At 45.2% G+C, this 576,716-nt stretch overlaps 2 protein-coding genes and 2 long non-coding RNA genes across 11 annotated transcripts; all 4 read left to right on the forward strand.

Annotated features, from left to right (window-relative positions):
* The first annotated feature begins 1,893 nt into the window (after window positions 1–1,893).
* On the forward strand, window positions 1,894–151,386 carry LOC115087675. 4 transcript variants are annotated; one of them, XM_029595131.1, is made up of 14 exons: window positions 2,001–2,018; window positions 3,726–3,851; window positions 51,405–51,512; window positions 69,582–69,708; window positions 70,828–70,911; window positions 73,115–73,175; window positions 73,753–73,841; window positions 94,176–94,385; window positions 98,763–98,814; window positions 114,594–114,682; window positions 115,429–115,510; window positions 147,061–147,143; window positions 150,655–150,779; window positions 150,986–151,386. In XM_029595131.1, exons 3-13 carry the CDS (start codon window positions 51,420–51,422, stop codon window positions 150,663–150,665), a joined length of 981 nt encoding a protein of 326 aa, XP_029450991.1. In that variant the 5' UTR covers window positions 2,001–2,018; window positions 3,726–3,851; window positions 51,405–51,419; the 3' UTR covers window positions 150,666–150,779; window positions 150,986–151,386. The 4 variants fall into 4 exon arrangements, with proteins under 4 accessions (XP_029450990.1, XP_029450993.1, XP_029450991.1 ...); XM_029595130.1 differs by lacking the exon at window positions 3,726–3,851 and having other exon boundaries at window positions 1,894–2,018; XM_029595133.1 differs by lacking the exon at window positions 3,726–3,851 and having other exon boundaries at window positions 1,894–2,018; window positions 94,188–94,385.
* Window positions 151,387–175,283: 23,897 nt separating this feature from the next.
* Window positions 175,284–335,531, forward strand: LOC115087676 (gametocyte-specific factor 1-like). Of its 5 annotated transcripts, none has more exons than XM_029595135.1 (11): window positions 175,284–175,423; window positions 175,595–175,669; window positions 175,833–175,929; window positions 192,943–193,057; window positions 221,244–221,344; window positions 266,212–266,338; window positions 278,535–278,618; window positions 301,212–301,269; window positions 302,464–302,558; window positions 326,495–326,533; window positions 331,985–335,531. In XM_029595135.1, the coding sequence occupies exons 3-10, from the start codon at window positions 175,840–175,842 to the stop codon at window positions 326,512–326,514; spliced, it is 690 nt and encodes a 229-aa protein (XP_029450995.1). In that variant the 5' UTR covers window positions 175,284–175,423; window positions 175,595–175,669; window positions 175,833–175,839; the 3' UTR covers window positions 326,515–326,533; window positions 331,985–335,531. The 5 variants fall into 5 exon arrangements, with proteins under 5 accessions (XP_029450995.1, XP_029450999.1, XP_029450998.1 ...); XM_029595138.1 differs by having other exon boundaries at window positions 175,359–175,414; XM_029595137.1 differs by having other exon boundaries at window positions 175,409–175,439.
* Window positions 335,532–401,913: 66,382 nt separating this feature from the next.
* On the forward strand, window positions 401,914–440,848 carry LOC115088764. Its single transcript, XR_003855855.1, has 3 exons — window positions 401,914–401,950; window positions 428,623–428,716; window positions 439,900–440,848. It is a non-coding gene; the product is annotated as an uncharacterized LOC115088764 (long non-coding RNA).
* A 54,426-nt stretch (window positions 440,849–495,274) lies between these two features.
* LOC115087677 lies at window positions 495,275–497,330 on the forward strand. Its single transcript, XR_003855575.1, has 2 exons — window positions 495,275–495,544; window positions 496,488–497,330. It is a non-coding gene; the product is annotated as an uncharacterized LOC115087677 (long non-coding RNA).
* Window positions 497,331–576,716: the final 79,386 nt, after the last annotated feature.

Raw genomic sequence — 576,716 nt, forward strand, 5'->3', positions numbered from 1 at the left:
AAGGAATGTGTAAGGATGGTGACCCAGGGGAGTTATTGGGCCTCTCCCCAACCAAAGAGATGCCCAGAATGTGCTATGACTGGAAGAGGAAATGGTAGTACTATGTGAATAGGATTGGGTGGCCAGCCAGGAAAGCGGGAGGCACTGTGTGAGTGGGAGAGTGTACAAGAGCAAGAGGAGAAAGATTATACAGTAGCACTCTCTCCATCACCCCAACCATATACACTTGTTCCTTTTAATCTTCTTCCTCCCTTGCCTCTCTTTTTTATTTCAGTACTGTTACTGTTGTAGGAACTTCTATATAAGGAAAATTAATAATTCTGCACACTTTTAAAATCCTGCAAATAGTACAAAATAATCATTGTTGTTGAGTAAATGTAGAATGCAATACTGGCACAGTGCAGCAGGCTGTAAACCAGAAAGCCCAGGATTCAAGTCCTGACGACACCGCTTGTGACATCTGATAAGTCACATCACGCTCCCTTGCCCCTTTTTACTAAGATACAAAAGAGGAGAAAACCTTTAGTAAATAACATTTTTAAATTGTAAACCCTCTAGAGAGAGAAAAATACCTGTATTACCTGAATATAATCCATTTTGAAGTGTCAGAAAAGACAGAATATTAGACATATAATATTAATATTTTTAGGCATAATTCCCCCATCTTAAAGGCCAGTGCCCTCTCCCTCCACCCTAGGTTTGACCTCTTCCTACAGTTTTCTCCAAGCTTGCTTTCTCCTTCCCCTAGGGTCAACACCTATCATATATCTTTCTTCCCAATCTCTCTCTTCCTCGGTCTTCTCCCTTTGCAACAACCTTACCCCCTACCCCAGCTTTCTCTGTCTCTGCCCCCATGCTCAACACCCCTCCAATTCTTTCTCTCTCAGCCCTTTGCTACATCCCAAACTCTCTAAATCCCTCAGTAAAATCCCCAGCTTTCTCTCTGTCTCCCACAACCAGCTCTGTTTCTCTCTATCCTTCCTGCCCCCCAACCGGGTCTCTCTCTCTATATTCTTTAATCCTCCAGGCTCCATCCCCATTATTTCTCCTCTATCTCAGGACAAACCACTGAAGCCTCCTCTGTCTTTCGGCCTGCAACTTGTTGATATTCCCCCTTTCTGCTTCTGACCAGTGTGGCTCCTAGTCCCCTTACCAAATTAAGGGAAAAATCTCTCATTCAACCCATTAAAGTCAGTCCTTCAGGTCCTATAATGTATCAGAATGGGACTGTCAGATATCCAGAACGAACCTTAACTCTCCCTCCCACGACTGAGTAACAACCTTCAGCAAAGCTGCCAAGTAACCTCGTTGCTGGACGATGATGCCTTGGTTTTTTTTTTTTAACTTAAAACTGCAGTGCATTGTGGTACCTGTAGTCTCTCGTCTGCTTTCATGGGCAAGCAGCACTGCAGGTTACAGAATGTGTCAGGAGAAGGGGTGGGGGAAAGGTGTCACAAAGCCAGAACTGGCTTTTTCTCCATTTAGGAGCCGTTCTTGTGGTAGCATTTACATCCATTGTCTCTTCAGACTACAACTTGATATTTTTGTTCTCTATTACAAACATCTTGGGTCAGGATTTAAGTACTGGGTGGCCAGCCAGGACGGGGCATGTAAGCGGGAGGCACTGTGTGAGTGAGAGAGTGGACAAGAGCAAAAGGAGAAAGATTATACAGTTACCACTCTCTCTCTCTCTCTCCATCACCCCAACCAGGTTTTGTAGCTGTGTGGAATATATGTTGAAGGCTTTTCATCCTTATTCCTAGTCTGTAAAAAAAAAAACAACCAACAACAATTTATGCTACTAAAGGGTTAACAGAGGGTTTGTTCTCAGCTCTAAGTACCAGGTGAGCCTATTTCTGGGCGTAGACCAGGGAGGGGAAGCTGAAGGCCACCAGTACCAGGTGGGAGAGTTAGGGGGTGAGTGTGGGCAGGAAGTTCCCTATAAAAGGAAGGCAGGTAGACAATAGCTTATGAGTCTTAGGAGATGACTGGGTAGAAACTGTTAGCTACAGAGGGAGGTAAGTAAGTCTGCAAGAAGTTATGTCTTTTTTTTTCTCCTGTCTTCCCCTTAGAAATGAATGTGGTTAGCATAAAAAAACATAAGCTTGCTTAACTTCTAATAATGCCATTTAGAATGATGCATTGTTATTATGGTCTTTTTATTATTTTATAAAATGTATATTCAACAAACCTCACATAGATGTGTTAAGTATGTAAATAGAGTAAAATGTACAAATCCAGAAAAAAAAAAAAAGCTGGCTCCAGAAGTATATATCTAATGATGTTCTGTCTTTTTAGTTACTTATAAAAGTCCCTGAAAGGTCACAATGCTTTTCTTGTGCTGCTCAATATAACTTTTGAGGAGGTATGGGAGTCTCTCTCTTTTTCCAAAGATATATTGTCTGTTAGTTACATGTCTATTGTAAAGCAATTATATAAAATCACAGAAATTATGAAGCTAGTTTGGCTTGAGCCCAGAGTTGAGCTATTGTATCAGATTTCTAATACACATAGGCTGCTGTACTTATTGTGTGTTTGGTATCTGCTGTGGAAGACATTCTCTAGGCCCATTATCTTGACCTTATTTCAGCCTCTTTGGTTTAGACAGACTGACCTACAAGCTATATATAACTTTTTTACAATGAACTAACATGTATTGTGTTCTGTAAGATCAGTAATGGATTCTCAAGCCAGGAAGATGCTAGCATACATAGGGAGAGAAATAAATAATAGTAAAAAGGAAAAGTGTCTGTATAGTCTATTGGTAAGATGTTACCTAAAATAGTATCCAGTTCTAGAGGCCATACATTAAAAAAAGATACTTGGGTGGAGACAGTCCAGTGAGAGGTGATCAAATTGATACGGGGGTAAATGTCCAGTTTTTAGGATACCCACAATTAATATGCATGAGACTCTGTATATAACAGAAGCAGGGCATGCATATTCACTGTGGCTATCCTGAAAACTTGGCTGGCTGGGGGTCCCCCAGGTCAGGGTATGAAACTCATTCTGCTTGTACATGACATTTTACTACAGTAAGAAGTTAAGCTGGGTAAACTAAACTGGCCTTGATCCTTATTTCCTGTTGTATGTTCTTTCAAAGTAGGCAGGTATAGCATTAGAAAACATTTTTCACACAGAGGGTGGTAGATGCATGTTATGGTCTCCCAGGGCTGATGGTGGAGAGATGTTTAGAGCATTTTGAGTTATAGAGGTGGAGGGGAAAACAGATCAAGTGGAGTGTATGGTATTGTAGCAGACATGAGAGGTTAAGCTAAATGGCCCTCATCTACCATCAGATTCTTTTTCTGCTTTCATAGGTGTTATTAGCTCACAGACTTGGTACTAATATTTTTCTTATCTTTTAACTAGTACTTATTGTATAGGTTAAATGTAACCTAATAGATGGCAGAAAAATACAGTGGGCCCCTCAAGTCTGTTCTCTGTGCTGCATGGATAAATATCCAGTGGCCACCTTGTAACATATCAATCTTTCCAAGACACTTCATTTTCTTTCAGGTCCTATACTGCTGTTGTCTCTATCACCTCATCATGGAATGCCCTCTCGGTACAGGTGGTTAAGACAAGAACAGTGATAGCATTCAAAAGGGCTTGGGACAAAGACTATCCCTAGGGGTGGCAGATGACAGCAACCTCCTCAGTTTACCAGAGTTCTTCAAGATGGAGTTTTGGCTGCATACTTCTGACCTTTTTTTTTTGAACAGGAGAGCACATCAATACATCTCCTCCTGTGTTTGCTACTTCAGAGCATGCAATGACTAGAGCTCTTAACTATAAACAATTCAGCACAGTAAAGGAATTGTAACATGCGTCTTTATTGATGCAATCAGGTAAGAAATACTAACTTTCACATTAGCATGAATTACAACTTCCTAAAATGCAACGTACAACACTACTAGAATTAGACAAACTTCCAATCCTATTATGTTGCTGAGCTCAGTTTCTTGGCTCTGTTCAGTTTGTCATGTGCATATTTGCAAATATAATCCTACTGTCTCCAAGTGGAATTGCTTCCTGCAGGGCTGAAACTTCAAAACAGGGGCATGGGCAGTTGCTGCTCTTGCAGCTTGCTTGCTTTTCAGCAACTCAGGACATACCTTCCCCCTCCCCCTCTTTTGCCAAGTATGTAAGATTAGGGTTCTTCCAGCCTTTTTTTTTTTTTTTTAAGAGGTTGGTTCTGGAAACTACTTTCACTGCAGTCCTTTTGCTTGTTTATGCAACTTAAATTCACTTACGTTGTAATTTTAGCATTGCAAAGAGCAAGGCATATATCTGTGAAGAACTGACACTAAGTTTCAACTATAGCTTTAGAACAGATTCATGTTCTTCCAGTGGAAAAACTGTACCATTGACATCTTGTCACAATGAATGCATTGTCACTTGAGCAAGTATTATATCAAATCCTTATCTAAAGTACAACATAAACTGTTCACCTTTTCAAGCAAATAATGGGGTCACTGTAATAACTCACACTAAAATGAGACTTTAGCACGGGTTTTAACTTAGCACCCATGTTAAAATATGGGATGCAAATCAAAAGGGAGTTAAATGTGTTAAAAGAAAACATGATAAAGCATGAGTGAAACTGAATTCTTCACTAATGCAGGAAAGTGCTTGAAGTTGGAAGGAGTGTGACCAAAATGGCCTTGCATGCGAGATTATGCCCAGTGCTAACCTCACATGGCATGCCTTGTCCAAAGGGTCTTGCAAATGAAAACCAAGGGTAAGCTCTCCAGAGAAGGCAACTACAGCAGAACAATATGCACTTTGGTGCTGTGCATCTCAAATGGCTGTAGTTGCCAGTTTCAGAGAGCATTCCTTTAGATTTCACTTGGCAAAATGGCCTTGCATACAAGATTGTGTGTCAAGTTAGGATGCCCAATGCATGAGGGAGGTAACAAGGTGAAAACCCTGCATTAATATGGGACACTTCTCCCTTCCAGCTTGTGTAGGGGGTTAGGAGTTGCTGTTTTATCCCATCTTTTTGTCTGACTAGACTTCTGGTGTGCCTCTGCTTGTTTGTAATTGCTGTGTCTGTTTGCTTCAGCTGCCTGAAAGGGAAGAGAGCAGTGTGAGGGTGCAGGTGGGTTAATGTGCCAGAACAAGAGTGAGGATGGGAGCTGAAAGGGTATAATGGTCAAGAAGGGTAGGGACCCACTCCAACCTGCCATAAGTGAGGATCAGGCAGGAACCAGCAGCAACAGGACTTCCAATGCAGCAAGTCTGCAAAAAGCACACTGCTTTTCAGTGAGAGGATACCCACCAAGAGGAAGATCTGGGAGAGTATTGCAAAGGATGTGAGCACAAGCACTGTTACTGGGACACCAGGTTGGCTGTGGAGGTGAAACTGGCACAAATAGAGCAGTCCAAGTGCCAGACAGGTGATGGACTTCCATGTGAGATGCATCTGACAAACTGAGGAACTTGTGTGGGCATCAATTTTGTTCAATATCTGTGTGAGAAACACTGTGGAAGAAGAGATAGAAGGTAGTTTATTTCAAAATATGAAGACTTGAACAGTGGACACGAAGACGTAGAATGAAAAGATTTAAAGCTTGAAGACTGGTTAACAATTTCACAGATGTGATTCAATGACAGGTGCAGTTCTGCATCTTGGGATACAGTAATCCAAAAGCTTTGGGCAGTGAAAGGCTAATGTGCACAGACTGGGAGGGGGGTCTGATCTGAAGGTGGCAAAGCAATGTGACAAAGTGACAGCTTAAAGCTAGAATGCTGGGCTGCATAAAGAGGAATAGCTGTTGCATGTGCCAGCTACCGCAGGCCCACGGTTGGGCCCACTTACCCCTGTTTGCCTGCTCCAGTGCCTGGTTCCACCTCTTGCAGCTGTGGGTAGCTGCCTTTGTGCTCTGCCCGCTCCCAGCTCCACAATGGGCCTCCCTACATAGTCTGTGGGGAGATCCCGCCATCTCGCACCACACCTACTCAACTGGGCTACCGATAAAGGGGCCACAGCGGGAAACCACCCTGTAGTCCTTGTATACAAGGCCAGGCACAGCCAGTGCTGTCCTGCCTTGGCAACAGGTTTCCACACTTGTGCTGCATCTTCCTTGTTTGTCTACACTTTTGATACCTGGCTTGACTCCAGTTTGACCTGTGGCCATTTTGCCACATCTCCTTGCCTGCCACCTGCTCTGATCCCAGTCTGCTCTACCACACCTCTGCTGAATCTACTCTCAACTTGGCCTTTCAGGCTCCAGCCTGTTTTTATTCAGGAACCCCCTGTCTGCTCAGCATTTCCTTTGGCACCCACGTCTCCTGGACTTGTCTTCCAATCTGTCACTGGCCCCTGGCTCATTCTCATCTCCTCTGGGAAGACCTAGGACTGAGGCCCACCTAAGACCAGCCAGCACTAGTACCAGAGGGCTGGTATTGGCAAAGCATCAGCCAGCTCCGCTTACTGATGGTGGGGACCTATAAGGCTTGCCCTGTGGGTAGTCAACCCCACCTCCATCCAAGGAACTACCTCTGGTGCAACAATAAACAGAAATATGTACCCTTGTCACTTCCTTAATGAAGTCTCACCTAGAGTACTGTTAGTACTGGAGCCTGTATTTCAAAAAGGATGGAGGTGGTCCAGAGAAGGGCAAGCAAAATAGTATGGGGTCTGCATCAGAAGATCTTAGGAGAGGCTGAAGGATCTGTATATATACTCTGGCAGAGAGGAGATACAAGGGAGATGATACAGACCTTCAGCTACCTGAAAGGTCTTGAAGATGTATGAACTTCAAGCCATTACTGTTTGAAAGGAAATACTAGAACTAGGGATCATGAAATGAAACTCCAGGAGGGATGACTGAGAACCAACATAAGGAAATATTTCTACATGGAAAGGGTGGTTGATACCTATAATGCCCTTCCAGAGGAGGTGGTCAACACAAACAGTGACTTCAAAGACATGGGATAAACACAGCATCCTTTAAAAGCTGGAGGATGCAAATGAAGAGTTTATGGGGAAACCTGCTCAATTGCAGTCACTACCCTTTTATTTAAGGGTAGTAGTCCCTATGCATAATATTAAGCCTTAATGCTTTTTGACATAATTGCAACATCACTCTGCTTTGACCATGGAGGGGAAGAGTAATTGGATTCAGACAACCACCATGGGTGCCAACTCTTACAGTATGGGGTACTGGCATGCAGATATACTGTAAGGGGAAAAAGCACAGGACTGCTTTATGGCCAAGGTCAAAAACAATTGATAAAATTTGGGAATAACTAGTATGCAATTGATATTAAACTAGTTAGTGATTTTTTTGCAGCAAAGAATCTAATCATAAGTGAGATTGCTGTATTGTAAGATTTGACTACAAAAACTTTATTCATTATCATAAATTTGGAAAAATTTTTATATGGTAGAGAAGACCTCAGAATTGGCAAGAGATCAGAATGTCTCAAACTTCTTGTAAACCAAATTGTTACAATCACTGGTCTTTTACCCTCTATTTTTTTATAAAAATACTTGAAGTCATTTTCTATTGATTACTGCTTATAATGCAGCTGTATTGCCAATTAAAGGTCTTATGTCTCTACTGGTTTTTTTTTCTTTCACACAGCCACCAATTTTGTTATCTGCAATTGGATGAAAATCTTTCATATGGCAATGTCTTCAATTATTGCAAGCTTTCACCACAGCAAATGTCAGGAATAAAGTACCCGTCGCAGGACATACAGAGCTGTGTTCTGTTAAATGAAAGGAAGTTCGGAACCGTGTGAAGTTTTCCCATCCAGAATGTAAGGGCTTAAGTAAAATCAATTACAGATTTGCTGCAATGAAAGCTTATGGTAAAAGCTTGCAATAATTGAAGACACTGCCATATGAAAGATTTGAATAGTTAAATCTTACAATAGAGCCATCTCACTTACAGTGATTTTTTTGCAGCAAAGATCATAACTAGTTCAAGGTCAAAAACAAAGCAGCATAGCCTGAATTTTCAAGAAGGCTCGCTACACAGTAAAAATATTGCTATATAAGGATTGGGAATAACCTGCACAAAGCAGTTCCCAGCAAAACTTGCTAGGCAGACTGGATGGACCATTTGATCTTTCTCCTATCAATACTATGTAGGTATGTAACAGTCTCAAGCTCAGATGCCTTGCCTGGCTTTCAGCAGTGGTCTCGCGAATTGTGGACTTTTGGCAGCATATCTAATCTTGCATACTATGACTTCAAAAATATTTGCAATCATGAGATGTTTTTTGTGGCAGTTGCTTTTGAACTTAAGTAAGCAATCAACAGTTTGTTTCTTGTTTTAAGTGATTTGTGCAGAGATTCTCAATACTGGTCCTGTAAATCTCTGGATCAGAAACACCCATGCCAAGGACAGTGTCCTTAATCCACAGACTTCCCTTTCATGCTGCCTCCTGCCCAGCAGCCCAATTTGACTACCACAGACATCCAACTGGTGGTGGAAAATGGAGAGGCTGTACTTCTCCAGATTTCAGTGTTGTGCTGGGGAGGAATAAACTGGAGAGAACTGTACACTATTTTTAATCACAGTGCCTGCCTCCTGCATGGGGAGAGAAACAGGCCATCTGTTGGGGAGGGGGGGCACATGGTTACTAGTGCGTTGGGGGGGGGGGGGGTAGAGATGGTCAGGCAGTGCATGGGGGGAATTAGTGGTGAGGTGGAGATCAGGGTACTCAAGCATTTAGTAAAATATGAACCAATTAGCCTGGCTCTGGCAGCTTCTAACATACATTTACTGTCTTACATTCATAATGGGTACATGTCTGGAGTAGTCACAATGGCAATAGTCATAAGTTAGCTCCTACCCATGCCTATGCCAATGACTAACTACTGTGCTCCCTAGGCATCAACTCTGACCAAACTATCATAAACCTAAACCGCCTTAAGAGAATTGCAAGCTGGTTATACCTCAAACTAAAGCTTAACCTCCCAATAGAAGTAGTATGATTAGAAAAATTGACTCTCATGTCCACTATAGATTAATCTTAGATACCCTACAGCTACCAAGTCTGTAGTCTTGACTTCACCTTAGACTGCAAACTTGCCACTGAAGTTCAAATACTGTTTCAAAGTTGGCTGCTTTTTTTTCTACCTCTGTCACCTCTTTGACTGTTCACAAGCTATGATTAGAGGATTCCTGGTCTATAAGGACCCTGGATTTATTTTCATCCACAGAGCAACTGATTTTGTTTTGCTTATTTAGCGATTAGTAGTTGTAATCAGAAACACACTTTCTCTTATGGTTTTTATTCAAAGAAAACTAGATCAAGCTGCTCTGCCTGTGCATTTCAGAGTAAAAAAAGATTCATCATGAGTGGTCTAGAACAGGTAGATGTGAATCAGTTATTTACTCTTTCAGACAATAGAAAAACTAGGGGGCACTCCATGAAGTTAGCATGAGGCACATTTAAAACTAATCGGAGAATTCTTTTTTACTCAACGCACAATTAAACTCTGGAATCTGTTGCCAGAAGATGTGGTTAGTGAAGTTGGTTTAAAAAAGGATTAGATAAGTTCTTGGAGGAGAAGTCCATTACCTGCTATTAATTAAGTTGACTTACCTTTGCTAGTAATAGCAGTGGCTATTTTCTAACATGGAATAGATTTAGTTTTTTGGGTACTTGGCAGGTTCTTATGGCCTGGATTGGCCACTGTTGGAAACAGGATGCTGGGCTTGATGGACCCTTGGTCTGACCCAGTATGGCATTTTCTTACCCATTCTAGACCTCTATCATATCCCCCCTCAGCCGTCTCTTCTCCAAGCTGAAAAGTCCTAACCTCTTTAGCCTTTCCTCATAGGGGAGCTGTTCCGTTCCTTTATCATTTTGGTTGCCCTCCTCTGTACCTTCTCAATCGCAATTATAAATAGATTTACATTTACTTATTCTACTACACTCGTGTTAGACCTCCATCATATCCCACCTCAGCCATCTCTTCAAGCTGAACAGACCTGACCTCTTTAGCCTTTCTTACAAATGCTGCTGACCCTGGGTAGCAGTCCCCAGTCGGGCACTCCTCTTTACTGTCCCCCACCTGCACATTTGATTCCAATTTACAGTGCTTCAAATGCTGCTAGCCTGCAAGCTATTCAGGCTGATGCAATATCCATGCACATTGACCGGGCACACAGGCACTCGTGATTGAGCGCCCGCTCTAACACACACCAATCCACCTCTCCCGGGTGTGTGATTTTAATATTTAAATGGGCTGTCGTGGTAAAAAGGTGCTATGGGAAATTGTGCATCCCTAGCGCCGCCTCTGCATCAGGTACCAAGGAGAAGTGGCTGCCAGTGTAGGTTAGGAAAATGGATGCTCAATTTTATGAGCATCCATGTTCCTAACCTGACTGGCAACATTTTATTTTGTGTTTACCATTCTCCAAAAATTAACAAAAGCAGTATTTTCTGCTTTTTCTGTTAACTTTATAGGCTCCAAGAATTGACGCCTGCTCCAGGGCAGATGTTAGTTTTTTTGACACTAAAAAATGTGCATGTTGGGCACACTTTTGGAGCAGGGGGTAATAGCTAATAGTTTCATCAACATGAATCTAAATGTGGTGAGCACTATTAGCAGCACACTCGTTTGGATGTGTTTTTGGACACACCAATCCCCCTTATTGCATGAGGGGTTTTCGACATGTGCCTAGTGCATGTAAAGCAGTGTGCTTAGCCAAGCACACTATATTGCATCAGCCTGATTGGGCCTTAAAGGGAGTGGATCTGATGGGACACTGTGCTTCAGGCTGGGCAGATAGGAGGCACCCTTTCCCCTTGGCAGTTGCATGCCCTGGGAAGTCTAGTTTCAGAGTATCTCACATGTGGAAGACTTGGCAGGTCTGACCAGTGGCATATCCAGAATTGTTTTTTTATGGGTGGGCTGTAGGCATGCAGTTCTGAGACCTACTAGTTTTCTTATTGATAAATGCCATATACTGCACCCTAGAATGGCTTTCTAAGTCATTTGCTGCAACAGCCATTATGCATCATGCGTGAAACTTTAAAACATTTTATCTCTATTTCAAGCACTTACCAGCATTAAAATTTCCTTATTAATCAGAATTTATATTTATTACAATTTATAAATGCACAAGTGTAGAAAATCAGATCAATCATGTAATAAAACAAATCAATGTACGCCTTCATGAACAATCTTTGCAGAAACCCAGAAATCTTCATAAATACAACTATCAGAACAGGTGCAGCACAAAGCTAGGGCATTTCACATTATAACTAACATGAAGAGAATTTCAAATTCTGGGGCCACCTCAGCAAAACATTACCCTCCACTGCTATTTTGTGAAATAACACAAACTCTTGCAAAGAGGCATCTAGAACCTTGCCATACAGTCATAGCACTGACTCTCAGGATTCAAATAACAGCAACCTTATGAAAAAGCAGCAATGCAAATACTACACCAGGCCCTAGAACATTAATGCATCACCTAAGGGAATAAGAACAAGCTGGACTACTACTATAGAGAAACTACACGCTAGCAGAAATACTGCATTTCAGTCACACACAGAGACCAATTTCTACCTAATATAGAAATAAGAGACCACAAATTTAGTTTCTCAGGCTATTTTGGTTTTATCTGCATGTTTGTTTCTAAGTATCTGAACAGTAGAATACTGAAGAGCAAAATATAAGAAATGCACATTCCCAAAGATGGCATATCTAACATCTCAATTTTTACTTTTGTCTGAGATTTGTATTTTTCTAATCAGTTGGTCCTGGTCTCTTCCTATTTTTTTTTTCCCCTTGTTGCTAATTTCCTAATTCCTTTTCAGTCTTCTACTACTGTCTTTTTCCCTTCTACACACATACACACTTTCTCTCTCATGCTCTCCCCTGCCACACACAAGGTCACATTCTCTGCAGACACCCATACAAGCTCTCACACTCACCCCTCCCCAGGCTCCCATTCTTATGTACACACATCCAGGCACCCATTCTCGCCCATGCACAGCTTTTACTTCCTCCCCCCTCCCAAGCAGGAAGATCAGTTGGCCTCTCCTGCCTACTGATCTTCCTGCTTGGCAGGAGGGGGAGAAAGCAGAAGCTGTGTGGGGCGTTTCTGCTCCTCCCCCCCCCCCAAAAAAAATAGGAAGATTGGAGGGCCATATAGCTGCAGGATCACTTCCCCCGTGTGGTCCATGAAAATGCACTGAATGGCATGCTGGCCCTGGATCCTCCTCTTCGCCACACGGAGATAGGATCCTGTGACAGCCTTGTAGGTCCAGTGCTCTGGATCCAAATTGGGTGGGCAGCTGCCCACCTGTGGCTACACCACTGCTGCTGATTCCACATCTTTTTGGGGCCCTAGGCTTCTTACTATGTCTGTGCAGTAATCTGCCCTCTCTGGATCCACAAATTTAGAAATGGATTTCCATTACAGCAGCCCTCCAGTTAGATCAGTGGTTCTCAACCCTGTCCTGGGGACCCCCCCCAGCCAGTCAAGTTTTCAGGATATCCACAATGAATATGCATGAGAGAATCTGCATGCGCATGCAGATTTTCTCTCATGCATATTCATTGTGGATATCCTGAAAACTTGACTGGCTGGGGGGGGTCCCCAGGACAGGGTTGAGAACCACTGAGTTAGATCGTAGTCTGCCTCTGTTAAAGATTCAGAATTAAGGGAAAGAACAGAAAATGACTCTCTACTGATTATTTACTAATTAGGGAGAACAGCTTTGTATTGCTATTTTTTTAAATCATGCAGCAGTCCTATATGTTTAAATATTAAGTTATTGATTTCCAACAGTCATTATTGTGTAACAAATAGAACAATGATTAAGAAGGATACATCACCAATCTTTAAACCTACATCCAGGCTTCATTTTAGATGGGAAGCCCTGGGACAGCTTTTGCCAGGAGTCTCATCAGGAAAGTCCCTGTGCGGTGCATCCACCCACGGGTGAGGCTTCTGTGGGTCCCATGGAATCCCAGAGCTTTATAGTGCTGCACAAACAAGTGAGTGTGCCAAGAGAAGATTGAGACTTGCCCAGACTAGATTATCAGTCACAGGATGTTGGCCAGACATCCAATGGCATGGGTCATCCTCCCTTGCCTGTGGCAACATTCCCACCTGTATAAACATGTGCTATTAGCATGTACAACTGAGTGACTTTGCATTACTTTGAGGGTGACATTATTTGACCTTGAAACATCATAGTATATTAACACTCTTTCTTACATTTGACCCCCTTGATGTTTCAATGTTCCAAAGTAATCTCTTGGTAATATTAGTTTAATTTTCAAAGCATTATCTATGCAAGAATCATACAATTGTTTCATGCAACAATATAAATAACATTCCAATAAAAATTAACTATGGGTTTTATCAGATTCTGTGTTAGTTGCTAACTTTAACAGTTGCCCTTTTGTCACAATTACCTGCATTTCATGTTCTAAAACAGATTTATTAAACCAACATGATGCATGCAGCACCAAGGTAGTATTCATTAAGTGATACAGAATATCCAGAGGGAGGCTATGAGTATCTATCCATGATAGATATTGCCAGGTGACTTGCCAGAAATGTTTTTCAATAGGAGCCAACAAATTATGTATCATTGTCTCTCAAATTTAGTGATTATAGACCCCCACTGAAGGGTAATGAAATATCATCTGGGTTTCCAATCTTATTGGTAATCATACATACTATCTGAGGCCCTATAACTTCAAACTAGCAAATATCCCAGGGAATTATAGTGCATGGGCAAATATTTAGTGCTATCACAAGCAAGGATCATATATAAAACCATAGGCACTACAGACATATTGGTTATTCATATACAGATTACAACCCTCCAGGGTATAAGTCAAACTACTAGAAATCATATTTCCACTCTTCTTGTCCTGATTCTATTATCAATACCATGTTATCTTGTCCTTATGCAATTACATCGGTGGGTCCATTTTCTCAGTGTACCCATACTTGAGAGAGAACACACCATGGCCTCACTCTCACTCACTCTCCTTAAGTCATGTTTCTACTTTGTATGTGTGACCTTGCACTGTGGCCTGTATAGATAGCAAGCTACTTCTAACAGAATCAGGTTTTCCTTTTAACATGTATTAGGAAAAATAAATGATCATAGGACTACAAAAGTGCATTTATCATTGCAAGTCTGGAAATAACCTCTAAGAAGGGAAATGTGCAAACAAGCATACATTTTTGGTTCAGTCAAAAAGGTAAAACTTAAATTTATATCATGTTGACAGAAATTAGTGTACCAAATATGAGATGTAATTTAAAAATATTAAAAGCCAATACCAAAATTTTAAAGCAATCAAATGAAGCATTTTGTATAGAAGGTTCATAAAGGTGTCCAAGAAAATAGAGATGAAACAATCTGCAGAATAGAAGGTCTTTTGTATTTCTACTTCATCAGGGCTTGTGATTCCATTCTGATTAGACAAGCAGATCTAACAATGTCTGTCTGCAATGTACAAAGTACCTTAAAGAGGAAAAGCACAGTATATTAGTCTATTGCTTTCTCTGTGTAATTGGTCGTATGACTTCATCAATTAACTAAACCCTATCTAAGTACACCTGGAGTTTAATTGACCTAGAAACTGGCCAATTTAAAATAGCAAAGCATATCTTTAATCTGCCAAGAGTGTCTACAGTATCTTGTCATCCATTCAGGTAGTTGTACACATGGTTAGCCTTTTCTGATGTTTAGGGACCACCCATTTGTTAGAGTACATAGGCCACCTTTCATTGAGTATTCAATGTCAGGCTCACTCTGCACCCACCACAATCATCAGCACTGATCTTTCTGCCTTCTCCACTACCTTCCTCCCTGCTCCTATCCTTCACCCCTACCCCCCTTGCCACCAAAAACATCTGCTTCTGCTTGTAAATAATATATGCAGCGCTTCTGTGTTAAGCTCTGCTCCTCCCCTTCCAAGTTTCATTCTCCCTGTTCAATGTACTTTCGTTCTGTTATATGTAAACAGATGTTCCCACGAATACCGGTATATAAAAATGTTAAGATAAGGAGGAAGCTTCTCATCTTTTATATCAGATCTCTGTATAAACTACAAACACAATTTATTCAGAGTAAGGCACTCAAAGTAACTGCATGTTAACTCATTTTGCAATCAGGTCCTTTCAATAACAGTGTATAATATTTCATTATGTATAAACTTATGAACACCGTCACGTGATAGGTGTTCTGGTCTGCTGATTCAGGACCAGAATTTTCTTTTAATCTTGTCTCTCCGTTCTTGTAGCAGGATCTTCACTATTGGACAAACTCACATCTGCCTGATGTAGATTCAAAAAAAAGTTGAATCATAGAGCAATGCTGACCACTTTCATACAAATATTTACCCAGCACTTATAGAAACCAAACCTTATTAGTTTTTGTACAAATTCAATGCTAGTCATTAAGACGTATACATTCCCTGTTCTGACAAGAGATTTTACTTCAGTGCAAACAAAATTAAATATTCTTGTTAAAATCAAGTTCATTTTCTGCAAATATCTTTAATTCCCCATCAGCCTGTTTGTAACTCTTAAACTGAAAGATCAATTCATTTAAAGAAGTTTTCTCCTCCATATATTTGCCTATCAAACATTTTCCTGTATCCCCCACTCTCCCTCCTTTCTCTCTACTGCTTTCCAGACACGCCCACCACCGCGAACAGCCAATCCAAATTGGAGACGGACTTTTAAACTTCACCTTCCGGCGCCGCGCACCAAAGGAGCGTGACAAAGGGGCTTGCCCCTTTGTGCGCCCCTTCGTGCAGCCCCGAGAGGCCCTAATAGATCCTTCAGCTCTACCCAACAGTTTTGAGCCTCCTCTGCCGTTCAAATCAACAAGCAGCCATCCTCACCAGTGCTGACATCGGAACAGTCTCCCTTCCCCAGTGAGCTCATAGAGCTCCACCAAAGAAACCATCTGACCTCCACCTAGCATCAGCTGCACCATATGACTGGGAACTATTTGACCTCCCTCTAGCACTCACCTGGATAAAACACTTTCGCACGACTATAATCCCACCTCATAGGTGAGCCTCTCTCTCATCCGCTCCATTTAAAAAAACAAAACAAAAAAAAACAAAAAACACACAAATCCAACTGACTTTCTTCAAAATAGAAATCACCTTCATAACCCTTCACCTCTCCCATCAACCATCCCAACCCGGCAAACACCTCCACCATAACTTTTCCCCCCTCACAATCACCCAACAACACTTCAATATGATCCTCTCACCTTCAATTTCACCAAAACAAAAGCATCGACACCTAATAAACATTCCACTATTTGAAACCACCAAAAACCTGTTCTACTTAACATTCCTTCTCATAAACGCACAAGCCCTCTCCAAGAAACTCATACTCTTATCAGACATCCTCCAGGACCAAAACCCAGCTTTCATTGCTGTAACAGAAACATGGTTCAAAACCACTGACCACGTACTATTGAACCAACTAAATAACAACAATTATGATCTATTCTCAGTTCAAAGCAGACCTCCTCCCGACTAGGAGGAGGTCTGCTATTGATCATAAAAAACACTTCAACATGAAACTAATTCCCATCTCCCTCCCCCACCAATTTGAACTAGCCCTCTTCGACTCAGATAACCTTCAGATATACCTAGTTTACTGCCCCCCTAAACTTCTCGACAAGGACATATCACCGCTCATTGAATTCCTCCTTTTAAAAATCAACAACAAAAAACCTACAATCATCCTGGGAGACTTTAACCTCCACATTGACTCTACACCTCCCTCCCAAGCTTGCCAAACCCTGCTAGATGTACTTTCCACTCTCCAATTCACACAACTCGTCAACAACTCAACACACAAAGCCGGTCATACCCTTGACCTGATCTTCACCAGTAATAACTTTTTCTCAAATCCATCCATTTCCTATTCTCAAGTCCCATGGTCAGACCACTTTCTCATTCAATGTACGACTCATACCAACAGTCAACAAGACAAAAGTTAACAACACTCACTCCTTTAAATACCGACCACCCTTCATTCCAGATTTACTCCAACAAGAACTCAAACTACTTTTAAAAATCGACCTCTCCAACATAAACAGTGCAACTCAATCTTGGCATCATATAACAACTGAAGCAGCTAACAGTATAAACCCTGAAAGAACCAAACTAATCAAATCACAAAAACAAACCAACAACCCATGGTTCAATCCTCAACTAAAGGAGACCAAATCCATTCTCAGACGAAAAGAAAAGGACTGGAGGAAAAACAAATGTCAACTTACACTTGAAAGATATAGAACCTACCTTACCTACTATAAAAATCTGATAAACAAAGCAAAAAAGGAATACTACAGCAAAAAAATACTTAATTCTTCAAATAATCCAAAAACCCTCTTCAATATTGTAAACAACCTCAACGCCAAACTTCCACAAAAAAACCTAAGCCAAGATCTCGCAAACTTCTTCAAAAACAGTCAACAAAATTTCCAAAAAAATTTCAGAAAAAATAACCATGACCACAAAATCCAATGTAAACCTAAATCGACCAGACATCTCACCCTGGACACACTTTGACCCAATAACAACCATTGAAACTGAGAAACTCATCAATTCACTTAACCCAGCCAGACACGAACTTGATACAATACCAACACTTGCTCTAAAAGAAATCTCACACAACATTGCTCCAATCATCTCTACTATTATTAATAAATCTCTTGAAGGAGAGCTCCCTGTCAACCTAAAAATCACCACTATAAAACCCATCTTAAAAAAAAAAAAAAAAGAATCTTGACCCCTACAATCTAAGCAACTATCGACCAATCTCAAACCTTTCATTCCTCGCAAAACTAATAGAGAAAGCCGCACTCAAACTAATTGATCATCTAGATACCAACAACATCTTATACCCAACTCAACATGGTTTCAGAAAAAATCACAGTACAGAAACTCTTCTTATCAACCTTTCAAATACTATCCTAAGAGGTTTTGATCATGGACAACGCTACATCATTCTTCTTGACCTATCAGCTGCTTTCGACACAGTTGATCACAGTACACTAATCTCCAGACTATCTGAAATTGGCCTATCAAATAAAACTCTAGACTGGTTCACATCCTTTCTCCACAATAGATCATACAAAGTAAATCTAAACCACACATCACAAGCCATCCCACTTGAAACTGGAGTGCCTCAAGGTTCATCGCTGTCGGCCATTCTCCAACATCTACCTTTTACCTCTCTGCCAACTTCTATCAAGCCTCTCCATTACCTACTTCCTCTACGCTGACGACATCCAGCTAATCATTCCAGTATCAAACTCCATAGAGAATACTCTTAAAACCGCTTCCACAATCATAAACAAAATCAAACTTCTATTAAACCAACTAAAACTCTGCATCAACACTGACAAAACTGAATGTATGCTGATTGAAAAAAGCATCTCTGGCGATCATCTAAACCACCCCATTATCATCAACAACACTCCCATCAATCTAAAAGAACACATCAAAGACCTAGGAATCTGGATAGACCCCCAACTTAACCTTAAACACATCTCCATAAAACTAAAGAAGGCTTTCACAAACTATCAATCCTCAAACACCTAAAACCCCTGCTAAACCAACCAGACTTCAGAACCATCCTCCAATCCCTGATCTTTTCAAGCATTGACTATTGCAACGCCCTCATGATTGGTCTTCCGAAATCTACTCTACACCCCCTTCAAATTCTTCAAAACGCCACTGCACGAATTCTCACTGGACTCAAAAGATCTGAACATATTTCACCCGTGCTAAAAACTTCACTGGCTTCCCATAGCAAAAAGAATCGAATACAAAACTCTTTCAATGATTCACAACTCTATCCACCACAATTGCCTCAACTCCCTTATACAAATTCAACGCAACATGAGATCTACCAATAAAGCACGTCTAGAAATCCCTCCACTCACCTCAGCCAAATTAACCACCACCAGAAAAAGATCCTTTTCAATTGCTGGACCTATCCTCTGGAACACTCTTCCTTCCAGTTTCAGACTACTAAACAATACCAAAATGTTCAAAAAACTACTCAAAACTTGGCTCTTCAAGCAAGTTTACAAAGACAGAATAGGTTAAACCAATGTCTATGAATCTCATACATCCCCCCCCCCCCCTCCTCCACTTGCCCTATTTCCCACTTTCCCCTCTTTTTCCTCTTTTCTCTTTCTCCTCCTCCAAACCCACCCCTTACTTATCCAATCATCTCTCTTCCCGAGCATCTTAACCTTCATTCCTCTTGATGATATATCTCTAACCCTCCGTCAGTATTGCTCCCATGAGCTATTACTTCTCCCTGTCTATCTACTGATGTAATTATAAATATGATAAAGTTATCTGTTTTTTAACAATTCTGAAATATTTAGACCTTGAACTTGCCTATATATATTCATTATAACACTCTGTTTAAACTGTTCACCTGATTTTTCAATGTATGCGTTGTTATAAATGTAAACCGGAGTGGAGGCCTCTACCAATACTTCGGTATATAAAAGACATATAAATAAATAAATAGTTTAATTCCTTAACACCGTGGCTTCAAGTTTTAAAACTTTAACACTAGTAATTTCTGCTGCAGCAAACAAATTTGTCAATATCCCCAATAGAGTTCTTGTGTTCCCTCATGACCCAATTCTGAATCCCTAGACAATTGTGCAAGCCTACTACAAGTATAAATTGGGACTGGGATGTAATTCCTGGATTTGAAGCCATTCCCTGCTCCAGGAATTGGGCAGACAGCAGTCCTTCACTACAAGGGCAATAGATCTGATTCCAAACAGTTCTTGGCAGCTGCCCTTTCCCTCAACTGTCTGTCGGCAAGTAACTTATTCTGACACTGCAACATAACATTTTGACTCCATAAATCACAAATTTGCCATTCCAATTTCTGATTCCTATTCTGATGTATTTTTTGATAAGCAGTTTCCTTTCTCCTCTTTCCGCTACCACTTTTTGCATACACCTCACCACTGGTTCTGAATCCTTTAAACAGGATTCCCAGTTTTCACATAATCCGAAACATTTTGGCCACTCTGTGCCCTTAACATAAGGTACTACATCACAGCCTGATTGTTTTGAACTATGCCTCTTAAACAGTGACATATTTAAAGATCTAGCCTGCTCACAGCGCCAAATGTATTGCTATATTTAAATCATGCAGCAGTGCTATATGTTTAAATATCCAATTTCCAAGGAGATTTGTTACACAATAACTAGATTAAGAATACATCAGCAATCCTTATACCTACATCCAGGCTTCTCTTTAGATGGGAAGCCCTGGGATAGCTTTTGCCAGGAGTCTCACGATCAGGAAAGTCCCTGCACTGTGCATCCACCCACAGGTGAGGCTTCTGTGGGTCCCAGGGAATCCCTGATCTTTATAGTGCTGCACAAACAAGTGTGTGTGTCTGCCAAGAGAAGGCAGATGTTAATCTAGGCATAGGCAAGTCTCAGTCATGGACACTGGCCAGATGTCCAATGGCATGGGTCATCCTCCCTTGCCTGCAGCAATATTCCTGCCTGTATTCACAACATATGCTATTTAGCACATACACATCTTGGTGACTCTGCATTACTTTTGAGACCTTGAAACAAACATATCACATTAACACTTTATTTTACAAGCTTTCAAAGCCATTTCCATGCATGAATTCCTGTGGAGAAATGGTGTCTTAGGTAGCCAATCTCTGTGAGGGGTTATGCACATGGTATTACTACATGTGCAACTCGTATGCAGAGGCAGGGCTGGGGAGGAGGTAGAGCTTATGGGCATTTTCTGTATTTGAAGTATGTGCATATGTTTTCTGGAAACTGCCCCCCCCCCCCCCATTGCACAAATAGTAGGTGCAAGTCTATGCATACTATTTAGAGCTCCATTTTTTCAAAGGAAATTGTCTTCCCTTTGAAACTTTGGAAATCTGTGGGTAAAAATGTACCCAAAGACTTTACAACTCTGTGCACACTTGAAAGCTGTCCCCTTAATGCAGAGATGGGCAAAATACAGCCTGCAGGCCAAACCTGGCCAGTCAGCTTGCTCCCAGCCCACTTGTCTACATAAAATGTACATTGTGGTCTGGGCAATGTTGGGCCCTGTATGGTGCATGAATATATGCTGGCAGGGCTCCCACTCCCTGCCAGCAAGAAGAGGACCAGCAGCAAGGTTGGCCCAAAACTGACCTGCTGGTAGGAAGATGACAGAACCCTGGCAGGATGGTGGGGTGAAGATGGGGAGTGTCAGAGGAGCGAAGGGATTGAAGAGGGAGATGGTTTGTGTAACAGGGATGGGAAGGGAGAAGGAGGTGTGACAGCCTGACAGAGGGAGCATGAGTGAGGGGGGAAGGATTGAGTGGGAGGGTAAGTGACCAGAGGGGGGGAGAGGGGTGCATGAAAGGTGAGTAGAGGGAGGAAATAGAAAAGGGGAATAAGAGGCAGGATTTGTGAATGTATGTGTGCATATGAGAGAGGAGAAAGTGTACTCTTCCCACTAATCCAATTTCATGGTAACTGGAAATCAAAAGTTCATAGGTATGGAGAGTAAAATTGTTCTAAATTTTAATATTGGGTGTTTTATAAAACTTCTGTGTCGAAATATGTATAACTTGGGCCCTTCTTGGGTTACCAGTAAGCCCTGGGTTTAGTGACTGTCAGCTAGTCAGAAGATGGATTTGGGAGGTCCATGTACATGCAGCCCCTCCTTCTGTGGGCTTAGCCATAGCCATCCCACTTATAATACTTTACAACAGTGCCCTTGCTACAGCTTGGGAGGCAGTCCTTTGGGTTTAGTACTGAGCATACAAGGTAGAGAGGAGTTAAACTTTTCATTTTACAGGCTCAGCCAGGGAAACCCTGTTTGGTCCCAGCCAGGGTTAGGAAGGGGTTTCCTTTCCAGTCCACTCTGGCTGGTTTGAGCATTTCCCCTCTGGGTCACTGTTTTGGAAGTCTTACTCAAAGTATTGGGGGCCCCTCTGGAGCCTGTTCAGCAGCTGGCTTAGAATGGGGAGCCCTGGGTTTGGGCCTAGGCAGGTTAGGGAAGACCTGCCCTCACATTTGAGCCTCCATGAGGAAGGGGGTGTAGTGACCTGCTGGGAGCCCCCCCAGAGTTGGTTTTGTAAACCTAATTTCAAGATCCAAGTTGGAGGTTCTGACTGCCCTTCCATCCTGCTGGGAACCTTTAATCCTGTTCCAAGGGATCCCTACAATCAGCGACCCAAAAGAACAAGGACTGCAGTAGTAACAAAGACTGATCCAACAAACTGAATAAAGGCAAAACCTGCTATTCAAGAAGTCACCCAACCAGTGCTTCCAAACCCTGGGGGGAGGAGGAGTTTTTTGTTTTTTCTGTACAGAAACTACAGCAAAATATCCCTACCAATTGGAAGGAGGTAGTTCTACCCATCAAAAGGACACCCTGTTCAGCTGGGGACCCTATTTGTCCAAGCACTAGAGAAGGAATTCCCCTAGCTGGAATTAGACCTTCCTGCACAGATTGAGAAGGAAAGTGACAAGAGAAATTATTTCCTAGCACATAGGTGGGTTATGCACCTCTACCAGCAGATGGAGACAGAGCAACTTGACATCACAATGTATATATACTCCTGCAGTGACATCAGCCTGCCTGTATTCCAGCAGATGGATGTGCATTTCTCTACTGGGGATTGATTTAGACTTTTGGAAGGATATTTTTTTTTCTAATTCACCCTGCTCTCCTGTGGTGATACCAAATAGTTCCTTTCTCTGAGAATTCCTGAGGTGATTTCCATGGTCCCTCACACGAATGCTTTGGTCCAGTAGCTGTTTTTTTTTTCAGCTGGCATGGACTTCACTACCTTTCGGCTCTCCAAGCAGCTAGTGCAGGAAGCCAAGCGTGGTAGTGATGGCGTATGCCCCCTCCCCTCTCCCCCTACCACAGCCAGAGACCATCTCCATGCTCAGGTAGGATCATATGTGTGTGTGTGTGTGTCTATATAATTAGAGACTCATAAGGAGGATGCCCTACACAAACATCCTCCTTACCCAATTTCTGTGCTCATCTTGCTATTCTAATGTTCGTCCTGATCAGAGAGGTTTAAGGTACATGGGCAGCCTTTATCGGCTAGGCTCCACTCTGAGGCTTTTCTCTCTGTAAGCCATGCACTTTGCCTGGGCATTCAGCTGCCCTCTTCAGGAGCATGGATTCAGGCAGTGTACTTGGGTTTTCTAGGTTGTGCATCCAGTTTTTGGACACCTAGGTGGCCATCGCTGTGGGCATCCAGGTTAAAGCAGTAAACAAGCTAGATGCATGCTTAGGCTGGCCACATTGCTTATGTTTTGGACATTTAACTTTTAGATGCCTAACTTTTTTTTTTTTTAATGCATGTAAGACCTGTAGCTAAGAAATCTAAGTGCCTTTCCCTATGTGCTGTAAGTCATATTTGGGCATCTCGGCCTAGTGTGCCCTCTAACTTGTGCTAGTGCTGTTTGGAGGCTCAGGGAGATTTAGCTTTCCTCTGATTCTACTAAACCTGGTCTTCCCAGCTTGATGAGGGCCTGGGTAAATATCAGGAGGAATGCCTGATCTTGGAACTCCCTTAACTGGCTTGTCAGTGAGGGAAGGTAGCACAGTGAGCATGGCATAGGTGCTTCTGGATTTTAATCCTTCTGCCTCTAATTGGGTAGAAACTTTTTTCAAGGGTTGCAATCCTTTCTTCAGGCAGTCTTCAGCCCAGCCCAATCTTTCAAGAGCAGAACTACAGCCTGTTACTGCTGTTAAGCACCAGAATACACCTAGGACTACCAGATATCATGGATGACTAGGCTGATCCTGACTCCCTGGAGGATGAGGAAATTCCTCTGGGACTGAAACTGTATAGGACTATCTTGCAGTTCTTTCATAGATGAACTACCAGCTCTGATTTCCCAGACTTTGCAAATGCTGGGAGTACCTCAGATGGATTCCATTTCTGAGCCAAAGAAAAATCCTATTATGGTCTCCTTGTGTAAAGCCTCTTGTCTTTTCCCTGTCATGGAAGCCTTTCAAGAATTGATTGATCTTGAGTAGGTTGCCCTGGGGGCTGGATTTTGGAAGGTCTATATCCCTTTGATCCAGTGGTGAGAGTCCACATTTTCCAAAGGTGGGTGCAGTCTCCAAATGGATGTCTATCCTAGTAGAGGGAGTAGCAGCCTTGAAGGATGTTCACAATAGGATGCTTGAGGCCATCCTTAAACAATTTAAAGCAGTGGCAATAACATTGCAGATAGCATCTTCTTTGTTCCCTGGTGGCTTGCTCTCATTTACATCTTTCAGGAGATCGATGAGACTGGAGTGAATTCCAGTTGTCTTTTTGGTCTGCACCTCAGCCAGAGGAGTGGCTTTCAGAGTAGCAGCCTGGCATCTGTTATGTCTGAGCAATTGGTTGGTTGATGCAAACTAAGGTTAACCTTAAGGAATTGCCATTTGGAAGTGAGTTGCAGAAAATGACCAGTAAGTGGGGTGAATACCTGGTTGCCAGAGGATAAGCAGAAGCTGTGCTTCTTCACCATGAGAGGTTGTGCTTGGGGATCCAGGTGTTTTCGACCCTACAGAGGAGCAATCTTCCAGAGGTCTGTCCTTTCGTCCCAGACAGGCTCAGGCTCAAGTAGTGGAGCCTCCAATGAAGATTTGTCTGCCTACTCCCAGGAACAGGAGATAAGAAGACACCTTTCTCTTGAACAGAGGTGGGTTCTGGAGGTGATATGAGAGATGCACTGGAGATTTGTAGTGTTCCTAGGGATGTGTTCATGGCATCTCCCTGTAAAAGAAGCAGGCAGGAAAGGGGGGGTGGGTGAAATACCCCAATTTATTATGCAACACTCAATATGTGAGGGACTGGCTTTCCTCTACCTCCACTTATACACCACTTAAGCACCTTTTAGAATGGTATGGGGTGCATTCGCAAAACCCACTTAATACCTAGCCATCTTAAGGTTCATGGGTTCCTGCACACATGCAGGAAGACCTGGTTGATGTTATGTAAAAGGGGGCACGTGCCAACTCGTTTGACGTCCTTGATTCAGATCACTGGGCATGCTTTGTTCACTCCAGGACAGGAGACAGAGGCTTTTTTTTTTAGGTGGCAAAAGATTGGACTCAATTATATTTATGATATGTATGACGAGGCGACGGGATCTCTATCTTTTGGCACACTACAACAAAGATATAACTTACCAAATACAGATTCCTTTGCATATCACCAGTTAGTGCATTTTATAACTGCTATGAAACCAAGGATGCAGGACACTCCACAAACTCGGCAGATCCGCGACATGGTTCACATTAGCGGCATGAGAAAGCCATCTCTATCTTTTCTATAAAGAAATCCAGAACTGGGATGCCACTTCTAAACTGATTCCTGTTTACACCAAATGGGTTGATTGGACACTTTTCTCCTTAACATTAGGGGAATTCATGAAGTGCTTTAAAGAATTATATGCCATCACGGAGAATGTTGTCTTACGTGAGGTCCAATACAAGTTTCTCTGGCAGTATTATATTACTCCTACCCGAGCGTCTCAAATGAAGATTACTGCCTCGGCAGTATGCCCTAAATGTGCGTCAATGGACAGTCGTCATTTTCATTGTTTCTGGGAATGTGGGGCAATTCAATTTTGGCAGCGGATAAAACGCCTCTGTTCTGCACTACTACATGAGGTATTACCTTTGGACCCTAGCCTGTGGCTGTTTGGGGTACAGTCCTCGCCACACTTGCATTTATCCATGTCACAGACCCTTTTCATAAGAGAGGCCGGAGTGCTGGGGAAACAAATCATATTAACCCACTGGTTGGCCTCTCAGGGCCCCCCATTTGAGCATTGGTTTAGCAAAATGATAAGATTGTGCGCCTTAGAGTACTCACTGATAGATCAAGATGTCTCTCAAAAGCGGGTACGTACTTCTCAGATATGGGCGGGATTTACAGCCTATTTCACTCCTGCTACTGGACTTGTCTGTGACCCTTGGAATGAGACTTCGCATCTTCTGACATCTGTGGACCCTTCCAATGCTGGTAGTTGATCATCATAAGGACAAATGCAAACCGGACTTTTCACACTTTATTAATGCCGACTTGGACATAATCAAGGACATTGGTCAAAAGGGGGAGGAGGGAGGGGGGAAATTTCTTGTCTTATAGAGAAAATACATTGTTCACCACGCTATATGATTGTTATGTATGTTAATGTTCATATAAATAAAGTTTCAAAAAAAAAAGCAGGCAGTAGAGTCTACTTTGTCAAGGCTCCTAGTCTGAGGGCTGTGGTTCCAGTACCCATGTCACAACAAAATATGGGGTGACATTTATTTTGTTGTGCCCAAGGAGGGCTCCTTCTGTCCCATCCTGGATCTCAAAGGGATCAACAGACATTTTATAGGTGACTCATTTTCACATGAAAACCTTATGCTCACTGATAATGGCCATGCAATTGGGAATTTCTGACCACCTTGGATCTCTGAAGAATATCTCCCATATTCCCATCAGATTGGAGCACCACATTTTTCTGCATTTCTCTGTTTTTGGGTGCCATTTTATCAGTCTTGGGCATTGTCTTTTGGTCTGGCCACCACACCCAGAACTTTCTAAGGTTATAGTGGTGGCAGAGTTGAGAGGATGGGATTCTAATTCATCCATATTTGGGCTAAGTCTATGGAAGAGTCAACTGGTAACCTACAAGGTGATCTCCCTATTGCAAAGGTCGGTTGAGTGGTGAACCTAGCTAAGAGCAGTCTTTGGCTTTTCTGGGTGTTAAACACGAGGCAGAACAAAGTCTTCTTGCCAGAAGCTCATATTCAGAAGTTGACATAGGTGCATCTCTTGGTGAACACTATATGCCCAACAGTGTGGGCCTATTTACAGATACTGTTTGGCAGCAACCCTGGAAATGGTGCCATGGGCAAGGGGGCACATGCATCTTCAGTACTCCTGGCTTTTTTGGAATCCACAGACTCAGGACTACAGGATTTGGCTCCACCTCCAATGGTGGCTGCAAGTGGATCATCAGAGGGAGTTTCCCTGACATTAGACTGGTTGGCACTTAAGACAGATGTGAGCCTCCAGGGTTGGGGAACTATTGGCACAAGGGCACTGGAATATCAATCAGCTGGAAACCCAGATGGTCCAGTTGTCATGCCTGCAGTTCAGCTGCAGAGTCAAGCAGTTAAAGATTATCCAGACAATACATCAATTGGCAGGAAGGAACCCAAGAGCCAGCAAGTGTCACAGGAAATGGACCAACTTATGGAATGGGTGGAAGTGCATCTTCAGGCAGATATTGTCTCTCATTGCACAAAGACAATGTAAGACTCTCAGCAGGGGAGAGTCTGGACCCAAGAGTGGGTATTGTTAGGTGAGGCATTTCAGCTGATAGTGGATCGCTGGTGACTTCTCGCAGGAGAGATCAGAAGTCCTTGGGTATTGATGCGCTCATGCAAGTCTTGCCAGAGGATAAGCTGCTGTATGCCTTTCCTCCATGGCTCATGTTGGGCAGAATAGTTTGGAGGGTCAAAGACCACAGGGGATGGTGCTTTTGGTGGCACCAGACTGACCCAGGAGACCATGGTATGGAGATCTGTGAAGACTCCTGGTAGACTCCCCTCTTTGTCTTTTGGCATGCAGGAATCAGTCCTTCATGAAGATTCAACTCAGTTTTGTCTTACACTATGGCCCTTGAGAGGTATCGCTTGTTAAAGCATGGATATTCTACTGCAGTGATTGCCACCTTGTAGGAGCACTTAAATTCTCCATTTCCTTGGCCTATGTACAGGTTTGGCAAGGAGTATTTCCTCATTCAGTTAGGATCCTGCTCATTTTGGAATTTATACAAGATGGGGTTGAATAAAGGGTTGGCCCTTAATTCCTTGAAGGTACAGATAGCTCTTGTCTGTTTCAGGGGTCAGGTGAATCCTTATTTCATCCTGATGGAGAGTGAAACATCTTCGTCCTCCCTTGCAGTTACCAGTACCCTTATGGAGTCTTAATCTGGCTTTGAACGTTTTGGCTGGTCCTATATTTCAATTGATGCATTCTTTCCTTGCACTTACTGACCTCAATGTGCAAGTGCTGGCAATATGTTCAGTGCATTGAATTTCTGAGCCTTAGGCCTTGTCTTGTCAGGAACTGTTCCTTCAGGTGACTCCAGGAGCAATTAAACTGCATACTGTTCCTACTTTCTTGCCTAAAGTGGTCTTAGATTTTCACTTGAATCCATCAAATTCCTTGGCGTCTCTAGATGAAGAACATAAACTGTGACCTTTGGATGTCAAGAGACATGTCTGGAGGTTTCTAAGCCTTTTGAAAAGACTGATTACCTCCAACCTGAAGGACAAAGAGCAAACTGGGTAAGCCAGCTTCACGGGCTCCAATAGCTCAACGGATTTAAGGAGGTAATCACAGCCGTATATGTGGCCTCTGAAAAGCCATTGCCTACACAGGTTAGGGCTCAGGAATATCATGGGTGGAGGCTAGTCTCCTGTAAGACACTTGCTGAGCTGCAACATGGTCCTCCTTACACATGTTTTTCCAGGTATTATCGTCTGGATGTGCAGGCCCAGGAGGAACACAGCCTTTGCACAGGTAGTTTTGACGAAACCACAGGCAGCCTCCCACCCTATTCAGGAGTAGCTTTGGTATATCCCGCTGGTCATGAACCCATCTGTCTGTATGCTAGGAAATGAGAAACTACTTACCTGAACTTCCTTTTCATTAATATAGACAGATGGGTTCAGCCTCCCACCCTTGCCTGCTGTGTGTGCTATAGTCCCTTGTGGCTATATATTCCAGGGGTTACTGGTAAGTGTTCCAGTCCCTAGACTATTGTTAGTGTATTTCTTGTCTCATGTTGTGGTTTGGGGTGATGAGTGACACAGGACAGGAGGATGGGAGCAATAGCACATCTGGTGAGGCTGGGTAGTCTCCAGAGCCAGGTGCAGGATAATTCCTGAAGCTGGGTCTCTGCTGAGAAGGGTCTCTGGACCTGAGTGTGATGGTAAAAAGTGAATTTCAGGAAACACTGGAACAGCATGTGGGTATGAGTGGATGTGAATGCAGGTAAGCATGAAGTTACACTGGAACTGAGTGCAGGTATGGGTGAAATCAGAATAGCATGCAAGGTAAGCTTGAGCTGGAGGAGGGAAGCCAGGGCAAGGAAGACTGTGTCTAGACAAACCAGGACAAGGACTACACTTAACATGAAACCATGAAGCAGGGCAAAGCAGAAGAGTAAGGCAGCAACAGAGGAATTTAGGGATAGGGACTAGAAAGCAGGCAAGGCTGAAGGCCCATAGTACAGAGCAAGGCAGGGAAGCAGGAAGCCCAAAGGCACAGAAGGCTAAAGCAGGGAGCCCAAAGGAACTTGATGCTGAAGCACCAATGTGTGGGGTTAAATAGAGGGTTCTGGACATGGAGCAGGTAGGAAAGGAAGGCTGGGCTAGCCAGGGGAGCATGCTCATGAAGGGCCTCTGGTGAGGCTGTAGAACAGCCATAGTCATAACATCTGAGCTCAGTGTTTCACGCTGGCTCTTTATATAAAAAAAAAAAAAAAAAAAAAAAAAAGTGCACACAGGTGTTAATCAGGGTTGGCATGCGCAAGGGGGTACACAATTGTGCAACTTGCATGTGCCGATGCCCACAGCCTCTGTTCCCTCCCAGGCCGCTCTGATTTCAGAGCAGCCTCTGAACTTCTAAACCCCCCCAACCTTTATTTTACCTGCTGGCGGCTGTGCCAGAGGCCTCTTTCCCCACCCCTTTTTTTGAAGCCCTGGGAAAATCACGTGTCTTGGGGCTTTACGCATGTTGTCGGGCCTTTCTAAAATATGCCCAGCACGCATAGGCTTTTGAAAATTTATTACAGAGGTTTAGCAATTAGCCTTCACCCCGGTTCACAGTAGAACAATTGTTACATCGAACTGACAATGGAACATAGTAGAACATATAATCAATTGAACGAGACACATATTGGTCAACTATAATTTATAAGCAGCCTAATACTAAAATAAAAATTTTTTAAACATAAACTAAAAAAACAGTGAGATGACTGGAGGGGGGGGGAAGGAAAATCGGACAGCGGGTGGATCAGATCATTATTAGAGGTGCACATTATAAGGGGAGAGGTGTGGAGGGGACAGAGAGCAGTTGGTAAGTTTAGGGGGTGCAGCTGACATGGATATTGTTGATAGAGGTAAGTTTAGCCCACACTATTTCTGAACGTTTGGCTGAATATCCATGTTTTCAGTTCTTTTTTTTGAAGGATTTGCTGTCGTTCATTGAGCTTAGGTATTGTGGTAAGGAGTTCCATAAGTTTGGTCCTGCTATGGAGAAGGCTCTGTTTCTAGTGATAGTAAGCTTTGCCAAGGGGAAGTGAGGGTATGTCTAGGAGTAGTTTGCAGGCAGTTCTGGTGTTTTGTTGAGGTTTGTGTTGGATCATGTTGAGTGTGGTGTCTGCTTTGTATATGGCATTGTGCACAATTGTTAGGGTTTTGAATTCGATTCTCTGCTCAATTGGGAGCCAGTGAAGACTTCTCAAAACAGGGGTGATGTGTTCTGATTTCTTCTTGCCGGTTAGGATTCTGGCTGCAGCGTTTTGTAGCAGTTGCAGTGGTTTTAGAGTAGACTTAGGAAGGCCTATCAGGAGCGAGTTGCAGTAATCAAGGCTGTTGAAAATCAGCAATTGTAGCACTGTTAGGAATTCATGATGGTGGAGAAGTGGTTTAAGATGTTTCAGGATGTGAAGCTTGTAGAATCCTTCTTTGGTTTTAGTTGTGATGTTCTTTTTTTAAGTTAGTTGTCAATCCAGATGCCGTATTGTACCCCATATTGTGTATATTTTGACAGATATAAAGTGTGCAGAATTAAAAAAAAAATTTTTGTGTAGAGTTCCCCCAGGAGTATGAGTCTATTGCAGATTGGGACATGAAGTATCACCCTTGATACTACAAGAGAAGGTAGGAGAAGACTTAACTTTAAAGTACAACTTTGCTATTTCAAACTACCATGGGAGGGAAGCACAAAAGCTTTGCCTGGAACCCTATGGGAAGGAAGAGATCAAATCCCAATTGATGTAATTCTTTTAGTTAAAATTTGAATTTAAAGACTAAAGTCACAAACTTACTAAAAGCGCTTGTAATAACTGGAAAATGAAGTACACATCTGTAAACTCTCAATCATTTACATCTTATCAGTAAAAAAAATATTGGAAACCACTAAATACCTTCTCATGTATGATTCATTGAATAGTGATTTCATTATTTGCTGTGTGCAAAAGACTTAACATGGAAAACATGAAGAGCAATGTGAGGGCCTTGAAAGGAAACTTCCCCTTGCACAGGAAACTCTGGAGTACAGCTTATGGCACAGTAAGTGTCCATATAATGTAAAATATGGCCTCCTATACCAATCTACTACTGCTTTGTTTGCATGAAGACATGTGTTTTACAAAGAGAAATTTTATTGAACAATCAGAATGCAATACCCAACCAGGCCGAATTTTGCACATCAGGGGCTATAAATCAAAGATTAAAATAGATAACAAACAGTAATTACATACAAATGTAATATGTATAAATGAGTACACATACTAATGCAAACGGCATGAAAACAAGTATATTAAGGCAAACAGCTATTTACATATAAAATATAGAATGAACAAATGAGGGGGTTCACATGATGTGGTGCAGCTGAACAGATGTGTGCTAGTTCAGCTCCAGGCACCATCCAACTAAATATCCAGAAATCGGCACTACACTGACAAGGGAAACTGCCCCCACCAAGTCACACAGATTTATTTATTTAACAATTTTTATATACCGGCATTCGTAGGACACCATGTCGGTTCACAATTAACTGAGAAAGGAAATTACAATGAACGAGGATAGAGAGAGTTAACGATATTACAATGAACTAGGAACAAGGATAGAGAGAGTCAACGAGCAGGGATACAACTTTGTAAAAGAATTGGATGAAGATTATCCATGTTAAGAGTAGATATGCATCAGGATGTTAAGGATGCATGTACACTTAAGAACTTAACATATGAACTTATTTACAATATTAATGTTAAATGCAGGGGCGGGGAGAGGGGGAGCGAGGAGGGGAAAGGAGAGGAGGGGGTAGGGGTATAGGAGATCGTTAAGGCAATGGCACTTTCAAGGAAAGGCTGTTCGTAGGAAGGGAGGGGGGGGTAGGGAAGGGAGCAGAAGGGTGCTGGGGAAGGGAGCAGAAGGGTGCTGGGGAAGGGAGCAGAAGGGTGCTGGGGAAGGGAGCAGAAGAGAGGCAGAAGGGTGCTGGGGAAGGGAGCAGGGAGGGAGCTGGGAGGGTGAGGGAGCTAAAATGGTAAGGGAGAAGGGGGAGCTGGGAAGGTAGGGGAGCAGGGGGAGTTGGGATGGCGAAGGGGAGGTTGAGGAGGGGGTGTGTAGGCTGAGCGGGAGCTGAGTAATTTCGAGACATGACAATGACTAGGATTGGGAGGAGTTGGGGTATGCCTATAGATAAATACATGTTAAATAGATAAATACATGTTAAAATCACAAATCAATATGCCCTTGAGGGGGTAAAAAGGAGAAAGATAAAAGCAAAGACGCTCCTGACAATGGCGCTGGTGCCTAGTCATAACACTCCTTGTCCCCTGGCACCTCACCAAAAACTCCCAAGCTATTTAACTGCTCAAGTCACAGAAGCCATAGTGTGAGCCTTGGATTCTCTGTTTAGATTTGGCATCCAAAATCCAGGAACCTAAATACTGTAGAGGACCTTACTCAGAGAATGGAACACACAGAGACGCGTATCGCTAGTCTGGAGGAAGAAAACTCCTTCCTGGCTCGGAAAATCTCGGCCCTCAAAAGCAATCCTGGATAGTGCAGATAAACTGGACGACCTTGAAAACAGGGCATGCCAAAATAACATCTGCCTCACTGGCCTGCCAGTCAATTGAGAAACAAAATTGAGGGCCATTCCTAGAAAAATGGCGACCGGAGGCATTGACACTCCCTGATCTGGAAGGGAAGCTATGCATAGAGCGCACAGATTAAGCAGACAGCAGGAGGGTGAAAAGAGACCCTGCATGTTAAACTGGGCCCAAAAGTAGAAAATATTGCAGGCTTTCAGATCAAAAAAAGATCTGGCCTACCAATCGCTACCTGTTCATGTTTCAAGATTTTTCCCGCACAGCTCTCCCAGAAAAGGAAAGCATTCAGCCCTCTCTGCACTGAACTATATTGTCAAAATATAAAGTTTCAACTACAATACCCAGCAAATTTAAGAATTTGGCATGCAGGGACTATTCATTTCTTTACTAATCTTTCAGTGGCGAAATCCTTTGCAGAGTGAGTTTCAGAAACATAACTATGTCTGGGTCTACACCAAGTTATATTACAAAACTCTGGAGGATGAACTTTTTTCAGGCTTGAAGTTCCTGTAAAAGAGTGAATGCAGTGTTGGCAGGCACCACAAGAGGATTAACTGTAAAAGTTTGGTTCGAGTTTGTATGTTCAATACTCCTCAAGCTTTGCTTACATTCACTCACCATATTATTGTGGAAAGACAAAGTTTTACAAAAGTAATGACATCCCGATGTTACGCCGGACTGCAGCACGTCGGCAAAACACGAACACTCATGGCACGGGTCTCTCTCTCCAGGAGTCCGTTTTGGACAATAAACAGAAGAAGATGAGACTGAGGACTTAATGGCAGCAGGACCTCTGATCTTCAATTAAAATGCAAAACAACTTTTGTATCCTTTTTGGTCCAATAGCAGAATGAGGAGAACCCTGATGTGTCCATGGCGCAAAGGTCACACCAGCTTTACAGAGCTTTCAGCTCAGGGGGGACACAGATTTCAAATTACTGACTGAAAGGGTTGGGTTGGATGCTGCCCTGGCACATCCCTTCGTGATTCTTGACCTCCCTTGAGATATTATGGCGAGGTAACTAGGTTATGAGTTCTTGGGGAGGGGGAAGGGAGAGGGGGGGGGGACTTTTAAGCTAGCTCTACTGAATGATTATGGAAACAGAGCTGCTGTTTTGGTTGTCATGTTTTGTTCTATTGTGGAAGATGGGGGGTGCAGTATGATATATGGCAGGAGAGTCTAGGCTGGGGGGCTCTCAGGCTGGTTATAGTGAGACATCAGTTAAAGCACAAATTTTTTTTGACAGGCCCATGACTCCCTCTAAATTGAGACTGGCTAGTTTGAATGTGAATGGGTTGGGCAATCCCATTAAGAGCGAAGGTGCTTCAACACTTAAGGAGAAATAAAGTAGATATTGCATGCTTACAGGCAACTCATCTGACTGGATTAAAGTAAGAAGCTATGCTGAGACTGGGTAGGGCATGTATATTCGGCTAAGGGTAAAAAAGCAGGGGTGGCGATTATTGTTCCATAAGTCTATAAACTTTCAATTGAATTCTGAGAGTTGATCCTGAAGAAAGATACTCCATCCTCACAGGCAGACCAAATGGAAAAGAAATAACATTATGCAATATTTATGGACCCAATTCTTTCTTCAAATTTTTTCCATATGTTAATTGGTCAGATAGCAAAATATATGCAGCGGTGACTTCTACTAGCAGGAGATTTTAACACCATTATGGATCCATATTTAGAACCGCTGGACACCTCTCCTACATGTTTAGCTAAATTTTGTCAACGCCTACAACTTCTCGATTTCTGGAGGAATTTACATCCTGAGGAAAATGTTTCCAAAGTCCACAAAACACTATCTCACATCAATTACATTTCTAGGGCCCAAACTCTTTCCATTTCCAAGGAGCCGTCTATTGGACAGGCTAGTGTCTCTGATCATGCTTTAATCTGGGTGGGATGGGAGGCACTTCTCTACATATATGAAAAATAATGCTGAGTTTCAACAGTTTTTATAAGATAAATGGCCTCTCTTCAGCAAAACCAATGCCCATCACAGTGATAACCCCAGACTATTTTGGGATATGAGTAAAGTGGTAACTAGGGGGTGGGGAGAATTTCATATCTATGATACTGAAATATGCAATTGAATTCCAAAATTTTACAACTGGAAACTGATTTAAACCAGGCTAAACAACAGATTCACAATCTCTCATCTGCAATATAAATTGTTACCATGCCATACTGGGAGAACTACAAACATATTTACAACAAACAGCTATGAAGAGTTTCCAATTTGCAGAACATGACTTTTTCCAATTATGGGAACAAGATGGGGAAATTATTAGCAAATTTTTTTAATTTATCATTTTCCAGTATAATAAAGAAGATTCTTTAGGTATAATTACTTACATTCTAGATATAACAGTAAGTACAATTAAAATAGAATCATTTTTCTTTACAAGAAACAATAAGTATCCAGTTTCTTCTCTTTGAAACTTAAGATATGTAAGGTAGAAATTACATCATATATTGCCTATTTAACAATTTAAGTACAATTTACAAGAAAATCAAATATTCTCACTTTGTTTTCTCTTTCCTAACTTTCAATAAGGAGGCATCAATTAATGCATGCTGACATTAACCTGGGGACTACCTGGAACTATACCTTTAATGTCCCTTACTAGTCAGCTGGGGAAGATGTAATAGGTCTACAGGCATCTAAAAATTGACGAAGCTGATCTACTTGGGAAAAAAAATAAAACATTCATCTCCTTTTCTCAAACTACACTTACAAGGGTAACAAAGTGTAAAAATATACCCTAGAGATACAACATCCTGCCTTAAAGAGAAATGCTCTCCTTCTAACTTGTGTAATCTGAGCCGAATCCGGATAAATTCTTATTGCTTGACCATGAAACATTCAGGGAAACTTTCTGAAGAAATTACGCATCACGCCATTTAGATCTTGCACAGTAAGAAACGCAACAAGTAAAGTATTTCTAATATCCGTTTCGGAGTTTTCTAGAAAGCTGGTCAAATTCATTGGGATAGTTGTAATAGGAACAGTCCCTGTAGCGGAAGGTCTGTTCAAAAATTTATAGATGGCATATTTTTGTCAGTATATCCCAGACCTTCCCTAAAGAGTCTTCAATGTCATAAAGGTAATTTCTCCAGCTACTTTGGGGAAAATTCAAAAATCTTAGGTTAAGATGCCTTATGTTCTCTAGTATTTCCAAACGTTTGGAACAGGCCATCTGTTATCATAACTGCAGCATTTACAGCCTGAAGAGATTGAATTTTACTTTCAGCCTCAATCCTTATTGGTAGTCTCTGTGGCCTGTTCTTGAATACAAAGTATTCTTTGCTGACAATTATAATTTAGAGTCCATTTTATTTTCCAGTCTTTTCATAGATTGTCCCTGGCCTGCCACCAAGTCCCACAGTGACTAGTGTCACTGCCTCCGGTCTAGAAGGTGGATTTGGGCTACACTATTGATGCCGGATGCTGTTATCGTTGGGACTCCATCTGCCAAAGCCTCCTCCAGACCCGAAATCCCCAAGGCAACTGCCTCACTCACTCCTGCCTGGGCGGGCTCCTCTGTTCTCGGCGTTCTTCCTGGGTCAGCTTCCACCCCCACTTCATGCCGGCCGCGTCATCAGCCTGCGACTGGGGAGTGACTCGGTCGGGATCTCGCTGCGCCAGAGGCGGTCTGACATCGAGGATTAGCAAATTTAATAAGGGTGCAATGTAGCAGAACTTACATAGAAAAACTGAAGACACCACAAGGCACCTGGGCTATATGGGAAGTGGAAATTGGGGAGACTCTGCAGTCATTTTATGAACACCTATACACAAGACAGAGTAGGGGGACACGCAGAGGAGGAATAGGTGGTTGTTTTTTTTCCAAAAGTTGTCTCCCTCAACTCACCTCCCAACAATTAGATACTAAACAGGCCAATCACTCTATCTGAGTTAATAAGTCACTAAGGCTAGTAAAATGGGCAATGACCAGGACTAGATGGGTTCTCCTACGATTACTTTAAAATCTTGCAAAATCAAATCTCTGAACCTTTATGCAAACTCTTTCAGGAAGAACTAAGGGCACACTCCTGGCTGATTTCAATAAAGCATACATTACTGTGCTACCCAAACAGAGTAAGGATGTGTCCCAGGCGGCATCATATTGACCAATATCGTTAAACTGTGATCTTAAACTTTTGGCCTCACGTATAAGTATAGTTATTCCCCATTTAATCTCTGGTAAGCAGGTTGCCTTTGTCAAGGGTACATTGGCCAGCTCACATACAATGAACTTAACAGCTATGGCTTACTGTTCCTCACATCATATTGCATCACTTGCAGTAAGCTTTGACTCTGAAAAGGCCTTTGATAGGGTAGCATGGCCTTACTTATTTTTGGTTTTGGGTCATTATGGGTTTACAGTGTACATAATTTTCTGTACTTAGGGCCAGGGCAACAAGAACACTTAGACTCAGTAAAAGGTATAACGTAAATTTTATTTGGCATTAAAAGTGTTCCTGGGAGATGCTGCATACTGGGTGCCCTTTGTCTTTCAAAATCACCAGCATCTCATCTAATACAGGAAGTGAACCTTCTTTTATAGTTAAACATACAGTATTGCCGAAACTTCTAGAATTACGTGACTGCCCAAAGACTCATTTACAGAGACACATCATGCTGTGGTCATGACAACCTATCCTCTGAACTGCCCTGACAGGTTTTTCCCCAGGTGTAGCTCATTTGCTCCCACTCTCCAAATAATCCTCTTGTCCTGTAAATGATCTTGTCCAGTGAGGTTTCAACAGGATAGTGCCTGAAGCTCCCGCGTCGGTTCCTTCGTTGTGACCCATTGAATAGCCCGTCCCTTCATGGTGCCAGCTTGTCTATCTGCTCAGACATTCTGCAAGTCATGCTCAGAAAGGCACTCAGAGTTCATTCAGCTCTGACAGGCCACAGGACAGCAGAGGCATCTGGGTATTTTTTCCTTCTGAATATTGGTTGTCTGATCAGGCATATTCTTCAACAGGGAATGTGCTCCAATGTCTCTTCTTTATACAAAACCCCACGTCTCACCTTCTGGTAAATAGCTCCATTACCAGCCCGTTTACATCACAAAGAGGTGTCAGACAGGGGTGTCCCTTATCTCCACTTTTATGTCCTATCTCTGGACCCGCTATTGAGTTATCGCAGAGGATGGAGCAATAAAAGGGCTAGAAGTAGATAATACATCCTTTTAAAATAGCATTTGCTGATTTACTTATATTCTTAACAAAGCCAGTCTCCTCATTAGCACTGGTACAGTATTAGATCACCAAACTAGATTTGTATCCTTCTCAGGGTTAAAGATTAATAGCCTCAGATTTTTCCCTATGTCAGTGTTTGGACATTTTACAGCAGTCCTAGGGACCTGGGTTTCCACTTTGTTGATCATATGCACATCTTAAATATTTAGGGGTCATGATCCCTCCAGACATCACTTTGATTTATCAGAGTAATATACAGCCCATGCTGAAAAATAAAGGAACACCTGAACAGATGGTCACACTTGCCCATTTCCCCTTAGAGGCAGGATACATTTATTGAAAATGAATGAACTCCCAAGGTGGTTATGTTTCAGATGTTACCAGTGTGGCTAAAGCGGGACCTCTTAGAGAACCTAAGTACTTGTCGGAAAGCAAGAATAGTATTTAGCTGTCTATATGAACAGTTACACCAATGGGGGCTTGGCGTGCCCAGACTTTAAAAAATATATATATAACCTCATTTGTATGATGCGTCATCTAAAGACTGGTTTGCAGGGACTTGTTGTCATTCTTCCAAGCTACACTTACAGGCTTGGTTTCAAGGGTTATCCCTTACAGCCTTAATACAAGTGCCAACAGGTCTGCTTCGGGTCAGTTAGTTTCTGATTTTGGAATCCGAAAGAAGAGTGTGGTCTTATTTACACACACATGGGGACATCTGACATAAAGTGACACAGCTAATCCCAATTTGTGGCAACCCTCAGTTTTCACCAGGAATAAATAACCCATTATTCAGAAGTTGGGCAGATAAAGGATTAAAATACATTGGGGAATATTAACTAGTTGCCCTAAGACAAATTTTACAGTTTTACAGATTTAAAGATCAAATATGGATTACATAACTCCAATTTGTATGCTTACTTGCAGGTCAGACATTACATAATTACTGTGGGACTACAAGACTATCTACTAGCTAAATATAGCTTTTTAGAAACTACACTTCTGGGTCCTTCATTGGGAAAACCAAAATGTTCATTTTTTGAGTGCTTTGAAGAGGCACAGTCCTACCACCCCTCCTTTGGCCATTATCAGGAAATGGGAGAAATATCCATCTTTGAACATCAGTCACAGATGTTGAGGAATATCTGGAAATTGTAATTTAAATTCATTTGGCAACATTACTTGAAGGCAGCATTTCAACTGAAAATTTGCTAATCACCCCTCTGTTTGAAATGTGAGATTCTAGAAGGAGACTACTTTTTGTTTCTGGTCGTGCTCTAAATTGCATGGCCTCTGGTTGAAAATGCAAGATTTATGCTCCCAACTTTTCAGACATAATATACCAGATGACCCAAAACTATGGTTATTTGGGAAGATTATTAATGAACAGGAGGCTCAAATGCACAAAACTTTAATTTAGCAGCTGTCCAAGCAAAGCAGACCATACTAACAGTCTGGCTCTCTGCAGACATGCCAGAGTATCAGCATTGGTTAAACAAGATGTTTAAACTGGATATTTCTGATTATATATCAGTTAAGGGCACAGAAAACAAAAAAACAGATTAGGGAAATGTGGGATCCTTTCCTTGCGATGCAAAATGCTGAGATCTGGCATATTCAATGTTTTTTGGGGGGCTTTTTTTTGTTAGCTTTTTTTTACTGAAAAAAGCTTGCCAAATGATAAATTCTAGCATTGAGATTGGTAACTACTGAAGACCATTTCAAATTGGTCGTGCAAAACTAGGACAACCTATCCAAAGTCTCAGGAAAATGTGTCCTGGCACAAGATGGGGTGGGGGGGGGGAGAGCATTCTTTTGATGGTATTAAACTATATTGATAGGCACTTCATGTGACATTAGATACTTGGTATTACATTGCATGCCAGCAGGTATTTCGGGGTGGCTGAACTACCCCATGTTCAAATCAGTTACCCAGCCAATTTAATCTGTTTTATTCTGTTCGAGTATTCAACTGTTCTGGCCGTCAAGATGTCTGTAATGTTTCTATTCTGTATATTATGTGCAAACAAACTTGCAATTTCAATAAATATTTTAAACTACCTATAACCCAAGCTGCATATAAAACAAATGACAAGTCAAATTCCAGATAAGGTCAATGGCTTAGGGATTCAAGGCACAAATCTCTTCTATTGGATATATATAATTTGTTAGTGTGTTTTGAAAAGTTATAAAGCATCTAACCTGTAAATGAGTACATAACTTTAACACAGCAATACTGTAAAATATGCCAAATGGTCATAAAAATTGCTGCTAGTCAAGATTAATTGCTCAATAAATTGCAATGGGACAATAGCACTGAAAATATGGCCAAAAAAGTCCATTAACAGCTATTAATCAAGTTTACTTAGGGTAGCCACTGCTATTAATTGCATCAGTAGCATGGGATCTTCTTAATGTCTGGATAATTGCCAGGTTCTTGTGGCCTGGTTTGGCCTCTGTTGGAAACAGGATGCTGGGCTTGATGGACCCTTGGTGTGACCCAGCATGGCAATTTCTTATGTTCTTACATTCTTAAAACAGTGCATGCATTTAATTACAATAAAAAGATTGTTGCTGAAGGCACATAACCTTTAAAAAAAAAAAAAAAAAAAAAAAAAAAAATTCCTCTATTCAAGGCATGTCAGCAGAGCACTGCACTCACGCTGCTGCAAATTTTGCAAAGGGGCTTAAAATCTGAACAAAATTAAACAGGTTTAACACTCATGCTAGATACCACTATAGTCACATCATACAATATTATTGTAAACCATTATGATGGCATTATTTTGATGTTTCTGAATGACTGTATATATAAAACACTAAAGTGCTTAGCAGAAACATTCTAAAATACACATCTAATATCAAACGCAGTGAGCTCATTACTTGCAAACGAGTCAGTGAGCAATATGTATACTGGCAAGCGGATAAGTGGAAAATAGCCACATTTATGCTGCTGTCAAATGTTTTCAATACAGACACTGTCGCTTGTTGAAAATTAGGAAATCACAAAAGTAATGTTTCAGTGTAAAAAGTTTTAAATACAGGTTGAAGAAAAAATATTGGAGCTCAACAGTGAAGTGCAAAGTTAAAGCACCAGTTGACATTGCTGTAGACTGGATGTTTACAGTATTAGCATTCCCACAAACTCTGCTCTATGTACTCTTCATTAAGCATGTTTTGTAAAACACCTTTAAAAAAAAAAAAATCCAAAAAACAAATCAGAGGATTTAAAAATAGTTGGAAAATATAAAAACCTTTAAAAAAAACAACAAAAAACTTACTATAAAAAAACAGAGGGCTAGGATGCTAAACTTCAAATTACATATCATATAAATCATACCAACATCTATAGTTAGACAAATTCTGTAAAATCATGGGCACAGGCTAATTATGTGAATCTATACAAACTTGCAGCAATGGCATTTAATTGTTAAATTCTAACATTTCTATAGATGCTTTGCCAAAAACTTGAATGTGTCAGGGAGCAGATCATGCTGGAAATGTATTGGAAATGCGTACATGATGTCTTCAAGGGATATATATCAGTATAGAAAAATACATATTGTCCAATATTCATAAAAATGAGACTTCTGATATAGTTTAAGTGGTACTACAGAAACAGAAATCTATTTCTTGGTTCAAACTATATGGAGTAATAGTGTTAAACTCTGATATTTCTGTTCCAGTCTTAGTAATTATATAAATTGCTACCTCTCCATGTAATTGTGGGTTTCTGAATCACACACAATTTGTTTTCTTCAAACCTATGCTGAGCTGCAATTGAATGTTCAACTAGTGGTTTACCTTTTTTTATGGCTTACAGCGCTTTTTCTTTGATCCTTTTTGTTAAATACTCTAATGGCCTTACGGATATACATTTTATTGCACAGGCAGATGGTTATATAAACACCTTTACTTTCACAGTTAGTAAAACGGCCTACTTAAAAGTCCTGTTTCTGGATATGAGATTAATGCTGCTAGTTTACATACAGTGCAGTGGCAACACGGTCTGTGTCCCATGGGCCTAATATCCTGACTAATTGCAATTGGTAGACCTGAAGGTGAGACTAAATCCTTGAGGTTCTTATCTCATCTGAGCAATCATAACATCTTTATCTCTAAAGACAGGTAAAGTTTGCATGATGTGACAGTGTTTCTTTAAAATTTTAGTAATGCCTTTAGATATGTGGGTGTAGATAATCAGACCATCTTCATATTCTGAGACTTAATTTTAGGTATCAGTAAATCTTATGTTTGGCACGCAGTAAACCACTATTAATATATATCTTGGGGTAATTTCTTTCCTGAAAGCGAATTTTTCATTTCAACTGCTCTTAGTGGAAAGCATGTTTGTCAATGCATAGTCTCCCTAATCACAAAAATTGTGAATAAGAGAGGTTCCTTACTAGAGACCTACTAGGACAGCTATCAAACTCCAAACGTTTTAGTCTGGTTTGCGATAAAAGTCAGTTATAAATTTGCCATCCATGAGTTCTAATGAGATATCTAAGCATGAAATGGTTCTTTCGACTGAAACCAGACTAAATCTAAGATTATAATCTAAGAAGCAGAATATAAAAAAAAATCTAAGCTGTTCAACCATGTGTGAAAAGATTGTAATTCTTCATATTTACCTTTCCAGGTAAAGACATCTATATATCTTTTCCATAATAGGATATTTTCCACAAAGGGATGATTACCAAGAAATATTTTTTCAAACTTATCCATAGATTGGCAGTAGAGGGGGCCATGGTAGCACCCATGGCCACAGCTTTGATTTGCATATATATGTTTGTTAAAAGTTTTTGGTAAGTGCAATCTCAGCAAGATTCATGATAAACTGTGTGGGTATTCATGCGTGTGTGTGTGTGTGTACTTTTTGTTTAGATTTTCTTCAATGATATTGAGGGTACCTGACTGCAGAATATTTGTATATAAGAATTCTACATCAATAGTGGCCAAAAATGTCATCTTCTAGTATAGTAATGATGTGAGAAGAATCTCTTAACATCTGACAGAATAAGAGGAGCAAGAGGTCTCATGAAAGCATCAATGAAGTTCAAAATAGGTTCTAATAAAGACCATATTTCAGAGATAATTGGCCTACCTGTTAGATCAGTTAAGGATTTATGTATTTTAGGTAGGGCGTAGATGGTGGGCATGACAGGGTGATAACCTGTTAACAATTAAATTTCTTTCCATCAGCCCTTGGACGCGTGTTTTCCCTTACCCCTTATTCATTAAGGGGCTGAAAACACGCATCCAACCCCATGGCACCTAATAGAGTCCTCAACATGCAAATGCATGTTGATGGCCCTATTAGGTATGTGTGCACGATACAGTAAGTAAAATGTGCAGCCAAGCTGCACACTTTACTTTTAGAAATTAGCACCTACCCAAAGGTAGGAGCTAGCTTCTGCCAGCACCGGAAAAGTGCACAGAAGCAGTAAAACTGCTTTTCTGTGCACCCTCCAACTTAATATCATAGCGATATTAAGTTAGAGGTCCCGAAGGGTGTAAAGTGAAGAGAAAAAATTTTTAATTGGGCTGGCGGCTGTCAGGCCGAAAACCGGACTCAATTTTGCCAGCGTCTGGTTTCCAAACCCATGGCTGTCAGCAGGCTCGAACCGACGCCGGCAAAATTGAGCATCAGCTGTCAAACCCACTGACAGCCGTTTTTACCGCATCACCTAATTTACATACTGAATCACGTGCCAGGAGAGCAGGCGTTCGTCCGCTCTCCCGCGTTTTTACTGAATCGGCCTGTTTGTGAGGAAACCAGCTGTCTTTGCAATAGATTCCTTTTTAACTATCTTATTTTATTTCTTTAGTTAGATCTTTAGAGATTCTGGAATAGTGTCATCAGTCAGTTGTCTATGAACCTGAGCAATATATTGCATATGGTCCATGAGGACTATTGCACCACTCTTATCAGCTGGCTTAATGACAATATCCATATCTTTTAAACAATTCATAGCCACCCTTTCAGACTTAGTGATGTTATATCTCTTTGGTCTTGAATTTTCTTGTTTAGCCAGATCCTGCAATACCAGTGTCTCAAAGGTATGGATAATAGGGTTAGTGGTGCCATTTGTTTAGTTCTAACTATAGAAATGTCCTTATTCAGAATATCTTTATTTGAAAATAGATCCATAATCTTCAACTTTCTGGTAAATTTAAAAAGTCTACTCGAGTGTTAAAAGCATTGTATTGAGCTGTAGGGACAAAGTCCTTTGTTTAAAATAGATAACTCATCTTTATTCAACATACATTTGACCCTGTTTTATTTGATATGTTTACTAGTTCTGATTGTAGAATTCCCTCCATCTACCCCTATATAATGGACTTTCCCATTTCATCTCTTGTTCCACTAATTTCATGGACTCCCTCCAAATTTTCCTCAAAAAAAACCTGTTTAATTTTTCAGGGATAGGTTCATCAAGTCTAACTGTAAAAAGTGGAGCAGAGGAGTCTATGACTTAATCTGTAGAACTGCATATGCGTTTGGCACTTCTATCTCTGGGACTTTCATATGTCCTTATATTTATCAATTGTGGGAGGTTTCTGATGTGTTGTGACTATTATAGATTTATTAGTTATGAGAGGTTTTATTCTGACTATGCCATGGATGTCTTTATAGTCTAGCTCATCTCTTGAATTTCACACTTTTTTTTAAAAAAATCTTTTGTGAAATTCTCAATTCTTTTTATACTTACTATGTATTATATCAAAACAAAAACATTTAAGTCCAGTTCATGATCGAATTCCTTTTTTCTTTTTCCCAAAGTTTTTTAATGATTAATATCAGATCTAGGGAACATTTATTTAAAATTGCTTCCCAAGATTGCATGAATTGATTATAGTCTTTGAAGATGCTGAGTGGTTTATTAATTCTCAGACCTCTTGGAATCCTTTTTAAAAACAATAGTCCAGTAACGTACAGGCATGAAGGCTGCTCCTTACTAGGCTTTTACTTTAATAGTCCCTTCCCACTTTTTTTCAAAATCTTCGGACTTCATCATTCTTGAAAAAGGGTTCTGATGGGGCTAATTCATTGAGGTGCCAATCATTGAAGCTCAAAATGTCCTTCCAGGTTGAGAAGACATCTTCCATAAAAGGGATGGTCCCAAAAAAAAGCACAGAAGCCGATCCAATATAGCAGATATGCAAACAAAGCAGGAGTAGATTGTTCAATAAGATGTCACCAATCAGTAAAATGCAGTGCCAGACTTGGGCTGAGTTCCACCCATGTTCAGGGGCTACATCAAAGAATAAAATAGATGAATATTAAAAATAACAAAGTAGTAATTAAAGAAAAATGTAAAATGAATTCACATACACTTAATGCAAACAGCATGAAAACATGTATAATAAGGCAAACACACTTACATATAAAATACATATAAATTAAATATTACCTATAATAGTCCAAGCTGCATATAAAACAAATGACAAGTCAAATCGCAGATAAGGTCAATGGCTCTTAGGGATTCAAGGCACAGCTCTCTTCTATTGGGTATATATAATTTGTTAGTGTGTGATGTTTTGAATAGCTAAAGTTAATTTGTTCTAGCGTCTAACCCCCGAAGAGTACTTATAACTTAACATAGCAATACCGTAAAATGCTAAATGGTTGTAAAAATCTAATCTAGTCACAATTCATTAATTGCTCAAATTTCAATGGGACAATAGTGCTGAAAATATGGCCCAAACTGTTTTAAAACAGTGCATGCACTTCATTACAATAATCAAGAGATGTCGCAGAAAAAATGCTGAAGGCACAACCTTTAAAAACAAACCCCCCTCCCTATAAGGCATGTCAGCGGAGCACTGCCATACTTGTGCTGCTGCTGATTTTGTAAAGGGGCTTAAAATCTGAACAAAATTACACACAAGTTTAAGTCATGCTAGATACCATAGCTATATCATTCAAACAAAGTAAAAGTGCTTAGTGGAAATGTGCTAAACACGAATCATCTATCAAACGCTGTGAGTGCATTGCAAACGAGACGGTAATATGTATACTGGCAATTGGATAAGCAGAACATCGCTGCGTTCGTGCTGCTGTCAAAGCACCAGTGCTTTAACTTTTGCGTTTTGCTGTTTGAGCTCCAGTGAGTGAATATTGCTATTTGTTTTTCTTAAACCTGTATTTAACTTCGTTTACACTCTAGGACATCACGAAAGTCATTTTGTTTTCAACAAGCAGCAGTATCTGTATTAAACATTTTTTTCAGCAGCACTGCTAATTTTTAATCTATTTTTAATCTTTGATTATAGCCCCTGAAGCAGCCCTTGTTGATGGGTGAAACTCTGAGTCGAGCACTGCATTCTACTGATTGTTCAATAACATTTCTTTTTTTGCACCGATCTACTGCTTTGTTTGCGTTTCTGCTATCTTGGATCAGCTTGCGTGTTTTTTGGGACCAACACGTATGTCTTCAGCCTCCCCAGGGATTACATAAACAGAACACTACGGGAAACAAACTGGGACATCCTTGTATGATGGAAGTAAATGTGATTAAATTGATCCCATCCCCATGGGGAGGTTCTGGACACTAAATGGTAAAGAAAGACATGAGGGGGCCAAATTACCCCGAGGACTTTTGTTGGAGGAGAAAAAAGGGTCATAGTTTCATAAATCTCATTTTATGATCGGCTATTTTTGCAATTTGAGCTGTAAGTTGGAACCCCATATAGTTTCCAGTGTGACTATTGCTGCTATTAAAGAGATCAGTGCTGGAACAGTGATTTTGGAGGTAAACACAAAATGGCTTTGAATTTGAGCTTCCCCCACAGCAGATCCTAGATTCTGTTCCTCAAGACTATGCATGATAAACATTCATTGTGTATAATTGCAAACATTTGGTCTAAGAATTAAGTGAGTCTATATAGAGATATAGAACTTCACTCATAACATGTTAACAATGTTCATGTATGATTGCTTCTGGATGTTAAAAATCAGAGGAAAAAGACCTCAATCTCATGCTTGATCTAGCAAGAACATACAGCAATTTAGAAGCAATTGTCAATCATAGGTCTAAAAACAAACCCTCCAACCTTCAATTGTCTGAATCTTTATTTATCACAATTGTATCAATTCTTTTATTGAATTTGTAAATATATATTGGTTTTATATTTTCTCAAATTGCTCATTTATATTCAAGCTGTGCTCTCATGATTTAAAGATCATAGCAGAATCTTCTAATCAATTTTTCTGCACATTCTGGACCCAATAAGAATTTCAACTTATCTGACTGGATGTTTCATGCCAGGATCTTCCACATGTGGTCACTCTCTTTTCAGTGGTCCATATCAAACATTTTTCAGAAATACTGGTTACAAGCCAGAAGTGCAGTGTATTTATTCATTGAGCCAAGCCGAGATCAGCTAACGTTTCACCATGTGTGTTGCGATTCCGGTCACTGGGGCAGTGACCAGGCCCTTACCTCCTTCTGAGGCGCCGCGATTCGCCAGTCCCCGAGCCTCTCGAGCCGCGTGGCAGCGGCTGAAAACCGCCGGTTCCTGGGCCTCCCAAGCCGCATGGCAGCGGCGTCTCCACGAGGGAGCCGCCACCGCAGACTCCGCCCCCTTGGAGTGCCACGCGCGCGCATGAGGACCGCCGTTTTATTGGTGCAGCCCCGGATGTCAGAATCCGCCTCCTGATGACGTCAGACGCCAGTAAGGGGGATTTAAACCGAGCCCGGGGATTCTATCTTTGCCTAGCAACGAAGTCACTTTCTGAAGTGCTAGTTGCCTCCTGTCGGTTCCTGATTCCTGCCTGCCTGCCTTGTATTCTGCTTGCTTAATCATTGGTTCCTGTTTGCCGCCTGCCTTGATTCCAGCTCGTGACTTTGACTTTGCCAGTTTGCCGCCTGCCCTGATTTCTGCCTGTGACTCCGACCCTGCTTGACTGCCGCCCGCCTCGACTCCGGTCCGTGACTCCGTCTCCGCTGCCAGCCTCCAGTCCTGACTCTGCTCCTTGACTTCACTTTGCCTGTTTGCAGCCAGTCCTGACTCCGGTTCACACTCTTCCTGGGTTCATCAGTACTTCGCCTAAGTCCCAGCGGTCCGGGTCCCTACGGGCTCCTCCTGGGGGGACCTCGGACTTCCAGGGTGAAGACGCCTAAGCCCTAGCGACCCGGGTTCCTACAGCTCCTCTGGAGGAATCACGGGTTTCCAGGTGAAGCTCGTCGGCCCAGTGTGTGTTCTGCCTCCCGGTCGTCCTTCCTGGCCGGCCCAAGGATCCACTTCCCGGATTGGATAGTCGTAACAATGTGGCTGTATAAATAAAATAATTGCATCAATTTCAATGTTGGAGAACATAAAATGCTATACTGGGTCAAACCAAGGGTCCATCAAGCCCAGCATCCTGTTTCCAACAGTGGCCAATCCAGGCCATAAGAACCTGGCAAGTACCCAAAAACTAAGTCTATTCCATGTTACCATTGCTAATGGCAGTGGCTATTCTCTAGGTGAACTTAATAGCAGGTAATGGACTTCTCCTCCAAGAACTTATCCAATCCTTTTTTAACCACATCCTCTGGCAACAAATTCCAGAGTTTAATTGTGCGTTGAGTAAAAAAAACTCAGATTAGTTTTAAATGTGCCCCATGCTAACTTCATGGAGTGCCCCCTAGTCTTTCTCCTATATGAAAGAGTAAATAACTGATTCACATCTACCTGTGCTAGACCTCTCGTGATTTTAAACACCTATCATATCCCCCCTCAGTCGTCTCAGCTTGATACTGTCTCAATGAGGCCTCAACATACCTTCTTTGTCACAAAGTCCAACATCCGAATGACTCACTACTGCAGACAAAACCACTATTGGCTACTTAGTAACAAAAATGCTAGCACATGAGCTATCTATACGTACACCCAACCAATGGGAACAAACTCCCTATACCCTATCATTCAAAGATATTTCAATCCCAATATATTGATTCCATATGTTGTGAACAACTACTCATTACATTTTTAACAAGAAAATCCATTCCTCAATTATGTCATCACTCAGTCAAAATATATGATTGGATAATGGAACTATAGTATTTATGTTGATATGGAGTCACATTGAAACCGCAATAGAACAAAATATTTAAAGTTAGTATTCAAAAAAAAGAGGGAAACCAGTCAGTTTTGAAACTTAAACCAAAAGGGGAAAAAGCTTTGCAATTTATAAATCCATCTTGATTCTTGCTGTAAAAGTCTCTTGCACTTTTATCACCTTCCCTAATATTTGATTTTACTCTCTCCAAAACACTGCATCTTAGATCCCCAGAAACTGTGATTCGATTCAGTACAATGGGGTACTAGAGGTGCTTCAATTTTAGCAGCTTTTATGTTCAGCAAGCCTAGTACGTAAAGGTCTGATGGTCTTGCCTGCATGGACAAATCAGAACATATATAACATAATCAGAGCTGCAAGTCAGAATCATTCAAAAAACATTTTTTTGAATCTTTATGGTTGAAGATATCCCCCCCTGTAACATTACTTGGCAAAAGGAACAATGGTGTCTCCTTGGCTTATTACCCCACAATACATTCACCATATCATCCCTCTTTTCAGCCAAATAAGAGGGACTGACCATTTCCTTGATAGTTTTGGACAATACATATGATGTGCATAATCCTACAATCTTTAAAATAAGGAAGTAATTGCAAGATATTTAAAACGTGATTTCAAAATTTTTGCCAGACCAGGAGTCATTGGTATATCTTGTGACAAAATTGTTACTGATCACATTGGATCTCAATCTACTCAACAATTGATCTCTATTAGAGAAATGTGCTCTCTTGTAATATCTCCTCAATTTATACAGATAGCCTTGTTCTAAAAGTTCAGTACACTTGTTGGGAATGCTTCTTAAATTCATTCAATGTAGTACAGGTTCTCCAAATTCTGAGTAATTGCAAATATGGCAAACTGTTGTAATTGTAAAGTATTACGATCAAGTTTCTTGTAGGTTTCTAGAGAACCCTCTTCGGATTTATACACTAACATCAAAGAAGGAAATGACTGAAAAATCATTTCATGGAAAATTGAATCTTTCTCAATTTAACCAAATCAGAAATTCATTCAATTATTCTAAAGAACCAGACCATAAAATGGAAACAGTCTATGAATCTCTTCCACAGGATATTTTGACCCCAAAGGGAGTTCTGTATCCACACTTTAGCAAACTTTCCATATATAAATTAGCCAATGATGGTACCATTGTTGCACCCATGGCAGTTCTGGAAATTTGCTGGTAAAATTTCCTTTCAAAAAATGAAAAACCTTTTTTTTGTTAATGCTAGCCTCTTAAGCTGCATAATGGAACTGGTAGGAACATATGAGGATGTGGTCTGTGGCTCAATCTCCAATTGTTTCCATCAATGGAACTTGTGGTATAGAAGTGTACAAAGATTTAATGTCTAATGACAACCTTGAACATTAGTTTCCAAATTCTGTAAAATATTAAGTGCGTCTTATCTTTAATAAAGGATTCTATTTTATTCACATTGTTTCAAAAAAAACTATCAACATAAATAGATCATTTTTCTAAAACCGAACCTTTAGCTGAAATTATGGACCTTCCTGGAGGATTTGTGGAATCCTTATGAATTTTGGATAATGTGTATATATTGTAGGTATACATGGAAATTTTACATTGCGGAAGTTATATGCCCTTTTAGACTTTCAAAAGCTTGGTCTATCAGAAGTTTAACTTGTATCAGTTTAGTAGGATCTAAATTTAGAATCACACGTGGATTGATCTTGTATCACAATCTATCCTCCCTTGGCAGCATGTTTAATCACAATGGAGTGATTTTCCTTTAAACCAAACATTTTTTTTTTCTTCAGATTTTAAATTATTGTTGGAATATATTCCTTACTTAAATGTTTCTCATATTCATCATCACAAAGCACAATCACTGGGTCCATAGAACCGGGTAGACACCAACTCAATCTGTCAAACTCTGGAGGGTTGTGTTTTTTTGTGGTTTTTTAAATACGGTTTTAGAAAAATAATTTCAAAGATAAGGATCTCATGCATATTCATTATGGATATTCTAAAAACACAACTGGCTGTGGGGTCCCCAGGACAGGTTTGGGAAGCCCTGATCTAGGGGTTAAGATTTTAATCTCCTTTCGTGATTTGATCTAGCCTAAATACACTCATAGTTTCCATATGGCACAAGTGAGTAATTTTGCAAAGACTGCAATATCCATCTCTCAACTTTTTTTTTTGTTTGTCTTTTTTCCTTCAGTGTCCAACAGTCACCATGGAGCCGGAGAAGCTAATTCAGTGCCCTTATGACAAAAACCATCAGATTCGGCCCAGCAGACTACCCTATCACCTGGTGAAATGCAGAGAGGTAAGTGCAGCCTGCAGAGGGGAGAGCTCACCTGGGCTCCTGAGATCCAATCTAGGAGAAGCTTTTGGAGAAAAATGGAACCAAAAGTGGTAGGGGCAAATGCCGGTTGGTGCTATATTGGAAAATGGTCCTCCACTGACCACAAATTGCACTTCTCAAGGTAGGAGGGGTTCAGGGTGGGGGAGGCTTCAATATATGCAAATTTCTCACACATAATCATTGTGGTTATACTGAAAAAATCCGACAACCTATGAGGTCCCCAGGACAGGCTTGGGAAGCCCTATGCCAATCGCAGCTTTGAATTTTTTCTCAAGTAAAATGCAGCCACAGCTTTCCAAGGAGCGTAGAAAATTTATGTAGTGATATAGAGGAAAGCAGAGTTGCTTACCTGTAAGGAGTTCTGAGGACAGCAGGATGTCTGTCTTTATATCTGATGGGAGCCCATTCCAAACTTTTGTCAGTTTCTAGAACTTTGTGTCTTGTTGGGCATGTGCAGCATTGTGATCATGCATCTAAGCAGAGGCCCCTTAATCTGCTTTCTTAGTCCAACTCCAAAGGTGGGTGGGTTTTGTGAGAATTGTCACCTGCTTTCCTCAGAGCACCTGTTATGGTAAGCAACTCTGCTTTCTCTGAGGACAAGCTGGGTGGCAGTCCTCACAAGTGGAGAATCCCTAACTGCAGACTACCCTGGAGAGGGGGAGGAAACCAGAACAATGCCAATGGGCACAACCACAACTATTTGTGGCAACAAGCCTTTTTTTCTTATGTTCTCAAAGGGGCAGCATGGCAAAAAACCCAAAAAAACACCCCAAACAGTGGGCCCTGTGAGATGGAGTTGGATTCTACACATCAGATTCCATAGGACAGGCTGGCCAAACTTACTGTTGTGTTTGGGAGTCCATATCCAAATAGTGTAAATTGAATGTGTGGTGAGAACTCCACATCACATCAGTCTTGCCTATCTTCTCCATGAAGACTGATCTTAGATGAGCTACTGATACTGTCATGGCAATGACACTGAGCCTTGACATGGTCCATCAGATTATCACCTGCCTGGGTATAACAGGAGATGCAATCTGCTAGCCAGTCTTTGGCAATAGCAATCCCCAGTTTGTTAGTGTCAGGAAAAACTAAGTTGGGTGAACTCTATGGACTTCAGTCTGCGCCAGGTAGAAAGCCACAGCTTTCTTTTGCAGTCAAAATTTGTGCAGTGCTTGTTTACCTTGGTGGATATGTGGCCTGGGAAAATATTGTAAGAACTGACTACGATGGCATTCAAACACCACCATAGGTGTAGAAAACTTAGGATGGTTGTGTGCACCTATCTTATCATGAAAAAAAACTTGGTATAAGGTGGATTAGTTTCTAGAGCCTGGAGTTCAGACTTTGCACTGAAGTCACTGCTTCCAAAAATAACTTTCCAAGTCAGGTACTTGATCACAGGAACACAGTACTCACCCAGCTTATCAAAGCTCCCTTTGAGCCACTATGAGGTCCCAGGACACAGCAAGAGGCCTCATGGGATACTTCAGATGACTAGGCCCTGAATGAATTGGCCAATAAAAGGCTGTACAGAGATGGATCTAACTTTCTATATGGTAGTGATAAGTATAAACTGCACAGAGTTGGTCTTGAGACCTGACTTAGACAAATGTAGAATGCAATCGAGCAGTTTTAATGTGGAGCAGAAGAAAGGGTCTCAAGCCTCTTGCTCACACCGTGAGGCAAGCCTCCTCCACTTAAGTCCATAAGACTTCCTCAGGGATTCCTATCTTAAACCCCAAAACATGAGGAGACATCTGAGATTTATTTATTTTTATTTACTTATATGTAAACCGATGTGATCTCGATCGAATGTCAGTATATAAAAGCAAATAACTGAATACATAAGGCAAGATTTGCTTATTTTACATTGTAACATAACTAGTGTAATGGAAGAAGATACACATTGTAACTGGTATAATAGAAGATCCAGGAGTTGCAAAGTTAGCCTCTCAGCAGTCAGGCTGTGAAAGCCAGGGACTTGATATTGGGATAATGCTACCTTTCTCGATCTTGAGTGATAGTTGAGGGAATTCCATAATCTAATCAGATCCCTGATGGGACATCTCCCTCAGGTGTGGGAACCAAATTTCTTGGGCTAAAGGGGACTGAGAATTATAGTCCCCTTGTCTTCTCTTAGCTTCAACTAAGTTTTTGCAACAAATAGAATATAAAGATAAGTGTGGCCTCCTCTTGGTCTGGACTATGAATTACCCCTTTGCTTGAAGTAAAGTACCACATGATAAATCATATATATACTAATAGGACTTATCTTTGGGTTCATAGCTTGATTGGGGCATGAGATGGGGTCCTAGTCACCCTGATAACACAAGTCTGTGCCCTTCCCAAACCACCTCACTTGTGGCACCACAGACTAGATTAAAATAATCACACCAGAATTAAACAGTAATTAACCCTTTCACTAGTATTTTGTAAGTAAACAGTAAATCTAACCAGATTAAATGGGGGAAAAATACAGTACTGAAGTATAATATAAACTTGCAGTTTTATATCAAGCAATGCAAAAATGAGTGTGGCCTGTGAAGGGCAACCAACATACTCATGTGGATAGTAGGGGGGGGGAGGCAGTAAAGTACACACATTTTGAAAATTCTTTACCCCATTGTACTCAGAGGGGGCAGATCTACCCCAATATCACCAGTTTAAGGGGTGTATCCTGTCCCAAACAACTGTGGGTAAAAAATCATGAAAACGAAGTCCCTCTTGATTGTGGATCTAGCTAGATGGCAAACCAAATACATAAGCACTGCAGTATGTGAAAGGTCTCCTCTCTCCTGGGGAGCTTCCCCAAACATTTTACAGAAAGCTGGTCTGGTTTCAGTCTCTCACAGAGCCCATGGTCCACCAGTTTTTCTTTCCTAGCAAGGGTTTATGCTTTGACTTTGGCTGAAAAGCTGCTAAAATACTCTCTGGGCAAAGTTTAGATTACTTAACTCAGTTTCTTAGAAGGGTGATCCATTCATACACTCCTGGGCCTGGATATCTCTGGAAAAGAAGTCTCTCAGATCTTAGCTCCTGTCTCTTGTTAAGATTTTACATGTAACTTGGCTATGAAGCAAGAGCAGCTGTCTATTTCCTCAGTGTGCAAACTTGTCTCTCCCTCTTGATAAGCTGTTCAGGAACTACTTGCAAGGCTACCAGATGCACTCCCCTCTTCCTGGCTCCAAATCTTGGCCGTTCCCACCTTGCGCACACAAAGCCAGCCAAATTGCATCCTTTCTACCTTAAATGGTCTCCCAGCATTTCTCTGGCTATGTAGTGCTGTTCACTGGGCAGGCAAAATAGTACAGCCCTTTTTGCAACTTAACACTGAGTGCTGGATGCTGGTTCTTGCAGAACTTTTCATTCACAGGAGAGCAATGGGTTTCTGATGAATTTTTATATTCCTTCACCTTAGCTGCAGTAGCTTGCAGTCTCTGCAGGGTTGAAAATCCTGTTTTCACAGGTCCAAAACATCACTCAGATCCAGACACAGCTCTGTTCATATTGTAAGGCTTCAACACACAAGCTTGTGGGGGCAGGGATCTGGTTTGTAGTAGCTTGCTACATAAGCATAGGCAGACCCTTGATCCAGCTGAGTATAAACATCTGATGTAAGTTTGCCTTCTGTCCCTTTCCCAGAACAGAAGAGCAAGACTTACCTGTTCATGGAATATCTGTGGATAAGGACTTCCCCCCCTCCCACCAGATACGTCGCTCTGAGGGTGAGGACCATCGCTTGAGAAATGGCCCAGTCCCACATCTGTATAATCTCCAGGAGATATGTTGCATTTCCAGCCACTGTGTGGCCTCCCCTCCACCAGAGCACCCCAGTGACCCTGGCTCTGAACTATTCTCCAGCATTCTCTGGACCCTATGCTTCAGCCTCCTTGCCAACAGGGAACCTCCATGAGCTCTTGCCTCTGGCTGGCTAAGCCCTTCTCTCCTGCCTGCACCACACCCAGACTCCAGCCCTTATTAACTCTTCCATGCCTCAATGTTTTGGCATAGTCCTTGGCTTCTTGCTCTAGCTACCTCCTTCCTTGCGGCTGTCTCAAGCCTTCTGACCCCTTTGTCTTGCCTTGTGGCCTCCCCTGGATGATCCCTAGGTCTCTTATTAATTCCCTGGTCTCTCTGCCTTGCCTTTGCAGCCTTCAGGCTATCTTGTTTTGTGCAGTTTTCGTCCTGGTTTGTCCGGTCTTGCTAGAGTCCCACCTGCACTCTATTCCAGTCTGTTCCTGTGGTTACTTACGCTCTGCTTCAGAGCTCCATTTCAGCCTCACCAGACTGCCCATGCATAGCCTCCAGCCTTGCCACCCTGTGCCACTCCAGGAGGTGGTGTCTACAATACCCCCTCTTCAGTTTCCTTTAACAATATAATCTTGTTCCTCACTGTTTGATTGTCCATCTAGACCAGAACTATTTTGAAGGCCAACTGATCTCTGAAAGGTTTCAGAGCATACCCAACCATCCTTAGCTCAAGGAGTTGAGTTCCACACACCAAGTTGGACAATTTGATGTGAGGGAATTCTTAAAAGGGTATGCCCTTAATCAGATTCAAATAAATCCACCACCTGGACAGAGTCTGAGTGGCTGCATGATGTGGATGCTGTCTCGACAGCCCTAAGCAGCTTGAAGCACTGAACTAAGGTTTCATTGGATTCTCTGCATATGGAGATGTCTTCTGACTTGTGTGGATCTTTTCCACTGCAGATAACATGAGTTCTCTGTGGAAGGAGAGCTCTTGCCTAAGCTGTCTAGCAGTGCTCCTAGGAACTCCAGTTGAGATAATGGGCTCAAGTGGGACTTGGGGAAGCTGATGAGAGAACCTAGTAATGCCAATACCTAGATAGCTCTTCACGTTGATTCTATGGCACCTGTCACAGAATGTGCTTTTGACCAGCCAGTCATCTGGGTAGATAACTGCATATATACCTTAGTCTGTGTAGATGTGCCACCACCTCAGCAAGGCATTTTGTGAAGACACGGGGCTGACGCTAGGCCAAACAGCATCATACAATACTATAGGTGGTGATTCCTACACAAATGCGAGATTTTCTGTGAGGTGGAAATCTGTTGGTGTAAGCATTATTGAGAATAAGAGCAGAGCTAGGCTTTTTTATCTCTTATGTTGAGGACCCATGAGCCCAAATTTACACGGAATCAATAGCATATGTTAAACCTCAACTTGCCTCTGACAGGAAGCTTCTCTGGCATTGATACTTGGATCCAGGCTGTATGCTCTGCAATCCAATCAAAACCCCATCCCTGGGGTGTTGGCTGTGGTTTTGTGGCTCTCTGCTGTATCAGATTGGACCAAGGGGTGAAGGAAAATTCCTCAATTGGCCTTCTACTTGGGTACATTGTGATAAGAGGTAGCAGTGGAGAGTTGCTGAATTGTGTAGGATGAAAAATCATTTTTTTGTTTCATTGGGACCCCAATTTGTTTCATTAGTTTCATTCATTTACCATTAGTCAATGGGGGAAGTAGTTGCAGCCTATTTTTGGCTGCAGAATTGGGGTTTTGTTATCAATTCGGATGAAACTTCTGGGGCGCAATCATCAGAACAAGAAGAGCTCCAAGGTACTTAAGACTGTGGCAAAGTGACACGAATATCCTAAGGCATTGCAAAGGGGTACCAGGAGTGGCAAGAGTGCTTTAACAGAGGTGTAAAGCAGCAGAGAATGTCAAACACACCACAGTTTCAAAAGAGAGCACCGATAAGTTTCATGAACCCTTGAAAGCAGCACAAGAGGCAAATTGGCATCAACATCCTATAGCACAATGAAGGGGAACATAGCAAGCAGAAAGGGTGTCAGAAAAAAACACAAGGCGCCAATAAAGGGACAAGCAGCAAAGAGACTAGCATCAACACACTGGGGAACCATGATAGTGGCAAGAACACCACAAGGAGTAGAGTAGTCTGGTGTATGGCAGCAAGGCAGAGTGTCAAAGTTGATGGGGGCAAGGCAGGCTGGCAGAGCAGAGGTGGTCAGGTCGCTGTGGTATTGATTAGAGATGTGAATCGTGTGATGGATCGTCTTAACGATCAATTTTGGCTGGGGGGAGGGAATCTGATCGCCGTGGTTTTGTTTTTTTTTTTTAATCGTTTAAATCGGGGGAGGGCAGGAAAACCGGCACCCTAAAACCCACCCCGACCCTTTAAAATAAATCCCCCACCCTCCCGAACCCCCCCAAAATGTTTTAAATTACCTGGGGTCCAGTGGGGGGGGTCCCGGTGTGATCTTCCACTCTCGGGCCACGGCTGTGTTAATAGAAATGGTAGCGCCGGCGCCATTTTGGTTCCTGTCCCCCCGACATCAGGAGCGCAGGAGATCGCTCCCGGACCCCCGCTGGACCCCCAGGGACTTTTGGCCAGCTGGGGGGGGGGGCCTCCTGACCCCCACAAGACTTGCCAAAAGTCCAGCGGGGGTCCGGGAGCGACCTCCTGCAATACGGCCAGAGTGCAGGAGGTCGCTCCCGGACCCCTGCTGGACTTTTGGCAAGTCTTGTGGGGGTCAGGAGGCCCCCCCGCAGCTGGCCAAAAGTCCCTGGGTGTCCAGGAGCGATCTCCTGCACTCCTGATGTCGGGACAGGAACCAAAATGGTGCCGGCACTACCTTTGCCCTGTCATATGGTAAGGGCAAAGGGCCACTGGTGCCATTTCTTTTAATGCAGCCGTGGCCCGAGAGCGGGAAATCGTGCTGGGACCCCAGGTAATTTAACACATTTTGGGGGGCTTCGGGAGGGTGGGGGATTTATTTTAAAGGGGTGGGTTTTAGGGTGCCGGTTTTCCTGCCCTCCCCCTCCCCGACTTACGATTTTGACGATAAATCGGGGGAATTGTATTGTGGCTCTATTTTTGACAATTTAAAATATATCTGACGATTGTTTTTAAATCGTCAAACGATTCACATCCCTACAGCTTTCAAGGCCTCTACGACCTCCCCGTACAGAATGTGGAAAGGAAGCCGGCACCGCCTCCTTTTCCTCCCCCACCACGACCTCAGATCAGATGTGGCGACCTGCTGAATTTCCGCATATTACTAAGTGGAGGAAAAGAAACTAACCAGGGTTCCCTCAGTAACAGCGAGGGAAGAGCCCAGTGCCAAATCCCGTCCAGGCACAGGAAATGTAGTGTACAGAAGACCGCCTCCCCGGCACCATTCAGGGCCCAAGTCCTTCTGATTTGAGGCTGGGGATGACCTTTCTGCTAAATGTGGTTCTGGAGGGGACTTTGTAATTTGGAGCTAAGACCTGCAGCAAATGCTTGAAACCCACATTCTCCACTACCTGCAGGGGCTAGTCATCAAGGGCAATCATTTCCCCGATGCACAGCGGATGGGGTCAGGCCCTTGTAGTGACATAAGGGCTGGATGGACAGACACAGCAGTTGAGGTCGGGTACATGTGCTGATATTATCTGGAGCATATGAGGCAGTTAAAGCTGCTGCAAGGCTTTAAATTGCTTTTATTCATCTTGCCATTCACAGGGAAAATCTGGAAACCCAAGCAAAGGCATATTTATTTTCAAAAGCACTAGCATTTCCATCAAATCAGGTGCCAGCCTTGAGCGATGAAGTCTCAGATCACTTATTGAAAATACATGTTCACTGGGCATGCTGGTTGATGGGACATGACAGATATCACTGTGCCACTTTGGCTAGGTGTGGCCAGACAGTGGACTTGTGTGCCCAATATGCCAGCAGATCTGTCTGCATGTCCTCTGTGGGCTCTGAGATAGTGTCACTGACATTTGACTGGTGTCTCCTTTGCTTGGGTGGGCTGAGTCCTTCTTGCCAGCTGCTTTCACTCTAGCCTTGCTAGAAATGTTTTTGTTTTTTTTTTTTAGGGGCAACATGGCTTTCACATACTGAAGTGGAGGAGGAAGTACTAGTTGCTCTCGCTAACAGTGCTGCTTCTGCTTGGGTTTGCACTACTCTCTGAAGTGCCTGCTGTTTCTGTCTCTGCCTATGGTGCTCCTTTCCTAACAGCATGGTCTTCACAAATGAGACAATTGGACTGTAGGGGCGAGTTTCCCTTTCACATGGGGATCAGACTGTGGCGAGCACATATCTGTGTCTTTTTTTTTTTTTTTTTTTTGTTAAAGGTCCTAAGCTCTCCTGCACCTGTTTCTGCAAAATGTCCAAACACAGCACCTTTGCTGTCATTCCCTCTTCATGTTTAAAGCCCTCTAAATTTTCCTGTAGAACATTAACTTTTAGGGATGTCAGCCAAGGTGGCACTTCTGGAACTCAGCTCCTCTGGCATCCTTAAAGGGCTGCAGGACTTTTACTAGCTGACTCATGACTAACCAATCTTGATGCCCTAGGGGACTATGCACACCTATCTCCATTTCCAGAGAGGTCATGAAGGGGTGTCAGCTGCTCTACTAACTTCCGCAGCAACATATAGGTGGCATTCCACCGGGTGCCAATGTCTTGAATGAGATGCTTGAGGCATCCCCAAATCAGACTGCTTTTGTCTGAGAACCTGCCCCGCCTTCACACTTCTGTGGAAGTGCACGGCTATGTTCCTCCACTTGTGTATTAACATATGCAGGTATTCATTGTCTTGGTGCTTAGACGCCAACCACAACCCCAGAGTGGACTTCACTACCAGGTGCAGAGTGTGTGCAAAACATCAGATGTCCTGAAAGTCCCCATCAGATATTGCCTTTACCATGTTTGCACCATTGTCTGTGACAAAGAAACCCTGCCTGAGGATTCCTGTCTCTCTGGTGTAGCTGCCAGCAACTGTCTGCATGCTAGAATATTGGCTGAGTTATGGGCCTCGTCCGTCAGGTGGGTGTGCAGTAAAGCCAACCTTCACTCTGATACTTGTTCACTAATAGAGCTGCTGCCTGCCCCTACCTCATCCAGGTCCCACCAGTGTGCTGTTAGGGAGAGGTAAGAGTGTGAACCATTCATGGTGGTCCAGATATCGCAGGTGAAATGCACACTCCCCTCTGCCTTAGCTAGCAGTGCTTAGATGTGTCTGCGACACAGGTCATCCCCAGCCTGTACAACCATTCTGCTAAATATGGCTCTGGAGGGGACTTTGTAATTTGGAGCTAACACCTGCAGCAAATGCTTGAAACCCACATTCTCCACTACCTGCAAGGGCTGGTCATCAAGGGCAATTATTTCCCTGATGCTCCTGCCTCCTTCCCCAGGATAGCATTACCAAATACCACCCCATTTCCTCCATGGTGGGTTGTCACTTCTGACGCACAGCTGGGGGCTGCTGGCCTGCCACATGACTGCTAGAAGGGGCTGAGGGTGTGGGATGACTCTGCCCTTTTCAACCACTTTTCGCTGCCTGGAAAAAGGGGTCCCCTGACTGGTACTGCCACCATCCCCAGATGTCAGTACTGTTGGGTGTTGCTTCTGCATATGATGCATCATGCCAAATTAGTTAATGTCCCACTTGCTTGTCTCTGCTAATAGCCCTGGCGCAGTAATTACACTGAGCAAAACTCAGGTCCTCCATCACTTTAAAGTGGCTCCAGATCACATATTTCTTTCGTGATCTTCTCTAGAGCCTTCTGGGTGGATGCTGGCACTGGAGCTGAAGTGGTGGGTGCACCCTAAGAAGCAATGCCAGGGGCATCAGTCACACTCTGTGCCTGTGCTGACTGCTCTTCCTCCTCAGTTTCATCTCTCCCCTGCTGCACTGAAGTGGAGGCTAAGACAGAACTAACTAATCCTCCTAAACCTTCTTCAGCTATTACTTCCATTTCTGATGAGAATCCCACACAAGATTCTTCATCAGAAGCAAACACTGACTGCACTACATCGTCAGTGCTAACTAGTCTGCTGTCACACTGCTGCTTTTGGGTCTCACTCTTGTCTTGGATGGCTCAGCCTTCCCTTCCCTCACCTTGAAAATGGGGTCAGAAACGGGTGGTGGCAGTACATCATGTTTAAATTTATATATTTTTTCTGTTTGGAACTGACTGCCCCTCCTGAGATTTTAGATTGGAACAGCTCCCTTTTTAACTTTAATGGGGGACTGCACTGCCTTTTGCAGTGCCTCCTCTGCCAGTGCCAATCACTCCTGACATCATGAATTTAATTAGGGATTTCAATTAAAATGATTATTTCTTTATTGGTGACTGAACACCTCTGTACCAATATGTGTGGAAAACTACACAGTGCAGTGTCATGCTGTACACTACAACTGAGACTTCTCTGGAGTTTGTTTTTGTGCACACAGAGCAAAGACTGGAAGCCTCAGCAAGCCCAATTCCTACAGTGATGCTGCTTATTTGAAAATACTAACTCCCAGACAGCCACTGCAACTCTCACACTATCTCCCACCCAAACCCTGCCTGCCACCTACACCGGGGGGGGGGGGGGGGGGGGAGATCAGCAGCAAAATACCACTCCTGGCAGCTTTTCTCAGTGGAAGAGAGACAGTCTTGAGTTCAATAAAAAAAAAAAAAATAAAATTTAAATGCAGTAAAAAAGCCTGGTTGCCTGGCAGGCACAGCAGCAAAAAAGAACACATCTTTTTCAGCAATAGAAAATTAATTGTAGCAATTGAATAAAGATTTGAGACACACTCGGAGCTCAAACAGCAACAACCTTCTCAGATAACAACCCAAGAAAAAAGTGCTCTGTGGTATGCTTGCTTAAGGTAGAAAATGCAGCAGGAACAGCATCACAGAGCACTGAGAGCAGCGATTGGCTGAATTAGAAAAATGCTTTGCTCTGATACATTGGCATTCTGGCCTCCTTGCCAACCTGTCTGACCCACTCTGACAGGGCTGTGAGGTCACTTATGAGTCACAGGAAAGGGCTGGTTGTTGCTATGGATACTCCCACATGACCTATTTTAAAAGGCTAAGAAAGCACTGAACCAAACAAATGAAAGTTTCATTTGTAGGGCTAGTCATTCATTTCACAGACCCCGCCCCCCCCAAATCAAACAAATAGGGACTTATTCGTTGAAAACAAATGCACATCCCTATTGTGCAGTGTTTATGGAGTTGGGCCACTACTGCCTTCACACTAAAATATTGCAAAGTAAACTAATCTCAAATTCTCTTCATTGCATGGCAAGTATCAAACATTTCCTGGACCTCATGTCAAAGGCTTGAGGCTAGCAGTCAAGCAAATGTGCAGGTATTAATCCCCACATCGAAGACTGACCTAACCATGTATTTTCCACATTCCACCAGTGACTGGAGACTGTTCTGCTTTGGAGGAAGCTGCTTAGCTTCTATCTGCATCTTTCATCATGTCATGCCTATATTGGCCCATAAAGAGCTGGTAAGAATCTGTGGGCATGGAGCATTGCTCTATAAAATCTTTCTCCTAAGAGTATCCAGGGTTCTAAAATTCTTCCCTAGAAACAGAGGAATGGGTTATAGTCCTGTTAGATTTCTTAAGCAGACTTGACCACCACAGATTGTGTATAGCGGGCACGGCATCTTTTTGAATCCAGATGTTTTTTTGGACAAGAGAAATTGCATTTTTCACCTTATTGACAGGAACTAGAGGGGGTCCTCCCAAATCCTCATCTGTATTTCCTGAAGAATCTCATGGATTAGGACTACCACAATCTCTTTAGGAAGTTCAACTAACTGGAGAATGTTTAGAATTTTATTTCTAGTCTCCTCCTGAAAACGAAATGGAACAGCCAGGTGTGACTCAAGACAAATGGTTGCCTGAGGAAAAGGATGAGAATGTGCTCCCTTGCCCCCTCCCCCCCCACCAAAAGTCACGGCACAGCTCAAATCAAGAGGGTCAAGGGTGGGGCGTCTCTTTGTAGTTTGGCCCTTTTCATGATTGCAAATGCTGGAGAAGGCAGAGAGCAGGGGTCAGTTCCCAGAGGAGTAGCAGTGTGTTGGTGATATTTCTATCTGGCAACCGCCATGCACCTGGGAGCCCTAGGACCTGCCTCCCATCTTTCCACCAGCATTTGCCCTTGGAGGAGATGGTGAAGGACTGTGTGTGGTGCATTCTTTCTGGATCAGTCCAAAGGTATTAGCTGCCCTGGGTGGTTGTTAGACTTGTAACTCTCCTCCCCCTGGCCCTCACCACACTAAAAAAAAAAATATATATATATATATATATATATTCAATTATAAAAGATTTTACATAAAAAAACTTTCATAGCATAGTCTTAAATAAAAATATCACGTATTTTCAACATGCTGTGCTATGATACCAACCACTGCAGTACATGCAGAAAAGACACTCAGAATCCATAAGGTATTTGTCAAGTTGTAAAGCATGTTGGCTGTGTGCTTGGCTCTCAGTACTGTTTTGGTATGAGAGGTTTGCTATATTATAATTTAGTTTACTTATGGCTTTCTAACTGCCAGCATGCACACAGTAACAACCCTACTTATGAAAAGACAATACTACAAATATTACACCAGGCCCTAAAACTCAATATACCTCCCATTAAGAAAACAGAGCAAGCTAAACATGCTACAGATTGCTACACAGCAACTACACTTATCTAAAACTGCTCAGAAACCTCACCTCCGTCACACATACAGAATAGACATTCACACAATATGCCATAAAGTATAGACAGATATGTGCAGTCAAACCGAACAGGAAACCACAAGAAGCCAGACTCAGCAGTGCAACAATGTAAAACCAGAAACAATAACCTCTCATAAAACATAAAATCAAATGTCAATCATGATAGTAAAAACATACTATTAAAAAAAAAAATACATATTTCAAAACAGCTGACAAATAGTCATTCAATAAACCCATAACATTTATTGGGTTTTTTTCCCAGAACTTTTAAAAATATTTCAAAGCATCAGACACATCAAACACCACCCAACAATTAAACAATACAAAAAATTCTGTGCTCTCCATACCTGGGAGCTTTGAGATTGGATTAGTGGGAGAAGGGGCTGCACAAACTTTGTCCCTTTTCAAATAAACACTCTAATGCACACATACGTTCCTACACATGCATGCGTACTTACTACTCGCACACAGCCCACTCTCTTCTCCCCCTCTGGAACTCACAAGCAGCAGCAGTTTGTTTCCACCTTCTCATACAGCCAGGGGCAGATTGACCTATTGGGGGATCAGGCATCCCCCGGTGGGCCAGTCTAGCTGGTCATGTGGTCTCGACCGCATGGCTCTTCCTCAGCCCAGCCTCAGTGCCTCCCAGCCAGCCCCTGCAGAAGACCAAGCCGGCAGGGGCCGAAGAAATGAAGATGGGAGCCTCCCAGCCAGCCCTTGCCATAGAGCAAGCCAGCAGGGGGCCGACTAAATTAAAATAGAGGCCGACGGCAGTGGCCAAAGAAAAGATGGGGGCTGGCTGGGCAGCGCCTATCTTCTTTTCTTCGGCCGCCAGCCTCTATTTTAATTTCTTTGCCCCCGCCTGAGACCAAGCCAGGGGGCCGAAGAAATTAAAATAGAGGCCCCCACTGAACAGCTGGTCTCCTTTGGCAGTTAGCAGCACCGGTGCTCACTTCTTCGGCCCCCGCCAGAGACCAAGAGGGCCGAAGAAGTGAACCCCGGTGCTGCTAACCACCGACGGAGACCAGCTGTTCAGTGGGGGCCTTGGATCGGAAGGGTGCTTCTGTGTGTGTGAGGAACCTGCCAGTTTTAAAAAAAAAAAAAAATGAAATGTGATAGTACATATGCAACTTGAAAAGTTGGATGAAAGATTAAATTACTGAATGTTAAGCATCCCTCTTCTGGAAAATAAAATTTAGCAAAGTGGGTAGAGACAAATTCTAAAGCAAAAAAAAAATTAAACTATTTAAAATGTTCATCTCGGCAAAATCACAAATTTAAGATATTGATGCCAGGTGGGGTTGGTTTGTTTTTTTAAGCATGAAGACTAGAATAGTTCCAATCTGAAACTGTTTTGCCATTTTTTAACCCTTTAGAAAATGTATATTTTTAAATGACTAGGACTGGAATCTTCCCATTTAAAAGAGAAGTTGACTAAGATGTCTTTCGGTGCCATATCTCCCACATGAATAATCATGACTGATAGTTTGAAGAAAGACACTTGCTTTATTGCCTGAAAGTGCAAAACAAGAAAAGCTGTATGGTGTGGGTGGCTGTCCCTTGGGAGGACAGAACCTGAAGGAAGGATGTAATTTCGCCTTCTGATAGGAATGTGGTTTTCTTATTTCTCCTCTGTTTAATATACTTCCTGTTATCCCTTTTTGCTCAATTGTTAAAAATCCCACATTTTGAGCTTTTGTAAACCGTTGTGATGGCTTTTCTGAATGACGGTATATAAAACTCATTAAATAATGGTTGGGATCATCACTTTAACTTTTTAGTAAAAGTAAAAAATGCTGCAAGTCTGAAAGCAAGGTGCTTCTGTGAGTGTAATGTGTATGTGAGACAGGGAGGGTGCTTCTGTGTCGTGTGTGTGCAAGAGAGATGGAGCAATTTTTTTGGCTGCCTTGTGGCTGTAAGATAGAACATGTGTGTGAGAGCTTATGTGTAAGTGAGAGAGCGAGAGCATTGTGAGATTGAGAGAGACTGGCCAGAGGTGACGTGTATGTGTGTGTGAGAGAGAGAGAGACTGGTTGGGGAGATTGGTGTGTGAGACAGAAATTGGTCTTGAGGGGGTGTGTGTGGGTGTGTGTGTGATAAAGAAGAGATTGGTTGTGGTCCCTAAGGAAGAGGACCGTGAGGAGAGCTACTGCTGCTTCTGGTGTGGCCTGCAAGGGAAAGGAGTAGGAGAACTGCTGGAGAGGGTAAGTAAAGGTGGCTTTTTAAGTTCATTTTTCTTGATTGACTACTATTTTAATTATTGGGTAGTATGTGATGTCTGTGGTTTGAAATATTTTATTGGTGTTTGGTAAATGTTTCAAAATTTGCTTGAGTCTTTAATTATTGGATATTCTATTCATCAGCTGTTTTGAAATTATTTTTAGTATGATTTTATAATTATTATTCATGATTTATTTATCTTGATTTTATTTGTTTCATGAGGATTAGTCACATTTTTGTTTTTTTTCCATTGTTGCACTTAGTCTGGCATGATACATTTTACAGTTTAGATTTCATCTGTACATTTCTATTTATACTTTATGTGGCTTTATTCTGTATTTGGTGAGAGTTTGTGTTCTGCATGCAAAGACTGAGATGAAGCATTCTTTTAGCATGTGGTTTCTCTGTAGGGATCTGTAGTAGCTTAGCCTGTTCTGTTTTCCTGATAGGAGGTGTATTGATATTTTAGATTCTGGTGTAATATTTGTGGTATTCTTTTTCATAGGTGGGGTTGTTCTTTGAGTTTTGGTAAATAGTACTGTGATACAGGAGGACCATGCCGACATATAGGGGTGTGTACATATATATGTAATTGGGTACCCATGGGCCAGTATGGAGAAAAATCCCCCGGGCCACTATTTTCCCTCAATCCGCCCCTGCATACAGCCAATGAGACTTCTTGCTTCCTGAGGTGTGGGCTGATGCAGCTCCTGCTCCTTTCTGGCCACACATGCCAGCATTACTCCTACTCCTTATGGCTGCAGCAACTGCTCCTTCTTCCCACCTGGGCAAGCCCATACAATATAACTTTAATGGGCCCACGCAGGCAGAACAAGGAGGCATAATTCAGTCCTGACAGTCAAACTGCCCCAAAAACTGAAGCATCCTAGGCAGTCTTTCCCTTTCCCTGCTCCCCCCTCTACAGGTCTTCCTTTTCTTTTTGCCAGTGGGGTGGAAACACCATGGACACATTGACTCCCTGAGAATCTTCTGCTGGCCCAAGGGGGGAGAAAACACTGCATGAACGAGGCTCCTCTGCAGGCCCATGGAGGGTGGGAACTTGTTGTGCATCAGCTTTGGGGCTCTCCCTTCCTCCTGTGTGTTACCTTGTAGTAAGATGAAGCAGTCACCACAAGCATTTTGGGAGCACTTTTTTGCCGCTCCTAAAGTGTTACTACCTGATGCAGTTACCTTGCCCTGCCTCATGACAGAACCACCCCGGGAACAGCCACTTCCATTCTCTGCACAAATCCTGCAAAGGAGTGATCCTCTGACATCTTCCTTTCCTTTGGCAGAGGAGAGGGGTTGGAAGGGGAGTCCTGTCAATTCCAATTTGGAGACTTCTCCAGATCTATAGCGGCATACCTAGGAATATGTTTGAGTCAGAACCCGAATGGTGCCCATCCCACAGCAAGACCTCAGAGGAGCACTTATTTAAAATAACTTGTTACCTGTGCCCTCAAATGTTTGGGGCAGGTTACAGTAAAATTCACAGTAAAAAAGAACATGTTCATAAGAGACAAGACGAGCACTGTAAGCTATACAAAGCATTGATCAAGCTGGACTGCGGGAAAAAACTAGAGAAAAATCTCACTGAACAAAAGTAACTGTGGTTGAACTCAGTTATGAATTGCTGATGTCTTGAAATGCCTGTCAAAATAGGTTCCTTTTCAAAGTTCTTTTTAAGTCCTTGGCACTGGGTATTAATCTGATAGATGATGGAATCTAATTCCAAATGGTGGGACCCATCGTTTGTAGCTGCTAATTCTGAGAGTCTGGAACCCACTTTGGGGAGGCTTCCTCCCACGATGGGCTGGCGATCACAATAGTGCAGCCACTATCTACACTTTTTTTTGTTTGTTCTCCTTCGCCCCCCAAGGCTGCAGGTGGCTGCACATCAGCCTGATTTAACAGATGACATAAATACAGTGACATTGATGCTCCGCTTCACTTTGTCAAAGGCCTGCTGGATCTTCTTGTCCAGCTCCTCAGATTGCCAATGTCAACAACTGGGAGACAAGACAGGTGGCTATATCTTCTGAAGTCAGAGGTTTCAGTGGCATACACCTGAAACCCTGGAGACTGTCACAGTGCCCAGGACTACATAGAGGATGAGCTTTCCTCCATGGGAGAGCTTAGGGGGGGATTCTTATCTGCAGCAGGAAGTTTTCACTCCTGGTATTGTGCACCAATTGAGGCTGACTCTTTTTTTTTTTTTTTTTTACATTTGCTTTTGCTTTTGCTCAGTGCTCAGCATTGGAACTCCTTGATGCTGGAATCAAAAGCAAAAACCTTTGCTGCCTTCAGGTGGGAGCAGGCAGACTGCCTGTCTCCAGTCTTTACTGCTCCTTGATGTCAAGGGGGTCTATATCCTCTTGATGCATTACTAGCATCCAGTTCAACTCATGAATCCATCAGTCAATGTCTGATTCAATGAGCTGGTCTTACAGTACCCAATGTGCTTTTTGATTAAGCTCCAACTGGAACCAGCACCCGCTATGGGTCGTCATGGTTGCATTGACACACCAGAAAGTCATGTGATGCCCTTCAGGCCCAGGACACCTCTTATCATGAGGATCCACAACAGGCATGTCTTTCACAGCAAGGATATTGTTTGAAGCCAAGTCTACTTACCCATGACTGGACAAAAAAAAAAACCTGACTCCATGACAATGATTGGTCAATTTCTCACTGAATTGAGCATGACAATGAGAATACCAAAAAGCTCCCTAAAGACACTAGACACTCCTATCTGATTTTGGATTGGATAAAATCCTAAAGATCCATGACTGGGCTTCTCAAAGAATGAGAAGGCCCCCATGTGGATGCATGGCATCATGGCATGCTGCACATGCTCAATAGGGCACAGTCAAAGTTCTAGGAACTTTAACACGAAAGTTCCAGGGTCATCCACTTGTCCTCAATAACTCTGTTCTCTTTTAAAATGGCTGAAGTAATTTGGGAGTGAAACTTCCTAGTTGTAGCACTGTATTCAGAGCTGAAAGATAGACAAGGATGAAATTGCTTACAGAGCAAGGAGGAAGTGGGTAGCTGAAGATTTGATTTCCTTCACTTAGCAAAAAGCTCTTGGTTCTTTCAGTACCTTGAGTCAAGTGTTTATCCCTTTCTTGAAAATGAAAGCTTTCAAGATTGAAAAATCTGCTGTCCCCTTTCTTCCTGCCCAGTAAACAATCTTTCTACCTATTGTACAGTGAGGAGAGTATACTATAAATACAAAATACTGATTCATCATTGAAGCCAGGAAAAAATGATTCATGCCCTTGTCACTATGTTCACCCTCCAGAACAACCCGCAGATTGCAAAGATGTTGGCGACCTGTCCCTACAATGCCCGTCACAGAGTTCTGAAGCAGGAGCTAAAGGTTCATCTCCAGACCTGTGATGATAGATGTGAACCTGAGCTCTTTGAAGGTAGGACAGCACTGTGGGAATGTATGGAGTCTACAGATGTGTGAATCTGCAAAAAAAAAAAACAAACCAAAACGGCAGTCTTGTGGTGAAGACAAACACAAGTTGAGGGGATTAACATACAAATCATAAACCTTCTACTCCTTCAGAAAGCCAAAGCTCAACTGAATCCCATCTTCATGGGAAAACATGCTTAATTGAAACTAAGTGGCTGTGTTTGTTTAAAACACATTTGTATACGTAAACTGAGGGCTGGTAGCAAAATTATTTGTGGTAGCAAAGTTCATAGGGCTCCACACCTATAAAGTCTGGTGAAATTTAATTAAACTTTGTTAATGTGTTTAATAGTAAAACGGAGTAGACTGTCTTTTCCAAGGGGCCTATCAGCCATAGAACTCTCTAACTAAAGCTTGTACTGATGAGTTGACACACTGTGGGGATGAACCAGTGGGCCTGGAATAGTTTGATCCTGGGGCTGCTTGAGAGGCTTTGGTATATTTTACTGGTGATCATGGCACAAGCTGAACCATTTAATAGCTAGAAGAGCTTAATGGCATGAAGGAGAAACAGTCCACTCTCAAAACAGCAATCCTGGGGTCCTAAGAAGTCAAACAGGACTAATACAGGTGCTCCCTGAAAACCACTCAAAACTTGGCTTTGATTTTTGGTCTTAAGTAGCTCTAGAATCTTAGCAGAGAAGCTGTACTGATGAAAGACACTGAAGCAGCAGGGAAAGACTATGCTTAGGGCCTAGTCTTGTGCTCTATCTGAATGGTAGCCACATGCCATTCCAGAGAGACCTCATCTGTCATGCTCAGTGGGAAGAAATTTCAGGTACTGGATTAAAACTGAATTAATCTTGGGAGGTGATGGGTTGAAAGAAGTTGCTTTCCACTGTTTGGAAAGTGGACCTGAAGTAGCCACATTCTATTGTTTGCCAACAGCTCTGATACACTGTCAACCAGCACTAAGCTAGAACTGAAACACTAACTGAAAACCTGAAGATAGAATGGAACTGGCCAGACTTGAATCATACTAGGAAAATGTCTGGCTTCCCCCACCCTAAACATAATCTTTCATATAGCAATTAATCACTTTTTTTTGTGTTTAAAATCCTCCCAGAAGTAAGCATTAAACCTAAGGAAGAGCCATCCAATCCACTCAGCTTTTGGGACAAACCTCCATGTGAAGAGAACTGGGATGTTGGTAAGCAGATCCTTGGTGCATCCCTTTTCTGCCTCTGTAGTACCTCCCTACATCCAAACTCCTTTACCTTAGCTCTCTTCCTCATTTTTCAATTATTGCTCAAATCCCTCCTCCCCTCCTTCACCTCCCACACTGATCCAGCAACGTGACTTTCAAAAGTATCTAGCTTCCATGTGGTGGTGCCTTTCTTGTCTCTGTATAAACCTTGTTGTAGTATTCTGGTCCATCATTGGGCTGCCAGTGCCTAGTGTCTTGGGCGGGCATGCCCGGGGAGGACAAGGAGAATCTCTGAATGTTGGCTGGCTATGGGAAGGAGGAGGTTCTGAGGGCAGCTGTAGCTGGTGCCCCACCTCCTGTCAATGAGTTGCCCTCTAGCCCTGGCACCCCAAGTAGTCATTCAACTTCCTCTGGCATTTTGAAGGTAACTTTAAGCCACTTTTGCAGATAAACTGCTAAATCATGGAAATAAAAAAAAAAAAAAATGCCTCCCATTCAAATAGATCTATGCATATACTTTTACCTACAGTGTGGGCAAGCTTGAACTATTTTCAAAAACACGCACATGAGCTATATATATTGCTCGTGTGTGTGTGTATCCGTGTAGGAGTGTATGTATACATGTAGAAATGTAACTTTTCTTGAAAAATCTAACCACACAAATTAGTAGATAAAAATTTGTGCAGATAATTTTCAAAGGGAAAATGTGTGTACTTTTACTTCCTTTTGAAAAATCAGTATAAAATCTGGAAGTAAAAAGTACTTATGCACATATTCAAGACAGTTATAATGTCTGCTTTATGACTAGTCTAGTACCTAATGTCCATCTTCACCAAGAACACAAGCTGACCTCTGCACTGTAGTTCAACAATGGAGTATCTGTTAATTTTTCAGGATATCAGACTGGCTGGCTATTTGAGCAGCTATGAACAGCCATGCACTCTTGAGATCCTTTCTGAATGTTTAAAGAGCACGAACCTGCCTGACTCTTGTCAGCTCAACTAAAATTCTCCCTGGGGCTATATACACTGGAGTAGTAGCATACCTTTGGCCAATATGGTCTCTGCCATAGGGACTGGTGAAGCATTACTTTCTGCCCTTGAGAGCTTTCGGTAGGTCCACAAATAGCTGCACTGCTTCATTTATGCATCAAAGCATCCTATTTTGATGCACTAAGCAGCAGTGGTGTCAAAGCTTAATGCATTGTATGCTCCAGGGCTTCAATCATCAAATGTCTTTGTTTATACTGTGACAATGGTGCTGATACAGCCAAAATACCATCTCCAGCATGGTGTATCGACAGGCTGAGACTCTGTGCTTTTTTGGCACTTGTGGCTTAACAGTGGCATTGCTTTGTCTCCTGTGACTCTGCCTGACCCTGAGAATTCAGCCTTCTTCGTCAAAGGGGGAGAGATATTGGAGGAGCTCCTGCTCAACTTGATGCCTGAGGAGGCAAATGAAGCTGCACTTAAGAGGCTAGACTGCAACTTCTCAGACTTACACAGTTCCTCCTCTTTCCAGACCCTCAATGTTTGTAAATGAGGACATCCAGCCACCATGGTAATAGTTGGCCTGGTAGTGATTTGGTCTGACAGAGCTGTAACAAACTTCATGTCTGTCCATAATAGTCATTTTCCTATTGTACAGACAGCAAAGCTGCTTTCTTGCAAGATATCCAGAATTTTACTTTTTAAATACATAGCACTGATAAGTGGTATTTGGGAGCTGCTGAGGCAGTGAGATAATTGTGAAAAACATACCAGGAAGTTTAATAACAGTAATGAAGAAGAAAAATATTGATTGTGTATACCTGTCTGTCCTGGTGCTCAGACAAAAAAGGTTTGAAAGGACTCATAAAGAAATTCCATGTAGGAATTACTATACATGCTCAGAAGAGCAAAAGCTCTTAGCTTAGAGAAGGGTGCTTTTGGTGCAGTCTTATCAGCCACATGTCAAAGCTCATTCAGTTTTGTTTCTTTGAACAATTGTACAGTCTTGCGGCTACTCAGTTTCTTACATAAGCTCATTTAGAGAAGCCTAATTTAATAGGGAAACAGCAAGTCCATTTGTTTTCTAAAAAGTGTCCTTATGGTATACCCACAAAGGGAAGCAGGGTCCCATCTTAATTTTGAGAGATGTCTATATTGATAAGCTCACTGTATGTTTAAAACTCTTTGCTAACCTTACTGCTCTTCATGTCCTTCAGATGATGAGCCTGTTTCTCCATTCATCCTGGATGTCAGTGGAAATTCGTTTTTGAAACAGAGGTAAGGGCTCAATTCAATATGGTGAGGCAAGGATCACAAATCAATAGTAACTTGCACAAAGCTGCTTAATCGTAATCAAACCAGACTCACCAGTCATTACATCTGCCGTCAGTTTATTAAATGATGCATTAGACTTCAGACAATCTACTTAGATCTACATTTACAAAAAGAAAATGTGCAATTACCAATACAGTCTGTATTTCAACCACAAATGTCTTATCAAGTGGTTAATTCTAGAACATTATAAATATTCTCCTTTACACATAACAGGCTCAGCTCCATATTCAAGAATGGACTATTCTCAAATTGATGTCATGTCTTGCTCTGCTGAGTTCTGAATATAGGGCTGAGCTGGGATGGCTTTGATTCCCAGGAATGGTTGGTTGCAGCATGGGTTTATGGTGCAATATGCACAGAGCATGGTAACTATGATCCCTGAGTCACTGGCCTTGTGGCTACTAGAGATTGTTTAGAACAGGGGAACTATTATCCCCTGGTGACCTAGGGTGATAGCACCTCAAAGAACCAGTTATGGTGAGGACATCTCAATCTGTTTCTATTCTTACCCCTTCTCTAGGACTGAGAGCAGCTCGAATCCAGTGGGAGATCCTAGAAGCAGCAGCACATCTGCAGCCTGGCTTCCAACATCTAACACCTGGAAACAAGGTAAACAGAAAAGGGGGAGTTGTGAAGCAGTACAGATACTGAGGCAGCTGATTTGCCAAATGTGTCCGCTACATTTAACTTCATATATGTGCAGATTAATCCCCTATTTTGAGTTTTTATTTACATTTGATATTCCACCTCTTTCCACAAGTGACCTCAAAGAGGATTACAAAACAAGTTTTACTAACAGTGCATTGGTCATCATTTACTATCACAAATGATTCAAATTTACAATGGATTAACACTGAAAAGCCAGGGTGTACAACTTATAGGCCTTGACAGTTCAGATAGGTCAGAAAGACTGAGTTTGAGTGAACTCTAAGGCAAGGTGTGGCCAAAAAGCTTAGCCTTTCCTCATTTTCAGGAAAAAAGCTAACATGGCTGGAGGCAGAGAGGTAGTGGTACCTTGTTCCAGATTTTTGGAGCATAACTACTAGACTTCACTCTAGCTTCTTCAGCTAGACTGTTCTGCATGAAGTCTTGCAGAACAGTCTAGCTGAAGGGGAGGAAAGAAGAACCATTTGGGAAGATCTGAGTTTTTTTCTAGGGGTAGTGTAGGGAGAAGTTGAGATACTTGGGGGGGGGGGGGGGGGGGGGGGCTTGCTTGTTCATGCACTTGTAAATGAAGCTTTTGACTAGGAGTCAATGTAGCTGGTGTAGTATTGGTGTTATGTGCTCGGTTGCGTTTGGCCCCTAGCAAGATTCTAGTGACTCTATTCTACAGAAGCTTAAAGGCATTTCAGACTGTTGTGAGATTGCTATTGTTTTGGCTGCTGATATATCATAGTAGCAAGATTGTGTTTATGTATTAATCAAGGTAGTTATGCAGTATACATATTTGGTGCATATGCATAATGGAAGTCCTATTACCTTTAGAGAGGTTTCTGTCATGAGGTTGTAATCAAGTTCGAATCCCCCAGAGCTAGAGGAGTTTGGATTTGGATGGATTAATTTAAGTTTGTGATTAAACCACTGGGCTACTGATATAAAACAGACTATCATCCCATGAAAATGGGTTCAGACCAAACCTCATCCATTGCCAATGTGAGTTGGATATCATAGAAACGGAGAAATGATGGCAGAAAAGGAACAATGGCCCATCAAATCTGCCCAGCAAGCTTCCCATAGTAGCGTCTGCTGTGCCATGCAAGTTATCACCATGTATCAGTCGGTGCTGCTTGATTTGCTGATGGACTTGACCATAGAAGCAGTCCTGTGTGGTTTTCTTAATGTCTGTGCATCAGTACCCTAGACTGGGTAGGGGATGGGGGGGGGGGGGGGGGCAGCAATCATAGCTTGTGGTGGTTGTCTCTGAATCCAAATTCTTCTTTCCTTCTACCTCCTCCTCCAAAGCAGAGTGGTGCTGCAGCTGCATCAAAAGTATCAAGGCTTATTGGTTAAGGTTAGTAACCACTGCACCAGCAAGTTGCCCCTATGCATGCTTTCTTTGTTTCCTTTAAGACTTGGCCCATAGAAGCAGTCCTGCACCTTTCCCTTGTCTGCATATCAGTATCCCAAACCATGGAAGTCCAGGCCCTTGACTGAATCAATTCCTCTTTTCCCTCTGACATCTAACCAGGGAGCAATGTTGCAGTTGCATTAAAAGCATCAAAGCATATTGGTTAAGGGTAGTAACCAACGTACCAGCAAGTTAACTGCTATACACTAATCAGATTTCAGTCCTCTAGCCTCCAGAGATAGTGTTTATTCTATGCTCCCTTGAATTCCTTGACTGTTCTTAACCACATCTCCAGAAGGGTATTCTAGGCCTTTACCACCCTCGCTGTGAAGAAATATTTTCTAACAGTGGTTCTGAGTCATCCCCCCTGAAGTTTAATCTTGTGACCCCCCCTAGTTCTATTTTCTTTCCAATGGAGAATGTTCAAAGTCCATACATCGAAACATTTAGGTACCTGAAGGTCTGTATCATCTTCCTGCACCTCCTCTCTTCCAGGGTATACATATTAGATCCTTCAGCCTCTTATGTCTCCTGATACAGACCCCACATTTTCATCAACCTTCTCTGTACTATCTCCATCCTGTTTCTCCTTTTTTCAGATACAGACTTCAGAACTGAACACAATACTCTAGGAGAGGCCTTACCAAGGACCTGTACAAGGGCATTATCACCTCCTTTTTCTTACTGGCTATTCTGCACTCTATTCAGCCCAGCATTATTCTGGCTTTAGCTATCACCTGCTCACATTGCTTCACCATCTTCAGATCCCCAGATACTATTGCCCCAAAAACCCTCCTGGTCAGTGCATGTCAGTCTTTTATCCCATCACACAGCTCTTTTGGATTACTGAATCTCAGATATATTACTCTGAAATTCCTGGCATTGAATCCCAGCTGCCAAATCCTGACCACTCTTTCTTAAATCATTCTTCATTCTCTCTACTCCTTCAGGCATGTCCACTCTGTTTATTGAAGATACTAAGATCTATAGCAAACTTTAGCTTCTATCCCTTCCGCAAGTTCACTCAAAGATATTGAACAAAACTGGTCCCAACACTCATACCTGTGGCACTCTGCTTAATACAGCTCTCTGCATTTACCATTGCCTGCTGTTTCCTGTCAGCCAACCAGTTTGTAATCCATGCCACCACCTTGGCAATCACTCCCAAGCTTCTCATTTTATTCACAAGCCTCCTATGCAGGAACTGGTCCCAACACTCATACCTGTGGCACTCTGCTTAATAGGGATGTGAATCGTTTTTTGACTATTTAAAATATGGTCCGACATTTTTTTAACCGTCAAATCATTAGAGTGCAATACAATAGAAATTCCCCCGATTTATCGTGAAAAAATCGTTAATCGGGATAGTGTCCACTAAAGGGAGTTATTTGGGGGGGGGGAGGGTGGGAAAACCGGCACACCAAAACTTCCCCTACCCCCCAAAACCTTTTACATGTACCTGGTGGTCCAGAGGAAGCCCCGGGACCGATCGCCCGGCTCTCTTCATTTACCTTTACATGCTGTTTCCTGCCAGCCAACCAGTTTGTAATCCATGCCACCACCTTGGCAATCACTCCCAAGCTTCTCATTTTATTCATAAGCCTCCTATGCAGGACCTTATCAAATGCTTTACTTAAATCCAAGAGGATCATATCATGTGGTCTTCCACAATCCAATTCTCTAGTCACCTAATCAAAAAATCAATTTGATAGGACCTTCCCCTGCTGAATCCATGCTGCCTCAGGTCCAGCAACTCACCAGAGTGTAGATAGATCATTCTTTCCTTCCACAAAGTCTCTACTTTCCCACCACCAATGTGAGGCTAAATGGTCTGTAGTTTCCAGCCTATTCTGTTACCACTATTGTGAAGCAGGACTATCTCTGCTCTTCTCCAGTCATGCAGCACCATGCCTGTTTGCAGGCATCTATTGAACAAGTCTTTCAGCAGATCTTCCAGCACATCTCTGAGCTATCCCAGTATTCTGTGATGTACCACATCCAGCCCCATAGCCTTGAACACTTGTTTTCCCAACTCTTCCCATACATTCTGTTCCATAGTTTCATCTAAACCCCCACCATCTATGAACTTCTCAACCAACAGTGGTCCTTCTCCAGGATTGTTTAGTGAATAGCAAACTGAAGAACTTAATATTTTTGCCATTTCTTTGTCTCTCCACACATTGCTTCTCATCAACTTTCAATTTCACTATACCATTTTGGCCCATCCTTCTTTCTCTGATATACCTGAAGTTTTATCACCTTGCTTCACCTCTTTGGCAATCCTTCTGCTTGATCTTTTGCCTTCCTGATTTCTTAGTCTCCACTGGTGAAACTATATTCTTCTGTTCCTCTTTTTGGGGTCCTTTATACTACTTGAACATTGTTCGTTTTGCCTTTTTCAATCACCTCCTTTGAGTACCAGCTTTTATTTTCCTCATTTTTTTTCTAACACATAGATTTGTTGTCTTTGTAATAGCTCCCTTTAATTTGGCCCACTGTTCCACCTCCTGCATTTTCTCAGTCTTCTAGTTTTCTCAGTCCTTATTTTTGAAATTCAACTCTGCTCTTTGACTTTTTGTATCCTGTTTTCTGTATCAAACCATACCATCTGATCACTGGTGCTCAAGTGAACACCTACTTGGACATTAAACATTTCTATTTATGAGCATTAGGTTGAGTATTACATCATCCCTCTTGGGTTCTTTTCCCATATGAGCAGAGCTGCTTGAAGGGCATCCATTATCTCTACTTGTAGGTTCCACATCCAGCAGATTAAAATCTCAGAGCAATACATTTCCCTTTACCACCTTTTTGGATGTCTTTGACCAGATTCCTGCCCAGTTCTGTCTGAATCTGACATCTGTAGACCAAACCAATGTAAATGGAAGTACCATTTTTTAGGACAGCCCATAATGTATGTTTCCTACCCCAAGCCACCTGCATTTCAGTTGCTTGGATATTTTCGAAGACACTACTTAATGCTATACAAATGTGTAAAGATGGATGAAGGTAGCTTCATATATAAATTTGTAACTGCCTGCACAGATTACCTAAAGTTATCTGAATAAAATTAACCTCCAATCACCTAAATTAGAAACAATTGTAGTGTCTCAAAAGTGATTATTTTTCATCAAACATGTTGAAAGCTGTGATCAAAAAATAAATATCACACTAAAGTTTGTGTTCAGACTACTTAGCAGTTATGTAATTCTTGACATAGCTGAGTTTTGGAACACATTCCTTCAGGTGACCCGACATGGCAAGATATCCACCATTCTTACGTCCAGTGGGGTACATTTTAAAACTGAGCAAGCGCGTACTTTTTGTTCACGCACCAGGCGCGAACAAAAGTACGCCAGATTTTATAAGATACGCGCATATATCTTATAAAATCTGGGGTCGACACGCGCAAGAGGGTGCATATTTGTGCAACTTGCGCGCACCGAGCCCTGCGCGCGCTGCCTGTTCCCTCCCCCACCTTCCCCTACCTAACCCACCCCCTACCTCTGTCACAAGTTACGCCTGCACCAGGCCGGCTGCTGTGTGCCATGTTCCGGTCCGGGGGCTGGTCCGGAGGCTGTGGCCACGCCCCCAGAACACCCTGGGCCAAAACCACGCCCATGGCACTGCCCCAGATGACGCGCTGACAGTGTCACACCCCCAACATGCCCACCCCAAGAAAGCCCCGGGATTTACGCACGTCCCAGGGCTTTGCGCGCGCCAGAAGCCTATGCAATATAGGCTCTGCACGCGCAGGGGCATTTTAAAAGGGTTATGCGCATACCTTATGCACGTAACCCTTTTAAAATCCAGCCCAGTGTCTTTCCAAACTGCTTTCTGATGTTAGCCTTCAAAAGCGAACTGATCCACTTAAATTTCATAGAACCCAGAAACCATCCAACAAAAACCAGCATAATATCAAAGACAACCAATCACAATCTTTGTTCAAACCCATATGAAATACTGTGTGCAAAGTAAATATCCAATATTGCTCACAGTAATTTAATACTGAAAGGTCTCCACTACATTATCTGATTTAAGTTCTAGCACTGTCTACTGCAAATCCTCAGATGTTTGGCCACACAATGAGTCACTATGGGTGCAGATAGACTAGATGTACTCAATCGTGATCGATGTTCCATTAATCTGACCTTCACCAGGTGACTTGGTTCGGCCCATGTATATTTTAGGGCAAGGACAAATGATATAAATAACACTTGACTGGCAATTAGTAATAGACTTGCTTTTAATGTGGTATCCAGTAACAGGATCCTGCCAGGATTGTCCTTCAATAGTTTAAGCACACACTGCAATGTTGACACTTGGTATGATGCCCTGGTGATCTTATGCCTTTGTCTAAAAAGTAAGTATACAATCTGATCCTTTGTTAGCCCCATGTGAAGTAACAATCAATGGAGGCTCTTGAGAAATCTGATACTGTAAACCACTTCTGGGTTTCTCAAATTTCTGTGGTAGTGGGCAAAAGTTAACTGAATGCTGTAAAGTGGGTGAGGCTTCCTTGGTGGCTCCTAATTCCTTTTTTGTTGTAGCTAATTAGCTTTTAAGGTGAGTCAACTTTTTCACTGAGTAGTGAACAAGAGGCAAGCTATCTGGAGGCTTAGGGCTTGCCCTAAGACAAAAGCACCAAAGTTATACTGAATAATCATTTTGTTAATTTGATTTGATAGAAAACTTCTTTAATGTGGAAGATTAGCAAATAATTGCTGTAATTGGTTACAAGTTTATTTACCACAGCAAGGCTAGAAAAGCAAACTCTGGGGTGGGTGGGCTTTTAACAGTTAATTATTAGTGAATAAAATATCCCTTGACATGCACTTATTGAAAGTTAGGGGGTTTATCCTTGTTTTACAAGCCATAAAAGCAGTCTAGCCTGCCCCCTCAAAACAAAGGGTACATAGTACTACAATAACAGATGACTCCTATACTTGACTCAAGATGGATGTATTTATTAAGCTCTTGTATACAGTCATTCAGACTGGTCATCACAAGTTTCCATGTATAAAAACATAAATATTAAATTAAATAAAGATTTTAAAACAGCAAAAAAGTTTACTTAGTTTTATGGAAGCCTTCTGAATGAATATCTGTAGACAGACACTGTCCTGCCTCAGTACTAGGCTCTTGTGGTAATTCAATCACTCAGCCCCTAATAGGTACAAAAGCAGAAACAAAGGGTTTATTTTTATGGTTAGCCAGGGGGCTAGGTCAGTTTCAGATTAGATGAATCTTGGGGAGGATAGGGGGTTTTTTGGCAAGCTTTTCTTCAGTTTCCTGTGCATAGAGAATGTGGAAGTTTGTTTTTAAAATGGAAAATGTGATGTTTGATTTCACACACAATCAGGGGCTGAAAAATGTGTAGGAAACAAGGCACAGATGTAAATTGCCTTTTTGCTCACCACTTTTTTTTATAATATTTGCCTTTTGCTTTTTTTATATTTTTCTCTCCTGTCCCTGTAGTCTCTCTTGGGGCAGTGTCTCCAAATGGGTTAATTTTGTGCATTCCTTGACAGGAATAAGCCTCATTCCTAAACCGGGGAGTGTTAAGTCATGATCTTAATCTCTCAAATTTACTGATAATGATCTTAATACTTGTGCTTAAGAGCCACCTTCTGGGGTTCATAGCACATAATATGCATAGGCAAGACATTAAAGTGTGCCTGGAAATTTTTTAATCAGGCCAGTAGCTTTACAGAAATGGGACTAGATGTGTTCCACAGAATAGTTGCTTGGTACTGAACACTTCTATAGGCATTAGGTAGGAACAGAGCCGGTGGAACCACTAGGCCTGATTCTGCAATTTCCACTCTTTGTTGCCGCAGTACTACCACTCGCACCCCCTAAAGGGGGTAGCAGCATGACGGGGGGGGCGGATGCAAGACAAGGTACCTAGGGTGCCTAATCCCCCCCCCCCCCCCCCCCTTGAACCAGCCCTGGGTAGGAAAGAACAGCTTCTTTTTAGAGAAATGTAATCATATTGCCTCTTGTTGTATGGATATTCATTGGATTCCAGTGGTGGTCTGTATTAAGCTTGGTAACATAAGAAATTGCCATGCTGGGTCATACCCAAGGGTCCATCAAGCCTAGCATCCTGTTTCCAACAGAAGCCGAACCTGGCAAGTACCCAAACACTAAAGATCCCATGCTACTGATGCAATTAATACTCCAACATAAACATGCAAGGGAATGTTTGCTTGGTGGTAATCTTGTACGGAGGTAGTCCAATGAGGGTAACCGATTTGCAGTTATCCTCTCGTGAACCTCCGTCTATTATTCTTTTATTAAATTGAACAACATCCCCTGCTGCTTTTCCGCCCCATTGGTATCTTATTTCATACTTATCGGGACGTCACCTCTGTAATGTCTCATGGGTACGGAGCTGCTTGTCCGACACGGGCCATGTTTCGGCACGGTGTGCCTGCTTCAGGGACTATGGGACCACAGGTTCATAATAGCTACAAAAGCATCAAAAATCTTAAGAAACCTCTATAGATGTACTCAATAATTTTGAAGAGACAAAATATCAATATAACAGCAAGTAGCTAACCCACAGATCGGCGTGGCTCACAGACCCGCCGAGGAATTGCCCCCTTCCTGATTTAAGATGTTAGTGAAAAAAGAAAAAATCTTGATAGCATCAGCGGACGTGGTGAGAACCAGTTTCTCACTAGATCCGCTCCACACGTAGGAATATAAGATCCATCACATGCAGTTCACCGGTAGGTCCGCGAGTGCCGGCAAGTAAAAATTAAAAATTGAAAGGATCCAGTAGCAACGTTACAAGCTCCATAGTGAACAATCGCAAGTTGCAAAATAGTAAAGGATTCAGTAGCGGAGTTACTCAAAGGTTGCAAAATAGCATCACGGATTGAATATTCACAGGACAATCTTCTCGAAGAGGCACAACATTAAGAGAAACAAAAAGTTCTTAATCCACAAACAGGCGCGGCTGTCAGCCCCGCCTGTGAGATGCCCTCCATCGAATCAAACCCGCCCTCTAATAGAAAAAAGCAAAAGTGGCAAGCCCCGCCTGGAAAACGCCCCCAGTTTAATTGATGCCGCCCTTTGTGAAAAAACATCCAAGCGGACGTGGTGAGCACTAGTTTTCCACCAGGTCCGCTCCATAAGGTAGAAACACATTCACGAATAAATGCAGTCCCCTGTCAGGTCCGCTATCGCCAGAAATCCAAAGCATTACCTTAATTACTTGCATCTGAGAGAGCCTCGGTCTGACAATGAGTAGGAGGTAGGCTCCCTAGGCAGGCTTATATAATGAGTTAGAATTGAGCCGACGCCCAGACAAGCACAACAGGCGTACCACGTAAGACAAAAAGAAGCAGCACAAAAGTAAGTTTTTAAAGGCAAGGTGGATCTTAGGCTAAGTATTGTCAGTAAATGAGTAATAAAGGTTAGAGAAGGCTTTGCTATTTAAGATTAACTTTTTCATACATTGAAGGTTCACCACACGCTGTGAACCCAGCATTGGACACAGCTTATTCTCCCATAGTCCCTGAAGCAGGCACACCGTGCCGAAACATGGCCCGTGTCGGACAAGCAGCTCCGTACCCATGAGACATTAGAGGTGACGTCCCGATAAGTATGAAATAAGATACCAATGGGGCGGAAAAGCAGCAGGGGAGAAGGGATTTTTAGAAAAAATTGAAAATTTCAAAAAATTAAAAAAAGATGTTCAATTTAATAAAAGAATAATAGACGGAGGTTCACGAGAGGATAACTGCAAATCGGTTACCCTCATTGGACTACCTCCGTACAAGATTACCACCAAGCAAACATTCCCTTGCATGTTTATGTTGGAGTATTTTTGAGAAGGGAAGGAGGTTGGTTAGTGACTGATTCAATTAATAGCAGTGGCTATTCCCTAAGTAAACTTGATTAATAGCAGTTAATGGACTTCTCTTCCAAAAACTTATCCAAATCTTTTTTGAACCCAGCTACACTAACTGCACTAACCACATCCTCTGGCAACAATTTCCATAGCTTTATTGTGTGAATGAAATAATTTTCTCTGATTTAGTCTTAAATGTGCTATTTGACTTATTGGAATGCCCCCTAGTTCTATTATCTGAAAGTGTAAATAACCAATTCTCATCTTAAAGACCTCATAGGGATGTGAATCGTTTTTCAACGATTAAAATTATCGTCCGATAATGTTTATATCGTCTTAAATCGTTATAGAACACGATACAATAGAAATTCTAACGATTTATCGTTAAAAATCGTTAAATCGTGTTAGTGCGCACTAAATCGAGTTAGTGCGCACTAACTGAAAATGATACAAATAAACACTTTCCAGGTCACTGAAGGTCAGTTAGGAATGAATATGTGTTCCTATTGGCTGGCTGCCCTCTTATCTATTGATGTTACCAAGGTTACCACTGAGGTGATGGTTGGGGGGATGGGAAATGGAACTGGAAACTAACGAACACCAACAGAAAATGAAACAAAGTGTTCACACTTCCCAGGTCAGTAAAGGTCACTTAGGAATGAATATGTATGTATGTATTCCTATTGGCTGGCTGTGCTCTTATCTATTGATGTTACCAATATGGTTGGGGGGATGTGAAATGGAAACAGTTGGAAGCTTGACAAAAAAAGTAATGTAATGATCAGCACTCACGTGACTAGAACTTGTTTGTTTATTATTTTTGTTAGCAGGCACCTGAAATGCTAGTGCATGTTGAATTTGCCAATCACTGTGCATTTTAGAAAGGTGGTCCTGGCTGGAACTGTACACAGTTCAAATATATGTAATTGATTGTTGGTAAGTGTATTTTTTAAGTAGCCACACTGGCACCAGTATGTTTACTTTTCCTCCTACTTAACTCACTAGCTCAGCTTTGTAAGAAGGGCTTCTCTGCTTGTGTGTTTTTGTTTGGTGTGAGGAGAGCAGAAACATCAGATCTTTATTCAATCTACTACAGTCATCTCTTACAGTGCCCTATCCCTATTAATACCAGGAGTGTTGTGATCTTCCTGCACACAGTGCCCTAACCCTGATACCAGTCTGAGACAGCTCCGTCCCTGCATTACTAGTGAGAGGCTGGCTTCACAGACAGGGGGGAGCTGCCTGACCCTCACTCCTGACTTCCCCCATGTCCCAGCTAGTGAATGGTGTGTGGGTGAGGGGGGGGGGGAGGATGGTGAAGTCTGAGACAGCTCCCTCCCTGCATTACTAGTGAGAGGCTGGCTTCACAGACAGGGGGGAGCTGCCTGACCCTCACTCCTCCGGGGTATTGTGATCTTCCTGCACACAGTGCCCTATCCCTGATACCAGGGGTGTTGTGATCTTCCTGCATGCAGTGCCCTATCCCTATTAATACCAGGAGTGTTGTGATCTTCCTGCATGCAGTGCCCTATCCCTATTAATACCAGGAGTGTTGTGATCTTCCTGCATGCAGTGCCCTATCCCTGATACCGGGATGTGCGCAAGAAGATCACAACACCCCCGGTATCAGGAATAGGGCACTGTGTGCAGGAAGATCACAACACCCCCAGTATCAGGAATAGGGCACTGTGTGCAGGAAGATCACAACACCCCTGGTATTAGGGATAGGGCACTGTGTGCAGGAAGATCACAACACTCCTGGTATTAATAGGGATAGGGCACTGTGTGCAGGAAGATCACAATACCCCTGGTATCAGGGTTAGGGCACAAGTTCTAGTCACATTGACTGATCACATTACTTGTTTTGTCAAGCTACCAACTGTTTCCATTTCCCATCCCCATATACTGTCAGTAGGAAACTTGGTAACATGAATAAATAAGAGGGCAGCCAATAGGAATACATATTCATTCCTAAACTGACCTTAACTGACCTGAAAAGTGTCAAATTGTATCATTTTCAGTTAGTGCGCACTAACTCCCAGTTAGTGCGCACTAATCGGAAAAAACGATTTTTAACGATTTTTTAACTAAAAAATCGTGCCTAAGACGATTTTCTTGCCCTGCCACACGATTTCTATCGTTAAGACGATATGGAAAACGATTCACATCCCTAACCTCTTATATCCCCCCTCAGCAGTCTCTTCTCCAAGCTGAACAGCCCTAACTTCTTCAGCCTTTCCTCATAGGGGAGCTGTTCCATCCCCTTTATCATTTTGGTCAGCCTTCTCTGTACCTTCTCCATTGCAACTATATCTTTTTTGAGATGCGATGGCCAGAATTGCACACAGTAGTCAAGGTGCGGTCTCATCATGGAGAAATACAAAGGTATTATGACATTCTCTGTTTTATTCACCATTCCCTTCCTAATTCCTAACATTCTGTTTGCTTTTTTGATGGCTGCAGCACACTGAGCCATCGATTTTTAAAGTATTATCCACTATGATGCCTAGATCTTTTTCCTGGGTGGTAGCTTCTAATACGGAACCTAACATCATGTAACTACAGCAAGGGCTAGATTTTAAAAGCCCTGCATGCGTAAATCTCCCGGATTTACACGCGCAGGGCACTTGCACGCCGGCGTGCCTATTTTGCATAGGCCGCCAGTGCACGCAAAGCCCTGGGCCGCTCATAAGTCCCAGGGCTTCATAAAAGGGGTGGGAGGGGGCATGTCCAGGGGCAGGCCCAGGTGCGTGGCGACTGTTCGGGGGCGGGCTGGGAGGGTGGTCCCGAGTCCCCTGGCACTGCGGCAGCCTGTGCCGGGGGATGTAAGGTGGCGCACGCAAGTTACGCCTGCTTGAAGCAGGCGTAAAACTTGCCCAACAAAGGTAGGGGGGAATTTAGGTAGGGCCGGGGGGGGGGGGGGTAAGGGAGGGGAAAGTGGGGGGACGTGGAAGGAAAGTTCCCTCCGAGGCCGCTCCGAAATCGGAGGCCGCTCCGATTTCGGAGCGGCCTCGGAGGGAACGGAGGCAGGCTGCGTGGCTCTGCACACGCAGGCTGCCGATTTTTGCACATCCTTGAGCGCGCCGACCCTGGATTTTATAAGATACATGTGGTTACGTGCTTATCTTATAAAATCCGGCGTACTTTTTTAAAGATCTACCTCAAAGTGTTTTTCCCTATATGCAACACATTGCACTTGTCCACATTAAATTTCATCTGCCATTTGGATTCCCAATCTTCCTGTCTTGCAAGGTCCTCCTGTAATGTATCACAATCCACTTGTGATTTAACTACTCTGAATAATTTTGTATCGTCTGCAAATTTGATAATCTCACTCGTCTTATTCCTTACCAGATATATATATCACAAAAAAGCAATGTCTAACTAGTGCTTATTCTATTACACAAAATTACCCCCTGAATGGGAAAAAAAAGCACTTCAATTTATGTCATAATAAACACCATACATCAAGAATTCTTTGAGTAAAGTTACAAATTTATTTCAATTATAAATTTTGTAAAAACATTTTCATATTCAATATCAATAACAAATGTTTAATATAATCCAATTATTCCTTTATGTAAAACAATAGTTTAACACATACTGAATCATATGTGCAAAACTGCATACATCACTGGTCACAGCCCTCACCACTATACTGTTACTAAACTCAAGCTAACCCTCAATGATTGTATATCATTTTAAACCATGCAATATTAATCACTGTTTATTTAGCTAATGATGTTTAATCGAGTTCTTAATCATATCCCCATGATATCAACATTCATTTGGAAATACAATGAAACCTTATATCCCCCATTCTATAATTCATAAATTATCATGTGGATATTTAAGATGTTAACAAGTGGTTTAATTTCCATCTGTGGTTCCTGATTGTTAAGTCCTTTCCCAATAAGGCCCTTGTTTCACCTTCACAGCTTCTTCAGGGGAACTTTTCAAAAGGAACGATCAACAGTGAATAAATCACCCCAAATGATTATGAACTCTCTCCCACCTTATCAAGGAGCGAGTCAGAAAAATCACCGGGTTCAATGTTGCCTCAAGGTTAAATCCTTCAACTTCAATTGTAAACACAATTCATGTTTCCCAAACCTGTGTTCACTGACAAGACCAATCTCTTAAACTGTCAGACTACTTGTAAAATACTCCTGATATCGTGAACGCTCTCCAATGTAGCTATGAATCACACATGAACAATGAGTTTGAAGATAACCTCAGAACTGGACAAAGAATGTTCTGAATAATTGAAGAGTGAGTAGGCTCAAAGTTTTCAACTAATGCTCTTGTGGAAAAACATTTTTGAAACCAGTGAACGCTGAAAGAAACATGCTTGGGAGCATATTAAGAGTAAGCATTCTAGCTGCTGACCAAGGATGGTCAATGGAAAGAGCGTTAGTTGAAAACTTTGAGACTTGTTAAAAGCACCAGTCAAAGTACAGATCCCTGAGGCACTCCACTGTTTACCTTTTTCCACTGAGAAGATTGACCATTTAATCCTACTGTTTCCTGTCTTAACCAGTTTGTAATCCACAAACGGACATCACCTCCTATCCCATGACTTTTTAGTTTTCTTAGAAGCCTCTCATGAGGGACTTTGTAAAACACCTTCTGACACTACATCTACTGGTTCACCTTTATCCACATGTTTATTAACCCCCTCAAAAAAAATGAAGCAGATTTGTTAGGCAAGACTTCCCTTGGGTAAATCCATGTTGACTATGTTCCATTAAATCATGTCTTTCTATATGCTCTAAGAGTTTGATCTTTAGAATAGCTTCCACTAGGACTTCTGGTGATCACATCACTCGGAGCGGAGGAGAAGATTTGAGCTCCGTGGTCCCTCATGGGTCTTTCCCCCCTCGATTGCGCTAAATCGCTAAAATATCGTGTACCTTTTGCTGCGGGGGTGTTACCTGTCGATGGACCCCCAAAGTGATTGATAATAGCTCCCGGGGTGGCGGATGCTGGCTGATCGGAGTCGGGCTTAGAGCAGCAGCGGCATGGTCAAGATGGCAGCTGCCACGTGGTGCAGCCCGCACGTACAAGCTTGATAACGGAGCAGCCCAGCGGCGTTTCGTGGAGCAAAGCATGGGGCTACCCTCCAGAAGGTTGGAAGACTCGATACTGCAATTGATGGGGCAAGTGATTCAACTTGACCCGCAGGAACAGCTGCCAAGCCGGGAGGGCCACATTCGGGTGCACAGTGAGTGACCGCGCCGGGAAGAGGGGGCTGGAGCCTTAAGAGGGTCTTTCATCCTTTAATACTCTGGATTTTATTCTAATCTGGGCTCATCCTCACTTTTCTGATGTGGGGCAAAGCAGGACTGTGTGGGTTACCATGGAAGCCTGAAGTCTGGCCTTGACAGGCCTTCGCACAAAGGATGATGCTATCTGCAAGTTCAGGCTGTGCTGTTGTATCAGACTGACCTCTTCAGTTTCACTATTACTGACAACTTGGACAGCCTCCTCTCAGATATTTTACATTGCATTCTAGACCTTGCCGTGGCATTTGGTTGACTTTTTGGAGTTTCCAAAGATGTCTCGTTCTCTGGTTGTGCTGTTACACCCTGAATTATTTGGAACGCTGCTTCACAGATATCACTTATTGCAATCTCTAGCTTGCTGTATTCTCTGGTTGCGTGTTGCACCCTAATTATTTGGAACTTTTCTTCTCGGATATTACATCCTGCAATATCAGGTTTTGCTGTTGCAATCCACTGAATATATGGACTTGTCTTTCTCAGATATCTTATACTGTGTTCCCTGACTGGGCTGTTTCACCCTGATGACTATTTGGAGCATTACTTCTCAGATATCACATATTGCAATCTCAAGCTTTTGTTGTTGCAATGTGCTGAATATATGGACTTTAGTTTCTCCGATGTCTTATGCTGTACTCGCTGGTTGCACTGTTACATTCCGCTGAGTAACTGGAACACTCCTGCCTAGATATCTCCTCTTGCATTATCAAGCTTCGCTGCTGCACGGTTGCCCAAGGGGTTTACCCTTACCGTTTGGAGGAAGGGGCAATGCGCCAGAGGAGCGCACGGAAGAGTATAGTCTGTCGGTCTCGCATCCTGCTGCCATGATGGCAGAGGCCCCTGCAGGTGCAAAGGTTCTTGATTCGCTGTCTGCGGATGCACTGCTCCAAATCTGTCACCGCAGCCTTAGACCTTCGTCTCACCAAAATACAGGCATCTATGAACGACATCAAATCAGTGCTGAAAGGTCAGACGAAATGGTTGGATGAGGCGGAACATGTTCTGTTGGATCATGGCGACCGGCTGGGCGAGTCAGAGCGCAGTGTGGCAGCACTACAAGCTACCCAATGAGACTGGCCAAAATTGAAGATTTAGAAGACAGAAGTCTGAGGAACAACATTTGTATTATCAGGGTGCCAGAATCAGTCAGTGAGTTGTCCAAATTTGTGGAATCTTGGTTGCAGAGACAACTGGGTCTGGAGTTTTCTGTGATGCCAATAATCTGCGAGCGAGTTCAGAGTTGGAATCTTACGGGATGGTGTGAAGAGACCCAGACCGGTGTTAGCGAAAATACTGAACTGGACACAAAATGCAGATCATGAGAGCGTCTAAGCAGGCGTCTCTGGAATTTCAAGGCCATAAGATACTTCTAGTCAATGACGGCACAACGAAAGGCCATGTCCCCGGCGTGCACAGAGCTGCATAAGAGAGGCATCAAATTTGGGTTGCTTTATCCAGCTAAGCTGCGAGTTTCCCATGATAACAAGGTTCTTATCTTCACGTCCAGAGATGCTGCGGACAGATTTATAGTTACCTTGCCAGCCGCAGGGGAAGAATAACTGCTGATTGTCGTAGGAAGTTTTCCTGGTTGCGGAGCAAGGGGAGGAGGTCTGTGGATCCTGGTTCTTAAGTTGCTCTTTTCTAGCCTTGGGGATTGACAAGGTCTGTCACCAGTTTTTGTAGCTGCGACACAATCTAATCTGACTTCGATATATATTGCCCGTGCCCTTGGAGTACAACTGGTATACCAGGGTCCCCTTGATTGGGGGCCTTGTGGATCCATCATGACTCTAAAATGCTGTTAATGTTGCTTGATTTCCTGTACAAGTTACGTTGTTGGCTCGGGGGCGTGGGGGGCCTAGAGGGGGAAATAATTCCAGTGTAGGACCTGCAATGGAAAAGGCACATTCACACGTGACGTCTAGAAAGCCGTGGGGATGGTACATTGAGTAGGCAACATTGGAACGAGTGCAAAGATCTTGTGGTCTGACAAACAAAGCATGGCATTAGCCCAAACAGAACTAATCATTCAAAAGTTTGAAGATAGTCTTTGTAACCTTGTACTTTATCCTCTCATGGATGGAAAGGCAGTGTAATTCTATCAAGAGTAGGGGTGATATGATCGGATGGCTTCAAGCCAAAAAGCAAACGAGCAGAGGCATTAGGTAGCAGCTGTAGGGGCTTGAAGGTAATCTTAGCTAAGCCAAGATAAAGCAAATTGCAGTAGTCCACTATGGGGAAAGACTTGTAACACTTCAAAAATCACATGCATGAAGGAGTTATTTTAAGACAAGATAAGGCACAAATTCAACAAAAACCTTCTGCAATAACATGTTTGTGGGGACAAAATGATGGCGTATTTTCTAGAATTACTCAGACTCTTGACCTGCTATTGAATTGTGAAATTGCAGCCAAACAGAATTAAAATTAATGGAAGTATAGAGACTGTGATTAACAAGGAACTTGGTTTTAGTCATGTTTAGACAATTTGAGATGCCTAAACCATTTAATGGCAGAGAAGCAGATATTAAGGTGCTCAAGAGTATTGACCCAGGGGGAACTTATACATAGTACAAATTGTATGTCATCCACATAACTTATAAGAATCAAAGTTGCAAGCAGTTTACAAATTGGAGCAAGATAGAAATTTAAAGAGCTGATCCCTGTGGAACCCCAGTTGTAACATTGGAAATTGAAGAAAATTCATTTTTTTGCTTTATGACTAGAGTATGATCAGATAAAGATCAAAACCAGTTTAGTATCCTGTTTGTTCAGTTAAACTCTTGTGAAGATGTTTTGTTTTGTGGTGGTCTTTTCCACCTCTGAGGCCTCCCAGCCGCCTCATGCACCTTAGGTTTGAAGAGATTCCTCATCATGCATTCCCTGCTAGAAGGCACTTATATTAATTAGACTATTTTGGGCGCTCAGTCCAGAAGACTGAAGACCCGTGAGCTTCATTCTACTCCCTGGGTGGGCAAGACTAGTGACAGCTCCTTTTGAGACATTTTGATAGCTGAAGATTTATCCAGTTTTACATTAAGAAATGTATTTTGGGTAATGTTACATGTAGCAGAGTTTAAATATTAGCTTACAATATTTATTCACGAGGTCACTAAATGTGATAATGATGGAATGTTATGTAATTGCTTATGGTTTTTTTTTTACACTTAAACTACAATTTCAAATGAAAAAGATGTATTTTGGACAATTGCTTTGTGGGAAGACTTCTGACTCATCCCTCCCCATGGGGGATGCAGAGCTGAGGTAGTCTGATCCCCTTTTTCCTGCAAGAAGTTCCCAACATAATTAAGAATGATCAAAATCAGAAGACCCCCAATTGGATCTCCACCCCAAGAACCAGGATAGGCTGTGTCCAAAAATGAGGCTGACTCAGGTAGGACCATTAGGATTACCATTTTAGATGCTGGAAGAGCTTTGTGCATGTAACACCACTATGGGAAGCGTCACTCAGATGCCTGAAATAAAGGACACCTACCTAACAAACGCACAGCTGTATCCACAGGCAGCTGTAACTTCAATATTTTAGACAAATTGGACTTTGTTGCAAAATTGGTAAACTTTATTTTAACACCCAGATCCTGGGTCTGTCTGATTTTTATCCCAGCATCTCACCCCTTGAGATGCAGGGAAGAGCACACACCACTATCTGGACCATAAACGAGAGCTTCCCCCTACAGAAAGGAATCTATCCTGGGATAGAAATTTAATCATGGGAGAAAAGCTTGCTGGATGCATGCTCTCTGGACCAAACCTCCCTAGAAAGGGTTACACGAAGAAAAGTAACTCGTTTTGACTGGAGTAATCTGCACAGAGCAGCAATTACCCTAAGAATTAAATAAAAATCCCAAAGCAGAACAAAAAAAGATTGGGTAGGTTAGTTGAATCACTTGGGTCTCTTTCTACTGACATTTCCTAGGATATTAAATCTGGATGCCTTTTTGTGAATTCTGATTTCAGGTTTTTAGGTCAGTCTCCATAAATCAGGAATGGGTTGTGGGCAAGGTACCTGGCCCAAAGACAGACCCCCTTGTGGGGGGAGGGGTTTAGAGGACAGGGGTACAGGAGAGGTTTGTGCATTGCATGTTGGGACCCTCAAGTGACCATGCTGGGGGGGTTTGCACAGAGATGTTGCGTAACTTTCAATTTGTCATTTGAAGCATATGAATTTAATGTCAGTGCCGAATGTCTCAGCCTGATGTTTTTGATATTTCCCATTATCCCTGGTGAATTTGATTCTTTTCAGCTGTTTGACCATCAGTGACTTCTCTGCATACAGGGATTTTTATAGCTCTATATGCATTTTCATTCAGGTAAAGCTACTGTTCTCTTAACTTTTGGGCTTGAATCCTAGTTGGCAAAATAATCTCTCAGTAACTATTTGTGTTGTGCAATATTGTATCTGTGATATGTTGCTAGATGGTCCTTTTTTCTCTTCAGGTTATGGCCTTGTGGATCTTATGCAGTTTACATGCTAGGCAGTGTTTACCTCTCCTGGATCCCAGCATGTATCACACTCTGCCTAGGCCAGGAGCTCAGACACCAGCTACTCAATCTTCTGGTCTATATATCCTTCCTTTCCTCTTCACTCTGCTTCCTGACTTATAGTATAGGGTGCAATGGAGGATGATTAAAAGTAGCAATTCACCTGTTGCCTTCCCCAATGTTCTGGTGCCTCCTTTTCTGACACTCCTCTCTAGATCTCATATTTCTCTTGCAGAAAGATTATAGTATCATCCCTTATTTGTTTTAAGATGTCATTACTTTAAATATATGGTTTTTGGCATAAAGGCAACAGTACATGATCTCCTTATCTTCAGGAATCCTCCTAACTTTAATTAAAAAATAAGAGGAAAACTAGTTTCTATAATCTTGACTTCTGCTGCAGTGGGCCCATGAAAAGATCCATCCTGGCCTATAGCTGCACCAGCGGTGTTATCCTCAGCCAAAGATTCAGCACAATCATTAGCCTTCATACTATGGCCTAGCACTTTTTTTTTTTCAAATCTTACATGAAGTAGCCAGTATGAATCTTTCCTGCCTTCCATGCTTTTTCATAGTAATCACTTTGAGAATTGGAATAGAAGTTTATAAGTCACCATATGAAGATGCAAAACGAGAGTTGGCAAGAGAAATTTACAATTATTCCCTCAGGTCCCTAGCCACTCTTTGTTAGGGGCAGGTACAGTCCAGTCAGCTGTGATGGGTCCTTCTGTCAGACTGGAGGCAGTTGTACTGAAGCTGTGGCTTCTCTAGGCCAGCAGTAGGTGACAGGTACATGGGAATGTCACACACAGATACACACACATATATTTGTGACATGGTATAGAATTCCTGGAGGTTCCCCTCAATCTTGGTTTCCGTATCTATTTGCACCCCTCATTCTCTCTTTGTATGTTAAACTAGCACCTCTGTCTTGAAGATGTTTTACAACAAGGTAAAAAAAATGGCTGAACTGGTCCTGATTTTTACCTTCATGTTACCTATGGAATTCCAGTTCCAATGTCTCAAAATATTTTAAAACAAACTAAACTGGCACTCATGGTTTTTTAAATCAAATGTGCTGAAGATCTGGTAAGTTGATGGCAGTAAATAGGATTGTATCTTGGATTGCCAGATGTTTTGGCTTTATACTTTGTGCTGCTGGAAGGTCAACATGTGAGACTCTGGATTTTCCTGTGTTTCTCAGTAGAACCTTTTTTTCTGCTCAGTGTGTCTTCCAGATGAGATGCCACCTGCCACCAGTGGACTTTCCCTTGCTGATGAACTCGGGTATAACCTTCGCTTTCCTGGGACTGCTGCATGTCCGCCAGCTGAATCTTTGGCCTATCGGATGGACGAGGCTGTGGGTGCCTCAAACAAGGGGGATTTAAGGAGCAGCCAAACACTTAGACCACCCAGATCCAGCCCCTGGAAAAAAGGTGTGTGTTTCAGGGGGGGGGATGGAGGCAAAGTGTTAGATATTCAGCACATGGGGAGGATCATAGGCCAAACAAAACCCCATGACCTCCTAGGGTTCCCCCACAGGCACAAAAGTCACTTTTCAAAGCTCTTAGGATTTTACTCAAGCTGCGAATGATTGTTGGCATTGTTCAAAAATAGTTACTGGTGAAATGAGCTGGAAATCAAAAATCCAAAATTAAAGCACACACAATTTTCTCTGGGTCAAAATTCTGAAAAGTCACTCCACAGGGATAGTCCAGTCTCTCTTCTCTTTTTTTTTTTTTTTTTTATAATCACCTTAGATGAGCTTCTGGTACAGAACTCTTCCTAGAAAACTCTGTTCTTGGAGAAGTAAGAAGGAAAAAAAATAATCACAAACAAACTCTTCTCAGGCTACAATTTCCTCACTCTTCAGGGACAACTGAGGTATTCTTCCTAACCTTTTTATCCCTCTTTCTCCTCTGTCCACTATGATCTGAGCACTCTCCCAGGCCTTCCCTATGGAGGACCACCAGTTCAATGGAACCACTCTGAAAAGATGGCCACCTCTTTCAGAGTCTGGAACTTAACCTTCTGGTTTCTCACCTTTGTTCTTCCCACACTGCACAGGTGCAGAATGTTTTTATAAAATTGGGAATGGTATGCCTCCTTAGCACACTGACACTACACCAATAACACACACAGAGGTAAGAGTCTGAGACCTCTTGGCACATACTGCTGGCAAGGCAAATAGTGGCATAGCCATGGATGGGCCATGGCCCACCCACTTTAGGCTCAGACTCACCCAACCAACCAGGGCTATCTAACAGCAGAGCAGCAACACCATCACTGGATCCGTCCCCACAACAGTGAAAATAGGAGTTTGGCTGTCCCTAATGAAAAGGCCCCATGTGTGGGGGGGGGGGGGGGTGAGGGGATATGTTTGTGGTAGAGCATATGTGCGTGTGGTGGGGGGGGGGGGGGGGGAGAAGACAGTAGAAGAAACAGAACTAGAAGAGACCCTAAAGGAATTAGGAAACAAAACAAGGGAAAAGTGGGGGGGAAAAGAGACTGGGACCAACTGATTAGAAAAATACAAAGATCAAACAGGTTAAAAATTGATTTTAGCAATTGGAATGTCATCTTTGGGAATATGCATTTCCTATATTGTATTTTGCTCTTCATAATTCCAGAGTCTAGTTTCTCAGACTTTCTATTTCAGTTTTGTCTGCCTGTTTTTCTAATTTGTAGTCTCTTATTTCTATATTAGGTAAGTGTCAGTCTCTGTTTTGCTTGTGCATGTGACTGAAGTATTTCTGCTAGCTTGCAGTTTCTCTGTAATCCAGCTTATTCTGTTCCAGTACACGATGTATTAGTCTTCTAGGGCCTGGTGTAGTATTTACATTGCTGCTTTTCATAAGGTTACTGTTTGAGTCGAGACTGCTGTGCTTGTATGGTATGGCAAGGTTCTAGTTTTTGGGTTTTTTTGGCAGAAGTTTTACGTTACAAAATGTTCAGCAAAAAAATCCCTCCACTGCTAAAGTGACACCAGAATTCCAATTTTTTTCATATTGGTTGTAATATGAATTCTCCTAGCTCTGCACCTGTTCTGACTGATTAATGCTATTTTATTGTTATGATTTGTGGCATTCTGCAAAGAGGATTCATGAAAGAATACATTGTTTTGTTTTGAGTGGTTGGTTCTGATTGTTTTTTCTTTGCTTTTTTACATGATATACTTGTGCATTTATAAACTACAATATAAAATTAATACAGATTAATAAGGAATTTCTAATGCTGGTAAGGGCTTGAAATTGAGGTAAATATTTTAAAGTTTCATACATGATACATAAAAGCTGTTGCAGACTACTTTGAAAGCCATTGTAGGGTTACAGGTCATGGGTGAGATCTCTCCTAGAACATTTTGTCCACTGTCATTCCAAAACAGCATTAACTCTTAGGATTCAAACAGCAGCAACTGTACCTATGAAAGGGCACTAATACACCACCTATAACAAGTCATACTGACAACAGATCCTTGGACAAAAACTAAAAACAATAGCAGAATCTTCCTCTCGGTCCCACATAAAGACACCCTTACCAAATGCAAAAGAAGGAATCACAAAGTTCTAATCAGATAAAAACTGAAATGGAAAGCACAAAGCTACACTGCATGCAGTGCAACCCTGGAGAAATAACAAACATGTATTTTCTCCTTTACTGACTGAAGTACAAAAATTAATAGATGCATATTATCAAGAAGACATTCCAAAGAAAGTGAAAAATGTTTACCTTTTTCTCTCCATCTTTTTTTCTAATCACATTAGCTTTTTGGTTTTTTCCTCTTGTTCAAACTTCTTTTCAATTCTCCTATCCATTTCCTTTCTTCTCTGTCTTCACTTTGTCTCTGCAACTGAGCTTTCATTTTTCATCTCATATTGCTCCATTTCTCTGTTCCTCTGTCTAATCAGCTTTCACCCCTTCTTCCTCTCACTTTCCATTTCTCTTCTCCATTGTCCTCATCTCTCCCCCACCCTCCTCCGTATCCCATTATGTAGAATCTATTCCCGGCGTTGGTCCTCCTTTATTTAGGCCCAGAAACATGGATCACTAAAGTAGTCCTAGGGCCTGTGCTTTCCAAGATCTGCAGCAGCCCTGTTACCTCCTTCCCCATCAGCTTCCTCCATAAACAACCCAGGAAGGGGAAAGAAGTAACACCTATATTCCACCCATCCAAATTTTGACATTTGCAGCTCTTATGTTATAAGGGAATAGCAGACCATTTTCATGCCAACGCTGCTGCCTTCCTCCACTTCTGGACTCATTTACTAGATGCCATTTTATCTCTCTGACTGCACTTGCAGGGTCAGACACTGCTTCCTCCTCCTGCTTCAGGTCTCATGGGATCACTGCTGTCATCTTCCTCTTGTACTTGGGTAGCCCAAAGCAGTTGCTTCCTCGTGGCTTTGTGGATCCCAGATTAAAATTTAAAATAGGAGTCCCAGCCGGTCTGCTGGTAAAAAGGCCAGTTGTAACCCTTAAGGCCTACACCAGTACAAAAACAAGGGGTTGTATAGGTTTTTTTTTAATACTTCCTATAAACACATTCAGTCATTACTAACTTTCAGGCCTAACCTTAGTTTTAGCAGCAGTTGCTGGATTTTCATTTCCTTACCTTATTCACACTCCCCAGTATTTCCCAACAGACTTTCATTGTGCGCAGAAACCCTACTATCCAAATACTCTAAACTTCTAAACCCTTAAAGAAAATCCCAAGTAGCTCTGCATCTGGCCATGTGTTTGGAAAGCCAGCCAGTGTCTGAATTTTAGCTTCTTAGTTGTCAGAAGTGGCCTTACCTGCACCTCACTCTAGCTGAAGAAAGCTAAGGGAGGTACTGCTGATAAGACTGCTACCAATGGCTGGCTAGGGAAAACAGCTGATTCAGTGCTGGTTGTACAGTATGGCATGTATAGATTTGTACTTAAGAAGTTTGTTTTTTTTTTTCTTTTTTTGGGGGGGGGATGGGATCCAATTAACTAAAAATCCATAGATGTAATGTGACGCTGGGGCAACAAACAGTAAAACTATTACAGCAACGAGACCTGGGAAAACTTTTTTTTTTCCTAGCTTCCTGTTTTTGATGCCACCATTTCTGTTTCATGCCACCTTCATGACCATGACACAGGGGATAGAGTGGGAGACTCTGCAAATCTAGGGGGCAGGGAAGTTATCTCGAATGGTCATTGGGACCATTTAAAAAAAAAAAAAAAAAAAAAACAATTGGAGGCAAGAGTGTTAGGGTTTGGTCAGACACATGGACTAAAAAGTAGGGATTCTAATTTAATAGGAAAGCCTTTCTTTTAAGGTGGTATCGAAAAGGATCTCTGAGCAGAACTGCTACTTCCTGCATTTGGCTAAATTTAGTGACCTACTGGCCTAACTCAGCCAGTACTTTCACTCCCAGGTTTCTCAGATATAAAAACGCTTTAAAATCTAAAAGAAATTCAGAAATTGTCTCCAGTACAAATCCTTATTTTTATTTTTTATTTTTTTTTGTAGTCATACCTTTTTAACATGAGATGTTTGCTCCTATTGACTACACAGTGATAAGGGGACATCTTGGGATAAGCATGGAGTAGGAATAGAGGATCAAAACAGTACCAAACTTTGGTCGTTGATTGACCACAGTCAAAAATTTGGAGGAAAACTGCTTGCATTTTTAGTGAAGACATTTTGGTAACTAGTCTGTCTGGATTTCATTAATTTAACGATAACACTTTGAACTTATAGGTACACGGTGATTCATTGGGTGGCATAAAATAGCATAATTTATTCTCTATATTCATCTTCATGTATGTTAATTCTTGTCTTACAGAAGATACACTGTCTCCTGGTGCCAGTGGACATACCGTCCTGAGCAATAAAAGGTAAGTTAGTCTGACTTTGCTAGGAACATGTCATCAAGCCTCTACTAAAGGAAAGGATGATGAAGTATATTAAATATTGCAGGTTGAAGGACTTAGTTTCCTTGGACACCTTATCTTGAATTTTTCTCTCTTCAGAAACTTCAAGTTTCTTGAGTTTAGGATGGGGTAGGTGTTTTTTTTTTTCTTTGGAAGAAATACTTGGAAGTAGAATTCCTGTCCTCTTTCCCTTGCTGGGAAGGGTTCTCCCTCTGAGGGAGGAGGAGCTCCTTGTCTAGCAATTCCTCAAGTGATCAGTCATTTTAATATCCAACAAACTTTTCTTCTGAACTGTTTCTTCGGATGTAGCCAGTCCGTATTGACTTTATTTTTTTTATGCTAATTTTCTTGACTTGTCTGTTTCTTCTCTGGACTACTCCCATATGTTGTCATTTGAGGCCTCAACTGTCTGTGTGCTAATCATATCAGCAAGTTAGATGTGGTTTAAGTTTCTGATGTCCTGTTTTCCCTCTGCACAGTTAAGTTGCTGGTAACAGGAAATAAGTCATGAGATCAAGTGTATTAATGGGCAGTTACTCATGAGGCTATGAAAAATGGAATTTATTATCAAACTTATAGGCCTTATGCCAACAAATTACACTAGCAATATTAGTGATTATCTTTACCAACTTCTATTGCATTACAAAGATCTTCATTAACTAAACTCAATTTTTCTACATGTATTAGGGCAAATTAAGAACATAACATAAATTGCCTTGCTGGGTCAGACCAAGGGTCCATCAAGCCCAGCATCCTATTTCCAACAGAGGCCAAACCAGGCCACAAGAACCTGGCAATTACCCAAACATTAAGAAGATCCCATGTTACTGATGCAATTAATAGCAGTGGCTATTCCCTAAGTAAACTTGATAAATTGAAAAACTAAAGAATAGCAAATCTGGACCAAAGAGTATACATCCAGGAGTGCTGAAAACAGATAATTAAAAATATGATTCTGCTATTGGAAATTTGTAAGCTAAGTCTATGGTACCTGAAGACTGGAGATTTGCCAATGTAATGCCAATTTATAAAAAGATCAAGGGATGATCCAGGAAACTACAAACCAGTGACTGTCTGGGGTAGGCAGAATAGTTTATACCATCAAAGAACAATTTGAGCATAATGATAGGCATAGTTTTTTGGGACACAGCCAACATGAATTTAGCCAAGGGAAGTCTTGCCTCATCTTTATTTTTTTTTTTAACAGCGTAAACATGTGGATAAAGGTGAACCAGTTGATATGATGTAACTGGATTTCCAGAAAGCATTTGACAAAGTCCCTAATGAGATTTCTTAGGAAATAAGTCATGGGATAGGGGGCAGTGTCCTATTGTGGATTGTCAACTGGATGCAAGATTAAAAAAAAGACTAGGGCTAAGTGGTAAATGTTCCCAATGGAGAAAGGTGAATAGTGGAGTGCCCCAGGGATCTGTTCTGGGACTACTGCTTTTTAATATATTTATAAATGACTTAGAAATAGGAACAAGTGAGGTGATCAAATTTGCCAACGACATAAAATTATTCAAAGTTGTTAAATCACAAGAGGATTGTCCGAAATTGGAGGAGGATCTTGCAAAACTGAGACTGGGTATGGAAATGGCTAATGAAATCTAATTTGGGCAAATGCAAAGTGATGCACTTAAGGAAGAGTAACCCAAATGAGAGCCATGCAATGTATGTTGAAATCTTCTGCACAGTATGCAGCAGCAGCCAAGAAAACAAATAGAATGCTAGGAATTATTAGGAATGGAGAATAAAACAAATATTAAAATGATTGACAAACTGAAGAGTAGTAAATCACCTGGACTGGATGGTATAAACCCCAGAGTTTTGAAGGAACTAAAATGAAATTTCAGACCTATTAGTAAAAATTTGTAACTTATCATTAAAATCATCCATTGTACCTGAAGACTGGAGGATAGCTAATGTAACCCCAATATTTAAAAAGGACTCCAGGGTGATCCAGGAAACTACAGACCAGTTAGCCTGACTTCAGTGCCAGGAAAAATAGTGGAAAGTGTTTAAACATCAAAATCACAGAACATATAGAAAGACATGGTTTAATGGAACAGTCAGCATGACTTTACCCAAGGCAAGTCTTGCCTCACATCTGCTTTTCTTTTTTGAAAGAGATAATAAACCAGTGGATAAAGGTGAACCGGTAGGTGTAGTTGCTTCCATCGCTGCTAGACACCCTCACTCCGCCCTCTACCTCTGTGGTGACCCCCTCCGGGTCTGATGGACGGCTGGCTGCCGCGGCATCTCCATGCAGTCTCCCTCCAGCGTCCCCGGACCAGCTCGAGGTTGCAGATCTCATGTTTGCCTGCTGACCTAGGACACGCATGGGTGCTCTGAAGTACTAGCGTGTGAACCTCAGGGGCATCCCCCTGAGATATCATCCACGTCCAATATTTAAAGGTCTCTATTTTCACTATCAGATTGAGTTAGCAAGGAATAGACGGAAGGACGAATACAGATGTTGCCCCCAAGCTACTCTGCCTCCTCGGACTTACCAGAGGTACCTGCTCCTCGGGGGCCTTGCTCTCTCTTTACACTTCAGATTACAGATAGGAACCGGTACTCTCTCCTTGAGGGCCTATACCATTCCAGCTCCTGAGCTTTGAGACCTTGTGAGTTTTGTCATCTAGTTCTGTTCATGAACCCTGTCTACTCTGCCTACTCACATTCTACAGTTTCTCAACAGCTCAGCCATCCTGGATCGCTGTTCCAGTACCTGAGGGACTGCAGCCCTGCCAGGCATATCGGCTCACTGCCGCCACCTCTGGTGGCTTCATCACCTGTTTAATAATAAAAGAACTAATGTGTATCTGTCTCCATACTCAAGCCTAGCCAGTGGTCCCTCTCGGGATATCCTCCCGAGAGTGTGGTCATCTGCCATCGGCCCAGGGATCCACCCACAATTATATCAGACTACAGATTGCTACTCTGCAGTCTACTAGTACAGAGTTCATTCTGCTTGCTCCTCCCATCAGCATCAAGATTCAGAATGATACTAACTCCTCCTTCTTTGGAGTCATAACAAGATCGATAACTACCTAGCAAATCCTAACAGATTCATTACAGACTACTAATTCCTCCTTTCAGGAGCCCGCAACTCAGATTAATTACAGTAGTGTACTTGGATTTTCAGAAGGCGTTGACAAAGTTCCTCATGAGAGGCTTCTAGGAAAAGTAAAAAGTCATGGGATAGGTGGTGATGTCCTTTCGTGGATTACAAACTGGCTAAAAGACAGGAAACGGAGGATTAAATGGACAATTTTTTCAGTGGAAGGGAGTGGGCAGTGGAGTACCTCAGATCTGTATTGGGACCCTTACTTTTCTATATATTTATAAATGATCTGGAAAGAAATATGACAAGTGAGATCAAAATTGTTCAGAGTAGTTAAATCACAAGCAGATTGTGATAAATTGCAGGAAGATCTTGTGAGACTGGAAAATTGGGCATCAAAATGGCAGATGAAATTTAATATGGATAAGTGCTGCAGCAGTCAAAAAAGCAAACAGAATGTTGGGAATTATTAGAAAGGGAATGGTGAATAAAACGGAAAATGTCATGCTTCTGTTGCTCCATGGTGAGACTGAACCTTAAATACTGTGTACAATTCTGGTCGCTGCAACGCAAAAAAGATATAATTGCGATGGAGAAGGTACAGAGAAGGGCTACCAAAATAAGGGGAATGGAACAGCTCCCCTATGAGGAAAGACTAAAGAGGTTAGGACTTTTCAGCTTGGAGAAGAGACTGCTGTGGGGGATATGATAGAGGTGTTTAAAATCATGAGGTCTAGAACGGGTAGATGTGAATCGTTTTTTACTCTTTCGGATAATAGACTAGGGGGCACTCCATGAAGTTAGCGTGTGGCACATTTAAAACTAATCGGAAAAAGTTCTTTTTCACTCAATGCACAATTAAACTCGAATTTGTTGCCAGAGGATGTGGTTAGTGCAGTTAGTATAGCTGTGTTTAAAAAAGGATTGGATAAGTTCTTGGAGGAGAAGTCATTACCTGCTATTAATTGAGTTGACTTAAAAAAAAAAAATAGCCACGGCTATTACTAGCAAAGGTAACATGGAATAGACTTAGTTTTTGGGCACTTGCCAGGTTCTTATGGCCTGGATTGGCCACTGTTGGAAACAGGATGCTGGGCTTGTTGGACCCTTGGTCTGACCCAGTATGGCATGTTCTTATGTTAATGAGATGGAATAATAATGATTCCCATATGAAGAGAGGCTATAGGGGTTAGGACTCTTCAGCTTGGATAAGAGACAGCTAAGGGGGGGATATGATAGAGATTTATAAAATGAGTGGAATGGAATGAGTAAACAATCAATTAATGCTTTCACAAAGTACAAAGACTAGGGGACACACAATGAAGTTACTAGGTGTTAGTTTTAAAAATAATGTTTTTTTACTCAAAGCATAATTAAGCTCTGGAATTCGTTGCCACAGGATGATGATAAAGCTGCTAGTGTAGCTGCATTTAAAATGGTTTGGAGAAGTTGCTCGAGGAATAGTCCATAAACCATTAAGGTGGAGTTGCAGAAATCCATTGCTTATTCTTGGGACAAGCAGTTTGGGATCCTGCCAGATATATTTGACCTAGATTGGTCACTCCTGGAAAATGGGCTTGATGGACCCTTGGTCTGACCCAGTATGGCAAGACTTAACAATTTTAAGCATCATAATTGTTCTCCATGCCCCAGATTTAAGTTTTACTACATTCACTTTCAAAACATTTTGGCTGTAGATCAGTTAACACCCAATGATTAGAAATAAAGCTGATAAAATTCATACTTTCCATACCTAGGAACTTTTGATTTCCAGATGCCCTGAGATTGTCATAGATTAGCTGGTGGAGTGGGGAGGGAGGTTTGTTGCATATTTTCTCCTCCCTCATATCTACACACACTTACATGCACATTCTCTCAAGACTCTTTCCCTCCCTCTTACTCACATAGGCTTCCTCTCAGATACACCTGTGTGCACACACAAATGGGCTCAGTTTCATTCTCAGATTCACATATGCATACACACAGAGGCACTCCCACTCCCTCATACAGACTCCTTTTCTTTCTCTGCTTGTTCAACACATACCTGGACTCCTTCTCACTTGCACATAGGCTCTCTCTCCCTCTTGTGCATGCATACAGAGGCTCCCTTTCTCCTTGTGTGGTGGGCAGGATGGGCTTAGGCCTCTCATCTTCTGCTGCAGGTGGGATGAACTCCACCCATAGCCCTCCTGGGCCACCTTGTCGTCACTGCAGGAAAGGCTGCACACTTCATCTTCAGCCACGGGTGGGATGGGCTTCATCCATGGTCCTGCTGTCTTAATCTTCAGCTATGGGTATGAGTGCTGCCTATGGCCTTCCTTGGCCTTCTAATTTTCATCTGTTCTCCACCCACAGCCCTTCTGCATCACTCTCCTTATCTTTGGTCATGGGCAGGTTGGATTCTGAACTGCGGCCCTCCTTGGACTTTTCATCTTTGGCCATGGCCCCAGTGGGTCACTTTGCTCATCTTCAGCTGTGGTCAGAATGGGCTCCATTCACAGCCCCACTGGGCTTCGCTTCTTTTGTTTTTAGCCACTTACCAGCAAGGGGCTCATGATAGGAATTTTCCTGCCCCCCCCCCCCCCACCACCAAGGGTTGGTACTCTAGGCAACTGCATAGCTCATCTAATGGAAGTGCAGGCTCAGAGTCAGACTGGTACAACAGTTGTTGCCCATTCTGAATACAAGGCTTCAGAAAGGGAGAACTTTTTTAGGATCTGGAGCACAAGGAGCTTCTACACCTCAGGGAGACTTCCTCTCCTGATGGGCTAGAGATCACTATTAGTGCAGTCATCAATATCAATTCCCCTATTGGAATTTGCATCCTTACAGATGCCAGTAAAAAGCTGCCAAATAACTGTAGAGACTCGAGCAGCAGCTAGACATCAATCCACATTTGATGCTTTGCATCACCTTGTCTGAGGCCTGCTGGATCTTTGTCTAGTTCCCTGAAGGTTGCCAATGCCAACACAAATTGGGAGGTAGAAGGGGTGGCCACATTTTCCTGCAAAGTCAGAGGTATATCGACAGCAGGCCCTTGGAGATTGTTGGGATTCATGGGATTGCCTCTCCATGAGACAGCTTTGGGGAATTTACAGTCACAGCCAGAATGTCCCCACTCCCAGCATCTTGCACCAGTAGAGAGAAATGCTATTGCTTCATTGCCTTTGCTTGAGGCTTGGCATTGGAGTGCCTTGATGCCAGGACTGAAGAGGTGGAATCCTTCGCTGCCTTTGGGTGGGAGAAGACAGGCGATGGCCTGTCACCACCATCCTTTCCAATGCGCTCTATGCATCACCAGCATCCAGTTCAACACCCGAGTCTATTCCAATGGACTGGTCTCTTATTTCACAAAAAAATCATTCCATAAGGTGAACAGAGAACACTTGTTAGTTATGAGAAGTGACATCTTTATAGAGTTCCCAAAACTTGTTATACAAAAGTAATCTAATTTTCATATATATAATCCCATGTGTCAATACAGCTACTCCAGCCACATTCACCATTCACTTCAGAAGTTAGTATTCCCACCTTTACCTTACCCCCATTCCCACTTAGCATAACCATACATACCCTCATTCACATGCACATCTTCAACCCTGTTCGGAGCAAAGTCCTGCTTATTTGTTCCTTTTGATCCACACAGATCTTGGGATATAAAAGCTGAACATGAAGCAAAAACAGTGCAATTTTGTGAAAATGGAAAAGAAATAGTAATGAGAGAGGAAAGGCGCAAGGGATTAAAAAGGGAGAAAATACTTAGTCCCTCCAACTATCAGCTGTTTGAGGCTTGTCTTATGAGAATGGTGTCCTAGATTTGTCCAAACTGTAGAATACCCCAGATCAAGAAGACTCCTCTATTCCATTTCAAAGAAAAGCCACCAGGCCTGTATATACCCTGCAGGCCAAATCATTTTATTTTGACCTCCAACCAATCCATTTGCATATATTCTATCATTTTTCCATATGGCCAGACCAGGTGTAGATGTCGCAATCCATTGATGCATATGACATGTAAATGTCACCAGCAGCGCAAGGTAGGTAGATTTGTCTATTCCATCCGTGCCATCTTTAATTTCAATTAAATTCCATAAAATCATTCTCTCATACATTAACTGCCTCCCTGTGCACTGTTGTATGATCAGAATGACCACACTAACAAGCATTGTAACAGCTTGTACAAAAACATCCTGTGATCTTGTTAGCATCTGCCAAACAATGGGGTATCAACCAATTTCATATGGTACCATTTAACATCACTTATGTATGATTGTGTAGCAGCTGATACACTCTCTTGTAGTTTTAACATCATGAGAGTTTGTACATATGTATGAATGTGCTCTAAAAATTACAGAGATGTAAGACCAGAGTCGGACAGCTTTTGCTTACACAGTATATGCCATTGTGCTATGGAGTTCTTCCCTTCTCCAGTTGCTCTTGCCAGTGTCCATTATTTTGTTAGCACCTCCTATTTCCAATGTGAAGAACAGAAATAATGGCTGGTCTGCAGAAATACAAAAAACTGTGTCCCTGGCAGATCATAGTCTGTTCATAGTTGACCAAAGGACTGCAGGATCCTCTTTTCTTCATGTAAGTATATTATACATCTTATACCATGTTTACCATCTCCGAAAGACCTGGTAATTTTCAAACCTAGGGACAAATCTATATTTCCTCACAATGGCAATAGCCTGCATCCATACATACCCTCATCAGAATATTTCCCTTAGTCATCTTTCTCGTCCCAGCCTCACTATTGTGTACAAGATAAAGTGGAGACCATAGACTGAGCATATTGTCAAGAAGACCCTATTTATTTCCCCATCATCCACATGCCGACAAATCTCAGTTGACAAGCTGCATTGTGAAACTTCATATGGACTACCCCATCACCTCTTTGAAAGTTTATTTGGCAGGGAAAAAACAAATTAATTTGGAGAAATTCTCATAGCAAACATTTTTATATATGAGACATCTTTATTTCAACCAAGAGTAACACATAGAGTCCTTAGAATAATTTAGGAAGGCTAATCATTTATAGCAACATGCATCGACCATAAAAGATACCGGAAGGCTTTTCCATGTATTCAGTTTTTAAGCATCTCTCTAATATGGGCATAAATCCATTCTACAACTTTTGGGATCCAGAATCCCCAAAATTTTTTTTCCTACCCATTTGAATAGAAACTATCCTGGTCATTCAAGCATCATATTGGCCTCTAAGGGCATGGCCTCTGACTTATTGAAGCTTATTTTCAACCCAACAAATTGAAAACTTGCAAATGTCTAGATTCCTAATAACCACCTTTAGGATTTCCCAACAAATAACAATGTCATCTGCAGGAGGGAGACTTTTAGATGTCTTACCAATTTGAACTCCTTCATACTGCTTTAGTGACCATAACTTAATTGCCAGAGGTTCAATAGCAAGCAAGAAAGATGCGACAAAGGGCATCCCTGACACACCCCTTGGCCTAATCTAAAACTATCCATGGTGTCCCCATTTACAAAAATATGCACAGTAGGGTTGTTATACAGTAGGCTGAGCCATTTTAATCATTTTTGCCTGGAAAGCCAAGCCTTTAGAGGATCCAGAACATGAATTCCCAGGAAGTAGTCAAATGCTTTCTCAGCATCTAGACTGAGGACCATTGATTCATTGTAGCAATCAAATGGCACACATTTTTTACTCTGGGTCTTTCACAAAACCTGTCTGTTTGGTAGAATGGAACTTATCCTATTAAAATTGCAGCTGCAATTTTAAGGTCTAAATTTTTATTTTAAAAATAGGCTAATATGAACTAGTTTCCTGTAAGTCCCTACATTTCTTTGGAAGAACTATTACAGACTGACTTATATCAAGGGACAGTGAATAGTAATTAAGAAATCCATTGTCAAATTTAGCCAAAGGTGTGAGTATGGAAAACTTTCAAAACTCTGTAGTCTGACCTAAGCCATCCAGACAAACCACATTCCCCAATTTAAGTTTTTGGGTAGCCTGAAATACTTCAGTTTGTTGTAACCTGGTTGAGCTGATTCTGCTCCTCTGCCATTATCTGTGGCCAATTGAAATTCAAAAAGAACGGTTCCTGTTTCTGTTCATCTGACATTTGAGCACTATATTTTTCATAACATATGAAGCAATCTGCTATCTTTCCTATGTCATTGTGTAATCAACCCAGCTTATCTTTAATATTCATAATAGTTGACTTCTGTTTTATTTTTAACCAGGTTGCCCAGTAATTTGCCTTGTTCCCATATTTAATTTATATTGAAAAATTGCAAAGATTTCACAGCTCTGGGAGGTTATTCAAGAACATCTTAATTTTGTTTCCTGCTGTCTGCTCTCCCCCAACAAATCTTTTGTGCTTATTTTATGTTTCCTGTAATAGTTTTGTTAAACTTCTCAGCATTTCTAACTTTATTTTGTTTGGCTGTATACACTACTACTTGTCCCTTTATTACAGCTTTCCCTGCTTCCCAGAGTAAAGCTGGAGAGGTTTGAGGAAGATCATTTTGTGCCAAGTATTTCTTCCATGCTTCTTGTAGGTAATTGTGAAACTTATCTACTATAAACAGACCAGGGCTCATTCTCAAATTGTGCTTTAGTTTGGATATTCCCACTTCTATCCTTACTTTAAACCAGAGCAGGATCTGATAATGTAATAGGACCTACCTATGCATCAGTCACTCAACAAAAACAGTTCTTGGTCAAAAGTATGTAGTCTTATCTTGAATAATTGTGTGGGTTAGAATAGAAAGTATCTTGTCTCTCTCCTAGATGTAAACCTCGCCAGACATCAAACATCTCTAATTATTCAGACAAACTTAACCCCCATGGACGTATCTACACGCTTCCTGTCCTTTTGAGGTTTACAATCTATCAGGGCGATGCAGTAAGGAAGAGTGTGCTAGTGCCGGACGCACCCTCGTTTGCCGCACGCACAATTTGGTTCACATATCACTCGACGGTATTTGCCACTAAAAAATTTTCTCCCATTATAATTGAGTAATCCTAACAATCTTGTTACTATGCTTTCAAAAAAAGAATGAGTCTTTGTGATTGCTATTTGTAATATATACACACCCATCTTTTGACCAAAGATCCTTGGAGAATAAGAAATCTACCACCTTTTCTCGAATTTGCTTTTCCAAGTTAAAGGGGAGTTTATGGATCAAAAATACAACCCTTCTTTGGCGATGAGAGAAACATCATCCTGCCCAATCTTGCTTCATCTTTCTGCGCTCAACCTCCCATAAGTTGTTTGTTTTTTTTTGTTTGGGTTTTTTTTTCTCCAGGAAACACATCTGTGAGATTTCATCTGTTAAAGTGAAAATAGCTTTGTTTAATCAGCAAGTGGATACCATCTACATTCAGAATCGCAATGTCAACCCTTACCATTTTTCATATTGTCTCCTCCTAATCTGCTGTTCCCCCCCCCCTCCCCCACACCAACCAGACAGCAACTGCTTTTATTATAATGTAGAAAAGTCCTGTGTGCCCCAGCCTGAATGCCCAGGACATCTAGTCCCTCCAGGTTTATTTGAATACCCACCCCCTTCCCCTCTGTTCCCGCTTCACTTCTCCTGTCCCACACCAATTTGACTGCAAGCTCAAACTCGTACACACATCCATACCATCTATACAGCTCACCAAAACCACTCTTCTGCTCCCCCCTTTGTATCACCCCTGTAGTCTCCAAGGGCCATCGCCCCAAACTTTCACTAGGGTAAGCTCTGGCATATCTATTCAGAAAAATTTGTATCTTACCATAATTACCTACCTTCCTCAAAGTATCCCATCCCCAACAGTGTTTAACATTTGCAAAGAATTACATCATAACATTCCAAACTTTACTGTGGTTTCAGTTAGAAAAATCATACAACTCCATTTATGCTGGCATAATCTTATACAAATCAACATAACTATAACTGCCAGAAAATTACATAACTGTCTTGTCATTTTGCTGGCATAGCTTTGTAACTATCTTATTTTACTCTTCCAGGTGAATCAGACAATTGAAATGTTTTGGTCATACTGGTTTCAGCGCCATCACATTCACTTCAATTCTATCCATTAGACTTCTGACCAATGATTTTTTTTCATTTCTTCCAATTTGACAGTTGGGCCTGATACTGCTGCCAGAACTCCTGCACTTCTTGTTTGAGGGACTTTTTCTCTTATTGAACCTTAATTTTTGCAGATCACAGCAGCACACATGGAAAACTCTGTAAAACACCTTTACTATTCACAAATCCATCTACAGACACAACTCCAACTGGCTTGATGAACCGTTCCATCTCACACTCAGACCACCCTCACCAGAGCAACCAATTTAGGAACTCCATATCCCATCCCTCAAGAAGGCACACCTCACCTCCACGAGGGACCGAGCCTTCTCCATTGCCGAACCCACTACCCACAAACCTCCGACTTGAGCCTTGCACCATCAAATTAAAAAATAAATTAAAGACCTGGCTTTTCAAACAGGCTTACCCAGATTAGATCCCCTGTGTCTTAACCCCTTGCTGCATCAATACGTTACTTGAACTTATCTGTTAACCTGTTAAACAATGAAACATAACTTATTTCTATAGTTCTGATCTCTCGTTTGCCTGTTTCTGGCTACCCTTCTCCCCTGTTCCTTGTAGTCCCATCCCCTGTCCCTGTTTGATGTATTTTCTATCTACAGTTCAGATGTAAACCGGTATGATGTAATTGCTAATATGGTATAAAAAAGAATTAAATATAGCTCCGAACAAAATGGTACCATTTCGTGCTTTTGTGCCGCCACCTACAGAGTAATCACTGAAAAGCAAAATCTTATGACAGCCATAATTCAATACCTCCATGTTTTTCAGTTTGCTTTGAGAATCTGTTTTATAGCTCCAGTGAAAGATAATTGCCCTCGACAGTGATGGCATGAATCTTAATCTGTTCTCTAGCCCATTCTATGCACCCATCCATACCACAGGCTGGTTCCCAGCTTATTTATGCTGTGTTCTGCTAGCCAGTCTTTAATTATTTGAAGCAGGTTGGCATCTTTAACTGATTCGGGGAGACCAATTATTTGGAGATTGTTTCTCTACTGTCATTTTCCTGGTCTTCAATCCGGTTAGTCAACCCTTTTTTTTTTTGGTCTGGGCCAGTCATGCAGCAAGCTACCTTTCAAGCTGCAAGGTAGTGACCTCTTGAGAGAATTCAGAGTTCCACATCCAGCTGCTGAGTGTCCCTTCAGACTCTATTCAATATCTTCTTTTCCTACCTGCAGTATGAATAAACTGCTCAGCTATTGAAGCAGTCATATTTTTTTAACTTATGCAATCATTTCTTGGGATATGGCTGGCCATTAAGTTTTTTACCTCACCTTTTTTTGCTGCCCTGGTCACCATACCAGCCACACTGTTCTCAATTTCTCATTTTAGTTCACAGCATTGTGGAGATTATATCCCAATGGTTTGTGGTACAATGCTGTTTTTTACTACTCTTTTATTGTCTTTAAAGTCTCTTCTGTTTACAGATCTTAACAAATTAAGAAACATCTCAGGGAAGCTGTTTGTCAGGGAGCACTGCAGAGCTCTCAAACCCTGAGTCTGCTCTACTCCCAGCCATATCCGGAAATCCCAGTGATGGGCTGGTCTTGTGGTGCCTGTCATGTTCTAACATAGAAACATGACACAGCAGAGACCATATGGCCTATCCAGCCTGCCCACCCACACAGTCTCAGCTTTACAATCCCTTCTATACCCTCAAACTTTATCTAGTGCTTTCTTGAAATCAGGTTCTATCCATGTCTCTACTGCCGTTCCATGTAGCCACTACCTGCTCTAAAGAAATTTCCTTAGAATACTCCTGACTGTCACCTTTCACCTTCATCCCATGAGCATAAGCTCCAACTGGGACCAACACCCTCTCAGTCATGGTTGTGCAAAGTCAGCCTGGGATGTAATGCTATGGTCCCAGGCATAGGACATGTCTATCATGAGGATCCATGATAGACTTAACCCTTTCACATTGGACATAACCAAACCAGCAGCTTTAGACTATCCAGGACAAAAATCAAAAGCAAAATCAAGACTGACCACAAACTGTTGATGCCCCTCAGTGCATTGATACAGTGCACTGCCCAGATGTAGCAACGAAAGAAAACTTTAGAGAAATGACTGAAAAATTTACATAAGGACTTGAGAGAGAAACTGGGGCCCTACAATGAGAAATTCCTGCCAGGTTTTGGACTAGAAAAAATCCTAACGCAGAGTGAATTTTCATTGTCAGTGGAATACATGGGAAAAGAAGAGATTGAAAGGGCCCTTATGTAGATATGTAGTATCATGGCATGCTGAAGATGCCTGGTAGAGTATAAAAGTTTTGGGCCAGGCTCTATTGGATGTCGCCCTCTTGTGAAGACTAACACAATTCAAGAGAACCTGGGATGAGCACAGAGGATCCCTAACTACAAAGAAGTAAAGGGGAAGCAGGAGTTCAACTGCAGCTTGGATTAAACAAGTGGTATCATCCTTATCTACCATCATGTTCTGTTTGTTTCATGTAAATTGCACCTCAGAATCTATAACTGGCTTGGCCTCAAGAAGCTCTTGGTGTCTTTGAAAGCAGATCAGACTGATGGTCAGAAGGCAGTATTGCTGACTTTTTAGAAATACTTTTAGCTGGGATATCTTATTGTGACCACTTGCTAATAAAAGTGGTTCTTCCATAGTGCGTTATGTACCTGATGTTGGAACCCTCTCTAGAACATAGGGGTTGACATAAGACTGATCATGGCAACTGGAAACTCGTTTTGTATATTTTTGTTGTATATTTATGTAATGTTTATTGCAGTATGCTCCAATTGTTTTGTTTTCCTATTTTATCTTTGTCTAATTGTAGGCTTGTTTTGTAATCTGTCTGGAGTTGGCAATAGTGTATACTATAAACTGTTAAAATAACAGCCTGAGGAGTGGTCAACAGTGTGGCATTCCATTTTTAGTGCAGGAAAAATAACATTGTGAATCTAGGAGAGCAGTAAACGCTCAGAAGTAAATAGCGGTAATATATTAATGAATAATCAGGAACAAGATGTGGAGGTGATCATGTTTATCAAACTTAATGTTGGAAAATGAGAAATGGAAGTGAGGAAAGAGTGGGATACTAGCATGCTTGAGATGGCCAGTGTAGAAAAAAAAAAGCATCTTTACACATGGTTGCTGAGGCTTCATCTGGAGTACTGGGTTCAGTACTCAGAGGCCAGTGTATATTGTGGTGATATTTATTTATTTAACATTTTTTATAGACCAACATTCATTGGGAACATCACATCTGTTTATACAGAACATGAATGTAACAAAAGGCTTTACAGGGAACTGAGAAAAGTTAGAACTAAAATTTAAAACAGTAATTGTGGTAAGGAATGACTAAATATTTACAGTATAACAGATATTACAATGGAGGCGAAGGCATTTCTGAGGTAGTTGGGCTTGGAGGAGAGGTGTGCATTTCTTCAGAAAACTTAATATGGGGGGAAATGATAGCATGTTACGAGGAGCGGGGAATGGTGGAAGGGGTGTAAAAATTAGGATGTATTGCGGAAAGGGGGTTATAAAGTAATTCAGGTATATACCTGCTTGAATAGCCAGGTCTTTAGTTTTCCAAGATCAGCCCACTTGCTGAGAATTGTCTATACCTTCTGCGTGCATGCAGACACTCTAAGCCCTCCTTTTCCCCTGTTCTACCAGAGCAGTACCTGAATGTAATCTGCTTTGAAGTGCTGAAAAAATGGAATATAAAATACATTTTAATTTTTTTTTTTTTTATTCTGGAGGGATTTAGGCAAAGTAGATGCAATCCAAGAACTACCAAGATATGCAGGAGGTTTCTCCCTCACACTGTCCTGGATATCCATATTTTGGCTAGTGGGATAGCTCTGCTGGCCACTTGGAAAGTGGCTTCACTTAACCCTACCCCACTCCACCCACACAACTTGGGGTCAATGGGATGAGAGCAATTGGCTTGGCAGTTCTGTAACTTTTTCTCCTCTGACCTTTTTATACTGGTCAATATTGCTGATTAAAATGACCAGCTCAAGGATTGCAAATCAGTCTCAATGCCCCAGAGCATTGACATCTGAGCTATAACATTTTGAAGGCTTGTGTTTTCCAGGAAGATGATGGCTACCCATTTGTAATATAAAATTCCCCTTTTTAAGAACTGGTGTGATGGTCTTGTTTCATCCCATCTGTCTAATCATTTTTTTTTTTTTTTTTTTTTTTTTTTTTTAGCAGTTCTTGGAATATAGTTTCCCTAGTAATGGTGGAAGAGAGCAGAGTTGGAGACTACCAATTCTAACCCCACCAGAATAGTAAGGGAGGTAACTACACCCTGTTCTTTCCTCCCCCAGTTCAATTCCCAAAGTTTAACATTACATGCATGGGGAATGGATGACCCTTGAACGTCATCTGCCTGGAGTATGAGATGAGGTAGAGTAATGACACTCCTCCTTGTAATCCAGTTTCTTTCAGTCTGATTAACATTTGAAGTTTGTCTAGCATTAGCCATCAGGCCGTGAACTTGCTGTACTGGAAACTTCAACCTGCATAAAACTATTTGAGGGTTTACCTACTCAAAGCACTGATCTGATGACAGGACAATGCTCCTTATCTTCCCTTTCCTCCTTAGAGTGGCAGACAACTCTGATCAAAAAGGAGGGTTCCAGGGCAGCCAAATATCTGCAGCATCTGTTCCCAGATACATCACCTGGAAAAAAGGTAAAGAGGGGAGAGAAGAGAATTGTAAAAACTGGCACAGAGAAAAATTGTGTTTGGGGGACACTGTTTCAATTTATTTCTTCTCTGTGGAAGGGGGTGCCACGATTAATCAGTTAACTTGCTGTGGCAGGTTTCACTTTATGCATGCTCAGGGGGAAAAGAGGATGAGAAGGGGGGGGGATATGAAACTTGTCTTATAAACCAAATTTGGAGAAACTTTGTGTCTGCAAACATTAGATCTTGACCTAATTTTTAGATGAAAATGGTTTGTGCCAGAATATGCATAGCATGTGTGCTAGAATTTGGAGAAGAGGGCAAGACATTCCAGTCTCATCTTGTAGGGAAGATTTAGCTAGGAGTTGGTAGGGCTACCTGCTCTGTAAACCATGGAAGCCTCTTGCAATTTTGTGAAACTGCTTATGGTCTCTTGTTAGGCCAGCTTTCTTCCAACAGATCAAAAGGTTATACAAAATCTGTGTTCTGTGATTCATCACTTTGAATTTGAAAGGGGGATGGGGTTCTAATTAATATGGATGACTTTAACATCTCTCACAGAAGACAGAGCCACCATAATCTCAAGACTCATAAGAAGCTTGAGCCAAAGAGCTGACTGGCTAATGGCTTTTTTTGTCTATAGACTTGTGGTGTTGGTTAAAATGCAGCAGGATATTAGCACTATTAACAAACATGAATAAATATGCTCATTAATATTCTCATAACTAGAATAATTTTATTCTTCATTGCAGAGGAAACGTCACAGGCCAAGATGGTAGCTTCTACAATCACCCAAGGGACAAATGTGACTGGTAGCTGCCACAATGAACCTGGGTATGAGGGTTTTTTCCTATTATACATCTGCACTGGTGCCCAGACTTTCATCTGGAAGACAGTTTTCAAAGCATTTAACCCACAATCAGCTGTCTGAAAATGAGCTGCCCTTCAGTCTGTCTGAAAGATAACACATGCTTCCAAAACACACACTGCTTTAGCCACATAGAGGAGCCATTCCTGGCTGCATATTTAGTTTGGGAGAGGAAACTTAAGTCCATAAAATGTATTTTCCAATGTACATGAATACTTTTCAATCTGTAGCTAGTTCAGACTATGTATAGAACATTGTACACTGTAAACAAGTGTTATTTTTATAGTAACAAGTCCTACAGTGGCTATAGAAAGTCTATACCTCCTTTCAAATGGCTGCTTTTGTTGCCTTATGGTTTGGAAGTAAAATATATCAAAACAATATTCCCTTGATTTACAGAGCAAACCCTACAACTGTCAAGAGAAATATATTCCAGAATTCTATAGCAAATGAAATAGAAATAAAAGCATGGAATAGCTTGGTAGATAAATGTCAACCCCCCCCCCCCCCCCACACACACACACACACACACACACACACACACACACACACACACACACACTCTGTATATCTGCAGCAATTCTAAATATTTAAATCTCTAGATTAACAAATTGCCTTCAAAAGCACACACACTATCAAAACAAATTAACAAAACTGTTTAATGTAGTAATGGTGGTATTTGTCTTAAAGCAAATGATCTGGAGATTCAATTTGTTTGCAGCTCTCTTTAATGAAAAAGGAATTGACTTAAAGTAGAATTAGCCACAATTTAAAAAGACTAAACAAGAATTAATACCAAAGAAACCTCCCCCACTTTAAAGCTTTAGAAAACCTTGCCTCTCCCAAAGAATCAGAAACCCAGGAATAAGTGGTTTAGTGGTCTTTGAGAAGACCGGTGACAGATACACCCATTCTCTACAATTATGCAGCTGAAATATCCACCCCCACTTCCACAGAGCATCCAGAAACACAAGAATAAATGATTATAGTGGGCTCTGGTAGGACAAGATTGAGAGCACAGACACCCACTCTATCAAATGATGCCAGTACAAAATACATTTTCTATATTGGAACATGAAGATGCTCTAGCAATGGAAACTGAAATGGTATCTGAAAGAAGAGAGGATATCCAAACACAGATAAATCCCATAACATAATGAAGACATAAGAGTTCCCTGTCCTGGGAGACTTATCAGATGCGCTAATTTTGGAATTCATTCTGAGGGGAATGCAATAGTTGGCTTCTGGGATCCTCAGCTGGTAGAAATGAAAACCAGATAGTCAATGCAATCAGTAAGAATTCTAAAATAGATATTTTCATCTATCTGGGGACCAATGACCTTACTAGAAACAGCATCCAAACAGTACAGAGATTTCCAAACTCTGGGGAAGCAGAGTGGGTATGTAGGGAGATATCTTATGTTTTATCACTGAATCACCAAAAATGAATCATAGCCAATAACTGTACAGGCCTCAGACACTGTCGCAGTGAGAACTTTTTGCCCAGGTGAATCTTAAACATTCTCAGTGCAAACAAGAGGCCTTGCCCTCATACACTGAAGGATACATTATCAAGATGTGCCAGTTTTCAAAGTTTTTTTTTTTATTATTTAGACAAACAATATGACTTAAGCTTATAAGCAGGTGTCAGGGACTGGCCAAGGTGAGTCTATATGTTAAGGGAGGGGGGGCCAGTCTGAGACAGAGAAACACTCTGGCACACAGCTTGGCATACAGACATGACAAGTTCTCCCCCTGAGGAAATGGGGAGAGGGGGGGAAAGACCTGCAATGCAGCAAAGTCCCTCCACACACCACATGCTTATGCATATTCATCAGTTGGGAAGTATAAGACAGGGGAGGCAAAGAAGGGAGAGGGACGAGCACAAATCCTAAAGATAAAGGACCCCCTGGGGAAACAAACCCTGAGGGGAGTGAATCTGGAGAGCATCCTTGGAAGTGAGAGGGGTCAGATGGGCAAGAGCAAGCCCAGATAACCTGGCAAGTATCAAAGCTAGAAGCAAGTCTCCTTCTGGGACTGCCTGACTGCTCTGCCAGTACCAGGCCCAGGAAGCCAGCCTCTCTCTCATGCCCACGTTCTATAGACCTCCAGCCAACATCTGCTTCAGAGGTGAACAGAGGGATATTGCCTGAAGCTGGGACAAAGCGTAAATTAACCATAAGTATTAGGCAGGCTAAGTTTTATGACATATGTTACCACCCATGATGTTAGACAGGAATGGTTGTTATTTTCTAAATGCTATGCCTTGCCAAATCTGTCTTTCTGAGGAGAATACATGTTGTCTGATCCTGACTTAGGATTACAAGTAAGGTGGGAGGGCAATTGGAAGTGTCCTATAGCAGACAGGTCCCCGCACCCCTAAACTTGCTTATAGGTACATGGCAAGACTGTCTTTTCAGAAGTGTTTCCTATTCATGGAAAGGGGAAGGACAAACTAAGCCATGTAGACAACTTAAATACATGACTCAAAACCTGGTGTAAGGAAGAAAGTTTTGGAGATATTGGGGGCTGGGGCAGTGCATGGAACAATAAAAGGTTATAAGGTAAAGAGAGTTTACATCTGTCTGGCAGGAAAAAGTTTCCTAAGTGAGATTTTCAAATCATATGTTATAAGGCACTTCAATTAGAGAACAGGGTAGCAGAAGGAAATTGGAATGTTACCCCCAATAAATATAGGAAGTACATGGAGAAATTATCAAAATTCAGGTCAATAGGTGTCCAGTAAGAGCAGCAAGCTCATCAAGAAAAATTAGAATGCTACAACCACAAATGCTTGTAGTCTGGGCAATAAAATTCCAGATCTATAGGCCCTAATGATGGAGGCAGACTTCCATATTATGAAAACATGGTTCAGTGAGTATTATGAATGTGATACAGCTATACTGGTCTGTCTATCTGTTCAGAAACAGTTGCATTTGTCAGTCCAAGGGGCATCCCCATGGACTGCTGCACTCACCCCAGCCCTGAGCCCAAAGTGACACCACCTGCTGGGGAAGGCCCCCAAATGCTCATGCGACAGGCTGCCACATTCAACATGCTTTTGCTGCTGCTTCCTCTGCTGGGAAAAAGCTCCTGAATGGGATGTGTGGCAGACCATCACTCTCAGCCAGACTTTCACTGCTGCCTCCCTGAGCCCCTCCTAAGGCACACATGCGCCCAATGTCACTCATCTTAAAGGGCGCACTGCAGGAAAATGCCAGTGGTGCCAGATATCGCCAGCTGGATCTATAAAAAGCAACCTTGGCAGTTCCTTACCTTGGCAATAGGTCAACTACTGGATAGAACAAGTTTTCTCAGCATTCTTGGTCCTTGCTCATGATCTTTGTCTTAGTCTATGGTTGGCCTTCAGTGTCGTCGTCTGCCCATCTGTGCTGTTCCTTGCTTTCCTGCCTGCCTATTCGTCCCACCTTCCCTCAGATGGATCTCTGATTCTGATTTTGGCTTGCTTGAAACTATGCCTATGCCTGTCTCTGACCAATGACACAACTTGTACTCTGCTTGCCACTGACCAGAGCCTGACTAATCACACCTGAACGCCACCTGCCACTGACCATGTCTGAATGCAGCCTACCCTAAACCCTGGCCTGTGTGACTCTACAGTCTCCATGGACATCCAGTTAGTCTGCAGAGGCCTTCAACTAAGGCCTGCAGGCCTCTGCACCTGAGGGCTCACCTTAAGGGGAATTAGGGCTGATATAGAATGAAGCTCCATACAGCCAGCTCTGCCAGCCAACTGAGACCTGCAGGGCTCCTCCCTGCAGGTTGCACCAACTCTGTCTCTGTCCAAGGGTCCACGCCTGTAATAGACTGCTGAGGCCATGGACTCTTTGGATGCCACCGCTGTCCAGGACATTCTGGGTCTTGCACACTCCAAGAAAAGTAACTGTTTCTGGAACTCCTGGCAGCTTCCATGGAGCGACTCACCATCCAGTTGGACAGTCTCTGCATCAGCCACACTGATATAGCCACCAGCTGCACCACCTGCATCTGCTGTACAGAGTTGCCCCAAGCTGCATCTCCCAGCTCCATCCCAGTATGCTGGGGATCCTAAATAGTGCCATGGGTTTTTAAACCACTGTTATATGCATTTCAGGCTTCAAGTGACACTCTTCTGTCATGAAGACCACCTTCATTCTCTTGCCTGGATGGTAAGGCCCTGGCCTGGGCCTCTCCCCTATGGGACCATATGGCTCCTCTCCTCATGGATCTACAGCATTTCATCTCTGCCATCAAGACTCTTCAATGAGCCTGGTCAGCTGGCCACTATGGTCTCTAATCATCTGCATCTGTGCCACATTACCTGGCCTAGCGAATTATGCCATAGAGTTCAGGACCCTGGCAACCAAATTTGATTGGAGGGAATTGGCCACTGTTGGAAACAGGATACTGGGCTTGATGGATCCTTGGTCTGACTCAGTATGGCTTATCTTACATAGAAACATAGAAATGACGGCAGAAGACGACCAAACGGCCCATCCAGTCTGCCCAGCAAGCTACGCACTTTATCCTTTATCCTTTTTTTTTTTCCCTTTTTCTCTCTCCCACCTGTTACTATTGGCTTCCAGTACCCTCCAGCCCTAATTCCCCTCCACCCCACCACCAATTTAGAGAGCAGCACCGTATCTGCATCCAAGTGACATCCAGCTCAATTAGGGGTAGCAACTGCTGTAACAAGCAGGCCACACCCTTGCCGCATACTCTTACCCATCCCTGTTATTAATTTTTTGTTATTTTTTTTTGGAGATAGCAGCCCTCCATCCTTCCGCTCCGTGAAGGTGGAACAATAACTACTGGCCACTGGCATCCTGCTCCGTGAATGCCTCTGGCTACTGCCGCTCCGTGCAGTGTTTGAATGCCTCTGGCTACTGCCGCTCCGTGCAGTGTTTTGCTGCCTCCACTTTATTCACGCCCTCTAGACTTGATGGATCCACAGTGTTTATCCCACGCCCCTTTGAAGTCCTTCACAGTTTTGGACTTCACCACTTCCTCCGGAAGGGCATTCCAAGCATCCACCACCCTTTCCGTGAAGAAATACTTCCTGACATTGGTTCTTAGTCTTCCTCCCTGGAGCCTCAGCTCGTGACCCCTGGTTCTGCTGATTTTTTTTCTGGCGGAAAAGGTTTGTCGTCTTTGGATCGTTACAGTTTTTCAAGTATCTGAAGGTCTGAATCGTATCACCCCTGCTCCTCCTTTCCTCCAGGGTGTACATATTCAGATTCTTCAATCTCTCCTTGCATGACATCCGATGAAGACCCTCCACCTTTCTGGTCGCCCTTCTCTGTACCGCTTCCATCTTGTCTCTGTCTTTGTAGATATGGTCTCCAGAACTGAACACAGTACGCCAGGTGAGGCCTCACCAAGGACCTGTACAAGGGGATAATCACTTCCCTTTTCTTACTCTATATTCCTCTCTCTATGTAGCCCAGCATTCTTCTGGCTTTTGCTATCACCTTGTCGCATTGTTTCGCAGACTTCATATCATTAGACACTATAACCCCTAGGTCTCTCTCCTGCTCCGTGCACATCAGCCTTTCCCCCCACCCCCCATCGAATACAGTTCATTCGGATTTCCATTCCCCATATGCATTACTTTGCACTTCTTGGCATTGAATCTCAGCTGCCATATCTTCGACCACTCTTCCAGCTTCCTTAAATCCTGTCTCATTCTCTCCACTCCTTCCGGCGTGTCCACTCTGTTGCAGATCTTAGTGTCATCCGCAAAAAGACAAATCTTACCTTCTATCCCTTCCGCAATGTTGCTCACAAAGATATTGAACAGGACCAGTCCCAACACCGATCCTTGCGGTACACCACTTAACACTGCTCTCTCTTCAGAGAAAGTTCCATTTACCATCACACATTGTCTTCTGTCCGTCAACCAGTTTGCAATCCAGGTCACCAACTTAGCACTCACTCCTAAGCTTCTTGTGTTATTCACCAGTCTCCTGTGCGGAACCGTATCAAAAGCTTTGCTGAAATCTAAGTAGATGACATCGAGCGCTCTTCCTTGATCCAATTCCTTGGTTACCCAGTCAAAAAAGTCAATCAGATTTGTCTGACAGGATCTTCCCCTGGTGAATCCATGCTGCCTCTGGTCCAGCAATTCTCCCGACTGTAGATAGTTCACTATTCTCTCTTTTAACAGTGACTCCATTACTATTCCCACCACCGAAGTGAGGCTAACCGGTCTGTAGTTACCAGCCTCTTCTCTGTTCCCACTTTTGTGAAGCGGGACCACCAATGCTCTTCTCCAATCACTCGGCACCACTCCCGTTTCTAGGGATCTATTGAACAAGTCACACAGCGGACCCGCCAGCACATCTCTGAGCTCCCTCAGTATCCTGGGATGAATTTCATCAGGCCCCATGGCTTTGTCCACTTTCAGTTTCTCCAGCTCTTCCCATACATTTTCTACTGTAAATGGAGTTACATCTACTCCACTCCCTTCAGTTTCTTGTTGACTAGCGATGGTCCTTCTCCAGGTTCCTCTTTAGTGAACACAGAACTGAAGTATTCATTTAATATTTCTGCCATTTCTTCGTCTCTCTCCACACATTGATCCTTTCCATCTTTCAATTTCGCTATACCACTTTGAACTTTTCTCTTTTCACTGATGTATCTGAAAAATGTTTTGTCACCTCTCTTTACCTCCTTGGCAATCCTCTCTTCCGCTTGACTTTTTTGCCGTCTTGATTAATTTTGTCTCCCTCAGTTCTACCAGATATTCTTCTTTGTGCTCCTCCCTTTGGGATCTTTTATATTTCTTGAACGCTGCTCTTTTAGCTTTTATTTTGTCAGCCACCTCCTTTGAGAACCAGATAGGTTTCATTTTTCTTTTGCTTTTCTTTACTTTTCTAACATATATAGATTAGTTGCCTTGGTAATTGCTCCTTTTAGATTAGTCCATTGTTGATCTACATCTCTCTCATTCTCCCAGCCTTTTAATTCTTCCTCCAGGTACTTCCCCCATTTCATCAAAGTCCGTGTTTTTGAACTGCAAAACTCGGGTCTTTGTGCTTCTTTTCCGTATCCTTTTTGTGATGTTAAACCATACCGTTTGATCACTGGTGCTGAGGTGGGCGCCCACCTGGACATCAGAGACATTATCTCCATTAGTGAGCACTAAGTCGAGTATAGCTCCTTCTCGTGGGTTCCATTACCATTTGTTTGAACAAAGCTACTTGCAGGGCATCCACTATTTCTCTACTATTAGATTCTGCAGATGGGATTCTCCAGTCTACATCTGGCATATTAAAGTCTCCAACGATCACCACTTCTCCCTTCTTTCCTATCTTTTGGATGTCTTCAACCAGATCTCTGTCCAGCTCTTCCTTTTGGTTTGGAGGCCTGTAAACCACTCCAATAAAAATGGATGTCCCATCTTTTTTTAGGTCAGCCCATAGTGCTTCTTCATTGCCCCATCTTCCTTGCAGCTCAGTTGCTTGGATATTGTTTCTGATATAAAGAGCCACTCCTCCCCCTTTCTTATCCTCTCTGTCCTTCCTTAAGTTATAGCCTGGTATTGCCGTATCCCAATCGTGAGATTCCGTGAACCATGTCTCCGTGACAGCAACAATGTCTAAGTCTGCCTCTATCATTAGGGCTTGCAGATCTGGGATTTTATTGCCCAAACTACGAGCATTTGTGCTCATAGCTTTCCAGCTTTCCTTGTTCAGGTTACTGCTGTTCCTGGACTCCTTTTGTGAATTTAGTTGTTTTGTTGTCCTCTTCACCCTTCCCCTTTGCATTTGTGCAAAGGAAGGGATTAGTGCCTTTGACAGATTCATCCAGCACAATGACCTTTTTCCTTTGGTTATGGATCTGGATTTTCTTTATGCATTGGGTGTCTTCTTTCTTTTCAGATATCACTTCAATCACTTTCTCAAGAGCTTCTTCAGTATTTACTACAGAGAGGGCTTTTTGTACTTGTTGCACCTGATACAGGGTGTGTCTCTGCATCACAGGTTCAATTCTACCAGAGCCCACTGTAATCTTGTTTTTTGAGGTCATTAATGCCCTGTGTGAGTGTGGGGGTAGTAGACTTGTGGGCTGCACAGCTATCAAGAATGGGTGCCTGTGGGTCACGGGTCTTATCCTACCTGAGCCCACTGTAAATCTCTTTATCCTTGACTTTTTTGTTTTTCTGTGGTAATGGGGAATTGCTGATAATTGTAAAGAGGGTGAGCCTTTCTTCATTGAAGCTAATTCAGCTTTAACTTCAGCCAGCTCCTTTTTCAAGGAAGAGAGTTCTGAACAAATGGGGCAAGCCCTAAGTTTCCAGATGATTTTCCTCAGAATAAAGGCTCCACAATAGTTACATTGTATAGTACTCATTTTGGTAATTTGGTTAACACCTGAGGTAATACCAATTTACTAATTTATCTTGTTGCCAATTATGTATTTAGGAAGACTATATCAGAAATACAAACCTGTGGGTGGGTAGAGGGGTAGGGTGGCAGGGAGTTAAACAGTTAACCCTTGGCCAGGGCTGTTCCCTGGACACTGTATCTGCTGCTTTTGAACAGACCTTCCCCCAGGTAAGGCTAGCTAATGTAAGCTTTTCCTCTGGTTATCCCTAAGAAGATGGACTTCTGTCTGTCTCCTATGTCCAAGCAGACTGAAGAGGAGTTAATTCCCTCCTGCTATGCACTATGTCTGTTACCAGTAGCTGTTAACCACTCCCCTTTGTAGTTTTCTCTTTTGATTAGACAAACAGCACTTTAAAACAGCAATAGCATATAACTAGAAATATACAGATAATATTAGCACTACCCAAAAACAGTAAATTTCTTAAGGAAAACCGGGTGGCATGGGAATTGCAGGAATCTTTGGAGGGGCTCATAGACCATCTGCAACATGGGCCAGGGAGGTCTACCCACCTTGTAGGCCCATCATGCTGGCCCCTCAATCCCAGCAATCTCTCACCATCAACTCATTCTCTGTCCTCTGCACACCCGAACAAGCCCATGCAGCTCGGCCATGGCTGCCTTGCACCCAAGGAGAGACTCTACCTGCACAATGTCAACACAAGCCCAGGTGATAGCGCAGTCACCTGTTTGCCCAATGTCTGGTTAAGCTAGGAAATGTCTGAACCTAGGATCTGGTGGGGAGTTGATCCTAGGCTTCATTACATCTGCTCCACAATTGACACTTCTGGTGATAATCGCCATGGATAAATAGGATTTCTCTATGCTAGCACTGGTAGACTCCAGTGCTAGGGGAAATTTCATGCTGAAGGAACTGGTAGACAATCTACAGATTCCCCCCTTCAAAGAGAATAATCTTGTCCATCTATGTGGATCTTTTGCCTAGCCAGGCTACCCATGCCACAGCACCACTGACCATATGCACCGGCTTGCTCCACAAGGGATGGATAGTCTTCCATGTCTTTGCCTGAGCAGTCCACCCAATTGTGCTGTGGCTTCCTTGGCTCCAGCAGCATTATCCACAATTCAACTGGGCTATGCTGCAGCTCACCTGCAGGGGTCAGCAATGTTGCAATTCCTGCCTAGAATGTGTGGAACTCCCACTCCACCTAGCACTGGCCACCATTCTTCCGGGCCTTCCTCCTCAATACAGAAACTTTGAGGATTCATTTTTTTTAAAGGGTTGAGCCATTATTGCCCTATAGGGAGTACAACTGTGTAATCAAGCTGCTACCTGACAGCAAAGCCCTGCAGGGTAGATTCTACCCCTTTTCTCCCCAAGACTAATGCAATGTCGGACTACATCAGGAAAAATTTAAGGGTCCACATCCCCGGTGGGATCTGCTTCTTCATTGTGACCAAAGAAAATGGGTCCCTCAGACCCTGTATAGACTCCAATGAATTAAATGCCATCACCAGCAAAGATAGGTACCCTCTACCATTAATCCCTGAACTTTTTGACTGGCTCCAAGAAGCTAGGATTCTTACAAAATTAGACTCTGAGGAGCCTACAATTAAATTAGGAGATGAATGGAAGACAGCATTCAACACTCAGAACAGACATTACTATTTAGGAGTGGAGGAGTAGCTTAATGGTTCGAGCAGTAGGGTACAAACCAGGAGACCAGGGTTAAAGTCCCACTGTCACACCTTGTGATCTTGGGCAAATCACTTTACTCTCCATTGCCTCAGGTACAGACTTAGATTGTAAGCCCTCTAGGGTAGAATATAAAAATCTAAATAAAAAATAAATTCCCTTTGGCCTATTTATCTATTCATCTTCCAAAAGATGAATGAGATTATCTGTGGTTTATCTTTGATATTCTTATACTCTCCAAGAACTTCAGCTCCCACCACAGAGATGTTTGCCTAGTTCTACAATGACTGAGAACCTATACGCTAAACTTGAGAAATACCTGTTTTGAAAGACTCTACCCTTCCTGGGGTATATCGTGTCCAGGGAAGGATTCTACGTAGAACTCAGTCTACAGCATCCAAGACTGGCCCCGGCCAGTAGGACTGCGAGCCCTACAAGGTTTCTAGCTTTAAGAACATAAGAACATGCCATACTGGGTCAGATCAAGGGTCCATCAAGCCCAGCATCCTGTTTCCATAAGAACCTGGCAAGTACCCAAAAACTAAGTCTATCCCATGCTACTGTTGCTAATAGCAGTGGCTATTCTCTAAGTGAACTTAATAGCAGGTAATGGACTTCTCCAAGAACTTATCCAATCCTTTTTTAAACACAGCTCCACTAACCACATCCTCTGGCAACAAATTCTGGAGTTTAATTGTGCATTGAGTGAAAAAGTATTTCCTCAGATTAGTTTTAAATGTGTACTGTGTACAATTCCGGTCACCACATCTCAAAAGATATAGTTGCGATGGAGAAGGTACAGAGAAGGGCTTAGTGATTAAGGATAGTAAGTGCCACATCAGCAATTTACCCCCATGTTCATTTGTTCCTCAGACTGTAAATGTCGGGGCCCTTGTTGGTTCTTGTCTGAATCAAATTCCCCTCTTCCCCACTGCCATTGAAGCAGAGACTAATGATTGAGCTGTATTAATAGTATTAAGGCTTATTTGTTAAGGGTAGCAACTGCTACACCAAGTTATGTTACCCACTTTTTTCTTTATTTTCAACCTCTGTTTATCCCTTTACTTTCAGTGTTTATCCCATGTGCTTTTGAATTCCTTCACTGTTTTCATCTTCACCACCTCTTCTGGAAGGATATTCCAGGCATTCACTACCCTCTCCGTAAAGAAATATTTCCTGCCATTGGTTCTGAGTTGTCTTCTCTGGAATTTAATTTCATGACCCTTAGTTCTATTGGTTTCTTGCCAATGGAAAAGGTTTGTCGATTTGTGCATCATTAAAACCTTTCAGGTATCTGAAGGTCTGCATCACATCTCCTCTCTTGCAGGGTATACATATTCAGATCATTCAGCTTCTCAAGTTTTCCAATGCTGACCCCTCACCATTTTGGTCACTGGACAGTCTCTATCCTGTCTTTATCATTCTTGAGATAGGGGCACAAATATTGAACATAGGACTCCAGGTGAGTTCTAACCAAGGATCTGCGCAAGGGAATTATATTTTTTTAATACTGGTCATTTCTTCTAAGCAGCCCAGCACTCTTCTAGCTTTAGCTATCACCTTGCCACATTGCTTCACTGCCTTCAGATCATCTCATCACACAAAGGTCCCTTTGCAGTCCATGCGCATTAGTCTTTCACAACCCTTCACATAAAGCTCTTTTGGATTACCGCACCCCAGATGCATGACTCTGCACTTCTTGGCACTGAATCCCAGCTCCAAATCTTCCATCACTTTTCATTCTCTCTAGTCCTTCAGGTGTGTCCACTCTGTTGTAGATCTTAGTATCTGTAAACAAATTTTACCTTCCATCCCTTCTGCCAGGTCGCTCACAAAGATATTGAACAGAACCAGTCCCAAAACCGATCCCTGTAGTAGGTTCCATTTACCATTACGTGCTGTATCCTGTCAGTCAATCAGTTTGCAATCCATGCTACTACCTTGGCACCTGCTCCCAAGCCTCTCATTTTTGTTCGAGTCTGTGGGACAGTATCAAAAGCTTTACTAAAATCCAAGTAAATCACATTGAGCACTTTCCTAATCCAATTCTCTAGTCACCCAATCAAAAGAATCAATCAGATTCATCTAAGACCTTCCTCTGAATCCATGCTGCCTCAGGTCCAGCAAGCCACTGGATTGTAGATAGTTCACAATCCTTTCCTTCAGCAGAGTATTCATTAATATTCCCACCACTGAGGTAAGGCTAACCAGCCTGTAGCTTCCAGCCTCCTATCTGCTCCCGCTCTTGTGAAACAGGACCACCACCCCTCTTCTCCAATCTTGTGCCACCACTCCCATTTAGAGGGATATATTGAACAGGTCCTTCAGTGGACCTGCCAGCACATCTGAGCTCCCTCAGTATCCTGGGATGTACCTAATCTGCTCCCCATGACCTTGTCCACTTTGTTTTCCTAACTCTTCCCGTATGTTCTCCTCTGTATGTTGCACTGGTGGTGGACCCTTGGCCCAAGGTGGGGTTGACGCTACCCGCAGGGCAAGCCCTATGGGTCCCCACCATCAGGAGGTGGAGCTGACTAGGAGAGTGAGGATGACTGGAGCTCTGCCAATACCGCAGGTTGAGCCCTTGGGTGCCGGGGCCAGCTGATCTTAAGCGGGCCTCCATATCACTCCCAGTAGATGAGATGCAAGGGTTGCCAGGATCCAGCAAGAGGTATCAAGGGACAGATGTAGATCCAGACGAGGCAGGGATCCAGAAACCCAGGCACTGAAAGGAACAGGACTGAGACAGGAGGTGCCCAGGTAATAGTAGGCTGAAGCCCGACAGGCCAAGTCCAGAGAGATACTGAAAGCATAGTCAAGCCGGCAGGTGTTAGGGCAGGCAGCTGAGTTAGGCAAGCTGAGTTAGGGTCAGATGGAGCAAGGGTCAACACCAGAGTCAATACTGAGCATGGTTTAACATAGCAAGGGTCAAAGCCAAAGCTCAGTCCAGCAAGACAAGGTAGGGACTAGGTACAGATCAGGAACCAGGAACGATGAGCAACAAGCACACGAACAAATGTGCAGACCTGTTGCCAAGGCAAGGAACTAGGGGCGGGCCCTGCCTTTTATAGCAGGGCCTAATGTAATCATCCAGGGCCGTGGGCTAGATTCCTGCCAAGGCCCACAGGGGGCTGAGTGACAGCGTCTCCCTGCGGCACACATGGGGAGACCCAGTAGGAACGGGGAAATCTGCAGAGGAGCCAATAACAGTCAAGGAGGCAACAGATGCTCGAGCGTAGGCAGCTGCCCACAGCTGCAAGTGAAGCTGGTCCAGGAGCAGAGCTGCAAAGGTGAGTAGGCCGAGTAGTGGGCCTACCACGGATGGGACACGCAACAGTGCCCCACTCTTGGAGGCTTAGGTTTGCCCGGATGGGCACGATGGACTCGGAGGAGTTGTCCCTTGACCAAGATGTTACTTGCAGGCTCCCAGGAGTTCTCTTCGGGGACATAACCTTCCCAGGAGAGAAGCTATTCCCAACGGCGGCCTCTTCTTCGGACATCAAGGACTTCCTGTACTTGATATGTAGAATCGATCTCCATTATAAGCTGGGAAGGAGCAGGAGCTTTACGAGAGGGCCATGAGAGTACCACTAGTTAGAGCAGAGACACATGAAAGGAGTTATGTATTCCTAAGGTCGGTGGTAACTGGAGTTTGTATGTAATAGGTCCAATATGCTGGGTGACAGCAAATGGGCCAACAAACCTTGGCGCAAACCTCTGAGAAGGAAGTTTAAGTCAAATGTAACTGGTGCTTAGCCAAATCTTTTGGCCTGGCTGGAACTCTGGAGCTGGTTGGTGAGTGTCAGCAGACTTCTTGGCACGTGCCGCAGCTTGTCAGAGGCATTGCTCTTCAAGCACTTTGGACCCAGACGAATCATCTGCTGTGGCCCAAGCTGCCAGCAAGGGCACCAACAGTGGAATTGGTAGCGGAAGCCGAGGTTGTCTGCTGTATACTATGGGAAAAGGGTAAACTCCCGTGGCTGCAGCAATGTGGGAGTTGTAGTCATAGCTTTCTAATTTTTCTCCCTTGACTTGTACCTCCTAGTCCCCTTTTCTGCTTTTTCTTTGAGCTGATTGATTTTTTTTTCTCCTCCCACTTCCTGTATTGCTTGGGGGTGACATGTCATTTTCATTGGCCATCTCCTGCCACCCCCGTTCTTTAGTTTAAATGTCCTAATATATGATATGAATTTCTCACTTAGCATCCTCCTTCCTGCTACAAACAAATGTAGGCCATCCTTACCATATAGCCTTTTACTGTTCCATACACTACCCCAGCCTCCAGTGTATCCAAAACTACTTTCTGTGTACCAGGTTTTGAGCCAAGCATTGAAATTATTTACATGGCATAGCTTCTCATTTCCCTTTCCATGAACCGGTAATAACAGATGCAGCCAGAACTTCATTCCACCTTCTTTCACCGCCCTTTCACAATATATTCAATAGACATAACGCTCTGGTATGGGAAACATCAGGCCGCAGCTTTATTAACCAACACAACTAGCCTGAGCTTTTATACAACCTAACTCAGTTATCCGCCACCAGCCTGATCCTAGATAGGCATCACCTGCCACTTAAACTCCTGCCACCAGCCAGCAAGGAGCCTAAGCCCAGAGGAGCCAGTTGCCTGAGGGTTATCGCTCCAGCCATAGATGCCCTAAACCGGCTACCCATCGAGCCACCACCTGGCATTTTTAGAACATTAACATTTCATACACATCACTTAATATTGTTATACTGCCAGCTCAGCTGTCTTAGTCATTCAGTGTGAAGTCACATCTATCCTTTGTTACATATTTATAAAAAAATCTATAAGCAAAAATATATACTTTCATGCAGTTAATATTTATATATTAATAGGCTAATGTCTGCAGCTGCACTACTAATTACTATGAAGGAATTAACTATTTAAATGGTCATCTTTTTCACACTGCTCTTAAATAGATAATTCATATTTATCTAATTTTGTACATTTGTTTTAAATGTGTGAAATTTTGTTTTGTTTGTCATCTTTCACTATGTGGTACTATTGTGTGCATTTTTTAATTTTTTGTTATAAATGTATATATTTGAGCTCATGTATTAATATATTTGTATAGCCCCTGAAGCAGCCCACGTTGTGTGGGCGAAACTCAGCCAGAGTCAGGCATTGAGTTTTACTTTTAAAGTATTTCCTGACAAGATCTAATTTTTGTTCTGGTTGCTTAGCTGTTACATTGGATTGGCTTCCATGTTTTCTGTAATATCACAATTCAATAGTGCACAGCATGAATGCTGATAGATAATATCCAAAATAAAGGCAAATAGTAAAAATGCTTTCTTACCACTGATGCAACTCTAGTGGTTGAATAAGGTGAAATATTTTTTATTACCACAGCACTTTCCTAATTGATAGGTAAGCAGTCATCTAAGATACCCTGTATGCAGGAGCTATAACTAATGCTGCAGAGATTGTACAGAAACCATCTAACAAAAAAACCTCTTAATTGTTACAGCTTTTTGAAAGTACCTTCAGCTGGAAATATCCCCCTTACAGCATGATGCTCCTTGCTGGGTAAATCTTCCATGCTTGACAAGACAGCCCCTTTCATATCAGACACTCTATGCATTCAAGATCTCCCAAGAAGGAATAGGATCAGGGGTTCCCTTCTCACTATTTATATTTCTCTTTTTTCTGTTTTTATTTTTTAAATCATAAGCAGGGGTGCACTTCCCAAACTTATCCCAGTCTAATTACCAGACTACCTCACCTTATTTACCCAGGCTGTATGCCTAGGGATATTACCTCCCTGTAATCCACCGGGCACAGTATTTTCCTGGGTTGCAAACTCCCTAAATTCCTTTTCTGGAGTCCTGCTCCCTGAATTCATCTGCCTGCTGTATCAGGCCTTAATCTTACCTGCAATTCAGAGGAACACGCTAGTCTCCATAGAATAGTGCAAAAATAAGTAAGCACATCTCCCTTGAAGGTCTCAATGTTAGTGCAATACAAATGGCACAGCACAAAATAAGGAGAAAAAGGATAAATACCTTCAGTGATCCTGTATTCTGTTTGAATGGAGAGAAGATCTCTCGGGCTGTGCTGTCCTGCTTCAGGTCAGCTGGAATACTCTCCTCCCTTCTATTCCCGGCCAATGCACCATCTGTAATGTAAAAAGTTATACCAAGGACACAACGGAGATTGTATGTTTCTCAGAATTAAAAGCCTTTATGCACATAAGGAAGTCTGCTTTCAAAGTTGCAGAGTCAGACTTAATTAGGTATTCAATTGACTCCACTTAAATATACTTTTTTCCAGTATGTTACTATAAACACTTCTTCTTCTTCTTCTTTGATTTAAGATTACAAGGTGAAAACATTTAACCTAACATTTTTAGCTGGCCTGGGAATTCTGACCCAATCTTGAAGACATGCATTTTCACAGCTCTTCCTGCACTTAAAGAGATACATTTGTTATCTAAAAGTGAGACAGTTTCCAGAACCCAGGAATGCTTCCTGGAGCTCTCTGGTACTTTTCAGTTGAAAAGATGCCTCTAATAAATTTTCTCATAGCATCTTACCTTTCCTAGATTTTGGAAATCTTTCTGTACTTCATGGATACCATTTCTATTGAGGTCATTGATATCAGTGTTATCCTTCTGGGGACCAAAGTTCCTACTTTCTTATCCAATGACATAGTCTATCTGGTTTGCATTTCTACTAGCTGAAGATCCTGAAAGGCATTTAACTATTGTTACCATCAAAATGTGCTCCCAAATGGTTCCTCTGTCTACCAGCTTTCTTTTGACATTTGATTCTGTTGAAGGGCTTTCTGGTGCCTTTGACTTCACTTTTAGAAATCACTTTGAAATCCATGCTGAGGTTCCTTCATTCTCCAATGCAGAAAATTTTAAGTAGGGGTAACAGTGGAAAGTGGATGTCACTTCATCACAGGTCTTATTCTGCCAGAGCCCACTGCTATCCAGCTCCTGGGTTTTTGAATCCTGGATGTCAAACATCTCTGTGGGAGTGGAGGCTGATGCACATGATGCTGTAAAGTTGGGGAAGGTGGATGTCTGTCACATGTTTTGTTTTACCAGAGCCCACTGGAAACCATTTTTTCCTGGGTTTCTGAAACCTTTGTGGGAGATGGGTGAGATACTGGATGGCTCAAGGAAGGGGAGGTTAATTGAAACCTGGACAATGCCTCCCTTAAATGAATCAGCTCCACTTTAATTGCAGACACTGAAGGCAAAAGGGAAAACCTTTGATTCTCCAAATGATAGGCCTTGGGACATAAGCACCACAGTTGTTGCATTGAATGAGACATTTTCTTAAATTATCACTAATTCCTTAAAATATAGATAAAGCATGGTAAAATGTAGGCTCTAGCAAAGATTTTTAATAGGTATTTAAAATAAAAACTAAAAGCATTAGTGTTAGCCAATAAAGATTAATAGGTTGAATATGAAAACCACTTTTTACAAGCAATATAAGTTTACTATTGTCTGAGCTGTAAGGAACTATGTAATGGGAGATGACGTAATTGAAGCTAATTATCTAGGAGTCTGGGGAAGACTATATAAGAAAAGTAAACTCGGGGTGGTTGGGTAGAGGGGTAGGCAAGGAGGGAACTAAACAGTTGAATACTTGCAGGGAAAAAAATTCAGATAGCTTGTAGCTGCCTCACAGAAGAACTGGAAACAATGGCTAATGTCTGCTCCCAAATGCTGGTCTCTAAGTGTATTTTGCGATTAAAGGAGTGACATTGCTGTAGCTATTGCCCCTGATGTAGACCCACTTGAAAAAGGGTTATGTCAGGTGCCTCTTAAGTATTCTTACTGCCTTGGATGTTGGCAAGGGGAGGTAAACTTTTTATCTGCATATGAAATGTACAAAAAAATGGAAATTGGAGACCTATGATTGTGACTAAATTATAGAGATGTGCATTCGTTTTTGCCGAATTGGAAAATTGCAACGAAATTGTCCAATTCGGCATGTTTCAGGGAGCCCGAAAAAAATCAGGATTTTCCTGTTTTTTCGCAAAAATTCGTTTTTCCGGTTAGTGCGCACTAACGGGAGTTAGTGCGCGCTAACTCCCTGTTAGTGCGCGCTAAGTCCTGTTAGTGCGCACTAACAAAAACTAACAAAGTAACAAAAACTAACAAAATCTAACGGTTTGAGTTAGCGCGCACTAACGGGGAGTTAGCGCGCACTAACTAAAAATCGATTTTTCGCGAAAAAAAAGATCCGAACCGAAAAATAACGACATTTTCCATGGCGGCCGAAAAACGAAGAACGACACGAACACAAACGATGCACATCTCTACTAAATTATATGGTTCCACACGGATGGGTGGTATGAGGTCTATCATTTATATTGCTTATGTGATGCCTCTGTACTAAGTTGGTGGTTGACCCTGAATGCTTTGATTTGCATAGAGAGATACCCATGCCAGAAACAATATTCAAAGGTGGTGATTCAGAAGAACTGAAACAAATCTCTTAACTTGGAAGATGTACTAGGACAAATTGACAACCTAAAGAGCAGCAAATCTGGTTGAATAGCTATCTACCCCTTGGGATCCTGCCAGGTACTTGTGATCTGGCTTGGCCACTGCTGGAAACAGGATACTGGGCTTAATGGACCTTTTGGTCTGACCCAGTATGGCAAATCTTATGTTCTTATGTTGACCACTTCTCAAAGATAGCTCACTTTGTTCCATTCCTGGATGTCCCTTCCGCCCCGGAGCTTGCACACCTTTTACTCTGTTTACATGGACTACCCTTGCACATTTTTGTCAGACTGGAGAGTACAGTTCACGGTAAAATACTGGCATTCATTATTACCTCTGACTTCACTGCAGCACACCACCCACAGGGAAATGGACAGTCTCCATATACAAACTGACACTCAAAACCTTCAGAGCCTATGCCTTCGAATGCCAGGATAATTGGGCTTCCCTTCTGCCCTGGATGGAATTTTCTCACAACTTCCATGTCTAGTGCTCCTGCTTCGTCACCATTCCAAGTGGTTTACAGAAACCAACCCTTGCCTCTTCTGCCTCTCCCTATGGCAATTCCTTCACCAACAGCCCAGCTATCTGCCCAGGAACTCCAGAACCTCTGGACCCGCACCAACACCCTAATCCAAAAGGCAGCCGAAAGTCAAGAAAACCACTGATGTACACTGAAGGCTCAGTCCTCAATTTGAGGCATATGTGTTTAATGCTTAGCCAGACACTTTTGCCTGCTTTAGAGTGCTTTCTATATGTCTCACTCCATGGTAGGTGGGGACCCTTTACCATCCTTTGTCAGAATGGACCTGTGACCTACTAGTTAAGGCTGCCACTCACATTGGGCATACACAATGTCTTTCACATGTGCTTATTAAAACCTCTAATACTCTTCTAGCTCACGAGTACCACCTAACCTTGAAGTAACCAGTGAGGAAATCTTTTGGTTTCTGGCAGAGGGGCAAAAGATGGGACTACCTAATCTCCTGAAAGGGGTATGGCCCCAAAGAAAATATGTAGGAACCTGTCTCCAACATGCTGGACTCCAGCTTACTAAGGGAATTCCACATGCCTACACTCCAAGGAACCAAAACCCTCAGGGGGTGGTATTGTGGCTTTTGGCGGTTCACTGGACAGGCCCATGGACCCACTGCACTCACCTCCAGCCCTGAGCCTGAAGAGACATCCTCTGCCAGGGAAGGTCCCCAAATGTTCGTGCGGCAGGCTGCCACATTCAACCTGCCATCACTGCTGCTTCTTGAGACACCAGGAAAAGACCTTTAAATAGATGCACAGCAGCACTCCAGCCAGACTGATGCTGCTGCCTCCCCAGGCCCTGCCCAAGGTGCATGCATGCCCTATATTGCTCATCTTAAAGGGTCTGCAGTGGGGAAAATGGCAGCAGCGCCTGATATCACCAGCTGGTCCTATAAAAGGCCACCTCGGCCGCCACTCCTTGCCTTGGCAATAGGTCAACTACTGGATAGCAAAATAAGTTTGCTTAGCATTCCTGGTCTTTGTCTGTCTGTGGTTGGCCTTCAGTTCTTCAGTGGCTTGTGTTGTCATCTAAAAGCCTGTGCTGTTACTCTCTTCCCTGCCTGCCTATCCATCCTGCCTTCCCTAGGACAGATCTCTGGTTCTGATTTCAGCTTGCCTGACACTCAACTCTGCCACTGACCACGTCTGAACGTAGCCTGCCCCAGACCCTGGCCTATGACTTGACCATCTCCACAGACATCCAGCTAGTCTGCAGAGGCCCCCATCTAAGACGTGCTGGGGCCAGCAACTGAGGTCTCAACCTAAGGAGAATGAGGGCTGGTATAAGATGAATCTCCAGTTAGGCCTCTGCCACAACCGGCTCTGCCAGTAGACTGGGACCTGCAGAGCTTTTCCCTGCAGGTTGTACCAAATTCCCTCTGTCCAAAGGTCCATGCCAGCAACAGAAAGGACAGGGATGACAAATGGGGAAGGAGTAGCTCTTTGTCAAAAACACCATCTGGGCAATTGAAATGCAGGGGGCAGGAGGAAAAGTACTGTGGATTGTCTTTTTTACACAGAGAACCCCAAACTTCCATTTACATTAGTGTGGTCTACAGGCCTCTGAATCAGCCAGAAGTACTGGATAGAGATCTTGCTGAAAACATTGAAATGGTGGGAAGCAAGGGAGAAATGTTTGTTAGAAATTATCTGCCAGATGTGGATTGGAGCATACCTGCTGCAGAATCTGCAAGGAGTAGATTTTGGATGACTTTAAGTGGCTGTACTCAGGCAAATGGTGATGGAACCCATGAGGGGTAGAGCGCTACTGGATCTGGTACTCACAAATGGACAGTATCTCAAATGTCCAGGTAGGTGCCCATCTGGGCACCAGTGATCATTGGACAGTATGGTTAGATGTAACAGCCAAGAGGGAGGGAAGCTGCAAGAAGATCAAGGTCGTTGATATCAAAAATACATTTTGGTAAAATAGCAACATACTTAGGATGCTTGAAGGAGATAAGTGAACTGGAACAGTGAGCCAAATTAACAGGGGCTATAACAAAGGCGACAAACCTTTTTTTATGCAACAAAAATAGAGAAAAAGGAAACCAATATGATTTTTCAAAGTGGTGCCTGTGAAGAGGAAAAAGATCAGTATTTAAAAATGCATAGGAGCCCAAAAAATAGGAACACACAGGGAAGAATGTCTGAAGCTGAAGGAAACAAGGAAAGAAATCAGGACTGCAAAACAAGTGGAAGAAAAGATTGCCGAAGAGGTAAAGCATGGTAACAAATATTTTTCAGATATATCAAGGAAAGGAGGAAGAACAGTGGCATTAGATTGAAAGGAGACAAGGAGCAAGGTGTGGGGAAAGATGAAGAAATAGCAGAAACCTTAAACAAATGTCAGTTCACGTTTCACTAAGGAAGACCAGTGGAGAAGAGGAGTTACTGGCTCGCAAGAGTACAAATGAGTGGGTAGAAACATCCCCATTTACAGAAGAGTGTTTGGGATAAACTAACAAAACTGAAAATGGACAAGCCATGGGGCTGGATGTGAGAGATCCCAGGATACTTGGAGTTCTGAAAGTGCTGGCAGGTCCACTGAAGGACCTGTTCAATCGATTTCTTGGTGACAGCAATAATGTCGCAGAACTGGAGAAGGGTGGTTGTGGTCCTGCTTCGCTGAAAACGACAGGCTGGCTAGCCTTATGTCAGTGTGGGAAAATTAATGGTGAGACCGCTCAAGGAAGCAATAATGAATTATTTGCAATCCAATGGGTAACCTCTTTTCTGGGAGTGGTAATTCCCTTCAGGGCACACATCTAACTTATACTCTTTGGGGCTGCTCTGGCTAGCCCTCAACCCAGGTCCTAAGCACTATATCCCAGAGGATGCTTTTCATGGAGGGAGACTCTTGACTATGGCCCAGACAGTGGTGTATGATCTTGTGTGATAGCTGTGTCAACCCCTGGAGGGAGCTACTGTAAACAAAACAGGAAGGGTGTTACCTATAATCAGTAAAACTATTATAATATTTAAGAGTCCATTTTAAATATGTGCAGATAGTTGATTTTATCACAAGTAGGGTGTTTCACTCTGGGTAGGTGTCCTTTCCTTCAACTAATTGGTCAAGCTTCCCATGGTGATGTGCATTTAAAGCTCTCCCAGCAGCTTAACCAGGATTCCTATGTCAGGGGTCCCCTCCAGCATAGCAAAAATCCATCTACCTGATATTCATGTCTTCCTGAACATCTAGCCCTGAATCCTGATCCCATGTTGGAGGTCTGGATGGGGTTTCCATTATCTTATTTGATTCCCTTAGTTGTAAAAAAAAAAAAAGGTGACTCCTTGGGTTGAAAAGTTTGAGGTCGGGAACCTGCTGATCCAGCCAGGCTCCCAGTGAGGAGGGGTGGCCAAGAAACCTCATTACAAGAGATATATCTTCTACCAAAAAAAAACCCTTCCTAGACTGTTATGCTGTCACAGGTGCTTTCCACATTCATGGAAGAATGGGCTCATTCACTGATCTTCAGACCCTGCACTCTTGAGTAAAGCCAGCAGGCATGACCTTCCCCCAAATGAGCAGGGTTGAAACACTGTCCCCTATTTGCTTGAGTTCTTCCAGCCTTCAAGTGCCTCTCGCAGCCATTGCCTATCACAGGTGCTTACCCCATTCAGGGAGTGAACGGGCTCGCTGATCTTCAGTCAAGGAGTGCAAGAGCCAAACAGATTCAGGCCAAAAATAACTCTACTGAAACTAAATACCTAGGATCTACTGTTAGGTTGTGTACAGTGAATCCACCACCCCCTCCTAAAAGGGAAACTGAGGCAGGAAGGCCTCATCAGGGAGGGACATATTTTCATCTTTCCTGTTGTCTGCTCTGATCTGACTCTAGCTACACCTTAAAATGTTAAATGGCTGTATATAAAGGGCATGAGCAATTAATCCCAGCTCTCCTAGGTAGGAGGAGGGCAAAAGGGATGGATAGCTCCAGAGTGGTTTAAGTAATGGAATGGAATTAGGGATATTTAGTGGTGGACTGAAAGGTCTAGCCACAAATGGGTTACAGAATCTGAGACGACAAGGTTTTACTAGAGGAAGGTTCTATCAAGCAAATCTGAATTTTTTGATTGGGTGACTAGAGAATTGGATCAAGGAATTGGTTTACTTGATTTTCTGCAAGGCTTTTGATACAATCCCATATAGGTGGCTCATAAATAAAATGCGTAGCTTGGAAGTGGGTCCCAACGTGGTGGAATGGATTAGAAATTGGCTGGCTGACTGAGAGTAGTGGTAAATGGAAACCATTCTGAAGAATGGAGAGTGTTAAGTGGAGTTCCTTAAATATGTTTTGGGTCTGGTTCTGTTTAATATCTTTTGAGTGATATAGTGGAGGAATTCACAGGTAAAACTTCTTTTTGTGGATGAGACAAAAATCTGCAACATATGGACAAACCTGAAGGAGTAGAGAAAATGAGAAGTGACCTAGGTTTGGCAGTTGGAATACAATGCCAAGAAGCATAGTGCCATGCATTTTGCAGCATGGCAATCCAAAGGAGTTAGGGTGAAGACTGTGCACAAACTGGGAGAGAGACCTGGGCGTGTTGTCTGATATGGAGGTGGTGAAGCAATGTGACAAGGTGGTGGCTAAGGCCAGGGGGATACTGGGCTGCATCAAAAGTGGCATAACCAGTAGGAAAAAAGGGGTTGCCACTGTGCTTATCCTTGGTGAAACCTCACCTGGTTCAGATCTGGAAACCTAATCTCAAAGGATAAAGACAAAATGGAAGATGTCCAGAGGCAACCAAAATTGTGGGGGGGGGGGGGGGTCTGTACAGAAAGCCATATGAGATGAGACTGAAGGACCTTACTATGTGAACCCTGGAAGAGAGATGCAGGGGAGATGATACAGATCTTCAAATATCTGAAAGAAATTGATGCACAAAATTAAATATTTTCTGATTTGAAAAGCTGTAAAACTAGGAGTCATGATGTGAAACTCCAAGGGGGAAGACTCAAACAATTTTGTGAAAAATTTCTTCACAGAAAAGGTGGTGGATGCATGGAATGCCCTCTGGAAGAGGTGGTGAAGACAAGAACAAGAATTGCCATACTGGGTCAGACCAAGGGTCCATCAATCCCAATATCCTGTTTCCAACAGTGGCCAATCCAAGTCACAAGGACCTGGCAAGTACCCAAACATTAAATCTCAAGCTACTATTGCTTATTAATAGCAGTTAATGGAATTCAAAAGGGCATGTCAGGGGAAAAAGTATTACTTATACTTACCATTGAGAACCTGCAGTGCTATAAGACAGGAGCTGTTTGTTTATATCTCTAAATAAACCGCTTGCAACCTTATTCTGTGTGCTGCAGGGGTTGTCAGGCCTGACAGCATGGGGCAAACAGAGGATCCATGCTGGCTAGAGAATGGGGTTACTTTTCTATTACACACTTATATTTCTGCTCAGTGCAAGCCTGCATGGAGTGGCAGTTGCTATTACCCTAAACTCATGGGGCAGACTAGATGGACCATTTTGATCTTTACCTGCCATCATTCACTAGGTTACACAAAGTGAATTGATGTTAAATTGTACGGATGCACATGGTAGGATATATTTAGCAGTTCTTGTTAGTTCTCTTTGCTGGGTAGTGCATTTCAAAGCAGACCCCACCAATAACACCAAGGCACTCTGTCAAACTCTGGTACAAAGTTGTAGAAAGGCAGGGAGCGGGGGAGGAGTATAAAAATTACAAAATCCTCGAATTCCCCTCAGTCGCAGCAATAAAGTGGAAAGTGTATGGCACCATCAAAATCCTTCCAAACTGGGCAAAAAGGAGGTTAATTAGGGGGCAACTCTGAAAGAACTATAAGACTTCTATTGCCAAGATTACTCAAAGTATGCATGTGACAACGTTTCAAGCACTCCACAGATCTGACCTGTATGATAGGGTGGTGAGAAGGAAGCCATTCTCAAAGCCCACCTTGAATCCAGTTTGAAAGATGCAAAAAAAAAAAAAATCTGATCTGGATACTGTAGCCATGTTACAAAATTATTTTATGGTCTGAAAATAAGAGAACCTTTTTTTGGTCTGAACGCTGTGGTAGCTGTCAGCATATGAGGACATCTTTGAGTAGTTGCTGCTCTCTCTGGTGCTCATCCTTAGCATCTTAGCATTCCACCACCCTCTTAAAGATTTCCTCACTCCTTCCAGACATTCACATCATGACCCCTTGTCCTTGAACATCTATTGAAAATGTTTCCTCCTTGTATCTTATGGATTCAAATCAGACATTTGAATATAGACAACGGTTCCCTTCCCCCAAACAGCTTTCAAACTAAGAGGCCTTGCACTAAACTGCAAACAGTTTCACAAATGCAATGTTGTGGGAAAAAAAAGCAAATAGCTCATCCAATTGACTGAATTTTGAAATGACATGCTATTTTGCTTTCTCTCCCCCCCTCCCCCCCCTGCTTTCCCAAGTCTACATGGCTAATAGTTTATGGACTTTTCCTCCAAGAATGTCTACACCCTTTTTCAACTCAGCAATGCTAAGTGCTTTCACCACATCCAATGGTGGCAAATGCCATAGTTCAATATGAGTGAAAAAAAATCTCTTCCAATTTTATTTTAAACATGCTAACTGTTAAATTTCATGGAATATCCTATTTTGCAAAGAGTAAATAACCATTCTTTATTTACCTGTTCCATCCACTCAAAATTTTATAGGCCTCTATCATACCTCATCTGCTTGTCTTCCCCAGACAAGAGCATAAACTTCTTTAGTCTTATCTCATAGAAGAACTGTTCCATCCCCTTTATCATTTTGGTTGCTATTCACTAGAGATGTGAATCGTGTCCTCTATCGTCTTAACGATCGATTTCGGCTGGGAGGGGGAGGGAATCGTATTGTTGCCGTTTGGGGGGGTAAAATATCGTGAAAAATCGTAAAAACGTAAAATCGCAAAACCGGCACATTAAAACCCCCTAAACCCCCCCCCCCCCCCCAAATGACTTAAATAACCTTCGGGTCCAGTGGCGGTCCGGAACGGGCTCCTGCTACTGAATCTTGTTGTCTTCAGCCGGTGCCATTTTCCAAAATGGCGGCGGCCATAGACGAACACGATTGGACGGCAGGAGGTCCTTCCGGACCCCCGCTGGACTTTTGGCAAGTCTTGTGGGGGTCAGGAGGCCCCCCCCAAGCTGGCGAAAAGTTCCTGGAGGTCCAGCGGGGGTCAGGGAGCGATTTCCCGCCGCGAATCGTTTTCGTACGGAAAATGGCGCCGGCAGGAGATCGACTGCAGGAGGTCGTTCAGCGAGGCGCCGGAACCCTCGCTGAACGACCTCCTGCAGTCGATCTCCTGCCGGCGCCATTTTCCATACGAAAACGATTCGCGGCGGGAAATCGCTCCCTGACCCCCACAAGACTTGCCAAAAGTCCAGCGGGGGTCCGGAAGGACCTCCTGCCGTCCAATCGTGTTCGTCTATGGCCGCCGCCATTTTTCGGTGCCATTTTGGAAAATGGCGCCGGCTGAAGACGACAAGATTCAGTAGCAGGAGCCCGTTCCGGACCGCCGCTGGACCCGCAGGTTATTTAAGTCATTTGGGGGGGGGGGGTTCGGGAGGGTGGGGGATTTAATTTAAAGGGTCGGGGGTGGGTTTTAGGGGGTTTTAGTGTGCCGGCTCACGATTCTAACGATTTATAACGATAAATCGTTAGAATCTCTATTGTATTGTGTTCCATAATGGTTTAAGACGATATTAAAATTATCGGACGATAATTTTAATCGTCCTAAAACGATTCACATCCCTACTATTCACTGTTCCTTTCCTAGGTTGGCTATGTCCTTTTTTTTTTTTTTTTCTTTTTTTTTTTGTCGAGCATTGTATTCAATTATTTTCCAGTGAAAAAACATGGAGGTTTCATGTAAGCAGGCAACCTTTATAGCTGGGACCTTCCAGAAATTCTGCTCAACTGATTTCAGAATGTCTAAACTTTTTCTCAGATATTTTGGGGCATCTTCCTATAGAGATTTAAAGATTAGAATGATTTTAGTCTTTGAACAATTGGTAACCAATGTAAACTTTTTGATAATGGAAATGTACATATTCTTATTTGGAGGCCCCTAAAACTAAGCTGGCGGCTGAATTTTGCAATAACTGCAAAGCCTGCAGTCTAGCGTTAAAGTCCCATGTATAAAGAATTGTAGTAATCAGCTGTTGTCAACATGAGAGCCTGCACTATGAAGTAGATTTTCAAATAGCACGATTTGGCGTACTTTTGTTGGCGCATCAGGCGCAAACAAAAGCACGCTGGATTTTAGTAGATACGCGCGTAGCCGCGCAAATCCGGGATCGCCGCGCGCAAGGCTATCTATTCCGTATAGCCGGCGCGCGCTGAGCCGCGCAGCCTACCTCCATTCCCTCCCCTCACCTACCCCCCTTACTTTTGTCGGGATTTACGCCTCCCGGAGGGAGACGTAAATCCCCGCGGGCCGCTAGCGCGCCGGGATGCAACCTGGGGGCGGGTCCGGAGGGTGCAGCCACGCCCCCCTCGGAGAACCCCGGGACTTACGCGAGTCCCGGGGTCTGCGCGCGCTGGTAGGCCTATTGAACACCGGCGCGCAGGGCCCTGCTCGCCTAAATCTGGGCGGATTTAGGCAAGCAGGGCTCTGAAAATCCACCCCTATATGAAGATCATTCTGATAAAGTTTTTTTAAATGACAAAGCCGGCATAAGTTGAAATAGCCAGCAGATAATACTGAGCTTAGCTCAGGAATATAGGTCAACTGAGGATATATTTTAAAACCTAAATTACAAATATCTGCAAAAAATTAATCCCATTAATGGATAAACTGTTAATATTAAGCCTCAGTTTTCTTGATCGAAAGGGCCTCTTTTTTTTTTTTTTTTTAAACTTAAACTAGCACATTTTTCATCCAGTCACTTACAATGCACAAAGAATGAAATTTGCTGATGTACCACTAAAGTCATTGAGCACTGGGAAATATAGCTGGATATAGTGTCCCTGAAGGAGTGATGTATAGGAACTAGATTTGTGGAGAGGTACTAGGTCAACCTAGGGTGGCCTCTTCCACCAGACCTAGGTCCTGGAGTTTACCAACTTGCCCTCTCATGTTCCTTTGAGACTGAGGGCATCCTGGAGCCTCCACATCATCCCGCAAGAGTTGTGATTGCTGCTGCCATAACAGTTTCACTTGGGAAGACCAGTCATTCCTCAAGGTCTGTCAGAAGGTCCTTCAGTGGGCGCACAAATCCAGTTTGGCAGGTCATCTACCTGAACCATGGAGTTCATTTTCCATCATTACTGGTGGCCTCAGATGAAGACAGATATGAAGTAAAATGTAGAGTCCTACCTCACATGTGCCATGATCAAAAGTTCTTGAGCTCAACTTGGGAGGATTTACAGCCACTACCAATTCAAGGAACCCTGGACCCATTTGGCCACTGATTTTATCACTGACCTTCCCCTCTCAAGAGTAAACACCACTAAATGGATAGTGGATTGTTTTTTTCAAAGACGGCCCATTTCATACTTGTCCCCTGGACTTCCCTCAGTACCTGAGTTGGCCAACCTCTTCCAGCATTTCTTCCGTCTGCATGGGTTCCCTCTCCATATTACCTCAGACTGGGGAGTGGAATTTATGGCCCACTTCTGGAAAAGCCTGTACATGAAGTTTAGAATTAGCTTGGATTTCTAGTCTATTATTCCCCATAATGGCAAACAGTGCAAACAAATTGGACTCTCAATACCTTCCTAAAAGCCTACATAAACCAATGCCAGGACAACTGAGCATTGCTATGCCCATGGTTGGAGTTTTGCCACAATCATGTGAGCAGCTCATCTGGGTCCTCACCTTTTCATGTAGTATTTTGCCATCATCCTTGTATACCCAAGCCTGTTCTGGTGTCCATCACTTGTCTTGCAGCTAGCTTAATGTGGTGCAAATTCCAGGAGCTTTGGCAGAAAAATCACCATCTCCTGCAACAAGCAGCAGAATGTTCTAAAAGGCAGGCACACTCTGCCTGCACCACTGCTCCAACCTGGGTTTGGTTTAATAAAAACCTGCACCTTAAAATGCCTTCACTGAAGCTTGTCCCAAGATTTGTAGGACCATTTCCCATTGTGCGGCAAGTAACCTATAAACTCAGCTATCCGTATCCCTATGAATTCATGATATCTTCCACATTTCCCTGCTGAAACCAGCAATCTTAACTTGGCCATCCAGACCACCTCTCAAACCCACCAAAGTCATGGTGGACAAACACACTCAATATGAAGCGGAGGAGATTTTAGACACCTAGTGAGTCAGGAACCAAATCCAGTACCTTATTGCATGGAAGAATTCTGCACCTAAAGTGAACTCCTGGGAGCCAGGTTCAAACCTTTAAACCCTGTTACGGGACTTCCACAGACATTTCCCCAAAAAACCTAGGCCCAGAAGATTTGGGAGGGGACTTTGGAGGGGGGGGGGGTACCATTACATTTGGTGGCCCATGGGTCAGCCCCATGAACTACCATACTCCCTGGGCGGTGCTTGCCTCTTCCTGTGATGTGGATGCAGCCAGTGAGGGCTTGTCATCGAATGCATTGTCAAACCTGAACACCACCATCTCTGTGCTCCCTCATGAGATCCCCTTACATGTGTGCATGGTGTGCTCAGAGCTTTAAAGAACCCGCAGCAGGAATGGACTCTGCGGCACCCTCTGTCATCCTCTTTGTATATCAGGTTCTCCAGAATGCTAATATGATGCCTCAGCATTGGGTCTCCTGCATTTGCAATGTTACTCCTGTGTTCCTGCTTCCTGATTGTTCTGCATTCCTGTTCCTGCCTTGTGCTGCCTTCTCCTGCTTGTCTTGTCCAGCCTTGTCTTGCCTCATCCAGTGCCTTTGTATGTCTTCATTCTTGCCTGACCTCCTGATATTGATATTTTGCTTTGGACCTGACCATGTTTGCCTGCTGCCTGCCTCGACCCTTGTCCAGTTTCTGTAGCTCTAGCTTGCTGCCTTTCTTGACCCCCAGCATGCCCTCGCATTCTTGCTCTTTATTACCCTAGGGACCTGCCTAAGTCCTGCAGGCCACCAGAACACAAGTGCTCAACCTGACGGAGGTACGGCTGGTATAGGTGAAGCTACAGATACTCCTGCTTCATGGCACATTTGCCAGCATAGGCCTCGCAGGTTTGCCTATGAAGCTCTGGCATGTACAATGCACAAAGGGCTCACTCCCCTGTGCCCATTATCACAGGCATTTAATGGTGATTTGGAGGAACTGAAATACATCACGGTGAGCATGGAAGATGTAATAGGGAAGATTGATAAACTAAAAAGTTCTGAAAGAAAAAAAAAATGAAATTGCAGATCTATTACTAGTAACTTGAAACCTGTCATTAAAATAGTCTATTGTAAGTGAAGACTGGAGGGTGGCCAATGTAATACCAATCTTCAAACAGGGCTCCAATGTAATCCAGGAATTTATAGACTGAGCCTGACTTCCGTGCTAGGAAAAATCATAGAAACTATTCTAAAGAACAAATTGACATGGTTTAATGGGACACAGCCAACACTGATTTTCCCCAGGAAAGTCCTGCCTCACCAATCTACTACTTTTTATTTTAAGAGGTTAAACTTATGTATAATAGTGAGCCCATAGATAGTGTACTCTGATTTTCAGAAGGTGTTTGACAAAATCCTTCATGAGGCTCCTGAGAAAATTAGTGATGGGACAGGAGGCAATGTCTTATTGTGGATTGCGAACGGATTAAAAGATAGGAAACTGACAGTAGGACTTATTGGTCAGTTTTCTTAGTGGAGGAAGGTAAGCAGTGGAGTGCCCCAGGGACCTGTCCTGAGATTGGTGCTTTTTAATATATTTACAAATGATCTGGAAAAGGGAACAATGAGTGAGGTTATCAAATTTTCAGATGACAAAATTATTCTGAGTTAAATCAGAATGTGAGAAATGGCGGGAGGACCTTCCGAGACTGGGTCATCCAAATGGCAGATGAAATTTAATGTGGACAAGTACAAAGTGGTACATATAGGGAAAAGTAAGACAAACATTGTAGATATACAGTTAGGTTGTATGTTAGGAATTATTACCCATGAAAAAGATCTCTCATTGTGGACAATATTTTGCGGCAGTAGTCAAAAGGAATGGAGAATAAAAATGAATGCCATCTCTGGTGCTCCATGGAGATGCTGGTTGCTGCATCTCAGATTAGCTCTTCCCGGATCTGCCCCAGGCTATCCTCCTTCCTTTCTGTCTTGTGAAGCTGCTTCTATGCAGCCTAAAACTCGGGCACTGACCAAGAGTTATCAAAGCAGAGCCCTGTGTGCTCTTGCATACAAACCTCTGGTATCACACCCTAAAACCGCTGTGTGCGCTAGGCAATTGACTAGTATGCCTAATGGAAGCATGGCACCAATATCTCTCATTCTCTTCTTTTTTTTTTTTTTTTTTTCTAGGGCTGCAAAGAATCAAAAAGCACAAGCTGAAAGGAGTCCAAGTTCTGCAGCATGGACTGCAAAATCAAACCCCTGGGGAAAAGGTAAGAGAGGCACTGAAGAGGAGAGACTGGGAGCAAATGGAATGTACCATACTCAACCAGAGTGGTGGGGATTTTTGTCTTGCTATTTTTAGTCTAGCAGCTTCTTCCTGCACTTTGGCTTTCAGATCTGTCTGAAACAGTCTCTATTGGGGTTACAGTGCAATGATTCTAAATTTGCAACTACTTGGCGTGTTCTCCTCCTTCATATTCCCATCCAAACTCAGCTCAGCCATCAGACTAGGGCGGGAGGAGGCCCTCCAAACCATTGTCTTACTGGAAGCAGATTAATATGGACCTTAAATCTGGCTACTGGGTAACAGAGTGATGACTGCATCTCCTATTCTCAACCGATGTGGGATACAGATCTGAGTCAGGAACCAAATCCAGGTTCTCTCCACCTGACCGTGCACAGCAGGGCATCCCTAGGTACAGGCATATAGGGCTCAGCACACACTGCTTCATTTCCTACTCCAGCCTCTTCCCTCCTAGAGAACAGAAGGGGGAAGGGTTGAATTAGGGAGCTCTTCTGTATCGGAGAAGAGAAGCGGTGACCTTGGAGCAGACTAGAGAAAACGTGAACCACTGCTAGCCCCTCCCAGGCAGAGAGGGCCTGAAGCTAGAGCAGAGAATGTCTGCTCTCTAATCCAGCCCCCACGCATGCTGGCATGGACTTTTTTTGAATAGGGATTGGCGTGGACATAGCTCAGGAATTCTGTTGAAGAGGGGATTAAGCTGGGGGAGCTTGCAAGCACTAGGGATGAAGCTGACAGGGGGATAGGATGGATGGATAAAGCACCACAGGAGAGCTGGAAAGGGGAAAGAGTACCTGTGTGAGTAACACTTTTTTGGATTTTTATGGTAGTCAAAGGACACAGGCCCCAAAAGAAATTTTGGGGCCTATCTCCTTTTGCCACTTCCCTAATTTTTACAAGTCCCAAGGAGTGGATCCTTTCTATGGGGGAAAGGCTTAACCTATTAGGCCCAGGCAGTGAACAGGAATCCTCCCTGAAGTGTTACTGTTCCCTTTGGTGATAGTGCTGTATAAACAGGGCCGGTGCAAGGGGATTTGGCACCCTAGGTGAGCCTTTTCCCTTACGCCTCCCCCCCCCCCCAGTTGCACCGCCACCCCCTGGTCTCTGCCCCAACTCCTACCTCATTCTCTCATTCTCGATCACGCCCGCTGACTGTGTGGTTTTCTGGGTCGCGAGCAGGTTGGGCACTGCTTGCGTCCCGCCAAATCTCCACTCCTCTTTGCCACCGCTTGCAGCCCCATATGACTCGCACCCAGTGGCGCACCAAGGGTCTCCGGCGCCCAGGGCCAATGCATTTGTGTGCCTCTCCAGCATCCCCCCTGTAATCCTTCTTGTACTAATGCTTAAGGTCACAGAAAATCTGTGGTGTCTCTAGACAGAAGAATTTGGGGGAGCCAAAATGACATTTCTTCATCACACCCACCTCTATAGCAGGACCCCCAGGGACTTTTGCCCAGCTTGGGGGGGCCTCCTGACCCCCAAAAGACTTGCCAAAAGTCCAGCGGGAGTCCGGGAGCGACCTCTTGCACTCGGGCCGTATTGCAAAATGGCACCGGCCGTATTGCAAAATGGCAATACGGCCCAAGTGCAGGAAGTCGCTCCCGGACCCCCGCTGGACTTTTGGCAAGTCTTGTGGAGGTCAGGAGGCCCCCCCAAGCTGGCCAAAAGTCCCTGGGGGTCCAGCGGGGGTCCGGGAGCGATCTCCTGCGCTCATGACATCAGGGGACAAGAACCAAAATGGCGCCGGCGCTGCCTTTGCCATGTCAGGGCAAAGGTAGCGCCGGCGCCATTTCTATTAACGCAGCCGTGGCCTGAGAGTGGAAGATCACACCGGGACCCCCCCCCCCCCCCACTGGACCCCAGGTAATTTAAAACATTTTGGGGGGGTTCGGGAGGGTGGGGGATTTATTTTAAAGGGTCGGGGTGGAATTTAGGGTTGTTTTAGTGTGCCGGTTTTCCCTCCCTCCCCCGATTTACGATTTAAACGATTTTAAAAAAAAACAAAACCGCGACGATCAGATTCCCTCCCCCCCCCAGCCAAAATCGATCATTAAGATCGATCACATGATTCACATCTCTAAAGCCCTAAAACCTAAGATCTACAGACTTGCTTCTCATCAGGAGCAGCAGTAAAGTTACGCTGATATCTAATGTACATATGTTGCGGGTTTCATTTTTAAAATTAGGAGTTAGGTGCATAAGTCTTGGCCCTGCCCATTCCTCACCACTTTTCCTCCCTTATTCCTCATGTGCACAGGGGTACGTGTGTAGTGTGGGCATTTTTGTGCGAGCAACACTTTTTTTTTTTTTTATCAACCTGTAAAGATTTAAGGGGTAGATATGCTGAGCTTCTATTATTGTAGCATCTAAGGCACTGAATTATATTTCAATACATCCTAAGGGTCCACGGTATAGTACAAAATTCACATGATTTCAGCGTCCCCATCCAAAAGAGCTCACAGATGATGACTCGTGCAGAGTGCAAGCCTAGTGGACATGTTTTTGGACCTTTTCAGACATCCAAGACAATGCTGCCCAAGCATGCCTTGGACAAATTATAATTGGATTCATTCCTTACAATTCAGCTACAAAAGCAATGTAGATAGGAAACCTTTTGGCAGCCAAGCAGGAATTCTTCTTAACATTGTAGAAACTAAAACTTAGCTTCTGGAGGTTAAATCATTTGCTCAGTCACTTGAGTGGTGGGTGGAGAAGTGGAATTGAGGGTCTCCTGACTTGCACGTCTGGGCTAAAACCAGAGACCTTCATTTTCACTTTGTATTTTTATTTTTCCCAGGAATTTCAGTGTTTGTAACAAACATGGGGGGGAAAAAATCAGTGTAGAGAAATGTCATTTCTTTCCCACTGATTTTCTTCCATTTTTGTTTCTCTAATAAATGCTGATAAATTCCTAGGAAAGATAAAATACAAAGTGAAAACTAAGGTCCCTGACTGTCTCCGGCAAAGTTTCTTTGAATAAGATTCGGAAGCTAGAATGGCAGATACTTGCAAGGCTCATTTCTATTAACTAGTGCAGCCCTGCAGACACTTCTTTCTTTGGCTTTACTTTTTGCTTCTCTGCTAATGATCCCTCTGTGCCTGTATCATGTGCTCTGTAATTCTAAAGCTATCTTTTTTTTTTTTTTTTGGTCTCTACCACTGCAGCAGGGAGGCTATTCCATGCATTTGGCACGTTGGGGATATGTGTGTTGAACATTGTGTTGGTGATCTATTTACATTTGAATTTTAAAGATGGCTTCCTTCAAATAGGATTCATGTGTTCATTATACTTGAACCCTGTGCAACATTTTCAGAGTAGGCAGAGGGTGGATGACTCTGGCTTAAAACAAAAACATCTACTGAAATGGGAGGTTACTAATGTGTAATTTTTAGGCAAGGCAGGGAGAGATTTGTAGCCTAATTTTCCTCCATCTGTTTTAACACACATAACTTGGGTTAATTGTTTTTTTTTCCTCTAGGTACCATGTAGGAGTGTTTTCTGTATCTATGCTCCTGGAACAGTCTGTCGGGGGGAAAAGATTTTTCTCTGGATAATACAACTATCTTTTGAGCTCATTCTCCTGTCTCCCAGCAAGTCTCTTCGGTGATTTTTTTTTTTTTCCTGTAAAATTGGTACCCATGGTTTTATTTTTTGCTCCTCTTTGCTGCTATGAAAAACAGAGGGGGAGGTGCTGAAACTTTTTGTGAAAACTGCAGTTAAAAAAAAGTGATACAAATGATTGTGGTTTTTGATAATTACAGGCTGTGATACCTTTTTTTTTTTTTTTCTCCCCACCCCCATTGGAACAGTGTAACAGCTATCACAGCCTGCAAAGGACAGCACGGTCTCCAAAACAAATGCAACACTTTTGAGCAAGTTACTGCATGAAATACCGGCTCATCACCAGGAGTTTCCAAGCTTGCTTTGTTGTGTTTCTTGGTGGGACTATCCATTTTTTAACTCATTTTACATTATCTAGTAAAGGTTTACATTTCTAAACTTAATGGATATTTTAGAACACCATTTTAACTCTTAGGGTGGAGGGGTTGGTTGACTCTTCAGATTTTGATTATTAAATTTGTAGATCTATTTATAGAACTTAACATTTAAGACAACTTTTGCACATCTCTGGCAAATTCTGTACCTGTTTTATTCTTGTTCTGCAAATCTGTGTGTGAACAGTATAATAAAATAAATTCTTATAGCATGACTCAATCTGTTGCTGTTTTTTTTATTCTTCCCTAGTGGTGATTTATGCACTAAGATGAGTAGTGAAACTGCTGTAAAATCTATAGTAATATGCTTCAAACATTCAAACCACCCTAAGTTAAATATGCAAAATTAAGACTTGAGAACTGAAGCGATTATCACCAGACATACAGCATGGCTACACTCAAAATACATTTCCAGCATAATCAAACTCCCTGTAAAAGTTTCAGATTTTTAAATCCATTTTTTCCGCATTTGCTCATTTTGCAACCAGAAAGAAAACAGAGGCAAACAGCTAATCAGGCAGGCTGAAAAATTTTAAAAAATGCTTTATTTAAAGCAGAACCTATGCAGGATAAATGAATAAGGTGAAATGAGTGTGTTTTTTTTTTTTTTTAAATGGGGCTTACCCTGCTCACACAAAATGCATTAGCTGCCTTATTTTTACCTATGTATTATCCATTGTTGAACAGGTAAAAGCTGTTCTGGTGATTTCTATTCCCCTACAGAAAAGCTGGAAAACTGCAGTGAGCATGCTCTGGTTATGCTTGTGTAATCTTAAGGGCAAGAGGACAAAAACACCTGCCCACATTGCAATCTTATTTACATAATCTCTTAAACACTTATTCACCCTAGCTCCATAGGAATTGGTGAGGAAAAAGCATCTAAGGCCAACAAAGTACAGCAATACTAAAGTCTGACACAGCATATTTCACCTCAGTTTTCACAAAACTGTTAACTAAATATGTAATGTAGCAAAATGCTGAGCAGATTGCCACTAGAGGCTGCAATTTAATTACCCCTTAAAGGAACTATAAGGATTCCTTGTCAATTGAGAACTAATATGAAGTAGCTAAGATATCAGTGTTTTGGACTTAGGTTTGAAGATCCCTCAGGTTTTACCCAATTCTGTATACCTATGCTGGAGGTTCCTGTATGCCCTTGCAACTCCTAATGACCAGCTTATAAGAACTGATCAGGCATTCATCTACCCTCCCCCATTTCCTGTCTGTGTTATTCCTATATAAACAGCAATAATACTCAGTAATTATAGGTAAAAAGTGGTTTATTTTCTCTTAGCTATAAGATATTTCTTCTAGCAATAATAAAATAGATTACCATAATGGAAATAGAGAGCAGAATAGAATAGAGCTAAGCTGAGCTATGTACAATTGGTAGCAAATTACTTCCCTGAGAAAATTAGCTCTAGGAGGTGATCATTGCAGGTAGTATCTCTAGGCAAGTGAGGTAACTGCACAAGAACAGGAATTGAGGATACCAGCACTAGGAAGTGCTTCATGTGACTAGCCATGACTTCAGTTTTCAATGGCCAGTCTATCCTTAATTTCTTGTTTGTCTCCAACCTTTATACAGGCTGGGCATGTCGCTCTAGTCCTAACATTCTGCACTTCTCATGTTACAATTCTTCACACCACTGTCCCTGATCTACCAATCATATTGGTTGACATGCAAGATGTTGTCTTTTATGGTCTGGTATTTGGTCCGTTTCCCCCCCCCCCCCCCCCCCCCCCCCCATATCTCCCTTTGAGTTTAATTTTTTCTGACATTGTCATTTTTAACCTCTCTGGTACAATTCAGTTTACACTTTTTTTTTTTCCCCCAACTATGTATATGAGCATAGAAGTATAAACATGTTTTCATTCTCCTGCCTCCTTTGTTTACAGCATTGGAAAGTATTTTAAAAGTGATGCAGTGCCTGCATTATGTAGCACACTGTTTCCTGCCAAGCAGTTCACAAAACATGTCAAAGCAGCAGGAGAATCATTTCTAATTACTGTAAACATGCTCACAGCAGCTTCACACACAGACTGTCTTGCATTAACCATTTTAAAGCCAGCACTGGTATTAGTTTTCTTTGCGATGCAGTCACAGCTTAATCAGGAAGATCTCACTTTTCCAGACTTTGCATTAATGCTTTTATTTATCTGTGATCAAGCACTTTTGAAACATAGCCCTGTTCCTGTATCAGGCAATCTAACCCTTTAGGCCAGTGGTTCCCAACCCTGTCTGGGGAGCCTCCACCCAGTCAGGTTTTCAGGATATCCACTATGAATATACATAAGAGAAAAATCTGCATGTTACGGAGGCAGTGCATGCAAATGTTCTCTCATGCATATTCATTATGGATATCCTGAAAACTTGACTGGGGGGGGGGGGGCCTAGGACAGGGATGGGAACCACTGCTTTAGGCACTGTTTCTGTATGAGCTCTGTCTACCTCACATTCAGTATGACTTGCTTCTCATGAGACAATTGACATTTCAGTATACAGTGGGCTGACTTACAACTGACCCTCTGGAACCAATTGAGTTCGTAACTCAAGTTGGTTGTAAGTCAAGACTCATTTTTCCATAGGAAATAATGAGAGAACCCATGTGTTCCAAACCTCCCAAAAGCACCCCTTACCTAACCATTTCTATAATTTAAAAAAATGGTTGTATAAGGTCATTAATTACCAGAAACACCATTCCCTGTATGTACCCGGATAAGTCCAGACACCTGGGTTGTGACTCCGCACCGAGGAAGACCTGTCGGGTTCAGCTACATATAGCAAGGTGCCACCCACAGCCCCTCTGTCTTATTCTGTCTCCAGCAGATGGGGCAGCTGCAACCACAGCCTCTGGGATCCCTGGGTGTATTGTAATGGTTTAGCTAGTCAGGGATTTTGTGATAGTGGAAGTTGTGTTGTAAAAAAAAAAAATACTAAAGAAGGGAAAAAAAAAAACCCCAGAAGACAGACAGGTGGGAAAAGTGTTCCTCATCCTGGGAGCCTCCCAGGGGGGTTGAAAGGTTCTGAGGGGACCATCCCCCCTGGTTGAGGCCGCTGCTGAGGGTCGAGGACCCGGCCTTTGCTGGTAGCAGCGCCGGAGGTGACACCGGGGAGCCCGGTTCACTCACCCCCGCTGGAGCAGGAGAGTCAGGACCAGGGACCGCAGCGGCAAGTAGGAAAAAAAAATAAATAGAACTGTGTTCTTTTAGTTATTTTGACGGGCCACCTCTCCGTTCTTCGGTGTTCACGTCCCGGTAGTTTTTGTTTTTACTTTAGTTTTTAGTGTTTGGCAGGTACTCCGGCTGCACGGCAGATGCCGAGGGGGGGTCTGCCTGCCGCGCATGCGTTTGTTCAAATTGTGTCTCGGGTGGCGAGGGGCCGGTCTCGGCCGGCACAATCACTGCCGCGCGTCAGGAAAACCATGGAGGGGTCTGTAGAGCCGTTACCGCTCAGCGCGGGAATGGCGGCCATTTTGGGTGCCGTTACGGAAGCCACGCGAGCAGCTGCTGGTAATGGCAGCATGCCTCCCGCGCTTTCACCGCAGCAGCAGCCCCGATGGCTGATAGTTTAGGGGAGTCATCTTCTGGGTCGGAGGCCTTTTTTTTTTTTTTTTTTTTTTTTCCCCCTCTGATTTTGCGCTCCTGCTGCAAAAGGTGCTGAAGCACAAAATCTTCAGCTGGAAGGGGTCAAGTTCCCAGAAGAGGAAATCCAGGGATAGGTCCCAGAAAAACCCAGACCCGCCTAAGGAGAAGCGCCCTTTCCGGGGTGTCCCTCAGGACACGGACACAGACTCCACGTCGCCAGACGAGGCAGACTCGCCCGTAGGGCCCCTGGGGGGGCCGGGGCGAATGAAGAGGGGCCAGCCCAGCCTGGTGCTGACAAAGGAATGCCGGCGGTGGAGGGCGATGACCCGAAGGTGGTACGCTTGTTTAGGAGGGACGAGCTGGGCCCGCTCATTCCGGCCTTTATTCAGGAACTCGGGGTGGAGTCCAGGCCGGGGGCCAAAATGGATCCAGTGCTGTTGGAACTCTCGGGTCCGGCAGTGGCTTTCCCATTCCACTTCTCGGCATCAGACATACTATTCCGGGAATGGGATACTCCGGAGTTGGGACTGAAGGTGAGTAAGGCCATGGATAAGCTTTAACCACTACCAGAGGACGTGCTGGAGCTCCTACGCCTTCCCAGAGTGGACGCAGCGGTTTCAGCAGTAAAGAAGAGGTCTATTCCGGTCACTGGGGCCACAGCACTCAAGGACATACAGGACAGGAAGCTGGAGCTGCAACTTAAGAAGGTTTTTGAGGTGTCAGCCCTGGGGGTTCGCACAGCCATCTGTAGTAATTTTGCCCTGAGGGCGGGCCTGCGCTGGGCCCAGGTGCTTCAGGCCAATGGAGGTCTCTCCGAGGAGGAATCCACTCAGGCGAATCGTTTGGAGGTGGCGATTGCTTACAGCGCGGATGCCCTGTATGACCTGCTGCGTACTTCGGCCAGATCCACGATCTCGGTGGTTTCCGCGCGCAGTCTCCTTTGGCTAGGTAACTGGGCTGCGGATGGGTCTTCTAAGGCCCACCTTGGTTCGCTGCCATTTAAAGGAAAATTGTTATTTAGGAAGCAGTTGGATGACCTGATGCAGTCGCTCGGTGAAAATAAGGCATTTAAGCTGCCTGAGCACAGGCCCAGGTCTCGGTCCTCTTTCTCCAGTAGGTCCCGGTTCCGTGGGAACAGGAGGTCACGTCCTCAGAGGTCGTCAGGTTCCTCGTATCGTTCAGGCTCCTCCAGATCGTCCTCGTTGCCTCAGACCTTTCATGGCAAACGGTTTGGGAAGCAAGGTGGACCCTCGTCAGGCGCGGGGTCTAAGGCTTCCCAATGAAACTCAGTCGGTCATTCCTCTCCACAGCTCCCGCCAGTCGTGCCAAACGTAGGAGCCAGATTGGCACTTTCCTACGAGGAATGGACCAAAATAACGTCGGACCAGTGGGTCCTCAGTGTGATAAGTCAAGGTTACGCTTTAGATTTTGCACGGATTCCTACAGACAAGTTTCTAGTGTCACCGTGCAAATGCCCAGAAAGGCGGGTAGCAGTGAGGGACACTTTTCGGTGCCTGGAAGACTTGGGAGCGATATCCCCCATGCCCCCCGGGCAACATCGAGAGGGCCAGTACTCCATTTACTTCATTGTGCCCAAAAAAGATGGCACGTTCAGGCCAATCTTAGACTTGAAAGGGGTCAACAGATGTCTTCGCATTCCACACTTCAAAATGGAGACGATTCGGTTGGTGGTTGCCTCAGTTCGTCCAGGCGAATTCCTGGCTTCGTTGGATCTCACGGAAATGTACCTTTATATCAGCATTCAGCAGTCTTATCAGAGGTTCCTCAGGTTTTGCATTCTGGGCAGGCACTACCAGTTCAGAGCTCTTCCCTTCGGTCTCGCCACCGCTCCCCGCACATTTACAAAGGTGATGGTGGTGGTGGCTGCTCAGCTCCGGAGGGAGGGATTCCTGGTGCACCCCTACTTGGACGACTGGTTGATTCGTGCGAAGTCCGAAATACTGTTGGCAGGCGGTCGACAGGGTCCTACAGCTCTTGCGCTCTCTGGGTCGGGTGGTCAATCTCGCCAAGAGTCGTCTGGTCCCCACCTAGTCCTTAAGAGTATCTGGGGGCTCTATTCAACACGAAGCAGGGCAAGGTGTTTCTCTCCAGGGAGCGTGTGTGCAAGCTTCAGAGTCAAGTGAGCCGGTTATTGTCCCTTCAGATTCTTCAGGCGTGCGATTACTTGAGGGTTTTAGGCTCTATGGCATCAACGCTAGCTTTGGTTCCCTGGGCTTTTGCTCACCTACGCCCGTTGCAATCGGCGTTGCTTTCCCGCTGGAAGCCGGCGTCTGAAGAATTCTATCTCACGCTCACGGAACAGGCGAGGGCCAGTCTTCACTGGTGGCTCGATCCGGAACATCTGATGGGTGGAGTATCCCTGCTCGTGCCCGACTGGACGGTAGTTACCACGGACACCAGTCTCTCCGGCTGGGGAGCGGTCTGTCTTGGACGGTCGGTGCAGGGTCAGTGGTCCACAGCTCAATCACGGTGGTCCATCAATCGCTTGGAGACCAGGGCGGTCACCCTGGCGCTACAATCCTCCTTTCTGCTAATTCAGGGGAAGGCGGTCAGTGTTGTCGGACAATGCAACTACTGTGGCGTACATCAATCGCCAGGGTGGGACAAGGAGTCGGCTAGTGGCGGAGGAGGCGCAACGTTTAATGTTCTGCACGGAGAGAAATCTCAGCAACATTGCGGCATCTCATCGCCGGCATAGACAATGTGCAAGCAGACTTCCTCAGCAGTCATCGTCTGGATCCAGGAGAATGGGAGCTGTCTGAGGAAGCTTTTCACCTCTTCTGCGAAAGGTGGGGAGCGCCACACATGGACCTGATGGCCACTTTTCAGAACGCAAAGGCTCCAAGATTTTACAGCCGGCGGAGAGAGAGGGGAGCCAAGGGCATCAACGCGCTAGCTCTCCCCTGGTCAACAGACGTGCTGCTGTATGTGTTCCCTCTGTGGCCACTGATAGGCAAGGTACTTCGGCGCATAGAGCTGCACTTGTCGGATGTGATTCTGGTGGCGCCGGAATGGCTGCGACGGCCATGGTTTGCGGATCTCCTCGACTTGGCAGTAGAACCTCCCCTTCGTTTTCGGGGGTCCATGGTTCTCCTACATCAAGGCCCTGTTTATTTGGAGGACACGGATCACTTTTGTCTCGCGGCATGGCTTTTGAGAGGCAACACTTGAAGAATAAAGGGTATTCGGATGCGGTGGTAGCCACCCTGTTGAGGTCTAGGAAACAGCCTACGTCCGGGTCTGGGCGGTGTTTGAGAACTGGTGTAGGGATCGCAGCGTGGATCCTATGGCAGCTTCTGTTTCTGATGTCCTAGCTTTCCTTCAGGCAGGTCTTTCGAAAGGTCTCTCCTGTAGTACCCTTCGGGTCCAGGTGGCGGCACTTGGTTGTCTCAGGGGGAAGGTGCGCGGGGTGTCTGGCACTTCACCCGGATGTCGCTCGTTTTCTTTGGGGGGTTAAGCATCTACGTCCTCCGTTGCATCATCCTTGTTCATCCTGGAATCTCAACTGGGTCCTTTCCACCTTTATTTTATTTTTTTCTATACCGGCATTCGTGAGAAGTATCACATGCCGGTTTACAATAAACAGAGGAGTGATAAAGGTACAGTGAACGAAATAACAGGTGCTAAACAAAGAAATAGTTAGTTAAAACAGGGATAAGTACAACTAAGGGCAAGAAGAAAGAATGATAGGAACTTTAACATAGTATATTAACCGAAGTATGACGGGGTACATTACAAAGAATTATGTGGTTTACAATGATTTGTTCATTTGAACTAATTGCAGTTTTTTACATAAGAGTGGTGATCAGAAGTAGTGTTTTTTTGCATACGGGTAGTTCTTGGAAGTTGGTTATAGGTGAGTTATGAGATTAATCAGTCTGAGAAGGCTTTTTTGAATAGCCGCGTTTTGAGTCTTTTCCTGAATGTTGGGAGGCAAGGCTCCTGCCTTAGCTCAGTTGGGATGGAGTTCCAAAGAGGAGGTCCTGCTGTGGAGAATGCCCTGTCTCTGAGAGTTATGTGAAGGGAGGTTTTGGAATGAGGTACCTGAAGATAATCTTTGTAGTGCTCTCTTATGGGTCTGGAGGATGTATGTTTTTTTGAAAGGGATTTGTAGGTTGAGCGGAACGATTTGTTGGATAGCTTTGTATATTGTGGTGATGGACTTATATAGTATTCTATAATGAATCGGCAGCCAGTGTAAGTCTTTGAGGATTGGGGAGATGTGATCTCTTCTCCGTGTATTTGTCAGAATTCTGGCTGCCGTGTTTTGAACCATCTGAAGAGGTTTAGTATGTGATGATGGGATACCTAATAATGAGTTGCAATAGTCTAACTTGGAGAAGATTATTGCTTGTAAGACTGTCCTGTAGTCATGGTTGTGGAATAGTGGTTTTATTCTTTTTAGGACATGTAGTTTATGAAAGTAGTCCTTGGTGGTTTGGTTTATAAAAGCTTTAAGGTTTAGCCGATTGTCGATGATAGCTCCCAGATCTCTCACTTGGGCTGTTTGTAAGTTTGCTGAATGATTTGTGGGGGGTAGCCGTTCTCAGTGGATATGAGGAGTTCCATTTTTTGAGGAATTTAGGATTAAATTCAGGCAGGAGAGGGAGTTGATTTCTCGAAGGCATGTTTCCCATAGGTCTAGGGTTTTTTTGATGGATTCTTTGGGTATCACAATCTGGACATCGGCGTACAGATAGTATTTTAGGTTCAAGTTGGTTAGTAACTGGCAGAGAGGGAGAAGGTAGATGTTAAAGAGTAGGTGAGAGGGATGATCCTTGAGGGACTCCTAGCAATGAAGGGTAGAGTTTAGATTCTTTGTGTATTTTGACCTTGAAGCCTCTTTTTTTCAAGAATGTGTTGAACCAGGCCAGTGCGGTGCCTGTTATGCCGATATTCAGTAGTTGGTTCAGGAGCATAGTATGGTTAACAGTGTCAAAGGTGGCTGAGAGGTCCAAGAGGATCAATAGATAGGCCTGGCCTTTGTCTAGGCCCAAAATGAGGTAATCTGTCAAGGAAATAAGTGATTCGGTGCTTAAAGATTTCCTGAAGTGCTCGTCGCCGTTTGAGCCGATCAAGCGGGCTACTCTAAAGGATCTTACTCTAAAGGCGGTTTTCCTCGTAGCGATCGCCTCAGCGAGGCAAGTCTCTGCGTTGCAGGCTCTATCATGCAGGGAGCCGTTTTTACGGATCTCGGATTCTGGAGTATCCTTAAGGACGGTTCCCTCCTTTCTGCCGAAGGTGGTCTCCACGTTCCTTTTGAACCAGTCGGTTGAGCTCTCCGCTTTTCCGGTTGGGGAGCGGTTGGAACTGGGAGAGAGATTTACGGAAGCTGGATGTGCGTAGGGTGCTCCTTCGCTATCTAGAGGTTACGAACCCTTTCCGTGTCTCAGACCACCTCTTTGTGTTGTGTTCCAGCCCAAAGAGGGGTAGTGCGGCATCTCGGACAAAGATTGCGCGTTGGCTCAAGGAGGCCATTGGCTCGGCATACATTATGCGAGGGAAGCCTATTCCTGTGGGTCTTAGGGTTCACTCTACGCGGTCGCATGCGGTGTCTTGGGCGGAATCTTCTCAGGTGTCGCCTCAGGAAATTTGCAGGGCGGCTACTTGGAAGTCGTTGCACACCTTTACTACACATTATCGGCTGGATGTACAGGCCGCTGTTTCGGGGGGTTTTAGAGAGCAAGTACTCGGAGCGGGACTCTCTGGGTCCTACCCTCGGTAAGTTGGCTCTGGTACATCCAGGTGTCTGGACTGATCCGGGTACGTACAGGGAAAGAAATTATTTCTTACCTGAATTTTCGTTCCTGTAGTACCACGGATCAGTCCAGGAGCCCGCCCGTGTTATCTGCTCTGAAGTAATGGAGAGTCCGCTCGTTCGATTAGATTTTAATTTGGTCATATTTGTTCGCTCCTCTGGTTCTGGGAGTTCTGTTCCAGTCGGGGGTTTTTGTGAATTGACCCTTGTTGAGGGCAGGTTAGTTATTCTGTTTCTTTTCTGCTTTGACATTATGTAAGACTGAGGGGCTGTGGGTGGCACCTTGCTATATGTAGCTGAACCCCCACAGGTCTTGCTCTGTCTCAGTCTGCTGGTGCGGAGTCACAACCCAGGTGTCTGGACTGATCCATGGTACTACAGGAACAAAAATTTATTTATTTATTTATTTAAGGCTTTTATATACAGACTTTCTTGATACAGATCAAATCAACTCGGTTTACATCGAACTAAGCAGAATTAGTTATAAACAACATTTCAACAAGAGATATTTTTGAGGGAGCATAAAAGTTACATTATAACAAGGTTGCCTTAACTGGGAGAAGGAAAAAAAGAGGGGGAGAACGAAAGATAAATTACTATATACAATAAATTACTATATACAATGGAGTATGGGAGGGAGGCAGGGGCCTCATAATAGTTAATAGGCATCAATTTGTTAATTTACATAAGCTATATGATTCTAAATTGGGCTTATTTACATAAGCGATATGTTTAATTACATAATCAATATGATAATTTTAAATCAGGCTGTTGGGCTAATGGCTGGGAAGGCTCGGCAAAACAGCCATGTCTTTAGTTTTTTGTTTTTTTTTTTTTGAAAGTTAGTAGACAGGGTTCCTGCCTGAGGTCCGGAGGTATTGCGTTCCAGATGGCAGGTCCTGTGATAGAGAATGTCCTGTCTCTGATGTTTGAGTGGTGTACACTTGATTGGAGGAACATGTAGGGATCCCTTGTAGGCATCTCTTAAGGGTCTGGACGTCAAGTGCACTTTGAGAGGGTGTGAAAGATCCAATGGAGTCTGGTGAATATTTTTATGGATAATTGTCAGTGATTTATGAAGGATCCTGAAGTTTACTGGGAGCCAATGAAGATCTTTCAGGATGGGGGAAATATGCGCTCTCCGGTTAGTATTTAAGATTCTCGCCGCTCAATAAAAAAGATTTTCACAAAAAAAGATTCTCGCCGCTGCATTTTGCAGCAGCTGGAGAGGTTTTAAAGTAGAGATCGGTAGACCATGCAAGATGGAGTTGCAGTAGTCTATCTTAGAGAAAAGAATGGTTTGAAGGACAGATCTAAAGTCGTGATGGAATAGGAGCGGTTTGAGATTTTTGAGTACTTGAAGCTTGTAGAAGCACTTTCTTGTAGTATGTTTTATGAACTGTTTTAAATTCAAATGACTATCTATTATAACTCCGAGATCTCGGGCGTGGGATATTGGTATGTTAGGATGCAGCTGGTTATGAAAGGGACTGCCTTCTGGGGTGATTAGCAGTAGTTCAGTCTTGGAAGTGTTGAGCACCAGGTTAATGCTTGAGAGGTGTTGGTTGATCTTTTGTAAATGGGAGTTCCATAGTTTGAGTGAGTCCATCTGTCTACACTAAGGAAAAGGGGATTATCAGGTAGTAATCCCAACAATCGTCGGCATATATATAGAACTTAAGTTTTAGATTAGAGAGGACGTGGCAGAGAGGGAGTATGTAGATGTTAAATAGTGTGGGCGATAAGGAGGAACCCTGAGGAACTCCGAATGGGGCGTTAGTATGAGAGGATTCCTTGTTGTTAATTTTAACCTTATAGCCTCTGTGGCTAAGGAAGGAGTCGAACCATTTGAGAGCTGATCCTGCAATGCCTATAGCCGGTTTAGTAGGGTATTGTGATTTACAGTATCGAAGGCTGCAGAGATTTCAAGAAGGGCTAGAAGGAATGATTGACCTTTGTCAAAACCGATGTAGATTTGATCAAGGAGTGAGATGAGGAGGGTTTCAGTGTTGTGATCTTTTCGAAAACCGTATTGTGATGGGTGTAGAATATTATGGTCCTCCAAGTAGTCTGAAAGCTGCTTATTTACAATTTTCTCCATGATCTTGGCTATAAACGGGAGATTTGAGATGGGACGGTAGTTGTTGGTCATCCGGATCCAGGTTAGGTTTTTTGAGAATGGGTTTAAGAGTAGCCAATTTGAGAGCGTCTGGGAATATTCCTTGTGACAGGGAACAGTTAATAATATCAGCTAGATGTTTGGAGAGGTATTCCGGTATGAGAATCAGTAATTTGGAGGGTATATGGTCCAGCGGGTGGGACGAAGGTTTCATTCTTTTTATCAGATTTTCCACCTCTATAGTGTGGGTAGGATCAAAGGAATCCAAGCTTATGTCTGTTTGGTCGGTGGAGGGTATCCGGAGGCAGTGAGATTGGGTTGGTGGGTAATTTGGCTAGGGTGTTTGAGATTTTATTCTGAAAGAATAAGGCCAGCTCATTGGCTTTTGATTGGGCTGTATCGTCTGGAATGATAGGGGGAGCAGATTTGGTGAGTTCCGATACGTAAGAGAAAAGAGCCTTAGCATCGAATAACATATCATGGATACGATGGGCATAGAAATCTTTTTGTACGAAGCATTGTCATTCTGTAATGGTGGAGGGCGGCTTTATATGTGGCTAGAGAGTGGGGGTTGGGGTTCTTCCTCCATTCCTTTTCTTTCCGTCTGAGGTTTTGCTTCAGGGTACGGAGCTCCTTAGAGAACCATGGCTGTTTATTTTTTCGAGAAGGATCTATAACTTTTTTTAGACAAAGGGCATAGATTATTAGCTATCCTTTCAGTTATAGTTTGCCAAGAGATAATAGCAGAGTTGGGGTTAGATAGGTCCAGATTAGGAAGTTCTTTGATTAGAGAGTAGCCGAGGTCTTCTGAAGGGCATGGTTTTCTGTAGTGTAAAGTGGTCGTCTGACTAGGAGCAGAATATCCTGTCAATGATTTGATGGTGGAGGTGATCATGAAATGGTCTGACCATGGAATCGGGAGGCATAGAGGGGGTGAAAGTGGAAGGAGGTTGGAGTTTGTGAAGATGAGGTCAAGGGTATGACCTGCTTTATGTGTGGGTTGGTTGATAAGTTGTATGAAGCCCATGTCTGACAGGGCTGGTAGGAAGGCTTCGCAATTAGAAGAGCGAGGATTGGCGTCAATATGAAAATTGAAATCTCCAAGAATTATGGCTGGCGAATCAAGTTTTACGTATTTTGCTATGATTTCCACCAAAGGGGAGGCGTCTTGTTCTAGAAGTCCGGGTGGGGCATAAGTGAGGAGGATTTGGAGAGACTTAGATTTGAAAAAGCCTATCTCCAGTTTAGGAATAGTATTGATAGGTTGAAGAGTAAGGTTGAGTGATTTTTTGGCTGCTATGAGGAGACCTCCCCCTTTTCTCTTTTTTCTGGGGAGAAAATATATATCTGTGTAGGAAGTTGGTTAATTAAGACTGTCTGATGTCTTCAGCCAGGTCTCCGTGATGGCAGAGATGTCTGGTTTGGCATCGAGCAGATAGTCATGAAGGATATGAGTTTTTTTGGTTATTGATTGGGCATTGAGAAGAGTTAAGGTGAAGAGGGCCAGACCCAGCAATTGCGTAGTGGGAGAGATCATCACCGGAATAAGATTTCTGCGTGTTATAGGTTGATAACGTAACAAGGGCTTCGTCTTGAGGCAGATATTGTGGTGTAATGTGTGTATCGAGTATGCAAACATCATGATGGGACTAAAGAATGCTGGATGAAAGCTGGGGGTGGCTGGGCGCTTGTTTGAGGATCCTGGATGAATGCTGGAGGTGGCTGGGTGCTTGTTTGAGGATCCTGGATGAATGCTGGAGGTGGCTGGGTGCTTGTTTGAGGATCCTGGATGAAGGCTGGAGGTGGCTGGGTGATTGTTTGAGGGTCCTGGATGAAGGCTGGAGGTGGCTGGGTGATTGTTTGAGGGTCCTGGATGAATGTTGAGGGTGTCTGGAGAGTGTTAGGACCTGTGTAAGGAGTGAGTATGAATTTCAAAAAGGATGGTTTAAAATGGCTGCCACTTCAAGGTTCTGGTGTGCATGAATGGGCGCACAAAGGGGCAGGCCCCTTTGGCGCGCGACGCCGTAGGGAGACGTACAAATTTAAAGCCCTTCGCGCCGGTCTCTGATTGGCCTGCTGCCTCTCGTGGGGTGCGGCTTACTCACTGCAAGGGATTCTGCTGCGCTGCGTCTTCTCTTTTGTTTCGTTTCACTTTTTTGGTTTTAGATTGATTTGGCTTCCAGTTTCGAGTGCCTCCTCTGCACGGCTTGCCTCACTTCAGCAAGCGGGCTCCTACCCCGATTGGGCCTCGGCAGCCCCAGCAGAGGAGGTGAAGAGGAACGGTCGATGCCGGGAGCGGGAGGGCGCGAAAAGGAACGCCGCAGGGAGACGTACAAATTTAAAGCCCTTCGCGCCGGTCTCTGATTGGCCTGCTGCCTCTCGTGGGGCGCAGCTTACTCACTGCGAGGGATTCTGCTGCGCTGCGTCTTCTCTTTTGTTTCGTTTCACTTTTTAGTTTATCAGGTAAAAACTTTATTAGTTTCTTATCAGGTAAGAAACTAATTTTCCTATACTTCCCTAGTGTACTTACTAAAAAGTTATAAAATGTGCTTAGCCTACCAGAAACAACAAAAGTTTATTTAAAAGTTGACATTAGGTTTGCAGGAAGGGAGGAGGGGGGGAGGATGAAATGGAAAGTGGTTATTGTTTGGAAGGAGAGCCCTATTCCATTAGAATATCTGGAATCTGGCTCTTTGACCTTTCTCTACGTGGGGGGGTGTCTATAGCCCACTAGGACCTGCTTCTGGCTCACTTGGTCTCAACCTTTTTGTAACTAAAAACTGGTCTAAGGTTGTCTGTTTCGGTCTTCAACACTGTTCTGTAGTATGACATTATCATTAAGCAAGTGAATGCAATGGTAGGCTTTTCTTCTGTCTGGGTGGGTATTCTCTACAAATGTTTGTAGCTCTGCCCATTTTTTCAGGAATTCCTTAATTCCAGAAGAGGAAATTTGCTGCACTGATTGTTGCTCCTCAGCTGCCATTCTTTGTTGCTCAGCCAGAAGTTGCTAAAGTTCCTCTGTAGACAATTCCTCGAGTGTTCCTCCACCAGTTCCTCAACATCAGCACTGTGTACCTCCAAGCCTATGGACTCTGCTATCGTGACAATGTCATTGACTACAGGGTCAGTTGCAGGCTCAGGCTCCTCTCCTTCGAAGTCTCGCTCTTCTATAATTTTAGGCCACACTTTCTTCCAGGCAGATCTCAATGTCTTTTGAGAGACATTAGCCCAGGATTTCTCTATTAACCCCACACATGAAAGAATGCTGTGATGTTCCTTCCATAATTCTTTAAGGGTTAAATCCATATCTGAAACCATATGGAAGCACTTCTGGAACAGTTCCTTGGTGTATAGCTTCTTAAAGTTAGCTATGACCTGGTCCATAGGCTGCAGTAGAGGAGTTGTATTGTGTGGGAGGAACTCTATTGTGAGTCATGGGAATTCTTCAGCCAACTAGTCTTCCAAGTCTCATGGGTGAGTAGGAGCATTGTCCATAAGAGCCTTGCGTGGTAAGCCTTTGTCCTCCAGATATTTCAGAACAGGACAGAAAACCTCCTTTATCCACTCAAGAAAAAGGACTCTTGTCATCCAAGCTTTTCTGTTAGATCTCCACATGACCCCTAACCTATTCTTCATGCAACCATTTTCTGAACATTCTAGGGGTCTCAGAATGATAAACCAAGAGAGGCTTTATCTTGAGGTCACCACTTGCATTGGCACATAGCAATAAGGTTAGCCTATCCTTCATTGGCTTGTGGCCTGGCATTTTCTTTTCTTCCTGGGTAATGTATGTTCTCTTGGGCATTTTCTTCCAGAAAAGTCCAGTTTCATCACAGTTGAAAACTTGCTGATAGGAAAAGTCATTTCTCTGTGCCATTGCTTCGAAGTGGGGTATGTAGTTTTCAGCAGCCTTTTTATCTGAACTGGCAGCTTCACCATGCCTAGCTACGCTATGAACCCCAGTTCTCACTTTAAAATTGTGAAACCACCCCTTACTGGCATGAAATATTTCACCATGTTCACTTGGTAATGGCTTTCTACCTCATCTATCACAGTTGATCGTGACTTACTAATTTGAGTGACACCTCTAGCCACACTAACTTCCTTGTACAAATCTTTTCTTTGTAAGGTTGTTGAAATGGTGGATTTTGACATGCTGTATATGAGTGAGAGAGGTCTCTCGAACGCTATTCTCAAATTTCTGCACAATTTCCTTTTTGATAGTGATTGCTTTCTTTATCTTTTAGGCCATTTTGAACACTTCTTTTGTGTTCTGCAGGGAGAAGAAATAAAAAAAAAAAAAATCTAAAAAGGTGTACAACTAAAAACACCAACCCCAGACACTCTTTCCCCTTCCCCACCACTTATGAGAACATCTATGGCCCTCCAGAAACTCTTCTGTACCTTGCCAGCTGAGTGCTGTTCCCCGATGCAAGTCCCTGATGCTGTTTGGCACATGGGCAGACCTGGCACGGAAATGCAATCACTGAAATCCCGCCTTCCAAGACCAAAAAAAATGTGATAGGCAGTAACAATGGACCAATTGCAACCAATCTGCGGAACAAAAAACTGCACGCATGTGGCAAGGGTCGCAACTCAAAACCAAAAACTTTGGTCATAACTCAAATTTGATCATAATCTGAAACCTTAAATGTTGGTTGTAACCAGAGGGCCCACTGTATCTTTGTGCCAACTAGATAGATGAAGTACCCTCACAGACCACTTTTTCTGATGCACTCTGGAAAGAACAGTTGTGGATGCTACAAGGACCCTACTGCCAGAGAAAATGAGCAAGTTACAGGACTTTGACTTCAAGAATAAACCTTTATTTGCATTAGTTAGTTCTGTGAACTGTCAGGCTCTGCATGGAGGCTCCAAAAACTAACAGTAATCAACCCTTCATGTGCAGAAAGGAGAAGTACCACAAGCATAGCTTTAGTTTATTTTTTATATACTGCTTTACACACAAGGATGTGATCTCATTTCACACAGTTCTCAGGGGAGTACATGTGGGGAAACAGTCAAACAGCACATATGCAGTCATATTCATTACTATTAAATTTATTAGGACTGGCATAACATTCAGGGAGGTAGAGAGATAACACAGCTGATCCATATGCTTAGAAAAATCTATCATGCCAAAGGTACTGGAGTAAGTTTCCTAGCCACTTGTAAGTCACTGACTAGAGGAGCTGATTGCTGAAAACATCCATGAGGAATGTATCATGGGACTAGAAAGAACCATGCAATTGCTGTCTAAGTATATTGTACAACTGTACCAGAGCTGTAATTTAGTTTCACCACTATGGGCACATTTTGATAGAGAAATCTCTTCAAATAAGGTGAAAGTATATTTTTCAATAGAATGTTTGATGTGTTCCTGTGGGCATGCACTTATGTGACCATTGCTGCTTGGAGCAAGCACACAACCTTATACCATTCTCTATTACCTCCCCCACCAGACTTCTAGCTAGCTTCATGTGAATAATGGTAGATCAGGAAGGGGTAGTGGATGTACTGATCTGGACTTAAGGCTTTGATACTGTTCCATATACAAGCCTAGCAAACAAACTAGCCAATATGAGTATAATGACACAAAGATGTTAATTGAGTGACACTGTATGAAGAAAGTGGTGGTTAATGGTCAATTCTGATGAAGATAAAGGGACTGGAGGGGTACCTCTGGGCTTGGTGCTAGGGCCATTTATTCCCTCAATATATTTTATTAATGATAACATAGTGTCTTCAGTGACAAAAATATGCTGACAAAAATCTAATGAGATAAACACCAGTAGCGGAGCAAAAAGTCAAAAGAATGTAACTGGCAGAATGCTTAAGGGTTTAAAAGCTGTGCTGAAATGCAAACAAATGGAAAATCTTGCATCTATGAAGTAAGAACATAAGAAAATGCCATACTGGGTCAGACCAAGGGTCCATCAAACCCAGCATCCTGTTTCCAACAGTGGCCAATCCAGGCCATAAGAACCTGGCAAGTACCCAAAAACTGTCTAGTCCATGTTACCATTGCTAATGGCAGTGGCTATTCTCTAAGTGAACTTAATAGCAGGTAATGGACTTTTCCTCCAAGAACGTATCCAATCCTTTTTTTTAAACACTGCTATACTAACTGCACTAACCACATCCTCTGGCAACAAATTCCAGAGTTTAATTGTGCGTTGAGTAAAAAAGAACTTTCTCCGATTAGTTTTAAATGTGCCCCATGCTAACTTCATGGAGTGACCCCTAGTCTTTCTACTATCCAAAAGAGTAAATAACCGATTCCCATCTACCTGTTCTAGACCTCTCAAAATTTTAAACATCTCTATCATATCCCCCCTCGGCCGTCTCTTCTCCAAGCTGAAAAGTCCTAACCTCTTTAGTCTTTCCTCATAGGGGAGCTGTTCCATTCCCCTTATCATTTTGGTAGCCCTTCTCTGTGCCTTATCCATCGCAATTATATCTTCTTTGAGATGCGGCGACCAGAACTGTTCACAGTATTCAAGGTGCGGTCTCACCATGGAGCGATACAGAGGCATTATGACATTTTCCGTTTTATTCACCATTCCCTTTCTAATAATTCCCAACATTGTTTGCTTTTTTGACTGCCGCAGCACACTGAACAGACGATTTCAATGTGTTATCCACTATGACACCTAGATCTCTTTCTTGGGTTGTAGCACCTAATATGGAACCCAACATTGTGTAATTATAGCATGTGTTATTTTTCCCTATATGCATCACCTTGCACTTATCCACATTAAATTTCATCTGCCCTTTGGATGCCCAATTTTCCAGTCTCACAAGGTCTTCCTGCAATTTATCACAATCTGCTTGTGATTTAACTACTCTGAACAATTTTGTGTCATCTGCAAATTTGATTATCTCACTTTTCGTATTTCTTTCCAGATCATTTATAAATATATTGAAAAGTAAGGGTCCCAATACAGATCCCTTAGGCACTCCACTGTCCACTCCCTTCCACTGAGAAAATTGTCCATTTAATCCTACTCTGTTTCCGGTCCTTTCTTGGATTGCAAACTGGCTAAAAGACATCACCACCTATCCCATGACTTTTTACTTTTCCTAGAAGCCTCTCATGAGGAACTTTGTCAAACGCCTTCTGAAAATCCAAGTATATTACATCTACCGGTTCACCTTTATCCATGTGTTTATTAACTCCTTCAAAAAAGTGAAGCAGATTTGTGAGGCAAGACTGCCCTGGGTAAAGCCATGCTGACTTTGTTCCACTAAACCATGTCTCTCTATATGTTCTGTGATTTTTGATGTTTAGAACACTTTCCACTATTTCCTGGCACTGAAGTCAGGCTAACCGGTCTGTAGTTTCCCGGATCACTCCTGGAGCCCTTTTTAAATATTGGGGTTACATTTGCTATCCTCCAGTCTTCAGGTACAATGGATGATTTTAATGATAGGTTACAAATTTTTACTAATAGGTCTGAAATTTCATTTTTTAGTTCCTTCAGAACACTGGGGTGTATACCATCCGGTCCAGGAGATTTACTACTCTTCATTTGTCAATCAGGCCCACCACATCTTCTAGGTTCACCGTGATTTGATTCAGTCCATCTGAATCATTACCCATGAAAATCTTCTCCATTACGGGTACCTCCCCAACATCCTCTTCAGTAAACACCGAAGCAAAGAAATCATTTAATCTTTCCGCGATGGCCTTATCTTCTCTAAGTGCCCCTTTTAACCCCTTGATCATCTAATGGTCGAACTGACTCCCTCACAGGCTTTCTGCTTTGGATATATTTAAAAAATTTTTTACTGTGAGTTTTTGCCTCTACAGCCAACTTCTTTTCAAATTCTTTCTTAGCCTGTCTTATCAATGTCTTACATTTAACTTGCCAACGTTTATGCTTTATCCTATTTTCTTCTGTTGGATCCTTCTTCCAATTTTTGAATGAAGATCTTTTGGCTAAAATAGCTTATTTCACCTCCCCTTTTAACCATGCTGGTAATCGTTTTGCCTTCTTTCCACCTTTCTTAATGTGTGGAATACATGTAGACTGTGCTTCTAGAGTGGTATTTTTTTAACAATGACCACGCCTCTTGGACATTTTTTACTTTTGTAGCTGCTCCTTTCAGTTTTTTTCTAACAATTTTTCTCATTTTCTCAAAGTTTCCCTTTTGAAAGTAAAAATCAATTAGTCATTCTTGAATGATTTAAAATGTATATGATCTATAATCAAGTTAGAATTATTGCTTCTGTGATAAGCAAAGAAAACTAACTGATCTAAAAAAAAGAGCAATAAACTTCACATACTGAATTCTTATTAAAAAAAAAAAAAAGCAAAATCAATCGATTTGCTAAAACTGAGAATTGTCTATACTATGTGCATGCATGTAGACACTGTAAGCCCATTCTCCTTTCCCCTGTTCTACCAGAACAGTAACTGAATGTAATTCACTTTGAAGTGCTGAAAGTGAAATATAAAATTAAATTTAAAAAATAGGAGAAATGATTGCCAGTGGAGACCATTTTTCCAAAGTGGAAAGTCAATTATTCTGTGAAGAGTGCCTGCATCATGACCCGTGATGGATAGGGGTTGATATCACCTGTGCCAAAAAAATAACGCACAAGACAAAATGAACTTTGGCAGTTGCCCTTAACAGGATAAACACACCAAGAGCAGAAGAAAAACAAAAGGATGTAACTGGCAGCATGGTCAAGGGTTTATAAACTGTGCTGAAATGCAAACAAATGGAAAATGCATACTTTGCCCTACTCTTCCAAGTTATCTACTAGCAGCAGTTCCAGCAGGGTGCTCCCTTTCAATTTTTCTGAAAACAGTTGTAATCTTTGGCATTGTGCATTACAGTGGGTGGGGCATACTAAAGAGAAGAGATGAGCAAACAGTTATGCCTGCCCCCCCCCCCCCCCCCAAAAGATGGGTTAACACACACAAACATATGTGAAAGGTATTCAGCAAGCAGCCACACTGCTGACCAGTGGCTCAGAGCCCCCATTTGTTTCTCTTCAAGTTGCTGGCTCATAGATATGGGCACAGAGAGGCAACTACTGTGTGCTGAGACAAACAGATACCTCATACCCAAATAGAACCAGAATCCACACCAATGGACAGAGGGCAAAACAGCTAGACAGACACAGACTCTATACACAAACAGTTACCCTCTACCCAGACAGAAACAGACATCCCAATGACAAACATAAACGCAAGACACAGACATACCACACATAGACAGAAAAACATAGACACCTCTCCCAGACAGAAGGCAGAGACAGATACAATACAGATGGACACAAAGAGAGTCATAGAGACGCAGGCAAACAGACCACATCACACACAATGGATGCACTGCCACCATAGGCTTGCTCTATCACAGTTGGTCACCCTACCTCTCACAGGCTCCCTCTGTCCTCTTAAACACACGCCCTTACACAGGCTCCCTCTCTCTCGCGCACACACACATGCACCCTCTCTTTCTGGCAAACATACACTCATACTGGTTCCTTCTCTCTTTTGCCCACTCATACACCCCTGCACATAGGCTCTCTCTCTCACTCATACACAACCCTTCACATGGGCTCTCTCTCACACACAAACACACACCCTTACAAAATCCCTCATTCACACCCCCCCACTCAGGCACAAAGGGTCTAAATCACACACACACCTGTCACGGTGCCTCGTGTTGAGGTCATTAGCTGCTTACTGCTCCTCAGCTGTGGCCCACCAGTGCCTTCCACGTCTTCAACCGTGAATGGGATGGGCTCTGTTCGCGGTCCACTGGGGCCTCAGTCGTCAGCCACGAATGGGCTGGCTCTCCTTTCTCTTTTGCAGCTGCCAAAAACAAGTAAGCAGGCAGCTGAGTGGTGTTACGCAGGGATACACCACCCTTTGCTCGACCGTGCTTTACAATATTTGTCATTACTGGCTACTGCATACTAACAGTTATTAGTGCTCGGTAACTCTGTATTACCGCGCACTAACAAATGTTAGTGCGCAGTATTCACTAGCAAAACATACTGCGCAGTATCTCTGCATCAATGTGCACTAACAGCTATTAGTGAGCGGTAACAGAAAATTATACTAAATTGGCACTTTTTAGAATTTTTGTTGGCAACAGGAATGAATATATATATATTCCTATTGGCTGTCGTTATTTTTTCATGTTGCCAAGGTTCCCATTGAGGTGGTGTTTTATAGAGTGTGTTTTGTGTTTATTGGGGGATGGGGTGGCATCACAAAAAGTTCTAGTCCTACTGTGATATCATGTCACCAGTCATGCGACTAGAACTTGTTTGTTTATTCTTGTATTACCAGGCACTGACAGATCAAATGCTAGTGCATGTTTTGAATTTGCCAATCCTTGTGCATTTTAGAAAAGGGGGTCCTGGCATTTTGAAATATTGTATATATGCATTATGCACAAACACAAACATGGTAATTGGTTAAGTGTATATTTGAATTGGCCAATTATAGGTTTATTTCCCTCCTACTTTTACTCACTAGCTATATAATAAGGGATTCTCTGCTTGTGTGTTTTGATATTAAGCCAATAAGCTGGTTGGGTAAAAACATATATATTCTTCAATAGATGCTTTATAGCAAAAAATTTTGTAAAAAAATTCATTTGGAATTAAGAATAAAAAAGTATCAAAAGTATTTAATAAACGTTTACAATAGAGACAAGAGACAATAAATGATTAAACTATCGATACTCTGAAGGCTGACTACTGCCTGGGGCCCTATAAGGGCGAGAGACAGCAGATTAAATCTTTCATTGAGTATATACCGATGATATTGTCTCGAGTCTGATTGAAGGTTTTGTATGAGGTAATAGTCTATTGCTATTTCCCTCTCTAAAGTTGGTCACTTTTGTTGTGAGTCTTTAAGTAATTACATTTTAAATTAATACAGAAAAGTTATTACTTAAACATGCAGAATGTTAAATATTTTGAGCAGAATTTCCCTAGAAATTCACTGTAAGAGTGTCCCTTCCACTTGCTCGCCCTACTCCCCTGGCCACTTTGCCTTCTCAGGCCCCAACTCCTCCACCTGCCAGTATTTCTCCCCTCCACCTCTAGGCTCAAGCCATTCCGCTCTATTGCCAGTCCCAGAGTTTGACCCTGTTCTCAGTACTGCCCCTCACACAGGCTCCCTCTGTCCCTCCCTCTCTCTCACACACATGCTTCTCCTTTCTAGTGCACATATACACCCGCATACAGACTCTCTCACTCTCTTGCACACTCACACATCCCCTCATACTGGGTCCCTCTCTCTTGCATACACACCCACACAAGCTCCCTTTCTCTCGCACACATCCATCCTCACACAGACTACCTATGTCTCTCTCTCATGCACCCCTTCACACAGGCTCTGTCTCACACATACTCAATCCCTTCACACAGGCTAGCACCCTCACATACACACAAGCTCCCAATTCTGTGCAAAAAAAATAGAAAATTCTGCAATCAAAAATTGAAAATTCTGTGCCCACATTTTCTGAATTCTGCAAAATTCTGCACATTTATTTTTCAAAATAACACATTTCTTCTGCATTTCAGTACAATCCAGTCCCTGGCAACTTGACACACCCTCTCACCCTCCCCTCTCATACTCCTTGCTCTCATCCACACACATTTACTCTCACCAGGGCCTTCATCTTCGCTGCGAGCAGAGCACACTCAGTTTGCGGCACACGGAGGCCTTTATCTTTGCCGTGAGCGGAGCACACTCCATTCACAGCAAACGGGGGCCTTCATTTTCGCTGCAAGTGGTGTGCCGGGGCTTTCATCTTCGCACATGTCGGGGTCTCTTCTGCGCAAAGGGAATTCTGCGCAAATTCTGTGCAAATTCTGCGCTCTGCAGTAGTACAGAATTCTCCCAGGACTAGGTGGAAAGTGAACGCCGGTTGCACGGACCCTTTCTCCTGTTGGCCTGAGGGAAGCAGTGATGAGGCCACATGAGGGAGTTACAGTATAAAAAAAAACCCAAGAAAAGCAGCAGCACCATGCTCAGCTTCTGGCATCCCCCTAAAGAGCCCTCAGTAAGGGGAACCACAGAAAAAAATAGTTTTTTAGATGAGTCATGGACTGGCAACACTTAATGTCAGCTCTGGAGCTGGCGTTAAATTTGCAATGTTTAAAAGTGTGTGTCGGGTGCACGGCAATGTATGGATTTGGGGTAGTAGCCTCATCTACATAGCATGTACATGTGACGAGTGCTACTTGTGAGGCTGGACGCGCGTTTTGGATGCACTAATCCCAAAATGCGCGTCCAATCGCTGGTTAAGCTGTGCGCTAGCCGGAGCGTACGATATTTGCATCGGCCTGTTTGTCGGCCATTTTCCCTTTAAACGTTTAATTTTCTTAATTCCTACTGTTCTGTTGTCTTGCGCTCCATTATCCCTATAAGTCGCGCGTGCAGTGCCTTGGCTTTGGCACACAAAATGCCAACTTTTACTCAATGCTTTGCAAAGTCCGACTTTAATATCTGGAACGGGCGGGAAACGAGCCAGGGTGGGGGGCGTTCCACGGCGAAGAGAGAATGACGTTACCGTGTATCGCATGCGCGGCAAGACTGGAGTCTCGACCCCTCCCTGCGTTTGCAGCGAGCGCCACGCCGCAGCCGTGCGCTCCCCATGGCTCCGCCCCCCCCCCTGCCTTGCTCATTTTCCGCCCGATCCGGAAAGCGCGGGGGAGGGGCCTGAGGCGTGCGCGGCGGCGATAGTTCTGTTAAGGGAGAGTGGCGAGGAGTTTCAAAACGTGAGAAAGGTGGGAAGAGAAAAAGGTGCCCGTAAACAGGGAGAAAAATGTGGGCGCAGACCTTGGGAACGTAAAGGAGAGAAGTGAATAAGTGATGGGTAGCCGGGGGGGGGGGGTGGAATGGGAAAAGGGCCGTGAGAGAAAGGCAGAGACACTAACGCTGTTTTATCTCCTCTTCAGCCCTAGACCACCGCTCGGTGAAACACGAGGTTTTTAGCCCCTCGTTTCCGTTAGAGGCTGAGAGATAGAGCTGAGGTGAATTTGCTGCCAGTTTATTTCTGCAAATTGCCAACGGAATCGTTATTTTAGTTTTTGTTCAAGCCACATTTGTTTCCTTTTTTTAAAAAAAAAAAATGTTTATTACGTATTTTGGTTGTACATTAAAATTATGTATTTATTTTATTTTTTTTTTTTTAAGAGTTGAGATGGATTCGCTTCAGTTGGTCGTATGTCCGTACAATCCGGCGCACAAGATAAATGCCCTTGAGTTCCGCGTGCACATGCAGACATGCAGGGTAGGGGAATTTTTATGTTTAATATGCCTTTATTTTAAAGGCAACTCGAATTTGTGTTTTGGCTCACTTTTTCAAGCTACTTTTTATTTTGTACAGTTTTGCAGTCTTAGTCTCGGAAATTGTAACCTACCAATTAGGAGTTCTCAGAAAAGGAATATACTGTGGCATGTTAATATTTCAGTGTATAAGAACTAATGTAAAACTGAAAAACTTCAATTGTATTTATTTATGAACTTCTAATATACCGACATTCGTAGGGCATATCATGCCGGTTTACAGTCAACTCTTGTACAAGGAAAGAGAAATTACAAAATAACAGGGAAGGGGAGCAGGAAAGGAAGAAGGAGGGGGGGGGGTGCAGGAGACAGGCAAGCGCATAAGTAGCGTGAAGAACAAAGGTTGTAGAGCGTTAGGGGAGAAATAAATAGGAACTATTAATAGCATTAACAAAAAAATAACATTTCCACAATTACATAGTCAACATTTCTTTGAGATGCATCGTTGTTGGTGGGTAACAGAGCGGTTGGGAGGAAGCAGTAAGGGGTTTAGGTTTGATTGGCATCAGGGTAGGCCTGTAAGAAAAGCCACATTTTGAAGCCTTTTTTGAAGTTGTGTAGAGAGGGTTCAAGGTGGAGAGACATGAGGAAGAGAGTTCCATAGGGTAATGTGATCAGTGTGATCAGCTTTGCACCAGTCTTATTAAAAAGACAGAGCAATAATGCATTTTTGTTTGTAGTATTAAAATTATCATAGTCAACACTCCCTAGCTGGGAAGACATTTGTTTGCTCATATTTTCCATCAATAAGCAAGCTGAATTGGCCATTATATGTGGTGATGGACTTGTCTCTCAAGAGGCTGATGCAATGTAGTGTGCTCAATGTAATGCACAGCTTGACATGCAGTTGGACATGCTAGAATAACTCAGGATGCAATAATGGGATTAGCACATCCAAAATGCATGTACAAAGCAGTGTGTAGCTAATAATTGTGCTCATGCCACGCAGATGAGGCTATGCCAAAAATTACTGTGCGCCTGAGGTGCACATTTTTACTCCCAAAAATTTACGCCAGCCCTGGAGCTGGCATTTAGTATAGAAGCGTCCCAAGCCTCCATAAAAAAGAAGAAAATCCTGTTTTTCTGTGGTTCCTCCTACTTAATATTGTTGCGATACTAAGTCGGAGGAACCACAGAAAGCATCAGAAAAAAAATAGTCTTGACGGCTGTCAGGGAAACAGATGCTCAATTTATGAATGTCTGTTTTCCTAACCTGCGTGTAGCCACCTCTCCTGTGGTGCCTGAGGATAAGGACTGCTAGAATGCACAATTGATCCCTTGTGTGTCCTTTTTAGTGTGGCACCTCATTAACATTGAATTATGCGCTCAGGAAAGGTGGATGGATGTGCGTTAGGAAAACAGGTGCTCAATATGAACATCTGTTTTGTATGTGCTTGTATTGCATCGGCCCCTATGATAGTAGAATTTGAGTTTTACTGAACATGTTCAGGAATTCCTGAGTGGGTGTTGCCTCTTGAGTCTTCTCAGTCTTTAAAAAACAAAACAACAAACAAAAAACCCACAAAAAACAAATTTACATTTTTTTTATCACTGCCTTCAGTGCTACTTAAAAATAAAAAGCAGTAAGAATGTTTATTCTGTCTAAAAGGTCTTCCACAAAATGTCACAGAGAAAAGAATTAATGGTGAGTGACTTCAGGTGATATATTTGTGGAAAGGTAACTCCATTACTGACTGCCTTAAACTATGCTATAATTCCCTTGGCCCAGAGCATGACCAACAGAATCGTTACACTGACAGCACTCCAGGGCACATCCAATTGAGATGCATAAATCTCTAAGGAATCTTAGCAGATCCTCATCCTGCAATGCAGAGTATTCTGCCTTGCTGGGAAAAGAGTTGAGCAGCAGCTCCTTGAATACTTCTCTGGTGCAGACTGAAGCTGCAGGGATGAGTTCAGCTAGCCACCCAGCATCAAAGGAAAAAGTGCCATCACTCGCTTGAATCATTGGAGACTGCATCGAAGAAGCACAAAAACTAGAAGTGTGATGTACTGTCACCTTCGCCTCAACCATTATTGATGAGTGATGTGTTGACATTCATGAAGCAGGATTCTTCAATGCACTTGATGCATGAGTTGATGTTTCTGATGCATTGATGCACTGAATGCATAGTCCATCAAAACGAATGGCGCATGATGCATTGAAGTACTCTATTCTAGAGTGCCTCCCAGACGCTCTGTGCATGCTGCCTTGATACATACTGAATCTGTGCACTTGATGTGCGATGCATCAAAGACCGAGCATTACCCTCCGTTGATGTATTCCGAAACTTTGGTACTGTAGGCAGGTTGAGGTGCAGGGACCGCAAGTTGGGTGACTCTCCACCTCTGTCTCCTGCAGTACAGGTTGGTGAGGATGGTGTTGAGGAGGGGAACGTCTCCGAGCCCAGCATCCCTGAATGAGTTTCAGAGGGCTTCTCTGGGTTTTCTCCAGAATTCGTCTTGCTTTTGCATGAGGCTTTTCTGGCACGTCAGGCAGCAAGTGGAAACCCAAGGAGCTGTCTCTGGGACAGTTCAAGAGAGCTTGCGCGTCCTTGGGGAGACTGGATGGGCTTCATGGGTTGCGGCCGCTCGTCCAGATCAAGACCCTAGAGATCTGGGGGATTCTGATCCATTAGAGGAGGGGGCAGCCTCTCCAGCTGTGAATCTGGAGGGAGACCCGGATGAGGAGCATGCTCCAGAGGATGGCTGCAAGGATGACCTGGACCTTGCGGAAGCGGCCGGAATGGAGGGTGATGACCACTGGGTGGTGCGCTTATTTAAGAAAGAGAAACTCCAGCCACTTATTTCTCAATTCTTGGAGGAATAAGTAGTCAAGCTGTCTCGGGAGGAGTCTGGTAACGAGGGCGTTAACCCCGTATTTGATGGTTTGTGGTGTCCTCCCAGTGCCTTTCCCATTCCAAAGAAAATTCAGCAGCTCATTGGTCGAGAGTGGAACTTCCCAGAAACTGGCTTGAAATTTGGAAGGGCCATGGCAAAGCTATATCCCTTGCTGGAGGAGCACTTGGAATACTTTAAAATGCCTAAGGTTGATGCTGCGGTATTGGCTGTGACCAAGAAGACTATGATTCCGGTGGCAGGGGCGGTGGCCCTCAAAGATGTCCAGGATTGTAAGCTGGAGGTCCAATTGAAGCGTATGTTCGAGGTCTCAGCACTGAGCCTTTGGGCAACAGTGTGTGCTAGCTTGATGCAGTGTGCTTGTTTATGTTGGGTTCAGAGGCCATAGGAGCAGGTGTCTCCGGATGTGCTGTCCCCCACATAGGCAGCCCATCTGGAGGCGAGGGTGGCCTATGTGGCAGATGCTTTGTATGAATTGGCGCGCACTAGGGCTAGGTGTATGATCTTGGTGGCGGCTCAGCGCCTCTTCTGGCTGCGCAATTGGTCGGTGGACATGTGGTCTAAGGCTCAATTATATAACCTTCCCTTCAAGGGCAAGCTGCTCTTTGGGGAGGACCTAGACCAGCTCATGAAGTCTCTGGGTGAAACCAAGGGCATTAAGCTCCTGGAGGATAAAGTCATTAAGAGGAGCTTCCATGCTTGCTCTCGTTTTTGGGAGTCAAGGTGTTGGCCCAGTAGAAGTTCTTTGGCAGCGGGACAAAAGTCATCGAATCGTCAGTGGGCCTTTCGGGGGGTTGGCCATTCCTCCAGAGGCGGCTCTGCTCAGGAGTCTGGAGCAAGTAAACCGGCCCAATTAAGCCAGGGGTGCCCACTCCTCGGTTGCAGTCAGGGGCAGGTTGTCCCGGTTTTACAAGGAGTGGATCAGGATTATCTCTGACCAGTGGGTTCTGGAGGTGATAAGGGACAGTAAGGCCTTAGAATTTTCTTGCCTGCTTAACGACACCTTCCTGGAGTCACACTGTTCTTTTCAAAGCAAGCATAACGCGGTAGAAGAAACTCTGCGCAGGTGGATAAGCTTGGAAGCCACCCTCCCGGTTTCCCTGGATGAGCAAGAACAGGGAAGGGATTCCATCTGCTTCATGGTGCCGAAGAACAGAAAGTACCCTCCTTCTATCTTGGACTTGCAGAAGGTGAACTTCAGCATATGAGTGCCATGATTCCGGATGGAGACCCTGCGAACAGTGATCGTAGCTGTCCGCAAAGGAGAGTTTCTGGCGTCATTGGACCACAGCGAGGCTTATCTCCATATTCCTATCTGAAAGGAACTCCAAACATTCCTCCGATTCAAGGTGCTGGGACAGCATTTTCAGTTTTGGGTCCTTCCCTTCGGTCTGGCCATGGCTCCTCGTACTTTCACAAAAGTGATATTGGTGGTTCACCCATAATTAGTATGACTGGCTCATTTGGGCGAAAACGGAGGAGGAGTGTACTCATTCAATGCAGCGAGTAAGGCAGCTCCTGAGCTCCCTGAGTTGGGTAATGAATGTGACAAAGAGCGACCTTGTACCCTCTCAATCTCTGGAATAATTGGGGGATGCGCTTAGATACCTGGCAGGGCAAGGTATTTCTGACAGAGGACAGAGTGATGAAATTGCAGGAGCAAGTTTCCCAGTTGCTGCATCTTCCACTCCTGAAGGTCTGAGATTATGTGCAGGTGCTGGGGTCCATGGCATCAACAATGGATCTGGTTCCGTGGACCTTTGCCCACATGCGCCCGTTACAGAGAGCATTGCTGAGAAGTATTATGTTCCCTTGCCTCTGTGGGAAGCCAAGACCAGCCTGGAGTGGTGGTTGTCTGACCACTCTGGGCAAAGGAATGCCTCTTAAAGACCCGGATTAGGTGTACTGATCATAGATGCCAGCCTCAAAGGCTGGGGAGTGGTATGTGAGGGATTCTCTGCCCAGGGGCTCTGGTCGATTGCAGAGAAGATGTGGTCCATCAATTGCTTGGATAGGGAAACAGTGCGCAGGGCATTGGAGCTGTTCCTGCCCCTGGTTCGGATGTTGTCAGACAATGCGATGACGGTGGCATATATCAATTGCCAAGGAGGTACAAGAAGCCGCGCTGTGGCTCGGGAGGCTCAGCTACTGTTTGCATGGGTGGAGTGCCACCTTGAAGGGATCGCGGCCTCTCATGTCGCAGGAGTAGACAACGTGCAGGTGGATTTTCTAAGCCGACAGCAACTGGACCCTAGAGAGTGGGAGCTGTCCCTAGAAGCCTGGAATCACATTTGTGCCAGATGGGGATTCCCTCAGCTGTATCTTATGGTGACAAGGGCCAACTCGACGTCCAATTCTTCAGTCACAGAAGAGAAGTCTGTTCGGTGGGCCTAGATGTTCTAGTGTGTCCTTGGCCAAATGGGGCTTCTTCTGTATGTATTTCCTCTGTGGCCACTTGTAGGGCGAGTGCTTTGTCAATTAGAAATGCATCCAGGGGCAGTGGTTCTGGTCGTGCCGGAGTGGCTGCATTGTCCGTGGTTCGCTGACTTGGGGCATCTGGCAGTGGAGAGCCCTCTTTGGCTAGTGCACTTTCAGGGCTTACTGCACCAGGGCCCCATGTTTTTGGATCGGGAGGATCACTTTTGTCTCGTAGCTTGGCTTTTGAGAGGCGGCGACTGTGCATGAAAGGTTATTTGGAGCCGGTTATTTCTACCCCCCTTCAGGCTAGAAGACCTTCCACTTCCATGGCTTGTTAAAGTGTGGAAGGTTTTTGAGTCCTGGTGCGGTCAACATAGCGTGGATCCTCTGACTGCTATCTAGCAGATTTTGTCCTTTTTGCAGCACGGGCTTTCCAAAGGTCTGGCTTATAATTTGCTCAGTCCTGGTTTTGGCGCTGGGTTGTCTGAGGCAAGGTGCAGGGCAGGCCTTTGGTTTCTCATCTGGATGTCATTCGTTTCCTCAAGGGAATGAACATTTGAAGCCTCTGCTTCACAAGGTTTGTCCAGACTAGAATCTTAACCTGGTCCTGCGAGTTCGCTGTGAAACTCCCTTTTGAGCTTTTGGGTCATGCCTCCTTGATGGATCTTGTATCTGGACGCAATCTGCTCAGCCAGACGTATTTCGGAGCTTCAGGCTCTTTCCTGTCACTACCCATTCTTAAGTATTTCCACCAACAAAGTGTCTGAGTATGGTGCCTTCTTTTTTGCCAAAGGTGGTCTCTGTCTTCCATGTGAATCAAACAGTGGAGTTGCCAGGTTTTCAACATGGGTCCAGAGACTCTGCCTTGAGTAGAGATCTTCACCTTTTGGATGTTGGACATGCGCTCTTGCGGTACTTGAAAGCTACCAATTCTTTCTGAAGGTTGGACCATCTTTTTGTGGTGTTCGGTGGCGTAAAGAAAGGAGATAAGGCCTTGAAAGCTACTTTGGCCCGATGGTTGAAAGAGGCTATTTCTCCGGCCTATATTGCTAAAGGTCGTGTGGTCCCCAGTGGCCTTAATACGCATTCTGCTAGAGAAAAGGCGGCCTCTTGGGCTGCGGTATGGTCCTCCCTGCGTGCTTTCACCAGGCATTGCCATTTGGATGTTCGGCCACCTGAGGAAGTGGTTTTTGGTGAAAGTATTTTGAGAGCGGGTCTTTCAGATTCCCGCCCGGTTTAGGGTTGCTTTGGTACATCCTGCTTGTCTGGACTGATCTAGGTATGTTAGGGAAGGAAAATTGGTTCTTACCTGCTAATTTTCATTCCTGTAATACCACAGATCAGTCCAGAGGCCCACCCCGGAATTGTTACCCAAAGACTGACCTTCCTGGTACTCGGATGTGCGGTATTGCTTTGACTGCAGCAGTTAAGTTGTTTTTAGTTCCCTAGTTGGCAGGGCATTTTGGGGCCTTGCGGTTTGTATAGGTACACCGGTTCAGGGGAGACCAACCCTGGGGTTTTTTTCCAGTTTGCTTGGGTGGGGGGGGGGGGGAAATTCTTATATAATCTTGGCTTGGGTATAGGTCAGTACTGAGGGGACTGCAGGTGGCACGCTCGGTTATGTAGAGGTGCCTCAGTGTTCTTTGCCTCCATCTGCTGATAGGGATGCATAAACCCACTTGTCTGGACTGATCTATGATATTACAGGAATGAAAATTAGCAGGTAAGAACCAATTTTCCTTTCTTTTTCATGCACATCTCTGTAGAGTTTAAAGACCTCTCTACTTTTCATCCTCCCTCCACTATCTACTGTATCTTCATGTAGACAGACCAATTTCATCTGCTACGCTTCAGGCATCCAGTGAAATGGACTATTCCTTGAAAGCATGTGCCTTAAAAAAAAATCAATTTCCTAGTGTGTAGACAGATGAACTCAGGAGCAGTGGGTTTGTTCCCATGCCACCAGATGGAGACAGAGCAAGCTGATATCAAAGTGTATATATAACCCTGCAGTGACCCCAGCCTGCCAGTATTCATCATTTCCAGCAGGTGGTAGGCGTGTATCTTCCTATAGGGATTGCTTTGAGCTTTTTGAAAGGAGAAATTTGAAATTCTAAATTCAGGAAAAGAACACTGCTCTCGTGTGGTGATACCCTTAAGGTCCCTACCCCAATTAAGAATTCCTAAGGCGATTTCCATGGTCCCTTAGATGTGTGCCTTGGTCTGGTAGCTAGGTTTCCCAGCATGGACTTAGCTGCTAGTTCAGCTGAAAGGCAGCGGGTACAGGAGGCCAAGGGCGGCAGTGATGGCAGATGCTATCTCCCCCCGATAGCCAGAGACAGTCTCTGTACTCAGCTGGTAAGTGCTGAGCTCAGGTAAGAGTTAAAAAAAAAAAAAAAAAAAAAGTTTTACCTGAACCAGAGACAGAGGGGTTTCAGGACTTCCTCCGGTCTCCATTCTCGGCGCACCATGATGACATTGTTTCCACTTCCGTTTGGGTTGGGGGACTGGCCAACCTGGCGGCTAGGCCCCACACTTAGGATTTTTTCTTGCACACCATATGGTAGGCTGTGGCAGCTGTTTACATACGCTCTTGTGTGTGTTCTGCTGCCCTCTATAGGCCATCGGTGTGTGCAGTGTGTTGGCTCTGCGCACACGTGCGCTTGGCTTTTGGGCAGGTTGTGTGTGCGCCTTGCCGAGCTTTCTTCTAGGTGCTTATTTTTTGGACACGTTTAATTTTTGAGTGTGAGCCATTTCAACACATGATGTGGTTAGTGCAGTTAGTGAAGCTGGGTTTAAAAAAGGTTTGGATAAGTTCTTGGAGAAGTCATTACCTGCTATTAATTAAGTTGGCTTGGGGATTGGCCTCTGCTATTACTGGCATCAGTAGCATGGGATCTTCTTAGTGTTTGGGTACTTGCCAAGTTCTTGTGGCTTGGTTTGGCCTCAGTTGGAAACAGGATGCTGGGCTTGATGGACCCTTGGTCTGACCCAGCATGGCAATTTATGTTCTTACTGCAGCGATGGCGCTGGTAAGCAAGAAGCCTAAGCATCTTCCTATTTGTGTTGCCTATCATATTAGGGCTGCTCAGCCTGACTTAGCTTTCTAATCTGTGACAGTGCTGCTCAGACGCCCAGAGAGATTTGTCTTCCTCGGATTTTACTAAGCCTGGCTTTTCTCATTCTGATGATGGGTTGGTCACGGCCTTGACTGAGGGATGCCAGATCTTGGTTCTCCCTTGCCTGGCACCTCTGCTGGTGAGGGCAGTTCTGTGGGACCAGCTCCAGTTCCTTCTGGGCTTGGTCTGGGCCTGGTTTATTTGTGCTGTATGCCATATAAGGGTGATACAGCCAGAGCTGTCTGCGATCCTGTGTCAGTGCTGTTTGGATGCTCGAAATGATTTGCCTCCTGATTTTGCTGATGCTGGTCCATCCCCTCAGTCTGAGAGGAGTGGGACTGGAGGTGACACAACTAGGACAACTAGGACATCCTAGTTGTGTCACCTCCAGTCCCTTCTTTGGTTTATCCACTGGCAGAGATGTCTTCAGGAGAAGCTCAATCATAGGACATCAAGTTTGGGCCCATGGGGCCTGGTATGGACACCTTTTTCTGGATGGAATTTTTCTAGACTGCAGAACTTTCTGTAAGCGGTTTCTTCAGAGATGGAAATGTCTCTTAAATCTGGATCACAGGCTCAGGGACTCCCCCCCCCCCCCCCCCCCCTTTCATCTGCTACTGTATACAAACACCATGGCTCGATACTCGCAATGTTCGAATAGATGTGAATCAAGATAACACTGATGATGATTTGGGCTGCTTCCCTCTTGAGGAAGGGAAGATTCCCCTGGATTTAGAGCCGCATAGAACTCTTCTCCGTTTCTTTCATAGAGATGAGTTGCCGGGTCTGATTTCTCACACTCCTAAAGCTGCTTGGGGTGGCTGGAAGTGACTTTCCTGGTGTGCAGAGAAGGATCTCTTATTAGTCATTCTGCGGAAGGCTTCATGTTTCTATCCCCTCCTGGAGGCGATTCAAGAATTGATTGATCTTAAATGGTGTGCCAGAGGCGAGCTTTAAAGGGGGACATGCCTTGGTGGATTTATATCCTTTGGATCCACAGACCAAAGAGCAGTTGCATTTCCCAAAGGTTGATGCGTTGATGTGTGCTGTCACTAAGCAAATCATTCCGGTGGAAGGAGAGGCAGCTCTAAAGAATACTCAGAATAGAAGGATTGAAGCTATCCTTAAGCACGCCTTTGAGGCCATGGCAATGAATTTACAAATTCTTCTTGTTCCCTGGTGGCTCGAGCTACTTTGCTCCTCTCAGGAGTCTGGTGCAAGAGATAGGTGGATGCCTGTCTGGCTTTTACAAGAGGTGGGTCAGGATCACATCGGACCAGTAGGTCCTGGAAGTGAATCAGGATGACTATGCTCTGGAATTTCTTCGCATTCCTCCAGATGCCTTTATGATATCTCCATGCAACTCCCCTCAGAAAAGGGTAGCAGTATAATCTACATTGAGAAGACTATTGACCTGAAAGCTATAGTTCCTGTTCCGAATTGCAACAAAGAATATGGGCCACTATTCCATCTGTTTTGTCGTACCCAAGAAGGGAGGGGTCTTTTCAATCCATTCTGGATCTCAAAGGTGTCAGTCGTCCTTTACGAGTCACTCGTTTCTGAATGGAAACTGTACACTCCGTAATAATGGCAGTACAATCAAGTGGAATACCTTACATCTCTGGATCTGACGGAGGCCTATCTGCATATTCCCATTCATTGGGAACATCAACGGTTCCTACAGTTGGCCATTCTGGGACATCATTATCAGTTTCAGGTCTTGCTCTTCAGGCTGGCCACTGTGCCCAAGATCTCCAGGTTTAATGGTGGTGGTGGAGGCCTTGTGCAATGACAGCATCCTAGTTCACCCATATTTGGACGGCTGGTTGATTCGAGCCAGTAGTGTGGAAGAAAGTCACCGGGCTTCTCACAAGTTATTATCCTTGCTGCAGGATCTAGGTAGGATGGTGAACTTGGCTAAGAGCAGCTTACAGCTCTCAGATGCTGGAGTATCTCTGCGTTCATTTTGATATGAAACAGGGCAGAGTGTTTCTGCCAGAGAGTTGTGTTCGGATGTTGATTGCTCAAATTCAAACCCTGAGAAGGACTGTTTGCCTGACAGTATGGTCTTATCTACAAGTCCTGGGTTTGATGGCGGCCACGTTGGAGGTTGTTCCCTAGGCGAGGGTGCATATGCAACCTCTCGAACGAACATTGCTTTCCAGCTGGAGTCAGCAGACACAGGACTATGTAATGAGGCTTCTCTTTCCTTTGGAGGTGAGAGTCCAGTTGCAGTGGTGGTTGCACAAAGGATAATCTCAGGAAGGGTGTTGTCTTGGAGGCGCTGGATTGGCTAGTGATCACAACAGATGCAAACCTTCTGGGTTGGGGGGGGGGCTCACTGTCAGGAGCTGATGGTGCAAGGTTGCTGGAATGCCTAGGAATGGCAGTGGAGCAATTGGCAGCATGAGCGATACTACTGACGTTCTTGCGGTTTGCTAAGCATCTTGAGGCTTGGATGGTCCAGATAATGTCAGACAATGGTGGTCTGCATCAATCGGGGCAGAACCAGGCGTCAACAGGTGTTGGAGAAGGTAGATGCACTCATGGTATGAGCAGAGCAACATCTGCTAGACCTATTTGCCTCCCATATTGCTGGAAAAGAGAGTATAAGGGCGACTTTCTCAGCCGGAAGAGCTTGGACCCCGAAGAGTGGGAGTTGGTGGACAAAGCTTTCCAGCTCATAGTGGAGCACTGGGCTGCCTGTCTCCAGACTTATTGGCGACTTCTGACAATGCAAAAGTTCCGTGGTTATTCAGTCGCAGACTGGATCCAAAAGCGCTGGGTATCGATGCTCTCGTTCAGGTGTGGCTGCATGTCAGGGTGTTGTATGCCTTCCCGCCATGGCCCCTGATAGGAAGGATTGTTCGTAAGATTGCAAGTCAGGCCAGCACCGTACATTTGATAGCTCCGAATTGACCCTGTAATTACCAGAAACATCAATACTTCCCTAGTGTACTCACCAAAAAGTTATAAAATGTGCATAGCCTACCAGAAACAACAATTCAAGCTTATTTTTTAATTATTTATTTAAACGTTGACATCTTTGGTTTGCAGGAAGGGAGGGGGGGGGACGAAATGGAAGGTGGTAATTGTTCGGAAGGAGAGTCCCATTCTATTAGAACATCTGGAATCTGGCTCTGTGGTGTCTGTTCTCTACTTGGGGGGGGGGGTCTGTAGCTCACTAGGACCTGCTTCTGGCTCACTTGGCCTCAACCTTTTCGCAACTAAAAATTGGTCTAAGGTTGTCGGTTTCTGTCTTTTCTTCAACACTATTCTGTAGTATGACATGACATTATCATTAAGCAAGTGAATACAATGATTGGCTTTCCCTTTGCTGGGTGGGTCTTCTCCCCTCAAATGTTTGTAGCTCTGTCCATTTTTTCAGAAATTCCTTAATTCCAGAAGAGGAAATTTGCTGCACTGATTGTTGCTGCTGCTCCTCCTCTTCAGAAAGCTCCTCAGCTGCCATTCTCTGTTGCTCAGCCAGAGGTTGCTGAAGTTCCTCTGTAGACAATTCCTCTGAGTGTTCCTCCACCAGTTCCTCAACATCAGCACTGTCTACCTGCAAGCCTATGGACTCTGCTATAGTGACAATGTCATTGACCACAGGGTCAGTTGCAGGCTCAGGCTCCTCTCCTTCGAAGTCTCGCTCTTCTATAATTTTAGGTCACACTTTCTTCCAGGCAGATCTCAATGTCTTTTGAGAGACATTGGCCCAGGATTTCTCTATTAACCCCACACATGAAAGGATGCTGTAATGTTCCTTCCAGAATTCTGTATCTGGAAGCACTTCTGGAACAGTTCCTTGGTGTATAGCTTCTTAAAGTTAGCTATGACCTGCTGGTCCATAGGCTGCAGTAGAGGAGTTGTATTGGGTGGGAAGAACTCTACTGTGAGCCATGGGAATTCTTCAGCCAACTAGTCTTCCAAGTCTCGTGGGTGAGCAAGAGCATTGTCCATGATGAGGAGAGCCTTGAGTGGTAAGCCTTTGTCCTCCAGCTATTTCTGTACAGTAGGACAGAAAACCTTCCTTATCCACTCAAGAAAAGGACTCTTGTCACCCAGGCTTTTCTGTTAGATCTCCACATGACCCCTAACCTATTCTTCATGATATTGTTTTCTGAACACTCTAGGGGTCTCAGAATGATAAAACAAGAGAGGCTTTATCTTGAGGTCACCACTCGCATTGGCACATAGCAATAAGGTTAGCCTATCCTTCATTGGCTTGTGGCCTGGCATTTTCTTTTCTTCCTGGGTAATGTATGTTCTCTTGGGCATTTCCTTCCAGAATAGCCCAGTTTCATCACAGTTCAAAACTCACTGACAGGAAAAGCCATTTCTCTGTGTCATTTCTTCGAAGTGGGGTATGTAGTTTTCAGCAGCCTTTTTATCAGAACTGGCAGCTTCACCATGCCTAGCTATGCTATGAACCCCAGTTCTCGCTTTAAAATTGTGAAACCACCCATTACTGGCACGAAATATTTCACCGTGTTCACTTGTTAATGGCTTATCCTTTACGATATCTGCATTTATAGCCCAACTTTTTCACAAATTAGACACTCAGGCAATCACCTGCCATCTGCCTTTCATTTATCCACACTAACAATAGGCTTTCTACCTCATCTATCACTGTTGATCGTGACTTACTAATTTGAGTTACACACCTAGCCACACTAACTTCCTTGTACAAATCTTTTCTTTGTAAGATTGTCGAAATGGTGGATTTTGACATGCTGTATATGAGAGCGAGATCGGTCACTCGAACGCCACTCTCAAATTTCTGCACAATTTCCTTCTTTTCGATAGTGATTGCTTTCTTTATCTTTGGGGCCATTTTTAACACTTCTTTGGTGTTCTGCAGGGAGAAGAAATAGATTAAAAAAAAAAAAAGAGAGAAATCTAAAGGTGTACAACCAAAAACACCACCAACCCCAGACACTTTTTTTCCCCTTCCCCCACCACTTCTGTGCACATCTATGGCCCTCCAGAAACTTCTCTGTACCTTGCCAGCTGAGTGCTGTTCCCCGATGCTGCTGTTTGCTGCAATTCTGTGCCGAGTCTGCCCACTTGCGGCTAGGATGAACAGGTCCCATAGGTAGCAGCAGCAACACTAGCCAGCCAATCTGTTGAAGTCCCGCCTTTCAAGACCAAAAAATGGGATAGGCAGTAACAACGGGCCAATTACAACCAATCCACGAAAAAAACCCAAAACTGCGTGCATGTGGCACGGGTCGTAACTTGAAATTTGGTCGTAACTCAAAATTTGATCATAACCCGAAAACTTAAATGTTGGTCGTAACTCGAGCCGTTCGTAACCAGAGGGCCCACTGTATACCATGATCTCTCAAATATGCATGTATTCAATTCTGAAAAAAATCTAATATTAACTGACCCTGCAAGCTATAGGCCAGTATGCTCACTGCCATACTTGTCAAAGATTATTGAAAGAATATTTTTGAAACAATGGATAGAATTTATGGATGACCACGAGGTTCTGTATTAGCAACAATTAGGTTTTAGAGCAGCTATAGTAGAGATACCCTACTTTTGGCTATCTTAGACTTATTTCATCAGGAGTTTGATGTTGGTCACCAGTGATATTTCAGCAGCTTTCAACAGCCTTAATCATACTTTATTACATGCACGATTCGCTGACCTAGGTATGTTGGCTTGGTTCCAGTCTTATCTTTCTAATTGAGCTCAGAAAGTAGTAATGGGGAACATAGTAACAGGGAAAGACCGAATGGTCCATACAGTCTGCCCAACAAGCTTCTTATGGTAGTATCTGCTATGCTGTGCAAGTTACCACCATGTTTCTCTTAAGGGTAGAAACTGCTACTCTGTGCAGTTATCCCAAAAGCCTTATGACAACCCATAAAAATTTACTGCTGGCAACATTTTTACTGGGTGATTAACCTTCTTGAAAATTCAGACAATGTTGCTTGATGTAGTTTGCTTATGGATGACCTTAGAAGTAGTCCTGTTATGTCTGCTTATCAGTTCCCCAGACTGTAAAAGTCAGGGTCCTTGGTTGTTGTCTGGATCCAACTCTCCTTTTCTCCTTGCCATTGAAACAGAGAGCAGTGTTTCAGTTGCATCAAGGCTTATTGGTTAAGGGTAGTAACCCCCCATGCATCCTTTTCTTCATTGCCATCATTTAGCCTTTAGGGGTTCCACAGTATTTATCCCATGCCCTTTTGAATTCTTTCACTGTTTTGGTTTTCACCACCTCTTCCAGAAGAGCATTCTAGGCATCCACCACCCTCTCCGTGAAGAAATATTTCCTGACATTGGTTCTGATTTGTCCCTCCCTGGAGTTTAACTTTGTGACCTCTAGTTCTACTGATTTCTTTTCAGTGGAAAAGGTTTGAAGTTCGTGCATCATTAAAACCTTTCAAGTATCTGAAGGTCTGTTACATATCTCCCCTGCATCTCCTTCTTGGTTTCCTCTGGTGACCGGTGTCCTTCTGGGATCAGCATTCTCTGCAATGTTTAACATCTATTTGAGGCCCATTTGTAGAGAGTTGGCTGACTTAGGCTAGATCCACCCATCTTTGCAGATGACATTTAGTTTGCTATTTCATTGAAAATGTCAGGATGCAATAACAGAAGTAGCTATTATGCAGCATTGGTTATCTACAAATAAGCTAAATTTGAGGAATACTGAGATTCATTTTTTGTCTAGATTTGTAAAACATCATGTTCCCTTATCTATCCATCTCCAAGATTGTATGATACCTATTTCTAATTAGGTCCATAATCTGGGTTTTTTATTTGATACTACGCTATAATTTGAATCTCAGGCAAATGCCATGGTATAAGGAGCATTCTTAAAGGTTCAGATGTTCTAGAGATTTAAGCCTTTTCTGTCTGTGGATCATTTTTGGACAGTTTTGTAAGTCCTTGTTTCCAGACTTGACTACTGCAATGCAATATGCCTTGATCTGCTGCATGTAGCAATACATGGTTTACAGATGGTTCAGAATGCTGCTGCCAGGGGTATTAGTAGGGACGGACAAGAATGAAACATCTCTCCAGTTTTATTCAGACTATATTTGTTACTGGTGGCTTGGAGGATGAAATTTAAAATTCTTATACTGATTCGCAAGGTGTTTAATTTAAAGTCAATGCACAGCATCAGTACATTGTTTAAAAAAAAATTTTCAAGTGTGCATCTTGCTCACTTGCAGAAATTTACTAAAGATACCATTCATGAAAGTTACACATTTGTGTGAGACAAGAGATTGGATATTTGCTATCGTGGGCCCAAATATGAGGAATGCTCTGCCTGATTCACTAAAGGCTGGGTCTTGACACACACAGTTTCTGAAAGCACCTCAAGGCATTCTTATTTAATGCAGCATTTGCTGTATTGCAGGCTCACGTAAATGAGTATGAGGGTGAATAAGTGGGTCGCATACTGATGAAATCCTGTAATGTGCTTAGTGCATTTTTTATGTATAGCATTTGTAACTTGCTCAGAATTGAAGATGGCGCGAGTATTTGTGTCTCCTCTTCTCTCTCCGTACACCTTTCCTCATTACCTCCATCAATGAGGAATAGATAAGTTGCATTTATTTGTGCCCTTCTTCATTATGACTGCTGTGCCTTATGCTTGAACTGGACTTCTGAGTGTCTCATGCAGCCCCCCCCCCCCGGTCGTAGTTTAATCCAGCCTAAAAACTAATCTTTTTGAGACTACTTTTAAATCTAATTCAGGTTCTCCCAAATGTTAGTCTTGTTGATTTTTAACCCCATGTCCATGGCCTCTAGTTTGTCCTGTATTTGGGTTTGACTAGATAGTCTCTGCTCCAGGAGTTTGCAATCTGTTATGAGTATCTTTGCAGCATTGTATATGTCTTTAAATAGTGGGAAAGCTGGAGGGAAGGAAGATGCTTGGGAATGTAGGCTGGAAGGGGGAAAAACTGCTGAGGGGTGCTGAACCTGGAGGGAGGGGAGAACAGCTAGGGGTGAAGCTGGAGGAAGAAGCTTGGTGCTATAAGGCTGAAAGGGAGAGCAGCTGGGGGTGGGGGGGGAGTGAAGCTGGAAGAAGAGAAGAAGCTTTAGGTGTAAGCTGAAAGCAAGTTAGAGAGCAATTGGGGAGGGAAGAAGCTTAGGGGAGGCTCAAAAGAGAGGAAAAAACAGCTTGAGGGAGGGGAAAAAAAGGAAAAGCTGGAAAAAGAACAAACTCATGTAGGAAAAATAGTTAAAAAAAAAAAAAAAACCCTCATTGTGTGGCAATGTAAAAACTCATTTTAAGAAAAGATATTGTGATTGACAAGGGTGTGTTGGGGGGGGGGAGGGGGGAGGGCACATAAATATAATTACTTGCCTGGTTATGGTACTGGGGGTGAATGTGCTTATGTAGAGAGGACTAAATTCAGAATCATGATAGCATTTCGTTCCTTAACATTATAATTTTGGACAAGGGTCCAGAGCTGCAAGGCAAATCATGATGCCTGTATTATGGTTGTATCACAAACTTGTAATCATTGTGCCCGTCCTTGGTAACAAACAGTGACAGCTTTTATTATCGGTTTCCTCTTTCCTTCCTATAGACAAAAGAGAGAGATCCTCAGCCAGTTCCAAAGTTTCAGAAAAAGCAATTAAACTGGTGGAAGCCTGATTACAGAAATAAACCAGTGGAAACCACAAGTGTGCAAGATGCCTATGGTAAGCAGCAAATTATTTGCACAGTAAGTGATGTTTCAAGTGACTGTTGGCATTTGCTATTGTCAACCTAAAATACTATTCTGAAAATATGCATTTATCTATTTATTTTTGGCCAAAATGATGATGGGTGAAATAATTTTTGTGAAATAATGGAGAGGGGACCGTGGGGCTGGGGGCGTGGCAGCGGTCCGGGGGTGGTCCCAAGTGCTCTGGCACAGTGCCTTGGGCATGGCGCGCTGGCAGCTGGCCAGCGCGCGCAAGTTACGCCTGCCTCAGGCAGGCGTAACTCCTGAAAAAAAGGTAGGGGGGGATTTAGTTAGGGCTGGGGGGGTGGGTTAGATAGGGGAAGGGAGAGAAAGGTGGGGGGGATCGAAAAAAAAAAGTTCCCTCCAAAGCCGCTCCTATTTCAGAGCGGCCTTGGATGGAACGGGGAAAGCCATCGGGGCTCCTCTTGGGCTCGGCGTGCACAAGTGTGCACCGACCCCCAGATTTTATAACATGCGCGGCAGGGCGCACATGTTATAAAATCGGGTGCACATTTGTGCGTGCTGGGTAATGCGCACAAATGTACCCCGCGTGCGTAACATTTTAAATCTGTCCCTTAGGCTTTTTTTTGCAAGCTGCATGGTAGGCCGCGACAGCCATTTTCACATGCTGTTGTGCGTGTTCTGCTGCCCTGTGTATGGCCGTCAATGTGCATGACGGCTCTGCGTGCGCGTTGTGCGCCCTTTTGGGCGCACTTTTTTACAAGCTTAACTTGGTGCATAGTTTTTGCGTGCACTTTACCGCATTTTCTTCTAGGTTCTTATTTTTTGGGCGCATTTCATTTTCCTGTACGTACCTGGATCAGTCCAGACAGTGGGTTGAGCCTCCTTTCCAGCAGGTGGAGACAGACTAAAACTTGAAGGATGCCCTATATCAGGACAGAGCCTATCCTCTACTCCTTCAGTATTCGTCTGTCTCCAGCAGGTGCAGCATCTCCCCTTCGGTTCTCTGCTGTAGGCTAGTCAGCCTCTTCTTCTTTCTTTTTCGGCTCAAGCAAGTAGTTCTTTGATTCCTGCTTGTTTTAGAAACAAAGGAAAAAAATCTATGAAGGAAATTTTGCCACCTTTTAGTGCTTTTACTGTTTTTTGTGTGGGAGACGTCCATCTCCCAGCTCTTGCCCGGCTCAAGGGGGCTTTGCCCCTTTTGCAGGAGGGGGTTCCCTGCATAGTCCTGAGTCCGTGGACGCTTCCAGGTGTGGGGACCGACGCTCTCTGGACCTCGTTTCCCCTCTGGCTGCCGAGAGGGTTTTTAACCCACTGCTGCGCTCAGTGGGGGGGGAGGGAGGAAAGGAGTTTAAAAGTTTCAAACTTTCAATAAGTTGCAGGTACTCACCTACCTCTAACTTATTTGCAGCAGTTGACCAGCTTTTTATTTTTTTCTGGTCAGAGTAGGGCTAGAACCGGCAGCCAGAGAAAAGCAGAAGGCAGCAGGTTTCCCGCCTGCTCTCTCCTGCTGTGCAGGATGTCTGTCAAGCTTTTTTCAGCTTTTTTTTCTTCAGCCGCGTCTTAGCTATGTTCCGGCTGGCAGCCTGCCTTTCTTGTGGGCTGCCCTCTTCGCGTTTTTCGTGGCAGGGCCTCTGCACTGCTTGCCTGCCGGGTGGGGAAGGTCCCTCCTTGGCAGGACAAGCAAATTTAGCCCGGGGCTCCAATCCTCCCGGCATGGCTAGGCCTTTCCTGGGTCGGCAGAGCCCGGGAACGGCCGCCATCTTGGATTTTTCATCGGGGCCGATTTCAGTGCTCCCTGGGGCTGGGGGGCCAGATTTTTTTGATTTAACCCCCGATTTGGCCCCCGCGGGTGCCCAGGAGGGGGTCCTGACCTTCCCTCGCCCTCCCCCGCCAAATCCAGGGTCCCTTTTTCAGTGGATTTCGTCCTCATGTACAAATCTTATCTAACTAGCCTGCATGAGCTGGACGAAAGCCCCCCCCCCCCCCCCGCCAAAAATCTCTCGCTCAGCACTGTAGACCACTGAACCGGCCGCGGAGCCCCAGGGACCAGTGCGGGTGGTCCCGGGGGTCCCCCCCCCCCCCCCCCCGGTGTCTCCCGTGTCCTCGGATCCCGCTGCTTCCTCGGATTCGGTGGATGCCCCCCCCCAGAGGGGGATGACCCTAGAGCCCTCCGTCTTTTTCGTAAGGAGGAATTAGAGCACCTCCTCCCTTTTTGTTTTGCAGGAGCTGGGTCTGGAGAGTCCCTCCATGGATAATCTCATGGCCTCGCTCCCTAAGGATATGAACCCGGTTCTGGGAGGGTTCCGGGCTCCGGCCTCGGCCTTTCCCTTCCACCCCATGCTTAAGCTCCTTATCCTGCGGGAATGGGAGGCTCCCGAGGGTGCGCTTCGGGTGGGGCGTGCGATGGATAAGCTCTATCCCCTCCCGGAGGAGGGCTTGGAGCTGTTGCGATATCCATTGGTGGATTCTTATGTTTCTGCAGTGGCCAAGCACACCACGATTCCGGTGGAAGGTTCCACAACCTTGAAGGATTCACAAGATTATTATTATTTAACAGTTTTATATACTGACCTTCATAGTAAATAACCATATCGGATCGGTTTACATTTAACAAGGGGTATAACTGGAGTAACAATTCAAGTGAACGAAGATAACAATAGGTAGGAATAAGTCAAAGTTACAATCAACAGGGGAAGAGAACTTGGAAGCTTGCAACAAGCTGGAAGGAAGATAAGGCAGGAAATAAATAACGTACAATTACAACGTATTACAACAATTGTACGTATTACAACGTACAATTACTACGTATTTCCACTTGTACAATTTTTTTTCCATTCTAGAAGTTGCAGATCTGCTATTTCTAAACTATGCAAGCAAATTGTCTTGTTTGTACATTTTGGGGCAGATTTTCAAAGGGGTACGCGCGTAAAATATGCGCGTATCCCCCAAGCTCCCCCTGCGCGCGCCGAGCCTATGTTGAATAGGCTTGGCGGTGCGCGCAAGTCCTGGGGCTTTCCTGGGGGGGCGTCTCAGGGGAGTGTCGGGGGGCATGTTGCAGCAGCGCGTCATCCGGGGGGCGGGGCCGCGGGCATGGTAAGCTTGTAAGATTGTAAGCTGGAGGCTCACCTGAAGCGCATCTTCAACGTTCTGGCCCTTGGGGTCTGGGCGTCTTGCTGTAGCAGTCTCATGATGCGAGCGGGCCTCCAGTGGATCCAACAGTTACTCTGCGCCCAGGAGTTTCCGCCAGGTGAAGCAGAACAAGCCGAACGTCTGGAGGCAGTCACCGCTTACGTATCAGACGCCCTCTACGATCTGGACCGTGTCCAGGCGAAGGCAATGGTTTCGGCAGTGGCGGCCCGGAGGCTCATTTGGCTACGCCACTGGTCGGCTGATCAGTCCTCGAAGACTCGGCTGGGCACGCTGCCCTTCAAAGGTAAGATGCTCTTTGGCGAGGATCTTGAGAAGCTTATGGACTCCTTGGCTGACAGCAAGGTCCATAAGCTCCCAGAGGACCGCCCTAAGTCTTCCCGATCCTTCGCGGCCTCTCGCTCTCGCTTCAGGGGCCAGAGTCGCTTCGCTTCTCGGGGGCGGTTCTGCGAGGGGGGGGTCTTCTCGTGCGCAGTCCTGGTCGCAGTCCTTTCGCGAGGGCCAGCCCGTGCGTGCCGCCGCTAAACCTGCCACGCAATGAAGTTCAGCTGACCCATTCCTCTGTTCCTTACCTCGGCGGACGCCTCTCCCTGTTCTTCGAGGAATGGGTCAAGATCACGTCGGATCAGTGGGTCCTCGACATTATCAGAGACGGGTACGCTTTCGACCTCGTCAGGGAACTTCCAGATCTTTCTTTTCTCGCCTTGCAGCCAGGCCAAGAAGGACGCAGTGGTCCAGACTCTCTCCAAGCTTCTGGATCTGGGAGCGGTGGTCCCAGTCCCGGAAAGGGAAATTGGCGCCGGCCAGTATTCTATTTACTTCACCGTGCCCAAAAAAGACGGGTCATTCCGCCCAATATTGGACTTCAAGAGGGTCAATCGGGCTCTCAAGATCCCCCACTTCTGCATGGAAACCCTGTGGGCGGTCATTGCGGCGGTCCGCCCCGGAGAGTTCCTTGCTTCCCTCGATCTCGCAGAAGCTTATTTTCATAGTCCCATTCACTGGGACTATCGGAAGTATCTCAGATTCCACATTCTCAACCAGGACTTCCAGTTTCGAGCTCTCCCCTTCGGCCTTGCGACCGCTCCTCGCACCTTCATGAAGGTCATGGTAGTAGTAGCGGCGGCCTTGCGCCGGGAGGGGATTCTCGTCCATCCCTATCTGGACGATTGGCTCATCAGGGCCAAGTCGGAGACCTCTTGCGGGCGGTGGATCGCGTCTTGGAGCTCCTTGCCTCTCTCGAGTGGATAGTGAACTTTCCAAGAGCAAGCTTCAGCCCTCCCAGTAATTGGAATTTCTGGGAGCCCACTTCGACACCCGAGTAGGCAAGGTTTTCTTACCTCTGGCACGAGCCCTCAAGCTGATCGATCAGGTCCAGACTTTGATTGCCTTGCCCTACCCTTCCCGACAGCCTGGGATTATCTCCAAGTCCTGGGATCCATGGCTTCTACCATCGACCTTGTCCCCTGGGCTTTTGCTCATATGCGTCCGTTACAGAAAGCTTTGCTGTCCCGTTGGCAGCCAGTGTCGGAGCAGTTCCACGTGGTCCTTCCGTTCTTGGATTCTACTGCCGACTAATTACAGTGGTGGCTGTCTCTTCCTCATCTTCTGCAAGGGATGCCTCTTCAAGCTCCACAGTGGACGATAGTGACCACAGACGCCAGCCTGTTGGGCTGGGGTGCTGTCTGCCTTTCTTAGTCCACCCAGGGAACATGGTCGCAGACAGTCGCGCTGGCACATCAATCGACTGGAAACTTTGGCGGTCCGCCTGGCGCTTCAGGAGTTCCTTCCCCTGATCCGCGGCAAGGCGGTACGAGTCCTGTCGGACAACTCCACCACAGTGGGCCTACATCAATCGCCAAGGGGGCACTCGCAGTCCCCTGGTAGCCTTAGAAGCCAGCCGTCTCCTTGCTTGGGCGGAGCGTCACCTACAATGCCTTGTGGCTTCTCACATCGCCGGAAAAGACAATGTTCAAGCCGACTTCCTCAGCCGGCAGACGCTCGATCCGGGAGAGTGGGAGCTCTCGGATGCGGCCATGGCTCTGATAGTGGACAGGTGGGGGTCCTCCTCACCTCAACCTCATGGCGACTCTGCGCAATGCCAAGGCCAATCTGTTCTTCAGCCGCTGGAGGGAGCACGGCACAGAGGGCGTGGATGCTCTGGCTCTACCTTGGCCAGCGGACGTCCTTCTGTACGTGTTTCCCCCATGGCCACTGGTGGGGAAAGTTCTCAGGAGAATCGAGCTCCACCGGGGACCGGTGATTCTCGTCGCTTCCGAGTGGCCGTGAAGGCTGTGGTTCGCGGATCTCATCAATCTAGCGGTGGACGGGCCCCTGTGCCTTGGTCATCTCCCTCGTCTCCTCCGGCAGGGGCCTGTATTTTTCGACCAGGCCGATCGCTTCTGTCTTGCAGCCTGGCTTTTGAATGGCGTCGCCTGATGCGCAAAGGTTATAGGGAGGAGGTCATCTCCACCCTGCTGCGAGCCCGGAAGCAGTCGACTTCTCTGGCCTATGTGCGCATCTGGAAAGTTTTTGAGTCCGCGTGTATGGAGGCGGGTGTCCCTGCGCGCTACGCCTCGATTCCTTTGATTCTTTCTTTTCTTCAGAAGGGTCTCTCTAAGGGCCTCTCCTTCAGTTCTCTACGTGTTCAAGTCTCTGCGCTCGGCTCTCTCCTGGGTCTGGTGGACGGTCATGCCTTAGCAGCTCACCCTGACGTGATTAGTTTCCTGAGGGGCGTTAGACACCTCCGCCCCCCCTCTCGGTCCACGTGTCCGTTGTGGAGTCTCAACCTAGTCCTTCGTGCTCTCTGTGCGGCTCCCTTCGAGCCTCTTCGCCACGCTACGCTCAAGGATCTTACTCTAAAGACTGTCTTTCTGGTCTCTATTTCCTCTGCTCGCCGTATTTCCGAGCTTCAGGCGCTGTCCTGTCGGGAGCCCTTCTTGCGTTTCTCGGATTCTGGGGTTTCTCTCAGGACGGTTCCTTCCTTCTTGCCTAAGGTTGTCTCTGCTTTTCATGTCAACCAGTCGGTCGAACTCACAGCGTTCTCTCCGGAGGAGATTGCGGGTACGGCGGATGGCGACCTTGGTCGGCTAGATGTAAAACGTCTTGCTTCGCTATCTCCAGGTCCCCAATGACTTCCGGGTATCGGACCATCTCTTCGTCCTTTGGAGTGGTCCCAACTGCGGTAAACAGGCTTCCAAGACCACGATTGCGCGGTGGTTGAAGGAAGCCATTTCCTCGGCGTATCTTTGTCAAGGTTGTCCGCTTCCTGAGGGTCTGAAGGCCCATTCTCTGCGTTCTCAGGCTACTTCGTGGGCGGAGAGTCAATCTGTCTCCCCGCAGGAGATTTGCAGGGCCGCCACTTGGACGTCTCTGCACACTTTTGCTCGGCACTACCGTCTGGATGTACACGCTCCGGTGTTCGGTTCCTTTGGGCGGCAAGTGCTTCGAGCGGGACTGTCTCGGTCCCACCCAGTTTAGGGAAGCTTTGGTACGTCCCACTGTCTGGACTGATCCGGGTACGTACAGGAAAGGAAAATTAGTTCTTACCTGTTAATTTTCGTTTCTGTAGTACCACGGATCAGTCCAGACGCCCTTCCCTGTCTGTCTTCTGTCCTCTCGAAGCTTGTTTTCTTGCAGGTCTGCAGATTTCCATATATTTCTTTGTGCAAGATTACTGAGCAATTACACCAGAAGCCTTGGTTGATGCAAGAGCCTATAGGTATACCATGTTTTCTACAATATTCTATATTTGCTCAGTTGAGCTTTACAGTTACTTGCTTGATCTATTCTTGGGTTTATTGTTTTATGCTTTGACATACGTTATACTGAAGGGGTAGAGGATAGGCTCTGTCCTGATATAGGGCATCCTTCAAGTTTTAGTCTGTCACCACCTGCTGGAAAGGAGGCTCAACCCACTGTCTGGACTGATCCGTGGTACTACAGGAATGAAAATTAACAGGTAAGAACTAATTTTCCTTTTGAGCGCAAGCTGTTCCATTGCATGTTTACTTCAGTGATGGCGCGTGTAAGCAAGAAGCCTAAGTGTCATCCTGTTTGTGTTGCCTATCATATTCGGGCTTCTCAGCCTGACCTAACTTCTAACCTGTGTCAGCACTGCTCATATGCTCAGGGAGAGTTGTCTTTCTTGGATTTTGCTAAGCCTGGCTCGTCCCATTCTGATGATGGGTTGGTCGCGGCCTTGACTTTGGGGGACGCCAGATCTTGGTTCTCCCTTGACAGGTTTCTCTGCTGGCAAGAGCAATTCTGTGGGACCAGCTCCAGTTCCTTCTGGGTTTAGTCTGGAAGAAATAGGCAGTAGAGTTCACGCTTCAAAGGCTTCTCAGACTGAGGGCTGTGGTTCCGGTGCCTACATCTCAAAGTATGGAGCAATATTCCATTTTTCCCTGTATGTACCTGGATCAGTCCAGACTGGGGTTTGCCCTCCCTTCCAGCAGATGGAGACAGAGAGAAACTTTGAGAGCGCTCTTTCTTAACCTTGTGAGCCACCTGCTGCTTCTCAGCGATTCTGATCCAAGCAAAAAAAAAAAGGGATTTCATCTTATCTTGGAGACTCCCAGGGGGTTTGTGAGGTCCTGGTGGGACCATTCCCCCTGGTTGTAGGTGTTTTGGATGCGCAGGGGTTGTGAACCCCAATTTTTGTCCCTGAGTCGGCTGGCGGGGTGATAGCTGGTGGTCCAGCTCCCTCCCCCCTTTTTTCTCGCCTCTACCGCTGCCTTTACCAAACTCTTCAAGGAAGTATTTGTATTTTTTATTGGATTGTTGTTGTAAAAAAAAAAAAAAGTTGACAGGAGCGCGGTGCGGGGAGTTTTTCTTCTGCTTTCCTTCTGAAGCAGGGAGCCTGGGGTTATTTTTAGTTTTACTGATTTCTCTCCCGGTCCGGCCTGCAGCTGCCTTGCTGTGTTTTTTTTCTTCCCCTCAGTCATGCCGCGAACAGGCTGTTGTTACTGCTGTGGCGATTGACTCTCTAGCCGAGTCTCCTCGGGGGGGGGGGGGGGGTTGTTGCCGGAGCTTCGGCGGGACTGTGACGGCAGATTCGCAGCAGCGCTGGGAGGCTGCTTGCTTGCCTTGGAGGCTCCGAGTGACACATTCCCGCTCAGCGTGGGAACGGCAGCCATTTTGGGCACGTCTCGCACTGCGGAGAACAGAGCGTTGGGGGGGAGGGGATCACCCTCTCCCCGGTTGATTCCAGCTCCGGGGCAGCCCGGGATGCTGCTGCGGCTCCCCTGATTCAGATCCTGACCCTTTAGAGGGTACTTCTGCAGGACCTCCGATTTTCCCCCCCGCCCCCCCCAGTTTATTTTATTAATGCATCAGGCTTTCCTGGCTAGTGGTGGAGACAAAAGGAGATCTTCTCTACAGGGGTCTATCTGCCCACCGTGCAAGATCCCTAGAAGGGAGGAGATGCCAGTGGTGATGCGGATTCGTTGTGTAGGGGTCGCAGGACGCTCCCCAGGAGCCCGCTTCTGATAATTCGGACTAGGGAGAGGGGCCGGTGGCCCCCATCCCTCCCTTGGATGATGCGGACATTAGCACCGTGTCAGACCAGATCCCTCTGGTGGAGGGTGACGACCCGAAGTAGTCCGCTTATTTCAGAAGGATGAGCTGACGCCCTTGATTCCCCACGTCTTGGCCGAACTGGGCGTCGTGGACTCTCCTGCTGATCCAAGCCCGGTCACAGTGGATCCTGTCTTTGCGGGTTTTCGCAGTCCTGCTCGAACTTTTCCTCTGCATGACATGTTAAGGCAGATGATACTCTGGGAGTGGAATTCCCCGGAAACAGGCCTCAAGGTTAGCCAGGCTATGGACAAGTTATATCCCTTGCCTGAGGATGTGTTGGAGCTGCTAAGGAGTCCTAAAGTGGACGCATCAGTCTCCACATTTATAAGAGGACGACTATTCTGGTAGCGGGAGCAGCGGCTTTGAAGGATTTGCAGGATCCCAAATTAGGTTACCTCAAGAGGATTTTTGAGGTGTCTGCCCTGGGCATTCGTGCTGCGGTCTGCAGCAGCTACATGCTCAGGGCGAGCCTGCGCTAGGTACAACAGTTGCAGAGTGCCAAAGATCTTGCGGAAGCAAAGCAAGCAGAACGTTTGGAGGCTGCGTTCGCGTATGGTCGGACGCCCTTTATGACCACCTCCGCACTTTCTCTTGAACTATGGTCTCTGCAGTGTCAGCCCGGAGACTCCTGTGGATGTATCTTCTAAGGCTCAATTGGGGGCTCTTCCCTTTTAGGGGCAGGCTCCTATTTGGAGAAGACCTGGAGCAGCTGATCAAGAATTTGGGCGAGAATAATGTCCATAAGCCACCGGAGGACAGGCCGAAAGGTCAGAAATCCTTCTCCTCCACCCGCTCCCAGTTTCGGGGAGACGGGCATTTTCCTCAGAGCAGGACTCAGAATGTGGGCAATAGGCAAGCCTCTGCGAGGTTTGTCGTGATCCCCGGCTTACCGTGGCCGTCACACTCCCCAGGACGGTGTTGGACAGGGCGCTGTGGGGGCCATGTCCTCTCAGTGAGTTGTGGTTGGCCCACTCCGAGGATCCCGTGATAGGGGGAAGGTGTGGGTCCATATCACGTCGGACTGGTGGGTTCTCAGTGTGATAAAACCATGGCTACGCGTTAGAATTTGCTTGCCTGATCCAAAGCCTTTTTCTAGTGTCCCCTTGCGGTTCCCCAGCAAAGGAGTTGGCCAATCGCCACACCCTGGGATGCCTCCAGGGTCTAGGGGGCTATTGTACCGGTTCCTCCGGTGGAGCAGGGAAGAGGACGTTATTCCATTTATTTCATCATCCCTAAGAAAGAGAGAACTTTTTGGCCCATCCTGGATTTGAAGAAGTTCAATATAGCCCTCAAGGTGCCTCGATTCCGCATGGAAACGCTTCGATCAGTCATTGCAGCGGTAAGGAAGGGTGAGTACCTGGCATCCCTGGATCTGACAGAAGCCTATCTACACATAGGCATTCGATGGGACCACCAGACGTTCCTCAGATTCATGATCGCTGGCAATATTTTCAGTTTTGTGCCCTGCCTTTTGGCCTCGCGACAGTTCCACGGACGTTTACCAAAATAATGGTGGTAGCAGCGTCCTTGAGGAAGGAGGGAGTGCTGGTGCATCCCTATCTGGATGACTGGCTCGTTTTGAGCGAAATCGGTGGCCCTATGCTCGCAAGCAGTCGACAGGGTCCTACGCTGTCTGCGCTCCTTCGGTTGGGTGGTCAACCTCACCAAGAGTCTTGTCCCCTCCCAGGTCCTGGAGTTTTTGGGAGCCCACTTCAACACTCGTGAGTAAGGTTTTCCTTTCCGGGGACAGAATCATCAAGTTGCCTATCTCCACATCGGGATTCACAAGGAGCATCAGAGGTACCTCAGGTTTTCGATTTTGCGCTCTATTGTTTGGCCTTGCCACAGCTCCATGAACCTTCACCAAAGTCGTGGTGGTGGCGGCTGCCCTGAGGAAGGAAGGGATTCTGCTGCATCCCTATCTGGACGATTGGCTCATCCGGGCGAAGTCAACCGACCAATGCTCAATGGCGGTAGATGTCATTCTCCACCGCCTGAAGTCTCTGGGCTGGGTGGTCAAACTCGCCAAGAGCCATCTAACCCCATCCCATGTCCTGAATTTTTTGGGAGCGTGCTTCGATACCAGAGTGGGCAAGGTGTTCCTCTCAGAGGACAGAATCCTAAAGTTGTGCAGCTAAGTCCGATGCCTCTTGCAAGCCTCTGTGCCCAGGATCTGGGATTACCTGCAGGTTCTTGGTTCTATGATTTCGACCTTGGAAATGGTCCCGTGGGCCTTCGCGTATATGAGGCCGCCTCAAGCTGCAATGCTGCCACGCTGGAACCCGTTGTCAGAACAATTCCACCTCCTGCTACCACTTATAGGCGTTGCCAGATCCAGTCTCTTGTGGAGGCTCACCCAGGACAACGTGGAGCACGGGGTGAATCTGGAAATACCCCAGCGGATGGTGGTGACAACAGATGCTAGGCTCTCCGGCTGGGAAGCACTATGCTAGACTGTCTGTTCAGGGCCAGTAGTCTCCGGTGGAAGCATCCTGGTCAATCAATTGTCTCGAGACAAGTCATCCGGCTGGCTTTGCAGATCTTCCTACCCCTCCTGCGCAATCGGGCAATCAGTCCTGTCCGACAATACGACTGCCGTAGCCTATATCAACCAGCAGGGAGGAACCAGGAGTCGTCCTATAGCATTCGAAGCGGAGAAGCTGATGTCCTGGGCGGAGCAGCATATAGCAATGTTGGCGGCGTCTCACATTGCAGGATCGACCAATGTGCAGGCGGACTTCCTCAGTCGTCAACAGCTAGACCCAGGAGAGTGGGAACTGTCAGATGCCGCCATGTGCCTGATGTATTGCAGGTGGGACGAACCTCATGTGGATTTGATGGTAACTCACACAAATACCAAGGTGACGCGTTTTTCAGTCGCAGAAGAGATTTTGGCGTGGAGGGCATCGATGCCCTAGTAGTTCCTTGGCCACACTGTCTTCCTTTATGTGTTTCCCCCATGGCCACTGGTGGGAAAGATTCTTTGGAGGATAGAACTTCATCCAGGATGGGTGATTCTCATGGCACTGGAGTGGCCAAGGAGGCCTTGGTTCGCAGACCTTGTGAATTTGGCCCTGGAGGGCCCTCTCCGACTCAGTCATATTCCAAATCTCCTTCGCCAGGGACCTATATTTTTTGAGCAGGCAGATCGCCTTTGTCTTGCAGCCTGGCTTTTAAGAGGCAGCAATTGAGGAAGAAAGGTTATGCGGGCCTGGAAAACCTCCTCGTCTCTGGCATATGTTCGTGTATGGAAGGTATTCGAGGCCTGGTGCCAGCCTGGTGGATCCTCATAGGGCTTCAGTGTCTCTGGTTCTCTCCTTTCTGCAAAATGGCTTAGACAAAGGATTGTCTTTTATAATTCGCTGAAGGCTCAGATCTCTGCCCTAGGATGCTTGCGGAGCCACACTTGGGGTGCTTCTCTAGCGACTCATCCAGATGTGGTGCATTTTCTCCGGAGCTTGAAGCATGTGCGCCCCCTGACTTGCAGGCTATGTCCCTCTTGGAGTCTGAACCTGGTTCTCCGGGGTTTGTGCGAGGCCCTCTTTGAGCCGCTCAGGAAGGCTACCTTAAAGGATCTCACATTGAAGGTGGTGTTTTTGGTGGCCATTTGTTCAGCCAGGAGGGTCTCAGAGCTGCAGGGAGCCTTTTCTCCGCATTTTGGATTCAGATGAATTGCTGCATACTGTCCCATCTTTTTTTGCCGAAAGTGGTTTCTGCCTGTCACGTGAATCAATCGGTGGAGCTTCCGGCTTTTCTTGCTGCGGAGTTCACAGATCCTCGTGCAAATCAACTTAGACAGCTAGATGTCAGTCTTAATTTGTTGCTCTATCTTGAGGCTATCAATGGGTTCCGTTTGGATCACTTTTTCGTTCTGTGGCATGGGGCAAAGAAGGGACAGTCTGCGTCTAAAGCAACTATTGCTCTTTGGTTAAAGGAGTCCATAGCGTCAACTTATATATGGTCTGTTTGTCCAGTCCCGGATGGCTTGAAGGCTCATTCTTTTTTTTTGCATAAACATTTTTATTGGTGGATAGTATAGAACAACACCGCATTACAACAATCAAAGAACATTGAGTACCATACCACCATTTGACATAAACCCTACTCCCCATTCCCACCCCCCCTCATCCCAACAGGGTATGCTGCTAAGAGAAAAAATGGTAAATCCTACAATATAGTCAAAAAAGAGTAATTGGAATAGCTAAAAACGCTTGTAAGGAAGGAATGGACCAAGAAGCGGTCAATGGGTCGAACTTGTGGACACACACTGTCTCAGTATTGTAAGGAAGCAACAGGAGCACAGTCTGAGAATTGGAGCGTCATGTAGCGGAGAACTTGAATGAGGCAAGTTAATAAGCGATGGAGTCTGGTTCCGGGAGCCGACCTCCAATCTGCTTCCGAGCCAGGAGCATCTGGAGCCATTAAAGCAAGCCAGTAGCTGGACTCGCTGACCAGGACAAGTAGGGCTTCCATATCAAGTGAAATTTGGAGATTGAATGATGTTTCTCCGCAGTCATTCGGCACATTGTACAAACGGAATCCAATTTAGCTAATACTGCTTTCATAGAAGGGCAAACAGATGCTTTCCAGTCCTTAGCGATCACCATACGGACGGCTATGCACATCTGGGCTATGAATGGATGCGTGGAGTCCAGGTTAGCAGAGTGAAGGTTGTTGAGTAGAGCAGCCTCAATGGTAAGGTAGACAGGCTGGTTTAGAATAGCAGAAAGCACAGACTCAGTCTGTTGCCAAAGAGGCCGTACACAAGGACCCGACCACCACATATGTTGATAGGTACCGATAGAGGAGCATCCTCTCCAGCACATTCCAGTCTGGGTGGGGAAAATCCTAGCGAGACGTTCCGGCGTCAGATACCACCGATATAGCTGTTTATAGCCATTTTCCAGAAGGGAGGCAGAGATTGAGGCTTTGCTGATATGAAGATATATATGTGACCAATCGTCCTCGGTAAGTTCAGTCTGTAAGTCAGTATTCCAGGCCTTGATATGAGCTGGGGAGACATCCAATTTCGCATTCAGTAATTGATAGACTTTGGCTATGAGTCCTCGAGGGGTGTTTATAGTGGAGCAGTAGCCTTCAAAAAGTGACTTTCCCTTGCCCAGACCAGATTTCAAATGATGTGATGAGCAAAAGTGGCGTATTTGTAAGTAGGACAGAAATTCAGTCTGCGGTAGATTATATTTTTGACTCAAGTGGGTAAATGGGAGTATGGCATCTCCACCCCAGATATGTTCGAAAAGCGTTACACCACCGTTGCGCCATTGGGCGAAAGAATTGTGTCCAGTACAGGGCGGGAAGTCGATGGTGTGGAAGAGGTGTGAAAGATGATAGCAAGGTTTCCTTCCGACCAATTTCTCCTTCCACTTGTCCCAGATAGCAATAGTGTGCCGGGTGGTAGGAAGTAAGGAGGCGGAGGTGCTCCTCCATGTTTTCCTGGGTTGCCAAGCCGTAGCTGACAGCGGCATGAGCGGAAGTAGTGATTGTTCAATGACTGCCCAATGTTTCGGATTGACTTTCTGATGCCAGGCTATGAGGGGGCGAAGTTGTGCTGACACATAGTACCAAATGATATTAGGAACCCCCAGTCCTCCATTCAACTTCGCCTGGTACAATACCTGCCTACTAACACGAGGAGGTCGTTTTTTCCAAATAAAACTAAACACTTTTCGTTGCCATGATTTAAGCAGAGCATTAGGAATTTGTACAGGGAGAGACTGGAACAGATATAACAGCCGAGGTAGAACATTCATTTTGACAGTTGCTATACGACCCAACCATGAGAAAGGGAGGCCACCCCAAATATCCAGATCACGAAAGATTTTCTTTATGAGCGGGGGGTAATTGAAGCGAAAGAGATCTTGTGGGTGAGATGGAATTTGTATCCCTAAATATTTAAGATGTTTGTTTGCCCAGCGGAAAGGATGAGACAACTTCAGATGGGCAACAGTTTCAGGGCTGCAAGTCAAATTCAGGATTTCAGACTTTTCCCAGTTTACCTTAAAACCGGATACCCCTGCATATTTGTGTATCTCAGCCTCAATGGCCAGTAAAGATGTATGGGGGTTAGTGAGAGAGAACATAATATCATCGGCAAATAGTGTGATCTTGAACTGTTGCTGTGCAAACGAAAAACCTGATACCTGTTGATTCCCTCGGATAGTAGCCGCTAGTGGCTCCAAAAAAAGAGCAAAAAGGAGAGGGGACAGTGGGCACCCCTGCCTGGTACCCCGGCCCACTTGAAAGCGATTCGAGTACCCCCCGTTAATTTTAAGGCACGCTTGGGGATTAGTATAGAGACTTGTAATCCAGGTACAAAAGAAAGGTCCAAAGCCCATTTTGCGTAAAACACTAAATAAGAAGGGCCAGTGGACCAGGTCGAACGCCTTTTCCGCGTCTATAGATAGAAAAAGCGACTCGACTTTTTGGGCATGTGTCCACCACATGATGTCGATTAGCTTCTGGATATTGTCCCCTGCTAATCTACCCGGCATAAAGCCCGCTTGGTCCTGGTGAATGAGATCGGTAATATAATTATTCATTCTATCCGCTAGGATCTTTGCGAGAAGTTTAAGATCCAGATTCAGTAGAGATATGGGTCTATATGACCCGCAGACTGTGGGGTCTCTACCTGGTTTTTGCAATATGGTAATCCCGGCCAAATTGGAGTTAGGAGCTAAAGAACCCCCCGTCCGTAAGTGATTAAATACTTTTTGCAGATAAGCAACAATATATGGGGTGAAGGTTTTATAAAATTTGGCTGTTAAGCCATCAGGTCCGGGGGATTTCCCAATTTTCAATGTTTTTATAGCATAGAGAATTTCAACAGTCGATATTTCTGAATCTAAGGCGATTTGCGCCTCGGGAGTTAAACTGGACAAATGGACTCCTGCCAGATAGTTGGAAATCGACTCAGGGGATATAGAGTCATTGGCTGAGTATAAAGTGTTATAAAACGCTAAGAATCTAGAGCGGATGTCTGTATTGGTGGTTAGGACAGCCCCCGCGTCTTTAATTTTGGCAATATGGTTCTGACTAGAAATTTGTTTTAGTCGACGGGCTAGGTGACGACCAGCTTTATTTCCTCCTTCGAAATAGGATTGTTTAGCTATGTGTAGGAGGTATACCATTTTAGACGCTTCTAACCTTTGGAGTTCTTCACGTTTGTTAGAGAGAAGGGCCCAAGTTTTTTGGGATCCAGTACGTTGGTGCGTTGCCGTGAGGTGAGAGATATCATTTCTCAAATTCGAGGCTAACAAATTATCCCGTTTTTTTATATAGGTTGCCCTAGAGATTAAAAGGCCTCTCAGGTAAGCCTTTAAAGACTCCCAAACTATAGGAGGAGAAACCTCCCCAGTATCATTATCAAGCAGGTAGGTGCGGATTTGGTCTGTTAAAAAAGTAGTATAGCTAGAGTCAGACAGCAAGGAGTCATTGAGCCTCCAAAAACGGCTCCCACGATCATATTGCGGGAAAGAGAGTTCAACAATGACTGCCGCGTGATCCGTCCAAGCTACAGGTTGGATATCAGGTTTCTTACATTGGGAGAGCATGACTTTGTCGACCAGTATATAGTCAATACGAGAGTGTGATTGATGGGGGGGCGAGAAGTATGTATAGGATCTGGACTTGGGGAAGTGCATCCTCTCTACATCCGTCAACTGCCAATCCTCCATGAGCATTCGCAGCTTCTGCCGGTGGATGGGGGCCACAGCAACCATGCCCTTTGAAGTATCTAAAGCCGGTACCCGTGCCAAGTTAAAATCCCCACCCACTATCAAGTGTCCAGAGCTGTGCTGTAAAAGAACTTGGTTAAGGGTATCATAGAACACTCCCTGCTCCTGGTTGGGTGCATATATGTTCACTAAAGTATACTCTATTCCTTCTATCAAAAGTGTCAAAAGAAGGTATCTCCCTCCAGGGTCTCTGATACAGGATCGACAATCAAAGACTAACTGTTTAGAGAACAAAATACAAACTCCTGTAAATTTTGCCGTTTTAGGACTTGGAGTAAAATACTGAGTTGGATAATTATGTGATTTCATGAGCGATTCGTGCTTGCCCTTCAAGTGAGACTCCTGGACAAAAATAATGTCTGCTTGTAATACTCCCATTTCCTTAAAGAAAGAGTGCCTTTTAAAGGGGGAGTTAAGTCCCTTAACATTGAGGGAAACTAAACGAAAGGAAGCCATAGGAATGCCTAAGTAAGCCCAAAGCTATCCAGAATGCCCTCTCCTGGGAGAGGCCCAAATCGCTCAGAAGTATTCCAAAGTTGAGACAAACTGAGAAATGAAACATTAAAGACATCATTCCCCAATGACAAGAGTGTGTGTTATTGTACCACAACTTCCCCACAAGAGATCGCGTGCAACCATACGTGCAGACCCTATTGTGCAGCAGAAACATCCCACCCTCCCCCCTTCCTCACCCCATGATCTGCAACTAGTACCTAGCAGATCGAAATAGCTAAATAGCTTGGAGGAAACTGAATAAAACATCATCCCATGAGTGCCCCTTAGCCCAGATAAGAGACTAACAACTGAGAACAGAAAAAACAACATTTTAGAAAAACATGAGACTGTAGTACCGCCTGATGATGGTAATATTACTGAAACCTCAGCAGGAGGCTGAGGTAACTAGCAGAAAATTGATGAGACTGGTAGCTTTTTTCTACTTATCAGTGTTCAAGTGGCCTCTGCGGGCTTCCGCGTGTCTGACTGCCTTTTCAGGCGGCTGTTTCTCGCCCCCACTCGTTGCCACTTTGGGCGAGAGTCGCTGAATGTGAGGCGAGCTTTATTAGGCAGAGCTGGAACCTGAGGGACAAATCCACGCCCTTTTAGCTGGTCAATGGCTTCCTCAGCAGACAGAATGCGGGCGGTGGCGCCGTCCCAGGTGTACTGGAGTCCAAAAGGGTGAAGCCATCTATATTTAATTCCTGCCTTCCTAAGAAAGGCCGTGGCTTCTTTAAGGTCTTGGCGATTTTGAAGCGTAGCCTGGGATAGGTCCGCGTAGATCGAGATGTCCTGATTCTCCCAACTCCATCGTTGTTGTTTTCGGGCTTGCGTAGCTATTTTTTCTTTTAGTGTGAAATCGTGGAAACATACGATTATGTCTCGAGCCTGATTAGAGCTGGGTGCCCGCAGAGCCCTATGAGCCCTATCCAATTTAATATCGGGGGCTGAGATTGCTGATGTGTCACCTTCATTCTGTAGCAAGAAGGTACAGAAACGTTGTATAAGCGTTTGGCAGTCGCCATTTTCTGCGGTTTCAGCAAACCCGCAAAACCGGAGGTTCCCCCTCCGTGAGCGGTTCTCTAAATCCGCTAGTTTAGTTTTTATGGCGATAGCGTCGTCCTGGAGGTCAGAGCAGGTTTCTTGGAGGTGTTTAGAAGTTTCGGCCTGCGCGTTCACCCGATTGTCAATATCATCTACCCTGCGGCCCAAAGTAGCCATCTCGTCTTGAAATTCACCGAGCATGGTTTGTACCTCTTTTTTATAGGTTTTTAAATCTTTGCGGAGGATCCCAAACCATTCTCGAAACTCAGCTCGGGTCGGCGTAGTGTCGTCTGATTTAGGGAGAGAGTCTTCTGAATCGGAGTCGCCATCTTTAGCAAGCATGTCCGCGGTCTGGTCGGCAGTATCGCGGCCTCGCTCCTCCGCTTTCTTGTAGGAAAAGCTCTGGAAATCCACCGATTTCCTTTTAGTTGCCATTTCTTGACTGTTAGCGGATATATCGAGCAATTTGTAGCGAAGTAACAGGCGGTCTGTCCCCAGAAATATCGCTTTTAATGGGGCTAGTGGAGGAGCTCACTTTTCAAGCGGCCATGCAGCTCGATGACGTCACTTCCTCCCCTTGAAGGCGCATTCTACCCGAGCACAGGCAGCTTTATGGGCTGAGTGTCAGCTGGTTTCCCCGCAGGAAATCTGTAGGGCGGTCTTTACAAACCTTGCCAGACACTACAAACTGGATGTCCAGGACTCTGACCCCACTATTTTCAGGGCTAGTGTCATTTGAGGGGGCTCTCTGTCCCACCCTAATTAGAATAGCATAGGTACATCTCAGCTGTCTGGACTGATCCGGGTACGTACAGGGAAAGGAAAATTGGCCCTTACCTGCTAATTTTCGTTCCTGTAGTACCACGGATAATTCCAGATGCCCTCCCATTGGGAGTTTCCTCCATTGGGTGGAGAGCCCGCTTGCTCTGTACTGTACCTTTGATTTGTGCCTTTTTTCTGAAGAAATATATAGGGGTTTCTTTTTTTAAGACCTTTGTTTTCATGTTGTCAAAGTTTTATTCTTCATCCTCTGCTTGTTCGGGCGGGGGGGGGGGGGGGGGAGGATGGAGTTCAGTTAAAAATGGTTATTCTTTAAAATCTGCTTTGGTATGAACAAATACTGAGGAGCAGCAGGTGGCACACCGGGTTAAGAGAGGATGCTCTTGAAGTTTTTCTCTGTCTCCATCTGCTGGAAGGGAGGCAAAACCCAGCTGTCTGGACTGATCCGTGGTACTACAGGAATGGAAATTAGGTAAGGACCAATTTTCCTTTCTTTTGGCATTATTTTCATAACCTAGCTCATAAAATATCCTTTTTCCTGGGATCCACTGTTCCGGCTTGTTGTGTGAGCCTTGTGTGCATTGTATAGCGTGACATGTACCAAAGCCTGTCGGAGAGAAATGCAGGACTTGGGGCTCCTTTGTGTTCGAGTGTTTACCATGTCTGCACACGGTGTGTCACAACAGGGAATTCACAGACGCCACTACAGAGGCAACACTCAGGAGACCGGATGATAGAATTGTTAAAGCATTCTTTTCATCCTTGACAGCCACTGATAAGCACATGATCTTTTGACCTATCATGTCCCAAGTCACAGGTTCCATCCCTCAAATGGAAGTCCCATCTATGCCTGCTTCAATGTAACAACTGCCTATTCTCGGGGTTATCTGAGTTCAGCTCCATTACTGACATTGGAAGATATGTAAAGGCCATTGGAGGAAGAGACCACATCTATTGGACCTCGTAAGGTCCCCATCTCGGTAGGATCCTGGGTGAGCATATTGCCTTGTCGAATTCTGAAGAGGGACTGACTGGTAAACTTTCTGACCCTCTTTCAGATCCACTGGAGGACCTTTCATATTCAGAGTTCCTGGATAAGCTGGGAAAAGTCATTAATGTGCATGTAATGAAGGATAAAGACCCTCGCTCAAAGGTGTTAGACATTTTCAATGTTTAAAAAAACCCCTTCTGAGCCAGCTGCCTTACTGGTCCACAAAATTCCTCATGACCTACAAATCAGAATATGGAGAGTCCAACTTCTTGTTCACCAGTTGAATAAACTGGATCTTAAATACAGGGGATAACAATATTCAGAATCCAGAGTGGTGCAACTCCTCCATCAGTCGATATTGGTGGCATCTGCTTTCAAAAAAGTGAAGAAAACAGACTTATTCCAGCTCTCCTCCGGGAAGGATCCAACGCCCTTCAATTCATTTGGCAAGAAGTTCTTCTAGAATGCAACACTTATCACCTGAATAGCCAAGCTTGAGCTTTATATGATGCAATTACCTACATGATTGGATTAACAGGATGAGACCATTTATGGATTCCCTGAAAGAAGAGCAGGAGCCTGTCAAGCATTCTATGATGCGGAAGAATGTTATCAATACCTAATTTGCTTGTCTTATGAGACTTTTGACTCAGTGGCTAGAGGTTCAGCTGCTGCTAAAAGCGCCCAAAAGAATGGCTGAGGGCCAGTGGCCAATGAAAAGAGATTCATGACAAACTGGCAGAAATATCATGTTTAGAAGATGAATTTTTTCAGGTATAAGGTTAGGGAGATCATGGCCCCCTCTGTAGGCTAGAGTGGCAGACCTAGAGGAGCTGAGGCAGACAGATATATAGATGAGACCTTCAGGGACATAATAGCCAAGTCCCAACTTCAGACTGGCAGCCCTGGTGCTCCCTTGGAGGAAGAAGGTGTCATGACCGGAGAGCATCAACCTGGTGCAGCAGGAAAGGATCCTGTAGTAATGATCTGCTCTCCAGGTGGTGCATTGTCCTGTCACACCAAGAATGTGTCTCCCAGGGCTACTGCCCAGGAGGGAAGGGTTAGGTCAGTTGTCATAGTTGGTGATTCTATTAGGAATGTAAACAACTGGATGGCTGGTGGGCGTGAGGATCGCCTGGTAACATGCCTATCTGGTGCGAAGGTGCCGGACCTCATGCTTCACCTAGATAGGATTTTAGACAGTGCTGGGGAGGAGCCAGATGTCGTGGTACATGTGGGGACCAACGACATAGAAAAATGTGGGAGGGAGGTTCTGGAAACCAAATTTAGGCTCTTAGGGAGAAAGCTGAAATCCAGAACTTCGAGGGTAGCATTCTCTGAAATGCTGAATGTTCCACGTGCAGGTGTCCCCAAAGGCAGGCAGAGCTCCGGAATCTCAATGACTGGATGAGACGATGGTGCAAGGAAGAGGGATTCAGTTTTATAAGAAACTGGGGAACCTTTTGAGGAAGAGGGAACTTTTTTCTGAAGGGATGGGTTCGACCTTAACCAGGGTGGAACCAGGCTTCTGGCGCTATCCTTTAAAAAGGAGATAGAGCAGCTTTTAAACTAGAACAAAAAGGAAAGCCAACAGTCACTCAGCAGTGCATGGTTTGGAGGGAGGTATGTTCAAAGGATACTAATGATGCATTAGAATTAGGGCATCCCAACAGTGAGGATCCAATAATAAGAAAAGTAGTCCAAGTGCCTGTAACTAAAAACTCACCTGAGCTAAAAAATTAAAATTTATCCCTATCAATTAAAAAGCAGAATGAAAATACAAACAAAAAACAAACTTTGAAATGTTTGTATGCTAATGCCAGAAGTCTAAGAAGTAGATGGGCGAATTAGAATGAAGAGCCGTGAATGATGACAGATTTAATTGGCATCTCAAAGACATGGTGAAAGGAGGATAACCAATGGGACAGTGCTGTACTGGGGTACAAATTATATTGCAATGACAGAGGAGCATCTGGGAGGTGGGGTGGTGCTTTGTTTGGAATGGCATAGAGTCAACAGGATAAAGATCCTGCATGAGACTAAATGCACAATCGAATCTTTATGGGTAGAAATCCCTAGTGTGTTGGGAAAGAGTATAGTGATAGGAGTCTATTACTGTCCACCTGGCCAAGATGGTGAGAAGGACAGTGAAATGCTAAGAGAAATTAGGGAAGCTAACCAAATTGGTATTGCAGTAATAATGGGAGATTTCAATTACCCCAATATTGACTGGGTAAATGTAACATCAGGCCATGCTAGAGAGAAAGTTCCTGGATGGAATAAATGATAGTCTTATGAAGCAATTGGTTAAGGAACCGACGAGAGAGGGAGCAATTTTAGATCTAATTCTCAGTGTCTCATGGGGTTTGGTGACAGGGCCACTTAGCAATATTGATCATAATATGATCAAATTTGAATTAATGACTGGAAGGGGAGGACAGCAATCTAGCGCTAAACCTTCGAAAGGGAATTTTTTTGATAAAATGAGAAAAATAGAAAAAAAACTGAAAGGAGCAATTACAAAGGTAAAAAGTGTGCAAGAGGTGTGGACATTGTTTAAAAAAAAACCCCAAACATCCTTGAAGCACAGTCCAGATGTATTCCCCATATTAAGAAAGGTAGAAGGAAGGCAAAACAATTACCAGCATGGTTAAAAGATGAGATGAAAGAGGCTATTTTAGCCAAAAGATCTTCATTCAAAAATTGGAAGAAGGATCCAACATAAAATAAGATATAGCATAAGCGTTGGCAAGTTTAAATGTAAGACACTGATAAGACGGACTAAGAGAGAATTTAAAAAGAAGTTTGGCTGTAGATGCAAAAACTCAGTTAAAAATGTTTTAAATCTATCCGAAGCAGCCTGCGAGGGAGTCAGTTGGACCAGTAGATGATCGAGGGGTTAAAGGGACACTTAGAGAAGATAAGGCCATCATGGAAAGATTAAACAATTTCTTTGCTTCAGTGTTTGCTGAAGAGGATGTTAGGGAGATAACCGTTCCGGAGAAGGTTTCCATGGTTAATGATTCAGATGAACTGAACCAAAACACAATGAACCTAGAAGATGTAGGCCTGATTAACAAACTGAAGAGTAGTAAATCACCTGGACCGTATGATATACACCCCGGGTTGTGAAGGAACTAAAAAATGAAATACTGATCTATTGGTTTAAACTTGTAACCTATCATTAAAATCATCCATTGTACCTGAAGACTGGAGGGTGACTAATGTAACCCCGATATTTAAAAAGGGCTCCAGGGGTGATCTGGGAAACTACAGATCAGTTAGCTTGACTTCAGTGCCAGGAAAAATAATGGAAAGTGTTCTAAATATCAAAATCATAGAACTTATAGAAAGACATGGTTTAATGGAACAAAGTCAGCATGGCTTTACCCAAGGCAAGTCTTGCCTCACAAATCTTCACTTTTTTGAAGGCGTTAATAAACATGTAGATAAAGGTGAATCGGTAGATGTAGTGTATTTGGATTTTCAGAAGGCTTTGACAAAGTTCCTAATGAGAGGCTTCTAAGAAAGCTAAAAAGTCATGGGATAGGTGGCGATGTCCTTTTGTGGATTGCAAATTGGTTAAAAGACTGGAAACAGAGAGTAGGAATAAATGGACAATTTTCTCAGTGGAAAAGGGTATACAGTGGAGTGCCTCAAGGATGTGTACTAGGACCCATGCTTTTTAATATCTTTAAATGATCTGAAAAGGAATACAATGAGTAAGGTAATCAAATTTGCAGATGATAAATTATTTAGAGTAGTTTAATCACAAGCAGATTGATAATTGCAGGAGGACCTTGTGACACTGGAAAATTGGGCATCCACATGGCAGATGAAATTTAATGTGGACAAGAGCAAGGTGATGCATATAGGGAAAAATAACCCACACTGTAGTTATATGATGTTAGGTTCCATATTAGGAGCTACCACCCAGGAAAGAGTCTAAGCGTCATAGTGGATACTACATTGAAATCGTCGGCTCAGTGTGCTGCGGCAGTCAAAAAAAAAAAAAAAAAAAGCAAACAATGTTAGAAATTATTAGGAAGGGAATGGTGAATAAAACGGAAAATGTCATCATGCCTCTATCGCTCCATGGTGAGACAGCACCTTGAATACTGTGTACAATTCTGGTCGCCACATCTCAAAGATATAGTTGTGATGGAGAAAGTACAGAGAAGGGCGACTAAAATGATAGAGGATAGAACTGCTCCCCTATGAGGAAAGACTAAAGAGGTTAGGGCTGTTCAGCTTGCAGAAGAGAAGGCTGAGGGGGATATGTTAGAGATCTTTAAAATCATGAGAGACCTGGCACAGGTAAATGTGAATTGCTTCTTTACTCTTTGATAATAGAAGGCCTAGGGGGGCACTCCATGAAGTTAGCATGTAGCAGAGCTTATCCCTGGGAATCTGATGGATAACTGTGACCTGGACTGACGAATGTCAGAGTTGGAATGCTGGTCTCGATGGATCTTTGTCTGACCCAGCATGGCATTTTTTATGTTCTTAAATACCTCAGATTCACGGTGGAGGGTTAATACTACCAATATAAGGTTCTAACCTTTTGCATATCAGCAGCTCCAAGAGTTTTCATGAAATGTTTGTGGCACATCTTCATCGTTGAGGAATTTCATTCTTTCCTTTCTTTGACAACTGGTTAATGACAGGTTCTTCCAAGACCAGAGTCCTGGATTCTGTGAGTCACAGTGCAACTACTGCAGTCTGTGGAATTAGTCGTCAAATTCCCAAATCAAAGCTAGTCCCAGCTCAGAGGATCCAGTTCATCAGAGCCTGAATGGATTCAGTCAAGGAAAGGGCATTCCTTCTGGAGGACAGGACAGTATGTCTTTGAAAACTAGTGGAAGACATGCTGGACTGGAACAATTAGACTGCCCTTTCAATGCTGATGAGCTTGGGTTGCATGGTAGCCACAATTCATGTGGTGCAATTTCTCCTGTCTTCTTATGAGGTCTGTCCAATGCTATCTTTAGTTGCAGTGGAATCAACTTGGTCAGCCTCTGTAACATCCTATCAAGGTGACATCGAGGATGAATATGTCACTCCAGTGGTTGGAACAAAGTGCTCTCAGCGTTTGATCTCCTCTGCGAATTCTATCACATCAAGTAAGTCTAGTGACAGATGCTTCCACTAAAGAGTGGGTAGTGCATATGGGCTGCTACCAGTCATAGGGAACATGGTCAATGCAGAAGTACCTGTATCAGATCAACCTGTTAGAGCGCCAAGTGATTTGTTATGGTGTACGGGCACTTGTACATCTGCAAGGGAAAAGGATTCTAATTCAAAGCGACAGTCTGGTAGCAATGTTCCTTGTGAACAAACAAGGTGGAACCAAAGCCCAGCTGATTTGAGCATGGGCTCTGAATCATGGAGCCTAATTTCAAGTGACATACCTTCCAGGAATATCCAGCATACTGGAGGATTGTCTTGGTCAGATCTTCTAACACCATGAGAGGGTGTTGGATCAGGGCGGACGACCACCCAGGGGGGTTAACCATCAATAAATTTGCTCACTTAGGAAGCAATTGGAAAATAGAGGCATTTTCCTCCATTCTGCCAAGTGATTTCCAATTAGCTCCAGACACTTTTCTGTTCTATCTGGATGCAAGTCTACTACTGTATGCATTTCCAGCACTGCCATTAGTAGCCAGAACAATTTAGAAGTTGATACTGGATCAAACTGAAATGATCCTCATTGTTCAAGCGTGACCCAGACAGGTATAGTACTCCTGCCTCATCCAGCTCTCAATACATTCCCCCAATTGGTTGAGTTGCTTATTCAGTAAGTGCTCTACAGTGCAATCCTCAGCTTGGGACTGCCCCCATGTCATGGCTAATTCAGCCTACTTGTCATAAGAACATAAGATTTACCATAATGGATCAGACCAAAAGTCCATCAAACCCAGTATCCTGTTTCCATCAGTGGCCAATCCAGGTCACAAGTACATGGCAAGATCCAGGTAGAAACCTGGATTTCTGCAGCTCCACATTAATAATAGTTATGGACTTTTCATCCAGGAACTTATCCAAACCTTTTTTTTAAATGCAGCGACTCTAATAGCATTTATCACATCCTCTGGCAACAAATTCCAGAGTTTAATTTGGCGTTGAATAAATAGTTTTAAGTGTATCACCTAGTAACTTCATTGTGTGTCCCTGAGTCTTTGTACTTTTTGAAAGAGTAAACCGATTAATGTGTACTTGTTCTACTCCATTCATTATTTTATAGACCTCTATCATATCTCCCCTCAGCTGTCCCTTCTCCAAGTTTGGAGTCTTATAACCTATTTAGCTTTTCCTCACAGGGGACTTGTTCCATCCCATTTATCATTTTGTTCTCCCCTCTCCATACCTTTTCTAATTCTGCTATCTTTTTTGAGATGTGACCAGAACTGGTTGAGGTGGTGGAGTCGATGGGGAAAGTGAGTGAGTTTGCTTATCGTAAAAGGGGGGTGTTCCATAGATAGGATGAATTTATTTAACATTTTTCTATACTGTCGTTTGGTGGGGACCGTTACAACGGTTTACATTCAGGCACATAAAATGAGGCTAACGTATCTTAAGTTACATAGGTGCCATTTAGGGTCGGTAACATAGTTTGTAAATGAAAAATTGGTAGGTGTAATGAGTCCTTTCCGATTCACATTTTTACAGTTTAGGTTACTAGATTACCTTTAACATTGTACTTTCATCCTTCAGCTGAGCGTTAAAAAAATGAAACTTGGTCTGATTAAAAATACACACAATGCTTTTGGTTATGTGTTTGTTGCTCAATTGTTTGTTTGTACCTACTTTCCCATGAGTACTATTCTCCTTTCTCTTTTTGGAACGCTAGTTTAAAAAGCCAGGTTTTTAGATTTTTTTCTGAAGGTTTTGTTGTTGCTTTGTAGTCTCAACTCAGTTGGCATGGAGTTCCAAAGTATAGGTCCTGCCAAGGATAGAGCTCTTTCTCTTACTTGTGTGAGTCTGGCTGTTTTGACTGATGGAATAGTGACTGATGAATTAGTGATATTTAATACCCACCTGCCTCCCTGGAGAGCTGACTACCTTGCTCAAGCTAAGTTCTGTAGTCAGCTGAAGGGCTTATGATGCAACATGTGCAGGAGGAACCCCTATGCTTGATTTGTAGGGCAAACACTATACTGCGCTTGGAGAGAGGTCTGTTCTTTGCCATTAAATGACATCACCCACATGTCATGGCTAATTCATCCTGCTATCTGTGGAGAACCTTGTTTATGGTAAGCAAACTGGCTTTCTAATGTGTTTGGATGGATATACAGATAGGTAGCTATTCATTATATTTATAAAATAACTTCCTAGTGATTTTTACACTTAAGGTTACCCAGTGTCCCCAAAACTTCATAGCTTTTATTTTGCTTTATAATTCACCTAGTAATGAATTATATGCTTTTGGTAGAAACCTGGATCTAATTTACTAAGGAGTGTTGTAGTTGTCATCCTCTGGCAGCCCTCAGATGGGGCCTTAAAAAGGAATCTAAGAGGACAAGAAACGAGCAGCAACACCTCAACCATTTTACTGAATCCATGATAATCTGCTGAATAATCCCTCTATAAGAGGATGCTATTCATGCTCCTCTAAAAAAGTGTATATTGTTTAGTGCACAAAATGAAGAAGCATGCTACATTAGTGAAATGGGCCAAATATTAAAGCAGTAGTTCCCAACCCTGTCCTGGGGATACCCCCAGCCAGTCAGGTTTTCAGGATATCCACAATGAATATGCATGAGAGAAAATGTGCACGTTATGGAGGTAGTACATGCAAATTTTCTCTCATGCATATTCATTGTGGATATCCTGAAAACCTGATTGGCTGGGGGATCCCCAGGACAGGGTTGGAAACCACTGTATTAAAGGCAAGAGTCAGTTCATGCAGGTGCAAGGTAAAACATCACAGGGAAGAGTAAGCAGGCACTTCCATGGGGGAGCATTTTTTGAAACCAAATCACTGCATTAATGAAATTATAATCGGGATATTCAAAGGGAAATTTTAAAATAATAAAAACAAGATTTTTAAGTCAAAATCATCAGAGATCTAGGTTTCTTATTGCCTTATGTGCCATAAAATTAAACTTCTGATCACCCATCAAACCCTCTACCCCTTCCCCTTTATCACTGGAATGCTTTTTATGATTCACTCATGGCAGCCATATTTGAATTCTGACCTGAAGAAGCTTGTTAGTTCTCAAAAGCTAGTCAGTAAATGTAAATGTCCAATAAAAGATATCACCTTTTATATATTTATGTTAACTTTTGTTTCTATGTGCTTGATTAAAATTCATAAATACATATTTAAGTATTGCTAAAAGCAAAATGTGTCTCTTGCATGCGCATTCTGGATAATTCGTTTCCTCCATTTTCTGTATCAGTTGACGCTCTGGATCCAGAGGCCCTAATTCAGTGCCCATATGACACGAATCACCAGATCCGAGCTTGCAGGTTTCCATACCATCTTGTGAAGTGCAGAAAGGTAAGCTCCTGTGTCAGAGCATGTTAATGAAATAACACTCCTTTCTGAGGCACTCATTGAGATTAGGTAAGGCCATCTCAGTGGTAAAGCAGCAAAGCATGCATAAAAGCTGTAACAGTGACCCATTTTCTGGTCTCAGATATCAGCATTGATACTGTGTTCAAGGGTTTAAAGCAGTCTGTCCCTGGGAAATCTTTCTCTGAAGTATTGAATTGTTTCTTTCCTCTAATCCCAATGGAGAAAGTGGACTTTTGTGACTGTGGTGTGGTTGATGCAGCCTAACAAGTGAACCTTCTAGGCCCACACCGGAAGCTGGTGGAGAAGCCCATAGGTGGGACCAACTGGAGCTTCGCCTATACCAGCTGCCTCCCTTGCAGATTGGGTCCTTGGATTCTGGCAGCCGTCAGGACTTAGGTGGGTCCTGCTGGCTGCCAGAACGAGTGTCTAATCCAAGCAAGGGTCATGGCAGGCAGCAGACAACAGAACAGATACCAAACCAGAGGGCAGGGCAGGCAGACAAAGGTCATAATCCAGAGAATCAGACTTAAGATAAACATGACAGACTAAACAACTAGAACTAATGAGACAAGGAAGGCAGGGCTCAGGCAGGGATAGGAATCCTGGACAGGGTGGCCGAGGAACAATATAATGAGAAGGCAACCAAGGAGACAAGGAACCAAGACCGGAACAGACAAGGCACAAGCAAAACACAAAACACAGCACCACGCACTGGGACACAAGGATGCCAGGGGACCTGTTGCTGCCACACTGGCTGGTTGCAGAAGACTTCCTTATATACTCATGGAGGATGTGATGTCATCAGCCATCACCACAGGAAGTCCCAACTAGGGGACCTATAAAAGGAAGTTGTTACAGGAAGTTCTATTCTGGATACTTGGAGCAACATGCTGCCAGAGTTGCTTCAGATCAGAGGTGGGGGCATAACATTTCCTCTGGCATTCTTGTCAGATTTATTTATATTGTCTTAGATAATTACAGAGGTCACCACATTGAGAAAATCTAATCTACCATGGAGATAGTGTGGACTTAAGTGGAAAGGGGTGGGGATTTTAGTTCCCGTGTGATAATCACCGGAGATTATTGCCAGTATGTGAGTGGGCGAGCTGACGTTTCATTGGTTTAAGCAGACTGTAGGTAGGTAAGGGGGACAGTATAGTATGGTGAAATGCAGCATGGCCTGGAAGTCATGAAGACTAACAGCAAGGCATTCTTATTTTCATACCACTCTAACTGCTGATTCTGTCAGTCAGCAGCTTAATCCACTTGGTGAGCTTGATTGCTTGGCTACTTCTGCAAATCCAGGGATTCTGGCTGCACATGTTCTAGAAACCAAATAACTTGACAAAACCTGGAAGTAGGAAATTTCATTATCCTACTATATCAGTCCAGATATGTGGGTTTACTCCTTCTAGCAGATGAAAACAGACAACACATCTTTTTCTGTGACATCATCCCAGGTACTTACTGTGATGGAGACTGGCAAAAGCCAGTATTCAGTCTCCAGCAGATGATAAAGGTCTGGATTAGTGCAGCAGAATTCTGGCTCTTAAGCTTATGTCCAACCTACCTGGTGTAGTACCTTGGCAGTTCTGCTCCTAGGACAGTTTTGCATTGTCTACAGAGTTTTTAGGACATCTCCTAAAAATTCACTAATTGAGTATTCTGCAGGCCAGGCGTCTGGGTTTTCCTTCTAGGTCTTGATTGAGCCTAGGGGGTTAGAGGGCCGACTCCAGGATCCTCTGAGCCTGCGTTTGTGTCCCCCATCCCTCCTCCTTTTTGTTGTATTGGGCCTGTTAAAGTTTAAAAAAATGAAGAAAAAAAAATCACGATGGGTGAAGCTTTTTTTTTTTTGTTTACTTTTGTTCCCTTCCAGAAACAGGGCTGATGAGAGGGTAAACTTGTTGCAGTCAGGAGGGAAGTATCAAGACTGCTTGGAAGGCAGGGGCTCCTAGTGTGCATTTGTTTCTTGCTTTGGGTCCAGTGAATTTTTTTTTTCTTTTGGCCTCAGCTTAAAGCATGTTGGAATGGGACACCATTGGTGGGGCTGCAGGAGCTAGCACAATTGAGTTCTACTGCCTGCCCCTCCTGCAATGGAGGCAGTCATTTTCTGTAGAGGGTTCAACCGGAGGAGCTACAGTCTTGGCAGTTTCTGGACCTTCCATTCTGCTGGCAGGAGTGTCAAATCCTGGTCGTTCTTCTGTATCTTGAAGCCTACGTAGCTCACCCTACTGTTGCTGAGAATTGTGCTTTGGCAGGAACAGCTGCTGCTTTGAACATAACATAAGAACATGCCATACTGGGTCAGACCAAGGGTCTGCCAAGCCCAGCATTCTGTCTCCAACAGAGGCCAATCTAGGCCATAAGAACCTGGCAAGTACCCAAAAACTAAGTCTATCCCATGCCACTGATGCTGGCTATTTTCTAAGTCAACTTGATTAATAGCAGGTAACTGCACTAACCACATACCCTGGCAACAAATTCCAGAGTTTAATTGTGCGTGGAGTGAAAAAGAACTTTCTCCGATTTATGAAGTTAGCATGTAGCACATTTAAAACTAGAGTGCTCCCTAATCCTTCTGTTATCCAAAAAAGTACCGTATTTTTCGCTCCATAAGACGCACTTTTTATCCCCCAAAAGTGGGGGGGAAATGTATGTGCGTCTTATGGAGCGAATATAAAAAAAAACAAAAAATCTAACCCAACCACCACCCTCCTGACTCCCCCAAGACCTGCCAAAAGTCCCTAGTGGTCCAGCGGGGGGTCCAGGAGCGGTCCGGGAGCGATCTCCTGGGCTTGGGCTGTCGGCTGCCAGAAATCAGTATGGCGCCGACAGCCCTTTGCCCTTACTATGTCACTGGGGCCGATCAATTGCAGCGGTAGTCCCTGTGACATACGTAAGGGCAAAGGGCCTTTGGCGCCATTTTGATTACTGACAGCCCAAGCCCAGGAGATCGCTCCCGGACAGCTCCTGGACCCCCGCTGGACCACCAGGGACTTTTGGCAGGTCTTGGGGGGGGGGGGGGTGTTAATTTAAAGGGTTGGGGTGGGGTTCCCAGAGAAAGATAAGTTTTCTGATCTGGGGAGTGGACCAAAATGGCCCTCCCCAGACCTGAAAACAAAATGGGGAGGAAAAAAGTTATGCACTTCCCTAATTTGCTCCATAAGACGCACAGATGCCAGGGGACAGAACCGGTTTAGCACAACATTATTATTATTATTTTTTTTTTTCCCCTCTGAATCCTAGGTGCGTCTTATAGAGCGAAAAATACGGTAAATAACCGATTCACATTTACCCGTTCTAGACTTCTTATGATTTTAAACACCTCTATCATATTCCCCCCTCAGCTGTCTCTTCTCCAAGTTTGAACAGTCCTAACCACTTTAGTCTTTCCTCATAGAGGAGCTGTTCTATTCCCTTTATCATTTTTGTCACCCTTCTCTGTACCTTCTCCATCGCAACTATATCTTTTTTTTTATTAGTTTTTCAAAACTATTACAAAGTAAGAATCAACTTCGCAAAATGAAATATTAAAGTTTTGAACATACATTCTAATTACACAATTTACAGATAAGAAGTAAACATATTTGTTCAAAAACTAAACATCATAGAGGCAATTCCAAGAGGATGAAATTTGTAAGTGAGGAAATTTTTTTTTGAAAAACATTATAGTAGAATAATTTGGATATTCATGAAAGTTTCAACAGTATACTAATTACTTACGCCTCTATCTTTAATAGATATCTTCATCCTAGCATTCAGAAAATCTTGCAATTGAGATACCTCAAAGAAAATAAAAACATTTCCCTGTTGTTTTATTACACATTTACATGGGTATTTTACAACCATAGTTGCCCCCAATGCCATGATGCTAGGCTTTAAAGAAAAAAAAGCTTTGCGTCTAATCTGAGTATTTCTGGCAAGGTCGGGGTATACCCTGACCTTACCACCTAAGAATTCAATACTCATGTTTTTAAAATATGCCTGCATAACCAGATTCATTTCCTGTTGGGTCTGAAATGTTACTAAAAAAGTAATCCGATCCAAAATTTCATCCTGTGTTTCTTCCAAATATTGGGTTAAATTCTGGAAATCTATAGGTTGCTTAGATTTAGTATTTTTTACTTCATTTTGCTTATAAGGTAATTTAATTATTTTCTTTATAACCGGAATTTTTTCAGAGGAAATTTTTAAATTTTTTTCCAAATATTTTTTTAAAAGTTGTCAAATTTTCCTCTTAATTTAGGGAAATTTAATAACCTAATATTCAAATGTTTTACTGTATTTTCCAAGTACTCTATTTTCCTCAAAGTGGCAGATCTTTCACGAGTAATAGTAGTGGTTAGATGTTTTAAACCTCTAACTTCCCCTTCCAAAGAAATAATCTGTATGCACTGATCCGAAAGGATCCGTTGATGATCTTGAGTAACAGAGTCCAATTTATTAGAGTCCAAAAAATCTCCTCTCCATCCCCGGGATCATCGCCAAACCCATCTCCAACATCATAAACAAGTCCATTGAACTTGGCAGTATCCCCAAAAATCTTAAACATGCCATTGTGAAACCCATACTGAAAAAGCCCTCCCTTGACCCCTCCGATCTCTCCAATTTCCGACCTATCTCCAACCTGCCACTAATCACAAAAGTCCTTGAGAAAGATATAAACAAGCAGCTATCAGACTACATGGATGAAAACAACATCCTATCCCCCTCTCAATTTGGCTTTCGAAAGCATCATAGTACTGAGACCTTGCTCATTTCAATCTCCGACCACATCTTGAAAGGTCTTGACAAAGGTCTCTCACACATCCTCATTCTCCTTGACATATCCGCTGCTTTTGACACCATTAAACATCACATCCTATTAGAACGCCTGAGCGGCATTGGGATCTCAGGCTCTGCTCTACAATGGTTCCACTCATACCTGGCTGAAAGACAATTTAGCGTACAAATTGGAAACTCCACCTTCAAACCTCACTCCCTCGCACAAGGAGTACCTCAAGGTTCATCTCTTTCCTCTACACTTTTCAATATATATCTCCTCCCCCTCTGCCATCTCCTTGCTAAACTTGGCCTTCCGCACTTCATATGTGCTAATGATGTGCAGATACTTATTCTGGTTAATGACTCAATACACAAAGCCATTGAAACTTGGAAATCCGCCCTCTCCGAAATCAGCAGCCTACTATCCAACAACTTTCTCGCCCTCAACGCTGCTAAAACGGAACTCATCCTCATATCACCCCCTAACATCTCCCACACTCTTCTTATGACCCCCTCACTCACACATAACAATGATCCCTCCACTAACATCACCTTCCCAACGCATGTACGTAGCCTCGGCGTATACCTTGACAGTCACCTCAACTGCAAAAAATTAATCAATAACACCCTCAAAGACTGCTTCTTCAAATTGCACACCCTAAAAAGACTCAAACCTCTACTACATCTCAGCGACTTCCGTACCATATTACAAGTCCTCGTATTATCTAAAATAGACTACTGCAACTCCTTGCTCCTAGGCCTGCCTAAAAGCACCATACAGCCGTTGCAACTCCTCCAAAATGCAGCTGCCCGGATACTTACCAACACCCACAAAAATGACCACATAACCCCTGTACTCAAACATCTGCATTGGTTACCAGTAGCATCCAGAATTACCTTCAAGGCCCTCACTCTAATACACAAATCACTTCACAACCAGAACATGCACTGGTACAAAGAACATCTCTCCTTCCACAACAATAATAGACCCACCAGAAAACAATACCTGGCCACACTACATACCCCTTCACCCAAGCTTACTAAGCTCCGCACCACAAACGAAAGGGCCCTCTCCCTAGCAGGCCCTCTCCTCTGGAATAAACTACCCACATCACTCCGCCAAGAAACCTGCCCAAAAATGTTCAGGAAAAACCTCAAGACCTGGTTCTTCAAGCACTCATACACCTAACATACGCCCACTCACCTAACATACACCATACACCTATCATACGCTCATTCTCCCTCACTCCCTTTCCAACTCCATCCCCCCTTCCTCCCCCTCCCCACCCCCTCATACTCTTCAAGGCCCCCTCCTTTCCATTTCCCCCATCCTCCCCCTTGCCTTTCCACTTCCTTTCCACTGTACTTAATCCCCCCTTTCCCTCATATTTTCCATTAAGTGTAAATAAGGACATTACAAAGGACGATATAATCTCAAACTCATGTATATTTACCCCTACCAAATGTAGATATCCCCCCTATACTCAGAATTTTCTGCTCCTCCAAGTTTAGCTAACCTTAATTACATAACCTCCTTACCCATATGTTACTTGTAAAAACGAAACTATTATATGTAATCACTATTGGTTTAACTGTTGTTCATATAATCATGCGTTTTTGTAAAGCCTGTTGCTAAATTTGTGTTCTCTGTAAACCGATGAGATGTTCCCAACGTTCGTCGGTATATAAAAGCCATTAAATAAATAAATAAATAAGACACATGCTGTAATAACTTTGATTGTTCTTGAATGTTATATGCCAATCTTTTCATTAGCTCTGCCAAAGAATCTAATGTTACAGCTGATTTTTCTCCAATCCCCGCTAGGATGCTGTTTCCTTCATCCAGATTTAATTTAAAATCTGGAGTCGAAGACCTAGCTTTCTCCAAACTACTCTCAATGTTCCCAGCATGCTGGGGTAATGGAACAAGAATTTCTCCTCCTACTCCAGCAACATTCGAAGGAGTTTGTGGGGAAGCTATAATCAGCTGGTGAGGTAGGGGTGGGCTTGTGTTCCTCCCACATTCGGGATTTGCCAAGCCCTGAGTTGATGTTGAAACAGCATACTCAGGAATAAGTCTTTGTTGTAGCGAAGGTGATTGTTCTGCTGGGTATACTCTCACCTTGGCTTTACGTTTGAGGCATATTGTACTAAAAAGATTAAATATACAAAGAATATATCCAGAGATACCCTTCCACGTTACCGAACCCAGGATTCGCCTCTTGGTGGGACAGCTATCACAAGAAATAACAATTTAAACAGAAATATTAAAATCAATTAGCCTTCACAAACTAACCCAAACTAAGCCGGGCAAAGCCACGCGCCCCTTAGGTGCGCGCGGCTTTGGCGGTGCTCCGGCGGCGGTGGCGCACCACTCAGTGCCGGTCTTAGCCCCTCCCACTGACGTCAGGGTCCAGATGGTAATTCAGTGAGAATAAACTCACCCAATGAGGAAACACAGTACTTCAAGCAGGCTCTGAAGTTCTTTTTTTTTTTTTTCCAGGTAATTAGCTGTCCTTATCTTTTTTTTTTGAGATGCAGCAAGCAGAATTGTACACAGTATTCAAGGTGCGGTCTCACCATGGAGTGATACAGAGACATTGACATTTTTCTGTTTTGTTCACCATCCCTTTCTAATAATTCCCAACATTCTGTTTGCTTTTTTGACTGCCGCAGCACACTGAACTGACTATTTCAATGTGTTATCCACTATGATGCCTAGATCTTTCTTGGGTGGTAGCTCCTAATATAGAACCTAACATTGTGTAACTATAGCATAGGTTATTTTTCCTATATGCATCACCTTGCAATTATCCACATTAAATTTCATCTGCCATTTGGATGCCCAATTTTTTCCAGTCTCACAAGGCCTTCCTGCAATTTATCACAATCCGCTTGTGATTTAACTACTCTGAATAATTTTGTATAATCTGCAAATTTGATTACTTCTCTCGTCATATTCCTTTCCAGATCATTATAAATATATTGAAAAGCACGGGTCCCAATACAAATCCCTGAGGTACTCCACTGCCCACTCCCTTCCACTGAGAAAATTGTCCATTTAATCCTACTCTCTGTTTCCTGTCTTTTAGCCAGTTTGTAATCCAAGAAAGGACATCACCACCTATCCCATGACTTTTTACTTTTCCTGGAAGCTTCTAATGAGGAACTTTGTCAAATGCCTTCTGAAAATCCAAATATACTACATCTACATGTTTATTAACTCCTTCAAAAAAGTGAATCAGATTTGTGAGGCAAGACTTGCCTTGGGTAAAGCCTTGCTGACTTAGTTCCGTTAAACCATGTCTTTCTATATGCTCTGTGATTTTTATATTTAGTCCACTATTTTTCCTGGCACTGAAGTCAGGCTAACTGGTCTGTAGTTTCCCGGATCGCCCCTGGAGCGCTTTTTAAATATTTTAATAAGTTACAAATTTTTACTAATAGATCTGAAATTTCCTTTTTTTAGTTCCTTCAGATCAAGTTTCTCAAAAAATAAAAGTTCAGGATGGTTTCCCTGGGCACACTGATTGCCCTCCTGCAAAAAGGGTACTGGCTATGCTCCCTCGGTTTAAAGGATGCGTACACTCACATCAAGATCTTCCCAAGTCACAGGAAATATCTCAAATTTGTTGTGGGAAAACAGCACTTCCAGTACAGAGTGTTATCGTTTGGGCTAGCGTCGGCCCCACGTGTCTTTACAAAATGCCTGTGCCCAGGGGATTGAAGTCTTGCCTCTTTACTGCGCTGAGGCTGGAATTTATTTACTTATTGTTGGTCTGCTATTACTAACTTCAGCTTGCCTGTTTGTTTGCTTACCTCCGTGTCTGCTCCTGCGCTGCTTCTAACAGCCCGACTCTCCCCCGAGACTGAGTCTCTCCCCCCCCCCCCTCCCCCCCGCGATCCGTCGACCTGGTCCGGTTGACGTAGTCATCGGGCGCGGGGGCAGCTTAAGAGCGAGACGCCTTCTCAGGTGCCGCGCGCCAAAGGGGGACTCCCCCCCCCCCCCCCTTTGTGCTCCCCCTTTGTGCTCCCCCTTTGTGCCTCCCACGAGGGCCTGACTGGCATAATTGTAATTCTGACTTTGATATTTTTTAAGCCTGGGACTATGGAAGAATTTCCAATTCCAAGTAGGATTACTACCACTTTCCAGAAGAAAATGTATAAGAAGGCAAGATGGCCATATAATCGTACTCTTGTTCCGATACGTTATACGCCTAGGGCCAGATTGTTGGCATTAATATTTTTGTCTTTGTCCTTATTTAATGCACAGTCAATTACAAAGAATACTCCTATCTTAATAATCATCTTAAGGAGTGTAATCCTGATATTTGTGGGATCACTGAGACTTGACTCCGCTCTTCAGATAATGTGATTATTAATCAACTCCCTAATACTCTATACAATGTTTTTTCAATACCTAGAGCATTAAACAAAAGGGGGGGGTATAATGTTATTAGCTCGGAAGCAACTTCATTTAATTCAACAAAATATTAATATCTCCACAATATGAGATTGCTGTTTTTAAATCTAAAGAGCTTCAAGTTTACTTAATATACACTCCCCCAGGTTTGTTAGAACTAAACTGTTCCCCACTTATTGAGTTAATCGCGTCTACACGGGACTCAACCAAACCTGCTGTAATCTTAGGTGATTTTAATTTACATGTGGATGTTTTTCCACTTTCTGATGTATGTGAGCAGTTATTATTAAGTTCAGAATTGTTGGGTTTCACTCAGATAGTGAATTCGCCAACACATAGAGCCGGTCATTAACTCGATTTGATATTTACCAACGAGTTTTTTAGCCCAGGAACGCCTGCAGAGTGTCAGCCTGTTCCATGGTCTGATCATTTTCTTGTGACCACTACTTTATCTCTGAATATAGCACAGATAGAAAGTACTTCTAATATTTCAAATATCGAATTCAAGAAATCGTGTACATCAGACGAGCTTATTAACATATTACTGGAAGCTCTGTCTAATCTAGATTTATCTTCTGCATAAATAGCAGTAAATTCATGGGACACTATTACAACAGAAATAGCAAAGCAACTTTGTCCTATTAAAAAACAAATTACCATGCATGGATCTCATACAGCTCCTTGGTTTTCAGATCAGTTGAAAGTTATAAAACAAACATTGCGGCGTTTAGAAAGAGCCTGGCGTAAATCACGATGCCAAGACACACTAAATATAGATTGTCTGTATGACAATATAGAGAGGCCATAGATAAAGCAAAACGTGATTTCTATGCCGAAAAAATCCATAAATTTCAATTTAATCCTAAAGTTTTGTTCTCGTTTGTTTCTAATCTTATTAAACCACCATCCTCATCAACAATAGTGGAAAATCTGCAAGATAGAGCTAATGAATTTGCTAATTATTTCTCAGAAAAAATTACTCTTACATTGAATAAACTTGCAAATACAAAAAAGCAGATTACACTGCCATTAAATCCTACCAGTAGCTGGTCTAACTTTGAACTGGTATGGTCTATAGAAATAGCCAATCTTCTTAAGGGTATGAACCCAGCTGCACATCCTCAAGATCAATTAACTATTAAGTCTCTAAAGATGATACCTGACATTGTAGCTAGACCGTTAGCCAACATTGTTAACATTTTCTTAGAAGGATGTTTTCCTAACTCCCTCAAATGTTCGGTGGTCAAGCCTTTGATTAAAAAACCTAATCTTGATGCAGAGAATCTGGCTAATTATCGTCCTATTTCCACGATTCCTTTTTTAGCCAAACTTCTAGAAAAGGTGGTCGTCAAACAACTGGTGGAATATATGGATAACCACCATTTGTTTTTTCCTTCACAACATGGTTTTCGGAAATCATATAGTACAGAGACCTTGTTGACCTCCCTTTCGGATACAGTGTTGAGAGGTTTAGATCATGGTAGTTCGTATCTTCTAATTTTGTTGGATATTTCAGCAGCATTTGATACTATAAATCATGAGGTTTTGATTTGTAGGCTTAAGGAGTTCGGACTGAAAGATTATACTCTAGCTTGGTTTGAATCTTATCTATCTGAGAGGTCATTCAAAGTTAAAATAGATTCAGTAGAATCCAAAATGATGAGTTTGACAACAGGAGTCCCTCAAGGATCGTCCTTATCCCCGACATTATTTAATATTTATATGGCACCATTATGTAGATTACTGTCAGGATTAGGGTTGATATATTTTATATTTGCCGACTATGTTCAAATCCTTTTACCATTAAAGGATTCATTGGATGCTACATTAAAATTGTGGAGTATTTATAATAGTTCTATAAACCAACTTCTCACTCAGATGTCACTCTCTCAATAACTCTAAAACTGAGATTTTATATATCTGCAATAAGATGACAGATAAAATTTCACTGGAAATTAGTTCTAGTTCAGCCCTTTGTAATATTAAACACGAGGTTAGGAGTCTGGGGGTTATTCTAGATAACTAATTTCATTTAAAGCCATTTTTACAAATTACAAATTTTAAGGAAACTGAAACCATTGTTATATTTTAATGATTTCCGTACTGTGCTTCAAGCTTTACTATTGACAAAGTTAGACTATTGCAATGCACTTTTCCTGGGTTTACCGTTAAATATCATTCGTCCGTTGCAACTACTTCAAAATTCAGCGGCTCGTTTATTAACTAATTCAAAAAAGTTTGATCATATTACCCCGATTCTTATGAGTTTGCATTGGCTTCCCATTCAATTTCGAATTAAATATAAATGTCTGACATTGATTCACAAAACTATTTATGGTGATAGAAATGATTGGTTGAATACAACGCTCCATATTCATACCCCTGTACAGAATCTTAGGTCCATGGGTAAGGCATTTCTTTCTGTTCCATCGTCTAAGTCAGCGCATCTCAATACTGTTAGAGGGCCCTTTCTATAGCCGGGCCGAAACTTTGGAATACGCTTCCGCTCGAGTTAAGGCTAGAGGATAATATCCAGTATTTTAAAAAGCAGATAAAAACATGGCTGTTTGAACAGGCTTTTAGCAATATAGTATGATTCTCTGATTGATTTTTTTGCACCATATACAATGTAGATTATCTTAACCCTATTTTAGTTGATTTGACTGAATTTTATGTATTTTATTATTTTGTAAAATAATTAGGATATGGTTTTTCCATGTTTTTAGGGTTATTTTTAGTTTATTTTTATTTTATGTTTAATGGATGCAGTGTTTTTATTTTTTGAATGAATTTTTTGGACATGTCATTAAAGACTGCCTGGTAAATTATGTAAACCGACTTGAAGTGTATACAATTTGTTCGGTATATAAAACGTTTTAAATAAATAAAAATGATGGGGGGTGCAAGTCTGCAGGCTGGGAGTGCATGTTTTCCCTTAGACTAGCTGGTCAAAAAGCGTTTCTCAGGCAGGGGCAGATCGGTTCATGCGTTTGACCACTCGGGTGTTGGAGTCACTATGATTCATCATCAAGTACCCAAAGTGCCATCTCAGCTTGTTGCCTCGTGGATTTCATAAGGAGCCCTGCTAGACACGGCTCAGGCAAAAGCCTTCCTGCCACGGTCCAGGGCAGTCACCTTGGCGTGGTGATTCAACAGATCTAGCAGGTGTCAGCTTGGCACCTGTTGAGGCTGTTGGGCAACATGGCTGCATCTATCCATGTTACTCCCTTGGCATACTTACACATCCGCAGAGCCCAATGGACCCTGAGGTCTCTGTGGTGCCAGGCCACTCAGAACTTCCAGGCCCGCATCTGAATCTCTCCATCTCTCTGGGACTCTTTGTCCTGGTGGTGGGTTCTCTCAAATTTGGAACTGGGAATATCTTTCCAAACTCCTCCTATGCAAATTGCCCTAACCATGAATGCATCTGTTAACACATTTTCCATTCTAGCCAGATACATGGCCCAAGACCACTTTCTGACACAGGGAAGTAAGATCCTGTGCCTCCCTACTAGTTGACATATGACATCTCTACTTGGTTGTCTGTTTGGATCTGAACAATTTTATTGGACAGCTTATCTCTGAAAGCCCACAGAGCATACCTGATCGCCCAAAGCTCCAGAAAGTTGATCTGACACCATGCGGCTGTAGGAGCCCTGATGCTGCTGATGGGAGCGAGGGGGTGGAGGATAGTGCTTCCTCTAGTGAAAGAAAGACTACTTCTGTCCCAATCTCACTGACCTCCCAGCAGAGGAGGGGTCCAGAGTGCTGGTGGAGAGGAGTTGGAAGGTTTCATGGTGGTCCTGGAGCTGTCACTGCATGCTTCACCCTGTCTCCAAAGAGATTATCCCCTTGTACATGGCACATTAGAGTCTTTCCTGTACCTCTGGTCGAAGATCAGAGGCCTACATCAGGCCGTTTTGCAGGCGCCGATTCCCAATGCAGATAGCCTCAATGCCATCTCGAAAACATCATAGATCGCTCAGACCTCATGTTTTCTGCACTCCAGGCCCTTATGCACCAACGACGTTTGTCCTGCTGCTAAGGCAACTACTCTGCCACTTCCTGCACTTGCTTCCAGATGTCTGCCGAATACTGGCTCATGTAATGCTGGTAGGAAACTATGCGGGCAATGAGCATGGCTCCCTGATAAACCTTCCTCCCAAGAGCATCCATCGCTCTGTGATCCTTCCCCGGGGGTGCAGAAAAATGGGTCCAAGACCACTTGGTTCTCTTGTGAGCAGACTGGTGGAAAAGCTGTCACTTATTGAACATGGAAGCCTTTTGGACAAGGTAAACCCTGTCAGCCTTCTTATTCACGGGGGAGGTACTGTGAGGAGGTGTTCCCACATTCTCAGCAATAATTCCTTAAGGATGTCGTGTACTGGGACCACCACAATCTCCTTAGGAGTCTCCACAGGTTTGCTTCTTTTTGGTGGTGCCCCGTGGATGCCGGTGGTTCTGGCCGCTCCACGCGTCATTTGTGGGTCCCACGGTTCGCAAGCTCCGCCCGCGGGTGTGTGCTCAACTGAAACGGGGGTTTTCCCCCGCAGTTCCTGGACCCCTTTGGCGGGTTGTTAGGGCCATTCCAGGCCCCCCCCGCGGCACTAGCTCGTTTTTGGCCCCCCCCAAGGCTTTTTTTTTCCCGGTGCTGACATGCCGCGGTCCTCTAGGTGTGAGGCCTGCGGCGAACCGGGGAATCAATTTCTGAGGGAGGGGCTTTGTGAGCGGTGCTTCCCCAATGGGGAAGGCACCCTGCAGTCCTCCGGTGCGATTTCGGACCTGCCTCCTCCTCAGCCCGGGCGGCGTGGGCCGGCCACGACGCCACCTTTGGCGGGAACGGTGGCCATTTTAGGGGGACAGCGTGAGACTGACTCGCTCCCAGATGCAGACAGGATTGGTTGCACTGGCTCTCAACAGGCTTTGCCCCCGGCGGGGGGTTTGCCCGACCGGGGCTCCCAGGACGGTCCCCCCCCCCCCCCAGGGATTCCAATCAGCTCCCTGTTTTTCTCACCTGATTTTATTCTGGCAATGCACATGGCTTATTTGCAGGGTATGGGAGCGCAGGCGCCGAATCCCCTGGGGGCCCCTCCCCCCAAGGTTCCTAAACTTGCTGTTGGTCTCACCGCCTCACCCGTTACGCCTGGATCCCTGCCGGGTCCCTCTCCCGTGCCACCCCGGCGTACCACGGGGGCGGCTTCGCCGGTGAGAGACGACTCCCCGGAACCCCCGGAGGCGCATCCGGATGGACATACGGAGGGGGACGACCCTCGAGCCCTACGGATTTTTCAAAAGAAGAGCTGGATGAACTCATCCACCATATTATTCAGGAGCTGGACCTCGACCCACCTCCAGATCCGCCGATCCCTGTGGCTCCTGCCGTCGCCACCTCTTCTCGCAAAGGGGATCCAGTACTTGCCGCCCTCCGTCCTAGGGCAAGGGCTTTCCCTATCCATGAGTCCTTCCTACAGCTTCTCACCAGGGAGTGGGACACTCCCGAGGCGTCCTTGAAAGTCACACGCGCCATGGAAAAGCTATACCCGCTCCCTGAGGATTTTTTGGATCTTATCAAGGTGCCCAAGGTGGATTCAGCGGTGTCGGCAGTGACCAAGAGGACGACCATCCCGGTCATGGGTGGAACAGCCCTGCGGGATACGCAGGACCGTAAACTAGAAACCTTCCTCAAGAGGGTCTTCGAAGTCTCCGCCCTAGGTATGCGGGCCGTGATGTGCAGTTCGCTCGCGCAAAGGGCCAGCTTACTCTGGGTACAGCAGCTTTTCACCTCTCAGGAGTTGCCCCCTGAAGAGGCCGCCCAGGCGGACCGTCTGGAATCTGCCATAGCATACGGGGCGGACGCCTTGTATGATCTTTCGCGTAATGGCGTGGTCCATGGTTTCGGTTGTAGCAGCCCGAGGACTCTTGTGGCTTCGCAACTGGGCGGCGGATGCTTCCTCCAAGTCGAGCCTTGGCTCCCTCACCTTTCGGGGGAAGTTTTTATTTGGAGAGGACCTGGATCAGATCATCAAGTCACTGGGGGAAAATTCGGTGCATCGGCTGCCGGAGGATAGACAGCGTTCCTTCAGGTCATTTTCTTCCGGTAGAACCAGGGCCAGGGCACAGCGACGTTATAGGTCTTACCAGCAGTCCGGTTCCTGGATACAGCCGACAAGATCCCAGCCTTGGTCTCGTTCCTTTCGTGGGCGGAGGCCCGCGAGAGAGGGTCCAGGGCAGGGAAATCCGCCCACAAAGTCATCCCAATGATGCCAAAGGAGCCCACTTCTCACCTCCCCGGATCGGAGGCTGCCTCATGGACTTCTACGAGGAGTGGGCAGTTATCTCCACGGACCAGTGGGTGCTGGACACCATAAGAGACGGTTACGCCTTGGAGTTTGTCCGCCCCCCGAGGGACCGTTTCATCTTCTCCCCCTGCGGTTCGGATCTCAAGAGGATAGCGGTTCAACAAACACTAGACCGACTGCAGGAAATAGGGGCCATCGTTCCCGTCCCCTTCGAGGTGGGCTTGGGCCACTATTCCATTTACTTCATCGTTCCCAAAAAGGACGGTTCCTTTCGGCTCATCCTGGACTTGGAGGTAAACAAGGCCTTCAGGGTCAGCCGGTTCCGCATGGAGACTCTTCGATCAGTGATTGCCGCAGTGCACAAGGGAGAATTCCTCGCTTCACTGGATCTCTCGGAAGCATACTTGCACATTCCCATCCTGCCGGCTCACCGGCGGTATCTTCGCTTCAAGATTCTCGGTCAACACTTTCAGTTCAAGGCGCTTCCCTTCGGTTTGGCAACCGCACCTCGGACCTTCACAAAGATCATGGTAGTGGTGGCGGTGGCCCTCCGCAAGGAGGGTATCCTAGTACATCTGTACCTAGACGACTGGCTGATTCGAGCGAAGTCCTTCTCACATGGTCAGACCTCAGTGGCCAGAGTAGTACAATTCCTACGCTCTCTGGGCTGGGTGGTGAACCTTCCAAAGAGTTCCCTTGTGCCCTCGCAACACCTGGATTTCTTAGGAGCGAGCTTCGATACCCGGCGGGGTAAATGCCTTTTTGTTGTTCTTCGGGTATATGCTTATGTGCTCACATTGTTCGTACAACTGTGTTTATTACGTTTGATGTAATACTAAGTTTTTGGTTTATCTATAATTCTTATTACGTACGCCTTGTTATATGTATCACACATGTTCGATGTAATTTCTAACTTTTGTTCTAATTAAACCGACGAGATATGTACTATTACATGAACATCGGTATATAAAAGCCTATAAATAAATAAATAAATAAAATGGTGTTCCTGCGCCAGGACAAGGCGCAAGCCCTGAGGGAGCACGTGTCTCGGTTTTCGGCTTTGGAAGAACCAACCGCCTGGAATTATCTGCAGCTCCTGGGAGTAATGGCCTCCACCATTGACATGGTACCCTGGGCGTTTGCACACCTGCGTCCACTGCAAGCGTCCCTGCTATCCCGTTGGAAACCAGTCTCCCAGGAGTATCAGGTGATCCTGCCGCTTCCACTATTAGCCAGGAAAAGCCTGGATTGGTGGCTTGTCCCCTCGCATCTGGCTCGGGGAGTCTCGCTCGAGGTTCCCAATTGGGTGGTGGTGACCACCGATGCCAGCCTCGCGGGATGGGGCGCCGTCTGCGAAAGAAGCGCCACGCAGGGGACTTGGACGCCAGAGGAGGCAAAGTGGCCGATCAATCGCCTGGAAACGAGAGCCGGGCGTTTCGCTCTTCAGCGTTTTCTTCCCCTGGTGCGACACAGAGAGGTGAGGATCCTCTCTGACAACGCCACCACCGTGGCCTACATGAATCGTCAAGGGGGACAAGAAGCAAGCATGTCTCCCTCGAGTCAACTCCCCTGATGGAGTGGGCGGAGAGCAATCTCGTCCGGATAGCGGCCTCTCACATCGCCGGGGTGGACAATGTTCAGGCGGACTTCCTGAGTCGTCAACAGCTAGACCCCGGCGAGTGGGCTCTCTCCGAGGCAATGCATCTCATCGTCCGTCGTTGGGGAACTCCACGCCTCGATCTCATGGCGACCTTTCTCAACGCCAAGGCTCCACGCTTCTTCAGCCGCAGAAGAGAGCGCGGCGCAGAGGGGGTGGATGCCCTCGCCCTTCTGTGGCCGTCGGATCAACTGCTCTATGTGTTTCCTCCTTGGCCTCTGGTCGGCAGGGTTCTCCGCAGGTTGGAACATCATCGAGGGACCATGGCCCTCTGTTCCAACCTGCGGAGAACCATGGCCCAGTCGGCCATGGTTCGCAGATCTACTTCAGATGACGGTGGACGGCCCACTTCGCCTGTCCCATCTTCCTCATCTTCTGCATCAGGGGCTGGTATTTTTCGAGCAGGCAGAACTCTTCTGTCTTGCGGCCTGGCTTTTGAATGGCGCCATCTCCGCCACAGAGGCTACCCGGAGACAGTGATCTCAACGATGCTTCGTTCCCGCAAGCCTTCGACCTCCGTCGCTTACGTTCGAGTTTGGAAGGTCTTCGAAGCCTGGTGCTCCGACCGCGGGGTCCAAACCATGGAGGCGACTGTCCCGCTGATCCTTCATTTCCTACAGGATGGTCTGGATAAGGGTCTCGCCTATAATTCGCTCCGGGTTCAGGTGGCGGCCTTGAATGTCTTGGTACAGAGGGACTGCTCTCTACCCCTTCAGCCGGATATCGCACGTTTTCTGAAGGGTGCCAAACACCTATGGCCACCGGTCAGGGATCCTTTCCCTTCTTGGAGCCTCAACTTGGTGCTGCGAACACTATCGGGCCCTCCTTTTGAACCCCTGAGGGGGTCCTCCCTCAAGGACCTGACCCTCAAGACGGTTTTCCTGGTAGCCATCTCTTCTGCTCGCCGGATCTCAGAGCTCCAAGCCTTGTCCTGCCGGGACCCTTATCTGCGTTTCTCCGACTCCGGGGTTTCCCTTCGTACGGTGCCATCCTTCCTACCAAAGGTGGTCTCGGCCTTCCACGTCAATCAAACTGTGGAGCTTCCAGCGTTCGCTCCAGAGGAACCCCGGTCTCTCCGGCTCCTGGACGTCAAGCGTGTGCTGCTCCGTTACCTGGAGGTTACCAATGACTTCCGGGTATCCGATCATTTGTTTGTCCTCTGGTCAGGACCGAGGAGAGGTTCTCAGGCATCCAAGACAACTATTGCGCGCTGGATAAAGGACGCCATCTCATCGGCTTACATTGCGGCGGGGCGGGTGCCGCCTCGCAGCGTGTCTGCTCATTCCACGCGATCCCAAGCGGCGTCCTGGGCGGAATCTCGCTCCGTTTCCTCCCAGGAAATCTGCCGTGCGGCGACGTGGAAGTCGTTGCACACTTTTTCCAGACATTACAGACTACACCTGGCGCCTCAGTACACGGGTTCTTTTGGCGATCAAGTTCTCCGAGCAGGTCTCTCAGGACCCCACCCGGTTAAGGGAAGCTTGGGTACATCCCACTGTCTGGACTGATCCAGGTACGTACAGGGAAAAGAAAATTATTCCTTACCTGCTAATTTTCGTTCCTGTAGTACCATGGATCAGTCCAGACGCCCGCCACTAGGGGTTTCATTAGGTCCTGCTCGGATTCTTCCAGGTAACTTTCATTCTGTTTGTCTCTGATTATTGTTACTGTTCACAGCTCCTCACAAGTTGACTGTTGGTGGTCCCGTTGACCGTTTGTTTACTTATATCTTTCTCTGTTCCTTTTTGGGGACGGATCTGGATCCAAAATGTTGTTTTGCTTTTGGGCTTTGCTATGTGTAATACTGAGCTCCAGCAGAGGGTGCACTACTCTATATGCTGACGCTCTCAAACTCTGTTCTGACTCCATCTGCTGGGCGGGGGATATAACCCACTGTCTGGACTGATCCATGGTACTACAGGAACGAAAATTAGCAGGTAAGGAATAATTTTCTTTTCTCAGAGGACAGCAGGATATTAGTTCTCACGAAACCCACCTGCCATCCCGCGGAGTCAGTTTCTCTAGTTTTTTTGTCTAATTCTGTTATAAGACTGAAAAGGGGACCCCGCGTGGATGTGTGGTATAGGGCATGCTGGGCATGCCCAGTGTGGCAAGTCAGTCACCCATGTGTAAAAAGCTAACATCCTGCTGTGCTCTGAGAACACCACCACCTTCCACATCTTCCACCTCTAATCCACTGCGGCGCCGCCAAAGGAACTGCTCCAGAAGACCTCCCCTGCAGCTGTCACAATGATTCCTGGGCAGACTGGACTGCTTGCCCTGCTGCGGCACCCAAACCAGGAGAGAAGAATACTCTCCCCCACCCCATCAGAGGGAAGAGTGAAGGACCGGGGCAAAGGAGAGAGCTGGCCCACAGCTCTCCTACTCACCCGCCCACCACCTCTTTCCACCTCTAATCCACTGCGGCGACGCAGAGGGGCGCAAGTACAAAGAAGCCTGCCCCTTTGTGCGCCACTTCGTGCACGCCTGAAGCGTAGGAAGATTAAAGATTCTATCCACTCTGCTTTCACTCCCTCACCACAAGACTCATCTGAATACAATGCCTGAAGGCACCACTACCTGAAGAAGCCACTACCCTGTGCAGAGTGTTCAGTTCGGAGATAAGTCTGCTTGGGAGTTAGCAATCTGTTTATTTAGGAGAGTTGTGAGCGGATCCTTGGACCGGTGGCAGATGACTACGCCCTCGGGGGAAGTTCCCGAGAGGGTCCATCGGTCAGGCTCAGAGTATGGAGACTGACACACACTAGTTCTTTTATTAGACAGTATACTGAACCACCAGAGGTGGCAGTAGTGAGCTGGAATGCCTGACTGGGCTGTAGTCCCTCACATATTGGAACAGCGATCCCTGGAGACTGAGCTGTAGAGAAACTGAAATATAGTGAGTAGGCAGGGTATGCAGAGTTCATGAACTGAACTAGATGGTAACACTAACACAATGTCTCATAAAAGCCCAGGAGCTGGAATGAAGTAGGCCCTCGAGGAGCGAGTACCTGGTTCCAGGGAAAGCTCTGAGAGAGCGATGGTAACTCACTGATGTAGTTGGCAGTGATGACTTCCAGGCAGAAGAGAGTACAGAGTAAGTCTGGGAACAAGGGCCCTTGAGCGAGTACCGGTTCCAGACTGCCACCTGAAAAACAAAGGAGAGAGCGAGGCCGAGGAGGCAGAGTAGCTTAGAGTAACCCTTGCTAACTCAATCTGTTAGCAAATTCTAAGACCTTATATATCCGTCGCGGGTGACGCCATCTTCGGGGGACGCCCCCGATGTTCATGCCATCGCTGGTACTTCAGTCGGGGCCACGCTGCACGCGCGCCCATAGGCCTCCAGGAAACATGGCGGTTTGCAGCGTCTAGCCGGTCTGGGGACGCCGGAGGATTTCGGCAGAACAATGCCGCAGCAGCCAATCTTCCCACAGACGAAGAGGGAGGCGCCAAAGAGGTAAGGAGGGCGGAGAGAGGGCGTCGGGAATAGACGGACACAACACCGAGATAACCGAAGGAGACTACCCAAGGTAACAACACTCCCTACACTGAGTCATCACCCACAGTCCCCACTGTATTCCCAGTACCGAGATCACGCACCCAGCCACTTCCGAAACTAACCCGCAAACCTCCTCTGGACCTTAGCACTCTACCCGCAGCCTGCTCCCTGCCCAAGACAGCCAGCAGAGACCAGCGACCACACTACCTGCAGACCATACCTCCTGCAGACCTCACCTACTAGGAGCTGCTATCCTTACCACCCGCCATCTTCACAACCTGGATACCACTACCTCAAGTGTCTAATCACGTGGAATTAGAAAGCAAAATTCAGTCGATACAGGTCAATGGAATAAAGGTGACATAATGAGCAACAAAAACAAAAATCTTACCAAAGCTAATAAATCTCTACAATATTCTATAAACAACAAATACTAAAACATCAGAACAATCTATTTCAAGAAAAATCCTGCTAATAAATATTATTGTCGACCATCAACCAACTATATTCTGTATAACTGAAACCAGGCTAAACGACAAGGATAATGTTCTATTAAACTATCAATCCAAACCCAAGCTACAATCTATTCCATGTACCAAGACAAAAATGAAAAGGTGGAGGCTTACTAATCTGCAAACAAAAACCTCTTAACACTAAAGGAAACTGATATCTACCTTCCATATGAAGTTGCCATATTAAAAGCAAAACAGATCAATATCGGACTAGTATACTGCCCTCCTGGCCTTCTCTTTAAAGACTGCTCACAATCAAACTTTTCACACAAGAATTCCCTAACCCAGAGACTTTAATCTTCATGTAAATGAGTCACCATGATCCGTCTCATGCGACATGTTCCTAGAAGTAATGGAAGCCTTAGGATGGATACAACACGTCTCTGAAACCACCCACAAAGCTGGCGATACACTCAATCTCATTTTCGCAAATCCACAGACCACCTCATCATGGGCTTGGACACAGGACACTCCTTCCTACTAGTACTTCTTTACATTTCGGTGGACATCAGGGGTGCACGATCTCCTGTAGTGAACTGTAGATTGACAAGGGTGAGAAGTACGACTTTCTTTCATCATGAGGGTGGTGGAAATCAGTGAATGGTCTGACCAGGGGACTGGGTTGCATTCGGGAGGGGTAGAGTGCGTGAAGCCAGAGTTTATGAAGATAAGGTCTAGGGTGTGGCCAGCTTTATGGGTGGGCTTGTTAATAATTTGTTTGAAGCCCATGGCCGAGAGGGAGGTGAGAAATGCATCGCAATTGGTTGAGAGTGGGGTTGAATCAACGTGGAGGTTGAAATCCCCTAAGATCTCTCCCCATATAATATGGGGAGAGAGGAAAAAATAATATTCATAATTACTTATAACAAATACTCAGAGAGGAGTTAATCAATTTTTCACATTCGACCTTATTCTAAATATATCTACGCTGTATTCTCACGTAAACTAGATTTGTCTTTCAAGAATGTTTCCAGGTGCAATGGGTCAGAAAAATAAATGTTTGCTTGAAAAATAATATGGCACAAACGGAAATTTAAGGAAAAACATTGCACCAATAGCCATAACTTTACTCTTCAAAGCAAGAAATTATCTCCTCCTTGCCTGTGTTGCTTTGGAGACATCAGGAAACATTAAAATTTTCTGACTACAAAATGTAACATCTCTGTTCTTAAAACTCTTAAACACCTGTTCCTTATCCGATTCGAGCAGAAAGAAAACAAAGTTCTATTGATGATATCTATCTATTCCTCTAGGAAGGTGGACACTCCTAAACTAGATACATTATTAACATCCCCATTCTGTACTCCCTCCATAGCTACCGTCCGTTTAGGGAAATAAGATATTTGAAATTTGAGGAATATCATGATCATTATACAACAAAATTTCCTTAAATTTCTTGAACATTTCGTACGGTGATATCAAACGAGTTTGTGGAAAATTTACTAAGCGTATCAAGTTTTCAATATTATTCATTTCACTATGTAAAATTAAATTATCTTTAACATACATACTATGTGAATTTTGAATTAACTGATGTTTAGAAGTTAAGCCCACAGTGGTTTCTAAACTAGAGATTTTCCTATTTTGCTCATCGATAGCAGATCTATTTGCATTTACTAATGATGACAGATGTGCATTAACCTGTGAAACATTCAAATCTAGTTTTGATATCAGTCCCCAAGGATCAGCAAGTGTAACAGGTGGAGGTTCAGCAGATGGTTGTGCTCTGATTATGTTCAAAGTTGTACTTCCCTCAATAGAGGAGTAAGAAAAGTTTGGTATAAATTCTATTGGTGTTATATTTGTAAATAAAGTACTTTCATTAATTGTAAACATAGTGGGCCGGATTTTAAAAGGGTTACGCGTGCCGGGCCTATTTTTAAAAGGCCCAGCGACGCGTGTAAAGCCCTGGACGCATTTAAGTCTCGGGGCTTGAAAAAAGGGGAGGGGGCGGGATGTGGGCGGTCTGGGGTGGGGTCAGCAGCTCCTGGCACAGCGGCCATTTGCTGTTGTGCTGAGGATTGCGCGCTGGCAGTTGGCTGGCGCGCGCAACTTGGGCCTGCCCGGAGGCAGGTACAAAAGGTAAAATAACATTTTTGGTGGGGGTTAGAGTAGGGGGGGGGGGGGGAGGTCAGGTTAGGGGAAAGGGAAGTTCCCTTACAGGCCGCTGGGAGAGAACTGGGGAAGGCAGCGCACCCCCTTGAACGCGCCAACCCCTGATTTTATAACTTGTGCGTGCAAGTTATAAAATCGGGTGTACATGTGTGTGCCGAGTAGCGTGCGCACATGTTATAAAATCTACCCCAGTTTGTTTTACCTCTACTTCACTATTAACTGGAATCCTTGGCTGTGGGGGAGAAGAAGGTCCTGCGCCTGGACTCAAGGTTGCTGATAGAGCTTACACTTCACAGTCCATAAATGGCGCTTCATTCACCTGGATTGCATGTGCATCCATGGGGCCTTGAAGTATTTGTGAGTTGGGGGAGGAGGATATCAATCTAGCCTTCCTTTTCTTCCCCATTTTAACCAATAAACGGGAATCTTCAAAAAGAAATTTGACACAGAGAAGAATGAGCCAGACGAAGCCTGACAAAGCTGCGTGCTGCCCTGCAGGGAGATTTAAAGAGCCAGCAGCCACTCCCCACTCTCTCCTTAAAACTCCTCCAGCTGTTTCAGTGGGGGATGGTTAAGTTGTTTAACAGCAAACCCTGATGTTTTGCACTTCAATCTGTGCCGGCTTTGCAGGGTAAAGGGAGGGCCCAGACTCCTCTCACCTCTGGAACTCCCCAATCAAGGCAGACGCTAACTAATGCTCTAGACAAATCTTCTACCTAAAAAATTGCAATGAAGCATTTGATTTGTGGGGGAAAATGCTTAAGGAAATAGAAATATTGTCCAATCCAAATCAAAAACTTAAATATAATCACAAAAAAATGAACCCCTTGTATAACAAAGTACTGAAAGAATAAAAAAAACAACCCTAAGAAAACTTGAAAAACATTGGCAAAAAATCCTTCAGAAGAATCACTAAAAAGATACAAATCTCACCTATCTCAATATAGAACCCTAACTAATAAATAAAAGACTACTATGCAAACAAATACATGGAGTAATTTTCAACTCAAAAATTCTATTTGAAACAGTCAAGTCTGATTAAAGACCCATCATTCCAAACATAACAATTCCTTCACTAAAGCATCATGTAATGACTATGCAACAGCTCTAACCAAAAGAATCCAGAGGCTGAACAAATCACCATTCCCTGTACTTACCTGGATAAGTCCAGACTCTGGGTTATGTCACAATCCAACAAAGGGAGGTAGAGAAACTTCTACTGACTCTGATGTATACCCTGGGGTGCCACCTGCAGTCCACCAGTAATTCTCTGTCTCCCAGCAGAGGTGGACATGCCTAACCCTGCAGTCTGTGGTAGTTTTTTGGTTTGTTAGTCAGGTAGTTTAGAGTTAATTGGTTTTCTATCTCTGTTTGTGAAAGGCTGTTCTTTTCATTTAAGTTATTTTTAAAAAAAAATCTTTTTTTTTCTTCAGCCATTTCACTGCCTCCTGGGAGGTTGGCAACCACCCTACTTGGAGCAGCTCCCAAGGTCCACGGTGTTTCGTCAGATAAAATAAGTAAATACTTTTTTTTCTTTTCCTTTCTGTTTTCTGACGGCTATTGTGGTTTATTTACTACTTCGGTGTTCAGCGGAGCCGTGCCTTTGGGTACTTGCCAGGTTCTTATGGCCTGGATTGGCCACTGTTGGAAACAGGATGCTGGGCTTGATGGACCCTTGGTCTGACCCAGTATGGCATTTTCTTATGTTCTTATGTTCTTTTCTCGTCGGGGTTTATTTTATTTTAAATTCGCGCCGTTTTTTCCTTTTCAATGCGGCGAAAGAAGTGTCTCTGCTGCCTCGCACTGCCCTGAAACCTTGGCGTGGCTGCTCACCTACCCCAGACCCGTTTCGCTACAGTGCAGGAACAGAAGCTATTTTATCTTCATTGAGGGCGGCGACACAGCAAGTAATTCAGGGAGCTTCGGACCCGCCTCCCTTGTCGCCACAGCCAGCAGTCCCTGGGGGAGACAAGCCGCGAGTTACAGAGGTAGGTTTCTCTGAGAGTCTGGAGGACATTTCAAATTCTTCTTCTCCCTTTTCAGGGGATTTTATTCGTTTTCTTTGTAAGGCTTACAAGTCTAGAAAGTTACATTAAAAACATAGGGACCACTCATCTGGACAGGGTCAAATGCCCGCTCTTCCAAACGGACAAGACCAAGCGATTTTGGGGCTGGGCCAGCTCTGAAGCGGCCCCTTCGCTCAGGCCAGGATCAGTTTAATTTTTCTACTTCAGAGGATTCTGAACATGACTCTTTGGCTGTCCCGGACAAGTCCCTGCTGGATGGTGATCTATGTGGAGATCCTGTTTTGGGCAGTAGTTCTGACCCTCATGTAGTGGATGGGGATGATCTCAAAGTAGTCCGCCTTTTCAGAAGGGAGGAACTTAATCCTTTAATTCCAGCAATTTTGCTTGAATTGGGTCTGGAAGCCCCGGCAAAGGATTCTCGAATGGATAATATTGATCCAGTGTTGGATCAATATTAGGCCTTAGGGGTCCGGCGACATCCTTTCCATTTCATCTTTCTCTCACTGACCTTTTGTACCGGGAGTGGGACACTCCTGAATTAGGTCTTAAGGTAGCACGAGCTATGGAGAAGCTATATCCATTACCTGAAGAGGCTTTGGAAATGTTAAAATGTCCAAAAGTGGATGCCGCTGTCTCAGCTGTCACTAAGAGGACGACTATTCCAGTGACGGGAGCTACAGCTCTTAAAGACCTATAGGATCGTAAACTAGAGGTTCAGCTCAAGCGAATTTTGAGGTTTCTGCTCTAGGTATACGGGTGGCCATGTTTAGTAGTTTGGCTTTGAGAGCTGGCCTGCGGTGGGTCCAAGCATTGCAAAATAATTCTTCCCTCTCTACTGAGGAGGTAGCACAAGCTGGTCGATTAGAGGCTACAGTTGCTTACAGCGCAGATGCTTTATATATCTCCTCAGGACCTCTGCTTGCTCTATGGTTGCTTCAGTATCGGCTCTCAGGCTCCTCTGGTTAAAGAATTGGTCTGCAGATGCATCATCAAAAGCTCAATTAGGGGCTTTACCCTTTAAGGGAAAATTGCTCTTTGGTAAAGAATTGGAAGATTTAATTTTGTCCCTAGGAGAGAATAAGATTCACAAGTTACCAGAGGATCGTCCTAGACCTCTGATCTCCTTCACATCCCGTTCTCGTTTTCATTCTGGTAGAAGATTTTGTTCTTCTCGGTCATCGGCTCCACCCACTAAGCAGTCTTTGGGTAGACAACAGAATTGGACTCAGTCCTTTCGTGGCCGCTGGTTCGGGAGACCTGGAACTTCCCAAGCCTCAGGTGGCACAGTCTACTCAATGAGATGCGGTCGGTCCTTTCCCCGGTTCTGGTTATAGGGGGCAGACTGTTCCTGTTTTTCGGGGAATGGGTCAGATGGACGACGGACCAGTGGGTTCTTTCAGTGATAAATCAAGATTACGCTTTAGATTTTGTCCAGCGGCTTCACCGATTTCTGATTTCACCATCTTCTTACCTAGAAAAATGTCGAGTAATCAAGGACTCCCTTCAGCGTCTAAGCGACCTCGGAGCTATTGTTCCAGTTCCAATATCAGAACATCGGAGGGGTCGTTACTCAATTTTTTTCGTCGTTCCAAAAAAAGAAGGAACCTTTCGTCCCATTCTTGATCTCAAAAGGGTCAACCGTTGCCTACTGATCCCCACGTTTCAAATGGAAACTCTCCGGTCTATCATAGCTTCAGTACACAAGGGAAAGATTTCTTGCATCTCTCGACCTCACCGAAGCTTATCTACACATCTATATTCATTCCGATCATCAGAAGTTTCTCAGGTTTTGCATTCTAGGGCAGCATTATTAATTCAGGGCTCTCCCGTTTGGGTTAGCCACAGCTCCCAGAACATTTACCAAGGTCATGATTGTGGTGGCAGCACAGCTCAGGAAAGAGGGCCTATTGATACATCCATACCTGGATGACTGGTTAATTAGAGGGAAGTCGGAATCTCTTTGTCGCTCAACGATCAGCAGGGTCATTGACCTTTTGCAATCTCTAGGCTGGGTGATCAACAAGGACAAGAGTCACCTAGTCCCTTCACAGTCTCTGGAGTTTTTGGGTGCACTGTTTGACACTTGTCAAGGGACAGTGTCCCTTCCGGAGCATCGCATTCTCAAGCTTCAATCGCAAATCCGAGACTTGCTGTCCGTTCCTATACCATGTGTACGGGATTACTTGATAGTCTTAGGCTCAATGACCTCTACTCTGAAATTGGTGCCTTGGGCCTTTGCACATATGAGACCACCTCAGTCTGCTTTGCTTTCACGCTGGAATCCGATTTTGGAACTATACCACCTTCCCCTTACAGAGAAGGCTTGTTTCAGCCTGGATTGGTGGTTACAGTCGGACAATTTGCATCGGGGAGTACCTCTAGAGATTCCGGAATGGACTGTGGTCACCACCGACGCCAGTCTTTCAGGCTGGGGAGCGGTATGTCAGAAAACATCTGTTCAAGGTCAGGGTCAATCAATCGGTTAGAGACCAGAGTGGTTTGCTTGGCCTTGATCGCTCTTCAACCTCTCCTGTGCGGGAAGTCGGTACAACTACTTTCCGACAATGCGACCACGGTAGCGTATATCAACCGCCAGGGAGGAACTTGAAGCTTTACAGGTAGCGCAGGAAGTGCAACAGCTGATCACCTGGGCAGAGCAACATCTGCTCAGCATCGCAGTCTCGCACATTGCCGGGGTAAACAACATTCAAGCAGACTTCCTCAGTCGTCATCTCGACCCAGGAGAGTAGGAACTGTGCGAAGAAGCCTATCGGTTGATATGCAACAGATGGTCCACACCGGCAGTGGATCTCATGGCAACATTCCAGAATTCCAAGGCTCCTCGGTTCTTCAGCCGCAGGAGGGAAAGAGGAGCGGAAGGAGTAGATGCCCTGGTGCTTCCTTGGCCAAGGGATGTTCTTCTCTGTGTTTCTACCCTGGCCTCTAATAGGAAAGGTCCTGCGTCAGATAGAGCTTCAACAAGTCGACGTCGTTTTAGTGGCACTGGAGTGGCCACGCCATCCGTGGTTCGTGGACTTGGTCAGTCTAACGCTGGACGGTCCCCTGCGATTTCGGGATCTCCCATGCCTTTTGTCTCTGGGTCCGGTTTGTTTGGAAGAGGTCGAACGCTTCTCTCTAGCGGCATGGCTTTTGAGAGGCGTCTGTTAAAGAACAAAGGTTATTCGGATGCTGTGGTAATACTTTATTACGTTCTCGTAAACCACCTACATCTTTGGCTTATGCGAGAGTGTGGAAAGTTTTTGAGTCATGGTGTGTACTGAGCATCAATTAGATCCGGTACATTCTTCTGTATCGGATATTTTAGCCTTCTTGCAAGATGGTTTAGTAAAATGTTTGTCCTGCAGTTCCTTACGTGTCCAAGTTTCAGCTCTTGGATGTTTTAGGGGTAAGGTTTGGGGATTATCCTTGGCCGCACATCCAGATATAGCACGTTTTCTCAAAGGCGCACAACATCTACGTCCTCCGTTCCGGAACCCTCGTCCTGCATGGAGTTTGAATTTGGTTCTTAGGGCTCTGTGTGCGGCCCCCTTTGAACCCCTTAATCATGCAACTTTGAAAGATCTTACGTTGAAGGCGGTTTTTCTTGTGGCCATCTCTTCAGCTCGTAGAATTTCGGAGTTACAGGCCTTGTCTTGCAGAGAGCCCTTTCTTAGAATTTCCGATTCGGGAATTTCATTACGGACTGTGCCATCTTTTTTACCCAAGGGTAGTATCTTCTTTTCACTTAAATCAGTCAATAGATCTACCTGCTTTTCCATGTTTAGATCGTAGGGATCCTTCCTCTAAGGATCTTAAGAAATTGGATATGCGACGGATACGTTATCTTGAAGTAGCTAACAGTTTTCGGTTGTCTGATCATTTGTTTGTTTTGAGGAGTGGCCCTCGCAAGGGTCATAATGTTTCTAAGACTACAATTGCTCGTTGGTTAAGAGACAATTCGATCTGCTTATCTTTTGGCTCGTCGATCTTCCTGAAGGTTTGAGAGCTCATTCCACTAGGTCGCAAGCTACGTCCTGGGCGGAATGTCAACTAGTTTCTCCTCAGGAGATTTGTAAGGCAGCAACTTGGAAGTCCTTACACACTTTTGCTCGTCATTACCGATTGGATGTCCAGGCTCCAAGTTCGGCAGCTTTCGGGGAGAGTGTTCTCCGAGTGGGACTCCCAAGTAAAACAGCTCTGGTACATCCCAGGGTCTGGACTGATCCAGGTACATACAGGGAAAGGAAAATTGGTTCTTACCTGCTAATTTTTGTTCCTGTAGTACCATGGATCAGTCCAGACGCCTGCCCTTTATATCTGTGTATGTAATTATCTTTTCAGAGAGTCCGCTTGTTCACTGTTTTGGTTCTTAAACCACTTTTTCTTAATTTTTCTTATTTATTCCCACGTATTTTTTTTCTTTGGGATTCTGCTTCCATTTAGGATTCGTGAGTTGGAAGTATGTTATAGTATTTTATTGGTTACATTTCTGCTTTGATATTTTTCAATACTGATGGACTGCAGGTGGCACTCCAGGGTATACATCAGTCAATAGAACGTTTCTCTGCCTCCCTCTGCTGGATTGGTGACATAACCCAGTATCTGGACTGATCCATGGTACTAATGAAAATTAGCAGGTAAGAACCAATTTTCCTATAGTCTCTCCTTACAAATTGGACATTATGGATAAAATAAATGGTCATCCTTTGACCCAGTCTCAAAACTAGAAATAAGCAAAATCATAACAAAACTAAAACCAGCTACCCACCCTCTTGACCTGATTCCAGCCTCTTCACTGAAACAAGTAAACAAACAATAACTCTCACAATGCTTGTCAACCTTGCTCTCACAGAAAGATATATGCCCCAAAATCTAACAGGCAGTGTTAAAACCAATTTTGAAAAATAAATCAGGAAGATCTGATGATAGAGATTGGTCTGTAGTTATCCCAAACTTAACTTTCCTTGTGAATATTCTTGAAAAGGCAATTCTTTCCTAATTAGATTGTCATCTACTACTCAAGTCAGAGATTTAGGAGTCACCATTGATAACCAATTAAATCTAAAAAAATCAATTAACAATATTACGAAGGACTGTTTCTTTAAGCTACAAGTTATGAAAAGACTCAAACCCCTCCTCCACCTCCAGGACTTCAGAACAGTGCTACAGTCAACGATTTTCTCCAAAATCGACTACTGCAACACTCTCCTCTTAGGACCTTCCGATCTCCGCCACCAGACCTCTACAGATGCTCCAGAACTCAGCAGCCAGGATTTTAACCAACACTAACCGGAGAACTCACATCACCCCGATACTTAGAAACCTACACTGGTTACCTATTAAATACAGAATTTGGCACAAAGCTCTCACCATCATCCACAAATCCACACACAACCAACTTCCTTTAGACCTTCAGTTACCACTCAAACCATACACATCTGCAAGACCCATCAGAGAGGCTCTCAAAGGAACCCTTCAAGTTCCCCCAACTAAATTCACTCGACTAACCTCCACGAGAGAGCGGGCACTTTCCACAGCTGGCCCCACCATCTGGAATAACCTGCCGACGGATCTACGACTGGAACCCTGCCTGACTACCTTCCGGAAAAAACTCAAGACTTGGCTTTTTGCCCAAGCCTTCCCTGAAACATAACATCTTATCTGAGCTTTCTTTTAGCTCAATAGACTAAAAGACCAACCCAGTAATTACATCTCCATCCATGTTTATTCTCCAGTTTTTCCTGTCCTTTATTTCCTGGCTACACTAGCCTCCAAGTTCTTTCCCCCTGTTATTTGTAACTGCGCTTCGGCCTTCTTGTTATATGGTTTCTTGTTAAGTTAACCCCCAAGTTTGATGTAAACCGGCCTGATATGAAGCTTGTCATGAAGTTCGGTATAGAAAAATGTTAAATAAATAAATAAATAAATCTAGAAAACAAAATAACCCTATACCTTAACCAATTTAGCTTCAGAAGAATTGCTCAACAGAAACCCTTCTACAATCCATAATAAACCCTATACTGCGAGGCTTCGACTCCAATAAATCATACTGCCTAGTTCTGATCGACTTAACAGCTGCCTTCGATACTGTTGACCATAATCTTCTATGCCACCAGCTGAGAAACATAGGGATTGATGGAAATGTACTAAAATGGTTTGTCTCTTTCCTTTGTAAAACTACATAACCACCTTTCTGACATATTCCTGTGCACAACTGATGTTCTGTAGGGTTCTGCGCTATCAGCAACCCTATTTAATTATCTACATGCTGACTTTGTGCAAATTATTAACTGACCTTGTAATAAACGGCTTTCTATATGCATATGATCTGCAATTCTACATCCCTCTAACAAAATCATTTGCGAAAACAGCATCACTTATTTCTGAATATATGATCACCATAAAAGAAAAACTTGCACAATTGAAACTATCAATGAACCTGAAAAAAAAAAAAATTTGGTTGAGCCGAAACCCTCCAAAACCTATTCCACCCGGTATTGATCTTGGAAACTACCAACTAATTCCAGCAACTTAGGTAAGTGATCTTGGTGTCTGAGTCGACAAAAACATAACTATGAAGACCCACATTAGCAAACTGATCAAATCTAGTTCCACAAACTATGAATCCTGAGCCGACTGAAACCTCTTCTAAGCACAGTTCATTTCAGAACCATTTTAGAGTATCTAATATTCTCAAACTTAGATTACTGCAGTTATCTATTTCTAGGACTTCCTGCTAGTCACCTTAAACCGCTCAAACTACTGCAAAATGCTGCAGCCAGACTACTGACTGGAAAAAGAAATTTCGACCACATCACCTCAACCCTGATAGCATTATATGGCTGGCTGTACAGTCGAGAATAATATACAAAGTGCTAACAATATTCCACAACAACATGAATCCAAACAGTGATTTGATGGGAATAACATTCAAACCACATATTCCCACTCGAGCATTTAGATCTCAGACCAGCTAGAAATCCTGACCATAAGAAATTCTCATCTAACACAAACGAGAGACAGAGCGATATCAGTTGTAGGCCCAATGCTATGGAACTCAGTGCCAAATAACTGACATTAAGAAATTTTAGAGAGAACTGAAAACTTGGCTAAGCCTACTCTGACTGGTATAACCAGTTCTCTCTCTTTCTAATAACCAACTATGTCCTGCACATTACCCTGTACTTCATACTTCATCCCCTCTCCACTCCCCCCCCCCCCCCCCCAAATAATGATTACAAATTTATCTTATATGTCTTTGAAGTACACCCTTAGATTTGGAATGTTTATCTTGAATGTTTACCTGTATGTATGCCTGCCTATGTAACTCATCCTTTGAGAGTGTTAAACCTCTACACCATTGTGATCCAGTGATTCTCACATGAAACGAAGGTATAAAAAACACACAAATACAGGTAAGCAACACTTCTGAATATGGGCTGAGCGCAAGAAACTTATTTCAGAATGGGAAAATTACGTGCATATATGTGTGTTTATGCGCAACAGAATGTGTGGGGAAAAAAGGGGGGGATTTTGGGGACGGTCAGAAGCATTCTGGGGTGGAGCCAACATATGTGCACTTAAACCCTGATTTTAAAACCGGGAAACAAAGAATGCATCGGGCTGTTACTTGTGCATATTTACGTCTGCTCTTTTTCACGTGTAATTCAACATAAAACTCATTTTCTCACAGGACAAGCAGGATGGTTGTCCTCACAAATGGGTGACATCGAGGATGGAGCCCACCACGGAAAACTTCTGTCAAAGTTTAACAGAACTTTGACTGGCCCCTACTGGGCATGCCCAGCAAGGCACTGACCCTGCAGCCAGCAGGGGTCTCCCTTCAGTTTTCTTTTTTCCGCGCAGCAGTTGCCACGCGGTGAAAGGAGCTCTCTTACCACGTTCCTGACAGGAATTTGGAAATTAATTTCTGAAGAAAATTTGCCCCTCAGGGGTCTCCCTTCGACAAATTTTTCTCATCTTTACGGAATCTGGTAAGTTTTTTGCCATTTTCCATCGACTACCGTCGATTTTGGCCCTCGAGGCCTGTTGGCACTTACCGATCCCCAGGCTAAATTTTGGCTTACAGCCATGGCAACGGGGATTCCGTCGTTGTCCGGATTGCACCCGGACTATGTCAATCACAGACCCCCACAGGGTTTGTGTTATGTGTTTGGGTAGTGAGCATGATGTCCTGACTTGCACCAAATGTGCCTTAATGACACCCAAAGGTCGCAAGGCCAGGATGGAGAAGATGGGGCTCCTCTTCCATGCACCCACCCCCAACGCCATCGATAGCATCGACGTCATCGGAACCGGCACTGTCGAAGTTGCACCATCACTGTCAACCCTCCGGTGACCGTCCGCCATCGATCGCTTCTCGGCCGTCGACTCCCGTCCCTTCCCCGGATGGGCGAGGGGATCGGAAAGAAAAGCATCGCCATCGACGGCACAAGTCTCGGCCTATCGAGGATCCAGAGCCATCGACCTCTGCTCAAGCCGAGCCACCGACTAATAAGCCGCGATCAGACCGGACACCCTCCACGTCTCGTTCGCAGGCACCGAGGAAACCCTCACCCTCTCGGGGTGTGGGGGCCGTGATCCCACCGGTTACGGTGGTCCCTCCGGCCCTGCCTCAGCCTCCCTCTCCCGTCGAGCCGGGTATTGTTACCCCTGGTCTCCGGGTAGAACTGGACCGGCTGGTCCAGGAGGCCATCGAGAAAGCGATGCAGAAGTTACAACCTCCATCGGCACCGTCTCCGGCACCGGTTCCCGTACCGCCTCCGGCACCGACGCCGGCACCGATTTCGCCACCGAGGAAGGAACCGACCACCGAGCCTTTGGTACAAGCTCTAGCACCACTACTGCGCCGCATGGAGGCACTTATGACGGCCCTTCCATCGGTGATTCCAGTGCCATCGACAACACCACTGTCTCCGACTGGATTCTCATCGGCAGGAGAAACACCGTTCCGAATTCCCCCTTCCGGGGTGGTTCCATCGGTGCCTTCTGGTATATCTCCACCGATTTATCCTTCGGCTCCATCGATTCCGCGACCGGCACAGATTCCATCGGCAGCGCCGAAGCCCTCGATGCCATTCCTAGTTCCACCTATAGCACCGATTCCATCTAGATTTCCATCGATGCCTTCAGAGCCTCAGCCAGGTCCTTCAGGGCTTCAAGCCCCACATGATCCCTACGATACCTGGGGTGATGATGATGATGATACATCTTCTGACACAGATTTGCCTTCACCACCATCTCCTACAGAGAGTAGAAAAAGATCTCCTCCTGAGGATCTCTCTTTTATTAATTTTGTGAAAGAGATGTCAGAAATTGTACCTTTTCAGTTACAATCTGAGGCCGATGACAGACACCAGATGATGGAACTACTTCAATTTCTGGATGCTTCAAAAATCATCGCTTCCATTCCTATTCACCAGGTGTTTTTGGATCTGCTAAAGAAAAACTGGGAATCTCCTTCATCTGTTTCACCAGTTAACAAGAAAGCTGACTCCACATATCTTGTCCAGTCAGCACCAGGTTTTCAAAAGCCTCAACTGGATCATCGCTCTGTTGTGGTTGAGTCCGCGCAGAAGAAGGCCAAGCGTCTTAAGCCACACTCTTCCACTCCACCTACCAAGGACAATAAATTCCTGGATAGTGTGGGACGGAAAGTGTATCATGGAGCTATGTTAATTTCACGCATAGCTTCATATCAACTTTACATGACTCAATACAACAGAGCCATCCTTAAGCAGATGCAAGACTATGCTGACACGTTGCCGGACCAATACCAACCACAGCTTCAAGCCCTTCTTCATAAAGGATTTGAGGCAGGGAAGCACGAGATTAGAACTGCCTACGACATATTCGATGCTTCCACAAAGGTTTCAGCCACAGCCATCTCAGCCAGACGTTGGGCTTGGTTAAAGTCATCCAACCTTCGCCCAGAGGTCCAGGATCGTCTTGCTGATTTACCCTGCTTAGGCGACAACTTGTTTGGAGAGCAAATTCAGCAGATTGTGGCAGAGTTAAAAGATCACCATGAGACGTTGAAACAACTCTCATCTGTCCCACCTGAGCTGCCCTCCAAGCAACCACCAAAGAAGGACTCTAAGAAGTCGTTCTTTCGACCACGTCGCTACTATCCTCCATCAGCTAGGGCTCGTCCTGCACGGTCCTCCAACAGGCCTCAGCCTCGCCAGCCAAGAAAGCAAAGACCTACTGTAGCCCCACCTCCTGGGCCTGCGGCGGTCCTTTGACTTCCCTGTACTGAGCACATGCCAGATCCCTCTTCCACACATCCCTGTGGGGGGTCGACTGTACCACTTCTTACACCGTTGGAAACAGATCACCTCAGATCAGTGGGTGCTAGCAATTATCGCACAGGGTTACCACCTCAACTTCATAACTCTCCCGCCAGGCTTCCCGCCCCTTCAGGCATGGAGTCTAACCAGCCATTTGACTCAATTACAACAAGAAGTATCCCTTCTTCTACAATCAAATGCTAAAGAACCCGTCCCTCCCTGTCAACAAGGGAAGGGATTCTATTCCAGATACTTCCTAATACCAAAGAAATCAGGGGGGCTACGTCCCATTCTGGACCTTCGGGCCCTAAACAAGTACCTTCAAAAAGAAAAGTTCAAGATGGTAACCCTGGGTGCGCTGCTCCCTCTGCTACAAAAAGGGGATTGGCTGTGCTCTCTCGACCTCAAGGACGCTTATACCCACATTGCGATAACACCATCCCATCGCAAGTATCTGCGTTTTCTGGTAGGCCGCGACCATTATCAATATCGGGTACTACCTTTCGGTCTGGCATCTGCTCCACGAGTCTTTACCAAATGTCTCGTAGTGGTAGCAGCATTCCTCAGGAAGGAAGGTGTCCACGTCTACCCCTACCTGGACGATTGGCTAATCAGGGCCTCTACCCCTCAGATTGCTCAATCCTCTCTAAAACTGACAATTCACACACTCCTTTCCTTAGGGTTTCTTGTCAATTACGAGAAATCTTGCTTAGTCCCATCTCAAACCTTATCCTTCATTGGGGCGGACTTGGACACCTTACAGGCAAAGGCCTACCTTCCACTTCAACGAGTCCAAACTCTCATGTCCCTAGCTCGCCAGCTCCAGTCTCAACACACTGCCACGGCTCGCCAATTTCTCATTCTCCTAGGACACATGGCATCCTCGGTTCAAGTCACTCCCATGACCCGACTAGCCATGAGAGTAACACAATGGACTCTGCAACACCAATGGATTCAAGCTTTTCAGCCTCTGTCCTCCATAGTCACAGTTACACAAGCGCTACGCCTCTCTTTAACCTGGTGGACGACTCAAGTCAACCTCCTTCAGGGCTTACCTTTTCTCCTACCAGATCCACAAGTAATCCTAACCACCGACGCTTCACACATCGGTTGGGGGGCCCATGTGGACGATTTCCAAACCCAAGGGTTATGGTCACCAGAGGAAGCCGAACACCAGATAAATTTCTTGGAACTTCGAGCAATCCGCTACGCGCTCAGAACCTTCAAAGATCATCTATCAAGTCAGATAATCTTAATCCAGACGGACAACCAAGTGGCCATGTGGTACATAAACAAGCAGGGAGGCACAGGCTCCTTCCTTCTGTGTCAGGAAGCTGCGCAGATTTGGGCAGAAGCCCTCTCCCACTCCATGTACCTCAGGGCCACTTACCTCCCGGGAGTAGACAATGTGTTGGCAGACCAGCTGAGCCGTGTCTTCCAACCACACGAGTGGTCACTCGATCCTCTGGTAGCGACCTCTCTGTTTCACAAGTGGGGTTCTCCCCGCATAGACCTCTTTGCGTCCCCTCAGAACCACAAAGTGGACGATTACTGCTCTCTCATTCGGAGCCAGCACTCTCGGCCGAGGGATGCCTTCTCCCTCAAGTGGACGACAGGTCTGCTCTATGCATTCCCTCCACTTCCTCTTCTGTCAAGGACTCTCGTGAAGCTTCGCCAGGACGGAGGAACCATGATCCTGATAGCACCCCACTGGCCACGCCAGGTGTGGTTTCCCATACTCCAGGATCTCTCCATCCGCAGGCACATCCCTCTGGGAACGGATCCGCATCTGCTCACTCAAAACGGCGGATGCCGCCTCCATCCCAACCTCCAAGCCTTGTCCCTGACGGCATGGATGTTGAAAGGTTAGTCCTTCAGCCTTTCAACCTTTCAGATTCGGTTTCTCGTGTCCTGATAGCTTCACGAAAGCCCTCCACCAGAAGATCCTATTCATATAAATGGAAAAGGTACACATCATGGTGCACTTCTCAGTCCCTTGATCCCCTTTCCTGTCCAATCTCTAAGTTCTTGGACTATTTATGGCATCTATCGGAATCAGGTCTTAAAACCTCTTCCATTAGGATGCATGTCAGTGCGGTAGCCGCTTTCCATAAAGGTATAGAGGGTGTCCCTATTTCAATACAACCCCTGGTAACACGCTTCCTTAAAGGCTTGCTCCATCTGAAGCCACCCTTACGTCCTCCGGCCCCATCTTGGGACCTTAATCTGGTTCTTGGTCGTCTAATGAAACCGCCTTTCGAACCTCTGCACTCCTGTGAATTGAAGTATCTCACATGGAAAGTATTATTCCTGTTGGCTATCACTTCAGCTCGCAGGGTTAGTGAGTTACAGGCCTTAGTCACCTATCCGCCTTACACTAAACTCCTGCAAGACAGGGCGGTACTCCGCACTCACCCTAAATTTTTACCTAAGGTAGTTTCTGAGTTTCATATCAATCAATCCATAATACTACCTATCTTTTTTCCCAGGCCCCACTCCAACTCCGGGGAACAGACTCTGCATACCCTAGACTGCAAACGGGCTCTAGCTTTTTATCTAGACCGTACAGTTGCTCACAGGAAGAGCACTCAATTGTTTGTCTCCTTCCATCCTAACAAGTTAGGACAACCTGTGGGTAAGCAGGCTCTTCCCTCCTGGTTGGCGGACTGCATTTCTTTTTGCTATCAGCAAGCTGGCATTCCTTTTCAAGACCGTGTAAAAGCACACTCTGTGAGGGCCATGGCAACTTCAGTGGCACACCTTCGATCGGTGCCGCTTCCTGACATCTGTAAAGCTGCAACCTGGAGTTCTCTCCATACCTTTGCAGCCCACTATTGTTTGGACAAAGCTGGAAGACAGGACTCCATCTTCGGCCAATCTGTCTTGCGTAACCTTTTTCCAACTTGATGTACCAACACCCTTCCACCTTCCCGGTAGGGTGCGGATGCCCTTTACCAAATTCCACCCCAGTTCTTGTGCCTGTTGCACATCGTTGGGTACATTTGGTACAAATCAGGACATCCTCAGCTCGGTACTCACCCATTTGTGAGGACAACCATCCTGCTTGTCCTGTGAGAAAGCAAATGTTGCTTACCTGATGTAACAGGTGTTCTCACAGGATAGCAGGATGTTAGTCCTCACGAAACCCGCCCGCCACCCCGCGGTGTTGGGTTCGTTTTTACTTTTTTAGGCACTGCCTGTAGCTTTGAAAATCAGACTGAAGGGAGACCCCTGCTGGCTGCAGGGTCAGTGCCTTGCTGGGCATGCCCAGTAGGGGCCAGTCAAAGTTCTGTTAAACTTTGACAGAAGTTTTCCGTGGTGGGCTCCATCCTCGATGTCACCCATTTGTGAGGACTAACATCCTGCTGTCCTGTGAGAACACCTGTTACATCAGGTAAGCAACATTTGCTATATTCAAACACTGACTAGATGAGGGGTCTGCGGGAAGTGCAGGCTGAAGAACCAGAGAGGTCTTGATGCCCTATAGACAATGGGGCAAATTGGTGGACTAAGTGGTCAAACATAAGAAATTGCCATGCTGGGTCAGACCAAGGGTCCATCAAGCCCAGCATCCTGTTTCCAACAGAGGCCAAAACCAGGCCACAAGAACCTGGCAATTACCCAAACACTAAGAAGATCCCATGCTACTGATGCAATTAATAGCAGTGGCTATTCCGTAAGTAAAATTGATTAATAGCCATTAATGAACTTCTCATCCAAGAACTTATCCAAACCTTTTTTGAACCCAGCTACACTAACTGCACTAACCACATCCTCTGGCAACAAATTCCAGAGCTTTATTGTGCGTTGAGTGAGAGAATTTTCTCAGATTAGTCTTAAATGTGCTACTTGCTAACTTCATGGAATGCCCCCTAGTCCTTCTATTATTCGAAAGTGAAAATAACCGAGTCACATCTACTCGTTCAAGACCTCTCATTTTAAAACATGTGCACATGTTTTAAAATGTGCTGACATGCACATGTAAAAAGCCAATAAGTCCTAAGGAAAGACACACGAATGTTTCCTCATGTAAACGCTTATATTTAGAAGCACTCATATACATGCGCTAGGCATATTTTGTATTATACACGCACACTTGCGAGGAGAATTTAAAATTACAGCATATGTTGAGTTTGCGTCCACGTATTTATATGTGGGTGTGCCTGTGCACTCATTTTAAAGTTATTGTACTAGACCTGCATTCAACAATACTTTAAAAGTAAGAACCAAAATGTTAAGAGATTTCTCTCGCTTCAACAAGCAACCAGTCGAGACGCTTGAGTATTGGTGTAATAGTAGCTGTATTTTGGATTCATGCAGCTGTATTTTGAATCAGTTGCAACTTTTTCAAAGTCCTCATGGGGGCAATCCAATCTAGGTAAAGTCTAGACCGAAATCTGCCTTAGACAGCAAAGATCTTAGCTGCTGAACAATCCTCAAGACTTTAAAAGCTGACTTCAACATCATTTTCGCAGGAGAGGATATATCCAATTCAAAGTCTTACTTCACTCCCAGATTGCATAGCATTGAATGGACTGGCAAAGTGATTTCCCTGTACGTATCCAGATCAGTCCAGACTCCTAGATTTTGCTTCCCTTCCAGCAGATGGACAGTTTCGCAGACACCCCCTCTTAACCCAGAATGCCACCTGCAGCTTCTCAGTATTTTCTGTATTTTTTTTTGTCTCCAGGGAGGAGGTGCAAAGCCTGCAGTTCTGTACCTAAGGAAAAAAAAGAGAGAGAGAAAAAGGATAACTGAAAAAATATTGGAGGAATTCCCTCCCAGGAGGTTGGTAGGTCCTGGAAGGGACCATCCCTCCTGGTTTTAGAGGAGGACAAACAAGGGTTGGGGACCCTTAAGTACGCGCTGATCCACACTGGGGATGGTTCAGTTCCCTCGCCTTCAGGATTCTGGAGAGAAGAGTCTGTTACCATTCAGGTAGCATGTTTTGTTTTTTTTCTCTCTGTTTGGGGCAGAAGGGCTCCAGCAGGTGGCGATCCCCGCTTGCAGCTCCAGTGTGTTTTCTTATGCTGGCGTGAGCTGGGCCAGGCCGAGCCATGCCATGCGCTGTCCGATTCGCCACATATGGCGAGAGTGCCGCATGCCTCTCTCGGACTGGCCGCTGTCACTGATGCCTCCCTGGTGAGGAGGGCACATCAGGGAGAACTGGGGCAGCAACTTTATTGCAGTGGGGGTCCGGCAGGCCTGGGGCTGAGACACGTGAGGGTGTTGATCCATTCCTGCTACGTGTGGAACAGCGGCCATTTTGGACTCCTTTACAGCAAAAGCACAAATTGTAGCAGAGGGAGGGGATCTCCCGCCTGTGCTTTCTTCAGCTGATTTCTCCACGGGGGGCCCCATGGGAGCCAGTTGAGGGAGGAGCAGGATCTTCTGGAAGAGAATTGGGAGGGTTCCTCCCCTTTTTTGCCGTAAGTTTTGTTGATACACACAGCTTTTTTGGCCTGCCAGGCCACAGAGTGGTCCATTTCTAAGTGGAGGAGGGAAGACCCCTTTCCTAGAAAGAAGTCCAAATTTTCAGGGGCCACTAGGATTCGAAAGGTCCTTGGTCATTCTGGGCCAGGGGTCACAGCGGAGGGTTCCTCGGAGGAGTCTGGGGATTATCATCTGGGGATGGTTCTCTTGATGCTGATCTTTCTCTCTTACCGCAGTATCCAGAAGGGGACATGGGAAAGGTATCAGCGATGGAAGGCGATGATCCTAAGGTGTTCCACCTGTTTCAGAGGGAGGAGCTCAGGCCCCTGATACCACTAGTCCTGGCAGAATTAGGAATAACCATTCCGCAGGAGCAGACTGAACTGGAGGAAGTTGATCTGGATTTAAAGAAAGTGAATCTAGCTCTCAAAGTTTCCTGTTTTCTGATGGAGACTCTGAGGTCCGTTATAGCAGCAGTGCGAAGCAGGGAGTACTTGGCGTTCTTGGATCTGACGAAGGCATGTATGCACACAGGGATTCATCCGGATTATCAACGGTACCTCCGGTTTATGATCCTGGGGAGACATTTTCAATTTTGTGCTCTCCCGTTTGGTCTAGCAATAGCCCCGAGGACCTTCATCAAAGTGGTGGTAGTGGCAGCAGCTCTCAGGTTGATATGCTTGTCCACTCATATCTGGACAACTGGTTTATCTGGGCGAAGTTGGAAGACCTTGCCAATGGGTGGTGGAGATTGTCTGAGATTGCTGGGATGGATAGTCAATCTGTCAAAGAGCCACCTTTCTCTTTCGCAAGTGCTGGAGTTATTGGGCGCGCGTTTCGATACCTGAATGGAGAAGGTTTTTCTCACAGAGGAGCAGATTGTCAAGCTGCAGGCTCATAAGAACATAAAAAATTGCCATACTGGATCAGACCAAGAGAACCTGTTGGAGGCCCAAGTTCCTAGGGTCTGGGATTACTTGCAAGTCCTCAGCTCCATGGCCTCGACCTAGGAGATGGTCCCGCGGGTGTTTGCTTATATGCAACCTCTTCAGAAAGCATTGCTATCCTGGTGGGATCTGATTTTGGAGCAATTTCATCTGCCTCTACTGCTTACAGAGTTCGCCAGGTTCAGTCTTTCAGGGTGGCTTGGCCGGGACCATTTGTGCCATGAGGTGGATCTAGAGGTATCTCAGTAGGTGGTGATTACTACCGACATCATTCTCTCTGGTTGGGGAGCTGTGTTTCTTTCCCAATCGATGCAGGGCCACTGATCAGCAGAGGACGTGACTAGGTCCATCAATTGCCTAGGGACAAGAGCAGTTCAATTGGCTGTGCAGGAGTTTTTCTCTTTTGCACAACCATGCAGTCAGTCCTGTCAGACAGTGCGACAACGGTGTCCTCCATCAACCAATAGGGAGGTACCAAGAGTTGAGTGGTTGGTCAGGAGGTGGAAGTGTTAATATCCCGGGTGGAGCAGCATCTGGTCTCGATGGACCCCGCTATGTGCAAGGCCATTGACAATGTGCAGGCAGATTATCTCAGCCAAGAGAATGGGAACTATCGCAGGAAGTGATGACTCATTTCTTGCAGGTGGGACGTGTCTTACATGGATTTGATTGCGCCCCTGAGAATGCCAAGGCACCACATTTCTTCAGTCGCAGGAGAGAGCACAGAGTGGAAGGGGTCGATGCCCTGGTGCTTCCTTGGCCACACAACGTTCTGATCTATGTGTTTCCTCTGGCCTCTGGGCAAGATTGTATGGAGAACAGAGGTCCACCCAGGAAAGATGATTCTTGTGGGTCTGGAGTGGCCACGAAGGCCTTGGTTTGCGGATCTGATCAGTCTAGTAGTGGACGGGCCCCTGAGGCTGAGCCATCTATCAAATCTTCAACAGTAGGGTCCTATATTTCAGATCAAGTGGATTGCTTTTGTCTGGTGGCTTGGCTTTTGGAAGGAAGCAATTAAGGAAAAAAGGATATCCAGAAGATGTTATTTTTACTCTGTTGCAAGCTTGACGTATGACTGGGATTGGAGAGTCTTCGAATCTTGGTGCATGGATCAGGGGGTTGATCCTCTGTGAGCTTCGGTGGCATAGATTCTGGCTTTTTTACAGAGAGGCCTGATGAAAGGTTTGCCCTTTAGTTCCTTGAGGGTGCAGGTGTCAGCCTTAGGCTGCTTGCAGGGCAAGGTTTATGGAATAACTCTGGCTACACATCTGGATGTGGTACGTTTCCTCTGAGGGGTGAAGCATTTGCGCTACCCCCCCCCCCCCCCCCCCCCCCCCCCCCCCCCTGTGTTCGTAAGGTGAATCCTCCTTGGAACCTTAACTTGGGGGGCATGTGTAAAGCACCGTTTGAGCCACTTAGGAGGGCCACCATAAAGGAACTGACTTTGAAAGTGGTTTTCTTGGTGGCAATTTGTCAGTCAGAAGAAGGGTGTCTGAACTTCAAGCTGTCATGTAGGGAACCCTTTTTACAGATTTTTGGATTCTGGAGTATCTGTGAGGATGGTTCCGTCTTTTCTGCCAAAGGTGGTTTTGGCGTTCCATTTAGGTCAATCAGTGGAGCTTCCGGCCTTTCCAAATTTGGAGGTTGGTGCGCCTCAAGTGAAAGAATTGAGACGTCTGGATGTCAGAAGGGCTTTGAGGTATCTAGAGGCTACTAACAGTTTCAGATTATCAGATCACGTTTTTGTGCTATGGAGTGGTACGAAGAAGGGGCAGAAGGCATCAAAAGCTACAATTGCGCGTTGGATGAAAGAGGCTATTGGTTCCGCATGCATCTGCGTGGTCGTCCTGTCCCGGAAGGGTTAAGAGCTCATTCTGGATGATTCTAGGCAGCCTCCTGGGCAGAATGTCAGCTAGTGTTGCCGCAAGAAATTTGCAGGGCGGCTACGCGGAAGTCTTTAGATTGGATGTCCAGGCCTCGGACGGTGGCAATTTCGGTGCAAGTGTACTTCGAGCGGGACTCTCGCAGTCCCACCCTGGTTAGGGAAACTTTGGTACATCCCAGGAGTCTGGACTGATAAATTGGCTCTTACCCGCAAATTTTTGTTTCTGTAGTACCACAGATCAATCCAGAGTCCCACCTGATGGGGAAGAGGAGTGTTTGGAGAATCCGCTCAATCTCTTTACTATAAAGATTCTGAAGTATGGCACTAGTTTCTCATTAGTCTTTGCAAGAAAGGTTCCAAATTTAGTTATAATTCTCAATTATGAGGTTTCCTCTTTCCTCTGCTTATTCTGAGGAATATTATAGAGTTGATTTAATAATTAGTTCTGTTAAATATTTTAAGCTTGGGTACTAAGTAATACTAAGGAGTTGCATGTGGCACAACAGGTTAAGAGGCACTGCCTGCGAAACTTTCTCTGTCTCCATTTGCTGGAAGGAAGGCAAAACCCAGAAGTCTGGACTGATCTGCAATACTACAGGAAAGAAAATTAGCAGGTAAGAACCAATTTTCCTATTGTTTACAACCACCTGGAGCTCCATTAGTTTATTCTCCGCCCGAAGAACCTCCAACTTTTCCATATTTAGCTTAAGCTTGTGGTTATTAAACCACAGAGCAACCTGAGTTAAGCATTCATTTATAATCTTCAGTTTTCCAGGACTTTTAAAGGGAAGCAAAATCAGATATTAGTGCAAACAAATGGTAATTTATAGTGCGAGACTGAAAAAAATCAAACAAAGCAACTTTATGAAATATTTTTCCTTACTGGGGGGGGGAGGGGGGATTTAAATGGCAAAAATGTGGGATTTGGAGGAAAGTGCATTGGTGATGGGAGATTTTTGTTTGTAATGTTCTCTGCAGAATAACCCTGATGTGGTGAGGCAGCTGGCGACCTGCCCTTTCAATGCACGTCATCTAATTCCCAGAGCAGAGATTGGCCACCACATATCCACCTGTGATGACAAGAGCTGCATAGAGCGAGACATTGGTGAGGATAAAATTTAGAAAGATGTATCCTATGGAATGCACAAATTCTAAAGGTATTCTTTACATTGAGCTGATTTCTAAAATGTTTTTGTTCTTTTCAATCTTAACACACAATTCTCAATTACATGCATAATGCTCAAAGTTAGGCTATAAAGTTCAACTTAGGCACATGAGTTGCTGCACATACACAGTTGAAAATCAACACAGATGGACATGGTCGGGTACATAAATTCTTCCACACAATACATATTGCAAAGAATGCCTAAAAAGCTCAATAACATGTAATCAGAATGCAGAAATTGGATGAGTTGGGTTTTTTCCATCAAATAATTCCTTTTAGGGAGTAAGATAATGTGCCCTTTTTATCATAGCTTGTACTCCAGATCTTGGTTTATGTGCTCATTGTTTTCTCTGAGCAGTCATCACACATCCGACAGAGCGCAGTATAGAACTTTGATCTAAATGAGTCTAGAGTTTTCAGCATGCTCTACTGAGCACAAGCAACTGTAGTCACCTCCTTGCCTCCCAGGCAGAGCCCCTCTTCAGTCCTTCTTTTTCCGAGCATCTTTATGGTTGCGGTTGAGCTTTGCTGTTCCTACAGCTACTACCATGACAGTTATAGAGCTGCAGATGCTGTTTTTCTAGCAGAGCCAGCAATTTTTCTTTTTTTCCTTAGTTTGTGCTTAGTTTGAATTTTTTCCTTTTTCCAGGTTTCTCTCCGCTGGTTTCATGGCAAGCCTAGTACTGTGCAGCCTGCCAGAGGTTCTCTTTTCCTTAGTAAATAATACTGAATTTTAAGCTTGTTCATGTTGTCCTCTCCGTCAATTCGTTTGTTTTTGTGCCTCTGTCCTTTGTGGCACTTGGAAGTCTGCAGTCCGTATCTGGCCCAAGTAAGTCTCTAGCCTGGGGACTTGCCCATATTCCCATCCAGGCGGGAGTTCCATGCAATTTTGTTTGATCAGTGTGTATTGGTGGCTCAGACAGCAAAGGGATCCAGAAGTGGACCATTCCCATGGGAGGAAAGCTCATCCTCCCATCTTCCTGGGAACTAGCTTCCATGGGCCCATGTTAATCTTCACCTCTGGTACCCTGGATGACATAATCTCCTCTCCTGTTTGTCAGCTTTATCTGGCAGTGCAGTCTTGGAAGAAAGGGTGAGCATGAGCTTGGGCAGTCTGCACTGTTGGTGCCATGCCCAGAATTTGTGGCCTGTATGTATGGTCAGATGCAGAGCATGTAGCAGAGGAGCACTAAGGCTGCTCAGCATTAAATGCCGTCGAGCACCATGGGTACCATCAACACTGTCTAGCACTGTGGGTGCCATTGAGTGCCACCAGCGATGTCTGGCACCATGGGCACAGTCAATGCTGTTGGTGCCATTAGCCTCTGATGTCATAGCTCCATGGCACCACCATTGACACTGGGCACCATGGGCGCTATCAAGCACCACCATCAACACTGTTGAGACGGTGGGCTCCATTGACACTGTGATGCACTGTCAATGAGCACTGTGGGCATTGTAAGGTGTTTTAACTGTTGAACACTGTGGCTGTCGAGTGCAGTAGTCCATGGGCGCCATTGACACCATTGGGCTCTGTGGTCGCCATCAAGTGTCACTGACTAGTAACATAGGTGACACCATTGAAGGGTGATACCAGGTGATGTAGGTTGCTGTTGACGTCAAACACTGAGCACTGCTGATGCCATAGGGCATCACTGAATTCCCTGTACGAACCCGGTTCAGTACAGACAGCTGGGTTTTGCCTGCCTTACAGCAGATGGAGACAGAGAAAAACGTCAACAGCGCCCTCTTAACCTAGTATGCCACCTACTGCTCCTCAGTATTTACTCGTACCCAAGCAGAACAATAGTATTCAAATAACCATGTAAATTAGTTAACCTCCCTCTACCCCTTGAATGAGCAGAGGAGGAACCAAACTTCGAAATGTGAACCTTTTGGAAACCATATAATAGCCCATGCCATTCTTCAGAAAAAAGGGCTAGAAAGAATAGAATAGTTCAATCTGGCTGTCCACACACACCCCTAAACCCTTCATTGGGTGGGCGTCTGGACTGATCCGTGGTACTACAGGAACAAAGATTAGTAGGTAAGAACCAATTTTCCTTTTCCTGTACGTACCCAGATCAGTCCAGACAGCTGGGATGTACCCAAGCTTTCCTAAGTAGGGCGAGACTGCTAGAGCTCCGCTCGAATGACACTGGCACCGAAGTTGCCAGCATCCAAATTCTGGATTTCCAAACGGTAGTGTCTGGGAAAAGGTGTGTAGAGACTTCCAGATAGCCTTCCTGCAGGGAGACCAGCTAACATTTTGCCCATGAAGCCGCCTGCTCCCTGGTTGAGTGAGCTTTCAGCCCATCTGGGACTGGTAGACCACGGCATATGTATGCAGATGAAATAGCTTCCTTCAGCCAACAAACAATAGTAGGTTTGGACGCCTTCTGGCCTCTCTTCGGACCGTGCCACAGCACAAACAGAGATGATCCGGTAAGCGGAACCCATTGGTAACTTCCAGATAGAGCAACAAGGCCCGGCGAACATCCAGCCGCCTTAGCTCCTTTGCATGAGGGTCCTTCAGTTGAGTGAAAAGGCTGGAAGCTCCATGGACTGGTTCAGACGAAAGGCTGAGACCACCTTAGGTAAAAATGATGAAACTGCATAGAGAAACTCCGGAATCAGAGATAAGGAGAAAAGGCTCCCTGCAGGATAAGGCCTGAAGCTCAGACACCCTCCTGGTGGAGCAAATAGCCACCAAAAAAAACCACCTTTAGCGTGAGATCTTTCAAAGTGGCTTTCTTCAGCGGCTCGAAGGGGGCTTCGCACAATGCCCGGAGCACTATTTTTATCTTATTTATTTATTGATTTTTGTATACCAGCGTTCATGTACACACGTGACATCGGTTAACAATTAGTCACAAATGAGCAATTAAGAACATTTTCCTAGCGTGTAGCAGATGGACTTAAAACAGGTGGGTATAGCGTGCTCGTGCTAGCAGTTGGAGATGGATCTGACGTCAGCACGGGTACATATACCCCCGCAGGAAGTGCAGCAATTCAGTAATTTCCGTCTCCAAAGCAGTTTGGAGCTACCTCACGCTCGCTGAGCGTGTTTCCAAATTCTAACGACTAAATTCATAGAAGATACCTACCTGAAGACGAGCCCTGCACTCCTGCGGTGATACCATTCGTCCCTCCCCCAGTTGAGTTTCCCGAGGTGATTTCCGTGGTCCCTCGGAGGTAAGTGCCTCGGTCCAGTGGCCGAATCGCGGCAGGGACCTAGCCCCCGAGTGAGAAGGGCTCGGGCGCGGCTTGGCCCCCCGAGCGAGATGAGTTCGGGCGCGGCCTGGAGGCAGCCTCTGTCCCGGCATGGACTTGGCCCCCGAGCGAGACGAGTTCGGGCGCGGCCTAGAGGCAGCAGGTGCACTTCCTCGAGCACGGCGGTGACAGTAATCACCCTCTCCCCCCACAGCCGGGAAGCGCCGAAGACAAGGTAAGGCGTATATCTTTACTTAAAAAGTGGGTCTCCGAGGAACCGAGGAGTAGCAGAGTCTGCCTATGTGGCAATCCGCCACGGGAGTCGCCATTTGCCTGCCTGGTTCGTCACCGCGCGATAGGTGCCTGTTGCTAGGCGTGCGTTCATAGGCGCACGCTGATAAGCGTCCGTTCTTAGACGCCCATGGAGCGTAAGAGAGCCCATGCGTCAGCGGAGCCAGCACCTGCAGCATCAAGCATAAGCCTCTGCTCGGCATGCAACCTCAGAACCACACAGAGCGAGGAAGCAGACTCCCTATGTGCCCAATGTGAAGAGGCCCTGGGAGTTCCAGGCCAGGACCGGTCGCAGCCCAGCGTACTTGCCAGTTCCTCAGGGAACACCCCGGACCTAGCAGGCAGCGGTGAGCAGCCGGGGAACCCGAGAGACCTGGTACCCCTCAGACCAGATCCTGCTTCGCTCTCCTGGGTGGAATTATTCAAGGGGATTCATGCCTTTGTCACAATGCAGGCTGCTCCCCGAACGGGTCCCTACGTACCGGATGACCCGGCCCCGGACCTTCAAGGCCTAGGCATGGCCACTCGCCACCCGGAACCCCCACTTATGGGGATTCAGATTGCCCTGAGGAAGACGACGAGTCCCCCGAGGAGGGAGAACTTCCCTCGGGGATTGAACCATATCGGACCATGAGGCGCTTCTTTCTGAAAGGGGATCTCCCAGGCCTGATCTCTCAATGCCTGTCGGAGCTGGCTATCCCGGGCCATGACATCCCAGGGGAACCTAGAATGAACCCCTTGTTAGAGGGCCTGCGTCAAACGTCTCACCATTTTCCCCTCCTACAAGCAGCTCAGCAGCTAATCGATCTGGAATGGAATATGCCGGAGGCCTCATTCAAAGGGGGTCGGGCCTTAGACCCGGCAACCAAGGAGAAGCTGGCGTGCCCCCAGGTAGACGCCATAGTTAGCGCAATTGTGAAGCGCACCACCATTCCGGTGGAGGGGGGACGGCCCTCAGGGATACACATGACCGACGCATGGACACCATTCTGAAGCAAGCCTTTGAGGTGGCAGCCATGTCCCTGCGAATTGCGACCTGCTGCACCTTGGTGACACGTTACTGTTTATCACAGGCTAGGAACACCACCCCGGGAGAAGAAATGGAATCAGCTGTCTCGTTCCTCACTGATGCAGCCTCCGACTTAGTCCGTACGGCAGCCAAAGGAATGTCATCCTCAGTGGCGGCCAGGAGACAGCTCTGGTTACATAATTGGTCGGCCGACTCCTCCTCCAAGACATGCCTCACGAGAATGTCCTTTGAGGGATCCCTCCTGTTCGGCAGCGACCTTGAGAAACTGGCCAATAAATGGGGTGCCTCTCCATTACCCCGTCTACCAGAAGACTGGTCAAGGACTGAACCAGCGCCCCTTTCCTAGACCATCCAGAGGTAGAACCTCTCAGCACTTCAACCCTTACAGGACTCGCTACCAAGCACCTCGTTCGCAGGCCAGGAACCAGTCCTTTTGGCCTAAGCACAACAAGAGGGGAACCGGCTCGGGTTCGGGTCCCGGCCGTACCCCACAATGACAATCAGCCGACCTATCCGGGGGTAGCAGCCATAGGGGGCAGGCTATCCCTCTTCTACTGCAGGTGGGTCGAGATTACCTCGGATCAGTGGGTCCTCGCCATCATCCGAGAAGGGTATTACCTGGATTTTCTTCGATTCCCGCCGGACAGGTTTGTGGAATCTCCTTGTTCGCCCATCAAGAGGACGGCCCTAGAAGTTACTTTGCGGAGGCTCCTGTCCCTAAAGGCCATAATCCCAGTGCCTGCAAGGGAGATGAATTCTGGGCATTATTCCATTTATTTCATCGTGCCCAAGAAGGAGGGCACTTTCCAGCCCGTCCTGGACTTCAAGTCAGTCAGCCGATACCTACAGGTCCCCAGCTTTCGCATGGAAACTCTGCGGTCTGTCAAAAATTCAGTACAGCCAGGGTGAGTTTCTCACATCCCTAGATCTGTCGGAAGCCTACTTGCATATCCCAATCCATCGGGATCATCAGCGCTATTTATGCTTCAAGGTCCTGGACCAACACTTCCAGTTCCAAGCTTTACCCTTCGGGTTAGCCACCGCGCCGAGGACCTTTACCAAGGTCATAGTAGTAGCAGCATCCCTCAGGAAAGAGGGAATCCTCGTCCATCCCTACCTGGACGATTGGCTGATCAGGGCGAAGTCACCGGAGGAGAGCCACCAGGCAACCAACAGAGTTATAGCTCTTCTGGAAAGCCTAGGATGGGTAATAAACCTGAACAAAAGTTCCCTACAGCCTTCTCAGTCGCTGGAATACCTAGGAGTCCGATTCGACACCCAGGAAGACAAGGTCAGTCTGACCTTCAAGAGGAGATCAAAACTTCAGAATCGTCTGCTGGCCCTGCTGAGCGCCACCCGGCCCACAGTGTGGGATTATCTACAGGTCCTCGGCCTTATGGCATCCACTCTGGAGGTGATACCATGGGCGCAGGCTCATATGAGACCATTACAACGCGCCCTCCTATCTCGGTGGAGCCCACGATCACAGAACTACACCGTACACCTACCTCTACCAGCCAGTGTGCAACCACCAGCTACGGTGGTGGTTGCAGCCCGGCCACATGAGCCGGGGGTCAAGAATGTCCTCCCCAACCTGGACCCTGCTCACGCAGATGCCAGCCTGAACGGATGGGGAGCACACTGCGAAGAACTCACCGCCCAAGGGTGGTGGAACAGAGAAGAGTCGGGGTGGAACATCAACCGACTAGAGGCACGGGCAGTCAGGCTAGCATGCCTGCGATTTGCCCACAGACTTTGACACAGAGCGGTCAGAGTGATGTCGGACAACGCCACCACAGTGGCATACATCAACTGACAGGGCAGAACCAGAAGCCGACAGGTGTCCCTAGAGAGAGCCCCCCTGATGACTTGGGCGGAAGCAAATCTTCAGGACATCTCCGCCGTCCACATCGCTGGGAAGGACAACACCACGGCAGACTTCCTCAGCAGAGAAAGCCTAAACCCGGGGGAATGGCAGCTGTCGCCCACAGCTTTCCAGATGATTGTGGATCAGTGGGGGACGCCGGGCATGGACCTAACTAGCGGACAGGTCCAACGCTCAAGTACCCAGATATTTCAGCCGCAGGCTGGATCCACTATCCCAGGGGATCAATGCCCCGGTACAGCCATGGCCTCAGGGGATCCTGCTATATGCCTTTCCTCCATGGCCCCTGTTGGGCGCCATTATACACAAGATTCAGCGGCACAGAGGCCTAGTTCTTCTAGTGGCCCCGGACTGGCCAAGAAGACCCTGGTACGCAGACATGAGCAGACTACTGGCAGGGACTCCATTTCCCCTACCTCTACACAGGGACCTGCTGCGGCAAGGTCCCATCCTCCACGAGGATCCAGCTCAATTCTCTCTTACGGTCTGGCCATTGAGAGGGCTAGACTGAAGAAAAGAGGATATTCAGGGCTGGTAATAGATACACTCCTCCGAGCACGCAAGTTCTCCACATCACTAACATATATAAGGATCTGGAGAGTATTTGAAGCCTGGTGCGACACTCACAGCACCAATCCACATGCCGCTAAGATCCCTATCATTTTGGATTTCCTGCAGGATGGACTTCAGAAGGTGCTGTCCCTCAATTCCATCAAGTTTCAAGTGGCAGCGCTATCCTGCTACGGTCCCCGGAGTGACGGCAACAGCATCGCCACACACCCAGACGTTTCACGTTTCCTGAAAGGAATCAAACACATTCGCCCGCCACTGAAGTGGCCAGTACCCCTGTGGAACCTCAACCTAGTTTTGGAATTTCTAGCGGGACACGCCTTCAGAATACTTCGAGGCCTGTCCCTCCGTTTGTTAATCTTGAAGATGGTGTTCCTGCTGGCTGTATGCTCAGCACGCCGCATCTCAGAGCTACAAGCACTGTCCTGCCGTGATCCGTTTCTCAGAATCACTCCAGAGGCTATCCATCTTCGCACGGTTCCTTCCTTCTTACCCAGAGTAGTCTCTCACTTCCACCTCAACCAAACCATATCCTTGCCTATCACGGAAGGTTTGAAGAAGTCGGAAGAAGGTCGAATACTACGCCATCTCGACATCTGCAGGCTACTGTCCAGATACTTGGAAATGTCAGAAGCAGTACGAAAGACGGACCACCTGTTCGTCCTTCACAGCGGGAAGAAGCAAGGGGAAACGGCCTCACGGGCAACTATCGCCCGCTGGATCAAAGAAGTTATCAAGGCGGCATACGTAGAAGCGGGGAAACCACCACCCCTACGGGTCAAGGCTCACTCTACCAGAGCGCAAGCGGCCTCTTGGGCAGAAACTAGGATGCTGTCTGCAGAGATATGCAGAGCAGCGACGTGGTCCTCCCTCCATACCTTCTCCAGATTCTACCGTCTGGATGTTCAGGCCAGGGAGGACACAGCATTTGCGAGGGCAATCCTACACGGACCTCGGGCAGCCTCCCACCCAGTCCGGGAGTAGCTTTTGTACATCCCACTTGTTTTGAGTCCATCTGCTACATGCTAGGAAATGTAGAGATTACTTACCTGATAATCTCCGTTTCCTTAGTGTATGCAGATGGACTCAGCATCCCGCCCGGCTGCCGGCATACATGGGGATTCACCGACTCACGGTAAGCCATGTTTTCTTATAATAGGGCATCCACCCTGCCGGGTGTCGACGCCTTCCGGTTGAGAACACTGGCGGTCTCCAGCTACTATCAATCGGTCAGGGTAATCCTGTTCATTTAATCGATCGGCCAGTTACACATATATCCATAAAGCTTTTGCAAGGAAGATTACTGAATTGCTGCACTTCCTGCGGGGGTATATGTACCCGTGCTGACATCAGATCCGTCTCCATCTGCTAGCACGAGCACGCTATACCCACTTGTTTTGAGTCCATCTGCATACACTAAGGAAAACGAGATTATCAGGTAAGTAATCTCTACATTGTGTTTCCAAATATAAAAAATTAAATACATAAAATCTTAAGCTAAAAAGGTAAAAATAATCAGTAAAATAAAATTACTATAAGCAGAAGCGTTTTAAAGAAAGTCTATCTGTAATTAAGAAAAAGCTTGCTGAAACAGCCAGGTTTTGACTCTTTTTAAAAGTCTTAATGTTTCTTTCTAGCCTAAGATCTTGTGGCAGAGAGTTCCACAGTTTGGGGCCCAGCATGGATAAAGCTCTTTCCCTGACAGTATTCAAATGTGCGGATTTTGGAGATGGAATAGATTGAATCCCTGTGCCTATTGATCTGGTAGTTCTTAACGGAGTATGGCAATGTAGGGCTGCGGACAACCATTCGACTTTATCATTATATAGAGTCTTGTGAATTAGAGGGTTTTGTATTGAATCCGGGAAGTGATCGGCAACCAGTGGAGTTTTTCAATATTGGGGTAATATGATCGGACTTTCTGGTATTAGTCAAGATTCTAGCAGCAGAGTTCTGTAAAAGCTGAAGTGGTCTAGTGGTAGAAGCAGGTAGTCCAAGCAGTAAAACATTACAATAATCCATTTTGGAGAAAATAAGTGTTTTGGTTACGTGGTGTTTGGGTGGATTCTTGGGTACTGTGGCAGATGACCACGCCCACGGGGAGGGGCCCCGTGGGGAGCCATAGTACTGGGCTAGACTCAGGATGCACAAACACAGAATTAGTTCTTTTATTGTACATCTTGATGTACACCACCAGAGGTGGCAGTAGTGAGGTAGTCTTGATGTAGCAGTCTCGGGACCCTCGGCAGAGGGGACACGTCTCAACCCGTTGGTATAGGGGAATTCCGGTATAGGTTTCCCAGCAAGGCAGTGCTGTGGATGAGACAGACTGAGTTAGATTATTCACTAGATGGTAGCTGTAGGTATGCGATTCCACCAGGCTGAAGTAGATGGTATTGGCACCGAGGCAGAGCAGGCCCTCAAGGAGCGAGTACCTGATCCCTGTAAGGCACCTGAAATAAAGCAGAGGGACCCCCGAGGAGCGGGTACCCAATTTAGTCAATACCCCAAAGGGCAGAGAGAGAACTTCCAGTGGCAGCACAGAAGCATCAGAGTAGCTTAGACAGGACAAATCAGATTCTTTGCTAACTCAGAGAGCTAGCAATTGAATACAGGCTATATACCCGGATGGCGTGATATCACTTGAGGGGGACGCCCCGAGGTTCGCATCAATGCTGGAATAAAGACATGGGTGGCGCGCCTGCACCCTAGTAGGCCCTTGGGAGAAGCATGGCGGGAGGCAGCACCATAGCCGTTCCGGGGACGCCGGAGAGGGCGGCTTGCAGATGCGGCGATAGCCATTTTCCCAAGGTAAGCAGGAGGAGCTGTGAACAAGGTGAGGCAAACAGGGCGAAGCTGTCTAGGACCAACGGATGCAACAATAAGTGCTTGTAAAACTGTTCTAAAATCATTTGTATGCAAAAGGGGTCTTAGTCTCTTTAAAATATTTAGTTTAAAATATCTGTCCTTTATTATGCTTGTTTATCCATCTTTTTAAGTTTATTTCACTGTCTAGAAGAATCCCCAGGTCTCTAACCTCAAATGTGATGGGGTAATTTTTGAAGGCATCTAATATTTGTCTCTTTTTGGCTATTTAGTTTGGGGCAGAGAGAGAGCATTCAGTTTTCTTGGAGTTAAGTGAGGCTCATTTGTGTTAAAACTTTGATTGCAGAGATATAGACATCCCACAGTTTAAGAGTGGGATGTCTATATCTAAGTTTAGATTCCATGAGGGGCAGAGACTGCGAGTCGGTGGGCACAAGTGTTTGACTCCTCTGAGAAAGCGCACCACATCTGGATGAGTCGCCAGGGAAAAACCATAGATAGGGTCCTTCAAACATCCCAAAGCCGAAAACTGAGCCTTCAGGGAATTGTAAAACACCCTTTGTCGAGACCATCCTGCAGAAAAGAAAGGACCAGAGTCACCGAAGTTCGTCGAGGTGTCAACCTCATGGGGTGCATCCATGACTAGAAGACCTTCCAGACATGAGTGACGTCGATGACTTCCGAGCCCGCAGCAGGATAGATATAACCGCCTCCGGGTAGCCTTTCTTCCTCAAATGTCTCCTCTCAAAAGCCAGGCCGCAAGACAAAAGCGATCCACCTGATTGAAAAATATAGGGCCCTGGCGCAGAAGATTAGGAAAATGGCCCAGCGGCAGGGGCCCGTCCAGTGCCAGATTCGCAGAGGACCTAGGCATAATGGGGCATGTCAGCGATTATTGTGCAGGAGCTCTGACTGCGTTGGTTTTTGTGCAGTGAAGTGGGTTTTATGCCACAAGTTCACATCACACCCCTGCCTTCAGCAGGGATTATTGCTGTGCAACAGTTTGTCACTCCATCTATCCTATGGGTTTCTTTCAGGTGTGGAACCCAACTCTTTTCCCTCCTAGAACCTATTGTGGGTCCAGCTTCCTCAAAAAAAAAAAAAAAAAAGTGGTGCTTTTAGCACAATCTGCTTTCTACCTTTTTCTTGTTTTTGGTGGCATATAGTTTGGGGATTCACTCATGTGTGAGGACTGCCATCCTGGTTTTGCTTGGAGACAACGGTTACTTACTTTTAACAGGTATTTGCTGATAGACAACAGGATGTCAGTCCTCAAGATTCCGAGGGAGGAAGAATAGCCTAGTGGTTAGAGCAGTGGACTATGAACCAGGAGACCAGGGTTCAAGTCCCGCTGTCGCTCCTTGTGACCTTGGGCAAGTACCTACAGTACCTGAATATAAACCGGTGTGATATCTCAATTGAGATCGAATGTCGGTATATAAAATAATAAATAAATAAGATTCCTTCCCTCCTCCCCTGGGAGCTGGTTACTCTGTCTTAGCTGTATGATAGTCTGAGGGGCTCTGCATGGGAGGCAGGAAGGTGACTACAGCTTTACATGCTCAGTAGAGCATGCTGAAAACTCTAGAATCATTGAGATCTAAGTTCTGTACCAGATCCTTCGGATGACATCACCCATGTGTGATGACTGACATCCTGCTGTCCATCAACATTTTCCTGCTTCCACACTTAGGATGTGAAATTTGGATGAAGAGCACAATTAGAAAAAAGGTGGCAGCTGGAAAATTCAGGTCCTTGCAAAAAAAAAATACTGCTGCTTGTGCTCTGCAGAGTAGCTAGAACTGATACCCCTGGAGGTCTACGGAAAGGGATTGTGAAAAGGAGGAGGCATATGCCATTTTTCCTCATCCATACCCTTCCTCTTCTCTTCCCTTCTGTAATATCATCTTTCTTACCACTTGCCAGACTTTGCTGCACTAGTTATTGTCTTCTCTTAATGTCCTGCTTCCCACCTCTTTTCCGATTTTTGCCTACTAATGGGAACAACCCCAGCAGATGTAGCAGGTGAATACCCTTTCTCATGCTCTTGCTGCAAGAACACTATCCCATTGTTGACCACTAACCTAAAGCCTCTGCTCATGAGATTCCACTGAAGGTTCCAGAGGAGAGTGCCCTTCTACTCTGCAGCATATAACCCAGGTGGCAATCATGGCATTAGGGAAACCTTCAGTTAAACGATGGGTGATGGGTGATGAAAATTGGTGGGGGGAGTGAAATAAACGTTTGAATCCTCTGAAACATTTGCTTTCCTTTGGCAATGTTGGATAACTTTTGTTTGTTCACCATCTTGGTGGTTTTAGTTGAGCAGAAAAACAGTTACCGGAGCGAAGAGGTTATTCCAAATAGGTGGGAACCACCACCATGTGATGAAGACTGGGATAAAGGTAAGGAGATAAATGAAGAGTTTTGATTAAAAGGGTGTAGTGGGTAGGCTGAATGGTTATGTCATAGAACACAACACACCTATAAGTATAGTTTTACTTATAATTCTGAGAATAAGCAATGAAAGCATAAAATATTAGATTTTGTATTAAGAATATATACAAAGATTCTTCCCCCTCTCAGTTTCCAGTGTGAGTCGTATATATCTTGGAAGATCATAAACACAGTGCTGGAGATTAGTAATAGGTCCACTTGGAATGTCCGACAAGCTTTTCCTCTGAGCTAACCAGTCTGTCGATGTTGGTCTTTTAAGCTAACTTTTCTTGACCTATGTGCCAGTTTCTTCTTTAGGCTACTCCCATATGTTCTTGACATCTGCTGAGGCCTCTACTGTCTGGCTAATCATATTCCCTGAACGTACCGGATCAGTCCAGACTCCTGGGTTTTGTCTCCGCACCCGCAGATGGAGACAGAGCTAAACTTGTCAGGCTCCGTATATATACCAGGGTGCCACCCACAGCCTGTCAATATAACTCTGTCTCCAGCAGATGGCCGGGTGCTTAACCCACAGTCTCGACTGATTCAAATTTGGAGTTAGTGTAAGGGGAGTAAGGGTGTTAGATAGGATTTGTCTTCCCTTTCTCCCTTTTTTGGTTAGTTATATTCAAAAAAAAAAAAGTAAGTTTCTTCCTTTAACAGGTAGGACAGTGGATCGGGTCTGAGCCTCCCAGGGGGTTGCTAGGCCCCGAGGGGGCCATCCCCCCTGGTTTTTAGGCTGCTGTGGCCTAGGGTCGAGGACCCTGTGGTGAGAACCGGCCCAGCCGGGGTGATACCGGGGAGCCCGGCTCACTCACCCCAACCAGGCCGCTTCAGCACTCGCCGGGGGACAGCGTCTTTGTAAAAAAAAAAAAAAAAAGGGGGTAAGTGTTTGTTTTTCTTTGCGTCTCGCTGAGGCGATCCGGCGACGTTTGTTTTTGTTTTGCTCCTCCATTCCCTTTCCCTCCGGGGGTTAATTTTTTAGTTTTCTTGGCTGAAGCTGGCAGCGCGGTCCGCGCCGCAATGCCACGTGGCGTGGCCTGCGGGTCGGCATGCACGCAGCTGTCCAGGGATGGGCTGTGCTCAGCCTGCATCCTTGGTGACGAGGGGACTTCGGGGCTCGTGCAGGGGTGGTGGTCAGGCGGAGTGTCCTGACAGTCGCGGTCGGTGCTCTCCCCGCGCATCTGCCCAAAAGGCTCCAGGCAAGCGCGGCAAAAGCCGCCATTTTGCCGCCGATTCACCCGGCAGCCCTGATCTCTTCTCCGATCGCTTCCCCGCCATTGGTGGGGGGGGGGGGGGGGGGGCAGGAACTCGCCGCCCTCCCTTTCTCCACAGAGGCCAGTCCCAGGCCTGGCCTCCCTCGCAGGCCCCTCGGGGGACAGAGCAGGGGATGTCACAGGAACCGATTCGGACGGCTCCTGCTCCTCCTTCTCCTCAGAGTTCATTTTAGCCATGCATAGGGCTTTTAAGGCCCGCAAACGTCCCGCAACGGGGCCAGGTAGACCCGAGGGGTCGCACCCGGCAGATCCGGGGCACCCCCATCGGGGAGCCACGGCAGGACCGCCGAGGGCAAAGAGGTCCCTGAGGGCCCTTCCCCCAAGGAGGATTTGGATTCTTCAGATGGCCAGTCGGACCCTGAGTAGTAGAGGGAGACGGGGCCACGTTGCCAGGGACCAAGAGGCAGGGTCAGACCTCGAAGGGCGATGATCCCAGGGTCATCTGTCTTTTTAGGAGAGACGAGCTGGGACCCCTTATTCCCGTAATCCTGGAGGAGTTAGGGATCACCACCCCTCCAGAGGAGTCTAGGCTCAGTACCATGGATACGGAATTGGGCAGCGGATGCTCCTTCGAAGACACGCCTCACCAGAATGCCCTTTAGGGGTTCTTTTCTGTTCGGCAGCGACCTTGATAAACTGGTCAGCACATGGGGTGCCTCTCCTATACCTCGACTGCCGGAAGACAGGTTCAATAGGAACCAGCGCGCCTTTCCTAGGCCTTCCAGTGGCAGAAGCTCCTAATGCTTCATTCCCTATAGGGGTCGCTATCAGGCACCCCGACCTCAGGCCAGGAACCAGTCCTTTCGGCCCAAGCAGCAGAAGAGGGGAGCCGGCTCGGGTTCAGGCCCCGGCCGCGCCTCCCAATGAGATTCAGCCGATCCATCTGGGGGATGGGGCCATAGGGGGCAGGTTAACCCTCTTCTACCCCAGATGGGTGGAGATTACGTCGGACCAGTGGGTCCTCGCCATCATCCGAGAGGGTTACTTTCTGGACTTCCATCATCTACCTCTGGACAGGTTTGTGGAATCTTCGTGTCCGATCCACAAGAAGGCAGCATTGGAAGCTACCTTGGCGAGGCTCCTGTCCTTGAAAGCCATAATCCCGGTGCCTGCATGGGAAATGAATTCTGGGCATTATTCCATTTATTTCATGGTACCCAAGAAAGAGGGCACTTTCCGGCCCGTATTGGACCTCAAGTCAGTCAATCGATACTTACGGGTCCTGAGGTTTCGCATGGAAACTCTGCGCTCAGTCAAGAACGCTGTACAGCCAGGAGAATTCCTCACGGCCTTGGATTTATCAGAAGCCTACCTGCGTATCCCGATTCACCCGGACCATCAGCGCTACCTACGCTTCAAGGGGCTGGGACGCCACTTCCAGTTCCGGGCGTTGCCCTTCGGGCTGGCCACGTCGCCGCGGACCTTCACCAAGGTGATCGTAGTGGTAGCAGCGGCGCTCAGACGGGAAGGAATCCTTGTCCATCCCTACCTAGATGATTGGCTGATCAGGGCGAAATCACGAGAGGAGAGCCATCTGGCAACCAACAGAGTGATCGCCCTTCTGGAAAGCCTGGGATGGGTAGTCAACCTAAACAAGAGTTGCCTACAGCCTTCCCAATCTCTGGAATATCTGGGAGTCCAGTTCGACACACAGGCAGACACAGTCAGTCTCACCACCAAGAGAAGATTAAAACTTCAGACGTGTCTTCGGTCCTTGATGGGAGCCAGTCGGCCCACGGCTTGGGATTACCTGCAGGTTCTCGGTTTCATGGCATCCACCCTGGAAGTGGTACCCTGGGCAAGGGCCCATATGAGACCTCTACAACGCTCCCTGCTCTCTCGATGGAGCCCCCGCTTCCGGCATTACTCCATGCATCTACCTCTACCAGCCAGAGTGCGGGCTCAGCTACGGTGGTGGTTGCAGTCCAACCACACGAGCAGGGGGTCAAGGATGTCCTCCCCCCACGTGGACTCTGCTCACCACAGATGCCAGGCTGAGCGGATGGGGAGCACACTGCAAAGAACTCACCGCACAAGGGCGGTGGAGCAGGGAAGAGTCGGGGTGGAACATCAACCGACTAGAGGCACGGGCAGTCCGGTTAGCCTGCCTGCGATTTGCTCACAGACTGAGGAACAGAGCAGTCAGAGTGATGTCAGACAACGCCACCACGGTGGCATACATCAACCGACAGGGCGGAACCAGAAGCCAACAGGTGTCCCTCGAGATAGCCCCGCTGATGGCTTGGGCAGAGGCGAATCTTCAGGACATCTCCGCCGTCCACATTGCCGGAAGGGACAACACCACAGCAGACTTCCTCAGCAGAAAAAGTCTAAATCCGGGGGAATGGCAGCTGTCTCCCACAGCCTTCCAGATGATTGTGGATCACTGGGGGATTCCGGACATGGACCTACTAGTGGACAGGTCCAATGCTCAAGTACCCAGATACTTCAGCCGCAAGCGAGATCCGTTCTCTCAAGGGATCGATGCCCTGGTTCAGCCATGGCCTCCAGGGGCCCTGCTATACGCCTTTCCTCCATGGCCCCTGCTGGGCACCCTTATCCACAAGATTCAGAAGTACCGGGGCCTAGTTCTTCTAGTGGCACCAGACTGGCCAAGAAGACCCTGGTAACGCGGACACGAGAAGACTACTGGCAGGGGAGCCCCTTCCCCTGCCTCCACTCAGGGACCTGCTACGTCAAGGTCCCATCCTTCACAAGGATCCGGCTCAATTCTCTCTTACGGTCTGGCCATTGAGAGGGCTAGACAGAAGAAAAGAGGTTACTCGGAGCCAGTGATAGATACACTCCGATCTCGCAAGTTTTCCACATCCCTCACCTACGTAAGGATCTGGAGAGTGTTTGAAGCCTGGTGCGACACTCATGGCACCAATCCACATGCGACTACTATCCCTATTGTTTTGGATTTCCTGCAGGATGGATTTCAGAAGGGTCATTCCCTCAGCTCCATCAAGGTTCAGGTGGCTGCGCTGTCTTGCTATGGTCCCAGGAGGGGATGGCAAGACCATTGCCACGCATCCAGATGTTTCTCGCTTCCTGAAAGGAGTCAAGCACATTCGTCCACCACTGAAGTGGCCAGTGCCTTTGTGGAACCTCAACATAGTTTTGGATTTCCTCACGGGATCCACCTTCAGACCCCTTCGGGGCCTGTCTCTCCGTTCTCTCACTTTGAAGATGGTGTTCTTGCTGGCTATATGTTCAGCACGCCGCATCTCAGAGCTACAAGCACTGTCCTGCCATGATCAGTTTCTCAGAATCACTACTGAGGCTATCCATCTTCGCATGGTTCCGTCCGTCCTTGCCTAAGGTAGTCTCACAATTTCACCTTAACCAGACCATATCCTTGCCAACTACGGCAGGCCTGAAGAAATCAGAAGAAGGGCGTTTGCTGCGCCATCTCGACATTGGCAGATTGCTGCCCAGATATCTGGAAATGACGGGAACAGTATGAAAGACTGACCATCTGTTCGTCCTTCACAGCGGGAAGAAACAAGGTGAAGCGGCCTCTCCGCCCACCATCGCCCGCTGGATTAAAGAAGTCATCAGAGCGGCCTACGTAGAGGCCGGGAAGTCACCGCCTCTACAAGTCAAAGCCCATTCTACAAGAGCCCAAGCAGCACCTTGGGCAGAATCTAGGATGCTGTCGCCTGCAGAAATATGTAAAGCGGTGACATGGTCCTCCCTCCATACCTTCTCCAGGTTTTACCGTCTGAATGTCTAGGCCAGGGAGGATACAGCATTTGCGAGGGCAGTCTTACACGGTCCTCAGGCAGCCTCCCGCCCAGTCCGGGAGTAAAGCTTTTGTACATCCCACTTGTTCTGAGTCCATCTGGCTACACGACAGGAAATGTGGAGATTACTTACCTGATAATCTCGTTTTCCTTAGTGTAGACAGATGGACTCAGCATCCCGCCCAGCTTCCTGTAGTCATTGGTTTCACCGATTCAAGGTAAGCCTTATCACTTCTTACATGAGTGCGTCCACTCTGCCAGGTGTCGACGCCTTCCGGTTGGGAATGCTGGCGGTCTCCAGCTACTATCAATCGGTCAAGGGAATCCTGTTTTCACTATTTTTCTTTGATCGTCAGTACACATATATCCATAACAGCTTTTGCAAGGAAGATTACTGAAGAGCTTCACTTCCTGTGGGGGTATATGTACCCGTGCTGACGTCAGATCCGTCTCCAACTGCTAGCACGAGCACACCCACTTGTTCTGAGTCCATCTGTCTACACTAAGGAAAACGAGATTATCAGGTAAGTAATCTCCACAATACCTTTCCCAATACTCTAAACACAGACCATGATTCTTGGCCATTGAAGAAAAAAGCCAGGTCTTGACCTTCTTACAACACGCAAGATAATCTCATTCCAGCCTAATGTTGACTGACAGCAAATTCCATAAAGTTGGTGCAGCCGTGGAAAAAGCCTTGCCCATATCTGAATCTTTTTTCTAAAAGTTAATAAAGCCCCCTGACTCAGTCACAACTGATGTTGATGTACCAATTTAATTTAAAAATTCTAAATTCTTCTGCACTCAGCTTTGTGTTCTCATGAAATATTAAATTTTAGATTCTGGAAATGCTACTTGTAGATAATTCTCAGTACTTATAGGACTTTCATAAATATGGACTGTGTGCTCATATCAACTTCATTTTGCACACTTAATTCATAATTCTGCTAAACTAGTTTTGGTCCACATAATTTTTTATGACTGAAACCAATAATCAATTGCAAAATCAATTCAGTTGCAAAATTACTTATCTTATACTCCAAAAAGTCCCAGCTTTGTTACTTATTTATTTATTTATTTATTTATTTAACTTCTTTTACTATACCGACACTCAAGACCAGGTCTTATCGTACCGGTTTACATTAGAACAAGGGGAAAAATCAATTAACGTATAAGTGGAAAAGAGAAGTTACATTAAAACAGGGAGAGTAAAAACATGGATGTCGGAAGATAGGACAGAATTAAGTAATTGAACAATAAGTTAACAAAATTACAAACTATAAATTAACATAAAACAATAAATTAATAATACAAAAAAAAAAAAAAAAAAAACAGACAGCTGGGGATCTACTGTTTGGAGCAGAGAGGCCCTGGTCTGGGAATAGCATCGCCCTGCTTCCTGAATAGCACCATTCATTCAGAGACCTGATTCCCGTATCGGACTGCCAGCGACATCATTTCTGGCTTTCGCCGAGGAGGAGCTACAAAAATCGGCTCGCAGCCTAAGCTGCGCTCGCCAAAGGGGTGCACGACTTTGCCTGAGAATTTTGTGCATTTGGAATTCAAGTTTCTTCCACTCTAACCAGGTACAGGTCCCCACAAGGGGTTTGCAAATTTATATATTGGTTATAAACAACGAGTCTTTTGATCTGTCTTCTGGGACTGTTTAAGTTTATTGAATAAATAAGAATGCCTCATAAAAGGAAGGGCAGGGTGAGGGTTTTTCCTTTGGAACCCTCCCTGCCTTCAGATCAAAGAGTCATCACAGACTTTGCTGTTTCTACTCCTGATCCTTTGCGGGTAAGCCTCATTGGTGAAATAAGTAAAGGAAGAGCATCTTTGTCACCTGGGGATATATCACGCCACTAATGCTTACAATCCCTGTTGATTGGTGGGGAGCAAATGTTTCTGCTAATCCCCCTGTAACAGGAGGTGGAGACTCATCTCAGGAGAGAGAGATTGATGCTGCAGAGGCATTACATCCATCAATCTCACTTAGAGGAGAACAAATAGTACATCATAGATCTGTAGAGAATTTAGATTCCCTGTACGTACCCGGATCAGTCCAGACTCCTGGGTTTGGCCCCCCTCTAGCAGATGGAGACAGAAGTTTACAAACAAAAATTGTGCCTATATCTAGGCTGGTGCCACCTACAGTATTCTTCTGTCTCCTAGCAGGTGGAGAGGGTGCCAAACCTACAGTCTGTGCTGAGGCCTAGATTTAGGTGGTAGTTAGTGTGTTAAAAAAAAAAAGGAAGAGAAAGCAGTTTGAGAGTAGGAAGCCGACGGATTGGGGTTCGGACCGCAGAGGCTTGCCTGCTGGTCACCGAGCCTGCCTTCCAGAGGGTAGTGAGGTCCTGAGGGGACCATCCCCTCTGGTTGAGGCCGCTGTTACGTGGAGGAGCTCCACTGTCAGCGTCTATCAGGGCTGGGGGTGGCATCGGGGTGCCCGGTTCCCTCCCCCCAGCTGGACCCGGACCTGATTTACCGGTAACTGTCTGTGTGAAGAAAAAAAAAGTACTGCCTGTTTTTCTTCTTTTCTGTGCCTCGTCTCTCCTGTCCTGTTCCTGTGAGGGGGGAGGTAGAGGACCGCCGTCGCCGAGGAGATCTTTTCTATTTTATACTGTGCCTATCCTTTTTTCCTCGTTGGGGCCGCGATGCCGCGGAGAGCTGCATGTCAGGCCTGCGGGTCCGCGACCACGCGGCTGTCAAGGGACAGCCTGTGTTCGTCATGCGTTTCCGGCAGGGAGGGGGGGGTCTGCGCTGCCGGCAGGGTCCCAGGGCAGCAGGCAGGTACGCGCCGGTCCCGAGGTCGGCAGGCTGGCGATTAGTGCGGCTTCAGGGACGCCGGGTCTGGACGCCATTTTGTTTTCTTCGGCGTTTTCGGCGGCCATTTTAGGTCCGAGGGAAGCCGCAGCAGGCGCGTTGCCGGCGTGTGAGGGGGAGGACGACCCTCCGCCAAGGTTATCCCCGCAGTGGGGGGGTCCCAAGGGGGACAGTTGCGCTTCTGCCATGGGGCTTTCTCTCCACATCCCTCTGAGGGGGAGGAAGAAGAGGCCTCTGACTCTGACTCGTCCTTTGGGTCTGCGTTTGTTCTGCTTATGCATAAGGCCTTCAAGGCCCGTAGACAGGCCAAGAAGAGGGCATGGGAGACCTCCACTCCGGATTCAGGGCCTCGGGCGGAGAAAAGGTCCAAGCCAGGTCCGGGGTCGGAGGGCCAGAGTAGGGCTCAACCACTTCGGTCCTCGGTTCCCAGGGGGGAGCTGGAATCTACCATGGACACGGATGAGCCGGAGGACCCGTCCGGGGATACAGAGCTTCCATCCCAGCCCCTGAGGGGGGTTGATGGGGACTGAGACCAAGGGGCCTCGGGTTCCCTAGGGGCCCATGCTACTGAGGGGGATGACCCGAAGGTGATCCGTTTGTTTCGGAAGGAGGAGCTGGGTCCTCTTACCCCGGAAATTCTGGGGGAATTAGGGATCCAGGTGCCGCAGGAGGAGTCCCGGCTCGGAGTAACGGACCCGGTCGTTTTGGGTCTCCAGGGGCCTCCTTCAGCCTTCCCTTTGCATTTTTCTGCCTCGGATTTGCTGTTTAAGGAATGGGACACTCCAGATTTGGGGCTGAAGGTGGCGAAGGCGATGGATAAACTCTATCCCTTACCGGAGGACGCCCTGGACATGCTGCGCATGCCGAAGATAGACTTGGCAGTTGCGGCGGCCACATAGAAAACCACCATTCCGGTCACCAGAGGTACTGCTCTTAAGGATTTGCAAGACAGGAAGCTGGAGGTGCAGCTGAAAAAGATCTTCAAAGTCTCAGCATTGGGAATTCGTGCGGCGATTTGTAGTAATTTTTTCCCTTCGGGCAGGTCTCCCCTGGGCACAGCAGCTCTTGGCCAATGAGTCTCTGTCGCCGGAAGAAGCACGCCAAGCGAGTCGCTTGGAGGCAGTGATCGCTTATAGTGCGGATGCCTTCTATGATCTTCTTCGCACTTCGGCCAGGACGATGGTTTCGGAGGTTGTTGTGGTTACGACATTGGTCAGCGGACGTGACTTGTAAAGCACGGCTAGGTTCCTTGCCCTTCAAGGGGAGACTGTTTGGTAAAGAATTGGAAGATTTGATTGAATCCCTGGGGGAGAATAAGGGTCACCGTTTACTGGAGGACAGGCCGCGGTCTCAGGGGGCTGGCCCTTCCAGGTCGCGTTTTCGCGGTAGTCGCCGGCCTCGAGGCTCCGTTTCTTCTTTTCGTCACAGTGCACAGCGTCAACAATCTTATTCGCAGTCCTTTCACGGGCGCCGTTTGTCATTCGGGCGCCAGTCAGCCTGTGCAGGGGGGCAAACCTGCACAATGATGGCGGCCGGTCCATTCCTCCGTTCCCAGAATTGGGGGGGTATCTTGGCCGTTTTTACGAGGAATGGACCAGGATCACGTCAGACCAGTGGGTCCTAGATGTGATAAGACACTGTTCCGAGTTAGATTTTTTACACCGGCCGTTTCCGTTTTTTCTGGTATCCCCTTGTGGGTTCTCAGCGAAGCGACGGGCGATACGGGCCACACTAGATCGTCTCAGGGAGCTCGGCGCGATCATTCCTGTTCCGGTCAAACGAACTTCGCAGGGGCCGGTATTCCATTTACTTCGTAGTACCAAAGAAGGAAGGAACATTTCGGCCCATCCTGGACCTGAAGGGGGTCAACAAATGTCTGCGGGTTCCTCTGTTTCGAATGGAAACTTTACGGTCTGTGATCGCTTCCGTGCGTCCGGGGGAGTTTCTGGCCTCCCTGGACCTCACGGAGGCGTATCTCCACATCAGCATTCGGGCAGAGCATCAGCAGTTCCTTCGGTTTGCAGTGCTGGGGCAGCATTTTCAATTCCAGGCGCTCCCGTTTGGTCTGGCCACAGCACCTTGAACGTTCACCAAGATTATGGTGGTAGTGGCAGCGCACCTTCAGAGGGAAGGTCTGTTGGTGCACCCGTATTTGGACGATTGGCTAATCCGTGCCAAGTTGGAGACGCTCTGCCGAGCAGCGATCCAGCGGGTTCTCCAATGGTTGGACAAGCTCGGTTGGATAGTCAGTGTCTCCAAGAGTCAGTTGACGCCGTCGCAGTCCCTGGAGTTTTTGGGAGCATTGTTCGACACGCGTCAGGGAACGGTTTCTCTTACACAAGACCGAATGTTCACATTGCAAGCGCGCATTCGCAGATTGTTATCCAAGCAGGTGCCCATTGTTTGGGACTATTTGCAGGTGTTGGGGTCCATGACGTCAACACTGGAATTGGTACCTTGGGCATTCACTCATATGCGGCCCTTACAGTCAGCGTTGCTCTCCCGATGGAACCTGGTCTCAGAAGAATTTCATCTGCCCCTGCCCCTGACTCTGGCAGCCAGGGACAGCTTGGATTGGTGGTTGTGTCCAGCCAACTTGAGACGCGGGATTCCTTTAGAGATCCCGTCTTGGACGGTCATTACCACGGATGCCAGTCTGCTCGGCTGGGGAGCGGTGTGCTTACGGTGTTCAATACAGGGGCAGTGGTCGCCTCAGGAAGCGTCATGGTCCATAAATCGTCTGGAAACCAGAGCGGTTCGGCTGGCTCTTCTGGAGTTCCTACCACTCATTCACGGCAGGGCAGTTAGAGTGTTGTCCGACAACGCGACCACGGTGGCGTACGTCAACCAACAAGGGGGAACCAAGAGTCAGGCTGTAGCGTCCGAAGCTCGTCTCATGTTCGCCTGGGCAGAGCGTCATCTCAGTTGTCTCGCAGCCTCCCACATAGCTGGGGTAGACAATGTTCAGGCCGATTTCTTGAGCCGAAAATGGCTGGATCCAGGAGAGTGGGAGCCAGCGGAGGATGCCTTCCGGCTCATTTGTGCTCGGTGGGGCACACCTGCGATTGATTTGATGGCAACCTTTCGCAATGCGAAAGCGCCTCTGTTTTTTGCTCGAAGGCGGGAGACGGCAGCAGAGGGAGTAGATGCTCTGGCTCTTCCATGTCCGCCTGACTTTTTGGGGATGAGGAAGTATGGGGAATAAAACCCTGCTGTTTGGGTTTTCGGGAAAATTTGTCGAGTGGCCTGCTGTTTGCGAAGCAAAGCAATCTCCTCCCCCAGTTGTGATTGGAAGTTTTGACTCTTTAGAGTGGAAAAGTGATGTAGTATGGGTTTGTGGTAAATTGGAGTTGGTACCCGTGTCGTACTATCTCTAAAACCCATTGATCGGTTATTTTCTCCCAGGCTGCCAGGCAAGAATGAATTCTGCCTGGTGGTGCTTGATGTAGTGGTGGTGGCTGGATTATTAAAAAGACGGTGTTGATTTCACTGCAGTAGCCGGTTGCTGTGTTTGCTGTCTCTGGTTATGTGGCTTACCCCTACGTTGAGTCGTGTTTTGTTGTGGCGGAAGACGCTGGTAAGATGGATACGTTTGTGTACGAAAAGATTGATAAGACCTGTAAGGCCTACGATTATAGGATTGTCTACGTGTAGATCATACATAACGACGCATGGTCGAGTAGTGAGATTGTGATGTTAAGGATTGGACTGCTAAAGCTTCCTCTTTTAGTTTCCCAACTGTTTCTTGAAACAATTCCCCGAACAGGTTGTCTCCTGTACACGGGAGGTTCATCAGCTTCTCGTGTAAATCTTCTCGTATCATATTAGAGCGTAACCATGCCATCCTACGAGCTGCGATGGCTGTCGCAGACGCCCTAAAAGATGTTTCAAATGCCTCATATATTGATCGCAGAAGGTGTTGTGAACACTGCTCCATATCATGAAGAGGTGGTGGTACCTGATCTGCCATCGAGGAAAGCATACCTTTTGTGGCTTGTATGCACTCATATAGGTATTGTACCATGTAGAATTGATGGTGCATAATGTGGGCATTCAACATTGAGTTGTGATACATCTTCCTGCCAAAGTCATCTAAACACCGATTGACTTTACCCGGTGGATAAGAGGCATGCGACTTTGCTTTTTTGAATCTTTGCATTGCGGACTCTACCACAATTGAAGCTTGTGGTAGTTGTGGGATAGAGTAAGGTGATTTTCGCATACGGAATTTTATATCCGTTTTGGAAACCGCTGATAGAGAATAAGGTGTTTCCCACAACTTCTTTAAGACAGTATGTAATAATTCGTGTGGTGGGAGAGATGTTGGTTCTCCTGGAGCATAGAAAATCTTTAGAAGACCAAAGGTTTCTGATCTAGGGTCTGTCTCCTTCTGGACCTCTAGATGTAGAATTGTGCCCAGTTTTTCTAAAAATCTGGGGTACGTTAGGTCCTCCGGAGGAGAATACGGTTCCTGTGGTTGTTCCTGTGGATCCGACGGGAATCCAGTAAATGACTATGGAGACGTTTGTGGAGACAGAGAATCTATAGGGGAATCTTGCTGTTTAATTGGTGAAATAGGTCGTTTCGTCATTGGGGATGCTGGAGGCTCTACCGATGGTTCTCTGGAAGTATGGTATACTGTGTTCCGGGGAACTCACTGATCGTTCGTTGGACATCTTAAAGGATGATTGAAGAGTTTCATAAAACCCCGCCAATGACTGGGATAATTGAAAAAATGCCTCTTTCGTTTGAGGAGGCATTGCTGAACGAGCAGATTGTTTTGGTAATGCACCAGTTTTAGGTGGTACTGTAGGAATTTTAGGTACATCATACTTGTTCCTCATCTTGCCCACTATGGTCTTAACAGAATTATCTGAGGACATAGATGCAGGAGAGGAAGTGATTTTTATTAATTGTGTACGAGATAAGGAATGTACACTTCGTGAGTGAGATGACCTAGAAGTGGAAGGGCTCACTGCCCATGTATTTCTCATCTTTGTCGCTTTTTGATTAGAGTGACGCGATCGTCTATGGTGGTGTGACGAAGATCCTGTATGGGTTTCATTTCCCGACAGTGATCGTCTGATTCGTCTTGACTTCACCTCTGTAGGATTAGAGTCTGAAGAGGTGGAATGAGGTATATCTGGAGACTGATGTCTTCGTTTACCCCATGTGATATTGAATGATATGTTTGTTTGGACTTTTGTAGTCCACTGTGTGTCTATCTGTATGCTGTCGAGTGCGCCGATGTTTGTTGTAAGTTGTGGGCATATATCGACCTATGTGCATAAGTCATCGACGCCATGGGCGCTTGGCGTCGCTGTTTTCAGCGCCGATTGCACAGAAGTCTCCAGCGACGTGCGCTCTGGTGCCGTGCGCGCGGAGGTCTTTGGCGCTGATGTTGATTTAAGCGCAGATGGTGCTTCAGGTGCATAAGACGTCTGCGCCAAAGTTCTGGGCGCTGTTGTTTCTTGTGCCGATCGCAGAGGCTCTTTCGGTCCTCTCGGATCCGAAGGCCTATGTCGGCTCGGTGAGTCCTTACCTCCAAGCCCTGGAGGGTTGAGGATCCCACGACGACACTCTTTTTTTGTGACGGAGCCGCTGTTATCGAGGGACCCGGTGAAGAATGAGCCTCCAATGGCTCGGAAAAAGTGAAAAGTTCAAACATCTTGTAGGCCTGTTGTTTTTGGGCTCTTGGGTACATATGAGCACAAAAATCACAATTTTGTAAATTATGCTCTGGCCCCAGGCATCAGTAACCGGTCATGGCCACCCGTGACAGACATTACCTTACCACAGGCACAGGGTTTAAACCCCGGCTTCTTTGACATTTCAAGAAAATTAAGAAACGCTGAGGAGAAGTTAGCTCCGCGTGCGATCCCGTGTGCGGAAAAAACAGACTGAGGAGAATCTGTTACTTTCCTGCGCGGGAATACATGCGCAGCCACAGAGAGCAAAAATCCAAATCTCTGCTTTGTAAAGCTCCGCCTCCCGGACCTGATTGACAGATTCCATGACAGCATGGCTAATTCAGCCCTGCTATGGATGGGAAATTGATAGTTCATTTTCTTTCTTGATTTCTTCCTTTTCCTTTTATGATCAGGGGTTGTTGGATAAATTTCCTGGTAATGATTTTGTTACTATTTGCATGGTAATTATTATTATAACTCTAACAGAATTTTTGTGTTACTTGTAAAATTTCATAAAGAAAAAAGAAAAATAATGAAAAAAGGATAAACTGAGTATGGTAGTTTTAAGCTGTATTATTTTACTATTAATTACTAGCTAAAGGATAGGACTTTTATATTTATATTTATTATATTGTGTGGGTTATTTATGTATTATATGTAATTTTTACTAAACTGCTTTGATTTTAATTAGAAAGTGGTATAGTAAGAAATAAAATAAATACAAATATTCAATAAGGCCTCTTCATGGAGGTTGCTGTGCCACATAGCATTTTTGTTCATGTAGGTGTGCCTTGGGATTGAAAAGTTTGAGAAACTGCTCTAGAGGATAGAGACAGGGGAGATATGATAGATATGCAAATCCCTGAAAGGTATTAATAATATGCAAGACTTACAATTTTTTTTAGTGGAAGGGATGTTCTAGAGCAAGGGATTGTGATCTGAGGCTTCAAGGGAGCAATGTCAGGACGGCTTTGCTCTGTTTCCATCTGCTGGTAGAGGTGCATAACCCACTGGCTTTGGATCCACTTGTCTTTAGTAAAGAAAAGGAAATTATCAGGTAAGTAGTAATATTTCCTTTGCCATAGCTTAATGGAAAAAATCTAGTGGTCAGACTTAGGTTCCCTGTACGTACCTGGATCAGTCCAGACCGTGGGTTATGTCCCCATTCCAGCAGATGGAGTCAGCAAAAACCTCGAGGGGGCGTCACCATAAGTACTACTACCCCCTCTGCAGGAGTTCAGTATCTTCTGACTCCAGCAGATGCGAGTAGGGTACTTGGGTTTCTCCCAACTTTGTCTAGGTTTTTGACTTTTACCTCTGCTTCTTTCCCTTGGGCTTCTGCCTATTTCTTTTGAATCAAGTTTTCTTGTTTAAAAAAAAAAAAAAAAAGTTAATTGAAAGGGTTCAATTTTGGGGAGGCGTGGCTTACCCTTTGTCCTGTGTGTCCTTTCCTTTACTTCGGACCGTACGGGGTAAGTGGTAGTGTTGGTATCATCTTTTGTGTTCTTTTCTTTCAGCTCCCCAAACCTCTCCTGCCTCGCGGATGCTGGTGGTGCCGGCCTCTCCGCGCGGGCTAGCCTGAAAGCGGCCATTTTGCAGCTCCTCGTGGGCTGCTGGTGCAGGCAGGCAGTTCTGTGTTTCCTCGGCGGGCCGTGCGGCCAGGAGGGCCCCCCCGCGACACTTGGCTTCTTCTCCGCCGGCGGGCAGTGCAGGCCATCGGGCCCCCCCGCGGCGGCGGCGCGCTTGCTCGCGGAACCCCGGGACTCGATTTTTTTTTTATTTTTTTTTTACTTTAGTTTTCGCGGGTTTTCGCCGCGGCACTGATGCCGCGACCTACGCGCTGCGCAGCCTGCGGCGAGCCGGGGTCCCGCATCTCCCGGGAAGGCATCTGTGCACGGTGCCTTCCCGGGGGAGAAGGCACCTCTCAGCCCGCCGCTGATTTTTCGTTTCTTGTGCCTCTGCCTGGACGCCGTCGGCCGGCCCCTCCCCCATTCCTGGCAGGAACGGCGGCCATTTTGAGCACGCAGCGTCCGGAGGGATTTCAGGACACGCCGGATGACAGGGATTCGGCAGTGGCTTCGCCCCCGACCTTGCTACCGGAGCAAGGCTCGCAGGGGCAAGCCAGCGCGGAGCCACCGCCTGCGGGAGCCCCCCCGGCCAGACCAGGGTTTTCCCCGGAGTTTATACTCCTTATGCACACAGCTTACCTGCAGGGATTGGATGAACCGGTGGGACCCCCCCCCCTGCCAAGCTGTGCCGGACCTCGCCCGCGGCTTCGTCCCCCCCCCGTCTCGGCGGGAGTGGGGGCCCCCCGTCCTCCCTCCCGCGTCCGGACGGTTCCAGGACCGGTGGGAGCGGGGCCAGACCCAGGGGCCCTTGATCCCGATTTCCCAGACTTGGGCCAAGGGGACCCCACGCCGGAAGGAGACGATCCGCGTACGCTGCGGCTCTTCCAGAGGGAAGAACTGGAGGAGCTCATCCCACGAATTATTCAGGAACTGGATCTGGACCCGCCGCCAGACCCGCCCGCTCCAGTAGCGCCTGCGGTGGTCACGTCCTCGAAGAAGGGGGACCCGGTCCTGGCTGCCCTACGGCCGAGGGCCCGGGCATTTCCCATTCACGAATCGTTCCTGCAGCTTCTCACGAGGGAATGGGATACCCCTGAGGCTTCTCTAAAGGTAGGTCGCGCCATGGAAAGGCTGTATCCACTACCACAGGATTTCCTGGATCTCATCAAGGTACCGAGAGTGGATTCCGCAGTTTCAGCGGTCACAAAGAGGACGACAATTCCGGTGACGGGAGGGGCGGCCTTGCGGGACACGCAAGATCGCAAATTGGAGATCTTCCTGAAGAGAGTCTTCGAGGTCTCCGCCCTGGGGATGAGGGCAGCGATGTGCAGTTCCCTCGCCCAGCGGGCGAGCCTCCTGTGGGTACAGCAACTCCTCACCTCCCAGGATCTGCCTGCTGCGGAGGCCGCCCAGGCGGATAGGTTAGAAGCTGCGGTGGCATACGGGGCGGATGCCTCGTATGACCTGTTCCGAGTCCTGGCTAGGTCCATGGTCTCGGTGGTGGCGGCCAGACGCCTGCTTTGGCTCCACAACTGGGCGGCGGATACGTCCTCTAAGTCAAGTCTGGGCTCCCTGCCTTTCAGGGGTAAGTTCCTCTTTGGAGAAGATCTGGACCAGCTCATCAAGTCCCTGGGGGAAAACGCGGTTCACCGCCTTCCGGAGGATAGATATCGTCCTTCTCGTGCGTTTGCTTCTTCCCGGACTAGGGCCAGGGCGCAGCGGCGTTACCGGAGCTACAGGCCGGGGGGTTCCCGGCCTGCCGCGCCCAGGTCTCAGCCCTGGTCGCGTTCCTTTCGCGGACGCAGGCCCGCCCGCACCTCTCCAGGGGCAGGTAATCCCTCCCCCAAGTCCTCGCAATGATGCCAGGCTCGCCCACTCCGCCGTACCCAGGATCGGGGGACGGCTGACGTTTTTCTACAAGGAGTGGGCGCGGATTACCTCAGACCAGTGGGTTCTGGACACCGTAAAGCACGGCTACGCATTGGAATTTGTCCGCCCACCAAAGGGTTGTTTCATTTTCTCCCCTTGTGGCTCGGCTCTCAAGAGACGAGCGGTGCAGTCAACGCTGGACAGGCTTCAGGAGATAGGCGCTATTGCGCCCGTGCCCTTCGGAGAGGTGGGCTTGGGCCACTATTCCATCTACTTCGTAGTGCCAAAGAAGGACGGATCGTCTCGGCCCATCCTGGACCTCAAGGAAGTCAACAAGTCCCTCCGAGTGGTCCGCTTTCGCATGGAAACGCTGCGGTCGGTGATTGCGGCAGTACATCCGGGGGAGTTCCTCGCCTCCCTGGACCTCACGGAGGCTTACCTACATATTCCCATCCGTCCGGACCATCATCATCTTCTCCGGTTCAAGATTCTGGACCAGCACTTCCAGTTCGTCGCTCTCCCGTTTGGGCTGGCAACGGCACCGCGCACCTTCACCAAGATCATGGTAGTCGTGGCTGCGGCCCTTCGGAAGGAGGGTATTCTAGTCCACCCCTATCTCGACGACTGGCTCATACGGGCGAAGTCTTTCACCCACGGCCAAGCGGCGGTGTCCCGGGTGCTACAGTTCCTGCATTCCCTGGGATGGGTAGTGAATTTTTCCAAAAGCTCCCTCGTGCCCTCTCAGCGCTTGGATTTCTTGGGGGCGACCTTCGATACCCGACTGGGCAAGGTCTTCCTGCGACAGGACAAGGCGCACTCTTTGCGGGATCACATACTGCGATTCTCTGCGTTGCCAGTTCCCACTTCCTGGGACTACCTGCAACTTCTGGGGGTGATGGGATCCACAATCGACATGGTCCCTTGGGCATTTGCGCGCCTCCGGCCCTTACAGTGGGCGCTCCTCTCCCGTTGGAAGCCACTCTCGCAGGACTACCAGGTGGTCCTCCCGCTCCCTCAGAAGGCCAGGGACAGTCTGGGCTGGTGGCTGGAGCCGTCCAACCTAGCTCGAGGGGTGTCCCTCGCCGTACCGGATTGGGTGGTGGTCACTACCGATGCCAGTCTGGTGGGCTGGGGCGCGGTCTGCGATCGCAGTGCCACGCAAGGGACGTGGTCCGCGGTGGAGGCGACATGGTCCATCAATCGTCTGGAGACCAGAGCGGTCAGGCTCACTCTGCGACATTTTCTCCCGCTTCTTCGGAACCGGGAGGTCAGGATACTTTCGGACAACGCTACCACCGTGGCCTACATCAATCGCCAAGGAGGCACGCGCAGCCCGCAGGTCTCTCTAGAGGCGGCGCTGCTCATGCAATGGGCGGAGCGCCATCTCGTTCGGCTAGCGGCGTCTCACATAGCCGGAGTGGACAATGTGCAGGCGGACTTCCTCAGTCGTCAACTGCTGGACCCCGGAGAGTGGTCCCTGTCCGAAGAGGCGATGCAGCTCCTCATCCATCGGTGGGGGGCTCCCCACCTAGATCTGATGGCATCCGCGCTCATCGCCAAGGCCCCCCGCTTCTTCAGTCGGCGAAGAGAATGCGGTGCGGAAGGGGTGGACGCGCTGGCGCTCCCATGGCCGACCCATCTTCTGCTCTACGCGTTTCCCCCGTGGCCTCTCGTAGGCAGGATGATCCGCAGAATAGAAGGACACCAGGGGACGGTGATTTTCGTCGCCCCGGAATGGCCACGACGACCTTGGTTTGCGGACCTGCTACAGCTGGTAGTCGACGGACCGGTCCGGCTGGGGCACCTCCCCCTCCTCTTGCATCAGGGTCCAGTATTTTTCGAGCAGGCAGAACTCTTCTGTCTTGCGGCCTGGCTTTTGAGAGGCGCCGCCTCCGGCGCCGAGGGTACCCGGAGGCGGTAGTGTCCACGTTGATGCGGGCGCGTAAGACGTCCACGTCGGTGGCCTACGTCCGAGTCTGGAAGGTGTTCGAGCTGTGGTGTACCAGTCAGGACACGAGTCCTACTACGGCTTCGATTTCTCAGATTCTCCAGTTCTTACAAGCCGGGGTGGAGAAGGGGCTAGCCTATAACTCTCTGAGGGTTCAGGTGTCCGCCCTTGGGTCGCTGTTGCGGGCAGAGGGCTCCCTCCTACAACATCCGGACATTGCTCGTTTCCTCAAGGGTGTCAAGCATCTGCGACCTCCGCTACGGGATCCTTGTCCATCCTGGAGTCTCAACCTGGTGCTTCGCGCCCTGTCGGGGCCTCCGTTCGAGCCACTGCGCAGTTCAACACTTAAAGACCTTACCCTCAAGACGGTATTTTTGGTGGCCATCTGTTCCGCTCGTCGCATTTCGGAGCTGCAGGCTCTGTCGTGCAGGGAACCCTACCTTCGGTTCTCCGATTCTGGAGTTTCGATCCGCACCGTACCTTCCTTCCTCCCGAAGGTGGTCTCTGCGTTTCATATGAACCAGACGGTGGAGTTGCCGTCCTTCTCCTCCTCCGAGTCGAGGTCTCTTCGACTCCTGGACGTTCAACGCACGCTGCGCATCTATTTGGAGGTTACAAACGAATTCCGGACGTCTGACCATCTGTTTGTCCTTTGGTCCGGGCCTAAGAAGGGTTCCCAGGCCTCCAAGACTACCATTGCTAGGTGGTTGAAAGCGGGGATTGCCGCTTCCTACGTTGGGGCGGGGCGGACTCCCCCGCCTGGCATTGTAGCGCATTCCACACGCTCTCAGGCGGCTTCCTGGGCGGAGGTTCGTTCGGTCTCTTCTCAAGAGATCTGCAGAGCGGCTACCTGGAAGTCGTTACACACCTTCGCGAGGCACTATCGTTTGCATCTCGCCTCTCCCGTCTCGGGACATTTTGGTGAGCAGGTTCTCCGAGCAGGCCTCGCAGGACCCCACCCGATTTAGGGACGCTTGGGTACATCCCACGGTCTGGACTGATCCAGGTACGTACAGGGAAAAGAAAATTATTACTTACCTGCTAATTTTCGTTCCTGTAGTACCATGGATCAGTCCAGACGCCCTCCACATCTGGGTGCTCATCCTGCTCCGTTTCCGCGACGGGACTGTACTGGTATCTGTCCTTTACCATTGTCACTGTTCACTGTGTTCACAGCTTTACCATTTTTCCATGTTCCCTGTGTTCACAGCTCCTCACAAGTTGCCTTACTGTTTGTGCAGCCTCCTACAAGTTGCTAGGACGCTCCAGTTTTTCGTTGCTATGGTTGACGGCTATTGTTGGCCGGATTGTATAAACTTGATTCAATTCGGGGGTTCTGTTTGTCTACTCGGGCTTTGATATACTCGATACTGAACTCCTGCAGAGGGGGTAGTAGTTCTTATGGTGACGCCCCCTCGAGGTTTTTGCTGACTCCATCTGCTGGAATGGGGACATAACCCACGGTCTGGACTGATCCATGGTACTACAGGAACGAAAATTAGCAGGTAAGTAATAATTTTCTTATTCATGTTAGCCAGGTTTTGAAGAGAGCTGCAGTTTGTGGCCCCTTGCCAAGGATTATCAATGTGATAGCTGGACTAATCTGGGAGGAGTATATGAAAATAGAGTAAAAATACCTGGTAGTTGTGAATGAAAGCTCATAGTCCAATAGACACCTGTTCTGATGGAGCTAGAAGCCAAAAAGAACAGAAGGAAACTACTAGCCTCCCCCCTTCCCCCCCCCCCCCCAAAAAAAAAAACAAAAACCAAAAAAAAACAAAACTACCAGCAGCTTCAAAATTAGTCTTGGATTTGCCTCACAGTTTGCCTTTCATACATTACTTTTTTATTTTGAGTTAGAAAGCAAGGTGTACAGTCACACATTGTCCCTGTATCCTATGTACCCCCTGCCCGCCGCCTCCTACTGGTACTATTTATCATTTCTAAAGTGCTACTGGACTTATGCAGGACTATACAGATACCTAAGAGAGGAGAATCTAGTCAATATTGATACATAAGAATCCATAAAGTATATTTATTCTGTCATTTTGATTTTTATTCCTGATGCAGTATGTTGCAACTCCTAAAGCTTTAATTTTTGTGGGGCTTCCTCACGCCTACTCTGTCATACTGAATATTTGCACACTGGGATTTGATCATTTTTATGCAGCTCAGTCTCCAGTGTGGGAATCCTTCCTTTTCCCATTTTGAATTCCCAGCTGTTGCACATAAACAGCTGCGTCCTGCTAGCCTATACTGGACTTCATTTCTGAAAGCTGGATTTTTAGCCTGGCATTAATGGTAGGAGCTCAGACTGAAACAGCAATAGGTTAAATCATTTATCATTTTCATTATCTGCTTTTATTCACAATTTACTCTGGTAAGTCAATGGATAACAAGAAGCTATTTGCAGTTAAACTTCTGTTTGAAGATTTTATAATATAAGTGCTTAGGGGACAATACAGTTCAACACCAAAACCAGGAATTTTCCTTAATTTTTTCTGTGCCCTGTAACTTTATCTTACTGTTACCATTTGTATTTTTTCCCTTTTTTTTTATTACTTTGGCAACACACAATTGTTATGCCAATAAAGTTATCTTAATCTGAGCTTAGTTTATAATGTGATAGATCAAAATTGTGGCCTGATTACTGACTATGCTGAAAATGGTAAATAATGACCTGGATGATGTGACAAAATTTGATCCAGTCATGTTTCACTTGTGTTCAACTGCCTCCCTGATTGTTCAGCCAGGGCTGGAAAAAACCCTGGACACCAGATCACCTAATGTTTGCAACTAGATGCCCAATAGAAGAGTTGCTAATAAGGTTTGGGTTGTAGGGAACTGCAGCATTGAGGGGGGAAAAAAAAGGGAGGAATGTGGGTGGGGCATGGGTGTTCTGGGGCGGGGCCAAGAGATATGCATGCAAGCAGCTACATGCCTGGGCGCGCAGCCAGTTATATTTCAGCGCAAAGTTACTTCTGCTATGGATGAGGTGTAAGTCTTAAAACAATTTTCAGGCATCTCTGAAGTGTTTGAGGGAGTCTGGGTTGAGTAGGGGAGTGCGGGCTAAAGAACCAGTAGGGGTTAGAGGACCACCTCTAGACTAGGCAAACTGGTCATGGACTTGAGGTGCGTGCATTATAAAATCCCCTCACTTGCGCGTCCCAAAGCAGACTTATGCTGCTGTGTGCACACAAGCTTAAAATGAATAGCGCACATACATGTACCAGGGCTATTTTATAACTTGCACACACAAGATATAAAATTGCTGCATATCTGCCCATATATACATGTCTATTTGCACCCATTTGAAAGTTACTGACCCTGGAAGGCACTTAAATTTTCTAAATGTTTTTCCACCCTCGTGTTAAGCAGTACTTCTTGAGATTGATGTAAATGTTAAAGTTTAACTATTTTATTTCCTGATAATATTTCCTTTGGCTCTTTATCTGCCATCTTATTCTTTTATGTTAAGCTCCTCAATCACTGTATAGGAAATTCTAGCTGTTTCACTAATTGCTTTATCATTATCCGTGTATGTTCATCTAGGTAAGGGCATATGTAATTTCTTTTTTTTTCATGTAAGATGTTTTAGTGTAATTAAAACTACAATGGTATTTCCTCTGCAGAGCTGCAGGAACAATCGGGCCCAACATTCATTTGGGGCATAGCAGCTGCTGGTAGCAGGTAATGGCTGTTTCCATTTAGAGTAGACTAGAGTATGCTCAACTTACATGATGGTCCTAATGGCAAGCAGCATTTCAGTACATTCTCTTATAACCAAACTAGGTTATGAAAACTCTCATGCCATGAACACTGCAAATAAGTGTAATGGATAATAGATTATGTATTGCACACCAGTTTCACAAGGACTTAGGATGGGCAGGTGGTGGTAGAGTATGTATCATTTTGATCCATCATTGTAGTGGTCATTTGTTAGTGCATTTATAATAATTCTGGTTATGAGTCAATTTAAACAAGTATTAATTTATTGAGTATTGTTGCTGTGTTTTTAATACTGTAGCTTTAAACTAAGTTACTTTGTGATTTCACATTACCTGGGGGTCTCTTTGTATTTATTGTAACTTTGCATGTTGCCAACTTTCCAAGGCTCTGTGAGAATTTGTAAAAAGTAGATTGTAGGAAGACCAATATCGCAGAACTAGATGGGGACATACATTATATAGGATAGAATAGTGATGCAAAAGCTTATGTTTCCTGAAATAGAACAAAATACTGACCCAGGGTAGAAATTCTTACAGCATATCTGCACTACACCTCAGCAGCACAGCTAATTCAGAACAGTATGGGCTTCTGAAGAACACTAGCTGGCACCAGCATTTTGTGATGGTCATTTATTTGGGGGTATAATATTCTACCTAGTCATAACTTGGACATACAGAGGTCAATATTCAAAGCGCGTTAGCACTATTTAGCCAGATAAGTGTAACTTATGCAACTAAGTAGCAGCCGCTGAATATGCACCTATGTTCAGCAGCATACTTGAAGGTATGTAGAGGGCAGATTTGGATGGAGCAAATTAGCCATATAGGTTATGTGGCTAACTACCGATATTCGGTCTTGGCCACATAAATTATGCAGCTACATTAGATGTGCCACAGAGCAAATCTAAATTTAACCAATTATAATTTATAGAGCTAAGTGTGAATATATGCACCTATATTCAGTGGCTTAGCCAATCTGCTGAATATACCTTGCAACTTAGCCAGATATCTGTCTGTTAACTAAACAGCCAGCTTTGATTATTGACCTCACAGTAACAGTCATAATTTTGCTACTGTGTATGTGGAGTACAGATTTATTGCTCCATTTTTTGGATATGGTGACATGTTTGTGAATTTTGACATTGTCCTTTTCCAGTACTGGGATCAGCAGTAAAATGGAACCAAGATGCAATCTAGGTTCCAGCTTAAGAGTGCCGAAGACCTTGCCATATGTACTGTCGTGGAAATGCAGTAAGTACAAATAGAGAAAATAAGATATAAGCAATTAGTAAATATGGATCATGAGTCAGAAACTAAATTTACTATATTTGTTTATACCCTTTTTTTTTGTAATTTTATTTTTCATACATTTTCAAATAAACACAAGAATTCCTTGCACCAGAAAATGAGGTATGCAAGCCAAAAAGTATAATCCAGATGCAAAAAATGTAAATTAGATAGGAAATACATCTAAACATTCCTCAAATATAGGAAAAAGAAAAAAGGGGAGACTAAGGAGAAAAAAAGCAAGTATTACCATGAAAATAGGAAAGAGAATAGTAAGAAGCCAAACACCACATTATATCTAATTAGCCGATTCTGCAAAAGTGTCTTCTAGGCGGGTGAAGCTAGGAACGTCTAGAATTGTGAGGGTTCAAAAGAAGACAGTTTACATTAAGATAATTTTACTAAACACAGGGATATTGCAAAGTAAATTGAGCCCCCTTGACATCGCTTGGAGATTTCTCTCCAAGCGTTCTCCTCAGATCGCTTGGAGAGAAATCTTTTCCTACGAAGTTGGGTCATATATTATTAATGGTAAATCCACAATTTCTGACCATAGAATAAAAGCAATCTTACAAAAGAAAAACCTAAGAGCATTATTTCCGTCAGACAAAAAGGCAAAAGATACCAACAAAGTTCTCTTTTGGAGATCTGTCTCTTGTGAAGCATTTCTACCCTACCTCAGAAGTTAAGTATATGTCCTAGACCACTAGTTGAGAGGAATTTAGACAGGCTGTTTTATTTTTTAAAAAAAAAGGAAAATGTTTTGGCCATATTGTATGTTCCCTGTACGTACCTGGATCAGTCCAGACCCTGGATTATGTCACCAATCCAGCAGAGGGAGGCAGAGAAACATTCTACTGACTCTGACGTATACCCTGGGGTGCCACCTGCAGTCCATCAGTATTTCTCTGTCTCCCAGCAGACGTGGACGTGCCTAACCCTGCAGTCTGTGGTAGTTTTTGTTTTCTAGTCAGGTAGTTTAGGAGTTAGTTTTTGTAGGCTTTCTATCTCTTTTGTCTGTGAGAGGCTGTTCTTTTAATTTAAGTTAATTAAAAAAAAAAAGTCTAACTTTTCTTACCAGCCGTCTCACTGCCTCCCAGGAGGTTGGGAGGTCCTGAAGGGACTATCCCTCCTGGTTCTGAGGCCGCCGGAGTTGGGGAGGTTTGTACCCAGCAACCACTCCTGGCAGGGGTGATACCGGGGGGCCCGACTCACTCACCCTATTTGGAGCAGCTCCCGGGGTCCGCGGCATTTGATCAGGTAAAAAAAAAGTTTTTTTTCCTTTTACTTTCCACCGGCAGCTTTTATTGTGGTTTACTTTACCATTTCTGTGTTCAGTGGTGCCGTGGTTTTTACTTTTCGCCAAGGTTTACTTTATTCTTTTTTTCTTTTGATTCGTGCCGTTTTTTCCTCACAATGCTGCGAGGCGTGGCCTGCCGCACCTACCTCTCCAGAGAGAGTCTCTGTTCTGCCTGCTTCCCCGGGGGAGAAGGCTCGTCTATTTTGTCGGCGAAAGACGTAACTTGGCCAGCTCGCGCGGCCCCGAAGCCTCGGCGTGGCTGCTCTCCTATCCCGGACCCATTTCTCTGCAGTGCAGGAAGGGAAGCTGTATTAAGTGCTATGAGAGCACGACACAACAGAGTTATACAGGGAGCTCCGGACCCGCCTCCCTTGTCTCCGCAGCCGGCTGTCCCTTGGGGGGGGTCAAGCCGCGCGATACTGAGGTAGGTTTAGGTGATGAGAGCCTTGAGGAAGCTTTAAATTCTTCTTCCTCCTTCTCAGGGGATTTTATTCGTTTTCTTCATAAGGCTTATAAGTCCAGGAAGTTCCATATAAAATACAGGGACAACTCATCTGGGCAGGGACTAAAGGTCCGCTCCTCCAAACCTGCGAGACCAAGCGGTTTTGGTGCTAGGCCAGCTCCAAAGCGTCCCCTTCGCTCAGGCCCGGATCAGTCCATTTTTTCTACTTCAGAGGATTCCGAACATGACTCTTTGCCTATCCCGGACAAGTCCCTGCCGGATGTGGATCTCGGAGGAGATCCTGTTTTGGGCAGTAGTTCTGACCCTCACATAGTGGATGGGGATGATCCCAAAGTGGGTCCGCCTTTTTAGGAGGGAGGAACTTAGTCCTTTGATGCCTGCAATTTTATTTGAATTGGGTCTGGAGGATCCGACGAAGGATTCTCGGATGGGTGATATCGACCCAGTGTTGCTAGGTCTTAGGGGTCCGACGACATCCTTTCCTTTTCATCTTTCTCTCACTGACCTTTTGTACCAGGAGTGGGACACTCCTGAATTAGGTCTTGAGGTAGCACAAGCTATGGATAAGCTATATCCATTACCGGAGGAGGCTTGGGAAATTTTAAAATTTCCCAAAGTAGATGCCGCAGTGTCAGCTGTCACTAAGAGGATGACTATATTCCAGTGACGGGAGCTACGGCTCTTAAAGATCTACAGGATCGTAAACTGGAGGTTCAGCTCAAGCAAATTTTTGAGGTTTCTGCTCTAGGTGTACAGGCGGCCATGTGTAGTAGCTTGGCTTTACGAGCTGGCCTGTCATTTCAAAACCATTCTTCCCTCTCTGAGGAGGTAGCACAAGCTGGTCAATTGGAGGCTACGGTTGCTTACAGCGCAGATGCTTTATATGATCTCAGGACCTCGGCTCGCTCTATTGTGGCTTCAGTGATGGCTCGCAGACTCCTCTGGTTGAGGAATTGGTCTGCAGACCATCCTCAAAAGCCCAGTTAGGAGCTTTACCCTTTATGGGAAATTGCTCTTTGGAAAGGAATTGGAAGACTTAATTTTTTCCTTAGGTGAGAACAAGATTCACAAATTACCAGAGGATTGTCCTAGACCTCGAAACTCCTTCTCATCCCGCTCTCGTTTTCGGTCTGGTCGAAGATTTCGTTCTTCTCGTCCATCGACTCCACCTACTGAGCAGTCTTCGGGTAGACAACAGAATTGGCCTCAGTCCTTTCGTGGCCGCCGCTTCGGAAGACCTGGAAATTCCCAAGCCTCAGGTGGATCAAAGTCTGCCCAACGAGATACAGCCGGCCCATTCCCCGGTTCCGGTTATAGGGGGCAGACTGTCCCTGCTTTACGGGGAATGGACCAGATGGACGTCAGATCAGTGGATTCTCACAGTGATAAATCAAGGTTACGCTTTAGATTTTGTTCGGCGGCTTCACCGATTTCTAATTTCACAATGTTCTTACCTGGAAAAACGTCGCATAATAAAGGACTCTCTGCAGCGTTTAAGCGACCTCGGAGCTATAGTTCCAGTTCCAACATCGGAGGGGTTATTACTCCATTTTCTTCGTCGTTCCAAAAAAGGAAGGAACCTTTCGTCCCATTCTCGATCTCAAGAGTCAACCGTTGCCTACGGATTCCCAAGTTTCGAGTGGAAACTCTCTGGTCTGTCATAGTTTCGGTACACAGGAGAGAGTTCCTAGCGTCTCTCAACCTTACTGAGGCTTATCTTCACATCTGCATTCGTTCTGATCATCAGAAGTTTCTCAGGTTTTGCATTCTAGGGCACCATTGTCAATTCAGGGCTCTCCCGTTTGGGTTAGCCACAGCTTCCAGAACATTTACCAAGGTAATGATTGTGGTGGCCGCACAACTCAGGAAAGAGGGCCTGTTGGTCCATCAGTAACTGGACGACTGGTTAATTTGAGCGAAGTCGGAGTCTCTTTGTTGCTCAAAGATCAGCAGGGTCATCGGCCTTTTGCAGTCTCTAGGCTGAGTGATCAACAAGGACAAGAGTCACCTAGTCCCTTCGCAGTCTCTGGAGTTTTTGGGTGCACTGTTCAACACTTGTCAAGGGAGAGTGTTCCTTCCGGAACATCGCCTTCTCAAGCTTCAAACGCAAATCCGAAACTTACTGTCCATTCCTATACCATGTGTACGGGATTATTTGACAGTCTTAGGCTTAATGACCTCTACTCTGGAGTTGGTTCCCTGGGACTTTGCGCATATGAGGCCACTTCAGTCTGCATTGCTTTCATGCTGGAATTCTGTTTCAGAACTATACCACCTTCCCCTTACAGAGAAGGCTCGATTCAGCCTGGATTGGTGGTTACAGCCGGTCAGTCTACAGCGGGGAGTACCTCTAGAGATTCCGGAATGGACTGTGGTCACCACAGACGCCAGTCTTTCAGGCTGGGGAGTGGTATGTCAGAAAACATCTGTTAAAGGTCAGTGGTCCAAAGAAGAAGCGCGGTGGTCGATCAATCTGTTAGAGAACAGAGCGGTACGATTGGCCTTGATCGCTCTTCAACCTCTCCTATGCGGGAAGTCAGTGCAGATTCTTTCCGTCAATGCGACTGTGGTAGCGTACATCAACCGCCAGGGAGGAACTCGAAGCCATCTGATAGCGCAGGAAGCGCAGCAGCTGATCACCTGGGCGGAACAACATCTGCTCAGCATCACAGCTTCACACATTGCCGGGGTAGACAACATTCAAGCCGACTTCCTCAGTCGTCATCTCGACCCGGGGGAGTGGGAACTGTGCGAAGAAGCCTATCAGTTGATATGCAACAGATGGTCCAGACCGGTAGTGGATCTCATGGCAATATTCCAGAATTCCAAGGCCCCTCTGTTCTTCAGCCGCAGGAGGGAAAGAGGAGCGGAAGGAGTGGACGCTCTGGTAGTTCCCTGGCCAAAGGATGTTCTTCTCTGTGTTTCCATCCTGGCCTCTGATCAGCAAGGTCCTGCATCGGATAGAGCTTCAGTGAGTCGACATTTTAGTGGCTCTGGAGTGGCCACGCCGTCCGTGGTTCGTGGACTTGGTCATCTGGCATTGGACGGTCCCCTACAATTTCGGGATCTGCCGTGCCTTTTGTTTCAGGGTCCAGTTTGTTTGGAAGAAGTCGAATGCTTCTCTCTAGCAGCATGGCTTTTGAGAGACAAAGGTTATTCCGATGCTATGGTAGCTACTTTATTACATTCTCATAAACCTTCTACATCTTTGGCTTATGTGAGGGTGTGGAAAGTTTTTGAATCATGGTGTATTGAGCACCAGTTAAATCCGGTGCAGTCTTCCATATCAGATATTTTGTCTTTTTTACAAGATGGTTTAGTGAAAGGTTTGTCCTGCAGTTCCTTACGGGTCCAAGTTGCAGCTCTTGGATGTTTTTGGGGTAAGGTTCGTGGATTATCCTTGGCGCATCCGGATGTAGCGCATTTTCTCAGAGGCGCACAACATCTACGTCCTCCATTCCGGAACCCTTGTCCTGCATGGAGTTTGAATTTGGTTCTTAGAGCTCCCTTTGAACCCCTTAAACATATGACTTTGAAAGATCTTACGTTGAAGGTGGTTTTCCTTGTGGCCATCTCCTCAGCTCGTAGAATTTCGGAGTTACAGCCCTTGTCTTGCAGAGAGCCCTTTCTTAGAATTTCCGATACGGGAGTTTCATTACGTACTATGCTTTCTTTTTTGCCCAAGGTTGTATCTTTTCATTTAAATCAGTCGATAGAGCTTCCTGCTTTTCCGTGTTTAGAGAGTATGGATCCTTCCTCTAAGGATCTCAAGAAACTGGATGTGCGACGTGTGCTGTTACGTTATCTTGAAGCTACCAACATTTTTCGAATGATCATTTATTTGTTCTGAGGAGTGGTCCTCGTAAGGGTCATAATGTTTCCAAGGCTACGATTTGCTCATTGGTTAAAAGAAGCCATTCGGTCAGCTTATCTTCTGGCTCGTCGAGATCTTCCTGAAGGTTTGAGAGCTCATTCCACTAGGTCACAAGCTACGTCATGGGCGGAATGTCAACTAGTTTCTCCTCAGGAGATTTGTAAGGCAGCGACTTGGAAGTAGTTGCACACTTTTGCTAGTCATTACCGCTTAGATGACCAGGCTCCGAGTTCGGCAGCCTTCGGAGAGAGTGTTCTCCGAGCGGGACTCTCTAGGTCCCACCCCAAGTAAAACAGCTCTGGTACATCCCAGGGTCTGGTGTGATCCAGGTACGTAAAGGGAAAGGAAAATTGGTTCTTACCTGCTAATTTTCGTTCCTGTAGTACCATGGATCAGTCCAGACGCCCGCCCTTTATGTCTATGCATAGCAATTATTTTTTCGGAGAGTCTGCTCGTTCACTGTTTTGGTTTATAAACCGCTTTTCATGCTGTCTACTTTTTTTAATGTTTGCTTGTTTATTCTCACAGTTCTTTGGGATTCTGCTTCCATTTAGGATTTGTGAGTTGGAAGTATGTTATAGCGTTTAGATAGCTAGTTAGTATTTTATTGGTTAGATTTCTGCTTTGATATCATTCAATACTGATGGACTGCAGGTGGCACCGCCAGAGTCAGTAGAATGTTTCTCTGCCTCCCTCTGCTGGATTGGTGACATAACCAGGGTCTGGACTGATCCGTGGTACTACAGAAATGAAAATTAGCAGGTAAGAACCAATTTTCCTTTAGGTTTAATCTGTCTGCTGAGGTGTGCAGGTTAAATTCAGTATCAAATAGACTTGTACCATAGTGTATGGTACCAGGGAGAGAAGATGGGTGAATGAATGGACAAGGCAGGAAATAGTGAAATGGGGAAATTTTCTACCTGCCAATTAGGTTTCTCAGTTCCATCATAAATAACCCATATCTTCCTTATTTTCTGTAATATTAGGTGAAATAAACATATCCTACAGGAATTGTTTATTCTCCAAGGACAAGCAGGATGATAGCCCTCACACATGGCGTGACATCAGATGGATCCCAGATGGTGGAAAAATTGTCTGAGTTTCTAGAACTTTAACTAGGTATACCGAGCATGCCCCATACCACGCGTCCACGTGGGGTCCGTCTCCAGTCTCTCCTTTTCTGCAGCACTGTAAGCTTCGTGGTGTGTGAGCTCACTTTTGGCTGTTTTGGCCTTGTGGAAAACTTTTTTCCTTTTTTCTCGTGGTTTTTTCCATGCTAATCCGTTGCTGGGTCCCTCTTGGTGCCATTCCCCTAGTGATCCTAGTCAGAGTTTTCAGCAATTCGAGAGAGTTTCCTTTTGTTGTCAATTCACTGTGGTGGCAGTGCTTTAGTTCCCGCTGGCCATCGACTCCCAAGCACCATTGTTTTCAGTTTGTGCCCCTTTTGTTTTGTCAGACATGGCTATGTCTGGTTTTCAGCAATGCTTCCAGTGCCAGAGAGCCATGTCCATCATGGATCCATGTGAGATATGCGTCCTCTGCCTGGGGACATCGCATGAAGTCCAGGGTTGCTGCTTATACACCCAGGTGATCCCAAATAGACTTCTGCTTCGACTCGCCAAGATGGAACAGCTCTTCGGATCGAAGAAGTCTGAACCACCGGCATGCGCATCGGCATTGAAGGACGAAGGAGCTGCACCAGTGGACACCGAACAATTGACATCGGTCTGACCATCGATGCTGTCGGCAGATAGGGGCGGATGAGAACAACCACAGTCTATCTTCTCCAGGCCGAGGAAGTTGGGTTCCTTGTCATCAACCTCAGCACCGGGGAAAGACTGGGCTGAGCAATGAGGGAAGCTGAAGAAGCATCAGCACTGGTCCTTGCCAGTGCAAGGGGATGCACCGGCTCATGCTGCGATGCCCCCAGAGTGACCTGCGGCGAGGAGTGCCAGTCCTCCATCGGTTCCAGGGGGTCCGTCACTGTCTCCCCCAGTCCACTTTGAGGTTCCGAAGAAGATCTGGTCACTCCTCCTTCCTCCTAGTTGGGGTTGGCATCAGCAATGTTTAAGGAAGAGCTAGAGCACAGAGTCCAGCTGGCGGTGGACCGAGCACTGTAGGGCTTTGGTCCTGTGGTACCAATGGCACCGGACCCAGTGCCACCCATCCTCGTACTGCTTCTGGAGAAGCTCAGTATGCTCATAGTTGCATTACCACCCAGCTGGCATTGGTTCCTGGGACAGCTTAAATGCCCCGCAGGGCAGAGGACCACCCCCTCCCAATACAGTTATCGTCCCCAGTTTGTCCAAGGAGGAAGCTCCACAAAGACCGGCAGAGATGCCGAGGCCTGCTGCCCCCACGCCCCATCCATTTCTACCGGTATCTGCACATCTGGACGTAGGTCGAGCATCTAGGGACCCATCCTTTATTGATTACAGCGAGGATGAAGAACCTTATGACCCCTGGGGGATGATGCTTCGGAGCACTTCTCCGAGGGTGTCCCATCAGACCCTTCTCCTCCAGAGAAGCAAAGAGAGTCTCCGCCTGAGGACTTGACTTCTCAGGGTTTGTGATAGTGATGGCAGAAGCTATCCCATTTCAGTTAACGGAGGAGGATGCCAGGCACAAAATGCTTGAGATCCTCCAGTTTGTGGAGCCTCCTAAGGAGATCATGGCGGTCCCAGTGCACAAGATATTTAAGGAGCTGCTGCTGAGGATAAGGGAACACCCTTTCACAGTGCCTCCCATTAAGGCGGACGGGCTTTACCTTGTCCAGAAGGCAGCCAGATTTGATAAGCGTTAGCTGCCCCACCAGTCAGTGGTGGTTGAATCCACCCTCAAGAGTCAAGTGCGCTCGGACTCCTCCTTCGGTACCCCGGAAAGGACCATAGAGCGATGGATGCTCCTGGTAAGAAGGTGTTTAAAGTCACCGTGCTCATTGCCCACATTGCTGCCTACCAGCTCAACATGAGTCAGTACTCATGGGACATCTGGAAGCAGGTGCAGGAGGTGGCTGAGCAGCTGCCTCAGCAGCAGGATACCCTCATGTCGCCGGTGCATAAGGGCCTGGAGTGCGGAAAACACAAGGTCCAAGTGACCTACGATGTTTTTGAGACTGCATTGAAAGTCTCTGCAGTGGGAATCTGCACTCACAGAATGGCATGGCTGTGGGCCTCTGATCTCTGACCAGAGGTACTGGAACAACTCGCTGATGTGCAGTGTACTGGGGAGAATATCTTTGGAGATAGAGTGAGGGATGCTGTGGCCCAACTATGGCCAACCATGAAACCCTCCAACAACTCTTCTCCAGCACGCTGAATCCATCATCCTCTTCGAGGAGGTCAACGAGATAAGGGCCATGGAAGTCTGTCTTTTGCCAAAGGAAGTACTGTCCTCTGCCCCCTCACTCCCGTCAACACCATCAGAACTCCCGTGGCTGTCCCAGGCAGCAGAGAGCCCCCCAAGCCTCAGCCGGCACCTCTGTCAACTCCAGGGACAAGGTTTTGATTGGGTCGTAGAAAGCATAGGCTAGTCGCTTGTACCCGGGACTTTGGACCCTCCGGTTGGGGGCACGCTGCGGTTTTTTGCGACCCAGTGGCCTAGTATAACCTCTGACCAGTGGGTTCTTTCCATTGTCCATCAATTGAATCTGTTGGCTGTCTCACCAAATTGCCCTCCATGCCTGTTTTGGGGACCGATAGCACATCAGGAGGTACTACTAGCGGAGCTCTCCTCACGCTTAAGGGCCAAGGCGATCGAGCCCATACCATGAGGGCGGGAATTCTACTCCAGCTACTTCCTGATTCTTAAGAGTACAGGAGGACTCCGTCCCATCCATGACCTAAAGTACTTGAACAGACCTTTGAAAAAAGGAAAGTTCAAGATGGTTTCCCTGGGCCCCTTGATCCCCCCCCCCCCCCCCCCTTTTTACAAAAAATTGGACTGGCTATGCTCCCTCGATCTAAAGGATGCATACACGCTGTGATCAGGGAAGATCTCTATATGAAAGTATCTCCAATTCATGAAGAGAAAACAGCATTTCCAGTACTGGATTTTGGCATTTGGGATAGCTTCAGCCCCATGAGTCTTTACAAAATGCCTGCCTGTGGTGGCGGCGCACCTCTCTGGCTGAGAGTGCATGTTTTCTCTTATCTGGACGATTGGCTGGTCAAGAGCGCATCTCAGGCTGGGGCCACCATGTCCATGCGCTTGACCATCTAGATGTTGGAGTCACTAAAGCTTGTTCTCAACTACTCAGTCCCATCTCAGCCTGTCACTTCAGTTGGCCTTTATAGGAGTCCAGCGATCTCCTCTACGCGTACCCTCCACTCCCACTCATATCGAAGACTCTCGTGAAGTTATGATATCAGTTCGCTGGTGCATCTCTCTAGGGGAGGATCTGCTTCTGATAACTCAAAATGGCGAGTGGCTACGCCACCCCAACCTCCAGGCCCTATCCCTGACGGCCTGGATGTTGAAAGGTTAATTCTCCAGCCCCTTAACCTTTTGGAGTCTGTATCCCGAGCACTGATAGCTTCATGAAAGCCTTCCTCGAGACGCTCTTATCGTTCTAAGTGGAAAAGGTTTACGGTCTGGTGCACATCCATGTCCATAGACATGGATGTGCACCATGTCTCTGGCATCTGTCAGAATCAGGCCTGAAAACGTCCTCTATATAAAGGGTGCATGTCAGTGCAGTAACCGCTTTCCACAACGGCGTGGGAGATGTCTGTATTTCGACACAGCCCTTAGTCGCACGCTTCATGAGAGGTTTGCTCCACCTGAAACCTCCATTGCGCCCTCTGGCTCCTGCTTGGGACCTTAACGTGGTCTTAGGACGGCTCATGAAACCTCCATTTGAGCCTCTCCACTCCTGTGATCTCCGCTATCTCACCTGGAAAGTAATTTTTCTTCTCGCTATAACATCTGCTCGCATAGTTAGTGAGTTACAGGCATTAGTCACCTACCCACCTTACACTAAAATTCTACATGATAGAGTGGTCCTCCATACACACCCTAAGTTTTTGCCAAAGGTAATGTGGAATTTCATCTTATTCAATCCATCATCTTACCTACTTTCTTTCCAAGGCCCCATTCAAACCCAGGAGAACAGGCTCTACATTCCCTAGACTGCAAACATGCCCTAGCCTTTTATCTGGAGCGCACATCAGCCCACAGGAAGTCCACTCTTATTTGTCTCTTTCAATAGCATCAAATTGGGTAATCCAGTAGGGGAGAACAGACCCTGTCCTCCTGGTTGGCGGACTGTATCTCCTTTTGCTACCAGCAAGCAGGCATTCCGCTACAAGACCGTGTAAAAGCACACTCTGTTCAGGCTGTGGCAACCTCAGTGGCACAACTTCGTTTGGTGCCACTTATTTGTAAGGCAGCGACCTGGAGCACTCTCCATACCTTCGCAGCCCATTATTGCTTGGACAAGGCTGGCAGGCAAGATTCCATTTTTGACCAATCTATTCTATGCAATTTATTCTCAGCTTAACTACCCAACATCCTACCAGCGACCCGTTCAGGGTTTTCAGGATGCCCTCCTATCCAAATCCACCCCTGTTGTGCCTGTTGCACGTCTTTGGGTGCATTGCTTGGGCATCCTCAGCTCGCTACTCACCCATATGTGAGGACTACCATCTTGCTTCTCCTATGAGAAAGCAGAGTTGCTTACCTGTAACAGGTGTTCACAGGACAGCAGGATGTTAGTCCTCATGAAACCCACCTGCCACCCCATGGAGTTGGGTTCGCTTGCGATTTGTTGTTTTATTTTTCGCACATACTTCTTGCTATACATGAGACTGAAGGGGGGACCCCTGCTGGATGCAGGGTTGGTGCCATGCTGGGCATGCCCAGTAGGTGCCAGTCAAAGCTCTAGAAAGTTTGACAAAAGTGTTCCGTGATTGGGCTCATCCTGATGTCACCCATATGTGAGAACTAACATCCTGCTGTCCTGTGAGAACACCTGTTACAGGTAAGCAACTCTGTTTTCCTAGTAGCCTTCACATCTGCTTGCAGGGTAAATGAGTTACAGGCCCTTGTGACCTAGTCACCCTACACATGGGTCCTCCATGACCAGATGGTACTCCACATTCACCCTAAATTCCTTCCTAAGGTGGTAATGGATTTCCACTTAAATCAGTCCATAGTCTTGCCCATGAAATATTTAAATTAGGGGGTCACGCTAGGAAGGAGGCGCTAGGGTCGCTTGCTGAGTTTATCGGTAGCCATTTTCTTTCCTGGCAGACGCCGGTTATGAAAACCGACATCAAGCTTACCGGCGTCTGTCTTCATAACTCGGCGGTCTGCAGTTTTGTTTTTTTGTTTTTTTACTTTAAAAAAAAGTACAGAAGAGCAGTTTTTTCTGCTTTTCTGTACTTCTTTTCAATGTGCTCAGCTATTAATACCTCCTCCTTGCCCCAGGGGGCTGCTGCTAAATCCTCCCAATGAAGCTTTGCCGGCCCACTCCTCGAATCCTCAGATCGGAGGACTCCTGGCCCTATTCTACGAGGAGTGCGCCAAAATCACCTCAGACCAATGGGTCTTGGATATTCTATGGCACGGTTTGTCTTCTCCCCGTGCTGATTAAGAAAGCAGGACGCTGTGCTGCAGATGCTGGAGCATCTCCTGGATTTGGGAGCCATTCTCCCTGTGCCACTACTTGAGCACGGGTCCAGCCATTATTCCGTTTACTTCGTCGTCCCCAAGAAGGAAGGTTCGTTTCGACCAATCTTGGATCTCAAGCTAGTCAACAGGGCTCTCAGGATTCCACACTTCAGGATGGAAACCCTGCATTCGGTTATTGCTGCGGTTCACCGGGGGGAGTTCCTGGTGTCCCTGGATTTGACAGAGGCTTATCTTCATATTCCCATCCTGAAGGACCATCAGTGCTTCCTTCGCTTCAAGGTGCTAGGAGAGCAGTTCCAGGCCCTGCCATTCGGCCTAGCGACTGCTCCCCGCACCTTCACCAAGGTACTGGTGGTGGTGGCGGCGACCCTGCGGAAGGAATACTGGTCCATCCCTATCTGGACAATTGGCTAGTCCGGGCAAAGTCCAGGGACCTATGCCAGCAGACGGTCGAGAGGGTCTTGTCCCTCCTCCAATCACTCAGCAGGGTCGTCAATTTTGCCAAGAGCAGCCTAACTCCGTCACAGTCCCTCAACTGCTTGGGAGCTCATTTCAACACCAAAGTGGGCACGGTCTCTCTTCGCATAGAGCGGGCTCAGTCCCTCTTCAGCCAGGTTCAGCGCTTTCAGGACCTTCAGCTTCCCACAGCGTGGGACTATCTCCAGGTGCTGGGCTCCAAGGCCTCCACTATTGATGTAGTGCCTTGTGCGTTTGCCCACATGCGGCCCTTACAAAGGGCGTTACTCTCCCATTGGAAGCCGGTGCCTCAGGAGTTTCAGGCTCCATTGCCACTAACACCCTTAGCCAAGGACAGCCTAGACTAGTGGCTCAACCTCGATCATCTGCTCTGGGGGGTGGACCTGGAAGTCCCGCAATGGGTGATCTTTACGATCGACGCCAACCTCGCCAGCTGGGGGGCAGTGTGCGGATGGCAGTTGACGCAGGGTCGATGGGCCAAGTAGCCTGTACTGAAGTCCATCAACCGTTTGGAGACGAGTGCAGTCCGTCTTGCACTGAAGCACTTCCTCCCCCAGTCCAGGGTCCATCAGTCAGAATCCTCTGACAACGCGATAACAGTAGTATACATCAGCCGTCAGGAAGGGACAAGAAGTCCTCCATGTTGCTTGTGAGAAGAAACAAGCTCATGCCATGGGCGGAACTCCACTTGTCCCACCTGGCAGCGACTCACATTGCGGATTATTTGAGTCGCCAATGCCTGGACCCCGGGGAGTGGGAACTGTCCCAGGAAGCGGTGTCACTCCTCTTCTCGTGATGGAGGACTCCCCATTTGGATCTCATGGCCACTCAAAGGAATGTGAAGGCTCCACGCTTCTTCAGTCACAGGCGAGAGCATGGCGCAGAGGGCGTCGCTGCCTTAGTCCTCCCGTGGCCACAAGACCTCTTGCTCTACGTGTTCCCGCTTTGGTCCCTGGTGGGAAGGGTGCTCCAAAGAATAGTGTCACCAGGGGTTAGTGATCTTGGTCGCTCCAGAATAGCCTCGACGGCCGTGGTTTGCAGACTTGGTCAATCTAGCGGTGGCTGGCCTGCTTCGGCTGCGACATCTTCCGAATCTGCTGCAACAGGGTCCTGTATTTTTCGACCAGGTAGATCGCTTCTGTCTAGCGGCCTGGCTTTTGAGTGGCGCCGGCTGAGAAGCCGTGGGTATCCGGAGGTGGTTATCTCCACTCTTCTTCAGGTTAGTAAGACTTCCACCTCCATGTCCTATATCCGGGTCTGGAAAGTTTTTGAGTCTTGGTGCCAGGCCACACAACTTTCTGCATGCCATGTGACCATATCCCCGATCTTGTCTTTCTTACAGCGAGGACTAGAGATGGGATTAGCCTACAATTCCCTCAGAGTTCAGGTGGCAGCCCTTGGTGCTCACGTTCATCATCGGGATGGATCTCCTCTTGTAACACACACCCGGACATAGTCCGGTGCTTGAGAGGGGTAAAGCACCTGAAACGACCGATCTGCAGTCTCTGTCCTTCATGGAGCTTGAATCTGGTTCTTCGAATGCTAGGGGGTCTGCCTTTTTGAACCCCTGAAGAGGGCTACCCTCAAGGACCTCACACTCAAGACAGTTTTCCTGGTGTCTATCTGTTCTGCTTGCAGAATTTTGGAGCTGCAAGCCTTGTTCTGTGGAGAACCTTACCTACATTTCACGGATTCGGGAGTATCCTTGTGTATTGTGCCATCATTTCTACCAAATGTGGCCTCTCTTCATTTGAATCAGTGGAACTACCGTCATTCCAGGCCGATGAGTCCAAGGACCTTCGCCTTGATATCTAGCGAGTTCTCCTTCGATACTTAGAGGCTACCAATGACTTCCGTGTGTCCGATCACTTCTTCCTCTGGAGTGGTCCCAAGAAGGGCAACAAGGCTTCTAAGACCATCATTGCCCATTGGCTCAAGGAATCAATTTCTACTGCGTATGTTGGTGCTGGGCATCCTCCGCCAGACGGCAAAAAGGCTCATTCACTCCGGGCTCAAGCAGCCTCCTGGGCTGAAAGCCGAGCAGTCTCTCTGCATGAGATTTACAGAGCTGCTACCTGGAAGTCGTTCCACGCCTTTGCACGTCACTATTGCTTGATTCTTCCACCACCGAGCGTGGACTCCTTTAGGAGCTCAGGTCATTTGAGCTGGGCTATCATTGGCCCACCCTATTTAGGGAAGCTTTGGGACATCCCATGGTCTGGACTGATCCTGGTAAGTACAGGGAAAAGAAAATTATTCTTTACTTGCTCATTTTCGTTCCTGTAGTCCCATGGATCAGTCCAGATGCCCATCCTATGATTCTTTGGGGGTTCTGTTGTGGGGATACACTTTTTGGCTCGACTGTCTACTCCTTTTAGGACCGGTATGGGACTGATTAAGAGTTCTTGTTGCAAATTGCATTTCTACAGGTTATTATAGTTGTTGTAGTTATTGTTAACTTTATATTGATCCATCCAATGTTTTTTTTTCTGGCTTTGATATACTTTATACTGAAGGATTACAGAGGGCACACACCAGCTTATGAGAGAGCGCCCTCTCAGTTTTTGCTCTGACTCCATCTGCTGGTAGGGGGGGAACAACCCACTGTCTGGACTGATCCATGGTACTACAGGAATGAAAATTAGCAGGTAAGGAATAATTTTCTTATAGGGAAATACCTATGGTACCTGAACTTAATCTGATTTCTACACTTTGAAGTGCCAAAAAGCAGAATATAAAAATTTAAATAAATAAAATGAAATCTAGCTGGTTCAACCATGTGCATAAAGCAAAGCTAACTAATTCTATTACATAAAGATGTATATCTTTTAAAATTGAAATAAAGCACACATATGGTACTTAAAAATGTGTGCTTAGGCTCGAAAAATGCACAATTATGATCTAGTTCGACTCTGGCCAATATTTCCGTAATTTTTACTATCACTGTGTCAGTAAACAGAAGTACTGCTGGAAGAAATGAACTGAAACCGTCCCCATTACATACATTGTGGTTCAGATGCCAAAATGGAGTTCCTTCTATTTCTAGAACTTTCACTACGCTTTGAAGTGGGTGACATTACAAGTGTTGGACATCAGTTTCACTTGCCATCTGATTGAGAGTAAGGCTCACTACTCCCATGCCCTGAAGTCACTAGAGTTTGTAGTCATCATTCCAAGTCTCTTCTTGGTTCACCCTCTCCACTGGAAGTCAGAGGCAAGGGCCAGGACAGTATGAGCTTCTCAGAACCTGAAGACAGAAAACAGGTCGTGTTGAGGATTGAATTGAAATAGTTCATTTTCAGTCTCTTTTGGAAGTCTTAAATTAATTTCTAAATATAAAAAATTAGTATTTTAATTTGGGGCTCTGTAGGACCCTCTCCATCACAAAAATAATTTTGCATACTCTTTTGTTACAAATTCTTAACTTTTCAAATTTTTACACAGAATATATAAAATATCTCTCCTTATCAGAAGCTCTTTCAAGCCCCATTAATATGAAGTGGATCATACGGGGTTTGAAAATATCTGTGGAAACTGGATTTTATCCTGTTAACTGGTGCTTGCACCATGATCTATACATTTAGAAAAACCTTTATAAGTGTTACAATTTCTGGAAATAATTGACTGAAGGGATAATTGTGTGCCTACATACACACACAAAAAAAATACCAAGAAGCTTTAATGTTTTATGGCAAAACCTAGTTCTCTGTACGTACCAGGATCAGTTCAGACTGCTGGGTTGTGTCTCCCTTCCAGCAGATGGAGTCAGAAAAAACTGAAAAGGCACCCCCTCTTAACCTGGTGTGCCACCTGCGATCCTTCAGTATTTTCTTTGACTTTCAGCAGAGGAGTTCACAGAACCTGCGGTCCTGATTCTGGTTTTAAAATTTTCTTTAAACTTTTTCTTCAGAGTTTTTAAGGCTCTGGTTTTCTGTTGTTTACAGCCTTTGGCTACATCAAGCTAATTAAAAAAAAAAAAAAAAAGGGACGTGCTGTTTTTTTGTTTTGTCCTGGGTTTCTCACGGCATAGGCGGTAGAGGTAAGGCTGGGGCTGGTGGCTCTACAAGCCTTGTTCCCGGAGGAAAGCGAGTCTCTGGAGGGGGATTAACTGGTGGGCCGGTCCCTCCCCTGAGCGTCCCGAGACGATCCGTTCCTCGGGGGGGGCTCCTGATACCCAGAGCTCCGGAAGGCTGCGAATCGGCACTGTTAGTTGAGCCCTGTTATTTTTTCATAAGGGCCAAGCATTCCTACCGCGCGGTTCGGAGACACCCCCCCCAGGATGCCACGAGGGCGTTCATGTTCCGCATATGGGGGAGGTGGGGCTGCGCCTCTCCCAGGATGGCCTCTGCGTCCGCTGCCTCCCCAGAGGGGAGGGCTCGTCGGAGGGATTTCAGCACACATTTCCCGCGTATCGTGGATAGGCACCCACCATCGTGTTCGGGCCCGTCGCCGGCGCCCGTGGGAACGGCGGCCATTTTATCAGCTACTTATCTGCCGGATGGGGGAAGAGGATTCCCTTTCCTCTCCTCCCAGCTTGAGCCCAGTTCGGCCGTGCGATCCCGCGCTGGCCCCCTCATTGAACGAGGCCCCTCTCCTTCATCGGATCCCTTAAAGGAGCAGTCCATTTTTTTCCTCCAAATTCATTTTACTATTGCACAAAGCATTTTTGGAGGCTGAAGCTAATCAGCAGCAGGACGAACCTCCTCCCGCAAAGGTCACGAGATGGGTCGCAACCCTGAATGCTCCTCCAGTCCTGGATGTTACTTCGGGGCCTGCTCCTTTGGGGGCATTTTTGGATCCTCTCCTGCAAAATTTAGATGGGGGTGTTGATGAGTCCGCCCCCATAGAAGGGGATGACCCCTGGGTTTCGCGCTTGTTTCGTAGGGAGGCATTAGATCCCTTGATCCCTCATGTCCTGGAGGAGCTGGAGGTGGAAGCCCCAATTCCCACCTCAGAGCCGGTTAAGGGGAAACCGGTGCTTTCTGGCCTGCGGGCCCTGCCTCAAACTTTTCCCTTCCACCCGATGCTTAAGCAGCTGGTTACATGGGAGTGGGAATCTCCGGACACGACATTACGGATGGGAAGGGCGATGCATAAGCTTTATCCTTTACCGGAAGAGGAATTGGATATCCTCAGGATTCCAAAGGTGGACGTGTCAGTTACCGCGGTCACGAAGCGGACCACCATCCCAGTCACGGGGGCGACTGCCCTTAAAGACTTGCAGGATAGGCGGCTGGATGTACTCCTCAAGCGCATTTTTGAGGTGTCAGCGCTGTGTGTTCGGGCGGTGGTCTGCAGTAGCCTCATGCAGCGGGCGACACTTGGCTGGGTGCAACAAATGATCACCTCACAAGAATTACCTCCAGAGGAAGCGGACCAGGCAAATAAGATGGAGTTCACAGTGGCTTACACTGCGGATGCTTTATATGATTTGTTACGAGCTTCTTCGCACAACATGGCCACTGCAGTCTCGGCGACGAGGCTTCTTTGGCTCTGGAACTGGTCCGCAGACGTTTCTTCCAAGAACCAGTTGGGCAATCTTCCTTTTAAAGGAAAGCTGTTTGGGGAGGAGCTGGATGCTCTTGTTAAGTCTCTAGGGGAAAATAAGGTGTATAAGCTGCCGGAGGACATCCCAAGGCGTCTAGGCCCTTTGGGGCGGCGCATTACCGCTTCAGGGGACAGCGCAGGTTTCAGCAATCTCGACCTCCCGCCTTTCCGGTCCGGCAACAGACTGAGATCTCAGTCATGGCCTACTTCCTTTCATGGTCGAAGACTTTTTCGGGATGGAGGCTCCCAGGGGGCCGCCGTAGGAAAACCAACCCAATGAAAGTGTTCCGACCCTCTCCCTGGTGCCAGTGGTGGTGGGGTCACCTCTCCATGTTTGTCAAGGAGTGGGTCAGGATCACATCGGACCAGTAGGTCCTCAATATCATCGCAAACAGTTACGAGTTGGATTTTGCCCGCCCGTTAAGGGATCTTTTTCTGATTTCTTCCGTCGGTCCTCGGACCAAGCAAGAAGTAGTTGGGCAAACTTTAGGTCGGTTGACAGCCCTGGTGGGGGCCATTGTTCCGGTGCCTCCAGAGGAGCGCAGGTCCAGCAGGTACTCCATTTATTTTGTAGTCCCGAAGGAGGGGTCCTTCCGTCTGATATTGGATCTCAAGGCAGTCAACAGAGTCCTTCGAGTTCCCCGCTTTCGCATGGAGACTCTTTGCTCGGTCATTGCGGCGATAGACTCAGGAGAATATTTGGCCTCTTTGGACCTGACCGAGGCGTACCTTCACATCGGAATCCGTGAGCATCACCAGCGATTTCTCCAATTCATGGTCCTGGGGAAGCATTATCAGTTCCAAGCACTCCCGTTCGGGTTAGCGACAGCACCTCAAGCCTTCACCAAAGTAATGGTGGTCGTAGCGGCGGCATTGCGACGGGAGGGGATTTTGGTTCACCCCTACCTAGACGATTAGCTCATCCTGGGGAAATCGGAGGGCCTCTGTCGGGTGGCGGTGAGCAGGGTCCTGCTCCAGCTGCAGTCTCTTGGTTGGGTGGTCAACTTTGCCAAGAGCCACTTGGAGCCATCTCAGGTCCTCAACTTCTTGGGAGCACGCTTCGACACCTCGGTCAGCAAGGTCTTCCTCAGTCAGGAGAGGGTGCTCAAGTTGGAGGCACAAATCAGGCGCCTCCTGTCCTTGCCCATCCCCATAGTGTGGGATTATTTACAGGTACTTGGTTCCATGGCTTCTACCCTGGAAGTGGTTCCTTGGGCATGGGCGTATATGAGACTTTTACAACACGCGTTGCTTTCTCGGTGGGAGGAGTTCCGTCTGCTATTGCCACTGAAGGAACCAGCCAGGTCCAGCCTCGCTTGGTGGTTGATTCCGGCCCACTTGTTGCAGGGGATGGAACTGGAGGAGCCGCAGTGGGTAATCGTCACTACGGACGCCAGCCTCACTGGTTGGGCAGTTTGTCAGTCGCAATCTGCTCCAGGTCGATGGACAAGTCTACAGGCGACATGGTCAATCAATCGATTGGAGACCAGGGCGGTCCACCTAGCGTTATGTGCATTCCTCCCGCTAGTAGTTAGCGTGCGGTGTGAGTCTTATCAGACAACGTGACTGTGGCCTATATCAGTCGCCAGGGGGGAACCAGAAGCCGGCTTGTGGCCTGGGAGACCGGCTCATGTCTTGGGCGGAGCGACACCTGGTCCGACTCGCAGCCTCGCACATAGCCAGGGTGGACAATGTGGAGGCAAATTTTCTCAGCCGCCAGTCTCTGGACCCAGGCGAGTGGGAATTGTGCGCAGCCTTCCGGCTTCGCACTCATCGCTGGGGGGTCCCACACCTCGATCTGATGGCAACTCGGACAAATGCAAAGGTGGCTCAGTTCTTCAGTTGTCTGAGAGATCCCGGGTCGGGAGGGGTGGATGCCCTTGTCCTTCTGTGGCCTCGCGACGTGCTGCTTTGTGTTTCCTCCTTGGCCTCTGGTGGGCAAGGTAGTGCGTCGGATAGAAAATCACGTGGGGCCGGTAATCCTCGTAGCTCCAGAGTGACCCCAGAAGACCGTGGTTTGCGGATCTGATCACCTTGGCGATCGACGGTCCGGTGCGTCTCGACCATTTTCCGAATTTACTGCGACGAGGTCCAGTATTTTTCGATTGCGCGGATCGCTTTTGTCTAGCAGCCTGGCTTATGAGAGGAGGCAATTGAGGAAGAGAGGATACTCTGATTTGGTTATCTCTACTCTTCTGCAAGCACGGAAATCGTCCACTTCATTGGCCTATATTCGTGTTGGAGAGTTTTTGACTCTTGCTGTTGCGGGTTGAATGTGTCCCCTCGTCGGGCTTCTGTGGCGCAAATTCTAGCCTTCTTGCAGGAGGGCCTGAAGAAAGGCCTGGCTTGCAGTTCTCTCAGAGTACAGGTCGCAGCCCTGGGCTGCTCATCCAGATGTGTCCCGTTTTTTGAAGGGAGCTAAGCATTTGCGTCCTCCAGTCAGACAGATTTGCCCTGTGTGGAGTTTAAATTTAGTTCTCTGAGGCTTATGTGGGCCTCCATTTGAGCCCCTTCGGCTGGCCATGTTGAAGGACTTAACTATCAAGACGGTTTTCTTGGTAGCCATTACCTCTGTGCGGCGGATTTCTGAGCTTCAAGCTTTGTCGTGTCGGGATCTGTATCTCCGGATTTCGGATTCAGGCATTTCGCTACGAACCGTCCCCTCTTTTCTGCCCAAAAGTGGTATCAGGTTTTCAGGTGAATCAGACGGTAGAGTTACCAGCTTTCCCGAATCTGGACCCTGCTTCTTCGACGGATTAGGATCTGCATAAGTTGGATGTGCGGCGGGTTCTCCTTTACTATCTAGAGGTGACCAATGCTTTTCAGTTATCAGATCATTTGTTTGTCTTATGGAGTGGCCCTAGGAAGGGTCACAAAGCATCCAAAGCTCTGGTTGCTTGGTGGTTGAAGGAGGCCATAGCCTCTACTTATCTTTGCGCTGGCCACGCAATCCCTGAAGGCTTGAAAGCGCATTCTACCAGATCTCAAGCGGCTTCTTGGGCGGAGAGCCAGTCAGTCTCACCGCAGGAGATTTGTAGAGCAGCTACTTGGAAATCGTTGCATACTTTCGCGAAGCATTACCATGTGGACGTCTGGGCTCCGGATGTCGACTGCTTTGGCAGCAGTGTTTTTTGCGTGGGCCTCTCCAGCTCCCACCCCAATTAGGGCAGCTTGGGTACTTCCCAGCGTCTGGACTGATCCTGGTACGTACAGGGAAAGGAAAATTGGTTCTTACCTGCTAATTTTCGTTCTTGTAATATCAAGGATCAGTCCAGACGCCCGCCCTTGGTTGTTGGAGAGTCCGTTTTCTGTATGTTTTCTTCCCAAGGCAGAGTTTTTTACGGGTATAGGAAGGAATCATAAGAACATAAGAAAATGCCATACTGGGTCAGACCAAGGGTCCATCAAGCCCAGCATCCCGTCTCCAACAGCGGCCAATCCAGGTCACAAGAACCTGGCAAGTACCCAAAAACTAAGTCTATTCCATGTAACCATTGCTAATGGCAGTGGCTATTCTCTAAGTGAACTTAATAGCAGGTAATGGACTTCTCCTCCAAGAACTTATCCAATCCTTTTTTAAACACAGCTATACTAACTGCACGAACCACATTCTCTGGCAACAAATTCCAGAGTTTAATTGTGCGTTGAGTAAAAAAGAACTTTCTCCGATTAGTTTTAAATGTGCCCCATGCGAACTTCATGGAGTGTCCCCTAGTCTTTCTACTATCCGAAAGAGTAAATAACCGATTCACATCTACCCGTTCTAGACCTCTCATGATTTTAAACACCTCTATCATATCCCCCCTCAGTCGTCTCTTCTCCAAGCTGAAAAGTCCTAACCTCTTTAGTCTTTCCTCATAGGGGAGTTGTTCCATTCCCCTTATTTTGGTAGCCCTTCTCTGTACCTTCTCCATCGCAATTATATCTTTTTTGAGATGCGGCGACCAGAATTGTACACAGTATTCAAGGTGCGGTCTCACCATGGAGCGAAACAGAGGCATTATGACATTTTACGTTTTATTCATCATTCCTTTTCTAATAATTCCCAACATTCTGTTTGCTTTTTTGACTGCCGCAGCACACTGAACCGACGATTTCAATGTGTTATCCACTATGACACCTAGATCTCTTTCTTGGGTTGTAGCACCTAATGTGGAACCCAACATTGTGTAATTATAGCATGGGTTATTTTTCCCTATATGCATCACCTTGCACTTATCCACATTAAATTTTATCTGCCATTTGGATGCCCAATTTTCCAGTCTCACAAGGTCTTCCTGCAATTTATACAATCTGCTTGTGATTTAACTACTCTGAACAATTTTGTGTCATCTGCAAATTTGATTATTTCACTCGTATTTCTTTCCAGATCATTTATAAATGTATTGAACAGTAAGGGTCCCAATACAGATCCCTGATGCACTCCACTGTCCACTCCCTTCCATTGAGAAAATTGCCCATTCAATCCTACTCTCTGTTTCCTGTCTTTTAGCCAGTTTGCAATCCACGAAAGGACATCGCCACCTATCCCATGACTTTTTACTTTTCCTAGAAGCCTCTCATGAGGAACTTTGTCAAACGCCTTCTGAAAATCCAAGTATACTATTATCTACCGGTTCACCTTTATCCACATGTTTATTAACTCCTTCAAAAAAGTGAAGCAGATTTGTGAGGCAAGACTTGCCCTGGGTAAAGCCATGCTGACTTTGTTCCATTAAACCATGTCTTTCTATATGTTCTGTGATTTTGATGTTTAGAACACTTTCCACTATTTTTCCTGGCACTGAAGCCAGGCTAACCGGTCTGTAGTTTCCCGGATCGCCCCTGGAGCCCTTTTTAAATATTGGGGTTACATTTGCTTTCCTCCAGTCTTCAGGTACAATGGATGATTTTAATGATAAGTTACAAATTTTTACTAATAGGTCTGAAATTTTATTTTTTATTTCCTTCAGAACTCTGGGGTGTATACCATCCGGTCCAGGTGATTTACTACTCTTCAGTTTGTCAATCAGGCCTACCACATCTTCTAGGTTCTTTACTAATTAGTTCAGCGGCGGTATGGTTTGTTATGTTCACCGCGCGCATTATTGTAGCCACTGGCTGTTATGGTTGGGGATGGTTTTCCCTTTTTTATTGGTTATTCTGCTTTGATATCACATATACTGAAGGATCGCAGGTGGCACACCAGGTTAAGAGGGGGTGCCTTTTCAGTTTTTTCTCTGACTCCATCTGCTGGAAGGGAGACACAACCCAATGGTCTGGACTGATCCTTGGTACTACAGGAACGAAAATTAGCAGGTAAGAACCAATTTTACTTTTCCTAGATTCAAAGACAGTGAATTTACCCACTAATGAAATCCATGGGACTACAACAAAGCTATTCAGTGCTTTGAAGCGTTCAGAAGTGGGACAAATTGTTCTATTGTTAGAATTGTTTGTTTTAGGCACTTAAGTGTGACATTATTTGATTTTCTTCTGTGGGTGGAGGGTTGAAAGTTAATAAATTATGTGGGTTTATAATTATTTCAGTTGAATCTTAATGTGTTCATCATTGCATTTGATGGCTTTTTCTTTATATGGTAATTTTAACATTTTTTGTGCCTTAGATCCGACCAGCCAAAACTGAAGTACTCTGGCATTTTTATGTAAGTCTCCATGTCTTTTCTGATCTAATTTTTTGTTCTTTTGGGGAGAGGGATTCTGAGCTGTGCAGCCCAAGATTTGTCCGCAGCCATTTCAATTGGCATTTTAAGGCTCATGCACCCACCTGATTCTGGTTGTTTTTAAATAGGCTTCCTCACCTTAGCCACATCCACCTTGCTTCTTATTTTAATTATTTCCTAGCGTGTAGCCAGATGGACTCAGAACAAATGGGTATAGTGTGCTCGTGCTAGCAGTTGGAGACGGATCTGACGTCAGCACGGGTACATATACCCCCACAGGAAGTGTAGTAACTCAATAATTTCCGTCTCCAAAGCAGTTTGGAGTGCCTGCACGCTCACTGAGCGTGTTTTCCAATACTACTTTCTACTTTCTATATTCTACTTACTAAATTTCTACAGGAACATCGAGCCCCGCACTCCTGCGGTGATACCCTCGGGTCCCTCCCCCAGTTGAGTTTCCAGGGGTGATTTCCGCGATCCCTCGGAGGTTTAGGCCTCGGTCCGGTGGCCGAATCGCGGCAGGGATCTAGCCCCCGAGCGAGAAGGGCTCGGGCCGGGCTGAGAGGCGCCTCGGTCCCGGCGTGGACCTAGAGGCAGCAGGTGCATTTCCTCAAGCGCGGTGGTGAAGGTATTTCCCCTCTCCCCCCGCAGCCGGAGACCGCCCGGGTTCCAACCGGGAAGCACCGAGAATCAGGTAAGGCAAAATCGCCAGAAGAAAGCCATCGGGCAACCAGCCGACTGATTGCCCTTCTAGAGAGCCTAGGCTGGGTAGTAAACTTAAACAAGAGTTCCCTACAGCCGTCCCAGTCGAAGGAATACCTAGGAGTCCTATTCGACACTCAGGCAGACAGTCAGCTTGACTCCCAAAAGAAGAGAAAAGCTCAAGAATCGTCTGCAGGCCCTGCTGCGCGCCGTTCGGCCCACAGCTTGGGATTACCTCCCAAGTCCTCGGCCTAATGGCATCCACTCTGGAGTTGATACCATGGGCACGGGCGCATATTGAGGCCGTTACAACGCGCCCTCTTATCCCGGTGGAGCCCGCGATCACGAACTTACACTGTGCACTTACCTCTACCAGCCAGGGTACGGAATCAGCTGCGATGGTGGCTGCAGCAAAGCCACAGGAGCCGGGGGTCCAAGATGTCCTCTCCGACCCTGACCCTGCTCACAACAGACGCCAGCCTGAGCGGCTGGGGCGCACATTGCGAAGGACTCACCGCCCAAGGGCGGTGGAACAGAGAAGAGTAGGGATGGAACATCAACCGACTAGAGGCACGGGCAGTCAGGCTAGCGTGCCTGCGATTTGCCCACAGACTGCGACACAGAGCAGTCAGAGCGATGTCAGACAACGCCACCACGGTGGCATACATCAACCGACAGGGCGGAACCAGAAGCAGACAGGTATCACTGGAAATAGCTCCCCTGATGACTTGGGCGGAAGCAAATCTCCAGGACATCTCCGCCGTCCACATCGCCGGGAAGGACAACACCGCGGCGGACTTCCTCAGCAGAGAAAGTCTACATCCCAGGGATTGGCAACTGTCACCCGCGGCGTTCCAGATGATTGTGAATTGGTGGGGGACCCCGGGCATGGACCTACTAGCGGACAGGTCCAACGCTCAAGTATCCAGATATTTCAGCCGCAGGCAGGATCCTCTGTCTCATAGGATTGATGCACTGGTACAACCATGGCCCCAGGGGATTCTGCTGTACGCTTTTCCGCCATGGCCCCTGCTGGGCGCCATTATACACAGGATTCAGCGGCACAGAGGCCTAGTTCTTCTAGTGGCTCCGGACTGGCCAAGAAGACCCTGGTACGCAGACATGAGAAGATTGCTGGCAGGGACTCCACTACCCCTGCCACCGCACAGGAACCTGCTACGACAAGGTCCCATACTCCACGAGGATCCAGCTCAATTCTCTCTTACGATCTGGCCATTGAGAGGGCTAGACTGAAGACACGAGGATATTCCGGACCAGTAATAGATACTCCTCAGAGCACGCAAGTTCTCCACATCGCTAACTTATATAAGGATCTGGAGAGTATTTGAAGCTTGGTGCGAAGCTCATAGCACCAATCCACATGCCGCTAAGATTCCTATCATTTTGGACTTCCTGCAAGATGGTCTTCAGAAGGGTCTGTCCCTCAATTCCATCAAGGTCCAAGTGGCAGCACTTTCCTGCTACGGTCCACGGAGTGACGGCAATAGCATCGCCACACACCCAGACGTTTCACGTTTCCTGAAAGGAGTTAAACACATTCGTCCGCCACTGAAGTGGCCCATACCTCTGTGGAACCTCAACCTAGTTTTGGACTTTCTAGCGGGACGCGCCTTTCATCCACTTCGAGGCCTGTCCCTCCGTTTGTTAACCTTGAAGATGGTGTTCCTGCTGGCTGTTTGCTCCGCACGCCGTGTCTCCGAGCTACAAGCACTGTCTTGCCGTGATCCGTTTCTCCGAATCATGCCTGAAGCCATCCATCTTCGCACAGTTCCTTCCTTCTTACCCAAAGTAGCCTCACACTTCCACCTCAACCAAACCATCTCTTTACCTACCACAGACGGTTTGAAGAAATCAGAAGAATGTCGAGTTCTACGCCATCTCGACATCGGCAGGCTACTGCCCAGATACCTGGAAGTGTCCGAAGCAATACGAAAGACGGACCATCTGTTCGTTCTACACAGCGGGAAGAAGCAAGGAGAAGCGGCCTCAAGGGCGACTATCGCCCACTGGGTCAAAGAAGTTATCAAGGCAGCCTACGTAGACGCGGGTAAACCACCGCCTCTACAGGTCAAGGCTCACTCTACCAGAGCGCAAGCGGCCTCTTGGGCAGAAACGCGGATGCTGTCGCCTGCTGAGATCTGTAAGGCGGCGACGTGGTCCTCCCTCCATACCTTCTCCAGATTCTACCGTCTGGATGTCCAGGCCAGGGAGGACACAGCATTTGCGAGGGCAATCCTACACGGACCTCGGGCAGCCTCCCGCCCTGTCTAGGAGTAGCTTTTGTACATCCCACTTGTTTTGAGTCCATCTGCTACACGCTAGGAAATGTAGAGATTACTTACCTGATAATCTCATTTTCCTTAGTGTATGCAGATGGACTCAGCATCCCGCCCGGCTGCCGGTATACATGGGATTTCACAGGCTTAAGGTAAGCCATGTTTTATTACATAGGGCTTCCACCCTGCCGGGTGTCGACACCTTCCGGTTGAGCATCCTGGCGGTCTCCAGCTACTACCAACCCATCTGGGTAATCCTGTTTAATCGATCGGTCAGTACTCATATAGCTATGACAGCTTTGCAAGGAAGGTTACTGAATTGCTTCACTTCCTGTGGGGGTATATGTACCCGTGCTGACGTCAGATCAGTCTCCAACTGCTAGCACGAGCACACTATACCCACTTGTTTTGAGTCCATCTGCATACACTAAGGAAAACGAGATTATCAGGTAAGTAATCTCTACATTAATCCGGAGTGTTGACACCCTGATTCAAGACCTGCTATTCCTTACATACCAACCCACATTGATTACATATTGCTAATATATCTGACATTACTTAGGCTTAATAGAAAATACTGTGTGCATCTTTTTGGAAAATTCCATTGTAAAATAGTCCACTAATAAATTATCTTGCTTATTAACTTCAATGTGATTCTTTCTTGTGAAGAAGTGACAGTGGTACCAATTGAACTAATGGATTCAGAAGCTCTTCTTTCAAATCTTTAGATACTTTTTATCTTTTCTACATCAGATGTTTTTTCTGTCTTTTTCATTTGGATTTGTGTGTAATTATAATGTGATGTTTGCTATTGATGCCTGCACAACTGTGAAATGTACACATCTACTTTTCTTGCTTCTGTGAACCTCTTAACATGTTTCGACATATCACCAGCTTGGCTCTTGAATACGTTTGCTCTCATGATTCCTTTACTGCCACAAGGTTGTGATTCCTGGGGTTTTAGCAGCCCCAGTTTAGGAAAAATACAAATAAAGCTGAATACTCTGTAGACAAAGTTTAAGGATCTCACTCCTGCCTCTCAGAGCAGGGAGATGCGGGTCAGAAGTTGATGCTCTCTCCCTCTTCTGTTGTCTACTTCCTCCTGGCAATGCCAAGCAACTTATGGTGGAAACAGTTATAATGCAGTATCAGCAGAAATTCATTTTCCGATAACATTTTTATACAGTTTTACTCATTCAAATGTAACCATGTTAGTTCTGCTGTCAGAGAAGATAAAATAGGCAGATTGCATATGACAAGAGGAGATTGAGGCCAGCAATGAAGCAAGAAATGTAGCTGAAGGTGTGGTAGAAAATATTTCCTGCTTTATATAAAGGTTAATTGTGGTAATATCTGATTTTGGCATAAACATGAAATATTTCTTTGTTACCCTTTTTCTATGTATAAACGGAATATGGAAATTGCCTGAAAGCTAAAATGTTTAGAATGCAAGATGGGTATTCTCATCGTAAATACCCGTACGATCTGATGGTTTGTTCACAAAAATGTCATCTGATTAGCTGAATGTGTAGGTAAATGTTGCATGTGAATAATGTTAAAGCAACTCTTCAGCTTACTTGGCCTGGAAGTTTACTATGCTCTGATATTTTCAGATGTAAATAGGAAAGCAGCACCCTGGATTGAAGTAGGCATGGGAGGTTCTTTTGTCTCCATGAGGAAACTGTTTCTTTAAGTTCATGGTAATGTCCTGGGTTTGGAGTTAGAGGGGGTTACAAGTTCAAATCCAAAGAGAGCACCCAAATGGAAGAATAGCTTGCAGTTGGCTCCTGAGCCTATCCTGGGAAATAAAGTTCTTCAGAGAGTTGAGTCCTTGTAGATGTTTGTTTGGATGTGGTTAATTAGTGTAAAGTTTTAATGTTAAAATCATTGTGGAATGTTGTGCCATGTCCAGCCTTAACATACCACTGGGGACAACTTTGGGAAGATGAGTAGTTCATAATGTATCTTTTCTTTGATATTTTGGAGTAAAGTAACTGGGATTTAGACTGTTCAGATTGCACATTATTGTGTGATCAGTAGAAACCATTTCATTTAAAGTATGACTTAGTTCAACCTACTTTTGTTACAAGGATCTTTGATGATCCTTGGTTAAGAATAATATTCCTGCATAAAGATATTCCAACAATGCCACCTTTTGGGTGAGTGCTTCTGTAATTTACATGTGCATTGGTTACTTTATCAAAACTTGGCAGTAGGGCTGTGTGATATTCCTAAAGGAAAACTTATATACAAAATGTCCCTATCCAGTCCTCGAGGACCTTAAAGCAGTCTGGTTTTGAGGATTTTTACAGTGAATATGCATGGGATATATTTGTATACAATAAAGACAAGAGAATGTATCATCCTCTCTGAGAAGCTGTCTTTTAACATGTCCATCAGAACTGACTAGTTTCTTTGCATCTCTTGTTTGCAGAAGCTCAGAACAAGAGAAGAAGAAAGGTGTGACTCCAGGATTTCTACTGAAAAATTATCCTTTCATGCTTGCAACTTTGTTTTGAAAAAAGAACCCATGAACATGGGACTTCTGATTTGTAAATAGGTTCTTTAAATGAGGAAAATTCAGAATATTTTTGTTGTGCTAATTTGTTAGCTCTTAATGAGGAACAGTTTCCTTTATTTTTAGCCTTTTTTGAAAGTATTTATTTTCTATTGGCAGTATCAAAACAGTTTTGAAAGTAATTGCTGACTAGTACTAATACTTGCTGTTTATCAGTTGCTGATTTTCCTCTGTTCCTGTTTTTGGAAACTTTTTAAACAGCCTCTGTCCTCAGTTTCCATAAAACTCTTAAGGAGCAGCCATGCTAGTAAGAGTCGCAAGTTAACATTGTGCTTACAGAATAATATTGGTCTATGCTTCATAGTAACATAGTAGATGATGGCAGAGAAGTTGTAGTTTTCCCATCCAGACTGCTTGGTTTAGCTAAATCTAAGGATATATCACACACACCAAGCATTCAAGCTTGACCGGCTACTTATACTTGATGTGATAAGTAGCTCCTATCCTGCCACATGACCAGGGGCAGATTGGCCTATTGGGGGATCGGGCATCCCCCAGTGGGCCGGTCGCTCTAGTCATGTGGTCTCTCCTGGGCCGGCCTGGGCGGCGAATCCCCGGGCCGGTCTTAATCTGGAATCCGCCCCTGCGCATGACCCACTCAAATTCTATTCTGAGCAGTGCAATTTGTGATGCTTTAAACATAGCTTCTCCTGTGGCTTCAGGATAGCAGCTTAAAGAATTTCCAAAAATGTAGCAATATAATGTTTGATTCAATACAGGATGTTTGTATTATCCAGGTGAACTTTTGAAATACTGCACAGGACAGAAACATGTCCACTTTTGTTTTAAGAAAGTCTACCAGGCAGAAGATTATCTTCAGCCAAATATAGCCCAAGCTGGATGTCTCATATTAATGAGAGAGCCATCAAATGAAGGCCTGGCAGTTACTTTGATGAGCAAGCCCTCTCTCAAGGAGATGATTACATTTAGAGAGCTGAAGTTTGAAAAAAGGATTTTTTTTTTTTGTATTTTAGCTATGGAACTGCAGCAGTTTTTGGCTATCAGAGCCATGGTCTGGCAAGATTGTTCTGTTTGTTGCAAGATATATTTCCTAGCCATAATAAATTTTGAGATTAACATGGGAAAAAAAATCTTGGTTAATTAAAATTAAAAAATATAAAATCTCTTGGACAGAGTGGAATAGATTTCAGTACTTATAAATTCATTTTTGTTTAAGAATATCTTGCTTTGTGATCAAATTGTGCCTATTAGAATGGCACAAAGAGTTAAGGCTAGGAAAGTTTGTTTAGGAATATCTTGCTTTGTGACCAAATTGTGCCTATTAGAACAGCAGAAAGAGTTAAGGCTAGGAAAGTTAGTTGTATGGTTTATTTGCTTGGTTGAAGTTCTATTTTGTTAGATTGGTTAGAGCAACAAGAAGAAAACAATTAAGTTAATTGATCTTCCCAGGAAAACTATGTTAAGGCTGTGCCATTTTGTAGGACAAGAGGGCCTCTGCTTGTGGAATTTAAAAAGAAAATAACAGTTGGTAATGCCTTTGTCTTAGAAGAAACTGAGGTGGTCTGTTCCATGCACAGTCTTGTGGGGGAAGGGGTGGAAGCCGAGTAAATGGCCATTCAGAACACTCCTTTTTTTTTTATGTAGAAAGAGGTTTGATGTCCTTACCTTTTTCATCCTTTAACTTTCATGAGCTTTTAGAAAGCTGCCATTGACTTTGAGATGTAGTTGTTGCTGAATGAAAGTCACACTTAATTCTGAGTCTGCACAAACTACACAGCACCAATTCACCCAGGATGACTAGGAATAAGGACTTCAGGCAGTAGGGGCTGTGTGATACTCCTAAAGGAAATATTTATATACAAGATGTCCCTATCCAGTCCTCGAGGACCTTAAAGCAGTCTGGTTTTGAGGACTTCTACAGTTAATATGCATGGGATATATTTGTATACAATAGACAAGGAATGTTAATATCTCAAGGTATATTCATTGTGGAAATTCTAAAAACCATGCTGGTTTGTGCTCTTAAGGATCTGTTTGGGGTATCGCTGTCCTAAAGCATCTTGGGTTTTTGTTGTTCTCCTAGTAGAAAAGAAAAACCCAAGCTACAACTAGCAGTTTTCGAATCTCATATAAAAACTCTAATTTCCTTAAAATGCTTAAGTTACCATTATCCTGTTTAAATAAGCAAAAAAAACCCAGCAATGTTTGGAATTTTAATTGGCAGTTTATATAGGGATGGTATTTTCTGATATTTCTATTTTTGATCCTTGCATCTCCTTGTTTTGTGAGTGTTTTCTACTTATATTGGTTAAACAGCATTACTATATATTTTTTCATGTTACTGTCCAATAGTTTTGTATGATTATTATTGTTCATATTTGTGCTATGGTGCGAGGTACCTGAATAAGTTTAAAAAAAAAACACATCAAAAACTGACAAAAGTTTGGGAGACTTTGTTAGAGCTAATTTCAACACCCTGGCAAAACTGTAAATCTACAGTAATTGTTGTCAGTACTTGCAATTTATTACCAAAGTATGCTACAAGGAGAGACCACCAATATAAGCAACTTGCTCGTCTTTAGCTGAGAATTTAAAGATTGGAACTAGAACAGGCTTTAGAAGATTGACAGCAGCAATCACAAGCTGGTTAAACATGTCCTTATTGGCCTGTTTGTGTCTCAAGAATGTATAGAATGAAACATAGGGGAGTTGATCACAGATAACTTGAGTATACTCCTCTTTTCTTTAAGCAGCTTGCTGCTTTGTTTCCTTTTGTAGTTGTTGAAGAGAAGTGGTAAGGAAAATGCAGTTTATATAAGGTACTCATTTGGTTGTGTTGTGATTCTGCTAGAATGTGTAGATGCTGAGTCAAGTTGTATGTGAGACCTTTTTGTTGAATGAAAATTTATGATTAACTTTTGAGAAATTCAGTTAAGTGTACCAATATAATAGTTTAATTCTCAAGTTAGTCAAATACATAAGTTCCAGTAAAAAGGTATCACCTGTTTGACCTTTATTTCTGTACTATACCGTCCATGTACTGTAAAAACCTAACACTTTATCATAATGCATTTTGGAGTGTATGTAAGACTTTGCCCAACTGGAACGAGACCTTATTGCTTTTCTAAAACCATCATGATTAGAAAGCTCTGGAGCTGTATGGAAGCACTAATACTGCAGTTCATGTGCCTTGCAGCCAAGAAACAATGAAGAGTTTTGGGAGGGAATAAACAATCTCTTTTGTGATTATAACTAAAATGATGCAAGTAACAACATGGCAATGTTTTGTACCAAATTCTCCAAGTTATCTTTTGGTAAAACAGATCTTAATCCATCTACATAATTTATACTGTTTTCCTGTTTTGAAAATTGAAAAAGCTGTTACAATAGCTGCTCTGTTTACATATATTGTTAAGCAGAATAAAGTGCTAGTTTGTTTGAAGTTTGTGTTTTATTCTTGTCATCTGTAATATGGGGAGGAATGTTTTTGTCTTAATGATTTTCAGGGAGCTTGTGCATGAACATGCAGGATATCAGCGACACAGTGGGGGTGATGTGATCTGATGGGTCTTCCAGCACTTATTCCACTCTGCAGGACTCCAAGGCTCAATTTGGCAATACTTGAAGAAATTTAAAAAATAAATATATAAACTTTGCCACCCTCCTGGTTGGCCTAAAACCACACTTGAGGAGGAAGAAGAGTCAGCACAAAGCAAAAGAAAACAACTCTATCCAAAAACCCAATAGCTAAGATATAAAGTCTTCAATTTTCTTCAGGCCAGTTAGCAGTAGAGATGTGCATGGTGTATTTTCGTTTCATGCTTCATTTTCGGCCTGCCGCGGGAAATTTAGTTTTCCCGCAGTTCAGGCCTTTTTTTGGGGGGACACCCGATTTTCGGGTTAGTGCACACTAACGTTTTAGTATTAGCGCACACTAACTCGAAAAACAATTTTTTCTGAAATTTCGGAAAAAAAAGTTTTTCGGGTCCTCCAAACCATGCCAAATTAGACAATTTCATTGAAATTGTCTAATGTGGCAAAAATGAATGCACATCTCTAGTTAGCAGGGTTCCACCCTTTTCTGCAGAGTGAATACATTTTCTTTTCAGGACTTACCTCTTGGTAGCCCTGCCTTCATAAGGTTTCCGGGCCTGGCCTGCGGATGCACTGTCCTGCTGTCTCCCTTAGGTTGCTGAGTAAAGGCTTGCAAACTGCTGCCTGTCTCCAGGCCTCCTTTATAGGGGATGAAGCAAGGTTTCTCTTATAAGTGGTAGTCCTCAGCCCAAGGGAAAAAAAACACAGTTAAACACAGTCCTCTTTCACAAGGAAAGGAACAGTTTTTTTCTTGTACCTCACTCTCAACCTGAGCAGGTTTTAATCACCTCCCACTTGTGGTAGAGCTTGACAAAACAGGAATATTTTCAGACTCCTTCCGTGCTTAGGTTCAGTTCCACCATGACCTCCCACAGATAACTTTTCCTGTTTAAAAGCTGTGCTGTACCTAGGTTCTTTTCTCCTCTTTTGTACTCCTTTGGCTTACTCTGTTTCCATAACCTGCCCTTCCAGAGGGTGGGCTATCGGGCTCGATGTTGGCCTGGAGATGCATGGTGCCATCTCACCTGCCAGCTCTCCCAGGGCCCTCCAGGGTCTGTTCCACCGCTGCCTCTGGTGCCCCCAATCCCACCGATTCAGTCAGATCCCTCGCTACCCTTGCAACCTCAAGGCCCCTCGATTTCTCCAGCTCCTCTCTTGATGCCCTCAAAGACCAGGCTGCACACACCGATGGGTCTTTGACCCTTCCACCCCGCAGCATCCCTGGAGGGTCGCAGTGAGAAAGAAGCTCCCTATGACCCCTGCGAGGGGGAGGCCTCGGTATCCTCTTTTGAGGAATCAGAAAATTTGCCTTCCAAACCTTGTCCATCGGAGGAACGACTGTGATCTCCCCCCAAGGATCTTGCCTTGGCAGGATTTGTCAAGGCCATGTCTGAATCTGTGTCTTTCCAATTGTCATTCCTGGCTTTCTCCTGCCAGAAAGAACTCATCTCCTCCTCTTCATCTTTTGGTTCCACCTGTAGCACCACCCCTGGTCAGGTGATGCTGGCTGCCTTGAGATAGAACCTGTCCCTCCCTTGCCATAGGACCTTCCAAGGTGTCCCTCCTGCCTGAGGAGGACCTATCCAGTTAGCTGGTCCCTTCCCCCCTCCCCAGTGATACTCTGCTTTCGCTCCTCTGAACTTCATGAGAGAATTTTCACTCAAAAAAATAAATAAAATTTCTTTATAGATAAACATAGAAACTTCTCCAAGGATAAACAGGGGAAGTTTGACAGGCATACTGAGCATGCCGCTAACCACGCGTCTACATGGGGTTCCCTCTTCAATCTCTTTTTCGCGGAACTATCACCTTGCGGTTTTGGAGCTTGCACTTTTTGGCTTTTTTGGCTAGTTGAAATGTTTTTCCTTCCACGCATCGTGCAGGGTCCCTCTCCCTCCTCGGGCAGCGATTGATCCCCAAGGGCTTCCCCTCCGGGTGTCCATTGACCGTGTGCTGCACTTTTTTTTTTTTTCCATGGCATCAACAGGCTGCCGCCAGTGCCCCCAGCGCCCTCGGACCATGTCCATCACAGACCTCCACAAGGTCTGTGTCCTCTGCCTGGGGGCTTCTCACAATGTCCATGTCTGTGATCTGTAACTAGATAACCCCCAAGGGTTGTCGGGCCTGTCTTGACAAAATGGAAAAATTTATCGGGTCCAAGCGGTTGGAGCCATCCTCTGCGTCGGGGACTTCCGACCTGCTTGGAATGGAGCCTCTGGGCCCAACTCAGTCAGGTTCGCCGCCTCCTGCCTTGCCTGCTCCCGAGCTAGGTTCAGGGACCATCCGCTATCCCTGTCATCCCGTTACCCGTTAGGTTCCTCAACGTCGCCATTGGTATCGGGCAAAGACTGCGGTAATCATCAAGAAAGGTCTAAGAAGCAGAGTCATCGATCATCCTCTTCATCAAAACAAGACTGTGAGAAGGCATCGACCTCAGTGCCTCCTATGAAGCGGTTGAGGGCGGAGGAGGCCATCCTCTCCGACCCCACCAATGCCTCCAGGTGGCCTCCACTGACTCCAGTGGAGGGCTCTGTCCCCCTCGATCCAGGGGACATACCGATTCCGCCAGCTCCTTCTCAAGCCATTCTATCCTCGCCGGCCTTTGAGGAGGAGTTAGGTACATGCGGTTGGTGATCGGCCGGGCCCTGCAGGGCCTCAAGCCTCCGGTTCCCCGGGTACCACCTCCGCTGCAAGAGCCTGGTCCACCAGTGCTTGCACTTTTGTCAGAGCAGCTCGACAAGCTGCTCCATATGCTGCCAGTGCAGCTGACTCTGATGCCTTAAGCCCCGTCGCAGCTACTTGGCATTCTGCTGCCACCGGCCTCCATAATGGTGAGCAGCAACTCAGAGGAGAAAGGGCTATCGGGCTCGATGTTGGCCTGGAGATGCATGGTGCCATCTCACCTGCCAGCTCCCCCAGGGCCCTCCAGGGTCTGTTCCACCGCTGCCTCTGGTGCCCCCAATCCCACCGATTCAGTCAGATCCCTCGCTACCCTTGCAACCTCAAGGCCCCTCGATTTCTCCAGCTCCTCTCTTGATGCCCTCAAAGACCAGGCTGCACACACCGATGGGTCTTTGACCCCTCCACCCCGCAGCATCCCTGGAGGGTCGCAGTGAGAAAGAAGCTCCCTATGACCCCTGCGAGGGGGAGGCCTCGGTATCCTCTTTTGAGGAATCAGAAAATTTGCCTTCCAAACCTTGTCCATCGGAGGAACGACTGTGATCTCCCCCCAAGGATCTTGCCTAGGCGGGATTTGTCAAGGCCATGTCTGAATCTGTGTCTTTCCAATTGTTGACAGAGCAAGACTCCAGGCATAAAATGCTTGCGATCCTACAATTCATGGATGCCCCAAAGGAGGTGGTGGTGGTACCAGTCCATAACATTTTCAAGGCGCTGGTGACCCGCCTGTGGGAGCATAAGAACATGCCATACTGGGTCAGACCAAGAGTCCATCTAGCCCAGCATCCTGTTTCCAACAGTGGCCAATCCAGGCCATAAGAACCTGGCAAGTACTCAAAAACTAAGCCTATTCCATGTTACCGTTGATAGTAATAGCAGTGGCTATTTTCTAAATCAACTTAATTAATAACAGGTAATGGACTTCTCCTCCAAGAACTCATCCAATCCTTTTTTAAACACAGCTATACTAACCGCACTAACCACATCCTCTGGCAACAAATTCCAGAGTTTAATTGTGCATTGAGTAAAAAAAGAACTTTTTCCGATTAGTTTTAAATGTGCCACATGCTAACTTCATGGAGTGCCCCCTAGTCTATCTATTATCCGAAAAGAGTAAATAACCAATTCATATCTACCCGTTCTAGACCTCTCATGATTTTAAACACCTCTATCATATTCCCCCTCAGCCGTCTCTTCTTCAAGCTGAAACGTCCTAACCTCTTTAGTCTTTCCTCATAGGGGAGCTGTTCCATTCCCCTTATCATTTTGGTAGCCCTTCTCTGTACCTTCTCCATCGCAATTATATCTTCTTTGAGATGCGGCGACCAGAATTGTACACAGTATTCAAGGTGCAGTCTCACCATGGAGTGATAGAGGCATTATGACATTTTCCATTTTATTCACCATTCCCTTTCTAATAATTCCCAACATTGTTTGCTTTTTTTACTGCCGCAGCACACTGAACTGACTATTTCAATGTGTTATCCACTATGACGCCTAGATCTCTTTCTTGGGTTGTAGCACCTAATATGGAACCTAACATTGTGTAACTAGCATGGGATATTTTTCCCTATATGCATCACCTTGCATTTATCCACATTAAATTTCATCTGCCATTTTGATGCCCAATTTTCCAGTCTCACAAGGTCTTCCTGCAATTTATCACAATCTGCTTGTGATTTAACTACTCTGAACAATTTTGTATCATCTGCAAATTTGATTATTTCACTCGTCATATTTCTTTCCAGATCATTTATAAATATATTGAAAAGTAAGGGTCCCAAAACAGATCCTTGAGGCACTCCACTGCCCACTCCCTTCCACTGAGAAAATTGTCCATTTTCCTGGCGTGTAGCCAGATGGACTCAGAACGAATGGGATAGTATCCGCGTGCTAGCAGTTGGAGACGGATCTGACGTCAGCATGGGGGTATATATATCCCCACAGGAAGCGTAGCAACTCAGTAATTTCCGTCTCCAAAGCAGTTTGGAGTGCCTGCACGCTAGTCGAGCGTGCTTTCCAAGACTACTTTAATTTTTCTCTTTTCTTATAATTCTAGATTCTACTTTCTGCAAAAATATCGAGCTCCGCGCTCCTGAGGTGATACCTGAAGGTCACTCCCTCAGTTGAGCTGCCCGGGGTGATTTCCGTGATCCCCCCGGAGGTTAAGTCCTCGGTCCAGTCGCCAAATCGCGGCAGGGACACAGCCTCCGGGCGAGGTTCGGGTGAGGCTTACGAGGCGCCTCTGTCCCGGCGTGGACGAGGCAGCGGGTGCATATCCTCAAACAAGGTGGTGAAGGTATTTGCCCGCTCTCCCCGCAGCTGGAGACCGCCTGGGTTCCAGCCGAGAAGCGCCGAGGTTCAGGTGAGGCGTACATCTCGTGTTTCGGGTCTCCGAAGGAACAGAGGATCGGCGGCGTGGCACGCCAAGGAGGGCGCCATTTTGTGGGCCTCGTTCAGGTAGGGCGCCGGTAATAGGCGCAGGTTTATTCCTCCTTGTGCGTATATTGCCTTATTGTTGTGAGAATTTCCACTGAGTGTGTATTGCTAACCGCCGGTTATTGAAAGGTATTGCTACACCGCCTGTTGCTGAGAGCATATCGAATGCTATTGAGTGTATATTGCTAACCGCTTACTGCTGAAAGCCTATTGAATGCCATTGAGCGTATATTGCTAACCGCATATTGCTGAGAGCTTATTGAATACCATTGAGCGTATATTGCTGACCGCATATTGCTGAGAGCTTATTGACTGCCATTGAGCGTATATTGCTGACCGCATATTGCTGAGAGCTTATTGACTGCCATTGAGCGTATATTGCTGACCGCTTATTGCTGAGAGCCTATTGAATGCCATTGAGCGTATATTGCTAACCGCATATTGCTGAGAGCTTATTGAATACCATTGAGCGTATATTGCTGACCGCATATTGCTGAGAGCTTATTGACTGCCATTGAGCGTATATTGCTGACCGCATATTGCTGAGAGCTTATTGAATACTATTGAACGTGTATTGCTAACTGCATATTGCTGAGTGCATATTGCATACAATTGGGCTGTTTTCTTGGTCGCCTATTGCTAAGAACATATTGCGCATATTGCTGCTGCATATTATTATTGTGCGCCAATTGTATTGAGCGCCTATTGCTGCCTCTTATTAGTATTGTGCGCCTGTTGTATTAAGCGCCTATTGCTGCCGCATATTATTAGTATTGTGCGCCTGTTGTATTACGCACCTATTGCTGCCGCATATTGTTATTATTGCGCGCCTGTCGTATTAAGCATTCAGCGCATATTTTTCCATGGATCAGAACGCAGCAGCGTCTTCAACGGCGGCGGCGCCTGCCTCAGGCATTAAAGCCCTTGGCCTCTGCCCTGCATGCCAGCTTAGAGCCACGCGCAGTGAAGAGCTAGACTCCCTATGTGCCCAATGTGAGGAGGCCGTGGGACCCTCAGGCCAGGACCGGTCTCAGCCACGATTTGTTGACAGTTCCCCAGGGGCTACCCCGGATTTAGGGGGCAGTCTCGACCAATCAGGAATCCCGGGGGATCTTGTACCCCGGCGATTAGAGGCTGCTTCAATTTCCTGGGTGGATCTCTTTAAGGGGATTCATGCCTTCGTACAGATGCAAATGGCTTCCCATCCAGGCCCTGCGGTTCCTGCGGTGGCTGTGACTGCAGCGGCTGCTGCTGCGATGGCGGCTCCTGCGGATCCTGTTCCTGGACCCTCACGCCCTTATCGTGAGCGGGACCTCCCGCCGCTGGACAGTCCGGATCAGTCAGACCAGGAGGTCTCACCGGACGAGTCCGAACTCCCGGACGAGGGGGACCTTCCCCCAGGGATTGAGCCATACAGAACCATGAGGCGGTTCTTCCCTAAAGAGGATCTCTCCGACCTGGTGTCTCAGTGTCTGGCGGAATTGAATATTACAGGTCCCAGCGCTTCGGTGCCCTCTGCGCAGAACCCCCTGCTGGAAGGTCTTTGTCCTACAGCCCGCCATTTTCCATTCTTACAAGCGGCACAACAGCTGATAGATTTAGAATGGGCGGCACCAGCGGCTTCCTTCAAAGGGGGTCGGGCTCTGACGAGCATGTACCCATTGCCACCAGCTATCCAGGACCTGCTGGCGTGCCCTCAGGTGGACGCCTTGATTAGCGCTGTGGTCAAGCGCACTACCATTCCAGTTGAAGGGGGGACGGCCCTCAAGGAGCCTCATGACCGGCGACTGGACGCCATTCTGAAACAGACCTTTGAGGTAGCAGCTCTATCTTTGTGGATCGCAACCTGCTGCACGGTGGTGACGCGTGCCTGTTTGTCACAGGTTAGAAACAACGCTCCAGCAGCAGACATGGAGTCCGCTCTTTCATTCCTCACGGATGCTGCATCTCACCTGGTCCGGACAACAGCTAAGGGAATTTCATCCTCCGTAGCTGCCAGGAGGCAGCTCTGGATCCGGAGATGGTCAGCTGATGCACCTTCCAAGACACGCCTCACCAGATTGCCCTTCAAGGGCTCCTTCCTCTTTGGCAGCGACCTTGATAAACTGGCCAGTACATGGGGTGCCTCTCCAGTGCCCAGACTGCCGGAAGATCGGTTCAGAAGGGGCCAGCGCGCCTTTCCAAGGCCCTCCAGGGGCAGGAGTTCCCAGCTTGTTCCTTACAGGGGTCGCTACCAGGCACCACGTCCTCCTGCCAGGAATCAGTCCTTTCGGACCAAGCAGCGCAAGAGGGGAGCGGGTCCGGGCTCGGGTCCCGGCTGCGCCTCCCAATGAGAATCCGCCGATTCATCTGGGGAACGGAGCCATAGGAGGCAGGTTAACCCTCTTCTACCCCAGATGGGTCGAGATTACGTCGGACCAGTGGGTCCTCGCCATTATCCGGGAGGGATATTATCTGGACTTTCATCAGCTCCCTCCGGACAAGTTTGTGGAATCTTCATGTCCCATACACAAGAAGGCAGCATTGGAAGCTACCCTGGCGAGGCTCCTGTCCTTGAAAGCCATCATCCCAGTACCTGCCTGGGAAGTGAATTCTGGACACTATTCCATTTATTTCATGGTACCCAAGAAAGGGGCACCTTTCGGCCTGTGCTGGACCTCAAGTCAGTCAATTGATACTTGCGGGTACCGAGGTTTCGCATGGAGACTCTGCGCTCCGTCAAGGCTGCAGTACAGCCAGGAGAATTCCTCACGGCATTAGACCTGTCAGAGGCATACCTGCATATCCCGATCCATTCGGCTCATCAGCGCTACCTACGCTTCAAGGTTCTGGGACGCCATTTCCAATTCCGGGCTCTGCCCTTCGGGTTGGTCACGTCACCACGGACATTCACCAAGGTGGTCGTAGTGGTAGCGGCACTCAGGAGGGAAGGAATTCTGGTCCATCCCTACCTAGACGATTGGCTGATCAGGGCGAAATCTCGAGAGAGCCTTCGGACGACCGACAGAGTAATCGTCCTTCTGGAAAGCTTGGGCTGGGTAATCAACCTCAGCAAGAGCTGCCTACAGCCTTCCCAGTCCCTGGAATACCTGGGAGTACAGTTCGACACCCGGGCAGACACAGTCAGTCTCACTACCAAGAGAAAGTTGAAGCTTCAGCAGCGTATCCAGTGTTTGATGGGAGCCAGTCGGCCCATAGCCTCGGATTATCTGCAGGTTCTTGGTCTCATGGCATCCACCCTGGAAGTGGTGCCTTGGGCGAGGGCCCATATGAGACCTCTACAACACTCCCTGCTCTCTCGCTGGAGCCCCCGTCTACGGAACTATTCCACGCACCTTCCTCTGCCAGCCAGAGTGCAGACCAAGTTGCGGTGGTGGTTGCAGTCCAACCACATGAGCAGGGGGTCAAAGATGTCCTCACCCACGTGGACCTTGCTCACCACAGATGCCAGCCTGAGCGGCTGGGGAGCACACTGCGAGGAACTCACCGCACAAGGGCGGTGGAACAGAGAAGAGTCAGCGTGGAACATCAACCGTCTAGAGGCCCGGGCAGTCCGATTGGCATGCCTTCGATTTTCTCACAGGCTGAAGAACAGAGCAGTCAGAGTGATGTCCGACAACGCCACCACGGTGGCATACATCAACCGTCAGGGCGGAACCAGAAGCAGACAGGTATCTCTGGAGATCGCCCCTCTGACTTGGGCAGAGGCGAATCTTCAGGACATCTCCGCCGTCCACATTGCCGGGAAGGACAATACCACAGCAGACTTCCTCAGCAGAGAAAGCCTAAATCCGGGAGAGTGGCAGCTGTCACAGACAGCCTTCCAGATGATTGTAGATCACTGGGGAATTCCAGACATGGATTTACTGGCGGACAAGTCCAATGCTCAAGTACCCAGATACTTCAGCCGCAAGCGCGACCCGTTCTCACACGGAATCGATGCCCTGGTCCAGCCGTGGCCTCCAGGGACTCTGCTATACGCCTTTCCTCCGGGTCCTCTGTTGGGCGCCATCATCCACAAGATTCAGAAACACCGGGGCTTAGTTCTTCTAGTGGCACCAGACTGGCCAAGAAGGCCCTGGTACGCAGACATGAGAAGATTACTGGCAGGGAGCCTCTTCCCCTGCCCCCTCTCCGGGACCTTCTACGTCAAGGTCCCATCCTCCACGAGGATCCAGCTCAATTCTCTATTACGGTCTGGCCATTGAGAGGGCTAGACTGAAGAAAAGAGGTTACTCGGAGCCCGTGATTGATACACTCCTTCGAGCTCGCAAGTTGTCCACATCCCTCACCTACGTTCGCATCTGGAGAGTATTCGAAGCATGGTGCGACACTCACGGCATCAGTCCACATGCGACCACTATCCCTATTGTGTTGGATTTCCTGCAGGATGGACTTCAGAAGGGTCTCTCCCTCAGCTCCATCAAGGTTCAGGTGGCTGCGCTGTCTTGCTATGGTCCCAGGAGGGATGGCAAGACCATCGCCAAGCACCCAGATGTTTCTCACTTCCTGCAAGGAGTCAAGCATATTCGTCCGCCACTGAAGTGGCCTGTGCCTTTGTGGAACCTCAACCTTGTTTTGGATTTCCTCGCGGGATCCACCTTCCGACCCCTTCGGGGCCTGTCTCTCCGTTCTCTAACCTTGAAGATGGTGTTCTTGCTGGCTGTATGTTCAGCCCGCCGCATCTCAGAGCTACAAGCACTGTCCTGCCGTGATCCATTTCTCAGAATCACTCCGGAGGCTATCCATCTTCGGACGGTCCCCTCCTTTCTACCGAAAGTGGTTTCACAGTTTCATCTTAACCAAACCATATCCTTGCTACCACGGCGGGGTTGCAGAAATCTGAAGAAGGGCGTTTATTGCGCCATCTCGACATTGGCAGATTACTGCCCAGATATCTGGAAGTGACACAACTACTACGAAGGTCGGACCATCTGTTCGTCCTGCACAGCGGGAAGAAGCAAGGTGAAGCGGCCTTGCGGCCCACCATCACCCGCTGGATTAAGGAAGTTATCAGAGCAGCTTACGTAGAAGCCGGGAAGTCTCCGCCTCTACAAGTCAAGGCTCATTCTACCAGAGCACAAGCGACATCCTGGGCTGAATCCAGGATGTTGTCGCCTGCAGAAATCTGTAAAGCGGCGACATGATCCTCCCTCCATACCTTCTCCAGATTCTACCGTCTGGATGTCCAGGCCAGGGAGGACTCAGCATTTGCGAGGGCGGTACTACATGGTCCTCAGGCAGCCTCCCGCCCAGGCTGGGAGTAAAGCTTTTGTACATCCCATTCGATCTGAGTCCATCTGGCTACACGCCAGGAAATGTTGAGATTACTACCTGATAATCTCCTTTTCCTTAGTGTAGACAGATGGACTCAGCATCCCGCCCAGCTGCCTGTGTACATGGGTTTCACCGATATAAGGTAAGCCATGTCTTCTGTTCCATAAGAGCGTACACTCTACCTGGTGTCAACGCCTTCCGGTTGGGAATGCTGGCGGTCTCCAGCTACTATCAATCGGTCAGAGGAATCCTGTTTTCACTTTTCACTGAGCGTCAGTACACACATCCATAACAGCTTTTGCAAGGAAGATTACTGAGTTGCTACGCTTCCTGTGGGGATATATATACCCCCGTGCTGTCGTCAGATCCGTCTCCAACTGCTAGCACGCGGATACTATCCCATTCGTTCTGAGTCCCTCTGTCTACACTAAGGAAAAGGAGATTATCAGGTAGTAATGTCAACATTAATCCTACTCTCTGTTTCATGTCTTTTAGCCAGTTTGCAATCCACGAAAAGACATCGCCACCTATCCCATGACGTTTTACTTTTCCTAAAAGCCTCTCATGAGGAACTTTGTCAAACGCCTTCTGAAAATCCAAGTATACTACATCTACCTGTTCACCTTTATCCCACATGTTTATTAACTCCTTCAAAAAAGTGAAGCAGATTTGTGAGGCAAGTCTTGCCTTGGGTAAAGCCATGCTGACTTTGTTCCGTTAAACCATGTCTTTCTATATGTTCTGTGATTTTGATGTTTAGAACACTTTCCACTGTTTTTCCTGGCACTGAAGTCAGGCTAACCGGTCTGTAGTTTCCCGGATTGCCCCGGAGCCATTTTAAAATATTGGGGTTACATTAGCTATCCTCCAGTCTTCAGAATCAATGGATGATTTTAATGATAGATCTGAAATTTCATTTTTTAGTTCCTTCAGAACTCTGGGGTGTATACCATCCGGTCCAGGTGATTTAGTACTCTTCAGTTTGTCAATCAGGTCTACCACATCTTCTAGGTTCACCGTGATTTGATTCAGTCCATCTGAATCATTACCCATGAAAACCTTCTCCAGTATGGGTATCTCCCCAACATCCTCTTCAGTAAACACCGAAGCAAAGAAATCATTTAATCTTTCCGCGATGGTCTTATCTTCTCTAAGTGCCCCTTTAACCCCTCGATCATCTAACAGTCCAACTGACTCCCTCACAGGCTTTCTGCTTCGGATATATTTTTAAAAGTTTTTACTGTGAGTGTTTGCCTCTACAGACAACTTCTTTTCAATTTCTCTCTTAGCCTGTCTTATCAATGTCTTACATTTAACTTGCCAACGTTTATGCATTATCCTATTTTCTTCTGTTGGATCCTTCTTCCAATTTTTGAATGAAGATCTTTTGGCTAAAATAGCTTCTTTCACCTCCCCTTTTAACCATGCCGGTAATCGTTTTGCCTTCTTTCCACCTTTCTTAATGTGTGGAATACATCTGGACTGTGCTTCTAGAATGGTATTTTTTTTTTAACAATGACCACGCCTCTTGGCTGTTTCTTTCAGTTTTTTCTAACAATTTTTCTTTTTTTTTATAAAAGTTTCCCTTTTGAAAGTTTAGCCCGAGAGCTGTGGATTTGCATACTGTTCCTCTTCCAGTCATTAATTCAAATTTGATCATATCACTATTGCCAAGCGGCCCCAGCACTGTTTACCTCTCTCACCAAGTCCTGTGCTCCACTGAGAATTAGATCTAAAATTGCTCCCTCTCTCATCGGTTCCTGAACCAATTGTTCCATAAAGCTATCATTTATTCCATCCAGGAACCTTCTCTCTAGCGTGTCCCGATGATACATTTACCCAATCCGTATTGGGGTAATTGAAGTCTCCCATTATTACCGCACTACCAATTTGGTTAGCTTCCCTAATTTCTCTTAGCATTTCACTGTCCGTCTCACCATCTTGACCAGGTGGACGGTAGTATATTCCTATCACTATAGTCTTCCCCGACACACAAGGGATTTCTACCCATAAAGATTCAATTTTGCATTTAGTCTCATGCAGGATGTTTATCCTGTTGGACTCTATGCCACACCTCCCGGGTGCTCCTCTCTGTCATTGCGATATAATTTATACCCCGGTATAGCACTGTCCCATTGGTTGTCCTCCTTCCACCATGTCTCTGAGATGCCAATTAAGTCTATGTCATCATTTACTGCTATACATTCTAATTCTCCCATCTTACTTCTTAGACTTCTGGCATTAGCACACAAACATTTCAAAGTTTGTTTTTTGTTTGTATTTTCATTCTGCTTTTTAATTGATAGGGATTAGTTAGAATTTTTTTAGCTCAGGTGAGTTTTTAGTTACAGGCACTTGGACTACTTTTCTTATTATTGGAACCTCACTGTCGGGATGTCGTAATTGTAATGCATCATTAGTATCCTTTGACGATACCTCTTTTCGAACCATGCGCTGCTGAGCAACTGTCGACTTTCCCCTTTGTCCTAGTTTAAAAACTGCTCTATCTCCTTTTTAAAGGTTAGCACCAGCAGTCTGGTTCCACCCTGGTTAAGGTGGATCCCATCTCTTCGGAAGAGACTACCTGTTCCCCAGTTCCTAACAAAACTGAATCCCTCTTCCTTGCACCATCGTCTCATCCACACATTGAGACTCCGGAGCTCTGCCTGCCTCTGGTGACCTGCGCATGGAACAGGGAGCATTTCAGAGAATGCTACCTTGGAGGTTCTGGATTTAAGCTTTCTACTTAAGAGCCTAAATTTGGCTTCCAGAACCTCCCTCCTACATTTTCCTATGTTGGTGCTCGCATGTACCACGTCAGCCGGCTCCTCTCCAGCACTGTCTGAAATCCTTTCTAGGTGACGTGTGAGGTCTGCCACCTTCGCACCAGGTAGGCATGTCACCAGGTGATCCTCACACCCAGCTATCTACATTCCTAATAATCGAGTCACCAACTTTGACGGCCGACCTAACCCCGAGATAAGGACTGCATCACCTGGAGAGCAGGTCCTTGCTACAGGATCCTTTCCTGCTGCACCCGGTTGATGCTCTCCAATCATGAGACCTTCTTCCTTCAAGGCAGCACCAGGGCTGCCAGTCTGAAGTTGGGACTTGGCTACTGTGTCCCTAAAGGTCTCATCTATATACCTCTCTGCCTCAGCTCCTCCACATCTGCCACTCTAGCCTCCAGAGATCGGACTCGTTCTCTGAGAGCCAGGTGCTCTTCGCATCAAATGCACATGTACAACTTCTCACCAGTGGGTAAAAAAAAATCATACATGGGACACTCAGTGCAAAAGACTGGGAAGCCCCCCCTCTTGCTGCTGGACTGCTGCCTTCATCTCAATTTTGATCAGTTCCTAGTTACGTTTTAGGTTTCTATGGGAGTAGGAATGTGTCTAACGTCCTTTAAATGTATTAGTGAATTCACTATATGTCTGGTAGTGGCCTACCGGGGTCTGATCAAACTCTCAAAGTTTGTTTTGTTGGGTTTTTTTGTGGAAGTGGCACCTGCCTATAAATTAAAAGATGAGCTAGGAGTGGGTGGGTGAGGGGTGGGAGGGTTGGGAAATACAAACAGTCTAACTTCAGTTAGTCAGCCAGAGTAACTCACTGCTCTCTTGATTAAAAAATGTTGGTGCCTATTCAAACCAAATCACGCTACCTCAACACCAGTCCAAGGTGAGTAACTGAGCTGAACTTTTCAACCTTTTTACTTAGGTATACACTGCTCCTAGCTTATTTCTAGCTTCTGTCTACTTTTCTTTTGGGGGGGGGGGGGTTTGTTTGTTTTTTTTAAATACAAACACTCAGTTCTGCTTACTAGCTGCCTTACAGACTTAAAAATAAACACACTACCTACTGCTTACTAGCTGCCTTATTGACTGACTATTTAAAAATACAGTCTAACTTGTTTATTCACTGCCTTACTGACTATTAAAAGCACAAACATACAAACACACTAAATAATATTCCCAAATAGTTAACTTTGCCCCAATACTTCTTAAAAAAGACAATGTCCCAAAACTTACTGATTCCTTTCAGCCACCAGCAAGGTGATCCTCTCCGCTCAGTGCATACCATCTCTCCTCTCAGAGCATACCAGCTCTGTTCCACTGGTTAACAGGAAGATGGATGCGGTATACCTAGTGCAGCCATCCACTGGGTGGTGGTAGTCAGCCCTGAAAAGCTAAGAAGATTTGTATCCATGCCTCTGCGCCTCCAGGGCACGAGCATAAAGCTATTGAGGCATTGAGCTGCCGAGTGTTTCAGGGCACCATGTTCACTGCCTGCATAGCTTTCTACCAGCTTTACATGGGACAGTATTCCCGGAACCTGTGGAAGCAGGCCTTGGAATTTAGTGATCATCTGCCTCAATTCCAGAAGGACTTCCAATCTATTGTCCAGCAGGATCTGGATTCTGTTAAGCATGAGGTTTGCTTGGCTTTTGATGTCTTCGAGACAGCCATAAGAACCGCTGCAGCGGATATTGGAGCTCGTCGGATGGCATGGCTACGGGCCTCCAACTTGCAACCTGAAGTCCAGGACAGTCTGGCTGACTTGCTGTGTGCCTGGGAGAACCTGTTTGGAGACAGGATTAAGGAGGCTGTAGCTCATCTGAAGGAATATCAGGAGATTCTTCAGCAATTGTTGGCTAATACTTCTGACACCCAGCCTACCAGGAAGCCCCCATGGCAATATCCCAAATGGCCTTTCTATCGGCCTCGTCAATATTACCCACCTGCACCGAGGTCCAGGGGTCAAAGGCCTGTCCCCAAGACGAGACAGACAGTCTAGGCCACCTCAGGTGCCTACATTTCTGCTGCAGAATTCCACCATGTGGTGTTCATTGGCAGTTAGGGAGCATGAGCCAGCCTTCTTCATGGGACTCTGTCATGGGGGTTGACTCCAACTATTCGCAGATTGGAGGATCTCTATCACATCAGACCTCTGGGTCATATCCATTGTTCGTCAAGGTTACCCATTGCATTTCCAGCGATTTCCACCCCGCTCCCCTCTGTGTCTCTGGTGGAGAGCGGCATGGGATGTACTGATACTTCGAGGGGAGCTCTCCACTCTCATTCTTGCTCAGGTGGTCGAACCTATTCTGCCCAGCCAAAGGAGAGGAGGATTCTACTCCAGGTGTTTCTAATCCCCAAGAAGACGGATGGCCTCTGGCCCATTCTAGACCTGAGAGCTTTAAACTGTTGCTTGGTAAAAGAAAAGTTCAAAATGGTCTCGCTGAGTACCCTGATTCCCCTTCTCCAGGCGGGAGACTGCCTCTACTCCCTCGATCTAAAAAACGCATACCCCCATTTTTCAGGCGGATCAGCAGTACGTGAGACTCCTGGTCGATGGAAACCACTGTCAGTATCAAGTTCTGCCCTTTGACCTGCCCTCTGCACCCCAAGTTTTCACCAAATGTCTGCAGTTGTCTGTGCCCAACTTTGAAGGCGGGGAATTCATTTATTCCCCTGGATGATTGGCTCATCAAGGGCAGCTCCCGACAAGGGGTTCAGAGTGCAATGTGCCTCATGATCGACATCTTGGAGACATTGGGATTCTTGATCAAGTATCCCAAATCCCATCTCCAGCCATCCTTGCAACTGGACTTCATTGGGGTGCGCCTGGACACAGTCCAGGCGAAGGCTTTCCTGCCTTGGGACAGGGCAGAGACCTTAGCAGCTCTTGCCAGACACGTCGCCAGCTGCTCCCATGTCTCCGCTCACCAATTCCTACAACTGTTGGGCCATATGGTGGCAACGGTGCATGTTACCCCATTTGCTCTGCTACACATGCGCTGGGCACAATGAACATTACCTCACACCATTAAGAGCGCAATGCAGCACCTGTGTGCTTGTATTCTAGTCACGACATGGTTGCAGCAGTCGCTCCAGAGGTGGACAATCACCTCTAACCTGGAGCGGGATTGCCCCTTTTTGAAGTGCTCAGTAACAGGCCACACACACCACAGACTCTTCTCAGAGTAGGGAGCACATGTTCTGGGCTTCTGCACCCAAGAGTTCTGTGCAGTTTAGGAATCACTGCTCCAAATCAACCTCTTGGAGTTGTGATCAGTCCACTATGCCCTGCGGGTGTTCTGGGAGCAGCTCGTGAACAAAGGTGGTTCCAGTTCAGACTGACAGTCAAGTGGCCATGTGATAACTGAACTAACAGGGGAGGTCAGGGTTGTTTCCCCTCTGCCAGGAGGCAGTCAGTGTTTGGTCGTGGGCCGTCAAAAACTGCATCAATCTTTGGGTGGTGTACCTCCTGGGAATGGACAACATTCTGGCCGATGCCTTGAGCCTTACATTCCAGCCCCATGAATGGTCCTTTAGTCAGGAGCTAGCGAGCCACATCTTCCACGCCTGGGTGACCCCGGACAAAGACCTTTTTGCCTCTGTGGAAAACGAAAAAACGTGCTGCTTCTGCTCCCTCGGCAAGAGGGGCTAGCGATTGATAGCGGACACCTTCTCAATCCACTGGGGCACAGGGTTGCTGTACATTTACCCTCCCCCTTCCTCTCATATCAAGATGCTGCAGCAGGATCATGGTTACATGGATCCAAAGCACGTAATATAACCTGTACAGTTTCACAATCAAACTATGTTTATAACACCTTCAATAAGTATGTTAACAAGCATGTGAATTTTTGAACACTCTATTAAACATCGAAATGTTTAAACCGTTGTGATGGCGAAACCGAACAATGGTATATAAAACTCGATAAATAAATTCCCCCTTGCTGGCCCCATCAAGTGTAGTTCCCAATCCTTCAGGATCTGGCTTCTCGCCTTCCCCCCCCCCCCCCAAATCCAATTAGGGATGGCTTTGGACCTCCACCCAAGACCAGAGCAGGCTCTGCCACCTAACTTGCAGGCCCTGGATCTCACGGCTTGGATGTTGACTGGGTGGCGGTAGGGGCCCTTGGCCTGTCGGAAGGAGTATCTCGTGTCCTCCTGGAGTCCAGAAAACATTCCACCAGAAAATCCTATAATCTGAAGTGGAAGTGGTTTTCTTCCTGGTGCGAGGGTCGCGGTCTGGATCCCTACTCTTGTTCCGCTCCTGCACGCTTGGACTACCTGTTGTCCCTCTCTGAGTCTGGTCTGCAGACATAGTCAGTGAGGGTTCACCTCAATGCCATCGGGGCCTACCATCGGGGTTTGGATGGTTCTGCAATTTCTTCCCATCCGCTAGTGGGCCGATTCATGAGGGTCTTGCTATAACTGAAGCCCTCCACTCACCCCCCCTCCCCGGCAGTTTCCTGGGATCTCAACATAGTCCTCTCACAACTCATGAAACCTCCATTTGAATCGTTACATTCTTGTGATCTCCAGTATCTCTCCTGGAAGGTGATCTTCTTGGTTGCGATCACATCAGCTCGCAGGGTAGGTGAACTGCAAGCTCTAGTGTCATACCCGCCTTATACGAAGTTTTGTCATGACAAGGTGGTCCTATGGACACCAAAGTTCCTTCCCAAGGTGCTTTCGGAGTTCCATCTCAAGCAGTCCATTGTGTTGCCTTCTTTTTTTCCCCAAGACCCCCCACGCTCACCAGGGTGAATGTACTCTACACACATTGGATTGCAAGAGGGCCTTTTACTTGGAACAGACAGCACCCCATCGCGCATCCACTTAGCTTTTCGTATCCTTCGATAAGAACAGATTAGGTGTCGCTGTCTCCAAGCAGACTATCCCACTAATCCCAGTGTCATTTTCTTAGACACCAGGCTGTACACCTATGCTATCAGCCGGCTCGCCGGTAAAAAAGTTTTTTTTTCCTCCAGTTATCTCTTTGTTAAACCCAATTCGTTAGATCCAAGTTTTGTTTTCCTTTGTTTAATGGAATGAATCTTTTTGCAATGGATGTTGTTAGCCAATCAGGGCAAGAGGAGAAGCCCTTTAAATTTTAGAGACGATCGGCGGCAGCTCCCTTTTCGCGCCACTATTCCTCCAGCATCGGCCTCCTCCTGATACCCTCTGCCGGGGCTCACGTGGTCATACCAGGCCCGAGCCCGCTCGCCACATACCGCGAGCCGTGTAGAGGAGACAGAAAGAAGGGAGGAAAATCCCAGCTTCTAAACGAAGATCAGCTACGAGGGAATCGCCTGAAGCCCGGCTACAGCAAGCAGTGAGTAACCTCCGAGCCGCGCCCCCGAAAGAGACGCTAGCCAATCAGGGCAAGAGGAGAAGCCCTTTAAATTTTAGAGACCATCAGCGGCGTCGCGAGCCAGGCGTCGCGTGCCCGAAGGAGCGCGACCTAAGGGGCTTGCCCCTTAGCGCGCCCCTTTGCGCAGCCCCGGAGGGCAGCCCCCTTACAGTCCTACGGTTCCTGATTTACGTTTGTAACAATCTCAAATGCACATATAAATCGTCAGTTAGCCTTCAGCCCCTAGCTCCAGGAAAATCTTCACAACTGCATCCGCTTATATTGGCCTCCTGCCCAGACTCTACCATCACTCAGAACATTACCAGTATTCAACTCAGCAGCCTATCATTCTTCCCAGCACTCAACCAACAATAAACAATAACTGCCTAGCTCTCAGCATTCAACCAGCATTCTAACCGACCAGCATTCAACTCCGCCTTCTACCAGCACACAGCACACGTCTCTCAGAATCCCAATTCACCTTCTCCAGAACACTTTTCCTCTCATCATGCTTACCTACAACATCCCAATCATTCATAACCGAAGGAGACGCTCCATAATCAACCTTACCAACAATATACAAAAAAGAATTATTCCAATCATGACGTCACCACTGAACCAACTTCTTGGCCTTACACTTCTCTCAGTCTCCCTCTTTAACGCACAATCCCTAACTAAAAAAACACACATCCTCAATGATTACCTACAGGATAAAAACCCAGATATCTGCGCTATCACAGAAACCTGGCTAAAAAACACCGATATTGCCCTGATCAATCAACTTCCTACTCACTCATATGACATCTTCACCTTCAACAGACACAAAAAAAGAGGAGGTGGCCTCCTTCTAGCTGCTAAGAAAGAACTCAACCTATCTGCACATACTATCAAGAATGAGTCCAAATTGGAATTGGGTCTTGTTAAATCAAAACAGCTACAAATTCTGCTAGTATACGCCCCCCCAGGAATTCTTGAAACAGAACCTTCATTACTCATAGAATCCATTGTGAAGCATATCAACTTAGACCTCCCAACTATGATTTTAGGGGACTTCAACCTTCACACGGACGCCATTCCTCGCTCATCAAACTGTGAAGCGCTCCTGTCCACCCTCAGTGCTATGGGACTCATGCAGATCATCAATAACCCTACACATAAAGCAGGACATAGACTGGATCTAATTTTTATCAATTCCAAACTCTCTTGTACCTACGAACCTTCATGCTCCCAGATCCCTTGGTCAGACCATTTCTTGATAGAATCAGCCTTCTCCATAGACAAACAGACACGCTCGTCTCCTCACCTCTCCACTATTCAATTCAGGAAATCATGCTCTTCCGATATTCTTAGTGACCAGATCGCCAAGGAAATTACGAACCTTGACCTTTCCAATCCAGACTCAGCGCTATCTTCATGGCAGAAGATCACCGAATCAGTGGCAAACAAATGTTGCCCAATAATCTCCAAAACAATTAATCCTACAAAAAAAGGAAATCAACCTTGGTTCACTCCCAAACTCAAACAGATGAAACAGGAACTACGACACAAGGAGAACTTATGGCGTAAAACCCCCAACATAGCGTCCTTGGCAAAGTACAAAGGTTACCTACATCTTTACAGGACCTCTATACTATTAACAAAAAGGGAATTCTATGCCAATAAAATACATCATCTCCAGTATGATGCCCAAGCCCTCTTCTCATACGTATCTCAAATCACGAAATCTACGCCTCCATCTATTCCAGACGAACAAGCACTTTCCAAGGCCAATGAACTTGCCTCTTTTTTCCAACAGAAGGTTCTGAATACCCTCGCCCTTCTCCCTCCTAACACTGCTCCTCTCACATCAGAAGAGAATCCTCACTCCCTCATAAGTGCCAAACTCGATAGTTTCGAATCAATTTCCACCAAAGAGATTGAATCCTTACTAAAAAGACAGAAACCATCTAGTCATCCAGCAGATAATATTCCATCGAAACTTCTTCTCCTCATTCCAAACACGATTTCAGGTCCTTTGACAAGTATCATTAATTGCATTCTAACCCAAGGGAGTTACCCTGACAGCCTAAAAACCGCAGCACTCAAACCTCTTCTTAAGAAACACAACTTAGACCCTGATGAATTAGCCAACTTCCGACCCATCTCCAATCTCCCGTTCCTAGCCAAACTGACAGAGAAACTGGTAAACACCCAGCTTTCAGAGTACCTTGAAGATCACAATATATTATACCCCTCGCAATATGGCTTCCGCAAATCGCGCAGCACGGAAACCCTCCTCATCTCACTTACAGATCACATCATGATGGGTCTCGACAGAGGCTACTCCTTTCTATTAATCCTGCTAGACATCTCGGCGGCTTTTGACACCGTCAACCACTCCATTCTCCTGGACCGCCTAGCAGACATTGGTATCTCAGGAGCAGCTCACAGATGGTTCAAGTCCTTCCTCCGTAACAGAACCTTCAAAGTTAAAATTAATAATAAAGAATCACCCTTAACTAAATCCAATCTTGGTGTGCCTCAGGGTTCCTCCCTATCCCCAACCCTCTTCAATATTTACCTCCTTCCCCTCTGCCAACTGCTAACTGATCTTAATCTAATTCACTATCTGTATGCAGACGACGTGCAGATTTTAATTCCTATCACAGATTCTATTTCAATAGCGCTCGCCCACTGGAATAACTGCTTTGTATCCATCACCAATCTACTCAATAGATTAAATTTGGTCTTGAACGCTGCAAAGACAGAGATCCTCCTCATCTCTTCAAATGAAGAAAATTTTCCCTCATCATCTCCTTACAACTCGTACTTCTCCCACAAGCATGTGAGAGACCTTGGAGTATTTCTGGATAACAGATTAAACCTAAAGAAAACAGTTAACACCACAGCCAAAGACTGCTTTTACAGACTCCAGATCCTTAAACGACTCAAACCACTACTATTTTTCCAAGACTACAGGACAGTCCTCCAAGCGTTGCTATTTGCCAAGATAGACTACTGCAGTGCCCTTCTTCTAGGCCTCCCTAAATCCACTATCAAACCTCTGCAGATGATACAAAATGCGGCAGCGAGACTACTAACAAACACCAGCCGCGGAGAGCACATCTCTCCCATCCTCGGAAAACTTCATTGGTTACCAGTGAACTTTAGAATCCTCTACAAATCAATCACTCTTATACACAAATCCATTCATCATCAACTCCAACTCGACCTTGAAATTCCCTTAACTCTATACTCCTCCAACAGACCTATTAGAGATATTCATAAAGGCACTTTAAATTTCCCCCCCATGAAAGCCACACGCCTTTCCTCGACCAAAGACCGAGCATTTTCAACAGCTGGACCATCCATTTGGAATAACATCCCTTCAAACCTCAGACTGGAACCCTGCCTCTCAACTTTCAGAAAAAAACTCAAGACGTGGCTCTTTCACCAGGCCTTCCCCGATCCCCCAGACAATCACTAATCGCCTACACTTTCTTGGCCAACTCGGTCCTCTATCCTTCAAAACGATGGACCTTGGCTCCCTCAAAACGATGAACCTTGGCACCTCCAAAACGGCAGACCTTGGCACCTTCAAAAACGGCAGACCTTGGCACCTCCAGTTTTAATCATCTTTAGCTTTAACCCACATTGATACTGTACTGTATACAATAATCTGTATTGCACTATTGTACCATGTAGCAATCTCTTCCTACATGTCTTCTTTCTTATCTGTTCTTTCTTCCAGCGTTAAGCTTCCAAGTTTTTACTCCTTGTTAATTGTAACTTTGCCTTATTCACCTCTATTGTTATTATCCTCAGTTATTTGTCTTAGTTATCCCCTTGTTCTTTGTAAACCGATCCGATATGGTTTTACTATGAAGGTCAGTATAAAAAAGTGTTAAATAAATAAAATAAATAAATATTGTAAACCGAGGTGATTTGTAACTTGTTACATGAATATCGGTATATAAAAGTGCCAAATAAATAATAGCGGATTGCATCGCTTTCTGTTACGCCACATCAAAGCTCACTCTGTCTGGACCATGTCAGTCTCAGTGGCTCACTTGTGTGCAGTTCCTGTTTATGAGATTTGCAGAGCGGCGACCTGGAGTTCCCTCCACACATTCGCCTTGCACTATTGCTTGGACAAGGATGGCAGACAAGACAGTCAATTTGGACAGTCCATCCTCCGTAATCTCTTCTAGCTATGAAAACCCAATTCTTACTCCGTGGGTCCTGTCCTTGGGTGCAGGCCTGCTCCTGTGGTTGCTGCACTTCCAGTTGTTGTGCAAATTGGCACCTGTTCATTGCTGCACATGGTCGGAGAGGCCTGGAGCTACTTAATCACCCATGTGTGAGGACTATCATTCTGCAGTCCTTGGAGAACCCCTGTTACAGGTAAGAAATGATGGCAGAAAAGGACTAAATGGTCCACCCAGTCTGCCCATCAAGCTTATGGTAGCATGAAAGGTATCAGGCTTATTGGTTAAAGGGTAATAAAGGCCGCATCAGCAAGTTACCCCCAATCTTATTTGTTTTCCCAGACCTTAAAATTTAGTGTCCTTGATGGTTGCTGTTTGAAACTGATTCCCCTTTTTTCTTTTCCCCCTACTATTAGAGAGTAATATTGGAGTAGTATCAACAGTATGAAGGCTTATTGGTTAAGGGTACTAACTGCCACACCAGCAAGTTACCCCCATGCACTTTTTTCTTCATTTCTAACCTTTAATCTTTAGGGATCCAAAGTGTTTATCCCATGCCCCTTTGAAATCTTTCACCGTTTTTGTCTTCACCTCTTCCTCCATAAGGGCAGCCCAGGTATCCACTATTTTCTCCATGAAGAAATATTTCCTGACATTGGTTCTGAGTTGTCCTCCCTGGAGTTTCATTTCATGGTCCCTAATTCTACTAATTTCTTTCGAACGGAGAAGATTTGTTGATTTTGCATCATTGCAAACTTTCAGGTATCTGAAGGTCTGTATCATATCTCCCCTGTACCTCCTTTCCTCCCGGGTATATGTATTTAGGTCCTTCAACCTCTTGTAAGTAATTTGATAGAGACCCCCTCCACATTTTTGTTGCCCTTCTCTGGGCTGCCTCCATCCTGTTTCTGTCCCTCTTGAGATACAGTCTCCAGAACTGAACACAATACTTCAGGTGAGGCCTCACCAAGGACTTGCACAAGGGCATTATCACTTCCTTGTTCTTATTGGTTATTTCTCACAGGACAAGCAGGATGGTAGTCCTCACATATGGGTGACGTCAGTGGACGGAGCCCTATTACGGAAAACTTTTCTGTCAAAGTTTCTATAAAACTTTGACACTGGCACACTGAGTACACTGAGCATGCTCAGCCTGCAATTATCCCTGTGACCACAGGTGTCTCCCCTCAGTCTTCTTTTTTCCGCTCTGCTGTAAGCATAGCGGTTAGGAGCTTTGTGAGAAATTCTCACAATTTTCCTGACGGAAACACTTAAACTTTTACTTCACAAACACTTTTTCCCTGCACGGGTCTCCCTTCGCGTACATTTAATCAATACTCTGTGAGTACTATGCCCTGTTTTTTGATCGGTTCCTGTCACTTCACTACGGTTTCCCTGGCCTACCAACCGAATTGCAGCCTTCCCTCTTCCTATGTTTTCACAATTAGCCCCACATAGTCTGTGACTCTCTGCCTGGTTATTAGTGCTAGTGGGTTAGGGACTTCCACGGTTACAGTTGCCGCCAGGGCCTCTGTCAAATTCATACCGCGGTACCTTCGTGCAGTCGATGCCCCCAGCGCTACCGTCGGTACCCCCGTCCAGGCCATCCTGCCTTTTTCCATCGATCCCCGCATCGATTCTTTCAGTGCCATCAATGTTTTCATCCATGGCGCTGATTTTTCCATCGATGCCATCAATGCACACCTTGGTGTCATGGATGCCTGGGTCAGTGCCCACCTTGGTGCCATGGATGCCTGGGTCAGTGCCCACCTTGGTGCCATGGATGCCTGGGTCAGTGCCCGTGTCGGTGCCGTTGACGCTTGTCTCCATCCATCTGTGTCCTCATCGTTCCTATCAATGCGGCCATCGATTCCGTCGATGCCGGTATCAATTTCCCGATGCCATCGATGTCTATTCGATTCTTCGATGCCACATCGTTTCCATCGATACCTACGCTGATGCTGTCAGTGCCCCCATCACTGTTGTCGTTGCTGTGCCCAAGCATCGATGTTTTTTCATCTATATTTTTGACGATACCCTCGAGGCCGCTTATATGCCGCCATCAATACTGACATAGCACCTACACGCAATGCCCTCGCCTAAACACAGTGCTCCATGCTTTGGGTTCTTAACTAAAGCCCCGTATCAGCCTATGACACTATATAGTGCCAGGAGCAGTGCAGGCATGCTGACAGTTGATATTATGAAGATCTTGGTTCAGGACTTTGGTTCATTCAGCTAGTCCCAGAATCCTTTGCTCGTCTGATCAAACTGAATCTGCTGGGATACAGTGAACCTTTGACTGACCTCAGACTCAAGAATTTGGAAGATATCTGGGAAACCTGTAGGTTTTGCAAAGCCTATAATTAAAGGCCATAAGGTTATCAATGGCAGATAGCTGAGCCATAATACAAGCTTGGTTCTCACAGATTCCTATCTCGACTGACAGAAGCCAGGTGAACTGGAGATTCCTGGAGGTCAAGACTAATTAAAGGCTTGGAACCAACAACAGAACACAGACCTATCTATTTACAAAACACAGATCATCACAAGAAAACAGAGTGCATCAAAGCCATGCTAAGACAAAGGAACTTTTTAAAGTGGGAGGAGGTTTCTCAGGCTAGGGAAGGTCAGTTTGACACTGTCATATTGCATAAAGGATCCTCTCACAAACATTTTCTATGTATGGTTTGAAAACTATAAAGTAACAGCTTTCACAAGAGACTGTAAGACACAGTAATGCTCTGCCTATCTTGAAGGTTGGCATCTGTGCTTCCAAGGATATGAAATATTAAATTTATATTTGTTCTGACCAAATTCTGTCATATCCTTGTTTGAAATATGTGCTGACAAGCGTCTTATTGAAGTCTAATATTTAGACATTTTTGGCGACAGCACGAAGCGACAATAGCTGCGGCTATTGTTTTTTGGTGAAGTGTTCAATTGGATTCTGGTGGACAGAAATCAATTATACACTACGTTCTCGGACATTTAATTTGGCTTTAAGTCCGAAGGAAGTGTTCCCAGGCTTAAGTGGTCTGGAGGAATTTACCCAGAAGACATTTGAGCTCAGAGAAGAGGCTTAACTAAGTTTTTACGCTGCTCTGGAGGTTCTGCGTTTCCTGGTTCCAGTTCTGTACGTATGTAAATTAATTTTCAAAAACAATATGTGAGTATAAATATTTTGTTACTATATGTATATATATTTTCCATTATGTGCTTGTTTGTGTGCACATGTACAGTGTATAGTGATTGCATGTTTAACCTTAAATCAGGTATTTTGTTTAAGTTAGGGGTTTTTTTTCGCTGACTTTGTTTTCCCTTCAGTCTTCTTGGCTGAGCTAAAAATCTTTGTATTGTAATTGATTCCCGACGATGGACTGATGCTAATTCAATTCTTTTGAGTTTAACATCATTGGGATTTCAATTATTCTTTTAGATATATATTCTGAAGCTCTGTATCATATTTGCGGGGGTCTGGGAGCGACCTCCTGCACTCGCGCCGTATTGCCAATATTCAAAATGGCGCCGGCCCTCACTATGTCATACGGGTCGTATGACATAGTGAGGGCAAAGGTAGCGCTGGCGCCATTTTGAATATTGGCAATATGGTGCGAGTGCAGGAGGTCGCTCCCGGACCCCCGCTGGACTTTTGGCAAGTCTTGTGGGGGTCAGGAGGCCCCCCCAAGCTGGCCAAAAGTCCCTGGGGGTCCAGCGGGGGTCCGGGAGCGATCTCCTGCACTCATGACGTCGGGTGTCAGGAACCAAAATGGCGCCGGCGCTACCTTTGCCCTGTCATATGGTAAGGGCAAAGGGCCACCGGTGCCATTTCTATTAACGCAGCCGTGGCCCGAGAGCGGGAGATCGCGCCGGGACCCCCCCACTGGACCCCAGGTAATTTAAAACATTTTGGGGAGGGTGGGGGATTTGTTTTAAAGGGTCGGGGTGGGTTTTAGGGTTGTTTTGGTGTGCCGGTTTTCCCGCCCTCCCCCGATTTACGATTTTTTGACGATAAATCGGGGGAATTATTATTGTATCGCGGCTCTAACTTTTTGACGATTTAAAATATATCTGACGATTGTTTTAAATCATCTAAAAATGATTCACATCCCTAGTGGTTACAACCCCTTGCTGGATGGTGGCGGGGGTCGTGGGTACAGTGCAATGTTAATGGTTCAATCTGCGCACCTTGCTGGCGGGTGGCGGGTGCGCAGGGAAGCATATGTAAATTCCTGGCTTGGGCACCTGATTGTTGTACAATAAAGTTGCGGCCTGTTTGATCCCACTCTTGCCTAAGTCTTGTTGATGTTATTGATTGCTTTGCTTGTTATTGACTTGTGAGAGGGTGAGTGCTGGGAGAAAAGTCAGTCCTGGCTACCCATATTAGAGAAGGGCACCCCGACGAAGTATTGGGGTGCCCGGGCATAATATGGGTACCAGGCACTTGCCGTGCTGGCACCCAGGGGGAGGGGGCGGGGAGGAAGGACCGCCACGCACACACCCGCCCATTGGTCACCATCCCCAAGGATGTATCCTCTCCTCGGGGAGGCAGGCTGGGAGCCTCATTGGTTCGCCTCTCCCCAGGGGAACCAATCGGCAAGCACCCTGCCGATTAGGTCACCTGGAAGCGTCGGCAGCTCCCTCTTTGCCTGCTGTCGCTCCCCAGACTTGCATCCCACCCACCTACCCTCAAGGCACGTGTTTATGTTATGTGATCATGTTGTTCATTAGACGCGGTTTTGTAGCAACTGGGGGGGGCATGGGTTGCCCGAGCCGATTGAGATGCAATGTGGGGATGGCGGGACAATTGGGTGCAGTTGTCCTGTGGGAGACTCCTTGCTGTAGGTGGCAGGAGCTGGTGGTCATAACCCCTTGCTGGATGGTGGCGGGGGTCGTGGTATAGTGCAAAGTTAATGGTTCAAACTGGATCTGCGCACCTGGCTACCCATATTAGAGTTATTGTGCCATTTATCAATGTTGTTTGAACAGTAAAGACTTTAATTTTGGACATTAACTCAGCGACTCCAGAGTATTTTTCTCTTTCACTGTACCCACCCTGAGGACAAGTCCCCTCTCCCAAGGGACCACAAAGGGAAATGTGTATAAAGGACACCCCTGTCACATTGGGTCCTTGAAGTACATCTTCTTCCTCACCTATAAAGGATCCAGCCCTGGGAGTAAGAGAGATTGTGAAAGAGCTAGCTGGTGAGTGGTTCCAGCCCCAAAGAGAAACAAATTATTTTATGGCCCCACCCATACAGGACACCGGGGTGGAGTTACAAAAATGTAGGTGTAGGAAAACCCAAAGAGTCAAACACTGTTTACATATTAGAGTACTCCTGTTTTGATAAAAGTAAAGTTGTTGTTTTTTTTGTAAGTGTTTTTCTAAACTGGAAGCAATCATTGTTCACATTCTATCCTAAGCTCGGGGATCTCTGAATCGGGAGTTCAGCTCCACTAAAGTCCAGATTTGAAGTCTAGGGCTTAGTCATGGGCTGGTAGATCTCTTAAGACATCCGAGTTACTTGCAAACTTATGGAGTTAAATTCCTGCAGAGGATAAAGTTTTTCTGATGTTAGAGATGCTGTAACTGGCTTCTTCTGTAGTTTAGAATGCTGCTAACAAATAGTGTAAACGTTGCTGTGAACTAGTAGCTGATGCTCATCTTCCCTATAGGTCTTTGCACCCTCAGCCACCGTTCTTTTCAAATAATGCACAGCTTGCTACAAGACCAGCTCAGTGGCACCCTAAAGCTCAGTGGAACCAACATCTGGAGCCACTTTTACGCAAGGTGCAAATATCAAATGCCCTCATTCTCTGGCATGATGGTTAAATCCTACAAATCTAGGGGGGGGGGGGGGTGTCACATGATGCACCGCTAAGAGTTAGTTGCAGGAACTTGTTGCTCCCTTGACCCAGGGTTTATTATCCATTAACATATCTTCATACTGGCATAATTATTTTTCCTATAAATGGCTAAAGAACAGCAGAAGTCCTTGCCAGCTAACTGGGCTGATCAGCCCATTAAGATGCAGAAAATGGGGAAGAAAGCCCCTGCTGGGGCAGTAAGTCAGCATGAGGACTCGGGCTCTGGGGAGGAATGGCTGACCCCTGCTATCCTGCTGGACACTATCAAAACATTAAAGGAAATGTTTGAGCGGTTCTCGGAGGAACTTACCAAAAGTATCAATCCTAAGCTTGGAGTAGTTGTTGATAAAGTTGCACAGCTAAAGGTGAAATTTAAAAGCCCGACACGCGCTTCAGGGGATGTGTGAATATGTCTGGCCTGTGCGCGCCAAGTGGATTTTAAAAGGCATCCACATGCATGCCTATCTCCCTCTACACGCACAAATCTAAATTTCCAAAAAAGGAACAGGGAGATGGCACACCTGGATTTCAACTTCAAATTTATGCGTAAATACTTATGCCCACAGGCATGTGCTAGGGTCCCCTATCGCATAACTTTACTTCTGCTATGGAGGTCAAGTAATTAAATAAAAATAGATCAGCAGGGTTTTAAGGATTGACAGGGGAAAAGGAGGCTATTAAACTAGGGGGGTTTGGAAGTCCTATCCTTACCTGGGCAAACTGGGAATGAACTGCGAAAACTGAAAATGTCGTCCCGCATGTCTACTAAAATCACCCCACTTATGTTGTAGCAGCGGCATTTGCGCACATAGGTGCATGCTCACTTAAAATTGTGCACATATGCACATGGTAAGTTTATTTTATAGCATCTGTACATATACATGTTAATATTATAAAATAGCCACCCCCCTGGATGCAGGCTGACGAACATATGCCATGTGCACCCATGTGCCTATTTAAAAGTTACTGCTTAGTTTCTTCTGTGCAAGAAAATGCATAGCATATTGCTGAAACAGAGAACCGCATAGAGGAACTTGTGCTATTCTTGACTGGTGTGCAGCGGAAAATAGATTGCTTGGAGAGGAGGCTATCAAACACAATGGACAAACTTGATGATTTCATCATAATGTTCATCATGAACATTAAAATCACCCAAGATCAGACTATTCTTAAATTCCACACTGCATTCCGTGATTAGTTCAGAGGATTCGAATAAAGGGGGAGAAGAAATATCAAGTGGATTATAAATCAATAAAATATATAAAGGCACATGCTCCTCAATTTTCAAAAGAATAGTATCAATCCAGAGCAACAATCTCAGTTTAATGTTATGACATATAAGGGAATTTGCGTCAATAATTGTTGACCCCTCCACTGGATGTTCATATCCTACATTTACCAAATCAAAAGAATTCTGATGAATACACATGCGCTAAGCACAACATATCTCCCTCTTTGAGCCAAGACACAAATTTATTTAATTTCTGGTAAAAGATTAAATCATAAATCAGTGAGTACTTAGTAAACATTTAATAACCCACATTTAATAACCCACATTTCACCCCATTAGAGGCAGAACTAAATTTTGAAGGAGAGGATGAAATTTTGGTCAAACAAATTTTCAGGGAGAGAAAACAATGTTCTTATAATCCCTGCGATCTATCACAACCTCAATGGGATAACAGTAAATTAACAGTACTCCCAATAATTAGAGAATCTGTTTCACATCAAGTCTCAAACTGATTAGATCCAAGTTGTCCCAATCTCTTGGATGAGAAAGAGGGCAACTGATTCAGATAGTCTTTTTTTTTTGGCCACAGCAAGTTTGTTTTTTGTGGCTTCAATGCCTAGCTGTTCAGTGTCAGTGAACATTGCCCATAATGCTATCTCTATTTATCTAATACAATGTCATTTCACTTTCAAAAAGAGACTGAAAACATGGCTGTTTAGCCAAGCCTTTCTGGACACCTAATTTCTCTCTCCTGTATCTGCTCCCTCCCAATTAATATTCACATTCGGACTCCTCAGTCCACCTCTCAGTTTTTTCTGTTTGCTCTAACTACCATCTCTTCTGTTTCAGAGATGATACTAGAGGTCTGCATTGCATTTCTATTATAGTTCATTTTATCTTATGATATATCGAGAAGAGTTATATTATATTATTATATATTAAATAAGTAAATGGGAACCTTCTCCATCTTAATTATAGTTCTGACAGCATGGATGTTGAATGTGCTAATGTCTTCTCTGCAATTGCCTCTTTTACAGGGTCATTCATCAAATCATATTAGGGCTCTAACGCGCATTATATCATGTGTATCATGCGATTATACAAGATTTTTTGCATGTCCCTGCCCAGATACCCTCCCCTATTACAATTTCCTTTTTTGTATGCGATTTGATATAAATATTGTATTGTGGCCAACTGAGAAGACTGCCCCAACTCCCACAAAACAAAAATAAAGTTTAAAGTATGCATGCATTGGTGGTGGTAGCAGCCCCTTCGATAGACAAGCCCCTATCCCCGTGCATCTCCTGGTGCCCCGATAGGCAATCCCCCTCCCCCTGTAGCCTGAGTCTGATCCCTGGACCTTACCCCAGTCACATGGCTGGGCAAGGTGAGATCAGTGTCATTTTGGAAAATGGTGCCATCTGGGATGGGTGCAAGGATGCACCCATCCCCAACTTGGGATCGATGCTAAGGTAAGGGGGTCTCTAGAGGGGGGCTGGGAAAGAGGGGCTTTCCTATCAAGGGGGCTGGTAGGGTATGGACATCGGAGGGGCTGCCGCCACCACTGCATGCATACTTTAAACTTTATTTTTTTTGGGGGGGGTGAGTTGGGCCACCTTAACTGCTGGCCCTGGGTTGAAACAGGAGTCAGCAATGACCCCCGCTTAACCTCCCTGTTTGGCCATGGTTTATTTTTTGAGTGGCCAGCAACCTGTTAAGATGATGGTGGTCTCATGAGGTTGGGGCCGCCATCGCATTAAAGGGTTGTTCGTTCTTTTGTGTTGTGGTCAAGGGCGGCTCAAGGCAATCTGCTGCCGGAAGCGAGGAATGAGAATGCGCCCCACTAGCCCCGCCCTCCGTCAGTCCTTCCTTCAGCCACCACTGGCCTGGTCTTCGGCAGCACACGACAGTATCCATCCTCCCTTCAGCTGCCGCCAGCATGACCTCCAGTGTCGACGTCCCTCCTCTCTTCAGCCACTGCTAGCCTGGCCTCCGGTGGCAGCTGCCCATGACAGTGATCCTCCTCTCTTCAACCACAGCTGGCCTGGCCTTCAGTGGCAGCCCACAGCAGTGATCCTCCTCCCTTCAGCTGCTGCCAGCCTGGCCTCTAGCGGTGGTGTCCATCCTCCCTTCAGCTATAATGAGGTAGTGTGAGGCAGACACCACAGCGGCGTTCTGAGAGGGGCATTTTTTGCAGCCTCAAAATTCTGCTGACTGAAGTGGCCTCTTCACCCTGCCTCATTGTAGAACCACCCCTGGTCGCGGTGTTTGGCCGTGACACAAAAGAGCACACCATCAAGCCGTGATGTGTGGGACCTCTCCTGCGAGAAAACATCGCATCTTGAAGAATCTAGGCATTACATTAGTATGTAAAGTTCTTCTGGCTTCCACAAAATACTCTACAAGATGGCCTTACATTTTGAAATAGAAAAGGTTCACTTTTTATCAGGACTCCTTTAAGTATAAGCTGCTTAGTATGACAGGTTCGTTAAATAAATAAATAAATAAGTACTAAATGTATCTGATTCAGGATTGAAAATGAACTCTGAGTTCATCTCCATGTTATAGCAGTGTACCATAAAACTTTTAAAGGACTTCCTATTTCCCAACAGCCTACAATTGTCAGATTCATGAAAGATCTAAACCAACTTAAACCTCATGGCTCTTCGATCACCTACAGGGAGCCAAGATATTCACAAAAAGGGTATTTCAGGGGCACTTACACCTCAACCGTAAGAAGGCTAGCGATGAAGGGAAAACCGCATTTAACACTCGCAACAGACACTATAAATATTTGGTCATGTCCTTCATGCTTTGTAATGCCCTGGCGGTTTTCCAGAAAATGCTTAACAAGATCTTCTGCGATCTTTTTTACACCTGCGTGGTTTTATACCTGGATGATATACTGATCTTTTCTCCAACCTTGAATTCCCATCGTAGAGATGTTCACATCATTCTGCAATGCCAGAGGAAGAACAATTTCTATGCCAAACTGGAAAGGTGTCTCTTTGAACAAGAGGAGCTCCCCTTCCTTAAGTACTTAGTCTCATAAGACAGATTTTGCATGGATCCTGCCAATGTAAAAGACATCATGCCATGGCCTCACCCCATGAGGCTCCAGGTCTTGCAAAGATTCCTGGAGTTTGCTAATTATTAAAGCCAGTTTATTCCAAATTACTCCACTATGGCAGCCCCCTTTACTGCCCTTACCTGCAAGGGTGCCAGTACGAAAGAGTAGCCACCAGAGGCTATTGACGCTTTTTGGAACCTGAAGTCTGCCTTTGCTGCCAAGCCTTGCTTATATCAACTGGACTCCACCCGACCATTCATTTTAGAGGTAGATGCCTCTACCCTGGGAGTAGGGGCTGTCCTCAGCCAACACACTCCAGAAGGGGAACTATGTCTGTGTTTCTCCTTTTCTAAGAAGTTCTCCCTAACCAAACGCAACTACAGCATTGGAAATCAAGAACTCTTGGCAGTCATACTGACTCTCGAGGAATAGTGCCATCTTCTCAAGGAGGCCCAGCACTGTGCCACTATATAAATGAACCACAAGAACCTCGGACATCTACATTAATCTCAGCAGCTTAATGCGAGACAGGCTCATTAGTCTTTGTTCTTTGCTCACTTCGATTTTGAATTACAATATTGCCCAGTACTCAAAAATCTCTGAGCAGGTGCACTGTCTCACTCCTTCCAGACCAAGGATGTCCCAGAACCTCCCAGTTGCATCATTGATCCCGCTAAGATACTCCTTACCACTAATGTAGCCCATGACTCCCGTGTTGCAGGTCATCCTGGGTGGGCATGAATTTTGAATTAGTTCAATAGCACTACTAGTGGCCCCACATGAAGCAAGATGTCAAGGCCTATGTTGACTTGTGTCCCACTTGCAAACAGCAAAACGTGCTGCATGGCTGAACCTGGGAGCTGTTGCAGCCGTTGCCAGCCTCCAGGGAACCCTGGACCAACTTGTCCATGGACTTTATCGTAGACCTCCCTATCTCTAGCAGCGTCACCATGATTTGGGTGGTAATTGACCAATTCTCTAAGATGGCACACTTCATTCCATTACCAAGTCTTCCTTCTGCTCCAAAATTAGGGGTACATTTTTAAAAAAGCGCAAGCGCGTACCTTTGTTCACGCACCAGGCGCAAACAAAACTACGCCAGATTTCAATAGATATGCGCGTAGCCACACGTATCTTTTAAAATCCGGGGTCGGCGCGCGCAAGGGGGTGCACGCCGAGCCCTGTGTGCGCTGCTTGTTCCCTCCGAGGCCGCTCCAAAATTGGAGCAGCCTCGGAGGGAACTTTCCTTCCGCCTCCCCCACCTTCCCCCCCCCCCCCCCACCTTTATCGCAAAAGTTACACCTGCTCGAGGCAGGCGTAACTCGCGCGCGCCAGTGGCCTGCTGGCGCGCCATCACCCGACCCGGGGGCTGGTCTGGAGGCCTCGTCCACGCCCCTGGAACGTCCCCGGGCCAGCACCCGAACGTTGCGCTGCCCCCCCGGACATGCCCCCCCCCCCCCCCGACACGCCCCCCTAGCGAAGTCCCGGGGCTTGCGTGCGCCGCCGAGCCTATGCAAAATAGGCTCGACGTGCGCAGGGGGGGGGGGGGGTTTAAGGGTTACGCGCATAACTGATGTGCGTAACCCTTTTAAAATCCGCCTCTTAGTGCGTATCTTCACCCTCCACAGCTTTCATCTACATGGCCTACCAAAGCATATACTATCAGAGGAGTTCAATTCACTGTGAGGTACTGGCATTCTCTCTGCAAAAAGTTTGGTATAACTCTTGACTACACTAGAGGCTACCCATCCACAAGGCAATGAGCAAGTGGAGTATACCAAACATACCCTTAAAACCTTCCTGCGCTCCTTCGTCAATGAGCGCCAGAATAACTGGGCTACCCTCTTACTATGGGCTGAATTCTCCCATAATCACATCAATGCAACCACCGGCTCCTCCCCTTTCCAACCAATCTATAGAAAACAACTTCTGCCTCCTCTGCCACTATCCGTGTCAGTTCCTTCACCAGCGGCTCAACTCTCCAACAAGAATTGCATGAACTATATGAATGGACCAATCAGTTGATTGAGAAAGCGGCCACCCAAGCCAAGAAGATGACAGGTGGCTGAAGAAGACCAGCTCCTCAGTTCAAGATGGGAAAGAAAGTTTGGCTGAGTAACCCGCACCTGTGCTTAAGCCTTCCCTCTATGCACCTGGCACCACACTTTGGCTCAATCCCTGTACTTTGGCAAGTGGGCCCTGTCACCTACCAGCTAAGGTTGCCACCCACGTTAAAGATCCATGATGTATTTCACATTTCATTGCATAAGCCAGTGGTGCTTTCCTAGCCCTCCAGAGTCCTGCCTGAACCTCAGGATGTTGCTGCTGATGGAGACGATATAAATAAAGTCCAAGAAGTCCTGGATTTCTGCCAGAGTGTAAAAAAGGTTGAGTATTTAATTTCCTGGAAAAACTATGGTTCAGAAGAAAATTCATGGGAGCCATTCTCCAACATATACTGCACACCAATCTTTTGAAAAATGTTCACCAACAGTAGCCCAGAAAACCCAGGGCTTCAGTTAGGGGGCTTAAGAGAGGGGGTACTGTTGTGTTTGACAGTCTGTGGACTACTCCCGTGAACAGCCATGCTTACCTCCCCTGGCCGGGCACATCTCATGGCTTCTGAATACGGCAGAATGCCGCCAATTCCAACCCCGTCTCTTGGCTCTTCAGTGTGGCGGAATGCCACCAGATACCCTCTCGGAAGGAAACTGGCAGCCCCGACCAGATGCGCCCCTCTTTAGGCACATGCCCAACATCACCTCCTTTAAAGGGCCTGTGGCAGGAAAGTTCCCGCGGTGCCCCTTGATGACATCACAGGCTCTACCCTATAAAGGCCCTCTCTGTCCTTTCCCTCACTGCCGCAGCAATAAGTCCAGCTACTCCATAGTAGTATATGTTGCTTCTTAGCATTCCATTCTTCCTCCAGCTTGTCTTCAGTCTTTGTCCAGCCTGTTCCTCCATTGCCTGCTTGTTCCAGCTCTTGCCTACCTGCCCCAGCCTTTCTGTCCTCTTCCTCTCCTTCAGACGGATACCCGGTTCTCACCAATGCCTGTACTTCAGATATGCCTGACTGCCACTTTCCTCTGACCACTGCTGGATCCTGGATATGCCTGACCGCCACCTGCTAATGACCCTAGCTAAGTAAAGATCTTCTCTTCTGCCATCAACAGAGACCCCCACTTAAGTCCTGCAGGCCCGGGCACCCAAAAGCTCAACCCAAGGGGTACATGCGCTGATATAGGTGAAGGTCCTGACCAGTCTCTGCTTTGCTTAGATCCGCCTGCCGATGGTGAGAACCTGCAGGGCTCCTCCCTGCAGGTAGCGTCAATCTTGCCTCAGCCCCAGGAGTCTACAGATACATCTGTGTACCCTACTGAATAGCAGCCACTTCAGAACAAGGTTTAAAACACATTAGTAGGATAATATATGGGTGAATCTCTCAAGGCTGCTACCCGTTTGTTTGTGCTGCGGATAAATGGAAGACTTATAGCCCCATTTACATAGCATTTTTTGCCATAGGCACAAAATGAGAGAAAATTTTTAGTAAGTGGGCCCTTTAGTTTTTAACCTTGTGTTGCAGTTTCCACTTATATGGAAACCATTTTAAAAGCAGAAAAACATACTGAACTGCTTTAGTTGTGCATTGTGTTCCTCTGGTAGCCAATATGTTCATAATTCCACGATGCATGGTAGTTGCATTTGCAGGACTTGAGTCCTGAAGTGTTTTGCTCACAGGAGCAAAATGGAAGAAGATCAGCAATGTATTGGAGGGAGCTCTGGCAAGCCCTTTGTTATTTTTGTTATTAATGTAGTGGGTGACTCGTTGACTGAATCAGAGCTGGCGAGAACCCCTCAATAAAAAATTAACAGAAGAGCATTTGATTAAGGCCTTTTCGTATACTATGGACAAAACAGCTCAAAGCTTATGGGGAGGTCTCCGTTCTTTCCACAACCACTGGAAGCATATGTTTCTCATGTTTTAAGCGAATGGAACAATGGTTCTCAATTCCAGTCCTTGGGCAGGTCTGGTGTTTCAAGGGCAACCAAAATATACAAATAAACCTGTTTTTAGACCACATTTATACTAACATATGAACATTCATTGTAGTTATCCTGAAATAGAGATCTGTTTGGGGCCGTGCTAAACCAAGGTTCAGAGCCACTTGAAAGAGACAGATGTTAGTATGGAAAAATGAAAGTTAAAGGAGAACATGGTAACACTTTGTAAGTATTTGAGAGGGCCAGAAAAAAGATCGGTGCAATGATTGTTTGATACTGGAACTGGTAAAACTAGTTTCATGGTTTGATGCTAATCAAGGACATGTTAGATTCAATTCACAGGAAGCAGTTTGTAAAGTTCATGTAATGAAGTTCTAGCATTAGATTTGAGGCATCTTCCCAGCAGCTTTATGGGCGGTGGTGGGAGCAATAATCACAGCTTTTATTGAAGGGGGCAGGGGAGGGAAAGCCATGCCAGTCATTATGCAATGCTAACACCTGATTGTCATACTCATAGTACAATTTATCTTCTGCAGGAAGCTGTGGTCCTTAATCAAAGAACAGTCACTGCAATTGTTGGACAAATAGAAGAAAGAGGGTTAAAAATGAGGAACACCCCAGTATTTGAATAAAGGGTCTTGGTACTGTAGCCTCAGCGGGGGGACTAGTTCCAATTCTGATTGCAGTAGAAGCCCTAGTGGCATAAAATAAATGAGAGCTTCAATATAAGTTTTTAAAACATAAACTGAGTGTATTCTTATTTGCTTATAATATAAATAGGGGCAGATTTTGAAAGCAGCACGCGCAGGGGACATTTGTGCAAGATACCCGGGGTCAGCGCGCGCAAGGGGGTGCACACTTGTACACCTTGCGTGTGCCGAGCCCTAGGGGAGCCCCGATGGCTTTCCCCATTCCCTCCAAGGTTGCTCCAAAATCCGAGTGGCCTCGGAGGGAACTTTTCTTCTGCTCCCCCCACCTTCCCCTCCCTTCCCCTATCTAACCCACCCCCCAGCCCTACCTAAATCCCGCCTCCTACCTTATTTCATTTTTTATGCCTGCCTCTGGCAGGCGTATCTTGTGCGTGCTGGCTGACCATCTCCTGGCACAGCCGCTGTGCCGGAAGCCTCGGTCCCGCCCTCGGACCGGTGCCACACCCACACCCCCGCCCCTTCCTACCCCTTTTTCAAAGCCCCGGGACATACGCGCATCCCGGGGCTTGCATGCGCCGCCGAGCCTATGCAAAATAGGCTCGGCGCGCGCAGAGGGGGTTTTAAAGGGTTACGCGTGTATATTACACGCGTAACCCTTTGAAAATCTACTCCATAATGTATAGCGGTGTATGAACAACATGTTGAGCAACCACTCCAAAATTTATTTATTTATTTACTGGTTTTTCTATACCGATAACCGTTTGCACATCTATCAGTTTACAAGGAACATTCTGGTGATGGTTTACATGGAACATTGCGATTACAAGAGTAACATAACAAATAAGAACATTTAAAATATTTAAAAACATTTACATAGAAAAGATTGATAGCATGTGGGGTTAACATGTATGTATAAATAAAACATATATGTATAAATAAAACTATATACATAATAAGGTGAGAGCATAGGGTAGGCATAAATAAAACATATAAATATAAGTAAAACTATATACATAATAAGAAGGCGAGAGCATAGAGCATAGCGTAGGCATTTAAAACATTTACATAGCACAATTGGTAGCATGTAGGGATAATACGGGTATTAGTCAAAGGCCTGTTTGAAGAGCATGTTTTTAGTTTGTTTTTTTTTAAACTTCTGTGTGCATTGTTCTATGCAGAGGTCGGGGGGGGGGGGGCATTGTGTTCCATATTGAGGGACCTGCTATCGAGAATGCTCGATCCCTTGTGGTGGAGAGACGAGTGAATTTAGGAGATAGTATGTGGCGTGTTCCTTGATAGGTGGGTCTGTTTGAAGTATGGAAGTGGAGGGAGTCGTGTAGCCATTGTGTGTTTTCGTTGTATAGGGTGTTGTGTATAAGTGAGAGGCTTTTGTAGGGAATTCTTGAGGAAATAGAGAGCCAGTGGAGATCTCTTAGAACGGGAGTAATGTGATCTTTCTTGCGTGTATTGGTGAGTATTCTGGCTGTAGCATTCTGTAGCAGTTGTAGGAGTTTGATGATGGAGGCGGGGAGGCCTAGGAGGAGGGAGTTGCAATAGTCAATTTTGGAGAAGATTATGGTCTGAAGAACAGTTCTAAAATCATTAACATGTAGGAGAGGTCTTAGCTTCTTTAAAATACATGGAGTTTGAAATAGCATTCTTTTAAGCTGGATTTTATGAATGCTTTTAAGTTCAATTGGTTGTCGATGGTAACGCCTAGGTTTCGTGTATGTAGGGAGAGGAGTATGGGGGATGGTGAAGGGATGGAGTCTGCATGGGAAAAGGGGTGGGCGTTGGTGGAAATGACAAGGAGCTCTGTTTTGGCGGTGTTAAGCGCTAGGTGCATGTTAGTGAGGAGTCGGTTGATTGAGGAGAGGCAGTTGTCCCAGATCTTTAAAGCCTTAGGTAATGAGTCGGTGATGGGGATGAGGATTTGGATGTCGTCCGCATATATGAAATGGGTGATGCTTAGGTTAGAGAGGAGTTTGCAGAGGGGTAACATGTAGATGTTGAAGAGGGTGGAGGATAGTGCGGAGCCTCGGGTTAAGTTAATTGGATCGGATTCGTTGTTACCCAGCTTGACCTTGAATTGTGGAAGAAGGCTACATTTTGATAGTTATGGTCATATTTTTATTTTTTTTTTTACAGGAAAAAGCTTACATAAGAACATAAGAAAATGCCATACTGGGTCAGACCAAGGGTCCATCAAGCCCAGCATCCTGTTTCCAACAGTGGCCAATCCAGGCCATAAGAACCTGGCAAGGACCCAAAAACTAAGTCTATTCCATGTTACCATTGCTAATGGCAGTGGCTATTCTCTAAGTGAACTTAATAGCAGGTAATGGACTTCTCCTCCAAGAACTTATCCAATCCTTTTTTAAACACAGCTATACTAACTGCACGAACCACATTCTCTGGCAACAAATTCCAGAGTTTAATTGTGCGTTGAGTAAAAAAGAACTTTCTCCGATTAGTTTTAAATGTGCCCCATGCTAACTTCATGGAGTGCCCCCTAGTCTTTCTACTATCCGAAAGAGTAAATAGTGGTGATTCAAAGTGGCCTGTATACCTTTGGTCCTACCTTTAACCTGCCTGTTAACAAACAGAGGTTCTTGTGGCCTGGTTTGGCCTCTGGTGGAAACAGGATGCTGGGCTTGATGGACCCTTGGTCTGACCCAGCATGGCAATTTCTTATGTTCTCAAATAAGGAACAACCCTAAAAGTCTAGTAGGCCCAAAACAATGACTTACGATCTGAACTCAAGCCCTTAAGAAGTTTTTGTTTTGTTTTTGTTTTGTTCACCCCATTCCTTCCCCACCCCTCACCCCGTCTTAAGAGATTTCAGACAGCTTCATCAGTGTCCACATCTGAATTAGAGGTCATCTTTAATGACTAGTATTTATGGCCATAGTTTAAACATTACAGATAAATAGTTTTTCCCTTCAATTTCCTCCTGGCTTTCATTGTATACTTTTCTCTGGGGGACAGAAGCACTCCCCCCAAAAAAATACAGTTTTTTCTCAGCAGTTTGTCCTTGTCAAAAGGCATGCAACAGAACTGGCAACTTTATAAGGCTTTTACGGGGCCCCTGGAATTGGTCTGAGAGGACCATCCCCTTTCACATCACCAGAGCTGGATTTGAAACTGTGACCTAGAAACAAAAAACTAACTCTAAGAGGATTCTGCTGTCTAATCCAGTAGTGGGAGTTGTGATCTTGTCCTCAGTGTGCACTTTTAATGTTGCTGCTTTGTGAACTGGAGAGGAAAAAGCATATGTTGCATTTCATATTTTTGCAACAAAAATATGAAGTTTTTCCTATATTGGATTCCATGGTACTAACAATTGAATCATGTTTTTGACACCAGGGCCCACAAGATGGCAATGTATAATTATATTACTTTGTTCCAAGATTAATGTGCACTATGAATGTGGTAGACCTGTTAGATGAAGTAGCGTAGTTGCCGTGTTAGTCCACTTGGAAGCATGGGAAATAAAGATTAACAAATGAAAATAAAATATGAGTAAAGTGATATTTTTTTGTCTTTTGACAAGCAGGGCTGGATTAGTCATAACATGTGGGTGATAGCAACCGATGGCAGCGAACAGATCCATCGCTCTAGCTCAGAAGGACGGTAACTTTCAACCCAGCACGCACGCACACTTTGGTGCATGTATGCTGGTGCGTGCTCAGATACGCAGCCATTTTATAACTTGCATGCATATATGCGCTCATGTTATAAAATAGACTGTTTTACACTTTCGAATAATAGAAGGACTAGGGGGCATTCCATGAAGTTAGCAAGTAGCACATTTAAGACTAATCGGAGAAAATTCTTTTTCACTCAACGTACAATAAAGCTCTGGAATTTGTTGCCAGAGGATGTGGTTAGTGCAGTTAGTATAGCTGGGTTCAAAAAAGGTTTGGATAAGTTCTTGGAGAAGTCCATTAATGGCTATTAATAAATTATACTTAGGGAATAGCCACTGCTATTAATTGCATCAATAGCATGGGTTCTTCTTAGTGTTTGGGTAATTGCCAGGTTCTTGTGGCCTGGCTTTGGCCTCTGTTGGAAACAGGATGCTGGGCTTGATGGACCCTTGGTCTGACCCAGCATGGCAATTTCTTATGTTCTTATGTTCATGCAGATGTGTGCAAAGTCTGGTTTTGGGAGAGCCAGTGATGACATAGTGGGAGGATTGGGACAACATGGAGCCTTTTTGTTGATCTCTGTGACAGCAGGGGAGGCCCGACGTTGGGAGGAAGACCTGGACCTGACTGAGAGCAGCGCAGCGATAGGAAAGAGCTGGCGCGGTGTGAACAGAGTGCAGCGCAGAGCTGTTGCAGCAAGTTGTTTTGTTTTGTTTTTCTTCCCTGTTCAGCCTGCCGATCCTCCAGAGAGGGGAAAGCTGCTAAGAGGAGCAATGGTGGACCACAGCAATCGTGAGCCAGGGCTAAGTAGCATCGGGCTGCAGTGTTGGGGGGGGTGGGGGGGGAGAGGCCATCCCCTCTCTCTCTAACCAAACTGTCCGCGAATGTGGAGTGGCATGCCTGATCAGCTGATGGGGAGAAGCTGAAGCAGATTGACAAGCATTGTAGTGCTGCTGCTGCTGCTGCCAGCTTCGTCTCCCATTGTGTGACAAAATGCAGGCCACAAAGAGAAAAGCAGGGGGAGTCAGCTGACTGGCATCAGTCTGCTGTGTTAGTGATTGCTGCCACTGGTGGTAGCCTCCTCCTTCTACAGCCAAGCCACAACTGAGTGAGCACCCAGATCTTGCGTCGCTTTGGTTTTAATGTAGACACTATCGACAGGGCATTAGGGGAAACCCCAATGCCAAGGGAGTAACACTAGGCCTTAGCCCTGCTGACGTTATTGATGACGTCAGCAGGGTACCTGTGACCCTTGGGGGGGGGCCTCCAAAAATATAAAAAATAAACAACATTAAAATAAAATAAAGGTGGTGGCCAGGTAAAGGAACGTTGGTCACCTGACTGACCCCAAAATTCCAGCTCCGGGGCCAGTTTTAAATATGAAAATTACCCTAATGGGATCCCTGTCTATTTCAAGCTTAAAAATCCCCTTTGGGCACCTAGAAACCAGGAAATTTTGATGATGGCCACCATTAAGGGATCTGATAACTCTGACACAGCTGTCATAAAAAGTGTGAAAGTAATTGCTTTTAAAAGAATAATGAAATTGACTTTACAAAGACTTTAAAACTCTTTAAAGGTTCAGAATAACATTAGAGAAAAATGGGTGAAACAAGAAAATATTATAACAATAGAAAAACACTTTTTAGGCTCAATTAAAGGTGAAATTAATGTTTTTTAAATATGATGGTAGAATCCATCCACCCCCAAAATGAATGTTCTGAAACATCCCAAGGACCGCTAGAGCAACCACAAAAATTCCAAAGCTGTACCCAGGGTTTCATAGTGACGGCTTTGCTAGTAACCAGTAAAGCGGTGGGTGCAGCATTACTAAGAATGGTCAAAGCACAAATATTTTATTTATTTATTTATTTATTTATTTATTTATTTATTTATTTATTTATTTATTTAGCATTTTTTTATATACCGAGGTAGAGCAGAGTAGCCTTCACTCCGGTTTACAATTATAACAACCTGTTACATAAAACTATTGAAGACATTTAAGAAAAAAACAACATTTAACAATCTGAGAACTGTCATGTCAAACATATGGACAAGGCAAGCTATCCCAAAGGATAGGCACATTGAATATAAACCAGATAAGGTGTACCAAAGGAAAGGTACATTGAATAGACTGAGATCAAGTATAATGATAAAATAGTCTTAGATATCTGTAGGAAACAGGATGATTAGACAGAGGGGGGGAATAAATGACAAAATATGGGAAGCTGTGGGATTAAGTTTTGAGATTGTTGTGCAGGCTGTCAGTATGAGATTGGCAGAGTAGCCAGGCTTTTAGTTCTTTCTTAAAAGATTTTGGGTTTTCTTGAGAGGCGAGGAACTGAGGTAAGGAGTTCCACAGTTTTGGGCCGATGATAGAAAAGACTCTGTTTCTGGTAGAAGAGAGTTTAGCATAAGGGAGTGATGGAATCACTAGCTGTAGTTTACTAGTTGATCTTGTTGTGCGTGGAGAGTACTGGATATGAATGATGTCATCAAGTGCGGTGTAGTCTGCTTTGTATATTACTTTCTGTAAAGTTGAGAGGATCTTAAATTCGATTCTTTGTTCAATTGTGAGCCATTGTAATTGCTTGAGTACGGGTGTGATATGATCAAATTTTCTTTTACCCGTCAGAACTCTGGCAGCAGCATTCTGAAGAAGTTGTAAGGGTCTTAGGGATGATTTAAATCAAACAATTAGGATTTAAATCAAACAATTAGGAAAACAAAATTATAGAAAAATTACAAAAGACTTTTATACGTAAACCAGGGGTTTGAGAGGACTGCCACTGGCCTCACAAGAGAATGCTGTCCAGCATTTAGAAAAAATGGGATAGATTTTCAAAGGGTTACGCACGTAACCCCGAAAACTTACCCCTGCGTGCGCCGAGCCTATTTTGCATAGGCTTGGCGGCTCGCGCAAGCCCCAGGACATGTGTATGTCCTGGGGCTTTGAAAAAGGGGCAGGAAGGGGGCAGGGCCGGGGGTGGTCCCAAGTCCTCCGGCACAGTGGCTGTGCCGGGGCATGGCGCGCCGGCAGCCAGCCGGCACGCACAAGATACGCCTGCAAGAAGCAGGCGTAAAAAATAAAATAAGGTAGGGGGGATTTAGGTAGGGCTGGGGGGTGGGGAAGGTGGGGGGAGCAAAAGAAAAGAAAAGTTTGGAGCGGCCTTGGAGGGAACGGGGAAAGCTATCGGGGCTCCCCTAGGGCTCGGCGTGCACAAGTGTGCACCCCCTTGCGCGCGCCGACCCTGGATTTTATAACATGCGCGCAGCAGCGCGCGCATGTTATAAAATCAGGTTTACATTTGTGCGCGCTGGGTAGCGCACACAAATGTACCTCGCACACGTAGGATTAAAAATCTGCCCCTATGAGAACAGATGATGCCATGGAGCATCAATATGAGGAAGCTAGGAACCCCAGCAGTAGTTTTATAATCTAACAGAATCTGAACTGACCTGATGCAGAGAGGAAGTGCTGTGTGGATGCTGCTCTCTAAAAGTTAAAAAATTAATTAGAAAATTATAAACGTTGGCAAGAATAGCAGTAAAACTCTTGTATGAGTGGGGTATGAATGAAAAATACATAATTATTAAGTATTATAGAAAAGAAAATCTACAACAAAGGTAAAGACTTAGGATTAGTTAACATTAATAGTTAAAACAGCTGTCCTGCAGTCATATACTGACAGCTTTGATAATTAGAGTGTCTGAATCATAAAGAAAAGCATATAAAATAAACTGCTATATGAGTGAGTGAAAGAGTCATGGAATATGGTACAAAACTCTCAAAGATTTAATAAATAAAGTATAATGCTGAAGTTATGACTCTTAGGGAATTGCTTGTAAAGCTAAAAATGTCCTCCAATCAGTAAAGGAGGTTTTCCCAAAAACTCAGTGAATATAGATTACCAGCTTACTTTTTAAGGAAGAACAGTAGGTGATTCATAATCTCATATTTTATCTCATCATACTATAACAATGAGGAAAGAGAAGACACTCTAGAAAAAGAAAATAATTTGAAAGTAAAGGGAATACAATTAATAAAAGAATAACAGTAAATACCCCTATTGTGCATGGTCAAATTAACTAGGGAAAATATAATTATCATTTATTTTGATAGTTATTGCAGTTCAATAAGCTGTCATAGACGCAACACCACAGGGAACATGATTAGCTGTCGGCAGAACTATTGGTGTTAGGCAGTTAATTTTTCTTACTGATTTGATAAAGTGGTAGGTAGTAGGTACCAAGCTACGAGAGCCAAGACACAGAATCAGCAAACCCCAGCTACGAACGCCAATAATACCCGACATATGACAACAAAAAAAATTAAGAGTATACATTCCAACAAAATATATACTCAGGCCTGTTTAACAGAGACTATAAAAGATACAACAGAATAGAAAGAAAAAGACAAAAAGAAAAAGATTTACAGAGTATGAAAACAAAAAAGTATTTTTTATATATATATAGATTGATTCTTTGTATTTTCTTTTTCTTTGTATTTTCTTTTTCTCTTTTGTCTCTATAGGTTGTTAGTGAATATATCAATGGTGAAGACATATTCTACTTTCAAGAATGTTCCTGGAACATTCTGCTCTTCAGACCTTGCCTTGGTATCTTGGCTCTTGGTCTGGTGTTGTCCCTGAGCTCCGAGTTCCTGTTCCTGCCTTGGTCCTGTTCTTCGCTGCCTGTTTCCTCTGTCCTGTCTCCGTCCTCCCGGTCCCTGCTCCTGCTTCTCCTCTCGTTTGGACGGATTCTTCTGGCTTTGACCTCTAGATCGGCTTCCGACCATTTTTCTGGCTTTGACCCCTGGACCAGCTTCCGACTATTCTTCTGGCTTCGACCTTTGGACCGGCTTCCGACCATCCTTCTGGCCTCGACCCCTGGACTGACTTACAACCTGCTGGAGGTGCCAGCTGTCTGGATTCCACGACCTGCAGGAGGCGCCTGCATCCAGACCTTTCTCCTGTCCTCAGGGGTTCACCTAAGTCCAAGCGGCTTGGGCCCCTACGGGCTCTACCCGGGGGGATCAAGGGCTTTCAGTGGTGAAGTGTCTACTGGCTTCTGTTTTCATCTGGCCTTGCCTTCTGGCGGTAGGGACCTAAGAGGGGTTTCTCTTTCAGGTAGTACCAACTCTACCTCGGTCAAAGGGTCCACTTTCAGATCCGTAACAGAATACCAAGGCCATGGATCTGGCAGTGGGTTCAGCCCTACAAGCCATTCCAGGCTTGGCCCAGAAGATCCTGGAGCAACAGCGGGTATTGGAGTCCTTGGTGTCTTCCATGAATCGAATAAATGCCCGCCTAGATGCGGTGGTAGCGGCTCATGCAATTTCTCCACCAGCGATTCCTCCACCAGTACCGACACCACCGGTAATACAAGGTTACTCTCGCCCAATAATTCCACTGCCAGCTCGTCCGCGTTACTCCGGCGAACCTCGTCTATGCCTGGGGTTCCTCGACCAGTGCAGCACGCACTTTCGTCTTCAAGCTACCCTCTTTCCGGATGACTTAACAAAGACGACTTACATCCTATCCTTGTTAGAGGGCAAGGCCTTGGCTTGGGCCTCCCCGTTATGGCAATGTTCCAACCCCGTCTCACAAGATTTCCCTTGCTTCTTGGAACTGTTTCGAACCATGTTTGAAGAACCTGGAAAACCAGCAGCAGTCAGTTCTGACCTTCTGTGTCTCTGTCAAGGAGGATGTTTGCTCACGGACAACACAATAGAATTCAGAACCTTAGCGACAGAACTCCATTGGGAGGAGAATGTTCTTCGGACCATATTCCTTGAGGGGCTGTCAGCTAGGATCAAGGATGAGCTGGCAGCTCAGGAACTCCCGTCTTCATTAAATTCCCTTATTGAACTGGCAACCAGGATTGACTGCCGTCTGCAGGAAAGGGCTCATGAAGGTCTGGGCTTGATAAAACGCAGGGCAGTTTCTTTTCCTCTACATCCATCTTCTTCCGTCTCCCGAACTTCGTCCGCCACTGAGGGGACTGTCGAGGAATCGAAGCAATTAGGACGAGGTCCTCTCTCTCCGGAAGAATGACAAAGGCACCATAAGGCAGGGCTCTGCCTATACTGTGGGGGATCAGGCCATCTTATTGCTCGTTGCCCAACGCGTCCGGGAAACTTCAAAGCCTAGGATTCACTGGGGGAGTAACCCTAGCATCATTTCTCCGGCTCCCTCACTTACCTTGCCCATCACTCTAATTCTCGAAGGTCACAAATTCTCCACACTGGCTCTGGTAGATTCTGGGACCGGAGGAAACTTCATCCTGAAAGATGTTGTGGAACAAATGCTCATTCCCACTTGTCCATGCCAGAGACTGTTGATTCTCTCCTCCATCCACAGAGATCCCCTGCCGGGAAGAATTACACACCACACGATTCCTCTGGATTGCCATATCCCACCTAACCACACAGAACAGATCACTCTCTATGTCATCCAGAAAGCCATCCATCCATTTGTTCTCGAAATCTCTTGGCTGCAACATCACAATCCACAGTTCGACTGGACGTCCTTAAAATTAACTCATTGGGGACCAGCATGACATGAAACCTGCCTTAATGGAGAGACACCCTCCTGTAACTACCTTTGAACTTCTCTCCTAGAAGGCTTGCTGGTTCAGAACCATCAGTTTGCTGACATATTCTCCAAGAAAGCTGCAGACACATTACCCCCACATCGAGAATTTGATTGTACTATTAATCTGGTTCCTGGAGCCACTCTGCCTCTGTTGTCCGCCCCGGTGACTGAATATATTCAGGACAATCTTCAGAAGGGGTTTATCTGACAGTCCACGTCCCCAGCCGGGGCTGGCTTTTTCTTTGTCGGGAAAAAGGATGGGACTTTGCGTCCCTGTATCGATTTATGTGGAGTTAATGCTATTACCATCAAGGACCGATACCCATTGCCGCTAATAGCTGAACTCTTTGACCGCTTACAGGGAGCCAGGCTGTTCTTGAAACTGGACCTGTTGAGGAGCCTATAATTTGATCAGAATTTGAGAGGGTGATGAGTGGAAAAATAGCTTTTAACATGAATATCTTGTCATGTTATGTCCACCGGCCACAGCGGGCCGCAATCAGTCGGGCACTCATCTGGGCTGTCGGGTCGCTCCAGAAACGCCTGCAGGAGCAGGCAACAGACTCCAACTCTCTCCTCGCGGCCGTTGCCACCGCTGAATCCTGGCCGCATTGTCAGCCTGCCTTCTTGCCAACTCCTCCCCCACCGGGCCTCCTAGGGACACGCTCGTGGCTGCTGACTGGATTTAAAGGGGCCATGACAGGAAATGGTCATGGCTCCTCCCTGGAACTCCTTCCTGGTTTCCTGTATTTAAGGCAAGGTCTGCTCCTTTTGGTCTGGTGTTGTTCCTGAGCTCCGAGTTCCTGTTCCTGCCTTGGTCCTTTCTTCACTGCCTGTTCTCCTCGGTCCTGTCTCCGTCCTTCCAGTCCCTGCTCCTGCTTCTCCTTTCGTTTGGATGGATTCTTCTGGCTTCAACTTCTGGACCGGCTTCAGACTATTCTTCTGGCTTTGAACCTTGGACCGGCTTCCAACCATCCTTCTGGCTTTTACCCCTGGACCGGCTTCCAACCATTCTTCTGGCTTCGACCCTTGGACCGGCTTCCGACCATTCTTCTGGCTTTGACCCCTGGACTGGCTTCTGACCATCCTTCTGGCCTCGATCCCTGGACTGACTTACGATCTGCTGGAGGCGCCAGCTGTCTGGATTCCATGACCTGTAGGAGGCGCCTGCATCCAGACCTTTCTCCTGTCCTCATGGGTTCACCTAAGTCCAAGTGGTCCTGGTCCCTATGGGCTCCACCCGGGGGGATCAAGGGCTTCCAGTGGTGAAGTGTCTACTGGCTTGTGTTTTCATCTGGCCTCGCCTTCCGGTGGTAGGGACCTAAGAGCGGTTTCTCTCTCAGGTAGCACCAACTCTTCCTCGGACAAAGGGTCCACTTTCAGATCTGTAACAAAACTGGGTGAGGAGCTAATGTGAGGGTGGTTTTAATGAATAGTTTTTAGTTTTTTTTGAGACGCTCATTTAAAGGTAAGATCTCTTTGCCTCTCAGCTTCACTTTCTGGGATACATAAGAAATAATATCTCCTAGCTTCCTGAAAAATATCAGGAGAGACATCGGGGGGAATGATTAAGAGCATAAGAACATAAGAAATGTCATACTGGGTCAGACCAAGGATCCATCAAGCCCAGTATCCTGTTTCCAACAGTGGCCAATCCAAGACACATGTACCTGGCAAGTTCCCAAACATTAGATAGATCACAAGCTACTATTGCTTATTAATTACCATACTAGCAGTTTATGGATTTAACTTCTAGGAACGTATCCAAGCCTTATCTGGCAATTAAGTCCAGAGTTTAACTGTGCTGAGTGAAAAATAATTTTCTTTGATTTGTTTTAAATGAGCTACTTGCTAACTTCATGGAGTGCCCCCTGGTCCTTCTATTATCTGAGAGCATAAATAACTGATTTACATTCACTTGTTCAAGTCCTTTTATGATTTTGTAGACTTCTATCATATCCCCCCCTCAGTCGTCTCTTCTCCAAACTGAACAGCCCTAACTTCTTTAGCCTTTCCTCACCATTCCACACTCCATATCATTTTGGTTGCCCTTTTCTGCACTTTCTCCAGTGCAGCTATATCCTTTTGTGATGCGGTGACCAGAATTGCACATAGTATTCAAGATGTGGTCTCACCATGGAGCGATACAGAGACATTATACCATTGAAATGGTTTGCCTCATATCTTTCTGAATGTACCTATAGAGTAAAAATTAATAATGCTACATCAGATAAAATTAAATTAACAAAAGGAGTTCCACAAGGTTTATGCTTGTCGGCAACTCTTTTTAACATTTATATGTTGCCACTGTGTCACTTGCTGGCCAGATTAGGTCTAAATCATTATGTCTATGCAGACGATATACAATTTTTAGTTCCAATAAATGATTCTATTGAGAAAACGTACAAATTGATAAATGTGTATTTAACCGTTATCAGCCAACTCTTAAAGCAAATTAGGTTAGTATTAAATTTAAAGAAAACAGAAGTTATACCACTGGAAAGAAAACAATCAAACGATATAATACCCCCATTAATCTTAAATGAAAATGACAAAATTACTCCTAAGAGCAATGTACGAGATTTAGGTGTTATTTTAGAATCAGATTTAAGTTTTAAAAAACATATATCAAAGAAAATAAAGGATGGTTATTCTAAACTGTTGACATTGAAGAGACTAAAACCTTTTTTATAACAAAATGATTTTAGGACAATTTTACAATCTTTGATTTTTGCAGGCACTCAATTAAGAGCATCACGAAGGTACCAAAGGACAGGACAGGTAGACGTCTACTGGCAAGGATTACTTCAGAGGAAGATATCTGCAAACAAGGGCATCTGAGACAAGGCCGTCAGGGGAGACAGGACATTAGGAAGCAAGGTCATCTGGCAACGAAGACATCTGGATAGGAACACGAAATCAGACGAGAGAACAGGACATGGAACAAGGATGCAGATGAAGAATCAGGAACCACAATTGAAGACAATGGAATTCCCACGAAGAACAGAGTGCCTTGAAGAAGCGGAGGTAGAGATCTGAGACTCCTGGACCGAAGAGCTGGAACGGAGGATCCAGGAGCAGTCCAGCTCCATGACTGACTCCTTGCGAAGGCAACGAAGAACTGGAAGCTGAGCCCTATTGTAGGGCTGAAGAGGAACACCCAAGATGACATCACGAGGAGGAGCCAGGAGGACTGGCCCTTTAAATCCGGAAGAGAGGCGGGGCCTCGCGCCTAAGGAGGCAGGTCCAGGGACAGCGGCAGCCATGCTGCGAAGAGAAAGCAGGCCTGAGGCATCGGAGGTGGCTCCTGCTGCAGGAGAGAAGATGATGGTGGCCTCCAGGCTGCATGAAGAGGAGCTCCGGAGTGGCCTCCTGGCCGCAGAAGAGGAGCAACAATGGTGACATTCCTGCTGCAGGAAGGTCCCATGACAGTGGCTCTCAGGCTGCATGGCAGGTGGCAATGTCGGCAGCCTCCTGGCCGCACAAGCTGAAGGACGGCAGTTTCCTGCCACAGGAAAGAAAGCTGAGAGCGGCTCCATGCCACGCAGACAGCAGTGGTGATGGAGGCATCCTCCAGGCCGTGAGGAGAACGGCGTCTGCAGCCTCCAGGCAGGACGATGACGGTGGCTCCCAGGCCGCAAGAAATGTGTCGGGGCGGCTGGCAGGCAGAGAGAAAGGTGAGAGGCTGCTTGTGGGCCTATCCCACAAGCAGAATCGTAACAGCACCCCCTCCTCAAAGGACCCCCTCTCCAAGTCTGCTTTTAAGAGACTTGGAGGAGCTCAGACGAAGGCTTAGAACTTGGCAGGATTCAGGATACTCGGAAACATAGACGGGCACTGTCCCTGAGGGCGCCGTACACAGCCGATGTGGGCTGGTCACGGACCACCCTGTCCCACTGCGCGCCCTACACAACCTAAGGAGGCTGGTCACGGACCATGCAGAGAGCAGGGACACGCGCAGGACTGAGGCTCGGGACGAAGAAGGATTCCGGGCATTGCTTGAAGACGGATCCTGACTGGAAGAAGGCTCTAGTCACTTCAGAAGAGCACAGTCCCAAACTGAAGCTCGAAGATACTTGGCACTGGATGTGGAAACCTGGGTGCAGGCACCTCCTGCAGGTCAAATGGAACCCAGGACAAGGAGCCAACATCACAGTGGGAAGAACGAAGATGGCAGGCACCTCTTGCGGGTCGTAGGCAAAACACTGAATCTTGGAAAAAATGTTGAGCCAAAGAAAAATATTTTCCCTGGAAACAAAAGTTCATGAAAAGTCCAAAGCAGGAGCCCATCACCAAAAACTTTCACCAGACACATGGCCTTCGCAATCTGTTCCAGGAGCACTAGGGAGCAATTCCGATTCCGGGGAGAGTGGTGTGCCCTTGTACCACGACGCGACTGCAGAGAGGAGATCTGTGGAAGTGCCGAGGCAGGTGAGACGTATCCCAGTACAGATGCAAGATCATTGGTGGTGATTTCTTGGGTGATAAGATGACCCTCCATTTCAGACATTTTTGTGGTATGGTGCTCCATACATTCTTTTAAATCTTCAACCGAAGATTGGAGTTTATATAGAGTATCTGCAAGCATAACAGAAACATTCTTAGAAATGTCCTGAACCAACTCCTCTTTCAGGCCTTTGAGCACATTCGTGGCCTCAGTCACTATTTTAGGAGAAGCAAGGCAAGCTTTGTCTTTTAACGATCTGATTTAGAAAACACACTCCTATAAAAATGGTAAAATAGAGCCACCGAAGCAATGCTTGCTTAAATAATATGAAAAAATTGGCAGGTTGGTAAAGATTAAAGGCCAATGAGTGAGGATCCCTTCAGAGCTCAGGTGGCCATTTTGCTGGAAGCCTTATCTCTGCCTTCTATTGTAGCTTACTGCATTTGGTTTAAACTTTTAAAGTCTTTTATGTATGCAGTTATTATACTGTGAAAATGGGCCTCCTGAATCACATTACTTTTTTTCCTGAGCTCTTTATCAACTAACAGAATAGATATTGTCTATTGATGCAAATTAATTACTAATTGAGAAAACATCTCCAGAGCATTGGAAATATGTTTTCTTTGTGTATAAAAAGGCAGGGTCGGTGCAAGAGGACTTGGGATTCTAGGCAAATCTTTAGTCATGCACCTCTCTCTCCCAACTTTCCTCCAACACAGAGCTCCCTCCTACCAGCAGCAATGGCTCCAACACTATACTCCCTTCTTTGGTAGTATTGGCTCTGGCACAGCATCCCTCTGGCCTCGTGCTGGTGAGATTTTGCCATCCCCAAAATTTTAACAAAGGTATATTTTAACAATAAGGCAATTAAAAATATATGACATATGTCACAAGCTAAAAATTCAAAAATGTGATATAACAACCTATATATATATTTTATTTATACAAAAATATAAAACACTTAATAATTACAGAGATTCACATAGACAAAGCCTAGTAGCAATCTACCCAATGATGAAAACCACAAACTACCATGCACACAAGCATTCATTCTAAGTAAAATAAATGAAATCTCCCAATGTTATGAATCTGAAGGTGGACTCCTGTTCCGAGGTAGAGTCAGCGCTACCTAAAAGGGAAACAATCCCCTTAGGTCTCTACCATCAAAGGGCGAGGCCGAATGCTGTAGATGTTGAAAGAAGACTTCACCCTGGAAGCTCGTGATCCCCCCCAGGAGGAGCCCAAAGGGACCCGGCCGCTGGGACTTAGGAGACTCCCCTGAAGACTGAAGAAAGGTCTGGATGCAGGCGCCTCCTGCGGGTCGTGGATTCCAGATGGCTGGTGCCTCCAGCAGGATGTAGTAGTCTTGAAGAAGGAGTCGCAGAGTAGTCCAGAGCCGGTCCAAGGGTTCGGTACACAAGAAGGGTCGAAAGCCAGTCCAGGATCAAATCAGGAGAAGGATCCGAATCCAGTCCAGGAGAAATCAGGAGAAGAGTCAAAAGCTGTACCAGGATCAAGCCACGGAAACACGAACGCCGGTCCTAGGTCAGAAGCCAAGAGTCAATCCAACAGAGCGGGACGAAGAACCAAAACAGGAACACAGAGCTCGGGACAGAATCCAGCCAGGAACCTTGATACCAAGGCAAGGTCTGAGGATCAGACCTTGCCTTAAATACAGGAACTCAAGGGAGGAGTCCCAGGAGGAGCCATGACTATTTCCTGTCATGGCTCCTTTAAATAATCACATCAGCCGCGCGCGTGGCTCTTAGTAGAGGCGGAGGGGGAGGAGCCAGCCCAGCCGAGAGGAACCATGTGGCCGGGCCTGGCAGCAGCAGCAGCTGCTGCAAGAAGGAAACCAAAGAAGGCTGCCTGCCACAGCAGGAGCCTTCAACGAAGCCTGATGCCTCGGGTAGCTTATTTTTGCCGGTTCTAACACCCGATATCTCCCAACATGTTTCGCTACACTGAGCTTCTTCAGGGGAGTCCACAATGATCACAAATCCCAATCTAGTTGGTGTTCCTGTGTACTTTGAAAGCGGAAAAATCTTGCCCTTCTCTAAAACGCTGATCCACTTTTCCAGAAAGCACTTTAAATACGTAAATCATTCAAAATCTACATAAAGAAACATTATATTATAAATTAATCCAAATTACAAAAATATTCAAAAAAATAATAAAATGAAAAATTACAAAAAAGAAAAACAAACCTCAAAGCCCTGAATATCACACATATTCACGTAAATTGATGGAAACAACATTCCTTGTGTTTTTCAAAGATACATAACTGCACAAAATAAAAATCAACAATGTATCAGAGAAATGAAATCCTCACATAATTATAAAGTTGGGAAAAGTTTAAACTTACCAAAGATCTAGAAAATAAAGATCTCCAAAGACTCCAGCGTGGAACTCATCTACCACACTGGGACCGCCATATCGTTTCCTTGGACAGGTGCCTATCACCGTCCAATCAAATTATAAAGTATAAGAGGGCCAATCATGAGTCACCAATTCAAAAACATGACACCCAATCAATTCTGTTGTTCAGATCATCCAGAGTAATGGTTTTTAAAAAGAAAATCCAACTCTGTTCAACCCATAACAACATCTTATTAATATCTCCGCCCCGTATGCTGGTCACTTGTTGAAGAACAAATAAATGGGGATCATCCACAGAATGTCAATGTTTTGCCAATGCTCTACAAGAGAAGCATAGGCAACAAAATTACAAATTCTGCTACAGTGTTCCATAATTCGCATCTTTATCTTTCTAGTGGTTTTACCCACAGACAAAAGATTGCATGGACAACGAATAATATAAATGATCAATGCTGATTCACATGTCAGAGATCTAAAAAAAATAATTTTTCCAGAAACAGGGTGAGCAAAAGAACTTAGTGACAGAGATAACCTACAAACACCACAGTTTGTGCAGGGATTATGCCCAATTAACGATCTATAACAGTTGATGATGTCATATCTGAATGTACCAAAATATCCCGTAAATTTCTAGATTTGCGTAAAGAAAAAATTGGTAAATCTTTTAAGCCCAAAAATCTCTGTACCGAATGCCAATGTTTTTTAATAATATGAATCAATTCCCCAACATGATTCGAAAAGGGAAGAACACAAACCAAAGATGGAGGATCATGAGACTTCCATGGAGTTAAGAGAAGATCTCAGTTAATAAACTAAGCTCTCTTATAAGCTTCACAGACCACACGATAAGGGTATCCTCCTGCTAAAAATCTCTCACAGAGGTCCCCAGCATGTTTTTTAAAGTCCTCCATCATAGAACAAGCTCTTCTTACCTGAAAAAATTGGCTAATTGGGATATTCTCCCTAATAATTTTAGCGTAAAAAAACATTTTTGTCAAACGTTTCTATGTAACTCAGTAGAGAGTGTACCCTCATCTATATGTATCATCATATCTAAAAAGGAAATATGATGTGTATGAATGTTATATGTAAATTTAAGATTGGCATCATACTGATTTAATTGCACAAAAAATTTATCAAAATCTGAAGCACCACACTGCAAAAAAGGACCGGGGGGAGGGTGCGTGGAGGGGAATGGTTGGCTCAATCAAGTAGATTGATTCAGAAATAGAGAACCTTTCATGCTGAGGATGCTAGCCCAGATCTGACTGAAATTTGTAGTGAAGAAAGCCATAAGCATGTAACAGCCATTTAGTACCCCCAGAGCCGGGCTGAAAAATACTGATAGAACCATGTGAGGTTAAGGTGCTGCTGCCACCCACCAGATCAACAGAATTCCCTGGTCTCCAGAACTATGGATCACACAAACACCAACATTAACTAGAAACAAAAACATATTTTTGTGATGTGATCAGAGCAGATAATTTTCAGGCAACCAATAGGTCTGATTTCTTAATCAGATTATTTTTTGTCAACAAGGAGACATTTACTTAAAAAAGGGCCAGTTGCTTCATATGTCAAGCCCAAAGTAGGATCATCAGTAGGGCTGTTTTTATATATAGGTATAATAGGGAGCCGCCTTTTTCCTGCTCCAGTCACTCCTTTCCCAGGGAGCATGCAAATAAACCTCCACCTCCCAGGAGGGGTAAGGGGGGGCTCTTATCCTTTAAATTTTTTAAAGTCTGTGTGTGCAAAAATGTTCTATTTGCATAACTTTTTATATGCCAAGATCAAATTTGTGCACTACAAGCCAGTATAATACAAATGATAATGGGATTTCTTGTGCATGCTATACTTTGTTGTGTATACAGGCAGGGCCGGCGGAACCACTAGGTGAGCTAGGCCTGTGCCTAGGGCGCCGAGACTTAGGGGGCGCCACGGCAGGCAGCAGAATTTTGAAAGGGCAAAAAGTGCCCTTTCAAAATTCTGCCAGCCTTCGACTTGCCTAGATGGAGACCAAGCGCCAAGATTTAGGGGGCGCCTTGGCAGGCAGCCAGCTCCTGACTCACCCTGCCACCCCGCCAGTGTCACCCTCCCGACACCCCCCTAGTGGTCCAGTGGAGGTCCCGGGAGCGATCTGCCGCTCCCGGGGCCTCGGCTGCCACTAAGCAAAATGGCGCCGGTTCCCTTCAGCCCCTATCATGTGACAGGGGTTAACCAATGGCACCAGTAGCCCCTGTCACATGGTAGGAGCTGAAGGCCACTAGCGCCATTTTGCTTAGTGGCAGCCGAGGCCCCAGGAGCGGCAGATCGCTCCCGGGACCTCGGCTGGACCACTAGGGTGGTGTCGGGAGGGTGGCACTGGCGGAGAGGCAGGGCGAGTCGGGAGCTGGCTGCCTGCCACGGCGCCCCCTAAGTCTCGGTGCCGATCTTCTTTCTGTGAGTGTGTATGTGAGAAAGGAATCTGCCAGTTTAAAAAATGAAATATGATAATACATATAGCTGAACTTTTGAAAAGTTGGATGAAAGATAAAATTACTAAATTTTAAGCATCCCTCTTCTGGAAAATAAAATTTAACTTAAAGTGGGTAGTGACAAATACTAAAGCAAAAAAAATTAAAGTATTTAAAATGTTCATCTCAGCAAAATCACAAATTTAAGATAGATGCCAGGTGGGGTGTTTTTTTTTTGTTTTTTTTTTTAAGCATAATTTAAGCATGAAGACTAGAATAGAATCTGAAATGGTTTTGCTTTTTTTTTTTTTTTTTTTTAAGCCTTTAGAAAATGTATATTTTTAAATGACTAAGACTGGAATCTTCCCATTTAAAAGGGAAGCTGACTAAGGATGTCTTTCTGTTCCATATCTCCCACATGAATAATAATCATACGACTAATAGTTTGAAGAAAGACACTTGCTTTATTGCCTGGAAGCGTAAAACAAGAGAAGCTGTACTGTGTGGGTGGCTGTCCCTTGGGAGGACAGAACCTGAAGGAAGGGTGTCATTTCGCCTTTTGATAGGAATGTGGTTTTCTTATTTAACGGTTGGGAGCATCACTTTCACTTTTAGTAAAAGTGGAAAATGCTGCAAGTCTGAAAGCAAGGTGCTTCTGTGAGAGTGTAATATGTATGTGAGACAGGGAGGGTGCTTCTGTATGTGTGTGTGGTATATATGTGAGGCAGGGAGGGTGCTTGTGTGTGTCAGTGTATGTGCGCAAGAGAGATGGAGCATGTTTTTGGCTGGCTTGTGGCTGTGAGAGAGAGCATGTGTGTGATTGAAAGCCTGTGTGTAAGTAAGAGAGAGCGAGAGCATGTGTGATTGAGAGAGACTGGCCAGAGAGGTGACGTGTGTATGCGTGAGAACGGCTGATCAGGGAGATGACTGGTGTGTGTGTGTGTGAGAGAGAGAGAGACTGGTTGGGGAGAGATTGGTGTGTGAGAGACAGAAACTGTGTCTGGTGTGACTGGTATGTGTGTGTGAGAGAGAAGAGACTGGTTGTGGTCCCTAAGGAAGAGGTCTGTGAGGACAGCTTCAGCAGCTACTGCTGCTTCTGGTATGGCCTGCAAGGGAAAGGAGTAGGAGAACTGCTGGAGAGGGTAAGTAAAAGTTGCTTTTTAAGTTCATTTTTCTTGATTGACTACCATTTTAATTATTGGGTAGTGTGCTGTTTGAAATATTTTATTGCCTTGTGGGTGAGAGGAGGTGATTTCTTCAGGTTGGGTATAAGTGAATGACTAGTCATGATCTTAGCTGAATTGGAATCACTAACAGCCAGGGTCACTAAGAGCTATAATCACTGAATAATGAGTGAGATGAGTTTAGTTGAGCTATAAAGCAAATAAAGGAAACCCCTCCCACCAAGGAAGAAAAGCCTAAGGATATTGGCTGTGCAGAGGCAACATCGGGTCTTCTTGATCAGGAGGTAGCATTGGGTCCCCCAGGAGGACAGGGACTCCAGGAGGCAGTTCCACTACTGGAATCAGGTCCCCCAGGATGGTGCAGACCACAACAGTGGATCAGGAGGCTAGCTGGATCTCTCAGAGTTCCTGAACTCTCAGCAGTGGCCCCCAAGAGGGCACAGAGCTGTCAGAATGGAGTAGAAGTAGAGCAGAGAAGACAGCAACAGCCATTCAGACACAACTGATCCCCTTCCATAACCAGCAGTATCTACTAGCCAAGTTGCATTTCTTCACATGGGCGAGACTTAGAGTACAGTGGGGAGGATAACGCGATTAAAGGGGAATATAAGAGGGCCTTTCTATTTTATACGATGGTGTTGTGTGGGGGACTAACACACCCAAACAACTAAGGGCCGGATTTTAAAAGCCCTGCGCGCGTAAATCCGGCCGGATTTACACGTGCAGGGCACTCGCGCCGGCACACCTATTTTCATAGGCCGCCGGCGCGTGCACAGCCCCAGGACGCGTGTAAGTCCCGGGGCTTCGTAAAAGGGGTGGGTCAGGGGGCGGGTCAGGGGGCGGTTCGGGGCGGGACCGGGGGCATGGTGCCAGCCTGGGGGCGTGATCGAGGCCTCCGGACCAGCCCCTGGGTTGGGTGATGGCACGCCAGCAGCCCGCTGGCGCACGCAGATTTACACCTGCTTTCGGCAGGCGTAAATCTGCCAACAAAGGTAAGGGGGGGTTTAGATAGGGCCGGGGGGGTGGGTTAGGGAGGGGAAGGTGCGGGGGGGGTGGAAAGAAAGTTCCCTCCGAAGCCGCTCCGATTGCACAAATGTGCACCCCCTTGCGCGCACCGACCCCGCGTATCTTATAAAATCCAGCGTACTTTTGTTCACACCTGGTGCGCGAACAAAAGTACACGCTCGCGTAAATTTATAAAATCTACCCGTAAGTGTGTTGCTATCTCTTAGAAATATATATAGTTGCATAGTCTTGAGACTAATATCCACGAGTAGATATATGCGTTGTTTGATATCCTGTAGCAAAATACATAGTAATATAAATGTATATAATCATATAGTCTAATAAAATTGTGTGTGTGTGTGTATATATATATATATATATATATATATATATATATATATATATATATATTTTTTTTTTTTTTTTTTTTTTAATATATATTTATAAATACTGACAGCCCTCTTAATAGTCCCATCTGTTTTCCTGGGAAAAAGAGAAAGAAATCCCACCTACTAACACCTTCTACCCTAGGTAGAGGTACCAGGCACCAAGAACACAAGGATTGATGGAGTCTACTCAAAGGTGGCCCCCAGTGCCCCCCACCAAGTCAATCCTGAACTTAGCAGCACCCAGCAAGGTAATTGGGCATGAGGGTGTTACATAAGGAACAGGATTGGAAGTGGAGGTGAGCCTGGAGAAGAGCACAGTGCAAAGCCCCTCCTCTCCTCTTATTCCCCCCCCCCCCCCTCCTATCTGCAAAGAACAGAAATGGAGGGGTGTGAAGCCGACATGGATAGCAGAACAAAGAAGAATTTATCTTATCTGCATATTTATTTATTTATTTATTTATTTATTTAACATTTTTATAGACCGACATTCGTTGGGAACATCACATCGGTTTACACAGAACAAAAATGCAGCAAAAAAGGCTTTAAGGGAACAGGAATTTAAACTGGAACTAAAATTTAGAACAGTAACTGAGTGAAAGCTTGTCAAACAATTCAAGGTATATATAGTTTCAAGATATTTACAGTAAAAAGGACATGGCATAAGCATTTCTGAGGATGGGATGGGTTTAAGGGAAGGGTGTGCTGAGGGGCAATTTGTGATCATTTATTCTATATTTGGCGAGGGTTCCTATTTTGTATATATATGACCAAGGTAAAGTATTCTGCCTGCAAGTAGGTTCTGTGTAGGGATCTGTAGCAGTCTGGTTTGTCTGTTTTCCCCACTAGAAGGTCTATTGGTGTTTAGGGCCAAGTGGAATATTTGGTGAATTGCCTTGTCATACAGGGTTGCTGCTGTTTTGAGTTCAGGGAATTAATGCTATTTTGGTAGCAGAGATTTGCTAGATAGGTTCTGAGTGACCTTTTGCAGAGTTTTATTTCTTCATAAAGTGCCTGATAATGGAGGGACTTTGTGTGACAACATAATTTGAATGTTTTTCCTATGATGAGTAATAAGAGGAAACATTCCAGTTCAGCCCGGCCAGCTATTTCAGAGATTACCTTCAACCAATGTGGCATGAATGTCTTTTACTTGAACTTAAAGTGGATAAAGCAATGGATCTGGATGGGATACATCCGAGGGTATTGAAGGAACTTAGAGAAGTCCTGTCGATCGTTGTGATCTTCTTTTGGAACTACGGTATTATAAAATGCCTAAATAAATAAATATGTTCTGGCAGGGCATGAAGTGGGAGGTGAAAGACGGGATGCAAGGCATGGAGTGAAGTGGGAATGAGAGAGGGGTTATAGGACATGGAGTGGAGTGGAACAAGAGAAAGAGGGGGGGATGCAAGGCAGAGTGAATTTGGGGAGAGGAGGATGCAAGGGAAGAAGAAGAGAAAAGGGGATGCTGAGGGAAGAGGTAGAGGAAAAGAAAGGGGAGGATGCTGGGTAGGATGGGGGAAAGAGAGGGTGCTTTGCTGGAGCTGCTGCCACTGGAGGGACAGCACCGTACCAAAGAAGAAAGCACTGCACAGGAACAGCCACTGATTGGGGGGGAGGGGAGCTTAATTCTGAATATCTGCCCCAGGCACAGGAAAAGCTGGTCCTTGTCCTGGTACTCATCTGAAAGCCACCCGTGTGGGCACTGTTTAAGGCTGGGAGAATGGATCCCTTTTCAGAATTTTTTGTGAGACTGCACTGCCTAAGCCAACCTTTCTGGCGGCTGCAGTCCAGATGCCTGTGCCTGGAATGCTCTTCTGGCTCCTGCAGTAATGGACATACCAGCAGGGTTAAAGCTTGCCTTCACACTGCCCATATCACTTCTGCAGTGAATCATGAGGCTGCCCGGGGCAGCATTGCTGAGAGATTGCGGAATATAAATGTTATAAATAAATAACAAATAAAGGACCTTATACAGGAATGGATGGCTGCCCAGAGGCAGAGTTGCCATGGCCTGTTTAGCTGTGTCATCAAAAGGAGGCAGTCCCAAGATTTACAGTACTTGTACTTTTCTAGAAGTGCTCTGATTTCTGGATGGATTTGTGAATAAGACTAGGGCAGCCTTTTTAAGATAACCAGGTCTTATTTTCTTTCATTTCTTAGAATCCTTTGCTTTTTTTTTTTTTTTCTCATATGTGATGATGTAGATGGGTCATGGCAGATTTGGGGGAAGGGTGGGGTCAGAATCCTGGCTTAGTCATGGTAAAAAAAAAAAAAGAAAAGTCCTATGACATGGAAAAAACCTGTGGTGTTACAGAAATGTGTGTTGACAAAATGCCTGTGTTTTACAATATTCTTATTAAGCACAGTTTTTGGGGGTGAAGGGAATGCTGTGAGCAAAGAACAAAATCTTTAAAAAGAAATAAGGATTTATAGTGTTACAGCAGAAAAGGAGACTGAAAGTGAGACCTGACCTTCAGGTCAGTACCCGTCTCCTAGAAAATCACGCAAAATTCTGTGAAAACCGCAGAAATCGAGGTTTCCATGACAGCCATAGTAAAACAGACTTAGTCATGGTGATGCAGAAACAATCCTTGTCAACCTGATTTCCTCATACAGCAATCTTTAAAGCAGCAGTGCCTACCAGAGACTCATCTACAAATGTCACTAAAATAATCCTCCCTCACCCCTGAAGAAGTTTCTGGTTTTCCTATCTGCGTCAGCTTTTTTTTTTTTTTTTTTGTAACCTAGTTTTCTTACAGAGAAAGTGGCCTTTATAAGATCATCATCTCTGTCTGTCTTTCTCCACTTGCCTCCCCTTCCTCAGTAACTTACATTCATCCAGTTTCATTTAAATTTGTCACAGTGGAGCACCCTGTGATTCCCCTACATTTAGAATTGCTGTGTGTGTGTTTTACCTTAGTTTCCTATAAAGAGCCAGACCAATTCTAGTCTCAGGCAGGTTGGGAGCATATTGTGGTGCCATTGAGCCAAATAGTTTGAAATATAGCAACATGCCACCAAGGTTCCTCTCTAAAGGAGAAAAAAAGAAGTTGAAATCTCAAGGAGGTTGAGCAGACCTAGTGATATGCACATTTCTGGAGCAAGGCATCACGAAATGCTCAGACGTCTCCGTGATTTGTAATAAGGAATGTGGTTGTTTTTTTTCTTACAGCATACATTTAATTATCTCATGCCCTGAAGTTGCTTTTCCAGCTGTCTTTGCTGTATTTGTGCTTTACATGTATTACTGTAAAACCTGCACGAGATCCCGATGAAGATCTACTCTTCCCCTGTGCTCTATTCAGTCTTTACGTGCATTAGTTTGCCTGCATGGAGCGCTAATGAAGATCCAATCTTCAGCTATCCTTACTGTATTCATGTTGTGCATAGTTAAAATCATCCTATGCGATGTTTGAAGAATGAATTATCCACAGACAGCTATCCAGGCATCTGGTGTTCAAGAGAAATACCAAGTGTAAACCTACAGTTGTTGACAGGGCTCACGGGATTTCCTTGGCATGGGATGTGGTCAACAGATGTACTACGAACAAAACGTACACGTGTTCTGTAGCATGGGACTAGCTCTGGGGCAGGTGTACATGCTGTGCATTTTTACAAGCCCCAGAAAGCTGAAATGGTTCAAATGCAGATTTCTTGGCAATACAGTAATCCTGCAGAAATATTTGGGAGATGATCTTAGGATTGGATAGGTCATGGAATGGCCTTCCCCTGAAAACGTTTTGCTTACATGTATGTGTTAGTGTGACAAAAGAGATTATGGCCCTGCATCAGGACTCTAGAGTGTAAATAAAGTATCCAGGGTAGAGAAAGCAGTGCAGGACCCACTCAGATGTTTGCATTCATGCCTGTTCTCTTTCTTTTCTGAGAATACACTGGCCTGCTAGGCTGATTCTTTTCTAGCAAAGGAAATATGATAGTAGATAAGAACTGTTAGGCCCATCTAATCTGCCTAGTTTAATTCCTGGTGTAATGCTGTCCGCCACACTTTATCTGTTCCCACCCCCACGTAAGGGGATCCTATCTGCTTATCCCAGTTTGTTTGTTTTGTTAAATTTCTGTTTTTATTTTTGTCTCCACCATCCCCACTGGGGTCTGGAAGCTGTTCTATATATCCACCACCCTCTCCATGAAGAAATATGTTCTGATGTTGCCCCTGATTCTAACACTCCTCCCCTTCTCCAGAGGCTCATACTGGGACTGCTTGCTGTAGAACACTGTTTTTTGTTTGCTTCTTATGCCGGATTTCAGATATTTGAATCTCTCTGCCATACCCCCCTTGTCTTTCCCGTTTCCTCTCCAGCCTTTCTTCTCATTTCATAGGGCTTTTTGGTGTAGACCCAACAATCAGCTGGCCCTCTCCAATCCCTTCTTAAATGAATACTGAGCAAAACTGTTTGTTTAGGGTTGTTTTTTTGTTTTTTGTTTTGCTTTTTCATTGTCACACTCCTGCATACAATCCTCCTGCCTCTGCACTTTCTGGTTTCAGATTCAGGAAAATGTACTGGCATGGCAATTTCTACGTGGGTTTGCCAAAGCAATAAAGGGAGCAATTTTTAGACTGTCTGCACTGGGACAAAGTCCGTGGGTACTTTTTATCTGCAGGCTTTGCACCAAGTTCCAAAGAGGAAGTGTGAATGTAATTTTCCCGCTGAAATCTTCCCCGGTGCCTATGGGCTTTGCGCCTGCTTATTGTGCGGGTGGAGTTTCCACAGAAAATGACATGTGTAGACATTGAAAATACAATCTACGCATGTTATTTTCTGATCTTGTCCAAAACATACCCCTGGGACTTCTCTCATACAATGTGTGTATTTTTGGCCATATTAAGTGAGGGCAATTTTTAGAACGCTAGTCTATGCAGGGTTAATGGCTTTGAGAAATGTCCGCAAAGTGGTTAAAAATAAGAGGTGAACAATAAAACAAAAATTAAATAAAATTACAATGTACAAAAAGGACAATTCCAGGCTTCTAGTGATGGTCAGTATTGTCTCTGGTCAGATTACCTCTATGCAGGATGTTTCTAGGTTTTAGATATATGTTTTTGCATCATTGCATTGTTGGGGGGAAATTTTTCAGTGATTTTGTTCCATGTTAGGGGAGGCTCTGCTGCTCTTCTTTTTCCTCCTTCTATTGATATACTTGAAAAATATTACTTTAATATTTTTCAAGTATATCAATATATAAAAATATTACTAACCAAACGCTGTAAACCATTCTGATGGCGAAACCGAATGACAGTATACAAAACATGACAAATAAATAAATACAAACTTTACAGCCTTAGCTATTTTATCTTCCATTGTTCTTACTACTTTCCCTGCTTTTTTCAGCTTTATCTTGTCTATACAATAAGAACAAAGAACATGCCATACTGGGTCAGACCAAGGGTCCATCAAGCCCAGCATCCTGTTTCCAACAGTGGCCAATCCAGGGCATAAGAACCTGGCAAGTTCCCCAAAACTAAGTCTATCCCATGTTACTGTTGCTAGTAATAGTAATTTCTAAGTCAATTAATAGCAGGTAATGGACTTGTCCTCCAAGAACTTATCCAATCCTTTTTTAAACACACCTACACCAACTGCACTAACCACATCCCCTGGCAACAAATTCCAGAGTTTAATTGTGCATTGAGTGAAAAAGAACATTCTCCAATTAGTTTTAAATGTGCCCCATGCTAACTTCATGGAGTGCCCCCTGGTCTTTCTATTATCTGAAAGAGTAAATAACCGATTCACATCTACCCATTCTAGACCTCTCATGATTTTAAACACCTCTATCATATCCCCCCTCAGTCCTGACTTCTCCAAGCTGAAAAGTCCTAACCTCTTTAGTCTTTCCTCATAGGGGAGCTGTTCCATCCCATTTATCATTTTGGTCACCCTTCTCTGTACCTTCTCCATGGCAACTATATCTTTTTTGAGATGTAGCGACCAGAATTGTACACAGTATTCAAGATGTGGTCTCACCATGGAGCGATACAGAAGCATTATGACATTTTCCGTTTTATTCACCATTCCCTTTTTAATAATTCCCAACATTCTGTTTGCTTTCTTGACTGCCGCAGCACACTGAACCGACCATTTCAATGTGTTATCCACTATGACACCTAGATCTCTTTCTTGGGTTGTAGCACCTAATATGGAACCCAACATTGTGTAACTATAGCATGGTTTATTTTTCCCTATATGCATCACCTTGCACTTATCCACATTAAATTTCATCTGCCATTTGGATGCCCAATTTTCCAGTCTTACAAGGGTCTTCCTGCAATTTATCACAATCTGCTTGTGATTTAACTACTCTGAATAATTTTGTATCATCTGCAAATTTGATTAGCTCACTTGTATTTCTTTCCAGATCATTTATAAATATATTGAAAAGTACGGTCCCAATACAGATCCCTAAAGGACTCCACTGCCCACTCCCTTCTACTGAGAAAATTGTCCATTTAATCCTACTCTCTGTTTCCTGTCTTTTAGCCAGTTTGCAATCCACGAAAGGACATCGCCACCTATCCCATGACTTTTTACTTTTCCTAGAAGACTCTCATGAGGAACTTTGTCAAACGCCTTCGGAAAATCCAAGTACGGTAGGTTCACCTTTATCCACATGTTTATTAACTGCTTCAAAAAAGTGAAGCAGATTTGTGAGGCAAGACTTGCCTTGGGTAAAGCCAAGCTGACTTTGTGCCAAGACTAAAAGGAGGGGGGGGGGGGTAGCAATATCTTTGCCCCGGGCATCATACCCAAGTAGTGTCATCATGCTTACCCTGTGACTGCAGCAGCAACAACAGAAAATAAAATCAGCACAGGACCTTTGAGCTGGTGAGTGCTCCCAGGCCCTGCACGCTTTATCTCTCAAATGGATTTTCTTGGTAACAGGAAGCCCATTGGGGGGGGGGGGGGATTGTTTACAGCATCTGTGAGTGTGCACAGGTTCACAGGCCCCTTGCTGATTGCTTGCTTTTGCTATTGCTGGCAGTGTAGACTGACAGTCTTCAGCAGCTCTGGGGTATTCAATCAGCCATGAGAGATAGAGGAGGACCCTGGGAGGGGAGAAGAAAGAGATGCTGTCACGGTGGGGAGAGGCCGAGTGGAAAGAGGGGGCTTCTTATGGGATGGTAGGAGAGAGAAGGGATGCTGGGGGATGTAGTTGGGGGGGGGAGGGGTAAGAAGAGAGTGATATACTGGGGATTGGAGAAAAGAATGAGAGGAGGGAGATGCTGGGTAGGGAGTGGGGGTGATGGAGAGGGTCGGGAGGGGGATGCTGCTGAGCAGGGAGTGGATGAGAGTCCAAGGTGTTTTTGCTAATTCTAGACTGTGTCAGTGAAATGTGTGACTTTTTTTATATTCTGCCTCTAGTACTTAGCATTTCTGTACAGAACTCTGTAGAAAGTTCTTAAAGCAGCTTAGAAGGGAAGAGACCAGCTTTCACAGAATGGTTAAGGTGAATCTTCTTTTTCATTGTCTTTTTTTCACCTGGCAGTTTTCTCCTGTTTCTTGGGACCTCCAGCTCAATTGGGACCAGGGCTGGGATCTGGCAACTTTTAGCTTTCATTCACAACCCGGGGACTTCTTCCCTATTTTACATACACGTCCAACTTACTTTAGTTCAGACATTGCAGGGAGAGTCCTTAGCCAGAGGCTATTCAGCAGGACTCCTCCTAAAGCCCTGCCATCTCAGATACTAAATCTAGCTTCTAGGTGGGTCATTTTGTAAAGGCCTGAGGACATTTAAGCCATTTGCCATAGAAGCCACTGCAGGCCAATAAATAAATGTTTACTTATGAATTTTACACCAGCTTTCAGCGAGAAAAGTATGCACATACCTTCTGTTTGATAATTAGCTCACCAAAACCATCCACACGTTTACACCTAACGTGTGCGCATAGTTTGAGGAAAAATATACAAAAGTAGGCGTGTAAGTGCAAACCCTTGTGCAGCCCTGCCCCAGGAACACCTCTGCTCACTCTAGGTGAAAGTGCACACATACAGGATTAGGTGAGATAAAAGCCATTCTCATGGGCAAAGCCCGTGTGTAGATGCAATGACTAGGGACTTGTTCCTACTCACCCCCCAACCCCACCAGGAGTCAGAATTGCTTCCGCAGCATCCCAGCTTCAACCAACCTAGGGAGCGGAAGACCTGGCTCGGAAATCAAATCTGAGCCCCTGCCACAGGCAGTGCACATCACTGTCACTGAACCCAACAGTTTCTGGGTTTCCTTTTCATCTTGGGACATCCCAAAGAGTCCTGATTATGATGCAGTGGCCACAGCTTTAGTGTCTACTAGAGAAGAATGCTCTTTCACATACAGGTCGATGCAATATAGGTGTCCAAAACCCCTTATGCAGTAAGGATATTAGAGTGTCCAAAACATGCATCCTAACCAGCGTGTAGCTAATAGCGCTCCTCACATGTAAATTCATGTTGTCCAGGCTATGAGCTATTGCCCCTCCCCAATGCAGAAAAAAAAAGTGCACCCAATGCACACATTTTTACTCTTGAAAATTAACGCCTGCCCCGGAGCAGGCGTTAATTCTTGAGGAGCCCCTAAAGTTAACAGAAAAGCAGAAAATACTGCTTTTCTGTTCCTTTTTTTGGTTCCTGTGACTTAATATCATGGCTATATTAAGTTGGAGGAACAGAAAAAGGAGTAAGGGAAAAAAACATTTGTAAAACGTCTGCAGTCAGGTAAGAAAAATGGACGCTTAATTAACGAGGGTCCATTTTCCTAACCCGTACCTGTGCCCAGGTTAGGAAAATGGATGCTCATAAAATTTTCCTAACCAGCATTAACAGCCACCTCTCCTGGGTGCCCAATGCTGTGAAGGCGCTAGGGGTGCACAATTTCCCCTAATGCCTCCTTTTTACCGCAGCAGCTCATTTAAATATTAAAGTGGGCGCCTATGCTAGGAGAGCAGGCACTCAATCATGAGCGCCCATTTTCTGCACTCCACTGTTGCATTGGCCTGATAATATCGACAAGTGTAAATGTGTCAGTATCATTCCAAAGGTAGCATCAGACTGGCTCAATACCAGCAGCTCTGGAGCTCAAAATGGCAATTGGCAGCCATTAAAAGCATTCAGCTTATTCTTAGAAGAAAGTTTCTTTACATTTTTCTTAAAGCTAGACCAGTAAAAAGCTTTGTGATAATAGTGCATTTATGGGTTTCATGTGCTGAATTTGAGTTTGCAGGTTTTTATTTTATAGCTGTGCCCTTGATCCACTCTTTGGCACTGAATAACACACTTTATATGCCCAGATTGTTGTCAGAAGGGATCAAGCCTTCAGCTTCCTACACATTTATGGTGATCACTCTAGACCCCTCCTCCTCTTTTTTCTGCCTTGGAATATTGTCACTGAGTATGCAGAGGTGACTTAAAGCATAGCAATGTTGTTGGGACCATATAATAAGTTAATTGAAGCCAATTCAGTGTGCCCCAAACTAGCTTGAGGTGATGCTCTTCTGTAGTCCCTACATTACCTCCTCCATCCAGGAGACCTGTAACTCTTGGAATATACAATTCTGGCATGTATTGATTCTTACAGAAACTAGGCTCATCATTTAATCTATAATAATCAGTGTATGCTGAGATTATACATTCCACGAGCTGAAGGTTGCACGGGCTTTGTTGAAATAGGTATACTAGCAGATCTCACGTGTGTAATCTAACAGCATTACCAGATCCAAATACTTAAAAAGTGCTAATGTATAAAACTTAACTGGCAAAATCGGTTTTCATCCTTAAGCCTGGACAATCGTTTCGACAAGTAGAAGGAATAAGTGAGCCCATGAGGAGAAAGAAGCAATAGAATTTTCAAAACAAGAGGAAAAAACTCTTTGGGTGGGAACTTGTTGATTCTCTTGTTTGAGAATAACTTTGATTTAATGTATTATGATTATGTGATTTTATATTATATATATATATATATATATATATATATATATATATATATGGTATTTTATATTTGAATTAATTTGTATATAATATTTTAAGCCCTAATTTTATTGATTTTCTTTGATTTTCTGGAAAGGTAGTATTGTAAATTAAACTAAACTTAAAGAATCAGACCAGAAAACAAGGAAAAACAATTGACAAAAGCTTAAATAGAACATGAGAGTTACTTCAGAAACCCCATGTGGATCAAAATCTAGCACAAGACTGGCTAAGGAGAGGTTAACTTAAACCTAAAGATGAGAGATTAATAACGGCACAGCACAGGACAATGGTCTATGAACAAAATTGGAAATATCTACACATCTCGTTGCTAGGTATGACGAGCTAATGTCAGATGGCCAGTTTACAGAAAGGTATAATGGGCCGGATTTTAAAAGCCCTGCGCGCGTAAATCCGGCTGGATTTACGCGCGCAGGGCACTCGCGCGCCGGTGTGCCTATTTTGCATAGGCCGCCGGCGCACGCAGAGCCCTGGGACGCGCATAAGTCCCGGGGCTTCGTAAAAGGGGCGGGGAGGAGGCGTGTCTGGGGCGTGTCCGGAATCAGGGGCGGTTTGGGGTGGGACCGGGGGCGTGGCGCCGGCCCGGGGGCATGGTCAGGGCCTCCGGACCAGCCCCCGGGTTGGGTGATGGCGCGCCAGCAGCCCGCTGGTGCGCGCAGATTTACACCTGCTTTCGGCAGGCGTAAATCTGGCAACAAAGGTAGGGGGGTTTAGATAGGGCTGGGGGGGGGTGGGTTAGGTATGGGAAGGTGCGTATCTTATAAAATCCAGTGTACTTTTGTTTGCGCCTGGTGCGCGAACAAAAGTACGCGCTCGCGCAAATTTATAAAATCTAGCTCAATAGTTGGTACAACTCATCTACTGAAAACTGTGTAAACACTATAACATCGCTGAAATAGAAAAGCACTAGGATCATGACTGTGAAAGAACTGTAGAGAATGAAGAACTTGTGATCACCTAGGACATTCCTATGCCATGTGAAAGAGAGCTTGATACAAGAAAACCAGACATTGTGGTAAAGGAGAAAAATACAAGATGGCATTGCTGATATGTGTCGGTAACAAGCAGCTAGTTTGCAGAATATATGAAGAGAGAGAGAAGTTCCTCAGATACCAAAACATGCAACCAGAGACCGAGAAAATGTGGCAGAAGGATGCAAAAGAAGTCCCAATTGTATTGGGTGCCACTGGCCTGATTATAAAGGACTTCCAGGCACATCTTGGTGTGTTGCCTTATTCGTATTTCATCTTATGAATTCCAGAAGGAGGCTTTCTTTGGTACTGTGCAAGTGCTTACAAGTAAGTTTCATGATATATTCAAAACGAACCCATTTGGAGACACTGGAGAGACATGAGGCACAGTCACAATCCCTTTGTACCATTGATAAAATATGTTTTTAGGGGAAGGCGGAAGAATGGAAACTCAGAAACCTTATTTTTTAGTTACTGTCCCATGCCCCATGACAAATCCAGATCATTCCCCAAATGTTACTGTCCCATGCCCCATGACAAATCCAGATCATTCCCCAAATGTTACTGTCCCATGCCCCATGACAAATCCAGATCATTCCCCAAATGTTACTGTCCCATGCCCCATGACAAATCTCAGATCATTCCCCAAATGTTTCTGCTGAATTATCGAGTAGCTATGAAATCTGCATTTAAATCACTTCAGCTTTCTGTTACTTGTAAAATATGCCACACTCTTCCCTGGAGCAGGTCCCAAGCTACAGTACTAGTGGCATAGCCAGAATTTATTTTTTTTTTGGCTGGGCCCAAGGTTATAACATGGGTGGGCACTAAGCATACAGGTCTGAGTCATGGCAGTTGTACTCTTATTAATAAGTAATGCTTTAGCGTGCACCAGGTAACAGATTTGCAAATAGCCTGGAACCGCTGTCATACATTGTGGGTGATACTATACATTTTCAAACAACCTCTACAGTCTAAAGTTTGAGAGTACTCTTCTACCCACAGACTTTAGCCAGAATTTTCAAAGTGGATTTATGCACATAACTCTTCTTTGAAAATTCACTGGTGTGCTCATAACCAGCACTGACAATTATACACAGTTATACCTGCTCAAGTGTAGTGAGAGTTGAAATAAGCACAATGTCAGCCAGCAAAGAGAGAAAACATTTTAGTAAGATAACTTAGGAGAGTTGCAGATCACCATAGCCAGAAAGGGCAAATACAGATCTCAGAGGTCATCGGATTTTACAGTGGGTTATAAATTTAACCTCCCCTAAACTTACACACCAATGAGTTAGTTACTTTGTTAACATAATCTTTTTCTAACTGGTTTAAGCTCTTATCTTATCTCTTATATGCTAATAATACTGCATTCTTGTAAGCCATGATTTCATGCAAGTTGAGCCCAGAAGGCAGAAGTGAAACTTAATGCTGACCTTTGACATACATTAGCATTCTTATTATGCTGTGATCTTTCTACTTCTTCATTGCCAACTGGTCTGCCTTCACAGAGAACTCCCTCAAAGCACCCTTACACTTCTTCTCTTTGTCATATTTAGTATGACAGTATTATGCTCCAGGCTTCAATACTGTTCCACCCCATGTCTTAGGTTGGTCCCATGCAGGCTCAACCAATGGAGCCATGAGTTAGGCTAGAACTCTTATCCATCATAGGAGTGGATACTCTGGGCTAATCTTATGTTACCTGAGCCTGACCTATATCATCTGGAATTCCTCTTCCTCAGGAGGGTGGGGGGAGGGAATATGAGAAGGGGCTGACAATCTCTTATCTGAGTGGAGATCAGAAAGTTTGTAGCAACAGAAAGTGGAATTGCTACCATTGTAGAAACTATTAAACTTTTGGCAGACTTATGGCAGAGACTTTTTACATATTGGCAGCCAAGACTTAAGACAATAAAGATGATTAATGCAAGTGCAATAATAACAATTATACACATTAGTTTCTTTCTTAAACCTCTAAACCAGTTTGGGCACCAATACCTAGGAAGTCCCAATCCTATTTTATTGGATAAACTGAAGTTTGCTGAAAGAGTAAAACTATTTGGAAAATAGACCTAATAACTTTGATTCAGATGGCAAATACAAAAAGGTCCATTGGAACCGAGACAGTCAAAGCAGCTTCATGCCTTGGCCTGGTGCCATTGAATTACAGTTTTATTGCAGGTGGACCCAATAAGGGAGGTATTTATGTTTTTCTTATTCCCCTTGGCCCATCACATACATATGTCAGCAAATGACACAGGGAGTTGCAATAGGAAATATTGACACTGAAAAACATTTGTAGTTCTGAATTAAATGGCCAACTGCCTTTTGTCCACACAGTATGCCATGTCCAACAATTAGTAAGGTTCAAAGGAGTGGCCCAGTATGTAGTACTAATGCACAAACAAAGAGAACAATATGCAGGAATGCAATGGTGGGACTCTAAACCACCATAAAAGGTAATAGGCTGAGGCAGGGAATTATTACGCCTGAACTCAAACCCAGGGGCCTAATCCCACTGTCACTCCTCACCATAATTATTCGGCTATTTCTCTACCTGGTCTGTCATCATCTACTTAACTTCCTGGTCTGAACTTGTCTGCTTTCAGCCTAGTCTAGGGTTGCAGGTTTTAAGATGTGATGTGTGGATCCAGAATTTCTTTCCCTTTACATTCACTGCTGTTGGTGGTGAGCAAAACTTGGTGGAGTCTCTCCCAGTGTGGTTCTGAACTGCTGGCCTGGAGAAAGTTTTGTATTAAAATAGCACCACATGGCTGTATACTGTGAACGATGTCTACTTGAGGTTTCAGCAGTGCAGCACTGACTTGTTGAGATGTCTTAAAAATAGGTTGCATTAATACTTTGCAATATGAAATCATGGAATCTATTAATCAAAACAAGTCATATTCAGTCAAGTTCACTTATTGGTGTGTTGGCATTGGCGCCCAGTAACCAAATGAACTCAGATTGGTGGTTCTGCCTGCAGTACGCTTTAATACTAAATAAGATCATTTGTAGTACTTCTGGTCAGAGTAACCCAGTTTCTTTTATTGCTTTAGCCAGTCCAGTTTAAATGATTTAGTTAATTCTTTCAATTTGGCCAGTGACGTCATAACCATTGCAATGATCAGTTGTTCAATTACCTTATTATGAAATTCAGGTCCTTGGTCACTGTCAATCCACTCTAGATATATGGAATTGTTACTGCTATATTTGTATGTGTAGGATTGGCTTTGGTCCACTTACCGAACCAATCAACAATAAAAGGAAAGTATTGATATTTTTGAGCTTTTGGCATTTGCACAAATGGATCCCATGCAGTCTGTTGAGGAACTTTGGTACCTGATGAAATGTTATGTTGTGCATACATAATACAGTTTTGTACAAACTTTGCTGCCACTGGCCCAATAAATGTGCAGTACTCCAATAAATTATAATGAGAAAGATGACATAATTATATAAAATTCAATTTATTCACTTCCCAAGATTCTTTTATGCTATATAAAATAAGATTCAAGCCAATTCAGAGTTTTTTGTATGTCACTTCTAAAAAGAATTGAGTGTCATTAGCAATTAAATGCCTCCTTATCCATGTATATACTATCGATACATTGAAAATAGTTTCACACTAAATAGTAGAGTCACACCAAATAGTATTGCTGAATTTTATCCAACCTTGGTAATGAACAATAATGCTTTTATCTTTATCACTAAAAATATATCTTAAAGATTACATGAACATAAAAGTAAATGATATTCTCTGATACTTCCAGTTAATAATATGTACACCGAAGGACTAATGAATACTAATAAGAATCAATAATAATAACTGCAAGTACTAAAATATATATAAAATTGCATAACATAAAATTCAATACATGTTAAGATCTTTTGCTAATCACAATTGACTCCTCACTTATGCTGCATTGTTCATTGGGGCCACGATGCCACATGCTGAAGGAACCACCAGGCACCCTATGTTGCTGCACCTAGAAACTGGTTATTTGCCATTGGCCCCATGGCAAAGCAGAGGGAAAAACTGGGTGGGTCTAAGTACAAAATGGGTGTGTTATGTCTATGTCATTGTATAGTATACATGTGTGTTTCATTTTTGTACCAATGCTGACCTTATCCCATGTCAAGAAACCCCCATGAGAGTCCTGTTAAAAGCTGCAGATTTAAACTCAGTATTTCTCTTGCACACTAGATGCCTAGATAGCTGTGTTTGAACAACTCATTCTTTAGGGAATGTACACGGAAAAATGTTTGGTTTGGCATGGTGATTCATTTCATTAATTTATTTTGTTCAATTGGTCGTTTGTTTTTACATTAATGTCAATGGGGGAAGCAACATATCCTATTGGAGATTTCTAGCCAAGTTTAATAAAATCTGCAGGTAGGCAGCAGCAGAGGGAACAGTATTCCAAGTCATAAAGAATAGAGCAAAGTAGTACCAAGAGTGGCATGAATAGCCAAGGCACGGACGGGGCAAACAGAGGCATGAGCACCCAAAGGCATCAAGAAAGGGGCAAAGTGCACAACAATGGCAAGAACACCCCAAAGCTCCAAAAGAGAGGCAAAGGGCACTAACAAAAGAGGCCTAGAAGATACAGTGAGAGGCGCAAAGAGCACTATCAACAGTGGCATGAACACCCCAGGGCATCATGAGAGAAGCAAAGCAGCAGAAACAGAGGCAGGACTACCTGAAGACACCGAGAGAGGAACAAAGCAGCACAAATGGTGGCATGAAGACCTCCAAGGCACAGAGTGAGGGGTATGACAGCAAGCACACCCTTAGACATTGACTGAAGGATAAGGAAGCATGAAGAGTGGCATCAGCACCCTAAGGCATGAAGCAGTGGCATTCAATCCCAACCCTGGAGGGCCACAAATGGTTGAGGTTTTTGGGATATCCCTAATGAATATGCATGAGAGAGATTTACAGGTACTGCCTCCATTGTATGCAAATCTATCTCATGCATCTTTATTAGAGATATCCTGAAAATCTAACCTGTTTGCACCCTCTGTGGCTTGGGGGAATGCCACTGGCATAGAGATTTTGGGTCAACAGGAAAAAGCTCAGATTTATCAAAATTAACTTTGTACCCAGCCAAAAAGCCATAGGGGTAGATTTTCAAAGGGTTATGCGTGTAACCCTGAAAACCTGCCCATGAGCGCGCCGAGCCTATTTTGCATAGGCTTGGTGGCGCACGCAAGCCAGGGACGAGCGTATGTCTCGAGGCTTTGAAAAAGGGGCGGAAAGGGGGGCGGGGTCGTAAACAAACTAACAGTGGTAGCCTAGCCGCTTTCCTTGTCTTTCAAATTTACTTACTACCCTTCAGCATTTTGTTCTCCACATGCAAGATTAAATATCTTTTATTGGATGTATTTATTGTATTTATTGATTGTTTTAACTGTAAACCGCTGTGAAGGCTAACGCCAATGCAGCGGTATAGAAAAATTAATAAACTATAAACTATAAATTATAAATAGATGTGTTTTTCGCTTTTTTTTTTTAATTTGAAAAAGTTGGCACCAATCTCAATTCACTTGGTAAGACATTCCATATTCGAGGAACAGCCAAAGATAAAGCTCATTCACGCACTTTATTTAAGTGTGCCAATTTTGGTGATGATATCACTAGTTGTCCTTGTTACTTTGATCTTAAACTACGTTGTGTTGTCTGTAGCTGAAGCGAGGCATTAAACCATTCGTTTTTCTGATTAAAGATTGCTTTATGAATTAAATATAGACCTTAAACTGAATTCTAAAAGGTACTGGGAGCCAATGTAAATATTTTAAAACAGGTGTAATATGATCGAACTTTTAAAGACCCATTAAAACCTTTGCAGCTGCATTTTGCAATAGTTGCAGCAGACGGAGAGTACATTGTGGGAGACCTAAAAACAGAGCATTACAGTAATCTATTTTTGCAAACAATAAAGACTGCAAAATGGATCAAAATTCTTGTTCATGTAAAAACGGTTTTAATCTTTTTAAAATTTGTAATTAAAAAAAAAATCTTTTATAATGTTTGCTACTGATCTCTTCCTAATGAACTCACTGTCTAAGAATATCCCAAGGTTTCTCACTTTTAAGGTCAGACTAATATATTGATTCTGTCTACTTAAGAGAAACTCTTTTTCTCTGTCTAATTTATTACAGATGAATAGAATTTCAGTTTTATTTTCATTTAACTTCAACTTCATATGTTGTAAAAGCTGACATATAGATGATAGATAAACTCTCAAAAGATTAAAATTTGCTACTCTTTAGTTTGTCAATCTGGCCTACTACATCTTCTAGGTTCACAGTGATTTGGTTCAGTTCATCTGACTCATCACTTTTGAAAACCATCTCTGGAACCGGTATCTCCCCAACATCCTCATTAGTAAACACAAGAATTCATCTAGTCTTTCTGCAATGGCCTTATCTTCCCTAAGAGCTCCTTTAACCCTTCAGTCATCTAATGGTCCAACTGACTCCCTCACAGGTTTCTTGCTTCAGATATATATCTTTTATGACATTTTTTATTATGACACTTTGCCTCTACACCAACTTAATTTCAAATTCTCTCTTAGCCTGCCTTATCAGTGTTTTACACTTGGCATTGCTTATGCTTTTTCCTATTTTCTTCAGATGGATCCTTCTTCCAATTTTTGAAGGATATTTTTTGGCTAAAATAGCCTCTTTCACCTCACCTTTTAACCATATTGGTAATTGTTATGCCTTCCTTCCACCTTTCTTCATGCATGGAATACATCTGGACTGAGCTTCCAATATTGTATTTTTAAACAAAATCCACACCTGTTGTATACTTTTAACCTTTGCAGCTGCACCTTTCAGTTTTTTTCTATTTTCCTCATTTTATCAAAGTTTGCCTTTTGAAAATTTAGTTTTAGAGCTGCAGATTTACTTATTGTCCCCTTCTATTATTAGTTAAAATTTGATCATGTTATGATCACTATTGCCAAGTGGCCCCACCACCGTTACCTCTCTCACCAAATCCTGTATTCCACTAAGAATTAAATCTAAAACAGCTCCCTCTCTCGGTTCCTGAACCAACTGCTCCTGAAGGAGTTGTTTATTCCATCCAAAAACTTTATGTCTCTAGCAAGTCCTGATGTTACATTTACCCAGTCAATATTGGGGTAATGAAATCTCCCATTATTACTTCACTGCCAAATTAGTTAGCTTCCCTGATTTCTCTTAGCATTTCATCATCTGTCTGACCATTTTGTCCAGGTGGACGGTAGTATACTCCTATCACTATACTCTTACCCAACACACATGGGATTTCTATTCATATAGATTCTACTGAGCATTTAGTCTCTTGTATAATCTTTATCCTGTTGGACTCTATACCCTCCCGGATATAAAGTGCCACACCCCCACCAAGTTGATCCTCCCTATCATTGCGATATAATTTGTACCCTGATATAGCACTGTCCCACTGGTTTACATTTACATTACCAGAGACTAGTAGGTCTTTGTGCTCTAGCACTGGTTTCTGCAATACATTCATGTTTTTTCTTTTCCATCAGTATCAGCAGCGAAGACCATTGTTATACTGGCAATACTGAACAAATTAATAAAGCCAATACTGTAACACTCTGGTCCATTTCAAAAGCAAGAGCGTTAATCGTTATACTTTGAAATTGCAAAAGATATAATGAATAAATAAATAAATAAATAAAGGGGGATTGGCCCTTACAGACCAATTTCTGGTTTTCATATTTGCTAGAACTATCAGAGCAATAATTTAAAATAGACTATAATACAGTATACTTCATTTCCATTTAAAAATATGGGGTCAGCAATTTGATTTCTCGCACCTTTTAAATTCAGAATTACTTTTTCTTCTTTTTGTCTTCGGTTGGAGTCACAAAGAAAACTGTTTAATGCTAACGGCCTGATGCTCAAGAGCATTTACATGTTTAATTCTGAACTTTACGCATGTAAAAACACTGTATCCATGCAAGTAGGCTTATGAAATTTGCTTTAACACATGTCTTTTACTTGTCACTAGGCATTTGCCTACATTAGGAGCAGTCCATAAACTGCTATTAATGGATAGGGAATAGCCACTGCTTGTTGCCGCCATTAGTAGCATGGGATTTATTTATTGTTTGAGTACTTGCCAGGTACTTGTGACTTGGATTGGCCACCGGTGGAAACAGGATACTGGGCTTGATGGTCTGATCCAGTTGCCCTGAGATTGTTGTGGATTCGTGTAGGGGGTGGGAAGAAGGTTCATACAAACTTTCTCCTCTCTCTCACAGTCACAGTACCCCTCTCTCCAATCCACTCAATCCCCCAATCCTTTTTTCCTCCCATTCACTCACTCAGAATCACTGCTCTCCATACTCCCACTTAATCCCCCATTCCTTCTTCATCTCAGTCATTCCCAAAGTCCATACTTTCTCCTCACCAGGTATCTTTTTTGCCCCTCTCCCCAGGCCCTGCTATTCCCCCCTTCCTCTTCAATCACAGTCTTTATTCAATCCTTCCGACTTGGAGGGACTGTCTCTCTCTGTCTTCACCCTCTTCCCCTCCCTCACTCCACAAGCCAGTATCCAAAAACCCCACACACAGAACAGCCAGGTAGACTGGAACTCACTGGCTCCTGCTGTTCCACACTGCAGGACATCATAGCTGAATTCTCTCTGCCCTGTGATCACCAAGCTCCCTAGATCAGCACTCCCTTTGTTTGTTTTTTCCAAGCAGCAGGCAGGGAGAAGTGCTGCAGGGGTGGCTTACCTCCTACAGCCCACTTCCAGGCCTCCTTTTCACCACCAGCAGTGGCAACCTTCAGAAAGTTGGAGTCAAACAAAGAACAAGAAGCTAGGTGAGACTTCTAGACTCCTTATAGATAACCCGGGCCTGCTGTGCTCAGATTGATCTCCAGCTTCCTTTTTCCCACGCTGCCTTGCTCCTGCTTCCTCCGTGTCCTGAAGTCCCTGAGTGCACATGCAGCATGTGCTTCTCTGCTGCTGTCACGCGCTCGAGGACCTCTCACACACAACTGTGATGCTAGGGAAAGGGCGGGGCAGCGAAATAAACACCCAACCAGGTCAGCATATCCAGGCCATTTCTCAATGATCTTTATTTCCGGACAGTAGCCGCAGGGCAGGCAAGCAAGTCCAAAAGGTTCCTAGCCCAATCCTGCTGCCGCCCCCAGAACTGTGGGGCTCTAGGCAGCCACCTAGTACTTCCACCGGCCCTGATCTCAATGGACAGAAGGCCATGAGATCACTGGACATGGCAGGAGACATATAGACTCTGATAGTTGGGGGGTTTTTCCTAATATACACCACCTGCGTTGAAGTGGGGGGGAGGGGAGGGTGTATGTGATGTATGCAGGTACCTTAAACTTTCTTATGGTACATACACCTAACTTTACACCCCCATTTTCCTTCACCTAAAATTATGCACATACATCCCCATGTAACATCCCAGTTTTTACACACTGGGCCTGATTCACTAAGAATTTTCTCCCTTTCTGCATCTATGGGAAGAAAGCTTAGTGCCTCAAGTCCTCAGTGGATGAGGGTATCTTGTGCTTGAAAATCACCTTGGCTTTCAAGTATTTATAGAATTTTGATCTTAGGCACCTTAGTGAGAATACGCCGAACTATATTAAAACCACAGAAGACCTAGGTATAAAATCCAGAGAAAATGAGTAATATTTTGAATACTCAAGCCATGCCCATTGTAACATGTCCATTTTAGCAGGCAAGTCATGAATATCATTGAACAGTGCTGTGACTGGTTCTCCTGCAATCGGCTTCCAGTAATGTCTGAGTCGGAAGGACACACCCAGGCATGCAACCAGGTCACTGCTGCACACAGAGTGGAGGATTGTCAGCCATATTCACTACCATCCCTGTGGTGAGGCATTCTGACTTGTGCTATGTGCGTCAGTGGCGCAGTCACCTCTTAGGCTCCAGGAGTAAAATGAGTTGCTGGATCAGCCTGTGCTTAGAATCTGTAGCCAAGTGGTATCCTGAGCTGTTCTGCTCTTGGATTTGAGGCATAGTTGTTTATCAACAAAGAATGGCTACCAGCTTCCTGGCTCGGGAGAGGCAGCATCTCAGTGTGATTCGACTCCTAGAATGAGTGCAGTTCTAATTTTGCTCTTTAAAAAAAAACCAAAAAACCCAGAAAGGAGCATTTTTGCAGTTGACGGTAGTTCACATTGCAGAGCCGGTATTGTTTGCTTTTTATGTTTGGGCTGACAGAACTTGATAGTTGCAGTGGCAGCTTTCATCATTACCATAGTAACATGACTACAAATACCTCACGATAACAATATTAACATGCCAGATGCTCCAAAAAAGGAAGGGTCAAATATTAACAAAGTACCCTGCACCATACACTCAATCTGTACCAGAGAACCTAGAAATGTGAAAATCATATTTTACATTCATACTTACAGCATTTTTTAAATGATATTTAGTTTTAAATCTTAAAGGCCAGACTGAGCCAGTCCCGATGACAGAGAAAAGCTCCTGCCTATACCTAGGAGTCACATATTTCCTAATAACTTGGATTGGCTAAGGTCAGAAACAGGATGCTGGGCTCAACTGACCTTTGGACTGACCCAATATAGCATATGTTATGTTCTTATGCCAAATTGCTTCTACAGACCTGCATGTTTAACTTCTCTAAGAAAAGCAGGAAACATTAGTCCATAGCTACAGTTGGGGCAAAAACAGGACTGACTCATTGTGACCCTTAAGACATGAAGCTTGGAGGTGACTTCATGTCCTCAAGGGCTGCAAACAGGCATGGGATTTTACGATATTCACAATGAATATTTATCAGGTATATTTGCATAATTTGGTTTGAGAACCAAGTTAGTATGTATTGCTTGGTTACCTGGAAAACCATATCTATTTACAGCCCTGAAAGGTTGCACAACTCTGCCCTAGAAAAGTGGTATTCATTCCCAGTCCTCGAGAGCCGCCAACAGATCAGGTTTTCAGGATATTCCCAGTTTTACATACAATGGAGGCAGAGTGCTTGCAGATCAATCTCATGCATATTCATTAGAGAGATTCTGAAAACCTGACCTGTTTGTGGCCCTCAAGGGTTAATAGGGAATACCACTGCCCTAGAAAGTGGAAAGTGAGTACAAGTATTCAGTGACAGTCTATATTGTGAAATCTTGGAGAGAGATAGGGAAATCCTGGAATTTCTCAAAGGTCTGGCTGGCCTGCCATGCAGATATGGTCTTTCCCCCGATCCAGTCCTCATCTCTTGTTTTTAAAGGTTTTTTCATGCTCTGCTTTGCTCTCTGTTTAGACCTAATTGTTGTTGAGGACAATTCAAGGACATGCCTCATTCTGTTCCTGCTGTGAAAAACAGCTTTAGATCCTGCCAAGTCGGTACTGGGTTGGTCTGAGATCCCTCTGGCAGGTGTCCAAATGGCCTTGGAAAAGCCCCATGAAAGGGTCAGGATCAGAGTACTGTGCTTGAGGTGGAAATCCTGGAATGCAAAGACTGCGACATTTTCAGTAACAATGTGCAATACCTACCATAGTATTTCCTCTGATTTGTTGTTTGTTTACACTCTCTTAACCGGCCTTTATTCTGACTCCTTCCTGTCCAGCTCTTGTCAGGGAACTGTCATGCACAGTCTTTTTCCTTACTTCTTCCTATCTGGCTCTCATTAGGGAGTTGCCAATGCACAGCCTCTCTCTTTACTCTCTCCTGCCAGGCTCTCATGCCTACACCTTCTCTTTGCTCTGTAGCATCCAGCTGTCATCAGGAGCACATCATGTATGGCCCCTGTCCTTACTCATTCACCTCTGGCACTCAGATTGAAGCCACTTTTCCTGTGTCCCCCTCCTGCCTTTGACACAGGAAAGATACTTGCTTCTCCTGTCTACACTTCCTAGTTTGTGACAAAGCCATAATGTATTAACAGTTAATTCCTAACCCTGGGGGGGGGGGGGGGGGTTTAATTCATAGAGCTGGAGCTGATGCATTGGAAGCTTTCTCCCCATCCAGCCATTGTTAGCATCTGCTTCCACAGGCTCTGCAGAAGTTTTCTACACATTCCTGGGTTATGCCCGGTTTCTGTTAATCAAGTTCTTGCCAGAGAAAGGGAGTAAAGGCCAGAATACGCTAAAGGTTTCTTCCATTTTGGAAGCAATTTTTTTATCTCCCTGAGCTGCTCACAGGCCCAAAGGCCTATTTAATGTTAATATGTTGTGGTATGGTTTTGTTTGTTTTAATTCATAACTGTATTGGATTATGTATGTAATATCTGAAATCCAGTGGGAGCACTGAGAGGAGAGGCTCACTTTGCTGGTGGCTGAAAGGAATCAGTAAGTTTTGCTTGGGAAATTTTTTTTTAAGTATTGGGGAGAAGTAAACTATTGAGATATATTATTTAGTGTCTTTTAATAGTCAGTAAGGCAGCTAATAAGCAGATGATAGTGTGCAATGAAGAGGGATTCAGTTTTGTAAGGAATTGGGGAACCTTTTGGAGAAGGGGGAGTCTTTTCCGAAGGGATGGGCTCCACCTTAACCAGGGTGGAACCAGACTGCTGGCGCTAACCTTTAAAAAGGAGACAGAGTAGCTTTTAAACTAGAACAAAGGGGAAAGCCAACAGTCGCTCAGCAGCGCATGGTTTGGAGGGAGGTAACTTCAAAGGATTCTAATGATGCATTAGAATTAGGGCATCCCAACAGTGAGGTTCCAATAATAAGAAAAGTAGTCAACTGACTGTAACTAAAAACTCACCTGAGCTAAAAAAATTCAAACTTATCCCTGTCAATTAAAAAGCAGAATGAAAATACAAACAAAAAACAAACTTTGAAATGTTTGTATGCTAATGCTAGAAGTCTAAGAAGTAAGATGGGAGAATTAGAATGTATAGCAGTGAATGATGACAGAGACTTAATTGGCATCTCAGAGCCATGCTAGAAGGAAGTAACCAATGGGACAGTGCTATATCAGGGTACAAATTATATTGCAATGACAGAGAGGAGCATCCGGGAGGTGGTGTGGTGCTTTATGTCTGGGATGGCATAGAGTCCAACAGGATAAACGTCCTGCATGCGAATAGATGCACAATCGAATCTTTATGGGTAGAAATCCCTTTAGTGATAGGAGTATACTACCGTCCACCTGGCCAAGATGGTGAGACAGACAGTGAAATGCTAAGAGAAATTAGGGAAGCTAACCAAATTGATAGTGCAGTAATAATGGGAGATTTCAATTACCCCAGTATTGATTGGGTAAAAGTATCATCGGGACAAGCTACAGAGATAAAGTTCCTGGATGGAATAGATGACAGTTTTATGGAGCAACTGGTTCAGGAACCGACAAGAAAGGGAGCAATTTTAGATCTAATTCTCAGTGGAGCACAGGATTTGGTGAGAGGTAACGGTGGTAGGGCCGCTTGGCAATAGTGATCATAATATGATCAAATTTGAATTAATGACTGGAAGGGGGACAGTAAGTAAATCATGGCTCTTGTGCTAAACTTTCAAAAGGGAAACTTTGATAAAATGAGAAAAATAGAAAAAAACTGAAAGGAGCAGATTCAAAGGTAAAAATTATGCAAGAGATGTGGACATTGTTAAAAAATATCATCCTAGAAGCACAGTCCAGATGTATTCCACACATTAAGAAAGGTGGGAGGAAGGCAAAACAATTACCAGCATGGTTAAAAGGTGAGGTGAAAGGCTATTTTAGCCAAAAGATCTTCATTCAAAAATTGAAAGAAGGATCCAACAGAAGAAAATATGATAAACCATAAGCATTGGCAAGTGACAGGCTAAGAGAGAATTTGAAAAGAAGTTGGCCGTAGAGGCAAAAACTCACAGTAAAAACTTTTTAAAATATATCCGAAGCAGACAGCCTGCGAGGGAGCCAGTTGGACTGTTAGATGATCAAAGGGATTAAAGGGGCACTTAGAGAAGATAAGGCCATCACGAAAAGATTAAACAATTTCTTTGCTTTGGTGTTTACTGAAGAAGATGTTGGGGAGATAACTGTTCCGGAGAAGATTTTCATGGGTAATGATTCAGATAGACTGAACCAAATCACGGCGAACCTAGAAGATGTGGTAAACCTGATTGACAAACTGAAGAGTAGTAAATCACCTGGACCAGATGGTATACACCCCAGGGTTCTGAAGGAACTAAAAAATGAAATTTCAGATCTATTAGTAAAAATTTGTAATGTATCATAAAAATCATCCATTGTACCTGAAGTCTGGAGGGTGGCTAATGTAACCCCAATATTTAAAATGGGCTCCAGGGGTGATCCGGGAAACTACAGACCAGTTAGCCTGACTTCAGTGCCAGGAAAAATAGTGGAAAGTGTTCTAAATATCAAAATCACAGAACTTATATAAAGACATGGTTTAATGGAACAAAGTCAGCTTGGCTTTACCCAAGGCAAGTCTTGCCTCACAAATCCGCTTCACTTTTTTGAAGGGGTTAATAAACAAGTAGATAAAGGTGAACTGGTAGATGTAGTGTGTTTGGATTTTCAGAAGGCATTTGACAAAGTTCCTCATGAGAGGCTTCTAGGAAAAGTAAAAAGTCGTAGGATGGGTGGCGATGTCCTTTCGTGGATTACAAACTGGATAAAAGACAGGAAACAGAGAGTAGGATTAAATGGACAATTTTCTCCGTGGAAGGGAGTGGGCAGTGGAGTGCCTCAGGGATCTGTACTGGGACCCATGTTTTTCAATATATTTATAAATGATCTGGAAAGAAATATGACGAGTGAAGTAATCAAATTTGCAGATGATACAACATTATTCAGACTGGTTAAATCACAAGCGGAGTGTGATAAATTGCAGGAAGATATTCTGAGACTGGAAAATTGGGCATCCAAAAGTCAGTTGAAATTTTATGAGGATAAGTGCAAGGTGATGCATATAGGGAAAAATAATCCGTGTTATAGTTACACAATGTAAGGTTCCATATTAGGAGTTACTACCCAGGAAAGAGATCTAGGCGTCATAGTGGATAATAATTGAAATTGTCGGTTCAGTGTGCTGCGCCAGTCAAAAAAGCAAACAGAATGTTGGGAATTATTAGAAAGGGAATGGTGAATAAAACAGAAAATGTCATAATGCCTCTGTATCGCTCCATGGTAAAGACCGTACCTTGAATACTGTGTACAATTCTGGTCACCGCATCTCAAAAAAGATATAGTTGCGATGGAGAAGATACAGAGAAGGGTGATCAAAATGATAAAGGGGATGGAACAGCTCCCCTATGAGGAAAGACTAAAGAGGTTAGGACTGTTCAGCTTGGAGAAGAGATGGCTGAGGGGGGATATGATAGAGGTCTTTAAAATTATGGGAGGTCTAGAACGGGTAAAAGTGAATCGGTTATTTACTCTTTCGGATAATAGAAGGAAAGGGGGCACTCCATGAAGTTAGCATGTAGCACATTTAAAACTAATCGGAGAAAGTTCTTTATCACTCACTGCACAATTAAACTCTGGAATTTGTTGTCAGGGGATGTGGTTAGTGCAGTTAGTTAGCTGGGTTTAAAAAAAAGTTTGGATACGTTCTTGTAGGAAAATTCCAATACCTGCTATTAATTAAGTTGATTTAGAAAATAGCCACTGCTATTACTAGCATCAGGAGCATGGGATAGGCTTAGTTTTTGGGTACTTGCCAGGTTCTAATGGCCTGGATTGGCCACTGTTGGAAAAAGGATGCCGGGCTTGATGGACCCTTGGTCTGACCGATTATGGCATGTTCTTATGTTCTTATGAAATGTACACCACTTTTAGACGGGTCTACACCAGTCACTAAAATAATCCCTCTGTGATTTTTCCTGTTTAAGGGCAGTAGGGTGATTCCTCCCATTGATTTAAATCTGCCTTTTTGGAGATAGGCTTTTTGGGGTATAAAGTCCTTTGAAACAATCCTGATGCTTCAAAGGGTTGGTGGGTGAGGAGCAGGATTGATGAGAGGAAAAGTGAGCAGCTGAAACCTTCCCTAGGTTTCAACAGAGAGTGGATGGGGGAGAGCAAGAGATTTCCCCAGGGTATCAAAGCGAGGTGGCTGATGAGCTGGAGATTCCGGCTGCATCTCAGAGAAGGCAATTCAAACATTTGGCGATGAGGTTTTAAGGAGGAGATTTTTTTTAGATTACTTTTTGGATTTTGATTGACCAGTGCCTGAGGGAAAGGCGTAACCTCTGGTACCCCAAAGGGCTGAGACAAAGACCTTTTGACCCATTTGACCAATTAACAGATTGGGTGAAGAGAAGAACGTAGACTTTTGAGGCAATTACTTCTGCTGGTGCTTAGCAGCTACGCCTCCAGTGTAGGCTTCTAGTGTGGGCATAGCTGCTAACCGACAGCAGAAGCCCTGGCCCGAGTCGCAGTGGGTCACTACCATGATCCGGGTAGAAAAATAGAGCACAAAAAAGGTCATGGGAGGGCGGGAGTGTATGAGTTTGGGTTGGCGGGGGGAGGAGGAGGGGAGGTTGGAGGAGCCCTTGGATATTATAAATATTTTGATCATTTGATATGACATGGAAGGTGGGAGAAGGGGTGAGATGGGACTGGCCGTGTGTGTGTGTGTGGGGGGGGGGGGCTGCAGGCTCGGTTCAGCAGGGCACTGGATTAGATCTTGGGTGGGGGATGTTAGGGCCTGTAAGCCAGCATTCTTTGTATTTTTTTTTTAAGCCTTACTTCTCTTCTTAACCGGCGATATTATTTTTGAATATAGCTGGTTAAGAGTTACGACTAAAGTTCTCTGGGAACATGTTCCCGGATAACTGTAGACCTGCTCTTGGGCAAGACTACATTTAGGCAGATAACCTATCCAGTTAACTCCTAATATTGGAGATAGCCAGTTAAGTTATTCATCTAACCCTGCCCCTCCCCAGTACGCCCCCAACAAGCCCCTTTCTTATTCTGCTAATTCTTAGCTGGATACAGATTTATTCTGCTATTTTTCAGTTGGATAAGAAACATGAATATTCAAAACTAGCCATTTAAATGGCTTTGAAAATTGACCCCTATATTTTTATTTGAACATTAACTACGGACTCCAGTGTTTTCCTTGAGTGTGCCCCTCATGGACTTACTAGGAGTCAGAGGGGCCCATTTGTGGTTCCTGGTTTTTCCCTGTTGTGCTGATTTTGGCCTCCCTGCCCCTTATTCTTTACCATTTGGCGCCTCCTGGAAATATTTGATCTAGATCAGTGTTTCCCAATCTTTTGTTTGGCGGCACACCTAGCACAGGGTTCACTTTGTTGTGGCACACCAATCACCTCCTCTTCTCTTCCCTCACTCCTCATCCAATTGGCATCATCATCATTACCTTCTCCCCTCCCTCTTTCCCCAAAATCATAATCACCCTTCTCCCCTGGAATCATCTTCTTACTTTCCCTCTCCACCACCCCGCTGACATCATCATCACCACCTTCCCTCTCCCACCATCTCTCTTCCTCTCCCCTCGCATTATCAGCTTCTTCCCTCTCCCTCCACCCCCACCCCCTGGAATTATCATCCCCTTCTCTCCTTCTCACTTCTGGTATCATCATCATCATCACCACCTTCCCTTTCCTTCTATCTCTCCCCCCCCCCCCCTTCACCCCCTGACATCATCACATTCCCTTTCTTCCTCCATCTCTTCTCCTCACCCCAGCATCATCATCATTACCATCTTCCCTTTCCTTCTATCTCTCTCACCCCCTCCCCACTCCCTGGCATCATCACATTCCCTCTCTTCCTCCATCTCTTCTCCTCACCCCAGCATCATCATCACCACCTTCCCTTTCCCCCTCTCTCTCACTCCCTGGAAGCACCCCCCCCCCTTCCCCAGTATAATCATCATGCTTTTACATCTACCCCTTTCCCCACTCCCTGCCATCACCTTCCCTTTCTCTTCAACTCTCTCCCCCACCCCCAGACATCATCATCACTTCCCTCTCTCACCACCTCATCTCTACTGCCCCTTGCATCACCATCACCTTCCCCCTCCACCCTTCTCTCTCACCTCCTGGCATTATCACCTTCTCTCTCCACATCCTCACTCCTGGAATCATCACCACATTCCCTTTCTTCTACCCTTCTTCCCCAATCAGGCATCATCATCATCATCACCACCTTCCACCTCTTCCCTTCACCCACTCGCATCATCATTATCTTCCCTATCCTTTCACTCCCCATTATCACCTTCCATCTCCCTGCACCTGGCATCACCTTCCCTCTGCCTCCAGCCCTCTCCCTCACCCCTTGGCATCATCCCCCTCCCTCTGCCTCAACCCCTCTCCCTCACTCCCTGGCATCATCATCAACTTCCCTCTGCCTCTACACCCCTAATATCATCACCATCACCTTCCCTCTCCACCCTTCTCTCTCACCTCCTGGCATTATCACCGTCTCTCTCCCCACATCCTCACCCCTGGAATCACCACATTCCCTTTCTTCTACCCCAATCCAGGCATCATCATCATCACCTTCCACCACCTCTTCCCTCCACCCGCTCGCATCATCATGATCTTCCCTATCCTTTCACTCCCCATTATCCTCACCTTCCATCTCCCTGCACCTGGCATCACCTTCCCTCTGCCTCCACCTCTCTCCCTCACCCCTTGGCATCATCACCTTCCCTCTGCCTCCACCCCTCTCCCTCACCCCTTGGCATCATCACCTTCTCTCTGCCTCAACTCATTTCCCTCACTCCCTGGCATCATCATCAACAACCTCCCTCTGCCTCCACCCCCCTAACATCATCATTATCCCTCTCCTCCACTCTTGACCCTCACCCCTGGCATCATCAACAATCTCCCTCTCTCTCCACCACCCCCCCCCCTCCAGGCCAATCACCTTCTCTTCCCCTTCTCTGCACCCCCTGGAATCACCTGCTCTCTCCTTCACTTCCTGGCATCATTATCATAATCTTCCCTCTCCCTTACCTTCTGCCATCATCACTTTCCTTCTACACTCTTCTTCCCCACCATCATCATCGTAGTCTTCCATCTCCCCCAAGCCCTGACATCACTTTTTCTTCCCTTTCCTTCTACCACCTGGCATCACCTTCCCTCAACCTCACTCCCTGGTATCATTGTCTTCCCTCTTCTCTACCTCTCCTTCTCATCTCTTTGAAGCATCATCTTCCCTCTCCCCCACCTCCTCGCATCATCAACTTCCCTTCCCTTTCCCCTACACCTGCTGGCATATTGAGCTTCCCTTTCCTCACCCCAACCCTAATCTATTTACAACAGAATGCTTATCAAGTGCTGCTCCTTTGCCAGCCTCCCTCTGCAGTCTGAACTGCATGGGGCCAGCAGGTCTCACAAGCCAACAGAGCCCCATGGAGTTTCCATTGCAGAGAAAAGCCAGCAGAGGGGAAGCAGGAGCAGCTGCCGATAAGCGCTGCTCTCTGACGCCCCCTGTTGGTAGGAAGACATCTTGCAGGCTCAGAGGCAAAGGCAAAATAAAGATTGCAGCTGTGGCACACCTGTTGGGAAACACTGATATAGAATGTGAGGTTGTCATTGTGATTGTGGTCAATAGTGCCAGGGCCCTGGAAGAGAAGTCTTCCTCCCCATCTGGACCTGAACCAGGGCTCGTAGCACCCCTCGTCAAGGATAAAGCAGCAAAACGGAGACCCACTACAATAGAAAGGCAGTTTAAATTCATTAAACTAAACTAAACTTTGAACTCACAGACTTGCAAACTCATTTTTAAGAGGAGATACCCTGTAGAGTTTTCCTTTAAAAATCCTCTGGTGCACACATAGGTACAAAACCAGGTAGTTTAAGTGTGATTTTTGCGTGATGTGTTCTTGTGGCAAGAGGTTTATTAAGGGGATGGTATATCTTTATAAGTGATATCCTAGGAGTATGCCCTGGCTCAATATAGACTGGGCACGGGGGAAGTTTTCAAGGGAGTTCGGCGGGCATATGAAATAGAGTTGGAAGGAGGACAGTTTTTCTCCTTCTCTGCAGGCAATCTGCCAGAGTTCCTGCCGGGCCGATGCGATGAGTTTTCAACCATGCCAGGACCCTTTGGCCACACTTGTCTCATTGAAGAGAACAAGTGGTACTTTTCATGGGGGGCTGATGATTAAATAAGCAAATTTTATGCGTACTGAAATTGTGAATATGCCAAGGATTTTTTTTTTAATCTAAATAGGGGATTCACTGAATAAGATGCATGGTCATCAAGCTGTGCAAGTGAGTAATTTTAGCTTAAATATTTGCTCTCTTTTTACTTTTGATGACTTGTAAATGGAAAGGGAAGGTGAGGTGAGGGATTTTCCCTGCTTTTCCTTTTGGTCTGGCTCTTTGCGGCAGATGACAATGACCGAACATCTCTGTCCTCTTCCTCTGGATACACTCCTGGAGCCCATCGCCTGCTGGATGGTGAGACTTCTCTCAGCCTCAGTGACAGGGCTTCTCCCCCAGAGCTGGATCTCGGCATAGTGGCTTGCAGGACCCAGATGTGTTCTCTGGTTCAGCACCAGTGGAGTGGGTCAGTGACTGCAGATGCCGCGGCAGTGTTGGGTTGAGTACTGGCCTGGACTCAGAGGGTAGATGAGATTTCTGGACTGACACCAGTTTGTGGAACTGTGGGTGGGTTATCGGTGATTCTGTGGACTATGGACATTTCTTCCATTTCAGCATCTGAAAGAAGTTTTGAGCTTTCGCTATCACCTCCTCAGGTCTGTGGCTTAGTGGAGCATGCTCCCCATGTTAACCCAACTATTAAATCATAAGATGCCATCTGGTTGGCTTTGGTCTCACTGGAAAAGTCTATTTCAGCATTAACAAATGTCACTTCTGAATTATCTTCAAAATGTCAAATCCAAGAAGAGGCTTTTGGATCCCTTACTGAGAAACTGAGGGCTTTGGAGCAAAAGACAACCATGAAATCAGCAATACAAGTGGGACCTATGCATTATGCAGCATTAATTCTCAGTATTCTGTGTTGGAGAGGATGTGGATTAAGAGGCACTCATACACATATGGACAGTGTTTCATACCACTAGAGCAACTAAAAGACTTACTTCTCAGATGCTAGTAGCTGCCAGGTTCACTATGGCTGGTCAATGGCAGACTTCTCCCACAGGTGAATAATAGAAAACACAATTCACTGAAGTGGCTTGTATGTAATCAGAATCAGCTTAATCATTAAAAAGAGAAATGCAAATATATAATAAAATTTGGGGAAAGTTCATGGGATTACTTTCTGACCAAAATGTAAAATATGCTGTAGATTTCTTAGATTATTTAGATTACTTGGATTTTATTGTCTTTAGACTTCTTATAATATTGGTTGGCCCTTTTTAGATTAATTGGTACTCAAATCCTTTATAACATAGTAACATAGTAATGATGGCAGAAAAAGACAAAATGGTCAATCTCGTCTGCCCTGCAAGTTTCATATGGTAGTAACTGCTGTTCTATGCAGGATACCCCATGTTTCTGTTAAGGGTAGTAACTGGCAATCCGTGCAGGTTACCCCCAAGCCTTATATTAAGGGTAGTAATATTTACAATCAAAACCAAGCAACTGTCAAACTCATCACAAAATTTCTGCTAGCAACATATTTACAGGGTGAGCAGCCTTCTTGATAATTTTAGACAATGCTGCTTTTGGATTTGCCAGCAGAAGCAGTCCTGTGCTTTATCCCTAATGTTTCTTTTAATCTGTAGAGTATGCTTGCAGATCCGGATGGGGGATTACTTTATTCTAGTTGATTGTACCTCTTTTCACTTTTGTCCATATATTATTTTATTTAGTGCAGCAGTGATGACTGATTAGGTGCTATTCATAAATCAATACAGTGGACGAACCTTTAAACTTTTGCCGTGTATCTGTAAATGAGTTTAAAAATAAATATTGGCACCCTAGGCAGTTGCCTGTACCTATCCCATCACCAGCAAGAGGAAAGCAGAGCAACATTCCTTTCTCTTGCCTGCTGTCAGGTTGGGTGGGAGCATGTTTGGGGGGGGGGGCAGGGAGTGTTGCTGTGAAGGGGGGAGACCTGGGGGGTGATGAGTACATCACAAGGAAGGTAGGTTGGGTGAATGTGTCAGGAAAATAGGAGGATGAGTGGATATATTGGGTGCTTGGGAGAGTACATGGGGGAATTTTCAGGCAGTGGGCAAGTGCGTCAAGAGGAAGGATCTGGGGATGGTGCGTGGTGCATGCTGGGATCTGGGCATGGGTGAATGTGTTAGTAGGGGATCAGATAGGGTGGGTGGTAGATAGGGAGTTGATTATGCTGGAAAAGCAGTGGCAATTTTCTAAAAAAAAAAAAAAAAAGATATTGGGTTGAGGGCTAATATTAGCCTCCGCTTTTCACTTTTTCCCAGGTTGCAAACAAAAGTTCCCATGATGGCAACCTGGCAAAAAATAATTATCGCTGGCTGGAAGGACCAAGTGTGTTAAGCTGGGATCATGGGATAGGTGAGTACACCATGCATCGGGGAAAAACTTGTCAAAGCGGCTAACAGCAAGAATTGGAGGCTATAGTCTGAGACCAACAAAAACATTTAGAGAGCAGAAGCATCAGGAAGACAGGAACCAGATAAAAATTAAAAGTAGTTACTACCCCATCAGACACTCAAGAAATATATCCAAGTATAAGGCTTTTAAAGATTCATAACAAAGTTTCTTGACCACAGAAGTAAACACACATTAAAAGAAATGGGAACTGAGTAGAGAGCAAACACTACCACTGGGGAAATCTGAAAAATCTGATAAGAACCCAGACCAGGCTGGAATCCACCTAGTTCCAGTTCGGCCTCAAAGCATTTGCATATCTCTAGTGGCAACCACAGCTGCAGCTAGTGACTAGTGACATGACAACTTCATCTGCTGCTGGATGCCTGAGTGAGCGAGAGGGTGTGATCAGTAAGATGCCTTCACAGTGCCAGAGCACACTCTGGAGATCCTCTGTCACACCACAGTCAAAAGCCAAGTGACCTTGACAGCAAACAAACAGAGGTAGAAACAGCACTGTTATGATGGAAGCCCAAACAGGCGGCATCCGTCTCCACAGCAACAGACAGGGCCCTGGTAAACAAGGATTGTTTCTAGCAAAGCCATCTCTGTCAGTGTCTGCACAGAGCAAGGATGGGGAAGGAAGTGTGGCAGCGTCCTGGATGGGAAGGGCATGAGAGTACAAAATGTGTGTGTGTGTGTGTGTGTGCGTGCCAGGAGTGTACTTCTTCCCAGCACTGAGGACTTTCACATAACCGCAGGGCATCTGTGCAGAGAAAGAGCCGAGCACTGTGCAGTGATATACTGAGAGCCCCTCAGAGGCAAGTCCATGCAGAAGCAGCACAGAACTTTCCAGTAATAAACTGAGAGTCTCTCAGGAACATAGAATATGACAGCACATAAGGACCGTATGACCCATTTAGTCTGCTCGATTTAATTCCTGCTGCGGTGCCACAGACCCCAGTTTATCTCTGGTCTTCCCTTCACTTCTTCAGAATTAGAGATCCTCTTTGCTAGGCTTTCTTGAACTCTGTGTAACCCTTTTCTTTGAAGGGGCAATACTCTTCTAAGGCACACAAAATATAATTTTTTTTATTTGGGGTTGACGTCACTGCTATTTGTCCCCTCTGGCTGGCTGCACCCCGAGGGGTGAGTCCCTTCTGTGGGGGAAAGCTATTGCTTGTGGCCCAGGGGATGAAATGCTGTCTTTATCAGTGTGCAGCTGTTTATGTTGGATAGTGCTGTGATGATGCTTTCCTGGGATAGACGAAACAGGACACAGAACTGGGTGCTCAAAAGCTTTTACTGATTGTTTCAAAAGGCAATCAATGTCCTTGGTGTAATAAGTGAAAATACAGATGAGTGTCATTTCTCTCAGTGTACGTGCAACTGACTTAGCTTCCTTGATGGGTTCCTAACACCACTTCACTGAATGTCCACAAAACCCAAACTCTGGGGAAAGTCCTATTCTTCATAGGGTCCCCTTAGAGCAAAGAACAGTCCTACCTGAGTCCTCAGTTGATCTAAAGGGGCTTACCCAGCCTGCGCCTGTGTCCCAGGCGATGAAGATCCTGTGGAGGGTCTTCTGATTTCTTCACTCTCTTCTTCGGGTATGTGACCTCTCTGTAGGAAAGGTCCACATCCCACTTCAGAACCGAGCTGATACAGCCCCAGCCCCATTTGAGGAAGGGTGGCGAAAAGAACCTCCTCAAAACCAAAAACCTGGCCACAATTCACTAAAAATCTTCTCTGGAGTGAGCACTGTCACTGTAGCCCCTTTTCTTACATGGACTTCTACGGATCTTCAGTTTCCTGACCTCCGGATCTTGGGGGGGGGGTTTTGCCATATCTAGGAAGTCTCAAAAATGCAATGACTCACTTAACCTCAGGGTGGCCCTGCACTAGCAGGCAGCGTTTGGCAGGGATTTCCCTTAAACAAACGTTTCACCTAATGAAGGGTATAGATCTCACTTAGGCAAACAGAAACTAACAGAGCTCTTTCCTCTTCAAGAGCCAAAACAAAAGACCACACCTACTCTTCTCTCAGCCCCTACTTGATATGCAAGGTCCACCCACTGACAGCCTCTGGAGGAGGAGCTGAAATGTGGTATTCCTTCTAGCTGGTTTGTGGGCTACTAGGGACATCTAGTGACCAGCTCGTAAGGGGCGCCACATCTGTTACTGTTTTTATCTTCACCACATCCACCGGGAGGCTATTCAATGTGTCCACCACTCTTTCAGTGAAGAAAATATTTTCTGACGTCGTTCCTGGGTCTACTCACTTGGAGCCTCATAATACCATCATCGCTTGTTCTAATCGACAGCATTCTTTCTTCTGGAAAAAAAAAAGGTTTGAGAATCTCTCAAAACTAATAAATAAAAACGGGACTGGCTAAGGAGACAGAAGGGCAGGCAGAGGAAAAGCAGAAGCAATAGAGTGATGCCGATGACCTGGAACAGTTGTTCTCTGAAGACCATAGTTCACCAGTCACACAAGTGGGCCACATAACTGCGGCTAAGTGCCAAATGGACTGGAAGCTTTCCGAGCTTTCTGGAAAGGCCAAAAAGCCAACCTCCATCTGCTCATGTGTGAAGGTTCCTATGCGAGAGCAGCTCTGTGGCTCCCATCAGTTCATTTGAAACAGTTTTGACTAGCGAAAGAGGAAGGTGGTTTTGTGTGACTGTTGAACTGTGGTCTTCTGAGAAGAGCTGTTACAGAGAAGCAACTTTGCTTTCTTTGCAGACAAGCAGGTTCACCAGTCACACAAGTGGGTTTTCTTAGCTAAGGATTGCCTTTAACAAAAAATAGGAAATCATCAAGAACCCTGTGGTGTGGGGAGAGAATAAAAGAGGGAAATATTTTTGCTGAGAAAAAACCCCCTCCATTTTCTATTTATTTGATTATTTAAAAAACAAACAAACCAGGGAATACAATCTGAAATCATAAGGAGCTCTAGGAAGAATGGAGTTGAACTCTCTACCCATCAAAGAGAAGATGGTGATAGACCAGTCCCAATCTCCTGTGGCCCCTATGCCATAAATGTTTATAGAAATTAACAGTGCTAACAGGTTTTATATTGAGATAAAGGTTTTCCCCCTTTTGGGAGACCTAAATGGTCTTAAACAGTGTGCAACATCTGCTGGAAGTGTACAGGATGTTGAGAGGGCAAGACGTTATCTTGGAGGAATATTCCAGAGCCCCGGGTCACTTGTGTGTCAGGGGGTGTTATCTGCCTTTCTGGACAGACAAGGGGGTACAGCCACTAGGGGCTCGGTCATTAAGCAGAAGTGATTAAAAACCCTGACTATACTGAGTCTGGGGCTGCTCCAGACTGCAAGGAAAAGAAACTGGTTGGAGCTGTGATCCTCTCTCAGGATTACAGAAGGGAGTAACAGGAGTGGGGCAGGGATTTTCCCAGAGGCCTGAGGAAAAGAAGCAGAGGGTGCAAAACAGCCTGGAAGTTAAAAGATAACTTAACTTATCTGGACCAAGAAGCCAAACTGTGCTAGAGAGAACTTGTTTTTGGGGCTCGAAGGATCCTGATGCTGCACCAGAAGGATTTTCCTTGAGATGAACAGGACATTCTTGTGAGTAACTATTTTGCTAAGTGATGAAGATAGAGGACCAGGCTAGGTTGTGCAAAAGACTGAGGAAAGAAAAAAACCCAAAGTATCCAGAGACCCTGTGTTACTGTAAGAAGAAACTGTTATTTAAGGAGAGGATCTATAAGGAGAAAAGTTAAGAGATTTTCTGGAACTGTAATTCTATTTAATTTCTGCATCGGCCTGTACTGTCATTATGTTAGATTTGGAAGAGTCTTCAGTAAACTATTTATTTTTTGGAACACAACTCGAGTCTGGAGAGTGGTTTGTTTGTGTGGCGTGTTCTCAGCCTGTTACTAGCTCTACAGGTTATCCTGCCCCCAGCTCACGGCCCCAGAGATTTAATTCCCCACCTTGGGATAGCAATCCCAATGCTCCCTGAGGTTGGGAAGGTGACTCCAAGTATACAGAGGATTACACTTCTATCCCACCAAGAGGCTATATCCAAACAGAATTGACATGAATGTTTGACTAAACTCCATGTTTAAATCTGTGTTGCAGCCCTGCAAATCTCTTCAGTGGCGCTAGACCTTAGGCGGACAATCAATGTCACTATGGCCCTGACATTGAAGGACTGACTTCAATGTCAAATAAATGGCAATGCAATCTGCTGTACAGTTAGAAACAAAACTGTGGAGTGCCTCAGGGATTTGTACTTGGACTGGTGCTCTTTAATATATTTATAAATTATCTGGAAGGGGAATGACAAGTGAGGTAATCAAATTTGCAGATGACACAAACTTTTTCAGAGTAGTTATATCACAAGTGGATTATATCATCTGTGAGACTGGAAGACTGGACCTTGTGAGACTGGAAGATTGGGCGTCCAAATGGCAGATGAAATTTAATGTGGAAAAATAATCCATGCTGTAGTTACGTGGTTAGGTTTCATGTTGGGAGTTACCACCCAGGAAAAATATCTGGGCATCACAGTGGACAATACATTGGAGAAGGTACAGACAAGGGCGACCAAAATGATAAAGGGCATGGAACAGCTCCTCTATGAGGAAAGGCTAAAGAGGTTAGGGCTGTTCAGCTTGGAGAAGAGACAGCTGAGAGGAGATATGATGGAGGTCTACAAAATTATGAGAAAACTAGAATGGGTAAATGTGAATTGGTGTTTACACTTTCAGATAATAGAAGGACTAAGGGGAACTCCATGAACTTAGCAAGTAACACATTTAAAACAAATCGGAGAAAATTAATTTTCACTTAATACACAATTAAGCTCTGAAATTGTGGTTAAGGCAGTTAGCTCAACTGAGTTTTAAAAAGGTTTGGACAAGTTCCTAGAGAGTCCATAAACTGCTATTAGTCAAGTTGATGTAGGGAATAGCCACTACTTCTTACCAACATTAGTAGCATGGTCTCATTTGTGAGTCAAGGATTGATCATATGTCACATCAATGAACCCATAAATGTAGCCCCTGTACTGGTCAGTTCCTGGATACGAGGAAGGGCATGGACTATGCAAGACCCCCATGACCTTCCAGGGTTCCTGCAGAGGGGGGAAAAGACCATCTTTTCAGGGCCCTTAGGGTTTTGTTTTCTCTGGGCTCATTACACTCAGTCTTCACTCCAGTTCTATTGTTCAAAATATAAATCTTTACTGAACTAATGACAGGAAAAATAAAGTCCAAAACAAGTATACCAGTGGTAGCACACTCCAGCAAACACAGTCCATAATACAAAAATAAAGATCTCAGTCTCTTTCATGTCTTCTCTGCACACACCCCCAAACAGGTCAGCTCTTAGAGCAGGTACCCTTTCACCCTGGGCCCTTGAAGTACCTTTTGGGTGATGGAATCTTCTCTGTCCCTTTTTTGGCTGATTTGCTTGATCAGCCAGCACTCTGTAGATTTTCTCAGTGTTATTCCTGAAACCTCCCAGTTCACTCATCCAGCAGAATCTGGGAAACCTTTTTTGTAAGAGGCTCCTTAGACTCAGATACTCCTCAGGAACACTTCTTCCTTCAGTGGACTCTCAGGACTTCTTTCTACTGAAATCCTTCTTCTTAACACAATGCGTCTCCTTCAGGTCTCAGTTACCTGCTCTGAGCAGGAACCACTCCTTCTCAGACCTTCACTGTGGAGGGACAAGACCTACTGGTACAGCTCGTGAGAATTTTTTGTGTATTGCCTTGTTTTACAAATGTAAGAAATGTGATTTATCAAGTTATAAACTAAACTAAACTAAAGAGACAACATCCAGACCAGAACTCCAGATCTTGGACTTCTCTTTTCTTTATTCCTTGTAAGATCTTTAGATTGGGGGTACATCGCCCCATGAGTAGTACAGGACAGCAAGGCAGGACTAGGGCTGGTCTTCCACCTAACCAGCCCCATCCTCCGCAGGTTGGGCCTTTGGGTTCTGGGGGCAAGTAGGACTCCAGTGTGGTGGCAGTACATAGTAAATCTATGCAAGTGGAAGCAAAGCTGGTCAGACAAGAACAAGACTGAACAGGCTGGATAGTCTGGAGCAAGACTTGGACAGGCTGGATAGGCTGCACATGAAGTGCAGGCAAGGCTCGGTACTGGGCAGGATCTGGAACTAGGCAAAGACAATGACTGAGACAAGGTAAGGCAAAGCAAGGACACAGGTACAGACAAGATTGGAAAGAATACTGGAACAGACAGTGAACTGGACAGTACAAGATACTGAATCAGACATGATTGGCAAGGCATGACTAGACCAGACAAGGACAAGACCAAACAAGGCAGACTTAGACAAGGCAGACCAGGGTAACACAGAAAAGAGAACATATAAGCCTGAAAGCAACAAAGCTAAAAGACCCATAGGCCATTAGGCTATTGGCCCGAAGGCCCTTAGTTAAGAGAGGATTGGAGGCCACAAGGCAAGGGTAGGCCTAGAGTAGGCCAAAGGGTAAGAGCAGGGGAAAGCTCTAGATAAGCCACAAGGCAGGGTAGGCCTGAAAAGACTACAGAGCAAGGTATTAGAAGCAAGAAGACCCGTAGGTCACAAGGCAAGAGAAGGGGCAAGAAGGCCCATAGGCCACAAGGAAGGTGAGGCCTAGATAGGCTGCAGAACAAGGACAAAAGAACAAGAAGGCCCATAAGCCACAAGGCATAGAACAAGGAAACAAGGGCCAGGTCAGAGAACGAATGATGATTCCATGAGAAGGCAAGGGGAAACAGGCAAAGCTGGGTTACCTAGGACTGGAGGTTGGGTGTGGTGCAGGTACTGAGCAGGAGCTTGACAACCCTGGAGGCTAAGCTCGCTGAGGTCCCCTGGTGGAGAGGAGGCTGCATCATTGGCTGAGTCAGGTAGTCATTGAGGTGCTGGAAGCAGAGCTCATTAGAGGCCTCTGTTGGTAGGGAGGCATCATTGCAGGCAGTAGCAGGATAGGATGAGGCTGCATAGCAGGCAAAATCCTCAGTTCTCCCTTTCCATCACATGGGTGCAAGATTTTTATACCCTCTCTCACAATCCCTCACAATGGGGAGTGGTATCCTTTATCATGTTGACACTACACTACACTGACATCACTTTTAGTCAAAATCTAGTGAGACCTCTGTCACATTCTTAGGGCACTCAGACCAGCTGAAGCAACTTCTGACATTATTGCAAAGGGCAGGGTAAACTTTTAAGGGGCAAAAAATGGGCTCCCCATCACATAAGTAAATATAATCAAAGGGAAGCACTGAAAATTCATACATCATCATTAACGACAGACTCAATCATTGTGGTTACTATGTTTTATGTATTTTATTTCTGTTTATTATGCATGTTTTTATTGAAATCTGCATTGAACGATATGGAAATCACAGAATATAAGATGGTTTAATAAATAAATAATAACAAATAAATAAATGTTACCATGACACTCTAGGCTGAAATGACTACCACCAAAAATGGAACCATCTAGGTCAGTATTTCTCAACCATTTAAGCAACAAGTACTCCTAACTTCAAAACTTTTTTAGAAATATCTCCAATGGAAAAGATAAACCCAGCACTATGCTTTATGTGGCACACTAAACTTTTGAAGAAGGGGTATGAAAGAGAGGAACAGTGCTTAGCAGCCCCTACATTACAGTTCCCAGTCCCCACGAAAAACAGCAGGGGCTCAATCACCCCAACATAACACCTCTCACCCCTACAAAAAAAAACAAGGACTCTGTGGCCCCAACGTAACACTTACATCCCACCATAAAAATAACAGGGGATTGGCAGCCCCATAATAACTTCCCCTTCCCCTCTCCATCCTAAATAGCAGGGTCTCTGTGGTTCTAACATAGCACCCCCACCAGTATCCCCTGTCCTCTTACCCCCTTTCTTTCCCCCTCCACCCTCACACCCTCACACCCTCTCTTACCCTACCCTCTGTCCAATACCAGTGTTTTCCTGATCCTCTTTCCCCCTGCATGTTGTGGACAACAGCTTCCCCTCTCTCTTCCCTGACCCCAAAATTCCATCTCTTCCTGTCCTGCCCACCACTCCCTCTCTCTCTCTCTCTGCACCCTACCCTCTCTCTCTTGGACCCCCCCCCCCCCCCAACACACACACACACACTTTTTCCCCCTGCTCCTTACCCCCTCTGTCTTGGCCCCCTCTCTTCTTCCTACTCTGTCATCCCTCTCTAAACCATTCCCTACCTCAAGCCCTTTCTCAGCCACCAACCTCTCTCTTTATTATTCCCCACCCCCTTTCTCTTGGCCTTCCTGCTCCCTAACCTATATACCGCTCTCTGTCACCCTGTTTCTCAGCCACCCCTTGTCCTCACCCCCTCTCTCAGCTACCACTCCTTCTAAGCCTTCTCTACTCCAATCCTTAGTCTTTCAGCATCTCACTCTTCCCTCTTTCTCCACAGGCTTCTCCTCATCCCATAGAAAAAATGTCTTCTCTTACCTGCAGCCTGTCTTTCTCTGATAGCAGCTTTATCAGTAGCAAGGCTAAGCAGCAGCTTTCACATAGCGGGGGCTCAAATACATAGGAGCCTCAGCGGGGGTGGTCAGTTCTGCCTCATGTATCCACCTCCTGCGTCCTGCTGCACGCATGGCATCATCTGCCTGCACTGCTGCTCCTGCTTCCTCATTTTGGCTGCTGCCTGCAGCCAGAAGAGTGAAGCAAAGGTGTGCCAGTGGGTTAAGGAGCTGCTGGCACAGCTGTACTCTTCAAATAGTAGTGCTCCCTTCCTGTAGCTTGTGTATCTCCAGAGGTATGTGAACTGTGGTTGACTAAGAGTCAAATAGCTCAAAGGGGCTTTCATCACCTGAATAAGAATCACATTGATGTCCCATGATGTTGCAGAAGGCTGAAAACTAGAGACTGTACAGAAATTAGGTTTGCTTGTACACACATACGCACATACGAACATACATACACACACCCTCCTTCTCTCACACATGCTGTCTCTCATACACACACAAACACATACTCCCTATCTCTCTTACTTAGCCAAGCTGTTCTTTAGTCTTTGGCTGCCAGCAAGTTGGACTCCACAGGTGATCCTGTGCCAGGCCTCCCTCTGCAGTCTTCAAGCACCAGCGGGTTGGGCTCCATCAGTGGCTCTGCGCCGGGCCTCTTTTTCTGTAGTCTTCAGCTGCCAGTGTGTTCAGCTCCATTGGCAGCTCCACCAGGCCTCTTCCTATCTTCCAAGCAACCACCACCATTCCCCCAGGTGTGCTTCCCCAAGCAATTGCATGGTTTGCACACCCAGGTAACACTGGACCTAGCTTCTGGGCAATCAGAATCACTTTAATTTTACTCTCTTGGGATAAGTTGCTCTCCACTTCCTTTCTTTATATACTTGAAGGGCATCCAACTGTGTTCACATTTCTGTGACTGGAAGTCTGTGCTTCTTCCAGGCTGAAAACTCCAAATGGGTTAAATCTACATCTCGGGTAGGCAGCTTCAGTCCTGTAGTGCCAAAAACAGGTCAATTTTCAAGCTATCTATAATGAATATGCATGAGGTATATCTGCCGGCACCATCTTGTGCTCCTACCTTGGGGTCAGGAGTCCCCCCCCCCCCACCAAGACTTGCCAAAAGTCCCTGGTGGTCCAGCGGGGGTCCTGGAGCCATCACTGGGGCTACCGGTGCCATTGGTCGGCCCTTGTCACATGGTAGGAACAATGTCGGCCCCTGTCACATAGTAAGGGCAAAGGCTATCAGTGCCATTTTGAATACTGGCAGCCGACGGCCCGAGTGCAGGAGATCACTGGACCACCAGGGACTTTTGGCAAGTCTTGGAGGGGTCAGGAGGGTGGGGGTTTATTCGTTAGTGATACGTTGTATTCATGGGGGTTCGCCATACGTTTCATGACCCCCACAAATACAACGAATATGGCATATACGTTGTGGATTGCCAATATGTTGCAAACGAATGCACATCCCTAGAAACTATTCACCTCCCTGCTATTCAGAGCATGTGCAGACCTACTCTGTATTATACCACTAAGGGCAGTGGTATTTTTCTAAAAAAAATAAAACAGTTTGGGTCTACCAGCAGCCTTCACCTTCCAATTTTTTCCAAAAGCAGCTTGAGATTTTTATGATGTCTTGTTATTTTATTATGTCTTTTATTACCATATTTTTTTTATCATTTTTTAAAATATGTTATTATGAATGTTATTTTCATTTGTACATTGCTTGGGCCATATTTATGGTAAGTGATTAATAAATTCAATAAATTAAATGAAAATGAAAATTGGCAAAAGGAAACACGTTTTAAAAGGATCTGGGTTGATGACCTGGCAGAAAATCACCAGTAACTAGGTGTCTCAAATTTAGGGGTTCACTGGGTTATACATGTTGCCCAGAGGCTACATTTGAAACTTTAGAAGGCCAGTTAGGGAAATTAAAAATCAATGGGCTGAGTGTGGTAAATGAGTACATTAAGGATTTTGGGTTACTTGTGCCTGTTTCAGTCCTGTTTCCATTAATTCTCTGTACCAGTGTGGGGCAACCCACTTCTTTGAGGTCAATATTTAAACTAAACATTTAAATGGCTAACTTGGAGTTAGATGGCTAACTTGGATAACATAGAGTTAGATGGATAACTTGTGAGTTAGATGGATAATTTGCAAGTTAGATGGATAACTTGTGCATTACCCATCTAAATGGCTTTGAATATTGACCTCCTTGAGTATAACTCCTCCTGCCTGGTATATTTCAGCATCTTTAAAATGATTTAGAAGAGAAACTTTGGAGTAACCTCATTGGAGAACCTAAAGCAGCAAATGACCCTATATAAGAGTAAGAGGAACTAGGACAATTCTTGATTGGTCTGTCCTACTACAGAGTGACAATACAACTGATAACCCACTGGTACCTGAATGTAACTCATTTTGAGATACCAATGAAAACAGTGAGCAAAATCTATATAAACAAATAAGTAAGTCCACACAGATATATGGCCAACTAAATTAATGCTAGCTGGCTGTTCCATTGATTTTATAATATCCTGTTGCATTAAGTATTTCGATTTTATTATATTAGTGATATATTTATTGTACTGTTTATTGTACCATTATGCTTTTATTTATTTATTTATTTTGATCTGCTTTGAATATCCTGTATTAGGTTGGAAATGCAGAATGTAAATGTTAAATGAAGATGGCTGGAGTAACCAGCAGAAAGCAGCCACGGTTACAAACTTAATATCAACGATTCGGCTATATTGGACTTTCAAGAAGGCTGGGGTAACTGTTTGAGACAGAGATGTCCTGTATGAACTGCAGAAAGAGGTCGCATCACAGACCAGTCTAGATTCTCCAGAACTATGCTCTGAATCTGAATTCAAGCCAAAATCTATTGGATTAGATGTTGGGATGTTTGGAAGACCTTTAGGAATGTTTGTGTTTCTGGTTTTTAGGAGAGCCATGCTTACGTTACAGCTCTACTAAGCACCATGAATCTGTCAGCACTTAACTTCAGGCCTCACACGGCTATCACAGGGACTGTGGACATGTCTGACATGGCACAGGGCCACTGAATGTCTCTGGGGAGACTTTTTCACTTCTTGGCCCTGCCAGAATTTCTCAAGATGTCACAAAAAAGTGTCAGTTGTATTTGTCTGTTGTTGTCTTTTCCTTTTTCCTTTCCTCTCATATTATTTTAATGCATTCTTTACAATATAAGTACCATGGAGTGCCTTATGTGCCTGATCATGCCTGTCCATGTCGTTTTTAATCTTACACGGGTATCTTTCCTGGCAACGCAAAATTATGCACAGTAAGTTGAAAAACACAGGTGGAAAACGGCGGGAGGAACTAGGGAAGCCGGATCAATGTTCATAGTCACAATAGTGCTGCTTCATACTTCGCCAGCAGTGGCTCTGTGCACATCGTTTTTTCCGACACTATTCCCACCATTACAAAAGCTTGCATACTCTGTCGGAACACACTCTACCTTAAAAATGAATTGAATCTAAGGCCACTCAGGCTAGGCACAAGTTGTTTGGGGTTAAAAAAAAAAAGCAGGATGTGACAGTTTGCGGAGAATCTTTTGCTTTAAGGTTTCCTTGTAAATGTGAAGTAAAATTAGAAAGCAAGAAAAGCATATTCTATAAATGTGATCAGTTAAACTTTTTTCTACAGGCCAGGGCTAAGACCGATAATGTAGGGAATCGTTAGAGATATTTTTTGCTGTTAGATAAATAGTCTGAAGATTAAATTTGTTTCTTTTTTGGGTTTTTTTTTGTAATTGATTATGAGTCCCTCATTTGTGGTCTATAGCTGACCACAAATGAGGGACAAGAAGGAGCTTGTCTTTCATAGCAAATATGTTTCTTTCACAAACTATTATGTTTTGTATTTTGCTAAACTTATAACTAAAAAAAAAATAATTTAATTTAATAATTCTGTAAACCAGTGGTTTATTATATTGCTTCTTTCCCTGCCTGGCTATATTAAATTAAATTTCAAAGTGCCTAGCCCTGGTTACCTCCCTTATGAAGTCAGAAATGCCAGGATAGAAAAGAAAAATTGCATTCAAAAGACAAATGGCAACATGTAAACAACTCCTTACATTTCTGTTATTGGTTACAAAAGAATGAAACTGTAACCCCACCCTAGGGCACATAAAAGGATAGGAGGTTTTTCGGTACTGATGAGAGGGTCCATCTCCCAAATTTATTTAATAGGTTCCAATTTATGGGTCAGGCAGATGATGAAGTGGACCCAGATGGAGACAGTAGGGGTAGCTTACAATCTCTGGACTGGAACGGGAGAAGAACCATCCTCCTCCGCTCTGTGAACTCTGGCCCTTAAAACTATCCCTTAGTGCTGGCACCAGTAATACATTAAGCAGAATCACCCCACGTTTAGATAAACACTACTCTTTATTTCTAATTCTAATCCAGCCATTATGTACAGAAATAGTATAGGAAAGGCATATAACTACTGCATAAACAGAATTCATGGGATACAAACAGAGCAGGTCTTCACCAAGTACTGTTATGCGCCCCACCCGCGGTCGTCCCGCACAAGGGATCGCTTACCTTCGGGGGTCACACAGCGGGTCCCGGTCCTGTCTCCCTCGCGGCCCTTGCAAGTCCAGCTAGGCCCCGGTGTCCCGCGGCGGCGGTCGCCGGGCCTTCGGTCACACGCCAGGCTTCACGCCGGGCCTTGGTGTCTCAGCAGCTAGCCACGCCCCTACGCGCGCGGACCAGCCGCACTGATGTAGGTTCCAGGGCGGGGCCTAGTTCCGCGGTGCACCCTGATTGAACTCATGTTAAAAGGAAGTTCCTGGCCTCACTTCCTTGCCTTGGCAATTGGGTCGGTTTGTTCCTGAGATTGCCCTTGCTTGTGTTCCTGCCTGCTTGTTCCTAGTCTCGTTCCAGGATCCTTTTGTTCCAATTCCATTCCTGCTTGTACTTGCTTGCTTGCCCTGCTTGTTCCTGTGTTTGTTGTTCGTCTCCCTGGTCTTACCCCAGACTGACTTACTGGTAAAGATCTCAGCTTGTTCCTGACCTGCCTGCCTGCCTGCCGCCTGCCAAAGACCTCAGCTTGTTTCTGACCTGCCTGCCTGCCGCCTGCCCAAGACCTCTGCCTGCTCTTCGACCTTGCCTGACCTCTGGATCTTGACCCTTCTTCGTTGACCACTTCTCAGACTGATTCCTGGACTGTGACCTTGCTCGCCTGACCTTGCTTGATTCTGGCTCTGTCCCTAGCCTTGTCCTCACCATCTCTATATTGGTTCGCTCTCCTCCAACCTGTTTCCAGCCTTGAACCCGATAGCGCTCCTCTAATGTCTGTGGGCACGCCAGACTTATACTCTCCCAGGAGACCCTGCGAGGCCCACCTAAGTGGCCCGGGTCCCTACGGTCTCCTCCCGGGGGAACCTCGGGCTTCCAGTGGTGAAGCTGTACACCGCCTCTGTCTCCTTCTGTGCTCCGCCCACTGTGGACAGTCCCTGTACTGCCACAGGACAGGGGTCCACCCCCGAGCTCAACAAGTACCATAGAATACCCCACAAGGTCAATCTTTCAGCCTTCATCTGAACATTAACTAGATCTCCCAACTCTACATTCCAAACATTTTTCAGGAATATAAGGTTTACATTCTCCATAGTACAATTTTCACATTTCACACCATTGGATACTTTTCCCATCCCACATCACTATCCCCTCACGTCACACTGAATAGGCATGTTACTCCCAGACCCTTCTTCATGTTAAACACCAGACCCAAACCCTTGTGAGAAATGAGGGCTTACTTATGACTCCCTCTTCATTTGAGTGTCATTTTAATCTCTCCACGTCTCCCCTCCAGCAACATGCAGGTCTCCCTGGTATCCTTCATGCCCTGAATCCCTCATGGGGCACTCTTCATCTTGGAAAAAGCTCTTTCTCCTTCCTCGGCTATTTCCTCAAAGGCAGGAATCGCCCCTTCTCCACCCTTTCTTCCTGGACATTTCCTTGGGAGGAGGAGGAAACCTACTTCATGGCCTCTTTTCTTGAAGGAAAGAAACCCTGGAGGGCCCCACTTCATACTGGGGTGACCCCCAAACTCACCAGCCCACAGGCTGGTTACTCTAGGCTACTACATCCTAGGGATCCCTCTCACACCAACTTCAACCTGAGAAAGGGCCATCTCCTGCCAAATCCTCCCAAATGTGTGCTTTCTGCTAAACCAGTGTTGCGCTCGTGACTACTCTTCGCCCTTGCTCCACCCTCTCTACCTCTGTGGCGACTCCCTCTGGGTCTGATGGACGGCTTGCTGCCACGGCGTCTCCATGCCGTTTCTCCCTGGTGTCCCCGGATTGGCTCGACGCTGCGGATCCGCCATGTTTCTGATGAAGTAGGGCGTGCGCACGCTCCAATGTATGTACCAGCAAGGGCGCAAACCTCAGGGGTGTCCCCCTATACTGATGTCATCCGCTTCCAACATAAAAGGTCTTCATTTACGCTTACAATTTGAGTTAGCAAGAATTGATTGCGGGGATTCATCTGGACCCGCTTCTCTCTATGCTACTCTGCCTCCTCGGACTTACCAGGGGTACCTGCTCCTCGGGGGCCTCGCTCTCTTTTTTTGATTTCAGACTACAGACAGGAACCGGTACTCACTCCTCGGGGGTCTATGTTCCTGAACACTCAGAAGACTCTCTATTGCCTGGAAGCGATCGCAGATACAGACATTGTGAGTTACTATTTCAGATTACAGATAGGAACCGGTACTCGCTCCTCGAGGGCCCATGTTCCTAAACACTCTGAAGATTCTGTACTGTCTAGAAGCTATCGCAGGTACAGACATTTGTGAGTTACTATTTCAGATTGCATATAGGAACCGGTACTCGCCTCGAGGGCTCATGTTCCTGAATACACTGAAGATTCTCTACTGCCTGGAAGCCATTACAGATACAGACAATTGTGAGTTACCATCACTCTCTCAGAGCTTTCCCTGGAACCAGGTACTTGCTTCTCGAGGGCCTAACTCTTTCCAGCTACTGAGCCTTCTTAAGAATCTATGTGAGTGTATCATCTACTACTGGCTATGTATACAACATACCCTGTCTACTCACTATCTATATTCTCTCTACAGCTCAGCAACCCTGGGATCGCAGTTCCAGTATCTGAGGGACTTCAGCCCTGCCGGGCACATCAGCTCACTACTGCCACCTCTGGTGGTTCTGGTAACCTGTCTAATAAAGAACTGTCTGTGTCTGTTTCCATACCCAAGCCTAGCCGGTGGTCCCTCTCAGGATATCCTCCTGGGGGCGCTGTCATCTACCATCGGCCCAAGGATTCACCTATTTACATTAGAGTGCTCACTCCTCCCACTTCAGGAGCTGAGCACAACAGACTGCTAACTCCCATCTGCTTGCTCCTCTCATCTGCATAGCAGATCCTAACAGATTGCTAACGCTTCCCCTCTGGCGGAGCTTATTATAACATATTGCTAACTCCTCCTCTCTGGAGGAGCAGATCATAACAGATTGCTAGCTCCTCCCCTCTGGAGGAGCAGATCATAACAACCAGCTTCCACCAATCACATAAACCCACATTTTAAAGGGGACCAACATACCACCCCTTAAACCCAATAGCATTGACATATTACATTACTCAGATCTCCTAAAATACCATCCAGTGGTCATTCAACCTTATTACAAGTGCAACATACAATATGTTAGATACCAGCATTAAACAATAAACTCCCTGGGCCTCCTTCCACCCAAACGGTTTGGTGCTACTAAAATAGAGCATGATACATTTAAAATGGGGGAGGTCCCCCCTACACAACTAATAGAATGTTTGTTTTCAAATTGTTTGTATTGATTTGAGAAGAAACTAGACAAAATCAGGCAAAGTATAACACTATATCCATTTCTCTAAAATAAAGTAGTCCAAAATTACAATTCTCACATTACAACTTTTATGATTTTTTTTGTTTCCTATCCCCTCTTTAACCAGCTAAACCCAAGACTTCCCAATACATAAGAACATGCCATACATATAAGAACATGCCATACAGCTCATCCATTCCACTCATACCTCAAATGCCCATACTCTCACACACCAAATACTCCACATATTCCCCACTGACTCGGGTTTGTAATAATTTCTCCATTTTTTTCCATAATAAGTAATAATTTCATTATTGCAATAAAGACTTGTGTCCCTGAAGATCTTGACATTTTAACTTTTCCATCATTGCATAAGCCTGCATTTTGGATTTCCATGAGCAAAATGTAGGCAAGACATCAGTATTCCAACAAGATCAAATGACTTATAGCAATAGTAAACAAAATACTCAACAATTTTATACTCCCTGCTGAGAGGGTCAATGATCTCTTAAACGAGTGCAGATAAATCATTTTGCTGACCCAAGGAATTGTCCTCATCAGCAAACGCTCCAGCAAGGCCTGAATTTGCCTTCAATAAGACTGCAATTTGGGACATCCAGTTATCATATGACACATTGGTAATTTAATTTTAAACAATTACTTCAATCCCACAACTTCATCTTAGCTCCTTTTTCTCTTGTCAGATATATCTTATGTAATAATTTGAACTGAATCTCCCTCAAATTAGCAGGTTGAAGATACATATACACTACAGCAAATGCAACTTGAATGACGCCAATATCTAGCAGAATTCCAAGATCCGTACCCCACTGCTGTGCCAATTTATACATCTGTTTGTCATCCTGTTGTTGTCGGATATGTTCGGCCTATGTTTTCAGCTTATTAAATTTAGGTATAGTTTAAAAAAAAAAAAGCTTCAACAGCATCAATAAATTTTTTTTTATTTAATTAAGGGGGTCATTCACACTTCCTTGAGATGGTTTATTGCCCCTGGTGTTCCAAGGGGTGGGGGTGGGGGGAGGGATTGCTATGGCTGGGAGCCAGGGCCGGTGCATGGGGATTAGGTGCCCTAGGCAACTTCTGCCTTGCGCCTTCCCTCCCCTCGCACCCCCCCCCTTAAAAACTAGCATAATTGAACATCGATCCAATTTAACAACCAACCGCGTGAATGCTCCTCTTGTATCACATTGTTTGCAGTTGGCCCACAGTTTTGATGACTTAAAAGTCTGTGTTTTAGAACAAATTAACAATAACCCCTCCACTCATGAGGTAAATACTTCACAACAATTTTTTATTATTATTTTTTATTTTGATTTAGGGAATTAGTATCAGATACTAAGGTGCTCTGTTTTGTGCAATCTCCAGGTACTTGCCCGCAATGGGCTTCAACCTGTATCATCAATGAGCACAGTTTTTCATGACATTTCTATTTCCCATCAAATTATTTCATATGAAAAATTTCAACACCAATTTTCTTTCCCATCAAATTCTTTTGTGTAATAAATTTCAAAGCTTATTTTCACTATTTTTACTTAGCTTATATTCATCCTCCTAAGCTCTTCTTTGGCCCACTACGATGCCTCTGTTTCACACAACCGTTTCACACACCCGACATTGACAATGTTTTGGCATCAGTATATGCCTGCTTCAGGGGACTAGAATCTCTCTACAATGAAAAAGCACCATCACTCACATTATTAAACATTCCTTTCACTTATTTTAAATTATGAACAACTACTTCAGTGGTGCCCACCTTATTTCGGCTTGCATTGGCTCTGCATTACAACTCGCAGCATGGCGACAAACGCTTACCCATTCATACCGGAAGTGCAATTTTTTAAAGCGCCGCTCTCATTCTCCATGAACCAATCACACAACTCACACACCTGCCAACCGATCCACTTAAATTTATCATCCAAAAAACACACTCCTTCCATTTCTCTACATGAACACTGACCAGTCCACTTCCTTATTCAGTCCTTCAGGATAGACCGTGCTTAAATTAAAGATCCAACATTGCTCACTTTGTAATAATCATAAGTTGACATCGCCACCTCACTCATTCCAACACATTACTTCCAATACAGTGCACAACAACTCCTCAAACTGATGACCTACCTTCAGACAGTGTTGCACTAAGGGTACCTCGACCTTTTTACACTTCAAGGCACTCTTGTGCTCTATCAACCGCGTCTTTAATTTCCTCATAGTTTTACCAATATATAATAATTTACAAGGGCACCATATTATATACACCAGTTTGCTTGATGCACATGTGGTCCTTGCCCGTGGTCTATACCACCTTAATTTTTGTACGGGCAGATTCTCATTACTATGTGCTACTAAGCACATAGAGCATGAATTGCAGGGAAAACGCCCTACTTGCTCAACCCCCAATATTCTATCCTCCTTAAAAAATGACCATACTATTTTGTTTTTAATATTATTACCTCTACGGAAAGCCATCATTGGTTCATCTTTAAAGACGGGATATAGCCGGAACACATGCCAATGTCTCCTAATACTTTTGGCTACTTTGTGGGTAGACATAGAATATGGCAACATACATGTCAAACATTGCAAACTCTTTTTAGATACATTGTTAAGCAAGAGATCCCTATCATTCCATCAAGCTCTCTTCATTGCTCTTTTCACTATCTTTAATGGATAAATTTTGTACACATCTCTAGTGCTCGTTCTTTATACTCATGTGTAGTGGAGCATAGATGCCTTAACCGTATGCTGTCTCATAACTTTTGGGGATGCTGTCTCATAAATTTTGGGGATGACAACTAGTGTAACTTAAAGTATTTTGGTCCGTATGTTTCTGATAAATGGTGAAGAAAAATTGATTATCATACACCGAGATTTTTATGTCTAAAAAGGAAACCACAGAGTCTCCAAAATTAAATGTAAATTGTAAACACTGATCACACAAATTTAACCATACCATAAATTACTCAAACAGATCCTTTCCTCCCATCCACAAAATGATGATGTCGTCAATAAACTTCCACCAACAAACTATGGATTGTATATAGGGTGAATTCTGTATCCATTTCTGTTCAAACTGTCCCATATATAGGCTGCAATGCTTGGTGCCATCATGGCACCCATGGCAGTGCCACCAATTTGCTGGTAAAACACCTCATTGAACAGAAAAAATGTTTTCTTTAATGCCAGGGTAGCTAAATCAACCACAAAGTAGACTTGGATTCTTGGATTTATGCCTCCAGCCATCAGAGCCTCCTGAATTACCTCCAAAGCTGCATCCTGCAGTACATTTGTGTAAAGAGACATGATATCTATTGTTGCTAAAGACACCCTTTGTAAGGGCATGTTAATTCCCTGCAAGATGTTGATCAAATTACTAGAGTCCCAAATGTATGATGGCAGACAGGAAACTAGAGGCCTTAAAAAAATGTCCACAAACTGGGACAATGGTTCCAAAAGTGATCCTTTGGCTGAAATTATTGGATGGCCCGGTGGATGTTCTAAATTCTTGTGGATTTTGGGAAAATGATAAAACACCGGAGTAACTGGAAAGTTGACTCTCAAAAATCTGTACTCTTTCTCTGTGATCCAACCAATTTTAAAGGCTTTGTCCAACATCTGATCTATTTGATTTTTTTGATACAGGAGTGGGATCTTCTTCCAATTGTTTGTAGAATTTACTGTCCGACAGTTGTCTCAAGGCTTCTTCCTTGTAAGCCATTTTGTCCATTACCACTATGGCTCCTCCTTTATCTGCAGTTTTCACTATGATCTCAGAGTCATTTTGCAGATCTCTAAGTGCTCTCTCTTCTTGACTTGACAAATTCTTGTTCCCTATAGTTGTCCAATGTTGAACCTCATCTATATCATTTTGTACCAGTTTTGATAGGGATCTCTTGCTTAACAACGTATCTAAAAAGAGTTTGCAAAGTTTGACGTGTGTTGCCATATTCTATGTCTATCCACAAAGTAGCCAAAAGTATTAAGAGACATTGGCATGTGTTCCGGCTATATCCCATCTTTAAAGATGAACCAATGATGGCTTTCCGTAGAGGTAATAATATTAAGAACAAAATAGATCGGTCATTTTTTAAGGAGGATAGAATATTGGGGGTTGAGCAAGTAGGGCATTTTCCCTGCAATTTGTGCTCTATGTGCTTAGTAGCACATACTAATGAGAATCTGCCTGTACAAAATTTAGGTGGTATAGACCACGGGCGAGGACCACATGTGCATCAAGCAAACTAGTGTATGTAATATGGTGCCCTTGTAAATTATTATATATTGGTAAAACTATGAGGAAATTAAAAATGTGGTTGAAAGAGCACAAGATTGCTTTGAAGTATAAAAAAGTTGAGGCACCCTTAGTGCAACACTGTCTGGAGATAGGTCATCAGTTTGAGGAGTTGTGTACTGTATTGGAAGTAATGTGTTGGATTGAGAGAGGTGCTGATGGCAACTTATGATTATTACAAAGAGAGCAACATTGGATCTTTAATCTAAGCACAGTCTATCCTGAAGGACTGAATAAGGAAGTGGACTGGTTGGTGTTCATGTAGAGAAATAGAAGGGTTGTGTTTCTTGGAAGATAAATTTAAGTGGATAGGTTGGCAGGTGTGTGAGTTGTGTGATTGGTTCATGGAGAATGAGAGTAGTGCTTTAAAAAACTGTGTTTGTCACCATGCTGTGAGTTGTAATGCAGAGCCAATGCAGGCTGAAATAAGGTAGGCACCACTGAAGTAGTTGTTCATAATTTAAAATAAGTGAAAGGAATGTTTAATAATGTGAGTGATGGTGCTTTTTCATTGTAGAGAGATTCTAGTCCCCTGAAGTAGGCATATACTGATGCCAAAACAGTCAATGTCGGGTGTGTGAAACGGTTGTGTGAAACAGAGGCATCGTAGTGGGCCAAAGAAGAGCTTAGGAGGATGAATATAAGCTAAGTAAAAATAGTGAAAATAAGCTTTGAAATTTATTACACAAAAGAATTTGATGGGAAAGAAAATTGGTGTTGAAATTTTTCATATGAAATAATTTGATGAGAAATAGTAAATGACATGAAAAACTGCTCATTGATGATACTGGTTGAAGCCCATTGTGGGCAAGAGCCTGGAGATTGCACAAGAGAGAGCACCTTAGTATCTGATACTAATTTTCTAAATCAAAATAAAAAATAATAATAAAAAATTGTTGTGAAGTATTTACCTCATGAGTGGAGGGGGTTATTGTTTATGATACATGAGGGATGTAAGCTAGTATTAATTTTGATAATCCGTTTAGAACAAATTAAACCACATTGGTGGGGAGGCAATTTGAATTCAGAATTATTACAAGCAGAACAAAGATGGATACATATTTTGAATACTGTACATCCGACTGGTTTGAATGTGGGATTGGAATTAAATGTTTTTCTTTGACTTTTTTCAGAATGTCATTATAAGCTAGTAGATGTTATCAATGGACTATAAGAGGCAGATTTCAGACATGATGGTTTGACTTTCCACACGTCATCATGATGGTGATACCGATTGGTCACATTGCCACTCGGTGTTTATTTAAATTGGAGACCAATAGTTTGGAGGTCTCTGTTCCTCAGGTGCAGATGTTTGAGACACAGTGTCCTGGAAAAGGGGTATTTTGTCGCCAACCGAAAGATAAGTACTTTTATGGGGATGGGATAAGATTTTTCTAATATGTGTTGTTGAATGTTTACTTTTAGAAACAGAAAAAAAATGTTTGTTGGAAGCAGTGATGAATGAGAGTAACCATTGATGTATGAGTTTACGGCTCCTGAAGAAGCAGTATATGCGAAACAACGGCTGTTGTTGAGCCAAAATTAAAAGGGATATATTTGAGAAATTGAATCACAATCAGAAGGGACATATTTGAGTAGTTAGACTGCATTTGAAAAAACTAAAAAATATTGGGATAATGAATTTGGATTGACACCGCAAATGATTGAGTAGTCCAGACGGCCTTTAGAATATAATAATGCACGTTTTCAGGCTTGCTGATGTGGTTTAAAGGAAAGTGAAACATGCATTCAAATTAGTTATAGAAATGATGTTGATTGGCTTGGTTGGTTGAAATATCTTGCATGTGGATTTCCTTTTATATATGATAAATATTCTATGGGAATCTTATTGGCTCTCTTTTTTGATCGATTTCTCAAAAAATGGCACCATCTTCTCGAGGGAGCTCAACTCTGAATCACTATATATATGGACCAGAAAAACCTCAAACATCTACATCAAGCTCAGCAGCTCAATGCGAGACAGGCCCATGGTCCTTGTTTTTTGCTCGCTTCAATTTTGAGTTATGAAATCACCCAGCACTCAATAATCAATGAGCAGATGTTCCAGAACCTCCTAGACATGTCATCGATCACACTAGGATACTCCTGGCCACCACAGTACCCGTCCCTCCAGGGAAGATTGGTAGTACCTTCCAGATTTCATGAGAAGGTGTTGAAATGGGTCTATGACTCCCTTTCAGATTGCAATATTTTTCTGATATTAGTCTGGAAGCACAGTTACTTAATCCGATATCGCTTCGTTATGCTTTACATGTTCCTTATGCTTCCTTGTCAAGCACAATCAAATCAGATCTCCTTCTGCAACCATTACGAAAAACTTGGAAGTGGCTATTTAAGAATATTTCATTATCTGACAAAATATCTCCATTCCTTCCATTTTATGGTAATCCAATGCTATCCAGAAACTCAGCTACTTCATGTTACCATTTATGGGATCGTTCAAGACTCAGATGTGTTGGACAGTTATTAAATATAAAGGGATCCATCTTTACTTTTTCAGAACTTCGCTTTCTTTATAGACTCCAACCTATTGATTATTTTCATTATCGTCAGGCTCGTCATTATGTGATATCAATAGGCTCACCCACTTTCATGGATCCCAAGTGGCAATTTCTTACAAATTGTTTTGATATAGACGATCCTCAGAAACGTTCCATTTCATATTTATACAAACAATTAGAGACCTCATTAAAGAGTTGGTCTTTGGAAGAAGTACAACTTAAATGGCAATCAGAACTTAAATATTCAATATCAATTGCAGTGCTAAAGTCTGCTCTTGTCATGACACGAAAAATTACATGCAATATGCTTCTGCGTGAGACTCGATACAAAATCATATATAGAATGTACATATCTCAACATCAAGCATACAGACCTGGTTTTTCTAATTCTGATATATGTATCAAATGTGGAGGAGGGTCAGCGCACTTGGGTCACTCCTTATGGAGTTGTCCAATAATTCAAATTTTTTGGAAGAAGGTTTATCGTGCTGCTAATATGGTTGTGGGATTTAAAATTCCTTTTTCATCTTTGGTGGCACTCTTTGGAATCTTTCCCAAAAATTTCAAAGGAAATAAGAGCTCGATTCTCTGGATTATAAAAGTTTTTTTATTGGCTTGTAAAGCAATATTGACAAATTGGATAACATCGGATGGACCTTCTATAATATATTGGCGTTCTTCTATAATAAATTTATTAACCATGGAAACTCTGGCCAATACCACTCTGCCAATCAGAACCAGAAGAGCAATAAATGCAATTTGGCTCCCTTTTATATTAACATTACCACATGACTCAAAAAGTCTTTTTCTTAATCGAATAGATATCTAACAGATGATCTTTAATGTACTTCAATAAGGACTGAATAATTTTAAAAACCCCATTGGTGCAGGGAGGGAGGGAGGGAGGAATGGAATGGAGGGGTGGTTTTGGGAGGAGGGATAAGAGTTAAATGGACTAGGAAGAGAAAAATGAACATAAGAGTTTTACAAAAAATATGCCGTATGTAATCAGATATATACTTTGTAATGTTCATTATTTTATGCTTTAAAAAAAAATAAAAACAGATTTACCATTAAAATGCTGCAAAATCAAAGATTGGGAATTTTCTTTTCTCTTCTTTTTTATTTTTATTGTTCCTTGATCTTGAAATATTTCAGTAAGGAAAAGTTATGGAGGATATTTACTCTTTGACTTTTTTTTTAATGTGTTGATAGAAAAGGGAGGACAAGGAAAGAGAAACAGACTACAGCACTAATGATAGATATGTAAATATATACAGTACTTAATAATTGAGATTAAAGAAGATGGAGAGTAGGACTGGTATGGATGATTGGGGATAGTATCACAGTATATTCTATAGTGCCCTTTGCCCAAATGGAGGGCTAAACTGATGTGGAGCGCTTTAGACCTATGATTTTGTTTTGCTGGTTTTTTGTAAGGTCATTGAGAATACAAGGAGGAAAGTAGGGGATCATGGGTGGGAGACATGGGAGAAATGGTATTCAAAGGGGAAAGAGATCATGAGATAGGTGATTTGGAAAGTTTGCTTGGATGGTAGGTTTGGAAACTGCTGCTTGAACTGGGACACAGCAGTTCTTCCAAAAATAAATACTTTTTGCTATCTTAAAAATATTTCAAAATGGTGTACTGGCTCCTCCTCACTTCCTGTTGCAGCTTACACATTTTATACAGCTGCTGTTTCACCCGCATAGTACTCTCTGTGGAGTCCCATGCAGTTCAAACAGCACTGCTATATGAACCACATGGACACCAACAAGAAGTAAGAAGAAGTCGACATACCAAAGAAGAAGTCCAAGTTGTGCAGCACCAGGCAAGGCTCAGATATGGACTGAGGGAAGTGAGTGTGAGAAAGGCAGGCCAGGCACAGGAGCAGGAGCAAGCTTCAAGCTCCAGGAAGGGATAGCCAGGGCTCTAGTACAACAGTAACTTGGAGATGAGATGGGATAAGGGGAGGGGAGGAAGACTGGAGACTGCCAGATTTGGAGGCTGAGAAGGAATGGGGAGGGTGGTGAGAGAGGGAGGAAGAAAGAAAGAGCAGGAACCACAGATTGGTGGATAGGGGGAGAAGAGAACAAGGATTTTCAGATTAGGTACAGAGAATGGGGACTCAGAGATGGGAGGGGAGACTGGGCACTGAATGAGAAAATGGGGACTTGGGGATTAGAGGGAGGGCAAGGACTCAGAGATTAACTGAGAACATAGGGATGGGTGGGGTGAATGGGGATTTTAAGACTGAGCTGAGATTTGGGGGACAGCAGGGTCTCAAATAGAGTGTAGGATATGAGTGTGGGTATGTTAGATGGATTGGAAGGTATGAGATGAAGATGAAGAAATGAGATAGGAGCATGAGAAGGGAAAGGCTTAAGTTTGATGAGAGACCTGGGGGGGGGGGAGGGGGTTGAAAAATGGGTGAAAGGCAGTGGAAATGGATGTGGGGAGGATGTGAGAGACTGAGGAAATAGATGGGCCTCTGAAAGGTTTGAGAGAGGGTGAAAATGGGACATGGATTTGTTGCAAATGTGGACCCTTAGACCAAAGTGGGATTGACACAACCTGCAGGGAGGAGCCCTGCAGGTACCCACCATCAGAAGGCAGACTTGGATGAGGCAGAAGCCTTACTGGAGCTTCGTCTTTACCCGCCCTCTTTCCCCTCGGGTTGAGTCTTTGGAGGCTGGGGCCAGCAGGTCTTAGGAGGACAGTGGAGATTCTTCAATGTACCAAGGTTGGAGTGGACTGAGGCCAGGTGTATCATGAGACAGGCTGGAACCAATGGCGTCCAGAGAAGTCCAGGAGTCAGGCAGAGGTCAGTGGTAGGTGGAGTTCAGGAAAGTCAGTAAGCAGGCTGTGGTGAGTGGCAGGTGGCATTCAAGGAGGTCCAGGAAGCAAATTGAGGTCAAACACCAGGTATCCTCCAAAGGGAAGGCAGGACAGATAGGCAGGGCAGGAAAGCGAGGAGCAGAATAGGTGGGCAGACATAGAGATGAGGAACACTGAAGAACTGAAAACACTGGAACAAGAGAATGAAGACAATGAAGAACTGAAGATGGTGAAACAGGAGAACAAAGAAACAAAAAGACTGAAGAACAAAGACAGGAACACTGACTGCATGGGAACCGAAGACAGGACACTTAGGCAACTCACACTACAACGAGGCAGGCAGACCTGTTGCCAAGACATTGATGCAGGGCTAGCAAGGCCTTTTACAGGCCACCTTGTTGGATGTCATCCAGGGGCGTGCATGCGCCTAAGAAGAAGTGCAGAAGTGGTGGTGTCTGCTGCGTGTCAGCAGTATCTCATCGCATTGAAGAGCGGCCAGCTTAGCCGGGATTGCTAGCAGTATCCTGCCACATGTGCCAGGACTGGACCTGGAAGTAGGAGTGGCGCTCCATGGGACAACCCGTGGGCCGCCTATCATAATACGATTTTTGTTGTTTCATGTTTTATATGTAATCCGTTTAACATGTGAGCTTTTGTTTTAAGCAGAATATAAATGTTCTCAAATAAATAATGGGAAACCAGGTAGGGAATAAGGGACAGAAGAAAGGGGCTGGAGGCAGGAAAATGGATGAGCAAAAGAAGAAGCATTAGCTATTGGAGGAATACAGGCACAGGATAGTAGTGGTTAGTAGATTCCCCAGATAGGCCATCCAACTATCTTCTAGCCAGCCTGCCAATAGAGTAGTCCATTAAACATTCTTCAGGAAACAATTGGGGTCTTCTCCTGGGGCCATCTTAAGTACGACAGGGAAGACGACCTGGGCACAACCTATGCTGCCTGTGTTATCACTGTGTTTTGCTGCATAGGTTGTTCTTGCATTGCCTGCTGCTGGTCAGTTTGGGTTTGCAGGGCATTCTGCAGCTACTGCTGCCCTGTAGCAAGGACCTGGATCACTTGCTCCATCTTCCCTGTTTTCCAAGCTGCCTCCAAACTGAGTACCTCTCCAGGGAAAGGAGGGGGGGGGGGGGCAAAAAAAACTGGCTGGCCTGTCCAGCCTCCATCTCCCTGCTTGAACCTTGACAGTACAGGCAGGCTACCCTCTTGGCCTGTTGTAGCTTCAGCTGGGTGAGTGGAACTAGGAGGCCCCAGGAAAAAGAGAAAAAAAACCCTACAGGAGATTTGTTTTCTGCTGCTATGGCTGTGGGCTCCCACCTATGCTTCCCGCCTAGGTAGGAGATCCCAAAACTACCACCATATGTAATAACTGGGTCGATGGCAGCTTGAAAACAGCCAGAAAGAATAAAGAGGCTTCCTTTTGTGAAATTTATTTACAGTGAAAAAATGAAGTGCAAAGCAAAACAAACAAATAATGCAACTCACCTTTAAGTTCAGACATCACACACAGCACATTTTAGCGTAGGTTGATTTCCTGCCTGCTCCCCATGCCTCTCTAACCCTTCTGGGCCTGTCTTCTCATGCCAGGATGAAGGGATCCTCCCCCTGTGCCCAAAATCCCTTTCTGGGTTAGGACTTAGAGGAATGGGTCTGATAACTATGGCCGGTCCCTTAAGGTGGTCTGAGGGAATTTCCTGTAAACTCCCTCACAAGAAGATAGAAAGAAGAAGGCTGAAAGAAGACTGGGACCAATGCAATTAGAAAAATAAAATGAGCAGACAATAAAGGTGGAAAAAAACTATTTTCTATTTAGTGATTGGAAGATGTTGGCTTGAGAATAAGCACCTCTTATTTCTCTGTGTTTTGCCCAAGAAAGGAGAAAATGCATTTCTGTTTCTCTTTCTCCACAGTTGCACTGCACGCAGAGTCTGACATCTCAGGATTTCCATTTCAATTTTTATCTATATGTTTCTAATTTCTAATTTGTAGTCAGGTATTCTGTATTTGGCGAGGAGTGAGAAATTCTGCTGGGGTAGTTTCTGTGTAGTAATCTATAGCCGTCCAGCTTGTTTTGTTTTATCAGTAGTAGCTGTATTGGGGCTCTAAGTTCTGGTGTAATATTTGCAGAGCTGCTTTTTGATAGGTAGGATTATTGGTATTTTGAGTCGGGCAGTTAATGATGCTGTGGTACGGCAGATTTACGTTTAGAGGGCCTGAGTGCATTTTTTGCATGGTTTTGTATTGCTTCACTTTGTGGCTGTCAGTGGATGAAATTTGTGTTGCTGTTACTGAGTAGCTACAGAACATGAATAATATTTTTGCATGGTGAATAGTAAGTTTAATATTTAAAAGTGTGTTTTTCAATGATATGTTTTTTACAGGATTTTTCTTGGATGGGGAAGCTGATCATGATTGTTGAGTAATGGAATTCAAAAGGGTGTGGGGCAAACCCAGAGGACCCTACTGACTGGAGAATGGAAATGAAAGAATGGGGTAACTTCTGTTACACCTAAAGTTTACATTTCTATTTGGAGGGGAAACCTACATGAAGCCGCAGGTATTACCCTAAAAAAAAACTTTCTTGGCAGATTGGATGGACCATTTAGGTCTTTATCCGCCATCATTTACCATGTTACTATGAGTTTATTTAGGAAATTTATTATTTGTCTTATTGCTCTAATGTCCAGAGCGAGATACAAAATCTTGGTGGAGGGGGTGAGGGAAGGGGGGCTAATGAGTCTGAGCCCTGGTTCAGCTGAAAAAGTGAAATAGGTGTTCTGAGCAAGCAAATAGGTGTTCTGAGCAAGCAAATACTTAAATCTTCTTGCTAAAATAAGACCAGCTGTAATCTCTCCTTGAAATCAGAAGGAGAGAGAAAAGCAATGCTTTAGAAACTGTTCTGTGTCTACAGATAAAGAAAACAAGGGAGACACAACAACTTACAAAAAAACATTACAATCAAAGACTGTAGCAGAGTCATTTGCAAGTGAAAACAGCAGAAAAGTCAATAAACCCTGGATGGACAAGAAATGCAGTAAATTAAATGTAGATTACAGATTATTATAAAGAGGCTGTGGAATCCCTGGAGAATGGTGAGACAATAGCTTCCAGTTTACAATGCAGCTTCCCCAGTACCAGTATGTGTGGCTCTTGAGGAGAATACACTGAACTTTCAAGAAACTATGCTTAATGAATTTAAGATACTGAAGCAACAATTGACAGCAGACATACGGGGGATACAGGACCCAACTGGCTAATGAAAAGCTGGACATGATGCCCGCTAGACTGCCTGAAACTGAACAGAGAGTCAATAATCTAGAAGACAAAGAAGCACTTGCATCAGGCACAGTGTCGGAACTAAAAAGAGTAGATGGAGACACTATCTGATAAGGCCACTGATTTGGAGGACTACTCTCACTGATAGAATATTCATCTCCTGGGAATTCCTGAGGGAGCTGGATTCTTCAGTATAGGGAAGTTTGTCCACCCTTTTGACAGAGCTGCTAGAGTCTGGGGAGGGAACTTCCATATTGGAAACAGACCAGATGCACAAAAGATAAAAAGTCACTGTAGAAAGGGGAAAAGAGACTGTAGGTTATTCTTATCAAATTCCATCCATTTCAGGATAATGATTGGGTCCTGAAGAAGTTGAGAGAACTAAAAGATATGACGTACAAAAGCAGTGTAATTTCCTTTTCCTGGATTATAGTACTGAAACACAGAAAATAAGATCTGCAATTACAGGAGCCAGAAAATGGGTTTATGAGCTTAAGTTACAATCATTCAATGTATCTGGCTAAACTGAGAATTCAGGTCCAAGGTAACTGGGCTTCATTCTTGGATCCTAAAGCAGCTGAGAAATTCCTAGAGGATTATGGTGAAGATGGCCTTAATGATAATAATAATAATAATAATAATAATAAAACAGGATCAAAATGAATTTCACAAATGTATGGGAGTCAGAGAATCTGGATGTAGGTAACTTCTGGAGATCACCCTAAAACTAAAGAGAATGAGATCAAAACATAATGCTATCAAAATGCATATATAAGAACTGCCAATGTTTGAGGGGAGCTGCTAGTTTTTGAACATTTAAAGAATGCCTTCACAATGGTCCTGGTCCTGGTGCACCCAGACCCAGATCAACCATTTCTTATGAAGGTCGACACATCCAAGATAGACATCGGGGCCATATTTTCATAAAGGAGGGGGGCCTAAAACATTTCTCTACCTATGAACCTTCTATTCTTGTAAGCTTACTGCTGCTGAATTACCATTCTATGACAAGGAGCTCCTGACCTTGAAGACAGCCTTCAAGGAGCAGTGCCACCTTCTGAAAGGGGCACATCATCAGTCCAAGTGTTCACAGACATAGAAATTTAGAATTTCTGGAGACTACATGCAACATGAAGTCAAGGCAAGCCCGATGGCTCTTTTTTTTTAGCCCCAATTTGATGTCATACTTTGAGATTTGCATTCATTTTAGAAGAATTAGATAATTTCAACAAAATTGTCTAATTCGTCCTGTTTCGGGAGTGCATTGAAATGAACAATAATTCACCGAAATTCAGGAAAAATTTGAATTTCGTGTTAGTGCCCACTAATGGGAGTTAGTGTACACTAAGTCCCGTTAGTGCATGCTAACTATTTCTCAGAGAGAAAAAGAGGATACCCCCAGAACTAGAAGCCTGCACCAAGATCCTCTGTCCAGAGAACGTTGTCCTCGGAGCCAGGAATCTTAATGCCCTGGAATTAATATGAACCATCCTGCCAGAATGAGTTTGCACATGCACGGCTTCAAGAATTGGGCAGAGGGGAAATAGACACAGGATGAAGCCAGTGGGAGAATCTCCTTTAATGGAAGAATCAACTTCACATGCCTAAAAGCACTCCATGTCTGAAGAACCTCTGAAGCTGCCACAACTCCCTGTCAGCAGGTCATGCGGGTAGCCATAAGACCAGGGATTTGATTGCTCAGAATTCTGGTGGCCAGGGTGGAGCCAAGATACAACAGAGTATGTTATATCTTGCAAATGTATGTGCATGAAACGAAGTGCCATGTTATCACTCCCTTGGGTTATTGTTGCCATTATCAGTCCCTTCATCAATGTGGAGATTGATCTTGATGGATTTCATCAGTGATGTACAATCATTGCAAGGGAAGACCATGATTCTGGTGATAGTGGATTCATACACCAAAAAGACTTGTTTCATAGCTACGTTTCCCCTCTTCATGAGAAACAGTGGATATTTTTATTTATTTATTTGAAATTTTGTATATATTGCACCCTTCAAGAAATATTGATCAGGGCAGTTTACAGTGTCACATTCACAATGTTACATTATAAAAAAAATTAAGAACATTAAAACAATCAACCAATTTTACAAAAAGTAAGTTGCATCCAAAAACATGCCTCAGCAAAACAGTTTAGTAAATAAAAAGGTGTGTGTGGGGGGGGGGGGAGGGGGGCAAGGAAACAAACTGTGTTGTCAAAAGCCTTTTTAAAGAGATATGTTGTTAAATATTTCTTAAACTCTTTAATATTAGATGTTAAACGGAGAGAGCACGCATTCCAGAGAGAGCCACGCATTCTAGTAAGGTCAAGTCTGGATATTTTGGTGGTAGGAATGTCTAAGAAGTTTTTGTTTGCCAAGTGGAGGTGTCTTCCAGGTTTGTAAATGCGTAAAGTTGTCATAATCAAATAGTAGAATTATATATCAAATTGTGAATCATTGTAAGAATTTTATACTGTATATGAAAGGATATGGGTAACTAATGAAGAGATCGAAAGATGGGTGTAATATGTTTGCGACAAATAGAGTTCGTTAATTTGTGAGCAGCTGCATTCCCAATTTATTGAAGAAGACGGGTAGTATTAGCTGGAAGGCCTATATATAGTGCATTGCAATAATCTAGGCCAATGAGAATCAGTGCTTGTAAAACTGAGCGAAAGTCATCTCTGTCAAGGAACGGCTTTAACTGTTTCAATAAATGGATTTATTGGTCTGAGAAGTATTCTGGCTGTACCTCTGACTGGAGTTCCCAGTTTGTTACATGCTTTTGAAGGGCAGCAACCAAACTCTTCGATGTCCAACTCTGTCTGTCTTTGGCATGCCACCACAATCTGATGGGCAAACAGAACAGTTAAATCAGACTCAACAACAGTACATTCATTGCTTCGCTACTTCTGTAATTACCATAGATGAATTGAGCACAGTTGCTCCTTATGGTGGAGTTTGCATACAATTCACCTATCAAGAACTTCCAGTTTTTTCAAGCCATGGCTTCCACCCTCAGTTTCATTCAGGGGAAGCTTAGCAGTCAAAGGTACCTGCAGTGAACCTATGGATTGAGTCCTTAACTGAGGTACACACTCAAGTCTAATGTGAATTAGTAGGTGCCAAGGAGTCCCAGAAGAAATGTACTCACTGTAGGGGATAAGGTCTGGATTTCTACGAGGCAAGAGACTCTCTAGTATGTGTGATCAGAAATTTATGAGGCCTTTCCTTATCCAGGAACAAATAAACCCAGTAGCTTTTAAAATAGTGTGGCAGAATATACCTAAAAATGTTGAAGGTATACAGCAGATGTCTTGTGGAATGAATTGGTTCTCATTGGGGATGGTTAAACATGTAACATCAGAGATGAGTTAGCCAGACTCAAACCCCTCCTCCCCTGAAGAATTAGAGGCATTCATCACTCTATGTATCAGAATTAACAGATGTCTCACAGAGCATAAGAACATAAGAAGAGGACTGGAAGGCTCATCTGCATACTGCTCCCAGTATCCCCCGGGAGAGGAGTCCAGAGGTCCCCACAAGCAATCCAGGGATTGAATTCCACAGCCTCAGCTTCCAGAGGCCCCGCACCCTTTGCAGTAGAAGTGGACCGGAAGCGCGCACCATTAGGCACGCGGATCTCAAACCCTTCAATTATTTGAGTGAAGATCAATTTAATGGTGGTTAAAGAGGATTGGTAAGTATAGTTTGGGAAATTTTTGGACTTATAAAAGTCTGGAGAAAGGTGAAATAGTGGGATATATTCTTTAGAGTTTGCGTATGTCTGAGGTAATATGCAAGCCAGAGATATTTAATTCTAGTGTCTGTCTTTCCCACCCGCTCAACCCTTGATTTTTAGGCACAAGACACTTTCTCATTAAAAATTAATCAGGCTCTTATCTAAATCATACTATTGTACCAGCCCTTATTGAAAGTTTAATCATCCCCTTGTAGGACACTAGCTGATTAATTAGTAAATTCACCTGTAAATTTAAAGTACTCTAATTCCATTAGTATCCTAAACTTAACTAGCAGATTAATTAGTAAATATACCAGTAAATTTAAAGTACTCTAATTCCAACTCCTTAGTATCCTAAACTTAACTAGGAATTCAATAAAATTAAGATGAAGGCAGCAGTCCAGCAGCAAGAGGGGGGCTTTCCAGTCTTTTGCATTGAGTATTACATGTACGATTTTTTTACCCACTGGTGGGAGATTGTATATGTGCACTCAGTGCAAAGAGCTCCTGGCTCTCAGGGAACGAGTCCGATCTCTGGAGGCTAGAGTAGCAGACTTGGAGGAGCTGAGGCAGACAGAAAGGTACATTGATGAGGCCTTCAGGGAAATAGTAGCCAAGTCCCAAATCCAGTCTGACAGCCGCAATGCTGCCTTGGATCAGAAAGGACTCCCAGTAGGAGACCATCACGTTGTTGTAGCAGGAAGTGATCCTGTAGTAATGACCTGCTCTCCAGGTGATGTATTGTCCTCTCACACTGAGGACAAGTCTCCCAGGGCTACTGCCCAGGAGGGAAGGGTTAGGCCGGACATCATAGTTGGTGATTCAATTATTAGAAATGTAGATAGCAGGGTGGCTGGAAGACATGAAGACCACCTGGTAACTTGCCTGCCTGGTGCAAAGGTGGCAGACCTCATGCGTCACGTAGATAGGATTATAGACAGTGCTGGGGAGGAGCTGGCTGTCATGGTACATGTGGGCACCAATGACATAGGAAAATGTGGAAGAGAGGTTCTTGAAGCCAAATTTAGGATTTTAGGTAGAAAGCTGAAATCCAGAACCTCCAGAGTGGCATTCTCTGAAATGCTCCCTATTCCATGCGCAGGTCACCAGAGGCAGGCAGAGCTCCAGAGTTTCAATGCATGGATGAGACGATGGTGCAAAGAAGAGGGATTCAGTTTTGTAAGGAACTGGGGAACCTTTTGGGGAAGGACAAATTGGTAAACTGTGAATAATGTGGGCGCACGCCCCTTTTAAAATCTCCCGACTTATGCAGAAGTGGGATTTGTGCGCCCACTTAAAATTTGGCGCACATTTGTGCATGGCCAGGCTATTTTATAAAATAGCTGTGTCCCTGGGCGCGGGCCAATGCGTGTGCGCAAATGTGCACCTGCGCACCAGTTTGAAAGTTACCATCTAAGGGTGTATGTACTGGCAAATGTGCTTTTAGGGTAATTTAATCCACATCAAAAATGCTCCCTCCCCCCCCCCATCACTGAAAATATCAACATGGGTACTTTTGTCTACAGTAAAAAAGGGGAAGGGTTAGGTTGGAAGAGGGAAAAGTGCACATGGGACTTTCATTCTTAAAGCTCCTCACATACTTTCTGCTTCTACATCATAATCATCATTGTTTTTTTATATCATGCTTTTCTAACAGAACAGTTCAAAGTTTGTTACACCAGAATTGTTTTTTAAAGCAAGTGCAAATGTACACAGTACTAAATACCCATTGTATCTCCCTGCCTGACTGTAAGGATCTAGCCTTTACTCATTGCTAAGCCCCTCAATTCTGACTCGAAGCAAGCCTCCGGCAGCATTCTATTCCAAAGACCCAGGATGGAGCTTCCTGTAAACCTGGACAGCCTTTATAGATCCCCTAGCCAGGACTTCCTGTGGCGCTGGCGGATGATGTCACATCCTCCAGGGGTATATAAGGAAGTCCCTTGCAATTAGCCGGTGCCTTGGCAACAGCTCTCCTGATGATGTCAGCCCTTCTGACTATTTAAGCCCTTTCCTGCCTGCAGTGCTTTGTCTCAGCAACAGGTCGAGCTCCTTGTGAGTAGGTAGTTGCCTGATGCTGTGTTCCTGACTCCGTGTCCCTGTCCTTGTCCCTATTCTGGATTGCTTCTCTGGCCTTGACATTGGATCGTTCTGGACTTCGTTGGACTGTCACCTGCCCTGACTCCTGGTACGCTTTTGGACTTGTTGGATCGCTGCCTGTCCTGACCCAAGGAACCCAGACTCCGCTCGTGCCTTCACCCTTCATGGAGTTGCTTATCTTCGTAGACCTGCACCTAAGTCCAACCAGCCCCGGTACCCAAGGGCTTAACCTATGGGGAATGAGGGCTGGTATTGGTGAAGGTCCTGTCGGGTCTCCACACTGGCCAGCTCTGCCAGCCAATGAGGGAGGAGCCCTGCAGGTAGCTTCAACCTTGTCTCAGGCCAAGGGTCCATCTTTGCAACAGTTTGCTGAGGACATGGATCTTTCAGGGCATCAGGCCATTCCGGGCTTGGCTCAGAAAATTTAAAAGCAGCAGCACTTCCTGGAGTTGTTGGCAGACAAGAAGGAATGCCTCAGCGCCCATCTGGATGTGACCACCACAGCTAGTCCGGCGCCTCCTGAGACTCCAGGAACCGCGCTTACCACATCCACCCTCTATCTTCCAGTACCACCCAGATACGCAGGGGATCCCAGACAGTGCTGGGGGTTTCTTGAATCAATGTTTCATGTATTTCAGATTGCAGCCAGTGCAATTCTCCAATGACACCATTAAAACCATATTCATCCTCTCCCTTCTTGACGGGAAGGCTTTGGCCTGGCTCTCCCCCTTATGGGAGCGAGGAGACACGCTCCTTCAGGATCTACAGTGGTTTGTTCAAGCTTTCAAGCAAGTATTCGATGAGCCTGGTAGGCAGACCACCGCCAGATCTGAGTTACTGCATCTTCAGCAGGGAGCTAGACCGCTGATTAACTATGCCATCGAGTTCTGGACTCTGGTTACTGAATTGGACTGGCAGAAAGACAGTCTTCCGAGAATTTTTCTGGAAGGACTATTCACCCAAATAAAGGATGAATTGGCAGCAAGGGAGCTTCCAGAGTCTCTTGACGCCCTCATCGACCTCGCCGGATCGACCACCATCTCCAACAACGGTCCCGGGAGTTACGGACTCCACGAAGGCCAGTCACGCTTGCCCCATTATTCTCATGTCCCCTGATTCCGAGCCCAGCAACAGAGCCCAGTCCTTCACAACCTGATGAACCAATGCAACTGGGACGGAGTCGCCTTATGTCCGAAGAGAAGCACAGATGCCGCACTTAAGGGCTTTGTATCTATTGTGCTGGGAAGGGCCATCTGCTGGCGCAATGTCCTATGAAACAGGGAAACTTCCAAGCCTAGGAGTCAGCACGGAGATGACCCTAGGCTACGCCTCTCCCCAACTTACTCTGCCAGTAGCAATCGCCACGGAGCAGCTTGAATTCTCCACTCTTGCATTAATATATTCCGGCGCTTGGGGAAACTTCATCTTGAAGGACATAGTTTCTCACCTAAACCTGCCTATGGTTTTCAGGGACTCGCTCTTAAATGTTTCCTCCATTTATGGAGAACCTCTGCCTGGTCGACTCACCTTGACCACTGCACCCTTACGTCTTCTTACTGGCATTTTACATGTGGAGGAGATAACTTTCTTCATCATTGAAAAGGTAGTCCACCCCATTGTTTTGCGAATGCCCTGGCTACAGCTCCACTCTCTCACCATCGACTGGGGGAACCTTTCAGTTGACAAGTTGGGGCCCACACTGCTGTACTTCATGTCTCCTCCAGGTCAATCCTCCTTCGCCAGTTCCTCTAGCCTCGACATCATTAGGATTACTGCCACAGTACATGGCCTATGCAGATGTATTCTCTAAGAGGAAGGCGGATACCTTACCAGAGCACTGTACCTTTGACTGCACCATTAATCTATTGCCTGGTATTACCCCGCCACGAGGGAGGGTGTACCCTTTGTCGCTTCCTGAGAGTAAGGCCATGTCGCAATATATCCAAGAGAATCTTGAGAGACGATTCATCCAGCCTTCCACGTCTCCAGCAGGGGCTGGATTCTTCTTTGTGGCCAAGAAGGATGGCATGCTACAGCCTTGTATAGACTACCAAGGTCTAAATATTATAACTAAAAAGGATCGCTACCCTTTGCCGCTTATTTCTGAACTTCTGGACCGGCTTCAAGGAGCTAAGATTTTTACAAAGTTAGATTTTAGGGAAGTATACAACCTTATCCGAATTAGGCCTGGTGACGAATGGAAGACCACCTTCAATAAGCTGGATGGCCACTATGAATATCTCGTCATTTCTTTTGACCTGGCAATGCCCCCACAGTATTTCAAAATATGATGAACGAGGTCTTCAGGGATCTCCTGTATGACAGTGTGATGATCTACCTCGAAGATATTCTTATTTTTCAAAGGATCTTCAAACCCGTCGCCGACATGTCTGTCAAGTCCTTCAACATCTAAGGGCCAACTAGCTGTATGCCAAATTGGAGAAATGCATCTTTGAGAAGATATATCATCTCTAGTGTCGGCATCCACATGGATCCAGAGAAGGTGACCTGTACCTTGAACTGGCCCCAGCCCTCTGGACTTCATCTCTTACAGAGGTTCCTGGAGTTTGCGAATTTCTATTGCCATTTTATTCCTAACTACTCTCAGATTGTGGCTCCCCTCGACGTCCTAACCAGGAAAAGAGCCAATACCAAAGAATGGCCTCCTGAAGCGGTCGCTGTCTTCAGTAAATTGAAACAGGCTTTCCTCCAGGGACCATGCCTTTGCCACCCAGATCCCACATGTCTATTCATTCTAGAAGTTGTCATCTCCTCCATGGGAGTAGGAGCCAATTTTAAGCCAACACTCTGACACAAGGGTACTTCACCCATGCTCCTTCTTCTCTCGTAAGTTCTTGCCCACCAAGTGTAACTGTGGCATTGGGAATAAGGAGACACTAGCCATTAAAATGGCCCTGGAAGAGTGGCGACGTTGGCTGGAAGGAGCACAACATCGCATCACGGTGTATACTAACCATATGAACCTGGAGCAGCTCTGTCACGCCCAGCGGCTGAATGCCCGTCAGGCCCAATGGTCATTGTTCTTTACTCGCTTTGATTTTGTGGTAAAATACAGACCTGCCACCAAGAACACCTGAGTTGACACCCTCTCCCGGTCTTTCAAAGCTGAGGATACACCCAACTCCCCTTGGGCATGTCGTCATAGATTCTTCTGGCCGCCACAGAGACAGTTCCCCCAGGGAAGACTGTTGTTCCCCGCAAACATTGCCAGAGAGTTTTGCAATGGGCCCACAACTCTCTTGTGGCAGGACACCCGGGGCGGGCTCAGACCCTGTCGTTACTCCAACAATATTATTGGTGGCCCCAGATACAAGTAGGTGTCAAGGCCTACATGGACTCCTGCCCTACATGTGCCCAGCAAAAACCCATGGTGGGATGACCTTGGGGGTTACGCAGCCATTGCCAGCCCCCAAGAAACCATGGATTCATTTGTCCACAGATTTTATAGTGGACCTCCCTTCTTCTAAAGGCTGCCATATTATTTGGGTAGTTGTCGCCCATTTTTCCAAGATGGCTCACTTCATCACTCTCCCGAGCCTCCACTCTGCACTAGAACTGGCAAAGTTGATCACCACCCACATTTTTCACCTACACAGGTTGCCACAACACATCACCTCTAGCCGTGATGTCCAGTTTACAGCCAATTACTGATGTGCCTTGTGCTGAAAATATAACATCCAGCTGGACTTTATGATGGCCTATCACCCACAAGCAGAACAGACGAATTATACCCTCAAATCCTTTCTGAGGGCATTTGTCAACGAGTGTCAGGACAAATGGGCATCCCTCCTCAAATGGGCAGAATTTTCTCACAACTCATAGCAATGACACCATGCTACATCCGACTTAGTGTGCCTTCTATGAGACTCGCACCCCACTATATTGGACCTTTTCCCATTGTCCAGCAAGTAGGGCCTATTACATATCAGCTACATCTGCCCACGTCTCTGAAGATCCACAACAGGTTTCATGTTTCTCTCCTCAAACCACTAGTTCTGTCATGGCCCTCCTGGAAGGCCTTGGAGCCCTGGGAGATATCCTCCGAGGAAGACCAGGTTTATCAAGTAAAAAAAATACTGGACGTCCAGCAACGAAATAAGAAGTGGGAGTATCTGATATCCTGGGAGAGATATGGCTCAGAGGAAAATACCTGGGAAATTGACTCCAATATACTAGACAAAAGTCTGTTCAAATAGTTCCATGCCTCTCATCCCAAGAAGCCTAAACATTTGGGAGGGGGACGCTACCCAGATTCAGCCCTGACATCCCTTGCAGTGGCAGGGAGCCCTGCCAACGTCGAACTCCCTTGCGGCCTAGAGCCACTGCTCATGCCGCCGACGCCTGGCCCCACCAGCAACTCCCTTGGCATGTATGTGAGCCTCTCCACAGAACTTAAAGGGGCTGCAACAGGAAAGTTCCCGCAGCTCCTTCTGATGATGTTAGCCCTTCTGACTATTTAAGCCCATTCCTGCCTGCAGAGCTTTGCCTCAGCAACAGGTCGAGCTCCTTGAGTGTATCTACTTGGCTGACTCCGTGTCCCTGTCCTTGTCTCTTTACTGGATTGCTTCTCTGGCCTTGACATTGGATCATTCTGGACTTTGTTGGATTGCCACCTACCCTTACCTCTGGTACGCTTCTGGACTTCATTGGACTGCCGCCTGCCCTGACTCCTGGTACACTTTTGGACTTGTTGGATCGCTACCTGTCCCAACCCAAGGAACCCAGACTCTGCTCGTGCCTTCGCTCTTCGTGGAGTTATTCATCTTCGGAGGCCTGCGCCTAGGTCCCACCAGCCCCTGCATGCAAGGGCTCAACCTGCAGGGAGCGAGGGCTGGTATTGGTGAAGGTCCTGTTGGGTATCCACACCAGCCAGCTCCACCAGCTGAGGATGAGGACCTGCAGGGCTCCTCCCTGCAGGTAGCATCAACCTCCTCTCGGTCCAAGGGTCCACCTTTGCAACAGCAACCTCCCATGTTACACAGTCATGTGGTTATCAGTGTACTTCTATTTGTTTATTTATTTAGTTAGCTAAAATAATGTATTAGTCCGCCTATATCAGAACCACTGTGCTAGGCAGATTACAACATTAAAATCTTACAAATTTCATGTACTATATGACCATAGATCATTAATACACTCATGTGACCCTAGGTCCTGCATAGTAACATATTAACATTGTAAATGACAGCAGAAAAAGACTGAAATGGCTCATTCAGTCTGCCCACCAAAGTTTTTAGGATTGTAACTGCTGTTCTGTGCAGGTTATCCCTGTACCTTCTGTTTATGATTGTAACTGCTGCTCTTACCCCATGTGCCTTTCTTGGAAGCACAATATAATTATTTCAATGTGAAGTTTTAGGCTGAACCTCACTGCTCCATGCAGGTTACCCCAATGGTTTGTTTCCATTTTCTTGCCAACAGGGATCTTCTTTATATATCCCACCCATTTTTGAATTCTGCTACCATCTTTGTCTCCACCACCATCTCTGGGAGGGCATTCCATGCATCCACCACCCTTTCCGTGCAAAAATATTTTCTGATGTTGTTCCTGAGTGGCTTCAAGCTATGACCCCCTAGCTCTACAGCTTCCTTTCAATTGGAAAAGGTTTATTTGTGCGTTACTATCTTTCAGATATTGAAATGTCTGTATCATAGAAACATATATATAGAAACATAGAAATGACGGCAGAAGAAGACCAAATGGCCCATCTAGTCTGCCCAGCAAGCTTCACACATATTTTCTCTCATACTTATCTGTTTCTCTTAGCTCTTGGTTCTATTTCCCTTCCACCCCCACCTTTAATGTATCATGTCCTTCCACCGAGGGCCACCAAGGATCTGATTTACTAAAAGGTGAACTTTCAAAAGGTTACGAGCAGAAATATTAGTATAATCATGCGTAAATAGGATATACTTGCGTATATGCTATTTTATAAACCTCAAACATACACATGTAACTAAGGGTTTGCAAGTAAATGTCTGCATGTAAAAAAGGGGATAGTCCATGTGCATTCTGAGGAAAGGCCAAATTTTATATATGTAAGATGCTATTTTACAAGAAATGTTCGCATGTAGATCTGGCAGTATACTCGCATGTATTTACAACTGCTCTTTATCTGGCATAAGTGATAGTAAACATCTTTAGTGTGAAATACTGACTAGCTAGGTGGTCTGGGTGAACTGGGGGAGCTCAGGCTGAAGAGCTGGGAGGCTCTCAATGCCCTACATTGGGCAAACTGGTAGATGAATTGGTAAAACTGGTAATTTCATTGACGTGCGCATGTTGGAAAATTTGCCAACTTACAAGCATAAAAGCCAGCTTCTGGGGGGGGGGGGGGGGGGGGGGGGGTAAATGCATGTAAATATATACATGTAAAATCTCCCCATGTACATTTTTAAAGTAAGAAGTAAAAAGACTTGCACAGAACAGTTGTGCGAAACTTAGCAAGATCAATTCCGACTTATTGGATAAGTCTTAAAAGTGCAATTGATCCGGATAGGTAAGATAGCCAGGTAAGTCTTAAGAGCACTACTTATCTAGCTTAGACCTATCCGGCTATCTTACTTAGCCAGATAAGTAGCACTTTTAAGACTTATCTGGCTAAGTAGCAGCAAAATTGCCACTTAGACAGATAAGTTGGAACTTATCCAGCTAACTTGAATATCTATTCACACGTTTTCTTTTCCATGCACGAATGTTGCAGTGTAGATTGTGTATTTCGTAACCAGTGTGGGTTATAAAATACTGGTGTAGTTCCAAAAATAAAGGTTGCAAAAAAAAATATTGGGGTAGATCTGTGTGTAGTGATACACACACACACACACACACACATATATATATATATATATATATATATATATATAGACACAAGTGCTAAGAAAAATGTATATTTTTGTAAACCGTTGTGATGGCTCTACCGGTATATAAAACTCAACAAATAAATAAATAAATATACATCTATATCTATATTAGAGATGTGCTTTGGCCGAACCTTTTGGTTTGGCCTTCGTTATCAGCCCTCTGCGGGAAATTTCGTTTTCCTGCAGTTCGGGCCGATTTTATTTCTTCTGACCCCGAACCGAAGCACGAAACCCGCCCCAACCCTTCCAATATAATGAATTACAATGGGGAGTTGTAAAAAAAAAACAAAACCCCCCCAAAACTTCAAATTTAATTAATTGCAACCCCCACCCTCCCAACCCCCCAAGACTTGCCCGACCCACCCCTCCAAGACTTACCGAAAGTCCCTGGTGGTCCAGTGGGGTCCTGGGAGCAATCTCCCCCTCTCAGACCGTCGGCTGCCACTAATCAAAATGGCGCCAATGACCCTTTGCCCTTATCGTATGGCAGGGGCTATCGGTGCCATTGGCTGGCCTTTGTCACATGGTAAGAACAATGGACAGCCGATGCCATCTTAAAAAATGGCACGGGCCATGATAAACACAGAATGAGAAATAAGCCTTAGGGACTCAGGCCCCAAGCATCATTCTCTGCCCTGGTTTATGCCATCCCCCTCCGGGGGTCCCATAATTACACCACATGGCATCTTTAAACTGAAAAAAGCACTGCATCATCAGCAGCCACTTTTTATCAACATTTTCCAATTAATCAATGTTTTACTTGACTTTGTTTAGATGATACATTATATTATCACAGGTGAAACAGATGCAGACCTTCTGAGACATCCTAACTGAGGGAATTCCCATCAGTTTATGTCATGCATTTCCCATGAGACGAAGGAGTGAAGAATTTTGCCATGTGTCTTTTGTGTACAGGTTGGCATCCTGTACTGAAAGCACCTCTATGACAGTAAAATGTCACTGAGTGACAAAAAGATTTAGGATATCTAAAGGACTCACTTTTACTCAGTGCCTTTTATAACCAGAAGGGGCACTTTAAGTAATGAGAAACGTCTTCCTATGCAAATAGAGGTGAAAGGACAAAACCTGTTGCTGATCACTTTTGGAGATAATCTTATGAGATAAGAGTAACATCTCGAGCAAGTTAGGGACAAAGGTCATTTTTGTAGTCTTCCTTGGAGCAGAAGGAAACTAGGCATGCTTCCTCTTTATAAGGTTTGATGTTACAAGGTTAAAGAAGGAAAGATGGATGAGAGAGCAAGGTCAAGGAGGTTAAGTAATACCTAAATCCTGGAAAGAAAGCAGCCTTCTTTGAGACAGTGAGGAGACAAAGCAAGACTAAATCTGTCTGCAAGTTGCTAGTCTAACTTAATCCCCCCTCCCCTCCCCCGCCTTGCTGTGCAGCGGCAGTGCCAACATGTGTAGAGTGACAGCCTCTACAGTACACCTCAGTTTAAGATAACAAGCGAGATGTTTGCACAGGCCTGGATCAGGACACAGCTTCAGACTTCCCTGTTTTCCTTGGCCAGTGCTTCTGCTTTTTCATTCTGGAGTATCTGAAAGAGGAAACGCTCCATTCACCTTCACCCTTGCTCCACTTTTTTTTTTTTAAAAAGGGTTAATGTATATGTGTGTGTTTATGTATATTACTGTTTTGTATTATCTCCTTCCCCTCACCATAAAGACACATACATTCAAACACATCTTTGTCTCAGAAAGCCTCATCGATACCGCCGATATAACATCTAGCTGCCTCTCCCCAACCTCTGCTGGTTCTGTACCTCTGTTTACCTCAGACAACCCAAAGCTCCTGGAACTTCTGAGAGACTCCCAGCAAGTTGCCAGCTCCTCCTCTGACCTCCCGCAGCCCATAATAGGTCTTTGTGCTCAGATTCTGGAATCAGATCAAAAAAATCCGTGACCTCCCATTTTTCCTCCTCTTCCTTTACCTTCCTTGAGGCCCTGGAATTGCAGCAGCTTTAGGCCATGCTGTGCCCTTGGGCCTGGGATAAAAAGTCCACTTGCTGTCCCTGTAGCTGCTGTTCCTCATCTCCCAGCCAGGGGCGTAGGGTGACTGCTGAAGCTGGTGGTGCCCCAGAATATTTGCTGCTGCTATGTGCCCTAGAACACAGTACACCCTCCTACATTACCCTGTGAGCACTACTTTCTTTGATACAGAAAGCCTATCAAATGTATGCTCACATCAACCCAAGCCTTAGAAGGAACATTAGCTAATCCCTTAAAATAATCACCTAATCTACTAACAGAAGTTACTATAAAATATGTGAATGAAAAAATATTTTCTGCAAGAACATTCAAAACTGCTTTCTGTGTGCAAGTGAAATTAATAAAGAGCAAACTTCTGTTTAAAATAGAAATGAGGATGAGATGACCAGAAAGCCGTAAAAGACAGTAATAAGTACCATCATTTTCACAGCAAGAATTAAAGTTACACAAGAACTGGACCTTTAAAATACAGACAGACCCTCACCTAATTGTTGCAACCGTTGCTGCCCGACGGCTTCACTCCGCCTACCTTTCTTTTTCTACTACTCCTCCTGCTCCTTGTGCACGTCTGGCTGCCGCGGCATCTGCCCGCCGTCCTCTCTGGCGTCCCCGGACCGGCTTGGGTGCTGCCTCCTGCCATGCTCCTCAGGTACCTTAGGGTGTGCGCGCCGCGCAGCCCTCACTCTTATTTCCTCTATGGCGCGAACCTCAGGGGTGTCCCCCTGTGATGACGTCACACTGCCTGGATATTTAAGCCTATTGTTTATTGATAGCCGTTAGGGATGTGCAGCAGGGATGGATTTGTCCCATTCGGGATTCGGATTCGTAGAGGCCCAAATCCGTTGCATCCGTTCTCGGGGGCCCCCGATCCGTTCATATGTCAAAAATACATTCGTTCCCCCCAAAAAACCCCATCCCAACCCCTTAAAGTTTTTTATCTACAACCCCCCACCCTCCTGACCCCCCCCCCCCCCAAGACTTGCCAAAAGTACCTGGTGGTCCAGCGGGGTTCCTGGAGTGATATCTCCTGCACACGGGTCATCGGCTGCCAGTATTCAAAATGGCACCGATAGCCTTTGCCCTTACAATGTCACAGGGGCTATCGGCGCCATTGGTCAGTTGCTCCTACCATGTGACATGGGTCAGGAGGCCCCCCCAAGCTGGCCAAAAGTCCCTGGGGGTCCAGCGGGGGTCTGGGAATGATCTCCTGCACTCGGGCCGTATTGCCAATATTCAAAATGGCGCCGGCGCTACCTTTGCCCTGTCACATGGTAAGGGCAAAGGGCCATCAGCGCCATTTTTTTAGCGCAGCTGATGGCCTGGGAACGGGAGATCGCTGCCCGCGGCCCCCCTGGACCACCAGGTATGTGTAAAAAGTTTTTTTGGGGGGGGGGGTCGGGAGAGTGGGGGAGGCTAAGGGGGTAATTTTAAAGGGTCGGGTGGGGTTTTTTTATCAGGCCATCGGCGCCATTTATATTAGTGGCAGCCAAAATGGCACCAATGGCCCGAGAGCGGGAGATCGCGCCGGGACCCCCCCACTGGACCACCAGGTAATTTAAAACATTTTGGGGGGTTCGGGAGGGTGGGGGATTTGTTTTAAAGGGTCGGGGTGGGTTTAGGGGTTGTTTTGGTGTGCCGGTTTTCCCGCCCTCCCCCTCCCCCGATTTATGAATTTTCACGATAAATCGGGGGAATTTCTATTGTATCGCGACTCTAACAATTTTTGACGATTTAAAAATTATCTGACGATTTTTTTAAATCGTCAAAAAACGATTCACATCCCTAATAGATATGTCTTTAGCATTTTCTTAAATTCCTTAAGGTTTGATGTAAGTCGGAGGTTTTCGGGGAGAGAATTCCATAAGATTGGACTGGCAACGGAAAAGGTTCTTTTGCGAATTAGGGCCAGATGTACAGATGTTACTGTTCTCAGGGCTTGATTATTGTAACTCGACTATGTTAGGACTTCCTAAAACAACTATACGACCCCTACAGGTGATTCAGAATGTTGCAGGAAGAATACTAACAAATACAAAAAAAAGAGATCACATTACGCCAGTCCTAAAATCATTGCATTGGTTACCAATTGAGTATAAATCAAACATAAAACTTTATGTATGATTCACAAGATTATATACGGAGAAAAAACTGACTGGCTGAACTCAACTATCAAACTTCATGTGCCCCACCGAGAACTAAGGTCAGCAAACAAAGGATTATTGTCAGATCTGCACACCTTAGCGAAGTGAGGGACCGGGCCATCTCGATTGCAGGGCCAAAACTGGAATAGTTTACCAGTGGATTTTAGAGTGCAGGACAACCTGAAGAAATTCAAGAAAGACCTAAAAACATGGTGCTTTCAGCAAGCATATGGAATTGATACCAGAGAGCTTTAGCTAAGACAGAAATTGTCCGAGAAATCTTATATTTTTTTCTTAACTATATCTTGTTTTAATGTGTAGATTTTAACTATCTTACTATTTTTATTGAATTTTATTGTATTTATTTCTGTTTCTAATTGTTTTATGAATTTTATTATGTAAACCGTGACACGGTATATAAAAGTTGCATAAATAAATAAATAAATATGTGAGGGGGTCACTGACCCAATACCCATCACTATACATCTTGGGTATTGGCATAGTTGTATAGTCAACCTCTGGCAAAGAAGACAGTTCCCTCATTATAGCCGAGTTGGATATTCCAGGGGCCACTTTCTCATTGGTCTCTTGAGGGGAATGCACTCCCTGGGAGCTCTGGCTTCTGCTTCCCTCGCTGAATTCAGATGAAGAGAAACTGTGACCTGGTTCTTTAGCCAAATCCAAGTATTCCTGGAGGTTATCAGGGGAGGATCTCTCCTCATATAGATGTCATCCTCAAGGTCCTCATCAATGGATAGGTCCAACTGGCTCAAAATCTCCAAGGCCTCAGTCCACTTCTCAATGTCATTGGCTTCTCTGAGAGTGACTGTATGCAGTAGCTTAGACAGCTCTCACTCATATACCTCTCGTAGGATGCTGCAACCACATCAAATGGTGTGAGAGGCTGCCTTAAGCAGAGGTGATGTGCATACACCATGAGCCCCAGAAGCATCCTGGCTAACCAAGGACACATCAGAATGGATTGGAGAGGGCTCCTTAGGGTAGGTGTCCTTCTGGGATGTTGAATCAGGTGGACTTTCTCCAAGGGTAAATTCTCCAGCGGTCCAAGCACACAGGGAGCCCATCAAAGATAAAGAGGGTGGCATGGTATCCCATTATGAGGTGAAAAATATGAAAGCAGAATATTGATAGCACTGAATTCCCAGTTCCTGAGGGCTGGGAGGCCTCAAGTCCGACTTACTTGGCCTGCTTTCACTTCCTGAGGAGGTAGAAGGCTGCAGTTTTATTTTTAGCTGTAACAGTACAGGTTCCCTCACCAAAGGTTAAGTCCCACCCATGATAGGGAAAAGAGACATGGCTGGTAAAGGTGGGCCATGTTCATCAATGAACACTGGGGCCTGACAGCCCTCGCAAAATAAAGTTATGAGTCTTCATTGCTATCTCATATGGCAGCATTTGCACTCCAAACACATGTGGGGCATAGCTCTCTCTAATCCCAGCCATACTCGGTCTGCCATCCAGTAAGCAGTGGGATGCTTATGTGCTGTTCTGGCCGATATTCACAGACCACAGAGGTTATTGGCAACATAGTAGCGGTAGCAAGATAGCAATGCAGTCAATCAGGGGCAGCACCCGCTGACACCAACACTCCATATGGCTTTTAGGCTGTGTTCGTTGAATTCACCAACTTTGCAATCATTGGTGTTCCGGTGGTCTCAGTCTGTCTTCCTGAAATTGAGGAATCACAGAATCGCTCTTTGACAATCTCCAGTGATCCTGTGGTCTCTTGACTGGTAAGGCAACGTCTGAGTTCGAAGAAAAGTTTTTGTAGAAGAACACAAGTTTTCAGACTTTCGTGGCACTGCATCATTGCCATAATCAATGCGATGATGTGGCACTTCTCGTTGGCTGCACCCAATTGGCTTGTGATCATTGGCGCCAAAGGCAATTTCTGTGACATGTACAACACAGCTCTCCTTGTGCAGCTTTCATGTGCTTAGCTCTTGCAAGACGCCCCAATGACAGAAACTTCAGCCATCTTTAAGCACTGTTGCAATTCACAAAAAAACATAGTGGTTTCACTCTGAAAAGCGGTGAAAACTGTCACAAATACCACAAAATCAAGTCTTTTCACTTCAGAGCTCTTGTAAACTTACAAAAGGAGGTCCCTGTTCGGGCCACTTTATGTAACCCCTGGACAGAACAGATCCTTTACTTAGCACCCAGGGGCACATAGAAAGAAATTAGAGACGGACCCATTATACACAATTCCTCACAGTCTCTATTCAACTCTCTCCCTACCAGATAGCTTTAATCTGAGTCCAAGAGCTTCAATATGTGGGGACAAACAATAGCTCTTATACCTTGCTTCTTTGCAATTAAACCCTGTTTCCATCCTTAGTCAACAGCTTCAATAATTATATAGTCTCAGCATCCAATAAACACACAGCAGAGGAATTATGGTTTCCATCTTCTTTACTGATAGTTTGGTTAGATGATTAGATAATATTTACTGCTTAGATTTGTTTTCTTCATCAAAGTCAAATAATAAACAGCAGATACATAGAATAAACTTGTGACTCCACTTCTAATAAAGTCTCTACTTCTAGTGGAAGCTCTATATTTACATAGAATTACTCCTTGCATCCACTTCTTTACTTTCTTCAGTTGTACAGATTAAAGTTAGTTTAATCTTCTTTTACCTCCCAATTTATTTCCTATTTGCTCTTCCTACTGGAGGTGGTCAGAATATACACACAGTCCCAGATTCAATACTCTTCTAGAAATCCTCATTGAATACTTATAACTCCTTATGCAGCACCTGAAGGGTACTTCAATCTCTTTCTTGATTCTATTAACTCCTTAGGCAGCGCCTGGTAGGCACTTCTCACCCCTTATGTACAACTTCTCTCAATAACAACAAAGTTCTTGTTACCTTTATGTTGTATCTTCTTTGTTTCTCCTGTTTGTGCACTTCCCTTACTTTAGATAGAACTTGTAACACTCTGCATCTTTCTGGATGAAAGACTTCCCTCTGCCAAAGGTTTGATATACTGACTCCCAGGTACCATGGGTTATCAGTTCCAAGTGGAAAAAATATTAGTTGAACCCAAGAAGGGGGAAAAATTAAACAAGAAGCAGGAAAGGTAGAAAAACTTCCATGCCTCCAATGAGGAGATAGCTCTAAACAGTTAATGCCAAAATATTCTTCCTCTGTAGCAAGTCACTATCACTGTGTATGATCGTTAGAAGACCTAACACAATCAGGTCTTCCTTACCTCACATCCAGCCTTGTTACAGGGATGCCCCAATTCATTGCAACAAAGGGGATGGGTTCTACAGGAAGTCTAAAAAAATTGGTTTAAAAGGAGTTCAAAACAAGTTTAAAGGCAGGTAGATGAGACAATGGGAGACTGACCCCTCAATGGGAACTTCCTTACTCCTTTCCCATAAATTAGAAGGAAAAATTAGAAAACAGAAGACTAAGAGTTCCTACTCCAACAAAATCCAAATTAAAATCCACGAGGATAGCAGGTGTGCTGGGATGATAAACAGCTAGGACACACCATCTGCATGTTCCCACGTAGGGGAGTAAAACCCAAGCTCTCTCACTTATCTCTATACAGAACCTCCCCAGATTAATGATACACTCCTTTAGTAAGGGGAAACCAAAGATCCCTTACACGTTTTTCTTAGTTCTTTGATTTGCATAATGTGGGAGTGTTCTGTCTCCTCAGTGTATTTGTATGTTTCTTTAGTATGCTGCCATCCTATGTTATCTTATGATTTCGCATAGTTTAGAGCAGTGGTTCTCAACCTTTTTTCTGTCGGGACACACCTGACAGATGGTTCTCACGTGCGTGACACACTGAACACACGACTGTCATGGGGCTATATGTAAACATATACTCTGTGTATCTACAGGATCCACCCTGACCCCCCAACAATGGGTACAGAACAGAACTAGGACATTCCCCTTTCAGTTTACCACGCAAAAAAGATATTTCTGGTGTCATCTCAGTAAAAGCAACATAAACAGTTTTTATGCGCAATAGCCCTCCTTATGAAAAAACAGTAATTTACCACCAATACATGTCCTATTGAGAAAACACAACAAATAATATTGATACAAATGCCTACAAGCAAGTAAAATACTTTACATCAGTCACACACATAGAATCGACCTTCACCAAGTACAGAAAGACCGCAAATTACAAATATGGAGACAAACTGGAATGGAGATCCAAAACAGCCACTCTGCATGCAGTGCAAAACTGAAGAAATGGAAACAGAAATATAGCTCCTAATAGACTCCCAGGATCTGCAATAATATGCACAAACTAATGCGCACAAAGTTACACCTGCATTATGAAACTCATTCAAACAGTAACAACCCTACCTATGAAAAGGCAACACTACAAATATTTAACCAGGCCCTAAACAACAATACACTTCCTATGAGGAAAACAGAACAAGCCAAGCTGCTATAGATCCCTACACAGAAACTACAAGCTTGCAGAATACCTTTACCTGGGTCACACATGCAGAACACAGATAGACCCTCACCAAATACAGAATAAAATGACCATCAAGTTAATGATTTTGTTTTTCCATTGTTGCACTGCATACACTCAGTCTGGCTTCTTGCTGTTTCCAGTTCAGTTTTTGTCTCCACATTTCTATTTATACATTTTCAAGTAATATAAAATAATAATTCTAAAACTAGAATAATAAATATAATAAATGTTTCAAAACAGCTGATAAATAGAATAACATCCAATCATTAAAAACTTACAAAATTATTAAAAATTCCCTACCAATAAAATATTTCAAACAGCAGACACATTATATAATACCCAATAATTAAAATGGCAGTCAATCAAGAAAGATAAACTTTAAAAGCCACCTTTACTTACCCTCTCTGGCAACTCTCCTACTCCTTTCCCTTGTAGGCCTTAGCACACACCAGAAGCAGCAATGGCTGCTGAAACTGTTCTGATGCTCCTCTTCATTAGGGTCCATGACTAATCTGTCTCTCACACACACATACACACTTTCTGTCACTCATACACCAGTCATCTTTCTGTCACACACACACAAAGTCACCTCCCTGACCTCTTTTTCTCACACACAAACACACACCAGTCACCTCCCTGACCAATCTTTCTCTCACACACACACCAGTCACCTCCCTGACCAATCTTTCTCTCACACACACATGCACACCAGTCACCTCCCTGACTAATCTTTCTCTCTCACACACACACAGTCAATCTCTCTTTCTCTCACATACACCAGTCACCTACCTGACTAATATTGCTCTCTCATACACACACCAGTCACCTCCCTGACCAATCTCTTGCTTTCACACATTTTTTCTCTCTCTTACACACACAGTCTCAATCACACACATTTTCTCACACACTTACACAGATGCTGGCTCACTCTCTCTGTCTCACTCACTCACCTCCACCCCACATGGTAGCTATAGCACAAGGCAGGTATTCTGCTATTAAAGCAGTCGTGACTGGCTAGGAACTGCAGGAGTGACTCCCCCAGCCCCACAGTGGTAAGAAGATCATCGCAGCACAGAGCAGTCAGCTAAGAATGTGGCTGTGGGGATTTGTTTGGGAAATCCGTCGAGTAGCCATGATGTGCAAGGGCTGCGGGAGTCAGTGACCGTCTCTCTCTCTGGGCCATTGTTGGTTGCAGGGGTGAGTGGCCAAGAGCAGAAAGGTCGTGATTCTAGCTGCAGGAGCCAGGGGAAGTTCCTGTGGTACATAGGGTGCAGGGAGGAGGGGCTGAGAATAGTGGCTAGAGGCTGTGGATGTGCAGAGCCTCGGGAAGCCAATGACAGGCTCCCCATGGGATGAAGAGGCTGCATTTTGATCTGCCAGAGCCAGTTGCTCGCAGTCTGAGGAGAGGCAGGAAGTATTCCCGAGGGGAAGGGTTGGAGTGGACAGCTGCATGTCGAGCCACTGTAGCTGCCAGCCCTCCCACAATGAACTTGGCCTCAGTCATGAGTCTCTGAGCCTAGTGCCACCACGAGGAGAGAGGGAAGCTGCAGAAGGCATTGGGGGGCCTTACGATTTAGGACACAATCCTGCTGACATCAGTGATGATATCAGTGGGACCCATAGGTCTGAAACAGGGGCCATATAAAAAAAAAAAAAGTTAAATGCCGCAGACCCAAGGCAGCTAATTGACGGATTTCCCAAACAGCTGCGTGGCAGGAAATTGCCACGGCCAAATTCTCAGCTGACTGTACTGCGCCATGATGATTGCAGCACAGGCAAATAGCTGATTGCTGCCTTCTTACCACTGCGGGGCTGGGGGCGGATCTTGGGAGCCTTGGAATATGAATTTGACAGTGGCAGCAGCAGCAGCATGGCCCTTTCTTCTTCCCACGTGGCTGGTAAACATCACTTCCTCTTCCGGGTTGCAGGAGCAGGAAAAAGAAAAGGTCATGCTGCTGTTGCTGGCTTCCACAAACACTCCTGCCGTTCCACTCTGGGCTTGAAAGTGCTGATAGCACGGGCAGGAACAGCAGCAGTGTTCGTTGAAGAAGTGTGTGCGTCTCGTTGGAGAGAAGAGAGGGAGGGAAGAGCGGGAGACCAGGAAGTGTGCAACACACCTGCCGGTGCTTGGCGACACATTGATGTGTCGCGACACACCGGTTGAGAGAGTATCTGCAGGGTGTAGAGCTCTTTTTCCTGATAGGTTTTTGTTTGAATGTGTCAGAACTTCCTATTGGATCTGTTCCTGTTTTGCGCTCTCTCTCTCTCTCTCTCTCTCTCTCTCTCCTCTTCTTCCTATCGGTCATTGGCTTGAGGCATGCTGAGACTGTTTACTGCCAGGATGGACTTTCAGTTACAAAAAGGCTCTTGGAAAACTAACAGTTCATCCTGAATCCTGCACTACAAGCTCCTAAGAAGCATTACTTTTCACCTGTTCCTATTCTTCTATTCCTATTCAACTACTCACTACTATTCACTAGTATTTTCAGCTTCAACTACAGCTGCAATTCATCTTCTTCTAACTACTGGGTTTCCAGAGTCTCATAACAAATTAACCAAACACTGCTGTCTATATGATTATTCTGTTGGAAATGTGGATCCTTGAGCCGAGATAAGGTTGTTGCTACTGCCACTGGTAGGCCCTTGTCGGTCCTTGTCATCAGGAGGTGGTTCAGGGAGAGAAGACCCAACTGAACCTTCACCTATACTAGCTCACATTCCCCGCAGGTTGCCTTTGGCTACCGGGGCCGGCAGGACTTAGGTGCAGGTCTCTCAAGGCAAAGAACCAGAAGACAGAAGGCTGATGCAATGTCGGATGTACCAAGGGTCGAGGCAGGCAGTAGTCAAGCAGAGGCAGAGAACCAGTCAGGAGGTCAGGGCAGGCAGCAGACAAACAGAAACGGTGAGCCAGGCAGCAGGTTAGCGACACATGTCATAGCTAATTCAGCCCTGCTTATTGACAGAAAAAGCAAGTTTCCATACTATAAATTATGTTTTTAGCTAAATAATGTTTTTAGCTAAATAATAAATACCCACCCACCTCCCTGGAATGTTGACTATCTAGCCAGGTTAGCACTAAAATCCACTGAAAAACTCACAAGGCAATGCCCATGTGAGAATTCCCACACATGCTTAGTACACCAAAAGCTCTATTAGCTGAGAGAGAGGTATGTTCAGTGCCACCAGATGTCGCCACCCACATCATGATTTATTTATCCTGCTATCTATGGAAAACTTGCTGGCTGGGAGTGTGCTTACTGTGTCCCCATACTGTCAGCCTGCTGTCACTTCTGTCAGGGAAAAGAGGAGACGGCCTTTTCAACATGGTAAAATTTGGTATGGATTTTACCAATGGGATGGCTTGTATTTTGGGGATACATCAGTGGCTTGCCTGGGATGAGTGTGTGTGTGTGTGTGTGTGTGTGTGTGTGTGAATGGGAGCCTGCCTGGGTGGGTGGATATCTGTGTGTGTGCACATGCATGCATGGGAGCCTTTCTGGGATAAGCAGGGGGTGTGAGGGTGTGTGTGAGTGAGAGAGAATGGTAGCCTTCCTGGGATTTGGGTAGATGTGCCTGGGGTTTGTGTGTGTAAATGGGAGCTTGTCTGGGGTGTGGGTGTGTGAGAGAGAGAGAGAAAATGGGTTGTACAGGTGGATTCCAACCTGCCAGCAGCTGAAATGAAGATGAGGGCCTGGAGCTGCTGGTAAATCCCAAACAAAGAAGAGCTGGAGACACCTGCGAGAGGAGAAAGTTTGTGCATCCCACTACTCCACGACAATCCCAGAATGACTGGAAATCAAAAGTTCCCAGGTATGGAGAGCGTGAATTTTTAAAATCCTTTTCAGTTTTATTTTTCAGGTGTTATTTGCTGTGTGTGATGTTTTGAAATATTTTATTGTATATGAGTTGTATATGAGTTTTTAATTATTTGATCTTTTATTCATCAGCTTTTTTAAAAATAATATTATTAGTATGTTTTTAGTATTATGATTACGTGTTTATTTTTTTTCTTGATTTTATTGTTTGATGTTTGAGGAATGGTGATGTTCTGTTTTTTCATTCATGCATTGCCAGTTCAGTTTTTGTCTGCACGTTTGTATTTCTACTTTATGGTTGCTCTATTCTCTATTTAGTCAGGGTCTGTATATGTTCTACATGTGTGACTGAGGTGAGGCATTTTCCTAATAGGAAGTGTATTAGTGTTTTAGGGCTTTTGGAGGGTCAAGCCCACACCCAACACACATCACAATAGGCCTAAAACCATATGGGTTCCAGTTGGTTGTTTTTTTTGCATGGATTTCTGGTTGGCATCACAGCAGTGCATGTAAATATATATAAGTGATATTTTTACCTCAGAATACCATATTTTGATATTTTTCATTTATAATATAAATGCATAACTCTTAACCGTGTGTGTGGAATGGCTATAAGGTTCACCTGGGGCATCTAACACCCTTGCACCAGCCATTGGCAATGGGGGGGAGGGAGGTGTCAGTTTTTAAAGTTTGTATCACTGAAGGGAGCTGGGCTTCTTTTGGTGGTCCCGGGACACAGAATGAATGAACGGTGGGGGGGAGGGCAGCAGCAAGGTAATTGTTCGCACAGGGCAGGAAAAAACCTAGCACCAGCCCTGCTAGTGTGCACAAAGTGAGATGTCCTAAGACACACTGTAACATTCCACTTATGACACCACTAAAGCCAGAGCAATGAATGCAGTTCTCTTGTTTCTCAATTTAAGTCTTGGATTCGTTATCATGGGGTGGGGATTCGTGTTCCATTTGGATGATTTCATTTCCTGCTACTGTGTCCTGTAGGGAGCCCCTCTCTCCACCCCGCCCCACGGTGACTGATTGCTGTCTGCTCACAGCTGTACCATCTCAGCCCTCTCCAGGAGAGGTTCTCAGCACCGAGCATGCGAGGAGGGCTGGCACAGGGAGCGTTTCCCAGCTTCTACTGCCCTGCTTCGCACTCCCGGACTGAGTCAGCATAGGATTAGGGGGGGCGGGGGAAAATTCTTGATTTGCCACAGCACTGTTATCCCGGAGACAGGAAAGCCTGAAACATGAACAGGTTGTAGCTTCTGAACGTCTGGCCTCAGAGCCCGTGTGGAACATTAACTCTCGGCATACCTTGGACTCAGTCAAGGTTAGAGGGTCACTCACTACTATGTAACTTACAGCAAAATTCCCTCCTACGAAAAGAATAAACCTGCTTTTATGTTGTTCCTCCCGTTTTAGAAGGTTCTCAGTTTTCATTAATGCATTAGTTATCATTTTTAAGGGAGGGGAATGGGAGGATTTTTCCTCTCCATTCTTTTTGGTTCCCCTGTCTCCTAAAAAAAAATTAAATGGCGGCAGATAAAGACCAAAAGGGGCCCATCCAGTCTACCCAGCGAGGCATTTAGGGCTGTCACTGCCGCTCCGCGCAGGTCACCCCAATGGCCTGCATTTATAGAGCTGTAACTGCCTCGGTATGAGAATCCAGGTTCTCTTCATCAAGGACTGGCTGAGACCGACCTCTGCGCGAGTCTCAGTTCTGGAAATCACCCTTGCAAGGGCAATCGTCCTCCTTCCCCCTGCCCATCCTGGGGCAGATGAATCCCTTGATTATAACTCTGGGGCAGGGAGATCCCCGGTTGAAAACCTGTGGCAGAGATCGCCTTCATTATAACACCGGGACAGAGGATTCCCTCCAACCATCTCTGTCCTGCACGCACACTTTGGCGAGGAAGGATGAACAATTTTTACAGTTGCCTTGGATAACTCGGAGAGGAAACTGTGTGGGTTGTCAGAGTGAGAAGAGTTCAGCAGCAAAACCCAATCTCGATTTTTGCCTCCATCCGCAGGGAGATGAAGCCAGGGTTTTCCCACAGTCCTGCGGTCGCAATCCTCCCTGCCTGTCCGCTGGGAAAGGGAGAGGCATTTCTACCAGCTGTTAAGGTGAAGGCATGCACTCCGTCTGGAGGTACTCCACAGCGACCTCAGGGGATTACAAGAGGCGAGCTTTAATACCGTCCGTATTTAATTTCTCACTGCTGGGATATTATCACATGAACCGGCCCAGGCTTTTATGGTTGAAATTGCACACACACACACACACACACACACACCTTGCGCTCAGCATGTGCTCAAGAAATGCAGCTCTGAATAACTGATTAGTTTCCCATCTTAGGATAGAGACAGTATAACGTATAACAGTAGGGCATTGTTTTTACTGCTTCCTCTGAGACTTCTGTTAAAAAAGACTCTTCCCAGATACAAAACAGTGGTTTTCAAAATTTCGGGGGTTAAGGAACCCTTGTGAGTCTACCCTGGAATTTACAGCACTCCTAGAAAGCAAAACTGTAAACAAACTGAAATTAATAAATAAAAATGTAATAGAATGACCACTTTTTATTCAGTTGTGCCCAAGCTACACGAACACCAAAGGTGTGTGCTAGCTGAGCTGCGTGTGGTGCCCGAATTTCCACACTGGTGACTGTTCTCATGAGTATAACAGACCCTTTGTTCTGTTACCATTAAGGCCTGGGTGTCAGGCCTTAATGGTAACAGATGGATGGAAGTGAGGGAGGTAACAGCAGGATGGAAGTGAGGGAGGATTCATTCAAATATAGCACCTCCTTCTACGGGGTCTGGAATGACCAACCCTCCAGTGAGCTTTTAAAAGCAGGGCTCTGGCTACTGCTCGAGAGGCAGTCCTTTGAGTTGTGAACAGTGTTCAGAGGTAGAGAGGAGCTTAGTTTTTGTTATTTTACAGGCACAGCTAAAGGAGCCAGGCAAACTCTGTTTAGTGGTCCTGGCCAGGGTCAGGAGAGTTTCTGCCCGGCCAGTACACAACCTGCCTGATGGGAGATTCTCTCTTAGTGCATTTTTTTGGCCTTAACTTTTTAAGTGGTAGGGGGCCTTGCTGGAACCTGTTCAGCTCCTAGGCCCTGGGAATAGAGCACCCTGGGTCTGGGCCTGGGCAGATTAAGGAAGACCTGCCCCCATACCTCAGTGAAAAAGGGGTGACAGTGACCTGCTGTAAGGAGTCACCCCAGTGCTATCTTCAGTTTTTAAGAAATTGAGTTCAACATCTAGGAGGAAGTTTTGACTGCCCTTCCTGCCTGAATGGGAGCACAGAAGGTCCTGCTCCAAGAGATCCCTCCGACCAGGGATTCAAAGAAGAGATCTTAAGGACTGCAGTAGGATCAAAAAAGGGTTCAATCAGCTGTGAGTAAAAGGCAAAGCCTAACATCAGTGAAGCCACTCATCCAGTGCTTCAATCAATCTTAGGGAGAGAAAGAGATTTATCTCTCTGTGCAGAGACAGAAAACTCTGTTTTTATTTTTTATTTTTATTTATTTTTATAATTTTTTTTTTGTTTGTTTTATTCTTGCCAGTTGGAAGGGGTGCGTCTGCCTTTCAAAGGACACCCTGCCGACCTGGGGAGCCTATTTTCCCAGGCCCTGGATGGTAGGAATTCCCTTGGCTGGCCCAAGACATTCCTGCATGGATTTGAGAGGACATTGTAACAAACTATTTCATTGGGCTGCTGAGGATGAAAGAGTTGTACCATTTTCCTCTTATTGTCTTCAGTAAAGAATTATTTTTTGGACACTAACACAATGACTCCAGCCTGGTTATTTGGCACTCAGCGCACAGCGAATAGAGAAGTACCCCGCTCCCAGGGATATCTAAAGAGAATTAGCCATCCCGCACTGGGAACTCCTTTCATCACAAGTCTATTGAACCTACATCCTAGGAAGGATGGAAAGTAGTACAGCTAGCCTGGGTTCCTGCCCCAAAGAGTACAAATAAGTTTATGTGCCTGTCTATACTGGACTGGGGATGACATGAGAATGCAAGATTTTGAGAGCAGTGCGGGGAGATCAAGCACCACGTGGATCGAATTCATTGAGAGCTGCTTGGTACCAAAAGGATACACTGTTCCAGTCATGGAACCATCAGCACCATCGAATCCTTGAGATAAGCTCAGGAAAGCTTTGGTTTCTGCAGAGTCCAAGTTTAAAAACGCTGGTCTATAGCATCGCGTCGGGAAGTAAAGTGGCCAGACCAGTTGCTCTTTATAGTTCTTATTTGCCATCATATCTTGCTCTGTTCTTATATTTCTATAAGTGTTTGGTCCCGTGGATTGGTGGGAAGTCACTGGGAAGGCCGCACTGTCTCCATACCTGGGAACTCTCTGACCTAGAGAGTCGGGAAATTTGCATAAATTGCTGGCTTTCCAAAGAGGGGGAAATACATGAAAGATCCGGGCAGCAGAAAACAGCTGCTCTGCTTACTGCTTCAGCCCCTTCCCGACAGGCAGCTTACAGGGAATAGAAGGGGAAAGACTAGAAAAAGCAGCAGAGCAATTTGTTTATTTGGGGTTCTATATTAATGGGTAATTGGTTAAAAGGCAGGGAACAAATATAAACTAATAATTACATAAATATATTGTTTGCATTGTCCACTCCAGCCTTCCCACCATTCCCGCCCCCCCCCCCCAACCCCCTCCACCCCAATCAACAGGTAGTAGGTAGGGAGAAACAGGAAGAGAAAGGCTTGTAAAGGGAGCAGAAAAGCTGTTTGCTGATCCATGGGATGAGGCTCCAGTCTCACTCCCTCCCCTCCTGCCTGTGGGAAGAAACATGAGGGGAGGGACTAAAGCAGAGGCAGCTACAGCAATAGCAGCAGCAGTCTGCAGTTCTCCATGATACCAGAACATGGGGCTCAGCTGAGAGCAGAATGGGAGAAAAGGAGGGAGACAGAACTGTGAGTGATTTATGGAAGGGGGGAAACAGAATGCTGGGGGTCAGGCCTGGGGAGTGAGAGGCAGAAATCACGTATGTGAGAGAGTGTGGAATAGTTTGGGCGGGGGAGGGGGAGAGAGAAAGTGGATGCACCCTCCTCTTCCGCCAACTAAACACCAATCTCAGGGTGGCCACAACTGAAAGGTTCCCAGGCATGAGCAGTGAGCACTTTTGGTCTTCTGCTGCTGGGCTCAGCAAGAAAGAAGTGATTGACTACAGTTTTCCCTAAAGCAGCCACAGAGAAGCTGCCTGGTATAAGTGATGAGTTAAAGCAGGGAAGGGAGCTACAGTATTTTTGGCCACTTGACTGTGACTATAAGATGAGATAGGTCTTTGAAAATGAATATTTTCAAAAACATCCCCATGTTATCTATATCTATAATGATATATATGTATGTGTGTATCTACCTTATAAATGGGCTCTGACCGACGGCCCGCAAATGCGCAGTAGAGAGCAGCTCTACCACGCATGCGCGGGCGAGCACGTCGGTCAGAGCCGAGCGTGCCCGAAAAAAAAAAATGGCGCTGGGGCCGCAGGAGCGGCAGCGGCGGCAGCGGTGAGAAGCAGGAGCGGCGGTGGCGGTGAGAAGCAGAAGCAGGAGCGGTGGTGAGAAGCAGGAGCAGCAGGAGCGGCGCCGCGCGCTTGGGAGGGACACCCCCCTCCCCCCGGTGATCTTCCGTCTGCGGATGAGCTGAAAGGGGAGGGCATTGGGAGAGGGAGGAGAGAGGGAGGGGAGGGAGAATAGAGGGGGAGAGGGAGGGAGAATAGAGGGGGAGGGGGGAAGGTGAGAGGGAGGGAGAATAGAGGGGAAAGATGAGAGGGAGGGAGAATAGAGGAGGGAGGGGGGAAGGTGAGAGGGAGGGAGAATAGAGGGGGAGGGAGGGAGGGAGGAAGTGAGAGGGAGGGAGAATAGAGGGAGTGAGGGAGTGGGAAGGAAATGGACTGAAAATGTTTTTTTTAAATATAGCCCGTTGTTATATATATATATATATATATATATATCCCTCCTTCTTTCCTCTTCTCCTTCCACACCGATGGTTACTGCCAGACAAGTACTTGACATTGTCCATGAACTTGGATCAGGGTCTCCTTTTCCCCATAGAAAGGCAGGTCCAGGGCCTACTTCGTCTGTTTCATGGGAGCCTTTATCTTTCTCCAAGTTTGTCACTGAACCTTGGCTTCTGAATCAATATCAGGGGCCCCTTCCACCCTAGGACTAGTTGCTATGTGTGTAAAGGGGACTGTGGTCTAGGTGTCATAGTGGATAACACATTGAAATCGACGGTGCAGTGTGTTGCGGCAGTCAAAAAAGCAACCGGAATGTTGGGAATTATTAGAAAGGGAATGGTGAATAAAACGGAAAATGTCATAATGCCTCTGTATCGCTCCATAGTGAGACCGCACCTTGAATACTGTGTACAATTCTGGTCGCCGCATCTCAAAAAAGATATAATTGCGATGGAGAAGGTACAGAGAAGGGCTACCAAAATGATAAGGGGAATGGAACAACTGCCCTATGAGGAAAGACTAAAGAGGTTAGGACTTTTCAGCTTGGAGAAGAGACGACTGAAGGGGGATATGATAGAGGTGTTTAAAATCATGAGAGGTCTAGAACGGGTAGATGTGAATCAGTTATTTACTCTTTCGGATAGTAGAAAGACTAGGGGGCACTCCATGAAGTTAGCATGGGGCACATTTAAAACTAATCGGAGAAAGTTCTTTTTTACTCAACGCACAATTAAACTCTGGAATTTGTTGCCAGAGAATGTGGTTAGTGCAGTTAGTATAGCTGTGTTTAAAAAAGGATTGGATAAGTTCTTGGAGGAGAAGTCCATTACCTGCTATTAAGTTCACTTAGAGAATAGCCACTGCCATTAGTAATGGTTACATGGAATAGACTTAGTTTTTGGGTACTTGCCAGGCTCTTATGGCCTGGATTGGCCACTGTTGGAAACAGCATGCTGGGCTTGATGGACCCTTGGTCTGACCCAGTATGGCATTTTCTTATGTTCTTATGTTCTTCATCAGTGGAGGATATATTGAGAGTGATAGAGTAGTGCTTTATACTAAACCATTTGCTATGGCTTTCTCCTCTAGGAGCGCCACAGTGGTGCAGTTCAGGAGTTCAGTGGCAGAGCTACAGGTGGTCTGGGTGGGCTATGGCCCACACACTGTGGGCTCAGGTCCACCCAATCAGGGTTGCCTGACACCAGAAGAAAAGACCTGCAGAATGGCTGTCGCAGACCCATCCCGTGGTAGCCGAAGAAGGAGAGGGCCATTGCAGGACTCCATCCTGCTGTGACTACAAAAGTGAGAGGGCTGGAACCTATGTGTATGAGTGAGAAAGCCTGTGAGAGAAAGCATATGAGAGTGAGAGCTTGTGTGTGTATGTGAGCCTCTAAGAGTGAGAGCCTGTATGTTTGTGAGAGCCTGTGTGTGACAGAAGAGAGTCATGTGAGTGAAAGCCTGTGTGTTTGTGTGCGTGAATGGGATCCTGTGAGAGCAAGAGCTTGTGTGTGGGAGCCTGTGGGGGGAGAGCATGTGAGAGTGAGAGCTTGTGTGTGTATGTGTGTGTTTGTGGGAGGAAGGGAAGAAGATAGGAGGAGAGAGAAAAACAGAAAGAGAAAAGAGACCCTGAAAATGGAATTAGGAAAAGACCAACAGGGGAGAGAGGAAAGGAGAGTGGGACAAATGATTAGAAAAATCAAAAGATCAGACAACAAAGGTAGAAAAATATAGTTTTTTTAGTTTTTAAAGTTGGAATGTGTCATCTTTGGGAATGTACATTTCTTATATTTATGTATTTTGCTCTCTCCATTCCACTATTCAGAGTCTTTTCTCAGGCTTTCTATTTTGGTTTTGTCTGTGACTTTCTGTTTCTGATTTGTAGACCTTTATTTTTGTATTAGGTAAGGGTCGGTCTGTGTTCTGCCTGTGTGTGACTGAGGTACAATATTTCTGCTAGTGTGCAGTTTCTCTGAAGGGATTTGTAGCAGTCTGGATTATTCTGTTACCCCTGTAGGTGGTATATTAAATGTTCTAGCGCCTGGTGTAATATTTTCCTTGCTATCTTTTCATACATAAGGTTGCTATTTTTTGAGTCATGAAGTTAGTGCTGTTATTGTAAAGTATGGCAAGGTTCTAGATTTTTTTTATTTATTTATTTTTTTTTGCAGGTATTTGTGTTACTAGTAATGGAGGGATTTTATTTTACTGAGGTGATACTAGAATTTAATTTTTTTTTTTTTTTTGCAAGTTGGGTTGTAATGTGAATTATCCTAATTCTGCTCTGCACCTGTTCTTATCATTATTATGATTATTGCTATTTTATTGTAGTTATGATGTTCTCTGCCTTTCTGGAAAGAGGATTCATGAAAGAATACATTGATATTTTATTACATGATTGATTGGACCTGATGTTTGTTTTGTGTTTTTTGCTTTTTACATGATATTCTTCTTTTGCATTTATAAACTGCAATAAATTTAAAATAAATTATTACAGATTAACAAGATATTTCTAATATTGGTAAGTGCTTGAAATAATTGAGTTAAAACATGATGCATAATGGCTGTTGCAGACTACTTAGAAATCCATTTTCGGGTGCATACTAAGCCTTAGTAACTAAGGCATTATTTATCCTTAAGAATACAGCTAGAAGGGTTTAGACCTGTATGCCTTTTGCCCACCCACGTTAATCTTGGGCCCACTTAAAAAAATCAGTTCTGGCTATGCCACTGCTGGGGTTGGGTTAAAGTTTAATTAATTCTGATATACTGTTTTTCAATTAAATAAAAGTGGTCTGAGCAGAGTGGTCCGAGATCATTCTATTCATAAGAAAAGAGTTGGTAGAAGAGAGAAGTCCGGTATTTCATCTCTGTTATGAGAGTGTGGAATTTGGGAAGAGGTTACATCTGCCTTTGTGCCTTTTAGCTCCATAGTTTATAGTAGGTATAGAGCAGTATTCCCCACCCCTCTCCTAGAGGTGCACTCAGTCAGCTGGGTTTTCAGCTGACTGAGTGCACTCAGCTGACTCAGGCAATAATGAATATGCCTGAGATAGATTGGCATACACTGGATTTCCAATGCATGAACATCTACCGCTTGCATATTTATTATGGATAATCCTGAAAACCAGACCAGTTCGGTGTGCCTCCAGGAAAGGGCTGGAGAACACTGATACAGAGGACCACATGTGGTGATGCTTTTGATACTGCACTATTAATAATTGTTCCAGGGGAATCCAGCAGTGAGGTGGACAGCATCCTTCTCAGAAACTGTCTGTCTTTCTATAGCGGAAAGGAGACCCTGATCCAAGTTCATGGTGAGCGAATATCACCACAGGAACAGCAAGAAGTGAGCATCAAATGCATGTCCATAGGTAGCCATCAGCGTGGAAGGAGAAGAGGAGGATATGGAGGGGAGAAGCCCATTCCGTGCTGTTTCAGGGAATCCATTCCAGGAAGGGGGAAAAGGAGGAACGTGCAGGAAAACCAGGGACTGACAAGAGTCAGGTTCAGATACCTTCATTGGCATGACAGTGTTACGTGTTGCCAAAGTAATATATTTATTTTTTATTTATTTAAAATCTTTTCTATACCGTCGCTAAGTTAAATACCATCACAACGGTTTACATGTAGGCACATATTTAATGTAGGTAAAAGTGTACTATAGTACATTCTAACAGGTGCCATCAAAGGTTCGGTTACAATATATCATTAGACATAGTCATTTAGCAAAGTAGTTCATGACCAATTGTACCAAGGTGCTTACATGGGTAGTTTTATTCCACATAGTATTATAGTTATGCTTATTGTGGTGTAAAGTTCATAGATTAATCTACTGTACAGTCCTGAGTAGTGTGTGTCGGTGCTCCCCTGCCTTTTCCTGAATATATATATATATATATATATACAGAATGATTAAAATAAAAAGGTAAGAAAATAATTACAAAACGATAATAAGTCAAGTAGAAGTACAGGTTACGGAAAGTACGGCATCAGGGACGTACCTCGGGTTTTGGTGCTGGTCCATATTGTCCTTGGTCTATGGCAGGATATTTATTTATTTATTTAGCGTGTTTTGTATACCGTCATTCGGTTTCGCCATCAGAACGGTCACACAGTTTGCTGTTTCTCCTTTTCCCTGCTCATTATTGTGTAGGAAGTCTTTGATTTTCTCTTTCAGCTGATATTTTGGTATTTTGTATAGCACCGGAGGAAACTCATTTCTGTTTCTCCAGAGTTGTAGTGCAAACAGTCTTGTTTCTTTAGCTTTCCAATTTAGTTTATGTCCGCATCTTTCTATTTCTAGTCTGCGACCACTTATCCCCGTGTTTGGTGAAGCTCTGTCTCTTATTTTTCATTTGTGACCGAAAGGAGTTAGGGAGCCCAGCGTCTGGCCAAGAAAGTCCTTAAACCCAGAAAAAGGAGCGAGGGGCTGCCAGAAAGCTGCACCAGCAAGGACCAGTCATCCCTTTGATTGGATTATTGATCGATATTTGGATTTTTTTATGCCTACAACTATAAATAGCCACTTGTTTTTTTCCCCTTTATTGATAATCATTTAAAAAAAAAAAAAAAATTGACGGAAGCATAAAAAGCTCAAAGAAAATAATGCAGAAACCACTAGAACAGCTACTTCTCAACCTGTAACCAAGAAATAAATACATGAGATTCTTGCATAATTGGTCCACAGATTATGGGGAAGGGTGCATTATGAAGGAGAACAAAAGAAATAAAATCCAAGAAATGTACACAGAGCTGGACTGATAGTGACTTAAAAAAAATCTACGTGGTCCTAAAACCTCGCTCAGTGGTAATATTCTGAAAGGTGTGGGGCAGAGCTGCAGCCACCACTATTTTACTGGACAAAAAATTGAGGAAGATTGGGGGGAAAAAATGAATCGAATGCCCTGAAACTTGATAATACATTAAGAAGGAAAATGGAATGAAAAGGTGGCCCTCAGCTGTAATAAACTTAGGCCTCCTTAACAAAAAACATTTTCTCTTTTTTGATGTGTAGCTTGGGCTATTGTCAGGAAACACACAAATCTTAAAACCGATAAACAAAACATTTCTTTCTCTCTCAAAAAAAACCAAACAAAAAACAGTTTAAGCAAGAATTCCATCTGAGTCAAGATCCAACCGTACCAAAAACATAGCAAGGACCAGTGCATCAGAACCTGACTTTTCCAGAAAACCAGACAGAGCCAAACTGTCAAAAGACAGTTGAGATGGTTGAACCTCAGCAGTATCTCCTACTCAGGCTGATGCAATAAGGTGCGTTCAGCAGAGAGCATAGCTTAACCCTCAATTGTGCACACATTTTTTGTGCGCAAAGTTTACTGCCTATGCAGCAAGAACTATTGCACACAAAAAATGTGCATACAACAATGTGCGTTCAAATTAGCACCCCCCCCCCATGGAAATTCTATGATAATAATATCTGGTAGTTCTAAGATCATATCTTATATGATCAAACTAGAGTGACAATTTAGTAGAACATTACAGAGGAAAATAATTAGCATGTTCTTTGTGTTTAAAATACTAACTGGTAAGGTTAGCAACACTCTGCTCTGCAGATCTTGGCATGTCATTGGAAATTCCAAGCCTGTCCTACACAGAACACAGTGACATAGCAATGATGGCAGAAAAAGACCAAACGGTCCATCCAGTCTGCCCCAGCCAGCTTCCCACGCTCTGAGCAGGATACCTCCATGCATTTTGTAAAGGGTAGCAATCATTACAATCCAAACCAAGCGACTGTCAAACCCATTACGAAATTACTGTTAGCAACATTTCTATATGAGGTTTCTCAGAAGGCTTTTATCTCTTTCCAGGTTTGTCAGCTGGTGCCCCTTCCATCCTAGAACCTGTTGCTGAAATACTAGCCACTAATAGGTCAAAAACACTTATCTCAGTCTGCCTTTCAACAGCCACTGTTCTTGGCTGAGAAACAGCTGGAACAATTCACAGGACATTTTCATGGTTGATTAGGAGGGTGACAATATGTGTTAGGCTTACCCCTCATGGTCTGGTATTCTCGGATATAAAAAGTGTCCATAAGCTCAACTCTCAAGAATCCCACTCACAAGCTCACTAATAGCAAGCAGCCTTGATGGCTATGCGAGCAGGAGAGAGAGAGAGAGCTGCCGCTGTCGCTGCTGCAGCTCAGGTCAATCCCTAATGCTTGGGCCATAGTGAAAAGGAACCACTGATCCTGCTGTCACACTGCAGTGAAGAGGAAGTGCCCATGGTGGAGAGAACAGAAGTGGAATAGGAGGAAGAGGCCAGAAGGAGGAAGAGAAAAGAGAGAGGCCAGAAGATTAAAGAGAAGGTGAGGGAGGGGAAGGGGAGCAAAGAAAAACAGACAAGAAAAGCAAATGGAAAAAAAATGAGTGGAATTGGGGGGGAACACATATGGATCAGCACAGTGGCCAGTGCATGCTGGGGGGAAATGGTGGTGTGCATGGGCTGTACAGTAACTAATAGTTTGAGTTGTCACTAGCAGGTTTTTCTACTGGAAAGGGACCATTGGGGGGGGGGGGGGGGGGGAGAAGGAGGAAGAAGGTCTAGGAAGGGGCCAGGGTGGGGACAGGAAGGCACCATGGAGAAGTTCCCCAAGCCATACCTGCTCTGCTTCCTTGCCATGTCATCCTGTCCTTCTCCCATCACTTATCCGCCCTTCCCATCCTGCTTCCCTCTTCCCTCTGCCTACTGGACCTTAACACTGAACTCTCCTCCCCCTCTTCTTCCATGACCTGGCTATACTCCTCCTCCACTTCCCCTTCCACTACCCTCCTCCCTGTTTGGGATGAACCTCCACTCCACTGCTTTTCCTCACTGTCATGTTCTTACACTTTAATCTCACTATAGTTTAATTATTGTTGAGAGTCTGCACAAAATAAACCCATTTGTAGGCACTACGTGAGAGTTAGTGACCTAGCTGGGATTAGGGCCAAGGAGATAAAAGTGACTCATTTTAAAGTCACACACAGAGTCAGTAGTAGAGAGATAAAGGGACTCACCCTAGTGTTTACACAGGCATTCCCTGACTAGCATTTTCTCTATGCTACACTCTGCCTTCAAATAAATAAATAAATAAGGTCACACAGAGCTGGGATTAGAACTGAGGCAGAGCTGGGATTAGAACTAAGGGCATAGGGTAATGTAACAATAATGTAAAATAATGATAAATAATACTAGGGGATAGTAAGAAAACTGTTTTCCAGGAATGATCTGTTTCTGATCACATGGTTTTGCAATTATATCATCATCAGTTGCAGCAGAAACCTCCTGCCATGTCACCAGAATCCTAGCAGTGATATCATCACCCTAGGAGGATCTATCTTCCCAGGGGTCACGTTGATCTGGTCCAACATAATCCTTTGCTGGGTGTCGCAGGGAGTGAACAATCCCAAACCCATCGGTAAATCATGGAGACAAATCAATTGGGAATTGTCCATGTTTGTGTCTCGGCTGAGCAGTTTGGTATTTGTGCACAATTTCATCAGTCTGGACTGCCCGGGTCTATATCAGGGTGGATATAGATGTTCTGGAAACAGGAATGGATTTTTTCCCAGCTGGAGTTGTTGGGGTTGAGTGAGGACAAGCGAAGTCCCCATCCTCGCTTATGGCGGGAACTTCTTTATACTTTCCTTAGGCCTTGCAGAAGGGTGAGTGACCCATTATCTAAGTGCAGAGGGCGAGTTGCCTTGGATATCAACAGAACCCATTACATCCAACTGGGACTCCCTTAAAAGCATTATCACCCATAGGGTCAGCCCACAGGCCGGTTGGCGGGCATAGGCATGAAAGACACGGGCTTTGTGCTGCCGCAGGTTGTGAAGTGCCAATTAAGGCGGACTTTGCCTTGTGATGCTGCATGTCAGGATGCCGAAGTTGGGCTGGTAGCCACAGTGGATGGACTTGAACGACTATGACCACAGAGCTGATCATAAGGTCTACTGAGCTGGACCTTAGGGGAAGGAGAAGGACATTAAGAAATGATGATGGGATTGTATCTTAATTGATGGGATACAAATTGTATTAGTTTGTGTAGAAACATTGATGTATTAGATTGCATTGTATTGAAATATCGTCTAATAAAGCTGCTCCCTTCACTTGATTCATTGACAAGGTAGCAGTTTGCTGCCCATGCCACTGCTAAATGATTGAGTGATGAATGTTTATGAAAGATACATGTAGCTAAAGTTGAAGCATTGACAATTGTTGTCATTGCTCACGGGTTTCTAGCTTGTAGCATTTTCAACCATTTATCAGTTTGTGTGTCATTGCACAAAATGCTACAGCCATTTGCAGTTTGAAAACAGACAAAAAAAAAGCCCTTTCAAAATCACTTGCAAAGTCACACTCCTATTTTAAAATATGAGATGTTGAATAGCTCATTCTCAGTCACTCTCGTGACTTTCGAGAAATCACAACTACAGATCCATATTTGCAATAGGATAAAACTAGGACCAGTTCAGCCCATCCCTGATGAAGTGGCCGAAATGGTTGAGTATGCCTGCAATTTTAAAAGAGCTACATCCTAACAGTGGGAGATACACACCCTTTCAAGAAACGGATGACCTTGCATTGAAAGTCCAAGAACATCAAATGATGAATCAGCGCACCAGATGCTATATTAAACATTAAATTTCTGCTGGGGGTAGAGGGTGATAGAATTCCACTTCTGGGTGTATGATGTCATATGGAAACATCGCCTTGTATTTCACTGCCCCCTGACCTGTTCTGCTACAGACAGACTGCAGGTCTCCCCTCATCTCGGACATAAAAGTAATGGTTACAAGAAAAGAACTGCAACAAACCCAGCTGCATATTTTCCTTATGAGAATATCTGCACGACTGACTACTGCCAGAAACAATTCTTACAAACCCTGGAATGTTCTCTTGTGTTTCCACCCTCCTGGGGTAATGACATCACCGCTAGGATTCTGGTGACATGGCAGAAGGTTTCTGCTGCTGAAGCTGATATAATTGGCTGCAAAACCACGTGAACAGAAACAGATCATTCCTGGAAAACAGTTTTCTTACTATCCCCTAGTGTTTATCATTATTTTACATTATTGTTACATCACCCTATGCCTCAGTTCTAATCCCAGCTCTGCCACTGACTCACTTGTGCGAATTTAGGGTGAGTCCCTTTATCTCTCTGTGCCTTGGTTCCGGAAAACATTTTCCTTTGCTTATTTTGGGGCACTCCAGGTAAGCAAGTTAGTTCTCCTAGCACATCATTCTCCAGGATCTACATACACCAGCGTAGTCATGTGCATTTGTAAATCTAAGATCGATCAGTGTGGCAGGTGTGGCAGGTTTGCCTTTGGCATGCACCTGGGGTAACAACCTGTCCTGTTGCGAATGCCCACAGATTTCTGGAGATTCAGACTTAAGTCCATGGATGGTACGCATTGACTTATGCCTACTGTTGTCATTCCAATTCGGGGTAGCCCTAAAAAATGCGTGGCAGCAGTTGGGCTGGAACCACAGTATTTTAGCACCCACTCATTCTGGATCAGTACAGCCACCTCATGTCCACTTTCATCTGGTGAATCAGTTCCTTATTGCTGACTAAATACAAATCATTCCTACCCAAATAAATCAGGATTGCAGAGGGTAAAGGTAACGTATGTCTGGCCTCGAGAAGAACTAGAATCAACTAGTCCCATTGCATACCTCTTTCCCCAACAGCACAATCTGCCTCATTCCAGGAGCTGTTCCATACAAGCCTACTAGCCCACAAGATGAATGAATGGCTGCAAAGAAATACCATCTTCCAGTGGTCTGGAATAATAAAAAATTGGCATTACATTATTGAAGTGCCTTACTGCCCCTATCTATAGTGACCCTACCACTATGGCTGCACTGATCCTGAATGAGTGGGTGCTAAAAAACTGTGTTTCCAGCCCAACTGCTGCCACGCATTTTTAAGACTGCTCTGAACTGGTATGACAACAGTGGGCATAAGTCAATGCGTACCATCTGTGGATGTCTGAACCTCCAGAAATCTGTGTGCATTCGCAACGGGACAGGTTGTTACCCCAGGTGCATGCCAAAGGCAAACCTGCCACCCCTGCCAAGCTGATCGACCTTAAATTTACAAATGTACATGACTACCCTGCTGACTGAAACTTGCACATCCTACCAAAGAAGACTGATAGACCCTGGAGAATGATGTGCTAGGAGATCTAACTTGCTTATCTGGAGTGCCCCAAAATAAGCAAAGGAAAATGCTTCCTGGAATAATGCAGCCTCTGTGGGTGAAGAGCAAACAGATCCCACTGCTTCTAAAAGAATGATAAGAACATCATGCATGACTGGCTGCATGACATGCTGACCCTAGTCTCCCTAGCAAATACCCTGCACTAGCTTAACAAAGAAGGATTTTATCAGGTGCTCCTGTCCACTTAGCTTCATGAAAAATGCCACCGGAGCTATGTTGACTGACACACTGCTATGAGACTAGCCTGCTTGTCTGCTGCATACAACAAAATACACAAGGGATCCGGGTGTCGGAGGTGAGTGGAGCTGGCTGCGGACCTGCCGTGGCCGGGAAACGCAACACCCTGGCCCCACATGAATAAGGCCTACTACTACTGGGAACAGTTCAACCATCATGATATTGCGAATCCAACCCAATGACCTCCACTTGCTGGCCAAGGGGGCAGTACATCAAGCGCCTTGGAAATATTACCCCAAAAACCAACATCACCAGATGCATCAGTAAAACACTCGATGTTTGAACTGAACACAGTGGGTTCTCGCTGGATACAGACACATTAAAAGATTCCAAAAAATGGGACCACACTTTTATGTCCACCTTCTCAGGTCTAGTTATTCGGATGAAGTGACTAGCATGGGAAATGCTCCTTGTTAGATTAGCTAATCTCCTAATGAAGACCTTGCCCATGGGAATGTCTCTGCAGGCAAAGTTCAACTGACCCATAAGGGTTTGCACTTGGCACTAACTCAAGACTTGGCTGTTTCAACAAGCCTTCCCTTAATCTAGGCCCATTCCAGCTATAGTCACACTCCAATGATATCTATTCAATGCACTCCATTACCGATATTATAAATGATTTGTTATTGTTTTAGTTCTGAGTTACCTTCTGCCACTGGCTCCTCTTCTCCCCAGTTCTAATACCCCTGTTATATTGTAACTTTCTGCCTTCCTTGATATTTATGTTAATGTTATTACCCCTTATTCCATGTAAACCGATATGATATGATCTGTATCATGAATGTCGGGATAAAAAAGCACCTAATAATAATAATAATAATAATAATAGGTCATCCTTTTAACTTGCTGTGCTCTGCCAAGTTCATCCCTCTGCTTCCTTACTTTCTCCTGCAGGAGTTAGGAAACCATCAAATTGGAATCCAACTTGATACCCAAAAAAGGTCATAACTACCGCAGGTCCTTCTGTCTTACCTTCTGCTAATGGGATGCTCAGATCCGAGAGATCCTGCTAAAAACTGAGTGAAGCTCCTCACAGACCCCCGAGCCCTGGAGATCTATAAAAAGGAAATCATCCAGGGAATGGATGAGGCTCTTGTGGCCTGACACCTGCTCAGTCACCCACTGCACAAAAAGGTGCTGAAAGCCTCGAAATAGGCACAGGATGTGGAGCAGCCCATCAGCATGCACTTGTCAAAATAACTGAAGGATTTACCATCTAAACCCTAGCAGATAAAAGGAATCTGGTGAATGGGGAGGAGGCAGAAAGCCGACTCAATATCTGCCTTCGCCATGCAGGCCTCCACTTCGTTTTTCTGGAGCAAAGATGTAGCCTGATGAAAGGATGCATACTGAACCTTGCAAAACTTTTGGATCAATGTATTGGTTAACACCCCACCCCAAGGGGCAAGAAAGGTTTTTCCTGCCTTCTTTTTTGGGACCACCCCCAGGGGTGATTCCACTAGATTGGAGAATGAAGTCTCCCAAAATGGACCTGCGACCTGCCCTAGGCTGATTTCTTGGCTAAGCTTCTCGTGGATGACGCCTGTATGAAAGCAGGCAGATTTTGTATTTTATACCCTACCTGATAAGACCTCATCTTTGCAATGAATCTGTTGTGTCTCTGGACCCGTAGGCTGGGGTGAGATTGGCTGTACCTGAGGGGAGGAGTCCCACAGGTTCTCACCACCAGAAGGCAGACCCTGGCAAGACAGACACCAGGTAGAGGCTTCACCTATACCAGCCCTCATTCCTGTCAGGTTGAGCCTTTGGGTGCCAGTGCCAGCAGCACTTAGGCAAGAGTCTCTGGGTGTAGGTGACATAGTGGAGTCCAGGGCCAGGCAAGGGTCGAGGCAAGCATCAGACAGACGAAAACTGAAGCCCAGGCTAGAGTTGAAACCAGGTAACAGTCTGGCTATTAATCAAGTTTACTTAGGGAATAGCCACTGCTATTAATTGCATCAGTAGCATGGGATCTACTTAGTGTTTGGGTACTTGCCAGGTTCTTGTGGCCTGGTTTGGCCTCTGTTGGAAACAGGATGCTGGGCTTGATGGACCCTTGGTCTGACCCAGCATGGCAATTTCTTATGTTCTTATGAGGGGTTAAGCAAGTGAAAGGCAGGACAGGATGAGGATCAGGCTGGGCATCAAAGCAGGGTCAGGCTGAAGATGAGGTGGGTTCAGGCTAGGGAGACAAGGCTGGTTTAGGCAGGGGAGAAGAAACAGGAACATGCTGGCAAAATGGTCTACTGAGGTAGCTAGACCTGTTGCTGAGGCAATAGAGAGGGTGTCAGGGAGGCTCTTATAGAGGCCCTAAGTCAGTGATGTCATCATCAGGCACTATGGCCTTTACCCACCATGAGTCTTTTAAATTTCAGGCCACGGGGGTGCAGCAGCTTCATTGGTGTCCTGTCACATGGTGAGGATCAGCGAGGCCTGGCGTTGGGGTGAGTAGCACGGCTCATGGGGGAACCCCACAACAGAATCCTAAAGCCAATGTTAAAAGCTTCAAAGAGAACATGCATCACCATTTTTTGGGTATAGATTCAGCCAGCCAGCCATCCAATCTAACCTGACTGAGGACATTGCTTTGGTGAGCTGTCCACTGGCCTGGGCCACTGCTGCCCAGCCTCCCCTGAAAAGGGGGGGGGGGGACTCATGTTGGTGGTACCTGGAAATTGGGTGGTCCCTGTGGGACCTGGCACAAACATGTCTGAATTTACATAAGGACCTTCCACACTGGTTAACATTGAAATGCCTGTGTAAACCCCTCTTTGGGGACCTCCCAGAATGCAGGGGTACATTGTAGTCCCTGGGGCCATGTTTTGTACCAAACTTCCTTTTCTCACGACAGTCACAGTCCAATTTGCCTCTGGGTGCCAGGGCTCATTCCGGTGGGGGGGAGGATAAACCTTGGACCCTAGGCTCATGGGGGTGGGGACCCACACACAGTCTCTTACTTTCTTTAAACTCTCTTGATCCACAGTACTCACACCTGGGATGGCCTTGCTTTAGGGCACCTCTGACTTTGAAAAAAGATGTTGGACACTCTTGTGGGGTGATTTGATTGCAACAAAATGTATTGTAATCAAAAATACTTAAAGTCCAATTTTCAACAAAAATTCTCCAATGTATCTTCTCACAACAAAAAGAAAAGAAAAAAACAGTCCAAAAGTGCTTCTTTCTCAATTTTAATGGCTGAGTCACTGTCCTTTCGGATGGCAAACACTAGGTAAAGACCCAACAGTCCTAAGTTTATTTATTTAGATAGTTACTTAAATGATTTTCTATTCTGTTGTCTCCATTATATTGATAGAGAGTGGGCTCCTAGTAGGTCTGGAAACTCCTTATCTCTTTCTCTGATTGAACTTGGGACTTCTGATGGAGAAAGTCCCAGGAAGGGTCAAGATCCAAAACTCTCTCTCTCTCTATCTCTCTCTCTCCTCAGCGGGCAGGAACTGGTGGGAAAAACATTCCTCTCAAGACAACTGGAACACAAACTCTCTACAAAAATACTTCTCTCTTCTCTGTCAGTACTCTATCAGGTCTCTGCTGTCCCTTCTTAGCTGGGCAGAGGGAGTCACAGCATCTTCTTGACCTCCCAAGGGAGAGGAGAAAATCCTACTTAAGCAGGCACAGGATACCCAAAGCAAAACTCTTAAAACAACAAAACAGCTCTTCTCAAATTTCTTTCAAAATCTTCTTAATTCCTTCCAAGACAATGCTTTCTAGATCTGTGGGGTACTGGCACAGTGCAAAGCACTATCTAGGTGCCTCATTAACTGAATTTGCCTAGCTTACGGGCTAAGTTGGGCAGTGTGGATGTAGTGGTTGGCAAGCCATCCCTTGCAGGCACCTCCTGTGAGGATGCCTTGGACTGGTCATGCAGTCTGCTTAAATGCAGGCAGAGCACGAGGAGCAGTGTGGCACTTTGGAGTTAAGAGTTTGAGGGAGTAAGAGTGTGTGGGCAAATCTCCCACTTTTAGGCCCACAGAAGAGGCAGATTCTTGGCCTGCTACACAAGAATTGCCTCAGGAGTGGAGAAGATTTTGGAAGAGTTATTTTTGTGAAGAGTTTGCTTTTTTTTGGAGCCTGGTCCTGCCTGCTGGATATCAGGATAAGGGCCTGCGATTACCTACCAACCGTACAAGGAGGTACAGCAGTGACCTGTCAGAGAAGAAGCAAGAAGTATTTTTATAGAAGTGTTTTCTCCTGTTGTTTTTGGAGCAAGTTTTGCCACCAGTTCCTGCCTGGCAGAAGGAGAAAGACTGTTGGATTTTTTTATTTTTTTTGCAGTTTTGGGACCCTGTAGCCCAGAGGTCCAGAATACCATCAGTTGAGAGATCAGCCCCACTAGGAGCCACTTTCCACCATCTGGAGTGCTGGGTAGTTTTCCTAGTGCAGTGCTTCCCAACCTGGGTTCCATGGAGTCCCAAGGGTCCACAATACCATCCCAGGAGGTCCACCAGAAAGAATGCAAGAAAGTTAAGCTGGGCTGCTGCTTCCTGTGATTAGCCGAGTTCCTGCCACAGGCCAGGAGAGTGAGAGTGGGGCCTCCTGCTGGCCTGGAAACTTTACCCCCACCTTGCTGCAGGCCTGGAGGAGGAGCAACAAAAAATGGACCACTTTTACCCAGTAGGAGCATCATAGGCACTGCTGCATGCCCAGCAGAAACTAGGGAAGGGAGGGAGTCTTAAACGCCACTGCTGCACAGTGATGATGTGGGGAAGGGAGGGGCCGATTGCGGCTGTCAGAGCCTTCAGCAGCCGCTGCTACATTCTAGGAAAAGCAGGAGAAAGCAGGGTGATCCCAGGGAGATGCACTTTCTGCTATTGCCACATGCTCTGTCATTGGCCTGACGGAAAGGAGAGCTGCAGTAAAAAAAAATGAGTAGAATGACTGAGAGGAAGAAAGTAGGAAATGGAACTGGGCTGGCTTGACAGTATGTGGAGGAGCATAAAAGAAACTCCATCCGAACACCTTAAAGGACCAGCTACAGCTATCTGTACCTGTGCTCCTTAACTCCCAAACCAGCAAGGGATTCTGGGATAGGCTGGTTCACTGCATGCAGAGGTAAGAGGCCTGGGTTTGAGGGATGGGGTGGGCCAGAGAGAGACAGAAGCCTTGAGATAAATAATGAGCTGTAAGTTACAATTCTGTTGGTGACCTGCACAAAATAGCTAAGTTACATTGTTTATTATTGTTCGCCAATAAAGAAGCTTATAAAGATTTTTGCCAGAGCCCAGCCTGCAGTCTGCTCTCTGGCTAGTCCTGGCTGCTCAGCATCACCCATAATGAAAGGAAACGGGACAGAAAGAGTGAAACAGGACTGAAGGAAGAAACGGAGGCTAGAGGGAGACAGGAAGGCATGATTGACCTGGTTAAGAGAAGAGTAGATGGCAGCTTATCGGGGGGGGGGGGAGGGAGGACCACCAGAGACTGGGGGAGAGAAGGAGAGGACCTCTGGGAATCATGCTGGACCAAGGGTAGGGAAGGATCAAGAGGGATAGAGGGGACCACCATGGTCCAGGAGGGAAGAAGGGAGAGAAGGTGGCCAGAGATTGAAAAGGGAGGAGGAGACAGAAGCCAGGTGTGGCTGTGACATCAAACACAAAAGTTATTTAAGGGGGACGCACACAGACAGACATGGAGATCTCATAAGCCTTGTTCCCTTTGAAAAGCAGGCTGGTTTGCTTTTTCTGAAATCTAAATTATTTTGTGACCATCACTTTCTGTAGCTGTTTGCAAGAATCATAAAAGGAAATCAAGTATAAAAGAAAGGCAGGCTAAAAAGGGGTAATTTTCAACATGTTTTATGTGGGTAAACAGCCGTGTACCCTCGTGAAAAGGCCATTTGAAAACTGCTACTCCCTACCCCCTAAAGATAAAAAAATACCTGTGCCGGGAACAGCATGCAGACCTGTGGAGGAGCAGGGCTAGGCTGGGAGAGGGAAAGTACATTCAGAAATTTAATTTTGCAATCCTTGGGCACACTTTCATGCATGTGTTTTGCACCTGCTTCAAAGGTACAAAAGTACTGGCTTTCCCCCACCAGCCCGAATTTTCAGAAAGAAACTCTGTTGGGGGGTTTCCCTTGGAAAATTACATTGCAGGTCTGCAGGTACCGCTGCTGATTTCGTTGCCACCTGGAACGTTTTTGAATTTGCTTCTTTTTCCCCAAGGCAGCTGGAGCGGGAGTTGGAGGCTACTGTTGTCTTTAGCCTTCAGTTATGAGGGCAATTTTTTAAAAAGCTTTGGAAATGCCTCTCCCTATGTATTTTAGTTTTGTTCAGAAAGCGTTATTTAATACTAAGTTTTATACATTATTATGAATGATTCTGGAGTGCAGATCGTTATTTCTTTTGTAATGTCTTGCAAAAATTAAGGAAATGTGGGAGGCGTCCGCAGAAAACCTTTGAAGCTGAAAAGGGGTCCACATTCCCTGAAAGGTTGGGAACCTCTGCTCTAGGCATTAGAACTACAAGTTCATAGATGCAATGCAGGTAAAACCAGGACTGGCTCCTTATGACATGGAGCTATCTGGTGGCCTGTCTAGTGGGTTCTTTTGCACGTCTATAGTCAAATTTGAAACCTCTTCACTTCCTTGCAACCTTTGCAGAGCGTAGCCCTTCATTATGCAGTTAATGAATCTTTTTTTTTTTATGAATCCAGCTGCTGGAGTTTTGGTACCTTACCAACCAGCCTCCTTCCTCCTCTCCCTTCTTGCACGCTCCCTCAGATTTTATCAGTGTCATTTTAATACCCTCATCTCCTTCATCTAAGAGTAGAAACTGTAAACTTCTAAACCGCCGGCTCCTAAAAAGCCCACTGGGATCCCTTATTGACTCGGTAATGTGTGTTAGCAGATGGAGGCCAGACCACAAGCTCTCCTGCCTATAAATAGATGATTTTATTACGGGTTTTGATCCAAGCACACATTTAACTGTTTCTATCTCCAAGACTCCAGAGGGGCAAACGAAGCCCCCGAAACTTTTTTAAAACGGCAGAACTTCGTCATAATGTGCAGCCTGCCCTCATCAAGTGTGCTGCGCATGAAACACACGCGTGCACTGTATGTAAGAACTCCTGCTATAAGAACATTCCTCTGGTATAAGAACAATCTCTTCACGGTCCCGGCGGGTCCCTTCCTAGGAAAGCAAGCCCTGTTATAAGAACCTTCCCCTTACAAGAACATTTTTTCCTTTCCACGCTGCCAGCAGATTCTCCTGGACTGGTCCCAAGGGCATCTTTGAACAGAAACTGCACTTCCTGCGAACAGCAACACGCCTCACTTTTACTTATAGCCAGGTTTTTTGGTTTTTTTGTTTTTTTTTTTCCTGGGCCTGTCTGGCACCCTCTGAGGCTAAATCAATCCCTTCATTAAAGTCCTCCATTTGAAATGCCTGCTTAAGCCAGGACAAAGTTCTGAGCTCAAAAGGAAAAGCTGTTTAAAATAGCTGCTGGTTCAGTTAGACCAATTAAAATTTGGACAGAATTTGAGCCAAACCTCATTTAATAGATGCACGTTTCCTGTATATTTTCTGCTTGACAGCCACTCAGGACTTTATTCAGTACAGTTTTGGGTTTTTTTTAAAATTTATTTCCACTTTAAAACTTCTGGGTATATCTTTACTAGCTAGAATATCTGTGTCCCTCACAGGACTCTGCCATTAAAAACCCTATGAAATTCTATCTGGACTCTCTAGAAATGAAGTTGTTCTCCATTGAACAGAGATTCTCTATTTATTTATTTTTAATTTTTATATACCGATGTTCCTGTAAAGAATACATATCGCACCGGTTTACAAGGAACTGAACAGTCGCCTCCAGGGCGGAAATACATTAAAACAGTCGCCTCAAGGCAGAATACATTAACACAAGTATACAGGAAAACTATTAAAGAGAACTTTCATAAACTCAATTAAATGTAACTGTGAACCATACAGAACTTTAGTCTAACACTTCTGCCAAAGCTTGATATATATTTATTAACTGTCTTCCCTTAACTATGAATTTTCTGATACTTCCTGTTTACAATCAAGGTTGGTGTTCTAGATAGGCCGCAGCCTCAAGTAGAAACACATCACTCCCAGCCCCAGCCTGGCACACGGTGTCCTCGGGTCTGCTCACACATACAGCGCTCCCAGGGAAGTCCTGTGCTTTTGCTTGCATGGAGAATAAGGAACTCCTACAGGGCTACAGAGTTTCTAGAGAGTGGAGAGAAATGTGAATTATCCAGTGAGTGAGTACTGAAGCACTTCATGGGGAGACTGATGTTAAAATTGTGAGAAGTTATGACAAAGAAAAATGGTTGAAGCGTGGGGAGAGAGGGGAATTGCCTCCACTGAGTGTATGTTGAAATCTTGGAGAGAAGAGTGTATGTTAAAGTATTGGAGAGGAGAATGGGGAAAAGCATTTGTAAGAAGTTTCTCCAAAATGCAGGGGGGTGGGGGAGAGTATTCTGTAGTTGACCTCTCTAGCTTGTTTGTAACCTCCACAGTCTAGCTGTGCAAGCCTATGTACCCTGATGTAATCGGTGTTTTCTCTCGTATTATTGTTACTGACTGCTGGTAACACCAAAAAAATAAAGCTTACTGTTGGAATATAGTTGCAGAGTGATATCTGTTTTTTTCTGGTGTGGTGAGATTCGAGTAGGGGGACATAGCAGTCACAAAGGGGAGATTCTCGTAAGCTTGAGATCCTTACCCTGCTCAGGCCCTATTACTTAACCCTCCTTGCCTCTGGGCCCACGTCCGCTACTCCATCTGTTTGACCCTCATTCCATTCGGAAGACCTCCCGAGAGACTGGCGCTCGGTTCACTCAGGGGGCCGCGCCCCCTCACGTTTTATGTGCCCCATGTGGGTGGGGGTTTACACACATCGCGCCCGGTATTCTCAGCCCCAGCCTCATACAGGCTACTCGCAGCCCCAGTCGGGCTGTTTCTTGCGTCGGGCAAACTAGTTGCTGTCCTAGAGCACTAAAATGGAGTGGGCGGGGCAACAAAAACGCTGCACCGGAGGGAGATCAGCGGCCCAGAGACCTGAACAATGCTGCCAGGCTGCCCTCCTGGCCGGGTCTGCCTGCAGACACTCCTCCAGCGCATGGTCCCAAAACTGCCTCAGGCCCTCTGAAGCGGTAAACAGCTGATTGGCCTGACAGCTCACCTCCTCGGGCTCTCAGTGCTGGCAAACGTTCCTGCAGCCCAAACAATGTCCCCCCCCTCTGCCCCCCTCTGCCCCCACTCCTCGTTGGGACAGCCAGTCATGGGCAGAGTTGGGGGGGGGTGTGGGAGGGCTGTTCTCCCCCTATGACATAAGAGGCAACCCACACAGAGCCAAAGAAGGAAGAGAGAGAGAAGGGGGCTGCTAGTGACGGAAGAGTTGGTAAAGAGAGGGGGGGGGGGTGACAGGTGGGGAAAGGGGAGCGACTTGGATTTAGGGATGGAGCGGGAAATGCTGTGTCAGAATCAATCCTGATACGTAGACTGAAGGTTCGCCTAGGGCGCCTAATACCCTTGGCACTCGCCGTGAGCCCTGGTCTCACACACACACACACATCATTCCCAGCCCCGGCCTCACGCGTGGCACTGCCAGCCTCCCTCCATCCTCCTCGCGTGCATCATTCCCGTCCCCCCGCCTCGTACACGGCACTCCTGACCTCACCCTGAGCCTCACAATGTTTTTAAAACAGGAGTTATTTCCATGGAAATTAACACATTATCAGTAGAGTGCTCTTCAACAGAGCTTTGTATCAGAAGAATCCAGGTTAGTGCTGCTGGCTCCCCTGCCCTCTCTGATGCATCGGCTGCGACCCAGAGTCCCTGAAGTGACACAGTTTTTGCTGGAGAATAAGTGAAGATTACCTGACCTCTCACTTGCGCGCGCTCTCTCTCTCTCCTTCCTCTCCCTCATCCTTCAAACATCTCTCTCTTCCTTCCCCACCCTCCTCACTCTCTTCCCCACCCTCCTCCATTTCTGCGTGTGTTTGGAAAACCTCGAAGCCCCCACCAGACCCCGCTGTTACTCCATCCCTCACACGCTGGACGAATGCTGGCTTGTCCTCTGGCTCGGGTCCCAGACCATGGGACTTTAAATGATCCTCTTTCGTGTGCTGCTAGTGTTGTTATTTATTTATTTATTTTTTTCATAATTACAGTCTCACAAATTCCATTCTCTCAGTGGCTCTGCAATGTATGTTTGGAGGACAGGACATAAGTGCATTGGTTGTTTTGTTGGAACTGCTGGCGGGGTTAAAGGTCAGCTATCATCTGGTGGGAGGGTGGGCGGGTTTGTTCCTTTCCCAGCTGTTTTTGCTTTCTCCTGAACCGTATATCTGCATTAGTCTGCCCTGAGGAGGGAGTACGCCGCGGTGTACAGTGAGATACCAGGATGCTTCAGATCAGGGCTGTCGAAAGAGGCGTGGAAGATGGGCACCCCTTCTGCTGCCTCTGCCGTCACAGCGGCAGAAAGTAAGCTTCCACGCACCCTCCTCTGCGACCGCCTGAGGCTCTGTTTAGCCCCGGTGAGGGTCCTGATTCAGAGCCTTTGGTAGGACTGTTAATGCAGCCAAAGGGGGGTCTTGTGCCCTTCTTCCCCCCACCCTTTTCCAGCAGGCCCTTAACTGAATCTAGGGCTTGGCGGAGGCATCCTTGTATCTTACTGTACATCACAACGTACTCCCTTTCAGGGCAGACTAATGCAGGTATTGCTCAGAAGAAAGCAAAAACAGCTGGAGGAGGAGGGACAATCTCAGAGCAGGGAGATTGTGAGCTTGGGGCCCCGGTCTTCCGTTCTCCCACCCACCACTCACTGTGAGGCTGTGATACTGTTTTAAAGGGCCAACAGTAAAGATGTTGTAATATATGAGCTGTCAGGACCACAGAGGCCCCTTCTTCTATGATCGCTATTGCTACGGGAGCTACGTACCTCGAGCCGGTCACCTAACCTCCCTGTACTGGTGAGGTGTGTGTGTCTTTAAATAAAGAGATATAAAGATTTCAAGTTTCTTTGGAAGGGATGCTGTCGTCACAGTGCTGTTTACACCAGAGATAAATAACGGCAGAGGTTCTAGTTCGTTTTTGAATATTCTATTTTCATCCCATTTCCTTTTCCTGTCACTGCGTAGCCCTAAAAATATTTGAGCACGCCACCCTAAAAATAACTAGCAAGCTGTCTACCATCCCTGCTATGCACCCTTCCACATAAAAGCCAGGATCCCAAGAGGGATCTGGGAGCCTGTATGAAGGCCCAATGGCAACAGGATGCCCAACATTTATTTACTCTTTCGGACAGTAGAAAGACCAGGGGACACTCCATGAAGTTAGCATGGGGCACATTTAAAACTAATCGGAGAAAGTTCTTTTTTACTCAACGCACAATTAAACTCTGGAATTTGTTGCCAGAGGATGTGGTTAGTGCAGTTAGTATAGCTGTGTTTAAAAAAGGATTGGATAAGTTCTTGGAGGAGAAGTCCATTACCTGCTATTAAGTTCACTTAGAGAATAGCCACTGCCATTAGCAATGGTTACATGGAATAGACTTAGTTTTTGGGTACTTGCCAGGTTCTTATGGCCTGGATTGGCCACTGTTGGAAACAGGATGCTGGGCTTGATGGACCCTTGGTCTGACCCAGTATGGCATGTTCTTATGTTCTTATGTTAACATTCAGGTTTGATTCCCAAGCCCAGCCCACGGTTCCTGTGCTGGCAGAGGTCAATACAGTGGCAGGAGTAGCATTGTCACCAGCAAAACCTACTGAACAGGTACAGGGTGCATGCAGACTCTGGTCTGGAATAGGGTTTCCTACTACAAAAATGTTAAAAAGGCCAGCCAGCCCGCCACTGCCTCACCACCACCAAATAACTTTCCCCCTGCCTTTCTCCCATTCACAACACCCCCTCACCCGCAGGCCTTTTCTTCTTGAAGCAGCAGCTGGTTTGAAGCCCATCTGTGGCACTGGTGACAGCCAAGGCCAATGGAAGCACTAGGTGGCCACCTGGTGTGCCATGGTTCTGGGGGTGATGACTTGTTTTGGGTGTGCCATGGATCTGGGGGTGATGACTTGTTTTGGGTGTGCCATGGCTCCGGGGGTGATGACTTGTTTTGGGTGTGCCATGGATCTGGGGGTGATGACTTGTTTTGGGTGTGCTATGGTTCTGGGGGTGATGACTTGTTTTGGGTGTGCTATGGTTCTGGGGGTGATGACTTGTTTTGGGTGTGCTATGGTTCCGGGGGTGATGACTTGTTTTGGGTGTGCCATGGATCCGGGGGTGATGACTTGTTTTGGGTGTGCTATGGTTCCGGGGGTGATGACTTGTTTTGGGTGTGCCATGGTTCTGGGGGTGATGACTTGTTTTGGGTGTGCCATGGATCTGGGGGTGATGACTTGTTTTGGGTGTGCCATGGCTCCGGGGGTGATGACTTGTTTTGGGTGTGCTATGGTTCCGGGGGTGATGACTTGTTTTGGGTGTGCCATGGATCCGGGGGTGATGACTTGTTTTGGGTGTGCTATGGTTCCGGGGGTGATGACTTGTTTTGGGTGTGCCATGGTTCTGGGGGTGATGACTTGTTTTGGGTGTGCCATGGATCTGGGGGTGATGACTTGTTTTGGGTGTGCCATGGCTCCGGGGGTGATGACTTGTTTTGGGTGTGCTATGGTTCCGGGGGTGATGACTTGTTTTGGGTGTGCCATGGTTCTGGGGGTGATGACTTGTTTTGGGTGTGCCATGGTTCTGGGGGTGATGACTTGTTTTGGGTGTGCCATGGTTCTGGGGGTGATGACTTGTTTTGGGTGTGCTATGGTTCCGGGGGTGATGACTTGTTTTGGGTGTGCCATGGCTCCGGGGGTGATGACTTGTTTTGGGGCTCAGAGGATCCTGCACCATAAGGATTTTTCCTTGAGCTGAGCAGGACATTCTTGTAACTATTTTGCTATTTGCGGATACTAGAGAGGACCAGCTTGGGGGTGCCAAAACTGAGGAAAGAAGAGAAACAACCAGAACTACTGTGTTGCTGTAAGAACCTGTTACTTAAGGAGAGGAGTTAAGATTTCTGGAACTGTGATTCTGCTTGATCGCTGCATCTACCTGAACTGTCACTGTCATTGTGTTTGATCCTGAAGATCCTGCAGTAAACTATTCATTTTTTGGAGCACAGCTCGAGCCTGGAGAGTGGTTTGTTTGTGTGGAGAGCTCTCAGCCTGGTACTGGCCCTGCAGGTTATCCTGCCCCCAGCTCACGGCCCCGGAGATCTCTTTCCCCACTCCGGGACAGTAACTATAATGCTTTCCAAGGTTGGGAAGGTGACTCCTGGCGTATGGGGGGAGGGGTTACGTTAGTAGTTGATGTTTTATGAGGAATGGTAATATTTCTGTTTTTCCATTCTTGCACTTAAACATAGAAACATAGAAAATGACGGCAGAAAAGGACCAAACGGTCCATCCAGTCTGCCCAGCAAGCTCACGGAAGCATCTGCCGCGCCAAACAAGTCACCACCTCACTTCGTTTCCAGAACCATGAAAGTCAGGACCCTTGTTGGTTGCCCTCTGAGTCCAATTCCCTGTTACCAGAGAACAATGTTGGAGTGGCATCCAAAGTATCAGGCTTATTGGTGAAGGGTAGTAACCGCCACACCAGCAAGATCCCCCCATGCTTATTTGTTTTCCCAGACCGTAAAATCCAATGTCCTTGTTAGTTGCTGTCTGAATCTAATTCCCCTTTTCCTCTTTCCCCCCTGCCATAAAAGCAGAGAGCAATAATGGAGTTCATCAACTGTATAAAGGCTTATTGGTTAAGGGTAGTAACAGCCACACCAGCAAGTTATCCCCTGCACACTTATCTCATTTCTGTCTTCTGACCTTTAGGGATCCACAGTGTTTATCCCATGCCCCTTTATTTATTTATTTATTTAATTTTATATACCGGCAACCGTTTGCACATCGTGCCGGTTTACAAGTAACTTACAACAAAAGATATATAGGCGTAGCCTTTACAGAGAACGGTGTATAACATAAACGCAGTAACAGAATAAATAACTAAATAACTAATAAATAACTAAATAACTAAAGGGAGGGATGGAGGGGGGTAGTCGAGACAAATGGGGGGGCAGGGGGAGGGTGCTGAATTCTTTCAACATTTTTGTCTTCACCACCTCCTCTGAAAGGGCATTCCAGGCATCCACCACCCTCTCCACGAAGAAATATTTCCTGACGTTGGTTCTGAGTCTTCCTCCCTGGAGTTTCATTACGTGACCCCTAGCTCTATTGATTTCTTTCCAATGGAAAAGGTTTGTCGATTGTGCATCATTGAAACCTTTCAGGTATCTGCAGGTCTATATCATATCCCCCCTGCACCTCCTCTCCTCCTTTTCAATGCACCTTTAGTTGGCAGTAGTTCCGAAGGACTGGAGATGGGTGGATGTGGTTCCTATTCCCAAAAGTGGAAGTAAGGAGGAGGCTGGGAACTATAGGCTGGTTTGACCTCTGTGGTGAGCAAATTAAAGGAATCGCTGTTAAAACAGAGGAGCGTGCAGTTTCTGGATTCGAATGGCTTACAAGATCTGAGGCAGCATGGGTATACCAGAAGTAGGTCTTGACAGATAAACGTGATCAATTTCTTTGATCAGGTAACCAGAGTTGGACCAGGGAGAGCACTAAGGGGCTGATGTAATACAGTTCGCTTAGTCGAACGCACTGTATAACCCGCAGTCGGACGCGGGGTAAATAGGCGCTAATCCACCCCCTAAAGCAATAGGGGGATTAGCGCCTATTTAGCGCGCGTCCGATGCGGAGTGAATGCGATGGCACTCATCACATGCAAATGCATGTGAATGAGGCTATTATTCATTCGTTCCGCATTCAAAAAAAAAGTGTGCATCTCAGACGCACATTTAGCTGTCAGTTATTAATGCCTGCCTGGAGCAGGCATTAATAGCTGAGCGCCTGTGAAAGAAGTACAGAAAAGCATAAAAAATTGCTTTTCTGTACTTCTTAAGTAAAAAAAAAAAAAAAAAAAAAAGAAAAAAAATACCTCGGCAGACCGCTGAGTTATGAAGACCGACGCCGGTAAACTAGGCATTTTTTTTCATAACCGGCCGTCTGCCAGTAATGAAAACGGACGCCTATCACACACTTTTTTTTTCCAATGCGGAGTGAATGAGCAATAGCCTAATTCACATGCATTTACATGAGATGAGCGCTATTACATTCACTCTGCGTCGGATGCGTGTTAAATAGGTGCTAATCCCCCTATTGCATTAGGGGGTGGATTAGCGCCTGTTTAACCTGTGTCCGATTGCGGGTTATACAGTGCGCTCGGCTGAGTGCACTGTATTGTACCGGCCCCTTAGTGCTCTCCCTGGTCCAACTCTGGTTACCTGATCAAAGAAATTGATCACGTTTATCTGTCAAGACCTACTTCTGGTATAACCATGCTGCCTCAGATCTTGTAAGTCATTCAAATCCATCTATCGGCGTCTGTTTTCATTACTGGCAGATGGCCTGTTATGAAAACCGATGCAGAGTTTACCGGCATATTTACCTCTGTGGCGACTCCTTCCGGGTCTGGACGGCTGGCTGCCGCAGCGTCTCCATACTGTCTCCCTCCGGCGTCCCTGGACCGGTTCAACGTTGCAGATCCGCCATGTTGCCTGATGACCTACGGCACGCACGCGCGCTCTGACTGAAGTACCAGCAAGAGCGCGAACCTCCGGGGCGTCCCCCTGAGATGGCGTCATCCGCTTCCAATATTTAAGGTCTCTATTTTCACTATCGAATTGAGTTAGCAAGGAGTGGAGAAGATACGGATACAGATCTGGTTACGATTCCTCCAAGCTGCTCTGCCTCCTCGGGACTCTCTTTACCTTTCAGATTACAGATAGGAACCGGTACTCGCTCCTCGAGGGCCCATGTTCCTGGACACTCTGAAGATTCTCTACTGCCCAAAAGCTATCACTGCCACAACCAATTGTGAGTTACCATCGCTCTCTCAGAGCTTTCCCTGGAACCAGGTACTCGCTCCTCGAGGTCCTATATCGTTCCAGCTCCTGAGTTTCCTTGAGACCTTATGTGAGTTATCATCTAGTTCTGTTCATGAACCCTGTCTACTCTGCCTACTCACTTTCTACAGTTTCTCAACAGCTCAGCCATCCTGGATTGCTGTTCCAGTACCTGAGGGTCTACAGCCCTGCCGGGCATATCAGCTCACTACTGCCACCTCTGGTGGTTTCATAAACCTGTTTAATAAAAGAACTAATGTGTGTCTGTCTCCATACTCAAGCCTAGCCGGTGGTCCCTCTCGTAATCTTCCCACGGGGGCGTGGACATCTGCCACCGGCCCAGGGATCCACCCACAACTATCTCAAACACTACAGATTGGTACTCTGCAGTCTACTAGTATAGATTCCTTCTGCTTGCTCCTCCCACCAGCATAACAGTTTTCTAACAGATTGCTACTCCTAGCAGAAAGTCTAACAGATTCAGAACACGGGCACCATGCGCACGTTTAAGAAAGCGGGCGCTGACTTTTCAGCCCCCGCTTTCCGAGTTTTTTTTATAGCCTCGGCCCCGTCGTGCGGTGTACTTGGGTTTTAGTAAGGCTGCATAGGCAACTTGCTCAGGGCCCTAAAGTGACTGAATGGGTTAGAAACTGGTTGAGCTTAGTTAGCACCTCACAAGCACACTTTTCTGAAAATCGATGTAAGTTTATCTAACTTCGAATCCCATTTGTGTTTATTTTATGTGGTTTTGCTCCTGGCCCTTCCAGGGTGAAATACGTAAGTAATTTCACTTTTTCCTAATCAGCATGGACATCTTGCTCCCCTTTTTATCTCCGAGTCTCCCAAGGCCATTTTTGCACTTCCTCCTATCATTAACATCTCTGAAAAAGTCTCCCTGTTTTACCAAATTTGCTTTTATATTTGAATCTTTCCAATCCAGAATCCCAGCTCCTCTTACCTTTTCCAGATAGCATCGCCTCCCTTTCTGCAATCTCTTCTAGTTTATGAATGCTTTTTTCCCTTACTTTAGAAACGACTTCTTTAGAAAACCATGGCAGCCACTCTTTTTTTCTCTATTATTTATTCACTTTCCTAACAAAAAGATTTATTGCCCTCATAATATCTCCTTTTAGTTATCTGCCATCCAGGGCCGGATTTAAGAATTTGCCGCCCATAGGCAGAGTGCCACGGTGGCGCCCCCTGTTGGAGCCGTGCCTGCACACTGCCCTAAAGCAACTGCCAGAAGGTTCCTCCTTGATCTGGACATTTAGCGCCTTCAAAATTTGGTGCCCTAGGCAGTTGCCTGTGCCTAAATCCAGGCATGCCACCATCGCATTCTCTGTTTATATGTTTCAGTTTCTTAATTTACCATTTAAAAGTATCAGCATTCAGGTAAGGAAAATGTTTTAAAATGGTCGCTATTTTCTGGCCAAGGGAAAGGGAAAATTAGGAATTCTGCCTCCGCCCTCCTGTGCATTTTCCACTCTTCTCCTTACCCTGCTCCCTTTATTCTTATTTAAGCTGCCCTCCAGTGATAAAACCGTTCTGCAAAATTGAGACCTGTAGGTTGCTTTGTGACTTTCAGCTGATGCTTTCATTCGATTAAAGCAAAAATCACCATTACCGCACCTTAGAAATTGATTAGGTAGCTCAGGTTGCGGCCTTTCCCACAGTGAATTGGATATAGGCTCACGTCAGTGGCGCTGCTGTCTTCTGATGATCATACGCGCTCTCTCCCTCTCTCTCTCTCTCTCTCTGTCTCTCCATCTTTCTCTATCACTGTAGGTCGAGAGTGGGTTAAATTCCCTGCTGTATGGGCCCCGCCTGGTACCCTGGTCCTCTGAGCTATCACTGCATTCTTTTTCCTGGTATTGCTTGGAAACAATTACAAATTGTCTCCCCACAAGGGCCATGAGGATGGAGGACAAAGAGGGAGAAATACAAAGCTGAAGTTCCAGGGCACATCTGACCTAGCAAGCTGGCACTAAAAGGAAGCAGCTTATTATACCTGTGCGACTGAGAGCTGCTGGGCATCCTAATGGAGCAGGCACCAGGAGAAAAGGAAAGAAAGGACTATTGGGCTCGTCATAAATCTAAAGTATTTTGTTTCACAGCACCGACTGCAGGAACTGAAATATGCTTCAAATTTGTGATTTCTCAAAAATAAGGGTGGGGCTTTGAAAATATTTTCAATTGTTTGATCGCTCTATAATAGCAGAGCCAGGGCTGCTATAATAACTTGCTTCATGTCGTTTGAATTATTACCCGATGAGGTCACAAAGGGTACAGGGCATTCCTTGGGGGAGAGGGGGGGGAGTCATTTTCCCTCCCTGTTTCGGATGATTGTTCCTCCCTTGCAAACTATGCCTCTGCTTGCCTTGTGAATCACGGCCCTGCATGTAACATTTTTCACCAGGCTCATCAGTTTTTCATTGAGGTAATTTACACAGGGTGACCGGCTGGCTCCCTGTCCTGAGCAAGTCCAGGTTTCACTCCATGGAAGCACAGAATCTGAGGGCAGAGAAGGACCCGAGTCCCAACTCTCTCTTTCTTTAGCAGTGACGCAGGCCAGGGTTGAGGCCTGACCTTTTTCAAAACTTCATTAGAATCGGGAGGGGTTCCAAAGGACTGGAGACAGGCGGCTGGGAACAACAGGCCAGTTAGCCTGACCTGAGTGGCTGGGTAAATTAATGGGACTGCGCTAAAACACGATAACGCAGTTTCTGGAATCCAACGGATTATAGGTTCTGAGGCAGCATGGTTTTACCTGTCAATCAAACCTAATCAAGTTAATTGACTGGGAGGCGATGTGATGTCCTTGGATTTCATTAAGGCCTTTCACATAGTTCTAATTAGATGACTTATAAACAAACTGAGCCCATTAGATATGGCTCCTAAAGTAACTGACTGGGTTAGACACTGGATAAGTGGGAGGTAACAACGGTTAGTGGTAAACAGAGTTCACTCTGAGGAAAGGGGGGTGGGGGGTGCTGCAGAGATCAGTGCTAGGTCCAGTACTGTTCTCACAGATTGCATGCCTCTGCTTGAATTGCTAAACAGTCAGTTAAACTTGTTAACTTTCCCAGTTTCAAATACCAGGGACCTCAGTTCTTGAATACCAAATGACATTTATTATAAAGTTAAACAGTTCAAACTCACTGTGGATATCTGAGTATCAAGAACAGTCACGCAGACAGCAGTGCCCAATTCACCTGTTAAGTTTCTGGAAGTCCAGTAGTGATAAGAACATAAGATATGCCATACTGGGTCAGGCCAAGGGTACATCAAGCCCAGTATCCTGTCTCTAACAGCGGCCAATCCAAGTCACAAGTACTTGGTAAGTATTCAAACATTAAGGGGTAGATTTTATAAAACTACGCCCGCGGGTACTTTTGTTCGCGCACCAGGTGTGCACCTTATGCGAGCAGAGCCCTGCGCGCGCTGCCCGTTCGCCACCTATCCCATGCTTTTTAGTTTCCTTAGAAGCCTCTCATGAGGGACTTTGTCAAATGCCTTCTGAAAATCCAAGTACACTACATCAACTGGTTCACCTTAGTCCACATGTTTATTAACCCCTTCAAAAAACTGTAGCAGATTTGTGAGGCAAGACTTTCATTGTGTAAATCCATGCTAGCTATGTCCCACTAAATCATGTCTAAGTGTTCTGTGATTTTATTCTTTATAATAGTTTCCATGATTTTTTCCTGGCAGTGAAGTCAAGCTTACCTGTCTATAATTTCCCAAACCACCACTGGAGCCTTTTTTATATATTGGGGTTACATTGGCCACCTTCCAGTCTTCAGGTACAATGGATGATTTTAATGATAGGTTATAAATGACTTGTAATACATCTTAAATTTCATTTTTGAGCTCTTTCAGTTCCATGGGGTGTATACCATCCAGTCCAGTTCATTTGCTACTCCTCAATTTGTCAATCTGGCCTACTACATCTTCCAGGTTCACTGTGATTTGGGTATGTTCATCTGAAAAGTCATCCTTGAAAACCGTTTCTGGAACTGGTATCTCCCTAACATCCTCCTCGGTAAACACCAAAACAAAGAATTAATTTAGTCTTTCTGTGTTTGCTTTATCTTCCCTAAGTACCCCTTTAACCCTTTGATCATCTAATGGTCCAACTGACTCCATTGCAGGCTTCCTAATTCAAATATAATTACAGTTTTTATTATGAATTTTTGCCTCTGTGGCCAAATTCTTTTCAAATTGTCTTTTAGCCTAGCTTATCAGTGTTTTACATTTAACTTACCAATGCTTATGCTTTTTCCTATTTTTTTTTCAGATGGATCCTTCTTCCAATTTTTGAAGGAAGATCTTTTGGCTAAAATAGCCTCTTTCACCTCACCTTTTAACCATGACGGTAATCGTTTGGCCTTCTTTCCACGGAACGCATGCAAATGAGGGACCATGGTAAAAAGAGGCACTAGGGACACTAGCGCATCCCTAGCGCCTCCTTTTTGTCAGGAGCGGTGGCTGTCAGCGGGTTTGACAGCCGATGCTCAATTTTGCCGGCGTCGGTTCTCAAGCCCACTGACAGCTACGGGTTCGGAAAATGGACACTGGTATAATTGAGCATCCGTCTTCCGACCTGCGGGCCGCCGGCCGATTTAAAAAAATTTTTAAATTTTTAAATTTTAAATTTTGGGGCCTCCAACTTAATATTGCTATGATATTAAGTCAGAGGGTGTACATAAAAGCAATTTTTTCTGCTTTTCTGTACACTTTCCCGGTGCCGGCAGAAATTAACGCCTGCCTTTGGGCAGGCGTTAATTTCTGAAAGTAAAATGTGTGGCTTGGCTGCACATTTTACTTTCTGTATCGCGCGGGAATAACTAATAGGGCCATCAACATGCATTTGCATGTTGCGGGCGTTATTAGTTTCGGGGGGGGGGGGGGGTTGGACACGCGTTTTCGACGCACTATTACCCCTTACTGTATAAGGGGTAAAGCTAGCGTGTCGAAAACGCGTGTCCAAACGCGGGCTAACAGTGCGCTCCACTGTTAGCCCGCTCCACCGGAGTGCACTGTACTGTATCGGCCCGTTAATGAGTGGAGAGACTACAACTGTAGTAAAAGCTGTCTATTCTAGTAAATAATAATGGGATAGGAATAAATAGGTGAAGAAGTAATGCTGTAAGAAGCCTATACAGTGCTGGTGCAATGGTCTGCAGCCACCCTGGGTGGCAATGTCATAGTGGCATATCTCTCTCTCTCTCTCTCTCTCTCTCTTATATTGATCCAGCAGGGGGAAGAAAGGAAAACACAAAGCTGAGATTCCATAGAATGGGGGTATGAATACTCCTGCAAGTCCACCAAGAGTTTACAGTGCACAAAAATAACAGTCCACACCAAAGAATATGCTCTAAACTGAAGAGAGAGAGAGAGAGAGAGAGTAGATTTTGAACCAATATTTGGGGCTTGATATTGATTTGTTTGTTTTTTAATTTGTAGTATTTAGATGAATATTTTTATATTACAATTTTAATGGGGGGTTTTTTTGTGTGTGTTGATTTTGAGTGCTGTTCAAGGAAATTGTGTATGGGGAAAACATGTAAACTGTTTAGATCTGTGATAAGCGGTATAGAAATAAAATACATAAATGCTGGGATTGGTGTCTCAATGCTGGTTTATTGTTAGATAAAGCAATAACATAAATAGTCCTTGACCTATGATGCACTGCAGGTACAAATACAGGTAACACTCACAGTTAGGATAAAGCTTAAATGCAGTCCACTTACAGTCCAGGTTGGACCACAGTAATTCTAATTTGATCCTCCCCCCCCCCCTTCTCTCATCTCCTTCTCTCTCTTCCCTCATTCTGCAAACTGTCCCTATACTGATGTCCTCTACTCCTGTCCCTGTATCAATCGCTAAGATCAGGATCAGTGCAAAGCATGAGAAAAAAGAACAACCACCTGGAGCACCAAGCCAGGTTGGGCTGGAGAAGGTGGAGCAGGATCCCCACTCTATACCACTCTCTTGAATCAATCAATGAGTCTGTGAGCATGAAAGGGAAGGGCGTGCCGAAAGCAACCCTTGCCCAGAGCACCATTTTGTCCAATGTCTGCTTTGACTAAGATCCCTTGTCTCCCACCCAAAAAACTAAAAAAAAAAAAAAGAACAAAATCATCTACCTAGATGTGTCAGAAAAATATGCAATTCTATTCGAATATATCTAAATGTCACAACCAATGTTCCAACTCTTGCTGCAGAATCTACCCCTGAGCTGCCACAGGAAATGGGAGGGAATAGTGATTGTGTTTGTGCTGTTAGTCCATCTACATACATAAACAAAAAGGGTCAGCAAACAAGCTGTAGATGATAACTCGGTACTGGACTAGCTTAATTCATGCCTCACTAGCTTTCAAGAGCTATGCTTTTTTCATCAAAGCAATGTAAAAAGTCTGTTTACGTCTATGAGGATGGCTTTGTGGCTTGAATGCTCAAGGCAGCAGCCATGACCGCCTCTATTGTCACTCCAGAGGCAGAGTGCTCAGGTATGAATTAAAGACATCCCCTTGGCACTGGCACACCCATTGGTGCTACAGAAGACTCATCAATCCCATTTCCAACATTTGTATAAATGTATTTTCTATTCAGATAAAGCACATGGAGCGTTCTTGTGCAAACACCATCCCACACCCGGGGAAGGATGCTCACTTCCCATTCCTGCAAAAGCCTTGCATCGATCCAGCAGGGGGGGGGAAAAGCTGAGATTCCGAGGAATGGGGGTGTGAATACTCCTGCAAGCCCACCAAGAGTTTACAGTGCACAAAAATAACGGTCTTACCAAAGAGTATGCTCCAAACTGAAAAAAAAAATGTTTCCTGAGGAAAAACTGGCAAAGGCTAAAGAGATAACAAAAATACAAAGTCCAGAAAGTACAAAAGTCAGAAAACAGCTTACACTCCTTAAAAAAACAAAAATCAAAATAGGCTGCTTAAGTCTCAACAATTTCAAGACCCTCCAGCCTCCACATTTCTTCCTCAGAAGGTTTTTGGGTCGGAGACCCAGAGGGAAAAATATAGAATCCTTGAAATCCCTCAGTGTACTTATAACCAGCAGGATGGCCCCAAGACAACTCTTCCCACTTGCTTTAGGTGGTTGGAAACTCCCAGGTCAGCTCCGTCTCCTGCAGAAAAGTTCTTCCTCTTTCTGAGATCCACACTGAAACCCCAGAGCAGGCCTGCAGCTCTGCTGCTGTCCCTCCCGGTTCCCAGCGCTTCTCAATTACACAATCCTCTTCACAGCTCCAGAAACCTCTGATCACAACTCATCAAGAGTCCTTCAAGACTTTTCCCAGTGCCTCCTGGAAAACAATTTTATGTGTTGCCATTTGCCCATTCCCTTTGGGGGAAGAGCCCTCCTCTCACTCACACCTCAGATCAACACCTCCCTGAACCTCACCATGGCTAGAAGATTCCCAATATAAAATATAGCACACACCTTACCCTAAAGTAAGGCCTAAGAAGCCTTACACTATACACTTGTTAGCATCGTGCACACTCACAGATCTTCGCTTATTTTATTATATTTTGTGGACTGCAGACTTATCTCTAGTTCCTTCCCAGGGTGGTGTTTTTCTACTTTTACTACAATGTCCCTCACCACAGTGAATGAGCCCCTGGCCCAACCCCTGATATTGCCTCACCAGGACCTCATGAATTTGTTGAATGACAGAGTGATCCTTCAATGAAGCATCACAAGGGTTCTGAAGCTCTTGCAATAGAACGAGCTTCCTGACCACTGTTAGAACAGATGCATGCTAGCGGGCTCCCATTATACTTCCGGAGCCATGCAAATGCCCCATGCAAACTGCAACACAACCAAAAGGAAACAAGCCTGTCACAAAGAGAGCTCAGTTCCCTTCAATACCCGCATGCCCGGGTCCTCCCACTCATGACTTGCTGGTGCTGTTGGGCAGAAGGCATGCATGTGGATGAGTAGCAACCTCGAAATTGCCTAAGTGGAGAGATCCTCACCATGGGGCTATTGGGTTTTAAAAAGTTTGTAATTTGTTGTTACTATCCTTCATACTTATTTATTTATGAAATTTATATTGCACTATCTCTCAGGAAATCTGTCTGATGCGGGCTTGTTCCCTTCAGAGCAAGGGTGTAGTGAAAACTCATTTTTTTGGGGGGGGAGAGGCCCAAAGTTAACATAGGTGGGCATTATGGCCACCCCCCTGTCCTGCCCCAACCTCATCTCTTACTTCATTCCATGTGGATCTTCACAGCAATGGCTACAAAGTCCTTTTAATTTCTAGCAATGCTGTTATCTCTTGTCTCTCACTGTCTCCCTGGCCTGTCTCTGCTGCTTCTCACTCTCCCAGGCCAATGCAATACATTGCACCCACCCAGCCTAGAGCACAGATTTAGGCCTGGTTGGACACACACTAGACTAGCTACAGGATGCAATAAGGAGACTGATGGCTTGATGAAAAAAAAATTCTCAATACCAGGGCAGGTCTTATTGCATCGGCTCCTCCCTCTGTGATAGTGTTAATCTCTCAGGCTGCTGAAGAGAAATTATATAAATAGATTTCCAGCCAGCCTAGGCATTCCTGCATTTTTTTTTTTAATTTATACTTTATTAAATTCAAATCACATACAAGTGATATCACGTTGCTCAAACAAACAATATAGGCAATAAAGTGTACTAACATATTAGAATCATAAACATACATGATAAACCCATTATAGCACCTTTATCAAATAAAGAGAGCGGCCTAAAACATAAACTTATTATAAATTTCCAAGAGAGGGAGGATTAATTTCTTTTATTCATTACCCACATTTGTTGTTCCCTTGCCAATGTTTAGTGAATTACCAAGGAAACAAATTTATTTTCACTATTCCTTCCCATATGGAGAATTTTCTAAGGGATAAGGAATTAGAAAAGTCTAATCAAGTGGCATTCCTGCATTTTTGAGGGGCTAAGAGGAGGGGTGATAAGCAATTACCTGTCAAAAGTAAACAAAGACTTTGATGGCCTCAAACATTTACATATCTAGCCCAAGGGCCTCGTGGCGGTTCCCATTCAAGTTAAGCCTCCTTAAAGGTGCAGAGGATCATGGACTGGCAGTGATTCCAATGCCTCCAGAGCAAGGATAGGCAACTCCGGTCCTGGAGTGCCACAAGCATTTCTGGTTTTCAGGACATCCACAATGAATATGTGTCAGATAGATTTGCATGCAGTAGAAGCATTGCATGCCGATATTCTTCATGCATATGCATTGTGGGTATCCTGAAAACCCGGAGTTGCATACCCCAGCTCCAGATCATCTAACTCCTGCACCTTTAAGGGGCTGAGTCAGATGGGTCATGATCTGCTGATAGGGGGTGGGGACCTGATCCATAAGTGAGGAGGCCCAGGCACATCTGTGGCTACACCTCAGCTGCAGCGCACGCTATAGTGAGGTGTGATTGACTGATGTCATTGTGCTTCCATGAGAGAAATACACTGGAAGTTTCTTCTGTAAGGCATTAACTGAGAACTGAGTGTGTGTAGGGGGGAGAAGGGGGAGGGACAGAATAGAGCAAATGCCTGTGGTCCACATTTTTTGACACTGAAATAACCTTTCTTGGCCTCATTTGTTTGGATCTTCCTAACTGTAATCAAGTAGTTCCTACAGATACTCGGCCAAAATAAGGTTCTGCTGGATGCCTCATCTATGTTGTTAGAGAAGGTGACATGCAGGGCTTAATTTGTAGACAAAAAAGACATGGAGCTGAGGAGGGGGAAGGGGAGCAGGGCCGGATGTGACCAGTGCCAGGGGGCAGGGCCAGGGACTGGAATGAACACACACACACATACGCACACACATGCGCAAATACACACACGCGCGCACTCTCTCTCACACAAATACATAAACACACACATTTTTCACACTCCTCCTCCTCTGCCTTATCCCAGTAATCTTTTAACCCCAGGCCCCCTCCCCCCCCCCCCCCCAGCAGTGCTCAACCCCCAGCTGTTCTTCACTTGATGATCACTACTGGACAAAGGTCGGTTGGGGGGAGGTTGAGCCCTGCTGGGAATGGAAAGACCATGGGGGCAAGGAAGAGGAGGGGAGAAAGAATAGGGCCCTTTCTTTCTACTGTCATCCCCCTCCGTTCCCAGCTCTCCCCCCGGTTGTCCTTGTTCCCCCACAGTGTTCCTACAGCCCTCAAGTCTCGTACTTAATCCCTGGTGGTCCTTGAGGGCTCTCCCCTGGAAAATTACAATCCAGCAACCCTCCCCATCCCTGATGGGGCAAAAGCATAAAACTGGCCAGCGGGCACCGTATTGAAATTGATGGTGCAGGTCCTGGAGCCTAGGGGTGCTCCAGGTCCCCACTAGACTAATGCCTGTAGTTACCCATTCCAGAGAGCTCATCCTTTCATTTCACATGGCATGCCTTGCCCAAAATGGGCTTGCATTCAAGATTGGCACTGGGCATCCCAACTTGTGTACAATTTTGCATACAAGGCCATTTGGGACATTCTCCTTCCGACTTCAAGCTCTTACCTCCTTACTCCTCTGTTGAAGCATTCTAACATGCGTGGACTTTCAGGTTAACTCCTTGACCTGAGGTGGAGTAAAAATTAACTCCGTGTTCTCCATCCCTCTCCTGGAGGTGCATCCAAAGCACTTAGGTTATCAAGATTGCCATAATGAATGTGAATGAAGTAGACTTGCATACCCTGGGTCTCCAACGTATTCAAATCTATGTCATGCATATTAATTATGAATATTCTGAAAACCCGACTGGTTAGGTGTGCCTTGAGGATAGGGTTGGGAACACTAGAGCCGTAGTGTGCCTATGGCCAACATAGCCACGGCCATAGGCGCCACAACCGAAAGGCTCCAAAGTGCCGCCATGTGGGGGCCTCGCTGATAATTCCGGCGGAGCCACGCCGACAACGAGAGAAGCCTCCTTGGTGGCAGTGGGATGCTGCATGTTTTTCTTAATGTTGCTCACCTCCGCGGTGCTGCCATGATCCCCTCACTCACCCTCCCTGCTCCTAGACAATCAAAGGATCGCAGCCTTGCAGCACAAGCTGCTTCTTCCTCCTCGGCTGTCAGCACCTGACGATGTCATTCAGACACCGGCAGCAGGCGAGAGGAAGCAGCCCATGCTGCAAGGCCATGATCCTTAGATTGGTCAGGAGCGGGGACAGTGAGTGAGGGGGATCAAGGCAGCACAGCAGGAGTGAGCAGCATGCACTGAAATCATGCAATGGCCACCTGCGATGAGTGCGGGGATTGTGGGTGAGAAGGAGTGGGACAGGGAGCAAGACTGCTAGGAGGGACTGGGAGGGGAGAGGGAACTGCGGAACAAGACTTCTGGGGAGTAGAGGGGGTAGGGAGGGGAAAGGGGGCCGAGGAGTAAGACTTCTGTGGGGTGGGGTTGCTGGGATGGAAGACAGGTCTGGAGTGGAGAGCAAGACTGCTGGAGAGTGTGGGATCTGGAAGAGGAGAGGGGGATGGGGAGTAAGACTCCTGGGGAGTGGAGTGTCTGGGGAAAGGAGAGGAGAGGGGAGCAAGACTGCTGGAGAGTTAGGGTCTGAGAGGGGAAAGGGGGTTGGGACCAAAAGTACTGGAGGGAAGGGGAGCAAGACTGCTGGAGAGAGGGGGCTTGGAAGCAAGAGTGCTGAGGAGTGGGAGGCTGGGGAGCTTGTCTGAGAGAAGAGAGGGGGCTTGGGTGTAAGTACTGGGGAGAGGGGGTCTAGGAGGGGAGCAAGGGCTAGGGAACAAGTCTGCTGGGAGCTGATAAACAAGACTGCTGAGAATGGGTATATGAGAGCCAGAGAACCTGTGTCTGTGTGTGTGTATGAGAGCCAGAAGCCTGTGAGTGAGGAAGAGAGAGGTTATGTGTGTGAAACAGAGCCTGTGAGTGTAGGTGTGAGAAAGAGAGAGGGGGTATGAATGATAGTTTATGTGTGAGAAATGGGCTGTGGAATTTCCATTTCTTAAGGCACCCACCAACCACGCAGTCAATTTCGGTGGAGCCATGCTGCTTTGGAGGAGGAGGATTGCGTGACCTGCCCTGTCCTGTCAGAAGGAGCCCAGAGTCAGAGCTAGGTCAGCTTTCCTGGGCTGGAAGTTGTTCCCTTGGCCATGGGAGCTGAAGAAGGAAACTGCTGCTGCCTGCTGTTTCAGTAGAGAGTGAGAGAGCGAGCATGTGAGTGAGAGAGAGAGAGAGCATGTGTGTGGGAGAGAGCATGTGTGTGGGAGTATGACAGAGAGAGCATGTGTGTATGAGTGTGTGAGAGAGAAAGCATGTGTGTGAGAGACAGAGCATGAGAGCATGTGTGTGTGGGAGACTGAGAGAGAGGATGTCTGTAGGACACTGACTCCACTTCCTCTCTACCTGCTAATCCATGGCAATTTTAGGGCATCTGGAAATCAAAGCTTCCTGGGTATGGATAATGGGGAATTTTTAATAATCCTCATTTGTTTTAATTATTGGGTATTATTTGATGTGATATTTGAAATATTTTATTGGTATTTGGATCTTTTGTATGTGAGTTTTAAATTATTGAATGTTATTCTATTCATTAGTTTTGAACTATTCTTTTAATTGGTATGGGTTTACTAATTTTATTGTTTTATGAAGAATAGTAATGCTTCTGTTTTTCCATTGTTACAGTGCATATAGAATTTGGCTTGTTACGGTTTCCAGTTCAGTTTTTGTCTGTACATTTCTATGGTCTCTTTATTCTATATTTATTTATTTATTTATTTAGAGTTTTTTATATACCGGCAATCATGAAAACATATCTTGCTGGTTTACATCGAACAGGAGTGCATTATAAACAAAAACTAGAACTGTGGTGTCCGAAAGTACAGTTACATTTAACAAGGGTAGCCGAACTTGGAGAAGGAAGAAGAGAGGAGAGAAAAGAGATGGTTAAACAACAATATATTTGAGGGTCTATCTGTGTTTTTGCATGTGTCTCTGAAGTGAGGTATTCCAATAGTCTATACTTGTTATATAGGGATCTATAGCAGCTTGGCTTGTTCTGTTTTCCTAATAGGGGGTATATTGGTGTTTTAAGCCTGGTGTAATATTTGCAATGTTAACTTTTATAAGTAGAGTTGTTGCTGTTTGAGTGCTGGCAATTAGTGGTGTTTTGATATAGAAAGTTTATAACACATTAACTCTGTTTTCTTGTGGCTCTCTCAGGGTCATGCCCATGCCCAAGACGCATTACAGTAGGCCTAATATCATACAAGTTGCAAGTTTCTCTTGCTTTTTTGCAGGGTTTTCTGGTTGGCATCTCAGAAGACTGTGCTTTGAATTCCATTTTTATGTAAAATCTGATATTATAAATGCATTTTTAATTGTGTGTCTGGATGCTGTGATGGGGGTGGGGGGAGGGGGTGCAAGGATGTAAAGTTTTCCTGGGGTACCTAATACCCTTTCACCGGCTGTGGGCATTGCTGTACAAGAATATGAACGCTGATTTTGTAAACCGTTGTGATCTTATTCTGGGGAACACTGACTTAACTCACATTTCTGGTGGCCATGTATTCCATTGCTGTGCCCATGTGGTAATGTCCAGCTGTTTCTATCATACTGGGCACAGCAATAGAATAACTTTGGCCACCAGAAATATGAGTTAAATTTCCAGCATAAGCTCTCTGAGGCTTGCACCTAATGCTGAACAAAACATAAGCTCTCTTGGTTAGGCACCTTCAGCTGAACAGGATGTACTTTGATGTTGTGCATCCTGACTGTGGCATAGTCTTCAGCTGTAGGTGCTCACCCCAGAGAGCTTACACATTGTTAAACTGTAGGTTCCAGCCCAGGAGAGCCTATGTTGGAAATGTAAGACCTTCCTGGGTCTGAGATGGAGCACTGCACTAGGCACAACAATGGACAACACTGGCCACCAGAAATACGAGTTTACTCCACTTCAGACCCAACAGTTAAATGTCTAATGTAAGCTCTCTGGGGCATTCACCAGTCCCAGGTTTTATTTGTTTTCCTGAACAGTTGGAGAGTACGCGCACACACTTCTAAAGAATTTACAGTTCAGGTGTTGCTGCTCACCCTGACAGGCAATGCTTTGCTCATCTAGCTGTGGGTGACTTTCCCAGCAAGCTTATTCTTTTATTTTACTTGCCGTGTCTTGTCAAAATGACCTTGAATGAGAGAACGTGCCCACAAGTTGAGATGCACAGCACCAATCTCACTTGCAATGCCATTTTTGGAAAGGCGTGGCAATAAAACTCAAAGACAAGCTCTCTGGGTCGGGCACCTTCAGCTGACCCATATGTACTCTGATGTTGTGCATCTGACTTAGCCATCCTGTTCAGCTGTAGATGCCCCACCCCCCAAGTCTATGTTTTGTTAAGCTAGCTTTAGGTGCCTTCTCCAGAGAGTGTGTGCTTTGATTTTACTTGCCATTCCTTGCCAAAATGGCCCTAGATGCAAGAATTTGCTCTCCAGCGTGAGGAATTACAGCTGTTTGAACAAAGTGTAAGTTCCCTGGGGTGGGCATGTACACAGTTAAACAGTACGCCAAAGTCAGGATGCACAGCGCCAGTATACTGTTCAGCTGTAGGCGCCTGCCCAGAGAGCTTAAACTGGAAATTAAATTCATGAGTCCGAGGTGGAGGAAATGCATATTTTTGATGGCCAAAGTTATGCTATTGCTGTGCCCAGTCTGGTAGAAGCAGCTAGATACTATCACACTGGGCACAGCAATAATATAACACAGCCACCAGAAATGTGAGTTCAGTTTTACTCTTGGTCTGGCCTGAGAGTTACACCTCCAGCATTAAGAAAATGTGCCTTAAACTGTCTACCCTTTAATGAACCTCCGTGTATTACTGGGGAATAGCTTAGCTAATGCCTTCTTTTACATGGAGTCTGCAGGTACCTGTGCTGGTTTTTACTTGTGGATTAGTGTGCATTTTGTAGGAGTTAAAACACTTGTTAAATACCAGAGTTATCTTACTACAGAAAAATATGTGCTAAAACAAGAGTAAAAACCTGCACTAATGTTAGCATGCCTTGTTTCATTGGCCCCATTATACACTGTACATGCACTGCAGCTATCTATACTAGAATCATAGTAAAGCACAGCAAATAAAAACTAAAATGGTCCATCTAGTTTGCTAGCTAGGTGTTTAGGGTTGCAAAAGCCACTCTATGCATGTTACACTGTTCTGCGGTGGGGCAGAGAGAGAGAGAGTGTGTGTGGGAAGCTTGCACTGCTGCTGCCTGTGCTGTACCTGTTCTGTTGTGGGGCAGTGTGTGTGTGTGTGTGTGTGTGTGTGTGAGGGAAGCTTGCACTGCTGCTGCCTGTGTTGTACTTGTTCTGTGGTGGGGCAGTGTGTGGGAGTGTGGGTGTGTTTCTGTGAGGGAAGCTTGCACTGCTGCTGCCTGTGCTGTACTTGTTCTGTAGTGGCGCTGTGTGTGTGTGTGTGTGTGAGGGAAGCTTGCACTGCTGCTGCCTGTGTTGTACTTGTTCTGTGGTGGGGCAGTTTGTGTGTGTATATGTGTGTGAGGGAAGCTTGCACTGCTGCTGCCTGTGTTGTACTTGTTCTGTGGTGGGGCAGTGTGTGGGAGTGTGGGTGTGTTTCTGTGAGGGAAGCTTGCACTGCTGCTGCCTGTGCTGTACTTGTTCTGTAGTGGCGCTGTGTGTGTGTGTGTGTGTGTGTGTGTGAGGGAAGCTTGCATTGCTGCTGCCTATGTTGTACTTGTTCTGTGGTGGGGCTGTGTGTGTGTGTTTGTGTTTGTGTGAGGGAAGCTTGCACTGCTGCTGCCTGTGCTGTACTTGTTCTGTGGTGGGGCAGTGTGTGTGTGTATATGTGTGTGAGGGAAGCTTGCACTGCTGCTGCCTGTGCTGTACTTGTTCTGTGGTGGGGCAGTGTGTGTGTGTGTATATGTGTGTGAGGGAAGCTTGCACTGTTGCTGCCTGTGCTGTACTTGTTCTGTGGTGGGGCAGTGTGTGTGTGTATATGTGTGTGTGTATGTGTGTGAGGTAAGCTTGCATTGCTGCTGCCTGTGTTGTACTTGTTCTGTGGTGGGGCAGTGTGTGTGTGTGTGTGTGTGTGTGTGAGGGAAGCTTGCACTGCTGCTGCCTGTGCTGTACTTGTTCTGTGGTGGGGCAGTTTGTGTGTATATGTGTGTGAGGGAAGCTTGCACTGCTGCTGTCTGTGCTGTACTTGTTCTGTGGTGGGGCAGTGTGAGTGTGTGTATGTGTATGTGTGTGTGTATGTGTGTGAGGTAAGCTTGCATTGCTGCTGCCTGTGTTGTACTTGTTCTGTGGTGGGGCAGTGTGTGTGTGTGTGTGTGTGAGGGAAGCTTGCACTGCTGCTGTCTGTGCTGTACTTGTTCTGTGGTGGGGCAGTGTGTGTGTGTGTGTGTGTGTGTGTGTGAGGGAAGCTTGCACTGCTGCTGCCTCTGCTGTTCCTCTTTATTTATTTGATATATGGAAGACTTTTGCATCTATTTTCTTTTCTGGTACAAAATGACCAATGAGATTGGAACCCTCCATTGCAACAGTTAAAGTTATCAGAACAATAAACAATAAGGATCTACTAATCAGCATGCCCATAAAAGTTCATTTTGTGTCCTAAGTGAATTGTTTCCCTGTGGCTCACTACAGCCTGACAGCTCTGCTCAGGAGAGATATAAACAGAAACGCCAAGCCTTTTATGTAGTTAAATGCTAAGGGATGGATGGTGCAAAGAAGGGAGAGGAGGAAACAGGACAGTCACATAGGGAGGCGGGGGAGGGGGGGCAGAGGGGAGTGGAAGGATGCTATCTAGAGGTTTCAAGATGGGCTTTCAATTGTAATACTTTTAGATCAGTTTTTATAAAAATGCCAATATGTATATTAAAGTTTTAATATTAACTCTATGGACTTGCAATTCCATTTTTAGTTTTATATATAGCAGGAACTACAAGTCCTATATCATGATGGACTTGGAGTTATTTATTTCCCGAATCCAAGCTCAAGTCAAGTTACAAATTCAGATAGAGTTGATTGGTCCCCTCCCCTAAGGGCTTACTATGTAAGGGGCTGATGCAATACAGTGCGCTCAGCCGAGCGCACTCTATAACCTGCAGCCGGACGCGGGTTAAATAGGCGCTAATCCATCCCCTAATGCAATAAGGGGATTAGCGCATATTCAACGCAGAGTGAATCTAATAGTGCTCATCACATGCAAATGCATGTGAATGAGGCTATTAGGCATTCACTCCCGATGTGAAAAACAAAATGAGCGTCTCGGACACACATTTAACTGTCGTCTATTAATGCCTGCCAGGAGTAGACATTAATAGCTGAGCGCAACTAAAACAAGTACAGAAAAGCAGAAAAAACTGCTTTTCTGTACTGCCTTCTATTTAATATCGTTGTGATATTAAGTAGGATGAAAAATTCAAGAAACAAAGTTTAAAAAAAAAATAGAAAGTCGGGTTCAGGAAACGGACGCTCGACTGACAAACGTTCGCTTCCTGAACCCTCGATGTCGGTTTTCCTTACCAGCGGACAGCCATCACGAAAAACTGATTGGGTTCTCATTAGCAAGGATGCGCTAGGGTTGTGCAAGCTAACGCGACCCCCTAATTTAAATATTGCACGGTGTCCCCCTTGGGAGCCCCTGGGGTGCGTTAAGAAAGCGGGCGCTGACTGTTCAGCGCCCGCTTTCTACGCTAATTTATTGCATCAGCCCCTAAGTTTGTAGTTGAAGTGACGGAGGGTGAGGTGATTCACCCAAGCAGTGCGAGCAGCAGGATTTGAACCCTGGTTTTGCAGCCTGCTGCTCTAACCACTAGGCTGCTCCTCCACTTGGATAAGACTGCACCCGATGGCCTGGAACTTAGCTGATCAACCTGTCTGGCAAGCTTCAAACCAAACCCGCTTTTGAAGCTGGCAAAGCTGCTGCACCTCTGTAACTAAACAGAGTTTCCAGATGGCTCCTGATCACCGGGGTTGGGGGAGGGGGGGCGAGAGGCTCAGCCAGTATTGATTTTTCCCTATGGCACGCATGGACTTGGTAATTTGTTTTCCCATTGATTTCCCTTCGAAAATCAAAACAACAAGTCCGTGCATTCCATCAGACAAAACCAGGCAGCAGTTAAAAAAAAAAAAAAAAAAATCCATTCAGGCTACCCAGCTAGGTGTTTAGGGTTGAAACTGGCACTCTGTGCAGGTTACCCTCATGCAAAAAAAGTTATGTCAGAGTTACCACCAGTTACTTTGCTTCATCATTTACTTCTTCTAGCCTCCAGGGATCCTCTGTGCTTATCCCACCCCTTTTGAATTCCACTACCATTCTTGCCTTCACCACCTTTTCCGGGATGGCATTCCAGGCATTCACCGCTCACTCTGTGAAAAAAGTATTTCCTGACATTGTTCCTGAGTCTACCCTTGGAGCTTCATATCGTGAACCCTAATCCTCCAACATCCTTCCCCCGGGGAAACATTTGATTCCTACGCTTTATTAATACCTTTCAGATATTTAAAATTCTGTATCATATCCCCCCCCCCCCCCCCCTGTCTGTCCTCTTCTCTAGGGCAGTGTTTTCCAACATTTTACAGCCCAAAGCACATCTATATTCCTATCTGGGAACTCTCCGGATTTTGGCCCAGAGACTCTGGAATTCCGAAGAAATTGCTGGGTCTCTGGGCCAACCAGGGCCGGATTTAAGATTCTGAGGCCCAATGGCAGGACTGGGGAGTGGAGGGTGGGAGCTTCCCTTGGAGACTGAAGAGCAGGGGGTGGGAGGAGGGTCTCCAGGGAGCAGGGGCTTCCAGACTGTCACAGTAGCTTTCCTTTCAAACGAAGCTGGCACACAACAGTAAAGCAAATGGGAGCAGGTTTCTCCAGCCCAGATATTTGTCAGATTCTAAATTTGGCCCCCTAGGCAGTTACTTATATTGCCTATGCCTAAATCTAGGCTTGGGGCCAATATCCAAAAACTGAGTGTTCCTCCTCCTTTCTGCCTGTGCGGCCTCGGAAGAAAAAGATGCTGGAGCCATATAGGAAGGAGGAAGAGTGTCAGCCTGATTAGACAAGAGAAGCAGCATCTGTCCCTGTGGCAGGGTCACCGCAGATTCCATTTCGTGGTAGCCCAAGAAGATCAGTGACATGGCAGACCTTATCCTGCAGCAGCCTGAGAAAAGGAGGCCTGGCAGCAGGGCCACCATGGAACTCATCTAGTAGCAGCCTGAGAAGAGGAGGCCCAGAGGCGAGGGGAGGCTCAGGCCCTGATAGAGTATGTGCGTCAGAGAGAATGCGTGTGTGTGTGAGAATAAGAGAGCATGTGAAAGTGAGAGCCTGTGCATAGATGAAATAGAGACAGAATATGATAGTGAGAGCCTGTGTGTGAGAGATAGCATGTGAGATGAGAGAGCCTGTGTGTGACAGCATGCCAGTGAGCCTTTGTGTGTATGAGAGAAAGCAAGTGAGAATGAGAGCCTGTGAGTGTGAGAGAGACAGCGACAGTGAGTGAGAGCTTGTGTTTGTGTGTGTGCTTGAGGAAAAAGGGAAGAAGACAGGAAGATAGAGAAGAAACAGAAAGAAAAAAGTATCCCCTATAAAAGGAATTAGGAAAAATCCGAAACGGGGAATGTGGAAAAAAGGCGGAGACAAACTGATTAGAAAAATAAGATCAGACAACAAAGGTAAAAAAACAAAAATTGAGATTTTAGAGATTGGCATATGCTACCGTGATTATATATTTGTATTTTGCTCTTACTTCAGTATTCTACAGTTCAGAGTCTGGTTTCTCGGCTTTCCATTTTATTTTTGACTGCATGTTTCTGTTTCTAATTTGGAGTCACTTATTCGATATTAGGTAAGGGTCAATCTTTATTCTGCATGTGTAACTGAGGTGTAGTATTTCTGCTGGCATGGAGTTTTTCTGTAGGGATTTCTAGCAGTGAGGCTTGTTCTGTTTCCCCAGTAGGTGGTGTATTAGTGCTCTAAGGCAGTGGTCCCCAACCCTGTCTTGGGGGGCCCTCCAGCCAGTCGGGTTTTCAGGATATCCACAATGAATATGCATGAGAGAACATTTGAATGTTATGGAGGCAGTGCATGCAAATTTTCTCTCATGCATATTCACTGTGGATATCCTGAAAACCCGACTGGCTGGTGGGCCCCCCAGGACAGGGTTGGGGACCACTGCTTTAAGGCATGGTATATTGTTTGCCTTGCTAGCTTTTCATAGATAAGGTGGTTGTTGTTGTTTTTGTCCTGAGATTTAGTGCTGTTATGATATGGTAAGGCAAGGTTCTAGGTGTCTTTTCTTTTTTGTTTGGTAGGGGAGGGTGTTTGGTTTACTGATCCTGAGATGTGTGTGTGTGTGGAAGAGGAGGAGAATTGAATGAGTGTACATGTGCGTGAGAGTCTGGGGGTGAAGGAGAGGTAAGAGAGTGAGTGTGTACGTGTGAGAATGAGCCTGTACGTATGTGAAAGAGTATGAGAGTGAATAGGCGAGTGTGTTAAGTGTGTGTGTGTATGTGTGAGGGAGTTTGTCTGCATGCTGCTGCTGGTGCACGTGCCAGGCCCCTGCTCCAAATCCTCGGCAATCTCAGGGTGACTGGAAATCAAAAGTCCCAGGTAATGTCTAGATTAACAACAGTGTCGTGTGGCACCCTAGCCTCCACAGGAGAAACATTGCACACAAGGAGAACATTCATATGGTCAAAAGAAGGGCAGGGGAAGCACTGAAAGCCCCACCGGTCTCTCTTTCAAATTTTAAAACAAAGGGAGAGAGAGGGCAGATACGCACATGAATTCATGGCAACGGGCCAGTTCCCTCTATATATGCAAAAGCAGGAGAAGGGAGAAGTCAATGGGGCCGATGCAATAAATTTGCGTAGAAAGCGGGCGCTGAACAAGCAGCGCCCGCTTTCTTAACGCACCCCAGGTGCCCCCAAGGGGGCGCTATGCAATATTTAAATTAGGGAGTCGCGTTAGTAAGGAGGCGCTAGGGTTGCTTGTGCGCCTCTAGCACCTCCTTGCTAACGCGAACCCGATCGGCATCAGCGGTCTGGCAGTTAGGAAAACCGACGACGAGTTTATCGGCATCGGTTTTCCTAAATGCCGCACAGCCAAGATTTTGATGCCCAAAAGGCAGGACTGGGGAGTGGAGGGTGGGAGCTTCCCTTGCAGACTGAAGAGCAGGGGGTGGGAGGAGGGTCTCCAGGGAGCAGGGGCTTCCAGACTGGCACAGTAGCTTTCCTTTCAAGCGATGCTGGCACACAACAATAAAGCAAATGGGAGCAGGTTTCTCCAGCCCAGATATTTGTCAGATTCAAAATCTGGCCCCCTAGGCAGTTATCTATGTTGCCTATGCCTAAATCTAGGCCTGGGGCCCAACTGCCAGTGTTTTTCTTTTTTTTTTTTAACTTTCTTTAATTTTGTTTTTCCTCTACTTAATATCGCAACGATATTAAGTAGGAGGCAGTACAGAAAAGCAGTTTTTTTTTCTGCTTTTCTGTACTGGTTTAAGGAGTGCTCAGCCTGCTCCAGGCAGGCATTAGTTGTTGAGCGCTAGATGTGCCTCCTAGACGCACATTTTTTTTTTTTTTTTGCATCTGGAGTGAATACTAATAGCGTCAGTCACATGTATTTGCATGTGATTAGCACTATTAGACTCACTCTGCGTAGGACGCGCGTTGAATAGACACTAATTCCCTTATTGCATTGGGGGATTCATTAGCGCCTATTCATCCCGCGTCCCACTGCCGGTTATACAGTGCGCTCGGCTGAACGCACTGTATTGTATCAGCCCCAGTATGAGGCAGGTGGCGTAGCTGCCAGGGCTCATCCACTGCTGCTGCTCCCATTACTCAGAATGAATCACACCCGGTGCTCAGTGCTTGCTCTCACTGTCTGTCAGCCTGAGGATAAGATAGAAACCAGAAGGACTTATAGGAGGATACTCAAGAGGGGAAGAGGAGGAGGTGTTTTGTGCATGCCACACAAAGCCGTCCTGGTTATCCATGCCCTGCATGCTGCCCAGTAATTACTTCAGGACTCAAATTGTAGGTAGGAAGACAAGGCATACATGATTATTACACATGTTCTCAGAAAGGACTTATCAATGCATGTGTCGATCTATAATATGTATGTTATATGTTCACATTTAGTCAATGCTCATATCGATCAAAGTTTATTATGTCATGTTGTAAACCGTTGTGATCTTCATTTGGAACGACGGTATATAAAATGGCTAAATAAATACAAATAAATAACGTGTTTAAGAGCTACCACTGGTGAGTCTTGTTGCTGTGACGTGCTAAGAGCAGAGCCCAGGTGCTGTTCTGTGCCCAAGCACTGGGCAATGTTAAAGTTTCCATGGTACACCTGATCTGGTCTGCTCTGAAGGCACACCAGGGTACCATGGCACACTGGTTGGAAAACACCGCTCTGGGATATGCCTGTTTAGGTCCTCAAATCTGATTTCACATATCTTTTGGGGCAGACCCTGCACAATTTTGGTTGCCTTTCTCTGGACTGCTTCCATCCTGTCTCCATCCTTTTTTTTAGATATGGTCTCCAGAACTAAACACGGTACTCCAGGTCAGACCTCACCAGTGACCCGTGCAGGGGCATTATCACCTCCTTTCTCCTGTACACAGCCCCCAGCATCCCTCTGGCCCACATCACCACTTCGTTACATTGTCTCACTACCTTCAGATCGTCGACGCTATCATCCTGAATTCTCTCTTCAGATTTGTGCACCTCAGTCTCTCATCCCCTCAACACGCGCTGCTCTTTTCGATTAATGCCCCCCCCCCCCCCGACTCTGCTCCTCTGCCCCATTGCGCGACTCTGCACTTCTTGGCATGGAGTCCTAGCTGCCAAACCTTCAACCACTTCTCAGGCTTCCTTAAATCACATCTCACTCTCTCTACTCCTTCAGGGGTGTCCACTCTATTGCTGATCTCCGTGCCTGGCCGGAGCTATCTGGTAATGCTATAACTGAGAGAATTTCATGCTTCATTGGTTGACTTTTCACAAACTGCTCTATGTAAGTCTTGATTCACTAAAGTCTTCTTTTTTTTTTTTTTCCAGTGGATTTTTCTCTTTAGCTTCCTTCCCATTCCTTATCTGAGCCAACAGCAGAGGCTTTCACAGTCTGGGATTCCAGAGAACCCTGCCTTTTATTTATAGGACTTGCGCGTAACTGTAATTTATGTAACAAGTAGTTTAGCAGAGTCTGGGAGGCTGGAATGTTCCCCGAGGGTGCAGGGCACTGAAAGGTAGCTCTGTGTATACACTGCAAAGGGGGAAATAATGTTTTGTTAAAAAGCTAGGTAGCTTTTCTGTGATTCTGAGTCTAGGAGACCTGAAAAGTAAGCAGGCACAGCAAAAACCAGAAGAGATCTCTAAAATAAGGGAGAGCACAACAAGAAAAATCTTTTATTATAAGATTATCTAGTCCCTCTGTGATGTATAAGGGGTGTAATTTTAGTGCTTATACGTGCCTGTGAAGCATGGCTTCTAATTTATTTTAAACTATTTTTATTTTAAACTATGCTGAATAAGAGTTGATACATGGAAATAAAGGTTAACTAAAACTAAAAAAAATGATACCTGTTTACTGGACTAAATATATTTCTTGATTAATTTCTTAATTAACATTCTTCTTTCTCAGGTCAGAAGAGAATGAACAAACAAAAGATAAGCAAAAGGTATCACCTTATATATATATATTTTTTTTTTTAATTGCTTTTATTTGAGAACCTTTATTTCTATGCATTCAAGTGGACTAACACAGCAGTCTCCCTACATTATCCAAGAGCTTTGATGGCAGTAAAATATTGTGAGTCTATCATTGCCTGTCAGTGCCTATCATGATGGGAAACCAGCCCCCTGGGAAATAAATTAAGACCCTCTACTCATTTTATATTGTCCACTAAACCGTTGTCAGATGGTCCCAGGGAGTTAGGTTGTTAAGTCCTTGCTGAGTTTGAGCCAAGAACAACCTAACTCCCTGTGTCATTCTATCCTAGCTAGAGGTGAGAGGCTCTGTATCCATGTGCCCATCCCCTGAGCCATCCAGTCCTAGAGGTGAGAGGCTCTGTATCCCTGCACCCATCCCCTGACCCATCCAGTCCTAGAGGTGAGAGGCTGTGTATCCCTGTGCCTGTCCCTGATCTGTCCAGTCCTAGAGATGAAAGGCCCTTTGAATATAATCCTATATGTACTCATGTGCCAAGGGTCCACCTTCTCAGCCATGGGAAGCATTTGGCTGGCTACTCCAGGGTGGGGTATAATCAGTTTCTGGGTATGGGCTGGGGATAGGATCACCTGTAAGGGCAACTGGCTGAAGACACGTCCAAACACAGTCCACAAATTCCAGTGTCCACATTTCACTTGTGCCCTAAAAAATAAACAATTTATTATAACATTTAAAAGGTAAATGTAGAACAGATTCTTGAAATCACAGTCCATTTCCTTATTCACTTCCGTTGTCATCTTGGTAAAATCACAAAAATCACGATTTACTACTGTACACTTCCCAGCTGTTTCACTTGTAATCCAGAACCTCTATGACTCTATCTCTTCTTCCATTAGTGCACTTCAATCAATAGTCTTGCACTTTTTTTTTTTTTGCAGGACGTATAAGGGTGCTGATGGTATTTATCCTTTCTTACAGAAGTCACCAATTTACTCACAATTCAGATGCAGCTCACACACAGGCATCACACTTTAGGAGCAGCACCAGAATCTGTACACTCCCGCTCCATTGGGTTTAGTGTCAGTCCCCAGCCCTGAGCTGAAATAACCAGCTGCAACCACCCCTAGGGTCCAGCCAGACCCCCACCACAGTTCCTTAGCATAAGTCCAAATCCAAGCCTTTTCCCTTTCCAGCCCTCAGTACTCACTTTTCAGATTCAATTTACAATCCACTCTCTACACACAGAAGCAGCTCCTGAAACAGTGCACCCCCCCACTGGTCCGATGGAGCCAGTGCTATTCTCCAGCCCTGCACTGAAATAATCCCTTTAGGTGCAGCCAGCCCTCTCCAGCACAGTCTCTGCATCCAAACTCCGAACTTTTCCTTAATCAGCAAGACCTTGTAATTCACACCGTACACTTCTGTCTACCTCTGGATGGTTGGAACCCCAGGCACCCCTCTGATCACACTTGTAACCTACGCTGCTCTCGCCCCTCAGGCTCAACCCACTCTCCAGGTCCTTAGTACTTTATACTTCTAAAAGAAGCACTAGCAGTTTCCCTTTATCTCTTGGCATGGACCCTCCAGAGGCTCCTGTTGTCCTGACTCCTTCCTCAGACGACCGTCCCTGGCACACGTGCACATACCTCTTTTCTACTGCGCACACAACTCCCACACCATTGGATAGCAGTCACACTTGCCACTCACTACACAGGCACTCTCCTACCAGGGCCATCCTTTAACCATACTCCAGAACTTTCCCCATTGTGAGCAACAGGATAAACTTTTAACCTTTTTAGAAAAAAACACACAATACACACCCCATATAGGAAGGGCTACCCCCACTTCTCCTACTTGCCATCCCTCCTCTACTGAACTTTGTATGATCTCTTGGAACCAGAACACTCCTATTTTAAAGTATACGATAACCTTCTGAACTCCCCATCATCATGCACAGTAACACAGAGCCCAAGTAAAACCGAGCTACTGCGCTATCTAGTAACCCTTTAAGGTTGTATAAATGTAACCCATCCGTCAGCAAGCATCACCTTCAGCAATTTCAGGGGCGGTAAAATAGATTCTGCAGCCCTGGAACACAGTTCACTGGAGAGCATCAAAGCTGAGGCCCAGGAGGAAATTTGCACTCAGCCAGGAGGAAATAGAGGTCCACATCAAAAGTGTTCTAAAAAGAAAGACGTCCAAAAAAAAAACAACTCATAGTGCAGTTAAAGCAGAATAAAGATGAGGTAAGCAACCTCAGTAGCACAAGTGCAAAGCTTGAATTCACAGCTTTCACTTCCAATCGCTCAAACTTCACAGACATTATTCATAATTCTCTTCACTCCAAAGCTGACCACTTTCAGGGGGCTTTCCTAGTCCAATCCCCACTTTCAGGGGGCTTTCCTAGTCCAATCCCCATCAAAGCCCTTTTCTGCTCAGGACCTCAATTGCAACACTGGAATCTCTTCTCCTCAATGAAAAAAACAGCTCTGTCCCAGGCAGACCAAACATATTCCTCTTGACTGAGAGATTCTCTATCTCTTTTTAAACCTTCCTGAGCTTCTTCAACACTTCTAACTCTCAGATCTTTTCAAATCCGGAACTACTTATGTATCCACCCAGGCCGCAAGCCTTAACTTCATTTTGAAGACTTCTGACTAGTGGGAGTCTCAGCCCACTACTCATTCAGCTTCTCCAACCACAAGCAGCTCCCCCCTCAGTGACTGTAGAAGCACCTTAAGTACCCTTCCACCCAAACTCATTACCTTTTGGGAAAGGAACTCCCTTGCACTCATATCTTATGTACACCTCCCAGAACCTTCCACTAACTGGAAAGTTCTCCATTATAACTATAGTCCATATCTAGAGATCAGTAGAGGGCCACATATATATATTTAATTAGGAATGTATTGTATGTGTAAGGAAAGTGAACCCTTAGTGTGACTGGCAGAGTCTAGGGAGCGAATCCTCTAGGCCCACACCGGTAGCTGGCGAGCATATCCTGGACAGGACTGGATCTAGAGATTCACCTTTACCAGCTCCTTTTCCCACAGCTTCAGCCTTTTGGTTCTGGGGGCTGGCAGGTCTTAGGCAAGAGTCCCACAAGGCAAGGAGACTGAGGATCTGGGGCTAGGTCAGGACAGGCAGCAAGCAAGAGTAGTCAGTGTCCAGGCAGGGGGCAGTGGCAGGCAGCAAGCAAGAGTAGTAAAGGTCCAGGCACTGGTCAATCCAGTGAGTCAGTCCAAGACAAAGGCAGGGGCAAGGAAAGGAGGACTGATGAGGCAGGGAAGACTGGAGAAGATGAGGCAAGGCAAGACATGGCTGGATGAGACAAGGCAAGGCAGGATGGAGAGACAAGGTAGGGCAGGCTGGACAAGTTGAAGCAGGGCAGGCTGGAGAAGCAAGGCAGGAACGCTGAGATTACACAAACTGAAGGCAATGCAGGAGATCCATTGTTGAGGTGAAAAGAAGTTGGGTTGCAGGGGATGACGTCAGAAGGCAGGCATCACAATGGGCGGCAAGCAAGGAGAGAGGAGCACCGGAATCTTGTTCCCAGCTCAGTTGCTATTAAAGGTTTTTTCCTGAAGTAATTTTGCGACACGAGGGGGGAGAGGCGCAGCGGCAGTTAGGGAGGTGGAGGAGCAATGATAGGCCTGGTGGAGGGGGTTTTTTGTTACCGTTGGATGGGGGGGCTGAGGTGCCGCTCGGCGCGATTCCCGCAGCAGATGTGGAGCGAAGTAGTCCCCCCTCCCTTCACACGCAGCACTGTCAGACGGGCCCACGAGGCCAGCGGAGCAGAGCGCGGGTATGCTGGGCGCGTAAGAAGCCATTTGGGGTTGCAGAGCGGGTGGACGGAGGGGGTGAGGGGCTGTTCCTCGGGCGCCCCTGCCGCCCAGAGTCAGCCAGGGAAGCAGCGCCACAGGGGGAGCGGGATGGGCTAGGGCCTGGGGCGGAAGGGAGGGAGTTGGGGCCTCTGGGCAGCGGATTCAGGACCAGCGTTTTAGATCGGGGTGCACAGCTATCGCGAGAGCGACGCAGGCAGAGGGGGCGGAATGAGAAGGTATGGAAATGAACAGCGCTGGGGGCGGGGGGGGGGGGGGGGGCCTGCATTGAGACGAGGGCTCTCCACCATCCGGGGGAGGGTAGAGATGCAGATGAGTTGGCCTTGCGGGCTAGGAATAATTAAAAAAAAAAAAAGCAGAATGCGGATGAGGTGCAGGCCCGCAGCAGCATAGGTGAAAACATGGCGGAGTTTCGGCGGTGAAGAGAAGGCACAGGCAGTTGGTGAGTGTGGTAGACACCAGTGGGGGAGGGGGAGAGCAGCAGGGGACTTACGATAAGATGCTCGGGGAGTTTTTTACTGCAGGACAGGACAGGAGTAAGGGGAGTAAAGGGATTCAGGGTTTTGGTCTGCGTGGTCTAAGGCACTAACAGGGGACTACAAGGCAGAGAGGTGGAGACTTCAAGAATCGGAAAGTAGGGTCGCAGGGATGTGTCGGTCGAGCGCATGGGGGTTTCGGAGGCAGCGTACAGGACAAGCAGGTAAAGAGCGCCAGAAGATTGTAGGACCAGGTACTGCGGCCAGTCTTGTTATTCTTCCAGGTTCGGAAGATATGGCTTATCTCAGCATTTCAAGGAGTGGAGAGGAGTGCGAAGCAGCCAGGATATACTGACGAGAAGCGCAGCAAGGGATCAGATGGACTGTGGAAGGCACGATAGCGGCAAGGAGCAGGCTGGCTGGCGCAGATGACGGTAAAGAGAGGGATGGCGATCACCGGCAAGGGAGAGATAGCAAAATAAATACATAAATCAATAAAAATAATGATGATCATATTACAGCAGGGGGAGTACTTCAGCAAGCTCCACAGATCGCTGTTCTTATTCGGCGAGTTTCATGGATTTAGTATGGGGGAGTGTAGCTGGGTTTAGCGGCATCGGCCCGAGTCGGGGCACGGGACACCAGGTGCTGGCATCCTTAACTTAGTCGGGCACCCAAGCAAATTGAATATGGGACTGGGATGCATAAGATATGCAGCATCTGTCAGTGTCTGTTTGGCAGGAGGTAGGTTAGAAAGGAAGGATAAAGGGAGGCAAAAAAGCGGCGTAGGGGAGGCAGGGAAGAAAGCCCTAAGAATTTATGCAAGTGGACCAGGCCACCCCCCCCCCCCCCTAGGTAGTTACAGTAAGCGTGACAGGTCAGGAAAGGTCGGAGAGGGGATAGAGGGGATAGTCGGGAAGGGTGGGGGAGGGGCGGAATTTCCCTGAGGCCCGGCGTTGGGGGATCAGGGAGCGGGTGGTGTTAGCAAATAGGGTAGCGAGCCAGCTGTGAGAGTGGCCCGCAGCGACATCTGAAGGAAATTAACAGGGACATGTGCCCTATTTCCGGAGCTTTAGTTTAGATCAGCATACTAGACATATGATGGAGCCCACCTTAGCCTTAAATGTACTCCTGACAATGTATAAAGTACCCATGTTGGGCGTTAAACATTAAAAGAGGAGGGCTTGACCACAATAATAATAATAATACTAATAATTAAAATAATAATAAGCAGGAAGAGGGAGGGGATAGCAATGTAGGACGATGGGGGAGATACGTAATTAGGCGGCAGTAGCGCTGGTTGGGGAAACAAGCGAGGGATCACAGCTGGATGGGGACACGCGAGGGTGCGGTAACACGGAAGGTGAGAGGAACAGGGTGGGAGGATGAGGTATGACACGTATACGATGGTTGAGGAATTCTTCCATTAAGGTCGTGTAAATTGCCGGTTCAGGATCATTTTGTGTGCACCTGCTGGATTTCCTCCTTTTCACAGTGAAGGGTGGGGGGAAATTCCATGCAAGGCTGGTTACATAAAGTTCCAAAAAAAAATAAGAGAGGGTTGCCCATTAGAAATTTGCTTCATAAGATTTTCTCAAAGGTCAATAAGGGCAGGTTGTCTGGGGTTTGATGTATTGTCAGGGCGGTAGGATGTCCGTGGGCATGCAATGGCCCCCCAAGAAATGGCGGGTTGATAGTCCAGCCTTGCAGGAGCACGAACGACTAAGGAATCACGTCACGAGGAATGTAGATCCAGCAGGGGTGGTATTTTCGTTACACTCAAAATTTCGGAGGTAACTAACAGGGAATGGTTCGTTCATCACACTTTTCCAGGGGACAGCGGGGTAGCAAATCAGTATGGTCTGCAATACCTTAATCGCGGACAGGAGGGGAAGGGGTAAGGCCCTTCTTCGTGCACGCCGATGGTGCAGCATTGACCAGATACCTGGTTGTGCAGGTATTGCGCAGGGAGGTGAGGGCGGTTGGCAGGGCTGCATTATGGTTTAGAACATTCCTGTCATATAGGGGCAGCTACTTCAGCAGCAGAGGATGGGCTCGCGGCCGTCGGCGTTCTCAGCATGGGCAACGGAGGTCAGCGGTTTTTACGGCGGACATCCAGATCAGACAGTTCAAAAAATAAATAAATAAATAAATAGAAAGAAAAAGAAAGGGGGGGGGGGCATTGGGTGGTGGGCTGGGGTGGCCAGGAATCACATAACTAATATCATACCTTTTGTTTCAGAACTGTGGGGGTGAAACGTGTGACCGGACGTGCCGGTATTGCGGGCCATTCGGTCATGCGCCGAGCCCAGAGAAGAGCCTTAACCAACGTCCTTACGGGGCAAATCTGGAATTGGACTGACTGGGCTAGTGGAGGGCGATGTTCAGTTGAGGAGGCATGCATAGGGTCGATCTGTTGATAATTTGGTATGTTGTAAGACGGATTTCGCACAATTGATGATTAGAGGGCCTCACATCCGGATGGGGTGGTTGGGCATCATAGTCCATTTGCAGAATAGGGATGAGGTAATTTGGAATTCGTGGTTACTCAATTGCATCGATGAATGGGGGAGGAGGATGGGATGGCGAAGCGGATTTGGGTAAGCCACTCATGGTATTGGGAAATGGAGGAAAGATAATTCCGAGGGGTGGGCGTTGCAACTCCTTGTGAGGGTCTGGTGAAGAACTTAGCGACTATCAGGTAGGCCGCAGTGGGGGAACAAGCCAGTACCTGGCTTGTTTGTGGCGGAAAACCCGAGCCCAGGTTATGTTGTAATGTGTGGGGGGAGGGGAATTTGGTTGGTGGAGGGGGGGAGGGGGGAGTGCCTCGTGTAGTTGGGGGGGCTGCTACACCAGAGGACCGGAGAACCATGGGGCTAAGGTTCCCGGTATAGCTTGCTCTCGCTGGTAGGAGGTGGAGAATGTGGAAAGGGGGGAAGGGAGCTCCACCATTGGGGTTTAAGGTGGTGGAGGACACAAAAAGGGTGGGGGAGGAGGGGGTGTGGCGGAGGGGGATTTTGTTAAAGTTAAAGTCAATGTAAGGGCTCGGGTTAGATTCTTAATAAACTGCGGCCTATTTTAAAAGCCAACAGATAGTCATGTATTTATTGGGGGGGTATCTGATGGGAATCGAGTGCAGTGTCTTCCCTCCCAATGTTATACTGAGAGGTAACCCACAAAGACGGAAAAATGTGTTGAAGAAATAGGTGAGCTAACTCTGAAGCAGAAGGTAAACCTGGCAGCGGAATAAAGTGAGCCATTCTGGAGAAACGGTCCACCACCACCCAAATGACCGTATTGTTGTCCGAAGTTGGAAGATCAGTGATAAAATCGATGGCAATGTGAGTCCAAGGTTTCATGAGAACAGGTAATGGTTGTAAAAGACCAAAGGGCTTTCGTCGCGGAGTCTTCTGGGCTGCGCATACCGAGCACGAATCCACATAAGCCTTAATGTCTTTCTCCCACTGGGGCCACCAATAATATCTGGAAACCAGCTCCTTGGTATGCGAAATTCCCGCATGCCCTGCTAATTGAGCATCATGCGCCCAACGAAGAGCTTTCAACCGCAATCGTTTAGGAACCACTGTCTTCCCAATGGGAACCGTGAAGGTGGCAGCCAACTGTATCTGTGCAGGGTCTATTATGTATCGAGGAGGTTCAGGTATATCTTCGCGATCAAAGCTTCTCGAGAGGGCGTCCACCCGCAGATTCTTTTGAGCAGGTCGGAAATGCAGAACAAAATTGAACCTGCTAAAGAAAAGTGCCCAGCGGGCTTGTCGAGGATTTAGTCGTTGAGCTTTCACCAGGTATTCTAGATTTTTATGGTCCGTGTAAACAGTCACAGTATATCGAGCGCCCTCTAACAGATGACGCCATTCTTCAAAGGCCAACTTAATCGCTAAACGTTCCCAATCTCCTATGGTATAATTTCTTTCCGCAGATGAAAACTTTCTTGAAAAAAAGCACACGTTACCAGATTCCCCTTGTCTGTCATTTGTAGTAAGACCGCCCCCACTCCCACTGCCGAGGCATCTACTTCTAGGTTAAAAGGTTTGGGGGAGTCGGGGCGCTTGAGACATGTATCCTTGGTGAATTCCTTTTTTAATTGAAGAAAGGCATTGACGGCCTCCTCCGGCCATTTCTGAATAGATGCTCCTCTTCTAATGAGGGCAGTAAGGGGGCCCACTAGAGAAGAAAAATTTGGAATGAATTGTCTATAATAGTTGGAAAAGCCCAGAAATCTTTGTAAAGCCTTTAAGCCTATGGGTTGTGGCCAATTCAAAATGGCTTTAAGTTTGCTCGGGTCCATGGATAATCCTTTGTTGGAGATGATATATCCCAGAAATGGTAAGTGATCTTTATGGAACACACATTTTTCTAATTTGGCAAACAGTTTATTTTCACTGAGGCGTTGCAGGACCTGTCGCACATGTTGCTGATGCTGTTGCAGGTTGTTGGAAAAGATTAATATATCATCCAGATAAACGATGACATGAGAATAGAGGATGTCGCAAAAGATGTCATTGATCATGGCTTGAAATACAGCCGGAGCATTACAAAGCCCAAACGGCATTACCCTGTATTCGTAATGTCCATCATGAGTGTCAAACGCCGTTTTCCATTCATCTCCCTCTCGTATTCGAATCAAATTGTAGACTCCTCTTAAATCCAATTTGGTGAAGATTTGAGCTCCTTTAATCCGGTCAAAAAGTTCTGAAATAAGAGGAATAGGATATCTATTTTTCTTGGTGATGTTGTTAAGCCCATGGTAGTCAATACAGGGTCTTAAGGACCCATCCTTCTTTTTAACAAAAAAAAAAACCCCGCTCCGGCTGGTGATGTGGAAGGTCTGATGAAACCTCGTGCTAAGTTCTCCTCGATATACTGTTTCAAAGCTACTGATTCGGGTTCTGATAGGGTATAAATCCTACCCCTGGGAGGAATCTTCCCGGGAAGAAGGTCGATTGCACAATCGTACTGTCGATGAGGTGGTAAGGACTCAGCTTGTTGTTGACTGAAGACGTCCGCGGAGTCTTCATAGGGAACGGGAATACCGGACGAGAGCTGTGTAGTTTGGATCCGACACTTCTGAACTTTTTTTAGACAATTTTGAAAGCAGAATGGACTCCAACTGACAAGTTGTAAAGAGGCTCAATCCAGTCGAGGTTGGTGTGTCCTTAACCAGGGTAACCCTAAGATTATTTGGTTGACCGAGGATGGATGCACATACAGCTGAATGCTCTCTTGATGAAGAACTCCGGAATTTAATAGAATGGGTTTGGTAATGTGAGATATCTGAATTCCCACCGGCTGTCCAGATACCGAGGTGACTGAGAGGGAAATGGGTAACGGTTCCACAGGAATATGATGGGTTTTCACCAGACCTTCTTCAATGAAATTGCCGGCCGCCCCTGAATCAATGAAGGCCTGAAGTTGAATCGGTTGGTCCTTAATGGTAATGTTACTGGAACTAGTAGTTGAGGAGAGGAAACAGTGGGACCCAGGGAGGCCTCTCCTACCCGACCTAGGTCCAAGAGTTTCCCGGTTTGTTGGGACACTTGCTAACAAAATGGCCGGAACCAGCACAATACATGCAGAGATTTCTCAACCTTCGCCGTTGACGTTCCTCAGGAGTTAACTGAAATCTATCGATCTGCATGGGTTCCTCAACGCTCCCAGATGCTTCAGTCGGACGCGGAGTGACAACAGGTTGCTGAAATGTGGGAGCCAGACGAAAGGTCCTTCGAGTGGCAGTCCATTCCCGTGCCCTTTCTTGAAACCTTAAGTCCAATCAAATGGCTAGCCGGATGAGTTCCTCCAAAGACTCCGGAGGATCCCTGCCAGCCAGTTCATCCTTTATATTTTCGGCCAGCCCTTGTCGAAATATGGCGGTGAGACTATCCTCACCCCATGCGAGTTCTGCCGCCAAGGTTCGGAACTGAATGGCGTATTCCCCCACTGAACGGGAACCTTGTTTGATTTGCAGTAAGTCATTGGCTGCTGAGGCAGAACGCCCGGGTTCATCAAAGATGAGTCGGAATTCTTTCAGGAACCCATCCAAATTATTAAGCATAGGATCGTCTCTCTCCCACAGAGGGGAAGCCCAAGCCAGGGCTGGACCCTCCAGTAATGACAAAATAAAGGTAGTTTTAGTCTTATCCGATGGAAACGAAGATGGTTGCAGTGAAAAGTGCATTTGGCATTGATTAATGAATCCCCTGCACAACGCTGATGTTCCATTAAATTGTGGTGGAGGAGATAATCGGATAGGATTAGAAGGCACAGTGGTATTCATTACTGGGACAGCAGGAGCGTGAGCTAGTGCATCCATACAGGTGACTAGACGATCGAGTACCCCCGTAACTTGATTGAGGATCCCTTGTTGCTGCTGAAGCCGGGAGGCCAAACCTGGAATGGCCTGCAGAGCGGTCAAATCGACTGGATCCATGGCTTTGGCCAACTGTTATACTGGTACGTGGAACCAAGGCTGATGGCCGCTTACCTTGAGTAGTAGAACTTCTCGGAACTGGAGACTCAATGAGTAGCGTTGGGTAGGACACTTCTGATAGTCCAGGTAGCCCAGCAGTGAGACAGGATCCAGAAAGGGTAGTCCAAGGGTCAGGCTGCAGGTAGCGCAATCCAATAACAGTCCAGGTCGGGACAGGCGGCAAACAAACAGGAACCCAGGTAACGTATCCAAAGGCAGGCAGCAGACAGAATAATCCAGTAGCAGTCCGGGTCAGGGCAGACAGCAAGCAAGCAGGAACCAAGGCAACTAATCCAAAGGCAGGCGGCAGGCAGAATAATCCAAAAGGCAGTCCGGGTCAAGCAGGCAGCAAGCAGCAGGAACACAGCAACGAAACTCTCCTAACACACTTGTGGCCGAAGCAACTCAGGAGAGGAGAAGCTCCCTTAAATAAGCCAGATCTCCCGCGCTGCCCGGTGCTTCCGCTAGCGTCTGACGTCAAAAGGGGCGTGACTGAAGCCCCGACTCGCGGAGCTGCGCCGCGGGGAAGGCCAGCGTCAACGAAAAACGCAGACGCTATCGGCAGGTAACAGACTAGGGGACATACCTTTAAGTTACTAAGTGGCACATTTAAAACAAATTAGAGAAAATACTTTCACTCAAAACACAATTAGGCTCTGGAATTCATTGCCGGAGGATGGGCACATGTAGTTAATGTAGCTGGGTTTAGAAAAGGTTTGGACAAGTTCCTGGAGGAAAAGTCTATAAGCTGTTATTAACCAGGTGGACCTGAGGAAAGCTACTGCTTATCTCTGGGTGTTAGCATCATAGGATCTATCTATCTAGATCGTTCAAGGTACTTGCAACCTGGAATGGCCTCTGTTGGAAATAGGATACTGGGCTTGATGGATCCTTGGACTGACCCAGTACAACAGTTCTTGTGTTCTCAAGTCCTTGCTTTATCCCATTGCATGCAGAGAGATGCAATTCTGAATTCTCTAATGAGTTTCATAAGAAAAGCAAAATTGCTTTTTCATCTAGGTCAAACCAAGCAAACTGATCCAGTCCTGGCCTCATTGCATGCACTGAGTTGTAGTCCTACTTATTTTAGGGAAATCAGGATTACATTTCCATGCATATAATGGGGCAAAACCAGGATCAATTCTCCTTGTTCCCCCACCACATGGAGCTATATATATATATCCACACTACTGAGAACCTCCTCAAATATCTGTAACTGCTTAGAGTGAGCATGTAAGTTTATGTTCCTTCAGAGCTGAAAAAAGATTCCATGCCCTGGCTTTCAGGATAGCCAAGGTAAATAGGCAAGAGCTGAATCTCCACCATACCTTTAATTTCAATGAAAATATTAATTTGCATGTTCGATTACCCTGAAAATTAGATCTATTTCCAGTCATTCAGGGAGTAATTTTCAAAAAAATGACTGTGCAGAAACCCCAAGTTTAATTTATAAATCCCCATTTGAAAATCAATTTGGGACGCATGTGTGCAAAAGTACTATAAATACAAATCCTGTGTATGAGTGGTGGGAGAGACTTTTAAATGAAGGCTGGATGTGACCTCATAGAGCGAGCCCAAAGGGCTGCAGGCTTAAACAAGCTTTCAGCGGCAAGGGCCTTTTTTTTAATCATTGGTCACAGGGAGATGGTGCACGGCAATGGCGATAGAACGCTGACTAGCAACGCGCAAACTCACGCTGAAACGCTCCATCACAGTCAGTTAAGATTCACCGACATACCCTTTGCACCGGCAAGAATAATATCCGACTCCCTGAAGAAGGAGGTGTTCTCCGCGTGTCGGACAGCGTCGGATTCCTTTCCCTGGGTCCCTGTGGAGTTGCGCTCTTATCTGTAAAATCTGGACCGGAGGGCTCACAAGATAAGTCTCCACCTTATTCGGCTTCGCATCAGGAAGCCTTCTAAAAATGACTTTTCTGTGACTTTGTGACTCCCTGTGACCAATGATTAAAAAAAGGCCCTTGCCGCTGAAAGCTTGTTTAAGCCTGTAGCCCTTTGGGCACGCTCTATGAGGTCACATCCAGCCTTCATTTAAAAGTCTCTCCCACCACTTATACACAGGATTTGTATTTATAGTAGTATCAGTGATTTCCTGTCCTTTGTGGATCCTTGCTTTATTGTGTGCAAAAGTAGGCACAAAACAGTTTTGTGCCTACTTTTCTGTACACAGTAAGTGGATGTTCCTGGGGGTGGATTTGGGGAGAGGCAAGGAAGGGATTTATTTGTTTACTTTGTGATTTACAAACCTATAACTCCATGCACACAGAGTTATACCTGCTCCTGAGCAAGTCGGTTACCCGCACACACCTGCTTTGAACATTCTGGCTAATGCCTGCAGGTAAAAAGTAGCCACAAACTTTAGCCTGTGTGGGCTGTTTGACAATGATCCTCCCTAGCACCAGGGCTAAGAACCCTTGCTCTGAAGTATGGAGTTTTATGATGCCTTCCATCAGCATTTCTTTGAAACATTAAATTCATCCTATATCTCAGCCAGGGTTCCTTGTCAGCCTTAGATTTATCCTACGCCGAGTCAGCATATTCTAAAGTCTCAGGTTCATGATTTACTTCCGGCAGGTTCCGCCGGTCCTTAAGGTTCTCCCTGTTTCTCAGACAAGGTTCCTCCAGAGCTTCAGGTTCACTGAATACCTCGGGCAGTTTCCTCTGGGGCTTTAGGTTCATTTAATACCTTGGGCAGGTTCTCCTGGAGCTTTAGGTTCATGATGTGACCTCGGATTCCTCTAAAGCTTCAGGAGATTCGTGCTAATGTTGCTCATAAAAGAGCACCACAGAGTTTTTCTTGGGTAAAAAAGCTAGAAACTATGTAAGCAAATTTATCTCTTTAAAACATTTGTATTTAGAAAGTTTCTTTCCTCTAAGCAGGTTCTCAACGCCATGGGGCTCCCAGAGAATCAGCAGCAGAGTTTGGATTAGAACCTGTAAATTAAAAGCCCATTCATATCACCCTACTGCTGCCACACTTAAAAGAGCATTAATCGTATGTTTAGGAAGACTGGAGCTTTGGAAAAGCCCTGGATTTCCTTTTTTGGGTAAAGAGATATTATTTATTGTATATTTTAGAGCTTGTGGTTCAGGCCAGCACTGTTCCAATGGCTGCTGTGTCAGTATTTCCTTTTTGGGAAGCCATCCCTTGCATACAGCGGGGTAGGTGCTGGTACTGCCAGTACTTTCCTCACAGGATATATTGCCAGGACTGTGTGTTACATTTTACTGTTCATCTTGTTACTTCATCTTAATAAACACAAGTCCCACATTATGTGATCAGAAAGATTTAATGCATTCTAACCTTTTTTTTTCTGGTGTTTTTAATGCTGAAAGTCCTGAAAACCCACATAGGTATAGCAAAGGCTGCAGCAAAACAAGTTTCCCCCTCCCCCTCCTGCTCCAACACACACTCACTCTTCCACTACAAAACTGATACAGCACAGGCAGCAGCAGTGCAAGCTTCCCTTACACACACACTGCCCCACCACAGAACAGGTACAGCACAGGCAACAGCAGTACAAGCTTCACACACACACACTGCCCCACCACAGAACAGGTACAGCACAGGCAACAGCAGTACAAGCTTCAAACACACACACACTGCCCCACCACAGAACAGGTACAGCACAGGCAGCAGCAGTGCAAGCTTCCCTCACACACACACACACACTGCCCCACCACAGAACAGGTACAGCACAGGCAGCAGCAGTGCAAGCTTCCCTCACACACACACACACACACACACACACACACACACACACACACACACACACACACACACACTGCCCCACCACAGAACAGGCACAGTACAGGCAACAGTACAAGCTTCACACACACACACACACACACTGCCCCACCACAGAACAGGCACAGTACAGGCAACAGTACAAGCTTCACACACACACACACACACTGCCCCACCACAGAACAGTACAGCACAGGCAACAGCAGTACAAGCTTCACACACACACACACTGCCCCACCACAGAACAGGTACAGCACAGGCAACAGTACAAGCTTCACACACACACACACACACACTGCCCCACCACAGAACAGTACAGCACAGGCAACAGCAGTGCAAGCTTCCCTCACACACACACACTGCCCCACCACAGAACAGGCACAGTACAGGCAACAGTACAAGCTTCACACACACACACACACACACTGCCCCACCACAGAACAGTACAGCACAGGCAACAGCAGTACAAGCTTCACACACACACACACTGCCCCACCACAGAACAGGTACAGCACAGGCAGCAGCAGTGCAAGCTTCCCTCACACACACACACACACACTGCCCCACCACAGAACAGGAACAGTACAGGCCACAGCAGTGCAAGCTTCCCTCACACACACACTCACACTGCTCCAACCCAGAACAGGTACCGCACAGGCAGCAGCAGGGCAAGCTTCACTCACACACATTGCACCACCACAGAACAGGGACAGCACAGGCAGCAGCAGTGCAAACTTTCCTTATACCCACTGCAATTAGAAAAATTTCATTTTTTCATGGCCTGGCAAATTTTTCCTGCTCTTTTGATCTTGCAGCTCAGTCAGAAATGGATTCTGTCTATTGTGCACTCGGTCTTTATTCATGATTACCCAGGGGGTTTTTCCCTCCTATTTTTATATCCCTCCTCACAACTCTTATCAGCCAATGCAACAACAATTCTCAGACGGGGTTCCCAAATTGCTGCTCCCTCTGGAATTACAGCTAATGTGGCCCTTCAGTGACACCACTGGGCCATACTGCTGAGCGATGGCCAAGACTTCTTCTCCACCTACATGAACATAAGAACATAAGACATGCCATACAGGGTCATCAAGCGCCCTGTGTTCAACAGTGGCCAATCCAAGTCACAAGTACCTGGCAAGTACCCAAACATTAAATAGATCTCAAGCTACTATTCCTTATTGATTATCCAAACCTTTTTTAAACCCAGCTACACTAACTGACATAACCACATCCTCTGGCAATGAATTCCAGAGCTTAACTATGCACTGAGAGAAAAAGAGTTTTCTTAGATTTGTTTTAAATGAGCTTATTGCTAACTTCGTGGAATGCCCCCTGGTCCTTCTATTATCTGAGAGAGTAAATAACTGATTTGCATTAACTTGTTATGGCTGCCGGCTGCGGCTCCACGCGACCGGCCGCCACCCCCTACCTCCGCAATGCGGCTTCCACCCACTCTGGTGTGCCTGTGGCAGCGGCCAGCCTCGCTCGGGGAGCTCCCTCACAGCCCTCACCCCGAGCGCTCTGGTAGGCCTGTCCGCCCAGGCCTCTCCAACACGCTGCTGACCTCTGTGTGGGCCCCTCCTCCTCTGGGCCTCTCTAGGCCTGCGCTGTCCTGCTCGAGATTTTAAGGGAATGTGGCAGGAAATTTCCGTGGCCCCTCCTCCTTGCCCTGCCCATCCTTTTCTTATTTTAGGCAAGGTCTGGCTTGTCTTCTGGCTTCATAGGTCCCTGTATCCTGTTCCTCCCAGGAAGATCTCACCCTCGCCTGACTTCCTGTTCAGTGTGACTTTCTTCCGGATTTCGACCCTCGCTTTGCATCATGACTTCGAGAACTGCTGCCTACCCCGACCAATGCCCGGAAACTCGACTACGAGAATTGCTGCCTGTCCTGACCCATGCCTGGTAACACTACTACGAATACTGCTGCCTGCTCCGGTTCTTGCCACCTCTTCGCTCGAGCCTTCACGCCAGTGCCTGGACCTGCTCCTGGAACCCAGCTGGCCTTGTCTCTGCAGCCTTCACAGACCCCACGTTAAGTCCAGCTGGCCCCGGTACCCAAGGGCTCAACCTGAGGGGAACGAGGGCTGGTAGTGGTGAAGCTCCAGCGGGGTCTCTGCTTCATCCCGGCCTTGCCTTCTGATGGCGGGGACCTGTGGGAGTTTCCTCCACAGGTAGTGCCAACTCCACCTTCGGCAAGGGGTCCACCTGCCTAGCCATAACACTTATCCCGCTCAGCCATCTTCAAGCTGAATAGCCCTAACATCTTTAGGCTTTTCTCATAGGGGAGCTGTTCCATATTATTTTGGTCTCCCTTCTCTGTACCTTCTCCATCACAACTATATCTTTCTTGAGATGCGGTGACCAGAACTACACACATTACTCATGGTGCATTCTCACCATGGAGCGATACAGAGGCATTATGACTCTGACTCCACATCATCTTGAGCTACATTCAACCCAAGGAGCAGAAACCCATCCAGAGAAATAATCTGAGGTCTTCTCTTGCCAGTTTGCAGTACTTGCCACTGAGCCATCCCAGCTTATTGCATTTTACTCTAATTTACCTATACTGCCCCTGCATCAGTACCGCAGGCAATTCGGTTGACTTGTTGGCCGAGATCTAGAGGTGAAGATTACTCTTGGGTAAGAACTTCTAATGCATTTGCTGTTTCTGTAAGGATCACACAGTCTCCAAATGTTCATCGTCCCTTCCCTTGGAGCCTCAATGCATTAAAAGATCCAAACTCCCACCATGAGAGGCTGAGTTTATTTAAGAGAGAGTCTGCTTACTGGCCTTGGTACAGCGTTCCAATGATGGTCTCAATACATCTGCTCCCTGTGGCCCCTTCTTCTTTCAAAACTTTAAACCCAAATTTCTGGACCATGGAATCATAGGTGAGGCTGGAAGTGACCTCAAGAGGGTATTTAGAACAGAAAGATTAGGCAGGAAGAGATTTCATTATTCTATTGAGATTAATGGAAAAATAAAGCTGGAAGGGATCTCAAGAGGCCATATAGCCCATCCTCCACCTCCAGGCACCTAAGCCATTTCAGACAGATGTATGTTTAACCTGCTCTTAAAAACCTCAATGATTATTTACAAATTCTTGCATTGCATTTACTTAATGGAATATACATAAATAATTCTTGGTTGTGTTGGAGAAGTTGCTAACAGAAGTTGCTTTATATGATTAGGAATTGCCTTCTGATACATGACTTCAATGCCAGGATGATGGAAACTCATCCCCAAAGGCCTTGGCTGGGATGCGTTAAGAGTAAATTTAAATGGATTTATCACAGAAACCTAGTTAAAGACATGGAACAGAACAGTATTATTTCTAGCAGTAAAACTAATCCTGAAAAATTGTAAAACTGTGTATGTATAAAGATATACTTAAAAAATGGTTGGATCTTTTGTATGTTACTGCTAATCGTGAGGAGCTGACTACCAGACCTAAAGATGTTAGCAATTTTCCAGAGGATGTGAGGAAGTTTTGATAAATTCCGAGGGATTAAGTAGATTTGCACCTGTTGGTTGTAAAAGGCCTGATACTTATGAAGTTCTGCATTGGATCTGTCCATGTTCTCTGAGAAGTTGGGAGATGTGAAGGGAAGATTGGGAGGAAGGAATTAAGGGAAGGGATAAGGAAAAAGGAGGGAAAACAGAAGGGTAAGTGTATTTGTTAAATGGAAAGTTTTGGTTCATATTCTATGATGTAAGTGTTGTCACTCTTAATAAAATATTGTAATAAGCGTCAGAGATTCCACCAGTTGTTCATGATAGCTTCCTGACGAGAGCAAGGTTAGCTGAAGGAATAAGCTGTGAGTTCTTAGCTGATGGCTTCCTGATGAGAGCTAGATGGGAAAAAGTAAAGATGGAGGACGTGGCAGTGAATGTTTTCTGATGACTGACTGCAGATGGCGCTGTGCAAGCGTCCTTGCTCCGGGCAGTGGCCGACTGAGGAAACGGTGCAGCTGTGATGGCTCACGTTTATGGTGTTGGTAGGTAAACTGAGGTCTTGTCAGTCCCCCTGCAGCCTGCAGTTTCCGGCACAAAGGTGTCCAGCCTCCTGTGGCTTCGCAGCATGGGGTCCGGTCCTGTTGCATCTTTGCGACAGCGCGGTTTCTGTCTGCTCCTGCTCGCCACTTCCCCTGTTATTTTGCCATCGGTGCGGAGGCTGAATGACCCCCGACACTCAGAGGTCAACCACAGCTTCAAAAGAAACAAGAAAATCAATTTGTCACGGAGCAGCACACTACAAAAGTAGGTCAAAGGGAAGAAAGGGGAAAGGAGATCAGACAGACAGCTGAAAGAGGGTTTTTTTTCGATCCCTACCCCCTTGCTCCTGTACAGAGCCTTGTTCCTTCCTCCTTCCCATCCGGTTTGCATCAGGGAGCTATGATGCACTGCACAGCTTCTCTCCAGCCCACTTCCCATCTGATTCTCATCTTTATTGTATATTTTCAAAAAGCTACACAAACAACGTCATTCATCCCGCCGAGGTATATTACGACCAGCAAGTGAACCGTTTGAATAACTCTTGTTGAGAATCAATAAAAACCGAGTGTGTAGCTTTTATTATCATGCCTTCAAACTCTGCCCCAGACATAGTTCTTAATACAAATTATAGCCCAATGTTATGTTTTTCACAAATGCTTCTTATATTCATAAATCTGTAACAGTATTTCCTAGCACTAAATTGGTCTAATTTTTAGGGTATCCACAATGAATATGCATTAGATATATTTGCATACATTGCAGGACCCAGTATCCATGGCGTCTGCACCAATATAAGGAGTTTGATTACTGCTTCCTCACTGCTTTTATCCATGGGTAGTCAGATTTATGGAAGTGCCACAGACAAGCCTTGGGGCCCTTGGTTTTGAAAATGCATGTATTAGATCTAGGAACTAGCTTAGAGGCTGAAGCAATAAAGTGTAGGTTAAAACTGTGTTCTGAAATTCAGTACCCAGTTTCTTAATACACAGGTTAACATTTTTTTAACTCTCTATGCAGTAAGCTGATGCAGTAATGCATCAGGAGTTGGGAGATGTGCTCTCAAACCAAAGGTAAAATGTGCACTCAGCACAGGCTGAACACACATGATATATGCACACAAGGGATTTGTGCACATAAAATATGATTTGCGCTCACAAAAATGGTTTAAGTGCAGAAATCATTTTCTGTGCGAAGAAATCATAAGTGCAGAAAACATGCTTTGCCTGCACAAAACATGTTTTCTGTGCATAAATACTGATTACAGGTCCCAGTGTCAAAATTTCAGCTTTTGCCCAAAGACTAACACTAGCGCTGGAACTTTACTCCACCTCTGACCAGGAATAAAATTTCCAGGGCTAAGAAAAGCTGAGTTAAGCCAGCGCACCTCTCTGCACACGGGGAGGTAATGCTTAATGCCTTCATTTGCATGGGAATTTCATGCGAGGGTGCTAAACAGGATACACAGTTTTGCATGCACATTTTTTGTGCACACAGCAAGGAGTTTTGCACAAACTGCAGGAAAACTGTGCTCTCGGTGAGCGCACATTTCTTGCATCAGCCTCTTAATTCCTAAAGTCTGGTGATTTTGAAAGCTAAACCTATTTGCAGCATGGTAGGATCAGAGTTCACTATCATTGCCCTGTTTATTAAACACACACACTTCCCTTGGGACCATCAGTTTCAGGGTAGTCCTAGTTTCTTCAAGAAAGCAGCAGCAACTAGACCCAGATGCATTTGTAAAAGGCACCACACTTGTTTTTTAGGGGGAATTCTGCAAGGGAAGATGGGCATTGAGACACCGCAAGGTTTAATTAAATGTTAGAATGAAGAGCTGGGCACTTCACTCACTGCCCAAGCGTGGAAAATTATTTGGTTAAATGCGCACTGCAGCTCTATTTGCCAGTGCCGGGTCGAGCTTATGGTTCGACCTTTGCATAGAACCTATGGTACACCTGTATATTACTCGACTCTATTTCCCACGTATAGATTGCAATGCTGGAGGGGGTGTGGGGAACAAGGCTCATACCTACACATACGGTGGCACTGCGTGGGGACTAAGCAGTTTTGGCTCAAGGGGAAACTGCGGCTATAATTAATCTCCCTATCTACATTGCACCTATTTTGGGCTTTCTGGGTCGTTGGGAGGGCTCGTTAATACCAGTGGCGTAGCTACGGGTGGGCAGTGGCCCACCCACTTTCCTTTCAGGCCCACCCAAATTTCTTTGCAAGACACTGCAGCCAATAAAAAGCAGGCAGCATCAGCAGGCACCCAAGGGAGAAAAAAAATTAATAAAACCAGCTGATGTGTTGCTGCTCCCGGTGTCCCACAGGCCCAGTAATAGTTCCCTTTACCTTCTTCCTGCCCCCGCGGGCCAATGGGAAACCTCCTCCCTTCTTCCTGCCCCCGTGGGCCAATGGGAAACCTCCTCCCTTCTTCCTGCCCCCGCGGGCCAATCGGAAGCCTTCTTCCTGCCAGTGGAAGGAGGAAACCTCTGATTGGCCGGTGGGGCAGGAAGAAGGGGAGCATAGGGCTGGGAGGAGTGGCAGTGTTCAAGCCATGGGCTGGAAGTGCAGGGCAGGGAGGTGACTGGGTTGTGTGTGAGAGACAGAGACAGAGACTGGGCAGGGAAGTGACTGGGGTGTGTGAGAGAGTTTGGGTAGGGAAGTGACTGGGGTGTGTGTGAGAGACAAAGACTAGGCAGGGAAGTGACAGGTGTGTGTGAGAGACAGAGTCTGGGTAGGAAGGTGACTGGGGTGTGTGTGAGAGACAGAGACTGATCGTAGGGTTTAATTGGTGTGTGTGTGTGCAGGGCAGGTGCTTCCATTAGGCAAACTAGGCGATGGCCTAGGGTGCCACAATTTTTGGGGGGGGGTTTGCAAACTCCCACCAGCACAAGAGGTCCTGCGACAAATCTAATACCAAAGGAGGGGGCGCTGTGCCAGAGCTGCTGCCAATACGTCATCCAGGGGAGGGGTTGCATTACTGAAGGTTCGCCTAGGGTGCCAAATACTCTTGCACCGGCCCTGTGTGTGTGACTTGTGGGCCCTAAAGAAGAAGACCGTAAGGACAGAACTTCAGCAGCCGCTGCTGCTCCTGGTATGTGCTTTCAAGGGAAAGGGGTAAGAGAGTTGCTGGAGATGGTAAGTAAAAGTGGCATTTTAAGTTTATTTTTCTTGATTGACTGCCATTTTAATTATTGAGTATTATGTGATGTGTCTGCTGTTTTGAAATATTTTATTGATATTTGGACAATTTTTAATAATTTTTACGAGTTTTGTTGGATGTTATTCTGTTCATCAGCTGTTTTGAAACATTTATTAGTATAGTTTTACAGTTATTTTTGTGTGGGGCTCTATAGCAGCTTGGCTTGTTCTGTTTTCCTAATAGGAAGTGAATTAGTTTTTAGGACCTGATTTAATATTTGTAGTGTTGCCTTTTCATAGATAGGGTTGTTATATGTTCCATAATGCAGGTGTAAGTTTGTGCAGATTAGTTTATGTGCATTATTGCAGATCCTGGGACTGTGTCAGGTGCTATATTTCTCTTTCCATTTCTCCAGGTTTGCACTGCATGCAGAGTGGCTTTTTTTGGTTTTCCATTCCAGTTTCTATCTCCATATTTATAATGTGTGGTCTTTCTGTACTTTGGTGAAGGTTGGTTCTGTGTGTGTGCCTGAGGTGAGGTATTTTACTAGCATGTAGGCAATTGTATCAATCTTATTTGTGGATGCAGAGTGTATGTTTACATGATGGTAGCTTAGTAAATGACAGGGCTGGATAGCCTTTTTCCCCTGTCTACCCAGTTATCCTCTCCACACTGCTAAGGATACATCCCAGCTGTCAGCCAAAGGGTGTGACCACCTTCAAGACATCTCTTTATCCAGAACAGTCTTTTTTCTGTTCTTCCTTTCTAAAGAAATGGGGATGAATGTCAGGAGCCCCTGGACTCGATTCAGCAAATGTCAGCATCAGAGGAAGACTAAAACTAAATAGTTGAGCCATAGGAAAGGAAAAGAAGTCTTCAAAGGTAACTTATCTGTTTTATTGATACCGATTAATAAGGCATTTGCTCAATTATGGTAAATATTTTGGTACAGCATTCCAGAGGGTTTTAAAACATCTCACAGAATACTGTGATGTATGATGAGATATCTGTCTTTATAGTAGACTAGTATATGGTTCTTTGTAAGTTATAGGATACTGCCACTTGAGATCTCTCTAATTATAATTGAAATGCTTCCATATTAGGTTTAGCATTGGTAGCTGCTTGAAGTAATTGAGTTTAAAATATTAAAAGTATAACAGCTGTAGCAGATTATTTAGAAATCTATTGTCAGGTGTGTGTGTGTGAAAGTATCAATAAGAATATGAATTCCATGGCTCAGACTTTGTTTAGTGCCCACCCATGTTAATCTTGGGCCCAGCCAAAAATTCATTTCTGGCTACGCCACTGGTTAATACCCAGAAAATTCAGATGCTTGGTTGGTCACTTACTATTAGCAGCACGTTTTTCTATAGCAGCCTTTTGGAAGAGAACCCAGTGTATTGACTACTGGCTTAAACAAGTGCGAAATATTGCGGACCTCGAGTGCCTAAGTTATGCGATGAGGCATGAGCAGTTTAAATGTAATGTAATTTGGGGTGCCCTACCACAGATAGCTTAACATGTTTACTGCTGCTGTTTACTTTAAGGCCACACATTTTGCTGTTAAGCAATGATTTTCCTGCCTGCTTGTTAAGGCTGTGTATTGTGGACTTGTTGTACAATGTCGACAAATCTGATAATGCTTTGTTTGCTCCATACTTTATTTTTACTGTTATTCTGTGCCATGAAAACTTATAAAGAGTTAAAGAAAAAAAAAAAAGCAAAGCAGTAACTCCAAGTCCATAGGGGTAAAACCCGAATTCTGAGTCACTTTCTCGTAAACTCCCTACATGATCGAAGCAGAGGATTCAGTTTTCCTGTTTCATCAGTATTGAAATAGCTACAACCCTGAATATTTTGGGATAGGGACCAAACCATCCTAGTGTCGTTTTATTTTTTTTTTTGGGGGGGTGCTGTGTGGAGATGGCTGTTTTCATCCAGTCCCCCACCCCTGCCATCCCGCTGAATCAAAGCCTCGGGAATAGCAGGATCCCCCCCCCTGGCCTTGTATAGCCATCTCACACCAATGCCTTTTCTCCTACCCTAAGTCTGCTGCTCGACTTGCAGCCTGTGAGTAATAAGTGGAAGGGGCTGAAGCATTCCTTCTCTTTTATGGTAAAGGCAGATTTGAGAAAGTACAATCGTTATCTTTGGTGGGGGGTGGGCTCCTTGGCCATTAGTAATGCTCAGCTATGACTTGTCAGAGGTGAGGGGGATTATCACGCACTGTCTGTGGCACAGATGCACACTGCGTCCTGTACTTTCACACCGTGTCTTGATTTCGTCTTCCAGTTAGCCCGGCTCTGTACCCATACGGGAAGCTGCAAGATGTGCAAACGTAAAAGAGATATTTAAGGACCTTTCTTGTCAGTTTCTATTTTATTTTTTCCCAGGAATTTCTTAGTATTTTTTTTAGAACATACAGAAATGTAAGAGATTCACCGGGGAAGCAGCAACTGATTTTTTTTTTTTCCACTGATTTTACTCTCATTTTTGTTCATTATCATAAACACTGAGAAATTCCGAGGAATAATAAAAACTGGAAACAAAGGTCCCTAAAGATAACTAACAATTAAAATTTAAATGGGAACAGAAGGTTCTGGGTCCCTACCCCCAAAGGGTTTGTGTAGTATAGGACAAGGTGGACAGGGACAGGAAGCTTATGATAGTTGCATGCATTGGATGAAAACCAGGACTAGACTTCGTTAGGATCAACCTCTTCTGGTTGACCGGATGAGGTGGTAATACCGGGGTGAGGTGATGGGATGCTCCCTCCCTGCCTTGAATGTATCAGTGATGTGAGTGAAGCTGCTTCCTGTGCAACCCTAGAGTGGCCGCCCCACCCAGAAAAGGAGGATCTAGATCTGATTTTTTGCCCCATTGCCTGCGTGGAGATGCAGACCTGCTGTACTTAGACAAATCAAAATTACCATTTCCTATGTGCAATGGGATAAAACCATGACTGAACTGGCCTCTTCGGGTTGACCTGGGTGGGGTGACAACTTTTTCTCCTCTTGCAGACAGGAGCTTTATCATAGCAATAATGACTATATTAGGTTCTGAGGCCAGGAAACAGAGGTTCTTAGTAATAATTTCCCAGGAGCGCTCACCAGAGCTGAATTCCAGTTGCTTTACTTAGTCTGCACAGTGAATCACAGGAAACTTAATGAACATTTCTAGATTATCTTTTCATAAATATACTTTGTACAGCTAAAAGACAACAGTAGGGCTTCTCAATATATCTACTAGCTGCACAACACTTTTTGCAGATTGGGATACCTTTCACTGGCCCAACATAAGGTAGTCACCTGGCTCCATGTCATAAGAAACAGGCTAATCCAGTTCTATTACATGCAGGGACTTGTAGTTCTGAATGTCCCCGGGTAAATCGGTGGTACAGTCAGAACTACAAGTCCCTTCATGCAATAGGGTAAATCCAGGACTGGATTAGCCTTTATGACAGTGGTTCTCAGCCCAGTCCTTGGGGCTCACCTAGCCAGTGATGTTTTCAGGATATCCACTATAAATAAGCATGCACTACCTCTACTGTATGCAAATCCATCTCATGCCTATTCCTTGTGAATATCCTGAAAACCTAACTGAGCAGGAGAGTTCCAAGGACAGCTGAGAACCCCTGCCTTATGACATCGAACAAGGTGGCAAGTCCAGCCTAGCATTACAGTTATATCAGGGGAGATTAACTCTAGTCCTCAAGAGCAGGGGTGAGCAAACGTTTTTTATAAACAGGGCCGCATTACTGGTGCTTATCGGGTCTGGGGGCCAGGTCCCCCCTTAGAACTCCATGAGCGGTGGCAGGCAGTCAAAGTGACAAATGCACCACGCAGTGAGGAGCAAAACAGCAACCACAGCAATAAGAAGATTAATTCAAACCAGTTAAATAAAACAGCATCGAGATAGTTCAAAACTCATATAAAAATGTTCCAAACACCTATAATAAAATATTTCAAAATGACACATCAAATACCATAATATCCAATAATTAAAACTAGTAAGGATTTTAAAAAATTCCCCATTCTCCATACCTGGGAACTTTTGATTTCCAGATTCCTGGCGATTGTCATGGATTAGCTGTGCAGACAGAAAGGAAGGAGGAGTTGTTAAAAACGCGTGCACTCTTTCGTTCACCCACACACATGCTCTCACCCACCCATACACACACACACACTCACTCAATGCTCTCCTCACCCATCCATTCACACATGGTCTCACCCACCCACCCATAGACACAAGCTCTCACCCATCAGTATACATATACACAAGCTCTCACCCACCCATACACACACACACACACACACACACACACTCAATGCTCTCCTCACCCATCCATTCACACATGCTCTCACTCATCAGTATATACATATACACATGCTCTCTCCCACCCATACACACAATACTCTCTCTCATTCACCTATATACACTGTTCTCTCTCTCACCCACACTCACACGTAGACATGTTCTCTTTTCTCCTCCTCCAGCAGCAAGCGTAGCTGCTCTTCTAAGGCCCCGCAAACTGTGCAGTCAATTCCGCTGGGGATGCGATGCTCCTCCTCCTCCTGCCCACCGACCGCTCAATCAAATCCGCTGGATACCTGACGCTCCCATTCTTTCCGCCGCGATGTTCCTCCTCTTACTGCCTGCCGGTCGTGATGCTCTGCTAAGGCTGAGGGGGATGTCATTGCCGGCTGACAATACCCAGGTCGACATCATCAGTAAAGGCCCGCGATGTCAGGCCATTGTTCATGGACATTGATGCACAGCGCGGGCGGGCCCATTACAATGGGGGAATTTCATAGAAAGGAGAGCCAGAAAAACTCTTGTCATCAGCTGGGTTTGGCTGGGTTTGCCCGCCCCTGCTCAAGAGCTACAGAGAGAGGTCTGGTTTTCAGGATATCCACAATGAATATGCAAGTAAGATGCTATCTTTATCTTTCCCCTGCTGAGCTGGGCCCACTAACCCAACTTGGTGCTTTTCCTGACTTTAGAAGAGATTCCTCATCGGTACCCTCCCTGCCTAAGAGGGTCTGCTTTAGGTTTTTGAAGAAGAAAGAGAGTTTTTTATCGTTTTATTTTCTCATTCTGTGGAACACCCTGTACCCTTTGGAGAGGGACAAGCCCCAATCCAGAGAGCAGGGGCTGGAGATCGGTGACAGCATTACCCAGCATGGGATTTTTGGATTTAGAGTAATTTGAGAATTTTTCCCACCCCTCCTCACAAACTGGAGTCAGGAGACTGAGAATTTTGTTCAAGAGTGGAAGCAACAGACTTTTCCCTTAAGAGAAGTCACACAGATCTGAAAGGAAGTGCGAGACTAAATATCAGGATCTCGATTTCTACCCTAAAGGGACCAGGTCACAGGCTGTGGGCAAAAGACAGAGCGTTGGACTCAGGTAGGATTTCTTTTGAGCTTTTGGGGTTCCCCAATAGGATTCCCCTACACCCGGGGCTGTTTGTACACTGATGAGGAAGAAGTGGCAAGCTCCCCCCCCAGGAATCAGAGAGAAGAATAAGAGAAGCAACAGCAGAGAGACTATGTAAATATTTCCACTGTACAGATTCAGTTGGGGAAAGTATACTGGACTATGATTGACATTTGTGAATAATCAGTAAATGTCGTTTGAACATCCATTCTGTGTCCACTGTCCAGCCTGTCTGTTCCTGAGGAAAATACACAGTACCAGAGACACACACACATCCCCCACCCCCAGCAAGAACTCACCCCCTGGGATCTGCAGACTGAAGAGATATGGTGGAGAAGGTAACCCTGACAAGAAAAGGCTTTTATGATCCTAGGGGACTCGATAAATCCCCAAACAAAGGCTTACATTTCAAATTCTTTTATTCCGCCTGTTACCATTTTTTACTGCCATCAATTCCAATTGGAGACTGCTCCATGCACCCACCAGTGGTGCCAGAAGAGGAAGAACCAGGGAGAGCCATTGCCCTCCCTCCACTCAGGTCAAAGAGAAAAAAAATGATAGACTCCGTCAGGTTTAGGGTTCTCCTGGACTATGGCTCCATTCCCATTGCATGAATTGTCATTCACCCCTATTCCCCCCTGTAAACCATCTCAGGATGTGATCCCTTGCACTCGGGTGTCGTAGGCTGAGGGGGGGGGGGGGGGTGTGAGATGGTAGATAGGAGCTCATGATGTTTCCTTAAGGGGGCACCTCTGAAAAGTCTTTTCTCCTGCCGGCCCTTGTGTGGTCGTGTGACCATACCTGGGAACTTTTGATGTCAAATCACCCTGAGATTTTCGTCGATTAGCAGGAGGTGAGGGGGGGCAGAATACACACAAACATCCTCCTCTTTTATACACACACACACACACACTCTAATTCACTCACATGCTCACTCCCACTCTCTCACACACACACGTGCATGCTCATTCTCGAGCACACACGCCCACTTACGCTCTCTCACATGCGTACGCTCACACACGTACATCGATGCCCAGTGACATGCAGGCCCACTCACACTGATACACATACGTGCCCTCTCACACACACCTGCCCACACACACAAACATTCGTGCTCACTCACACACTTTCACACACATCCCATTCATACACTAACACACACACACACACACGCTCGCTCATTCTTTCTCTCTTGCCCTGAACCCACCAGCTGCATCAGTTTCCTCCTCCTCCTTTGCTCCTCCTTTCTTCCTCCTCCTTCAGCCGCTGGAGTCCGCGCTGCCTCTTCAATGGGCTGCGCGTGCTGGCAACAGTCCTCTTCCTTCTGCCTGTTGCCAACCCTTCCTCTCCACCACCTTCTGGCTGCACAGCCCTTCTTCCTGCCCACCCGGCAAGCATCCCTCCTCCTTCCTGCCTGCGTGGGCCCAGATGGTTTCCAGGACCCACGCAGGCCCGTTTATGCTTTACCCAGAGTTTTGAGGCAATTCCTTCAGGTAGGAGTGTGACTCACTCAGTTTGTCTCCCGGATTTAGGGCTGGAAAGCAGGGATAAAAAAGTTAGGAGAATTTCCTGTGAGGGGATGCTTGTCCAGAAGGAAACCTCTGTAATAAATAATCCTTGCGGTAAAAGTTTTTAGCAGTTTTATTGTACTAGGATAAACACAAAATATATATTTTTAAAACATTCTGGCAATAAACAATGTAATAGATACTTCAATTCTTTAAACAAATATTTTCTCTTTAAACAGTAATTCCAGAAAAGGCCTTTTATACACTCTTACATAAACTTAAACCAGAGTTATAGATTGCAAACAAATCAAACTTGTATGGTGTAGTGCAAGATAACTTGAAACACTTAACAATTATGAGGTCAATTCTCAAAGCCATGTAGACGGATACATCAAAAGTCATCTGTCTAAATGGCAAGTTTTTGTGTATTCAGCCTCCTATGAAGTTACATTTTAGCCAGATAAGTCATTATCTGGTTAAAATGTAGACAGATAAAAAAGAGGTGTTTTGGGGAGGAGTTTAGTTATCCAGCTAAGGCCTGGATTTATCAAAATGCACTAAATATCGCATGCGATAGGAAAAGGGGTGTGTTTTATGGTAATAGGCAGTTTATCGCAATTTGCACTAATACCTATGCAAAGCACTATCTTAGCACAAATTGCGATAACTTTTTCACACTTTGCGATAAGTGCCAGAATTGAGATTTTTGCAATGTTCTCTCAACCTAGCATGATGTTACCAAGGTAGAGAGTCCATTATCAAGATAGGTTGAGAGAGCATTGCACAAATCTCATCTTTGGGTGAGTTTCCTCACTCTGAAGGTCAACTTCTAAGTTCACTTAGAGAATAGCCACTGCCATTAGCAATGGTTACATGGAATAGACTTAGTTTTTGGGTACTTGCCAGGTTCTTGTGGCTTGGATTGGCCACTGTTGGAAACAGGATACTGGCCTTGATGGACCCTTGGTCTGACCCAGTATGGCATTTTCTTATGTTCTTAAATCTTCACAAGAGAGCACTGTTCTGTCTTACTTTGAATGTCAACGTGGCCCCTAACCCTTAACTAATACCTAAACCTCACCTTGAGTGACTAGGTGGACCTCCCATAGAGATATAAATACCTATTTAGTGTGAGGGTATTATCAACTGCGATAAAGTCCTATCACATGGCATTACACAAATGAAAAAGGTGTAGTTAAAATTTGCATTAAAGCCATGCTATACAGCTTCACAAACCTGTGAGCCCAGCCAATTGGCCAAAATTCCTGTGTTGCATGTGAATTCTCTTAAATAATGCTTGACCATGCAAAGATGTTATCAATAAACACTGTTAGAATTGTTTGATAGCACCATTTCCCAACTGTTATCCTATAGTTGTACACACAAACTTTTAACAGCATCCATAGGCGAACATCTCTAACAGCGTTTATTGATAACATCTTTGCACGGTCAAGCATTATTTAAGAGAATTCACATGCAACACGGTTGGACAATTTCCCTTGAATTTTTCATGGTTTAAATTTAGTATGTTCAACAAATTTTTTTGAATTTGGCAATATTTTAAAAAAAGGGGGACAGTGGTATGTTAATGATTATAAATAGAATGTGGGTAACCTGGACGGTACTCTTGGATTCATTTTATCAAACTACCACAGTTCTCATTTAAAAAAAAATTTTCAAAAATGTTTTTGAACCTGGTGTTTGTTATATAATGGTTGAACATTCATATTTATATATTTTTAAAAAACATTTTTAATATAATTTCAGCGATGTGGGTTCTTTAAGAACTTTGGTATTACCTACATTTGCGGTATTTTTTGGTTGTATGGCCAAACACTAAAGCATACACTGTGTGAGGAGACCATAGCACTTCTAAAGGCCCGTTTCTCACCCATGCCGTCCATCATCGTTCGAAAGTTTCAGTTTCACAAGCAGGATTAAGGTTGTAATGAGAATACTACCACCTAATTGCCTGAGCTGCGCAGAATCGCGGAGCATTGCAGATTTGTGGAATTCTTAAATGACATCCATAATGAGGTCCTTCATTGCCATCTACTTGCTGAGCCAAATCTGACCCTCTTATAACAGCACAGGAAAAGGCACTGCCCCTGGTTTCCTGTGGCATATATTTGAAGATTCTGTGGCAAGGATTAGCAAATACTGTTTTAAAAAAATCTGCAGTAATTATGTAGCAAATTTGCAACATTTTTCTTTAAAAAAAATATTTTTTAGACATTATAAAACTAGACACTCTGTATCCAATTAATTTATTTGGTTCTTTACTAGAGAAATAGGGAACTTAATGATTGGAGATGGGGAGGAAGAAAGGGAAAAGATCTGGAAATGGGGAGACATTGGATCTCAAAACGGAGAAAGGGGATCTCAAAGAAGGGAAATGAAGAAGGAATCTCAGGCAGGAGGGGTAGAAGAATAAGGGATGGAGGCTCAGAAGAAGGAGAAGATGGGGGAGATAGGGAGGATAAGGAAAGGTAATGAGAGGAGAGGGAAGAGGGATCAGGAATGGGGAGAAGGGTGGAGGACTGGGGATAGAAAAGGAGGGGGGAAGATCAGGATGGGGAAGAGGAGGTGGAAAGGGAAGACTAGGGATCATGGTAGGTGGAAAAAGAAGGAGGAAAAATGGGGGATGAGTGAAGTCCTGAGATTTGGGGGAGGGGGGTAGATCCAGAGAGAAGAGAGAGGTCCCTCCCTTGGCTCCAGCCCTGCCCCCTCACATCTCAACTCCAGTCTCTACCTGCTCTCTCTCTCTCCTTTCTCTCTTATATTATTCACCTGCCCATACACTCACACTACCCATCGACTCTTTCCCATCTCCTCTAGTCTCACCCCCCCTCCAGCCCCTCCTTCACACACCCCATCTTCCAGCCCCACTCCCATAACCCCTCCACAACGTCTCTATAACAACCCAATCCTATTTCATATACAACCCCCCACAATCACACCCCATCACCTCTTTCCCTTCTTCCTTTCCACCTCCAACTTCTCTAACTCCCTCCTTCCCCCTCCAACCTCCCTAATAACTCCCTCTTTCCCCCTTCCCTCCCAGCTCTCTAATAACGCCTTACCTCCCACCACCAACCTTCCTAATAATGCCCTCTCCCCCCGCCTCCTCCCTGGTGCTGCTTATTGCAAGGAGGAGGAAGAGAGTGGCAGCACATTGGGTTGTGTCGTCCTGCTCTGCCAGCTGGGCCCAACTGCCACTTTCAATCGCAGGGTATAGAGTGTCCTGTGCTTGAAAGTAGTAGTCGGGTCTGTTAGCAGAGGAAGAAGAGGAAAACGCAGCCCAGCATGCTGCCGCTCTCTTTTTCTTCTTGTCATATGATGAAGGAATGCAGGTAGGCACGCATGCAAGTATGCCCAAGGGAGGACTGGACCATGTCGAGGTTTGATTGTGTACGGGGAAGGGGTTTAGCAGCAGTGGTGACGCTACCTGACCTGACAACATTGGACCTGACTCCATGGTCTCCTGTAGTGATTCTACGGGCAACTGCAAATTCCGTGGGAAAGGGAAGATGTTAAGGCCCTTTCCCACACCCACAGATTCGCTGGAGATCATGGACCCTTGGAAAGCTTTTGGCAGGTTAGGTGGTGTCGCAGTGCACAAAAAAAATCTGGGATAGAGAAACCAGCGTGGACATTATCAGCCACAATAATAAAGTCACTCAGCAGCCAACTCAAGGGGCTCTGCTTCCAAACTCATGTTTTAGTTGCGGAGGACAACACTGATGCTCCATAATCGGATTTATAGGGGTAGAGTGTAATTTTGCAAAATGAAAGGCCACATTGAATGACTTTGCAGAACAAAAGTCAATGGTGAGAGGAATGGGGGAACAACAAGGACTCTGACTCACAAACAAATATGCTTGACACAGCAATGAGTGAAGGGTCTGGAAAACTATGTCACATTCAGACTGTACAGAACATGGAGTCACATAATTTGGAAGTGTTAATAACAGTCCATATCAATGGTCATGAATGCAAAATGGAGGTTGATTCTGGGTCTGGAGTGTCAGTTATCAATGAAGACAATCTCAAGGAAGAGTTCCTTACTCACAGTACTGCCAAGTTATCCACCTTACTGTGCAGCCTCAGCGATTACAATGGACTGAATGAAGAGCTTGCAGAAACCAGTGTTGTAAATGCATGCTACATCTCTTTGCAGTGGATATTGCCACTTATGCAGGGTGAACACAAGAGCTTCTTAGAAGAACAGAACTGATTCACATCTTTAGGAATCAGTATCCAAGGTGGTCCATGCCATCATTGATGGGCATCTCAGTGATTGCATGGATGAATTCCCTCACATGTTTTTTGAGAAGCAGAAGCTTGCAAGAGATCAGCAGAGTCATTCCACTTGGATCTACCATTGCACCCATTTAGGTGAAGGCCAGGAATGTGCCTTTTGCCCAATGCCCTAATACTGAGGTGGAGATCAAGCATCCCATAAAACAAGGTATACTAGAACCAGTTACACCTACAAAATGGGCCACATCCATTGTACCAGCGCTTTGTGGGTGCTTGAGCACCCCCAATATTGAGCAAACTCCTTCACTGTCTACAGAGGGGTGATTGGTGTTGAATTTAGCACCCCAATCATTTTTCAAAGATGGCTCCCATGACCAATGCTAAAGCGAAATGCAGATCTGCAGAGATTATAAGTGCCCTGTTAATAAGCTGCTTTAAAGATCACCCTCACCCCATGTCTGCTGTTAACCAACTCGCCACATTTGCTAGAGAGAAGGTCTTTGTTAAACTAGACCTTGCACAAGCTTACCCACAACTGATTATGAGTGAAGAAGCTGTGAAGGCCCAATCATTACGCCTCGAGGAGCTTTCTGAGTTAAGTGTCTCCAATTCAGAATTTCTGAAGCGCCAGGCATCTTTCAATGCTTCAAAGAAACATCAGCTGGAATTCCAAAAGTTGCACCTTATTTTGACAAGTTCTTTGTCAGGGGAGCATCAAAGGACAAATTCTCTGAGCAACTTAAGAAAATAATACATCTTTTTGAGATGTCAGGCACACAAGTAAAGAAAGATAAATATGAAATTGGGTCTACCATTGTCACATTTCTGGGCTATTTCAATGATGCTTTGAGAATCCATCCAACAGAAGACAAGGGAAAGGCAATCAATCCATGATGCTGCTAGACTGACTTCTGAAGGTAAACTGAGTTATTTTTTGGGAATGCTCAACTTCTATCAGATGTTTCTTCTAAAAAAGGCAACACTCACTGAATCTCTACCATGGAGGTGGACTTACATGGATTTTTTTCGGAACATTAAAAACACCTGACTTCAGCCTTTATGTTCATTCACTATGATGAACAGATACCTCTCATAGTCACCTGTGATGCCTCATTATATGGGACTGGGGTTGTATTGAGTCATGCTTAGCCAGATGACCTGGAGGCACTGATTACTACTATTCTCAAATCTATTTTGCATCTGAGAGAATTATGCTCAGATTGAGAGGCACACGCTTTAGTAGCTGGACTTAAAAAGTTCCGTAACTGTGTGTATGGCCAGGCTTTTGAAATCCTCTATCGTGCATATTCTCCAAAGAGAAACTTAGATCCCTCGTTTTGTCATCATAGATGCAGAGTTGGTGTATCATGCTGCGTGTCAGGCTTGTACCTTGGTGTACAAGCTTGACAAAGCAATTGCCCATGCTAATGCCTTGAGCCACCTGTCACTACAGGTACCAGACTTTCTTTCATCTGTGGCTGAAGTTTTGATGCTAGAAATTCTTCCTGTCGCTTCTCTCCAGGCTGCCAGATAACTTGACTGCAAAGGACCCTATCCTGGCCTGTATCTTGAACTAGGTATGGAGGTCAAGGTGGTATACTGCCTGCGGAGTTCAGACCATTTTTAAGCAGGCAGCATAAACTATCAGCCCATAATGGATGCCTCTTTTGAAGGAACTGTGTCGTTATTTCAAGGAAAGTTCATTCTAGCCGTGTTACGTGGCGGACATCCAAGAGTTGTACATATGAAGATGCTGGCCAGGAGCAATTTCTGGTAGCCTGGGATACATGCTGACATGGAAAGGGTTGTTGAGAAGTATGACGCATACCAGATGTCTAGACCCAACCTGCCAAAAGCCCCTATTTTCCCATGGGAAGTGACTAAGAAACTTGACTATGCAGGTCCATTTTTAGGAAAGAACTTTCTTGTTGTAGATTCTTACTCAGAGTAGCTTGAGGTGATTACAGTATCTTCACAAACATCTGCTGCAACAATTACAGTGCTTTGACAGCTGTTTGCAATTCATAGGCTACTCAGGGCTAGCGCAAGGGTATTAGGTGCCCTAGGTGAACATTACAGCCTTGCTTCCCCCTCCCCACACACAATTAAAGATTATGCATTTATCATCATTTTTTCATGCAAAAGGACATTTAAAGTACAGTCTTCTGAGAGCAAAATATCACTTATGACAATGTGTGTATTAAATTTATATGCTCTGCTGTCGTTCCAACCAGAAAACCCTGCAAAAAAAAAAAGAAAAAATACACTTGGATCCCATATGGTATTAAGCCTATTTTAATGCATGTTGGATGTGGGTTTGACCTTCAGAAAGCCATGAGTACATGGAATTACAATTGCAATATATTAAATCTCCCATACCAAAACAGTACTAACTGCCACACACAAACAGTAACAACCCTATCTATGAAAAAGCAACACTTGTTAAACTAGGCCCTAAAATACCAATATACCTTCTATTAGGAAAACAGAGCAAACAAAGCTGCTATAGATCCTGACATAGAAACTAAATGCTAGCAGAATACCTCACCTTAGTCACACATGCAGAACACAGACAGAACCTCGCCAAATACAGACTAAAGTATAAATAGAAATGTGTAGACAAATACTGAACTGCAAACCACAAGAAGCCAGGTTTTGCATGCAGTGCAATAATGGAAAAACAGAAACATCACCACTCCTCATAAAACATCAAACAAATTGCATTTATTTATTTATTTAATTAATGTATTTCAAAACTTCTATCCTGCTCTATCCAGAGTTGTAGATGGGTCACAGAAAGAACAGTCACAAATCATCATTTACATAAAATCAAACCAACATAAAAACATGAATAAAAAAAGACTAGTTATAGCACTGGAAAATGTAAATTAGACCTGCTGGTGAAGAGTCTGCACTAGATTTTGTCCCAGTGTCGTAATCCTAATGTCTTACCATCACTTTGAATGTGGTGTTAACATTCAAGTTGTATTCACTATTCAGTGTCCAGTGTCAATACACGAGGCCTCTAACCAGACTGAATGACATTAATCATTAAATGCGATTATAAATAAATACGTTTTTAGTTGTTTACTAAACTGTGATAAGGTTGATTTGGATATAAGAGCCTCTGATAGGGAATTCCTGTCACGGACTGGCAGGCTGGAGTCACGGAGCACCCCCACAGAAGCAGAATAAGACTGCAGGGCAGGACTGGAGCTGGTCTTCTGCCTAACTGGCCCCCAATCATGCAGGTTGAGCTCTTGGATTATAGGGCCAGTAGGGCTTTCCTCCTGGCAAACATCATGGCTGGAAGCAGAGTACAGACACAGACTGGGCTTGAACCAAAGACAAGGGCAAGGCCTGGGAAACAGACAAGAGACTGAACTGGACTAGACAGGGCGAGGACCGGACAAGGATAGGTCTGAACAAGGACAGGACTGGACAGGCAACAGGAAACAAGGAAGCCCAACAGGGCACGAGACTGGTAATCTTAGTAGGCATGGAGGCCGCAAGGCAGGATAGGTAGGCCCAGAAGGCTACTGAGCAAGACAGAAAGCCAAGGTAGGGCACAAGTCAAAGCTGGCCAACTCAAAGAGCCAAGGAGGCCTGAAGGACTGGACAGGCTGGGTTAAGGAGGGCTGGGGCTCAGGCATCAGGTGATCAGTAAAGAGGTAACTTGCGCAGCTCGGAGTGGTACTCCTTGAGGACCCCTGCATAGCAGGTGGAACCGTAACAGTTATCCCCCATTAAGACCCCCATTAAGACCCCCTCCTCCTGTATCCCATTTGCCATGGGGGCTGTGGCAAGTAGGTTGGCTATTCAAAGCACAGGCAGAGGCTTTAAATGTTTCGTCAGCAGATACTGGGTCAGAATCGCTCTGAAGCTGATACTGGGGCAAAGTCTCTCTGAGTCTGGACTGCTGGATCAGACTATCTCTGGGGCAGTAGTCTCAAATCAAGTCTTGTTGGCGCCGAAGTGCTGAATGAGGTTCTCTCTGGTACTGAACAGCTGGAACAGCCGGGCCAGACTCCTCCTGGAGGCGGGTTAAGTGGACCACAGTCCTGCAAGAGAAGGTCTGCTGCCACGACTGGAGAGAGGGTGAAGAAAAAGCTGTAACCAGAGTCGTGGGAACAATGAAACAGCTTGAACCGGATTCAAAGAAGCTGGACTGGATTTAGCTTCAATACCTGGTTTAATCAGGGCTGCATTGACTGGAAAGGTACAAGCTACACTTTTTTGAGGTCAGAATAGTTTTTATCAAGCCCTGATTACCCACACCTGGCTTAGATGGGCTCAAATCAGCTGATGGGGAATAATTCAGCATTAAACTGAAGCTGTTTGAATGCTGGGGACCTGAGCTGGATTCTTCAGCAAGGTTTAATTGCACAGGTAGGGATCTTGAATTGCTGTGGTTAAATTTGGCTGTTGTAGAAATATTCTCTGAATAAA

This window comes from Rhinatrema bivittatum, chromosome 3 (assembly GCF_901001135.1).
Source record: "Rhinatrema bivittatum chromosome 3, aRhiBiv1.1, whole genome shotgun sequence".
Taxonomy (NCBI): Eukaryota; Metazoa; Chordata; class Amphibia; order Gymnophiona; family Rhinatrematidae; genus Rhinatrema; species Rhinatrema bivittatum.

Coding starts and splice junctions, on each gene's coding strand:
- LOC115087675 (XM_029595130.1), top strand. CDS start 51,420: ATGGAGCCGGAGAAGCTAATTCAGTGCCCTTATGACAAAAACCATCAG. Junction 70,912..73,114: donor TGAAGAGAACTGGGATGTTG/GTAAGCAGATCC, acceptor CATGTCCTTCAG/ATGATGAGCCTGTTTCTCCA. Junction 114,683..115,428: donor ATACATCACCTGGAAAAAAG/GTAAAGAGGGGA, acceptor TCTTCATTGCAG/AGGAAACGTCACAGGCCAAG.
- LOC115087676 (XM_029595135.1), top strand. CDS start 175,840: ATGGATTCGCTTCAGTTGGTCGTATGTCCGTACAATCCGGCGCACAAG. Junction 193,058..221,243: donor AAGTGTGCAAGATGCCTATG/GTAAGCAGCAAA, acceptor TTTCTGTATCAG/TTGACGCTCTGGATCCAGAG. Junction 266,339..278,534: donor CTGCATAGAGCGAGACATTG/GTGAGGATAAAA, acceptor TGGTGGTTTTAG/TTGAGCAGAAAAACAGTTAC.